General features: G+C 41.4%; 32 protein-coding genes, 2 long non-coding RNA genes and 1 other non-coding gene across 62 annotated transcripts; 15 read left to right on the top strand and 20 right to left on the bottom strand.

Annotated features, from left to right (window-relative positions):
* Positions 1 to 1899: 1899 nt before the first annotated feature.
* On the bottom strand, positions 1900 to 24286 carry trpm7 (transient receptor potential cation channel, subfamily M, member 7). Its single transcript, XM_085908333.1, has 41 exons — positions 20529 to 24286; positions 19625 to 19704; positions 18285 to 18323; positions 17401 to 17608; positions 17060 to 17273; positions 16653 to 16777; positions 16410 to 16581; positions 16032 to 16206; positions 15799 to 15922; positions 15372 to 15444; positions 13840 to 13940; positions 13261 to 13395; positions 13116 to 13169; positions 12892 to 13032; positions 12661 to 12795; positions 12250 to 12527; positions 11909 to 12137; positions 11174 to 11329; positions 10935 to 11078; positions 9938 to 10066; positions 9612 to 9863; positions 9208 to 9382; positions 8854 to 8986; positions 8590 to 8768; positions 8291 to 8423; positions 7386 to 8128; positions 6981 to 7295; positions 6487 to 6548; positions 6302 to 6398; positions 6106 to 6218; positions 5865 to 5902; positions 5487 to 5515; positions 5210 to 5263; positions 5042 to 5086; positions 4807 to 4872; positions 4219 to 4502; positions 4058 to 4140; positions 2857 to 3062; positions 2740 to 2791; positions 2449 to 2555; positions 1900 to 2098 (listed from the first exon to the last, which is right to left on the bottom strand). The coding sequence occupies exons 1-41, from the start codon at positions 20580 to 20582 to the stop codon at positions 2022 to 2024; spliced, it is 6009 nt and encodes a 2002-aa protein (XP_085764459.1). The 5' UTR covers positions 20583 to 24286; the 3' UTR covers positions 1900 to 2021.
* On the top strand, positions 9562 to 16586 carry LOC147059481 (uncharacterized). Its single transcript, XR_015065736.1, has 3 exons — positions 9562 to 10093; positions 15829 to 15914; positions 16025 to 16586. It is a non-coding gene; the product is annotated as an uncharacterized LOC147059481 (long non-coding RNA).
* A 1245-nt stretch (positions 24287 to 25531) lies between the features above and the next one.
* On the bottom strand, positions 25532 to 31685 carry sppl2a (signal peptide peptidase like 2A). 5 transcript variants are annotated; one of them, XR_015065735.1, is made up of 17 exons: positions 31475 to 31685; positions 30487 to 30597; positions 30110 to 30292; positions 29920 to 30009; positions 29672 to 29805; positions 29351 to 29502; positions 29174 to 29270; positions 28967 to 29068; positions 28642 to 28723; positions 28418 to 28492; positions 28288 to 28344; positions 27984 to 28037; positions 27557 to 27656; positions 27345 to 27425; positions 27081 to 27241; positions 26771 to 26839; positions 25532 to 25778 (listed from the first exon to the last, which is right to left on the bottom strand). XR_015065735.1 is itself a non-coding variant. In XM_085908327.1 (17 exons), exons 1-17 carry the CDS (start codon positions 31526 to 31528, stop codon positions 25738 to 25740), a joined length of 1611 nt encoding a protein of 536 aa, XP_085764453.1. In that variant the 5' UTR covers positions 31529 to 31683; the 3' UTR covers positions 25532 to 25737. The 5 variants fall into 5 exon arrangements, 4 of the variants coding, with proteins under 4 accessions (XP_085764453.1, XP_085764454.1, XP_085764456.1 ...); XM_085908327.1 differs by having other exon boundaries at positions 26771 to 26807; positions 31475 to 31683; XM_085908328.1 differs by having other exon boundaries at positions 26771 to 26804; positions 31475 to 31683.
* A 133-nt stretch (positions 31686 to 31818) lies between these two features.
* On the bottom strand, positions 31819 to 35498 carry ddias (DNA damage-induced apoptosis suppressor). The gene is made up of 5 exons (XM_085907593.1): positions 35103 to 35498; positions 34624 to 34785; positions 34378 to 34477; positions 33996 to 34300; positions 31819 to 33567 (listed from the first exon to the last, which is right to left on the bottom strand). The coding sequence occupies exons 1-5, from the start codon at positions 35222 to 35224 to the stop codon at positions 32481 to 32483; spliced, it is 1776 nt and encodes a 591-aa protein (XP_085763719.1). The 5' UTR covers positions 35225 to 35498; the 3' UTR covers positions 31819 to 32480.
* Positions 35499 to 38809: 3311 nt separating this feature from the next.
* LOC147059477 (putative gonadotropin-releasing hormone II receptor) lies at positions 38810 to 40247 on the top strand. Its single transcript, XM_085907200.1, has 3 exons — positions 38810 to 39316; positions 39478 to 39682; positions 39748 to 40247. The coding sequence occupies exons 1-3, from the start codon at positions 38813 to 38815 to the stop codon at positions 40245 to 40247; spliced, it is 1209 nt and encodes a 402-aa protein (XP_085763326.1). The 5' UTR covers positions 38810 to 38812.
* Positions 40248 to 40271: 24 nt separating this feature from the next.
* wdr93 (WD repeat domain 93) lies at positions 40272 to 46523 on the bottom strand. The gene is made up of 16 exons (XM_085907330.1): positions 45736 to 46523; positions 45475 to 45587; positions 44899 to 45100; positions 44752 to 44816; positions 44615 to 44693; positions 44456 to 44520; positions 44253 to 44322; positions 44098 to 44167; positions 43967 to 44031; positions 43776 to 43862; positions 43545 to 43676; positions 42410 to 42614; positions 42269 to 42329; positions 42033 to 42189; positions 41775 to 41970; positions 40272 to 41703 (listed from the first exon to the last, which is right to left on the bottom strand). Exons 2-16 carry the CDS (start codon positions 45577 to 45579, stop codon positions 41628 to 41630), a joined length of 1635 nt encoding a protein of 544 aa, XP_085763456.1. The 5' UTR covers positions 45580 to 45587; positions 45736 to 46523; the 3' UTR covers positions 40272 to 41627.
* Positions 46524 to 46686: 163 nt separating this feature from the next.
* LOC147059475 (RNA polymerase II elongation factor ELL2-like) lies at positions 46687 to 61787 on the bottom strand. Its single transcript, XM_085907329.1, has 12 exons — positions 61247 to 61787; positions 60983 to 61030; positions 53483 to 53610; positions 52784 to 52947; positions 50223 to 50467; positions 49659 to 49783; positions 49443 to 49560; positions 48934 to 49366; positions 48483 to 48534; positions 47545 to 47716; positions 47411 to 47455; positions 46687 to 47317 (listed from the first exon to the last, which is right to left on the bottom strand). Exons 1-12 carry the CDS (start codon positions 61388 to 61390, stop codon positions 47207 to 47209), a joined length of 1785 nt encoding a protein of 594 aa, XP_085763455.1. The 5' UTR covers positions 61391 to 61787; the 3' UTR covers positions 46687 to 47206.
* Positions 61788 to 68163: 6376 nt separating this feature from the next.
* LOC147059474 (small EDRK-rich factor 2-like) lies at positions 68164 to 69638 on the top strand. Its single transcript, XM_085907331.1, has 3 exons — positions 68164 to 68320; positions 69073 to 69181; positions 69257 to 69638. Exons 1-3 carry the CDS (start codon positions 68314 to 68316, stop codon positions 69327 to 69329), a joined length of 189 nt encoding a protein of 62 aa, XP_085763457.1. The 5' UTR covers positions 68164 to 68313; the 3' UTR covers positions 69330 to 69638.
* Positions 69639 to 70642: 1004 nt separating this feature from the next.
* On the bottom strand, positions 70643 to 106525 carry LOC147059473 (semaphorin-4B-like). 2 transcript variants are annotated; one of them, XM_085906990.1, is made up of 15 exons: positions 106455 to 106525; positions 90856 to 91282; positions 83522 to 83682; positions 83215 to 83277; positions 82631 to 82729; positions 81250 to 81361; positions 80600 to 80716; positions 79975 to 80132; positions 78353 to 78534; positions 78131 to 78281; positions 77839 to 78049; positions 77646 to 77761; positions 76734 to 76891; positions 75810 to 75901; positions 70643 to 75418 (listed from the first exon to the last, which is right to left on the bottom strand). In XM_085906990.1, the coding sequence occupies exons 2-15, from the start codon at positions 90974 to 90976 to the stop codon at positions 74646 to 74648; spliced, it is 2514 nt and encodes an 837-aa protein (XP_085763116.1). In that variant the 5' UTR covers positions 90977 to 91282; positions 106455 to 106525; the 3' UTR covers positions 70643 to 74645. The 2 variants fall into 2 exon arrangements, with proteins under 2 accessions (XP_085763116.1, XP_085763115.1); XM_085906989.1 differs by lacking the exon at positions 106455 to 106525 and adding an exon at positions 100071 to 100274.
* Positions 106526 to 119757: 13232 nt separating this feature from the next.
* znf710b (zinc finger protein 710b) lies at positions 119758 to 130178 on the top strand. 2 transcript variants are annotated; one of them, XR_015065595.1, is made up of 5 exons: positions 119758 to 119869; positions 126020 to 127609; positions 127962 to 128148; positions 128246 to 128417; positions 128539 to 128686. XR_015065595.1 is itself a non-coding variant. In XM_085906848.1 (5 exons), exons 2-5 carry the CDS (start codon positions 126062 to 126064, stop codon positions 128718 to 128720), a joined length of 2094 nt encoding a protein of 697 aa, XP_085762974.1. In that variant the 5' UTR covers positions 119758 to 119869; positions 126020 to 126061; the 3' UTR covers positions 128721 to 130178. The 2 variants fall into 2 exon arrangements, 1 of the variants encoding a protein (XP_085762974.1); XM_085906848.1 differs by having other exon boundaries at positions 127962 to 128153; positions 128539 to 130178.
* Positions 130179 to 130568: 390 nt separating this feature from the next.
* On the bottom strand, positions 130569 to 133244 carry tmed3 (transmembrane p24 trafficking protein 3). The gene is made up of 3 exons (XM_085906851.1): positions 132879 to 133244; positions 131783 to 132028; positions 130569 to 131655 (listed from the first exon to the last, which is right to left on the bottom strand). The coding sequence occupies exons 1-3, from the start codon at positions 133023 to 133025 to the stop codon at positions 131422 to 131424; spliced, it is 627 nt and encodes a 208-aa protein (XP_085762977.1). The 5' UTR covers positions 133026 to 133244; the 3' UTR covers positions 130569 to 131421.
* Positions 133245 to 133450: 206 nt separating this feature from the next.
* Positions 133451 to 136290, top strand: LOC147059470 (retinol dehydrogenase 13). The gene is made up of 7 exons (XM_085906849.1): positions 133451 to 133692; positions 134175 to 134315; positions 134390 to 134581; positions 134674 to 134835; positions 134895 to 135011; positions 135085 to 135286; positions 135409 to 136290. The coding sequence occupies exons 1-7, from the start codon at positions 133617 to 133619 to the stop codon at positions 135503 to 135505; spliced, it is 987 nt and encodes a 328-aa protein (XP_085762975.1). The 5' UTR covers positions 133451 to 133616; the 3' UTR covers positions 135506 to 136290.
* Positions 136291 to 145311: 9021 nt separating this feature from the next.
* On the top strand, positions 145312 to 161173 carry LOC147059469 (ras-specific guanine nucleotide-releasing factor 1-like). Its single transcript, XM_085907219.1, has 27 exons — positions 145312 to 145581; positions 148241 to 148347; positions 148415 to 148562; positions 148873 to 148965; positions 149103 to 149356; positions 149441 to 149520; positions 150532 to 150725; positions 151297 to 151406; positions 151558 to 151676; positions 151958 to 152118; positions 152509 to 152572; positions 153082 to 153224; positions 153355 to 153437; positions 153569 to 153817; positions 154972 to 155336; positions 155754 to 155867; positions 156604 to 156774; positions 157008 to 157114; positions 157179 to 157291; positions 157900 to 157960; positions 158032 to 158138; positions 158327 to 158411; positions 158496 to 158693; positions 158787 to 158866; positions 158959 to 159076; positions 159143 to 159211; positions 159410 to 161173. The coding sequence occupies exons 1-27, from the start codon at positions 145312 to 145314 to the stop codon at positions 159497 to 159499; spliced, it is 3753 nt and encodes a 1250-aa protein (XP_085763345.1). The 3' UTR covers positions 159500 to 161173.
* Positions 161174 to 161890: 717 nt separating this feature from the next.
* Positions 161891 to 166339, top strand: wdr76 (WD repeat domain 76). The gene is made up of 15 exons (XM_085908043.1): positions 161891 to 162069; positions 162570 to 162686; positions 162890 to 162970; positions 163050 to 163136; positions 163200 to 163261; positions 163393 to 163510; positions 163590 to 163682; positions 163823 to 163863; positions 163928 to 164078; positions 164179 to 164337; positions 164497 to 164612; positions 164690 to 164788; positions 164870 to 165022; positions 165101 to 165154; positions 165475 to 166339. Exons 1-15 carry the CDS (start codon positions 162031 to 162033, stop codon positions 165728 to 165730), a joined length of 1626 nt encoding a protein of 541 aa, XP_085764169.1. The 5' UTR covers positions 161891 to 162030; the 3' UTR covers positions 165731 to 166339.
* Positions 166340 to 167136: 797 nt separating this feature from the next.
* On the bottom strand, positions 167137 to 184580 carry LOC147059467 (FERM domain-containing protein 5-like). Its single transcript, XM_085907199.1, has 14 exons — positions 184479 to 184580; positions 174066 to 174170; positions 173922 to 173964; positions 173720 to 173798; positions 172682 to 172884; positions 172312 to 172435; positions 171492 to 171579; positions 171255 to 171343; positions 171117 to 171180; positions 170950 to 171041; positions 170799 to 170873; positions 170653 to 170721; positions 170443 to 170549; positions 167137 to 169235 (listed from the first exon to the last, which is right to left on the bottom strand). The coding sequence occupies exons 1-14, from the start codon at positions 184578 to 184580 to the stop codon at positions 168673 to 168675; spliced, it is 1803 nt and encodes a 600-aa protein (XP_085763325.1). The 3' UTR covers positions 167137 to 168672.
* A 982-nt stretch (positions 184581 to 185562) lies between these two features.
* Positions 185563 to 189444, top strand: cry5 (cryptochrome circadian regulator 5). The gene is made up of 11 exons (XM_085907232.1): positions 185563 to 185678; positions 186194 to 186410; positions 186488 to 186682; positions 187111 to 187229; positions 187299 to 187453; positions 187550 to 187690; positions 187785 to 187952; positions 188027 to 188167; positions 188228 to 188379; positions 188682 to 188902; positions 189141 to 189444. The coding sequence occupies exons 2-11, from the start codon at positions 186196 to 186198 to the stop codon at positions 189197 to 189199; spliced, it is 1566 nt and encodes a 521-aa protein (XP_085763358.1). The 5' UTR covers positions 185563 to 185678; positions 186194 to 186195; the 3' UTR covers positions 189200 to 189444.
* A 2656-nt stretch (positions 189445 to 192100) lies between these two features.
* Positions 192101 to 201517, top strand: LOC147059465 (alpha-protein kinase 3-like). Its single transcript, XM_085907233.1, has 14 exons — positions 192101 to 192187; positions 192310 to 192461; positions 193203 to 193324; positions 193464 to 193581; positions 193801 to 194599; positions 196389 to 198762; positions 198827 to 198974; positions 199048 to 199175; positions 199255 to 199290; positions 199371 to 199645; positions 199718 to 199806; positions 199996 to 200213; positions 200483 to 200531; positions 200613 to 201517. Exons 1-14 carry the CDS (start codon positions 192101 to 192103, stop codon positions 200902 to 200904), a joined length of 4887 nt encoding a protein of 1628 aa, XP_085763359.1. The 3' UTR covers positions 200905 to 201517.
* A 3315-nt stretch (positions 201518 to 204832) lies between these two features.
* Positions 204833 to 207477, top strand: sec11a (SEC11 homolog A, signal peptidase complex subunit). Its single transcript, XM_085908067.1, has 6 exons — positions 204833 to 205029; positions 205812 to 205921; positions 206081 to 206230; positions 206307 to 206426; positions 206970 to 207027; positions 207108 to 207477. Exons 1-6 carry the CDS (start codon positions 204958 to 204960, stop codon positions 207156 to 207158), a joined length of 561 nt encoding a protein of 186 aa, XP_085764193.1. The 5' UTR covers positions 204833 to 204957; the 3' UTR covers positions 207159 to 207477.
* Positions 207478 to 207627: 150 nt separating this feature from the next.
* Positions 207628 to 211229, top strand: nmbb (neuromedin Bb). 3 transcript variants are annotated; one of them, XM_085908063.1, is made up of 5 exons: positions 207628 to 208182; positions 208343 to 208476; positions 208920 to 209000; positions 209705 to 209892; positions 210150 to 211229. In XM_085908063.1, exons 1-5 carry the CDS (start codon positions 208070 to 208072, stop codon positions 210198 to 210200), a joined length of 567 nt encoding a protein of 188 aa, XP_085764189.1. In that variant the 5' UTR covers positions 207628 to 208069; the 3' UTR covers positions 210201 to 211229. The 3 variants fall into 3 exon arrangements, with proteins under 3 accessions (XP_085764189.1, XP_085764190.1, XP_085764191.1); XM_085908064.1 differs by having other exon boundaries at positions 208272 to 208476; XM_085908065.1 differs by lacking the exons at positions 207628 to 208182; positions 208343 to 208476 and having other exon boundaries at positions 208815 to 209000.
* Positions 211230 to 211797: 568 nt separating this feature from the next.
* Positions 211798 to 215303, top strand: LOC147059462 (tetraspanin-3). Its single transcript, XM_085908537.1, has 7 exons — positions 211798 to 211990; positions 212946 to 213137; positions 213216 to 213290; positions 213401 to 213502; positions 213706 to 213858; positions 213955 to 214038; positions 214116 to 215303. Exons 1-7 carry the CDS (start codon positions 211928 to 211930, stop codon positions 214206 to 214208), a joined length of 762 nt encoding a protein of 253 aa, XP_085764663.1. The 5' UTR covers positions 211798 to 211927; the 3' UTR covers positions 214209 to 215303.
* A 169-nt stretch (positions 215304 to 215472) lies between these two features.
* Positions 215473 to 220066, bottom strand: LOC147059461 (proline-serine-threonine phosphatase-interacting protein 1-like). Its single transcript, XM_085908246.1, has 14 exons — positions 219931 to 220066; positions 219037 to 219137; positions 218862 to 218936; positions 218740 to 218774; positions 218561 to 218667; positions 218416 to 218478; positions 218248 to 218340; positions 217819 to 217864; positions 217670 to 217749; positions 217403 to 217501; positions 217187 to 217283; positions 216889 to 217068; positions 216707 to 216792; positions 215473 to 215704 (listed from the first exon to the last, which is right to left on the bottom strand). Exons 1-14 carry the CDS (start codon positions 219961 to 219963, stop codon positions 215573 to 215575), a joined length of 1227 nt encoding a protein of 408 aa, XP_085764372.1. The 5' UTR covers positions 219964 to 220066; the 3' UTR covers positions 215473 to 215572.
* On the top strand, positions 215596 to 295426 carry LOC147059459 (uncharacterized). Of its 2 annotated transcripts, none has more exons than XR_015065722.1 (4): positions 215596 to 216240; positions 243938 to 243997; positions 244117 to 244235; positions 277698 to 278240. It is a non-coding gene; the product is annotated as an uncharacterized LOC147059459 (long non-coding RNA). The 2 variants fall into 2 exon arrangements; XR_015065723.1 differs by lacking the exon at positions 277698 to 278240 and adding an exon at positions 295157 to 295426 and having other exon boundaries at positions 215599 to 216240.
* On the bottom strand, positions 283585 to 289488 carry LOC147059460 (insulin gene enhancer protein ISL-3). Of its 5 annotated transcripts, none has more exons than XM_085908250.1 (6): positions 289382 to 289488; positions 288969 to 289158; positions 288591 to 288871; positions 287098 to 287384; positions 284834 to 285001; positions 283585 to 284265 (listed from the first exon to the last, which is right to left on the bottom strand). In XM_085908250.1, exons 1-6 carry the CDS (start codon positions 289437 to 289439, stop codon positions 284149 to 284151), a joined length of 1101 nt encoding a protein of 366 aa, XP_085764376.1. In that variant the 5' UTR covers positions 289440 to 289488; the 3' UTR covers positions 283585 to 284148. The 5 variants fall into 5 exon arrangements, with proteins under 5 accessions (XP_085764376.1, XP_085764374.1, XP_085764377.1 ...); XM_085908248.1 differs by having other exon boundaries at positions 287086 to 287381; XM_085908251.1 differs by having other exon boundaries at positions 288606 to 288871.
* Positions 295427 to 298733: 3307 nt separating the features above from the next.
* Positions 298734 to 323793, bottom strand: LOC147059458 (transmembrane protein 266-like). The gene is made up of 11 exons (XM_085907721.1): positions 323562 to 323793; positions 322726 to 322847; positions 316330 to 316521; positions 308545 to 308699; positions 308013 to 308086; positions 306292 to 306348; positions 305935 to 306073; positions 304424 to 304539; positions 303357 to 303552; positions 300664 to 300726; positions 298734 to 300511 (listed from the first exon to the last, which is right to left on the bottom strand). Exons 2-11 carry the CDS (start codon positions 322737 to 322739, stop codon positions 300039 to 300041), a joined length of 1479 nt encoding a protein of 492 aa, XP_085763847.1. The 5' UTR covers positions 322740 to 322847; positions 323562 to 323793; the 3' UTR covers positions 298734 to 300038.
* Positions 323794 to 325111: 1318 nt separating this feature from the next.
* Positions 325112 to 328947, bottom strand: fbxo22 (F-box protein 22). Of its 3 annotated transcripts, none has more exons than XM_085908561.1 (7): positions 328725 to 328947; positions 328367 to 328499; positions 328007 to 328094; positions 327831 to 327923; positions 326549 to 326701; positions 326212 to 326374; positions 325112 to 325946 (listed from the first exon to the last, which is right to left on the bottom strand). In XM_085908561.1, the coding sequence occupies exons 1-7, from the start codon at positions 328853 to 328855 to the stop codon at positions 325553 to 325555; spliced, it is 1155 nt and encodes a 384-aa protein (XP_085764687.1). In that variant the 5' UTR covers positions 328856 to 328947; the 3' UTR covers positions 325112 to 325552. The 3 variants fall into 3 exon arrangements, with proteins under 3 accessions (XP_085764687.1, XP_085764686.1, XP_085764688.1); XM_085908560.1 differs by having other exon boundaries at positions 327831 to 327950; positions 328031 to 328094; XM_085908562.1 differs by having other exon boundaries at positions 328031 to 328094.
* A 155-nt stretch (positions 328948 to 329102) lies between these two features.
* Positions 329103 to 336731, bottom strand: LOC147059456 (tropomyosin alpha-1 chain). 5 transcript variants are annotated; one of them, XM_085907115.1, is made up of 9 exons: positions 336618 to 336731; positions 336270 to 336395; positions 334332 to 334465; positions 333785 to 333902; positions 333648 to 333718; positions 333489 to 333564; positions 333329 to 333391; positions 333004 to 333073; positions 329103 to 329889 (listed from the first exon to the last, which is right to left on the bottom strand). In XM_085907115.1, the coding sequence occupies exons 1-9, from the start codon at positions 336729 to 336731 to the stop codon at positions 329807 to 329809; spliced, it is 855 nt and encodes a 284-aa protein (XP_085763241.1). In that variant the 3' UTR covers positions 329103 to 329806. The 5 variants fall into 5 exon arrangements, with proteins under 5 accessions (XP_085763241.1, XP_085763243.1, XP_085763240.1 ...); XM_085907114.1 differs by lacking the exon at positions 329103 to 329889 and adding an exon at positions 332443 to 332525 and having other exon boundaries at positions 336270 to 336433; positions 336569 to 336731; XM_085907116.1 differs by lacking the exon at positions 329103 to 329889 and adding an exon at positions 332443 to 332525.
* Positions 336732 to 338477: 1746 nt separating this feature from the next.
* LOC147059455 (talin-2) lies at positions 338478 to 385149 on the bottom strand. 4 transcript variants are annotated; one of them, XM_085907157.1, is made up of 59 exons: positions 385012 to 385144; positions 384830 to 384928; positions 371700 to 371761; positions 366987 to 367148; positions 366739 to 366836; positions 366224 to 366353; positions 365842 to 365994; positions 365515 to 365657; positions 364177 to 364304; positions 364036 to 364099; positions 363847 to 363951; positions 362634 to 362789; positions 361935 to 362036; positions 361400 to 361476; positions 360741 to 360921; positions 360460 to 360573; positions 360233 to 360341; positions 359933 to 360141; positions 359040 to 359138; positions 358667 to 358834; positions 358458 to 358592; positions 358217 to 358376; positions 357965 to 358131; positions 356398 to 356526; positions 356122 to 356235; positions 355871 to 355984; positions 355076 to 355210; positions 354765 to 354893; positions 354585 to 354687; positions 354256 to 354464; positions 353727 to 353846; positions 353458 to 353655; positions 352609 to 352748; positions 352128 to 352221; positions 351821 to 351910; positions 351600 to 351722; positions 351035 to 351178; positions 350710 to 350871; positions 350439 to 350579; positions 349845 to 350026; positions 349347 to 349479; positions 348905 to 349006; positions 348250 to 348420; positions 348027 to 348173; positions 346825 to 346926; positions 346617 to 346736; positions 346403 to 346549; positions 346162 to 346328; positions 345359 to 345542; positions 345149 to 345274; positions 344861 to 344977; positions 344429 to 344614; positions 344250 to 344357; positions 343959 to 344064; positions 343252 to 343376; positions 341545 to 341733; positions 341294 to 341476; positions 340942 to 341067; positions 338478 to 340678 (listed from the first exon to the last, which is right to left on the bottom strand). In XM_085907157.1, exons 4-59 carry the CDS (start codon positions 367120 to 367122, stop codon positions 340550 to 340552), a joined length of 7629 nt encoding a protein of 2542 aa, XP_085763283.1. In that variant the 5' UTR covers positions 367123 to 367148; positions 371700 to 371761; positions 384830 to 384928; positions 385012 to 385144; the 3' UTR covers positions 338478 to 340549. The 4 variants fall into 4 exon arrangements, with proteins under 4 accessions (XP_085763283.1, XP_085763280.1, XP_085763282.1 ...); XM_085907154.1 differs by lacking the exon at positions 384830 to 384928 and having other exon boundaries at positions 385012 to 385149; XM_085907156.1 differs by lacking the exons at positions 384830 to 384928; positions 385012 to 385144 and adding an exon at positions 384046 to 384544.
* A 400-nt stretch (positions 385150 to 385549) lies between these two features.
* On the bottom strand, positions 385550 to 388313 carry ddx28 (DEAD (Asp-Glu-Ala-Asp) box polypeptide 28). The gene is made up of 2 exons (XM_085908546.1): positions 386836 to 388313; positions 385550 to 386715 (listed from the first exon to the last, which is right to left on the bottom strand). Exons 1-2 carry the CDS (start codon positions 388104 to 388106, stop codon positions 386316 to 386318), a joined length of 1671 nt encoding a protein of 556 aa, XP_085764672.1. The 5' UTR covers positions 388107 to 388313; the 3' UTR covers positions 385550 to 386315.
* Positions 388314 to 392653: 4340 nt separating this feature from the next.
* On the top strand, positions 392654 to 431512 carry nfatc3a (nuclear factor of activated T cells 3a). Its single transcript, XM_085906749.1, has 10 exons — positions 392654 to 393191; positions 402601 to 403753; positions 406612 to 406774; positions 416050 to 416249; positions 416636 to 416808; positions 416996 to 417136; positions 419272 to 419327; positions 420056 to 420182; positions 421482 to 422576; positions 429611 to 431512. Exons 1-10 carry the CDS (start codon positions 393101 to 393103, stop codon positions 429691 to 429693), a joined length of 3282 nt encoding a protein of 1093 aa, XP_085762875.1. The 5' UTR covers positions 392654 to 393100; the 3' UTR covers positions 429694 to 431512.
* Positions 402260 to 402341, bottom strand: trnas-cga (transfer RNA serine (anticodon CGA)). The gene has a single exon. It is a non-coding gene; the product is annotated as a tRNA-Ser (tRNA).
* An 823-nt stretch (positions 431513 to 432335) lies between the features above and the next one.
* esrp2 (epithelial splicing regulatory protein 2) lies at positions 432336 to 445890 on the bottom strand. 3 transcript variants are annotated; one of them, XM_085906750.1, is made up of 17 exons: positions 445728 to 445890; positions 445100 to 445297; positions 444769 to 444921; positions 444239 to 444367; positions 440623 to 440736; positions 439973 to 440087; positions 439762 to 439857; positions 439371 to 439425; positions 439025 to 439135; positions 438788 to 438920; positions 438172 to 438214; positions 437050 to 437351; positions 436757 to 436984; positions 436478 to 436676; positions 435770 to 435956; positions 435170 to 435371; positions 432336 to 432592 (listed from the first exon to the last, which is right to left on the bottom strand). In XM_085906750.1, the coding sequence occupies exons 3-17, from the start codon at positions 444898 to 444900 to the stop codon at positions 432431 to 432433; spliced, it is 2208 nt and encodes a 735-aa protein (XP_085762876.1). In that variant the 5' UTR covers positions 444901 to 444921; positions 445100 to 445297; positions 445728 to 445890; the 3' UTR covers positions 432336 to 432430. The 3 variants fall into 3 exon arrangements, with proteins under 3 accessions (XP_085762876.1, XP_085762877.1, XP_085762878.1); XM_085906752.1 differs by lacking the exon at positions 445728 to 445890 and adding an exon at positions 433583 to 433683 and having other exon boundaries at positions 432445 to 432592; positions 445100 to 445547; XM_085906751.1 differs by lacking the exon at positions 445728 to 445890 and having other exon boundaries at positions 444769 to 445003; positions 445100 to 445550.
* A 261-nt stretch (positions 445891 to 446151) lies between these two features.
* Positions 446152 to 447425, bottom strand: LOC147059450 (leukotriene B4 receptor 1). The gene has a single exon (XM_085908015.1). The coding sequence runs from the start codon at positions 447408 to 447410 to the stop codon at positions 446367 to 446369; it is 1044 nt and encodes a 347-aa protein (XP_085764141.1). The 5' UTR covers positions 447411 to 447425; the 3' UTR covers positions 446152 to 446366.
* A 749-nt stretch (positions 447426 to 448174) lies between these two features.
* LOC147059449 (E3 ubiquitin-protein ligase AMFR-like) lies at positions 448175 to 454537 on the bottom strand. 3 transcript variants are annotated; one of them, XM_085908376.1, is made up of 14 exons: positions 454357 to 454537; positions 453612 to 453923; positions 453314 to 453406; positions 453069 to 453233; positions 452098 to 452250; positions 451950 to 451990; positions 451636 to 451768; positions 451407 to 451540; positions 451209 to 451319; positions 450927 to 451123; positions 450746 to 450849; positions 450537 to 450677; positions 449778 to 449977; positions 448175 to 449690 (listed from the first exon to the last, which is right to left on the bottom strand). In XM_085908376.1, the coding sequence occupies exons 2-14, from the start codon at positions 453864 to 453866 to the stop codon at positions 449531 to 449533; spliced, it is 1887 nt and encodes a 628-aa protein (XP_085764502.1). In that variant the 5' UTR covers positions 453867 to 453923; positions 454357 to 454537; the 3' UTR covers positions 448175 to 449530. The 3 variants fall into 3 exon arrangements, with proteins under 3 accessions (XP_085764502.1, XP_085764504.1, XP_085764503.1); XM_085908378.1 differs by having other exon boundaries at positions 449778 to 449953; positions 450561 to 450677; XM_085908377.1 differs by having other exon boundaries at positions 449778 to 449953; positions 454357 to 454536.
* A 638-nt stretch (positions 454538 to 455175) lies between these two features.
* Positions 455176 to 458102, top strand: gnpnat1 (glucosamine-phosphate N-acetyltransferase 1). Its single transcript, XM_085908090.1, has 6 exons — positions 455176 to 455387; positions 456367 to 456534; positions 456622 to 456684; positions 456782 to 456909; positions 457045 to 457106; positions 457304 to 458102. Exons 2-6 carry the CDS (start codon positions 456381 to 456383, stop codon positions 457449 to 457451), a joined length of 555 nt encoding a protein of 184 aa, XP_085764216.1. The 5' UTR covers positions 455176 to 455387; positions 456367 to 456380; the 3' UTR covers positions 457452 to 458102.
* Positions 458103 to 458302: 200 nt separating this feature from the next.
* On the bottom strand, positions 458303 to 461267 carry styx (serine/threonine/tyrosine interacting protein). 2 transcript variants are annotated; one of them, XM_085908089.1, is made up of 12 exons: positions 461043 to 461267; positions 460737 to 460769; positions 460154 to 460207; positions 459985 to 460082; positions 459857 to 459917; positions 459736 to 459772; positions 459627 to 459666; positions 459320 to 459370; positions 459106 to 459178; positions 458941 to 459031; positions 458828 to 458877; positions 458303 to 458480 (listed from the first exon to the last, which is right to left on the bottom strand). In XM_085908089.1, the coding sequence occupies exons 1-12, from the start codon at positions 461217 to 461219 to the stop codon at positions 458403 to 458405; spliced, it is 843 nt and encodes a 280-aa protein (XP_085764215.1). In that variant the 5' UTR covers positions 461220 to 461267; the 3' UTR covers positions 458303 to 458402. The 2 variants fall into 2 exon arrangements, with proteins under 2 accessions (XP_085764215.1, XP_085764214.1); XM_085908088.1 differs by having other exon boundaries at positions 458303 to 458877.
* Positions 461268 to 539707: the final 78440 nt, after the last annotated feature.

Below are 539707 nucleotides of genomic sequence, written 5' to 3'. Positions count from 1 at the left end.
ATGAATGCAAATGTAATTAAATGTAAAGTATTTATTTGGCATACATAACTCAATTTTAAAAAGTGCAACCAAAAACTTAAATGAGCTTTAACAAAAAAAAAAACAATAAAGTGGTGCGTAGAGTCGAGATACAAGTTTACTTCCTTCTGTGAGCACGCTTACGATTCAAAACTCCGAATGACAGCTTGTATTTTGAAAAACTTGAATCGACTCACTCAGATCTCAAGGCACCACAGTAACATTTTAAAAACCCAGCCAAGTCAATATAAATAAACAAATTAACATTAAACACATCAAACGATTGGCTTACTTTAAAGTCAGAATCTGCATTTGTCCATTAAAAATGTAAAAAACAATTATGATTACAAATAAAAATCACAAGGCAATATTTGATTGATACGCAGCTGCATTTTCAAAAAAACAATAATGAACAAAAAGTAAAAAAAAAAAAACCCAACAGTTTGGATTCTCTTGCCTCAAAATCAAGTACATTAAATATGTAAGAATGATTAATAATAAATATATCAAAATATTTTGAAATGATATTGATCCCAGTGAGCACATGCATTTTTAATAAAAAGTCAAATACAAATAAAACCAAAAAGTAATCAACATAATTCTATTTACAGAATATGTATGATCAATATATCAATACTGCACAAAGAAATATTTGAAGAATGTTTCTTGTGAAACTTTGCATATTGTTCAATGAGACACAAACAGGGCATATAAAACAAATCCAAAGAGGCTCATAAAAATTATTTGAATGAGGTGGTCTGAACCCTTGCAGCTCATTTGGAAAGTGAAAGAAACTTGGAAGCTCTTTCACTTTCACTATGGTCATCCGGTAAAAGGAATGCCTTGTCAATATATTACTCATGCTTAGTTTGAAAAAACAAAACAAAAAGATATTTTTGTTCAGCCCTCCATGACAAGAAAAAGAATGAGTGAGTTCATTATGTGCCTTGTTTGGGGAAAGACTGCGCTCAACATTTTTAACTACCCCCAAACATGTCAGCACAAGTCAATAACTTGGGTTTAGTTGCTGGTGCGAGCAACCAAGCTGCTAAATTCATCAACAGACCAAAATATCCTCGGTGTGTCCTATACACTAAGACAAAATTGGTCATAGTTCTCTGTTAATGGCGGGGAAAAAAAACACACACACACACACACACACACATTGGTGACCGATAAAACTTAAAACCAACAAAAGCTATAAGAAGATTAATAATGTTAACTTATCAAAATGAGATCTTACTTTTGAGTTATGGCATGAAACCTATGAAACAGGTCTGGACAAAAAAAAAATGATGGTACCACTGGACAAGACTTGCATACATTTCAGGAAAATTTAAATATAAATTGGTATTTTTTTTTTTTTGAAACCACGTGACACAGTAAATTGGTTTGTGATTTTATTAGTTATAAATGAAGTTCAGTACAAAACATGTACAGTAAAGTGTGCCCTGGATAAAAGATGACAAAGCTCATGCAGATAACAGTATCTATAAGATACACTAGATTTAATCCATCTGCACGCATTGATAGGCGATGACAAAAAACAATGCAATCGTACCTTAGGAACAACAAAATCTAGCAAGGGCGGACACATTTTTTTTTTTTTTTTGGCAATAAAATAACACGATCGACGCCTGGAAAACTTGCATTGCAATCTGCCCTTTTTTTGTTTTTTAAAGTTTTTTTTTTTTTCAAAACATGATTTCATAAACTTGGAGATAAAAAGCAGTGATACAAGATTTTTCAATATTGAGAATAATAACAATGCTGCTGTAACAGATATACAATGCACTTTTGATTTCATGTTTTTTTTTTGTAATATACATATATATATGATAAAAGAAGGCAACATCAAACAATAATAAATAATTATTCACGTACCTACTCATGTATGCGCGCATGCAAACATGATTTCATGTTTTAACACAGCGTGTGGCCGTTTCCATGGAAACACAAGTGAGAACTTTCCAGTTGATTGATTGATCACAGCGTCTTTAGCCTCATTGATTGGTGCGGTTCCTTGGCTCCGCCCCTCGGGTAGACACCTGCTCAGGTGTGTACTCGTTCCTCTTCAGATCTAAACCACAACATTGAATAAAACACTTGAACATTAAAATGCCATGCAGGGCTGGCTATATATTATATAGTATAGTCTTAATAGCAATTCTCAAAGTGTGGGCCCTCTAGTGGTATGTTAAAGAATTACTGATTTAAATGTTCAAACAGTGCATAATTGGACTAATTCAATGTTGGTCATGAAGGTGATATTTGGAGAATTAACTTGAGAGGGTTTTGGTATTTGATACTTTTGTGTTAAACGTTTCAGCACCACTGAACATTTGCGTGGCAATTATTTTCCAAATACCTTCAAAAGTTCCAAAACAGCGAATTTGCCTATGCTCAAAATATGAATGCAAAATAGCTCACCTGGAAGTTTTAGCTTCCTGCAGCAGGAGTTACAACGATGTTTTGCCCGGAAGTTCCTAATGGCGTCGTCACCCAGGTTGGCGGGTCCAAAGATCATGTCGTAAGACCTGTGTGCAGGCGCCATAGAATAAAAAAAAAAAAAAGAAACATGACTTATCTAAGAACACAATAAAACATGACACAAATAAAGTCCTGTTCAAAAGCACGCCGACAACCAACCCATTCTAATAAATAACAGGTGTCCATTTAATGAAGGTCATGGTGTGGGTCATGTGACAGACGTGAACCTACCCCTTCTCGCCGCTCTTTATTACAGACGGATCAGTCAGAATTTCTCCGACCCCTGAAGAGAAAGAGGCGAAATGTAATAAGAACCTCAACGAAGAAAAAAATCGATGTCGATGTTACCCTGCAGGTCGAGCACCAGCAGCTCGCCGCGCGTGTACTCGTAGGTCCAGTGGCTGAAAGCCAACATGGTCTCCTCCAGGAGGTTGGTTGGAGCAATCTCGTCGCCGTTGTTGTTGTTAAACTTGCGGAATTCGCCCGTGATGCACTCCTCGATGGCAAACCACTGGCCCGCAGAGTGACAGTAGAGCAGGAACACCTCCAGGAACCTGCATGCAAACAAAAAAATGGCGGCACATCTAAAAACATGCCTTTGGGATTTTCTTCATCTTTTTGGCTTTTGATCATTTTGTGGAGCGTCATGGTTTGCACGTTTACTTCACACTTATAAAGTAACCTTACTCTATGTTAAAACAGAGTATTTGATTATATTTGTAAATTGGTTATAATATTAACAGCGGTGAACCACATTTCTTAGAATGTTAAAATGTGACTTCAAATTCTGCCAGTATGATTAATAATTGAATGTTGAGCCATGCTAATATTCCATAATGTATTCCTTCAGCGCTTGCAGAGTGGTACGTGACACACCTCAACAGCTCCTGTCTAAACAAGAATGAAGACAATGGAAAGGCAGCGGAAAAACCAGCAGGAGCTGCTCGGTGAGAATGAGCCACATGGGAACGCCCTTTAATATGCATGCTCGGGAACGGTTGAGGTGGAGCAGCTCACCAGATTGTTTTGTTCTCCCTTAAGAAAAACCTGCTACAATTAATGAGGATCAGACATCTTTTGTTTGATCATGTATTTTTAGCTGCATCATAAAAGGTGGTGGTTGGGTGTGAAGCATATTGAATTTTTTTTTTGTTGAAAATTTGAAGAAAAAAAAAAAAAACACGCACTATAAATACATAGACGGAGAGGTAGCTAGCAAGTTAGATCAAGTCCAAATAAAAAGAGAGGCGATAAAATAATGAGACAGGGTGAAAAAAAAAAAAACAGCACCTTATTAATCTCAATTGGTGAAAAACCGGTTTGTTGCAGAGTCATTGTGACTAACACAAAATGATTTGAATAACAAATAGCAGCCTTGTTTATTAAAGGAATACTAACACTATGTGAGAATTAAAAGTAGCAAGTATCGGGAAAAAAATTGAGATTTTATTTGAATCCCACTTTATACATCGCCCAGCCCTCTGGTATTAATGTGGGAACCTAGGTGATCAACTTTTCCTTTCTTCAAGGCCCGTGAGGCCGTGTTTACCTTGGCGAGTAAGGAATGGGCTTGGGTCGGATCTGGTTGAAGGCCACAGTCAGCTTCTGGGCAGCTCGCTGCTGTTGAATTTCCTGGAAACACATGGAAAACAATAAATCCGGTCGAAAACAACATGGGATACATTTGTAGTGCGCTGCCAGTTTTTTTACCCTGAGACAAAGGTGCAAAACAGTGTCCTCCTTGTAGATACTCTGCCAGGTCTCCACCACTTCAGGCAGGAAGGACTTGACTATGTACAGGTGGCCGGGCTTGAGGATGTCATATTCGGACCAGGTGCAGAGGACTTTGAGGGCCCGTCGAAGGCCGCCGCCCATCTCCTCTTTGCTGAGAAACTCGATTTTGGCGCAGAGGCCTCGCTGGGCCCAGGAAGACATACTGTTGTTGATGGTGTTGGGCGAGCTTTCTTCCAGGCGGTACACCGTCACCGGCTCTCCTGATCAGTTCAAACATACTAATTAAGTAAGGTTCAAAACTACGCTCTTTGCCCGGACCTATCATTTAAGCCTTTCAGAATATTTTGAAACTCTTTTCCAAATTGTGAGTTTTGAACTGTACAATTTTGTTCCAGCTATTTTTGCTTTTAAACTTTTTAACGATTTGTAATGTTGACAAAGATGACAGTACACTGAGCACGGGAGGGAGGTGCAGAAACCACAATTTGGGTTTCATAATTCCGCCCTTAATAAACTGTGTTGTTTGCAAAAGCTCCCATCATGCGTCTGCGTGCAAACACTCACCTCTAGGGGGCACCGGCGTGAAGGGAATGCTCTGTGACAGCCGCATCAGGTTGTTACGTTCGACAGCTGAAGAAAGAACAAACTGTAAATCACATCAGTGGAACACAAAGAATCTCTTTTTATTTGAAAGATAATTCTAATAAGTAATAATAGTACCAATTTAATAAATGAGTGAGTAATTGATAAAAAAAAATAATTGGCCTTAATAATAACAGCTTTTCATCCAGAAGCCTACCTGAGTACTGGTAGCTTTCCATAGGCTTGAAAGGTGACCCGATTGCTGCGGAGAGGAGAAAATGAAAAATGGTACAGCTTGTACTGGTATGGCAACATTTTTCAAAGTGACATCTGTCAATCCGTTTGTCCGCAAGTAAGTATTAGAAGTGGACAAAAGGTTACTCACAATCCTTTCTGGGTCCAAGTTGCGTGTGGCGAGGTGTGCGGAGAGAGACTGGAGCTAAAACAGAACAAAAATACAAACTTGGGAATTAAAACGCTGCAAAATTCCTACACCACAAGTCAAGAAATGCAGTAAAAACTACAATTACAACGTGTCTTGAATGGATTGGTCCGACAAAAGGGCAACAACGGGTCATTTGTCATGCAGCAGAACCAGCTGATCTGGATCAGAACCTGAATGTGCGCAACTAAAAAAAATTGTGAAAGAGTGAAACTTTTACCTGTTAATGTGTCCTCCTCAGGGGGTTGCCTGCATTGTGGGGGGAGACACGTCAGTTTCGTTAGAAACAAAGTGGTAACGAAATGCATACTTCCCCTGGCCTGGATGAAACTGAAAATTCTTTGACGCATTCTTGTTCACTGTTGATATTCAAGTGCTTGTATGCAATATGACAAAAGGTAATTATGATGAAAATGGAATAGTCATTTAGCTTGGTACATAATAGCGCTACATGAATGTTCTGGTCTTTGTCTTTTAAAAACGGAGATTTAAAAAAATAAAATAGTTTATAATAGATACACAAATATACATATCGACACATCACACGCACAAAAAACACCCACAATATAATTATACATAGTAAAAACAGGATACGTACAGGCTCCCTGCTTGAGCTGATTTGAATAGGACTCTTTCCTGAGAGAGAGAGAATAAGAGTTAGAACAGCACGTTCTCGGTTTAGGACCCGATATACGACAATTCAATTGAATTATTTATCATAAATTATTTTGCACAGCAACTTAAGCATGAATCACAAAAAGGGATGCAGAGTGTTTTACATTTATGAACTACAAGTGTTTTTTTTTTTGTTGTAATGGTGTGAGAAATTGTTCACATACTGCTGTTTTGGTTAGCAAAGGGTGTACACTTCCTACCGGCGCTGACGCCCGGGGATCCTCGTGGAAGAGGATGTCTTCAGCTGACACTCTGCTACGATCCCTCTTCCTCAAAGCTGCAGACAGACAAACGAGTGTAAACAAACAAAAAGAAAAAAATACTCGTTTTGTGACGTTTGATGTTTTCATGGGAACCTACTTGAATCGGGATGGAGAAAAGCAGGACTCCTGTCAAATTCTGTGAAACCTGCATAGGAGTTAACTGCTCTTATGTTACCTTGTCCTTCCGGCTGAACCTGGGAACACATGACCAGCCAAGGGTAAGAGGACTTTTTTTTTTAATTATTATTATTATTATTTTTTTTCATTGACAGGCAGACAGACCAGCTGTTTGCTGTGCTGTGGGCTGGGGGTATCTTTGGGTGTCGAGCCCTGGGGATCATGTCCTGAAAGCAAAACAACATCGTGTGAGCCGTGTCAAATCGCATTTTCCTCCATTTCGTTCAATTTTACCACCAAACCCATTTTGCAATCAAATATAACATTCCTCAATTGAAAAGCGTCATCAGGTAACAGTTTGTGTAATATTTCAATTTATGGAGACACAGTTAAGAGTAAAAAGGGGAAAATCCCATCACCACACTTCATCAAAACACACGAGCCTCATCAGAACCCGGAGCCCGCCTCCACCTATTCAAAGGTATCCTGAAAATCTTCAAGTCATGCAAGCGGCCTCAACATGTCGGAAAACATCTGAACCGCATCAGAACCAGTGAGAACAGACAGACAGAACAGCAAAAGGGAGGAAAAGCTGCATGGCACCCGATCTGGGAGCGGACAGATGCCAGTAGCCGGCAGATGCGACCCGCAACTCAAACCTCTTGTTTGCACTTCCGCACGTATCGCCTGGTCACAATTTTGACCCTCAGAGCGGGAGCCCGGCGGCGGAGAAACATCTCTGCTCCTTCGTCCGTGGGGCCGTCGGCCTGTCGCGGCGGCGGTGACGCAATCTTCTCGGCTCGGAGTGTGTGTTTGGCATCTACTCGGAGAAGCTGTCCGGCCCTCGTCGTCGCAGAAAGCCTCATTGACGTACCCCGATGCCCGGCCCCCCCCACCTTCTAACCCTTGTGCATTGCCAGACTGCGCGTAGCAAGCAGGAGAGCAGGCAGGCTGAGCAGCGCCCGAAGCCGTAGCTACAACCACCACAGTGGGATACGGACACACACAGTTTTCATCGTCCTCGCTCCTCGCCGGAGCGATAGCAGGTTCTTTCTCATACTTACCGACGAACGCCCCAAATTCGACAGTGGCGCTGTCAGGCGTCTGCTGGTAAGGCCCAGCCAGAGCAAGCTCCGGGTGGCTGGAGCCGCTCGGCTGGGAGGGGATGCTGCTGATGTGGAAGTGCGCCACGCGCGAGGGCACGTTGGGCAGGCTGGATGGCGAGTCGGAATACTCCGGCTCGTGTGGACGGGTCAGCCTCCTGCGGGTGAGGGAGTGGCCCCGGGAATGCGGCTCCGGAGGGGAAATGGCCGCAGCACTTGGGGCAAAGGCACTGGAGGCGCCGGAGGAACCAGCCTCGGCGGCATAGTGTCTGAGCGCCAGCAAGCCCCTTCTCTCCGGACTCGGATCCAGCCCTGGTCCTGTTAAGGGGCTTGGCCCGACTCTACGACTACTATCGGTCCCGTAGCCCCCGGCGCTAATCCCGAAAAGAGAGTCTGCAATGTTCGCCGAGCCTAGGTAGTTCCGCTTCCCCATCACGGAGGATTTGGAGTGGGGGCCAGTGTCTGTCGCAACGGGGACGATACTGGGAACCATGTTCTTGGAGAGGCTGAGCTCCCGGGTGATCTGATTGTGGACCTTGCTGGCCTCCGACGCCCTCTGAGCCGTCAACGTCTTCAGGGTGTCCACGGTGAGGACGGACAGGTCCTGCAGGTGACCGATCTGGGAGTCCAGCGTGTGCAAGGAGCGCTTGATGAAGTTGACCTTGTTGCCCACTTCCTTCAGTTGCATGCACATGGTCTCAACTCTGAAAAGTACCACAAATAAATGATTTTCCCATACCAGACTCCCAACAGTGCTTGCGTCTGAGATGCTATTGTTTATAAACCAAGAAATAATCGAACGTCAAGATGACCATCTCTATTTGCAACATTACTTGTCGCTTATCTTCTGGGACGAGAGGTTGTACCTTTCAGAGGTGAGCCGTATGCGCTCCTCACTTCCTGTGTGGAACTGGTCATCCTTTTCGTGGAAGTACGTCTCCACACATTGTTCTTCAAAGTCATGAAGCTTCTTTTGATCTTCCTCTGTGAGAAACAACTCTGAAGGGAAAAGGGGGGGGGGGGGGGAGAAAGTGTGACTTTTTTCACACTAGTCAAAGAACACCAAAAAAAAAAAATCATCAGATTCACTTTGCGGCATGCCATTTTGTTATGTTTATTGGATACAATAAAAAAAAGAAAAGAAAAGGCCAGTGTGCAGACATACTTGGCCCGTAGGTGTTTTGCTCCTTTCTCTTCCTGCACATGCATAAGAGCGAGTAGATATGACACAGGAGAATGAAAGGTGGAGGGAGGACCGGTTTCTCATGGTAGGCCATGACGAAATGGTAGCGCTGGTACTTCCACACCAGATTGGAGATGGACTTCACTTGTAAATACACGTTACTGTAGGAAAAAAAAAACGCTGTCACGCTTATGGCCACACACTGGTTAGGGTCAATAGTCGATTTGAACAAGTGTGTGGACCTACTTGAAGAAGGCGATGAGGAGGTTGACCATGAGTATGTATTGCACAAAGAGGTAGACTGCTTGGAGGAGAGGAGTCAGCCACACTCCCGCTGTGCACAGGCTCTTCACTGACGCGTCACTGTTGTTAGCACACACTGTGAAGAAAAAGCACCTATCGGGACATGTACATACACATATCAAAAAAAAAATAATAATAATAAACAAACATTAAACTACATCTAACTGCCTTTGTTGTGCTAAAAGGATGTGAATGCCTATAATTGTTAGGAATGAGTCCAAATCTGGTCATTATAAAACCCTTTATCTGAAGCACAATTCCAGAAGACATCCAACTTATCTCTCTTTCCATCCTCACCATCAATTTCATAGGCATACACTTCTCCATACATCATCCAGTATGGCTGGAACACCACATCTTTGGCCAGCGTCCAGCTTGGCTCTTCGTGCGGGTACAAGATAGCCTTGCGGGGAACGCCGTAGCTGAGCAGGACGATGGCCATTATCACCACTATGTAAAACATGTTGGCCACCTATGAAAGGGAATCAAGCACATGTGACCTACAAGGCCGCTTTGTACACAAAGCCTCAAGTTGAAACATTTTAATCTGACCAATAAAAATGTAGACCTTGTTATGGAAGGCTTAATATTACCTTGCTCGTACAGTTATTAAATATGACTTATTTTATATTATTTCCAGTTAGAAGCAGGAGTAGCATCTCTTAATGTGGTAGAAAGTAGAACTTGTGCCAGGAACTCACCATTTTGGCGATCATCATGACGTAGGGCCCGGCTTGCTGGTTGACGGCCATGATATCGAGGAGTCGCACGTACCAGAAGATGATATTGAGACAATAAACTGTCCTGCCAGGGACGAAGGTTTTCCCTCCGCCCAACCTCAAACCAAAGCCAATGAAAAAGGACACGATGGCCAAGAAGTCTGAGACGTTGAAGTAGTCATCAAACCACACTTTTATCTTTTGACTTATTTTGCCTGCTTCTGACATGAACATCTGCAAACAAGGCAAACATTTCGCTTTAGTTCATTCATGAAGACAACGATTTAAGACTCTATTGAAGGACGTACCTCTCGAATCTTCTCGATGGCTGAGGTGAAGATGTATAGGATGACGACCCATTCTTGAGGAGAAGGCCATTCGGGCATTTTAACCAGGACCACGTACGAATAGAGCATCAAGAACCCCAAATAAAAGAGCTGAGGACACAAAATGTTTCAAACAAGGTAGGAAGGTTTGCGTCAGAGTTAATTCAACTATCAATTCATTAATAAGGTTGAGCAACTGAATCTTTTTTATTTTTTGTTTTATTTTATCTTCTCGTCTTCACACTGCTATGACAGTCAGGAATGTCCCAATGTGACTTTTCCTATAATTAAATCGGGGTCAAATAATCGGACTGTGGGAAAGTAGCATCATTAGCATATAGATTGTTAAAGGATTGAACCGATATACCAGATACAACACGGACTAAGTGGACTTTTAAATAACACACGACTCAAAACACTTGAGTAGTCAAGTGCTTGGAAATCAAGCAATCTTCGGACAGCTAAATTTGTGCTGCCATTGACGCATGAAAGTCAGTATGCCAGAAGGCATCTGAGATATGTTAATGAGCACTTTCGACGATTGCTATCTGCTCATTATTGTCGTGGTGAACAAGGTGGCAATCCGTCCCCGTGTAACTGAGAACTTGCCTCGGGGCTTGCCGACGCAAAAAAAAACGAGATGAAATAATCGGCAACGGGTATGAACGTGACGATCCCTGAGCTTTCCATGAAGAGGTGCTGTGGGAATATCGATTCTCTATGGGAGTCATTAAGCGGTGAATATCCAAAGCGTGTGCATCTGGGTGTCTGATAAGACTGTGTGCACCTTGTCCCTTTTGGCATTATTGTTTGACTACTACTCCTGCATCGCATTGAAGCACCGCAAGACTGATAGCTTATGTTTTTATCGGCGTCATACATTTCGTAATAAAGATGAAAGTGACAGCTCAAGACTCCTACTTAGTAGTTTCTATTTTGATAGGATCGATCACATGTTGAATACATGGAGTAAGCGTACCGTGTTGGACCAGAACTTGACGATGGGAGCGTGGTAGAAAGCGTAGATTTTCCTGGTTAATGGCAGCTTTCGGGAGCGAGCGTGCGTCTCCATGTCCGTCTTTGTATCCGTAGGGTCGATGGACCTGGCCTCCTTGAATACATCCTGTAAATTAAATAAAAAATGAATTACGGGGAAACAAACACATGCAAAGAAAGCAATGAAAATATGAGATGAGATTCACAGATTCAGATTCTGACCATTTGTATGTCATCGGTCATGTTTTGGAAGTTGTTTTCGCTGTCCTCCATGGTAATCTGGTGGTCGTCTTGGCTTTGTGGGATGTGCGCCATCTCGGCTTTAGACTTGTACTCCAGTAGCAGGATGGCAGGAGGCACTAAAATACTCAGGATAACCTGGCGACAAACACACAAGTAGGTGGGTTCTCATATTTTGCCCCTCTTGGGTAGCTATTAATGTCCATAAGCATGCACAACAACAATAAAATCCAAGTCAATCTTTTTTTTTTTTTATTTCTTATGTTCTATGCAACCCAAATAATCTAAACATGGACCGCAGATTAATATTGTGTTTGTGGAATAAGAATTAAGCAACCAAATCCATAGTTTATTTTCCTTTTCAGGTGGCAGCCATTTTATTTTTTTCCCCATTGTGGTGAAGTGCTGAATACAGGTCAGGGGGAGGAGAGACCCCTGCATGCAGAGGTACACGTCACGCTTACTCTAGCACAGTCATGTGACCGGAAAGCGCCACGGGGTCGGCGCGTCCCGGGTGTTCGCTGTGCCAAGGGGGCGGCCATTTTGCCACTTGCTGTCAACTGAAAATGTCATCACAGTGCCTAAGGGGTCATCTAATGACCAAACACAGCCCACTAGTTTTCTGGGTTTGAGCCATCACATGGTTTAAGAAGTCACAAGGACAACTTCTCATGAGAAAAACAAGCCCGGGTTAAAAATCTAAGATGGAGCATGAACCTTGTACCAGGAGTTCTTGCGCATGTTTAGCCGCCCCATCCACATGTCGGACAACAGCAGCTGGGTGCAAGTGTGCGCCACGAAGGGTCGCAGGTGCGAGGAGACGGCCAGCTTCAGGCAGGTGGAATTGCTCCAGTTCTTCAGCTCATAGGTGAGTAGCTTCATAGCCATGGTCTCGTCCTGCCTGAACGACTGCTCCAGCAGGTCCACCGCCAATGTGCCAAATTCGCTGCAAAACACCCGCAATCCTTGTCAGGCCAGCATCTGAAATTTGATGACTGGACTTCCTCTATTTACAAAGTTCAATGTCGCTTTCGTCAGCCAAGTGACAGGAAACCTACTTTGAGTACTCCTTCAGCTCCTCCGACGTGTCGTCCACCACGTCGCTCTTCTTGGCCTCGTAGCCCATCGAGCGGCAGAGCTTGCAGGCCACCAAGGCCTTGGCCATGTTCTCCTCGCCGTGCTGCCAAAAGAACAGGGACATTTTCTGCCGCTTCATGAGCACGGCCCACACCAGCAGCTCGTTGAACGGGTAGGGAAAGCGCCGTGTCTCCGGGTCGTCGATGTCCACGATCTCCTCCCTGTTGCGCTTCTTATTTTGCTCTTTGGTGGACTCCAACTGAGAGGGGGGGGGGCCGGTAGAGGAGCAGAGGTGTCAGATTTGGGTTTATTTTGAATAATACAAAACAATATATCAAGAACTATGCACATGATGTAACTGCTTTGATAGGGACTGCTGAAGTTTTCTTTACCTTGGGCTTATAAGGCTGTGCAGTCTTGATGAAATGGTTGTGCCTGGTCTTCTCCTTCTTATCAGCATTCATGCTGAATGACTCATGACTTTTCCTCAAATGAGAGCCCGGACCTATCGGGTGACGCCCAGACCTCTGCGCGCACACGGGGAACAATGATTTTGTTTTGGAGAAAGGCGTAAAAGATAGAAAGACTAGCGTACAACAGTGGAGGCTTTGCCTGCCACTCACCCTATTGCTGCCATGGAGATTGTTGTAAATGATTCGAAAGCGTTTCCTTGTATAGTTGCACCTGTAAGTCCCGCCCATCAGGTACTCGATAACCAGGCCCACATCGATTAGGGTGATCTTGTAGTTTGGAGGTAAGTGGCTCTGTGAAAAGTCAAAGCGGGGGAAAACAAGGCTCGAGATTAAATGGACTCGTACTCTGGAAGTGAAAAATGATCTCCGCTGACCTGCTTGACATCTCTAACCAGGTGGAGGAGAGTTGGATTGTTGGGAGGTTGTTTCTAAAAAAAACAAAAAACAAAAGGGGAAAAAGTGTTAGGTGGTCATTTGCAAACATCCCGGTTCTTTCCTTGTGCCTGTTTGATAACCCACGGTGTTGTAAAGCTCCTCGAGACGATTGATTGTCAGGAAGCGGTGCATGCTGACACCGTTTTCAATAAGCAGCTTGACAAAATCCACCCGATCCATTACGAGTGCATCCAGCATGGCTTGCTCCAAGGAACTCACCTGCACACACACAAACAAAAGGTTATGATAACGCCGCCTCACCCCCAAAAAAAGAAAACAGGGAAAAGACACACCTGCGTGAAGCCAAATCAGAACTCAAAAAAAACGTTGCAGCATAAAAGAAAAAAATTTACGGCACAAACCAGCACAAAAGAAACAGACTATTTTCCTTCCATTTTGCGTGGGGTGGGGGACACAGCTCCCCACCAAAATCAAAATAAATGTGATCTAGTAGGGAGACGGGAATGCCAAAGTTTCCAAATAAACAGCAGCACCAAGGGCAGCTTATGATGACCACGGTAATAAGCGTTCATATTACAAACTGGTCATGGCCCCCCCGGGGCTCCTCAGACTCCACCATTGTGGTCATTTGAGATTCTAGGGTCATTTTGGGCCAGTCCAAAGGTTTGGGGCTAAAACTATAAGCAAAGCAAATACACATACCAAAAGCTGCTGTCCATACACAAACACGTGATTCTTGGCAATGTCAACGCGGTCCCAGGCCAGGGTCAGGACCAGCTGATCGAAGGCAGAAGCATTTGTGCCTGAAACACACACGTTCAAATTTGCGTTCATAAAAGGGGGCCGCCAGATATCAGCCAGTAGTGCCACTCGCGCTCACACTATTGAATTATTTTATGCTCGTGACTAAAAGTCAAGTGCTCACTACAGATTGTTTTTTTCCCCGTACGAGAGCGTTTCAGATTTTAGTCATCAAAGCTCTCAAATTTCTGCAGACTCAATTTGGTTCCTGACACATTCTCGAGGGAGAAATGCAATTCCAAGGAAGGTAGTGTACAGTACGTCCTGTGCTCTAGCTAACAGGATTACAGATTAAATGAAATCACTCCTACTCTGCTTTGAACAAAAGTATTGGGACTCCTTGCTTGTACGTCCACCTACAGGAAATAAAACGGACTCAATCGAGCCTGACAATGCGCTTTGCTTGAAAAGGGTCTTTCTCAATCTATTCCCACAAAATCGGATGCATACAATAAAGTAAAATGTCAATAATAAAATAGAGTTAAGATTCACGGGGGAATTAAGTGCTCCAGCTTGGTCCCGATTAATGAATGAATTGCTTTATATTTCCTGGACTTTAAAAAGGATTGTGTGCGTAATGGCAATGTGACTCAAAATGATTTCCTGGTAACATTATTCCCACTAGCACAACATTTCTAGTTGCGGCGACAGTGATGATTTAACCGCCCACAAAATTCCCACTACACATCATGGCGTGTCATAAATACCCAAAAGTGGAAAGAGGAAAAGTCAATTTAACCGTTACTTGGGCACTCATTAAATTTATGTAACATTTGCAATTTTCTTTTTTTTATTTACAATGAGAATATATACATGTAATTGTCCAATTGCTTTATTATGCTTATTCATACAGAGTATTCGCAGATATGGGAAAGTTGAAAATCCAAATACTCATTTACGTCCATTTTGAATTCTTTGCTACATAACAGGGCAACATGGTCGACAAGCGTTAGAAGCTCAGGGTCCTTTGGAGGATAAGTTACTGTTTCACCAGCAAGAACACACTTGGCGCTAACAAATATTTGTTTGTGTGGACTTTTCAGTCAACATGATCGCTCACCTGCAGTCGCCACAGGCAGTCTTGTCTTTTGTCGAAATATAAAGTGAGGGCAAGGTAGATACGTAGGTAGGGGTCATTGCTTCCATAACAAGTAAACCTTTTGAGTTTTTTTGGACATATTTTGTGTCTCTGAATTGACTCTTAACTGAGTTTCAAGAGATTGTAAGGACAGAGAGCGATCTCTTTAAAATCAAACTGGGCCAAACTGCTTTGAAAGCATATCAATAACAGAAGGCAAAAACACAGCAGAGCCCTGAAATCTTAGAGCCTTTCTCTGCTTCAGATGAACACTAAATCAACATGACTTCTACTCTGGCAGAAATATGTCTTTATTATTAGAAAAGGAAAGCCAGCGTATGGGAAGATGTCCTACCTTGGAGTAAGGCCTTGAGAATGGCGACGTCGATGTCCTGACTCTCCTCTGAGCTGATGTGAAACACAGTAATCTGTTTTTGAAGAAAAGCAACGCTCAGCATCAAGGAAAATTTTTAGATATACTAATATTTGTTTAATAACACTGGTCAATGGCAAATTTTAAATCAGATGGCTTTTAGGAGAGGTTGTTTTAAAGATCCAATAATGTCTGTAACCATTTTTTTTTTCAGAAAGCCACTACATTTCTTTACTACTGCTAACAATAAGCACAATGATCAACAATTTTTTTATGAATACCTGACAGTAAAAACTTGTTTTGAAAAGATGACTTTCTTGATAAGCTCCTGTTTAAACAATGCAGATCCTTCTAATAAAGTGTCCAGTGATGGAATCAAGAATGTATTTCCGCTATTGCATCACTTTACCAATTCTTTTTTCTTCATACACTCCATCAGAGTCTGAAAAAGATGAATGGCGTCGCCTTGGCTGAAGTTGAAGGTTTTCTTGATGGTGGCGATGATGTCCACTTCCACGCCGTCTGGTAGGCGGCTGGGGGGGGGGGGGGACACACACAATTTACAGTGCCATATAGTGATTGCTTCGAAGCACCATAAAAAGGGAACATAAACTGAATCAAATATCATCCGACAGTGCTTACCCGCCTTCCTCAGTTTGCTTGTGGACGTAGGCCAGTATATCAGCGGCTCGGCCGGTCCCCTCACACACCACCACCGGGACGGGAGGGCTTTCTTGAAGGTAGTCCAGCACGGTCAAGATCACATTGGGACCGCCCTCGAAGATGAGCGCCACAACAGGAACGCCCTGACCAATGCCTGCGAGGATGACAAAGAAGGCAAAGGAGAAGTGGACAGTTACTACATTTTTTTTTTCCATTCAACAAGAGTGTTTTAAGTTTAAATGTCTTTCATGCTTGTGGGCGGGATGAAATGAAAGTATATATTCTATTGGGTCAGCTCTTTGACTTTTAATTTAGAACGTGTAATAGGTGTTTAGTGTCCTATTGTGTAGCGCTTACGTGCATGTATTCTTTGGAGGTTGATGTGCTTCTCCAGGTCCCGCCGCAGTTTGACCTCGGCGCCGTACTTGCCCACCGTGCCGTCGTCGACGAGGAGAAAATGTGAGTGGAGGTTGTTGAGAACATTGAGTTTGCTGAGAGGGTTGAGGAGCGTCTGGTATGGAGCGATGATCTGCGGGGACATCCCAAAATAAGGTAAAGGTTTTTTTTGGACACAATGCAATATGATTCAACACGTCTTACGTCTCTCCCGATGAGGTCAGTCCGGTTTTCGATCACTCCCCAGGATGCAATACCAATAGTGCAAATCTTCTTTGATGATCTGGAGCAGTGCTCTTTGAGAGCGTCGCCGACATGTTTTGCTACACCTTTTGGCAAAGCAATGCAAATAACAGCCAAGGATTTTATGACTACTTACTGGCAGCTTACGTTTAGTCTTTAACCATTCCTATAAAAGTGCCATTTTGGAGGAATGCAGCAAAAAAGGCAATCTGGGCAAAACCAACATACCACAGAGTTGCTCATGTGACCAATACAGGCACAACTTTGTATATTGTAGAAAACAGATATTTATATCTGGTCATTTCATCAATGCTAAAACATATTTTAAGACGTGTCAAGAAAACGTAAAACGTAAAGTATCTCTGAACCTGTGTTGACCCCTCCAGTGAGGATCCAGGCACCCGTGGTGACAGCTGCCTTGATGAGACCCTTGCCCACCACTTGCTTGATGCGAGGGTGCAGATCAAAGTTCTGCACGCCCCCGTGGACAGAAATGAGGATCTTGGGAAGCTCCATGTGCCATTCCTTCAGCATTAGCTTTAGGATGCTTTCCGGACGAGAGTCGTAGGACAAACGCACATACTGGACAGACAGGGAAGATAAATAAATAATCCAACACAATCTATGACATACACATGTGACAAATATATTCTTCCTCCTCAGAGTTACAGTGTAGAGCGTTAGAAGTTAGTACAGTAATCCTCCCTACCTTGGCTCGATAGGAGTGCGAGCCTCCCTGGAAGTTTACGACACCATAGGCGTCAGTGGGGCTGGCCTCTGTGTGTTTTTCCACCGACCACTCCTCCAGCTCCGGCGCTGGCCCGCCGACGCTCTCAGCCGTCCTCACGTCCGAGTACTTGTTGGCCAGGCTGGCTGTGAAGCCGACGTGCTGCCGCACCAGACGCCCGCAGCAGCACCTGAAGCGCGTGGTTAAAAAAAAAAAAAAAAAGAAATCAGGAACAATTACTCAACACATTGATGATTTGACTTTCGAGAACTGTTTCAAGCTTTTCCTCGCTTCTTGCAACTGTGCTAAATTGATCGAGCATACTCAATTATTGCATTGTTATTTGACTTGTATGCTCGAAAACGACCAGAGGGAGAAGACAGAAAAGAACAAATCGAGTGTCCTGTTCTCGGCTTCCATCGTTAATTGACTTTGACGACATTGGAATACATTTGACTAATGATTGTATTGTCTCATTTTCTATTTTGGGCCTATGAAAGAAAACAAATCTATAAGAACTTTAAGTGAGCATTGTAATCTTTTTTTTTTTTTTTTACAGTATCTAGCATTCTACTAAAAGAAAACAACCAGAAATGAATATAAATACAGTCATTTTGACATTATTTATCTTTTATTGACTACTGAGGCTAGAAGCATTAATTAATGGGCAACATGAGGTGATTATCTTAGCAAAGAATGTGGGATCACAAAGCCTGGAAGTTAATTGTTTCCTGAGGCGGGTTTCTGCTCGGCACAATGACGACACTCTTTGCCTTGAGGCTGCTTGTGGGGAGCAGAGATTCTCTACGAGCTAATCTCGCCTGACCAGAGAATGTCGGAAACAAAAGACAGAGGCGTTTACTCACCGGACGAGCTGTCGGCAAATCTGGCATCCTGGAAGGCATCTAGATGGAATTTAAACACATGACATGAAGCATTCAAAGGTTTGAATTGAAACAGAGACCGCGACGATGCAAGAATTTCACCCAGAGGAATTTCAACTCAGCTTTTGGGACCTTTAAAAGGAGTTCTGAAATCTAATTAACTGTCTTATTGCAAATGTTTGAAGACAACCAAAATGCAGTCTGCTGCTATGTTAATTTGAGAAATAAAAATTATTAATTAATCTGAAAAAGGACATCAATTGGTCATTTGTTCTACTCTTTTAAAATTCCTCTACAACCAAATCAAGGATTGCATTTTCAGAAGAATATAATCCACAGCTGTAGTCCTACGAACCAATTCCACAAGCACAATTAATTTTAACAACGTAGTGATACCAGTTATGAACTTGTGTATCGATTTATGACATAACGGCATGATTATGATATGATTTATTGCCAAATTAATATTTCGCCCGCAGCCTGAAATGTGGGCCATGGTTCAAAGTTCACAAACCCAACGACAGTATGAGCGCTAACATGCACTGGGGGATAAAAAGGGGAAGTGTAAGAGAATCATTGATTAAAAAGAAAACACAAAGAAAAAGAATAACTGTGCCGGAAGGTCGAAGAATGCGCGTTAGTTACAAAGAGTAACTAGAAACAGAGATGATTTATCATACAAAGCGAGCGAACAGTACCGTATTTTCCGGACTATAAGGCGCACCTAAAAACCTAAAATTTTCTCAAAAGCTGACAGTGCGCCTTATAGTCCGGTGCGCCTTACATATGGACCAAATTCCGAAATTTAAACTGGCCCGAAGCATTGTGTCATGAAATCAATCATAAGTGGCCCGCTGAAGACTATGAATCATGAATCAAAAAGACTATGGATCATTATTTTTGTTATTAACATTATGCCATTATCAACTGCAATATAAAGGAAAGTCTTATTAAATGCATTTGCAAATTTAGCAAGTTCTTGACATTCGAGCCTCTACACTAAAAGTAAATTGGTTCTGTTAAGTAGTAGTTGTTGTTTTTTGCCAAATTCTGTGCTAAAAAAAACAAATTCAACTCAAGGTCTTTGGTGGAGGTCAAACATGGCTGGCAAATAAAAACAAATTAAATTCAGAGTTTACTTGAGCGGAGGACGATAACAAACGTCATCAAGTTATAATTACAATGTGAGTTTAAAAAGCAAGGTTGGAAGCAGACTCATGGTGAGTGTGGGGGTTGAGTCTAACACACACACACACACCATACAATTACAACGTTTCCACGGCGACCACCACCAGGCTCACTACTGGAGAGCAAACACATACCTGTGGGGGTCCTTTGACACTGGAAGTATGTACACACATTCCCTCTTGGTGAAAGTGCTTTCTATCCAGGGTTTCTGGGACTGACAAGAGAAGAGAAAATAAATGTTGGGAGTGAATGTGCCGAAAAATGACAACATTTCAACAATTGAAAATTAATATCAACATCTGGATGATCTTACGGGTGTCACCCAATGAATGTAGATTTGAAAAAATTTGCACATTGTTACCTTTTTTTTTTTTTTTTTTTATTCTAAAAAACAAGGTTTTCTACTACAAGAATGTTTAATTAATGTTATTTTCCAGCCAGTGGAGTTTGGGAGACCCTCAGTAGGATTAAAAGGACTAATCCCTCCCAGGATACGCAAAGAATCCTTTAAAGCACTTCAACTATTTCTAAAAGTCCAACGACCGGACTTACAAAGTTGAAACAAGAAGTGAAAAGGCAGTTTTGCTTTTTTTTTTTTTGTGCAACTTATATTTTAGTCCACACGTGGATGATGCATTTTTGTTTACTTACCAGTATCTAAATTTTATCTAGTTCGGCAGCAAATCGTATGTTGTTTGAACTACTTTTCAAAGTGTACGCAGAGAAAAAAAGTTGTAAATTCTAACAAAGTTGAATTCAGATTTCATCAAGGTAGCACACTAATTCACATCTCATCCAATTACGGTTTGGCTGCAATTTAAATTGATGATGGAAAAAAAAAAACAAGGTTCGTATATCTTTGCTGAATGTTATTCACTTTGGATGACATTTGCTGTGTAGCAAGGCTCAAGAAAGGAACTGTTAGATTTTCATCTGGATCTGATTCAAATGTGCATTTGGGGTCCTGCTGATTCAGTCAAATCTGCAGCACCCCCCGCCACCCCCAAAAAAAAAACACCCGACCACTTGATAGCATACCTGACCGTCTTCTTCGTCTTCATCTCTGTATTTAAGGGCTTTGTAGAAAAACATCCCAATGCTCCTTCATGCATCTCCCGGACCCAAAACCACAAATGCCCCAATCTGCCTTCAGAGAACGATCATCAAATCACAAGGTCCTCTGCCTCAACGAGCTTCTCGGCGCAACGTCCTGCATTTAGCGCACAGACCTGGGCGAAAGTTAAAAGCTGAGTCATCAGCGAAATGCGGGCGCCCAACAACAGTGCCGCGGACAGTTAATGTGTAAGAAGTGTCTCTCGGGAGGCAGATGAATGTGTCTGAGAACAAGTAGATGTTAGACGAGGGTGAGAGGCCCAGATGAAGGTGGTTCGGGACAGGATTTGTAGATGGGCAGAGACCTCAATGATAAACAACTTCTGTGCATACTTCTAAGAGTCGTCCTCATTTGCTTCTAGTCATCGATGACTAAATAGAAAATGAACATGCCGTCATAATCCACATCCTCAATTTTTTAACTATACCAACAACGAATCTCTTGAAGTCAATCAATGATTCGATATATAATGATGCCTATAAATCATAGATGCGGGGGAAATCAATTTGACATGAAATCCACTTGGCATGGCACTAAAAACCGGATTGAGCTGGGCTAACCTGTAACCATGGTACCTGAGAATGTCAGACAACAAAAGATTGGAGCTCTCGGAACGCCCTGCCAAAAACACACACGTACACTTATACTTCCTCACTCACTCTTCCCCTTTGAATTTATTTTCCCAGACTCAGCGCAATAAGAGTTTTATGATCTTATTTTTTTTTTTTTTGCCCAGTGAAATATAACCCAACATCCGCATAATTGTTTGAGTAAAATTGAATTGAGGGAGCAATGTTTCAAGTGCTCACGTACTGTCTTCATGCACACAACAAAAGTTTCAAAGTGTGACAAAAAACAATCTAATTGCCCTCATTGGAAAGAACCAAGCCCAAAAAAAAAAAAAAAAAAAGCAGTGGACATGAAGCAAGAGATGCAGTTGCTCTTCTTCTTTTCTCACCCTTGACCTCAGCAGTGCAACCTGTTATGAGGGCGATTCCATTCATTGCGGCAACCTGTCGAGTCTATATTGTAAATCTTGCAGTCTTTGTGCTCCTAATTTGTCAAACAGAACAAACAGGTGGAGTACAATCTCCGGGTCAACAGAGTTTGAAGAAAAAAAAAAAGGCCGGCAGTGGCTCTGTATTAGGTTTAGTAATGACACTGAGCTGCTGGGATTAAATATCTCCCCAGCCCAAAAAAAGATAAGAGAAAAAAAAATGGATGGGGGGGACTGAAGCCTCTGGAAGGGTTCCACTGGAAGAGTCATGAGACCAAAGCGTGACAGCTCAAGCACTTGTTCCCTGTGGCCATCCATGGCTCGGCAGCGCACTGCGCGGTGTGGCACGCCATGCCCTCCTCGCTGCGATAGCTTCGAGCAAGTGCGCATCCTGGTGATGCACAGGACGTGATCTTGTGATGCTTTCTCTATATAGCTCAAGCTGACCATAATGTGGGCCAATAGGAAGCAGGGCTAAGCAGTGCTGGAATTTATTAGAGCGTTGGAAAACATGTAAACACTGGATCCGCTGCAAATGTAATGATGTGCAGTATTTTAGGATTTACTGGACAAGCACTCTAATATGAAGATTCAGTTGGTAGGTTATGCAAGGAAGCCAAAACTTCACTTCATTACACTGGATGGAGTGGAAAATGAACCATATGTGAAGCTGTGACTGAGTTTGTTCTAAAGTCTGTTCAAGGCCAGTGGAAAGAACTTTATCAGCTATCTTCAAATTAGCAAGTGTGTGTGGGGTGTAAATGGATTAGCGCGCGAGATAACAGACGCGCCACCACAGTCTCCCCCCCCCCACACACACACACACACACTCGCGCCAAGCGTTTACCTCGGAGCACAACCGAGTGATGCAAGATTACTCGCCGCTCAGAGGCTACAAGACTGAGCTGATCGCATCCAGTAATGAGAAACAAGCATAAAATGCAAACTGTATGGTTCAACCTACTCTAGCTTTAAAGAAGACAAATTTATGATGCTATTGAAAATTAAGAGGGGCTCTGCATCCAGATTTTAATCTTTGGCAATTTATTCAACTCTGCAAGCAGCCCCATCATACTAAGCTCTGCTTAGAAGTCCCCTTTAAAAAAAACCTTCCTAGAACATCACAATGTTCCATTACTAGTGGGGCTTTATTAGAATAGCCCTCTGGGCTACCTGGTGCCCGTGGGACCTACGTTGGTGACGTCCGGTGGAGTGCAAGGGGACGCATTGCAACGTCATCACCCGAGCGAGTTCATGCGCGCGACGCTCCGGACAAGCGCTTCACATGTCGTCCAAAACTCGATCCAGTGACCCTCATCCAGTTGAGTGGTAAGCTAGGGCATGTGACCGTCTCAGGCTTCCGCTGTGGGAAAATGATGGTTTCCTTGTCTTGGCTATCATCACCATCTTTTGTCCTTACATTCATACAGATTCAACTACTTCTGCTTGTTTTTACAAACGCCAGCAGCACAACAAGCTCCTAAGGCGCGTAAGACCATTTTTTAATACAATGATGGGTCATGATAGCTTAGAAAAAAGAGTGTAGAGAACCATTTAAAAAAAAAAAAAACGCTCCACGAAGCAAAACTCATTGACACCAATGGGAGAATTTTGAAGGAAAGTCTCTTAACAAAAGTTTCTGCCACACTGGTTGCTACAGAACAGACTTCAGGAATACCGTATTTTCCGGACTATAAGGCGCACCAGACTATAAGGGGGACCTTCAATGAATGGCCCATTTTAAAACTTTGTCCTTATATAAGGTGCACCGGACTATAAGGCGCATCATTAATGCATCATGTCAGATTTTTAATTCAAATCAAATCATTCTCCATTTTATCTTTTTTTTTTATTTCAACTTCAGATGCAACAAATTACTTTAGAATCACAAAATAATGATCTATAGTCTTTTTGATTCATGATTCAGTCTTCAGCGGGCCACTTATGATTGATTTCATGACACAATGCTTTGGGCCAGTTTAAATTTCAAAATTTGGTCCATATATAAGACACACCGGACTATAAGGCGCACTGTCGAGAAAATTTTAGGTTTCTAGGTGCGCCGTATAGTCCAGAAAATACGGTAAAGTGGGGTATTTTAAAGAAATCGTATATTGGGGCACTTGTATGTCAAACCACAGCACCACAGTAATTTTCTATGAATTATTTAACACAAGACTTTATTGATGCCATCTTACAGGGGTTAATCAATAGCACAATAACAAGTGAATAATCGAGCCAAGGATATGTTCGCATAGAAAACGCCAATTTATGCCTATCGAATGTACTGCTACTTCTCTGACAATGTCAATCACATCTGACAGTTAAATCTCTCAATAAAGGCATCAACTTAACAGCCTGGAAAGTGCCCGGAGCGAAGAGTCCAAGGCGGGAGTACATGGTTGCAACGGCGGTGTCAGCACCTCTCGACCCCCCGTGACAGAACAAATTGTCCAATTGAATCGGGTGTCCTCTTGTCCGAGTAACGATGACCGCTCTACAGCCATGATACCTCGCCTTCCAACCAAACATGTCGTTACGATTGTCAGTATTTGTAGTGGAAATTCCGTGTTGACGTTGTTAGTGAAACCACCGGTAACGCCGGGGCTGCTACTGTAAGCTAGTTAGCATTTAGTGCTACCAAGCTAGCCACTTAGCCTGCTGTGCCTCGCGTGTGTGTGTGTGTATGGAGAGGGGGGGGGGGGGGGGGGGGGGCACGCGTGGGGATTTTCTCGCCGGAGCCTTTAAATTGCATTAAACCGCTCCAGCGTATTAGCCGGATTATCAACAAACAAATGGATATTCCTCTCTCGCCGGAAAAGGCAAACGCATGCACGGGTGGATCTGCAACTCACGAACCGCGCTGTCACGACGACCCCACCGGCGCCAATTTGACAAGCTGACAAAAGCGACTCACAAGCGGGGTACGCAATGAGGAAAGCGGCCACGTACCATTCTCGTCACCGTTGAGACTCAGGGGAAGCTGGGTCGTGGCTTCTAGCCATCTATCGGCGGTGCTCTGTGTTGTTAGCTTCGGAGAGAAAGCCCGGTGGACGTTGGAGAGATCCGCTTCGGCTGCAGCTCCAACGGAAGGTTGCTTTTTCATAATTGTGCGACTCCAGACTGACGTGACGGCGTGACGGAGCGGCTGAGTCAGCCAGCCCAGCTCTCAGTTGTCACATGGCCGGGGAGGAGCCTCCGACCACATGTGCCTTTGTTTTACTTTACATCATACTGGCCTTCCCACAACTCAAGTGTGGTTTTGTAGGGGGGAAATAGGTTACAAGGCTTGTCTACTTATAAGAAAAGAAAAAAAATAGTTTTAATTGAAAAATCGTTTTTAAAGGGCTAGTTATTACAATGTTATATATGCTCCTACTAGCCTAAACATTGCATGTATATTAATATTTTGACGATGACATTTCGTAAATTCCACTTATTTTTATCCAATTCATTTTGCTACTTGCCGTCGACTGAAAATGACGTCACCGTTGCGCGGTAACGACCAATCACAGCTAAAGACAAAAAACAGGTAAACCGTGGTCATTACCTGCGACCTAGTGACTGTACGAGTTACAAATATTACCATGTTATTTTATGAGCTGTTTGCAGTTAATTTAATTTTTGCAGCATCTTTTCCATGACTTCCTGGGAGGAAAAATGTTTCCCCAAAGAGAAGGTAGAGTTATGTTGTATGGAAGACATTCACGATAAAACACATTACAACATTCTTGTTAATTTAATATAAGGCAACAAACATCACTTTATAAAAACACCTCAAACCTGGTTCACACAGAACATTTTTAAAATCAAGACACAGAACAATATTTTACTCGCCTTGCCCACATGTCATGAAACATGATGTCCCACTAAATACAAAGTGTTTTCTATCATGTGTTCAGTCATTGCCAAGGCAGGTTGTAGGCAAAGTTGTGTTTTTCTTTTTCCTGATACCTTCAAACAGGCACTGAAAAGGCCTTTCCAACACTACAAAATAACCGACACACACTCTACTCTGCAAAGCAGTCCAAAATGATCCACATTGATCTGAATCTATTGGTTCCTCATTGGCCCTTGCTGTCAATTACATAGTAAAATGTACAAATAAAAAGAAATTCCAATAGTTGGCTTGAAGGTCAGCATGGTTCTGCTTCTATGGGGTAGTCAGTTCTTGCCTCTGTAAAAAGAACAGAAATGTTCAAATCCATTTTTGTTTTGGGATTTCGTAAAACAACGAGGGCAAGAGTGACAAAATCTATCGATCTAAAAATATATGCCACAGCAAACCCTGCCAGGTTGACAGCATGCGGATAAATGTTAAACAGCATAAAGGGTGAAAACATGTAGGGACATATACCAATGGAAAAATACCCACAATGTATACAAATATACATTATTGTGTTGTTTCAACAATCTAGTTTGCTTCAGATAACTTCATTAACATTGAAATGGGGAGGAAAATCAACCAGGATAGAACCCTTATACCCGAGAGGTCCTGGGTTAGAATCACAAGAGGTTTTTGCAGAACTTGCACCGTTTCCTTCCACATGCCAATAACATGCATGTTATGTTAAGACCAACTTGACTATAGGATTAATAAGTGCGAATGATTGTTTGGCTACACAGACTGTGTGTGATTGTTATTGTCTGGCGAAAAGTCCAAGGTGTGCCAAGTTTCTTGCCCCAAACCTGCTGTGATAGCCTCTAAGTTCACTCACCCTTGACCCTCTATGAAAACAAGCTCTCTAGATATTAGACGGCTAGATAGAGCCACCTAGTGGTGAATTAATGTCAGAAGTGTCATGTTAAAGGGAGACTAAACTGGACATCTGCACTTGCTATGTCAAAATTATGTTGTCGTGATTTAAGGGCTTTTTAGGGTTGAGATTTATGACAAATTGCCACACCCACTTTAGGAGATCGCTTCTCCAAAATGAATTGCTAACACAAAAATGTGCTTTTTTTTTTTTTTTCAATCTCCCGATTAAAACGACATAAACTGAGCTCGTTAGTGAGAAATGGACAATCATCGCCTTGTGTTGCTTTAAGCTCTTCTAGATTACTATGGTGGAGGAAAAAAAAAAGAATTCAAATGTTAAAAGAAAATGGGTTATAAAAGGATGGCATGACATGAAAGAATTGCTGTTAGGTGGGATAAAGGAAGCACACCTGGCAACAAAGGTTCCTGTGAGGATTCCAACACCTGCTGAAGACAAAGTCAGGTCACAATGTGATCTTCTATAAGCAAAGGGAAACCTACAATTGAACAGTCTCTTGCTTTCACACACGTGTCTCATCATATCCACAGTTCCTCTCAATCTCTCACACAATCCAGGCCTGGTACACACAAGCACTTTTCAACTCTTTTATGACATCGCCACTGAATAAACTGCTCGTCATAAACTGTGACTACAGAGCGCAATAAATAAATCAATCACATTATCGATGTTGACGAATGAAGAACCATCTCTCTGCTCACCTCATAGGACGTCCCGGCCCAGAATTGCCTCATTTGTCCTTTGCAGCCCGCCACCGTCGCAGAGGTTATCAGGGTGAAGGGCACAAGGTAGAGCAGGGCCGGCTGGCCCATCCCTGACAACAGCATCACGGTGAATGTTGTTAACATCCCCAGAAGATAGGCTACAAATAAAAAGGGACGGCAAGATTACAAACCACGTCGACGCAGATGAACTACTCGTCAATGTGTGAAAGGCTTAAAAACACACGGGTCATTTTGACGTACCTATACAAGAGCTGAGGAAGTAAACCTTCCTGGTGCTGTTGATCCAAACGTCAAACCTGCTGCAATAAGCCACCAAAAGACCTGATGTACCAAAAGAAGCCACAACAAGCTATTCTTGATACATTTTTCTTTTTTTTTTGGTATCTTGACCTTCTTAAATAATGTAGCACGCACATCAAATTCTGATATGAGGTGAAAGTGGGTACACTCACCTGGCACAATGATATCTCCATAACCCAAAACAGAGAACTGCATATGACATAAGTTCTGAGCCCAGGCTGAGAACCTTGGGATGCGCATCACAACTGGAAGCTATAAATAGATAAGATGCGATATATGAAGGAATTTGATCTACACTTTACAATGGCTTCTTTAACCAATATTAAAGGGGGATTATGGAGAAATGTTCCACATTGGATACACAGTTAGTGCAATGGAGTGGCTGCATACCCATCAAGTGTGAAATTAAATAAAACGCAGAAACGTGTTTGTGAGTGAGCTGCATTCATGTGTGGGATGTGTGTTGAGGGTCTTAAAACAAGTTGAGGGGGGAAAAAAAACAAAACATCATCAATCAACTGCGCACATTGCACAGCAAAGACACATTTAGTGCAAAGATGGAGAGAAAGCCAGTCTTACTGTCTCAGAGGGCGTCTGGGGCTCGGCCGGTACCTCCACAATGTTACCTTGTGTCTGTGACAAGAGTCCCGGCAAAACCCAGCGCACAGTTAAGAACAGACAGGGAAGATGTTAATCAAGCCACACATGGACACAAAGATTAGGTTGGTGCCTGTGAGCCAAAGCTGTTAGCAAGTACAACTTGAGCATAGTGCTCTTCCTCAGAGTGCTTTTAGTCCAAATGATCTGCCTATTCAAAATGTTCACATTTCAACATCACAATTGTTGCGAAAAGCTAAGCAAATGAACGGAAGCTTGCTTTTACCTTCTCTCCTGATGCGCCCGGACCTAAAGCCACCTGCACCATAATGCTCACGCCATCCTGTGAAAAGATGCCAAGCAGTCATGCTGTGCTCGTGTTTCTCTTCCAAATGTGCATAACGGGCATATGATACCTTGGTTAAGAATGGCGTGATGAAAACAAAGAAGACATCGTAAACAAGTAGAAGGGTCAGGAGAATCACGCAGATCTGTCAGCAAAAGCATTGGGGGTTTTTTTTCCAGAACAAATACACACAATACAAAAACATAATTTGTTGTTGTTAAGATCACTGTCTAATATAAAATTATTTGCTTTGGCATCTCCTTTGTACCAAAAAATAGCAGGGGAACCTTCTACCTTAAAACTGGAGATCGAGATGGTCCTTATGAAGTTGAGGCAGAAAACAACACCCAGGAGATCCTGCAAGATCCAGATCCACCTACAAATGTGGTTTGAACACACATTATTTGAGGAGGTTTTTTTTGTTTGTTTTTTAACTAAAATGGTACAGTGGGAACCTCTGAATCAGAATATCTACAATTAGAACTTCCATCAGGATTTGTATCTAAAGTCACAAAAAACTGTGCTTAAGCGTTTTTGATAATGATTCAGATTTGTTGCCAAGGACTTCGAAATCATTAAGTTGAGTAGCTGCTCGCTTGTTTGCATTGCTCGCTCGTACCTGTCTTCATTTCTGTAGACACCCCAGACCACAGAGATGCTTATGCACATGCTGGCCAAAATAAGGGACCTCACTGAAAAGGTGCTATTCAGAATGGTGAATCTGAAAAAGGAAACAGGATATCAAAACAAAGGAAACCTTTCATGACCGTTTTTCTTTTTTTTTTTCTTTTTTACCGCAAAGGCCGGGTAAACAGCTGCTAATTACCTCCCATGGGCGCAGCCCAATTTGTCCAGCAGCGCGTCAATGCAACTGAACAGCGCGGTGGAAGACGCAACACAGAATATGGCGATGATGACGTAAACTGAGGGAAAAGAAATGTCTGTCAAAGTAGTTGGAGCTTTTCCGGTTGGAGTTGAGCCTTTGCGCATTGCGCCATCATACCTAGAATATTGTAGAAGTAATACATGAGGATCAGCATGCCGCACATGAGGCCGACCAAGATAAACACTTTCAGCGGGGAGTAGAGGGGAAGGTCTCCGCTGTCTGCTTTGCTCTCTCCATTTCCTCCTCCCTCACACGAACTCAAACGCTCTCTGCCACAAACACAATGTTATTATTATTATTATCGGATTCTGAAAATATTGGAAAAAAATATTCCCATCAAGTCCCACCGATTTAGGGGACAGTACCATTTGGTACTGAGCTCCACAGATAGAGGGAACAAAAGAAAAAAAATCTGCTGATCTTGCAGTCAACTCTGACCTCTCACAGGCTCCGCTCCAGTAGCCGCCTAAGGCAACGGTAGCGATGGAGATCAGCAGCATGACGCCAATGCTGGCGTCGATCTTCGGGGAGCGTGGCGCAAAAAGCCTTGCCTGCATGCCATCGCCAAAAACCTGATTGAAATGTGACATTTAACAACAGTCAACTTTTTGGTGATTGACAAGGAACAGCAAAATATTTTTAAATATTGAAGGCTGAAAGGGGGTTTAAGGACAAGTGGGACTGACCCGTTGTGCTTCCATTAAGTCCCTGTATCTCATGAGGGCCAAGGGAATTTCCACCTTTAGGTACTCGGAGCCATTAGCTGATGGAGAGACCTGAAAAGACAAGTTGATCAGACCATGTGCCAACTTTGTCTTCCATGCAGGCTACATTGACTAAACATGGACATGTTGATGCAACAAACATCCTTCCTACCAGAGTTGTGTTGCTTGCGATGAGCAATGTCGTAGCACCGAGGGCCTGGGCAACCAGAGCCTTCTGACTGAAAGGACAGTCCCCCCTCATCACCACCAAGGCTTTCCCCTTTACCACCTCTGGGCTGACTCCCGAGGAATCACACAGCACCGTGGATGTCATGTTCACAAGCGAATACGGTATCTGGATGACAAAAATGTTATTATTGCTCTTGCAGTTTTTCCCCAAATCGCAGGGCATCATACTGACAGGCGAGTATCATATTTTGCTTCACCAATGGCCTTAAGGGTCAGGGTTAAGATTTATTAAAATAGAAAGTGCATAACAAGTGAAGCTGTTAGTTTTTTTTGGAGTGAGTTTAAAAGTGAGAGGCTTACAGCAGCATTAAGGCTTTCGGGCAAGGGGGTCCATGACTGATTGTAAAGGATGCAGAATTCCTGTTCTGTCCCTCCATTTGAAATGTGCAGGATGGCCTCTTGGCAGTTTACCTGTTGGAAGAAGCAAAACAAGTGTATGTTTCAAACTATAATTAATATACAAAGTAGTCGATGAAAAGGTAAATTACGTTTTACAAAGGGCAACATCTTATAGATTGTTGTGCCCCCCCCCCCCCCCCCCCCACACACACACCATTAGTGTGTCATAAAAGAAATAATGATGAAATGAAGTACCTCATAGAATAAAACTATTAAGGTCACCCAAAATACCATTAAGAAAACATATGACATTGGCACTTAAGACATCCGTAAAAAACAGCTTTATGGATAATGATGATTATCACTGTTTGGCTAATTCGCTTTTTAATGAGGGGATGACTTCAGAGCCAACTGCGATCTTGGCTGCACTTGTACCTTTGTCCTTGCAATTCGACATTTTTTAAATTTGCCCGAAATGACTCGCAATCATAACTCCAACGTTGACCTCAATAAAAACAGCTATGATTTTTTTGATACAGTTTACCGAGAATCTCCCTGAGTTATGAAACTGCCTAAAGTTCAACGATGTACATGAGTAAGGTGTCACTTTGATTTTGTAATAAAACGACAATCCTACAAATATTGTTTCGCCCGTTCTACCACAATATTAGTTTCCTTCAATTTTCAATGTGCACCGACGCATGCGCAGTTAAGGTCAAACGAAGAAAAACCAAAACTTGTTTGTGGTTTTGGGTAACACATTCCTTACTCTGCTTGACAGAAAGGAGAAACATTAAAGTCACCGTCTCAAATAATCTATAGTACATATTTATCATAAATATCGTAAAGAGAGTTATTTAAACGCGTCTACTTTAACGCTACATTATACAATGCCTTCAATCACTGATGACACAATTCGTTTCCACTTCGTTCCCTTGCTAACACTTACCTGCGACGTGAGAAGCGAAACTGAAAAGATAACAAATACGGCGACTTTATGCATCTCGCCGACTATAGATTTCTCACAACATTGGGAACCGAGACTTTTGTGGTCATTTGTGAGCGTCGTATCCTCGTAAATGTCGCTTCAGTATAGCAGTAGCGACTTCCGCTCTCGGTAGCTTGTCACGTGATTTAACTAGCCAATAATTTGCCTGTCATGACGACTAAAGGCGCGCCCGACCGACCGCAACAAACCTTGAGCTTGATAGTCCATTCCTCAGCTGTCTTTCTTTTTTTTAAAGTTACTTGACAGTAATAATTTCTAGTTAAAATACAGTCCCAATAGGTTGTTATACATGTTTTTAATCTTTGTTAAATTACAATCATACAGGTTGTAAAATCTATTAAAAAGAATTACGAAAGAAGAATTACACAAGATTGGCATGAAGTTATGATGTAGCATGTGATCAGCAGTTTCACTACCTTAAACATAACATGTCTGAGCTGGATAGAATAAAAAAGTGCAGTGTGCATATAAATGAAGACACCCATCACGTCTGCCTCGCCCTTCCGAGGTTAGGAGTTTCAATCTCCTTTCCGATGAGGTCAAGCGATATAGAAGCTGGATGGATTGGTTCATGTTATTTTTTTTTTTGTCACGACAACTTCTGATATTGTTGCGGCTGGTCAACTGGCACCGAACATGTGTTGCCCAGATGGTTGAACTTGTTGCTCTCACCCAGGCATGCATGTCATATGCAGGAAAGCCCGTAACAATATACACCGCCAGTCAATTGATAATATGGTTATATCTAATTTCCTTCTCAGTTTTAAAACATGTTACAGAATGATTGACTTATTTCACGTGGTTAAAATAGACCAAATCCGAAGCGGGCAAGCATTCCACGATGGATCGTGTTCAACTTTAGAGGTTCCACAGTGCTACCCTGTTTATTGCTAAAATCAACTTGTGACCTTATCATTCAATTAAATGGAAGTGAAGACAGAAATTTTCATACAGAGTCCGAGAACAGATCTCTGGACCAATCACAGGCTTCGTCTTTAAATAGGGAACCATTAGCTGGCATTTCTTTGATTGTGTGGTCAAATTGTGTGATTCCACCAAAGTCTGCTGCCTTTGTTACCACCAAATGCGATGGCATTTCTTCCTGAGAGCAACCATTTTCCACCTGGAGTTTAGCAGGAGTGGAAGGGACAACGACCAAGTCGTCCTCTGACCATCTCCGAGGCGTGTCACATTCACTTGCTGGCTTTCCGTTCCGAATCCCTCCCTGGATTGCAAGACGGTGCTTCTTGAATCGTCTTTTTGAGACGTTTTGAAGTCTCTGGGATGACAATGGATGTGAGGAAGAGGAGGATGGGCAAATTCTTACATTGGGAGTAGACTGAGAAGATGGAATAAAGTCAAGACATAAAGAATGATCCCAGTGTGTTAGGTCTCGAGAAGGTGTTTTATGAGCATCAGTGGCTCTTTTGACGCGCTTTTGACTTCTTGGCGGCTGCACGGTTTCCTCGCATGGGTCCACTGAGCTTAAACCAAAGAGGTCCAGAGAACAATCGTAGACACCTTCACCTTCTTCGTTGAGTGCTTTAGTGTTAGCGAGGTCTGCTAAAATCCGGGACTTGCTTCCTGGTGCTTTTGTGGTATTGGTACAAGCAGAAATAGATTCATTAGTCAAGTTATTGTCTTTTGTCGTGTCAAAATATTTATCTCCCTCATTCAAAAACGCTGTCAGACTCTCAGAAAAAGGCAAATCTTCCCACACTAATGAACGAGACAATAGTGAATCTTCTGGCTGCCTGGAGGCCTGACGTTGGGAGACCAGAGGATAATTCACGCGTGGAGGGATAGGGGGGGTCAAAAGCTTCAAGGAGGAGTCGATAAGATTTCTGGATGGCGAGCAGAGAGAAAACGGCGGCGTGTCAAAAAAAGTACATTGCTCTTTGGCAGGTGATTGGTTGTCATGGAATGTGCAGCGGTCTTTCTCTTCTTCCTCCTGCTCGGCGGATGAAGTAACAAGTCCCAAGGATTGTTGCCATGGCGGCGTGGGAGTGAGGCTGCCGTCGTGGTGCTGTGACCTGCGAGGGAGAACAAATGGGACTGGATTGACGTTTCGATTTGCATGAGGCGCTCATGCAAAACAGTGTCAAAGAGCGGCGGGAGAGAGAATGTCGTTATGCGCTGTGAGTTTCGAGCGGTGTCGAGGGCGTTCGAGCAAATGATGAAGTCTCATGAGACCGTACCTAATGTTCTGGTCAGAGAGCAGATTCACCAGGGGTGAGCAAAGCAATCCAGCCCGCCAAGCATTTACATTATCATGAATCATGTAAAATTTCATCAACATCTCTGAGATGAAATTAAGTGTGGAGGCTTAGCGCACGTGCCATAATAAAGACGATCTTATGCTAGGTGGCAAGGGAGTCGTTACCAGCAAATTGCTTTTCAGCAGAATTTGACAAAAACTCCAGCTCACCTCTAATGAGAACAAGCATGGGTGATGCATTACCTATGCAGGGAGAGGGAAAAAAGACGGGATAGAGTGACGTTATTGAAGCTGCTGGCAGGAGAATCTTGAGGAATCCGTCGTGGCAACGTGGTCATGATCCCGCAGGACTTGTTGGAATCAACAGATTCCCGCTGATGTTCTGCTTTCCGAAGGAGGCACTGATAGCACCTAAGGACCGAGTACCCTTCCAAGCCTACGACCTTTGGGAAAATCAGCTGAGTGGCGGTAAACTGGGGCATGTCCTTGGTACCAGAAGCACCCGGATTAGGATCTCCTAACCATGGGCAACTTTGTGAATCTGTCACCTACAAAACACAGAAAAGAAGGGCAGTGTCATAAACACATCACAATTACATGATTTAATACAAGGCTTCAAACTCACTTTTATCCCAAAGACAAGATGTCTGCCGACAAAACAGTCCTCGACAGCCCTGGCAAGCAGTTTGGATGCCTCAGACGGTCCATCTGAGTTCTCCAACACTCTGTCAATTCATAAATGAATGCTAAACTATCCAATACACTTGTACAGCAGTCGAGAATATCAAAATGATGCTCCGAATATTGCCTGAACGAGGCCCACGGGATCGTCATATTCTTCTACCGCAGGCTGAAAGACGTCTTTTCTCACCTTTGAAATTGAGTTGCGGGGATGCCAAAGAATGGGTTCAGACAGCTGCCAAACACAGTGACTCCAAATATACTTGTGTCCCTGGTCACCAACACTGAAAGACGATATCTGTACTCCAGATGATACCTTTCACAGTTGTAGGCACACCTGGAACATCTGGATCTTTAAAAAAAAAAAAACAGAGGGACAACGTGTGAATATGCATACAAAATAGAGGATAAAGCTACTCAATAAATGCATCACTTCATTAGCTAGGCGGTGGCCACATAACCCACCAATGGTCCCATTGGGTCAATTTCTGTAGCCCAAAATAACTTTTTTCTGGACTTAAATATTTAAGGTGATCATCATGTTTCATTTTAAATGTCATTAAACTTGAGCTTGCTATCAATTTACTCTGTATAATTACTCACAATTAATGTCATTTTAGAATCCTCTCAAGAGCAAAACATGGTTAGTCTTTGTTTTGATTCTCCTACCTCGTCGTGTTACGTGGCTCCACATCCATTCTGCAGAAGCAGTTCTTACAACACGGATAAAACACACAAGGATCTTGTAACGACAGCACGGTACAGTCCACCAGAGCTCGTCGAACAAACATTTTGTCCACCGGCGGTGAAGTTTACAGCAGAGTGCTGCAGAGACTCTCGGCTAGCAGCTAACATGCTAACGTCAAAGGGCGAACTCCCTCAATATTTCTCCTTACAACAATTCACCATTGTCACGTCTCATTTCTAAAGCCACAACCGCCCCAAAATAGGAAAATGTTTTTAAGTCAACCTCGTAAAAAACGACAACAACAGTTTTCAAAAAGTTCATCCAATCGTTCTCGAGTAGTTCAAGTTTTCTTCTTCGCGTTCGACGCGCATGCAGATACCGGTGGTGCCTGCTTGTCTGCTGCCTCCTAGTGGATCTTATCGGTGACGCATCTGTCCACTGTGTGTTAACTTTTTTCTGTTGATTAAATTAGAGTTTATTGATGGTTCTATATATTATTTATTCAAACATGTGAACATATTGCTGCTGTCGGGCAAAATCCTTGCATCTCCAAAAACATACGAAATCCCATAAAACGGCATGGTTCTTGTTGAGTAGAACCACATTGTCAAAGAGGTCAAGTTATTCTCAACACGTTATATAGACTGGTCAGTAATTAGCAAAAAAACAAACAAAAAAATCACCCCACATTTGAAATTACCAATACTATCGATTTGTGAAAATGAAATATAATATATGATAATATATAATAACCATATACCACATTGAAACAGTTGAATATGTGACTGGCTTCTTTATGATGACCAATATTCCAAGAAACCGGGATTTAAGATAGACTTTTGCATAATAGAACATTAATAAGCCCTAATTTCCCTTTGAGCTATTTCAGGAATCTTTCAAATAGCAAATCTGGCCTCTTTTATGGCAGTCGAATTGATTGTGAGTCATTATCGTTCCATTAGCCCTATTTAGATAATATATGCTGGATTATTATCTTGCTTGTTTCTGATGGCACCTGGAGCCAATGCAGTCAAAAAATACAGCTGCACGATTCCTCAAATGTCATTTGAATAGCTTGTTTTCCATTCCGCACTCTCTTGCCAACACTCGCTATCACTCACTTGGTTGTTCACGTTCAGCCTCTTAATCCTTTAGTTCTGCCCGAGTAGTACGGCTAATGCAACATGAAGCCAAAGGCGAGGCGATGTGATGTCACACATGCAGCCTCTCAATGGCAATTAGCTAATGGCCTTGTCCGTTGCATCGACCCGAGATGCTATCGGTCAATGTGGCTATGTCATGTGAATTAGTAGTAAAACAAGTGCCAAGGGAAGAAAAAGTATTCCGGGATGGATTAATTATTAGGTAAACATGGACAATTGCCCAACAAGCTCTTAAAAACTAATTCATAAAAAAAATAATCTCTAATTTAAATGAACTGTTTTAGTCTTAATTCACACGCTTAAAAAGAAACACCCAAAAACTATTTCATTATGTATCTGACAAAGAAAAATGACGCATAAGCAGAGTCATGCTAAAAATTGTGTTCTAATTATAGTCTCATTAGATATTTTCACATTGCTGTACTATATATAATTTCTAATGAGATTGTTTCAATGTAGCATGCAAAAATGAGTGCCAGCGCCTGGTTTTGGGCCCTAAGGAAACAATTAAAAGCATGATCATGTTAAGAAAAGCTTTGATTCCGTGAGGAAATGGAATGAAGTGCATTCCCGGCTAATGGGCAAACACGATGTTCTGTGTATGACGACTGTGTGTGAGTCAGTGGGTAAATGGATGAAGATGTGATCTAGGACAATGTGGATGACGATGCTGTTAAAGCCCATTCGGAGATTTGTTGCTTAGTGCGTAATGATGGAAGACGAGAACTATGTATGATTAAATTGCGGAGATATAGTGTGAAACTATTTCAGCTTGCCTGAATTTGACGCAGAGTGACACATTACTTAGCTATGCCAACACCCCGAAAATACCTTTTACAAATCGAGCGCCTCAGTGTTGGCCCTGAGTGTGTGCATGAGAAAGCCCCTGCAATGAGTTTTACGTCGACTTTAAACAGATGTATTTTTGCAGCTCTAACTTATAGTAAACACAGAATCTTACAAATGTGTGTCAGCTAATTATTCCTCCACCATACTGCCCTCCTACAAAACAACATTTCAATACAAGTGACCTTTTCATCTGGATGAGCGTGTCAGGTCGTTCCTTTCGTGACCTTTGCTAAACCACATGTTGCCACGAGCTTCTCGTTTATCACGACAAGAGAAACAGAACAGCTCAAACAGTAGCTTCGATTGAAAGGGAGGTATGATGACAAGATAATACCTGTTTTGGGTCAGCGTGTTCCTTGACCAGCTCCTCTAAATGCAACTAAGGAAATGAATCCAGCTGGACCTATTGGGTAATAACTGGCATACGTGCAAGGAGATAACGGAATATTATTATTATGTTAATGTATAACAGGTAGAATTAGAATCTGTTCACAATCAATTGTTTATTATTGCACATTTACCAGCTTTATTTTCAATGTAGTCATAAAAATTGACAGTCGTGCACAATTTATATTTCAGTATTTTTCGAGGTAAGGCCACACCTATGCTCTTCCCTCATTGGCACCCAGGCTGCATGTGGGAGGGTGAACATGTATGCGTGCGTGCATTCAAAGAGAAGCTCTTCATACTGAACTCCACTCTTATTTGTAGGCTGCGTTTATTGCAAGATTTTTTTTCTCTCGTTCTTTTTTTTTTTCCAATTCTTACCAAACATGCACGGAAGCACATTTCTACACAGCGAGTAAGTACAGTTTTTTTGTGAATTTCCACTAAAGCTGAGAAATTATTTTGGATAAAATATCGGACCACTTGATTAATGCATGCAATTTACTTTATTGTGAATTTAGTAGGACAAAATTGGATGCTATTTGTGCAGTGTAGCACAAATGTACATGTTTTCAACTCGATAGTAATTAACAGTAGAATATTGGTTGGCTTCCCCAAAAACAGCAGTTTCTGACCAAAAAGCGGAGAAAACAAGACATTTGGTGAAAATAGAACAATGACTTTGACGTTCATTTTGCTATAGAAAGAAGAATGGCATTTTGGTGACTAAATCCAAATTTAGTAATGATGTACAGTACAGCTCTCCCTCGCTATGAGTGGTTCACTTTTTGAGGCTTCAGTACATTACAGATTTTTCTTTATAGTACTTACAATGATTGCGCGGATTGTTCGCCATATGTTGCTGTGATTAGTTTTCCACATGGACTGTTACTCCAGGCTTACATAACAATACACGTAAACCAGGAGGAAAGACTTTAAAAAAGACGGGAAATGTACATTTGGGATTATTTCACACTTAATACAAAAAGCTGAACTGCAAAGCACAACCGGCTTAAATTACACAACTGCATGTCTTTGCCGGTTACCTTAAAAGACTAATTACATGACTGATGACATACTTTACAGACTTAGTTACTTTCCAAGTCATCAGTAACTTAATTAAATTACATTTAAAGCCAAGTAATGAGTAGCTGTGACAACACGGCACATTGGTTTTGAAATGATTGGTGCATATGACTTGAGATGTTGACATTAAACCGGTAAAAGGATTTGCGGGTGACTCACCCATCATTTCTTCTTCTGGTTGTATAGAATGCGTTCCTCTCTGGAAAATGAGTGCTAGTATGTATGAAGTATCTCCCGAGCTCCAGCCCGCCGACGTCATCTGCAACGTGTCGTCACCATGCCTGGAGCTGCCCACCTTCAGCACCGCCGCCAAAGTCCGGGTGATCGTCACCTTCATCTTGTGCGGCGTGTCGACCTTCTGCAACCTTGCCGTGTTGCGTGTAGCCTACGTGGACGGCAAGCGTAAATCCCACGTCCGGGTTCTGATAGTCAACCTGACGCTAGCTGACCTCCTGGTGACGTTCGTGGTGATGCCCGTGGACGCGGCGTGGAACATCACGGTGCAGTGGCTGGCGGGTGATTTTGCTTGCAGGCTCCTGATGTTCCTCAAGCTCCTGGCCATGTATTCGGGTGCTTTCGTCACCGTGGTGATCAGCCTGGACCGCCAGTCGGCCATTCTCAACCCGCTGGCCATTAACGAGGCCCGGAAGAGGAATAAATTCATGCTGGCGGTTGCGTGGACCATGAGCGTTTTGCTCTCCATCCCTCAGGTCAGCTCACTTCCAATAAAAAATACATTTAAGGACAAACTGATTGAAATTTCCTATTGACCAATCTTTCGAAGCTCAACATTTGATCATTTCAAAAATACCAAACACAAGAGCAGCTGCCTAAAATGACTATTCATTAATCTGTAAATGTTCCAACTTAGCTCTTCCTGTTCCACAACGTGACCATCAAGTATCCCGAGGACTTCACGCAGTGCACCACTCGAGGAAATTTTGGGAGCCATTGGCACGAGACGGCGTACAACATGTTCACCTTCTTCTGCCTCTTCTTGCTGCCCCTGGCTATCATGATCACGTGTTACACCAGGATCTTCGCTGAGATCTCCAAGCGCCTGAAAAGGGACAACGGTGAGTTTTATTTGGATGAATATATGCGTGTATCTTTGATGACCTTTGTTGACTTCTCCTGAAAGCTTTCTCCAATGAGGTCCAATTGCGCTGCTCCAAAAACAACATCCCCAGAGCTCGGATGAGGACTCTAAAGATGAGCGTGGTGATCGTGTCTTCCTTCATCATCTGTTGGACTCCTTATTACCTGCTGGGCCTGTGGTACTGGTTCTTCCCCGATGACCTGGAAGGGAAGGTCTCCCACTCGCTCACCCACCTCCTGTTTATCTTCGGGCTCGTTAACGCCTGCCTGGACCCGCTCATCTACGGCTTGTTTACCATTCGCTTCCGCAAGGGTCCCCGCCGCAGGTACCACTGCAATTCACGAGCGGCCACGGACACGGACGCCAATACGGTTATAACGGGATCTTTTGCCGGCACCCCAAATGTCGTGATGCTGAAACAAGAGGCAAGTTCCGGTAGCCAGGAGACCTCCCCGATGTGTGATAGCGGGACCCCGGGGAACGACAACCGCTTCTTGACAACAAGCAACATTGTACACAAAGATCTGGAAAGCATCATATGAAAGGAATACAAATGGGTTGCCTGATATTACTTTTTATTTATATATATTTATGTGTACAGACAATTGTAACACACAAAGCAAAGTCCATACAGGCACGCTTAGTTGTGTTTGGTGTGGACTGTACGTTCTGAGTGCAGAAAGGAAAATTATATTTTTACTTGTCGTGTAATACGTCTCCAAATTGTTTTGCATTGTTTTGTATTTGTGTGTACAGTGTTAGTTGATCCTACTATTTTTGGAGGTCTCGATATGAAGCCTTTTTCAATTAAATTAATACATTAAAAAATGAACAATTGGAAAAATATTCAAATACATTTTTTGAAAAAAAAAGTATTTAAATTGAAAACAATCTTTCATTGGAAAACAAGCTGTCTGGGCAAAAAAATAAAATGTCAAAAAATCTCATTCTTATTTCAAAAACAAAACCCTACATTGTTTTGAATATCCACACCGTTAATTGCAGAAATAAATAAACTTAATTAACCACATTTTTTTTCCCACAAGCTAGTTGAAAAAGATCTGTTTCCCTGCTTCCCCAAAAAATGTAAGTTGTGATTAAAAGGGTTGACTGTGACTCGGCTGTCCCTTTTGGGTACAAAACAAGCACACTTGTGAGAAAGCCCTGTGTAGTACTCTACACAAAGATGCACAAATCCTCTACATGATGTCAGCACGCCTCATCTTCAAAGAATCGGCTCTAATGGCTCCTCCAGGGGATTATCAGTGCTGAGTCCATGACCAAATGACAAAGGCCATTTTACGCCCCCGGAATGTACAGAGATAGCAAGAAGAAGTCCAGCTGTATCCCAAATTAGAAGCGGACTAAGATCACATCCACATAGAAGAAAAAAAAAATGCTATCCCATATACTCGATGTGAAACACCATCCATAAAAGATGAGCTGCATTATTCAAACACACGCCAACATCTCTTATGCAATTTATGAGGAGGAAGTCAAGGTCAGGGGGCTTTCATGAAATCTTCCTGAATGGCATCAAACGATTTTTACGTGCGATCTAAAATTGATCGTGATCCATACGTTTAATTCTTTTTCAGAGGTAATCAAAATCTGATTCCACCACTGTGCGATCTCATAAAATGAATGAGCCATTTCATTTCTCTCCATTTATCATTATTATTTTTTTGATATTTACATTTGATCATATAGAGCTCAATTTCTCTTTTTTAAACTTTTTTTTTTATGGTCAGAATTAGACTAATATTGATGCAATTCATATTAATAGGGAAAATTGACTTGATGTGTAGTATAGGTAAATGGATTTGCAAACTTGGTCCCAGAACTAAAATATTGAGTGTCTACTTTTCGTGAAAATGTTACCTCGGCGTAAAATAGAAACGATTCTTTTGTCCATGATGCTTTTACGTGGTGGTAGCACGCCGCAGTCGCTTCCAAGTCTGCGTAATAGCTTTGTGCCTCTCATCCATTGACAGAGCTCTGCAAAAGAAATATGCAATATAAAAAAAATATGGCATTTTAACACTTCATTGAGATGAAACGATACAAACCGTTGCTCAAGATACAAGTTGCAGGCATCCTCTCCGATTAAAACGTTGCTTTCTTGTTGCCATGGAGATTTTGAATGCAAAACAACATACGGCTTGATGGGGTCGTGCTCGTCAAAACGCAACATGAGCAGACTCTGCCTCTGACTCTGATTTGGATCATCTAGGGAGGAAACGCTGGAGGTGGGCTCCTGGTCAGCTGGAGGGGGGACGCACAAACCTTCAGTGTGATCATTTCATTCCACAAATGAAAATGTGTACCTCGTATGAAGAGAATGCGTTGATTGATATTCAGCGAATAGATGGGATTGGATGGACTCGCCAGCTGATGGTGAGCGGGAAAGTTCAAGACGCACACCGTGGCTCGGTTGACGACATCTTGCAGGAACATTTCTCCATTTCGGCACACCACCAGTGACTTTCCCGAAAATCCACAAGAAAAACAGAATTTTCGAGATGTATTTAACATGTCTGCTTTAAATAAATGATTTTCCTACCAAGCCCTGCAGGAACGGTACAGATGCAATAACAGTCGGCTGGTCACCGCTGTCTTTCGGCCTTTTACGTGAAATAACAGATTGCAAATTGAAATGTTTGTTAACCCCCGCGATGTTCTAATAGTCGACAATCGAGGTAACCTCGGCAAGAGCTGCCCAGTGTTGGTTGCCGCTCCTTGGCCGGTGCTTACGACGTGAACGGCGCCGTTCTCGTAAAGCGTCACCAGGTGAACTTCACCCGCCGTTAAAGTCGGGGTAGTATCGGAGCACTCGGGCCAGTAATCCACAAAGTGCAGCCTGAGGAGAGCACCCTCTGATGATACTCTCGAGATAGACAATGGAGAGCCTTGGGGGCGGGGGGGGGAAAGAGGAGTTGAAGGTAATAATAAGATGACAGATGTCTGTAAGCTTGGCAAGTCATTCAAATGCTTTTGAGCCTCATTATAGTGTTTTTGGGTCCTCTGAGGAAAATGCTAAATATATCTTTTATTTATCGGGTCACGCAATAGTAAAGCGTGCAGCTGCGTAGCAGAGCTGCAGGGGGGTTTCTTTCAGATGTCGCAGCAGCTGGCTGGCAAAATCTGGCTCTATTTTTGTTTACCTTTTCGAAAATTTGAAGCTCATGTTGGTGAGACTTAAGTCAAAGGTGTGCACGTGGTGTTTAAAGATGTTTCATTAGGTACAGTAAATGCTTGACGGTAATAATGTGATTTTATAGGGGAAAAAATGATTAAAATTAGCAATATTTTCGAGGAAAAAGACCAAAAATTGTAAGGAACAGCGACTTAATGCAAAGATTTATGCTGTAATGTAAGACGGCATACTAACAAGCACGCCGATTTGTTTGAAAAAGCGAATAGCCCACGATCCTGCTGAGCGCCTGACACAAAAGCAACAAAAGAGACTTGGCAGGAGTCACAAAATCCCCTTGTACATAATCTTTTCAATCATCTCCTCTGCTGACTCTTCTTAAAAACTTCAATGATATCTTTTCTGGCGCATGTCCCCTGGGTTTGCAAGACAAAATGTCTTTCAGAGGACTAAGAGATGTTTTACGAGAACAAGCAGTGGCAAAGAAAACATAACCTCATTGAAAATGATTTTGTTTCCAAGGAAAGCCTCGGGATATAAAGGAAAATAGTACAAGTCTGGTTCTGGTAGGTTCAAAATCTAAATTTTGGGAGATATGGTGTGTCATAGAAATCCTGACTAAAGCTATGAAGTGATTAAAAATGATAAATCTATTGATTGAAATATTTCTGTTTGACGTACTCACCAGACAGCCTGTCCCAGACACACAGCAAATCATTGCTGAGGCCGATCGCAATGAAACGAGTGCACCTACTGACGGCCGAGCAGATGATTTCCGCCCAATTGGGCCACAGCACCAACGGTGGAGGTTCGGGATCTTCTCCCAAACACAACAAGTCCAAAATGTTAATGATGGAAGCTCTACAGTTTTTTTTTTTGTATGGAAATTTAAGATGTATTCAAGATCTGCATTGACCGTGTTTGGCCTTTGCTGTTTTGGAAAGCATCAGGTAGAGAAGATTGTAATTTCCGCTCCACCAAAAACAGAGAGAAAGCGGGGATCCTATGAGATGGATGGGAGGGAACTTTGAGTAGAAGTTAAAACGTAGTACACAGAAGTCAACTGATAATCCGATATGATAAAAAAAAAAAATTACAATGTCCAACCTGGCTTTGCTTTTGTTTTTTCATCAGAGTGACCACAGCGCAGAAGGAAGTGCGTCGTGCAATGTCTGGAAAAGATTCAGCGAGATTAGCCACGGCTTCTCTCAGCCTCTTTCCTTCAGGGGTTGTTTTACCTTGGTGACTCATTTGTTTCATCCAAAACTAAAAAGTAAGACAAGATGTTGGGGACCTCTGTGGAGGTCGCTGCAAAACGACAAAAGTATGCTGGGTTATTTCTCCTCATTCAATAATATTTTACAGTCTGATGTTTATTTGGTAAAAATAATACCTGTTGATGGGTTGACTCGATTCACCCGGACAGCAGGTGACCATTTCATGTTTGCTGAAATTTTGGGATCCTGTAAAAAACATAATCATGATTCAAATTGGACCTTTTTCCCCCTCCCCTCATAAAAAATTGGAAATATTGAACATCCAAAAATAATGGGATAGTAAACGTAATAATATATTTTCAACACCAAACTATACTACCTTTAACTCTTTTGACCAGTCATGTATGGGAAAGTAATAGATTTCGAGCCAAATTTCATTATTGCCTGTAAGGAGATATTGAATTTTCAGCTCAAATATGAAGTCTGAATCACAATTTCAGAGACGAAAGGGTAAAATGAAAATAGTAAGACAACTTACACTTCATTATAATCGAGCCATATTCACCTCCTTTGGATAGTTCAAAATTTAAGCAAACACTCCTCTTGTTGATATCATCCTGACATAAGAAAAAAAATAACTACAAATTCTATATGAACATATTTCGCAAAACTCACCAGCGTGTTAATAACACTAAAGGAATAAATGGCTTCTAAGTTATACAAAAAGACTCTGGCAACACCTGGGGAGACATCAATTTCATTATTCAACTTTTTGGGTGAAATGTTGCCTATAGATCATCTCATGAAATGGATGGGACCAACCCATGTCGTCGATGGTGCCCAGCAAATATGCATTTTCACTGGCACAGGTCATGTGGATGGAAGTAATCTCCACTCTCTCCTGCAACCATTCTGCCTCACGGCTAAGCGTATTTGCAGACCACACAGAAAAGCCACCGGAATGACCCAGGCTGAGGTATGCGCTGTCATCTGAACACCCCAGGCAATTTGTGTTCTTTGGAAGCTGAAAGACAACACAAAGAAAGAACTGCAAACATATGGAAAAAAAAAAACAAAAAAAAATGTAGCTCTGAGAAGATATGATTTTAAAAAGCTAAAAACAAAACAGTCTTGTCTTGTGCGTTGAGATAATTAATTCTGTTGTTTATGTGCGCTGCACAATAAAAATAAAAAAATAAATAAAAAAAGTGGGAGGAATAAATTGTTTAATAATAATAATAATAATAATAATAAGAAAAAAATAATAAAGTAGAAGAACAATAGTGTAAGGCCTTCACACTGATAAAATAATCAAATAAACAAACAAATAAATAAATAAATAAATAAATAAATAAATAAATAAATAAATAAATAGAAATACTGTCACGTAGTGCTTACCTGTGTGGCATTTGTCAGGTGAATTGTGTCTGGTTTCTTTATGAATTTTCTCGCACTGCTCGCAGTCGTCGTTTCTGACTCAGTCGAACTTTTTTCGTCACTCATTGACACCCCTTAGGAAAATCCATATAATTGAGATCAAGGGAATTTAGACCTATTAAATTGCAAAGTTAACCGATAAAAACAAAAAGCACGATTCGTACGTAGTAAAACACCTTTAATTGCCACGGCAATTAGCTAATAAACAATTTATGTACTTACGAATTGAAGTCCTTCTAAAACGGATTAGAAAAGTTTAGTGCTTGAAATGTTCGCCTACGAATCGAGGCTTAAAAACACCCGAACACATCGTAACATACGAAACTAAACGTCAAACTTGGCTTGTATCCGTCGTCATGACAACGACTGTCTCCATGGAAACGATACACTGAAGTAATCTCGCGAGATTTGAGAGCGGAAACACATGCACCATCTCTTTTCAATCGTTGGATGTGCTCATAAGTGAATCCAAAATTTGGAATTATGGTAAATATGTGACTTTTCCCCCAGAACTGTTAACCACAGTACCACAAAGCTTCCAAATGTCCCAACATTGTGGTTATGGAATGACAAATTTCTATCTGCAGCCTATTCTATACAATTTTGATACATTTGAGGTTATTGTTGTTGATGTCTTTTTTTTTTTTTAATTGAACTTTTAACATTTGACATTTTCAACAATATTCTAATTTATTGAGATGCACTTGCATACGACATTATGGTGTGATGTGTGAAACACTGGCTTTATTATTCCAAAAGCAGAATCTCTAACTCAAATCTGTTTATGGTAGGCCTGGAGATGTAAAATTCGAGCTTCTGTAGACAATGTAAAAGGGACTAGTCACTTTGAGTTACATAAAGCGAAAAGATTATTCAACTCGCTCTCTCGGGGGCTTGGCTAATATCATGTGATTTATAATCTACACAGGCCTGCAAGAGGATATAAGAAGGCAGACATTAGCAGATCAGAAAAAAAAAATACTTTGTTCCATATCATTGGACGGAGGTCTAATCATATTCCACCAGCAATTATGTGAAAGTGTGCTCAATAAATACTTTTGTTTAGCGATAGGGGATCCCTAGACCAGCGACAGCATTTCATCCGGCCTGCCATGCCTTTCTACAAATTAAACCCCAGAGGGAAATAATAAAATGACATAATAATAAACAACATTTGATCTTTGCATCATATATTTCCATGAATTAAAAGATGGAGGACTTTATACAAAGCTGAAAAAGTTCCCTGGCCCCTGAATTAAACAAGTGCATTTCGGGGGCCATTAAAAAAAAAAAAAAAAGCTTCAATTAAACAGTACAGTTGATAGAGATGAAGGGCTTGTAACTATACAAATATAACATTTTGCTTAAATTTTATCGTCCCAAAAAAAAAAAAAAAAAAAGAAAATATCAAAAGAGCAGAACAAGAGATAAGAGGCACTAGCAAAGCAGCAGACCGGAAGGCTTTGGTGGAACATCTCAAAGAAGGCAACTCTAATGTGTATTGATAAATCAAACAGGCGCTTCTGGTTACCATTAACATAGCTTCCAGTGTTCCTGGTGGATATTTTGGATGAGTCGAATATATTTCTTCTTGGACCGGTTTGTGAGAGAAAATTGAAGACAAAAAAAAAATCTGATACTGTTCATGAAAATCCCTCCGTTGCACAAATCCAACGCAAAGGGAGAGCCGGCGCTACGAGGAGGCCTGAGAGACGTCGTAGTCCACGATGAGCTGCTTGATGAACGACAGTTTCTGGTGCAGATATTCACAGCGCTTCTTCTCTTCCTGGTAACCCGGAAATTTCTGTGCATACAAAAAAAAATTGGATTGGATAGAAATAACGGAATATCCTAAATAAGAATAACCAAGTATTCTAGATCCATTCATGTTTCTTACTTTTCGATACTTGTTGTATTTTTCTAAAATTTGATCTTCCATCACCTGTTAAAAGTAGAAGACAATTGAATATAATATATAAAATATATCAAATCCATCAACAACTTCACTCCGAAGCAGATGAAGTCATGCACCTTGTGTTCTTTAGTGCCGGGAGACATGCTTTTGATCTTGGATGCGAGCTGAACAAACATGTGAGTGATGGTGGCGATTCGGGTGTGCAGGTCTTTATACTCGTCGTACTCTGCGTTGAAATCCTCCTGGTACCGCTGACGTTGTTCTACGTTTGTGATCCTGACATAAGCGCTGGAAAAAGACCTCTGATTTAGTGTGCGGCAAAAAAAAATCAGATTAATAATCACAGAACGCGACAATGTGCTGTCCGTATAACTCTCGCTAAAACTATTTCATTTGTTTTCACTGCGCTTCAAGGATGCTGCAATTCCATTTTGTGCCACAAGATGGCGGCATTTGACTGACATATATTTTAAATTCTGCTCCAGTAAACTGCAACGTAACCAATTAGTACAGAACTAGCTAACAAAAAATACTAAAATACTACAAACAATGTAAGGGTTAAAAAAAAACCATATTATATACATATTAAGTACATGTTGACATTAATGTAAAATGTCTTCCATCCAAAATACAATAGAACGCTTCATGACTATGCCAACAGATATATCCTAAAGTTGATTTGCCAAATCTGAAACTTTATTTTTCTTTAAAACGACTAACTATGGGACAGAATTGTTTCTCTGCGGCCATTGCTGGTTTTAAACTTAGACTACAGTAAATCAGACCTCCAACATGCTTGCTCCACATTGTTGTATCGTACGCCACTCTGTAGTCTTCCAAAGGTGTCACCTAAACTTCAGTTTCTTTTCATAGAAATTAAAATATACTGTACTTACAAAATTGTTTAAAAAAAATTAAAAATAACGTATTCGAAAAGACCTGTTATTACATGCCTCGCCACAGCTGCTGCTGACTATTCGTGGAAATGTAATATTCATCATGGATATGACAAGTTTCAATCAAATGTAAGAAATCACAACATGTTCAAACTTACCTCACATAATCCGGTTTCTCCACCAAGTCAATGTCATTAGTAATGTCACAATCTAAAAAAAAAAAAAAAAACCCACACAACACATAATAGATTAAGATATTACCAACATGAGTCAGTCAAGTAACCCCGCAGTGCATAACAATTCAAAATGTCAATCTTGGAGACGCAGACGAGTTCAGAGGCATCGGGGGAGGCGTCGCTTTAGGGAGCTCGAGAGCTGTTGTTGACTGAGTCGGGAACATAACAGGCCCAACACTCCAGAGAGCCAGACAGGGAGAGGGAGCTTAGGGGTGCAAACACACCTATGCTTAGGAGATTATCTTGGCTAAGTGCGCTATGTTGATTCGGGACCTCAGCGGTGGGGGGGAAATTTTGATTGACAGTCTGATTATGACGTTTGAAATGTAAGAAATGAATCATGATAAAAAAATGAAAAAAAAAAAAGCCTTACTTCCAAGTTTGTCCTGGTCGTGCTTGAGATCCGGACTATCTTCTGACCACCTTTTGTCCTGGTGGTCTTTCAACTTTTCCCGCTCCTTGTCTTTATGCTTTTTGGATTTTTTCTTCTTCTGTTGCTGTTGAGCGCAGTCCGACTCGACCCGAGGTGGCTCGGGGTTGGTGGTTTTGGTTCCGTGCCGGTCGCTCTCCGGTATGTCGGCGGTGCTTGACACTTTAAGCGCTAAAAGGGAAGCGTGCCGCTGGTCTCCAACGTAGCTCTCGAAAGTATTATTAGTCCTTTGGAAATCAGGTTTGGTGTGGACATTAAGAGGATCGGTGACAGGTGCTCCCTTATTGTTTAAAAGTCCGTTGGTGACTGGCTGCTGTTGCGTCCTTTGTCTCTTTGCTGCAAGAGCTTGTAGACTTTGTGTAGGCACGGGACGTTTCTGGAAGATCAACACAGATGGATGATTCAGATCATCTACAAGTGATGAAATCCAAAAATAAGCTTTGACTTCTCACCACTAATGGGTTTTTTGTCAGACTGTGCTGCAGCGGCATTCTATCCCCGGATGGTTTGACGATAGATTCGTCGGCTTGAGGATTCCTCGAGTGGCCGTGCGCGGGGGGCTGCGACTTTCTGAAAACAGACGGGAACAAAAGATGGAGGAAAATAAACATGCAGAGATTCACATGGGAGAACAGCTGCAATTCTTTTTGTCCACATGTCAAACACACCTCGATAACAACCTGCTAACAAGCTGTCGCTCCTCCTCGCTGTAGCCGGGCCACTCTCGCCGCACGTACTTGTAGAAGTCGTCTTTCAGGAGGTAGCTGCTATCTTTGGGGTTGACTTTTGCCACCTGAAATACAAGCGACCATTAAATAAACACCGGCCTCCATTTTCATTTGAATTATCCTGAGCACTGAGCAATACACTTGCAATCAATCTGATGAGTAACTCGGGATTTCAGGCAGAATTGAAATTTCTCCCTAACGGGATGGGACTTTCTGTTTCTGAGGTTAAAATGATCATCTACAAACTGTAGCCAAATTGTCCTGTTCCCAAAACAAACACGTCTGCAGAGATAAATCGGATTGACCCAATGACGTGCATGCAAACACACAAGTCTGTAAAAACATGTATGAATGCCATCTTTTTCTTTTTTGCTCATTTGTCTTTCAGATAACAAAACAACAAACAGAACAGTCAAAACAATTAAGAAAAAGAAATGAGTTCATTGTTGATACAATCCGGTTGCGGGTGTACCTAATGAAGTGTCCGTATGCTCTTCCTCATACCTCTTCCAATATAGCTCCGAGCTCTGCCTTGTCCTTAGGACCGACCCGTTCTCTCTCCAGCCACAGCAGGAGCTCCGGCTTGCTGTAGGACTTGAGAGCCAGTAGATGAATGATGCGCTCCCTGAGGGGCTTCTGGTGGAGCGAGGCCATGCTGCCGCTCCAGCGACCGGGCGCAGGAGGTTTACAGAAGCCGCTGTCTGATGCGGACACAATGGGCGGCCTCTTATGGATCTTGACGCTTTTACCTGACCAATAGAAAAGGCAAAATGTGATGTTAACGATATAAAAATGGATGTGGAACTTGCAATGACGTGGTGACATGTCTGTCGAGGATTTAGAGGTCAACCGCAGCTAAGCTTCTATCGTGTAGAAAAAGGTTAGCAGCTTTAATCAAATCAAGCTTTTTATAGTCCTCAAGTGTGATGGCGGTTCCAAAAAACATTGCCAGTACAGTTCATAAAAGTTTTATGATGGCACTCTGGAATGGTATTTCTGTGATTTGTAGTGACATTCAAATCAATCAGAAGTGACCCATCATCCAGAATTGTGTTTGGCCATTCAAGTTCTACAGAACAACTTCCAATGCAGGATTTCTTTTGCTGTCTAATAACAGCTAATTACTCAAATGATCTCAAATATGAATCAAACATGTGAAAATGAACACTAATATTTGATCACTTCACAGTGAAGACAGAAAATCACCAAACAGTAGCTATCACTTGTTCTTCTAATAACAATCGTTCAATTTCAGGCTAAATAAAATGTGTCTTTATTCAACTACCACCAAGGCTATGAGATGTTGTTTACCCACGACATGTAGTTACTTTATATTCATATTTTAAATGATGTACATTTTGGGTGAATAATAATAAATAAAAAAAATAGTGGCACAAATTATATCCAGTACACAATTGTCAATGAACCCCAGAGGAGCAGAGAAATAAGGCAGATAAAATTCGAAAAACTACCTGATAATCGTATTTAGCCGCACTGTCTCCACGACGACCTCACCCCCCCCCAAAAAAACCCCAGCTATTAGCCTCCAAAGGGCACGCAAGCCATTTGTCTTCAGGTGGAACCGATGGCTTCAATTCGTAGGGCATGTTCGGGCACGGGTGAGATCTATCTCCCCTCGCTAATCCTATTACGCATGAAGCTGTACTCGGAAGGTCACCGTATGTGCTACGTTATCTGCAAAGTCAAACATAAATCACGTTTGCAAAACTTAAGGGAAGAATAAAAACAATGAGGCCTATGCACAATTATATGACTCTTCTTCAGGTTGTTTAAGAACAGGTTCTTGAAGCTACAAGAGCAATTTGGAGCACAGCTATCGTCTTCACCTTAAAAAAAAGGCCAAGTGTGGTCAAAAGTATCTAGTTTGAGCAAGAGTCTGGAGCTCGGCACAACGCGGGGGTCTGATAGTCCTGCCAGGAAAGAAAATTACGTAACTGCAGCGAGGGCTAAAGTGGAGAAATAAAAGAGAAGAAAGAAGCTGGCAAGTGCATAACTGCACGTTTAATTTATGATGCACGATGTTCATGATTCGTACCATCTGATATCAAACGTCAATGTGTCTTCAGATGTGAGCAATCCCATTGCTTACGAAAAAAACATTACTGGGAGTTATGGGCCGATCAAATAAAAATAAGAGGGAATAACTTATGATGACGTTTTGCATCTGCAACAATAGTTTAAAGACGCACGCTTCAAATGTCACTCTGGGCAAGTGTTGTGTCTTTTTTTTCTTTCGAAAGCCAGATGCTATTGTCAATGGAATTTTACTGGCAAGCAATTTGAAAAAAAAAAAAAAGCTGGAAAACTGATATCAGACCGCAGACATGTGCTTACTGATAAGTGAAATAATAAAAACAGATAACATTTTGACTAACTGAGCACTAATAAAATGTTTGGAGTCAAAACATTTGACATTTTATACAAAATATGTCTAAAATATGCACAGGCAGTGAACAAGGACTAAAATCCCCAAATTTCTTACACTGTAGCATAGCTAATCATAGCATAGCATAGCATAGCTAAGCTAAGCGTAACATAGCACTGTGGAGGTTCTGATGGTCTGTAATCTTTGGGATTTTCCAGAAGAAAGTGAATCATTAAGAACGGCCAAGTTGGAAAATTTGGTGAATTCCATTTTCATAAAAGATGCAAAAACAATCCATGTCCAACCACCATTAAAATCATGATTGACTTAGCGCCTATCCCAGGCTGGCTGCCAGCCAATCACAGGACAACCTTTTCAGTCTTCAATGAACCTATAATGAAACGAGCATGCAAACTCCACACACGAGGCCACGAGCCAAGCCTTGGAAGCTGGAACTCTGAAGCCGACCTTCGAACCACTGCTGAAGGAAATCAAATTGAATCCAATCCATTCCAGGATGGTTGTTGCATTTCAAAACTATTTTCCTATAGAAAATACTGCCACTGAATAAAACCCAATCTGTCACCACTGGAGGATATGTGTGTCTGCGAGGCAAGTCCCTTTCACAGGAATCTAAAAATGACTTTTCGGTTGCGAGTCATTTGAGGTGAACACTCACTGGGATGCGTGGCTCCGGGTTTTATCTCAATTGCCGAACGGCTCCAGCTATCCTTCTCCACCTGAGACATCCTCTCGCGTGTCATCTGGTAGGAGTCCTCGGTGGCGCACACGGTGATCTTGTCCTGGATGACTCCTTGCCCTTCCAGCTGCTCGCGGCCGTCACTGCAAAACCAACGAGACCAAAAGAAAGCCGCTGAGCTGTAGGAGCTTTAAGCTGTCAACGCCGTCAAGACTAAGTCCAGTGAGCACAACGGCGTACCGACAACGGAGCTGGCCAAGATGGCCGTGGTTACTTTAAGGTTATGTCACAGACTGGATATAGCCCGGGTTTTTTTTGTGCTACGTGGTATGGAGACAAAAAGGTTCATGGCAGGATACGGCCTGTGGAAAACCTCCAGCTTAACTCGCTCGAACCTGGCTCCAAACAGCTGCCTCGAAAAAATTCTTCTAGGACAAAAGTTATGCGTCACACGTGAAATGGCTGGGCAACGCATGACTGCACACTTTCTCTTGGAGATATCAACTCACTGGTGGGGCCAAAGCCAGCATACGAGATAGGACGTGTAAATACAATAAAAAAGTAAAAAAATAATGAAAATAATACCAACAATTCCAATAATAAATAAATAAATAAATAAATAAATATATTTTCTAATTCTACTTCTCGAGTTTTCCCTGCATTTCTTTGCCTTCCTACCTTGAAACATACTGATGGATGCAGTCAAAGCTGGCTTGCGGCTGGTCTTTGCAGTCGCTGGATAAATAGAAGGAGAAGACCCGAAGTGCATTTGGAGATTCTGCTGTGGGAGCTGGGAGCTTAATGTACTGTAAAGGAAACAAGGGACAAAAAGCTAAATGAGCTGACTTGAAAACAAAAAAGCCACATATACATGCAGGGTCTGTTGGAAAAGCAAACAATAACACAAACTATGTTTCGGAACAAGCCGACTCGGCGTTTGTGAGCTTCGCTCCATTCTTATCAGCCAGCTGCACGTCTTGACTTGCAGGTTGTTGCAAGTCAAATTTTATGTGGTTTCTTATGAAAGTTAACTCGCAGGTGGCTCATCTCAGCATATGACACAACACTTTAGGACTGTGTGGTATTTATCTCTGCCTGCCATACACTAAGTTGGTGTATAGGGTTAATTCCGGATGTGTTTTTTAAGACACAGAGGTCAGAAAACATTTGTTACTGAACCACTGTTACGTTGGCATTCTGTGATTGATTCACTTTCACAAGCAATTAGTCAGAGTACACGGTGCACACAAAATGAACAGAACATGAAGGTTCACCACAACCGGTCAAGAGCTGATGTCCTCTAAAATTTAAAAACAACTGTATCATCATTGTCTTGCTTTTACGGCGGCTATCCTACTTTGAGGACACTTTTTTTTTTTTTTTTTTTACCTTTACCACTGAATTTAAGACAATAGACTCAACCAACTTAAATAAAAGCCTAAAAAAAATGTGTTGACCTGAAGGAATAACTGAGAAAATACTAAAAATTACTCCACCATGATAGTAAAAGGGTCTCTGAAATGTGCAATCTTGCTTTCCGAGAGAGAAGCATCTGACAAATTTTTGGTGCTGTTGTTTATATTGGCGCAGAGCTAAAAAAACATTGCAAACGTTCATGAGCCATTAGGCAGTTGTGCAAAGGTCACCTTACTGGCACACCAAAGATTTGTGAATAACTATTGTAAAAAAAAATAAAAAAAAATAAAAAGAATTTCAAAAATGTGTGGGTGGTAGTTGGAGTGAAAATATGTGGTGTGGAAAAATGCCATTTCATAGGAGGACAGCAGTCCGATGATCTCCACTCAGCTATAAAACTGTGCTGGCCTTGTTAAAAAGCCAGCCAGCCTTTCTAACTGGGAGCACATGGCCGCACGTGATTTATTTGGAGAGGCGGTGAGGAGAGTGAGGATAGACACGTCGACGCTAGAAAAGAATTGTGTGTAAGACATTGGTGTCAAACCCAGGGCCCGGGGGCCCAGATACGGCCCTGGCATCAATTGATGTGGCCCGTGAAGACAAATTGCGCATCGACTTCATGTGTCAATACGAAAATGAAAATAAAAACTTTCTTCACTTTTAAAAACTAGATATTGCTAGCAATTTTTATTACCAGTCATATTTTTAAAGTATTGAAATACTTTTTACTATTCATTGATTTCAACGCTAGTTCTTCATCAGTTGGTTGTGTAGCTTATGCTGTATATAATATAAGGCGTTGACAGTCATAATGGTCCTCCGAAAGAAAATACGAGTACAATGTTATTTTTAATTGATTTGACTGAGGGCCTGGGTCAACCTCAAGAAGTAACTAATTAGACTATGATGATTTTATCTTAGGCCGTCAAACCTCATCCCCATTTATGACCGCCACCACGGAGGTTTTACGGTCAGAACTTTTTGCTTGTTAGTGGGATTACACACAAAAATTTAAATTCTGGAAGTGGCATTAATGTGCAATAATAATCTGTAGTGATCAGTAGAAACACAGCACTGTGCTCGTATTTTTCTTTACCATGACTAATTTACAGGCGTAATTCCGTAATTTTCATTTCCACTCAATTTAGCAGTTTAATATGAATGGGGATTTTATGGACCTTGATTTGATTTGATTTTTTTCACCACCACAACAATTAAAAAAAAAACATAGTTTCAACTTGAGAGTGCAGAAAATCATTTTATGATTAACCTGCAGTGTTTGAGGAAAGTGGGAGGGGATGCTACACTGCACACTCTGGTTGGCTGCAGGCTACAAAATACGAGCAGCGGGAGGTCGGTTTTTTTTTTGTGATGGGGAATTGCGCCTATCATGTACTTCACGTAAATCAGTGGCCTGGCATTCTGTAGTGGAAATGTTTACAAGAGGAGTTCACACAATTAGATGGAAAGCCACTAGAATCTTTCACATTCAACGTTTAAAAAAAAAAAATGCTGATTGAACATTTGTTATTGTTATATAGTCTGCTTTGTTGTCATTTTTGATGCTAGTAAAATATTTGGTCACAGTCCACTCGTTGGTTGGCCCCAGGGTTTGACTGATAATAATCATACAAATGACACTATTTTGCTTTTTGATGGACTTCCTTTTCCTCCCATTTAGAGTAATCAAGCTCTCGAGATAAACATTGTGACCCTTTTGTAAGGACACGGAGGAAAGTTGGCGCTTGTCGGCAGAACAGTCTCATGTGGCTTGCTGGCGCAATATGATCACTGTTGAACTGCTGATTTTTTTCCAAATCATTTCCGACATTTTTACTCCTATGTCTTCTTCTGCGACCTTCAAAGCGTTAAAAACTTCCACAGTGACATAACGTTGTCCAAAGAAGATCTGAAAGCCCGTGTTGCCGCTAGGCGCTAAAAACAGTCGACACAGCTAATCCATCCTGGATTGACAATGTTACATGAGCAGCAACATCAGGCAGAAAGAATCATTTCTGAAAATTACTCATCTTCCAAATGAAGTGGGGACGTCGAAGGGCAAAATCTAAAAATGAGTATTCTGATGATATATGGACATCAATTTCAATGGAAAATCTTTATTTCTCCAGAAACACTATTGGTTTCACTCTCAGTCAGTCATCAGAAATGTCTTGGCGTACTGGACAGGAAAAGGCTCCCTTTTCCTGGCGTTATCAAACTATAAAGTTGATGGAACAAAAACTGTGAGAGACTGCTGTCGGTGCACCGGGCTTAAGTTTCCTGCGATCTTTTACTTGAATGTGGTGTCGGGGTGTAGAACTCATGCAGCCTATTGTTTCCATATCCTCTGCAGCCTGAGTAATGGCCTTCTGAAAACAGGCCGTCTTTTGTTCCGGCCTCCTGGACTCCACAGCCGTGGCACTGCCTCGCCTCTCTGGTTCGATGGGGGGGGGGGAACTTGTCGCCGCCACCGCTGTCTGTTAGCAGCGGGAGGCCAGCCTCCCTTGGCTGGATTCACAATACACGCGCGCCACGTGCGACTGCGTGTGTTAATCCGACGTGAGCAACTGAGCTTTTCTCGCTAGGGTGTAATCAACATTTCTGCCAGTCGCAAGGCCGAGGAGGAGCGAGGCAAAAGCAGGTCATAAAAAAAACACACACCAGACAGCCTGGCTGCCTCCTCATCCTCGCCGCTGGCAAATAAACTCCTCGTCTCAGCCCAACAAAAGAGAAGATTTGTTCCCAGGACTACTCGTTGTCATTTGGGCTGAGCATAGCCTCTCCCTTGACCGCTAGTAGGGTCATCATGCATTTTGCTAGCTTAGCTCGTTTTTACCAAATTGTACAAAAAGGTGGCACTTGGTGAGTGTTTGTTTGTGTGAAAAATTTGTCGTAATTTAACAGTGGAACTATCACACACTGATAAAAAATACATCTCCGCTGCAATGGCCCTGGAGTTATGACATTTGGAATGTGACCAAACATTTCTGGAAAAATATTCCAAACTGTCAAAACTGCACGAGTGCTTTTCATTTTTCTTGGGTTTTGGTGTTTTAGCGTGATGATGTCACAGCATTCATAGTAATGAAGTGCTGATTCACGTAAAAATTTAAATTATTGTGATATAGGAAAGTGGTATGCACATCTGTGCCCTGGCTGCTTAGTAAAATCTGACAAAAAGTCAATAATGGTTATAAAAGAATTGGTAATTTAAATGAAGCTTCGAATTTGCTTCACAAACCAGTTGGAATATATTTTGACTCTTCAAGAAGGCAGTATTAGTTTAACATAGGTTGACTTGCCATTTCTTAAACGCTTTTATTCAAACAGTGCCATCTAGAGGAGTCAAAAAATACAACTGATTCACAACACACATGTGAAGCTTCATTTTCCCATCACTATAAAGAATACAAGTTCGTAGTCGTATTCAATCACGCTACTCGGTATGAGGCAGGCCGAAAGAGGTTTTAAGCTTTATAAGACCAAACTTTTTTTTTCACAGATAAAGTAAAAAAATTCCAAGATTGTGACACAATTCTAAGTATGCACAGTTTTTAAAAAAGCATTAGTGATTGTGTAACTTTTGATCATGTTATTTACCAGCTACCACAGTAAAGTAGCTTGAGCTAATTTGACCCAGTTTTGCATGACTAATTGTTTATCTCAGTTTTAGTATCGACTTCTTTTTAATATAATGCTTGGATCGGTCGGGTGTCGCTTGCTGGGTGATTAATGCGAATGCCTCCAGCGGGAGACGGCGCATGTAATCAAGACTGAGCTTGTAATCACCTCCCATTTGCACTTTTACAGAGACAAAGCCACAAGCTCCAATGCTGCAGGGGGAGAAGAAGTCAAGAAGCGTCCTTGAGATTTCCCCAAAACCGATGCCAAGAAGAATTTGTCTCTGGCAGGTGCTCGAGGCCAGACTGTCAACTTCAACAAATTGTGGGTCAGCCCAGACCCCCCCACCACCACCCCCATCCACCACCCCCGTGTGGCCCCCAAGCAAGGCCGACTCTACACATACTTTGACACGTGTGTGTGTGGCAGGGAAACAAGTAGCCTTTTATGCCTCCTGAGCCAGCACCCTGGATTTTCACATGAGGGAATTAAACGGGACGCTATTCTTGTAAACCAAGATGAACTGCTTGATCACACACACAAGTCATTTTTCCACCATCTCAGTGGTCACTGGGTTGTTGGAGCAATGCCAGAGCAGGGAATCCTTAAACCCCAAAATTCACTCCACTTGCATGCTCACAGGATCCATTAAGACATGTGACATGTTCAAGAAATGGAGTGTAACATTCAAGTTCCCCTCAGGGGGACAATAGAGTCTGTTGTTGTTTTGCCTTCTGCTGCTTCCAACCACTTTGATTACTCAGCACTTCCTGTAACCATCATCTATCAGCTAAGGAAAAAAAAAAAAATCGAAACTTTATTCGACTTGCATAACTTTGAGCCTAAAAGCCTGTTAGCTTCTGCTCTGTTACATGCACAGCAGAGATTTTTTTTTCTTTTTTTTTCAAACCATGGTGCTCAAGCCGATAAAAAAAGAACCCTCCATGACAGAGTACAGTACATCGCATCTGTACTGACTGTGATGCATTAGGATGAGGAAGTCAATTCATTGTGGGTGACAAAACACAGGCCACATTCCCTTGCTCCTTGTTATTCAAATGAGAGGCAAGGAAACACACACACACACACACACACACACACACACACACACACACACACACACACACACACACACACACACACACACACACACACACACACACACACACACACACACACGGTTCCCCCCAGGGGATTTCAGCTGATCTTGCCAGGCTAAAGAGCGCTGTACAATGGGCTGGGGGGGGGGGGGGGGTGTTGCGGGAAATGAATAACTCATGCCTTTAAAACATTGAGTACAAAAACAAAAAGCAAACACTTCAAAACACGCAAAGGCAAAAAATGAAACTGGTTATTTGTAGACTTTACGACCGGACCATGCATTGCAACAGGTTGTATTACTCTTCCGAAACTAGCATGATGTCTTAAACACAGACGAGAGCATTGTTATCTACTCGAGCTAATACGCTCCTCCTCTATAGCCTACTAACACAAAAGCATGCACGTTTGAGTCAGTCAAGACACAGAGAGCTAACGCTGTCGTGCAGAGTATTATGGCTCCTAATTATCTCGAAACATTCATTTGGTTAATGACTGTGTGGAAATTCCCATCATCCAGTAACCATCACAATAACAAAGGAGGGAAACTACAGATAAAATGCACCGTGAGCATTTACATCAAACAGGTGTCCAATCGTGGTGCATCCAGGTAAGTCATACATTTTAAAAAAAATCTGAAAAAACTTGTACATGGTGCCATAAACTGCAGTAATATTAGTTATTTTTTTTCAAAGAGTATAAATAAGTAGGTCTGTAACGACTTTCACATACCGTCTTTCTACATGTTTTGCTGCACCGTTTGTGACAACTTTACTATGTTAGCATCAAGCTAGTAGACTTCACTCTCAAGTTGGGTCTGCACACAACGACACTAATAAATATGATGAAAGTGTATGATGATAATAATAACATTGGGGCATGTAGACACAACTAGTTACTAGTCTTGTCCAGACAGGAAGATTGGCAAGCTGCAGCTATTTCCCACCAACCTGTGTAATTACTGAAAAGTAAAACATTCCCTGAGGTCAAAACTGTGGCTGTCCCTGACGACATGCAGTCTACATACAAACACAGATATGATCTGGTGGTGCTAGCTGCAGATTCTGGATTATTGGAAACCCTCCTTCTTCTTCCTCCCCCTCTTAAAAAAAAAAAAAAGTTTTTAACCAAGCGTAAACACCCGCCGTGAGCAACATTAACTTCCCACGACGACCAATGTGCGTCATGGGGGGGGGGGCTTTTCGCTTGACACATGAATGCTCTTCACTACATTTGTGACTCAGAATGTAAAAGTTTGTGTGTGTGTCACTCACTCCCTGTCACTCCACAGTCCCTAGCCTGACCCAGTAACCTGCAAGCTTCCTATGTGCTGTAAGCATAAACCCTCATTATGGATCATTACAGCACATACAATATGTGCCAATTTCTACTTTGCAGCTACACAATAGCGGAAAAACAATGGCCTTGATCATATTTTAAATTGTAGCTGAGGGTATTTATTTTCTGCTGACATTCATTGTCGTTTTTTTTCGTACAATATCAAACATTATTATTAAACTACGAATTAAAATAAAGTACAAAGTCGTCTCGTAGACAAATGCAGTAAAATAAACAACAACAAAAAACATGATGGAGGCAATATCTACTCGATTAATAATATTGCGATTTTTTTAATCGGAGATGGCAAACTCAGATATGAGGTAAGATAATAATCCATCTGATAATCATCTGCGGGTGCTGCGATCAATATACCATGATTATTATTTATTACATATGAAAACTTTCAATTTTTGTATTGAGCTTAGCAAGCATTGTGAAAGTTGACACGCTTGATCTGCTTTCAAAGGCCACATAAAATGACATGGTCGGCCAGATCTGGCCCCCGGGCCTTCAGTTTGACATCGATATTTTTTATAAAATAGACGGGAGTTTTCTAATGTAAACAAATAAATTAAAAGTTGTACCGTTGGAGCGGTGAGTTAATTTATCCCCCCCATTGTGGTATAATGAAGTAGTATGACAATATCACTTAATTTGGGGATATGAAAAAAAAATTAAAATAGAAATTAAGCATGTCCTTACCCCTTGACTCCCCTCGAAACAGATAGTCGGCTCACTTGGTAAATTAGCCTGAGTGAAAAAGAAAGAGAGAGAGAAAAAAAAAACCATTTAAACAAGCGCGTGTGTAGGATGATGGTTTCTCATTAGGCGCGTCTCGCTTGGAAAGTTAAGCGCATAGTGTTGACGGATGACACAAACTTATATTTTTTTTAGACAAAAAGATAACAATTAAGATAATAAAGCGAGGAAAACAACTTGTGACAAGTGTGCGTGTGCCACAGGTACCTTGAGGTTCTGGTAAGCCTCCAGTGCTCGGATGGCGGTGTCGGTGAGCTTGACGTGGTAAAGTGTCCGGTTGGGTCCGAGTTTGCTATTGTTGTTTTTCCCGCACGACAACCCGTAACGTCGGTCCTGCCCGAGCTTAGCCATCGCTGGCTCTCCCTTTCGGAGTCCGCTCGGTAAATTAATGCAGTCTTTCCCAAGTAACGCTCAAACCGGGTGACGTCAGCCGACGTTACAAAGTGGGCGGGGCTATGATGACGACGTCGGTTTATGCACTCGCTTAGCTCTTTTAATTGCTTTGCTGACAAGGGCCAGTAATCGTTTTATTCATTGGCAGCAAATCAATTAAAATATTTAAGGTAAGTCATTTTATTAAATGCTTTTAATCCACTTTTTTTTTTTAGTTTTAAAAATTAATTCGTGATCCAAAATGCAGAAAAAAAATCAAATCGCTTTAAATGGCCATTCATTTGTAGACCACAGATGCTACAAACCGAGTGTTTGCATATTACTAAGTAAAAAAAAACACACGAGTGACAGCGGCGGCAGCAAACGCAGGTGAGTCTGACAAGTATAAGCCTATTTAGCTAAATTCTTAAGCCACGCCTGAATGAAAGTACGTAAAAGGAGGTGGAGGAGGTTACTGTGGGTCAAAGAAGCAAGAGCAGGTGGCAGAAAAACGTCACATACTGCATAAGCCTTCAATGAAGCTTTACTCATGGAAAACTATTTCCTACTTTCAGGGAATGCACCCTACAAAAATGTAGAAAGTAAATACAATGAGCATTTTGGCAGTGATCAACATCTGAATGAAAGTTCAATCCATATAAAAAAAAACGTGCTCTCGTGGTCATCAAATCCCTTCGGGCTTCACCAGCAGGTTTTCAAAAGGTGAGCTCTGGAAAATAAACCTCTTGACCCCCCTCCCTCCATCTCTACCTGTCTTGTCATTCTCATCTACTCATTGTCTGCGCTCGGCCATCTGTTTCGCGGGAAGTAGGGTCGAACGCATCAACCGACCCCCAGGAGAGATGCGTCACACCTGAGGGCACAAAGTCCCAGGACACCTGCGAGAATCTCAGTTTGCTCACATTGTATGCAGTCCCAGGAAAAAAAAAAAAAAAAGGTACTTTTGTGCTCCAAGGTATACATTTTTGGGATGGACTCTGTAGGGTTAACAATTGAACCCCTTGATACAATTAAGTGTTCGAAATTGTCCCCAGGATCATTTGTTTGCATGTAAGAGTACAAACAAGTGCTCAGACAAAATATTTTTCAAAAGAAATAATAATAATAATAATAAGGAATACAGATTAAATAAATACACATTGTAAAACTTGTAATCTAAACTAGGGGGTGGTAAATGTATTGCACTTTGAACACTTAAAACCATTCCCAATGATTCTTGTGAAGAAGAAAAAAAGCTGTTTTGTGTGTATTATTTGGTCACTTCACTTTTCAGGGTGAACTTTTTTTGTTTGTTGATAAATACATTTTCATAAAAGGACATCAATTGAACATGAGGTGGTGCAAAAAAAAAAGAAATCAAGATTGCTAGCATACTGTAGCAGTCAAGGCTTCAGTGTGCAAAGTGCAAGAATTTCAAGGCTGTGTGTTACTTGCAAAGCAAGTAGATTATTCACTCTGAAGACCTTTGAGGTCTGTTGTGAGAAAAAAAAAAACACAAGAACAATCAGCTTCATGATTTGTGGGTGTATTCCGGGTAAGCGGAACACTAGCCCACTAGATCTAAGTTTACAAATAAACACTGAGGCTTTTATATAAGAGTGAACCGACTTATGAGTTTTTCCGAGATATGAGTCGTCATTGCACTGCTTGGTGGCGGCGAATTCAATCAGCTGATTTCACAACAAGCGACAGTTTGGCCGAGCGAACGCCAACCAATCTTCAAAAAAGCTGTTTAGCGCCACTCCTACTTGATGTTTTCTCTCAAATTAAACAACAAAGAAAATCACACATATATTTAAAACAACCACAATTGACGCAAACTCTCTTTTTTGATTTGCTCACACACACTCACACACACACACGTGTGTAAACAGGGCCCAGGTGTGTATGTGTTTTACTGAGATAACTTTACAGCTGCCACTTTGACACCGACTGCTGTGGCACATCATTCCATGCATGAGCAAAGAGATGATGAAGAGCTGCGGTGTCCTCGCATGACTCCAGAGAATGTTCTCTGCTCTTGCTTTCATTTTAGTTCTATTCTGCTTGCAGCGCGTTCTGTCTGCAAATAGTTAGACAACAATAAATGGAGTGTGCCGTCACGAGAGGAGTGCGTGTCCTTTTTAAACCACAGGGGGCACCGGGTGATGGAATTAATCAATAAAAGACAGACAGCAGCATTCATATTGAAGGACGAGGAAGCGGTGTCTTAACGAGACTGATTTTAACTACAAAGAATCTACCCAAGGTAAAAAAGAAAAAACATCACATTTTTTACTTTTAGGTTTCGTTTACAAATTTTGACATCCCTTTCTTTTTATTGTTTCTTTGCGTGTGAAAATGTATCGATTCATTGACAAAAAAAACGATTATCAAATTAAAAATCGATTAATCGTTTCAGAAGTTTTTTTTTTTTTTTTACTAAATATCGTCCAAATAAGATTTCAGGCTCTCAAAATTATTTAAATGATCTAATCCTTCTTGAAAGCAGACTTGATATTTTTGTGTTTAATCAACACATTTGCAAACATCTGCTTTTACTTTGAAAAATAATAATCATCAATCTATCGTGTGATATTGCTCAGCTGCTGTTCAGTTGTTTATATCATCACAAAATAATACCAAATAAATGTATTCTGATAACAATAATTTGGTGGTTAGCGCATCTGTCACACAGTTTGGAGGATCAGGATTTGAATCCCTTGTTTCCCGTTACGAGCTTGTATGTCCTTCCCGTGCTTGCGTTTCCAGGACGTTGCAGTGCTTCAACAAAGATGATGCATTTGCTTTTGATGCCTGATTAGAGTTGTCTGTGACAACCATCAGGTAATCATGTGTGAAGGCCACCCACGGAAAAAAAAAGACCTCACAAAAGAGCTCCACTTCATCTTCTGTCTGAATTTATTACCTCTCACTGGATGCCTATTTTTCACCCGCACGACTGGAGCTATCACATCCACGATGGAGTGGGCTTCCAGCGACTCTGATGACTCATTTGCCCCACAGACGTCATCCTATTCATGGTAGGTGACTTTGGACATCATTAGAGTGCCTTCCTTGAATGCTTTGAAATACACTCAGTTGCCACAAGGTTAAATTCACAACACAATCAGCTCCAAAACATTTTGTATGATTTACATCCAGTATGCAAAAAAAAAAAAAATGTGCATCTCAAACTCACGCTCACTTCAACCTCTACAAATATTAAAATCGTTGTCCTAATATTTTGGTTTTATGGAGGTTATGAGGAAAAATGGATTTTTAATCTGGATCAGATCAGGATTGTGCATTTGAAGGAATGTAAACAGAACATGAAACATCCATTCAGACTGTCCTCATCAGGATCGCAGGTAAGTTAGACAAACAACCAATCACTTTCCCATTGACACAGATGGACAATCCTGAATCAACCTAATCAGCATTTTTTTGGAATGTAGTGGAAACTGCAGTAACCAGACAAATTGATGCTAGGTTGGCGGGAATCCCCAGGAGTTGAGATTCAAACCTGCTACCTTTTACCCATGAGGCATCCAGACAGAGACAAGCACTAAACCACATTCTTCCCCATGAAACATATCCAGATGTCACAGTCTGAGCTCATCTGATTTGTTATACAGCACCTTGTGGGATCTAATCATCTTTGTGAAGGTAGAACTTTTACCACAACGATGTTTACCCTCCATCACATTGACTTTTATGTCCCTGGGAGCTGCGAACAAAGAAGCTGCTTCTAATTCCGTCCTTCATAATATTTGTCTCGGCTGCGTCCTCTTAGTCACTGTGCATATTTTTCACTCCTCCAATCAAGCGGAGTGGGAATTGACTGTGCTGATCCAGTCCGCTGTGATCAACCTTATCATCTCCAGATGGGAGAAGGTTTCCCACGTGTCCTGCCACGCAGTTCACTGAGGCCGGTTGCCATGGAGGAAACTCCCAAGTCTGGGATGCTACTTATAGTGTCACTCTGTGGGAGTGCCTGATGGTTTATTTACTTACTATACAGACTGTGCAGTGGAGGAGGAGAATCTGCTCACTTGGCATCTGCCATCAGCAAAAGAACTTTTATTTTTGAAAATTTCATCTTGGAGGATTCGTTTTGACTCAGAAATCCTCCCCTTAATCCCCCTCCACCCCCAATACTTTGGATACTATGGATAGAAGACTATAAATGGTTGTGTTACCGTGGCAACACATATGGTCTGGACAATGTGAAGATTTAATTTTACCCTGCTAATGACTTCTCAGTATATTTGTGTCCATTTTCTACCACGGTTTCGGTTTCATCCGTGGGCGTTGTTTAGGCTTGGTAATGTGGTGCACGCACCCCTGGACTTTTAACAAGAGCCTGTTGCATTTAGAGACGACTTGCTACGCTCGTTTATTCTGATCCTGTCCGAGTGCAGCAGTTGGAGGACGGCGTCTGTTGTAATTTTAGCACATAATGAAGATTAAAAAAATTAATTCTCCTCCGACGACCGCTCTTGTCTCAAAAAGAACATTCAATTAGTACCTGGATTGTTCTCAAGTGCAAGAAATGTTTAAAAAAATAAATAAGAAGTCACATGACGGACGCACGTTTCTGCTCTGATGCTATCATAAAATGTGACTCAGAGGTATTGGGTCGAAAACAGTGCAGTCTCTATTTATGTTTATACAGTTGGTGGATAATTTCATTATTTTTTTATTTTAATTTCCCTTCAGTTGGTGTATGGCAAAATTGAATCCAAATCGAGGAATCAGATTATGTTCCACCATAAACTTTGCACTGTTTGGTGTCTTTCTCATGTGGCTCTTATCTGATTCATTCTTTCTTTCATTGCTCAGCTTTAAGCCCTAACAGTTGCGTATGTGAAATTGAATCCAGCCTCCTGCTGGATTGATCTTTTGCTTCCAAGACAAAAGGTCGGCCGGGGTAACATCTGCACAACAGGAGAGAGATTTTGCTCGCGTGTCGTCTTTTTGTCCTAAAATAACTTTTGATCAAGGGGGCACGAGCGCCCTCAGGCAGTGAGCTAAAAATATTCAGCCCTTCGATTTATGGAAGTTTATTTATTTTTTGGTCTCAATCGATGATCTCATTCTTCTTCCAAGCATTATATTCATGTTTTAAATTCAATAACGCCACTTGAGTCAAAAGGGAAAATAAATGAAAAGCAGAACAGATGATGACATCACATCCCCTGCTGAATCGGGCAAACAAAAAAACTTGACGAGTCGCTAACACGGCCTATTTCCTTTCAACACATTAACACACTTTAAAATGTTCCTTCCCACAATGACAACAACGTGATGAGAACAAAAGACTCGCTGATCTATTGCATAATACAGGTGATGATGATCTTGTCTCTTATAGACAGTTGGCAATTGGGAAAGTGGAAAAATCTAGGCTTTGCATAAGTATAAAATGTTATCAAAAAGGCCAGGTGGGAGTCATTGCACGTGGAGGCCGAAATAGTTTTGGTGAAGCGTTGTCAGGCCACCACGGTCAAGAGCAGATGTGGACGAGGAAAACAAGTCAGAGGCAAACATGCTGTGTTGCCAGCGGCCTAATAAACTTGACCACAGTGTTTAACTTGCTCCTCTACATGCTGTTAACTTTCTTCGTGCTCCAGCAACACAAAGAGCAAGCCTTTGATCCTCGTCTGAACATTTCATTGCTTTGCCGTCCTCAGACGAGAAAGTGTGCGGTGACTCCCGGCGCCGCAAAAGTCTCTCTTTTCCTTCTTTCGTGACGGTCAGCTTGACTGAAATTACATGCAGACTCCAGTTCAAAAGGTTTGGAAGAGTTTGTATGAGTCTACATATCAATTTCAGTGATGGCTGGCAACAGACATACTGTTTACAACCATGTTTTCCAACTCATTGAGCCAAGATTACAACATACCACCAAACAAAAATATCACAGAAAGTATGAATACTGAAATCACGAGGAGCTAATCTTCACGATTATATGAATGGCAACTGGTGGATCCGACCAAATTCAGAAAACAGGTGAGCCGTGGTTTTTCATCACCTGAGCCTTAAGGCACTGTGATGTCATTTTCAGTCGTCAGCAAGTGGCAAAATGGCCACCCACTGAGTGGAAAACATTGGTGGCTTTTTATTGCTTAAACCAACAAATGCAGTATTAATCAGAATGTTAAGAGTAGTGGGAGCGCATTGAACATATTACTGTAAAGAAATGTTTGGCTTGACTTCACCTTCAAAAAGTCAGATATAATTGTGACTGTTTTGTTTACTGTTGGAGTAATGCCTTTTTAAAACCATAGTTGTATTTTTATCCATGCAATTTGAGAACAAATGTATACTTGAACAAAAGGTGCAATATTACAATCAAATTGTACAAATTGATAAAATGTGATTTTCTTCCTTTGTCAAAAGTCCACATGTTGTTTATCCCCTAGTTTATTCTTAGTTGAATTACAAGTGTTGTACATAACAATTCAGTTTGATCTTTTTTGTTCTAATAGTTTAACGCGACAGGCCCAGTGATGCTTTTATTTACTGGTAAAGGCTTCCCCCTGTTGGCCAGATACTGTCACTGGATTTGCTATTTTGTACAGTAAGTATAGTACAGTACAATACAAAACAAAACAGTAATGCACCGGCATGTTCTTGTACGTTTACTGTTCTCAATAATAATACAAGTAAATTGGCAAATATTTCTCCACTTGTAAATGTCACGCATTACAGCTTTGACTAATTGCGCATGCGCGTTTATATCCCGGAATGTTCTCGTTGTCAAGGGTTGTCTAGTGCGCAGGCGCAGTTGAAACGCAGCACGACCAGGCAGAGAGCGACTGGCACAAATCAGAGGGACATTTTGGCCTTTAGGCTGAGCTTTTTGTGGATTTGGGTCGACGGAAGCATCGGTTACTAAAATGACCAGTGGGTATCGACATATATAAATTTACCGTAAGGCATTATATACTTCACAGCAATTGCATGAAGTGTTCTCGTTTCTGTTACTCGCGCAGCCGAGGCCCGTCGTCGTCTATTTGCTGGAAAAGACATCATGTCCTCTCGCGGGTCTTAGACGTTTCCGAATTTATCCAGAATAAGACCTCATAACTTTATTTTTTTCCTCTTAGGGTGCGCACTGTATAAGTAGCAACTGTATTAAGAATGATAATTTTCGTTGATCTGTTCTACTAGTGTCTGCTTTTGCTTGTTTTTTGGCCCCACTGAATTTGACTGATACGAGTGCTGTATCTGTCAAACTGATCACTCAAAAGAACATTTTATAATTGATTTTCGGTCAAATGCGTCAACTGGATACCGGGTGTGTCTAAGTATTTCTATTTATACCTTCTAATTATATTTTTTGTCTGTTGCTCGACCTGTTTTTATGTTGTTGTGGTTTGAGGTGTAAAGCTGCTCCACAGCGCCTCCCTGCCACGTCGTCCGGTTGTATATGCTCCATCATTCCTCGGTTTTACGACACAAAACAATTCGAAGTTACGAACGCCGCGCGGAACTGGAAGGCGCGTCCAGTTATTTGTTTGTTAAATATTTATGATCTAGAAATGCTTGTAACGCAAGTATTGATTATAATTGTGACGTCACTGCATTCGTGTAGATTAGAGGTTCACTACATGTGACATGAACAAGTTTTTTTTTTTTTTTTTTTTTTTTTTAAGGGGGAAATCAGCGTGAGCTTGCACGCCAGAAGGCTGCCAAGAAGGCTAACGAGACCGGCAAAGGGAAGAGAGGTGACGACGGGCTCTCAGCCGCTGCTCGGAAGCAGAGGTACGAGACAACATGCGTCAAAAAACACGTCATTAAGATTTATGTTAATCTTAACTTTTATATTTTGCCCTCCAGGGATGCTGAAATAATGCAACAAAAGCAGAAAAAGTCAGACGGTGGAGAGAAAGACAACCCAAAGTCCAAGTGAAGAGCTGACTTCATCCCGAATTCGGCTTCCTTCCTGATAAAGATAAACACCTGTAATGTCATTTTTATAAATATCCGAGACTCAACATAGAATTCAGCCTACATTCTCTTCTTATGGCAATGGAATATTTTTTTTTCTGGGGTGAAATTGTTTGTCATTATCCCACACTGTGCATGCAGAGGAGCGTCGGTGCTTTTAGTAGCAGGAGGAAGATGAACAATTGTCCACACAAAGCATCGTCGTAACTTTTTTTTTCTTGTATAAACATGTCTCCTAATGATTACAAATAAAGAGTATCTTTGTAGTTCATGCTCGCTTGGCTCTTTATGATCGATTCAGTTGGGGATACATTTATTAGAATAGTGTTGGGGGGGTTACGCTTATATGGCAGATTTTTTTTTTAACATGACTGATGCAGTGATACCGCCAGGTGGCAGCAAAGACAAGTGAGAACGATACCAGTGATAACAGTTAACCTTATAACAGGATCTTATGTCGAAAATACCGGGCTGCACCGTAAAATTAAAAGAAAAACCTAATTAAAATTAGCTAAAGCGAGCAAAGACGATCAAGTAGTTTTTATTTTAATGAAGTATTTAATTTTTATGCAACAGATTCATTTGATGCAGATAAAACAATGCAAAATAACATTGCCAACAAATGTGCTGATGTTTCTCTTGTCAAAATGAAAGGAACTGGATAAAGTACAATTAAAAATCAAATATTCTACTGGACACTACAATAGAAAATACTGACAGGCTGCACAGTTTGTGTGAACGCATAAAAGTACGACATTCTGGCATAACGAAATTCAATGATTTAGCATGAGTTTAAAACGTGACATCTTTATTTACTCGGTCTTCGGAGCAATAGCATGCTAATGCAATTTGTTTGCATGGTTATAGCAGGTAACGTTACTTTAAGTTGAGAGACGACACAGTAACATCGCACTCACCGCTGTCCTGCATTCTTTTCTCCACCTTTTTTCCCTTCCATTTCAACCGCCAGAAAAATAATCCCTCTTCATTTTGTTGGGGTTGGTAGACTGCTGTCTCGGTTCTCTTGTTTGTTTACCAAGAGATGGGCATCGTCCTCCATTCCTGAGTTTTCCGTCCCTATTTCAGCCTCGCCCAGTCGCTCCGAGTCAGCCAATCGCCGTCGAGAACGCACGTAACGCGTCACACGCAGGTTACGCACACCTGACATGAAGCCAGATGAAGAAGAAAAAAACAGCCGAGTGACTCTCAATATCGCTTTTAGTACAGCATTTTTCCAAACGTACATATCAAACAATGAAAAGTAATCATAAATGGTTCTGTTAAAAACATTGATTTTATTCATTTATCTGAAAGATTTTAAAATAAAGTGCATTTTATGTACATTATAACAAAAACAACAGTCACAATTCATTTCCATAATACAAAAAAAAAAATACAGTTCACAAGTATATACACGACAAATAATTATAATAATAATAATATTTTTTTTTTGAAGGGAATCATGCAGGCAAGACCACATTTTTCTACTTTGCTTTTCAGTCAACTCAGTGAATGACGCCAATATATATCAAATGTTAGTTGGATTGTGCTGGTCTTTATATCACGGGACTGTTTGAACAAAACCAAAAATAAATCCTACAAAAAAAGACAATGAGGTGGCCATTACATTCATGTCCAGTACAGTATTTGTTGCATCACTGAGGAGCCACTCAAAATTAAGCTTGAATTGCTTTGAAACAAAAAGCTCGTCATGAATAAAATAAATATGCATGACAATTAAGGCCAAATGGTAACCGTACGTCAGTTTGTGTCTTCAGAAAGGCATGTGCGTGCATAAAAACTAAACAAACAAACAAAAAAGCATTTTGAGCAGCCCCTCGTGTTATGGTTAGCAGTTACGGTTAACAATGCTAACATGACCCGTGTATACTGTGAATTGTAAATGCTGGGCAGTACGACACGGCACACGGCCGAAGAAGAAAAAAAAAAAAAAAAAAAAAGGCAAAACAACAAAGGCATTTTATACTTTTATGAGGCTGTCAAGCATATAAAAGCAGGATATCCTTCTTTTCATCATGTAGACTAGTTCCCAGGGTCTTTAATACAATTTCATGAATGCCTAATGGTGCAAAATTGCAGATTTAAACATTTTTAAGCGTCAAAGCTTTGCGCAAACCCAGCTAGCTTGGCTTGGCTTGACCAAATTTCACAGAAATGAAGCTTGTATATATTTTTTTTAAAACTGTCGTGGCGACGTTTCCATATCAGTGTGATTGTAGAGTTGAACAATTCTGGTTCAAAGTGTCAATTTTCAGATTGAATAAATTTCAGCAGTTTGCTTACATTGTGTTTGAGCTAGGCTCAGTCTTGAAATAATCCAATCGATTTAGCAGCATGTTAAATTTCCATTGACACATTTTTGGCCCATTTTAAAGCGTAGTGTCACTTTTTAAGATATCGAGGCACCACCATTTCCAACACTGCAAGTAACTAATCGCCTATTCTACTATATTATAGTCAATTTTCCTAACTAAAGTCCCGTTTTGCTAACCACACATTATTATAACGAGATAGCATTCCTGCTTGAATATGCTTGATCCACAAAAACACGTGTGCACTCATCAGCAGTAGACTATTGCGGCAGCAAATATTGTGGGTAGCAAACAATTCAGTTCTAGTTCTACAACACGTCTTACACAAGGTCCCTTCAAAATTCACACACGCACACAATATTAAGCACAGACAGTCGATAGAATCAAAGCAAAAAATAAAAAGAATAAACACAGACCACTTTGTGCGCTCTATGTTGTGCAATTACTTGGTCAACTGGATGTGTGGGGAGCAGATCCAGATGTCGCTCATTCTTGTTCTTAAAAGGTTTTCTGCTGAAATAGATGTTGCAAGTTTGTGGTTCAGTGAGGCGGTGCCCTATTGCTCGGCGTTGGTAATATTGTGATCGACAAGCTTCCTACATCTTTGGGTTAAAGTCATTTAAGTCTCAAGAGTATACAAAGAATGTTTAGAATGGTCCCTGTTTTCTTGCTGTTTTCTCAGTAGTTGCATTTTTAATGTGGTAATTGACATGCTGTGCAAAGAACCTGGTTTGTGCTTTCACATGGACTCGTGTGATGATGAAAACCCGGCCGGGGAGCTCGTATTGAGATCATCTCTGCACTGACCTCTCAAACGATTACATTCTTCAAAGTAGGGTTTGGGGGAAAAAAAAAGAATTGGTCTATTTATCGAGAAGGGAGTTTTTGAAATTTGGAGAACGTTGACGTCAACTACGGGGAAGTTGAGCTACAGCTGCGCAACAGCTCAATACGACGATGGCATGAGGCGGGAGTTCAGGACCCATAAAAAAAAAAAAAATAATAACTGACTTTAGCTTTTATGTTTCTCAAGAAATGGCCATTTTTAAGTGTTGCACTGCATAACTAATTCCAGCAAGTGCCACATTTTAAACTCGATAGAGGCAATTAAACTCTGGATCAATAAATTTGTCTAATCATCCTTATAGTTTTGTTTTTCAAATGATTTTCTTGTCTTCATGTTTTCTGCTGTATGCATGGGACGGCCAAATCCTGACAAAATCCCGTGTGAACACAAATAAACCAAAATATATAAAAAAAATTGAAACAAACACACAACAAATGCCTTATTTGGAGACACGTGCTTTTCACTGGACTGTTGCGCTGTCCTAAATCAGTAGATGACATCGTTCATATTCAATACTAAGTAGTGGTTAAAAAATCTCAAATTTGGAACAGAATATGTATATTTGAAATGGAATCGATTGTAAATGAATTACTAACTAAAACTAAATACTCAATTGTGATGAGTAAAGGACACATAGGAATTTTTCATTGGGCCCGTGAGTCCCGCCTAGCAACAAGTGACTGAGAAAAACGTGCGACGTGACCAGGAAATAGCAACGCTGTTGTTTTACATTGCTCTACCTGCTAGCTAACAAAGACTCAATTTTAAGTTTTGACTTTTTTTTTTTGTGGTCTGCACATTTGAGTATATTGTAGTAAGAGAAACAGACAGTTAGTTAGGAGAGAGTAGTGTTGATTTCTTGGTAACTAAACTGTTTTTTAAAACTTGTCACCAAACACAGGATGATACTTTAGTGCCTTTCGCCAAGGCCTCTGTGTGCTCTTTGCGATCCTAAAAACGAAGAAGGTGGGAGTGGTCATCACAACACAATGGCACTATTGCATTTCGATAATTGTTTTTTTTTTTGTTTGTTTAGATTTTTTTTTTTTTGGCACAGAGCATGGGATGGTTCGGTGTGACCCTGAAGATTTTATTTTTCACTCCTTGGCTTTCAGTTAAGTAAAGCGGGGTATACACATACCGACTTTTACACGTGACGAGGAAATTCGAAAGTGTCTTCGACCGCTCGAAAAGTGTGGCGTGCTCAAGATGATCAACACGTCACACCCCTCCCCATAATAATATCTGTTGCAGTTCCAAAACTGACCTGTGAGAGGCAGCGTGGTGCATCCAGCTAGCCAAAAAAACCCACAAAGAAAAAAAATCAGGACAATTGAGGTTGTGTTCGGAATCACACCCAGACAATCTACTACAAAGTTCGGCTAGCCCATCTCAGTGTTGACCACAAAATAAACAATTGTGTCAAATTGTATATATTGATCAGGTTAAACATTTAAGTCATTTTACAAAAAGACACCACAGGCTAATCCCTCAGGATAATCTTTTTGTGACATCCCAAAATCTGGCCATTCCTGGCTTTGATCAAGGGAAAAAAAACAAAAAACGTCATCGGTATGCATGTACCCCGCTTAATGCTTGTAGTACCTGCACGATTCGCTATAGGCGGTCCATAGTGTGAAGAGACCAGACTTTTTTTTTTTTTCGTCTTTTCCAGCCATACATTCAGGCAGTACGAGGCGTTTGGTGCCCTTTTCGCCGCTCCTTTCATCTGTTACAATGTCATACAGTCTCATTGTCCTTCATCAATTCATCATCGTCACAGTCTTAGTCAGAGCGCTTTTTTTTTTTTTTTGGTCCTCCTTGAACCTGAACTTGGGTGATTTTTGTGCAGCCGGGGGACGTCTAAGGACTTGAAGACATAAATACTGAGAGAGAGCGTCTTCTGTCTTGCATTGCCACTCTGCAGGTATTATGTATGCAATTAGTGGCTGTGAGGAAAATTGACTAAAACTATCGGAAAGCAGCCGCCGAGTCCTCAACCCTGTTGGAGCTGCTTTTTTTTCCCGTCCCGCACGGAGCTTGAAAGCAAAGGAAACGACTGAGCAAAACAAAAAAAAAAAGCTGCCGGGGTCCGCTCTCACACGATGGAGTCTTTTATCTCCGAGCCGAGTCGCACTCTGGGACGCGGTAACGTGGGCGAGTACTCCACGTGGCTCTCCTTGACGTTGAGCGGTCGCCCGTCCGAAGCGTCGGAGAAGCTCTTGCTCTCCGGCGAGGACTCCCGGGTGGGCGTGCTGCAGATGTAGTTGTCGTTGAGCGTCTGGTAGCCCTTGTGGTCCGACGTGGACACGGGGATGGTGTTGCCGTTGAGCGGCAGACTTTCTGCGGGCTTGCCGACAATCCTGGGCTTCTTCTGCTGCATGCTGGCGCACTCGCCCTGCTTGAGCATGGACTTCATGTGGTCGCGGTTGCGGTAGATGACAAACAGGGAGAAGACCACGAGCGAGAAGGCCAGCAGAGCGCACACCACGATGAGCTCGTTCCAGTAGGTCTTGGTGTGGATCTGCTGCGAGCGAGACTCGCCGGGAAGGATCATGACCTCCTCTAGCTTCACCCGCGGCGTGCGCGAGTGGCCCGGCGCCGTCGTGTAGCCCTCCTGCCGGGGTTCCGCTCTCACGCAGTAGTTGGCCAGCAGCTGGCGAAAGTTCTCCTCCTCCGACCAGCACTCGTAGGTCTCCGTTTTGTCGGCCTGCGCCACCACCACTAGGCTGCCCTCCAGCGTGGCGTACAGGGACTGGCTAGCGCCGGCGCTGTAGCGCCACTTCCTCTGGGCCAAGTTGGAGCGCAGCTTGCAGGGCAACACCCGGAATGTGTTGGTGGGGATTGTAATCAGCTGGCAACGGGACCAACCTGTCCCCCAAAAAGTGCACACAAACAACAATAAATGTAAACTTAACCACATGAATTCACTCAGTCACCGCCATTGACGGCTATAGATCCATTTCAACTGGGCTGGCAGTGAATGAGTGAAATACAATGTCAATTGTGATTGTGCAGCTTCCTTATGGAATGCACACCTTGGCCACCTGGGGGCAGTACAATACATCCACACAGAAAGATTGACAAGCAGACTGTCACAGGATGCTCACTCAGTTCCAATACATTTGCTCACTTCAAACAAAAGTGCTGAGTTGTAAATATCATGAAATAAACTCATTGGCGTGCCACAACATCCATTTTTTTTTTTTTTTTGGACAATTTGTATTTATTTTGAAAATGCTACTAAAAAATCAACACTCACGGGCAGCCGCTGGTCGGGCAGATCTCGGGCCGGAGATGGTCCTGTTACAAATGGCCGAAGTGTCAGCCTCCTCCACATCTTGCTGCCAGTGGCTGAGACAGAACAACCCACAGCTGCAGTTAAGTGAGCGACATGTTGTGCGCACATGCTCTTCCATCGAGCGTAAGTCTTTCATTAATGGTGTGATCACAAAGCCGCTTCGGTTTGACAAAAGGGAACGATTTTCTTTTTAACGCCATCTTGTCCAAGTTCACAACGTGACGGATGGTCTGTTTTTTTTAATTTGTTTTGATACACAGTGTGGATCCACTTAAGTTGTACATTACATATGGTAATTCAATCCACCAAAATGTGCCTTTTAAAACTTCAGAAGTCACGCCGCCATCATGAAAACGTCAGGTCGGACCTGGTTAACACTGCATGTTTTTCTTTTACTTTGGCAACAAGGCATTAACAAGGGATGCTAAGAGAAACTGATGAAAATCATTTTAGATTCTTGTCCACCCCATCATTAAGGGCTAAGTGCCCCTTTAAGAAAAGCTCTAACGTTTTCAACGACGTCACAACCGGTGTTTTATTTTTTTCTTCAATGGAGGCAGGATAAATATTTACACTGACAGGTTTGTGATATTCATCCTAGTATGTTTGCAAGTAGATGTTGTCAACCTTAATGTCTCATCCGACATAGTGGAATATACATTTATGTGAAAACCTTTCAGAAATACAATTTACAGTTAGCAAGCTCACTGAATCATTAAGTAATAGGATGCTAACATTAGCCAAAAAGATCCTTCCTGTCATTTTCTATTGTGCATGACCAATACATGATTCTAACAGCATGGCATCTATTTAATCCAATGAATATAAAATTCGATGGAAAATGGCAATGTATTATTTTGGAGTGAGTGATCATGTGACCCCTACCTGTCAGGTGGTGCCATCCTGACGTCCCGACAAAGCCGTCCAGTCCAGGCGCAGTAAGGGTCTCTGGACAGGACACACTCTCCGCAGCTTAGGTAGTTGGAGCAGTTGGCCACAGGGACTTCCACCAAGCCCGAGTAGGACGAAACAAACAGCAGACCCTGCAACAGGAGGAGAAGGAGGAAACGTGTATACAACCACTCAGCTTCTCATATTTCAGCTAAACATACAAATCTTGTATCGTTCTCAATAATGTCACAGGTTGAGCTGGACTATCCCGACTTGACGTTTGGACCCATGATGAGATTCGCAACTGTTGTGCTTACCGCTATTCCTCTGTGTTGCCTCATGCCAAAACAATGACATAGTTAAAAACAATTGAAGTAAATAAAGCACAAAAAAATCTATCCAGATGTTCTCCTGCTTTGGCGCCAGTAGGGTCGTTAAATTGGGGGTGACCACGCATACACGCAATATTGTCCTCAACTCATTTCACCAGCTTTGATGCACACGCTATAGAGTTTATATTAAGGCTGTTTTTTTTTTCCCCCAGTGGTGTCTTAAGCAAACATTACTGAAACATCTTGTTTGTCTTTCATGGGCCAAAATACGTGGGAAAGTAGCCCGGGCTTTATTAGAATGACATAATCTTTCGATAAGGGGTCCATTTTGGCCTCTGGGAAAGGCCATTATGTCATAAAGAAAGGAAGGTAATGAAATTGAGCAGCGGCTAAAACACTAGCGAGGATCATAAACTCTGCTCCAGATGGCCAAATAACTCTTAAGAAAATGCAGCAAGACGGCCCCCAGAGGGGAGGGATGTCCCTGGGCAGCTTGGTAAATTTAGCTCTCGTGCTGTTCTTCTTTCTGACTTGAAGGAATTAGAATCGAAAAAGCTCTGGAAAATCCATTTACCCTCTGAGGGTCCAGTTCGATGTGCTGCACGGGTTGCGGGTCGGCAAACAGAACCATCTCCTCGATGATGTGCATTTTGTCGTTAGCGTTGACGGCCTTGTGTAGTTTTCCGTCATCTGGGGAAAAAAAAACTTTGAAAGCCACCATAGCTGCAGATCATTCCGAATAATGCATCTCGGGAGTTCTATTTCACCTGTTCCGATGAAGAGCACATCGTAGGCCCTCTCCATCCCCTGGATCTTGTGAACGGCGATCTGTGTGTAGCGCACGCTGCGTTTCAGCAGCAAGGGGGCGCTGCGGATCACGCTGTCCATCAGGAAATGGTCCTTGACAAAGTTGAGCACCTTGTCGGGCATGTGCAAGGACGACTGGATTCCCATTTGCCTGGCGTGGTTGGTGACACACTGCAGGGCAGGTGATAAGTGTCGGATCATTCAATACACATTCATCCAAATGGAAAGTACGCATTTCGGAATGCGACTCACCGCTCCGGGTCGTGGTTCCGGCGCCGGGTGGTTGTAGGTGTACCATTGCTGGGTTTCCCTGTTGACCTGCCTGTAGCGCCCGCTGAAGGCCCGTTCCACCTGGGCCATGGTGAAGGCACAAACTGCAGAGCTGCCAGACGCACCTTTGTACCTGTCAATAAAGTTATGAATTGAAAAATGTAATGATGATGATGAACAAAATGGTGAAACTGTGTCTCTCACCATTGTGATGTGAAGACCCCGTAGAAGACGGTGCTCTCCCAGCTGTCTCCCATGGGCTTCAGGACAAACATGTCCTGGATGATGTTGAAAGGGAAGCCGTCGTCGGGCAGAGAACACAAGAGCTGGGCCTTCAGGAAGGTGGTCCACTTCTTCTGCAGCACACGCTCACCACCTCTGTCGCCCTGGAAACAAGCGTCAACAAGTTGGACTTTTTTTAGGCTTCCATGGGAAGAGTTTGGGAAAAGGCCCTTTTCTCTCCCCAGTGCATTTTTTTTTTTTTTCAAACATAACCGATGCAAAATAGAAGTTGAGTTTGTGTTTGGCTGTGGGCAGAGGTCCCCTTCTCGTGAAAAAAAAAAAAAAAAAATGCACTCCTTGTCAATGAATTAAACTACAAACGTGAATACCAAATCAACTTGCTTGCCTTTTGCCTTTTAAAGGAGAGCGCACGAGTGTAAACACAGCCGAGATATTAATAAAAGATTTTAGGGTCGGGCCTCACTCCTTCCCCTTGAGATTTCAACAGAGGCGGGGAAGAATCTTTTTCATAAACACACATCGGATGACCTCGTCGGGCTCGGGTAATTATCAGCGAGCTTGTAAACACGTGGCAACGAGTAGCCCAACAGCCAGGTGGCTGGTGCGGAGGAGGAAAAGAAAAACATCGAAATCTCTCGACAGGTCGTAGCCCTCGATAACCCCAAAGTCCCTTACGAGAGCACGGGGAGGGAAGAACATGTGAGAAGTGGCACATTCCCTTCCGCCGCCAGCTCTTAAACATGAACAATGGTCTCGTTGCGTGTTGAGGTTGAGGCCTGGTGGGACCGCTTCAGGCCCGGGAGCCAATTAGGCCGCACTTCTGCCGTAATGAGGAGCGTGCATTCCTTCTTTCTCAGCTGTCCACTGCTCTTGTAAAGTATGCTTGCATGGGGGGGGGCCATCCCCTAAAGATAGTTGGACTGTGAAAATACGCCTCTATAACATCAAGATTGATGATAATAATAATATCTGATGTATCGATAATTGTATGTCGCCGTTTTTTCCGACCGCTGATAAAAAGCAGCCACCTTTTCCTCATCCCCCCCCGCATCCAGCGGGCACACCTGAATAAACACAGGAAAGCCCGAGTGGGAGAAAGGGAGGCGGACATGTCGGAAAAGAAAAACAGCAAACTCTCGAGCGGAATGAGCCAGAGCAAAACAGTAGTAGAAACACAGCGGGGAAACTGTCAAAGATATTCAAAGAGGGTCTGCTTTATCTGACAACACACACGTGCGGAACCAAAAAATGTCCTCATGACATTGCGTATCCAAAACGACATTGTGTGAGTATGTGAGGATTGAAGTTAAAAAAATAGATATGAAAAAAAAAAAAAAAATGGCGGAATATTCCCACGTAGTGACACTAAATGTGCAGAAAACAAGTTTGTACAGTCAGACAGAAAGAAAAATAGTGATGCATTATTTCCATCACGCTTCAAGCGTGTTCCGACGTGGGAGCGTCTCGCCTCTCAGACTGGCAATTCTATCCAAGTTAAAGACAAAGGCAGCCGGAGGCCCTGTCGCGTTTTTTTTTGTTTTTTTTCCCCGTCTGTGTGCACAGCCGACCAGGTGTCGTCTTACCTTGCACACGCGAGCAATCCTTGACACAATGGTGTTGTCAAAGAAGTCAAATTCCTTCCCCGCCTCGCTGAAAAAGAAGTAAATCTTGTCGTCATCTCCGACGGGGTTCCCTCGCGGCTGACTCTCCTCGATATAAGCCGAGCCCACAAAGACGGGATCTGCGGAAACAAACAAAAAAAAAAATGGCATCACTGTGTTTCTTTTATTCACATCAACTCGCCTTTACGTTGCTTTTGTTGCTAAATGTAAGACTACCGTAAGTCGGTCCTGGGAGAGTAGATGAAGCTCAAAGGCCGACTGTAATTGCACTCAGATGTATCATCAGCATGAATTACCGACAGATCCAAATAGAAAAGAGGTCTTAATTGCGCACAGCGTGCGGCGTTCTTTTGGCAGAGCGCTTACGAAGAGCATGTGTGCCCAACTGACTGAAGCCGGCCAGCCAACCAGCCAACCATCTAAAGAGAAACTTGTCCTCTCCGCATGCCACCTGCTAATGAGCACTTGTGGAAGACAGATACAGAATGGAAGTCATACAAGCCAAGTTGAGTTCAAAACCTCTTGAGAATGAGGCAAACAAACTCATTCTGTTATTCAAAATCAAATATCTGATATATATTTCTACCTTGCAGCCATTTTAAAGAGTTTTCCGTCTTTAGTGCTGTTCCTTGGCCCAAACTCTTATAGATGACAGGCTCGTTCCCTTGGAAATTGCTGACTGTGCCAGTGTACAACTCACCATCTATTAAAAAAAAAATAATAAGAGGAATAAAAAAAAGAAAAATGCAACATGTTACAATGGATTATCTAATAATGCAGTATGAGCAAGAATCAGCAAGAAATGATACACTTGTATTAAATCTGAATGTGGGATTAGCTAAATACTAAAAATAATCTCGTTATTTACTGATAGCTGCTGAATCACACGCAGAAGAGAAGACAGATGGGAAATGATGACTCATCACCCTTCTCAACTGGCCTTTTGAGTCAAAATATCAAGCCCTGACCAACATTTACAGCTTTATTTCAAATACATGTCCCATAAAATTGTAAGAATTTATTTCCCTCATTTATGTGGATGTTAGATTTTTTTTTTTGCATGTTTATCTATCTGCCCTTCAGGAACAGTAGCGCTGTCCAATCCAACATTAACAATTGATTAAAAATGTCAAATTTGTCCTGGCCTCGATGACATCAGCACATTTCTATCCTCTGATTGGTTAGTTCAGAGCAAAACTGGCTAATATGGACGATCAAAACTTCATTTTCGCGCACCGACAATGATGGCAGTGGATTTGTACTCTGGATTAAAAGGGCAGCGGCTGCGCCCGTCCTCCATCACCACCTCGCCGGCGTCGTCCTTTGCCAGAGTGAACGTGGACGTGTTCTGCAGACAGACAGACAGACAGACAAGACAAGCACAGTGTGATGATGTCATTCTAATGACAATGACCTCAGCAGCCTCCGGCGCGAAAATACACAAGAGAGCGCCGACTTACTGGCGACGTGAACGGTGAGTAAACAGGTTGTCATTTACCACACATATGGTTTGGATTGTAAGCGGAGTAGTCTTCGATCTGGCATGTGAGCTTTAATACGCCGTTTTAAGAAGCGAGGGCTGATCAAACATCTGTTTTCTTTCAACCACATTAAAAAAAAAAAAGCTCCCAGGCATTTGTAATTGAATTACAGAGAATGAATGTAAACTCGGTATCGGCGCAGGTTTCCACTAAAACAAAATAAACCCAAAAATATATATATTTGTATCCGGCTCAGGGTTCGAGTGTAACCCGCCTGCCATGACACAAATCCCAACTGTGCCAATCGAGTGCAAAAAAAATAAATAAAAAATTGTACCCGCTGAACAATACAGCATAAATCCATTTTATGAGTTCGATGTCCAAGGCATGTCTGTCTGTTTAAAGAAGAGTTACAAAAATAAACATGTAATGTTATGCATGTGACAGAGCGTCCTGCACTGTGTCAACATCAAGAGCAGCCTGAGACGCTCTGTGTTACGGTTTCGCTTCTTGACGTCAAAAGTTTACAGAGCTGACGTTAGTGTCACACCGCTGCGAGTCTACCATCCACTCCTGATGTGCTCCTCAGCTAGATAAAAACGTCTGATGCTGGAAAACACACACACACACACACACACACACACACACACACACACACACACACACACACACACACACACACACACACACACACACACACACACACACACACACACACACACACACACACACACACACACACACACACACACACACACACACACACACACACACACACACACACACACACACACACACACACACACACACACACATACGAAGTAGCCCCCTGTTGACTTGTCTGGATAAATTGCCTCAGCAGGGTCCTGTCACGCTCAGATGGCAACGGAAGGCAGAAAAAAAAAAACAAAAAAAACAAGCTTGAACTCGATAATACTGTAGAGTGGAACCTCTCGGATTTTCTGGAAAATACGCCGCAAAACGTTATCAGGTGAAATCTCCTCTGACTTCATGTCAGTGGAGTTGGTCGTTGAGATGCTTGCTGAGTGTGTTTAGGGTCTTTGTTGCTTTTTTTTTTTGGGCTGAGAGGTCAACAGTGTCAAGTTTGGTTGAGAAAGGCATACTTGAAGACTTACAATGTAGCCGCAGATGGGGCTGAAGGCGTAGGTGCCGCACACGTACAGGTGCGTGCTGTTGAGACGCAGCAGAATCTTGATGTAATTGAAGCAATCGGTCTGAGGAAAAAAACCCCAAAAAAAAAACCCATCATGAGTGTTATTTATTCTTTTTTTTTTTATCCATCCAAAAGATGGCTCTACTCAAAAATACTTGAAATGATCAAATAAAGCAGGGAGAAAAACTGTTGGAGTTAAATTGGGACTACACAGCACCACGTAGATTAGCAGAACTTGTCGCCTGAGGATACGACAGCTGCTATTACAATACATACACAGCAAAAAAAAAAGTAGAAAAAAAAAAAGGGAGAAATCCCCCATGCACACCTGGTGAATATGAAACGGTGTCAAAACATAAAAGTCAAAGGTGACACCAAAAAAGCTGAATGGAAAATGGTTGTTTCTACATCTCAAGGCATCAAAGCTCCAAACAATACTGCTTATGGCTCAACTTGTACGCATCATTTGAATTTACATTCAGGTCTTAATTCCCGAATGTGACAATACAATCAAATGTTTCCGGTTGTTGTACTGGCACATCTCACCTCCAGGTTCTTCCCTTTGAAGCTGCATTCTTCTCTCTTTCCAATCGGAGTAGCCCAACTCAGCTGAAGGGCAAAAATAGTCGGAATAAATTATTTTAAAAAAAAATGCAACAACCACCTCATATTGAAAAATCTTCCTAAATTAGAATAAAATAAAAGCACCTCTAAAAATATCACTACAATATCATCGTCACAACAATATATATTTCTAGTATTATTTACAGATTGCTATTTCCCATGAATTGGCCAAAATCACGGCAAGACTTTTGCAAGCGCACACACACGTCTGGCAGCGTGACACACTCACATTCTTCTGCAGCTTAGTCCTGCTGATGTCGGAGAGGCTGAGGGCAAACAGTGCCTCCCGGGCCCCCACGTACAGCATGTCATCCTCCTGGCTGAGCAACAGCGACGTGTAATTGAAGACGCCCTCGGCGGAGAACCTCTTGGCCGATCTCTCCTTTGCATCTGCAGGGCACACGCCATTATTACAAATATTACAAAGAAGCAACAACAGCGAGGCTTGGGCTTGTGTTTGCCGCCTTGCAAAATTCATTGCGGTGTTACTGCATGTCCTTGCTCAAAAACTCCTCCGGCAGAAAAACATTGAAGCTAACTAATAGCAGCTAATGCAGCCTTTATCAGCCAGCAATGTGGAATTCCGGCTCGGCATTAACACGAAGTTTGTTCACATCCTTTTCTGTGATAAGGCGAGCAGATACACTTCACCACCACAAACTTGGCAGGCAGAAATAAATAAAACTTTTGATGCCAGCTGATTTTATCGCTTTGGACGTGATATCATTGGAAGAAGCCATTGGGTTTCTTTCTTTGGCGGGGGAAAAACAAGTCTAGGAATGTTAAATATTAGTTGACTAGTAATTGTAAGAGGTTACGAGGTGACAACAGGAACATGCAGCATCTTGGAGATGATGTCACAATCAAGTGAGCGAGAAGCAACTTGTTGATTGTCCAACAGAGACCTTGAGTTGCCTTTAAAAAAATCAATAAAACATATACTTTTGTTGTTTACATACTTTACAAAGCATTGTTTTTGCGACATGTTTATCTATTGCTTCCTCCGGTAAACATAGTAAGAACTGACCGAGACACCAAAGCCAAAATTGCTGCATGTCCAAATAAGATAAACGGCTTGTAAACAGGAATATTTGCTGCACTTCAAACCAACACTCGAAGCACTTTGGCAAGAAAATCGAGACGAGCCAGCTGCACAAGACTCATCTTGTCCGAAACATCGCATTTCAAGGACTTTTCCAAACCAAAAAGCTCTCACTTTGCGGAATATCCTGCAACATCTGGAGTCAATGTAGAGAAAGCCTGTCATTTGAGTCATAGGCTGGTTCCCAAATAAATTACAATTGAATTACATGTGAAAAGAAAAAGAAAACTAGAAAAGACAGTATACGTAAACACGAATTGTTTAAGGAACTAAAATGAAAAAAAAATTGTAAATATAAAAAAAAAATGCAGTAAATAAAATATTAAATACTGCAAAAAATGAAAAATGCAGTAAATAAAATATTAAATACTGCCCAAATGAGATCAGGAAACAATGCTAAGAAAAAAGTAAAAGGACTTGAGATGATAAAAACTATTGATAACTAATCTGGTAAGAATAAAATTACAATCCAATTAAAGTAAACAAAGCACTTAAAAATATGAAATCATGTTAATCACTATCTCTGCAAGTCTGTTGGTCCCATGGGTTCTAGTCATCCACTCATAAAAGTCGCAGTATTGAGGAACCAACATCGTTAACAACAGTAGCCGTGGTAACATTGAGATGTCATCTAAATAAAATAAATAAAAAAATATATATAACATGTCAGTGTGTCTTGAAGAGGTCATTTGCTGTTGGACAGAGGAAGGGAAAGAAAGACTGATCCAAACTTGCTTTTCGAAACTTTGTGTGCTGTCCCAAGACTTTTGGCCATATCGTAGAAGTTAGCAATAAATCAGGTGAAATTCAATTCCGGTAGCCTATTCATTCAAGACCCCCCCCCCCACACACACCTTCAATAAATAAAGGATGCTAGGAGCAAGTCGTATATCTGAGCAGCTGCTCCACAGCGACCATGTGCAAAGACAATGAGATACACTTTCTCATTTCAACTCTTGCCACTCTCCGAATGGGGTTCTCGTAAAATATGCAAATTGTATCTTCTTGACTATCTATATGCAGAACTCGTCATACATAACTACATCATCTTGCATCCGATAGTGTTCGATTCCGATCCGAAGTCCCCCGGGATGAAATGGCCACAGCCAATCAACTTTACATGCACGACCATCCAGACAATGCATTTGAATCCGAGTATTATCCATGACGTGATCCGAGAAAAACACGCCGACCCCTAAAGTGAAGCAGATGTTAATATATCCGTAAAGCAGAAATTAACATCTGTACATTTTTGCGGAATTAAATACATTTTTTGGATCGAGTTCGGGGCCTCTTGGTTCGTATTGGAGCAAAGCTTCGGTTATCAGAAATTATCCTCTGGCGCCAGTTTGCATACAAAAGGAGAGGCAGGCGCAACATGCACGTACACGCAGCTGCATATCGCATTCCAGATGTTTTGTAGCGCCGAGTCGGACGGAAGGTGGGGCCGCTAATCGTTCCTACGAGGCCCCATTGTAAACATGGCCTCGAATTGACAGAAAGCAGCACGAGGCAGCAATGTCCAGCTTTGGACACTTCATTAGGTACACCATAAGCTAATATATATTCATATTTTTCCCCCCTAACAAATATGACAACGCTTACTTTGGATCAAACGAAATAATATTGACCATAGTATCGATTATTAACTCTAATTAGGAAATCTTCCTCTCTGTGACAGTTATTTTGTTCAAGCGTGGCTTTGAGAGACCCGAGTTGTGTCACAGTGAGAGACGGCTGCACTTCACAGATAACAACAACTACAGGCTTGGCAGTGCCTCGTGCATGTTGATGAAGCAACATAGAAGGTGTCGCATGGTGACAAGTAAATAGAATGCGTGCACTTGAGGATTACGGAGGAACTTAACACCTGTGCAGAATCAACACACACGAGGATGATGCTCGGCTCTGTCATCGGTGTCTCTCAGGTGTCAATCTGCAGGCGTGCTGGCGGTTGTATCCCCGAGGTGGAATGTGTATGCCTTTGTGGGATGCCAGCGACTTATTCCGACATGTCGCATGTAATGTCTTAAAAAAAAAAAGAGAGAGACGTGTCCTCGCTCGTCTGACGACGAGGCGCTCGGAGCCCGAAAACACGGAAAGCCACCGGATGCCGTGTTGTGTGAAAGAATGTCAGAGTAAAATGGTGTACTGATTGGTGCTAAGAACGCTGTTGACTGACAGATGAGAAATAGGAGGCATAAACAAGGGGGGTTGTCATGGCAACGAGAGCCCAGCAACGCAAAGAAGTGATGATTGAATTACTTGAACTGGCAGCAAAGAATGCTTCCATTGGCAAATACTCTAGGTTCACTGGCGGCGCTAGACGGGATCTGCAGGGGCAATGCCACCCCCCCCCCCCCCCCCAAAAAAAAAATATGCAGGTCCCAGGCCTTTTGATAAAACATTTTTTTCCCATTTTTCTTCATCGAAAATGTATTTGAATTCGTAATTATTTTTTTCTCCAGTGCCAGTGTCTCAGTTACCTTGGCAATGACCCAATATTTTTGACGGCCCATCCTGTGGCCGTGCACATATTTTAACATTCACAGTCTCAGTCAGTTGAACATTCTTACAGATGGTTGGTGCAGCTCGCTAAGTGCACTCCCTGGAAGCAGCCATGTGATTGAGGCCTAAGTGCTAACGCAGCATACAGACCCACAATCGTGTGTGTGTGTGTGTGTGTGTGTGTGTGCGTTATAATGATGAGTTGTGCAGTAGTCTGCCACTCTGGTTGCACACGCACCGCAAAGTAAGCCCAGAGAACGAGCAGGCGGTCGGTCGGGGGGCCGGTCTGAGCGTGGCATGCTGATGGTTTTGTGCACGCGCTCCTCAAACAGCTGGAAGCTTTTAACGCTGACCGAGCCGTACCGCCGCCACCGCTCGCTTCCTGTCGCCGTATTCCACATGAGCATCGCTTTGCTGATTGGTCCAATTATCCCAGCCGGGGGGGGGGGGCTGAGTTCTGATGACGACCTGGAGGAGGCTTTCTTGATAAGAGTGTGGATTGCAAATTTCCCTTTTTTTTTTGTGGAACTGAATTATAAAATCTCCAAATACTGGTTTGGAGTAGCATTCAGGCCTGGTTGAGTATTTGTTCACTGCTTGAACATAACTGCGGTGATGTCATGGCATTAGAAGAAAATCAAAGCATTACCTAATCTTCCAATCCAATCACACAAATGTCCTGATTTATGCCGCTATCTGGTATATTGCAATAATTTGCAGCATTACTGTCCACAATCCATTTCAAGAAAGTGAAAATGGAAAGAAATTGCAATTAGTTAGGGGGAAATGAACAGCAAAGTTGTGCCAATTGGATGCTTTAAATGTCTTCGACGTTCCAAAATCAGCGGTAAATTGTCACTTTTGATTCATGCTAATTTGTAAGTTCTTGACAAAAATTGCATATGCATGCTGAATGCTAATTGCACTCCAAATGTGACATTGCAGTGGAAAAAAAAAAAAAAAAACATTGTATCTGTCACCGTCGTAAAATAAAACGACTTGTTGCGAAATGTTGCCCAGACTTCATAAATCACAGATTTGCGACACCCTGCTACAAAATCTCTGCCTACGCCAAAAAAAAAAAAAAATGAACGCAGCGATCCTTAAAAATAAGTGTCATGACCCCGGCATTCCTGTCTGTCCACCTTAATTAAGCTCTACAAGGTCATTTCGCGCCGCCTGCTATTCTGCGCCAATCAAGCTGTCCAAATGTGTCACCGCGGAACTTTTCTCCTTCTCCTCTGGAGCGTGTAAAAAAAAAAAAAAAAAAAAAAAGGCGGGGATGAGGCTATCAAAACCGTGCCGCAATCACGTCGCCATTGTCGAGTCGGATGCGAGCGTTAATGAGTGTCACTGTTGCTTGTGGGTGGGGGGCTTTTCTTTTAGGCTCCTGTCCTTAGTGTTAGGTGTGAAAAAAGCCATTTTGTTTCAGAAATATATATATATATAATATATTAAATATAATATATAATATATAATTCGTCGTTCTCCACGAGTTGTGGTTTCCCAGCCTGTATTTCTTTCAGGATCAGTAGGAGTGTTCTAGGTTTTAGGAGGGCATCGTAGCATGTCTAAAAGGGACACTAGTATTTGGGCCCGATGCCTAAAAACACGAGCAGGTCGCCTTTGCTGTCTGCGTGCTGCCAAGGTCGTCGGATTAGCACGCATGAGAGCCGGCGCACAATATACGGCCGATGGAAAGCAAACACGTGTGTGTAAAGGACACCGATGCTTGAAAGGGGGCAAATGCCACAGAAAGTTATGTGCCGTAAAGTATTTCAAAGCATGTGTCGTGTCCATTATTGGAGGAGAAATGGCGCATGACATGGCTCTCAAGATTAGTCGACAATTGACTCAAACATTTGAGCGTTTGTAGGTTATGGGAAGCTAACGCTAATGACACTTAATGCTAAGCTTGTTTTGCCAAGATGGCTAATCACCGGGAGAGAAATTCTGCAAGGCGTAACTGAAATGTGAAATCATAATTTGGGAAATTTCCAATTGTTGAGTCATTATGTTGTCATATTTTTTTATATTTAATCACATTCTTCGCTTCAGTTCCCGAGATGAACTTGGACAAAAAAAAAAAAAAGAAAACTCCACAAAATCTTAGGTGGGGTAACATTAGGATATTTGTTTTCTAGGATAACAAATGGTCGCTCAACTTTTCTTTTTCAGTTTACGCCGTTGCTGGAGCAGCATGGAACAGGCAATGTGAAAAGGCCGTGAAAAGTCCACACGAAATCGTATCCGGCGCTAAAACATGCAAACATTACTGAGGTTTTTCACATCACAGTGGTGAAAAACAACTACCTCCAATCGTCTCAGGTTTAAAACTCACAGCGACTCTATGTTGATGCAAGCAAAGAAATAAATAAACGTCGGCTGGCTCGAGAGACGTTTGTGATAATGAAAAACACGCAGCGTGCCCAACTTTATTCCCATGAACCTTCGTGCAGCCCTAATGAATAACAGACGATTGCTCCCGCCGCAGCCGCCACACAAAAACCCTCCACTCTACGTACATCAGAGATTAGCCTGCTCATTAGGAGAGAAGCATGGTGAATGGTAGTCAATAGACGAAGGCCAGGGGGAAAAAAAAAAAAAGAAAAAAAAAAAGACATCTTTCCAGGGAAAAAAGTTCGCTTTAATTTAAGCGAGGGAAAGTTCCCCCTCCCTTTTTTTTTCCATTGCATACAATTGTGACCAAAGTTGTTTGACATGGTGCGGTACAGGCTAGTTATTTGCGTTTTTAAATTGTTTCTGCAAAGTGACTTAGCGTAATCCATTTAGGTCTTTGACAAAGAAGTTAAATGGCTTAAGCGAGAGAAAGGATGCGCTTGAGAATGAATAACAGCAGCTTGACATGTGACTTCCAACTAAAGTATTTTTCTAAAGAGGAATTTGGACCGTCACAAACCACGAGATAATCCAAAGGGACAACTGACCGCTCCTATTGGCTGCTCTACGTTATTATATTTTTTTTATGGAGCTAAATGACCATAATGCTTTCGTGATTTGTATTAGTTTTAGTATTTTCCGCAGTGCTTCATGCAAAGTCTGGTTGCCACCGAGAAAAACTGCTCAAATGAAAATTCCACCCCGGCCCTGTAGGTGGTTGTAGTGAGCACTACAACGCGATGGACACCTGCCTAACAGAACAAACGCTCTTTATTATGTCTATCCTTGGCACACACATATTTGTATAGTACACTATGTTGCCATGTGGATCCATTCCTGAACACAAAGCATAATGGCTGTCAGTGTGTGTGTGTGTGTGTGTGTGTGTGTGTGTGTGTGTGTGTGGGCACAATTATGATTGCACGCATTTTATTTGGGCATGCGTGCACCTAGGCCCGCAAGCACTTATGCCGGTCCGCCTCGCTCGTCACGATAATTCACTCATGCAAATGAAGGCTCGAGTCCTGCAGATGGCCGAGCATTGATTGGGATTTCTCGCTCGCTCATCAGAGCATTCTCACCGTGCTATGATATTATTTCGGGTCTTTTGTCGATTGTTGATGAATTGTGGCTTGAAGCAACTGACACTAATTTCAATGGATGAGGTGGAAAGAAATTCTTGTATGTCATGTAAATAGGCCATTATAAAGTTGAGCATGCTGGATTTTCTAGCGGCGTGAGAGTCTGGGTGTGAGCTGTGGCCGGCAGCAGCTCCAGTGTGAGTGTGCTGAGCGTTTGATTGTTATCCAGTAGGTCAATAAACGGCTTTAAATGACAGCCTAATATAACACTGACATGGAAACAAGAGTTCTGAACATTCACAAACGTTAAAAATCGAAATAAACGTAAGACTGTATTGTTATTAAAACCCATTGGTGATATTTTGTTTTTGTCAAAATCCGTGACCTACATGGAATGAGATGGACTTATAACTTCATCCAAAATGTTGAGCTGTGATGTTATGTGTCTTTTTTTTTTTTTCCCCCACTTACCGTATGGGAAAGTGATTCGCGGCGTCACGTCGTCATCTACGGTCCTTGCCGATTGGACGCAGAGAGCCAATAGGATGGCGGCAAAGGCGATGCAGCGCGTGCCTGCCGCTAACGTCCACATGGTTATCCTAGCCTCACACCAACAAACACAAGGGGGGAAGAGTGTTTGTTTGAACTTTCCTCGGAATTCATCCAGCTCCGCCAAATTCCCGAGCTCAGCTTTCTATCCTCGCCGGCATCTTTGGAAAGAGTTGCAGCGAGGTAAGCGAACGTGCCCTTGACTTGATCCTTGTATTCCCCGCAGGTCCTCCTCGCACACGGCGAGCAGACTCTTTGCACAAAAAGACGAGGAATCCTTTCTGGATTAAAAGCCTGCTTGTTTTTCGCTGGTGGATGTGATCCGCGCTAAGCTCCGAGCGATGGTCATCTGTGAAGAGAACAGAAAGAACATACGCTCTCTAAGTCTCATCCAAGAACAGGCGGAATTAAAGCCGAGTTACAACAACACATTCCGTTTTCTGAGAACAAAAAAGAAAAATTTGGCTGACGATATTACGGCATGAGATACTGGGATTTCCGAGCAACAAAACGGGGCGTCCCCCTTAACTCGAGATGTATTTGCCAAAAAGCGAGGCCACTCTTTGAGCACGACGCCAAAAGAACGAGATCAAAATGCAAGCGGCTGGCACTCGACGCATATGGTAGCGCCATAAACCTTTCCGATTTTTTAATACCCCAGTATATAAACTACGCTGTCATTAGCAACCGTAGATAATGATGGGGATGCATGAACACACACCCTTCCAGAAAAAAAAACAAAAAAAACAATCGGATATAATTGATGAATATCAATTGTTTGAAAAAGTTTCAACATGAATCATAAAATACAAGAGACATAATATTTATGTGGCCAACGTTTTGAGAGCAAACAGCATAGATCTAATGGCGTCTCTGGATGAGGCCTTTTTTTTTTTTCTCTTCTTTTTTTTTTTTTATAATCAATGTGAATGTTCCCTCAAGAACTCATTCAAAGGGTTTTAGAGCAGGTAATAAATCCTTTGGCAGGACGGCTGGAGAGGGGCGGGGCGAGCGTGAGTGGCCCCTGGTTGTCTGGTGACCGTTGATGGCAGACTTCCTGCTGATCGTAACTTTAGCTGGCAGGCACCATTACGGAGTCGCCGAGTGGAAGCAGACAAGATAACTCCAATGATAGAATATTAGATTCATTCGGCCCTTTCAGTTTTCTCAACCCCAGTAACGAGAGACTAGGCAGACTTTTGATGGAGAGATGACATCATCCATGCAGAAATAGGCACAGAATGGGGAAAAAACACAAACATGGTTTCAAGATGATGATGCTCATTACTGCCACCCACAGGACTGGAGGAGTATTGAGTACTTTGCTAAACTATTCACAGTGACATTGTGATTCTAACTGAAACGACTCCCTGACTGGAGTTCCCCGGCATATCATTACTCAACATGAGACGTCTTTGAATATTTAATGAGAAGCGAGTGCTTTCTTGGCACTCTTTATGAATTGGTATAGAGTTTAATCCATAGAGAAAATGTGTCAAAACATTTCTCCTGACCTTTTGTTACCCCGATGAGAAGCTTAGGCCCACCAACAATGATTTTTTTTACCTGGCGTGAATGTACAGTTGGTGGCATAATACAGCTTTGTCACACAAAGCATCCATGCCAGTTTGCACGGAATGGAAAAAAAAAAAAAATCACATGCTTTCAAAGAATTGAAAAATTTAAACCGTGAGGATTTGGATAATCCAGTTAACGCAACAGCCCGTGATTAAGACTTTAGTAATGGGGATGCAACTGACAACAAAGGGACTTCCATTTTCAAATGTCCCGAATGAGTATGCTAAATTAAACTGGCCGCTTCTATCGAACATGTAATCACATTTGCAAGTGGCACAAAAAAAAAAAGTAATTTATCGGTAATAGAAATAACCACCAAGTTTAGTGCCGTGTAGCCCATCTGTCTCATCAGGCTCCGTGCACTGTATAGATAATTGAGGAAATCTGGTGCCATATTGCTCACAGCAACAGATTCATTAACCTTGAGAACTCCCCTGGAGGCTCCACATTAACACCTACATCTGTTGAGATGAAGGAAAGAACGTGACAACCTCATTGGTTGATGGAACGGACCGGGTCATGACATGTCTGGAAGAGCGTGAATGCTAAGGATCTCATCCATTGGACCAATTTCAGTAACATTCGTCCTCATTGGGGTACTAAGAAATCCGGGCGAGAGGCAGACCCGAGATTGGTCGCCAGTCAATCACAGGGTAGACACACTGAAGGTCAAGCCCTCAATTAACCTAAGTACGTTTTGGGAATGAGGAATGAAGAAAAAGCCTTCAGAAGCAAGGGCAAGACAAAACATGCAAACTACTCGGCACAACAGGTCCAAGCCAAAACTAGAGTCGAACCCATAAGTAACTCAATCACGCGATCAATCATTTTGTCTCTCATGAGTCTTTGGCCGAGGGAATCGACGTGATGCTTGGTTAGGCATCGGCTACCAAAATAGTTGGTCTCATAATCACGGCACTTCAAGGAGGACGACTATTATCACGACTTGAGAGCTTTCTGTTATTCCCAAGTACAAGCCTAAAAAACATACTGGTTGGGGTTTGGGATTGCAGCACCGGAGCCATTGTGTTGAAGAGAAAGAGCTCAGTGGGTGACTGACAAGACAGAGGCATCACGCTGGGTCTGTCTTTATAACTCACACTTAGCGCAGCCGGCTAAAATGTAGCAGGGGATTTTAAAATGCGTACAGTACATTAACTTTCCAATTCCAAGCTATGATCTTGGATTGAGTTGATGGCAAAAACACTGTGTGTATTATTTGCATATTATAAACATAACAAAATGGGCGATAAAATGTAAATTAGCAAAGGGATGAGCTCGTCACAGCATGAACTCCATTGACTTGCACTATTAGGGAAAGAGACGAGTCAACACGAGGCTCCGCCAGCAGTTGTTCACATTGCATAACAAACGGCGCATCTTCAGAAGCACAAAAGGTATCAAGATGTCGCCATAGTGGTGATGCAGCAAAGTTTTATGGACTCAGGCTTTTTTATTGACTTGCTAAACTTTGTTCACAGTATATAAAATTTGCACTTCAAAAAAAAAAATGGAATGAATTCAAATAATCTGTGACCATCGTGAAATATTCATTCATTTTGCAGGCAATATTTTAAGTTACAATTTCATATTTCATGATACAAATGTACATGTTGTCCATACATGTTTTGGAAATGTTGTTATGTCAGCAGTTGGGACATGCACACTCCACACAGAAAGGCCCAGAAGTGAGATTCGAACCCAAAACCTCCTGCTCAATAATATACGTGTGGAATGAGACAGGTGGGAGGAACAAGACAGGTGGGGGACTACGGAGACAGAATTCCTGCAGCCGTCTCCCAGACTCCTAAATAAATCACTAGTGGGTTAAAAATAAACTGCAGCCCCTCCTTGTCGCAGTCAGGCCGGCCGCCGATCGACTACAACTTAATGCATCGACGCCGGTGACTTTCCGCAACAAAGCGTGACTCAGCACGTCTGACAAAAAAAAAATAAGTCAGACGAAAATAATAAAAGAAAAGGGCAGGAGAGTGTGATGACATCATTGGGAACAAAACGTGCGGCACACCTTTTACAACAACATGACATCAAGGGGTGGTTGTACTAATTTCTATCATGACCAGCTTAAACTTGACTCCCTCATCATCATCATTATCATCATCACAAGGTAGACGGGATCATAGCTTGAGTTCAAACAGTGTATGGAAGGTTTTGAAAACACGGCAACATGACCTTCACAATTGTACATACATTTCAGAACTGTTGCTCTGGAAACTGCTTAAACCGGGCGAGTATCGAACGCTTCAGTAAAATAAAAATGCGGGACAACGTGGCGCTGCTGAATTTACTTCCCCGATGAGACACGTTTTATTGCAGGAAGAGAAACAGGGCAAAAGGTAAACAGAGCGCTGTAGCAAAGTGGAGTCTTTGGAGTCTACTGCTTTTACTTCAGAACCAGTACCAGTAACTGAGGATGTTTGGGTTAGGGTTAGTTTGACGAGTACGATATTAACCTCGTGTGTGTTATTGTTTTATTTTTAGCTATTTTTATCACCAAACAATCCCAAATAAACACAGTAAATGGGGAAAATGTTTTGTAATACACTTTCACTCAAAAATAAAATTGTACCCGATAATCCGATTACTCGATAGAATCATTATTATTCGAGTATCCGATTAATTACTCAATAGAATAGTCGGTCAAACAGGAGCGGGCTTGAAAAATTAGCAACAAGGAAGTTGCTCATCATGAAAATGTATGTTGAACTGTGAACCAAGATTGTCAAACTGTAAATGCTTTCAAATCCTGGTTAAAAAAAAATAAAAAATCACATGAATCACCCAGAACCGAGACACAGTAATAGAATTTGCTACATTCGCATTTGTGTTTACTTTGGTCATTTCTACCATCCAATTGGTTTACCGCATTCCGAGTCACGGCAAAATTGGGGCCTATCCCAGCTAATTTCGGAATACAAGCAAGCTCCATTTCAGACAGTACTTATAAATGGACACTGGTGATATGAATATCTGTGCAAATTGAAACCAAAAGCATCTTTTGCCAAACATCCCACAGGGGGGCTCTCCCCTAACGTATCATTAATTATTCAACCGAATCATCTTTCTATTGATTTGCGGCAGCCTTGAGTCGTGCCGCTTCTCGCGGCTCAAGATAAGACCCTCAAAGCAAATTCCTCTAATATGAGTCAAGATAAAATAATACCATGTCATTGTTCAGTTCGTACCTGAACGGCCTTCAGCTACAATAATGTCCCGCGTGGCAAACACATCCCTAAATACAGGCACATATATCATTTTAAGTACACGGCGCACCGCAGCATGACATTAGCCACGACATATTTGTTGCAGCTGTATGCACGCACATGTGGTGGCCAAACAAGACACAACATGCGTCTTTTCCAGAAGACCGCAGCTAAAATAACACAACGATTTTTTGCTAACGTGTTCCGACTCAGGAAAATGACCACAAAACAGCTTTTTCCATTAAGGATACTCTCGTCATCTATTTTTTTTTATTTATTTATAGTGCTTGTCTTCACTCGTGTCGCGGTAAAGCAGAGTTGATTTTCGGCCAAGAGGTCGGATTCTTCCCGGAACTGTCGTCGACCAATCACAGCTCAGTATTGTTGAAGAGTCAGGCTTGATTTTCAATGAGTGCCAGAGGAGTGCTTAAAGGAGAGTTTGGGGGTCAAGTGTGTTGCCCACTAATATGCAGTTGACTTTGAACCGTAGGAGATCATTTTCAGTAAAAGTGTAAAGTATAATTAATGGGCTGCGTTTCGTAATTCTCCACAGTCGCCACTTGACCACGGCGTCTCTTACACAAACTGCCGCGCACTTACTAGCAAATCCCTTTATGGCATTTAAAAATGGCCGCTATTAGTCTCAGAACCGGGAGCAAAGTAGATTAAACTAATCTCCTTTGTTTACTCGGCTCCAGGACCTCTCTGTACGTTTAACTTGCCGACTCATTTGAAATAGCGTGACGAGAGAAACGGTTAGGAAATGGCCGTGCATTGTGCCCCCTAGAGGCCTTGAGTGTTATTACAACAAGCGCTCACATTCGACGACTGCCGCTATTCTAATCTCTTCAGAGTGCAACTTAATTATATTAGATTGTGTACTCTTTTTTTGCATTTCAAACATTTAGGTATTTTCATCAACCTGAACTGCAAAAAATAAAAATGGAATTGCTCAGGAAAAAAAAAATCTTTCCCCAAAGAGAAACATGGTTGTTGTTTACAAGCTTGTACAGTAGATGATCCACCTGCGTGACGCCGTGAAGCGATCAAAGTAACACTCGCGCGATTACGCAACGAGGTGAGGTCAGTGCGCTGATTACGCCACACGGGGAAGCAAAAGTAAATACGTGACTGGCCTCAGCGGCCCCAGCAATCTCATGACTTCCAAGTCAGTGTTGGAAGCAAGCCATTCAAATCCCCCTGCGGTTTTCATCAACCTGAAGACTCATTTCATTACCGCTTTTGACAAGCTGGACAAAAGGTTTTGAAAAAAGGCCATTCATGGATGTCTTTACATCTGCACAATCTAATGAGATCTAATGCAAAGAAGTGGAGCAAACTTCACAAAGATGGATGAATCTCAACTTCAAACCCTTAGTGGAGTCTATTTTGCCTGAATTGCCTCAAGACACGATTAATCCACCCGATTATCAAGCTCGTCTACATCGAAATCAAGTCGAGATTGCTGCTGTCTGGCAGCTTTCAAACAAACCAGCTGAGGCTCTTTGTTAGCTACCAGGTAAGTAGTCCTTGGTTTTGTGATTGGTGCCAATGAAGGAAGTCATAAAACAGCATGTGGCGGTCCCTCCTGGCACCGGTCCCTGATGGAGGCCATAGATAATAACCAGTCACATTGAAGCCATTGATCTTTAAGTGTGAAATTGAGAATAATAAGCTTTTTTTTTTTTTTTTTTTGGTTTAATGTTCTCTTTTCTAATAAGCATCTGCTCCCCTGTATTCTTCTGAATGACAGCTGCTGTCGCACAATACTATAGTTGCGTTGAACAATAGTAAACGTAGTAAGCCAGCGAGATTTGAAAAGGCAAAAAAGAGTCGATTTTCATTCCCGACCAGCTGTTTTTCATCGCCAAGTGAGAGTTTTATCTTTTTCCCCTGCACTCGATTCAAAACAGAGAAGCAGAAAAAAAAAAAAGAGAGGGAGGCAGGAATTTGTCTCTGGAGGAAAGAGGAGCCTGTTGCATAATACATTTCCATCTCAGACTTCTTCAAACTGATACCGATACTAAGTTGTGACCAAAGTACGCCTCCCTTAAATGCCACCCCCCCGATATATAGCTACGGAAAAATAAATAAATAGCGGACCACTGTTGTTTATTCAGTTTCCTGTTCATTTTAAACATCTATTACAAATAAGAATACATTTCTTCACGCTAACATTAAATAACCCACAAAAAAAGAGTTGAATGTACGAAAAATATTAAGACATTTTCGAAAAGGAATTCACATCCATCAGCAGGTAATTCTTTCCAGACTTAATGCTCGGTATCACTCCCAACGCAAAGTTAAATTAAGTTAATGCTAAAAACACATTACCAAATGAAGATAAGGAAATGAGCAAGTCAAGGGAGAAGACAAATGAGATGGACCTTGGCTGCCCTGCATCTAAAAAGAAGAATAAAAAAAAAAACAGCAAGTGGTCCTAAATATGAATAGGCAAGCCAACAAAACTTGACTTTGAAGACACATCCATGATGCAGCAAATGCAAATGGGAGTCATTGAAGACCAAAAAGTTCTTGTGGACATTCCTGATACTGATACGGATATTACTGATACTGATGGGGGCAGCTAGCTTATCTTGCATGGCACGGTGAGAAGAAAAACAAACAGTCCCACAGAAATTGCTCTCAAGCACATCTCATGTCCAGACACTCACATGGAGGCTTGCGCACTTCAACACGCTAACCTGCCAAGCCCCGCCTCTTAAAGGCACACAACAGCGTTATCAACTCGCTGGTTTGTTTTTGTTGAAGCCCATAGCGGATGGGTTTGATGCATGGATGGGGGGGGGGGGGGGGGTCACTTTATCTGCTTTTCAGAGACTAAAGGACCCTTGTGAAAAGGAATGAGTGTCTCCCAACTCTGGTCTCCACATGCTGACCATTCCTCAGTGGAGCAGTGGGTGGAGCATGTGTGTTTGTTTTGAGTGTTTGAATGTGTATGTGATTGTGTGGGTGGGGATCCCATGTGTGTGCGTGTGAGGTTTTTTTTTTTTTTTTTGCAAAAGGAGGGGATGCGGAAGAAGAGGAGGGGGGGGATTTAAGTGTTTCAAGGAATACAGCTTCCTGCAGTTTTTGGTTTACAGTAAAAATGAGGGAGGATACGTTTTGTTCATTCTCACATGAGGTCGTCGGAAGGTTTGTTTTCATCGTCCTCCTCCACTGTGTGATGTCACAATAAGACACTCATCAATTTGATTAACCCAGTAAAGCCCTTTTTTTTTTTTTACACATACAAAAATGAAGTTTATGGGTAAATATTGCGCAAGAAAAGCTTAAAGTCACACCCTGAATGTTTTGGGAAATCTTAAGTCTTAAGAAATTTTTACTCTTCAACAAACTGTTTGGACTGGCATGGAAATACTTTGAAATTTATTTTAAGAAACTATTTGGTGGACTGGGTACAAATGTGTGTGATAGTTAAAAGTGTTAAAAGAGAAATAAGATATTGAGCAAGAAAAAAAAGTAGACATGCTTTCTTTGCTTTAGTGGGCCACTTAAGTGATACGGCAGGCTTGATCTGGCCCCAGGGCCTTGAGTTTGACACCTATGATTTAAAGACATTCCTGAGGAAGTCGGAACACACATAAAAAACTCACACATTCACACCAACGGTGAATTTAATTTCAGAGTCTTTGGTTCAGCTTGCAAACCAGCGAACCTCTAAAGAAAGGCCTGAACTGAGATTCAAACCAAAAACCTCAGCTCTGTGAGCCAGGTGTGCTAACCACTAAACATTCACGTTTCCTCAACCATAAACTATAACTGCAATCTCAAGCTTTTTAACTATACCAAAAAAAAAAAACTGTGTGCACTCAATTTACTATCTATGCAGTATAAAAGAGCAAGTTTAAACTGATCCTGAGTTTGAGGCACATTGATGATGTCACTGTTTTAATCTGTGAAAGACAAATGACTCTAGATTAAATGCTATTAATTTATTAACTATGTGTATGATGCTGTGATAACAAACCAAATTAAATCTGGATTTGATCCTAATTTTCTCGTGTCGGCCTACGAACAAATTCTCAGTATCTTAAAAGTACCTGATATTATAAAACCTAAACAAAGAACAATATTTAAAGATGTTCTTCCTCCCTACACTCAACTCAGTACTTTTAAATATTGATTAGGTCAACAGCAACAATGTTTGCACATCACTAAACTTGTCAGACTGACTTTAATGCAAAATACTTGGAATCCGACTGAATTACTTCATTTCAAATGAACTGTAGAAGCCTGAGACAGTTCAAATAAAATGAAAAAAAAAAAGAAACAAACTTGTTAAATACATAGAAAAGTGGGATTGTTACTCACCATTCCTGGCTGCCAATTGCAGTTAAAAAAAAAAACTAAAAAAAACGCACACACATCCATGCAAACGATCCTTTGACGACTGAAGTCTTTGGGGTGCTAAAAAAAAAGATAAAAAAAAAACAACATAAAAGAGATCAAGGTTTAAATCCACCAAACGCAGCTCCTCGCTTTGACGTGTCGCACAAATGAAGTCCACTGTGCGTATGTGTGTGTGCTTGTGTAGTGTTTCCACAAGCTGCGAAACTTTAAGCTCCGCCCACAACCCACGCTCCCTGCCTGCCTTTCGTGACGTCACGTACCACAAGGGAGTCCTCAAAACTATCATGTCAAAAATAGTCCAGTAACTTTTGTCATCCATGAAATCCAAATTTTGAGCAGCTCTAATTTGATATTTGATAGTTTCTCAACTTTACACATGGGGCAAGGGTAAAAAAAAAAAAAAGTTTGTATTGGAGACACTTTACAGACATTTCTTTTTTTTTTTTTTTTTTTTTCAGATGACGTGGATTCACACCAAAATCCGCATCCAAACCATCTGGATTTATTTCCCAGATTCAAGTTGTTTCATTTTGAAACAAGGATGTATTTATTTATTTATTTTGGGCTAATCTTTCAAGATGATGAATTCATGAATTAAACTTGAAGGCAAAGTTGTCTTTACTGTGTGTATGTTTTGGCTATGACTAAGTCGCTGCTTCTGCTTCTTCTTCTTCTTCTTGTTCTGCTGTGCTCTGCAGCCAAGTAGAACAATGAAGGAGAGCAGCGAGCGTCCGGCACAAAGAGCATTACAGAGGATTACGGGCAAAGGCAAAGACTTGAACACAGGCGGACGCAGCCATTCATGTAATCTCCTTTCACTGCTGCAAAAAAAGACTAAAATGTCACGTTGTGCTTGTCACACTACAGTCATCTCCACAATGCTTTGACATCAGTAAATCTTAAAACAACACCATCCGTCTCTACTTTGCAGGGAAATGTGATGAGGAATATTTCTTAAAAGTGGAATGAAAATGGATGTTTTGTGACAAATAGATCTCTATTGTACAACTATATGTTCTGATGAGATCACCTTGGAGTTGTGTTGGACTTATATGTAAGATCTTTGTTGCATCATATTGTCTTTGGTGCTTTGATCACTTGTGTCTTGTCTCGAAAGAGCATCCTTATAACTCCGCCCCCTAACTGCACACAAGGTCAAAAGAAAAATGTCAAAACTAAGCGACATCCTCTACGGCACAAAATCAACAATTTCCTGATTAAGTCGACATTATTTATAGTCTATTGTTCATTATATGGAATAAAACAACAAATCTACAAAAAAGAGAAATGTGAATTATTAATCGATCAAAACATACAGGAACAATAAATTCTTTACTCAGCAAACGAAAGACTGAAATTTTAGGATCTACTTGAGTTAGAAATAGAACAAATGAAGTAGAAAGTACACAATTCAAAACAAGCAAATATTAGCAAATATTACATGCTGCCCTAAAAGGTGTTCATTTGTGCAACAGTTTTGGAACCGACCTGAAATTGCTGTGTTCCAAAAAAGATTGAAAAAAAAAAAGCATAAATCAAGTATAAGTCGGCATCATTGGAGACATTTTGCAACTTTTAAGACATATTTGTTTTTGTGAAATGTGCAAGGCTGTGTACTTAAGTACTGTGTGCAATTGAATGTTTGGCTGATTTTTTTTTTTCTCTTGTTGACACAATTCATGCAATGTACCTGCTGTGTATATTGGCCTTAGTGCTAAAAGGTCCAAATTGTTCAGTAAATCCTATTTTCATAAAAAAAAAAAAAGAGCTTGCAACCATTTGACAATCCGATAAGAAACTCTAAGTGGCTTCCACTTTGCCAAAGGTTCCCATTTGACAGCAGCCTCCATTGTTAAACACATCACTCTGAATCTTCCGCCATGCTCAAATAACATCCCGCCGTTGTCCAGACAAGCCAACGCACCGCCGACTACACTGCGGCCATTCAGATCGGGTCACATTTGATTGGGGTTAAGTACATGACAAGCTCTCTTTGTCACACTGGATTTGTGCATCAGTGTCATCAGAGAGGAAGGGGGAGCAAAAAAATGCTGACATAGGCTACGACAAAGTCACGAGGGCATCACGTGACTCAGTGTCTGATAACCTTCAACCTTTCAGAGACAGATGACAAAAAAAAAAACTATTTTTGTCTGTATTCCGAAATTCATTCGATTCATAACCTCGGAAAAGTGAGGCTAGCTCTTCACGTTGGACTTTGACCCACCAGATTGATGAACACGAATCTGAGCAGTTTTGTCTAGTCGTGCCTCGCCGTGCCGTGCCGGGAGGCTCACGGTTAAATGAAGTTTATTGCTGCGCAGATGTCATGTGGTCAGTGAACAAAGAGGAAAAAAAAAAAAAAACACCAAAGTGAAATAATGACCAAAAGCCATCTGGCAGCGGCTCGCCTGCTGATGCCAAACTAGTAACCCTTCCTCTCTTCATCTTCCATCAGCAATAAAAGACAATATCTGCCACGGCGGGACATGTGGCATTAATATGAATTATCTCCATCTTAATATGCTTATGCCCGGGGGGGGCATGACGTCAGCCACGTGCGGGCTTCTAATGAGACGCCGATGAATATATTACATTTGTTTTGCACTTTCTTTGTGCCAGTGTAGGGGGGGGGCAGAGGTCAAGGTCCTGCACAGCTGCACAATGGGAGGATTGGGAGGGGGGTGTAAGAAAGAAAAAGGCATGTGTTAATTGACTTTGTAAATATGCAGACCAGTATTTGAACTCAATATCAAATATGACTTGAAAGTGATTCTGGATCTGACACCAACTTAAATGTAAACAGGTCGGAGAAACTCTGAATACCTCAGACAAGAGATTTAGTCTTAATTTGAAGACAAGTTTCAAAGAATCTTTCAATTTTCACTCCTACGTCAAAGTAAGAGCCTTATTGATTTTACATTTGTCCAACACAAGTATGCTGAGGAAGCCGAGGTCGTCCACTTATCCACTTATGGAACAGAGATTCCAGGATGGACTTTTCCGTTGGCTTTTTCCAGAGACGAACCCCACGCCGTCACGTGATGCGTCTAGTGTAGTCGTGGCGTCTCTATCTCCGGCCAAAAAGCCATTAAAAGGAAATAAAAGCCTTAGTTCAAATCATATGGAAGCAAGCACGGACTCTCACAAGAGTTAATACGATTAAACAGGCTGAACGACTCATCAAGGTGATTGGAACGTCAATATAGTCAAAGATGCAAACTGGTGCTTGGCCACTTCTCCCATTTTCCTTACTTGAAGGCAATACGAGCAGCACGTTGGACAAGTGGTTCGCACGTGTGCCTCACAGTTTGTAGAAATAGATAGATAGCAGCTTTTCCACCGCTGGTCCGGCTTACAATATGAAGCGTCGAGGTCACTTTTAAAAAGGTCACCATGGAGACAGCGTGTCTCTCATGGACTGTAACGAGACTTAAAGCGCTCAGAAATCAATGAAGCATCTCAGCAAGAGCACACGTTAACCTTCCGAGTAGACGACAGCACCCATTTCCTGTTGCTTTATTAGTTTGGAGTTGCAGCCTAATTACTGTACATCCTGTACAACAACTGTCCTAATCACCGGCCCGTGGGACATTTGATGCTGACTGGAAAAAAAATATATATTGATCATTTCAGGTATCTACCGTAAGAGACCACTTGGATGGAATTCAGTTGCCGAGTGCTATTCGCGCTCGTGGTGTCGCGAGCAAACCCGTGCGAGGAGTTACACCCGGAGTACGCTATTGTTGTCATGACGATCAATAGTTTCTTGAAACAAATTTATTTTATATTGTCTTGTATTATTTTTACGATTTTTTTTTTATATATAGAAAAAATTGCTGAGTTTTTTTTTTGGGGGTTGGAAATGATTGATAGCATTTCATTTCATTTCACTGTGATTTGTTACACAAGTGAAGAAAATCCCGTTTTACAAAAAGCACAGAGTTACTTGCTTCCATTTGCAACCTTCTATCTTTGCAAAGCAGGATTTTCTGCATTGATGGCAACCGAAATACAAATTGAGTGCATAAATAACACACTTTGGGCATCATAGTGGCTTTTTACCGCAAGCCTTGTGGAAGAGAAACAAGCACTGAGCTCCCACTATTTACTAATTAATTAACTATATTCATTCTAATGGCAAATTGTGTTTTTAATTACTTTTTTGTTTGTTTCTGTTGCCCGTTAGCACAAAAAAAAAGGCTGGCGACAATTGCCACCCACCCAAGAACATGTTCCAAATCTTCGAAATGATGATGATGATGATTATGACAATGATGAAGATGGTTGCAATCACTGGCAATGAGTGAGTTGAAAGGCGCAGCAAAGCTAATTTGTTTGCTGGTTAATTGAAGAGCAGCACGTTGATTATCCGGCGTGGAGAATAGCGTGTTGTTGCTGCTGCAGCTGGATTAAACTTCTCTATAGATTGACTCGATAGCTCTTTGAAATGATGGATCGACTCACTGGGGAAAATCAATGACAACCACATGAAGTGGAGAGATAATCTTAAAAGGGACATGTTATTGGAGAAAATGGCTTTTTCATTGCTTGTAGACAAATAGTTTGCTCTCGAAATCTTTTGTGATATGCCTAGCGAATAGGTGAGTTCCCCCCCCCCCCCCCCCTCAAATAGCTACATTCAGGTACCGCTACCAAATAAATAAATAAAATTAAGGTAAATTTGAAAAACTGCAAAACTACTTGGGTTTACCACACCCTGTCTGGAGCACAAAGCAACCCCTAGGGTAGTGCATGATGTACTGCCGCCATGAGTAAAAATGCTTTTATGGTCTTCATGGGCGCTCTTGACTCAAGGGGAAGTCACTGCAATCAGGGCTTTCCCCCCGGTTGTCATGGTAATGAAAGCTGAACACGCCATTGACATGGCAGGATACAAGGTGGGGTATGAAGTCGTTTACTTGCATGAGACAAGGCTTGATTTCTAATTTCATCAAGGCAAAAAATAGGGTGTATAAAGTATGTGTTATTATTCTGGGGTATTTTCATGAAATTGTGTCACAGACACTTTTAGACGTTTTAAAAAATACCAACTTATACCACATAAAAATGCATTTATCATGGAATCATAACACATAATGAATTACTAAAAATATTAATAATAATAATTTTAAAAAAATGACAACATAAATTACTTTTAAATCAGTTATTGTCAACCGGTGGTCCGCGGCCCTCTAGTGGCCGTGGCGGTATTGCAGGTGGTCCCCTAAATTGGAAATGGAAAATAATTGTAACATTTTAAAAAATAAAATGTCTTTTTTGTTTCGACTTGATTTATTTTCCAGCTAATTTTGTTAATCGTTCATCCATCCAAATGATGTCAAATGTAGCTGAGATTCCAAAAATAGACATACAGATGCAAATAAATAGCCCGTATAGGTCTATCCTCCTTTGGTGCAAAATAAAATAATATTCTGCCAAAGCAGTGGTCCCCGAGTTGCTTGAAAAAATGAATTCAATGTTTGAGATCACGATAAACTAAGTGGCAAATTAAATAAAATTGCATAAATAGAAAAAAAAGTACTTGAAACAAGTAAGCAAAATTCAATTTTTTGGGATGGAGGGGTTTTGAACATAAGATTTAAAATAAATTCAGCTCTTTTGCTATTCAATGCACTGAGGTCACAATAAAATTAATTCATTCTAAATATAAAATAAAATAGATTAAAAAAAATATATGCTCTTGTGGGATTCAAAGGTTGAGGTCAAGATAAAATAACTCATTTTCTCTTTTCAAATCCCACTGAGCCTTCCAGTGAATGAGCTCCGTGGACTTCAGGGACAAGGAGGAGCCATGCATATGTTTCTCACACACACACACACACACACACACACACACACACACACACACACACACACACACACACACACACACACACACACACACACACACACACACACACACACACACACACACGCACACACACCTTCCACATAATGACAGTGTCAGGGCTTTATTTGTAGCCAATGCATCTTCATTGTGTAGCTGGCCAAGACTCACGTCAAACTACATCACTGCACTCCTCCCTGAGAACTTAACACAGCGTCCTCATCATCAGCATCTTCAGCGTGCGTTATCTCCCCCGACAAGGTGACCGACATCCCTCCTATTTAGCGGCCGGCGAGCGCATGCCATCTTTTTATAAACGACTTTAAGACACACGCACGATCCGAGAAGCTGACTCAGTGTGATGCACGATCACGGCACCGGTGCTCTTTCTCACTCCACTTCATCAACCCTCCTGAACGACAAAGTAAAAGCATCCTTTTGTGTGATCCTCACTGGCCGCCTGTCATGTATCAAAAAAAAAAAGAGGGACTCACCGCAGCCAGGTGGAGTAATCTAAGCCTGCAGTTGCGGCGGAATCCCCCTCCTCATCCGCTTCCTACCGGTGTGTAAAGTGAGTGCATGCGTGTGTGCTGATCCAGCAGATGCAGACTGGAGCCACCAATAGAAAGAGGCGAAAGGGAAGGAGAGGGGTGTGTGAGAGATGGTAGAGGAGGGGTTTGCTAGCATTACATCATGGGCGAGGAGAACGCTTGTGTTCTGCAGGGGGGGGGGTGGGGGAAGGTGTGTGTGTGCGGCCCGTGTGTGTGTGTGTGTGTGTGTGTGTGTGTGTGTGTATATTTTCTGCAGGATGATTAAACATGGTCATGATGCACCTGCACAAAGCTGTGATTAACAACCATTGAGAGGGAGACGGTAAATAAAGCGAGCTTTTATCATGTAATAGCGGCTAAAAGTGAAGAGCAGATGGAGATTGGCGAAAACGCCCTTTTTTTCCAAACGCCCCTAATGGCTCGCTTGTCAGTTTGAACGAGCGTTGATGGACGTCTTTGGCGTTGACGTTTTCGGCTGTGGAAAAAAAAAAGAGCGTACAGCCATCACCTGTTAGTGGAGACTAAAAAGGAAGGAGTGGGAGAGTATTTTAGGAGGAAAAGGGTGTCAGGAGTAAAAAAAACAATGACAGCTCAGGGTCATAACAGCACGAGAATGAGACAGCAGCCGCACGGGAAACATACTGATAAGGAAGTCCTTCTCTGGCGGTTAAATCAGAGTCTCACGCGCCGAGCGTAAACGCTAAGGCCTCGCATCAAGGTCGGGATGGAGAAAGCAGACACATCAAGTTAGGAGATAGTGGAGCTACGTCTTAGAAGATAACTGAAGACCTCTTCCAAGGATTTCTAGGTGCATACAATCCATCCCAGTAGGAGTCTAGCCCAGGTGATTTTGGACAAGAGCCTGGACTGGACGCCAGTCAATCACAGAAGAAGAAGACAGATAAGCAATTACATTGACAGCGCCACATTTGAACTGCGTGAATAGGTAGAAGGGGGTGTTGGCGCCGTTGTGGGAGGGAACGCAGTAGAAATAGTTTTGCAGTATTAATAAAGTGAGTCTGAAACAGCAAAATGGATGACAGAGCTATTTGCGGTAGAGTTGTGTTTCCGAAAAAGTTCGAGATGTTAAAAAGTCCTGAAAATGTTTCGCACTCTTTCACAACAAAATAGGAAGAAGTTATCCGATTTGCAGCAGAAATAGTTGGTAAAGTTTTGCAGTATTAATAAAGTGAGTCGAAAACAACAAAATGGATGACACAGCTATTTGCGGTAGCGTTGTGTTTCCGAAAAAGTTAGAGACGTTAAAAAGTCCTGAAAATGTTTCGCACTCTTTCACAACAAAATATGAAGAAGTTATCCGATTTGTAATTCCTTCCCAATATGTGTAACAAAGGGAATACTGTGCTGTTCCGAGAAAAACCCGACAAGCTCAAAGTTAAGGATATCAAACAACATTTCAAGATATTTGACTTTGATCAGCGCCACCATGAGGCGCCCTGAAGTATTGAGCCATGAAGAAATCAATACCACCGAGGCAGAACCGCCGGCATGTTAACATAGTGTATTGATATTTTGATCTTGCTGTATCAATACTCTTGCACGGTATGATCCATTGTTGTATTGATATTTTGCCCCGCCTTAACTAACTGTATCATACTTCAAAGTCAGAATTCAAAATGTGTGTTGAAATCACGTCAATAATGCTGACGTCCGCACTAACAACCTTTTTTTTAAAAAAATAAATCAATCAATTTCCACACCCAAAAGCATAATATGTTATTTATTTATTTATTTTTAAAGATAAAGCATGTTTAAAATAGAGCCCTCATTGGTCATGCTGTATATTCTTCACTTCCTGTTTGTGATCGATCGCTCGCAGACATTTTGAGGCCTAAACAAATCGAATGTGTAATGGGCGCCTGTGTTAATGGAAGTGAATAATTTAGGCTGTTCCATCGCAACGTTCTTGACGTGTTCCTATTTATTATGATGCCAACAAACGCTGCAGGAAATAGAGACGTGGGATGCGTCATCCCAGTATGAACGATATCATTTTGGGGAAAACGCATTTCCAAACAAACGTTAATATCCACTTAAAGCAAAAGAGAAACAGTATATCTTCCTGATTCCTGTGAAGCTGCTTCAAAACTAAACTAAGCTGTCGTTTGTAAAGTCAACAAGGCTTTCTGGGTAATTAGCTGGAGCCGTCCAAATTTCTCATGTCTGCTTTGGGACAATTTAAGGGAGACTTCTCCAAAAAACGTTGGGCCTTTTTTTTTTTGGCTGAACGCTACATCCGGCAGGCAGGAAGATGAGCTAATGTGGGAGTTTTTTTTTTTTTTTAAGGCATGGAAACAAGTACAAGTAAATGTAGACAGAGAACAGCTGGAGACAAATGACGAGTGAGACCACTGTGTCAACACGCAAGAAGGTTAGCGAACTCGACAAACAGTGAGACAACTAGAATAACACCACGACAGAACTCCTTCCAGAATTAATCCGTAACAAGAAGATAAAACTCTTGTACAAAGACTTCAGATGTTCTTTACCGATTTCTTTTCGAGCACGGGTGTCAAACTCATTTTTGTTGAGAAGAAGCTGTCAACCCAAATAAATGTATGTACTCCTCATATTATATACAGTATAGACTACACAACAAAATAATAATAACTCGTTTTCAAATCTGAAACAAGTAAAACATTTTCAAATAATTTGAAAATATGTATGGCGAAAAAAAAAATAGCTCTATTTTTTTTAAAAGTGAAGACAATTTGCGATTTTAGTACTGACTTAAATTTAATTTGTCTTCGCGGGCCACATAAAAGTATGCAGGGGGCCGTATGTAGCCCCGCGGGCCTTGAGTTTGACACCAACGTTTTAGAAGTGGACATCCACTCATCTTAAAGCGTAACAGTCGATTGAAGTTTTTTCATCAATCTTGTGAATAATTTCACACAATTTTAAGTGTAACCACATTTTAATATGCTGCAGACTTTGTATTTAATATTGCAGGAATAAAAGAAATGAGCCACTCATCCTTTACCAGGTAGCGTCAAATATACTCCGTCACTGCCCGCAAGGTTCGATCCCGAGCATTGTGCCCTTCGATTCGGGACGGTGCCTAAGCGACGCTATTTATAACGCAATTGGATTTGTTTTAAAAGTATATTTCTCTATTTCTCCTCCAAAAGTCAGCGTCTTCATGCATAAAGGTGTCCCCTGGCGTCGCCACTCATCCCTGTCAGCTCTTTCACCATGCCTACACTGTTCCCTGTTGCCTTGGCAACCTTAGGGCAAGCCGGGCCTCACTCTCTCTCTCTCTCTCGCTCTCTTTTTCTCTCTCTCTCTCTTTCTCCGGGGACACAACGGTGACTTGTGTGCTCGTCTCCGAGCAGCTGGAGGACTTTTCTTCGAAAAAAGGTGCACACGCTCATCCTTTCCTGCCCGCCTCCAATGCGACACTCCTACGACCGTGGGTTGTCAAAAAGAAAAAAAAAAGAATCAAAAGCTCAACAGGAAGTGAATTGAGTCTTCTTCATGACTGCATGAGAACAGAAGAAAGTTATGAGCTGTTAATGTTATTAAGTAAAGCTTTTTCAAGGCGAACGAACCATATTTGGGAACCTTAACGGGTGAAATGGATGCCCCGACTACAAGGCGGTAGAATCCTGTGATTTCTCCAAGCCAAAAGAAATTTCTTTCCACATGAACGTTTTGCAAAAATACACAAGGCTATGTGCAGATCATGCATTGCTAGCAAAGAATAGTTTTCATCAATTTCCCTCATTCCAGCTGATAAGTGTGAATTTATGTCTTGATTGCTACTGCACATGACACACACCTAATTACAAATCATAAAAGCCATTAGTCCACAATGTATCGCACGGAATGGTCTTAAAAGGGTATTGGGGGGGGTGACTACTGCTTATACGATCCATCCTTGTCTATTTTTACATCTACGGCGAATTTGATGACGCTAACATGCATGTTTTTGGAAAAGGCTAATGTTTCCGTAAATTGGAAGGAAACCAGAGTACTGGAGAAAATCCACATAAGCGCAGGGAAGACATGCTAAATTTACCATGAAGGTCCTGAGCCAAGATTCAAACCCACAACCTCAAAACACAGACATGCTAACCACGAGCTAAAACCTGTTTCCTATTAGCAAGCATACATTTCTACCTTGTCAGATTTCCATTCAGTTTTGATCGTCTAATAGGTAGGACTTTTCAAACGACTCGGGTCATATTTATTCAAGTTGCGCACCAAACCTTTTACGAGTCAGTTCTCGGCTGAGCCACTTGAAAAGCACATTGTTCTTGCTGAGTGGAAGTGTAATTCATCAAGGCCCGGGTACAATTTTAAGAGCAAAAGCAGATGTTGAGCTGATAACAGCAGGGCGGAAAGCACTTACTGCAAAATGTTCACGCCTAATGGTCGTTTCTACAAGATTATAAGAGTGACCTAATTCATTCACTGCCATTGACAGCTTTAGACGTCAAAGATTTAGCAGGAGCTAATTGTCACCTTGCGGTATTTTTCTTAATTACAAATGCATTGGCTTTGGAGCAGCAACATGTTTGATGCTAATTCTGTTATGTTATTTTCTTATTGCATTAACGGTGAAAAGATGATTTGGTCTTTGTTTGATAATCGAGAGACAGACAGATTCAGAGTTGTCAAAGCCCCGTGTGTTAAGAGAGATTGAAACAGGGACAAATAAGGACTTGTCTCGCCGAGATCCTTGACTTCGAGGTCACGTGTGGAACATTTTGTTTTGTTGACGTTGGACAGACAAATCATTGGCGTAACCTAAGGAGATAACTTGTGAAAAAAAAACGAAGACTAGAAGAAAATCATCTTTATCATTCTAATCCCTTTCATGCAACGTTAAAAACAAGATTGACTGAATGGTCCATTGAGTCTAAAGATGTGACCCTCACCTTATAAGGGATTGTGGCTCACATGAGGTTTAAAGACAAAAACAACGTTGATCCAACCTCAACAGTGTGCTCCGTTAGGATTGAAAACATGCTAGTAAATTTTCAATCCAAAAATTTGTACATTTATGAACATCATCATTTTATATTATTCTAAAAAAAAGACTGCTAATTACACAATTGTCCATCCATTTTTCTGGAACACTTTTCCAGCTGGATTCACAACATTCACTAAAATGCTTTTGGAATGTGGGAGGAAGACTGAGTCCCCAGAGAAAAACAAACACGGGGGGAACATCTAACCTTCACACCGAAAAGTTGATTCCGAGTTTGGAACTCGGAACTTCAGAAGTGTCGGATGCTAACCACGAGGCACCGTGCAGGCCGGCCTCCCCTTCAAAATGTCAAAACTCGACCATCATTCCAGTCTTTTCCATCGGGTAACAGCAAACGGATGAGCTTGTCAGCCAGCCAGGGCGGCCGACAGTCGGTCGGCCACCTGGATCAGTCAGAGGCTTCCGCAAATCCGCCGTGCTGTCACACAATCGCGGCGCTGTTCCCCGCTTGAAAAGTGTGTCCAGCCAGCCGATTAATCAGCTCTGCAGCCAGTCATCCACGAGAACGATTATATGCTGGGCACATGAGGAAAATGAGGAAAACGCTGATGGAAGGTATTTGAGAGGAAAAAATATTCATTCAGATGTGGGGGAAAAAAAAAAAATCTGCTTTACAGCTGGAACCTCCTAACTCAAATGCACCAATAGTGGTATCATTTTGAGATGTTTTACTTTTAACGTTTTTATTTTTTATATCCGTACTGATCCATCTATTTATCTATTTCTATTTGACTTAATCTAGGTTAGATGAATTTGAGTGACAGACAGACAACTGGACTGGGTTGCCGCTCCATCACAGGCAAGGGGCACGGTGGCCATCGGGAATGTCGGGAAAATTGATTTTTCCGAACGGCCGGCCTATTTCTGGGATAGTCCGGTCGCATCACCTCCCGAAGTCTTTTCAGAATTACTTTTCAGCGTGGCAATGATTTGAACTCCAAATGGTACTTGACTTTGGAGCGGTTTGACTTTGGAGGTCCGTTATATAAAGGGAAGGGTTTAGTGGATTAATATTAAGGCAGTGGATCATTTATCCATGATGTCAACCTTTTTTAGGAGTCTCATGTTGATGAGGTCAACATGCTCCAGGCTAAATGGCGAGTAGATTCTGGCTCATGCCTGCATGCTGTGTGCATAATCGTTTGACTCCATACCAAAAGGGTGGGGAGATGTTTACCCTGATTCACCGGCTACAACATTTGGCACAACTGAGATGTAGCAAAATAAAAAAAAAAACAACAACATTGAAAACTACAACAACAAGAATCCAAACAATTTTCAGCACCATGTTGTTAAAATTGCCGAGTTCTCGGGCACGTATAGTAAATTAACCACGGTGATTGAATGCTAATCGTTGAATTAATACCTCAGTGGCGCTGTCAATCAAATAGTGAGGATTGTGATGCTCTTGTATTAGATCCACAGGATAGACCATGCACATAGCATCATTAGGGACACTTTACATTCAGGCCACGATCTGCTTGTCCTCCCTTCAGGGAGGTGTAGGCTGCATCTATGGAGGAGGAGTGGGGAAGACTTGATGGGGGTGGACGGCACTTTTAACCCAGCTGCTCATCATACCAACATAAAAAACAAACCACACATTATTTTCTGTAATTATAGTTACTATAATTTACTATATATATTGTGATTTCCTTGACGACACAGAAGCGTCAGCATGACAATTTCATCTGATGTCAACTAGCTAGCTCGCTAAGATTGGATGGATGGACGGATGGATGGATGGATGGATGGATGGATGGATGGATGGATGGAATGGGTGTAAAGTTATGACAGATTTTGGACTATAATATGCCATATGTGACAAAGCACAACTAAAAGAAAAGCTATTGGCAACAAAAGTCCTTTTAATTACACACTGCTTCATATTTGTTACGACGCCGACTGCAGCAATGTGTCATTTGAGATAAAGGCATGATTCCATTTACAAGCAAGGCTTTTCAACATTCCTTCACTTCTGAAGCGCCTGTGAGCAAATGTATTCTCACTGCCAGAGCCTGTAGAGGCATCCTTGCATTTAACACACAACACCAGAGGAGAATAGACGTGGCCTCGGTTTGGGTACAATAGACTGTGACAACATAGAATTACAGCCTCCGCATTAGCCTTTTTATTTCGCCGCTGCTCGGAATGGCGGTCAGACTGGGGCAGGGCTACACTGTAGAGTTGCAATAATCATCGTTCTGCTTTTATACAAGGGCGCCATGGTAACTTGTGGACACATGTCTCCCCCCCCCCCTGCTATAAGAAAAAAAAAAAAAATACAAGAGCACTCAGTTTGAGTGCAGACTTCTGTGAATAGAATATTTTTTTTGATGGTAGCAATTAATAATGAATTTGTTTGTAATTATATTAGACGATTTAATGGATGAAATAAAAACCCTGTTTAACATCATTTTAATGGCTCTTCAGTTTCATCTACTTGCACCAGTGGGGGGGAAAAAAAACACTGAGGCTGACTGACTGAGCCTCTGGGAGGTGAGTTGCGGGTGAAAGATGAGTGGAGTTGAAAGAAGGTGAGGTCCATCTATCATTGATGGGCTGACACATTTGAAGAGACAGACAGGGAACAAACACTCCTTTCTCAAAAAAGTGGCATGACGTTCACTCCAATGAAAGGATATGATGCATATGTATGACATCATGTCTGAATCATAAACTCATTTGGCAGTGACACCTCAAAATCTGCCCTTTAACGTCATGTTTCATCTCCTCGTTTTCTATAGCAACATAAATAAGCGTGTGATATATGACGATATTTTTTTTTTTTTTTTTTTAAGACAATGTCATCATGTTTTTCATTTCGACGTGTTCCGTCGCCTTGCTCAGAAGTTCTCAAATGGATGCTGAGTTGCTAAATTGTTACAGCTGAGGTACGCAAATTTTCTGAATGAGAAGCGCACGATGTAATACAATACGGTAAATGCGGTCATGATAGTTTACAACCACTTATCGAGACGCTATAAAATATGATAGTTCCTGGATGGGTACGATGTGTAACTGATCCTACCGTGGGACCCAACATGGGAACGTTGATGAATATTTGAAAATTTAAAGAAAAATGTAACACTGGATACTGTTACGTCAACACTAAGTGAAATTAACAATTAACACAATTAAAAAAAGCCATTACGAGATAGTCTGCTGATCATAAAATACGATTATCTCCAAGTGACCATGCGCAATTCAAGCGTGATGACTTCATGCTACATTTGTCTTCAAACGGCAACCCTAAGCAAAAAAAACCTCAAAAATCTAACTTCAAACGTCACAGAAAAGTAGAAGACTTGGAAAAAAAAAAAAGTCTTTGAACATCAACCACATGAGTCACATCCCCATTGACAATTAAGTCTAATTAGAGCATATCCTGCTTCTGGGATGAATACAGCTTCTTGTTTCGGTGCCGTAACAAGATGTGCTGACCGATACAGATATGAGGATAACCTCTGACTGCTCGAACTAATGGACATTTTAGAACATGTATCGATGACACACGCATCAGATGGCAGAGGTGCGCCGTGGTGACCTGCGTGTTGCCGATGTAAGCGTTTTGATCGAGCAGTGGAGAACGCTTCATTACAAAAATCACTTTTTTACTTGTGGTAACTTCATAAATCTTTGAGTCACACACCCTCATTTTGCTAATTTGGGGAAAATTTGAGATGAAAATGAATCAAACACTAGCCATACAGTACAACCGCTTTTGTGAGTCAAAAATGAAAGGCATTGTGGAATAGCTAAGTGTTGCCATGGAAACGCGACTGGTCAATGCCATTTCTATTTTTCCACCATCATTTGATGAGGGATATCCTTTAGAGGCATTATCACGTTTGCAAAAGCACAGCAAACATTTTATCTAAGATGATTCATGTGGTAATTAGCTAATAAATACACTTTGAAACCATTTAATGCACCTTTTATTCACCTGAAATTATTCCTGGAAATAAATGCAGTGTGCTTCTGGCTGTGGAAAAAAAAACAACATGTATTCGAGCTGCAGAAGGGAAAAGACCACCATGACGGCCCCTCATGAAGACATCTTCCCCCTGGACAGCCTGTCTACACGGCCGCATTTAACACGGTGAACTTCTGAGCAGACTAAACCTGAGCCTTGTAGCCTTAAATAGACGAGTCAAGTCAGCAAGGGGATGCTCCCGGCATTAACTGGCGGTCTCTTCCAAAAAAAGGCTTAAATTAAACCTTTCGCTTACTGTTGAGATGCTGCGAACCGGCTGTGGTGTTTACATTGCCGCGAGAGTTCACACATCTCTGCTCCAATCCGAGGATTAAATGTACAAGCTTCAAGCCTCTTTGATAAATACTCATGTCAAATATGCACGAATTTTCCGATAGAAACGTACGCGTGGCAATTAAAGAAATAAGGTTAAACTACGTTTTGGTATATTTGTAGACACACGGGTTAGAAATGGGCGATTTGCGCCGTTGTGGGCGTGAACACAGCCAAATTGATTCACCGCCAATCAAAGCAGCTCCTACCAGCTCTTTTATAAATAGATGCGTGAAGAATACACATTGCTAGAAGCCATGCACAATGTTGATTAGTAAAAGTATGTAAGGAAATGCAAGCAGACCTGATGGATGATGTCCAAGTTGTCAAAGGAGATGACCAATCTGTCAAGTTGTCTGTGTTTGCAGCTTCACCATCTGCAAATATAGAGCCCATAGTCTTTATTGTGGACTCACACGCAAATGTTTTTCTGAGTCTGTAATACAAAAGATTGACACGGATCTGTGTCCTGCTAACAGCCAATTAACTCAAATGTTGTCATAAAACACATCATAGCCCAACTCAATAACACAAAGCAAAGGGTGTAACAGATCTATGGTTTTGATTTAAGCAGAACGGTTCACATGGGAAAGAGAGAGAAAACTCGGGTGAAATGGGAAACATTGAGTTTGGTTCATTTGGTAGTTAGCGGGATGTTTTTGGTGAAGATTTTGGAACCAAATTTATCCAACAAGCAAAGTACTGTCCATAAAAATTCTCAAACTTCTCCTGAAAACATGCCGCTCTGATGAATGTTATGTTATGTCAACAGCTAGGCTAATTTCCTTTGGGACAATTGCCATTGTTTACAAGTGTCCACTTTCATAATATTGCAACCTCTATATATTAAAAGATCGGAACATACAATTTTGGTCACGTGTTTCGTGAACTCAAATGTATGAGGTGTTGCCACCAGTTCTACGAATCATGTTTTCCTCACCATCACACCATATTAACTATGATCTGAGCAGACTGAACCAATTTTAACATATGGAATTGAATTTCCGCAACAGCTGCAAAGGAACGTGCGCGCTTCAAGAAAAAAAAAAATGTTTTTTTTTACTTTTTCTTGGAAAGAGAGTTTTATGCAATCTCGAGCTACATTCTCTAGGGATGTGTTTTGAATTTGAACATGAAATTGAGCTGCCCAGACACGCCCTGTATGTCCATTTCAGCAAAGCACTGCGAGTTGTCAAAAGCGCCATGAGCTCATTCTGTTACGCCCAACCAAAACATACCGTGGATCCAACAGGAACGAACAGATGCTCAGTTGCGTGTTCCTCCCTCTATTATGCGGTTACTAATTGATGTGGGTAATTAATTAAAGAAAACCACGTTTGCTAAACAATTTAAAGGGAGCGTTCAATGTAAGATGAATTATGACAGTATTTGTGAGTTCACAAAAATACGAGAATGGAGAATACAGCTTGTCCCGAGAGACGCAAATTTCCTCGGAGCCGGTCACTGGATGACCGGACCAATCACAAAGCAAGAATGTAATTGGGGGGGGGCGGGATATGTAGCTGCCGCCAAAACACGAAAGCCGGGAAAATACAAAATGTAACATGGCGACACCAGTAGCAAATAATTCTCGCAGATTTAATCACATTTTTCTTTTGGAAGCGCAGCGAGAGGCATTTGTAGACTTTGACCTGGAAAAGAGGTTTCTGTTTTTTTTAAACTTCCTGATTAGGATTTCCGTTGCCGTGATTGGTCAGTTTGGTAGCCTGCACAAATTGACGCGTCACCCAATCAACTTGAAGAATACTTAATTGTCCCGCTTTTTGCGAACAGATCGCAGTGCAGATTGATAAATATATCGATCTGGCTCTTTCCGTGTTGTTGACAGATGAGGAAAAATAGCTTATAAAGACAACAACCATTTTAGAAATAAAAAGTATAAATCATATATGGTTTTGATTTACCTCCTGAATTAACATCTCCATAATTGTTCACTATATTTGCCATTTAGAACGAGTCAAACATGATAGAGACATGAGTCAAACTGAGTCAAACATGAGTCAAATTTTAGCAAATAAGTCATTTTGCAAGTGTTCTATATTCACGCACATGCTCATATGTATGCCTATGATTTTTTTTTTTTTTTTTTAAATCGACTTGATGACACAACGGGTTGATATGCAGGCCGAGGGGCCCGCTGCTAATTCTTCCTTCTTCCTCCTCTCGCACAATGTCTGTTTCTCATTGACTGTTATGCAACATGCTTCACATCCTCGCAACCAGATGTCAGCTGCAAGTGGCTCGCTTGGATGGACAACCCAATATTTACTGGTAGATTGTCTTATTCAGATTTTCAACATTCTTACCTATTTATGAAATGCGCGAGACCCCATGGTGCGAGGAAAAAAATTGGCATGCATGTACTGCGCTCCATCTCGTGGAGACCAACAACACACCGAAAATTACAAGTTTTGATCAGAAGAAGAGGTTAATGCTCACTCGTTATTACCTGGATGAACTTTGCTCTACCTGAAGGAAATGAAGAAAAGTGGAACAGTTGCCATATGAGACAAACAAAAATCAATTTGCCTACTTGTGGTTATTTGTGCATGAAAGACATGAGGAGGTGGGCAGGCAATTGCTGCGCCTTGGCGCCCACAAGTAATACTTATTCACAATCACAAATGCATTCAGCTCATTGCCATGCAGGTCCAGATTAGAATGCATCGTCGAAAATCGTAATTTCAAGCTTGGGCGGCACAGCGACCTAATGGTTAGCACATCGACCTCACAGTTCTAAGGTTCAGGGTTCGAATTGGAATGTTTGTCCGCTACTGTGCTTGCAACAATTTGTATGGGCTATCTGGGGTTGCATGTTTTTTTCTGGGTCCCTCCCACGTTCCAGAAACATGCATGATAGGTTCATTGAATTGTACTCCACCCGACTGAGGGCTATCTAATATTTCCTCATGTTGTGCACATTTTTCTTGTTCATTCTGTGATTTAACAATCCAAAATAAATATGGCGGCCATCTTTCCTGAACTTGAACCCAGTAACCACAGATATGATTGATTTACTGCTGAGATTCTGAACAACGGTTCTCTCCTAAACTCTCAGAATATAATGGGAAGACTATGCTCCCTCATGATCAAGAGAAAACTAATGAAGGGATGTGTGAATCACAAGGAGGCCTCACAGAGACGTAATACTACTTGAGGCAGCTTTGGTTAGGATTAAACATGGGTTGTTAACGCCCCCTAGTGTCAAGTTGTCAATTTCAGATACTCACTTTAAAGTCAGAATTCTGAGAAAAAAAATATTTTATTTATTTTTCCTTCACTGGCCCGAATCCTCTTCCATACAATGAAAGACTCCGGAGTCAGACTGTCATTATTATTATTATTATTATTATTATTATTATTATTATTATAAGCCAAAAAAATAAATTAAGTGATTCTATGTTCACTGCCTTAATTGTGCTTGTTAATTCGTCAAAATGACACTTTACACTCGTGCACCTATAAAATCACGAGAGAATAGACCAGAAGAGACGATGTGACATTTTATGTCAATCTAAAAGGCATGACGCCATCTTGTGGAACACTCCGAAGTGACACAAGTGACGTCAAAATCGTAAACATTATAAACGTGAAATTGGCTTCCATATTTTACTTTTAATATTAAATAGCATATTATGATTGCATTTCTCGAATCTAAAACTACATTTACGTCAATTTGAGTATTACACTAGTGCAAATACCGCAAGAGACGATTGGGGGGGGAAAAAACAACAAACGTGAGATCTCCTATTTATATGGACTGCTCCAAACGCAAAATAAAAAATAAAAAACACATTTAGTGGCCAGAATATTGTTTTAGATGCGAGAAAGGAAGAAAGGAAACGCTCTTGTTTATTCATAACGTCAGCTCCTCTCCCCTCCTCTTCCTCCCTCCCTCCCTCCCTCCTGCTTCACACAACGGCCGCTGTCCGTCGTTCCAACCGCTTTGCTTCGTTCCGTTCAAAAACCACCACCAGTCTCGTCGCCACCATAAACCCGTTTTGGAACCAGGTAAGCTACCATGTTCGCTAGTTTCCTTCCGCCCGGACATAGGAGCGAGGTTGATCGCTTATTAAAGTGTTTGATCGGACTGCTTTCAACGGTAACTTGGTTCGAATCCCCCCTGACCAGCACATCTCTTCCGCGGTCGCTTGTTTTTTTTTTTTTTTTTGTGCTGTGCCACAAACAAGCGGCGTAGCTGAGCTACAGACCATCAAATGCCTCCTCGATTGCATTTTTCGGGTATTTCTGCATGTCGGGCCGTGCCAAAAACAGTCGGCACCGAGTGAGGGTGGTGGACGAGCCGCATGCTGGAGCAGGAGCCGGGGCTACCAGGCCACATTAGCTCCACTCTGCCCATCCCTGCCCCGCAACACGGGGATGTCTCACACACAGGCCTGATCTTGTACTTCATGTTTTGTTGTTGATGTTTGTTTTGTTCTAGAATATTAATCGGTTATTTTCATTTCAAAGTATACGATCGTGCTCTCAGGGTCATTGGGGCTTTTCAATGGTACCAGTCACTTTTGTGCACTTGACATTGCACTTTCATGCAAGGAGCCTAAAAACGGGATAAACGTTTTTAATATAGTTCTAGATTTAACGTGAAAGGGTACAGAAAGTGCTTGGGTAACATTTTTTCCTGATATTTTGTGGTCTCAAGGTTCCAACCTAGTTTGTGCAAAAGTTCGATCCTCATCTCCCAACACAAGAAGGCATGCTCCGTTACCACAGCATCTTTTCCCATTTCATTTGTTTATCTAGGTGGCCTGGAATTGTAACACCACGTCCGACTGTAATAACGACATTGCCGTAGGTTAGTCGTAAATTACAGGCCGTTCCGACTCGTTGCAATTTTTGGTCGCGCTTTTGTTAACCAGGAGCCACGGAACCTGCCTTCAAACTAGTTTTGCTGGGTAACTAACTGCACAAATGACTCATTGAGTGCATCTTTCTGAACGAGCGACAACAACTGTGAGTCTGGTAATTCTGTTTTGGGTTGGTAATTTTATCCAACAGGAGATTTCGGGCAGCAAGGAAACAAACCACTGTCTCTTTAGTTTTGATGGATTTGGGGGAATTTACTTACCAACCAACCTATTATGTAGAAGTTGCCAAAAGGGGTATTGTGGTTGTGCCCTAGCATGTTTTCCAGTTCAGCTTTTGTTCCTTGTGATAAAGACTCCTTAATTGATTGATTGGAAGTGTGTCTTAATACATCACCGTATTGGTACGAGAGTCGATGTGGTATGTAACGATTTTTAATTGATCAAACTGTGTGAGAGCATTAGAGACCTTTGACAATCTGGCCTTTGCTGACTTTTAACCGAAAAGAAGGAAAATGCTGAAATGAGTCGTGACTATCAGTATTTGTACACCCGCCTTCAGCTGTCCAGTGCTGTGCTTCGTAACAAAGTGGCTGTCGCTAAACAGAACTACACGGTTTCTTTTTCTTCCTGTCGGTCTTTGAGTCATGGATGGTGATAGGAGAATGTCACTCTGGTATCAGCACGATGCAGATGTTCCTTCATGCTGCACATTTTCTACTGGTTGCCAAAGTGACCCATTTTGGTGCCACTTTGACTTTCATCCTCTCAGTGCCCGGTGGGGGCCGGGGGGGGTCGGGCTGATGTATTTGTCTGTGTAGAGTTCACCTAGAAACTCATTTAAGCTACTCAGGTTTTGAGTGTCCACAATTCTGCAATACTGTCAAGCTGTTTAATGGCCGCTGGCTAAATATTAATTAACTGGCTGCTATATTAAAATTGATGCACAGCTTTGTCATGGTGGCAGTTAAGCAGTTTGACTAAATGTCCTTTCACCAATTATATATATATATTTTTTTTAAAAAGATTTACATTTTAAAAAGGATATTTTTACATGAAATTGGAAGATGTCTATAAATATTCCTCAAGTCCAGCAGTGGTAAATAGTAAACCCAACCCGTTCATTATCATTTTGAAATAATGCAGCCATGCTAAGAGATTTAGAATAGTTGATGATGGTGTGAGCATATTGCGGTGCTCAGGCAGGGTTTTTGTTTTTAGAAGGGAAAAAAAAAAAAAGAGGCTGATGAATCTGGAATCAGAGAAGCCAAATGTGTCGAGTATGTATGTTCCAACCATACTGAGCGTACTCTGCTTTTAATGAGTGCCAGGAAAGCCCTTCAAGAAAAATAAAGGCTACATGAAAGTAATTGCCTCATTATTGAAAGGAAACAAAACATGTTGGTAAATCAGTTTATAATGGACTTTCAGCGTAGGAGCCTACTCAATTTTTAGGGGTTTGGGTTAGGGGTCACACACACTAAGTCAGTCAGTGTCACACTGCCACCGATATAACTTAACTCTCTTATAAGATGGACAACTAACCATTAAAGCCTAATAGGAAAACTGACACTTTAAAAGCTAAACAATGGGAAAAAAAAGCTGCTGATGGGTTAACCAAGACTCTTACCATCAGCAAAACAGTCTGACAAACAAAGATTGAGGTGTTGTGTGCTAGTTAGCAGGCGGTTTTCCGTGGTCTCGAGATTGATCTAAGATTAAATGGATTAGACTCTTCCATGTGCATTCTGGGGGGGGTAAAATATTAAATTGAAAGCTGTCCTTGTGTTTGCTCTGGTTGTTATGTACCATTGGTGCTCGATTAGACCGCTAAACTGCAAAACCAGTGTTCTTAGATTCTGTTTGCCTGACTGACTTGGCCCACTTTGTGACCGCTTCAATGTAATTTTAACTTTGGTGTGTCTGTGCATGCGTGCGTGTGTGTGTGTCCTATACACACACGGCTTCCTCCATTCCTCTTCTGTAACAATGTCTCTTTTTTTTTTTTGTCCATCAATGCACCAGTGGTAAGACTGACTTTGATGACTGACAAATGCTCAGCCATTAATGTTGTTTCAAATTGGGTTTACAACTTGATGTTGTTGGATAGAAAGATGAGGGTTTCTTTTTTGTTTTTTTAATGCAAAAGAGATACACTTACCTTTTAGTAGGAATCTATTTAGTTGTGTGTGTGACAGTACTTTTTTAGTTTTTGCTTTATTTGCTTGGCAGTTGGCCACTTCATAACGACCACTACCGCCATCATCAGGACCGGAGTGGAACAGCACGATAGCAATTCACGCAAGCAGTTTGAAAGTCTGTGTTTGCAGCCTCTGCTTTCCATTCTGTAACGCAGCAAGTTATCTTGCCGTGGGCCGCGGTAATGATATTGAATGTTATTCTAGACGAGAGCGATGGAAGCACGGAAATGAAACATTGCAGCAAAAGGGGAAGTGCAATACTGCTGTATGCAGAGAAACGGGCTATACTCATCTGATGACTTCTGATGATTAAAAATATTACCTGTTATTTCCAAGTTAGTACTGCCCAGTATAAAAATGGACCCTAAAATGGTCAAGTTTGTGTCTTAAAGTTTATTATATTCATTTTATTCTTCAAGTAAGCTGTAACCTCTTTGAGTGTACCTAATGATGTGTCCATTGAAGATCTTTTGAGCACATGGCACTGGATGGGACTCGAGCCTGGTGGTGACAGTGACACATGCTTAATTGTCACGCGTGTTGAAGAGAAAAAAAAAAAAACCCAGAGCAGCACCCAAACCAACAATGCCCAAGTCCCATTTTTCTCTCTTCACTGCAGCCATGTTTTTGTGAGGGTTTGCTTTGTGCACTCTCTCTCTTTCTCGCTCTTTCTCTCATTTCCCCTTTCCCCCCTCCCCTCTTTTTCACTCCCTCTCTCGCTCCATTGCTACCATGTCACCCTTCTCTCTTTCACTTTCTCCAATCATCCTCCCTCTCTTCCTTTTTGATTTTTTTCTCCTTTTTTTCTCCTCTCCTTCTTCCTCTCCATCCTCCCTTCCCCCACTGCCACCTCTCTCTCTCTCTCTCCCTCCTCCCAGCCTGTTTCTCTTTATCTCCTCCCCCTTCAATCTCTCTTTCATTCCATGCAGTCATCTGTTCTCTTCCCCTGCTTCCGCTATTGTGCCCCCATTTTGTCCTCTGCTGCCTTCCTCCTTTCTCTCTCCATGTTCTCTCTATCCTGCTGTTTGTCCCCCCCCCCTTCCGGCCACCCTAATGAGTGAGATTGAAAATACAAACTTTGACGAATGCAAAAATTTCGACACAATGTCGATCTCAGTCAGTCTCGTTATTTAACCCGCCAGTCATCTGCCCTTTGGTAAAAAACCTGCCTGGTGTTTTGCATATGCACGCAACAAGTGGCTAGAGCACAACCCGATGGAAACATTATGAGAGATCAGACTTTATCCTGTGTGTGAAAAGCGCTTTGAATGCATAAATAAATACATTTGCTTCCCTCCAAAATGACGTCATATGAACAAAGCGAAAACAAATCAAGACCTGAGCACAGTGTGAGTGATTCAACCAATAATTAAAGTATTAGCTTTCATTTTTACATATTGTCATACTTTTTTGTGTTTTCATATTGTTATATTAAATGCACTTGATTTATTTTATGGAATTCTCTTAATAATTTAATTTAAAAAAAAATCACAGACAAACATAAGCAAAATATTATTGTTCCCCTCTTCACTATTTTAAATCCACATCACTTCATAAGCGTTACTTCACAGGCTGCACGGAACACACTCCAACAAAAGACAATTACTGCCACATCACACTCAATCTTGATTTTCCTCGTAAAATGCCAGTCATAATTTTTATTTCGTAGGACTTTAAATAAGCGCCACTCCTCTAATTTACACTGTACTGAATTTATTTGCTAGGTGCCTCATCTAATTCCAGAGTCACTAATGAGGTTCCCATAGCCCCCAAAGACCAAATGAGTAGCCTGTGGCTTTGTTCTAAAAATAGTTCACCAGTGCTGGGACACTGTGATTTGGCATTCAAAAATTGAAAGGGGAAAAAAAAAAAAGTATTGGATATTGATTTAGATTATTTAGAACCTTGTTAAAGGTCATTTGAATAGATTATTTTATTTGAGGAATGTGTATGAATTTGGGAGCTTTTCAGTACCCCAAAAAAAGCTCTCCGCTTCAAAAAGCCTGGTGTCGCACAAATTTCTTGACCTGCAGTCGGCGCTATTGAGCAGTTTTAACACCTTTTTCTTCCCTCTGTCTCTGTTTTATTTGGAAAACAAATGTGAAGGAGGTGCGATGGCAGGAGTCTTCCCTTGTTTTTTTTCTTCATTTTCTTCTACCACATCCTGTACTCCCCTCTTCCCATCCTCCGGTTTCTTCCTCTCCCCTCCCTCTTTTTCTTCTCTCCTTCATTCTTCATTCGCTCTTCCACACGTCAGTCACCTGACAGCATCTTCCGCTCTCCCATTTGTCTGCGCCTTTCCACACTGATGCATGATGGATATAGGCAATACAGATGATGCTCGTCGGCGAGCATTCGTGAGGCTTCAGTTTTATTTTATTTTTTTATAAAAAAAAAAAAAAAGGCCGGCTTGTTTGTTTGGGCGAGATGAAGGGAGGTAGGCCGAAACAGGTACCGCCTTCCGTTTTCCTCGGCGTATAAGTAGCGAGAGAGCCTCATCTCGCTCGGCACTGTCGCTCTCAGGGATGAGATCCTTAAAGCACCTGAAGCTTCACAGCAGAAGAAATGTGGTGAGTTCACGGTGGCTTCATTAGTGGTTGTTTTTTGTTTTTGTTTTTTTTAACTGAGGGGCTTTTAAACTTTGTTCCAATTGGTCCTTAAGCAGGGCTTTTTTTTTTTTCCAGTCTGCTTGTCGTTTTTTGTCTTGATCATCTTCCCTCCTGTCTCCCTCCATTTATTTCTTCTGTGGCATGGCTCTCATCCTCTTCTCCTCTGTCACTCTCTCTGCCCTTCCCCCCTCTCCTCTTCCTCTCTACCTCTTTCCCCCTGTCTGCTTCCATCTTTCCTCTCCATCTATTTTGTTGTCATCTTTTTGTTCCATTTTCTTCCCCTCATTGTTTTTCATCTCCCTTCCTTCCCTCGTAGGCCGTTTGTTGATTAGTGTAGTGGGTCATCTAATCCCCCTCAACGCGGGAAAAAACATAAAACACATAGCAAGCTTGTCGGATCAGGGATGGTGTCTCAGCTGGAAGATTGGCTGGATTTAGCAGTGGTGTCTATATGTCATGTATCGGTGCTACACCAAATATTTCTTCATCGCTGTCATGACTAAGCATCTGTGTCTATGATTCCAGGAGGAGGCGAGCCGGCGCCTGGGTAGATGTGAGCCCAAGGTAATGGCCAGGTTGGTGGACACAGGCACGCAAACAGATCCAGTGGTTGTGCTGTCCTTGGCCCAGGCTGCCGTGCTAGGTCTCATCTCCCAGAATGAAGTCTTCGGCGCAACCATCGCACCCAACGGCTTCTACACCGGCGAGCCCAAAGAGTCGCCGGCGCCACCGGTAGACGGCGTGGACTACGAGTACGCGGACCAGCTCATCGGCGCCAACGGAGATTACCTCGGGGACAACTTGGCCGAGGACGGACAGATGCAACCTAGCTGCAGTCAGAGACGGTGGCAGCAGGGGCCACCTCAGCACCCTGACGTGAAAATGGTGCTCCCCGATCGCCACGCCCTCCAAGGTGCCGACGGGACGGTTCCTCACATCAAAGGAGAAGTGGTGAACTCTGTCATGACCTCATGCGTCCACATGCTTAACAATATGGCTCCCAGGGGGGGGTTGGTTCAAGTGGACCCGGCCACCCTGAGAGGAACCAACAAGAACTGTTCCGAGTGCGAGCGGGAGGCGTCCAACCAGCAGCAAGCGGGCACCCACGTGCACCCTCCTCCTCCTCCTCCTCCTCCTCCCGCCCAAGTGGCCCACCGAGGAGCGGAGCACAGAGGACTGCAGGTCCAGCGCCCCCTGGGGGGCCACGCTGGAGGCGTCCGTGAGGGTGAGGCGGAGGTAGATCATCAGGGCAACAACATAATGAAGCCTAACCAACAAGATGAAGCCATCAGCAGCTACTTCCAGACAAGCGAAGTGGGCAGCTACAACTCGGGGGAAATGTCCATGGCGACCGAATACGAAGACGGCGGCCAAAATATGATGTGGACGGACGGGGGCGGCGGCGGAGGGGGGCAGCACCAGCAACCCCAGCCACCTCAGCCCCCCCGGCGACACGGCGGCCGCAGAGTGGACCGCCTGGACATCAACATCCAGATCGACGAGTCGTACTGCGTGGATGTGGGCGACGGCCTGAAGCGCTGGAAGTGCCGCATGTGCGACAAGTCGTACACGTCCAAATACAATCTGGTCACGCACATCTTGGGCCACAACGGCATCAAGCCTCACGCGTGCCCCCACTGCGGCAAGCTCTTCAAGCAGCCCAGCCACCTCCAGACTCACCTGCTGACCCACCAGGGCACACGTCCTCACAAGTGCACCGTGTGCAAAAAGGGCTTCACGCAGACCAGCCACCTGAAGCGCCACATGCTGCAGCACACCGACGTCAAGCCGTACAGCTGCCGCTTCTGCCGCCGCGGCTTCGCCTACCCCAGCGAGCTACGGGCGCACGAGGTCAAGCACGAGCGGGGCCGTTGCCACGTGTGCTCGCAGTGCGGCCTGGAGTTCCCCACCTATGCCCACCTCAAGCGCCACCAGACCAGCCACCAAGGACCCCACACCTTCCAGTGCACGGAGTGCAACAAGTCCTTTGCTTACCGCAGTCAACTCCAGAACCACTTGTTGAAGCACCAGAGCCCCAGACCCTATACGTGCTCCCAATGTGGCTTGGAGTTTATGCAGCTGCACCACCTCCGCCAGCACTCGCTCACACATAAGGTAAGCTCGTCTTCACTATTTGCGGGTCACCCGTGGGATTGATAGCTCGTGTCTAACCTCAAAAGATTCATAATTGCCTCTTCACACCACTGTTGAAATGCTTGGTGAAAAAAAAGTTAACCTGGTTGCAGGAAAAAAAAAAAAAAAAAACACCAGCTTTTTTTTTTTTGTTAGATGATTATAAAGCCACAAGATAGCGCCAAGACAAAATGTTCAAATTGAAAACCTGCACTCCAAAACTGTGTTTAGGGAAATCACAAATGATAGGGGAATAAATTTGAATCAAGCAGCTCATTATTTTAACTCGACATGTCACATGTTCATAAGCTAAATTTCTCTGGGACCTTTGCAGGGCATGAAAGGGCACAAGTGTGAAGTGTGCTCACGAGAGTTCACACTGTCAGCCAACCTGAAGAGACACATGCTGATCCACAACAGCGTGAGACCCTTCCAGTGTCACGTGTGCTTCAAGAGCTTCATCCAGAAGCAAACGCTCAAGACCCACATGATCGTCCACCTGCCCGTCAAACCCTTTAAATGCAAGGCCGGTATTTGCCCAGCAGGGTAGCACTTCACTAACATCGTAGCATTTAAAAAAAATAATAATAATAATATATTGTTGTGTATCGTTTGTAGGTGTGTGGCAAGTCTTTCAACAGAATGTACAACCTGCTGGGCCACATGCATCTGCACGCTGGCAGTAAACCCTTCAAGTGTCCCTACTGCACTAGCAAGTTCAATCTGAAGGGCAATTTAAGCAGGCACATGAAAGTCAAGCACGGCATGGATGTGTCACCCGAAGGACAAGGTGAGCAAGTACGGAGCGATGACACCACAGAAAACCGCCATTTATCAATAATGACAGGAAACAGCCTTCTTTGTTTTTGACTGATAAGCTAAACAAATTATTTGTTTTTTCTATTACGCAGAAGTACTTCCGGAAATGGAGAGCCAGGCGGAGTACGAAGGCCAAAACTTCAACTTCCCGTCCGGCGACAACATGGAAAATAACGGCTCGCAAAACCTCACCAAGCTGACTACAGCCAACATGGACGACATGGAGGAGTATTACAACTTCGGCAAGGACACCAGCACCTACACCACACCCTGAGTGGACAAACGGGGGATGTGTGTGTGTGTGTGTGTGTGTGTATTTAATAACAACTGACGTTGAGCTGCTCATTTTTGGGACACCATTGACTCCAACCTTAAATGTTGTGTGTGGATTTGTTACAAAAATGAAAAAATGAAAAAAAAAAAAAGTTCCATATTCATCAATACAATTTGATGTGATACATGTCATGCACAAGCAACCCTTATTGTCTGAACTGAATCGACAATGTATTCGCGCTATATAGTCCATTTAAAGACCATCTTTAATACAGCCTCACCTCGTATTCTTTGGTTTGAACGCACTTACTCAACATGACAGTTCTAGATCGTTTCAGATATAGTCACAAAGGTTACCTGGACTTCTCGAAAATACGAGTCATTGTAGTTGCTAGTCAACCCCTTCGCTATTAAAAAATATATATATTTCTTGTGCTCCATCTTCTGTTTAAATTCCTGCTGTCTAAATCTTTTATTTTAGTATATTTCTTTCCCTTTTTTTTTTGTCCACCCTTCATATTTTTGAGAGCTCCAGGAATCTTTGTGGTGAAAGGACTGAAGTAGTATCAGCACCTTGTTTCCCTCTTATCTACACCAATCAGCAGATTTTCACCCCAATAAGTTAATATGCAGTTTAGATTTACTTGAATGATCTAACCTTTTGTTTTATCTTAACCTTTTGAATAATTGAGCAAATGTCACATGAAGATTTTGTTAAGGAAGATTTTTTTTTTGTCTGTTTTAAAAAAGGTGGTATTCATTGGGCTGAAGTAAACAAGGTTGTAAAAAGCTCTGTCAATATGATTTCCGTTTACTGTAAACTTAAGACAAACTGTGTTTCAAAGCCATTCCGGGAGGCTTGTTTTCTGAAGATTTTTTTTTTTCCACTTTATTTTTTATTCAGTTTAGTCAAAAACATTTGATTGAAAAGCTCCCGAAGTGTGGCTTGTGTACAATGTGGGTTAAAAGTGGACTGAGACTAGTCCTGCTTCTATTGACAATTTTGTTGCTTCCCCTGTCCTGCCATGCAGGTCAGTCAACTTCGATATGCACACAAAACCATCGCAACAGTCGACCAAGTCAGTCTTTCCCAACCCCTGTTGAGCCAAGGCACCCGTTTCACATTCAAAAAAAATAAATATTGTTTTTTTGTTTTTTTTTTACGAATGGGAGCTGGTAAATGAACAATTTATTGTACCTTAGGCTATTAAATAGAAGAGCGAGTCATTGTTCTTCCTGTCACTTTATGTAACTGGCCTGATTGATATATTTGTAATTAATACATCATTTCCTGACAAATTAATTGGAATTTAATAATTTACGGCAGCTCCCGTGAACAGTTAAGGCACAATAGCGTGCCACGGCACCCCGGTTGGGAATCACTGGACTAGTTGATGAGGACTTCAAATGTCATGGGAACTGACTATGAATTATTTAATTAAAAAATCTCTAGTTTAAATGACTTGCCTGCATGTCATCATTGAGTCTTTAAATTCTAGAAGTCATCTGAATTCCACTGTTAAGACTTTTTAATAAAATCCGACTGATGCTCCTTTATGCATATGCCGATATAAATCTAGTTAATCTAAGAAGACATTTAAGAACAAGTGCAAATTAGTTGATTTTATAGCTGCGTTCTCACAACACATTTAGGTCATACTGAAAATAAGCAATATGTTGAATACGACGTACTTAGCAATTCAGGATTTAGTTACTGGATAAAAGTTTTGTCGTGTTACCAGCTAGAGTATAAGAGGGAGACTTTAAGCCCTTACCTCATGGCTTATGGTGATGGCCATCATCTTTTGTCCATTAGCTTCACGTGATGCAGAATGACAACAAAGCAGCCTTTCTATGTTGAACATGTATTTGATTTTTCATTCAACATTGACATTCCTTTGTTACATTATCCTTCATGTGTGGAATTGGCAGGTTTTCCGCCCTGCCCGGGTGGGTTTCCTACCACATTCCAAAAAAAACATGCTATTAAAGGCCGATTGACCACACCAGATTCCCCGAAGGTGTGATTGTGAGGGCAAATGGTTATTTGTCTGTGTGCCCTACGATTGGCTGGCAACCAGTTCAGGGTTCCCCGCCTATCAAAAGTAAGTTGGGATAAAATGGATGATATATATATATATTTTACAAGTCACCAACATTCAGTATAAAATAAGTCACATTGATAGCAAATGGGAAAAGTAGAAAATCTCTCTTAACATCTTTTTTCCCCACATAATCTAGGACTAAGAACACAAATTGCATTTCAAATGGCAATCTTCAGGCTTTATGAAACACAAAAAAAAATAATGTTGCAGTCCATGAGTTACATTTTAGCATAGGGGTAAAAATGGAATCATGAAAAAATGCCAAAGTACTTCAAATCCACCATTAAAACCAACTCTGAAAACAATACTCATCAATCTGGCTCCAACATTCTGATTGCTTTTGCCGGTTTAAATGTTTTTTACACACAACTTTAAACACAACTGAAAGATACTGGTGATTCCATTATTTTTGCCAGGGGTAGTTACAAAGGCAACCTGGTTCCTCAGCATTGTACTATGACTAAGTAACATAAAATAAATGATCTCTTTACGAATCGAATTTCCAACAAGCCTGAGTGGTATCGCTTTCCAACACAATTTATAAGACAGAGAAAAAAAAAAAACAGTGCACTACTGGTGTGCTGGAATAAGACGCGTCTAAGTCGGGGCGGCCACTGGGCCTTTCTTGTCAGTAAAAAAGCTCTTAAGTAACACGACTTGTCCCACGCTGATGACAAGCAGAAGAACCGTTTCGCCGATGGACCACTGAGTGACACGGCTGTTGATGTGGTCTGCTCTGATGCGGTCCTGCGCTTCCCTGCGCCGGTACCAGCTCTGCGACGTCAAAGCCACCTTCAGAACCTCGTGGATGAACACGCACATAGATTCCAACTGTGAGGAAAAAGACCAGAAACTCAAGTGTCTGTGTTTTTTTTTTTTTTTATGCAGCATCTCTGTATTAAAAACGGTTTATAGACACATCAAGCCATTCAGCAAAAAAAAAAAGAAACCGTTTTACCTGAGTCAGCGCTGTGGTTCTGGCCATTTCGGGTAGGAGAGGTTTCTCGCCACCGTGTCGGAAATCCAGAAAGACGTATTTGTGTGAAAAGGTGGAGAATTTGTTGCTGAAACAGGTCATGTAGACACCCTTCATGGCGGAGGTGTGGGAGAAGCTGCCATATTGTTTATTCTTCTGCTCGTACAAGATTTCATCGTGAGGGTCCGCCACAAAACAGTTCACGTCATGGCTTCCTCCAGATGTCACCTTTGAAGGCATTTTAAGAGATCACTGCATGATAAGATAGTATACAAGGGTCTACGTTGTCTCTCACATACAAAGTTTGGATGTTAATGCACATTTGACTAGTTACATACTAACCAGTTTTCGTTTGTTTGGAATTCATGGTCTTACAGAGTAACCAGTTTTCATTTGTTTGTTTTAAATTCACAGTCTTACAGAGTTTTGCATTTAGATATTCACTGTAATTGTGTCTTTACTACTGGTTAGGTTAAGTTAATTACCTGCCTTAGGCACTACCTGTGTTAGATTACATAGACAAATTTTGTTACTACCTACTGATTATACTTCTGGCCAACAAGTATTTTGCATACAAATTTAATGGACTCTAGTTGTGACTTCACTGTTTTGACTTTGTCATATTTTTTTCTTCACTTTTGTGCTCCAAATAAAATATTCTATTTAAAAAAAATAAAACATGGCATGGTGTAAACCCAGCACAAGAATGCACGCTCAGTTACCGCCCATTATTTATTTGATTTTTTTATTTTATGGACTATAATTTCTTTTCCATACAATTATTGAATAATGTCACTTGATTTGTTCCGACTTACATACACATTCGTTACGACCAATGCTCTGTCGTAAACCGAGGACCCTGTATTGATTCGATCAGGTTAGGCTATATTGACAGCTGTTAACATAATCCCACAAAAATCTGTAAAGTTTGCTCAAGATTTTCTATTAAGCTCTGACCTAAATGCACGTACATGCATGGATGAATACACATAAACTATCACAAAAAAAGCTGACTTGACTAAAGTCAAGCATCTTTATTGCAGGAAGCAGATCGTTACATGCAGCTTTGAAGACTTACTTGGAAATCAAAGTTAAAGTCGTCACCATGCTCCATCTCCTCGTAGAAACATATTTCTTCATTATCGGGGAGCTCAAACGTGAACTCAGTGGCGAACACCACAAAAATGTGGAAAAGCAGACAGGCCAGCGATACCAGCTGTTGCATTGTTACAGTAGCGCCGCCGCATGAAGTTACCGATGAAACACTACTGCTTACTTGATGGTTACCTGTGACGTGGCAACGGCGGCTCGACTCTTCCGGGTTACGATATATGATGTTTTAATAGCTTTTGAATATTTTCCTCTGCCAAAATATTGTGTCTAAATAACATTTCATATATATTTTTTCGATTGAATAAATTACAATTCTGAATAGTGAACCAGAAAAACGAAACTAAGAAAAGAAAAAGAAAAGATTTTTTCCATCGTATTTCAACTTCACCAGATCGTTCTTAAATTGAAAAAATGAAAATATAAAGACCGGGTTTCTAAAAATAAAATTGTTAAATTATACTATTAAGTTAAGATTCCGGAGACAACTCCAAAACGTCATTTCCGCTTCGTGCCAATGTTGATTAAAGTGTCACGTCAGATTACATCTCATACAGTTTGATATCACGTTTGTTGCTCCAGGTAGTGATTGTGATGAGTGTGAGACAGGGAGTGTTTGCCAAGGAGCGTCAAACGTAAATGAGTTACAACACTCCTTCAATTGTTTAATAGACTATTCTTTTAGAAATAAAAACAAAAAAACAAAATGCTACTCTATTTTGAGACAGCGAAAGCGTTTGTTAAAACGCACGCCATCGGTATCACCGTCGCAGTTGTTACAGGTAAAACACATTTATATTTCTTGATCGTGTTTTTTGATGCGTTTCCATGGTGACCGACGACGCGAGTGAGTACAATAGATTACTTTTGACACTTTTTTAAAAATGCAATGCCTTTCCTTAAGTAATCTTGCCAAGAGCAAACTGTTGGGTCATACATCACAGCACATCATAGAAACAAGCCATCACAATGTCTTCATTTTAATTTGTGATCGTATGGGGGGGGGGGGGGGGGGATTTTTTTTTTTATTATAAGTGACACACAATACTGCTTCGACCATTTCTGTCAATGTAGAAGCAGGCAAGTGGACAGCATTTTTTTTTTTTAAGGAGTGACATCAGAACAGTATCTTCCATATATGTCATGACATCATTGGCACATCATTGCTTTATATTCCTTTAACCCGAATCACCTTTGATTGCACATTTTGGAATAAAAAGATTGAAAAACACAACCATTTCACAGCATGTTTCCACTGTTTCAGGGGCGAGCCTGCTGGCCTTGCGCAGGTGGATGGCGGGGGGAGTGTGTCGGAGCAAGGCCAGGCTGGATGGGAAAACAGTCCTTATCACGGGCGCCAACACCGGCATTGGCAAGGAGACAGCCCTGGATCTGGCACGACGAGGTGACTGCTCACCATCCTTTGATTCTTAGCTAGAATTGTTTTGATAGCACCTCTCTTTTTTTTTTTCTTCTCAGGGGCCAGAGTGATCCTGGCCTGCAGGGACTTGACCAAAGCCCACATGGCGGCCGACGACATCCGCCAGCAGAGTGGCAACGACAACGTGGTGGTGAAGAAGCTGGATCTGGCTTCCTTGCAGTCAGTCCGAGACTTGGCAAGGGAGGTTATGTTGACAGAGAATCGCTTGGACATTCTCATAAACAATGCAGGTTTGTCTTTTCTACTAAGATATTCAAATTAAGGCTCCAACAATTAAATAACTCAAATAATGGACACTGTCGATGTCTTGTTTATTTCCCAGGTGTCATGATGTGCCCAAAATGGAAGACGGACGACGGCTTTGAAATGCAATTTGGCGTCAACCACTTGGGACATTTCCTGCTCACCAACATTCTCATCGATATGCTGAAGAAGTCTGCGCCGAGTCGAATCGTCATCGTCTCCAGCTTGGAGCATGAGAAGGGTAAGGTTTGTTTGTGGTCCTTTCTTAATGTACTTAATGGTAAAAGTGGATTCTTCCAGGTCGCATCCACTTTGAGGACATCAACTTGGATCTAGACTACCAACCGAATGTAAGCTACCGCCAAAGCAAGCTGGCCAATGTGCTCTTCAGCAGAGAACTAGCCAACAGGATGAAAGGTGCATTGAAATAAACATCCATTTTCTGTCATGTTTTATTTTGCTCTAATATCAAATGCATTCCCATCGTCAGGCACCGGCGTGAACACGTACTGCCTCAATCCCGGCGTCGTCCGGACCGAGCTGGGACGCCACTTGACTCCTACATCCATGTGGAAGAACCTGCTCTTGCTGCCTTACCTGATGACCATCAAAACTCCCCAGGAAGGAGCTCAGACCTCCATTTTTTGTGCCGTGGACGAGACCTTGGCTAACGATAGTGGCCTCTACTATAGGCAAGGATCACTCAAGATAAAAATAGGAGCAAATGAAACATTTGAATCAAATTCTAGCTTTATGATATTTTTGATATCCAAGTCCATGTTCATAAGGCGTCCTCTCCTTGTATTTGCAACAGTGACTGCGCCCCCAAGACTCCTGCACCAGCAGCCTTGGATGATAGCGTGGCTAAGCAACTGTGGACCCTCAGCTCTTCCATGGTCGGCTTGATGTGAAGTCAGCATCCCGCTATTCCTCCATTCATGACGCACAGGCCAAAAAACTCGATAGAGTTAATTCCATGTACTGCATTTTTTTTTTCTTTTTTCCCGGATTGGTTTTAATGAGACCCATAAACTTTGCACTATAAACATTCTGTGATCTGTGAAATTATTAGGGCCACAAGAGTTACAATAAAGTTGTACTATAAAAAAAGATCAATTTGTTATGAGAAAAATGCAGAAAAGACTGTTGCTCATACATTTTCAATGTCATAAAACTTGATTTTTTTCAATTTAAGTTTCTTTTCAGTATGTCCTCTGGCGCAAATGTCCTTTTTGTACCATGGATAGAGAAAGTCTACACACCCCTGTTCAAATCTTACATTTTTTGCCATGATAAATTATTCCAAAACTTGAATTCTAAAATGTGACCTACACCCGTAAACTGAAATAATGTGGTTGCACAAGTGTGCGCACCCTCTTGTGACAGGTGGTGTCCATGTTTGGTAAATTAACAGAAAACCTTCAGAAAAAACAAAAGGTTCAAAATGATTGTTCTTGTTCTCATTTTTTATATCACAAAACCCAACAACAGTGGCCTGTAGACTTTTGAATCCTCTATATCTTTTTTTTTTTTTATTATGTAACTTAACTATTGAGTTTGCTAAAATTCCAGTTCATTATATTGCATGTATTTGCATACCTGCAGTTCCAGTTTAAAGTGCAGTTTCAACATGAATCATGACGTACCTACCAACCTAGGCACGCAAACATGCAGAGAATAAAATATGTTCAAACATTTTTTTCTAATATTATGTTTGACTGAACATAAATAAAAGTAATATATGAAACAACTCCCATCTGTCATGGCCCCGTGGTATGACAATTTATGTGCACCAAATTAAAAAATATTAAGTCAACAAAAAATATTATGGCATTGTGACTTTGGGTGTGTAAAGTTATCAAACATTACGAGAATCCCCATTCATTCATTTTCTATAGCAGACTATTCTAGAATCCTCATTAGCTTAAACCACTATTATTGGAGGTTTAAATCTCTGCTTGGGTTTTTCTGTATTGAGTCGGCATGCTCGCCACATCCTTGTGTGGCTTATTTCCAGCTTCCTCTCAGTGTCACATTCCAAAAACATGCATGGCTCATTAAAGACTCTAAATGGACCAGAGTTGTTAATGTGGGTGTGAATGATGGCTGTTGATCAGTCCAGGGGTGTAACCTACCTTACCCAGTCCAAAGTCAGCTGGAATGGACTCCAGTTCACATTTGAGCCTATTTGGGATCATCGCTACGGAAAATGGATGAATGGTATAACAGTGATATGCAAAATTCATAATAAAAAAACAAGACATTCAATGAATCCAACAAATAATAATCAGAATTTAGAAAAATGCAGCACCAAGATTTCTGGTGTAAGACGAATAGGATTTTTTTTTTTTAACTTCAAACTCTGGGATATCATTCAACATTTGAATCTTTTTTTTCTAACCTGATGTGTGCCTGTAACAATCATTTGGTGGTACGCCAATAGCCCTCAGACCACACTTTTGACAACACTAATTACAAACTAGGTTTATTGGGGGATTTACGTCTTACATGACGATTGCTAAAAGAGCTCATTAAATATGAGTTGAGTCTCATGTCAGTTAACTCGCCCAGTGTCAATTTGCACCTATTTAACAAGCTCGCTCTTGCACGTTGAGCAAAGTATGAGATGCACGCTCGTTAAAAAAGCACAAATATGCAAAGACTGCCCTTTTGGCTGCTCAGAAGAAAAGAAAAAAAAAAACTCAACACGCAAGCCGGCGTTTTGCAGCACACGTTAACATGACTCATCTAATTCCTGCACTCCACTTTACTCCCCCAATTAAAGTTGCATTGGAGGTGCCAATGAGTCTAAAGCACATTTGTAAAAATATTTGAATCACCGCTGCAAACATTGTCTGCGCCGGGAATAGTTTGACTCTCGCTTGCATTTTTTGGGACAAATATGAGCAAAGCACCAGGTGTGCCCTGAGCTGCCTGAAGGGAATTGTTTCGCTTCCGTTCATATTCCCCCTGCAACTGATTTCACAGAAGAAATTGCAATGAAAGAATCAAGTTAGTCTAAACCAAATTATTAACAACACAACAGACATGAATCGCAATACCCTTTGCAAATAAAAAAACTTGTTTTTAAATTATTATTTTTTTACAGCATTCAACACCAACAACAAATCAGTATATGTGGGACTTGATTCAGTTTTCAGTTACCCACCCAAACAATTTTGTACTTAAGCAACAAATGATTCTGGTCACCATTTAGAACCTGATGTCGCCTCTCTGGTGGTAATGTCATGCACATGCCCTTATCAGTTCTCCGTCCAACGGATACAGAATCAATAGCTGGGCTGGAAAAGTGATAAGGAGATGTGAGCGACTATGAAAAAAAGTTGTCACACGCGTGATGGGAAAGTGACAAGTAAGGTCCTCTCAAGCAAGGGAACCGCCATCCCTGCTCACAGTGGTCCGTCCGAGCTCAGATTCTGGAGTCCCGACGAGAAGTTCCTCGGGGTTGGAAAGGTTTTCCCCTTTTTTTCTAAAAAAAAAAAAAAAAAAAAAAGCCTGCTGCTCTTCCCAGTTTGACTTCTGACAAACTTTTTGGAGACACACCCCACTCAGGAGTTTTATTTCAGTGTGGCCCCGCCTGGCTGCTATGTGAGGACGTCTTCTCCACGCCATTGGTCCAGAAGGTCACCCAACCTGCCCCCATGCTGTGCAAAAAAAAAAAAAAAAGTTCCTCAGTCCTTGTCAGTCTGACGCATGTGAGCCAGCAGGATGAGAGAGGACAGGCTCAGTGTGTTTTCCTCACAGGTGTGCGTAGTGACGTGCAAATTCCAATATTCGCATACCTGTCAGCTCCGACAGAGTGAGACCTCTTCCGTCCTGTTCTACTCTTTGCTTTCCTGCTTTGCTAGGCCCACGCATAGGGACAGGCTGAGGCCCCGTGGCACGCATATGCAAGATTAGAGCCACATTATTTCTCTCAATCCTGGCAGCTTAAGAAAAGGTGGAGCTCGGCGTGACAGGAAAAGATGTCACGGGAAATGCTTGCTTTGTGCCTTCGAGGCACAAAGCAAGTGTAAACACATTTTCCCAAAACTTTTGTCATGATCTACACCAGCCACACTGGACTGGACGCATACTTCTAGTCCTTCCTGACATTCTACCATGTGTACCTTTGCATAAAATCTTTATGGTAGCGGTTCAGCCGTAACTTGACAGTCCACAAAAAAAAAAAGGAAAGAATGAATCAGGTAAGTTGTATTTAACCTTTATTGTCACCATAATGTGAAACGAAATGTCTGTTTTCTCTCTCTCTCTCTCTCTCTCTCTCTCTCTCTCTCTCTCTCTCTCTTTCTCTCTCTTTCTCTCTCTCTCTTTCTCTCTCTTTCTCTCTCTTTCTTTCTCTCTCTCTCTCTTTAGTGAATACGTATTCAACCCAATGACCCACACATACATATACACTCACACGTGTGTATTTTTTTTTTTTTTTTTTTTTTTTTTACATAGTATACAGGTGCAGGCAATGGCATGCAGTTTCCCCCCCCCCCTCTTCCCCAACAAGAACTCTGGAAAGATCACAACGTTTAGAGGAGAATATGCGTGAAGGCAGGGATTGTGCTGTCTGCCCTTTTGGTATGCACTCCTTCCTCGCTATGACCATTTTTTTTTTTTTTGGAGTTGAAGTTCCTGTCTCAATAGTGACCTCCATGAGCTCTTTCCTTCTTGAGCGTAGCAATGAGCGAGCGCCTGAGGCAAGTGCGGGAATGCAGGTTTACCACATTCACGGGCTGATCACGGAGAAGGCTGATGTGGTTGTCTTTGACTGTGGGACTAGCCTGTGCATGCGTGGAGCTCTATCAGAACAACTCCAATGACTAAGCCCAAATAGGCGAGTTGGGTGACAGAACATGTTGCTCTCAAGAACCTGTTTGTGTTTCTTATAATGACACGGGCTCAAAAACACACCCTCAAAGCACATTACGCTTGCTGCTTTATTGTATTTCTTTCAAATTGGGCACAATGAACCTTTCCAGAAGCAGTGGCGGAGCTAGGATTTTTTTTCACGGGGGGGGGGGGGGGGCATGGGGGCTGCAATGTGTTCCCTATGAAGGAAGGGTGGAAATGTTAACTAACTTTTTCATCCACAAATATCCAACTTAACCAGGATCCTAATCTCAGAACTTCTTCCAGTCCGCCGACACACATCACTGACTTTTTTTGGTATGATTGGAAATGAAAGGTGGTGCGATCATCTGGATCAATGAGACAAATCCAGATCTCAGTGGAGACTGACTGCTAGGTGAGTTGGCAGGCCCGAGGCAGTGTCCCGTCATTGGGGATAAAGGCACTGTGGAGCGAGCACGCAGACAGAAGAGAAGTTGCTGAGTCAGACGGCCTTCGCATCCACTCAGCGCACGCTACGTTGAGCCTCCCCACCCGCTGCAAAATGTGCCGCATGCTTCTTAAAAGCTGCTGCATTTCTCAAAGCCATATTGATTGACACATTTACATTTATTGCCGTCATAAAATCAATTTCATAAAAGAGCAGGCAGCATTGGTGTTTGACATTATGCGGTTCTTGTTATTATTTTTTGATTGTGTATGGAATGGAATATTAAATATGCCCTTGACTTTACACATTGGGAATATGAAGTTGAGTGTAAGTTGTAATTAACTCTTTGCTTGATGGAAATTGTTTGAGTCATTGAATTATGAATTGAGATAAAAGTTGAAGTCATTCCGTGATCATGCTATCAACTCAAAATAATTCAAATAATTGCATAATGTATTGTAAAACAGCCCAGAAAATATTTGTTGGTCCTTTATTTGTGCACACTTTCAGGCAAAGTTTTCTTTGATGGGTAATTTTGACAGTTCAACTTTTCAAAGATTCTTTTGGTTTTCACTTTCAATAACTTTTCACTGTTCCCCGTTCTGAAATGAGTCCGCTGCCACCACATCTCAAATTTTTGCTTGAGATACAAAAAACAAAACCAACAAAAAAAAAAAAAAAGCAGTCAAACAACAAAGCTTTGAGAATTTTATCCTAGGCTTCATTTGTTGTACTTAATGTTCTAAACCAGTAGAAAATAAAGTTCCCAATACCCAGTAAAGGGTTAAACACATCCCTCTTTCCACATGGCCTGACAGTGTGCACTTAACATCTAGTGATGTCTTAGCATTCCGTCAGGACAGGAAGGGCTGTAAGCGCCTCTGTTGGCATTGTTGCCGATTATTTAGTTGACTTGTTCTCGTCAGTGTGAAAGTCTGCTGCTATGCAAACACGCTTCGGCCTCACTTTATCCAGTTCCGGAGTTTGCGGGAGCGTCGGATGCCGGGACCACTCATGTGGACCAGAGGAGCTCTGCTAAAACATCTTGTGTCCCTTTCTGGGATTAGAGTGTGCACATTCCTCCGACCCTTCTGGCTCCCACCGATCGATGCGCTTGATGTGTATTATGTGGATATTTATGCAGTGAGTTCACATAGAACTGAAATAAATTAAAAAAATTCCATCACTTTTTATTATTCTTATCTTGTTAGGGTTTTCTGATGTTGCAAAAGGTGGAGGACCCAAGGAGGCAAAGCAAGGTGAGGCTGAAAAAAAGTTGTTTTTTTGCCCAAAACATAAAGCCAAACAAAAGAAAATGACAAATTCAAACAAAGCAAAATTCAAAGTATCATTTCAACAAAAACAGACAAATTGCAAATTGACGAGTCAGCAAATTATACCTGGAGTGGCCGGCCGAGCCTGCTGATTGGTTGACACAAATGACTGGGCTCACGAGAAAAAGTTGAAAGGTAATCGGTGAGACAGAACATAAACATGCAAAACTGACAACATGATACACAATGAAATATCATATAAATAAAAACATAGATGACAGTAGTAAATTATTTGTTTTTCCATCCACTCCCTTTGAACATGTAAAGAATTTGACATATATAATAGATGATCAATTCAAACATTTTGTGTTATGTTTGTATGTTCAATAAACCAAACCAAACATAATATCTTGGGTCATGGCAAGTTGGGGCCTATTCTAGGTGAAAAGCAGAATCAACACACACTATTAACAGAATCTGTTCAACAGTCAAACTGTTGCCATCATAAAATCGAATTTAGCAGTACATTGTAACACCCTAAAATGAACTTAATTACTAAATCATAAAAAATTAAAACCAATACTGTCGCCAGCCAGTGAAAAAAACCACTGATGGAGGAAATTAGATTATTTTTTGTATTATATGTGTCCTATGATTGGCTGCTCACCAATGTAAACCAGCTCTCAAAAGAGAACAAAAAAATTGCAAACACAGCAAACTTCAAAACTGTCACTAACGCGTTCAAGCACAAGAGGGCGCTATTGTGCTACTTGGTGTCAGAGAGGGTGCTGTGAGAATGAAATATTTGACTTATTTTTTCCTCAAAGTTCGAGGTTTGCAAGGTGGATGTGTAGTGTCCAAGTTAAAGGAAGCAAGAAGTCAAGAGAAATAAGCAGGTATCATTTTAAAAACATATTTTCAGAAGAAAAAGGTGAAAGAAAAAAAAGGACACATGTAACAACTCAAAAACAGTCGCTGATGGTATTCCCAACTTTCTTGTCACAACTAAGTCGTGATTTTTACTTCCAAAACTAAAAACTCTTTTTTTTTTCTTTCATGCTGGAATCTGCTATGCCGCCTGCCTCTAATAATTTGACCTGATTTATTTTTTTTCCTTGGCCAGCACAGTCTGTGTTGTAATTCTAACACATGTTGACCTAAAAACATAAAATATGATCTGTTAAAGATGCATTCACACTGACTTTATTATCATAATGAGCACATGTCTTTCAGCACACCGTATCTATCCTGAAACCATAGCGAGCGAGAGATGTTGTCTGCAAACCACCGAAAAAAAAAAATCAAAAATCAAAATGTGTGTCAAGGACAACCCTTTATCAATATATGGCATTTGCAAACCATTAGCATACATCATATAAACAGCAAGCTGCAAAGCTTGTGGGAATCGTTCATTTGAATGAAATCGTACTAAAATCACTGTTAATAAATTGTGTTGATTACATATTTATCCATTTTTCTATAGTGCTTGTCCTCATTAATGTTACGGGTTGGATGGAATCCATGCTAGCTACTTTTGAGCCAAAAATATCCACTGATCTTAATTATCAAGCATATATTCTTTACCCGTAGGGAGGGAAAATTTGTCAAATATGTATGAAATGTCAGTGTGTATCGAGATGGCCGGGTTTTGGTGGAGCTCAGCTCGTGGATGTTTCATCCAGGTGGTGACCCGGCATGCGGTAGCAGCATCTCTGCAGAGAACTTGGCTGCCCACTCTGAACAATCTTAACCGAATAAAAGCACTTTATAAAGTAGGCTAGCATCATTTGTGTGCTGAATCGGTGTCGCTAATTATGAATCCACTCGTAGCGGCTTTTGAGGTTAAATCTGTCAGGTAAAATCTGGACATGGAGTCATGGTGATATTAGAAGTCAAAAATGAATTCAGCTTCCTTTTCATCCACTTGAACAATGATTACAGGATGCTTGATAAAAGCCGTCACATAATATGACTGAAATCATCTTCACCTTTGCGGGGGGGGGGGCGACGTTCATTCTGCACGTTTGAATCTCATCCGTGACCTTTGTCAAATGTCACCCGTAGAATGCCTCACCAATCTTCTGCCTTGCTCTCATATTACGCCGTCTATAATAAGAGGTCATAAAAAAAAAAACATCTTTACTGTCAGTGCCAGTCATGGAGGAGAATCACCACCTCATTACCGTCGCTGTTTGAGGGCATGGGATGGAAGAAGCTCATAGCTGGAGCCGATGGGGCGTGATGGTGCTGGTAAGGGGGCAAGGTTAAATTACACATCCCTACACACACGTGCTTCACTTTTTTTTTTTTTTAACTTGTCGCAATTAAACTAGAATAGCACTCAGGAGAGTGGAGACATCCAGCAAGGTTGAACTTCAGTGAAGAAAAAAAAAAAAAACCCGTCAAATTTGTCTGTTTGTATCAGAACAGGCCAAATCGTGGTTTGTTCAAGGTTGATGTAAAACCTCTTCTTTTTTTTTTTCGGGCTGGACAATGCCTCCATTGTAATAAAACAAATGACAACAATCTATGAAACTATTCTAAAAAGTGAAAAATAAAACAAAAATGTGCCCTATATTTGTCCTTGTTTATCTGAGAGTTCAAAAACAATGAAATGATCATGGAAAATCTTTTCCAATCATAAACTAGCTGATTCTCGGAAGCAAATTTTTTCTATTTGGGCCCTGCAACCTGGTCGTATGCTTTTAATGACCCCGCCCAGGCAGAGTGGCGTAATCCCTCTGTGATGAAACAAACTATTGTGTGTGTCCTCTTTCCAATATGCTAATCCAGGTTTAATTATGGGCTGGCACTAATGAGGGTCTCTCTCACTGTGTTAGATGTGGAAATGTATCAGTGGCTTTTGTATTCGTCAAGCGAGTGATGGGACATTAGATCATAATCATTTCATATTCAAGAATAATTTCAATGATAAGACATATATATGTGTGTCATACAAATGAGTGCAAATGTAATCATGAATCTGAGTTCACCTTTGGGGATTCGGGCGAGTGAGATTATTAAAAATGAAATTAAAATCAAAGCTGCCCCCTCAACCCAGAGCCGTTTCAATATGGTTATTGCGGGATTACTGACGTCACACTCATCACAGCAGTTGATACCTGTCGCCTTGACAGCATGACAGATGAATTGTCTTTCAGCCCAGTAATTACACAGGAAGTTCAAATATGGGCAAAGTGGCAGGAAGTGTGCTTTTATGGCTCCTTTGGACAAACGCTGTTGTTCTTCCAGATGCATGGAACATTTATGGAAAATAGAATGCAATGATGAAATAAATGTTTTTGAAACGTGTGGGCTTCTTCTGAAATGTTGAGATCCAGACAGATCAAATGCTCTCACTGTATCACTCAGCAATGTGCTGCTTGTCTGAAGCTAATGCGGCTATCTAATGCTAATCTGCGCATCCAAGAAAACACAGTGCAGCTCTGCTTACCTTTTGGCTTTGAATTGACAGCAGGGTGTGTGTGTGTGTGTGACTGTTTCTGCAAGATAGTCAATGAGACAGTGTATTCACTTGAAAGAGGCTCTTCCCATCTGTAATTTCTGAAGATTCCCAAACGACCGCTCCATCAGGGCCGATCATCCCCCCCCCCCCCCACCCCGCCCCTATTGGCAAATACATTTTGTGGCATGTCTCAATTGATTGTGCAAGTGTAGGCTATACCTAATATTGTAACCTGGGAGTGCATGAAATCAAATCAATGTCATAATGATCGATATTTTAGTGTGCTGCATGTGTGTGTGTGTTGTATTCGTGGTGAGTTAGAGCATCTGTCCAACGTGCTGAAAGCTGCCGCTCAGGGGGGGCAAGTCACGTGATTGTGCTTTCTTGCGCGCTTATGCGTCGAAGCCAGTGCGCGCGCGCACTTCCACCCTCACAATGAGGGCTTCTCTCGCGTGGATGCTCTGGTTTCAGACTTGTATGCGCGTGTAGTCATTTTTGAGTGCATCTTTTTTTTCCCTTTTTTTTTTTTTGCCATTTAAGAGGAGGAGGAGGGGGGAGGTGTTCTCACCCAAGAGATGCGGCGCTTGCTCAAGTGCCCGCCAAGTGAGTGTGTCTCTCCGAGGTGCTGAGGAGGAGGAGGAGGAGGAGGAAGATCTAAGTGCGCGTCCTCCCAGGGGGGGATGCAACATGCAGAAGGGCATGAGGCTCAACGATGGCCATGTCACCTATCTGGCGCTGTTAGCCAGGAAAGACGGCACCAGGCGCGGGTGCCTGAGCAAAAAAAGCTCGGACAACACCAAATGGCACCCCAAGTGGTTTTGCCTGCTGCAGAACATGCTCTTCTACTTCGAGAACGACTCCAGCTCGCGCCCCTCTGGACTCTACCTGCTGGAGGGATGCGTGTGCGACAGGGCGCCCTCACCCAAGCCGCCCCCCTCCGCTAAGGAATGTCTGCAGGTAGGATGTAGAGACTGCTTTGGAATTTGTGCGTTTGGACTTCCTCGGCGATTCTGATCATGCATTTCAAGTTTCATTTCAAAAATGAACTTTTATAGTCGTCCGGGTGAACAAAACCTTGCATGGAAACTTTTTTTGTAGTCTGTCTTCCGGCGGAAGCGAGCTGCCCCCCCCCCCCCCCCCTTTCCCCTGCAGTTTTGACGTATTGATTGTATTCCTTGTCTTGATATTAATAGCATCCTACCTTGGCAACCGCGTCTGACGCTTTTGTAGCTGCAGGAATCTGCTCGCATTTCCACTAAGGCAATGAGAAATTACTCCGCATGCGTTTTACCACTTTGAATTCAAGGCAAAGTTGTAGGCAAAAGATTATGAGGATGGAGATCGATGAGGGATCTGACGGATAGTGTGAAATTGTTCCTCCAAGCTGCATGCAGTCTTCTGCTGCATAGCTTGGAAGCTGAAAGTCTATGCATGTTCGTCATTTTTATCCTCCCCAAATAATCACACTCATCACAAATATCGGTACAAATTTTACAGTAGATGTGTCCTAAGTTGTGCAATATGCAGTCTTCAACAAACTAATTGGATGAATTGTTCAAATTTGGCAGGTTTTTTTGGCAATATTTTTGTGGTGAATTAAATTTACAAAACATATTTATTTTTCATTTATGGGTTACTATGCTGGATAATTTAGTGCAGTACCTGAAAGCGTTCAATGAACAAAAGTATTTGTTTTGTATTTGTCATATTTTGCACGAACGGTCGTAAACGTTTTTGTGAACGGGCACATTCTGGGTCCAATGAACGGTTTTTGAAGAATATTTTCATTTTAGGTTTAAGAGTACCAGGTTTTCTTAGAGTTCAAAATATTACCCAGCTAAACATACTTTCAACTCAGCTTAATTAGGCGCCTAATTAAGATAGTCAATTAGGCGCCTAATTAAGCGCGAGAAAAAGGATTTGGCGACCCCGGACATAAATAGTGCGTCATCAAAATGCGACGAAAATGGTTCAGTCGACGTATTTCAATGTGGCGCCACTAGCAACCAGCCTTACTTGCCCTTTCTTGTCAAATGGCAACGATAAGGTATGATGCTGTGGGAACATTCTGGAATATGTCAAATTGTAGTGCTCTCAATGGCCTTGAGCCACAAATTACTTTTATTAAGTTTTTTCTTTTTTTTAGTCATTTATTTGGGCTTTGCACTTTACATTTGCACTTTTATGTCCCAAATTCTAAACGTCTTCTGGTTCTTTGGGCAAATACGTTAAGAAATAATACATTCACATCAAATTAAAAGTTAGTTAAAACAAATATGTGACTTAAAATGTTTTGAATTGAATTCAATACTTTATTTGTCCAGCCTTTGTTTCCTACCTCAGTCTGGCACCTACAGCAGATTGTTTGTCGATGTATTTGTTTCAATTTATTAAAGAATTCAATCAATTTTATTATGTATGTGTGTAAACAATGAGAAAATGCCAATATGCCAAAAGGCAACATCTCGCAACAACCTTATTTCTGATTGCGGGGGAAAAAAAAAATAATTAGGAACTTTTCATTTTGGAAAAAAAAATCAATTATGAAATATGAACTGAACAAGTTCATTTCAAAATTAGTGAACTGACCTTTGATCTAGTTCGTGTAGAAAATGAATTTTCCCGACACTGGTTGTAGCTCATGTTCCATCCACTTGAAGTGAAAGGAGGACATGGAGAGGAACCAACAGACCAGGTATCTGAAGGCCTCCAGATTTCCACAAAGATCAGAATTTGAATCAATGAGCGCTAAGCAGGTTGTTAAGGTCATGTGGGGAGACATCTCAGGCATTAATATATGCACACCTGCTTGGATATGTGTGTGAGCGGTGCAAAAAGTGCAGGGGGGGGGAAGGGCCGTGCGAGTGGATCTTATCAGTGTGTGACAGGGAAAGGGACAACGCGGCGAATCGATGCCAAGCCAACTGCCACCTTGTAGGCCTCCAGTGCTTTTTATAGTTCCACTCGGAAAAAAAAAAACGACAACAAAAAAAGCATTTTTCCCCTCCATCCCTCTTCAATTAGCTTTCATTTCTCATTGTAGTATTTATGTTCCACTTTCATATGCTCCATTTAGAAGGCGAGCTCGGTTTAAGCTCAATGTTACTATGGCAACCATTATTTGCATCTGGGAAAAAAGTGCATTTCGAGGGGCCAATAAAAACGAGAGAACATGACTTGTTATTGTGCACTTAGAGATGAAACAAATATGACAGGTGGAAGAGGGTGACTGAGAAATGTGCCAATGCAAAAGTAGGTCACACATAAAGGACAAAACAAATATGTAAAGCGAAGTTTACAAAACGTCACAAAAAAACTGCTTCTTTTAGAAAATCGATTCAGCACGCCCGCGACCCTCGAGAGTATAAGCTGTTCAGAAAATGGATAGATGGATTTGCACAATTGCTCAGTGAATTTTTATTAATTATTATATTGTTCATAGCGTTCTTGTTTAAGCTCAGCCAATGACGGGTTTTATAAAAAAACAAAAAACCCCTCAGTAAAATCACGTCAATCCTGTTTGTTTCTATCTCGAAAAAAATTCTCTGTCACACATTTTAATGCCGACAGAGGAATGGATTGTGAAAAGCGCATCTGTTTGTGTCTCCTTTCTTAGTATTATTTTACAATCACATTCAATCATGACAACCAGAAGGCTTTGGAGCTGCGCACGGAAGACGTCAAGGACTGTGACGAGTGGGTCGCCGCCATCACGCAGGCTAGGTAACGCTCAGGTCCCGTCAACATCTGTTTGTGTATATATCAGCTCAAACGTGCCTTTAATGTGTAGTTACAGGAACCTAGCTACAGAGCACGAGAGCCTCATGCAAAAGTATCTGCACCTTCTACAAATAGTGGAGACGGAGAAAACGGTTGCCAAGCAACTTCGACAACAGATAGAGGATGGGGAAATCGAGATAGAGCGGCTAAAATCAGAGGTAACCTGCTACTTGAAACACAAACGTATGTTTTGGGCGAAAACGTCCACTCTCGAGAAGTCAACACTAAAAGAGCATCCCCCGAGTCCTTTTTTCATGAAAGTCCTCTAAAATTGGGATTCAAATTGGCAATTTTAATAGTTACTTTAAATAAAGGCTTTACGATCTTTTATTGGATGATCACGCAAGTTTCTAACTGTACAAAAACCTGTCAATCATCTGAAGGATTCTAAAAAAAAAAAAAAAAAGCATTTCTGTCATGGATGACACTATTTATAATAATTCAATTCTTGTGTGTGTTGAACATTAGATTGCTTCTTTGCTGAAGGACAACGAGAAAATCCAGTCCAATCCGGAGGTACCGCCAAGTGATGACGACACGGAGATCCAAAAGATAAAAAAGGTGGGGGGAACAGATTTAGCAAGCAGCTAAAAATAATTAATGATTAATTAATATCTGTTCACCTTCAAGGACTCAATCAAAAAATGCACTGATTAAGTTAACCGGTCAGTAACTTCAAGCTGTTTAATGAATGACAGGTCCAGAGTTTCCTGCGAGGTTGGATTTGCCGCAGGAAGTGGAAAACCATCATCCAGGACTACATTCGTTCACCCCACGCGGAGAGCATGAGGAAGAGGAACCAGGTTGTGTTTAGCATGCTGGAGGCTGAGGCGGAATACGTCCAGCAACTGCATATCCTGGTCAACAACTTCCTGCGGCCGCTACGCATGGCAGCGAGCTCCAAGAAGCCGCCCATCACCCATGATGACGTCAGCAGCATCTTCCTCAACAGGTAGTGAGATCGCTTCAGGATCCTGAATCCGTTTCTCCTCGCTACCGATCGGATGACGACATTTGTGATGATTTGTTTTGTCAGCGAGACCATCATGTTCCTCCATCAGATCTTCTACCAAGGTCTGAAGGCAAGGATAGCTAGCTGGCCTACACTGGTGCTGGGTAAGAGAGATGTTGACAAGACCCCAGTCTTGTTACACCATAACAGTTTTGCATATTATTTGACTTTGAAAACCAAAAATCTAACTTACAATCACTTCGACATACTTCTTTTTCTCCAATTACTACTTTCCTATCAGTTTTGTTGTCATGTTTTGACATCTACAGAAAGAGCCAAAAATATGACGAGCTCCCACAAAAAAATTGTTTTTTTGAGTGCCTAGTTAACGATAGGGCAAAAAACAAATACAAGTAAATGTTTTGAAAATAAATTGTCTATGGGGGGGAAAATAAAAATTTGGAAAAATTGCAAATAGGCCGGTTTTATTTATCTTGCCACACAACCAATGAAACGGACATATCACGGACACTTTGTTTTCAAACCAAGAGTCTTATGTCACTCTTAAAGAAATGTTTATTGCTTTCTTTTAAAAGTGTCATGAGCTACTCCTTTTTCATTGACAGTCATGTCGGTCACAGATGGATGAATAAAAACGCTTGGCTGTAAACAACAGTATGCACAATGAAAGGTGCGCTGTCATTCTCATGTTAATTCGCTTTTCCACCTCCCCGTTTCATAAAGGACCACTTGAATAATGCCGGCATAAAACATTTATGATGTGCAAGCCATCTGGCCTCAGACTCTTTGTTCAGTAAATCTGTCTCGACTTGTGTGAGTCCACAAATCGTAAGAAATCTCCACTGCGCTTCCTTGTTGTCCGCAGACATCCAATCTGCTTCTCCTGTTGCGGCCAAGTATTTGACTGAGACTTTAATCAAGTTCTCCAAACTATAGATGAGGTGACGCAGGTCTTTGGCAACTTGGAGCAGCCATCTTGTAGCTTTCAAAGGGACGTTAGCTTGGGGAACCTCATCATCGAGTGTTTTTTTTATTCTCTTCTTCTTTCCTGTTGAGTGTTTTTTTTTTAAATAGAAGTTTTTACGATCTTCACTCTCATGACCCCTAAATGTCTTACCCAGGAATTAAAACTATACTTCTGTCCTCCCCTTCAGCGGACCTCTTTGACATTTTGCTACCCATGTTAAACATCTACCAAGAGTTTGTGCGGAACCACCAGTACAGCCTGCAGATCTTGGCCCACTGCAAACAGAACCGGGACTTTGACAAGTTGCTTAAGCAGTACGAGACCAACCCAGACTGCGAGGAAAGAACACTGGAGACTTTCCTAACTTACCCCATGTTTCAGGTCCGCCGCCCACAAATAACACTTTAAACGTCAATCGTTACTACTTTGGTAGCACAGATTTATTTTATTTTTTTAATAGCCTTTGAAAGTGCTAGCAAAACGTTTAAAGTGTTAGCATAAATCCGGGCGGGTACCCTTAAGGTTTAGTATGAACTGTGAAAAGGAATTTAAGTGTTGAAACTTCAATTGTTAATTACAGCCCCCCTGCAGCAGCCGCCCTATTTCACTTTTATCATCGTTACATGCAGCAGTTATGGCCGTTAATGTTTTGTATCGATGAGGTCATTCGTATTTGCTAGCGTGCGGTTCTCACAGCTCGGTAATGACTTTCAGGTTCTTGTGAGGTGGCAACAGTTGCTAAACGACAGCTGTACTATTCAACGGGAAGAGATTTTTTTTTTGGGGGGGGGGCGATCAAATAGATCTAGACTAGTTCAATGACCAAATTAATTTGGACTGTATGGTAGTAATCTTGAAATGTGGAACCCGTCCAATTCATACTTTTGTACAGCAAACGTTGAACATCTTGTGACTCGTACAAGTTTTTAATTAGTCTGTATTTCTCTCTCAGATCCCTCGTTATATTCTAACCCTCCATGAATTGCTGGCTCACACTCCTCATGAGCATGTGGAGAGAAATAGCTTGGACTATGCCAAATCCAAACTCGAGGAACTTTCGAGGTACATCTCCATGTTGTCGATCATTCAAACACAGACTGCCGAGAATAACAACGAGGCATAAGGACGTTATTGCATCCATCCCAAATTGATATTTCTTTCCTATATTGCTTCGAATATATATACATATACAAGTCCTGGTTTATTTTTTCAGAATAATGCACGACGAGGTGAGCGAAACAGAGAATATTCGAAAGAATCTGGCAATTGAGCGAATGATTGTGGAGGGCTGCGAAGTACTGCTGGACACCAGCCAGACCTTTGTCAGACAAGGTAGGCTTGTTTCATAACCACTCGATGGCATTTCTCCATCCATCCATTCATACTGATTTGATATTTTCCACCGCTTTTTGGAAACAGAAATTCATGGATGGCTGTTTCATTTCTTTAGATTCTACCCACCCCCCCAAAAAAAACAACAACATTTAGATTATGGCTAAAAGAACCGCTACCGCCAAGATGTGAAGTCTTTCATCGCAATGTCGTTTTATTTATCTAGTTGTCGGCATCATTGTGCTTTTCTATGCGATTCTGATCATTCTGGCCTTCCGTAGGTTCTCTGATCCAGGTGCCCATGAGCGAGAAAGGCAAAATCACCAGGGGCCGCATGGGCTCTTTGTCCCTGAAGAAGGAAGGCGAGAGACAGTGCTTCCTCTTTTCCAAACATCTCATCATCTGCACTCGAGGCTCAGGAGGGAAACTGCACGTCACTAAGGTAAAGCAAGAACATCACACAGAGAGGAATGTGAAAAAACATTTTTGACTTCAATAATAATAATAATAATGTAGTAGATGTCGGGTGAGTCATCCACTTAAGGCAAATAAATTCTTCTCTTTTCACATAAAAAGAAAAAAAAATGCAGTAACTGTAAACATCTGCCTTTTGTGTGCACGTACAGACATGAAATAGTTAGCCCTGAGACTGTAGCACCAAATGACGACAATCTCCGGTAACAGTGTGATTTACCACATTTTAAATGAGTTGATTTAATCCACTCCAAATCAATCGATTTGAGTACTCCGAGCTGGACCCCTTTTCATGCGATCATGGCCAATATTGGCGGTTTAATGACTTCTAATCTGATGAATCTGCCCCGTTTTGCAGAATGGTGTGGTATCCCTCATTGACTGCACATTGATGGAGGATCCTGAGGGCACTGATGATGAGTGTAAGTTGCAATGAGCTACTGAGCCTTATTGTGTAAAGTGTGTCAGAAAAGTTCCAGGACTGGCGTCGCACAAAAACGCATTTCAAATGCATTTTACATTGGAGTCACATTCGAGATGAAATAAACAAAAGCGTCCAAAATGTGTTTTGCCATTTTAAAGAAAATGTATTTGTAAATGTGCTTCAAGGTTATTTGGAGTATTTCATGTTTTTATTGAAATGCATCTTTAAAATGTTTCCTTGTATTTTTATTTTCTTACAACAAATAAATTATTATCAATTTAATCAGGCCAATCGATACAAAGAAAAAAAAGAAAGAAAAATAATCATAAGAATTATGGAAATAACATGCCAATGATTTTTCATGTATTAATATTTAGAATGCTTTATATTTTCACCATGCATTATTGAATCAATCTATTTTGTAAGACATGCAAAGTATTTGAAGTGCCTTTTGTGGTGCAAATCTACCGAGCCTTGAATTGAATTTACCCAACTTGTATGTTGTAGTCAAAGGAGAGCGGAATGGCCAGGACACCGAGCACCTGGACTTTAAAGTCATAGTGGAGCCCAAAGATGGGCAACCTTACACTGTCATCCTGGTGGCCTCATCACGACAAGAGAAGTCGGCGTGGACCAGTGACATCAGCCAGGTAAAGAAACCACTGCCAGATTATAAAATGCTCATTTTTACAAGGTACGGCTGCAAAACACTTTCAGTTCAATTCCATCGCTGAGAACTTGCTAACTTTCTTGCGCTTCCTTCCATCTGCTCTCTTCTAGTGCATCGACAACATCCGCTGCAATGGTTTGATGATGAATGCTTTTGAGGAAAACAGTAAAGTCTCCGTGCCGCAGATGATTAAGTGAGAGTCCCGCCATCCATTTTACATGCTCTACCACCCCGCGCCAGTAAAGCATGACAGATATCCCTCAAACACTGATGGGGAACGTTTATATATCAGAACCTACAATTCATTCCGTATCGTTCCCGTAGGTCCGACACCAGTTTGTACTGCGACGACGTGGACATACGCTTCAGCAAGATGATGAACTCGTGCAAGGTGCTGCAGATCCGCTACGCCAGCGTGGAGCGCTTGTTGGAGAGGCTGACCGACCTGCGCTTCCTCTCCATCGACTTCCTCAACACCTTCCTTCACTCTTACCGCGTTTTCACCAGCGCAGACGTCATGCTGGACAAGCTCATTACCATCTACAAGAAGCCGATCAGTGCCATCCCCGCACGGTTAGCGTCGTCTTTTCATATTTGGATAAGGAGATGTTTTATTTATAGTACTTGGTCATGAGTGAGCTGGAGTCTATGCTAGCTAGATGCAGAAAACACCTTGAATTGGTGGCCAGCCAATCAGATGACTGGTTCACACCTATGGACAATTTTGAATCTTCACTCAGCTGTCTTCACTAACCCGGAGACAATATTTGAACCTCGGTCTTAAAAACTGCGAGGCACGAGTGTTAACCACAAGCGCACTGTGCTGTCAAGTTTAAGAACTTCCTATATTTCGCCCCGCAATGACCCCCACCCCCCCGTACTTCTTTCCACTGTCGTCCAGGTGAGGACGTCACGCTCCACTGAAGCCCACCCACTTTCCCTTCACCCTCCTCTTGCTTTTTCTTTCTCTTTTCGCAAGTCTGACCATCCCTCTCTCCGCTGCGCTGTCGCCATGACAACCCTTTACTTTGCTGCAGGACCCCACCCTCTCCTCATCCTCTTCCTCCCTCGCCCCCCCCCCCCCTCCTCCTCTCATCTGCAGCAGTATTAAATGTTGATGGTGGTGTTTTGTACCCGATCACCCCGCCCTCCTTTTTTTCGTCAGGAGCTTCCATCGATGTCCGCTTCTTGCTTATTTTTCCACAACAACGCTTTAAGTTTCTCAACAAATAATGGCGGTAGAGTCCCTTCGCACCCGTTTTCATACAAAAGCCTTCACTGTGGAGGAATCCATATCCTCTCTCTCTCTCTCGCTCTCCTCGTGTCTCAATGGATCTCCCCCGGGCTGGTTGCTGTTGGCAGCGCCCGTGCCTTCCAACGTTGTCACTTGGCATGCTATTTATAGGCCTTAGGAGGGGGTGGCTCTCAGTGCAAGGAGGATGCTGTCTTAAACAATGTTGCTCCCATGAAAAAAAAAAAAAAAAGAAAAGATGGCTGGAGCTGCTCCCAAATGTGACTGATGTTAATGTGCTCCTTTTGCGTACACAATGCGCCCACCGAAGTGTGGTATCCATGCACCATTATTAAAATTGTTATTTTTAATTTATTTTATATTCAATTGTTGTTGTTTTTAAAATTCCTCCATCATTGCTGGATGTTAGTAGAGATGATGAAGACCATAGACACACTCTTTCTTTCAATTGAAATGATATCTACCTTGCCTACAGTGCTTTGGAGCTCTTCTTCGCCAGCAGCCAGAGCAACAAACTTCTGTACGGCGAGTCGCCCACATCGCCACGTGGCAGTCGCAAATTCTCGTCCCCCCCGCCGCTCGCCATCACCAAGACGTCATCGCCCAACCGCCGTCGCAAGCTCTCGCTCAACATTCCCATTATCACGGGAGGCAAAGCGCTGGACCTGGCCGCGCTCAATTGCTCCCCAAACAGCATGCACGCCGCCATGTCTCCCTTCGGTAAGACCGCCCTGGACATCAACAAGCTGTTTGTGTCCAGCACCTTGGCAAGCAAGATCCCCGACGAGGGGGAAACCAAGGCCGAGAGCAAAGCCGATGAGCCTGCCCCCAACAAGCAAGGTTAGACTGCTATACTCTTGTCCATTTGATCTTGTATCAGGGGTGTCCAAACTTTCCACGAGGGCCGCAAACAGTGACATGAAATGATGCAAGAGCCATTTTAACATTCTTTAATCTTAACTCATTCAACACGTTAAAAATTTGTTAGGCAACATTATAAATTGTTTTTACTATATTCGAGGTATTTTGAAAAATAGTACAAGGGGGTCCACCAAGTATGAAAAAAATAGTGATAAATATTTATACCCAAATACCCAAAAGTCAGTTAACTGGCCTGGTACCTGTGGTCCAAAGCATATTTTAGGGGGGGCAGTGCCCCTGTGTCCCCCCCCCTAGCTCCACCAGTGGATGGACTGAAGACACCATTTGAACAAATCCAAATGTATATTGCTTACAAATCTTTTTATCTCGATGCAGATCAGTCAGTGAGAGAGGAATGTGACAAAGAACCATGTCAGAGTGACGAGACTGAAGCGGAGATGTCTCCTCCCAAGTCCCCGTCGACACCCAAAAACGTCAAATCAAAAAACGGTACTGTCACACAAGTTAATATAGACTTTCCCGTTATTGGCAGTTGTTTGTCGGTCAACTTTTGAAAGTGGAAAGTCTTGCAGCAACCAAATAAGGGATTGTCGGGAGAGAGAGGAAAAAAAAAACCCCACCCGCAGCTTCCAAGAAGGAGCATCCATACCCTTAAGACTGCTGGGTTAAAAATTCGACTGACCCAGGAAGTTGGGTTAAATTGACCCAACATCCTGGGTCGGTCCAATTTTGAACCCAAATTGGATTGTTCATAAATCCAGCATTGGTTGGATGCCTTTCGGCAGTCAGGCGCAATTAATCCCCACTGAGCTCTCCTCCCACGGTTTTGGATACAAGGGAAGCCAGTTCTGTGCGAGTGTAGGTGGAAGGAAACCTTGTACCTTAGCAACCATGTGCGTGTTCCTCTAATTCCGCCCCCGGTTCGATGGAGGAAGGCAGGGAGGAAGTGTGAGGGGGCAGCACAGGCAAACACCGTCACTGATGCTGAGCTTTAGGACAAGTACACGCTTCGCTCTGCCTCGGCTCAAGGTCGCCCTCCAATGGGCAACACTGTCATTTGGGAATGTAAAATCCTCGTTGTATTAAGCCAGTCTCAAAAATAGTCTGCTGGAGCCTTTCCGAGCAAACTTTGGGCAAGACACTGGACTCAAGACTTTTTATACAATCAATAACTCAACTGAAACAATTTCACCTGTATTGAATGTCAATTCTTCTCGGTCCGCAGAGTTTACGCTGTTCTCATTCAACAACAGCATGGTGGTGTCTTCTTGCCGGGAGCTGGACAATAACCGCAGCGCTCTTTCGGCGGCCTCGGCCTTCGCTATCGCCACAGCTGGTGCCAATGAGGGCACGCCGACGAAGGAGAAGTACCGCCGCATGTCCCTTGCTGCCACAGGTCAGACCATCTTTAGAAATACAAAAGCTCGAAATGGTCAGATGGAGTTTTTTGGATGTATTGGATGACACTCGAGCATTTGGGAGAATATTAGCAAACCAGATTGTGCTAAATGTTTATATTTAAAATGATTTGGGTTGCTTTTTATGTGATATTATAATTTCTTTACATTTGGGGATTTCTGTGTTATTCTCATTTCTTAAACTGCATTTATATCTTCAACCTGTCGTCAGGCTTCCCTACAGACCAGAGGAATGGAGACAAAGAGTTTGTTATCAGAAGAGCGGCGACAAACCGAGTCCTGAACGTGCTGCGTCACTGGGTTTCCAAACACGCCCAGGTACACACACTTTTGACTTCAAAAGAAAATACGTAGCAATGACGTTACTGTTGTTGATGTGCAGGACTTTGAGCTGAACTCTGAGCTGAAGACAAGGGTAATTGGCTTTCTTGAGGAGGTGATGCATGACCCAGAACTGCTGACACAGGAAAGGAAGGCTGCTGCTAACATTATTAGGTGGGCTTCTATCTTTTAACACTCGATAACACACTAAAATGACAAAGTTCTTTATTTACATGAATGTTATCAACAAACAAGCATGAAAATCACCACTGGTACCGTTTTTTCCAGACTATAAGGCGCTCCTAAAAACCCAAACCTTTCTCAAAAGCCGACAGTGCGCCTTATAGTCCGGTGCGCCTTATATATGGATCAAATTCCTAAATTTAAACTGGCCCGAAGGATTGTGTCATGAAATCAATCACAAGTGGCCCGCTGAAGACTATGAATCATGAATCAAAAAGACTATGGATCATTATTTTGTGATTATAAAGTAATTTGTTGTGTCTGAAGTTGAAATAAAAAAGATTAAATGGAGAATGATTTGATTTGGATTAAAAATCTGACATGATGCATTAATGGTGCGCCTTATCGTCCGGTGCGCCTTATATAAGGACAAAGTTTTAAAATGGGACATTCCTTGAAGGTGTGGCTTATAGTTCGGTGCGCCTTATAGTCCATAAAATACGGTACTTTATACAAAAAAAAAAGAAAAGTGGCTATGGATTCTGTCTGTTGCCAAAACAATTGTTGAGTTTCAAGTGTTTCTGTCATTTTGCATACAGGACTCTAACACAGGAGGACCCCGGAGACAACCAGGTCACTATGGAAGAAATCATTCACACGGTGAGAGGACAGAAACAACCTACTTGCCTTATGTTGTTGGTGCCCGTGTTAGAAAATTTTGTGTGTTTAAGGCGATGGAGGAGTGCAGGAGTGAGCCGTTTGAGAACCACTCTGCCCTGGAGATCGCCGAGCAGCTCACTCTGCTTGATCACTTGGTCTTTAAGGTCATCCCGTACGAGTGAGTGTCACAAACTGAGAATTCAGATGTTAGAGAAAATGGAGGAAAAGGTTATTTGCATGAGGAAAATCAGGAAAATGTTGACGCTGAGCAGCCCAGCAACATTTTTGTAAACCAGTTTTAGGAATTTTGCGCTACATCATTAATCGTTGGTTGTGTTCTACTTACTGCATTTGGTGTTTCCCCAGGGAGTTCTTCGGTCAAGGTTGGATGAAAAACGACAAGAACGAGAGAACTCCTTACATCATGAAAACAACCAAGCACTTCAACGATGTGCGTCCACTAAATTAATAACAAGCGGAATAAATTTCAAGCCCAAAAAGAGTGACGGACATTTCCATGCTTTGTATAACTCAGATCAGCGACAGGATTGCTACGGAAATCCTACAGTGGGACGACGTCAACCTGCGGGTGGCGGCCATCGAGAAGTGGGTGGCGGCGGCGGACATTTGTCGCTGCCTGCACAACTACAACGCCGTTCTGGAGATCACGTCTTCGCTCAACCGCAGTGCCATCTTCCGCCTCAAGAGGACCTGGCTCAAAGTCTCCAAGCAGGTCGGCAGGAAATTGTGTCTCGTGGTTTTTTACTCGCACGCCGTTCTCATTTTGAATCTGCTATAACAAATGCTTTCCGTCTGATTTTCTTAGACGAAGACAGTAATTGACAAGTTACAGAAGTTGGTGTCATCTGAGGGCCGCTTCAAAAACCTGAGGGAGGCGCTCAAAAAGTGAGTCAGCCTCTTGTCTGATGAGTTCCTGAGGGAAAAGAATATTCCATATCTATCAGGAATCAACACAACTGTACTGTTTGTGTCCTTAGCTGCGACCCACCTTGTGTTCCCTACCTGGGCATGTACCTGACTGACTTGGCTTTCATTGAGGAAGGCACACCCAACTACACTGAGGACAACCTGGTCAACTTTTCCAAGATGAGAATGGTAAAGGACAGGATCATGGAATTATCTGTGTGGTCTTAAAATGACTGCAATCTTGTTTGTTCTCAGATATCTCACATCATCAGAGAAATAAGGCAGTTCCAGCAGACGGCCTACAAGATCGATTACCAACCAAAGGTGAGTACCGAATTTTTTCTTCTTTTCTGCACTTTGGAAATAAATTGGATTCAGAGTGTGGCGGCCAGCAGAAATTTCAGAAGATGCCCGAACGATCGGTCAATTTTCCGGCCGGTCGGTTTTGGCGCATGTGAGCCGCCAAGTTAATCTGGAGCTATCTAATTTTGAAACCCTGACTCATCTTTGTTGTTGTCTTAGGTGGCAAAATACTTGGTGGACAGCAGTTCCGTGCTGGGCGAGGAGCGTCTTTATGAGACGTCCTTGAGAATCGAACCCAAAACATCATAGTGAAGAGACTGGCTCAACTTTCATAGCAAGTGTACAGGATCGTATTGAAATGTACATACGTACTATATGCTACTATTTGTATTTGAGGCATTATGTTCTCCTCAATCAATGTCTAATATAGAGGCTAAGTAGACCACCAGAGGTTTTATTCATATAGTTGACAGAGTATGTTATTTATGGTCTTATGTATTGTATACGTTGATTTTTATTTTAATAGCGGGGGATGTGATAATTCACATATCTTGGGTTTGGTTTACACTGCAGGTCCAAGTGGAAAATTCCTATTTAATTTCTCCAGTAAATGTAATTTTTTTATTTTTATTTTCAAGTAAATCCCATGTGCCCAAATTGTGAGTAAATAGTAAAAAAAAAAAAAGTAAATACTTGTCAATGAAAAAACAGACATAAATTATACATGAATAATACAAATGTCAAACATTGCATAGAGTTTAGCTGGCCTGGGCTGGTTCTGATTTTCCCCCTCATTTATTTAAATGAGAGTGACTTTCACATTCCTCTATTGACCGCCATTGGGAATTATTTATCTCTAATGTAGCATATTTAGATTTTTTTTATCTATGCATTCTCTGTGGTTTAACTGTTTAAAACCCATTTTTGCATGGTTCAATCAGACGCGGTTGAACCACGCAAACATAAACAATTGGTGGATATCAATAACATGAAGCTCGCATTGACCGGGTATATTCGATCTGTGCGTCAGTCGCCTTTGTATCCAAGAATGAAAGTTTTGCCTTAAAATTACAGCTGCCTTTTTCACGAGGTGTTTTCAAGAGATCATCAAATCAATGAAAGAGGATTGATAATGCCGTAAACCTTTATTACATTTAGAACAGAAAAGGCTAAATGGATTCAATCTAATTTTCCCAAATAGTTAAATATGACCACCACCTATTTTTTTTTTTACAAACACTCCCAGCCACTAAATGAGGAAATACATATCAGACATATTATTTGCTTGAACCAAATGAAATGGCGAGATGTTTCATGTAGCCACTGAATAATACTCTTTGGGTTTTACCTGTGGAAAAACACGCTTTGGCTTTTGCTTCTTCTCCCTTGGGACGTAACGCAATTTATGTAGCAAGTTTACTTCCGAGTGTTTCATGATAGATGAACCTCTTAGGCTAGTGTTACATATAGTTTCAAGCCCTTATTATAAAAACAGATGATATAATATTATAGACCACAAATGTATGTCAGCTATTTTGTTAAGCTATTTTGCCATTGAAGCTGATGTACATGTTTTTCTTGTGTACAGCATATTGTAATGATGATTCCTCTACGTACGATACTTTAAGTGTACCACATCCTGTCTATTGCCATGTATTAGCAGGATCTATACAGCAGTAAAATTGTGTTTATTCTTGGGATATTTCGATATGTATTTTTACAGGCTTTGTACAGATGAGCGCCTGAAGCTTAAGTGGCACGCATGTACCACTTTTTCACATGTTCAAAATCTCAATCTAGCTGTAGTCGCCCTCCCAAATTGGCACATGAGATATTTGCATATATGCAGCGCTATGACGACCAATTGTGTGCCAACAGCTTGAGTCAGTATTTGCATATTTGTTTTGTTTGTTTGGTTTTTTTTTGGGCAAATGAAAAAAAAATTCTTTCCTGGTTACCTCTTGTTAATAAATCTCTTTTTTTCTCAGGGGGAGAATGTGTTTTGTGTTTTTTCACACTCAAATAGGCTGTGAGGAGGAGGTGTTTGTCATGTGACGCTCTCACAAAGCTTTGTGGAGGCTTATAAGGGAGAACATGGTACTCAAGCTGGTTGTTTATCACATGCACGTTGACATTTTCTTATTAACAACCGATGACTTTATTGTAACGCCTGTTTATTTACTGAGTTTGTGCACGTTCAAATCCTGCGACCCTGTACCTATGTTTACCCTTTTTTTGCTTATTTCCAAGATGCAATAATGTTGTTTTGCAATGAAATCAATCTTTGAGGAAAGATATACAGAATGCATGTACCGTATTTGGGGATTTAAAGTAATACAATCTTTTTTTTTTTTTTACTGTGGTAACATTTTATAATCAATGTAAAATATTTGATCAGTGATTTATTTGCCTTATTTGGATATCTTATGTATTCTTTATATCAAAACCTTATTGCAGCATTTCACATTTAAATTTTTCTTTCTTTTTAGGGGGTAATTTACCATAATCTACAATTTCCAAATTCTTGTAGTATTTATTGTGATTTTGCCAAATAATAGCGACAGAACACACGTGTGCGACAAAGCGATTTGCGGAAGTGACGCTCAATTTCTCGGACGTTCATTGGCCAAATATACCAAAAGCAGCGAGCTTTTCTATGACGACACCATAAAATTGGCCAATAAGATGCCGGGACTCTGTTTCACAACACGCCATGGAGAACGCGTTATAAAACGTAGAACGCGGCAACTCTTCGGCGTTTCAATTCTGATAGTCGACTACAAGTTGAGGACCGCGGAGCCGGTACCTTTGTAAATTCAACCGTTTTATCAAAAACTTTGATGGCGACAAAAGGTTTCAAGTACAACGCTGCCGATAAGGTAACACTTGTTTAGGGACGAGTTTCAAAGGCCGATCTGCTTCGAGTTCTGATTCTCGACAGCTTTGACGACTATAACAAGTCTGGTCTGGTTTTTACAAGGTTGCTAGCATTAATAAAAATGCGAATGTAATAAATTGACTTCTTCTGGACAAATTCCATATTTACAAATACTACAGAGTCATGTCATGTGAGCCGAATGTACAGTGTATTTGGAATTAGAACTCTGATAAACACTTTCTAGATTAGAAAATATAATAACAATTTTCTTCGAAGGTAAATTTGCCAAATGGTTTTGGTTTCTCCTTATGTGTCACTCCTAACTTTTAGCTTTGTATCATTTATATTTACATGGATAGTCATGACATTTATTGAAGCTATCTTTTCTTTATCACTGTTCTGTACTACATTGGTGTTCAAATAAAAACTACAATGTTGAAGTAGTAAGGGGTGAAAAGTGCACAATGATGACTGAGGCATTTGTTGATGTTCACCTGGCAGGAAATGATGCCAATCCAGATGAAAGGACTCAGGAGATCATCTCGAACCGCCCCGGCTTCCAAGCGTCTTCGCTACTCTCCTCCTCTGCCTCCTGCTGCTCCACGACACAGAAGTAAGGTGAGGTTCAATTAACATGATCTGCGACAAACTGAATGAAGGCAGTTCGGTTACCCAAACGAGAAGGTACAAATGCACCAAGATAATCTAAAATAAATAAATAAATTGTTCCAGTGTGTCTGGTTCTAAATTGATAGATTAAGGTTGAGCGAGGAAAGAAAAAAATATATAATCTGTGTTTCATTTTTGTCCAACATCTTTAGAAGCGCAACATGGTAAACATACAACGCAAAGAAAAAGAAGACTCTTCAGATGCTGAAAATAGCGACGGAGATGTCGCAAATGCAAGTATCCATCAAATGGATGAAATGTTCATAAAACTTGTGCACAATGTCAACGTTTGTTGTACGTTTGTCACGACAGGGTAAAGGACTCTCGGCTTATGAACTGGAACGTCTGGAGAACATTAAGCGGAATCAAGCCTTCCTCTCTTCTATCAAGCTCCTTCAGGTAGATGTCACAGTTATCTCAATTCTTTTCTGCGTGGTTAATCCTTGGTCTTTGTCCCTAAAGGCATCTAAGGATTTAAAGGAACTGTCAGCAAAACGGCAGCCATCACAAAGGGGGCTGCCAAGGTGCGACCGCTGACTCAACGATTTTCATATGGTGTCGTTGTGATTTGCTCCCCGATTCTGTTTCAAATCAACAAAGGTTTGAGCCCGTGTCTCCTCGTTACATCTGCAATGCTCCTCTTTTGTGGTGGCAGGTCACTCCCAGTAGTCAAAGAAGTCCTCCCACCTCGAAAGTCCCTGCGTCTCCAAAACAAACAAGCAGAGGTCGTCACTCTTCCCCCTGAACCAAGAGGAACAGATATCGTAAAACAGGTTGAGCCCCCAAACGGACTTTCTTGCACTCTACCTCCACTGTGTCGTGTGATGTGAGTTGTTTTGAATGTTTTCACAGCACAAGAAGCCTGCGGGGCCTCTACCTATCGAGCCAGTCAACATGGCCGAAGGAAGCAAGCTACCGCCTCAAGTTCTCCAGCTCTGCTTGGAGGTAAAGACGCCAAAACAGAGTTGCAAAAAAAGGCTGGAAAATTCCAGCAAATTTCATTGGGAATTGGATTGGAAATGTATCGCCTTGCACCAAAATGAATGGGAAATAGAAGTCAATGAAATTTCCTTTTCTCCTTTCAGGTGTCTTCGGCAGAAAGAAGAGTGGAACGTGATTTGAAAGAGTACGTTACTCATGCGATTCCAAATTGGGAAAACAAATACTAAGAAGTGAAGTCTTTGTTAAAGGTACTGCTCTTCACTAAAGAAGATGACAATAAGTGAAGCCCGGGTGGCCAAAGTTGTGACGGGCCGCATTTTCTCAGCGGCCTTCCACCCTGCTTCCGCGAGTCTCCTGGCTGCCGGCGACAAGAATGGCCAAGTGGGCCTCTGGAGTGTGGTGGGTTTTCTTTTCATTATTTACATATGTCGGTAACTTTCGTTTTTTTTTCCTTTTGACCAAAGTCTGCTCTCCTTTCCCTCTCCGATTCCTCCCTCAGGGTGCCGACTGGGGCAACGACGGCGTTCTGCTGTTTGAACCCCACGTTCGCCCGGTGAACTGCTTGGCCTTCTCCAAGGCTCAACCCGCTCAGCTGCTGAGTCTCAGTTATGATGGATCCCTGCGCTGCATGGATGTGGAGAAGGGCACCTTAGATGATGTGAGACATGTTTTCGTCCCTTTTGAATTTGAAGTCGGGAATCAATCGGCCATCGGCTCGTATTTTAATCTCGCGTATGTTGCAAACGGGTCTGTCTCGACCGTGTTTGCCTGCCCGTCTCACAATCTGGAGGGATTTATGAAATCATTGTGTGTTTAGGTATACGAAGCGGAAGACGAGCTGAAAACCTTCGACTTCCTGTCACGCGATTGCTCGACGCTCGTGGTCGGCCACTGGTGTGGAAACGTCGCTATTGTGGACCGGCGTACCCCAGGGTAGCGTATCGTTCTGCGCTGCACGCGTCTCTCTGAGATGTGTCATTTCATCAATAAACCTTCCTATGTCCGAGCAGAACGTCGCACGAGTCTCTCCACTGGTTGGACCCCAAGGTTCTACGCTGTGTCAGCGTCCATCCGGTACAGCAACAATACTGTGCCGTGGCCGAGAGCAGGTGCGGGCGGACGGTCGGCGGACGTAACGTGGGTGTGTATCGTCTACGTATGTTGGTCACTGGCACATAATTGATCTTCAGGGTGGTGAACATTTACGACGTGCGGTGTTTGAAGAAGACAAACAGCCAAGCAGTGTCCCAGCTCCAGGGTCACTCTTTAAGCATATCCAGCTGTTACTTCTCTCCATACACTGGCAACAGAGTGGTCACTTCTTGTATGGACAACTACATCAGGTGCGTGCTGGTCGCCACATCCATCCATCCTGTATGAAGATACAGGTTGCTTTCATGGCTTCTTTTTTTTGTAAACAGAATATATGACACATCTGCCATGATCACCGAAGCCCCGCTGCTGACATCCATCAGGTACGTATTGCGCAACGCATAACAATGCTGACTCAGCAACCATCATACGTATTGTTTTTACATCGCTCGGGTTAATGTTTATGGCGTAGAAATGTTTTTCATTCAAGTATTTATCAAACTTTACTGCTTCATTTGCACCAGTTGGTAAAAGACGTTCCGAGTCGACTTAAAGCGATGATCCCCAATGGGAAAACAAAAAAAATAATTAAGAAATATGATATGTCTGGAGGGATGAAGTGTGGTGATTTTCCTCGTTCTGGTACTCTCAGCAACTTAAGTCAATGTTGTCAGTGGTGGAAGATTATTTATTTTGTCCACAGCCATGACATGAGGACGGGCCGCTGGCTGTCCAAACTGTCGGCCGTGTGGGACCCCAAACAGGAAGACTGCCTGTTGGTAGGCAGCATGTTGAGGCCACGAAGAATGCAGGTGTTCCACGAGAGCGGCCGCCTCATGCACACGTTGACGGATGACCAACACCTTAGCACGGTGCTGTCCGTCACTGCCTTCCACCCTACCCGAAACACCATCCTGGGCGGCAACGCGTCGGGACGCCTGCATGTCTTCTCAGATTAAAACCTCGCCACTCGTTTCAGCGATGGCGTCGGTGGCGATTGTTCAAAGATCAGAGTTTAAAATAAGTTAAGTTTAGCAGAACCGCGTTCTTTATTTTTCTTGACCTTTTTCTAAATGAATTTTATACCAGTGCAAACAAATGTTTATGTTTATGATACGGTGCATAGATATTCTTTTAAACCTGATCCAATAATTAGCTGGCGTTCGTTTCAAGCGACAGCCTCAAGATGGCGCTGTCGACATACACGCTTACTGGGCCTCAATCGAGAGAGCTGGTTATCACAAATTCCGAGATACTTCAGTTACACTAAAAGTTATTTATCAAATTTCGTTGCGGTTGTACTGTCGATCATTCAACATTTTGAATAATTCAACATCAGTCTCCACATACTATTTGCGGTTGCTTGAAAGCTTTTGAGTCGTTCCCGGGAATTCATCTAATTACTATTGACACATTTTCAAGTATGTTACTGATCGGGCTACACATTGGATTATAAAATTGAGTGTTCTCTCTCCTTGAAGTTGGTTGATTGACCAAAATGTTACTTCATGCATTGTTTTCCCTTGTTTTGGTTGGTCGTTTTACATCTAAATAAATACATGACACAATATTGCTGTCTGTTCCAAACAATGATTAAGATTGCAGTCATTGGCACATGTCAAGAATATATATTTATTCATAAACAGAGCACAGCAGTCTTCAGTTGAATCAATCTGTCTGGTCAGGAGGCAATAAATGTAGAAGACATGCTTACAGACACTGTCCAATGTGCAGAGGCATGATGGATCGGAAGACGCACGTGCTGTAAGATCATCCCATCAATCATACTATCTGCTCTCCACAGTGATACGAACAGCAATCTGCATTCAAGAAAGAAGTCCTGGATTTGATTTGCTACCAACATCCATGGGTCATGTGTCCGCTTCAAAACTTGCAAAGTAAGTCCTTGAAGGGGGAATAAGTGCTAATAGATTTGAAGAACATTACAGAAACAGATCCTTCACACATGCATCCACCGGCCTTCTGAGAATCATCCAGTAACTGCATAAACAAAAAAAACCTCAAATCTGATGATTAGGCTTCAAAACCCACACTATTGCTCTTTAGGTGAAAATAATGAGGCAAAAATGTAAACCTAATATGAATGGTTGAGCGTTTGTTTCCCTTTCTGTCATACCACAATGTCCTGCTAATTATGCCTTGAGAGCCTGCCCGAATCAAAACAATTTTTTAGCACTCCAATTTTTTGTGGATACTGCAAAATCATATTCAGACTAAACACATCGACTTGACAACGCATCGCTGAATACATCAGGAGTTCATATTTGCTAACTTCAATTAGTTGATGTTGTCAAAATCAACCCAATGCTTGGTGACTAGTTAGGAATTACAAGAGCATTTCGATTTCATCATCATATGACATCATCCCTGACCCATGACAGCTTGAACACGTGGACAAAAGTAATGGGACACCTGGCTAGTTCATTCTAAGTGCTGATTACAGTTGCTGGGGTTCCTCTGGGAAGACTTTCTACACCAAACACATACAAGTAAACCTTTATGAACCTTGCGATGTGGGAACAGAAACATTGAATGTTTAGTATGAACAAAGAAACATGGGAGGTGTCTCATTGTATTTTCCACATTGTGCATCTCGGGCCATTCATAACACAATTGACGATGTTTTCACGCTCGCTTAATCTGAGGAGCGAAAGACAGTTGTTACACAAAACCTAAGTACAATTTTTTTTTTCATTTATCCAGTCAAAGACACTGCAGGCTAAGGCTAAAGCAACAATGAACACATTTCTTTGGTGTGGTGATAAAAGTAGCATTACAACAAACAAGACTTATCTGAGGCTCTATTGCGAGTCCATTCAAAGTCTCTACAGCGTAATAATCATAAAATGAAAAAAAAACCAAAAACAATTTTTACCTAACAAAGAAAAAGGCTGTTCTTCTACTCACCTGTGCACATTAATTACAATGGCTGAGTAGTACTATTGCATGTTGACAAGTCAAACACATGAGCATTATTTGGCTGCTAATTTGATCTAAAACTTTCATCGAAAGTCTTTGGATGTTAAAAGCTAATGGCAAGAAGTGCACAAAAAAGACTTAATATTCATAGCAGCCAAAATCACTTCAACAGTAGTGCTACATTTATTAATATGACATCCCGAATCCCTTTTCAATACTTGGAAGGTTTTTAGTGGCCCAAATAAAATGAATGAAATGTAATGTAGAAGTAAAGTGATTTCTTTTTCAAATAAAATAAAATAACAGCTTATATTATTCATTTTACATTTGTATGCATTTCACTGTGGCACATAAATAAATAAAAAACTTCCTGCTCCACCAAAAATTCCATCAAATAATTACCATCAACAAATTACTCTTCACCTCACACTTTCTCTCACCAGCATCACTTCGATTGGCTTCCGCAACATTGTCTTATAGCTGTTACCGTTCCTGACAATCTCCAGTATAAGAGCTACAACTAAAATTATGAACAATAATGGTTCATTTCGATTGACACAGTCAGAGAGGCATCCCTTTATTACTAAATTTATGTTGTGTTGACCCCGACCCCCAAAGGAAGGCATCAATTGTGATATTCAAAAGGCCTTTATAACCCCCTACTTAATTGTTAGGTCCTTGAAAGTCTCAATCCAAATTGATCATTATATCTTCAAAAAATAAATGATTAAATTATGTCTTTTTTCAAACAGCATTTGAATTGGTTACTATACTATAATTTCATTCATGAATTACATTTCTAGTCTTAACAAATAATTGAAATGAACTTTGTAAAGTAAAATGAAAGTGTTCCCTGCCATAGTAGCAGATGAAAAGAAAACATTGGACAATCCGTGACTTGTGACATGGGGATAGCTTGGAAAAGGATGGCCATCTTCTTTTCCATTTTTTTTTTCTCATTTTACTTGCTGATGAGGAGCCCTCCCATCCATCTGAGCTTACAGGCGAACCAGCGCCTCAATGGGCAAAAGTACTCAAAGTGAAACTGCTGGAATTCAGGTGTCGTGCGAATGTCTCTAAGGAAGGCGATGTCCAGGTCAGACTCTGTCAGCATGATGAGGAGCAACAGGAGAGCGAAGAGCAGTCCGATGGTCACCAGGAAAAGGCGCAGAACACTCAAGATGAACTTGTGCAGCTCCTCCACGTCACTAGGGGGCGACGGTCGGCTTTTAAGCACCCGCGGAGCTTTTCTCCCGGCCCTTTTGTCCGTCGCTCCTTGCGATGCGCCGTCGTCTTTCTCGTCGGCGCTGTAGGTGGTGCCGTTAAGGTGCATTTCCATCCCGCGTTCGGCCACGGGTGTAGGCAGGACGCTGTCCGAGGGACTGTAGGTCTCGTCGGAGATGACCGCCGATGCGCTCGCCTCTCGGCCGTCCACCGTGTGGCCGTGGGAGGGCAGGAAGGAGTCACCGTGGGAGAGCGAACGCACCGGCGTAGAATGTGCGCTGTCACGAAGGGACTCCAGACCTAAATGATAAAATAGAGAATGATTTGATTTGGATTAAAAATCTGACATGATGCATTAATGATGCGCCTTATAGTCCGGTGCGCCTTATATAAGGACAAAGTTTTAAAATGGGCCATTCATTGAAGGTGTGCCTTATAGTCCGGTGCGCCTTATAGTCCGGAAAATACGGTATATTCTTATACGGATAGAGGAGATGCTGGATTAACTTTTAATGATCTTCTTAAGAAACCAATCAATGACTTCACGCACCAAAGACCCGGAATTCTATTCCAAGAATAAATGACACCTCACAGCCCAACAGCTACAAATTAAGCTTGGAAAATATAACAACAAATAGGAAAATCTCCAAGAGGTCCAGAAAAAGGTTACCTGGACGGCCATTTGCGGGTACAGCTAGTTGGACAGGACCCTTGGACCTCTGTCCAGGTGCAGGCCCTTCCGTGAGGGAGGGCAAGAGCGGAAGAGCCCCCAGAGCCTTGCCCATCAATCGGGGTCCCAGAGACAAGACGCGCACCTTCACATCGCGATAGCAGTGGTTGACCATACGCAAGTGAACGTTCACTTTGGTCTCGATGCGGATCAGACACTTGACCATGGTTGAAGGTGAGCGGTAAGACCTTGAGACTTCCCGCTAACTCCGTTTTGCCTCCGAAAATGTTCCGTGATCGCAGCTATGGATCTAAGCGACCATTCACACTACCAGCTAGAGAGCCACAATCAGACTGACAGACTGACGGAAAAGACAAGGCCGGGGAATGTGGTCCACTCCAATCCTAATCCCCCCCGCCCTTCTCATGTTAACCATGACACACTCGGCAGGAGCTATTTTTAGACAGTGAGAATTCCAGCGCAGACAGAGCGACATGACAAAACACCCGATAGGGATCAGATTCAATTCAAGGTCAGATCCTAGTCAGGACAAAACAGCAGTGCAGATGGTCCAAATGAATTAAAGAGGACCTACTATGGAAAACTTGACGTGGAGATTTCTTCAGAGTCAGAATCTCCAGAAGTTTCTGATTTTTCCACAACATCACTCGATTTATCGATTCTTAAATTGTTAGAATAAGAAGTGCCAAAATGGAATGACGCAAAATACACACATGGACAAAACTACACTTTGAAAACCTTCTTGGAATAGTTCACATCCTTTGATCACCACCCTACTAGCACATTTATACGTGTGAGTGTGTTTCGTTTTATTACCCTCCATGATGGAGATGTGCACCGCTCTCCGTCGTGTCCTGGGCACGCTCGTCAAACGTGGACCGTGCGTGATGGACGGACAACTCCTACTTGGCACCATGCCCGCCCTGGAAACACATAACACATTCCACAATCTAACCAAGCAAAAACAGACCAATCACAAAATAATTGGGGATATTTTCAACTGAAAACCAAAGACTGAATTCTGACCTGTGGATTTCAGGCGGGTCCCTTTTAATTTTGGCACTTTGTTCCATCACCTCCTTTGCAACTTTTCCACTGCAAAGACACATTGTCATATTCATATTCTGTATATTATCGGCTACGCTACATATAAAGAAAAGTATCAACGCCACCTGTATCTAAATCGACTACCCTTGAAGAAGAGATTGCTACTGGACACTGTGCGCACTTGACTGGACTTCTCTAACCTGATTGAGAAAACAAACAGTATGACTCATTATGTCTTGAGGACGTGAAACAGTTAGGTTAGGTCCTGCGTTTTACTTGTAGAAGGCTTGATTCTCCACGCCACACTTCCACAGGTGCTTACAGGCCTCAGGTGTGGGCGCAAAGTAAGTCAGTATGATCTTCTGATCCTAAAACACACGTGTATTCATTTTTAATGACATCAAATCTAAAGATGATCAACATTTGCATCTTCTGTACCATACCTCGGTTTGATTTGCATAAATATGGAATGTCTTGGCTTCAAACTTCAGCTTGGTCACCTCATCCCTAACAACATAGGAAGCTCCAAGTTTGTATTCACTGTGGTTCTCCATCCTTCGATGACAGGTAGTTGCACTCACCAGGTAAGGATATGAATCCTCCTGTTGCCTTGCAGCACAGTGAATCCAAAGGGAGTGAAGGCCAGGAAAGCTGGATTCCCAGATACATCCTAACACCAAAAATAAAAAATGACAATGGACTGAAATTTCCGATAGATTTGTTGTTGGTTCATAATCACAAAGTTACGCTTTGTTAAGAATCAGATACAAGTAGAGATTGTCATGTGGCATTTTGTATCAATTTGAGATGAGGCACACCTTGCATGGATGCGGGTCCACACCATAGGTCTCCAACATCTGAGCCTTTTGGAGGAAGTTGAGCTCTGACGTTTCAGGGCTTTGACCTCTGAAAAAAAATATATATATCCTCTGGCCAGTCAAATTTGTCAAGAGTGTACATGGACAGGTACCTTGGTTAATTATACATATACATAGTTAAATCCAATTATATTTACCGTATTTTCCGGACTATAAGGCGCACCTAAAAACCTAAAATCTTCTCAAAAGCCCCTTATACTCCGGTACGCCTTATATATGGACCAAATTCCTAAATTTAAACTGGCCCAAAGCATTGTGTCATGAAATCAATCACAAGTGGCCCGCTGAAGACTATGAATCATGAATCCAAAAGACTATGGATCATTATTTTGTGATTATAAAGTAATTTGTTGTGTCTGAAGTTGAAATAAAAAAGATAGAATGGAGAATGATTTGATTTGGATAAAAAATCTGACATGACGCATTAATGGTGCGCCTTATATAAGGACAAAGTTTTAAAATGGGCCATTCATTGAAGATGCGCCTTATAGTCCGGAAAATACGGTATACAAATTCTAATTGTCCAACTTTCTGAAACATTCTGAGCTTCCTTGACCACACAGAGCTTTTTGAATTTGCCGGTTCAATGTGTCCGTTTCACTTTGTAATCTGATGCATGATCCATAAAGGTTGACGGGCAAAGGCTCTTGCTTTGATGACAAGGTTAAAGTTAACATAAGCTGCTTTAACCTTCTCCGTATATCATGTCACATCTCCGAGGGACGCACTAAGCACATTGACTTCCAAAATATTCACATACATCAGCTCTGTCTTGTGGATGTCGGCAATCCGCCTCTCTAACTTCTCAGAGTGTTTTGGGAAGAATTGAAACTTGGAGCTGTAGCCTTCCGGGTGTTTTCCAGGATCGTAGTCACCGATTTCAGCTGGTTCATAGAAACAAATCGTGCAAACATTAACATATTATTTTTTTTTTTTTACAATTTTCACAATTTGTTTTCCTTCATTTGTTTACCAGCTAGCAAATAGCTTCTAATGCTCATTACTGCCCCCTTAAGGCCCAAAGTTGTTATAACTACAATGTTTTGACGATTTGTTTTGTTTTTCACTAGTTAAGTCCTGTATACACTTTTATAACTCCTAGTTTGAATGAATTCCGCCATATGTGTTACCTTGTAAGATATAGGCAGCCAAAAGAGCGGCGTCCGAGGTCTTGCACAGCAGGCGGCCATGGTAGAGGTCCCTCTTCACCTGCAGGAAGACCAGATATCTGCAACGTGGAAGAACACAGGTTGGAGCTGTTATTATTATAACAGTGATTAACTTCAATTTGCGCATTTTATAAGTTTGACGTGGTCGTCCAATGGGAGGGAGACTGTTCATTAAAACGTTTCTTTCCAAGCTCAGAGGTCATAAAAAGTGCACGTATTAAACCTTTTGAGTTGACGGAGCGCTACTTTCCCTTTAATTATTTTTTGCAGGCTTTTATTGGTGTCACCGAAGTCAATTCAAGTGGGCGAGCTGCTCTCCCTTGTTGGCGCCGTCAAAGCAGAGCCAAGCTGTGAGTATTGTCTGAGATTTATTTGTGAGCTCAGAAGCTCTGTGCATCATTTGTTAAATTGTCAGGTAGGCCTCAGAAAGGGTAGCAATAGAGCGGCGACTGTTATAGACACGACATAGACAAAAGTATTGGGACACATCAAACAAAAGAAAACAGCTTGACTCAGTAGTTGTGTTTCGCTTTACCGTATTTGGGTTCATTCCAACACGGCGCTAATCTAAATTGTATGTTTGGCACCAAGCCACTATCATTCATCTAAAAACTCTTGTGTGCTGGGATCATTTAATGAATTTAATTAGAAGTCTGAAAGGCAATGGCCTTTTATAATCATGCAGGGTACAGTTAGATGGAGCCAAATGTGCCCGAGACAACCAAGCAGCGCAGCGTGAGCCACATTCATACTTTAATAGAAAGTAAAAGAACATCTTAGAGGTAGGTACCTGCAGCAAGAAAACACATCGCGAGGAGAAGTCGTTATTCACCCACGCCGTTTTATCAAGCAACTTTAAGTGGATTTGAGAAAAGCTCCACTGCGAGATGGAACCAGCGAGGCGTGAAAATGTCGCATCGCTCTAGTTCAAATGTGCATTGGTGTGAGAAAAAAGCGAGCTGGCATGCAAAGAAGACGTGTCATCTCGTCATGTCCTACCTGGTGATTTCTTCCCGAAGGGCGGCCGGGTCAGGCGGGTAGAACTTGACACGCAAGCACATAGTGAAAGGAGGCTGAGCTACAAAACATCACAACGTGGACACTTTTAAGACTTTTACAATACGATTTTTTGTGGTACCCAATATTCTCCTTTGTTATTTCTGAATGAATGAAAGGAACACATCATTTATCAAATACTCACATTTTATTTGTTTGGCAATGGACTTTGAAAACTCCAACCAGTGCTGCAAGGTAGAAAGGAAATGTAATTTTATTATATTAGATTTTATATAAGTATCGTTTTTAATTTATTTATTGATTATTATTTTTTTATTTATGATTCTACCCTCTGCTTGTCGGGGTCCACATATCTGATCCCGAAGTAGTCTTTCTCCAGCAGGTTGAGGTGGTGACAGATGAGGTCAAAAAGGTACTGCCCCTTTGCATCCCGCTACGAGAGAGAGAGGCACACATATTTATTTATGCATTTATATTAAAAGAACATTACGTATGGCTTTGTAGACAAACAGTTAGGATTCTGAAATCCATCGGTAATTAAATGAACCAAGTAAATATTTGATATCTATATCTGAAAAGGTGTAGCTGCCATTCTGTCTTTTGTCAAATTATGATGTACAAAATGGTTAATTTACATAAATTAATGTACGTTTACTTGCTTTCTATACTTAAGGTTCAACTGCCACAAGTCAAAGTGTAATATGATCAATGAAAGAATAGACAGCAAAATAATAATGTTCATAAAACATAATGCCAGGCAATACATTTGAGTTTTGATTGTACCCAGTATGTTTTTGTGTTATTTTTATGGGAGAGAAGGGCCACCAGACACTGTTTAAATATTTCACCATCCTCCAGGGAGGATTATGAGGACGATCAAATATTCATATTGAAGCAGCAGCCATCTGCGACGCTTCGGCTGCACCAAAAAGTAGAAACAGAGCCAAGGTGCGAATAAATGAGAAAGAAGTGCCAAGAAAAGGATACTCCGTTCTTTGGCTCATTTTTGTGTAGAGAAGTTGAAAATGCAACACACGCTTCAGATAATTAATGAATGTACTACAAATGCCCTAAAGTCATAATTTAATTTTTATTTTAGGACAGAGTGCCGAATAACATGCCAAATCTTGTTAAGGGAGAAGCTACCAGTTTGCTGATTGAAAAAAAAAATGTCTAAAACAAAGTAATATAGAGTCAGCCTTTGTCATAATATTTACCATAAATCTTGATTTATGATTTGATGACATCACAAACACACACATAGCCCAGTGATTCAGATTCAGATTCCGAATTGTACCACAAAGTGTCATTGGACAATTTTTCCACTTTTCTTCTCTCTTCTCTGTGGTCTTGTCAAACAAAGCTTTGCTACAAAACTACATGGAAGGAAGAAGGAAGAAGGAAGGCCACATCGTCAGCGTAGCTCTTTGTCATTGTCACAGCATCCTTATTCACTACGACAGACCTGCTGACTCAGCAAGCAGCCAAAATAGATGTGCACATGTACGTATAGAAACACACACACACACACACACACACACACACACACACACACACACACACACACACACACACACACACACACACACACACACACACACACACACACACTCACACACACACACACACACACACACACACACATTGAGTTGTAGTATTTCCACAGCAATTCCACCGCATTAATCTCCTTCCCCATCTGCTGTTTACACTTGACACCAACAAACTCCTTCTCAGCTTCTCATCACTGCTCCAGAGCATTTCCTCCTGAGCGCTACAATTACTGCATGTGTGTGTGTGTGTGTGTGTGTGTGTGTGTGTGTGTGTGTGTGTGTGTGTGTGTGTGTGTGTGTGTGTGTGTGTATCTGAATCATTACACCCTTGTTCCTCATGGCTGTAAATAAAACAAAAGTTATTAGCCTATTAGGGAAATCATCCATAACGACCTGCACAAAACATGTCTCTAAAGTAATTCAAAAGAAATAAAAACCCAAACCATAGTTTTGTAAATATTCTGAGACTTCACCTCTGAGTACACAGAGTTACCGGGGACGATCCGATACAGATATCAGTACTCGTGAAAGTGACCCGATACTACTCACCGATACCACAAGATATATCTTTTGAAACTAGGAGCGACGTCAGTTGTGTGGAAGCAGGCAAGGTGAATGATTAATTTCTACTCAGGCTCCCGTCACAAAGCCGCGACACGGGCTGCCTGCCGCATGCATGCCGGATCTAATTTGACAGAAATATCTTCCTTCCATAATCATTTGAACAATTGGTGGTTACATGAATTTAAACAAAGGGCAGCACTTGCCAAAGGAAATTGCTCAAAAAGATGAGTCAGCATTGAGCAGTTCTATCCGCCGGAGTCTTGTGAGTTAGAAACAGAACAATTAGATGTCTAAGGCCATTTGGTACTGCTTTTTTTATTACAACCATAAATAAAAGTCAGAAACCAAAGGATAAGAATAAACTAGAATCGGACTAAATGTTTTTTTTATGCTGTTGCTTTGTTGTTGTCAGTCCTCACCTCGTGTCAGATTAAATATTGAGACCTTGGGAAACACCACATCAATAAAAGATGGCTCATTTATTTTTTTTTAAGCTGCAAAATGAACATTTCAGAAACAAAGTAAATGATCCTTTCCTTAAGAGGGTCGGCTTCTCGTACTTTCGGCTTTATTGCATCCTTGAATAGATTTTTCTTTTCAATCTCATTTGAGTTCTTTTCTGTATGTTATTGCAGTTCTGCAGTTCCCATGTGCCATTATGTCCCCGAATCTCTTTTTACTTGGCTGACAATAAAATGCCATCCCTGCAATTGCTCCCTGCCAACATTTTGTTTTCTTTTTTTACAGCCACAGTTTGTTCAACCAACTGTCTTTTTTTTTTTCTTTTTTTTTAGGAAACATACAGAGCCAAGTCACATTTATCAATGCCAATCTGCGTGGAAATGACACGACACACCAAACACAACCTTGTATGTCACGAATACATTTCCATAGAAGGGCCTTGACTTCAGCACCCATTAGAGGAGCCTCCAGCAAGCATTCATTGAGCTGTGACACCACAAACATGGCTTTGCGCAGTGAAAAGTGCCAACGGTCGATACTGTCACCCTGACTGAGCACCTCAGCGGGTCAAACGCGTTACTGATCACAGCCCGTGATGGCGCCTGGCATGTGCTGCGTTCGCATCCCTCCGACGATTATTTTCCGAAGGGCAGCGTGAAGTTTCGGATCCCAAATGCTGCGCTCAGCTTTAATAGGCTTTTATTTCATCAGCCACTGACAAATGCTATGCACGCTCCTGGCAATGAAATCTCACACTTGTAAAAAAGATAGATTATTATAAGCGAGCCTGACAATGTGCATGAATGTTTTTTTGAATGGAGGGCAGTTTTTTTCCCAAATACTATATATTTGACATTTTCAGTAGGATTTTATATTGAATATGTAACGTGTGTTGAATTTCATTAAAAAAAATATTTTTAATGAAATTCAACATGTCAATATGTTGAATTTCATTAAAAAATATATAATAATAGGATATATAATATAATATAAATATTAAAATATATATATATATATATATGTATATATATATTATATTATTATTTTTATTATTTTATATAATTTTATTATTATATTATATATTATATATTTTCTAATGAAATTCAACACACGTTACATATTCAATATACAACCCTACCGAAAATGTATTTGTTGAGCAAAATAATATTGTGTCAATTACATTTTTTAAAGAAAAATCACAAATATTATACAAATATAATTGATAATTATAGAATTGAATGTTTTTTTTAGCAATGTTACAAGAAACGGTTTCCAACATGGGACCTATCATGAGGAGTTGAAAAGGGATTTTTTTTTTGCCAAATCCTCAGCCCTCCCTCCAGTTTTGTCACGCTACTACCCCCGACTTGAGTACCATCCATCTCTAGTGACAATGAGTCCAAACCAAGTCTTCTTACTGGATGAAAGTCTCATTTCATCACATCAATATAACCCAGCCTGCAGGATCCCATTATAGTGGAACACCGCTTGAGCCTGCACTCACTCATTGTCCCACTTGTCAAAATAGAGAAATTCATAACGTCTTAGATGCTCAGTAAAGCTTTATTCAACCTATCAAACCAGGGGAACAAATTCTTAGTCATCTATTTGCTACCTCGAGGCTATCCAGTATTATGTGCGACGTAGAGGCAGTGATTGTTTATGCTGAACATTCTGAGGTTATAATCCAATTTAGCGCAAATTACTTCTTAATCCCTTTACGTTCCACACAAAAAGGGCACATTTTGATATTTGATTTCTGAATGCTGTCATTTTTCCTAATCAAGTGTGAGTCCAAAAACATGAAATGCAATTTTTATCTTCATAGCTGAAGTGGACCTGTCTCGTCCGGTCCGAGTAGAAAGCAGCCAATTAGTTGCAGAGCATCACCGAGCCCACGATGGAGGTAGGTCTGAGTACTAATTGATTATTCTGCCCAACCCTCGTCTGTCCAACCATTGAAGACGCATAGCGAGTGCTTGAGTTTAAGAAGAACTTTTTGAGTCGTGAATATTTTTGTGTCGCCCTGCGTGTTTTTGAAGTGTGACCTAGAATTTGCGTAGCAGTGCGGCCAACTAACAAAGGGAGTCTGTTTATGCATTTGTGCACAGTCAGATGAGATTCTAAAGCCGATGACTAATTAATGAGCTGACTCGTTTCTATACATGACTAGGGAAAGTCGCTTTTGAGACAGCATCAGCAGAAATCATGCTTGTTTCATTGGGGAGATAATTGAGAAGCACTAATTGGACTAAAATGGGACATTATTTTCAATTTTCTGTCCATGTTGGAGGGTTAGCGGCGTTTTTGTTGTCGAGCACGGCTGGAGAATTTTCCTCCTGAATTCCAAAAGTGGACACTCTCAAGTTTAAGGTGAGCGATCTCACGACAAGTATGGATGAAGTAAAAGCCGAATGTATTTGACTGTGTTCTCTTTCAAACAATCCACAAACACGCCTTCTATTTCTCGGCATCCTCGCTTCATCCTCGGCTCAGTGAAGGCACTCGGGAAGCAGAGTGAGGTTCAGCCAGGCAGCGAGGTCACCGTGACCTCTAGTGAGCGAGTAAATGATGCATCTTGGAGAAGGAAGGGGGGCGAGTGACTTCCATTTTTAGGAACTGTTAAAACAACATGCGCATTTCAGATACAAGATAGCCGGGTTGCTTTTGGCGGAACATTCTTCACATGTGCCCCCCCCCTCCTGCTCTCAAAATGGCTATTAACCCCAATTTCAAACATGCCAAACGCTTTAAGGCCCACCATCCCAGAGGCGAGCGCTAAACTAGGCCAAGAGAAACCGACAAGGGACCAACGTTGGCTTCATCAATTGAAAGTTCAGAGCGAGGTTATTAGCATGCACGGAAGACTGCCTGCCGCAGAGCTCGGCCCAAACAGCAGCCTGACGACAGCAGCTGTAGAGTAGTGATGCAATAATCTTGTTACCATGGAGACCCGAGGTTCCCAAAAAAAAAAAAAAAAAATCCAAGGACGGTGGAAAGTCACTCTGCTCGTCTGGCTAGGCAGGGGGGACACTGCTGAGATGAGGCAAAGCCATTCGCATCAATATGCTTGACAAGCTGCATTTCCACAGCCGAATGTGATTTTTCATCGAATAAATTCCATGCACGCTGCAAAATTTGATTGTCCATGCTAGTCAGAAAGTTGGAATTAGCATTCTATGGCTTTCATACATCATGGATTGTTTGTAGGTCTCTGCTGGTTTATGCTGACTAATGCTTTAGCCATTGCTCTGGTGGGGATTGATGCGCATTTCTGAGGCGGGCGGGGCAAACCTGAGCATTCAGAAGGAAACATCCATCCATCCATTTTCCGAACCGCTTAGTCCCCACGGGGGTCGCGGGCGTGCTGGAGCCTATCCCAGCTGTCATCTGGCAGTAGGCGGGGGGACACCCTGAACTGGTTGCCAACCAATTGCAGGGCACACAGAGACTAACAACCGTCCGCACTCGCACTCATACCTAGGGACAGTTTAGAGTCTTCAATCGGCCTACCAAGCATGTTTTGGGGATGTGGGAGGAAACCGGAGGGCCCGGAGACAACCCACGCGGACACGGGGAGAATATGCAAACTCCACACAGGGAGGGCCGGAGGTGGAATCCAACCCGCACCCTCCTAACTTTTGAAATAAATGCTTCCAGTGCCGACCGTCGGCTGCTATGGGTTTCTAGTTTTTTTTAAATTTAGTTGACTCCAAGAAATGTCAAAGTGTATGTTAAACTATTGAGAGATCAGTTTGAAGTTTTACAATGTCGACTGGAACATATTAATTGAATTATTTTCCAATTTTATGCATTCTATTTATATATTTGTGTTTATTTTCTTTTTTTTTCAGGTATAATTTATTTTCCAGCCAGTTTACCGAATCCCACTTCCCTCCGTGTACAGATAAGCACGCCTGAAAGACCAAATTGAAATCCATCTAAATGAAATCTCTAAATCTCCTGGCTTCTGTGCCTTCTGCGCAGTGTGCTGATTAAGATACGGAGAATCTCCAGCAGCTTTTTAATGTTGATTTCCTGCGATTCGACTGTATCGGTCATTAGCATGCAGTCCACCTCTGAGACGTGTTGGGGAAGGGGAAAAAAAAAAAAAAAAAAACAGGTAAGAGGAACAAAGAGCTCCCGCCGGACAGCTCCTCTTCCTTCTATTAATTTACAGACACTTCACATGGAGAAAAGTGCACAGCATATACTAAATGAGACAATAACGACCACAGTTGGCTACGATTGGAAAGACGACGGGCGGCTTATCGAGGAAGAGTGCTTAATATTCCATGCACATAGAGTTGCTCCACTATAGCAAGTGTTTAAAAATAGACCACGGTGCACTGAGCTAATGGGACTGGTGTTCTGGGGGGCTCAGATAGGACTGAAAAGTGAGATGAATGCTTTACATGGCCAAACCAGAAAATCATTTTCTCCAGGAACAAACAATCCAACACCGAACGTTGCCGTGATAGGCTGTCTGCTTGTAGGCGTGGCTCCGTTTTTGACAAACGCAATTGATTTTCAGAAAGGCAGATTTTTACAACTCTCGTATTGGCTCTTATTAGATTGTAGATGTGTTTTGGAATTGAGTTTCACGCCGAGGCCTCATCACATGAATGTCAATGAGAAACGTCAAATTACAATTACACACTCAGAAAATAGAATCACATGACTACCGTATTTTCCCCACTATAATGCGCGCCTAAAAACCTCCAATTTTCTCAAAAGCCGACAGTGCCCCTTATAATCAGGTGCGCCTTATATATGGACCAATATTGAGCCACTACAGCAGGCGTGTCCAAACTCCGGCCCGGGGGCCAAATGTATATATCGTATATATGGACAAAGTTTTAAAATGGGCCATTCATTGAAGGTGCGCCTTATAGTCCAGTGCGCCTTATTTATTGACAAAATTTTAGAATGGGCCATTCATTGAAGGTACGCCTTATAATCCGGTGCGCCTTATAGTGCGGAAAGTACGGTATCTTATTATATTCTTACACACTATTTTCAGTTCATAGAGTGGCAAAATACTTCTATATTTCTTGGACAATACTTTTTCCAAACCTTTGTCCAAATAAAAGTCCTGAATCCACTTTGAGCATGGCAACATGAATACACTCTGGCACAACAGGAGGGCTACACACCGGTGACGAGACCCACCTCTGTGAAAACAGCCCCTTCTTGGTAATTAAATATCAGCAGCACAGCCCTGCAGGGTTTATGAATAACACATGAGCACCGTGTCTGAGCTGTAAGTTCAACACGGCCAGCTTCCAAGTGGCAGACAACTCGCCAGCCACTGATGCTTTTGCTGCACACTTAAAGAACTGTGTTCTGCTATTCAAGCATTTTTATGCCTTCTGAAAAGAAGCTCAGGCTCCGCCTCCTCATGAGTCCTCATGAGACAGACACGCTTGGACTGGGAATAGTTGATAGTCCATCATTTGAACGCACGCCAAAGAAAATGGAAAGTGAGTAATGCAAATATGTACACTTTTGTTACTTCATAAAAAGACATAGAAATGATATATTTAAATGAAGCGTGACAAATGAAACTGTTTTTGTGACAATTATAATTTCTTGCTTCAATTCACTGGATGAAAAAAATTAAAAACTTAAAAAAAAAAAAAAAATACTTTGAGACAAATCTTTCTCAACTTTATAACTCCATTTATTCGAATGCGCTGGCTCCTCCTGAGATGTTATTTGGGCACCAGTGCTTGCCTGACTGGATGGTTGGAAAGTAAGTTTATGCTAAATTTAGCCATTATCATTAATTTAGTGCTGAGGTGAAGGCAACACAGACAAAAGGAGCAGACTCTTGTATGTGTGCGCACACACACACACACACACACACGCACACACACACACACACACACACACACTTGTGCCATTTCACTACTGAATGCTCCTCCATCTGTGAAGGTTAAATCTCTCATCATTCCACAAAGATGACAATCTTGCGTAGAGCGTATGTGTACTAATTGAACTAATTAGGACATTTTATTCTGGGCCACATCTCCCACTTGTGCATCAGACATCACATTTAACCAGAAGGACAAAAACATGTTAATACTGCTTCAAAATATTGATTGATGGGATGACTTATGAAATGTGAATAAAAGCTGTAGCCTCTGTAAACAAGCGCAACAATTTGATAACATTATGAATCCCTTTGTGTAAAATTCTGCCCTTTCCTATGATTTCCCATGATGGGAATAAATGGATACGCACAGAGAAATTAAATATTTTCCCTTGTTGTGCTGTGTTGGTAAAAGTGTTGAATCGGCAAATTTTCATTTCCAAACTTAGCATCTTGATTAGATGAATCCGTCTCGGAGTACAAGTTTAATTCCAAATGTTTCTTTTCAAGTATTGTATTATTGTATCCCAGAAGAAGCTCTAAGGAATGTTGGAAATAGAATGGAAAAATATATCGGGACACTTCCTCGGAGATAAACTGTCAGGGTGAAGACCTGAGATTTGAACGGTAACTAGCAATGTGGAAAACATTGTTTCTATTATTTTCCCTTTTATACATGAAATTGAAATTTCATATCCTTCACACTTGTTGATAAATGGAGAGTTGAGGAGAACTTGAGGTGACTTCAAATCAGCCTTTCAAGAATCCCCAGAGTAAAAGCACTTGAAGTTGTCAGTGCTTGAAAGGCTTTGCTTTGCCTTTGCTGTCACGTTACGACGTTTGAAATCAACGTGTAGCACGGCTAGCCGCCGTCTTTATGTGCTGTCATCATCTCTAATTCAGCGGAGAAACGGAATCCCTAAATATGTGAGGAAGCTCCAAAACATTGTGCGTCATGTGACTTTCAATCATGAACTCTAATAACTCGCCCCTCACTTCTCTGCATCTTCACCACTTAGAACACACGTCTCGTCTTCATTCACGTCAATACGCTATTGATTTTCTCCGATGCGTCAAGTGCAAGGAGCAAAGAGGAATGTTTTAAGATAAGGCCCCGAATAAGTGAGTACGTTTGCGTCGGATTGAGTAGGCGCCATTATTTCTTAAAGCCTCTTTGGAAACGCATTAAAAGGGCTTTGACAACTGCCTGAGTGTATTAAATACCACAGTGCAGCAAATGATCCAATCTATAGAAAGGGTCACTAACCTTTTTGAAACTGAGCGATACTTTTGGATAAAGGGCTACCAGTTGGACACACAATTTGCAAATTTGTTCAAATATAATTAACGCTGAGCGCTCTTGACGTGAAATGCCGTCAACGGAAATCCGAAGGAGCAGCGCCACTGACGCAACATGTTTTTTATTGTTTATTTTTGGAAATTAGGCTGAAAAAACTTTTGCCTAACTAATAGCCATGAAAATATTAACATTACCTATCAAGAAAGGAAACAAACATCAATATGCAACATTTTTTTGGCCTATGAATCTCTTCACATGTCAAGTATTTACTTTTACAATCTTCCTAGGAAATCACACTGTCCCATCACTGATCACTGGTACTATGTTTAAAACAGGTTACACCCCAGATTGGTCGCCATCCAATCCCAAGGTACATATAGCAAGCATGCAATCAAACTCATATGGGCAATTTAGAGTCTTGGGCGGAGTCGGTTTGGGGAAAGTGGAAGAAACCTAGAGTAGACGAAACCCATTCCATGGAACAAACAGAACAAACAAACTTGATAAATAGCCGAAATTTCAACCCCAAACATTCCAAATGTCAGGCAGACATGCTCACAACTCATTTCAAAATGTCACCTCCATTATCCAGTGGCAAGCAAATTCCAATCAAATCGTAACACAAAACTCATCTTCGGGAAGGGCGGTCGGTTGTGTTCCTTTCCAAATTGATTTATGTAGCCAACACACCTCATGAAAAAAAGCAAATGACCTAATCCTGCATGATAATCCTGTTTATAAAAAAAAAAAAAAGACTGCATGTCTCATTCCCTCTGAGCTACAATGACATGTTCTAATTGTTGCATGCTTTGGCAGTGTCCATCATTGCTGCAGAATGCTGATGGGATGTCCACGCCGGTGATGTCATTAACCCCCCCCCCCCCCCCCCCCATCATCCTCAGACTGACTGTCTCCCAAAATCCAAGTCTATAAAATGCTGGCCTTGTTCAAATAAGAACGTGTTGCTGCACTGCACTGCACGGCACTGACCTGGATGGTGCAGGTGTACTCGGAGTCGTCCAGCAGCCTCACGGTGCAGTTGCACTCCCGGTCCAGACTCCGGATGCTGCTGCTCATTAGTCTGCTCAGCATCTTCCCAGCGGTCTAAAAACCGGACCGGGGAGGACGACGCGAGGCGCATGCATGCGAGTTAACGACGCACCCGCACCGTGCTCCAGCACCTGGTCGGCGGAGGCGGCCGTGATGTGCGCCGATGGAGCATCTCCACACGAGATTGAAGGTGCTGGCTGCTCAGTGGTTCACGCTAAAGTGTCACCCCTCCTCCTTTTTTTTTTTTTTTTTAACACCACACCTTCCCCTCCTCACCGCGCTACGATTGAATGCATGCCTTTGCAGCCGCCAATCAGAATCTGATAGAATAGCAGTCGTGACAAAATGGCATAACAACACACACTGTCATTTGTGATTCAGGAGTTAGTCGCCACCCAAACATCTAAATGCACAATTCGCTCTTAGTTCAATTCTATTTGGATAAAGCATCCAAACAAAGAAATTAAAATTGGAGCATGTGACTTCATTCAGACCTAATTTGAGTACAAGTATACGTGCAATACGTCATTACGACTGGCACGGGATGAAAATGTGTTTCACTTTAAGCAAATATTGTTTAAAATGCAAAAGCATAAACTTTTTGTGATCATGGTGTTTAGATATGTGTCATTCAAATAAAACAAGAGGTGGCAAATTCCACATCCCAGAAAAAAAAAATGAATGCCACACTTTGACTTTACGTGCTTCTGGTCACTACTGACATTTTCACATCCAACAAAATAATTTGTCAAAATTTAGTTGCTTGGTGTCGCAGTTTGAACACTAGGGGTCAGTATGTGAAAGAAGTAAACATATTCATTTCATTTTCAGGATGAAATTCTGATTATTAAGGTAATGCAGTACTGTCGCATCAGTCGAGACGCAGGCTGGGCTGCAAGCTGGGGCCTGGTCGAGCGACTTGGAAAGATGGTACCGCTGCTTTTACCTGGATTGTGGCGACATCTAGTGGCCGTTGTATACATCGCAAATACTGCGCGTGTGGCCGCCACTGACGCCCCGCCTATATCGTCCTCTGATTGGCTAGCACACTTCCTGTTTCGTAACACTACAACGTGCCTGTTACCAAACGAATCGAGTACCAACAAGCATCGGTCGAGAGGAACAAAAGACGGCTTTAAGGTAGATTCATTGAGGTTGCATATTTTTGTTGTTGTTATGGTCAGTTTGTGTTCACTTTGACAAATTAATAGTGGCAGCAACTTGTTAAATCGATGCATTTTAAAATGTTTATGTCTGCATTGAGTCTTCATATTAACCACAAAGCATAGCAATCAGGTTTGAAATAGTTTTTAAATACCTAAGCAAGTTGAAATACTTTTGTTGGTGAAAGTGTAAATAAAGTTAACTTGATGTTTTTCTGATGCAAAACTATCTGATATTCTAGGAACATCTTCCTAAAGCAGCCCAAAATGTATTTATTTCGTTTTATTTATTTAAAAAAAATATTTGATCAATAAAAATAAAAATTAAAACAGCCCTTGAAACTACATTCATCCCTAATAATGAATGTAACCTTTTTGTTCCATAATAGACATTGCCAGACTTTGGCTATTCAACAATTGTTTTGGAGCTCTTTAGATGTTGCCGATGTAACAATTTGACAGCTCTTATTGCATTCTGTCTTGTGAACACAGACATGGGGCACACATGCATCCACTGGTTCCGGAAAGGTCTGCGGCTGCACGACAACCCGGCTCTGATGGCCGCTCTGAAGGATTGCAAGGAACTCTACCCAGTATTCATCCTTGATCCAAATCTCCTTGACAAGAAAATGGTGGGCATCAACCGCTGGAGGTTCCTGCTGGGGGCGCTCAAAGACTTAGACTTCAGCCTCAAGCAACTCAACTCCAGGTAGACACCATCAGCATTACCATTATGCTCATCATAGTTCATCATAGTAACCCGTATGTTTTCGATCTTTGCTTTAGGCTATTTGTTGTCAGAGGCAAGCCAGAGGAGATGTTCCCCAAACTGTTCAACAAATGGCAAATAACAAAGTTGTCGTACGAGTATGACACAGAGCCTTACAGCTTATCCCGTGACCAGAAGGTGGCCACACTAGCCAAAGAACACGGCGTGGAAGTCCTTTATAGAGTGTCCCACACACTTTATGACATAAACAGGTGCTTGCACTTCTCCCCCTTTTATTCAATGCAGAAACATATTGGCCGATCTCAATACTCATTTTAGGAGTTCAATTAAAAAGTACAACTTATTTAATACACTTACCACACGCAGTGAAATATTTTTCACTTTTTTTTTAATTATATTTTGATGTACTTTGATGAACTCTTATTTATTCATCATAGTTTTACTACAGCATTTACATATCTAAATATTTAAATAAACACAAATTGTTATTGTATATTTCTGATTATACTCACAAATGCAAAGTAGCTTTTCACGCCAAAGATTTTCTAGCAGATTAAGATCTGGGCTCTGGCATAATTTTCTATAGCCACTTTAAAACCAGGTGCTTCTACCTCCACATATGTTTCAATCTCAAAAATGGCGGAAAACCCAACAACAGATACTGATTGTGTTTTCACAGAATCATTGAGGAAAATAATGGCAAAGCTCCACTCGTATACAAGAGCATGCAGGCCATAGTGAAGACCCTCGGCCCGCCGAAGAAGCCAATCCCTGCTCCCACTGCAGAGGACATGAAAGGTATGGAACCGTTTTTAATTTTCATGCAATAAACCTAGCACAATTAGTAATGAGGGTATATCATCAAAGGTGTGAAGACCCCTCATTCTGAAGACGACGCAAACATATATGCCATCCCGTCGCTGGATGAGCTCGGTCATGATATTTCGGAACTCGGAGAAGAACCTTTCCCAGGAGGAGAACGAGAAGCTTTGAGGCGACTGGAGGAAAATATGCAAAATACCGTAATTCTCATCTTCATTTTGCAAGTTTACACATCATCACTTCATGACAAAAAAAGTCACATTTTTCTCAACGCGCAAATGTGTGTGTGCCTACAGGGATGGGTGTGCGGCTTTGAGAAACCTCAAACATCTCCCAACTCTTTGAGCCCGAGCACCACGGTCCTCAGCCCTTACGTCACATTAGGGTGTCTGTCTGCACGCACGTTCTGGTGGAGGTTGACCGAAGTCTACCAGGGGGTGAGTATCAATATGCTAGCCGGTGAACTTGAATTGTCAACCTTGATTCAAGTTTAGGTTAGGCTAACCTTTTGATTTTCAAATTGTATTGCAGAAAAAGCATTCCGATCCCCCAGTGTCCCTGCACGGACAGTTACTGTGGCGAGAGTTCTTCTACACGGCCAGTGTCGGCGTCCCTAACTTTAACAAGATGGTGGGCAATCCCGCTTGCATTCAAATAGACTGGGACACAAACAATGACTACCTGACCGCCTGGAGGGAGGTACGATCAACACGTCTCACGACCACAGCGTCAACTTTTTTCCATGTCGTCACGGGGGCCTTTATTGTCTCAAGGCTCGAACCGGTTACCCCTTCATTGACGCCATCATGACCCAGCTGAGACGAGAAGGATGGATCCATCACCTGGCCAGACACGCTGTGGCCTGCTTTCTCACAAGAGGAGATCTGTGGATCAGCTGGGAGGAAGGGCAGAAGGTAAACCTATCAAACCACATTTCAACTTCTCCTCGAAATTCATCGCTATATTTACTGAAGGTGTTTGAGGAGCTGCTGTTAGACGGCGACTGGGCTCTCAATGCGGGCAACTGGCAGTGGCTCTCAGCCAGCACGTTCTTCCACCGGTACTTCAGGGTTTACTCTCCTGTTGTCTTCGGCAGGAAGACTGACAAAGATGGAGACTACATCAAGTATGAATATCTTTTTTATTATGATTTATAATTATTTATAATTAAATGTAATTATTTTTATTATAATATTTAATTATATTTGTTGTATTATAATTATTTATTATTATTATTGGATTTTATTTAAAAAAATTACAATACTTTTTTTTTTTTAAATTTGGGAAGAAGAAGCCAGATTATCTCCAAGAGAACCCATGCTAGCTCCAGAACTGCGAGACAGATGTGCTAAACACTAGCTCACGTGCGCCTTTTAATCAAACGAAACAAAGTGTCACAATTTTTGCTCATATCTGAAATTTCTTCAGGAAGTACCTTCCCATCTTGAAGAAATTCCCCACTCAGTACATCTACGAGCCTTGGAAAGCTCCAAGTAGTGTACAGAAGGCAGCAGGGTGCATTGTGGGTAAGGACTATCCGCTTCCCATTGTGGACCATAAAGTCATCAGCAAGAAGAACTTAAATAGGATGAAGTCGGCGTACGCCAAGAGGTCCGTCGACACTGAAGAATCGCCCACCAAGAAAAGAGGTGCTCAACCATTTTTATTGCCCCCAGATATCAACAGTACTCAACTTGTTTGACACTTCAGAATAATGTCACCTCAATAAACAACATTTCACGATAAAATCAATTCTTATAAAAATCGAATTAGTATTTGGTTTATTTTGGTCGGGGGAATAAATCAGCTGTTCTATTTTGCTGTTATGTATGCCACATTTTGTTTTGATTATATAACGTATTTCCCCTCTGTTGCTTTGTCTTGCAGGTGTGAAGCGAAAGGCGCCATCCGTTGTGGAAATGTTGAATAAAAAAGCAAAGAAATAAATCAAGCGAACAGATTTTGTCCTTAAGTTAGCTATTCTTTCAATAGGTTACATTGGTTTAGTTGTTTACATTGGTTATACTGTTAAGTGCTTGTTTTGGTTGGTATTTTGATATGCATGTCTCTTAATACTTTTGTATATGTTTGGAGTTATTAGTGTACTGTGGAAAAGTCACGTTTACGTTTATTCTCGCCATACTGTAATGCTTGGGCCGACATTTGTATTAAAATATATGTCAGAAAATGATCCTTTATGGTCATTTGACATTGTTTTTTAAATCGAAAAGATCCTCAAAAATAGAGGACATTGTAATTCTAGGCTAAGTAAAATCTAAAATAATTTAAGCCAACTAAAATCTCAATTGATGGTTATTTGCAAAGGGCTTATTCACCTACTGGCTTTAAAATGTGTTACAAGCCTCTGACAAGTTCTACTAGTGTCAGAAGGGTAGATGCAATGGTGTAGAAAAACCTTATTGCTTTATTTAACTCAAGTGACGCAATCATTAAGAGTGTGCCGGCATCCCTTGTGTGCGTGCTTGTGTGTGTGCGTGTGTGCGAGTGCGTCAGCTGTCCCGGCAAGTCAAGCGTTCTCCCGTTGCCGCTTCCTTGGACCTGACACGGGTGTGAATATCCAGAAGATGATGTCACAGCCTTGACAGATGCACAAAGCTAAGCTCAGTTTCCATAGAGACGCATCAAACAAGCAAACAGTCTTGCATGCATGTGAGTGCCCCCACCCCCCCTCTCCCTCTCCCCTTCTCTTTCCTCTTCCTCTTTTCGCCTTCCCTGTTTATCTTCGTCGACACGTCACAATTGCAAACATTTGCGAGCGTGGCGCTTGGATCAGTGGGACAGCGTGTCCTCAAACAGCTGTTGTTTCCTGTATGGTGGATAGATAAGAGAGAATAGTGGACTTCTCCGCTTACTCCATCATCGCTCAGTGGGGGTGGAAGATTTCCGCTGCTTGTTCGACACCACTATTTTAAAGCAAGAGATTTGCTTAAAGTGTATGAATGCATTTGCAGACAAGATCATCCATCAAGAGTTTTTAGGTGCAGTATGAGTGGGGGAGTCCAGCACAGAGATAAATTTTGGTGTTTTTAATTGTCCAGAAAAATGAAACCACGCTGACGTTAGTTCTCTTTGATCCGTCAAGGTCAAAAAGATTTGATTTTGCTGGAGGCTGACACTTGAGATATTTATTGCACGTCTTCGCTTTTTGCTTTACAATTTTGTTGTTGGCATGTTTATAAAAATTCTTACAGATTGGGACAGCATTCCTCAAGGCCTTTAATTTGAGGTATGACTTCATTAGGTTTATTGTACATGCATTTTCAATCTTTTTTATTTTTTTTTAAACCTAACATCAAGTAAACCGTTCTCCTGGGCCCAGAAACAAAGAGATGTTTCGATGCATTTGGGGCGTCATAACATGACCTCATGAAGTAGCACCAAAGTGTGATGATGTGACCTTTGCACACATCCCAAACAACAGTCCCTGCAAACGTGGTCTTGTCTGTCATCCCTCCACCTATAAATCTGCTCTGCTAAGCCACTGTGAGATTTGGAATGGCGGCTATACATAGTTCATCACGAGGCTGTTTTGATACGCCGGCCTATACAACATTGAGAAACATTGAAAAATATTTGTACATGTCTGGGGAGTCGTAATTGATGATGATTGGAGTGATCTTAAAAACCCTTATAGCCATTTCCAGTTATGCATTTGTGCATTAAATTCACAATGACGTCATCTCAGCTTTCACAGCGTCCAATCAGATTTCTCATCACAGCCACCAGGGGGCATATTTGCATATTATTTTGAATTATATAGCTCACATTCTTGCCAATGTTTCACAACCTCATAAGCCAAGGCAGGCATCTTTCATTCCAAAAAAAATCTTAATGAATACCTCCAAACAAATGCCCTGTGCTTTTTTTGTAGAATTTGATTTATCTGTCCTGCTACCAAATAAGCTTTTAAAAATAAATTCTGAGTAGGTGTCAACTTGTTAATAGTAACAATAACATCATAATAATCAACTAGATTTGTACTGGGGAAGACATCAAAATATTTGTGACCGGTCTGGGGAACACTTAACTCGGGTTAACAAGTTTTTCAACATAACCAAGTCTTGAAAACAAAATTTAGCCAAGGATTCCAATGATATGCTTCCCAATTGAACAAAAAGCTATCACTAGATATCTGATGGACTACATTATGGTTCCTCATGTTTGTTTGGACAGGAACGGCGCTCACATTACCTCTGTAATGTTTCCACACTTCGGGACGGGGGGCTTTGATCCATCAGTACACACCCTGTCTGAAATATCTCCACCATGATGAGGTAACCCTTTACTCACAAAATAAAAATAACAGCTGTTTGCCGCAGTGCAGACCACTCAAATCGTGACATCAGTCCAATCATTGAAAATTGTCGCCTAACTTCATTTAGTATCCCTCGAGGGGGAAAAAAAAGGACTCAATTCATCATGTCATGCATGCAAGTCCAAAGCGGGGTCATGATGAGAAGAAGCTCAAGCATGCAGTCATTAGTGAGTCGTACCCTTATAAGGCTGTTCTATTTTAACTGTTTTTTTCCTTTGGGATACAAAACGAAGCCTTCGCGATCGGTGTCCCCGCTCATCATGATGATGAAGCACTTTTCTCCCACTGTATGACATATTGGATATATATTTTTTTTTTCTTCACAACAAAATATGCATGTGACCTTAACTTCCACACTTAAATGATTGTTTCCTCTTCTAGCAGGATTTAGTGCATCCTATTGTGTACGGGTGCGGTGCAGGCAGGTTGGGTGGGAAAGTGTGATGCACTCTTGTGCCTATTTGAGGGCCCACTAAAAATAGTACGGGAGCAGCAAGTCGCCTGTGTACGCATGTTCTTGTCTGATTGGAAATCACACAGCCTCAAGTCAGAGCTGTGGGGCATCTGTCAAAGAGGGACGTGCGTGACCTCTTCCACGGTGAGTGCACTGCATTAAAGGATACTTGCACGTCGTGTTTGGCTTTATTTAATATGTGTGTTATTCCCTTGCAGGTGACATCTAAAGTAACTTGAAGGAATTTTAAAGAAGATTTTCGGGAGAAGAGAACTTTGACGGTCTTTGAAATGGGTTCGCGCCGGACAATGTCACGTTCCCATTCGGATAGCGGAAGATCCGGACAAGGGAATGGGAGCACTGGCAATAACAGGCCCGGAGGCTGCAGCTACCTCTCCAACGTTCGGCCGGAGAACAGGTACAGTGGGATGTGACATTATGCAGGAGAGACTGTTTTGGATATTAGAGCACGTGAACTACTCGGGCCTAACAGAGACCACATGCAATAAGAACATCTTTTCTTTTTTTTTTTTTTTTTTTTTGCTGGAATCGAACCGGAGGCACTTGTAACAAATTTTGGTATATTTCACATTTCTTTTTGAATTTTTTCAGAAAAAAAAGTTGAGAAATATGAAATGTATATAAATAAAATATATAAATATAAGCAACAGCTCAGATATTTATGCTTCAAGTTCATGAAAGGCGATTAGCAGTAGCATTTACTGCGTATTTAGTCATTGCTTAATCAAACATCAACATCAAGTGGTGCCTAGAGGCCAAAGGCTATGCACATTTAAATGCTTTAAAAGCATATTTGTGTCATCTTTGGTTTGCTCACTTATGAGTAGCCTGCAATGAGCTGTGGAAATGAGCACTGACCCCAACACCAAGAGCGAGAGCAACACCAGACACGGCTCAGTGGCATCATAAGTGTGGAGCCATAATGAGATATGGTCCAAATGTTGTATTATGTGTTTTTTTAAAAATATGAAACATGATTTCTTTGTTTTGTTTTGGATCAAAAACAGAGAAGTTTCAAAAATCCACATACCCAGCAGATGGTATTGTGGTGATAAGCATCTAACAAGATATTCTAATCATCCAGGCCGGTGGAGATCTGAGCTGGACTAAAAGTATTGAAAGTCTTCTTTCTGCATAGGAGCACGCTATGCAGCGTGATAGCTCAACTGACACAGGAAACGCAGCCCGCTTTCCTGACCACTCTCAAGTCCAGAGCTGTGTCAGAGAGCAGCAACGTCAAGTTCTTCTGTGTGGTGAGCGGTGAGTAGCCGCATCTGGGATTAAAACACACACATCCATGGATAACATTAAATCTGGAAATAATATGCCAAAAAAAAATATTGATACACTTTTAGGATTACCTGTAGTAGTAGTAGTAATATTTTTTTTTCTCTTACAGGTTATCCTATCCCTCAACTAACTTGGTATAAGGATGATAAACAGTTGGACAGATTCTGTGGACTTCCGAAATATGAAATATTTCGTAATGGCCAAACCCATTCTCTGCATATTTACAAGTATGTACATATACTGTATGTGTTGGAGTGTTTAATAACAAAGAGTGAAGTGATGTTTAGTTTATCCGAGTCAGGTCCCAGCCTATAAAAAAAAAAAACGATTTGTTTGGAGCAAAAACAGTTTCAACAACTTTAAAAAAAAAAATGGAGTGAAATTTTGAGTTCACTCTGCATTTATTTTAAATATTGCCCCAAATTTGAATGGTCTTCTCCTTGCAGCTGCACTTTGGAGGACGCAGCCATCTACCAGGTATCGGCCAGTAACAGCAAAGGCATCGTATCGTGCTCCGGAGTTCTGGAGGTGGGCGGAATGAACGAGTTCAAGATCCACCAGCGTTACTTTGCCAAGATCAAGCAGAAGGCGGATGGCCGCGGTAAAGAGACCGACGGCAAGGAGAACCAGGAGCCCGTTCGCACCATCAGCCCGGAACGCTCGCTGAGGAAACGCCGCTCCACCATGGAAGCCTTCTTAAGCACGCCCAGCTCCACAGAGGATGATGTCAACAAGGAGTTAATTCCATCTGTTTGTGAGGATTCAAAGGTTAGATTGGAGGAACCATCTGAAGAACCGGTGGAGGAGAAGCCTTTGACTAAAACTTGTACAAAAACAAATAATGAGAACGCAAACGTAGGTGGCACTGCCAAGTCTCCCTTTGTCAAGAAGAAGATCAAGATTTGCTCCAGAGGTGAGAGGACACCTGAGGAGATGAGAAAGGCCAGCTCGGAGGAGCTCATGGAAGTGGAGAGTTGCAAAAACATGACGGAACGTCAAAACAGAGCCACTTTTGGAAAACTGTTCAGGAAAAAAAGCTCGGAGGCGCTTCGCTCTCCAGAAAGTGCAAGGAAAGACAAGGAAAGTGTACTTAAAGGTGACGAGAAAGTTTTGGGGAAGAGCCCTCGCATGCCCTCCAGACTTCAAAATTCACCTCAACAACCTGCTTTACCTGAGCCGACGCCAGATCAGCCACCACAAAAGGAAACAAAAACCAAGCAAAAGAATCCATCCACGCAGAGTGAGGTGAGCTTTTTTTTTTTTTTCTCCTCCCATGAGCTCATGGGAGCATCATGCCAGCCAACACAAGCTGCTGCTATTTATAGCAACAACGTTAGAGCACTCCAGTCCCGATGGAGCTCTATGATGCACTTCTGTTTACACATGCAACCGGCTGGCAATGAGAAGAAAAATCTCAGCATTACTTTTCTTACTCATTCACTCCCATTGACGGCTATAGACGTCCATTTTAACTTGGCTGCCAGTGACTTATGAATTAACGTGGAGACCATAAAGTACTGTCCAGTATTGCATCATACTGAGAGTTGTTCCCAAGATGCTGCTTATCTTATTTCGGTATGACAGCATCAGGGAAAAATACTAACACCAAACCTCCAACCTGTTCAAATTTAAAAAGAGTTTTTAGTCACTGCCTCGTCTCAGACTGAGATGTTACAAAGAGTATGAATTTTGCAGGATCATCATTTTTACAAGACTATAATTATTGTTGCAATTATCAGTCAAATTTGTTTTGCCTTTCTATGATTAGGAATGCAAGGGCTATGCACAGCTACTGACATCAGTGAGATAAAAGGCAGCTCCACTGAAGTGCCTCTCAAAATGATTGACATTTCATTGGAACCACACGTCAACACAAAATTGACCTGAGATTTTCCAGATTAGATCGAGGTAAAACATGTGCATATTAGTTATCATTTCAAATGAAAACAAATAATTGTCAGAATACAGTTGAGTAATTAACACGGAAGCATTTAAAAGCTTTTGAGTTCACTTTTTGCAGCACCAAAACCGGGAACATTAAAAGCCTTGCTTATCTCATCTATTTTGGAATGTCTTGTGACTCAGGGAACCTCTCTTGCTAATTATAAAAGGGGATATAGCTCATGCTCAGACGTGATTTGGATTTGACACTGTCTGGCGCACAAATCTGAGAGCCGATACACACCACTCATCACCTTTTTTGTAACTCAACAATTTTAAATGCAAGCAATATTATTTGTAATAATGGATCAGAATATTGCTGTCATATCAAAACTCTGGACGGTGATACCAATACTGAGCTAGTGAATACATTTGTGGACCATCTTCACTGTCTCAACTTACTTTGGCAGACCAACTGTTGAGCTTATTCTAAATCAGACTATATTTCTATTCCAGTGTTTACGTAAGTTGCCCCTGTCACTAGGTCATCTGTGCCCTCTAGAAACACAGTTGCTGTGCAAATGTACCCAACACGGAGCGCCAAGGACTAGAAGTGAAAAGTGTCATGACAGCCTTGGTATGACAGAAAAAATAGGATATTCTTTAATCAATACGTGTATATAATGCTAATAACGGCAAACAAAAATACACGACCGTATGAACATGGTCTTACACCCATTGCATATCTGAATAGACATATTACAGAATGGATAAACATTTAAAGTGATACCTGTACCTCAAACATGATACTAGATTCATATTCAAGTATTTATTGTCATTGTCACAGAAAATTACATTTAGAACATCCATAGTTCTATTTGAGTGGGACATACAAAACACGAGAATTGTGTTGGAAAAAGAAACTAATCACTACATGAATAGAACAATAAAAAAAAAAAAATGCCATTTCATAAGAGCATATGCCACGAGTGTCTGATAACATAGACTCTACAGTCGTCCGTCATTCCAGATTCGTCTGTTTGTTTCTGGTTACACTATTGTTGTTGTTGGAATTATACGTTTACCCATAGCCAGGGATAAAGTATCATTAGTATTTACAGCCTGGCAACATGTGCTTGAATTGTTTTCCAAGGTTACACAAGCCCCTACATGGAAGAATGGGAATGATGCACCTGTCAACCTGGAGCCCCCACCTGACCGGCGTCTGGCAGGAGCAGATGCACAACCGCAGCGTAAACCCCCATCGAAAGGAGAAGCCGCAACAAACGACGTCCGGCTCCGTTTTGTCGCACCGAAATCACCACAACACAGACAGCATCATTCCAAGGGATTAAGGGAAAGCCACACAGTCTTACAAAAATCGCATCCCTTTTCATTTGCGGACCGACATAGCCAAGCTGATTTAGTAGCAAAGAGTTCTGAACGGACAGAAGGTTTTAAGAAGGTAGACAGTAAAGAGGGTAACAGAGCAGTGGTGAGAAAAGACAAGATCACGGAAACAGCTGTTGCACCTAAGATTCAAAAACCAGAACAAAAGAAAGATAAAATAGCTAAAGAAGCTAATCCCATTGTTGCGTCTAATAAAGAGAAAAAAGTGTCTAGTTTAAAACCCAACTCGGAATTGCAGTCTAATAAACAAACTAATATTGAAACCGCTGGGCCATACAAAAAAAATCCCATCTTACATGAGCAGCAAGCCACCGATTTCCAAGAAATCCCCAAACCTGTCACCAGAGTTATATCTGTTGCAGAACTTATGAGAGCCCAAATAAAAGCTCTTGACTCTGCGGCAACAAGTCCTGCTAAAGACATTTCTGCAGACTCTGTATCACGTACCACTGTGGGTGACAAATCTCAAAACCTTGATCAAAGCAAAATTGCAATTCAAGAGAGGAAGTCAGTACCTGACATCATACCCAGCAAGAATGTGGATTCTGCCACACCAAAGGAACATCTTGCACAGCAAAGCCATCTGGGAGAGAAGATTTCTCAAAAGGATCGTCGTCCTTGTTCTTCATCTGCCATTGGTTCCCTCAGCATAGAATGCCTTCATGATGTCATAGTCTTTCCTCATGCAGGTTCTTCAAATAACTACTGTCCTGTGAATCCACAGGAGATTTCAACTAAAGGGAGTAAGTCAGTACCTGATAGCATACCTGAGAATCATGTTGATCAAACATCTCCAAAGGAAAATCTTGCGACACAAAGTCATCCTGGAAACAAAAAGACTTTTGAAGAAGATCCGAGTCTTTGTGCTTCATCTGTCATTGATCCCCCGAGCAGGGAACCGAACCGAAATGCGACACACAATATCCAGGCAGGTTCTTCAAAGAACTGTTCTGATCCCATGAACACAAAAGAGATTGAAACTCAAGGGAGAAAGTCAGCACCTGATAGCATACCTAAGAATCATGTTGATCGAACCTCTCCAAAGGAAAACCTTATGACACAAAATCATCTTGGGAAGAAAAGGGCTTTTCAAGATCCTAGTCTTTGTCCTTCCTCTGTCATCGATCCCCTCGGCATGGTAGGAAATGGAGATGTGACCAATTTAAATAACTACTCTTCGGTTCCCGTAAATTCTAAAGAGGTCGAAACTCAATTGAGGAAGTCAGTACCTGATAGCACACCTAGAAAATTTGTTGATGCAACCCCTCCAAACGAACATCTTGTAACGCAAAATAATCTAGGAAAGAGTAGTACTTATCAGGAAGATCCAAGTCCCTGCCCTTCATCTGTCATTGACCCCTTCAGCATAAAATGCAATCAAGATGTTGATCCCATTCCCCTCGCAGGTTCTTCAAAAACTTCCGATCCTGTAAATCACAAGAAGAAAGCAACTCAAAGACCAACATCGAACGGCAAAGGTGATCAAGGCAAAGACTTGGGTCTTGTGGAAAAGTTCATCCCAGATATTAAATTTGACACTGAAATTCAACAGGGAACAGATGGAAATATTTCCCAAACACTGATAACTGAAAACACTCCAGTCGGTTGTTCACAGGGTATGCTGAAAGTTCCCAGTACAAATGTTCAGGGTGAAGATACACAAGAAAACTACCTTCATATTCACACATTGAACAAAGACATTGAAGGCATCAATCTCTTGAAGAATTCAAATCCTGAAGTCAGTCTGGTATTGCAGAAAGGAGATTCAGATTCTTTTCTTAGTCCTGCAACTCCTCAAGAATTGGCCTCAGGGGCCCGTCGTAAGATTCTTACTTCCAAGGACAAACCAGAGGAGACCAACTTACCATCTGATCACCAACCTGCGAAGGAAGAGTTTTCCCCACTTTCCACCAGTCCTGGATCAATGTTACCAAATGCAGACTCTTCTCAATGGTCAGCTCTTCTTCAGCACAACAACGATACAACTCCTGTAGAAAAGCGATCGCCGATGCTGGGAAGAAAGAATATGACCGTTGTGACTAACACATCAAGCCAACCATCCAATGAGGACATCCAAAGTGAGAAAAGCGAGAAGGACAGACGGGATCCATGCAAAGGTAAAGAAGATGAATGGTAGTCCAAAAAGGTTTAGTGTCATGCTTTTTAATAAGTTCATTTTAGCCCCTCAAGTTATCCGGAAGATCCGCAGTGAAAGTTTTGCTGATGCCATGGGACACCTTAAACTGTGGTGCCAGTTCTTCAACATTCTCACCGACTCAACCATCACTTGGTACAGAGATCAATTGGAGATTGCCCGGATTAAAAAAAGGTATGAAGAATGTAAACGTTTAAAAAAAAAAAAGATTACTGATCTCTGTATTTGGTTGAACTCTTTGTCTCAGTGCGGCGGATGAAAGCCAGGTCAATCTGGCCATCGTTCAAGCATCAAGCAAAGACACTGGAGTTTACAAATGTACTATCACAAATGACTACGGAAGTGACTCGTCTGACTTTCTACTTGGTCCAGACAGTATGTACCTCATTTGCACATTATTAAGTCAACTATTTAGCTGCAACAAAACTGTGTGCTATCTCCAAATATGTTTCAGGCTTGGCAGGGATTTCCCTTCGTACGGACCACAGTGGTAAGATCAAATCTTAGCATTGAATATTGAATACAGCCAAAAGTTGAATGCATTTCCAACTATTATGATCTGTCATCAAGTTGGGGAAGAAATCGAAATGGCGCCATTGGTGTTCAGCAAAGGTCTGGCTGACAGTGGTGTGTGGGGCAGCAAGTTGTTTGGTCGTGTGATGGTCCACAAATCCTGTATTGGCAAAGGCTGTGCCAACAAAGTCTGGAGGGCTCAAGTCATCTATGGTCTGGAGCCTGTGTTTGAGTCTGGTCATACGTGTATCCTCAAAGCACAACGCCACATCGCTTATGGTGGCAAGGAGGAACACTACCTCACAGACAGGAACTTGGATTTAGTCAAGCAGGTATGTCTCTCTGCCCAATTTGAAATTTTCTAAGTAATTCTGACCTGATATTTTCCATTGTTCTGCATGCAGGAGTGTAAAATTCAAAATCTGGCTCGTGAGTACTGCAAAATCTTCTCCGCAGAGGCGAGAGTCATTGAGAACTTTGGGCCACCTCTCGAGTGAGTTTGACTTTGGTCTCTCCGTACTGTAAATGCTCAAATTGTGGTATGGATAGAACATCTGTCTCACAGTCAAAAGATGTTAGGTTCAGATTTCTGCTCAGTCACTCCTGGATAGACTTGACATGTTTGCCATATCGCTGGTCTTTGCCTTTGACATTCACTTAACACTGATCCTGAACAAACCAGGGTCATCCCTGTCTACCTGATGTATCGGCCAGCAAATACCGTCCCCTATGCCACCGTGGAGGCTGACCTGGCTGGAGTCTATCAGAAATATGTCGTGATGGATCACACGGGGAGGATTGAGATGAAAGCCACTTCAGGGGTAGAGCTTAAGTGTTGTGCTCTGCAGCACTGGATCTTTCAATGGACCAATGGGAACTTGCTCATCACACAACTCGAAGGTAAACTGTGATACCTTATGTGTGTTTATGTCATCATTGGTCCTAAGAAAGTATTTTTGACCGGGGCTCTACCGCTGTTGAGGCTTCTTAAAGCACTTTGTTCTTTTTTTGCTGTAATATAGAAACTATTGTGACAGCCCCCAGATGAAAGTGTACAAACACTTCGATTTTGAAGGTTGTTTTGCAAAATGAGTTGTCTAAACTACGACTGAAATCCTGTCAGATGTGAATGAATTGTAGAAACCAAAACTACAAAACTTTTTTTTCAGGGGTTGATACAAAGATCACCAACATTGGAGTTGCAGTCAAATATACGGGGTTAGTTAACGAATGATTCACATGAAATGATTTTACTTCAAATATATCTTTTCGACTCATCATATACTGTTGTTGTTGCAGATATCAAAATCTCCAAATGGAAGGCAAACCTCAAATATTTGAAGGATTTGTCTCGCAGCACCAGTGTAACTACTTCTGCGGCCTGCTGGGCTTGAGGTCACTGAAAATTTTGGACTCTTTAATGGCACCAGCCAAGCCCAAAAGTTCCAGGAGTCCATTACTGCAACGCAAGAGTCAAGCTCCAGGCTCCTGCAGCCCACAGGCTGGTCGGAGAGTAACCGGCAGCCCCCGCATGCCCAGGAAGGTTGAGCAAGATGCTCCAAAGTGCCTCAAAGCTACTGTTGAAGTCTAGCATTGCAGATTACGATTTGACCACCATTCCGTGTCTTTATTTCATTTGACTTTACTACATTTACGTCATGGAATCAACTTTCTGGACCACTTAATTGTAAACAGTCCGTCGTGGCAAACCTGAACTCAAGCCCACCCTAGCAACTTTGGAATGAGCAAGAACAGAGCGTTTGAACATCTTGTAGAAAGTATTCCCATAAATTACAAAGAAGAAGAACTAGTTTTCAGTTTATCTTGCAACTGCCTCTGCAGTGAGAATGTCTCACCAAATCTTCTTGTCATTTCTACGACAGAAAGATATATTTAAAAAAAAAAAACACTTGTCCGTCTCACTTTCAACTTGGCGCTGTTGCCGGTCGGCACGAATTGTTTGTTTGACTGTTATACGCTTCTGTTGTTTTGAGTTGGCTTGCCCACATATTGGCTATCGGCACGTTTAATGTGACAAGCAGAGTTTGTGGCTTGTGGATTAAAAGAAAATTTTATAAATGTTGAACACGTTAACCGTCATTAACATAAAAGTCACCTTTTGTACAGCGAGAAGCCAACCAAGCAGAAATGTAAACGGTGACACGCATTCTCATTGTATATGTTGCTGGTTGTAAAATAAAACAAAGCCGTATAAAAAGAGATTTTGCGAGTGTGTCTCGTGTAAAAAAAAATGCATACAATTGATTTATATTATCAACTTTTCTGGAAGTATAAGAACAATGAATTATCCAGTTCTCTTATCATATCTTGCCCTAGTTTTTGCACATTTTCAATTGCAAGTTCCTTATGGCTTTGTTTACTTACTTATTTAGATTAAATTATTTATTAGTATAAAAGCCAGATGAAAAAGCTGTGGCAATATTGTGCTAGTGAGGTGCCTTGGCTAAATTTGGAGATTGGCGTGTTGGGCCCAATGTGTGTGTTTACAATGCAAAAGGCTAACCTCATCATGATAATCACTTGTGATTGGTTGGTCATTAGTGAGTCATCCTTTATGTAAGAGCTCCAGCGTGACCACTTAATGTTATCTTGACCAAAAAAGTTCACTTGTTGTTATTTATGATGATGCCCAGCCACCCGAATGTCACATCGTTTCAACACAACAAAGACTCGCGTTTGGCACGTCAACAAGTTTTACTTAAGTCTTTTTTTTTTTTTAGTATTCATCCTTTAACTCAATGTTATCTTGTGTCAACTCTAAGTTTGTAACAATGGAAATGTGACTTGGACCGGATAAGACACTCCTGCCACCTACTGTTTGTTCAGTCATCTGGAAAGTTACTTATTTGGTGAGGAGTGGGGGATATTTTTGAAGAAATTAATAGGGAAAAAAAAGAAGGATAAATGCAACAAATATAACAGGACTCTTGATAATGTAACTTGTTGGTGTGCCAGTAATTTGGAACAAAATTAATAAATCAAAATTTCGCAAATTTTATTTAGATGCAGAATTTTTTTGGGGACTACTGTATATATTCTAATAACAACAGTTTGATTTATCTTGTTGTTCGACAATATGTTTATCATTTCTTTTAATACCTCGATTAACATATTTAGCAATTAAGAACTAGAGTGTGCCACAAGCTATACAACCCCAATAATTAATATATTGTTAAAAGACTGTCAATCAAAAACTGAACCTACTGCACATTTGTGTGCGTTTTTTTCCATTTACTCCATTCACAAGATTTATTCATATTGTCCACATCTATTTAAACAAGTCCCGTTAGTCTGAGTGGAACATCGTCAAACAATGAAGCATTGAGAATAATCTTCCTGCATACCATTACGTAGGAAGCTGTTAGTGAAGCGGAAGAAATTAAAGTGGAAAAGTTGCTGTGGCACGAGCAGCTCTGACGGAATGTAATAAAGACATCACTGGGGCCAATCTGAACATTAAGTCTCTATTATAAGAGCAGCAAATGAGTGAATTGCCAGTCATCAACTGACGACGTTCTATGTTTAACAAGGCCTAATGTGTACTTTGTTACTCTGAGCACAGATTTGTGACACACCAAGTTAGGAGGTGGTGAAAATACCCTGAGCTTATTAGCATGTCATTTGGGTCCGCTTCTTTTTTTTTTTTTTAACAGATAACACCAACAATAGATGCACGCTGAAGTTGATGTTCCATCCACAAGACAGAGCTATGAGGAGAGTCCTCTCCGAGGGCCTCGCCTCACATATTGTTGTCTCGCTGACCTTAATTAGCATTGGCGCTAGGTGTTAGCATTTAGGCGGATGAGATGAAAAACATCACAGGCGCCTAAATGCCACAGACGAGCTGGCATTTGAGCAAAGTTTTATCTGCAAAAAGTCGCTTTTGTCTACGATGAATACAAGACATCCTTGATATGTAATCGCACATTATTGCCTGAATTTTGAGCGCCTAATCGCACACTTTTCGACAATTCACCTTCTCTCGACAACAGTCATTCACTTTTACAGGTCATATGAATGAATTACTTGAATTTGGAACCACACTCCCCTCCAAAAGTATTTCCAATGGCTTATTTTTCACCCATTATAATGCAAAATAAGAATGACAGCTTATTGTACATTATAAACATGTTTCCTTTTAGATCGACAGTGACCCAAACACTTTCCATAACCTTGCTTGTACTCAGCCGAGGCTCGTGAACTAATGCAGCTAATGTGACGTATTGTAAAAGAGACATAGAGCGCATGTGTTTATTATGTGTGTGGAACATGACATGAATTTTAATGGAGTGTAAAGTCATCGCAAACCAACTGTGAAATTCTGTTCAGCATTATGGCCGTCACACATTCACATGCGGCAGCCCATTGCCGGACATGTCTGTTATGTTAACCGGGATTTTGTTGTAAACACACCCGTGATTGAAGTGCATGGATGCATTAATGAGACATCAATGAAGAGGTGTGATTTTAACTACTTACATGGATATCTCCTAAATCTGAACAGTCCCAATTTGGAAGCAAAAGTAATGCTAAGTGTATCTGTGAGGGCACAAATTCTCGTAATTTTAGCATTAAAATCATTGCTAACCAGAGCTGCACCAATTTTAATGTTTTTTTTCATGGCCAAGTTAAAAGCACATGCAAAAACCATGAAAACGTAACTTCTTTTGTTTGTAAAAATACGGTCACGTTACATAAACTGTAACACCTAGCTTGTACTAAATTTCAATCATAGCGATACCGAGCACAATATTTAACAGAGAAAAAGTTTAGTTATGAACGATAGTTTCTAATGATAAAAACTGCTATTTGGGGAAATTGAAGGCCTCAAAATGTTATATATTTTTAGATGTATTATTACATGTGCATCAGAGAAAAAATGCCAACCACCTTAGTGCAATAGAGGGTTAAAAACAAAGTAACAGAAATTCAGATGGTAGTCGATGTGACAGTCGCAATTTTTTTTTTTACAAGCAATGATATATTGTTAGTCACCGCAACACTTTCCCTAAGGAAATTACAGTTCCAATGACAGAACATAAACGTGACTATAATTACATTTGTTTTTCCTTCATCAGGTTAAATTTGTATTAGGGAACATAATTTATTTTCTGGTCTGTGTTTATTACCCACTTAATTAAACTGACATCATTTTGCCATGGTTGTTTTCATAGATTAGGGATGTTTGCTTTTTGATACAAGATGGTTTATTATTATCAAACACCACGACCTTTATTGCTTTGTCAGCCTTGAATTGGTTGTGAGCAAGCAATATGATTCATATTTTTTTTATCCTCAGGTCAATTTTTTTTCAAGGATTGCTTATTAAATTTGTAAACTTGGATTTAGTTAACTCTAATTGGAGCGGAAAAGATGTTTTTCATTTAATTTCACAGTTAATTCACCTCTAAAAATGAACTTTTGCAGCTTTTTGAGGTCTCTCCCCACCACGCACCGTATCCCGAAGTGACAACTCAACTTTGCGTGCGCAAATAGGCGGGACTTCCGGTTGTAGCGCGCACCCGGAAGACGAAGACAGAATGCGAGTTGTTCAAGCGCCTGACGCCGCATCCATATGTTCCCCCCTAAAACACGTTTTCATGTGAATTTCGTTTTTTTTTAAATGCTCTTATCATTTCCCACGATGTTATCGTTTGATTTCCTCGATGACGTGCGTCGCATGAACAAGCGACAGGTGGGTATAACGGCGTCGCTTTGATTCTTTGTGGAGGCAACGAGACCCTTTGGGCACTTGGCTAACGGTCGCTAGCCGCCGACACACTTAAAAAAAAAACTACAAACATCTCGGTGTTTTTTTATATCAAGTTTATTATTCGGTAGTGTGAAGTGAAAATGAAGTCGTCGAGCCGGTTTGAGCAACAATTAGCTAGCTACCGTCTACATTATGTGTAACTGAAGTTGTCATTGAGCATCAATGAATCGTTTAAGTTTTGTAAAGCAGAGGTGCGCAAATAGGTCCACCATTTATTTTATTGATGTGAATTGTCTTTGAAAAACTGATAAGTGCCCAAGTTGTAAGCATAACGTTACACATTGAAAGTCATTTCAACAGTTAGTACAAAGTAATAAGCATAAATATAGATAATGTGGAGACCGTGGATCGTTCAGAAACCGGCTAGTTGGTAGTTCGAAGCCAGCTCTGCTAGAGCTACGTGTCTTTGTACACTGTCCCTGTCAAATAAAGCAAATAATAAACTGTATAGTATCTATTAGGGAGGATTGATTATTTTTTTGGAAAAAAATGTATATTGATTGTTCTGACAGATTTTGTGATTTTGATTCAAACCATTTTCCATATCAAACCAGTACAATAAGTACAGAAATGAACAGACACTAAAAAGGCAGCGTGAGGTAGTTCTAAAGCAAGACCTGCTGTTAGTGTGGAATATTAAATGTAATGATATTTTCTTTTATGTCAATGTGAACAATGATTAACTGTGTGTGTGTGTGTTGCAGCTTTATTACCAAGTGCTAAACTTTGGCATGATAGTTTCATCAGCTTTGATGATCTGGAAAGGTCTGATGGTGGTCACTGGCAGCGAAAGTCCCATCGTTGTCGTTCTCAGGTACGTCTGGTAGAGCACCTAGTCAGCTTTTTTTTTTTTCATGGTCTGGAAAAGATGGAAGCACAATGTCGGAGTGGTTCGCACATTCGCCTCACAGTTCAAATGTGGTGTTAATTGCTAGCTGTTGTAGTTGAGCGTGCTCTTTCTGGCTCATTTCAGTGGTAGTATGGAGCCGGCTTTCCACAGAGGTGACCTCCTCTTCCTCACCAACCGCGTGGAGGACCCCATCCGGGTGGGAGAAATCGTGGTCTTCAGGATAGAAGGCCGAGAGATCCCAATAGTACACAGAGTATTAAAACTTCATGAAAAGTATGACTGAATTACGGCTGATGGCCCAAAAAAAACAATAGAGACGTCAGGACTAAAATCATACTTGTGTTCCCAGGGAAAATGGAGACATTAAGTTCTTGACCAAAGGGGACAATAACGCCGTGGATGACCGAGGGCTATACAAACAGGGACAACACTGGCTGGAGAAGAAGGATGTGGTGGGACGAGCGCGGGGGTAACTAAAACGCACGCACACACTGACAGTCGTCGGTCAAAATACACAAATGATAAATGATCTCCTGCAAATGCTGAGCATGCCTTTTGTTACCATGGCTACCGTGGCTACTTAGTGTCTCAGATTTAACTTTTGTCGCGATATTTATCAACTTTATCAGCTAAATTGAAACTTTTGGTCAAAGTTGTACATCTGCGGATGTTCCACTGTACATTTTGTTTCATATCTGCACTTCACTGCAAGGTCAACAGCGTCAGGGTTTAAGCGTCTGTGATCGTCAATTATTAACTTCCATCAAATGAGGTTTGGATCCACTTCACGCACGTTTTCCATTATGCACAAGAGGCGAATCAAGGGGAGTCATATGTTCATCAACTCTTGATGTGCCCTTGCTTGCTCATTTTATTTGACCCCTTAAAAGGAATTTCCCAAAGCATTGCGACTGATACAAGTCCACAAAGCGTTCATCTTGGCTGCCCTTGATCAAGTCAAGGATTGTTTGTCATCGGTGTCGAGCTGACTCGGTCATTGTCTTTTCCGCAGGTTTGTGCCATACATTGGAATCGTCACCATCCTCATGAACGACTACCCCAAGTTCAAAGTAGGTTTCAACCACTTCTTAGCCAACTTAATGGAAGCCTCAGTGTCACTTTCTCATGTGTCTGTCCTGTCTATGCGCAGTACGCTGTTCTCTTCATGTTGGGTCTCTTCGTGTTGATCCACCGGGAGTGAAATCTTATGTCCAGGAAAGAAGAAGAAGAAGAAAAAGAAAAAAAAACCCCACACGCAAGTCATGATGCCTCTAATACAGCAATTAAGTTTCGCTCTGTCCAATTTTTCTTTTTGTACCATTTGTTAGAGCATTTTTTTAAGAGTGGGAATAGCTTTAAGATATTTTTGTGAGGGAACAAGACTATTATTATTATTTTCTCATGGAGAATTCTTAAACATGGTTTAAGCACTGTTTTTTCTTGTCCACTTTATTGTCTTTGGAAAAAACAGATGTGAAGTATTTTATGACAATACAAACATTAAATATGGAATCTGGTTACCATCCAATATAATTTGTTGCACCAACATTGTTGCCATAAATGTCAGTCATTTAATTGACAGATTTTCAGACTTCAAGCTGTGTTCTCACATTTTGAGCAAAATTTCTTAGCAGTTGTGTTATCTCTCACACGGGTTTTCTTTCCCATGTTTTGCCACATTCCGCCCCGGGACGCTCGTTAATTTGGACACCGTCTCAAGTGACCTTCACACCTACATCTGCAGATACTTTTCCCTAAAAAACAAAAAAAAACAAAAAAAAAAACACCATCAAATGTTATAAAAGCTAATGAAGCTAAGCAGTTGGGTGAAACTCTGAACTTGTTTCCAAATATGACCTGATGGGTCCCACAGTCTTCCAATTGAGCTGACATTCAGCAGTGTGTGTGTGTGTGTGTGTGTGTGTGTGTGTGTGTGTGTGTGTGTGTGTGTGTGTGTGTGTGTGTGTGTGTGTGTGTGTGTGTGTGTGTGTGTGTGTGTGTGTGTGTGTGTGTGTGTGTGTGTGTGTGTGTGTGTGAGAGAATGGCAAAGGTTATTTAAAGAGCAAGCTGAAAGTTGCCAGTTTATCACCTTCAGAGCATCAGAGTGCGTGTATGTCTTCAACAGCCCCGCGCATCCAACGTGCTGAGGAGAGCAGCATGTTGCAACCACTCCAGTGTCATGTGGTCCATTGTGTCAAAGCCAGTCAGGGACAAATTCTCATTAGGTGGGAGTGATACAAATTAGCCATGGATACTGCCTATTTATAGCAACAAGTGGACAATTTGCAATCAATGTTTTGCTTGTGGATTTCAGTCATTTGCATATTTTCCTACTCTACTGCCTTCCAACACGCATGTCATCTTCAATGAGGACTGCGTCCGTAGGTTTGACAACATGAGTCAGTGGTTGTCTGTCCACCTCCGTTCCTCTTACTCAATGTCAGCTGGGATAGGCTCCCGCTCACCTTGGCCGAACGTAATAATGCTACCACCCCTCAGCAAGTCAACACCTTCACAAGGTAATCAACTCGACTATCAGAAACGTTCCTCCCACAAAACTAAATGCAGCTCTGCTTACCTTATATGAAAACCATCACTTGCCTACCCAAGGTAGAAGTCCAGAACGACTTGTTCACTTTTTTTTTTGCTTAACTGCGATCCAGGCCACCGCTGGCTAACCATGACACATTTTTAGGACTAATAAGCCCAACTCTAATTGTGTAAATGTTCTGATTTTATAAAATAATGATGCTGTGTATAAAACTATTCATGATATACACATCAGCAAAAGGGGAGGGGCCAGGCCAGGGGTGCTTATAAAAGTGGGAATGATGGGAAACCACAGGAGACACACACACTTCGTGGTCGATGTGCACTATGAAGGGTCTGACAGTGAACAACGTGTGCTGGTGTGGCTTCTTGACTTATCTTGTCGTCTTCTCTCTCGCTCCTGTCAGCACAGCGGTCAGCTTCGACCTCACTGAGCTGAGGAATAAAGTGGCCAAAATTAAAGTGAATCCCAGAGGGAACCTTTGGGCAACAGGTAAGAGAGCGAGTATTTATTAATTATGTAATAGTGACATTAGTTTTGTATAGGAGCCATAAGTACAGTATTGTCAAAATTGTATTAAGTCAATTGTTTTTATATTTTTTTTACCTGTGTTCTTTAACTGTGTTCTGTACTTTAGTGATAATAGCAAATTGAAAAAAAAAAAGCTATTGAATTTTCTTTTGCATGTTCAAAAGACAAAACCGATTTTATTATTATTTTCCCACGTTACTTAACTTTCTTATGAATAGATTTTTGTTTTTAATTATGCACAATTCATTGTTGAGGAGAAGTTTTATTCAACAATTTATATGCATGCAAAATATATTTCTGCATACTGGATATACTTGCTTGAAGGTTTTGGTCCGCTATTAAGAAAATTCTTAAAATATGATATTTTTACAATCGACAATTTCTGACCTAATTGGCATTTTTCATTAAAATATGAAAATATGATTCAATATTTTCACAATTGACCATTTCTGACCTCTTTGGCATTTTTTATTGTTCACAGTTTTATATCATTAATGTATTGTTTTACGTCATGATCCATGATTTTGTTTGGTTTGGTTCTATTAAGTACTTTTGATTCCATATGCCTTGTTTTTTTTGCCACGACCACGATAACAACCTGCTAATTGTGACAATTTTGTGCTCTGAGTTGAATCGTGGAATGATGCTGATTTGTGTTTGTTAAGGGCACTTCATGGGCAAGAAGAGTGTGATGGAAACCCCGCTGCTGTCTTCCACCGAGGAACGGGGTGTGGGACCCTTAGACGTCACCCAGACGCAGGGTCGCAGCGGACTCAGCGAGCTTTTCCAGCACTTCTTGTGGGTGGCCATGCAAGCGCAGGTGGACTCACAAGAGAGCCGCTTAAAAACGCTGGTGAGGTCTTTTGCTTAAGTCATGTGATAAAAGGATGCTACATTTGATTGCTGTTGTTTTTTTTATTTTTATTTGCACTCCAATTATTTTTATTTTCCCAATTTTCAGGATTTCCCCCCAAAATGTGTGTGAATATTTTTTTTCAAATATTTCACAGTTTCTTCCTCGTACTTAATATTTATTCCTAATATTTTAGCATATTATCTTTTTTTTTTCTTTCTTTTTTTGCTGAATATTTACATCTGTGACTCTTGCAGGATTCAGAGATGCTGAATCGTATTTTGGAGATCTACACACAAAGAAAGTGACACACGTGATGGCCATTAAGGACAGTCCACTGCTCACAATGATTGTATTCTACTCATTTTTGTGCCATTCACAATTTCCATTTTTTTTTTTCTTTTTCCACCCCCAAATGCTACAATATTTGGTCTTGCTTGCTTACTTGTATAATCAATAAAATTCACAGTTGCACTCTGCTGACATGCAGCAAAAACAAGACCTCAAAGGAGTATGACATCATCAATACATATTGGGTGAGCGATAAAACCTCCAGTTTTCTACAAAAACATATGCAAAATACAAAATACATAAATGTAGTCAGATTATTTGAATCACAATTTGACTTGCCTGAGTATGTTGCATGAAATCAAGAGAGCGAGATCTCACGCTCGAAAGGTTATTGCAATAATTGGACACCATTCAGTAAAGTGTTTATTCACCCTTATCCCTTTATATACTACACTTTGTGAGGATATTGGGATGAAATGGAAACATGTCAATATCAAAATATAAACTCATGAATGGATCAAAAGGATTGTAGTACTTTTTGCTCTTTCTTCTATATGAACCCAGTATCACCCATTTTGCTTAGTAACATATTGCAGAAGCATTTATAGAAAATGGATGAATGGGTATTTTTGTAATCTTGCTGTTACTCACCATAACTCACACTGATTGATGCAAATGTAAAAGTTTTGTTCTTGTGTTCTTATTAGTAAGTTTCAAAAAGGTGACGCAGCTATATGGGGAAACTTTTAACTGAGTAAAAGTACTACTGGTTTAAGTGTGACACATTAATGACAATGCAGCAAAAGAGTACTAATGTCCATGTTAGCTTGATTATCTGCCAGCATACTGCATGAGTGAATATTTTAAGACATTAGGAGCATCTGAATAAAATATTTTAGTAGATGGTGATTGTTAAATTATGTATTAGCGGTGATGACGTTTGGGAGTTTCTTGAGATTTTCTTAAAAAAATGATATATTCAAGAATTTACTTGTGATATACTACCACCTTCTGACCAAACTGGATAGTCTGGATTTATGAATTCATATTACCTGTAGTATTTTTTAATATAATAAATTGATTTTAGGAAGCAACTGATGTATTATCTTGGATTTGAACAATAACGCAACGCGAATGAAGCCTATAAAAATACAATAAAATCAAAGAAGAAAAATTGGAACTGAAAAAAATCACTTTTGATTTGAAATCTACATTTAACCAATGATTTGTAGGTAGTGAGGTCATTTTATATCACCAGCAGTCTTTTTTTAATAAGTCAATTTTTGACAAAGAATTGACATATGTTAAAGAACAATTTAGTATATTTCTTGACACCGAAAAAGAGGGATAGAAAATGCATTGAGAAAAACTCTTCTTATAAATAAGAACTTGTAAATAAATAAATAAATAAATAAATAAATAAATAAATAAATAAATAAATATTGGTGACATCATCAACCACCTTAACAATATTATAAAATTATATCTACCTAAATTTGAAAGCACGTCTCGCCCTATTTGGTGTGACGACGAGTATCACGTGACTTGTGTCTCCCTCTGCTTTGTTTTCATTGGTCAAACACTTGAGCCTCCATACAGTGGGGCGGGCCCGCCGAAGCCATTTTATTATCAAAACAGTCCAAATAAAAGTGCAGCAGGTGCATCGCCTTTCTCTCCGTCGCATAGAGACAAAAGCGATTTATTGCATTCTTTCTTTTGTATTTATATTCCTATCGAGCAAAGGATGGGACAGTGTGGCATTACGTCATCGAAAACCGTCCTGGTTTTCCTCAATCTCATATTTTGGGTAAGCAAATTGGAGCACATTTAAGCGATGTGCGGCATCCTTGAGGACGAACCGATGTTATTAGCAAGCTAGCGCACTGCGACAGAGTAGCGCGTTTTCACTTTAGCTTTGGTGGAGAATCTGAATTTGAAGTTATCGTTCATATTTTTTATAATATAACAACGTGAGGTAAATAAACTGCGTTGGGATCTGCCGTGACGTAATGTGACAGCTGTTGACCTGCTGTGCTGCTTAAGCTAGGATGACGCTAGCAGCTCAGCATCCTATATTATAAACACTCACTGGCTACCTACACCGCACAGTCGATCTTTGCGGTGTTAATAATGTTTAATTTAAAGGTCTCGATAGAAATAATTCAATATTATGACGACATTAAGGATGCAGCAATGCACTGCGTTTTTTGCGTAAATCGGTACGCGATCTAATGAAGTCACAATTACTGTATGTAAAATCGTTTCTAAAACGTCAAATATAAAACAGTATGGCAGTACCGTAATAATTTAATATTGTATCGAATGGAATCTATTTGGATTATTCCATCTGTTCAAATTTGATTTTGCATTCAGCCGTATTGCAAAATCAATTTTTAATAGTTTTTTTAAACAGTTATTGTTGGTATGGTTCAATATAAAAAAAATAATAAAAGCAATATCACACGAGCAGGAGTGTTGTTTTATTATATATAATCCCTAATGTAATGATCTTATCTTGTCAAACTGCTTGTTTGTTTTCCCACCCAAAAAATAATTGATTGAAATCATCAATTCATTTTGCGCTTTTATGTGTCAACTCGACTGACATTGCAGAAACAAAACAAATAATACAGTACAAGGTTTGAAATAACTATTTCCTTGCAAAGCAGTTTTGTTAATCATTGATCTCATCTGAGGGAGTGTACCTAATAAACTGGTAACCGGAATATGAGAGCTAAACATCTCTATGTATTTTGATGTAGGCGGCGGCAGGCATTTTATGCTACATCGGCGCCTACGTGTTCATCACCTACGATGACTACGACCACTTCTTTGAAGATGTGTACACTCTGATCCCGGCAATCGTCATCATCGCCGTGGGCACTCTCCTCTTTGTCATCGGTCTGATCGGCTGCTGTGCCACCATACGCGAGAGCTCCTGCGGCCTGGCCACCGTGAGTGCGCGCCTGCTGCTCATGTTAGGACAGATGCCATGATCAATAATGAACTTTTTTTTTTTTTGCTCTACTTAGTTTGCTGCCATCTTGCTGCTGGTGTTTGTGACAGAGTGTGTGGTGGTGGTGCTCGGCTACATCTATAGAGCAAAAGTAAGCTTCTATCTAGTTGATCAAAAGATATTTTGATGTTGTGGATGTTGATGTTCCAAAACTGCTGCCAAAAGTGAATATGCAGAAATATTCAAAAATACTTGTTCCAGGTGGAAGACGAGGTGAACCACTCCATCCAGAAGGTATACAACGAGTATAACGGCACCAACACGGACGCTCCTAGTCGTGCCATCGACTATGTGCAGAGACAGGTGAGCGGTAGGAAAAAGATACAAAATACTTTTGTCATTGTCCATTCTAAGCTCTGACCTAGTATGTAGTATGATGCTTCTGGAAGGGGGCGGAGTCTATTAGGAAGGAGGCAAATAGTTAGTGATACGCTGGCTTTTTTAAGCACGTGACTGTCTTAACAAGAAGATTGGAGTGTGAAAACGTTTCCTGCGTGTTGTTTTAGCTTCACTGCTGCGGTATCCACAACTACTCGGACTGGAGGAACACTCGCTGGTTCAAAGAGTCGAAAAACAACAGCGTCCCTGTCAGCTGCTGCCAACCCAACATCAGCAACTGCACCGGGACTCTCACCCGGCCGGCGGACCTCTACCAAGAGGTGCACAAAAGTGCCAGTCTGCTTTTTTAATTTTTTTTTTTTTAATAACAGTCCTTTTCAAGTTGTTTACGTGTTTGTTTTTTTTGTTTTTTTCAGGGTTGTGAAGCTCTGGTTGTGAAGAAGTTAAAGGAGATCATGATGTATGTCATTTGGGCTGCGCTAACGTTTGCATCTATACAGGTGAGAAGGAAGTCAGGAATCTGAAGTATTAGCGCCAAGCATAAAAGCGAAAGAACAAAAATTGTGTTTGCCTCCAGATGCTGGGCATGCTGTGCGCTTGCGTGGTGCTCTGCAGGCGTAGTCACGACCCGGCGTACGAGCTGCTGGTCACCACCAACAGCTACGCTTGAGAGCCTCGTATCGGAAGACGAGCGTCACCGCGTCATGGTAGATTTCAACTAGTTCTATATTTAAGCTGAGATATATAAGCTCAAGCACACATTGCACAATCTAATAAAGTAGCAGACACTGGCGACGTGGTCCCCGGGGAACACGAGGAACCACCTATTTATTCTTATTCTTGACATGCTTTGTAAGCTCTTATGTTGTTTTCTTGACAGTGACAAGTTATAAAAAGCCAGGATATAATTAGCTATCGCCATTTGTGTTTTCAAAATAAAAATGAGCTCATTCAGTCAGAATGATTAAAAAAAACCAAACAAAAAAAACGGAGGAAAAAGCAGCCGCTTGTATGTCAAGTCATGGTTGAATATTTGTGGGGCAAAATGTGCACTTTTGCGAATGTGTGACATTAAACGCATTTAATTTTTTTGTTTTTTTTTAAATACCCTGAATTTGAAACTTAATTTAGAGCTTTTACCGTTTTCTGCCAATGACAATGAATTCAATGCTGGATGAAAATTGCCCATTGTCCTAACCGCTGCGTTAATTTTGTCCAATTATTTGGATAAAATACTCCTAAATTGTGTGAGAAGTTTTCTTTTTAACCCTATCCCAGTGATTTAAATCTAGCAAATGTTGCATTATCGTCAGGGTTTATTGAAGGTCCAAACGTTCGCCAAATATTCTCCAGACATTCGGCTGTAAAAAAAACAAAAAAAAATGTTTCTCCCCTGAAAAAGTTTGATTTAGCAGTGAAGCAGATACTTTATATTTCCTGTTTAGTTGACATGCTGTGTATATTTAGTTCTGAATCCGCTTCACTGTTGAAGCACTGTGAATATATAAAGTGTGAGCCAGTTTGTGTTGTGAGTGTATCATCAGTATTAAGCCTTCCCTTGTTTCATCTTATTTTCATTTGTTAGTTGGAATGACTTCTTTTCGATATAGTTATTTTTGTGTGAAATTTTGCGATGTTTTCATTGACTTGGAGCTGTTGTGTGAAACCCAAAATATTTTGCTGGAATTGTAAAAAAAAAAAAAGGGTAACAACAAATTGTGAGAAGCTTTGAAGAGGAAACAAATAAAATCATACATTTCAATTTGACTGCTTCTCTTCTTTTCTTTTTCATTTGTGAGGTGAGGCACTGATGGGAATGTTTTTTTTTTAAGATGCAAAAAATACATACAAATAATTTCTAGGTGTAATATTAGACAATACCTTTTTCAAAAGTTTTCTTTTATATAGAACTTCATTAACATTTTTTATTTTTATTCTGTAACAGATAAGATTTGCCTGAAATTTACATTTACAGTGTATGTTGACTTTCCCCCTAAATATTTTCATTTCATCTGCCCCTTTCCGCAAGCCTTTTCAGAGTTTGCCCAAATAGTTCCCAGGCACGATTCCCACCTGGCCGTTTCTCTCCACGGTCCACCAACCGTCCTCACCGCGCTCCAAGACCTGAACCACATCACCTCTTTCAACTGTCAGCTCATCTTCCACCTGAAGAGATCACACAACAAGCATCAACACAACTTGTTTGAATTCTGCAGCGATGCCTTGAGATACGCGTGGACCTGGCTTGTAGCAGATACGAACTGTTTGCTTTGACTTGCGAGCACCGACTTGAAATACAAATAGTAGCAGTAGTAGTAGTATAGAAAATAGTCAAGAATTATTAAAAGAAAAACAGGTGCAGATCGGTTTAATGCACTTCCTGTGGAAGTTTTCTGTCAAATAAAATAAACAGAATTTCACGAGACAAAATACGATATTTAATTTGACGTTTTGGGGCGACAAATGAGAGGCGGAGTAAACAATTAGCGTTGGTGTGAGATGGACCCGGAAAAGCCCCGAGGCGCGCTCAAACGTGCAAGTGCAGAAGAAAAGTGCTGCTGAAATGCAATGGAAGCAATTCATCATCCTGTTCGAGTATTCTGCCTGCGTTTCACCGGAGCTTGAACAAGCCAAATGCAACTCCAGCCAGCTCGCCCCAAAATACGATTCGGATCTAAGCCCAGTGACGACACACGCCAAAGGTAATGTGCATAAAACACACACACACACAAAAAAAGCTGTTTAAGGACAGAGTTCATCTGCAATTATTGTTAGACCCGTGAACACAGGATGGACAAGAAAACAATTTTGAGGAAGAAATAATTATCTCCATAATTACACTGAAAAGATTTCGTTAAAGTTGTCACATTTTAAAACTTCCACTATTATGTCGCTGTTGCTGTTTTTCCCAACCCACACAGAGATAATAATCTAATATAAATTAGAGAATGATTATTTGAATTACACAATAAAGCTGTCATTTCTCTAAGTGCAAGTTAAATATAGCAAACATATTGATATTGCATGATGCAACACCCATATCGCGTATTGCATTTTTTCCCCCCAATTTCAGTGTGCTGAATTGTCTTACAAGTGAGGACATAAAATACTAGTTCATAAACTTTCAATTTAATATCAAGGATATGGAATACATGTTTTGCATAGCACCTGTGCATTGTAGTTGTAAAGCGCAATGTAGGAATCTTCGTCCACTATTGGCTGCCGGAGACCCAGCAGGGACGCATACGACCCATCTGAAGATATCAAACGTAGCAGAGAAAAAAAGGCAATAAAGATAGTGAAGAATTATCCTTTCAATACGCCATTGCTGTAAACAGCATCAGACTGACCTTCTCCACTAGAGGGCACTGTTGAATGGCGATTGACAACATTGCTCTTCACGGAAGCTTCCAGGAGAGGATCCGAAGTCCTCCTCATGAGATCTTCTTTTCCACCCGTGAAGTGTCCTCGGCCGTTCCCATCCCCAGATATGGTCTCCTTGTGATAATAGCTTTCAAACACGATGGGCTCTGTGACAAGAAAAAATTGTTTCAGTGCTGATCGGGATTAAGGTGTATGCACAGACATTTTGTTGTTTACTGTTTGAGTAAATAAAACATGAATGGATGGAAAAGTGTGAGAAATGACCTGGTGGATGCCAACCCGTCCTTTTCATCTCAATGAAGCAGTTGATGTCGGTGGTGATGTCACAATGCTCCAGGTGCTTCCTTACCTCCTCACAGAACTGACATGAGATGATCATCATGATCATGATGGAGTTAAATAGTTGAAGGATTCTTTTTTTTTTATCTTGAAGCTTCTAGCTTGCACACAAAAGCTACCACAAATGGAGTTTGTGCTTGCCTCGTCATCTTTGACGCATTGCATGGAGATGTGATTGCAGTGGTCCCACAGGGTGCACCTGAGCAAGTGGATGCGATCAGCCTCCATTTGCTGGAACACCTACAAGACCACGTTCACGTTTTTTTTGCCATCAAGATTTATTCCGCTTTTTTAGCTGATTCATTGCACGTGACTCGCATTTTCCCCCATGAGGCGAAGTGGTGTCAAGATAGAGGAAGTTGATGTGGACTTCCTGTTTGTGACCATGTGTAAAACTTGTCCAGTTACCTCGCACGTGCTTCTGTGTGTTTGCTCCCAGTCCTGGCGAACATTTTCCAGCTGGTCGATGTTGGTCAAGTATAAGATTTCTGTCAAAATTGTGGACAATGCAGTTTGTACAAAACAACACAGAAAAAAAAGAGGACTTGGTATTGTACCTGCTTCACTCACTGCCTCTCTGGATTGCTTGGCCCTGTGGCGTGTCTATGAGACATATTTAAAAAAAAAAAAGAGAGCAAAACTTTTATTATGCAAATTAAAATGTCAGAAAAAAATGTAATTAAAAAAAAAAAAGCGAAATTTGTCTAAAAAAGTCCTTTAATACACAGCAAATGATTTCAGAAAGCAAATTCCTACCTCATTTCTATATTTAATACATTTCTATTATTTCCAATGAAATATAGTTCTGTTAGCTTTTAGCTATCAGTTTTGCATGAAGTCAAATTTTCAATTAGACTGCTGGAATTCAAATGCCAATTCTGACGAAGTTGGGGTGAAATGTAAATAAAAACGAAATACAATCATTTATAAATTTTTGTGCGGTCCGACATTTAAAATTAGAAATCATCCGGAGTGTCCCATATTACCTTGTCGCCATTTTTGGCTGCATGGGCAGTCTTCACTGACATCTGTTCTGCCTCGTCGGCCTCCTTGCATCTTGCCTCGTAGTTTTTCTTCGACTGTGGGTTGGCGAGACAAAAATACGTCAATTCTTTTTTCTAGTTGAAAAATTCTTGTAGCCATCTTTTCCTTACCTCCATAGTTTTCCTGAACAAGGACACTTTCCTCTTCTGCACTTTCTCCATGATACTTTCAAACTATCAGGGAAAACACTGCGATGAGAACCTGCAACCTTCTTTGATACCATGAACTTTCCCCTCAAAGCAAATGGCGACGTACTTTTTTTTTCTGCTCTTTCTGCCGCTCTCGGAAGACCTCCACCTTTTTCACCTCCTCTTTCATTGCTTCTGACAGTTGGATGTGAAAGTTTCCTACGTTCTCCATTTCTGCAACCAAGGCTATTTGTTTCTTCAACTGTAGAGTGTCAAACCTTTATCTCCCACTTGGGATGGACTTACGTGTTTTTAGTTGCTCAAAGGAATCTTTTAGAGTGCTGTATTGAAATATTATATGAAAAGATCATTAAATTGTGGCTTATTTTTATTTTTATTTTTTTTAATTGACTAAACAAGATGCGTACCTGATCTCTGCGTGTCCTCCAGCTTTGCGGGCTATGCTCACCAATTCCCGGCCGTACTTTTCTTCTGCTGACGCCCTGTGCACAAAACACGACAAAAGTTAAAAACTTGTGGCAAGAGCCAAATATTGACTTCTTTTGAATTGATTGTGAACACCGTTACAGATGTTGAATGCACCTCATCCTTAAGAGCTCTTCCACATCTTTGCACATCTGTCTTCCGTCTCGCAGGCGTTGCATCAAAGCTCCGTAACCAGCGTGGCAGGTAAAATCGGAGCCCTGCAAAAAAGTAGAGATCGGATGCGGTTGACGATGCAAGAAGTATTGCTCAGCAGCTTTTGCTACATGTCCTTAAGCAAATTCGACACCCGCCATTGGATAAAAAAAGCAGAACTTCTTTTTTGGAGTAACCGTGAAAGTGTCTTACAATGCTTCTTTAGCGGTTCTTGTAATTGTGTTTGACTGCTAGACAAGAAAGGTTATTTCAATCCAGGGATGGTAAAAAAAAAAAAAAAAGGCCCGCCAAAAGTGTTCACATTAGGCATTAGCAGCTGTTTTGGAAGCTAAGAACAACTTTTGGGATATTACTTCTGAAATTGGCCAACATTTTTGTCCATTTTCTGACATATTTTGGACCTGAATTAAATGATGCAATGTCACTTTGAAACAATGTTTTGTTTTTGGTATAGTGATAGTCCTGATAACTACTAACTTGGTTGAATTAAAAAAAAAGATTAATTGATGAATGAACAAAATAATTAATAGATTATTCAATTATTAAAATAACAGTTAGTTGCAGCCTTACTGTTAATGAATGATATTCATGTGTAAAGATGGCAATCATGCACATTTATCACAGTCATTATCAACGAGGATTTAACAATAAATATCTATATGCAACACTTAAAACTCTACAAGTGCTTACATTTTCAAATCATCACTTCTAAAACATTCGATGGAAATTGCAATGTCCGATCACTCATGAGCTATTTTTAGCACATTGTGTGAGTGTGTCTTTTCTTGAATTTCAGTTTTAAAAATCCTGAATTAAAATACACCACAATTGACTTACCCAAAAAGCATCTCTAAACATTAAACGTGTCATCTTGTAGTTCCTTAAGATTTCCCTTGAAGCTTCTTTCAAACAATGAAAATATTGTGTAGCCACCAGTTTGATGATTTAAGGTCACTGGGCTCTTGGTCAACACAACTCCGACGTTAAGCAGCACTTAGTCATTTTGAATGAGGAAGCGCTTCTATCCCATGATGTCACTGATCACGTGTTAGCCATGTTTGGCCTCTTTCAATACCCACCAGAGAGGACTGTTTGCATTTTGTGCAAATATTAAACGGACTGCTTCGATAACGTTGACACTGAAAGTGGTTTGCTGACTCGTGTTAATCACAATAAGAAATCCGTGTGATGAAAGCAATTTGCAGCCAATTTTAGCAGTAAATACATATAGCATTGCAATCTGAGAGGTTCTAGGTTGGGAAAAAAATATACACTTGTAATAAGAAGTGTTTTTGTTGCTACTTTTTGGACTTTCTATTGACAGTTTGGCTTAGCTTTGCTTTGGTGTGGTTTGTTTTCCATTGCAAATATCTCCATCACTGTGTCCTGGTTCATTGGCCTTCTCTTCACTCACAAAGACAAATCCCTTGGTCCATGTTTATCTATTGAAACACCACCTTTTTTTTCCACCTGCAGCTAGTTTTCGTAATGGCCACAAGAGGGAGACACAGACCTGACTATGAACTTTACCCATGAGCGGATAAGTTTGAAGTTGACAGTGTGGGAGGGTTCGGGGTAGGTTTGAAAGCAAAATCCCAAATCAGTGCATCTAGTTGGGATGAGCAGCACCTTGTGCCTGGGGCACCTCTGTGGGGGGTCACATGTTGACACATCACAGAGAACACTGAAGGCTTCCATTGATTTTTTCAAATGGAAGAAAGCGGAGTACCTCAGCAGATACTTGATGGCTCAGTGTGAAAGTCTGAAGGATAGACAAGACATGTCAAATAAAAAAGTGCAAATTTGTCTTTTTCGTTCATCAGCCAATCACAAGGCAGCATGTGGCTAGACAAATCAGCAAGTTTCATCCAGAAAATTCCGTCTGATTTTGCCGATTTTCACTCGATCGTTGAACCAACACATGTCCACCATTTTAGGCTAAGCTTGTCCGCACAGGCCCGACGAGTCATCTTGTCAGTTTTCTGTGTGGAAAGTTGCCCGTTGCCGTGACCCCGTTTGAGGCCTCTAATGGAAGGGACAAGCTTTGAGAATCAGCTGTGCACCCAAGCAGGGCCTTAGTGCGCAAACACACACCCACACACACACTTCACAGTTGTATCCCCCCCTCACACTCCCTGGAGTGGCAGTTATTGAACTGTGACAAACGAGCCGTGTCAGAGCAGCCCCCCCACCTGGAGATTTGGATAGATGACCTTTCCATTACCCAACCACTGCTGTATAGAAGACCCCTCAAATCCTCCCCAGATAAAGTAACACACACACACGCACTTGCACACACACGCACGCAATCATACAGCCCATTTACCTCAACCAGAGTGGCAATTCTGCCGCAACTGACGTATTTCAGTTTACATATTAGCCTCCACAGCGGGACGGTCTTATCGTAATATTGACTCTGCGAATGTGCGATTGTGCGTGTGAGCTTTTAATGTGTTTTTGCAAATGTGCAAATGTATTTGTGTGTGTGTGTGTGTGTGTGGAGTTAAATGCATATCCACTATCTCCTTATGTTCAAACACCAATTGCGATGAATGTGGGACATAAAAGACATAAAACCAGAATACAATGACTTGCATATCCGTTTCAACCTATAAAGTATAGTGTGCTCAGTTACCAAATGTTTATTACATGTTGGTGAAAAGAAAGTTGATGGAACACAGTCCCTGTCCCAACTTTCAAATTCCAAATGAGTGAAAATTGGCGAAAAAAAAAAGGTTTATGTACCCAAGCAGAAATGTTGGGATAAGAAGGTTACATTTGAACAGAATAGCCTTATCCCATTTTGATAATGTAACCTTGTCCTTATGAGTGAGAACCTGCTAAAAAGTTGAAAGATGGTCTAATGATGTGCTACTTGCTGCTGAAGCCATCTGTACTCATTGTCAGAATACAGCTGAAGGCAACAGCTGAAGGAGGAGGAGCAAACCAGAGGGCCTTTCTCACCTTTGATCTGAGCTCGGCCTCAAATGAAACATTTATTAGCCTTAATCCTCAGTATTAGCACTGAGAGGAGCGGCATTAATCACTTTCATTCCCATGGTTTTGCACCAGAGAGTTCTAGCCACACTATGGTACCTCATAGTGATGCGTTCAAGGTCCATGAAAAAGCAATTTCCTTACCGCATGTTCTTTGCCTGGTAGGCGATACTGTTTTTCTATCCTCTCCTGGGCATCTTTTCCCCTCTACTGGTTGCTCTCCAGCATCTTCATGTTTGTGCATGTGAAAAGTCTCAGGTGACCAGGCCTTTCCCACCTCATGCAGCTCGCTGGTGTGCCTATATGCACAATTTGTGTGTGTTTGTGTGTGTGTCTGAGAGTGTGTTGTAAAGGCAGTATGGTAAGCTTTGCTAATTTGCTAAATGGAGTCCTCCATCTGACAGAGGACAACATTTCTGCTCGGCTTCACTTCTGTGATCCGGGTGATCCACGAGGGGGGTTTGAGTGGGCCCGGTTGAGGGTCACACCACACGTGGCACCCGTGAGGTGTGGCTCTCCTCCACACACACATGGACACACACTTTGCTTTGTTGTTTCTCTTCAATGAGTAATAATTGATTTCTTTTAGATGTGCTTTGTGTGTGAAAGTGAAATGTGGCCTGTGATTTCTCATTCATAAAACCTGTTGATTACCGTATTTTCCGAACTATAAGGCGCACCTAAAAACAAAACTTTTCTCAAAAGCCGACGGTGCGCCTTATTGTCTGGTGCGCCTTTTATATGGACCAAATTCCTAAATTTCAAACTGGCCTGAAGCATTGTGTCATGAAATCAATCATAAGTGGCCCGCTGAAGACTATGAATCATGAATCAAAAAGACTATGGGTCATTATTTTGTGATTATAAAGTAATTTGTTGCATCTGAAGTTGAAATAAAAAAGATAAAATGGAGAGTGATTTGATTTGGATTAAAAAGCTGACATGATGCATTAATGGTGCGCCTTACAGTCCGGTGCGCCTTATATAAGGACAAAGTTTTAAAATGGGCCATTCATTGAAAGTGAACATGCATTTCTGTATCCCTAAAATGTAATAGTTTAACCTTACACAATACAACCATTGTTGTCCGATCATATTCATGTTACAAAATATATTTGAAAGATTGTCGGTTTAAAAGGGTTAAAACGGTTCGTTCTCATCAAGCGAATGAATTTTAATTTCTGTTTAATAATACATAGCAATGAATCATATCAATATTTTTTTTTTATAATGCCCGCTTTTGTTGCCACTTGCAACATCATCCTATTCAAAAGCAGTACTGTACTTGAACCACAGGTGGTGCTGTTGAGTTTCAGTAATTCTCCAGCTGTTTCATCCTCCTGCTCACCTTTTACTCTCGGTGCGCATTCCTGTTGTTTTCTGCTCAGTCTCACTCCAACTTGATGAGGCCTTCTGACAGAATTATCACCGGGCTGCATGTCCATCTCACACACACCACCTCTCGGCCAAAGTCAGCCACGATCATCTCCTGCTCACTCATACTGCGTTAGAAAATAGATGTCCATGTTTGTGATTTACTCACATTTCTTATCTCTAAACTCAAAGTAAACATCGTAACGTGCAGGTACATATGTTTTCTCTCACACAATAAAGGCCTATCTATCAATTTTTATTTTTATTTTTTGCACCGAGCAGCATTTAACACTGCTTCATAAAAATGTAGCACGATATAACTAGTAGGGCCCAACCCAAGTTAAATTAGGCCAATGTCAATTTTTGACAGGAAAAAAAAAAAGACTGATGAATTGACTGATTGATGAAAAATATATATATAATGCATAAAATAATATATTTAAAACATTTCAATGGATTTTGGGTATTTATGGTCCCTACTCACTGTGAATAGCGTTCAACTGTAAATAAATGGTTCAACCTTCCTTTCCCATTCAATGCATTGTGTGGTACAATGCAATAATGAAATTGTAAAGGAAGGACATTAATCCGTACCCATGTGTCATATTTAACACATGAATATTTCATCATCATTATCAACAAATTATAATGATTTGTTCATAACACCAACAGAAAAAGTTGATAAGATGCACACGAAGCAGAATATTTTTCAATTCTGTCTTCTTCTTGCAGGTTGAATCTTGACATGAATGTCATGTCAGGTCATGTCATTGTCAGGAAAAAAAGCTTATTGCTTGGATGATCATGTCAACCGCTGTTTTTCCAAGCGTCCTTTTTTCTCCGTTATCTCTCAAACACGCCAATCCGGGCAAGCGAATCACTTGAACCTGGCAGTCGGAAGGAAGCAAATACTCTGAATCTCCGTCTAATCTCTATTTCCCGACGATTAATTACTGTAAGTGTGCGTGTGGCTCCAGGCAGGCGTGTTTGTTTATGCAGGCGCTGCCGGCCCCCAGGTATCGGCGTTACACTGGTGTTGGGCTGCGTGGCGGCGTGCATGATTATCGACCGGCGTGTCATGCAGGATAAGGCCCAGTGTGCCTCTGTTGACTGCTTTGCGGTCAGCACTGGAGGGAGGCAGGATTGTGGTTAGACTGCACACAACCCAGGATGTGGAAAAAATGGCAGCTGTGTGTGTGTGTCTGCCTGCCCATTGTCTCTATATGGAAGGCGGATCTTGATCAATTACAGTGGAACTTTAAAAGGTGAACACAATCTGTTCCAGGATGATTTTCAATTTGTTTGAAATAAAAAAAAGAAGTCTAATGGGGGAAAAAAGCAAGTGGGATTGGGTTGATGGGCTAATAATAGCATTGGGAGCTAAGTGTTACAGTTCTTTAATGAATGGATATTTGAACACAAATGGTGGAGCAACACATGTAGACAGATTGTAGGGGTATTATCACATTTTATCCTCTGCAAAGAACGGATCTGGCTTACTGAGGAGATAAATTCTAATAATGTGATTCATCTGTTTTTATAAAGCAGAATATTAGGATTGCTCTGGTGGCATCTTGGTGGTGAGGTGAATTGAGGAGCGTCATTTAAACCAAAGTAGTCATCATCTTGTGGGATTTGTTGGCAATTACAGTTGACAAGCATGAAGAGAACATGAAAACTCCCCACAGGAACGTCTCAAGACAAGATTTCAAACCAAATCGACTGTGAGCCGGACGTGCTAACCACTATACCACAATGTGACCCGTTTTGAATTGCATCATATTCTTTCATAAATAATCCTTTGAGGACTAAAAACTGAAATGAGCCTTGCTATGAAGAAAATCCTAACCCTGCAGTCCTAATATATATATTTTCTTACCCATACATCCATTTAGATCCTTTTTAAAAATTTATTTATGAATCGGCCCTGCTGCCTAAATATACTGTACATGTATCCACAGTTCCATCTTTCCATGCTTCCTCAGCCCCCCCCCCATATTGTTTGATTGCCTTCCTATACGCATCCACCTGCATAGCGTGCACACGGGAGGGAGTGTCTGGAGCTAATGGATGCCTCTTCATAAACACTTTTGCCATGCCGAGATGCACTTTTGCCATGCTCTGATTCACCTCGCTCACTCAACCTCCCCTCGTCCGACGATAGAAGCCTTCCTGAGAGCCTTCATCAATTCTGCATGGACCCCAGCTACTAAACACAAACAATATCTGACGGAGGTTTTGCCTGAGGCGTGCCCCGAGCGCCCCCTCCCCGAACCTCCTCCTGCTTCTGTCCTCTCCCGCTATGTTTGGCAAGCTCCACTGCTTTCCTATGAAACGGGGACATCGCATTGACATCAAGCGGAGTGTTTGATGCGATGTATTTAACCTCGGCTGCGCTTGACTCTTGTCAGGACAAGACGCTATTGATTCTTTTATTCTTTTATTGTTATGGAGAATGCGCGGATCGCTAAGCTTTGCCATTTTTTGTGTTGTCAAGAGAAGATCAGCTGCTTTGAGACTTGGGATTGATTGTCGTCTGATTTATTGTTAAACTGCAGTTACATTTTTCATTTATTTTTACATTTATTTATTTATTTTTTTTGCATTTAAATACATTTTTTTTTAAATTGTTGAATTGAGTTTACTTCACCGCCACCATTTAATGCTGGTATCTCCAATGTGTTCCTCATCCATCAAGCTCCAATGACCACTGTCACAAATCACAAATGATCATCACACTTGATTTACTTACCGGTGCGCCAATGGAACAGGAGTAACTTTACCTTCCAAACCTGGCCCGTTTCTATATCGAGCGTAATCGCCGCCTTGATTGCGGGAAGTTGAAGTCGGAGCAACAATAGCAACCTCCTCCTTTGAAGCTGTTATGATCTTTTAATGGTCTTCCATTACACCGTCGTTATATCCTAAAAGCCGGCAGCCACCGTTTCGGCCTCCTCTTTCATATCGCTTTCATTAAAAGGCTTGCAGTGACCGACGAGTCATTTGCTGAGTGTGTGTGTGTGAACGCGAGCGTGTATTTATAAAAGACAATGGCTGAGGTGCGGTGTATTTTTATCTGGAACATCGATTTGTTTCATTCCACTTTACCTCTTACTTTTCTGGCTGTGGAAGCTGTGACCTTCAGACACGCACACACGCGTGCGCACACACACAAGCACATACGCACACACACACACATGCGCACACACACACGGACAAATATAAGTGGCATAAAACACACTTGCATACAGTAAAATGTACAAATTCAGTATGATGAAAGACCCTCTTTGTTTTTAGAACCATTAATAAATAAATGTTGAATAAATGTTTGGATTTTAAAATTTGCCCAAAGTCAGCCAGGTCCAGATCTGTTTAATGAGGATCAGTGCTATAGAAAATATCTACACCAGGGGTGTCCAATTTATTTTTGTCACGGGCCGCGTCATAGTTTGCCTCAAAGGGCCATTAAAATTGTCAACCCAAATAAATGTATGAATGTCTCATATTGTATATAGAGTATAAGCTCCACAACAAACTGATGAATAACTAGTTTTCAAAACAAAGACTAATAAAAATTGTTCAAATATTTAAAAATGAAATATTGAAAACAAATCAAATATTTATAAAATACTTTTATGTTGATATTTTTGACTCATTTCTAGTACTGCTTTTAAATGCTGTAAAAATCAAATCGGAAGTTAGCCAGCTTCCTGAAATTTCATGTTTCACTTCGGATTATTAGTACAGTATGTTTACTAAGGTTCCTTCACATACCTGCGCACACACACACACAAACAGGATTCAACGTTGTAGTCAGCACCATCTCAGACTGTGGAAGTTTCATCTACTGTAAATCAGCTCTGCTCCACGGGGTCCGTCTGCGAGGGTTTTTGTGTCGGAGTGTGTGAGAGATATTGTGTGTCGGACTGTGTGAAGGGGAGCAGCCTCTTTCCGTGTGTGTGTGTGTGTGTGTGTGTGTGTGTGTGTGTGTGTGCGCGCACAGAGCTCAGTAACTGCGGGGCCATGGATTGATGTGCACTGCCTCCCCCTCGAGGCCCAGATCGGCAGGATAGTGTGTCAGTAGGACAAAGACATGGCGCCATCCGTCCTGCTCCACGGGCCAGTAACTAGAATTAATTACAAACCAATCGAATCGGCTGCAGCCAATTGGCAAACTAATTGGTAATTTCAGCTGCCCATCTAGTCACCGATGAGTATCTCGCCGTGGATTTGGATGATACAGTTGCGGGAGACGAGTTGTCACACTTGGTGCCTTGTCGGAGGAGAACATTAAAGCTTTTCGTTTCACTGAAGTAGTAGATGCCATATATTACAATTAACACAATTGTGTTAGTGTGACTGAAAGCCTTCAATTTTTAAGAACTGCAATTCAAGACACATGTAAGGATGCCACTCCGCTAACATTCCATTACGTACAACAGGAAGGGAAAATACGGAAGAAAGTGATCAGCTTAGGGCCCTAAATATCCAATTAGCAGTCTACAAAATGATTGTGATGCTGTGATTGGCTGAATTTGTGGTGAAGGGTATTTTGTTCATGATATGCCAGATTTAAACTCCAAACCGATACAATTCTTTTCACTACCATACAATATAAATATTGTAGCCTAAAGTTATGTCCAATACAGATGTCGATACGGTATAAGCAGGAATGAAACCTGCTTTTATTTATTTTTTAATATGAAATGTTGTTTTGATCATTTGGAATATATTTGACTTTTGGCAGATATCAAACCGATAGTCACATCGGAATCGAGTATTTGGATACTATTTTATTTATTCATTTGTTATTTTGTTTGATTATAACAAATTAAAAACTCTGCTTGGTTCTCGTTTTTAGATAATCAACGAGGGCAGGGTGATATGGTTGAACAGTGTAGCATAATATAGATATTTTATATCAGTCGATAATTGTTTTTTTCTATTCTTGTCGACTTTTAAATGTAGTAATGCATAATAGTGAGACATCATCGGCCACTGACCTCGGCATGGGAAAATGACTTTAAAGTTTTAAGGGCGCCGACCCGTTCATGCTCCACTGGACTTTTGTGCTCCTTGCTGATGTTGTAAGAAGTGTCTGCAAGTGAGGTTCAGGTTACGTCCGCATTCTCCTCAAGACACAAATAGGCCCATTAGTTCATACTGATGCTTCCCATTCTTCCAACCCGATCAAGGATGAGCTCTTTCTTTCGTAGTTTCAGGAAGGTAACAGGTAACCTTTCGCTTCCCTATGACCTCCGGTGTCATCCTCATCTTCCTCAAAATGTCGGTTGGCTCTTTCTGTTTCAGCAAGCCGTCAACATGTCTGGCTCACGCCCGTTTGGGAGGAAGTGTGCGCGGAAGGCTAAGAGGCCTGTCAAGGTGCCAGGTTTCTGGCGGGGCATCAATCTCTCAATTATGCCTGAAATAACCAGGCCTCACCTGACACTCCCTATGTCGCAATATACGAGAAAGAGGATGAGTGTAAAAAGGTGAAAATGAAACCAGCTGAAAGTAAATGTCGTGTGTGTGTGGCTCTGTATTTGTGTGGGCATGTTTGACAGAGATTGTGATTTATGCAGGGGAAATCTCAAAACCTACTTTGAAATGGCGATACAAAAAAAAAAACCTCACTTCAAATGCCTTGTTTTTGTCAAACAAAAAAAGTGTCGGTAAAAAAATAAAATTGCTAGCTTAAAGTCTACAGAAAATGACTCGCTAATGCTATTGCTAGCTTAAAGTAGGCAACAACCGTGATATTCAGCAGGTATGTCAATTTCCTCGCTCATCATTCCCTAGATTCCCTATTTCTGTCCCGGGTGTAATATTTCCTCAGGTCTTGACATATATTTGAGATTCTGACCAATATCAGTGGCCATTTTGTCTCTCCCTTCATATGTCCATGCACACACACTGTGAACCGCTTCATAAACATGGCTGCCCAGAGGACTAAGTAGTATTTTAGAGTAATTCTGCCATTTATTGGCTTAAACAGAATGAGCAGTACACCAATAAATTGATTAAGTCATAAAAGTGCAAGCTTTTAAGTAGGTGGCCCCTCCTCCAATTGGTGCTTTTAGCACAAACCAAACATTGATTGCGCTCACAACTGCTTGGCATCACGTCTGGCCTTTTTGCTTCCCATAAGAGCAATAACTCAGTTTACAGATGTAAAATGTATTTTACATGAGCTGCTCTGTTGTAATGCGGAGAATCCCTGAGGGTAGAAAGTGGGAAATCGCTCGCACGCTCTTGCAATGGCGCTAACTATGCTGCCTGTGAATGAGTTGCTTGATGAAATTAAATTCTTCAGAAACAAAACGTTACCTTCACAACAATACATTTTTACTGATTCTAGATTTCCTCCGCTTTTGGAAATACTAATCACAAAGCTTCCTGGGACTCTCAGTACTTGAGTTTAACCTTCTTGTAAAATTCACAAACTTAGCACGAACATCAATGACTCAGGTGTCAGGGTTCATTTTCTTCAACTCAGAGCAGGACCGAGATGGAGAGTTTCTACCTATTAAGTTAACACTGCTGATCTGTGCAGGATAAACAGGAATCACAAACCAGATTAAAGGCACATTCCCATCTCAGATGCCCCGCCTGCGCTGTTAGGATCTCCCAGTTAGGCTGCCAGAGCGAGATGGATGATCGATGGCTTGGCCAAAAATCGTTTGTTTAATCGCATTTGTAGGGATTTTCTCTCCTTTGGAGACAGTGGATGGCAGAGTGGGAGGAAAAGTGTGATGGGAGTCTGCTGAAACATTGGTTCAATATGGACATTATTCTGAAACCTGACACCACAGGAAATAGATATTGACCATAATGACCATTTACTCACTCTCTGGTGGTGTGTGTGTGGGAGGTGGCAAGCAAGATCTTCTATGAAGATGCTGAGATGAGGAAACGGGGAACAACTATCTTTGAAGCTTGTAGCGATCAGTCTGGTAATGTTCTAAAAGTTTCTGTAAAGAAAATTATAACCACTTTTGGAATGTCATGATGCAGTAGTTTTTTTAATTTGCAAGCGGCCCAGTTGAAACCAACAAATCCTTGGTTTGATCAATTTGCTCTAACAGGCTGCTGTTCATATTTTATTTATTATTCATATGAAAAAAAAAAAAAAGTATGCCGTTCTTGCTTCCATCCCGGCCTCTTTAGGGAATTCCATCCAGCATTGATCTGGATCGCGGACATGCAGGATGTGCAGGACACAAAGAACAAAGTAGGGAATTCTAGAGGATTTGGCTCAGTTAAGACTGTAAAACGTTTAGATTTGAAGACCCGATGGCGGCGATGTGCGAGTCAGTGCGTTCATGGGAGAGTATGATATCAACAGTGCAAATCGATAAAGTGTGTGTGTGGTGGAAAGGGGCATGTTTATCCTATTTGGGTTCTTAGTTGTGCTCTCGTCTCCTCCTGAAAGCTGAGAGTGTGTCTGTGTGTGGTCTGAGAGTCGCCATGGAAGACAAGAATGGATCTGAATGGGGGTTTCCCTGGGTATTTAAAAGCAGAAATGCTAAAATTCCCACTTTAGATGTAGATCTCAAATCATCTGAAACATTATGGTAGTCAAATTAGGACCTGACTGGGAACAAGTACTGTAGTGTAAACTAGCGTGTTAACTTGTATTAGCTTAGGTTAATGTCATGTTACATATTATGGTTATGTAAAATAGGTTTAAAGCCAAACAATAATATTCTTCATCAGACCATTGTTTCATCACATAATTAGTCTACTTTGGCTCATTTCAGAAGCAAATGTATTGTGGAAAACAAATGTAAACCTAGCACTGCACTGCATTCGCATTCCACTGTTTAGGGTGGCCAATTATAACCCATAAACGATAGCATCTTTTGAAAAGTATGCTAAATGTAGTCTAGCAGCGAGGCGTTTATAAGCAAAACGCCCCAGCTGTCCCACTGGAGGTTTTCTAATCTTAACACTGATATTTTACATTGAGTCGGGTGAGAAATGAGGGTCGAGCAATTGGGAGAGTAGGAGGAGTGACGGGATGCAGTGTTTTGCACAGGAGACGGTGACGCCGAAACAAATTTGATAAGCTAACCTCGTTACCCCCAAGTCGTATGGCGCTGGCTTCCATGCTACCACCCTCTGTATTGGGGCAACTTGTGCATAATAGACACACTGATGTGTGCACAAAGAAAGCCACAACTGCACACACATGCAGAGGCAGCATAATGAATGAGCGGCAGTGTGCACTTAGCGTAGGGGTGCAGCCGGTCTTCGGCCCAAGTAGCCGCAGATGATGAATTGACAGCATCTTGTAGCAGCAGCTGACAGGTTCTGGACAGCAGCAGAGAAACGTGGCCAGGGTCCTTTCCGTCTGCGAAAAGAAGACGGTCGCCAGGAGGGATGAAGAAAAGGAGAGAGAGAGAGAACAGAGCGAGGACTCCGTAGGGAAGGTGATGAAGCATGCGGCTCAGGTTTCCTGTCTCTGATGTAAGACCAGCCTGGATCGATGACTCCGCTGGGGCCCGTCCAGCACGCTCCAACCCGCCCGCTCTCTGATACTCTCGCCATCCCTTTGTCTTTCCCCTTATCTTCTTTTCTTCTCCTCTAACTGCTGTGATCCGTCACGCTCTCCCTCTGCTCTGTCCATCCGTCTCACACTCCTCCTGGCCTATCATTGGTCATCGTCACAACGAATTGAAGCCAGAAAGATAGATGGATAGATAAGAGTAAATAGGGAGGATGGACTAAGCGCAGATAGATGTGCATACGAGGGTAGGTCGCAAGATTCGTTAAATAGGAAGGTAGGTACGAACTACAGAAGGATTAGCCGGTAGGGAGGGACCTTGTCTAATTAATGAATAAACAGATACATGGGTAAGTAGGTGAGAGAGGAGTACAGACCAGCAAGGATGGTGCATGCTCCTGTGGGAAATGTATGAAGGACTGAGGAGAGGTAGGTTGGTAGGTAGGTAGGCCAGATAGGGACAAGTCTGACAGACAACAAGGTGCTTGGTTTTTGGTAGGGATTGACAGACAGACAAGAAGATATCTAGCTTGGACCATTGGATGTATCGTGAAACAACAAGCTTACAGACAGGTGGGTAGAGAATGATGATTGGATAAAAAAGATGGAGCGGTTGATAGAACCAATAAACAGGTAAGCAGGATAGAAGATGAATGGCAAAACCTGAAGGTTATGGAAAGGCAGGTAGGTAGGTGGTGGGACAGGTGTGGGGATACACAGATAGTCCATTGGTCAATTGGGCAAAGTGACAAGATAGGTCGGTTGGTGTGTTGAGGACATGGAGGTAGCTTGATCCGCCAGACAGAGGGGTAAAAAGGGGCAAGTATGACTGCCGGACAGGTAGACAAGTAGGTATGTATGACCCACAGACAGTTCTGAAGCGAGAGAGATAGATACCGTCAGGAGTCAGGTCGGTAAGATTTGAAGATGAACTGACTGACTGTTTGTGCCTACTGTTGGTCTTCAATCTTGAGGGTTAAAATAAAACAGACAACACTTGGCCTGGGTATGACGGGCTGCCGTTTGTATTGAGACAAATGACTTTTTAATAGCCTTCAGGGATTGATGCTAATCTAAGGAGTCTAACTGCGCCTCTTTGCGATCAGTGTGGGCTTGGACACCCAATCTGGTGTCCAGGCCCACCAGTGGTCTTTAGTCAAGTACCCTCATAAGTACCACCCAAGCTCAATACACTTAAAGGGAGTGCAAAATAAGTGTAAGGAATGTTTACTCCTGATTGAGGTACGATAGCATGAGGAATCGAGACCTGATGCAAGATACTTGAGGTAGGAGCTCAAGTTTTAAATAATACGTTGATGTTCCTTGGTTGATCACAGTTTAGAAGACCCGAACAGAACATTCGTTCTTATGTCGGGCTTAGCAACAAAGCCTTCAATAGTTCTGGTGTGACAGTCTTTTTACACTTTCAAGATAGAACTTTCAAGTTCTATCAAACTTTCAGGAACTACTACTGCTCTATGTCACAGCAGGAATTGCTGAATTGATTTTGAAAAGTTTCATATGCTCGGTGTTGCCATTTAACACTTGGAGCAAATCCCTACAAAAGTTACCAGTCTCCCCTCATTAGAACCTGTCATAGCCTGTTGGCAGATACCAGACCAGATGAATATTGTTGTCTGAGGGCGGTCGAAAATTTGGACTTGACACCAGATCAACTCCAGTGTCTTCTGTCAACACTAGGATAAGCGTTTCAAAACCAAACTCACGCAGCTCGGCCGGCAAGCCTCCAAATCACCTTCAGAGAAATGTAACTATGTGTTAAGTGAGTTCCATTTTAAATACTGTACCATAAATAGATGCCACAACGATTAAGGGCACGGTATCAGAAAGGTTTGCTGAGAATCCTTCAATCTGAATTTTCATATATTCTTTGTTAGGTCCTCTGATTTTTTTGTTGTTGTTGGTTCATAGCAATCCTTAACTGGCTTCAAACCTGCAACCTTCTTGTCCTGAAACCAAGACCATACTCCCTACCGACTAAGCCACTTTCACACTCCTAAACCACACTGATGTAGTTCTAAGATTTCCCCTAGCATCAGTGATGATACGAGGCTTGGCGGGCCGCTGCATGATGAGCCGGCCTATCTCTTACCCTCGGTGTACATGGAGGACCTGATCCAAAGCATTGTGACAGGTAACATAACCATAACTGACACGTTAGTGCTGATAGCCCCGTGAGGGAGCAGTCAGAGCCCATCTAGAAGCGAGACCTGCTCCCTTGAGTTTGTGGTCTAGCTTCATATCCTCTCTCACACACACACACACACACACACACACACACACACACACACACACACACACACACACACACACACACACACACACACACACACACACACACACACACACACACACACACACACACACACACACACACACACACACACACACACACACACACACACACACACACACACACAAGCACAGTGTGGTGTGTGTCTAGCCCGCACTGTCATAAATATTTCACCTTCAAAAAAAGAGATGTCAAAAAAGCTTGGATAAAACTTTGAGAAATAATTCATACCATCTGCTATCAAACATATGCTAGCTTCTAGAGAACTGCCTAGTGTAGTATGTATTGCCTTATAAGAAGACATACTTAAAGCATCCTTCATTTTGTTAGTTTGGACACCCTTGGTCTAAATTCAATTAAATAACCCAATACCCAAGTGTGTAAAGAACCCGAAAGAGATAAAAACACGATTGTGTGGACTTTTCACCTCAGGCAACAGTCTACTTGGCAAATGCTTAAGGGCTGGCTCCATAAATTCAAAAGCAACATGGAGGGGGGGGGGGGTGAGGATGCTGAAGGCTCTATTGGCATGGGAAGCGCCGGAACAGCGATGAAGCGGAGGCCATCCAGAAGCTTGAGTGGCGGATAATTGGCGGGAGAGACTTACACAGAACTCATTCAACAGCAAGCTGGCTCAGGTGGATGCCCAATTCACCGCCATTGAAGACCAAGTACAAGTAGGCCTTCTTTTTCCCGGGGCCCCCACTAAGTTCTCCAATCGTCCCGTGTGCAGTAGTAATCCTAGAATTGGCATCTTCAGTGATTTCAACACCATTTACAAATCATCACAGGCTAAACACTCCCGGCTACACTTATTCCAAAACCGAGTCGCCGTGCTGACCTCAGCGTACCTTCAAGTCGATGTAAAACCTCTGTAAGAGACATCAACAAGGAGTGAGGAGATAGGGACATAAAGGACAACCCTCAAGTGGTGTTAAAAGAAGAATAAAATCGAAAGAGTACAGTAGCTAATAAAATCCAGTATTACCTTATACGGAAAATGATCGGCCACTTTAGGTTAGCTCCAACTCTAAAGGACAACACATTAGGTACAACCTCTCTGCCCTTTGTACTAATACCCTGATATTTACCTTCACATTACCCTCGACTACATTTCCCTTTCATCTCCCAACAGATGGCGGAAGTGAACAAATTCAGTCCTTTTCACACAAACTGAAACGCACACACACATTCACCTTGACATTAAGAGAGGCCTGAGGTAGCAGCTCTGCCAGGCAGAAATATCCAGGTTGCTAATGCGTTCCAGTCAGGAGAGCGAGGCCAGCGGAGCAGATAATCACATCATGTGAGTGAGACCTGCACACCCTCTGATGGTGATGCACTTGTTAAGACCACCACTATACTTACTTATGCCCACTTATGTAGCATCATGTACAGTATGGACACAATATTTGTTTAGTCTGTGTCAACATTTTTATGCTCTCTCTGCTGGTATTTATGCAAAGTGTGTGCGTGGTCACAGTGTGTGAATGATCCCACGTGGATACAACATACGCTGCCATGTTTGTCAGGGGGCAACTTTATTGGCCTCCGTATTCAAAATGTCTGTATTGAGCTGAGGAATCATTATACCGAGCTTGAGTGATGACCTAAGCATCACTTAGCAAAAGATGGAGGTATATCTAGAGAAAATCAATGGCTTGCTGTGATGGCGGATCACAGACTGCAGGTACTGTCCTTGATTTGATAAGGTCAAAATTATTCTCGCTGGGAATTCTTGTGGTTTTGTTCTATTTTGAACTCAAAATTGATTTTGAAATATCTTTGTCTCACACCTCCAAAAAAGTCAACATTTTTAAAACCTGACTTGAACCTGATGGCGTAATTGAAAGATTTTGTCTGTTCTCAAATATGCTGGCAAGTTGATATGTTTCATGGTTTATTCAAAAGCTATATGCACACATTTTAATAATAAATATACTGGTTGTTATTTGTAATTCAGCTGAAAATGAAGAAAATGGAGGATGAAGATACTAAGTAAAAAAAAAAAAAGACGAATGATAAATAGATAATATAAAAGTGTGCTTCTATTTGTGCAGTGAGTGTTTTCTTATCTAAAAAGATTGCAGATGGTGCCTGATTATAACGTAATTAGATTTATTTCTGCGTGACAGAATAATAGTACTTTTAATATAGCAAAGTACCCAATAGATAATGATGAGCAAGAATTACTTTGTTGAAAAATAATAATTGTCAATTTGATGAAATGTGCAGAGAGATTTTAATGTAACGTGTATAGGATTATTATTTTTAATGGAATAATTAATTATTAATCATGTTCTTTGACTGCGATTTCCATCCAAAAGAGGTTGGTAGTAATTTAATTAGTCAAATGGATCCCATGTAAACATTGCTGGTTACATAATCATCTGTAGCGGCGAGCGTGTGATATATAGTTAAATATATTGGATTTTGGCATACGCATATTTAAATGAGTATTTGAATACATTCAAGACAACATGAAGCGGTCAGGATGATAAATGAATTGACGTTTACAAGTATGGAGGAGAGACAAGGGGCTACAAATCAAAACATGCCAGCCAGTAAAATGGAATGGTTGATGGAATGAATGTCACTGGGCATTTTGTTGATTAAAGCCATCTCGGACACAGACGAGGGAGATGGAGAGACAAAGAGAAGCATGGAGGGGGAAGAGGAGAGAATGTTTAGTTAGGAAAAAAAAAAACACCTGACAGTGAAATATTGTTGGACAGGATAAGCTGAGGAGAGCAGGATAGAAAAAGCTCCGAGGATCAAATCTTGTTAACACTGTGGCATGACCTTGGCCTGCAGCCGACACCAGAGATCATCTCAGGGTCACAGGCGCCGAGCCACTCTGTTTAATTGACATTAGCCGCCACTTCGGAGAGGGGTCACGCTGCTCGTGATCTGGACGTCCACCTTTGCAACTCAAATTTGTTTGAAAAATTGCTACGGGTGAACAAAAGGCTGGGAGACAAACCATAAGCATGGATTCAGTTATTCAGCCTTTGTTTCGAGTAAGGCAGCCATATTTGTTGGTCTTCCGACTGGGCAGAAATTGAAAGAACACCTCGGACTGGTCGACAGTGAATTACAGGGCACATGCAAAAACGTATGTCGTCAGTTGTGGTCATCATCAGAAGGAATGACGTCACAACACGTGTGCCTGATCTCGGAAGTTTACTCAAATGCCACAAGTGTTATTTACGACTTTGTCATCATGTGGTTACGCAGGCTAATGTTTCACAGCATGACTAAGACTGTGCAGCAAAGTGGACTGTCTGGTGAAGGTCTTTTGTTATTGACAGAGTGTGAGTCAGGACGTTGTTTGTCTCTCTGATCAGTCTGCGGCGAAGATTCCTGGAAGCACAACATCTTGAAAGATTGCGCATTTATAGGAACTGACTTATCGAAAGTCAAGCAGGAGAGATGGGCCATGTGCAGATAGGACTTTGAGTTTTCGAGTTAAAACCAATTTCAACTCTGCAGTCCAATCACTTATGAATATGTCAGTTGGTTTCAAGTGTGGGATTCTTGATTAATCCTGCCTAGGAACAACTGAGGCAAAATTAATGCTCTACTTGGTGAATGGAATTACATCGGTGTACCTAATATTGTGACCAATGTGCGTGCAGGCCTGGAAATGATTTATTGTATCTTTGGAGGACAAGCAACATTTGTAAGTGGACTGGCTATTGGCTTTGCAGTAAACCTCTGTTCATTTTTTCCCTATCCCTCCGTGCAGTAAGCAGATCTCACTGCTGGCTGAATAAACATGCTGAGCTTGCCTGACAATCGTCGCTGGTATATGCCTGACCCTTGGCTTCCTAGGCGCTCCTCGACGCGGAGCCCTCTCCGCTGCCTAATCTCTTATGTCTTCCAAGCTCCACTCTAATTCATTACTTCCTCCCCTCGCTTAGCCTGCTAGGTCATGACCACGCTGGACCCTGTTATGAGCCCAGTCCGGTTTTGATCTAAGGTGCGCTGGTTGCTGTTGAGAACCAGACATGAAGGCAGTGGAACAAAATTGATTGTCAATTTGGTCTAATTTGAAAATGCTTTTTTTCCCAAATAGGAAATAATGAATCTTAAATTCATCTACTACAGCGGTAATTATTTTGCTAATTCTTTATTTTTAAAGGGACAAAAAAATTACTTTTAAATCGCATGTATTGGACTTAAGAGTGCCGGTCCACTTATGAAGTCGGAAATTATACGACATAAATTTTCTGATGTCTAAATTTTCAAGCTGATCTGCACTTCCACCGCACTGTTATGTAACAGGTAGAATTAGTCAGTGGTGGCTTTGCACACGTGTTATCCATTTACATGTTGGACCTGGAGGCTACTCTGAAGGGAAAGAGTCTCCAGAAGTATCAATACAATATTTAAGTAATAAATAACAACAAGTAAAATTCCTTTTGATTCATCAATGAGGTTGGATAATAAAGAATCGTACCCAAAGCAAAGATAACAATAGCTACGTGATTTATGATGTCATAGATTAGAGCGAATCTGGCACTGCAGAGGAGGTCGGAGTGAAGTGAACTTGAATAAAGATGACAAAGTGGAACAGTTTGGATGAGAGCGGGTGGAAGTGTTGTTTTGGATAGCTAAAAGCCACTATAAAAAGTGACGGTTGCTTTTCTTTATATGCTCGTGTGTAACGTATGCATTTGAGATTTCTTTGTCGCGCTCTGTGATGTCATAGATGAGGTGTAATGTTAGCAGACTTACAGCCAGGTTAATTGTGTCTCAAAATCTTCAAATGATTTGCAAATATAGACCCCCTCCTCGAAACATGTGTTGGATCACAGACATTTATTGTCACGCAGATTTTTTTTTTTCTCTATATCAAGCACAGACATGACATAAGAAATGAGATCAGTTGTTAATTAATTTAGAGATTAATAACGCGGTCATCATTATGCCTGCATTGTTTTACGCGTGATCATAAAAATATGATGTGAATTTTACAATAAATTCGAAACATTATCAAAGTGCCCTCGGCCACCCCAAATTAGAAGACAAGAAACCATAAACTTACCGGGTTTGAATAGTTTAGTTTGGTGAGCTAATGACTGACAAATTGTCACCAAAAAAAAAAAGAAAAAGAAGGCTTTGTGGTCAGGAGTGTTTAAAGTAAGACAGGAAATACATTAACGGACCTTCGTAAAACAAAGCCAAACGTTAATATAAAATCTACATTTCATTTCAGGCCATTGGCAATTTCTGTCCTACTTTCTGCTGTTAAAAAAAATAAAAAAGTGGATTTTTTTTTTGTCCAGGAAATAGGAAACCATGAATATATTTTTTTTTTCCCTGACTAAATGTTGGGCACACCATGAATTAGTGCTCCATGTCAGTTTGTATTCTTTTTGAGCCAGTTGGACAAGGTCAATAAATGTTAGCCGTTGTTTCAAGTGAAAGGCTGTTGAATGCAGAAGGTGACAGAACGCAAATGAATATAAGACAATAAAACCTCTTTACAACCTTCTTCAGTCAAACTTGAGTTGAGGATCCATCTGACAATTTTTAGGTGAAATAGAAGTCAAGCTTGTCAAAGTCAAGCAGCTCAGCCGTAAAGTTGATAATGTAATGAGCTCTGGTTAATGACAGCCTGCCCCATAATTTGATATCAAGTTTGATCGTTTTAATAAAGTTGCCCAGTGGACGACCTACTTTTGGGAAAATCGCGTCCTCCGTCACAACCCCGATGACTGTGGCCGTTGCTTACGCATCGTTCGTTACGTGCTATTTCATTCGGAAGCTGGCAGAAGCCCGAGCGGCACCTTCCATAACTCTTATAACCGTGAAAGATTTTTAATTAAAATGAAGACAGCTAGCTGAACTGTGGAGACGTCACAAATAGTTTTGCCCATCAAGGTCTCGGCGCATCAGATGGCCGGCAATTCCGGCTTGTTTGAAGAACTTGTTAATCACGTCCGCTTCTTAATTCAATTATCAACAGCCGCAGATTGATGCATCCGTAGATAGCGAGAAACACAGAATTCAATCGCTCTCCGTCGACTTATGGCGTGTCATTTGTCCTCTTTCTGTATTATATATTGATATGCCGCTGACCCTATGCATTTACTGTATTGGATTTTTTTATGACTCACCTTTGATCCTCCGTTTGAAGAATAACCACTGACCCTACCGTGTGAACACCGCATCTGTTTGCGGCCGCGTGAGTTCCGACATAATACGCACATGCTTTTTGCATGCGCGTGAAACTCCATTTGTATTGTCGAGACCAACGGGTCAAAGTGTGGGTGTGAGGGCGTTGGTTTGATGTAGTTTTGGGGTGGTAGAGGTCTTTCCAGGAGCTGGAGAGTTGGAAGGTCACGTTCATAAATTGTTGCCAGTGTGGCTGCGGCTTAATTGAAAAGGCTGCAGAAGGAATGGGACCCTGTGATCTGAGGCCTCACGCTCCTCCCTTGTGACCCTCGGGCCTTCACTCATCACACATCTGTCTGTCCGAGGAGAAGAAAAGTTTCCCTCTGCTTTCGCACATACTGTACATGTGTTTTTAAAGAAGCTATTCTTTTCATGTTGGGGCAAAATGTGCTTTAAAATTAAAATGTCCAAAAAAGAAAACAATTCAGAGAACACATTCCTCTTTTAAATGGTAGTGATGATTGAGAGACAAAGTTTAATAATGGCAGTAAAATACACATTATATGTTAGCCCTTCAGGTTACAAAGCTTTTGTCTATCTTTAGCGCTCAAGGGCCGTGATTTAATACACCGATTAATTTTGTTTTACTGTCCTCTGACTGTTTCCTTCAAAAATCTTCCCACTCATGCTACAGGTGACCGTTAATAAACACTTTATGATGATACTATGACCATAATTATTATGCTTTATTATGCCAATTTCAGTCCTTTCCCAAGGCATAATATTAACAATAAAAACGACTTTAGAGGTTCCACTAAACTTGTGAGGAGAAATTCAGGTGCTCAGTACTGCAGTTAGAATTCGCAGAAACATTTAACGGTTGTTTCATTGAAATGTAACAATGACCCAGAGAAGCTTGCCAGCAAGTTGTTTCTTGTTCCGATTTGTGAGGTGACTGTCAGGCATTTCCCGATGATGGATCATTAGTGGTTAAAGTCTCATTATATTTTGATATCTATTTAGAATATCTTGACAATAAATTCAGCCTGGAACAAATTAATTCTTGTTACCTTAATGAAGAACCTGGAAGTTAACCATTTTGTGTTCTAAAAATGTCTTATACTGATTATTCTAGCAAAGAAAAAAAATTTTGAAGTAGCAATCGGTTCCTTTGTGAGTCACTGCAGGCTAAACAATGAGACAATTAGTCATAAGTCAATGACACAACTGTCTAGTGTAACATAATCCATTCCTCCATAAGTACAGTGTCTATATGTCACTATACTGATTATGATCTCACCCCATCAATCTTTCAGCTATTGAGATAACCACACTCCTGTGTTGACAAAGTAGCAGATCATTTATAAAGCAGGGGGGGTCCCCACCTTGCCGTCCCTTATGGAAATCTGTCCGGGAAACAAAGGCAATCATAAGCCTGAATGGAGGTTCGCTGTGAAACTCAATATTTCACGTGTCTTCCCGTCCCACACATAGTCGCCACCTTTTGAAGAGGAGCAACGAGCCGAGGGGCCACTCGACTAGAAAGCTGGCGAATCTGTCCTTTCACACCGAGAGGAAACCCATCCGGGGTCGTTATTGTGCCTCATAATAGGCAGGTCGTGGTTTGACATATCATTTTGACACGTTTGGGCGTTATGACACAGATGGTTTTACTGCCGCCATAGGTGGAAGGGAGGAAGGAAACTGCTACTCGTGTTTCACGTAGATGATTCAAACGGAACGCGATCTTGTACTCAACAGCGCCTCTGCTGGCTGCTCTGAAGTATTGCGCTACATTTGCTTCAATTGTTTTAACCAGTCAAATATTTGTTATCGCAAATAATATAGTTTTTGTACAACTCTGTACGGCAGATTAATCAAATTAAATACCCCTTCACCATATTGACCATCTTTTATTGATACCGTAGAATAAAAACTCAGATTAGTGAGTGCATGTAACTACTTGAGACAGATTCCACAGTGCCTCTGCTGGTTTCAGCCATGAAGTTCAGATTTGATTTGGTCTTGAAACATTAATGAATAATAAACACAATGTTGGTGAGTTAAAGAGAAGCTATAAGAATCGACAGGAAAGTGGTTCTTCCTTCAGCATGTGGAAAAGTTGCAACTCATAGCCACAGCTTCAATCAACAATCGATTTGCACGCAAGACACGTTTGAAAGAATTCTCAGAAATAAATGATGCCTAGTAACCCTTAAATTCGAGCCTTCCAAGTTAAATATTAAAAGCGGTATTGAACCAAAACAAATTCCATCCCCGTCCACTGTTGCTGTGCGGATTTCAGGAGTAAGTTGTAAAAGTCTTCATCAATTGATCCGACAAGCGTTCATTTCATGCCGTCTAAGGAAGCAGCTGTTTGTCAGCACCTGACAACTTATTCATTAGCCGCCATAATCAGGCTCCCATATGTTGGAGGCTCTTCACATTTTTAAAGCACTTGGCAACCATATCATCTCACCAGTTCTTGTCAATATGTCAGCCATCTGTTTTAAGACAATACACTCCACGCGGAGGGGGCCCGCTGCTGTTTTATGACGCCTAGGTGTGAACGCTCTCCTCCTTCTCCTCTTCCTCGTTCCACGGGTGGTGTCCCGTCGCCCGCTGTGTCCACCTGAGGTCCCAGGACAGCAGTTACAGGGGTTGGCTGCATCGCGCAAAGTCTGCCGGCCCGCCACGTTTTGAAGGTGTAACAGAAACAATCCCACTAAGTGGCGGATCGCCTTTCACACAGATTACTGAGCATCTGTCACTTTTGCTGGAGGTAGGGGGGGGCGGGGGGGCAGGGGCAAGGTCGCTACCGCTGACTGCGTACATGCGGGCAGGCCAGCGGGAAGTCATGTACACACAGGACATTTACAAATGAATGGCGGACATGTTATAAAGTTGCAAAATAGTCGTGGTTCTATGAGATGGTGTGATTTGGTTCCCTCATCCAAAGCTGTGGTGGTTGATTTTTATTTGAAGCAGAAATCAATTTTAAGCGAAAGATATTTTAATGAGCACTGCAAAGTATATTTGAAGTGTTTATTTTCTTTCATAAATGATGCACCTGGGAAGTAATTGTGATGCGGCATCTGTTAGCAAGCCTGCTTTTTTTTTAGGAATTACAGTATAAGTGAATTTAAAAATGACAAATTACAATGAAAACCTAACTATTACATAATGTATGATAAATGCCCAACAAACTTATTTTACAAACTTCAAATAAAACTAAACTGACAGACGTAAATATTTCCTTCATCATTAGCCTTTCTGCTAGTATTTTAGCATACCCAATAAAATGAATGAGCATAAGTAATTGGTATTTAATTGTGTGGTCCTTAATTTTGTCTGACATTCATTTGCCATCATTGATAAACTTTTGTGATGGCATATAAAAAAAAAAAAATCTCATTGAGCTGAAATCTCAGCATGATTTGAAGTTTGATTTTTCATGCATATTCCAGAAAATAATGACTTTGGAGATTCCACTTTATAACGGTGCGACAAATATATTGCTTGTGTTACAGAAACGAGATGAAGAGACACAATCAGCTTTGGGTCGCGCACAAAGGCACCTGCCTCCTTACGTAAGAAGGCGCCTCAACTTCTCCGCATGTAACCTCAGTGTCATCTCTATGTCTCTTCTACAATGTCGCTGGCTTGTTTGTGCTGCCTGCTTTTCTTTATGCCACCTTGTGTCTTTCAGCAGCCCACTGGATCTCCTCACACAAGCCTCGCTCATTTGTTTGGCGGGTGTTGTGTTCTGGTCTCCGCGGGGCTCGAGGGGCCCGAGCCATGCCGCGTCACATTCACGCCGGGTGAAAGGTGAGTACTCTGAGAACAGAGCGTTCGGGTCTGCTGGAGACGACCTGCCTGCTCCTTTCTGCATGCTTGACTTTGGGCTGAAGGGGGTGGTGAGAGGCAAGTGTGAATAAAAGAGGAAAAGATTTGTGCCACATGGAAGACAAAAACAATTTGAAATGCTCTATATGCTCAAATCTTATAGAATGTGTGGCATACATGATAATACATTATTACGAATTCCATTAAGTGGTCTATTCTGTACAATTGAACTTGTTCCTCTGGAAATGGATAGATTCATAAGAGTACAGTGGAGCCTTCAAGGTCATTGAGCACAATACCTTCCAGTAAAATCCTCAACCTCAAATTTGTTAAGCGGATAAAAAAAATAAGAAGAAGAACCATGTGAGGCATACAGTTCTCGTAGGGTGTGGCACTTCTGAGAATTAAAATGTGTATTTCCCCCAACACATATTATGGGCCATCCACAATAATTAACATCAGATGATATTGTAATGCTTTAGATAATTGGTAACGGCCAATCATGGCTCAGCTTGCAAATGTCACATGTTCAAACTCCTAAAATAGGTATGGCACAATAACAAAAACTAATTTAGGTAAAGGTCATAGAGGAAAAACAAAACGGTCAAGAAAATGAGCTGTCTTAAGAGTAGCGGTGTCAAAATGAAATCAGCAATCGATTATGAAATTGATCAACAATTATCGTAATAATCGAGTGATCATTTAGAGCTGTTGTTTATCTTAAAATTGTCCAAATGCTCTTATTTCAGGCTCTCAACACTAATTATTCTCTGGTTATCTGAGGATTTTGTGTGTTCAATCAAAATAAGACATTTGAAAACATCATCTTTTACTTTGGAAAATGATAACAAAACCATTAACTGAATCAACTTTATAAAGTTGGTGAGTACATCAGTCTTAAATGTTGTTTTATTTGTATTTTATTTATTTTTATTAGTCATAAAACAATACCAAATAAATAACAATTGGTTACTACAATAATCCGCAATATATGTATATATTTATATATATTTATATATAATTAATCAATTTATCGATAGAATAATCCATAACTAATTGAATCTAAAAATTGTAATTTATTTCGTCACGCCATACCGAATATTTCCCGTCTCCTTCCTCTGTGGCAGGCCGTTCCCCGGAAATGCAGTTAGCGTGTTGCCGAAAGGTCAAACCTCATATCAAACGTGTTGATGTGCACGCGGCCCCAATACAGTTAGAGTGGTTTACGTGTAGAGCCCAGCATAACTTAGAGCAAATAGACAAACACCTCAGCTGGAAATTTACATTTAGTGAGACAGGTCGCATTTCTCTGACATATATCACGCTGTCGCAGCGTTGTTATTTGACACTTGCCCTCGCCGTATGTCAAGTAATGATGGAAGATGGCTCGCAAGTGGGACTCCTGGACAGAGCGAGGGATACCAAGAAAAAACAAATAATTAAAAAAAAAAAAAAGTTGTCGGTGGCTGTCGTGGAAACAAAACAGATGCGCCGTAATTTATGACCACTTTCTGTGATTGGTAGAAGAAAGCGCGCCATCGATCCGAGCCGGGCCTCTCTCTTTCACCTGTTAAGAGCTTTCCACCTAATTGGCTGCCTCCATCACGGCGACTGCCAAAAGCGTGGCCTTCTCGTCCGCACAATAGTATGTTCAAGTACGTGTAAACTGCGCCTGTTTTTCTTGTGCTCCCCCGCCATTGATTTTTAAATGAAGTATCAAAGAAAATCGATAGTAATCAACAAATAGGAGGCAACACCCTGTCGTGTCAGATCCCGGGGCAGGGCTTAATCAATTTAGAGGCCTGTCACAACACCGGCATGCAAAAGCAAGCTGTTGTGAATGGAAAGCAGAAAGACAGTGGAAGCGTGTCATTTGTCAGCGGGAGGCCGAGCGGGCTATCGTTTTGGTTTGGGGCGATTCGTGTACGAACATTACAGTATCCCTCGAGCCGGGTATCTCCTTACGCCTCTGCCAGCGCCGTTGCAAAGGCGGCCGTCCAAAATGCTTCATCAATCTCCAAGTGAACTGTGAAACAGTCGCTCCACCTGCCACTCACTGTCAACACCTCGCCGTCGCTCCACGTTGCCTTTCCAGCTCGCATACCTGAATGTGATAGGCTGGCCTTGCCGCCCCCCCCCCCCCCCCCCCACCATTTGCCTTTCAAAGACCCTGATTGTGGGGGATTTTTTTTTTTTTTTGGGATAGGTGAAGGTAGCTACGCATGAGGGCCAGACAATAGGCGAGGTATCATTTTCACATTTTTTTTTGCTTCTTTGATTCCCCTTTCTTCTTCTTTTTTTTTTTTTTACTCTCCACAAAATACCTTGTAGGCTTAAACATCTATTTTAATCCTACCACTTGTGTGCTGTCACTTGACGTTCACAGTTAAACAAGCAATAAAGTTCAAGTTCATGGTTATTGAAGAGTTTGCTACACGTTTAAGTAAAGTGAATGGAAACTGAAATGTACAAGTTGACTTTTTTTTTTTTTAAACAATTTTTAAAGATTTTTTGGTGAACATTTTAGAAACTCTTGGGCTGGAATCTTTTAAAGATGCTCTGGCAAGAAGTTAGGATAGCAATCAACTAACTGATCATTAAGAATGTGCGATTAATGAGCAATCAGTTCGGGCTTGGATCCAATGAAATGAAAATACTTCCCAAGATTTGGGGTTTTGTTCTTCAACCAAAAAAAAGACAAAAGTAACCCTAAGACAAAGTGTACATACCTTTTTTCATGATTGTTCTATATGATCATTTATTTTCTATTTATTTTTTGGTATTTAAATTTCATTGTTAATTTCATGTTTATTGTGAACTTGAATTTGACACTTTCTGGCCTTGGAGCCAAAATATTTTTGATCCACTAGCTAGCTAACAATATTCCAAATAAGTCTTCAGGCATTCCCAAATAAAACCAAACATATATTTTGCTCCATGCTGTCATTCATGACATTGTGTAAAGTGCAACACATTCACTTCTGCCCTCTCCAGTTCAATAGGAGGTCAAGTAGTTTCCATAATATACACCGTGTTTTTCTTGACTGGAAACTCAAGAGCGGATCAAACAACATCTGGACAATGTTCTCACCAGCCTGAGATGCTCTTTGGTCAAATGGTGATCAAATCTCATCAAATCTTCATTCACTCGGAACACAAAAGGGCAGCCGCCTGTGCCACTCTGCCCTGCAGGCAACAGCAACACTCTGCATGGATATTTGAGACTCTGGTCCGGTTTGGCTGGTGTGTGGCGCATGCCCAGACCTCCCTCCCTCCTTGCCTCCTTCCTGAGTGCTGTGCCAGGCCTCCCTCCAGGCTGAGAACGTGACAACATAAGGTCCATTCTGTTGCCTGTCACTCACAGCCTCAGGCCCGCTGTTAAATGGAAGAGGCTTTTAGATGCTATGAATGCGTGCTGCAAGAAGAGAGGGAGTGGACATTTCACCGGGCGTTATTGTTTCTTGTTGCGTGTGCGCATCCGGTGGCTTCTGTGAATGGTCATATTTTTATTGGACTCGAGTGGAGCGTGTGAAATTGGATACAGGATATAGTATGAGCAGATATTACAGGTTTTGTACCATCCCTGGATGGCATTGAATTCAATTTATTTTTCATCTGTGCTGGAAAATGTCCCGGTTTTTGTGATTGATTGTTTTGAGGCTTTTTGGTTGGTTTCAGGATTTGGCAAAAAGCTCTTTATCTCGTCGGACATGTTGTACTGTAGCCAAGCGGCTAGTAAAATACGCTACTAGGGAGAAAATGGAGACAAACAGTCATGTCTTAAATCTTTATCTCTAATATCAAACGGTTCGCAACTGGAGAAGGTTTTAGCTTTTGATTTGCATGTTTTTGTAGGAACGTGATGTTTGATCGCCATCCGTAACAAAGGACGTTTTTGCCTCACCTGTCATCTCGGTTACGGTTGACCGAAAATCTTCATGGAGGCGCATTCAAATTGATGCAGCAATTCATTTCAATTTGTCAAAGTTTCCCGTCAAACGCAGAGGTCACCAAACAGTGCGAGGAATGCTTTGCACACACACACACACACACACAAAAAAAAATGGACGCCCTTACCGCGTACTTTAAACAGATGTCCACTGTCAGTGCTTGGTAAGCAGCAATAAATAGCAAATTCCTCCGTGATCTCGTTTTATGACGAGGCTTGCGTGCGTCAAATCGTACGCAGGGGTGAACGTAGGGACAGTTTTGATTCATTGATCATTAGTTCAGCTCACAAGCCTTGTGTTTTGATTACTAATATTTATAACCATCAGCCCATTTAACTGGGAATGGTCGAGAAGTAATATATTGCGTAGCAATTGGTCCTCATTTAACCTTGAAGATTGTAAAGCTGTCGTGGGGGAATAGTGTAATATTCACCTTCATAAAGGGGGGCAAATGATAATTCAGCGCCGGGGAATACGTAGCTGCAAATTTGATCAAAAAGAAGTCCAACAACCTCTGCTTTGTTTCAAATCCTGTAATTAAGGCCATGTGATGTCAAATACATCAAAAGTAACCAGACGTTTTGGATGTTTTACAGGATGTTGCGCAAAATATAATATTTCCTCGTGGTGAAAAGGGTTGGCAGTTACAAAGAAAAGAAATAAATAAATTGGACCTTTCCAGACATGTGAATTTGGGATTTAGCCAATTGTTGAGTGTGAAAGAGCACACACGGGACACGCCGCTTTATACATGCGATTAAAGAAACGAGATCTGATGGAAGCCAGCCAACAATGCAACACGTGTCACCTCCAACTCTCGAGGTGACTTTGACAAGTTTCACACATTGTTGACAAAACATGTTTATGTTGTTAATGTTGTTAATAAAGTAGAATGGCAGTCAACAAATTAATTAAATGCATAAATAACTAAATACATAAGTAATTAAATAATAAATAAATACAGAAATAGAATTTATTGAATAAATAAATAAATAAATAAATATAAATTTAATGCATCTCAGTGGAGATAATTAGCCCAAAACAATAATGAGTGATGCCTGCATGTTGTTCTTTACTGTGTTGTCCATTTTTGATATGTGCCATTCTCCAAGTCCCAAAATTGGTTCTTACATTGGTGAAAGGGAAAAGCAAATTCCTTTACACTACATGTGAAAAGGGGGAGTTTCTAGCTCGTGACAGGCGTGATGGATTGAATGCGGCGCGTCGCGGCGTTGTCAGCCGAGAGTGTGATGATGGCCGACTGAAGCGTCTCACCTGTCGCTGCTGAGGGCGACGCAAGGGGACGACTGGCGCCGGCCCAGTCTAAACAGGAGCGGGCCCTCGCTGTCTCAACAGGTCTGCATCGCACTGTGCGAGGCCGAGAGACAGACAGAGAAGAAGTCCAGACGCGCACACACGCATGCAGCGCACATACAGAAAACACAAATGTGGGATTTTTCTCATTTTTCAAGCGGCCCACCCCCTTCTCTGAGAAACTTGCCGGCTCTGCAGTGTGATCCTTGTGTGTGTGTGTGTGTGTGTGTGTGTGTGTGTGTGTGTGTGTGTGTGTGTGTGTGTGTGTGTGTGTGTGTGTGTGTGTGTGTGTGTGTGTGTGTGTGTGTGTGTGTGTGAGGGTGATGGTGGAGACAAACCATCTGCTTGGCCGAAAAGTGTGTGTGCGGGTCGGCTCCAATGCCCTGCAGATGTTTTGGTTGTTGTTAGGCGCCGCTTTGTTTTTGGTTTTCCCTGGTGTGTTTAGAGGTTGGGGGGATTACAAATTAACCGCAATGGGGCATTTGAACGAGTGTTAAGTCTCTCCACAATTCAAATAATCGAGTTGATAGGAAGTTTTTCCAAAAATGGCGGTTCTACTGCTACTTTAATTTTTCCTTCTTTTGTTTTTGCTTCAGCATTATTTTTTTTGACATCTATCATTGCAGGAAATGAGTCATAGCATCCAAGATCTATTATTGGCTATCTACCACCAGGCCAAAGACCCCATTTAGTTTGGTCTACCTGGGTCTGATTGTTCTTATCTGCTGCTGTCCATTTGGGGTTATCGTTTCTGGTGCATTTCAGGCCTCACATATCGTCACAAAGCTGAAGTTTAACCCATGGTTGATGTATGACATCATCTCGGTCACGCCCATCGTCACGGACTTTATTTGAGGAGTTTCCATCACGTTTATCTGATCTATTCGTCGAGGTCAGCCGTGTTTATTCTGGCTGACATTCCACTCTACAATATTTTAACGCCACCCAACTGAGCCAGAACAAATTTGCCAATTGTTTTTCTTGTCAAAGAAGCCCACACTTGCCTTCCATGTGTTTTGAGTTGGCCTGAGTGGTGAGCGGGCCAGGTTGTATTGAGTCTCGGGTGGTAAGCGGCCTTGATCCAGCCGTGGTCACTTCCAGGTCGGGCGTGAGGAGTGTGCATTGGGGTTGGGGGGGGGTTGGAAGCAGGATATCAGAGACAGGCCAAATAAACAAAGCTGTCAGCCGTAGCATGGCCCTCTGACCTGCCCTGTCCCATCTGTTTTCTTATCTGCTCCAGCGCTAATACTGAGAACAAGTGACACCTCTCTTTGCTAAGCGCTCGCTGTTTTCCTTCCACTTAGATGTTGTGTCATACCTCGCTGAGGTGGAGCTATCTTGACAGTATCTCCTGCTCGTTTTTATTAGAGCAATAAAAATGAACCATGGCTTTTTGGAAGAATGGAAGAACTTTTGACCAGTCTAAAATCGGTTGATGTGGTTGAGGTCAAGTTCAACAAATGCAACAAACAATTGTATTTATGGGGAAGTTTTTAACCTGGATTTAAAAGCTTGACCTCTGATTGATAAGTTCGCTTTGGATTTTCATTTTGTTTTGTCTTCGATATCAAGATGCTCTTGTGTCTGTCGAGAGAATTTACAGTCTTCAGACCAGCAACTCACACAAGCGTCATTGATGTGCTGGGCGGAGTGGATGGGTACTTGATGTTGCCAATCGACGGGGAGGGCGGAGACCATGTGGATCATTAATAAGTCTCCCCGGGGACTGCAATGGAGGAGACTGAGTGAAGGGGGCGGACTGGCAACAGTGGTGGAGGCGTGTTTGAGTTATTTGTCTCCTATTTATTGGAAAACTACTTCACATTGAGTCTATACAGATAGCACTGACAGTGACAGTTTTTCTTATTTATTGGATCTTAAGAATGATTTTTTTTTTTTTTTATGTATAGTTATAGTAAGAACTACAGTGTAGGAAAGACCGTAACCATCTCAGCAGTCACATACTGGGCAAGTGCTCCCATTAAGGTTCCACGTTTTTGGGGGTGTGGGTTTGAATCCTTCTACTGCCAGTATTTATAACAAATGCCTAATAATTTAAATTTGAATCACCGACATAAAAAAAGAAATCAAAGCTATAAATCCAAATCAACAAACGACTACCAACTGCATTCCAGCTAGTAAAAAATGTGTTCAGTTTCATCAAAGTGGATGCACATGTGGTCAGTTCCTAAAAACATTCAGAATCTCTTTAGTTTATTGTGGCCACGCCAAAACCCGGCCTCCCATCATCCAGTTAAACCAGTCGCCCAACTTGTGTTATGTCTGTCCAGCATAGCTCAAATATTCTTAGCGTGCATACCGACATTAGCAATGACCAATTTAAGAACTCTTGCGGTATTATTAAAAATAATAATAAAGCAAAAAAATAAATCTTGCTAGCCCCCCCCTCACAGTCAAGGCTGCACTTGTGTCATAAAATGGGGGTGGGGGTTGCTAACAAGCTGTCACCATACAGGAAAGTCTGCTCCAGTAAGTCACATCTGCCAATGGGCATAAGGGCCATGCCTGAGGGCTGGGGGTGGGGTCAAAGGGCGCGGCGTTCCCCTGCCTAGCACTCAGATCTCATATCCACTCCAGTCAATAAAGTGGCTGCTGCCACTGTTGCGCACCCAGAGGATATTTCTCCTTTACTATTGATTTTACGGCAAAAGAACCTACTAGTCGTCGTTTTTAGAGCCTTGAAAATTTACTTTTATAGCATCAGTATATGTATGAACCGTTGGCTCCAGAGTCAACCAAAGTCTTGACTGTGTTAACATGACCTCACATCAGCAAATGGAAGTCGCCACCCGCCGTCTCTCGTTCTCGGAGCCACCCTGGATGACGTTTGTTTTTTCTGGATTATCTGATCGCCTCGGACATTCCTACTCAAAAAGTTGCCAACGTAGACGTCCCCCCTCGTCTGCCTCCCCACCCCAAAATCTACACCTTCAACAAGTGATTTTAAAAACACAATTTTCAACCAATATCCAGTTTGAAACGGGGCCCCCTACTGATTCGGAGTAGTTTTAAATGAATATATGATGCACAATGGCAGGCGGAATCCACTAAGCCTCTTCAAAACTTATTGTTTTTGTTATTGATTTGTCAATTTTGAATCTTACCTGACAACGTATTTGGTTGTTAAGTCAAAGTCATTTGAAAACAATCCTCATCAAACCTTCAGGAATTATTGCTTTGTGTCAAACTAAGATTTAAGAAACAAGCAAGCATGCAGATGAACAATATTTAACGGCACACGTTGAAGGTAGCTAAGGTTAAAAGTCATCTCACTAGGTAAATTTCATTACCGCGCTAGACTTGGAGCCTCCCCGCGCTCACAGTGTCGACTCGTTGGCCCGAATGAGCGTGTGACCTGGCGGTGCAGCTCCCTCGGTGACCACTAATGGTTTATTTTGTGTCAAAGTGCATTTTGGTCCCCCTCAGCTCAATCGGGTTTTTTTTTTTTTCTGGACAAATTCAGCCGTCGCCATGCAACTGGAGACAACCATGAGCTCACGTGTTTACAACGCAGGTCTGCCTTTGTTTGTCACACCTTTCAAATAAAAGGTAGCCAAGATGGACAGTGTTTACTGGATGCCGGGAGCCGAGCGTTGTCCTCTGGGATGGCATTCCAAGGTGATTTTGACTCCCTCTTCTTTCTTGCTGCCGTCTTGGCAGTTCACGGTCACCGCATGGCTTCTATTTATTGTGCAAAACCATTGGTCCTGGATAGCCTTGAGGTTTCAACATTTATTCGGATTTAGTGTGAATGAAAGCTTCTTTTTCTTAGCGTTGATTTGTAAATCAAAGGTCTAGACGGTGGAGCTGGATGGGGAACTTTAAATAAATGTGATGACATTTGCTTCCAATTAAGTTGAATTGTTGGTTGCTAGCTGGGCATCGTCATTCTGAAAGTGGATCCAGGCTGTCCTTTAGAGATTTATTTTGCAGTAGGTCTGCAACCCATAGCAGGCCTTTTTACATTTTTTCTTGACCCTACCAATATTGACAATACAATAATTTATTGAAAAAAGATGGAAGACGCAACTCGGAATTTTTCACCCTAATTTTGGACAGTCCGATCTCGATCTTGTCAGCATTTTTGATATTTATTCAATTTGCACTTTCTATTATCCCGTTCTCAATGAACAGTAAATGCTGTATTATTTGGAATATTGGTTAACTTATGTGTACGCTTGTATGGCAGCTATTTATGTCATGTTCAAATGTTCTGCAAAATCATTGCCATTTCTTGACCGGATAGATGCTATTAAATAACACATTGGATAAATTAATTTTTACAATACTCTTGAACCTTTTCCAGTGAGTTTCTGTGCATTTATAATTTAGGCTATTATGAATGCAACAGTAGGACTCAAATTGAGCACCCGAGGGCGTCCGTCGCAGCTCCACTAAGCATTTGTGAAGTTATGTTGAGATACCAGTGACTGTGTCACTTTCCATCTGGCTACATCTTCTTACAATTTCAAGTATGGTGTAACAGTCGCAGTAACGCTGCCCTCACACTTGGCTTGGCACAGTTGCTCTCCATCTGTTGCCGCAAATCTTCACCTCTGTGCTCCCATTCCTCCTTTGTGCTCCATCCACCACCTTCCATGTCAGCTAATTAGTGGGGTGAGGAAAGGGCAGTACAAAGACCTCGTCTGGCCCACCCACTGACCCTGTTCCCCCTTTTACTGAGCCATCATTTCTAGCCATTAGACCTGTCCTAGTCTTTTGATTAGGTCCAAGAAGACCCGCACACAAAGGGTTAATCATGGGATACAACTGGCCCGGGCCGTGTCACTCACCTCTTACCGTCCCACCCGGCCCACCTCTCTTGTTTGTCTTTGGTCTGCTGCTCAGCGACTTAGCCTCTAATCTAGTTGCTGGTCAGCCAGGCCAATAGTCTGTCATTAAAGAGATATTGTCTGCTGTTTGATTAGATGTCCTCTGTGTGTCTGTTCTAGAATGTCCTGAGGCGACCACTACATTGACCTCGTGGGTCAAACAAGTGGACTTTGACTTTTCTTTCCTGAGATGGATCATCACATATTATTTTGTCGATTAATCACTTCTGGCATTGATCCTTTTTATTGACGTCTAAACCTTTTGTGCGGTCGGGGCGGTTGTCAGTGCTGTCGAGCAGGTTGGAGCTTTTAAGATAATTTCATGAAATAGCACAAATCCGGCACAAGACATGGTCTAATCTGTTTATGAGGTAGGTTGGTGACACAAAAACGCTCTTCATGTTTGTATTTTCACAGACACACACAGCTTGGCCTAATTTAAAGAGGGTGTTTTGCGCTGTTGTGGGTGTGAACACAGCCAAATTGATTGGCCAATAGAAGCTCCTCTCATTCTCTTTAAAATTGCTCTGTAAGATGCCCGCAGTCCTTGACATGACGGAAATCGATTTGCAGGAGGTCACAGCGGACATTTATGAGGAACTCCATACAGACTTTCACAGGTGGAAGTAAAGTTAGTGATGTAAACTTGTGATTATGATTTGGGAGCTACAGTCCGCCATAGTTCTTGCGGTTTTGTTTTATTTATCATAATAGTCCTTTGAATTATATTTTAAACTGTACGGGACAGTGTACGGTGCCCGGTTTCTATGTCTGGTCACATTCCACATCGTACAAGCATTTACAATCATAACAATCACTTGTGCCCTAGAGTCCAATAAAACTGGCGTACGTCAGTCAAGCTAACTTTACAGTTTCCTTGCTAATTTGGGTCGGACAGCTTTGCTGCTCTGCCAATCAGATAAAGGACATAGAGAACCTGCTGGCCAAGGTCAGACAGCAAGTAATACAGCACTATCAAGATTGTGAGAGATATTTTATTTATATAAATACACAAATTCCACAGTTGGATTGCTGCTATTAAATATACATTGACTCGACGACTAGTGAATGTTTATTTTTTTGATTCATCTATGGTTCATCACCTAAGCTATCTTTGATGAATTTAGTCAACCATGTGTGCATTTTGTGTGTTTTTAAAAGCCTGTTTTCACTCGCTGTTTGCATCAAGGTGTGACAAAAAAGCGCTCGAGCGTCACTTTTCAAGGTACAGGGCTGTTGGCAATCCACAAAAGGTGTTGACGTTTCTATAGAGAAAGTTAAAGTGTTCTGCTTGTAGATAAATGCGCTGGTCTGTTTCTAATTGTGAGGGTGCATTCTCCTCATTCATAACTACCTTCATTCATTGGGTAAACTATCGAAAGCATTCGGACGTTATTTGAATCACTGAAAAATCATTTGCAAGTCCTGACAAAGAGCCCTGAGGCTGGAAAGTCTTGCAAGCAGGTTAAGTATGTGAGCAATGCAAAGGGATCATGTAGCCTCTTAGCTGCTGCCACAGTGAAAGTCCTGCACCAAGCTAAGCCTGTTGAAGGAGGCGGGGCTTAGCCCATTCATTCAGATCGAGCCTTCTTTTGGGAGGTCCTACTAAACTCTGTTTTGTTTTTTTATTTATTTTATTTTATTTTATTTTATTTTCAAAGGGGATGAAAAAAATTTGAAATGTGTCAGGAGTGCAACTGCTATGTAAACCTTCAATTTTAATATATTTAAAAAAGAAAATGTAGTACCTAATCAGTCTTGTTTCCAAACATGCTGAGCTGATATATTTGGGGTATAATGTGAACTGGTGTTTGTTCATTAGTTAACCTATGCTAATATTAGCCTGTTTTTGTGTCTTCCCCCTTCCACAGTCTCCGCTTTGCTGCAGCAGTCCATTTTGTGCTAAAAAATCGTTTCCTTAGCCCGACTCTCATTCTCATCCATTGTTGCTGTTTCGACTGATTTGTTCAACACAGCTTGAAGTTGTTGAAAAATGAAAATATACTTTATTTTAAATGCAGCAGAAATATTTTTCAATACAGTTTCTTATAAAAGGCGTGCTCGAACACCATTTTTAATAATAACACAATGCAGTTGCATACTGAATAGAACCTTTTGGTTTAGTTTTTTCCTATTCTTGTATTTGACATCATTGGCTCTCTTTCCCTTCCGCTATTGGCGCGTTTCCCTCCCACGTTCTCTCGTGGTCGCCATCCTGGATCAGAGCAGACCTCCCTCACGCACAGACCTGCTTCTTCTCAACTTCTTCATCTCACTTCTTAGCAGTGTGTGTGCGCGGGCGTGTGTGTGTGTGTGTGTGTGCGCGCACGTGTGTGTGTGAGCATGTTGTGGCGTGTCAGGGCATTTAGTGTGTCTCAGTGTACTCACGGGCCTCTTTTGTGCGACAAGGGGCATTGGCAGCGTGGGCTTTTGAGATTTAGTGTTTTGGGATAGTTGTGTTTCAAGTTTCACCTCAGCTCTGGAAGTTGTGGAGCAATGAAGGCGGGGGGCTAAACAGGGGCAAGCTTTAGTTAGGCAGGGGGGGGGGGGTTAGGGGTCGGAGGGTAAATCTCTTCTCTGTGAGAAATCATTTGATCCGCGGCTTGGCTGGTTGCTTCTTGACTGTGTCTTGTTGAGTGCGTGAGTGAACAATGCAGACGGGGTCATGTTTCAGGTCTGATTCTGCAGACAAGTAGCCCCCCCCCCTTCTGCACCCCCTCACATCATCCATTTGTTTCTTCTCTCTTTCACGCAGTCAGCAGCGCAATTCATGCATCCCCGATGCCCTCATCCCATGTTCGGCCCCCTTGTTCTGGTCTCATTGTATAAGTCCAGCCTTTTCATCCCCTCTGGCTCCAGTCAGGTAGTTCTCTTGGACCTCCGCACACCTTCATTACCCCCCCTCTTTTTGTGTCCACGTTCTTTTCACCCAATTCTCTTTATAGGCATTTTGCACAAGCAACCAATTATTGTTTGTTTTTACAATAATATCCCGAGTTTTGATTTAGACTTTTGAGACCATTTGGTCATATTGTAATAGTGTCAAATTTCATAAAAAAAGGTTAGAAGGTTGCTCCTCAAATGAAGTCACTGACAAAACTGCTCCTCAAAGAAAAAATAAGTTATTTTTAATCATATAAATATAGCTAAATATTTTTTTTTATTTTAATTTGATGGCACTGGTGGCCCAAACTCTGGGAGTTGGAAGGGGGGGGTGTCACTTTTTTCATGTCTTACAGTATTGCTTTTTTTCTTTTCTATACTGTTTCTTGACGGACCTATCTGACAATGAACAATAGCTTGTGAGACTTGTGGAGAGGTGACAAAATGATTTCAGAACGTAATACCTCAAGCATGTTGTATTTAGGATCTGCCAGTAATGGTAAGGCTCAAATTTCAAACAATAATCCGGAAGAATTTAAAGACAGGCAGGTGGCAAGGAACTGATGTTTTGTGTTTTTGGTGTTTGTTTGATATCATTCATCTAAATGGAAAGGATTCAATAACCTGCAGAATTTGGAAGATGAGTTGAAAACAAGGAACATTTAACCATTTGTCCGAATTTGACCAGATTTTTCCTCTTGGGTTCTAAATTACATTTGCTTTGCTCAAAAAAAATCTCTCAACCAGCTTGTATCTGATATATTGTAAAATCAGTGTCATTCCTGAAAAATGGCAAAAAAACAAAAGTTTGGCCTCCAATAGTTGTGATTTAAAAAAACAATAATAAAAAAAAAGTCCCTGTCTTTTTGCCAAATAAAGTAAATATCCCCATCCCCCCCCAACTTTCCTAACAAACAGTATTGTCTAACTTTTTGGGGCTTCATAAAAGCTCTCCTCTTTTATATCACCCATTAGGAATCAGATCCTCAAATAAATTCAATTTTTCATGCATACAGCAATAAATACGCCCCCCCCCCTCGCTCTCGCCAATGTACAGCAAGTCCATTAGCAGCATTCATCATAGCCTGACTATGTGCACGCTGTGGGCCCATGCGGCCCGTGTTATTTTTTTCCCCTCCTCGCGACAACACCATCATTTCCCAGTGCTAAGAGCCCTTAATGGACTGGAATGGGCACTCTGAGGCTCATTAGCATTAGCCAGCTTCCTACTCTCCATTAATGGAGGAATGCTCTTGATATTTATAATGCTTTTACAGAGGGGGTGGACGATCAATATCATAATCTACAAAATTGTGGAATATGAAGTAAGTTTTTTTTTTGCAAGCGTTAAGAAAAACTGTCTGGGTTTGAGTTGCAAAACAAACCAACGTTTTGATGAGTGTGCGAGTTTGCTGCATGCGGATGGATGCTTATGTAAGCAAAAAAAAAAAAAAAAACCTTGGATACCTGCAAGCTGATCATTCTGAGGTTTACCAATATGACATTTTTTATTTTGTCATAGAGTTATCTAGTCATTCAAATAATTCAAATTTGAAGCACATCAGTTTATAATCCAGTTTGAAATACGCCATTGTAGTCCCACAACTTTTTATTCAAAAGCGTAATATAGAAGAGCACAAAGCATACACAGTGGAAGTGAAGTTCCTCATATGTCAGACCAATTGATTGAAGTTTCCGCTCCCAAAATGTGGAAGTCCCCTCAACTGGTTCTCCGCCTAAGGTATCGAGTGATTTCCTCTCTTGCTCGCCTGATGTCCAAATGAAAATAGCCCGCAGAGGTTTTAATGTTGGAGACAGAAAGCAGAGCCGATCCCGGTGCGTGCATTTGTGTGTGTGTTAGATAAGAGTGGGCTTCCCCAGCACCTCGACTTCCTGTGTGTGTGTGAGAAACATCTCCACTTGCGCTATCTCTGGTGTTGAGGAGTGCAAGCCAGGCAGCATTAACTTCTAACACATACTTGAGTTGGACAAAAGTTTTGAGACGTACGCCTAATCAATCACAGGTTAGAATCTCACATTTTTATCTTACTCAAACATTCGGGCCTTTTACTTGTTGCTTTGAATCCTTGCTTAGTCTACTCCGTGGAACAGCTTTGCAATACTCCCGCAGTCCTAAAATTAATTCAACCATCATTTTCTAATCTAATAATTTTCACATAACACTTTGGAATTAGTTCAATAAGCATCTAAGACTGTTTTTCTTGTCCCCCCCCTCCCCTCATCAACACTTTTTTTTAATATTTAATAAAGTAAAGATGCAAAACATTGAAAATGTTCCAATACCTTTGTGTTTACACACACGCACACACACACACACACACACACACACACACACACACACACACACACACACACACACACACACACACACACACACACACACACACACACACACACACACACACACACACACACACACACACAGGCTATATAAAGAAGCACCAGGAGGCACAATGGAAGTCTACTGGGGTCGGTCTTCTTCCTGGAGTTTCTATAATGCACCACAGGAAGGTCCCAAAGGCTCCTAATTCTCACAGATTTCTAAAATTTGCTTTCCACACTCGCGTACATCCCTCATGTCTCCTTGCCTTCATTTTTGAAGCATGTTTTCTATTCTTCTTACGTCGAGAGTGACACGCATGAATCTCTTCATCTCCTCCTGGATTGTCACTCATGATGCTGTGAGGTGTGCCATTACCAGAGAGTAACTTCAGCAAGTTTTTATTGATTGGCAGCGCTTGAGTAAGTCAGACCATTAACCGAAAAAGATTACGCTGGCAGAAATCTGCCTACCTGGTGGACAACCTCATTTCCTTTCAGTGAATCTCTGGAGCCTGTTAATCCAGTTACTTTGCGTCAAGATGCAACCTTGGAGTGTTTTCTTTCCCCCCCCCCGTCAATAATGTGAGACTGATGTCTGTTGGATTATAAACCTGGACCACAATTAGTGTTTTTTTTTCCCCCCTTATACCTTGTAGTTGCACACTTTGAGTCAACTTTTGTGTGTTTTACGGTTGAGTTGCCGTGTTAGCAATAAACAAAGCTCCTTGTCTGCGCATGTGACGAGCGCAAGGGAGACAACTGCTGCTGTCTACATAAATAACCAAGTAATGAACCTGCAGCAGGCATACGCCTGTAATGTGCATGGACAGCCTCCAAGACATTGACCCCGATTGTCCTCTAATAAATAAAGACAAGCACACAACATCATCTCTACACATGCGGCCATTCATATTCTTCAATGCACTTACTTTGTTTTTACTTCAACATACACAATACAACAAATGAATAATCATTGATTTTTATTTGGGCAATGTCAGTCCCCTACTCTTGTTTCCTTGAAGTGACCTAGTGAAGTATTGCTGTCATCTGATAAGTACATGCCGTGTTTATGTATTCTCTCTATTTCTATTTCACTCAAGGAAAATGTGAGCTAATGTTGCCTCTGTGGATGATGCATCACTGCTTTGGAAAGCTTTACATTTTTGTTATTCTGGATAGTATGGTTCTTACTCATCGTAAGCATCTCCTGTATTTATTCCTTTAGCTCACCCGGCCAATATTAGTTGAGAGGACATTTATATAGCGTGTGTGTGCGCTTTCCAATGTAGCCTCTGTGAAAGCAAATAATAATACAAATAAATGCTAATAATATTATAATATTAATATAGTAATATTAACATATACTACTACTAATATTAATAATAATAATAATAAAAATCCTAGTTTTTATGTACTCCAAAGAGTAAACATTTTAAACGATACAATAATGAAAGCATTTTATATTTTACCTGTAAGCATTTAATATTTTATCCTTTCAAATTATTATTTTACATGTATTTGTAATAATAGTACATTATAAAAAACAAATTAATTAATTTTACATGTGTTTGCAATATTAGTACATTATAAAACAAAATTTAAAAATGTTTTAAATGTTATTGTTGTTAGATCGTGGAAAGGGATGCATATAAGTCTTTAAGTCTTTAGTCTTTAATCTTTAAATGTGCAGTATTTTAACAATAATGTACAATGGGTATAGACTTTAAATGTGCAGTATTTTAACAATAATGTATAATGGGTATTGAATATACTTCAGTAAGTTGTTCTGCATTCCCATTCTGACAGTCTCTGAAGATTCACACTTCTCCCAGTAGGTGCTGCTAGATAGCGGCTGAGTCAACGTGGGTAATGTGTGTGTTTGTGAGCGTGTGTGTGTGTGTTTGTGAGCGTGTGTGTGTGTGTTTGTGAGCGTGTGTGTGTGTGTGTGTGTGTGTGTGTGTGTGTGCATGCGTATATGTTAACTTGCATGTGTGCAGTCCACAATCTGGGCTTGCCACCAAGTTCCTGTCAGCAATCAGTCCACAAATCAGCACGTTTCCAAGGAGACCCTGATCGAAAAAGCCACAGTAACAATGGATTGCATATTCATGCCAGACAAACATTTTGAAAACACTGTTTAACCTACTTTGTCAGCACAACTTAGCCGTTGTTACATTTTCAAGATAGACGAGAAGTAGTACGTGATCAATTCGACAACTTTTGATGATTGTCGACCTTTCTGTGTCCGGTAGCGAGCAAACGGGCAAGACGATGTCTCGTCTATTAATTGGTGTGTGAGCTCATACCTGATTCCCCATCTTACTTCTTTTTATCACAGGGGGGGGTCCAGTTTGAACTCTGGAATCTGAACTTTGGATGCACACCCCTGATTTAGGTAATCCCCAATGATCCTTTGGCATCAGATGGACCTTTTTTTTTTGTCTTTTTCCCTTGCGCAAATTACCTCGTAAAGCGGCTGTAAATACATCAAATTGCATATCGGGTATCATGTTTGTTCAAGCAACTGGAAACATGCGAGTATTTTTAAAAGGCATCTTTTAACTCCAATGAAATGAGCCCCAGATGAGTATATTTGAAGTCATGTCCAATGTACAAAAATGCTCCTTTATAATCCTCTTTCCCCCCCTCACCCTGATAAACCATCTGTCCTGGAATTCCAACTGCACTGCAACCAAAGTTAAGAAAGCTAAATTCCTGAAAACATAAGCAGTGTCATGGACTACATTTTTTTTAATAGTTGCCGGAATTAATATGCAAAACTGCGAAACCTTAGGCCAGGTCGTAATTAAAACCTCTCAAATGCACCTAGTGCATAAAAATAAATACATCTACAATTGTTCGCATTGTAACTTTTCTGGACTTCAGAAAAACTACAATACTTTAAATAGCTCCCTACCTACCCTGACATAATATTCCACCTGCTTGTTTTTTTTTAACCCTTTGTTGCCTCATTTCGGGGGTACCGGTGGACCAGCAGTCACTGACACGAGGTTAAGCTCTTTAAAACTGGGTGAAGAGATTATGCAGTTTATTACATTTCTCTCTCTCTTTCTCTCTCTCTCTCTCTCTCTCTCTCTCTCTCTCTCTCTCTCTCTCTCTCTCCCTCCCCCTCCCCTCGCTCGTCCGCATGGGGCCTCCACGAAATTTAATACCACGTCTACAACAAGATAAGGCTTTCTTATGGACCGATTAACAATATGCCCATTGTTTGTTGGCCCCTTGCAGCCTTGCGAGCAGCCAGCTTGTCCATTGCGGGGGAAAAAAAAGAAGAGTTAAGAGAGGAAGAGACTCCTGGAGGGCCGAAGGAAAAGACAACTCGAAAGAGAAAGGAATTTAGTCACCTCCGATTGTCTCGCATGGCTAGTTTGAATTCGGCGTATACTTACCCCCCCCTGGTAACTAGAGACTGAGGAAGGCTTGTCAGCGGCCCAATTGCCCCTCAAGCCCACTGACAAGGATTGTCAGCAAATAGGGCGAAGGGACCCTCACCGGTCATGTCTCTTGCCAGGGGTCAGTCACCGGCAATTACAAGAGAGGAGGAGCAATCGAAAAGTGCTGATGGCAAGGTACTCTCTGAATACAGCGTGTGGTTGACAGTACTCGGGTTTTACAAGCGGCAAACATTTATCCAATGAAAACATCTCTCTAATGTCACTTCCTCTTTTAATTCCCCCCCCAAATGACATTTTCATTGCCCTAATGCGTTGAATGCATTTGTCAACATCTAATTTCGACGTCAATCCAGATGTCATTATGTAATTATCGGAGCTGTGTCAAACCAATTCTCACATTTGAATCAATATCCACATTTAGTGGCTACTTTAAATTCAATTCAATTGAATGGCAACAGAAAGCATTCTGTTATTTATCTGTGGAGAAGATGCTCCATTGAAAAGCTACGATAGAAACGAAAGATGGAGGCAAAGCTGAAGTGTGCGCTGTCACCACGCAGACGCACTTGGGTTCTTTCCTGGAGTCACATGACAGTTGACAGCTGTTTTTTGCCTTTAATAAGATTAGGCTAAAGAAATTAGTTGGCCTCTGCTTAATCTGTCATTTAATGGAGGGGGCCACCTGGGTCTTGCCTTATCCCGCCCGCCATGAATTGACTAATCAAAGCGGGTTTGATTCATATAATCGTACTAGGGCATGAAAGGACGCTCGCTCGTCCTAAATGTCAAATATTTATAGAATGTTCTTCTAAAGAGTGGATTTCATCATTTCCGGTGGAAGGTGGGAAATACGTATTGCCTAAAAATAAATAAAAAAAAACGGCCCTAATTCCAGAAGATTTAATCTTTTTTTTGTTTTTTTTTACAAAATTTATTTACAGAAGGCTCCTGCAAAAGTCAGTGTAAAGCAAGATGAGCTTTTTTTTTTTTTCTTGGGTGCAAAGCGCTCTGGCACAGCTGCACAATCGGACCTTTCTCCGACGCAAATCAATGAGGCAGCCCCGGGCTTGGGCCGCTGCCCAGAAAGCACAGTTTGTGAGGCAGTCTCACCTTACCCTTGTGCAGCGGCTGAAAGGCACCCCTATTATCACTGTAGCGCACTCACCCTGACACCTTTGCTTTTCTTCCTCGCCTCGTCGCCGCTTCCTCCAGGCTCCGCCTTCTCGCGCTCTTTTTCCTCCTGTCATCTCCGTTTGCATCATTATTGTTTCTAGTCTTCTTTCCTATCCACTCCCTCCAATGCAACAGCCATCATATTCTGCGTGCCCCTTAAAATCACTTGTGACAGTTTCCTATTACCGTGTTTACCTGTCCGAAGGCAGCGGCGGCCATATTTAAAGCTCGCTCAGATGGCCTCGATCTGGAACGTAACCGCAAGGCCGAGCTTGAGGCCGCTACGTCGTGCGGTTGCACGCGTCTACCGTTTTTTGCATCGGAGGAGTAGGGCCAGATGGATACAATTATCATGGATGTTGAAATGTTTATGACAAGGTATAAACAGGGCCTTGCTGGAGAATAACTCCACAAATGTAGCCTGATGCTATCACGCTGGCTTTCTGCTTAATGTTCGGATTTCTGCTTTGGCTTTTTGATCAGGGAGCCAGAAAAAGCGACGCTTTGTGACGATCTGACCTTTTGATTAAGAGTCGTAATTTTGACGATGGTTAATCTGATCAATGGCAGTACATAGGATTAGAAACTGCATTCTTAAAGGTCAGTTCTATAAACATGTGATTATTGTTTTATGTCAAAGAAAGACTTCTACTGAATTTTATTAAGTTGAGAGTTGAAGGTTATCAAGGTCAAAAATCTGAATGTTGTTTGCATTTTCCAGATCTGCTTCTTCCAACCTTCTCTATCAAAGTTATTTACATTGCGACAACAAAAGATGCTAAAAGGTATTTTAAATGCTCTGCACAGTTTCTGGAGGTTATGTATGATGTTGTTTGAAAATCCAACAACAGGTTATGTAAGAAGCCTGCTCGTGTCAGTGTGTCTGCTCTCTTGCGCTCTTATCTGTGTGGACAGGTTACTGGGTCAAAGAGATTAGATTATTGGTTGCTAGGTAGAATTTGGCAAGTGATTGAAACAGGTTCCTCCTATCTCCCCATCGCTTCCACTGCAGCTGTTTTTTTCCACATTTTTCCTAATCATTTTGTGTAACCTAAATCAAAGCTTTGGCGGCACGGAAGCATTGTGATCCTAACGTAGATAGATGTCTCATCATAAAAGCTCATTTTGTTCTCTTTAATATTTACTGCTAAACCTCTTGGAGTCAGTGTTTATTAAAAATACAGGTGAAGCTTTCCCTCCCCAAGGCTGCTGGGTGACCTTGCTACAGCTTGGTGGGTGTGTTACAGTGTTTGCACAAATCTCCCGAGCCTGGCAATTACTTAATTGAAAAGTTATGTACTTGGCATGAATAATTGAAAAGAGAGAATCTCTGGAATTAGCACCGTATGCAAAGACAAAAGTCAATCCACAGCCGCCGCAATGCAGGACACAAGTTGCGTTTACGGGTTTGAACGGAATTTGAAAATATGAGACAAATCAAAATATTCACAAATTGTTTTGAATGACATTAGTTCTACCTGTAAGAACGAAACGATGTTAGCGACAACCTTTCCGAATTCTCAATGTTTTGACCGATAACTTGATTAGTATCCATAATGTTATTTTTTTTCAAGTAGATATCTACAGTCCCGATCCATAAGATGTTGAATTTGTCACGTCGTCATGTAAAGTGAACCGTGCAGACTAAACAACGCTGGTTCGCCAGAATTCAGCACACATGGTTTGTGTTTAAGAAAAAAAAAAAAAAAAGTCTTTGACCTTATCACTCGAACATGTGCAGTCACTGACATCAAGACGTCCAACGTAGGTTGAACGTTACTTACAAAAAATATATAGTTGTATCATATGATCGCATGAACGGAGTGTATGCAGGGTTTGAGGATTTAGGACTGATCAAAAACCGTAGTTTTTTTTTATGGCAAGTATGCATCGGAGAGATGGAAATAAAAATGTGAATTCCTTTATTTAGGAAGAATTTGCTTACTGAACTTAATATAAAATGGACGCACGCATTCAACAGAATCAAAAACATGCATAAAAAGGAGTCATTTTAAATGGTTTAATTTTCATTATGCAATGACAAAAATCTTTTTATACTTTCTTTTTATACATACAAATTAACATTATAGTGTTATCAAAAACTGAAACCACCAGTAATATGCTTTTAATGGTCCTGGAAAACATGAATGGTTTCCTTCACCACAATGTTAAAATGCACAGTTTTATGTGCATTATTGATATTTTATCAGCCCTGTAAAGTTGTACATTACCGTGTGCTACTCACAGAAGTATTTCAATAATATTACCATTTGGCTGAATGAAAAAAATAAATGCCGTGTGCCTCGAGTGTATTGTGTCATATTGTTAATAATGTAAACCATAAAAACAATGTAATCCAAAACTAACCTAGATACAAGTGTCCTTAGACATTGTCACGGCCAGCCGCTCAGACTTGAACATCAAACTCAACACACTTGATATAATGGATCAAGTTATATAGTCCCACGTTGTGCTATAAGTTGACACTGTGATGTTGTAATCGTCCTCTGGAGGGTTAACTCATTGTACACGCTTCATGCTTGGCCTCCGTGTTTAACCGTGGTTATCGGAACAGGGCTAACATGACCTGCAGGGCTCCTTTACAAACACTTCCGAGACTTCTCACTTCGCCTTCATTTGGCAGCCGACCACAAAGCATCTGTCACGGTGACTGCTGGCGATCGCCTTTAGCCCGCAGCTGATGAATAATACAAGGAAAAGAGCTTGTATTCGTGGTGCCATGCTTTGCAAATGAGACCAAAAAAATGCAACTTCATAGAAATGTCATGCGTGTTTTGGTTGCTGTGACAATATGAAGTTCATACCGCCAAAGTAGAACCCAACCCAATCGGTGACGCTGCTTGACTTGCACGTTTCGTTTTCCCCGCCTCTAAAGGAATTAAGTAATCTGTTCCACAATCAAAATGTTGACACTTTGACTTGAGAGGCTTTGATTTAAGTAACAAGCCTAAAAAATAAATTCATAATTGTATCATATTGGATAGGAAGCAAGAGGAAGTTAATTTTTCCTCCAGGTTTCCCCGAATGACGTTGTATAGTTCTTGCTGGAATGAACACGTCTAGTTCGTGACTTTGGCGTGAATTTGTTTCCTGAGCACAATTGGAACTCCCAACACTAACCAAACCATCTTTCTGTATTGAAATGAATAGAAATGTCATTAATCTGTTCCAGCACCCCCTAAAAAAAAAAGGACTCTGCAGTAGGCACTTTGCAAAATCATACCGCAATAAAATGATTAAATGAAAGAAAAAAAAAATTAAACATGCATTGTGCGTATGTATATTTGTGTTGTCCCCTCTGGGGAGCATGTCTTTGCCAACAGGGGGCAGTATAATACATGCATACGGGGGATATACAGTACGTGAAAAAGACGGTTACAACCAGCTCACTAAGCTGCAGTAATATTAAGCATTTATTTTGTGTATAATTGATTTAAAATGAATTCTAATCACACGTTTTGCCCTCACTGGTAATGCGGTGACATCCATGGAAAAAAAAAAGCCAAAGAAAACTCCAAACACTTTTGTGTAATGAATCTTTTAACTGCTCCGTGAGCTAAAGTTACACATCTGAAGTCACACCGGATGATGGTTTAAGGTCAAGTCAACAACACTAATGTACGTCTTGTACCATTCACCTTTTTTCCTAAGTCAAAATGACAACTGCTCATTATAAATTTGCTTGCAGAATAGCACACGTTTGACCTCCATCTTATTTTTCCCCTCCGGCATTCCTCGTCTATCATCGCGGCCGTCGGGCTCTGGCGACAGATGAGTCGGCGCTATGCCGCTTTGACGAAACCGATCACCGCTAGCGTGGCCACGTTGCAAGGCCTTGGCCCCAGGCCCGATTCACACCAGCTCTGGAATTACAGCGGAGCAACAGTCCCATGACTGAGCTGTGTTTACAAGACGACGTGACCAGTCTGTGCTCGCAAGCGGAAACATCGTTTATATGAATTACTGGCTGGTAGATAGCCATAAATATTCATGAGGGGCTTTTAATTGAGCGAGGGGGCGGACGTGTGCGACGATGTAAACGACCATGCTCTGTCACTCTGACGCTATTAGGTAACACAAACATAAAGCTGTCGTCTTACTTGAGATGTCACGATTAAGTGATCATTCATTTGAAGGAAGTTTGTGTCCCTCCATGTCTTTTGTTCTTTCACAAAAGTCTCAATGAATCCATTTTACTTCCTGCTACGCATGCCACTTTGTTTCCATCTCTTGACTTGTTCACTAGTAATTTACGCTCGTTTTGGAGTATTTACAATAATTAGACCCAGAATCACTTATTGTGTAGTTGTAATTAATTACTTACGAGGGTTTACTATTTAGATTGTTTTTTCGTAAATTTATTCACAGGGTTGGATTATCTGTCACCTTTATTCATTTTTTAACCAAAACTTTTTGTCAGTATTTTTTTTTTGATCATTTCTTTTTTTTTTCCAATACGTTTAAAGATGGCAACATTAGGACTAGAACTGGAAACGTGTAACCAAAATAAATGTTTAATTTATTCCAAAAATGTAAGAATAAAATTGCTCTCATGAGAAAATTACATTAAATCAAAGAATAATAAAAATCTCTATGTCCAAGCGCTATTTCATAATTAAACAAACACGTAAAAAAATAGTATTTGGGGGAAAAAATTAAGGGGAATGAGTGAAAATTAGGGCTTAAAATGATCAGGCTATCAACCTATAAGCAAAGTTTGCCCACAAGATATTATTTTCCTCAATAATTACTATCCCTTATTTTGTGTTTGTCAAAGTAGTTATAGTATCGTTAGAGTACGCCTGGCAATGATTGTAAAGCCAGTACAACTCCAATTGTATTAAAAGTCCACAAATATATCTGGACCTATTGTCTACGTATTAGAGCATGGAGGAGGCGTGGCCTACAAAGTGTACTTAAAGCCATCACACTTAAGCTCTAGTGTGGCCGCCGGCACATGAATCCAAGCTTCAATGTGGCGCCCACAGTCGTAGGCTGACAAATTGACAATAGCCGCCTCCACGGTGAAAGCATTTAACACAAGCATGTCATAACAACAAGCTTAAGCCCAAGTGATGTGTGGAAGCTGCGAGGGCTTTGAGATTGTAATTATTGTCGTGAGCAAAGTCGCCAACAAAGACGTGAAAGAGGAGCGTGCTCCACACAAGGTCACTCCTCGCCAGACCTGACGGGGTTTGGAGACATTTTACAGGGAGGGCTGTGATTGACACATCTTTTCCCCCTGAGGAGAAGTGAGCTGTTGTGGAGGGGGTTGACATACCTGAGCCCCTCAGACAAGGTGAGGCGGATCCCCGCCGGCCTCCCTGAGCTTTTCTTAAAGCAGACCTGGCGACAGAGTAATGGACCAATTACTAGTCATTTGTACTGAATGTTCTCAGTCAAATTAGTGATATCCCACTAATGCATTGTGAGGGTGTTTAATCCTACCATATTAAAAGTCAACTTTTTTTTTTTTTTTTTTTTTTTATTATTATTACATTTCCCGGTCATCCCATGGCTTTAAAGTCCTCTAGCTATTGTTTTTGGAGCTGTAGATATATTTGGTTATGGCAACCCATTTTAAACACTTTCAACTGACCAATAATTTGGAAATTAAATAAGTTTTAAATAAATAAATAAATAAACAAACAAATAAATAAATAAATAAATGAACGAATGAATAAATGAATAAATAAATGAATAAACGTGGATTGACTAATAATACAGATTTATGACAAAAATATTAAATTGATCAAATTGTGATAAAGAAGGTTTTGGACTGATGGGAGCGATGGTAAAAAAATGAACGCAAATGCTTATTTAATCTTGATACAAGTTATCTGGAAAAAGTCCTTCGTGCAGGTTGGGGAATAAATTGAAGACTGTTTTCTACAGAAGCTGTAAATGTAGTGAATTCACATCTCGAATCGCCGAGGTCTTTCACTTGACCCCGCCGCCATGTCAGCTCCAGCTGCTCTGTTTTAACGACAGCCTTCCGTTTGATGGTCTGCATGTTCGTCACTGAATATGTGTGAGAAACCTGTGACTTGTTGCCTCATTCTTTCCACACTCCCATCAACATCAGCGAATACAACTCGGCGAGAAAAAGCAGCCCTTTTATTCAAAATAGTAGCCATCGTCAACTGGGGGAGTCGTGCCCTCCAGTCGACCTAACGTAGTCTCTCGAGTACCAATTTTCTGACCCTCCCTTAGTGTCCAAGATGCATTGATTTTTATTGAGCGGAAAGTGAAATATCCCTTCCCTCATCTTCACTTTTTGTTTTTCCCAGTACAGGACGGCTATGGAGCTCTGTGGTGGTATTGGCATGAGAGAGTAAGAGTTAAATACTTGAAGCTGATATTTACACGAGGAAGTGTGCCTCTGGTTTGGACCGGAATGTGGCGCAAAAATTTGCAAGGAAAATGTTTGCCTACTCATTAGGAATCCTCGTAGGGATTTAACGCCACAGCGCTGTGAGGCTGGTGTTTGTTACTGTGAACAACTTTGACATTTAGTGGCTTAAGCTAGCAATTTGAAGCTAATTGTAATGACTTTATTAGACATGATGGTGTTGAATCGGGCTTTTACGCACATTTTGCCTTTCATCGAGGAACAAGGATTTCGTTTCAAGGTGTGGATTTTTGCTTATTCGGGATATTAGCTGACAAGCTGCCAGTCATTTGATTTACAATATCGACAGCAGGAAAAGAAAGTATCCATCTGTGCTATATAGTAAGGAAAGCCAAATTTACCATGATGATGTAAAATGATGATGATGTAAGATTTTGGTGGCCTTTCTAAAACCTGAAGTGCCGAGCGATCTTGGCATGCAATATTCTCCTTGTAGCCCCAAAGTCATTAGAATGGGCTGTTTCCTTTGCGAGAATAAACTCGCGTGACTGTTGACCCTTGTTAATCCATCACAGGGACAGACAAGACAGAGACGGTGGTTTGTGTCGGTAGCGCACTGATCCAAGCTTAGACAGCCCGCTCGTTTGATGCTATACAGATTTAAATATGGATTCCAATAGAACATTTTTGGACGACTTGCAGAATGATTTTTATAACCCAAACCTACTCATATTTTGGAAAATGGGTGGGGTCTGCTGCCCTAAAGAAAAGTGACACACAAAGATGTCTCATGCTGTGTCAACTCTTTTTGATATCAAGCAGCAGCAGGGAATATTTACAAAGTTACATCTTGATCTAAATCCTATGAATCCTTCCACAAAGTTAACTTCCCTTGCAGCAAGATTGTTGATACTCAAGTGATGATTCACAACAATTATTATTTCAATTGACAACCATTTTTGAGGTTACATATGATTTGTTGAAGAACGTGTTTTGCAGTGTGTATACCTGGTGTGATTGATGATATTAAACTGATACATTCAAGCTTTCGGCATGCTTATCTTACAGAGAAAAGGGGATTCACCAAGTAAACACTGGCCTTTCCCTCATGTGCGCTTCTACAGTAGATATATGTGGAAAAAAAAAAAAAAAATGACAGCCGAGTGGCTGCGGGTGCCGTGTATTGTGTTCTGCGAGTCGTCTCAACATCCTCACTCAAACGTACTGCCGCTTTGATCCCGCCGTGCTCCTGACCCACTGCTGTTCTGTCACGCTGACATGTTTAACAAATACTGTCGGGCCCGAGCAGGATACATCAGGGTGTTACAGAGATGTTGTTGTCCCTCCGCTCACAAAATGATGGACGATATGGCGCTGAAGCTTTTCTTATCATTATCTTAAAACTCACACTCTCGTGCATTTCATCCACGGAGACCTCACAACTCGCTACACACTTTGAAATATTACGTTAACTGTTTCCGCCGCCTCCCTTCGGCTGAGGGCGCCCGCCCGCCCGCCCCGCTCGTCGGCCTTTGAGGTCTTCCCCCTTCAATCACTCAGCACAAAAGCAACAAAACACGCCTCTGTAAATATTTCAGTGGCTGCGGCACCTCGTGCGGGGTCCTGCTGCTCGTTGTCTGCCGGCTCTCGGAGTGACTCATTGTGTGTCCAGTGGCACGCCGGGTTTGTGCTGTGCCGCCGGACACGGCCGTTCTGTTGTGCGAAGGCAGCCATGCTTGCATGCATCCAGGAGAAGAGTCGAGGATTACGCTCCATGTTTTTCTCTGTGTTAAACTGGCTAGCAGGCATGCTCTGCTTCCTTGGAACAGCAGAAATTATTCACAACACTTTGTTCTGCTAGGTGGCAGAGTGCCCATTTATGACCATCATTGTGCTGAAGCAGCAGCAAACTCCAAAGTCATTCGTGACGCCTTCACAACCGAATCCGTTTATAAACAAGCTACTCCAACCAGCATCGCATTGGTTCACTAACTATGCTTAGTTTAAGAATGCTCGCTCGTAGTCAAACCTCACTCCTTTGCATCGTCAAAGGCGAGCGCCAGCCAGAGAGTTGGCGGCTCGGGCTTTGAATTCCACGGTTCGTGAACTATGCCGTGTATTTCACATAGAGGTACTGTAAATGTTTAGTTTTTACTCTCAATTTGCTCCCAACAAAGCTCAAGCAGTCGTATCTGTACTAGTCTTAAGAAAAAGACAAGAAAGGCTTCATTTAGTTCAATATTTACTTTCAGCTTAGCCCTATAAAAACATTGTTAGTATAATTCAGTTGAGGAGCTGGAATGGATTTATTTTATTTTAATTCATTTTAATGGGAGAAATGTCTTTATTGTGGCAACAGACTGAGAATAGGAAAAAATACTACATTTTAAAAATCATTAAAATACAGATTTCTTAAAAAAAATAATTAAAATATGAATAAAATTGTGACATAAATGGCCACAAAAAAATCGCTAATCCACATGGATCGACTCTACACTAGTAGACAAAGTTTATTTTATTCACTTTGATTCACAACACAATCCCCAGTTTCGTATATTAACAGCTTTCTGGTTTGCAGTTTCTTATTAATGTTCCCAAGCCAAGATTATTACTATAATATCATAAATGGGAAACCTGTTTTCGGATGGATTTGCCCTTGATAACGGCCATGTTGCTCGCCACTCCCCTGAGCGAGTCTTCAGGGAGCGCTTTCCAATAAGAGTAATGTCCCCCCCCCCCGGTGCCCGGCCACCCTCGCACAATTTACGGGCAGATTACAGATTCTAATAAAATTTTTGCTACCCTAATTAAAGAATCTGCTCCCTATTTTATGGTAGTTCAGTTCCCCTCCACCGCTTGTGTCCAATTTAATTATTCTGATGCAGATAATTAGCATGAGCTGGCCATTGTTCATCTCATTTGCATATTATATTGGATAATTGAATGAGAGTGGCTGATGATTAAATTAGGGTGAATGACACACGATTCAGTTTCCAGTTGAGAAAAGTTAACAGAAGGAGCAGACTGGGAATACGACATGTGCCTTTTGAATATTTATATATTCGCCCGCGCTTCAACGCCCCTCTGGCCCTTTGGCACTCTGCTAATTTAAAAAATGAACAGCGGCGCTGGCTGCGGCTGAACTTGTTGCGCGCCGTTTCTCCGTCTCCGGCCCCGCTGAAAGAAGCAGCGGCTTGAAATCGATGATTGTTTTTAATCTTTTAAATGCCCCGTCGACACGGCAACGCATTTACATGTTGATAAGACAAATGGGACTAGTGTGGCTAAATTGGTTTTTAGGCACTTGCTATGTAAACACAGACTTCTGGTGCCTCCGTGACTGCCGCATCATGGACAAGCTCAAAGCGTACTGATGAAGGCTGTCGCAAATCCTTTTCTTAACTTCCAAAAAAAAAAAAAAAAAAAATCACATTCATGCTTTATCCCAACTAACTCATCATACCTCTCATTCATCGTCGTGCCTGCCTGGAGTTTTTCCATGCGAGTTTTGGGCAGGCTAAATGTTTAGAGGGAATATTTGGAACAGCTTTAGCCTTTCACATGCTAATGTAAGCACTGGCGGCACAAGAAAGCGAGCCTGACCCGGGGGCCACACGGTGACACAGGCTGCTGATTCAGTGCCGGCAGCCCTGGCTTTGTTTATGTGTGTGCACAAGAAATAATGCACGTCATAAAACTGGGAACTTTGAAGGGGGAAGCACTAGCACACATGATAAATGCCCCCGCAAGATCGTCCGCATATAAATAACTCTTCCCTATAGTAAAAAAGACATTGCAAGGGTTACTAAAAACACCATATCTTTTTTCTGAATAACACTGAGTCATCCACTGGGAATTTGCTTGTGTAAATTGAAACAAAATCTTTGGGACTGTCGGACATTGATATTGGAGTGGCTGAGTTTGATTATCTTTGTTTTGCATAGTGTTGCAGTTTTTTTGGGGGTCAAAGAATTGAGAAGATCAACCATTGTGCAGACTTGGGAACAAAGAATTTAAAAAATGACTGGAATGGAAAACGAGAGTTACGGTATGCTTGTTGAGCAGAGAGCAAAGCTAGCGTGAATTGACGTCGGAACCTCAATGAAGTCATTTTCGCTATAAAGCCCAACAAAGTTGACACTCTGAACGTGACTTCTAAAATTTACACCTGTTACGCCTCCTGGATGAAATCTGGGCTTGACATAAACAATATGCAATAAGCAATACATACATATAGTAAAGTGTGCTTTTTTTTTTTTTTTTTACTATTATTTGTATTATTTTCATTTTCGAGAAGTCGACTGTGTCCAGTCGTATTGACACTGGTTGCAAAACACAACTTTGTCAATTTTGATTTATTCATTGTTATTTTCTGACAAGACTTCAATTTTTTTCCCTTTATAAAGATCGGCTTTAGAGGACATACTGTATCATTGCATGTTATCAGCTCTCCCTGCCCTTGTTTCTGTTATATAATGCAGAAGAGCCATCTGCCTGACGTTGCCTCGGAAACAGCAGACTAGCTGGCATATGATAGTTTCTTTATTGGGTTTGTGGCCGCAAATGATTTGAACTTCTCCAAGTTCGATCATTTCATAGGGCAGGGTTTGGGTTTAGGGTTCTGACTGTAACATTATTTTTCATATTTGTAGCTCTATGAATATTGTAAACGCTGGTGAGTGGAGCGAACTGGATTTGCAAGCTCTTGCAATCAAACAATTGTGTGGACAATGTTCAAATGAGAAACATGAGAGTCTGAGAAGAGTGTCATGCTTCATGAGCTCACTTGAAGGATTGTCCATTTTCAAACACACATTGCGACACCTCCAACTTGTGTTTGTCTGCGTCTCCCCGTACGCCTTGTAAAAAGCTCCTCTGTTCTCCGTGTTATAGTCCACAAAGCGTCGTCTCATTGTCTGCGCCGAGTCGTTTTAAGGTGGGGGAAGGGTTGGGGAAGGAATTTACACAGTCCCGGGGATCTGTCAGTAGGTGGTATAGGAAACTGTAAAGATAAGTCCCCGGCGCAGCTTAAGTCGGTCCACCCGAGAGCTTTCGGCATGTGTCAGATCTCTGAGTAGATAGAGCTGTGCCCTCTGTTCTTATCTGGAGACCGAACGTGCCCACTTCCACAGGAAGCCTGCACAGAGTTCTGCAGATCTGCTTGTTTTGTTTTGGGGGGGGGTTTGGGGGGGGCGGTCTGGCAAGGTGATGTTGGCTGAGGTGTCCGCTTTCCTGACCCATCTCGGGGCTCAGCATAAACCATGTCAAGCCAGTCTAGACAGTGGCTAGCTCACAACCTCTCAAAATTGGAAACGTGGTTCTTCTCCAGAAACCCAAACTTATTCAAAGAACACTGAAGATGTTATTTGGAAGACGTGTCTGCTTGAAGATCAATAAAATAGTTGTCAAGCAGCATTTCACTGACAGTTGGCCAATCCAAATGACTTTAGGGCATGCAAGCGTGGAAAATTTTGAAGGTAGCACAAATTTGGGTTTTTCTTATTTCTTCTTACATTCATCAAACACCAACTTTTAACAAATGACATCAAATTATATCATTTTTCCCTTTGGTTATTTAAAAAAAAAATATTGATATCACTTTGTCCTTGTCTCACCCAAAACACACTAAAGTTCCCAATATGTCGCTTGCCAATATATTAGAAACATCTCTCACTATTATATACCACATATTTGTCAAAGAGAATAGAGTAAAAAAAACATTTGTTTGGCATATTCAAATAAATCTGACCATCATTTCACATCAGCAACAGATATATGATTTTACTTCACTTTCATGTACAGTACAAATAAGAAACCAAAATATGAGTGAAAACCATCAGTGGCTGTCCTTATCCCCCCCCCCCCTGCTAGAATTTATTACCATTGTTAAATTAAATCATTTATTATTTAATTTATTTTTCCAGCCCTACAGAGGAGTTGCTGCACTTGCAACCTTTGCGTTTCCTTCTGGCGTCCTCCCGCTGCGAGCGCCTGACGAGAGGCAATTTGTTTGGATGTTTAATGCCGCCGCGCTGCTGGTGGAGGATTATACGAGATGGCTCAGTGATTTGTGGCGGCTGGTAGTGGGTCAGCCTCTGTGTGAGCCTACGTGTGTGATCAGTTCCAGGTCTTCGCTCTAACACAGACGTCAGTTGTCTTCTCACAAGTGCGCTTTATCTCCTGAGGAAAAAAAAAAAAAACACCCTTTAGGTGTTTTGTCCAAGTCCAACATTCGTTAAAGATGAATAATCTGTATATGTGATTTTGTTTTTTTGTAATCTTTATACGACCATCTTGTTTTGAAATGGTTATTCCTGGGAGGCTGAAGAACTGACTTTTTCTGCAAGGCTTCACATCCTAAAAAGCCACCCAGATGCTACTGTGACCTTCCCCAGACAGACACAAAGACACAATGACACATCTCACATGGGCAAAAAAAAAAGTGTCCACCATGTTGGGTGCCAGTTTCGTACCAAAAAGTCACTTCTGCCAATCTTGTTTTTTTAATTGGATTTTGTTTTTAAATGTAAGGCCTGCAAGTGTTTTTCATACATATAATTATTACTTCCGACTATAAGAATTTTGATTGAAGTCATTTCGCCTCATAAGTGTTCATTTGGGCGACATCGCCGGTCAGATGTTGGTTAACATTTCTACGTGGGTTCGTGTTACTTCAAATGATTTTATAAAGTGGATCGATGCCAACAAGCAAAAAAACACGAAGCCGTGATATATTCAGTCCGACATGGTCTCTGTTGAATGAGCAAAGGACTCTTGTTTACTCCTCCCTCAGCATCCCCTTTCACTCCATCTTCTTGGGGAAGATCAACCTCAGTGTACTTTTATCTCGCAAAGAGCAAAGAGATCAGCGCTTACGTCTCAAAAGCGCTGGCAACAACATCAAGCGACAGGCCTTCACTCTCCTCTTTGAAGGCGCTTCACCCTCAGATGATAAAAAACAGTGAATTATTGGTTTGTTTATCGTGCTCTTAAAGCCTAAAGTGCATTATTAAACAGAGAGCACATTAGACGGAGAGTATTGTTAAAAGTGTTTTAAAAATCTTGTAAATCTCCGTAATTTATGTCAGCGCGGTCACCGAGGCTCACCCCCGGTCGGGCCTTCTGCTTTTAATTTGGTGCAGAGGTTCGTACCTGCGCCGCTGCAAGCTGACCGACGTGACCTCCTCCTGTGGGGCAGCGCCCGGCTGACACTGACACAAGGCAGCCGAGATGACTGAATGTGCTAATTTGCAGCCATTGCCTTCGCAATCCTTCATTCCATCCTTCATCACTACGCAGCGGTGCCTTGAGATGCAACTTGTATCTCAAATCAGGGTTTTACATTCAAATGAATGGAATTTTTTTTCTTCTCCCTCCAAATCCAAACAAACTGAAGGTGGCCCAGCTTCTTGGAACAAATTGTGTTGGTTCGAGTGATGGCACTGTATTATGTTCCAAGTGGACTGCTTCCCAGCAACATGAGCATCATTGTGCCTTTGGGAGCGCTGTGTGCAAACAACGCAAAGTCAGGCACCCCTTTCAAATACTGCCAAATTCACACCTCATACTGTATGTGTTGCTGAAAAAATATTTTCCTGGAAAAGTATCAGAATTTTGAAATGACTTCATAATCCATTCATTATTTATTTACATCAAATTGCATCGTGCAAGACTATCCTGATATGTTTCACAGAGGCAAGCATATACATTTGTTCTATTCGTATTGAAAATGGCGAGTCAAATTTTCAATTTTTCATGATAAATTGTACAGAAAAAAATCATCCCACTCTTTTGTACGATTTTTTTTTCTTTCTGTAGATTTGGCATGTTTTAAAGCTTCGAGTAAACCCAAATACTAAACTTTTCTGATCGACTTTGTCTACTAAAATGGTTATACAGCTATGATTCATGCATTTTATTACCGAAATGAAAAGTTTAAAGTCGACTACGAAAATAAGCCAATGACAAATTAAAGCGTAGCAGTGCTCCGTTCTCATGAGGACATTTTGCACTTGAAATTGATCAAAAAAAGAAAAATCATTTATTACTCTGGCACTGTGTTCACATCTGTGTGTTTAATGCCAAAAATGATATTGGAGACGGTGTGAGATGAAAATATATAAAAACAAAGGGAAAAGTGTGAAGGGGTGCAAGGGGGGGAGGGGTCAGGGCCCCGGCTGGTGATCTCGTGGTCGCTGCCACTTTAAGAAATGAAGCAATATCATTAATGGAGGCCTTGCTGGGCTGACATCCTGCTCCAATTCGGCGGACCCCGTCCATCACGCCATTACAGTGGGCCCGGCAGTATTAAAATCCAATCACTCCTCTGGCTAGTTTGATTAAGGAGGGAAGCGCACAAAGAAGCCCGCTGACCCATTGTTGCTTCTGCCAGCGAGTCCCAAGAGGCAGACAACAGGCAGCAGGCGGCCTCAGCCCGCAACAAAAATGAATTAAAAAAAATATTACATTTTTATCCTTGTACACTCACAACTTGTACTTTTTTCTTGTAATATTTCAAATTTTTACACCTATTTAAAAATATTTTCTCTCTCCCATATTATTGTTTTCTTGTACTTTACACCAGAATTGATTTCCCTTTAAAAATGACTCATGACTAATATTGCTTTTGCTTTTATTTTATTTTGATCATTGTTTTCTCTGTGCGGCCCCAATACAACCCAGTAGCAAGCATATCCTCGATGTGACACGAGCCTGACTGAGAGGGCGTGGTCATCCATAAAGACAACGTTTGTAATTCATTGTGCTGGGCGGGAGCAGCAAAGATGACACGAGTGAGTTACGGCGTTGTCTTTTGACGGCCACTGTAAATCTCTGCCGCCGTTCGCATCCGCTGAGAACGTATCATTAAAGTTGGTGAACTTGTGAGTCAGAGACGTAATTGAACTTTGGCACTAAATCTAAAAAAGAAAGACTTCCTCGAGACATTCTTGAACTTGTGACCTACTGAAGTCAACGCCGCCGAGTCTAGGTCTTGATTCCTCATCATTGCTTCTATTGACATGTGTTTGTCTTCCCATCTTACCCAACAACGATTTTGTGGGTGGGGACAGGTGGAGCCTGACTGTGTTTTACAGTGAGTCATTGTGCCAGGTTCTGTCTTCCTAATGGCCCTTGCTGTGTTGTTTTTACTACAGATTTATGTGTGGGTGTGGCGCCATGATTTACTCGCCGACTGGCTCACACGGGTTGGCTGTGATTCTATGTGTGTGCGTGTGCGAGCTCTTTGGTGTGATGCCCCAGGCGGCTGCTCCTTGTTGTCATTTCCTCCTGTAGGTTCACTTAAAGTACACACACGGTGATGAGGTCATTCATGTTTTCGGATTCAATTCAAGAATCATATAAACACAAATAGGCCTTTGTAAAGAGAATAATCCTCCGCTTTCTTGGACACTTGTTGCTAAAATACTAAATCAGTCACCTTTGTTGAACTGAAGGGAAACAATGTTTTTGCTGGCTGTGATTTTAACAAAATCCCCGATGACAACATCCAAAATAAGCCTTATACTGTAATTTACTATAAACCCTTGGGGAAAAAAAGAAGAAAAAAAAAAGATTGCTTATTTGATTCATGTATTATGTTGCACAGGATGAAATGATTGTTTTCGATTGAACATGCAATTTCAATTGGAGTTGCTTCATTCTTTTCTTATGATTGTTGATGTAGTTACATTCAATTTATTTCTTTTGTGACTTCAGTCTTGGAACTTTTCAGATATGTTTGCGTGCACTTACTGCATCCTCAGTCAGAAGAGATACCCCAAATATTTTGCTCAAGTTGTTGTTTGCCATTGCTAAATGATGCATGTTTGATAGTGGCCAGCAAGTGCATGTTTTCCTTTTTTTAATGGATGTCTTTTTAATGCATCAACTTTAAATCCTTCCCTCGTTGTTGTCTGGGATGCTTTTAAGCTGCGAGGAGAAAATGTGGATATTTACTCATTGTGTCAGTTTACCATAAAAGCGGCGTTCAAGATCGATTGCGCTCAAGCTCTCATTGTGGCTGTAACCTGGGAGCAACTATGATTAAATCCTTGTCACAGCGTGTTACATTGGCTATTACACGTCCACGATGAATGGATCCTTAAATTCAACACTACCAAACACCTGACAACATGGGGTTGAAGCACACCCCTTGAAATGAATGGATGCCATTCATGTAGTTTTTGCAAGTTTTTAAATAACAATAGCATTCTACAATGCTGTATTAGATAAAAACATACAATAACAACATAACTGAGTCGAATTCTAAGAATTAAACTGTCATGTTAATTCAAAGGGAAATTTGGTACTCCATCTGGTATGTTTACCTTGGCCACTAGGGGCAGTACAATACAGATGCAGACTTCACAGAGTTATGATGGAACAGAAGTAGAAAGACACAATTAAGCGGCAATAATGAATGATATTTTGCAGTCGATAAAAAAATATAATATATATTGAATGTTTTTGCAGATGTTTCGAATTCATGTTATCGGTCCATAGAAGTAAGTCGGCCATCCAGTCCTTGTTTCCCCACTTGGTTCAACACTCTGCTTTCTCTACTTTTTAAAAGTAAAAAAAAATAAAAAATCCCACTTGAGTGGCTGCAGTAAGTCAGCCTGTCAGGATGATCCCAGGAGAGTATGTCTCTCTGCTGGTGGCCCCCCTTAGGACCACCAAGGTCACTCTGGAGCAAAAACCTTACTTTTCCAAACTGTTGTCACAAACCATGTAAAATGCAGGGGTGGCCAACCTACGGCCCCCCAAGAACATTTGGACCATGAGATTCGAAAGACTAAGCAAAAGCCCTGAGGAATAAAAAGCACTGAACTGAGGAATGTTGGTATTATTGAATATAAAAGGGGTCGCCAACCTTTTTGAACGTGAGAGCTTCTTCTTGGGAACTGAACTGAATAATGCCACACCAGTGTGGTACAAATTTTTGAAATTTTCACGATTGGCTATTTTCACAACAAATTCGCTCGTTTCCCCAACCCCAGCCATGTTTGTCAACACAAGGAAAGAATGTTGTCATATGTTCATAAGCCTTAGAATTAGCCTAGTTGCCTGATTGCCTGAGTCGTCAGGCCAATTTTCCTTTTTATTTTATTTTTTCACACTTGGGTATAAACACTACTTGTTAATGCTATAACTCTTGATAAATTGCCTCAAGAATGCAATAGCTGTCCAAAAAAAAGAATCATGTAATAATCAGACATAATAAAGCGAGCAACGCGTGTGAGTGGCTTGTGGTGCTCTAATTACCCACGGCCTGCTGTCAGTGACAGCATGACGTCACAGCTTCTCCTTCAATCATTCATGTGATGACGTCATGCCATTACGGACACGTCCGCATCCAGCCTGAAGCGGGAACGCGCACGTTCGAACCTACAGAGCCTAATCAGGTGTGAAGAGGTTACATTGCGCAAATAAAGATAATGTGCGTGCGTGCGTGCGTGCGTGCGTCGGTGCGTGCGTGCGTCGGTGCGTGCGTGCGTTCGTGCGTGCGTTCGTGCGTACCTGCGTTCGCCGCTTTTGTTTGTCATTTTTGAGTTGTCAATGAGGGGAAACGCCCACTGATTGAAACCAAAGATCAACACCTTGAAAACAAATAAAAGCATTAGAATAAATACATTTCATTGTTAAACTAGTTAGTTGAACTAAATTGAATTTGATGTCAGCGTTCGAGCGTTTTAATTATATTTGTTAAATACGCCATCTGCCTCAATGACCTAATCCAAAATCTATTTTTTTACATTACAATTTTATTCGTAATATAGATAAAAAATAAAGTGTATTTTTCTCATGAAATTAGACTATATGGAAATACATGCGTTTCTGCCATCACCAAGTAGATAAAAAAATACACCAGAATACTATAATAAATTTAAAAAAATGAGAAAAGAGAAAATTATACGTTTCTTAGGAATGTGAAAATATACGTATTTTTTTGCATGAAATTATAAAAAATATATATATTTTTGTGTTTATTTCGCAGGAGAAAATTGCCATTATTTTAATAAAGCCAAAAAAAGTGTACCTATCTCAGTTAATATTGTATAAGATTTTAAAAGGTTTATCTGCTTAATTTTAAAGTGCGAATAGTAGCTGACAAATTCATTGACAATGTAAAAAAAATGTTGCTCTTCGTTTATAACAAGACAAAACGCACGCTGCTGGCATTGGACAGTTAAATCATATCATGACATTTGTTTTCAATGATTACAAAACATCTTTTCAAAAGGACACAATTAACGCATATTTATTGTATCTAAGAAACATTTCAGATGTGGAAATGGTTGCAGCCATCCGCCGCGCGCGCGGGCAGTTGAACAGGGTCTGCATTCTTCCCTTTTTAAACGCCATTGTTATTCTCCCCACTTATCTCCTTTATCTTAATCCAGCTGCATTGTTTACTTATCTTATTTGGGGGGGGAGCCCAATTACACGTCTCTTATCTGTCCTCTGTCTTTCAATATCACCGTTAAACACTAAGATTTTGTTTCTCACTCTTTTTTTCCAAACGTCACTCACAGCCGCGGTTTATTAAATGCATCCGTAAATTATTATTTCAATGCAAAACGTCATTGAATCAATTAACATGCCGTTGTGGTAACGTTTCAGTTTTCTTAATTGTGCATTAAAACGACCGAGCAATGATTAAAAACTAAATAAATACATAGACCATGCAGCTCTCTTCACTTGCCTTCAGGGTCTGGGAGAGCTTTGTGTGCGTGCGCGCGCGCGAGAGCGCGTGTACGTGTTGTCGGTCTCAGTTTAGTGTGTATCAGCTGATGCCAGAAGCAGATAAGACGTGCTGGCCGCCGTCTGCCCAGACCAGAGGAACTGGACTGAGCAACAAGCAGGTTTTTTTAGTGAACAAAAGTGAAGGACATGCAGTGAGGGTCCACTGTCACGAGAAGCAACATAATTCTTCTGATCTGATGGGTTTAAAGAAAAGTCAAAATAATTTTTAAATAATGTTTAATTTAAACAAAAAATACAAATCAAATAAAAGCTGCACCGACACATACTTGTGTATTCAGCTTTTATTATTATTATTATTATTTAGATCAGTTAATATTCCCTTTACGAATCGCCCTTCAAACAATAAATAATATAACAATAATTTAGTTCTTCTGTTTGTTCGAGGAGCTCAAACAAGCTTGTATTTTACAACACCGATAAATTGCATTTTTTTTTTCCTTATTGTTCATGCTCAGCGTTTAAGACAAAGAGTCCAACGTATAAAAAAACAAAAAGATGACATCGAGGAAACAAGATGACACAAAAAGATCACAATGAAAGGTGACGGAAGTCCATGAAGTGTTTCCATGGTATTCAAGTCTCATCATGGAGGTTATATCCACATCCAAAGGTTCTGTACATCTTTCTTTCTTCATGCAACATCGCCAGCTTTGTTGTCCATCTTCCTCTCCATGATTAGGAATAAAAAAAAAAAAAAGACTAATCCTTGTTTTTTTCTTTTATGGTCGATGTGATGAGCTGCTCACATGCAAGAGGGAATTAAGTAGGAGGATTTCATGCTGCAACATTTGCAGGGGGCGGGTGCCTTGGCGGAGGTCACAGGTTTCACGTCTCCACCGGGCTCGGTACCATACTGTTGGGGGTGTCCGGTAACTGAGAGGATAAGGATGTGACGTCACTTCCTGACGAGTTGCCCAGAGAGCCGGACTCGGAGAAAGACACCTGCAGAAAAAAAGCATACAAAAATACACATTAGAAGTGGCAGAATATATATATATAATATAATATATAATATGTTTGCTTTGTCAGCTATTTCAAATATTGTTTATTAACCCACAAATACACAAGATATTAAATTATTTTATTCAGTTGTGTGCTTTTTAAATATAAAGCAAATTGACCAAACACATTTTCATGCTTTATTTATACTACTCAAATATATTGAACATGATGATGAAGTGACATTTTAAACAAAGAGCAACCAATGAAGAACTTGCGGAATGAGTGCAGTTCGACTCGCAAAGTGAAACTCATTTCGATTCATATGACAGGAGTTTCCTGATCTTTGTTTCATAATGTCGATCTTAAAATTGATCGAGATACATTACGAGCGCATACATTATGTTTAAAGAGTTGACCAACACGTGGGCAAAAGTATTGAGACTTTTTGTTTTTCTAGTTTCTCCTCAATCTCAAAATATCTCACCAAGACATATTTGACCGTTTGCTTCTGCCTATGTGTTTGTGACCATTTTTTTTAGATCCAAGTGCATCAAGAATGAGAAAATACCAGTTGTTGGAAGGCAGGTTGGTCCAGGTCACTCTGCAGGGCAAACTCGCTGAGGGCCTTCCAAGGCGGCTGGTAAGTTTGGACCTCCACCGGGTTGCCTTGCACTGTACTCTCGTGTCGGATGGGACTTCCGGCCACCAGAGGCGTTCCCGTCAGGCCCTGCAGGTTCTGAAATGAGCGTCATTTATATTGTTTTGCCTTTCACATCAAGATTATGCAAAAGTGCTGCATCAGAAATGAAGAGTCAATATCTGTATAAGGTGCCTTTGAGACGTCCCCATTTCCACCCCCTGTAAAAATGTTGAGATTTTTTTTTTTATTGAACTTTAGATTGATTGTATGCTGAACACCAAAAGTGGCTAAAAACGGATTGTCCTGTTAATGTTGTTAGAAATGCACATTGGTCAAGCGCCCACACTTTTTTTTCCCCCTTATTGACTAAGCAGACAGTGCACATCCAAAATATGCTGACAAAATGGACATTTTGGCTAATATTCACATTTAAGAGAAGTTTCATTTAGCAAGCAACACAATTCAGTTAGCAAGCTGGGTGTCACAAGCATACTTCAAATTTCTGAGACGTTTTTATCTAAGTGGATAATATTTGACAGAGTGGATGGACACGGTAAACTTGATGACATCCAACCATACACATAATGTGATGCCAATTACAAAAGTGTAAATATTTGCTCTGCAACTATTCATTTTTTCAGCCTAAAGTGAAGAAAGACAAAATGTTGGTTGTAATGATATTGAAAACATCAGAGAGGTTTTTAAAGGGTCAGTTAGCCTGTCATGGCAAAATGAAATCATAGACACATGCTAATGTTTAAGGTGATTGAGAAAATACAATATAGTCAAATAACTGTTGTGAACAGCAAAACCATTGATTTCGTGTCATTTAACCACTCATGACACACACTATTTAACAAAGCGGGGTATGTGCCAAAATCACAAAAAAATTTGAAAATACATTTAAAGATACTACTCATTGTACTAGTTTGCGTGCAAATGTATGCCCACTTCCAATAAGATGTCTTTTTTCATGTGAGTGATCTTAATGAGAACACCAAAGGCACTTCATGATAATGACTCCGAACACAGCAAAGCCAGATATTGACAAAAATGTGCACACTTTTCACACAGCATCTCGCAATCAGATAATTTGATGATATTAGCTGCCTCATCTGTGATGTGCAAAACAGCGATTGGACAGTGACAATTGCTTTCAACATAAAGCAACTGTCAGAATGATTTTGGAATGTAACACGAAACCCGATAGAAGCAATTGGCAGAACATGCAAAACTGCCCAGAAAGGCTGCAACTGAGATTCGAACCAAAGCTTTACAACTGTGATAACAACTGCTAATCTCATAAACAACAGCAAATATAAAAGATACAAAACCAGAACCTCAGAACTATGAGGCAGACGTGCTAACCACCAGGACAGAGGTCATAAGTGATATAAATCATTTTTAATGTCAGGTATTTATTTGTCAATCTATACTTTGCACTGCGGGCATCTTGTCTGTAATGTGATAACCGCCTCACACTTAACATAATACAACATTCACAAATACGATATTGAACATAATGTTACAGGAGGTCAACTTTGTAATCAGTTTGCATTTGTGGGAAAAGTGTGGTCCGGGGTCCACATACGGCCCACTCCTTTCTTATTCTGATCAACTAGTCATTTACATTATCAAGAGCCCTGTGATATTTATTGCATTAACTGTGCTATTTTCCCCCTTAAAATTGATGAATTAAAAAGCCATTGAAAAAAACAATAATTTCTTGAAATAATGGTTGAGTTATTTAAGATAGAAAAAGAATATTGGTAAAATAACCAATTTAAAAATATGACATTATTTATGACTAATAATTGATTTAATAATTAGTTAAATATTTTATAATAATAAGATATTAAAGTTGAATGAAAAATCAATAATATAATCATTTTGTGTTCTTATTAAAAGAGACTATTTTTCGCACATACATTTGAACTTTTTTTTTTTAATTTAACTTTACCTCATGACCTGACTCAAAACTAAATGTTCTTGCTTTCCCACCCCGGATATACTATAAATAGGCTTTTTTTTAAAAAATATATATATATTGTTCCAATGCATAGCAAAAGAGTGTGCAGGTGTATCTAAAGGTGTACCCGAATGACGACATAAGCAAGACAGCAGCAGGCAAAAAAAAAAAAAAAAGGTAATGAGAAGTAATGGAAGCGGGCTGGACTTACGAAGATGCTTACAGTCTTATCACTGTGTTGCTGTTGTTGAAGCTGCTTGATGAGCAGCGACTTCTTCTTGTCCTTGCACCGCTTGTTCTGGAACCACACGCGGATGACTCTGGGGCTCAGGCCGGTCATCTCCACCAGCTGTTCCTTCATGAGCGCGTCGGGCCGCGGGTTGGCGTTGTAGCAAGTCCGCAGAGTGTGCAGCTGCTTCTCGTTCAACACCGTGCGCACCCGCGTCGTCTTCTCCGACTGCTTGTGCACGTGGTTGCGATGCGGGGCCTGCCGCACCGTCACGGGCTCTGCTTTGGAGAAGAGAGGAGAGGTCGAGGTCCGTTAAATTGATCAGAGTCCGGATTTGAACCTTCGTCCTCACAACTGAGGCGGATGTGCCAATAAATAACCACTTCTTTAAATGTTATATTAGCTATTAAGTTTATATTCCTGATCCAGAACAGATATTTACGCACGCGCATGAAAATAAAAAAATATTATTTTTTTTTTACTTTCTTTTTTTTAACCTTATCGATATTTGCAAATCAAGTCAATTTGATTTTGGAATGCGTAAAACACAAAAGTCATTTTCGCGCTGCGTATAAGCTGTTGAAGTTGACAGCTCACACACACGCACTTTTGCGCGCGCGCACACGTAATAGCAGCTTATTCAGATAATGACAGCGGTACAGAAGGTTCGCCTTAATGGGATCAATTATGACAATTTAGCCTGCACTCCAACACAGACGGACAAACTTTTGCACAATACGCTTGGACTATTTGTAGTATTTCATTGCGATGTGTCAATTGTTCCTGTTTAGTATTTTTTACCCACCTAAATTCTACCTTAAAATTAAGTTGCTATTACCAATTCAAACAGAAATTAATTTTCCGTAATAATACGAACAAAACAAAAAAAGCTAATCGACACAATCATACCAAAAAAAACATGCGGTGTATTTTAACGTTGATCTTTCATTATTTAAATAATACGTTATTTGAATTGAAATGTATCTATCGCACAATCGAATTTTCTTCTTAACTGTAATGGACCTTAAGACGTGTTTTTCCTGAGACCTTCAAACTGCGAGCACTAATAATAAAAAATCATAATTTACCACAAACATAGCACGTGCATCCCGCTCCCTATTGTTTAATACAATTATACACTTCACATAACTATCTATTTTTGTAATTTACTTATATGCTACGCTGTTTTGAAGCATCTTAATTCAATTCAATGTTTTTGGTTTCTTTATCATACATGTTGAAGTTTTCTATTGTAACACGGGGCCCGTTTGTGACAATAACAGTACTATCACTGCAAATATGCAATTTTGTTGTCATATTTATATTTTGCAATATTCTTTGAAAACATGTTCGTATGATAAACATACAACATCCATGTATTGGAACGTGCCTGCTAATATAATAAGTGCACACTAACTTAATACAACTACTTCTACTCATAATAATAATAATCATAATAATTTCTTGAAAATAAGTATAATATTTACGTAATGGTTTCGGACCTGCCAGATGCATGGCTCTGTTGGAGTGCATGTTGTGTGAGGGGCTGACGGGGCTTCCGGCTGAGCCTCTGTCCAGCAGCAGGCTGTGGTCGGCCCGGCATAGGAGCTCGTCCTCTCGCAAGGAGAACTCGTCGCCGGGCAGCAGCTGGCGGCTGCACACCGAGCAGCGGAAACACTCGATGTGGTAAACGTTGTCCCGGGCCCTCATCACCAAGTCACTGCTACTGAAGCCCAGGTTGCACTTTGCGCACTTGATGCCGAACAACCTGCAGGTCCGATGGGTAGGGGGGGAGGATAAACAAAGTTATTAGTGAATCCCGTTTCGATGCGTTTTTGTGCGTTTTGCCCCCATAGCCGCACTACCTGACGTAGTCTCTCTTGCAGTAGGTCTTGCCGTCCCGCACAAAGCAAGTGCAGCTCTCGTCCAGGTACTGGCTGCACTCGGCACACTTGAGGCAGGCTGCGTGCCACTCGAGGTCCGGGGAGACTCTCAGGATGTACTGGTCGTGGATCTGGCTTCCGCATCCCACACACATGGCGAATCCTGGCTTCTCTGCGCAAAGCACAATAGCACCAGTCATTTTTAAACTGGCTTGACGAGACTCGACTTGCATTGTGCATGTTTTTGCAAATGTAGTAAATACAAGAACCCCCCCACGAATTGTTGCATCTTTGATAGAAATACGTCATGTGGCTACTTCGTCCCCAAGACCCCCCCCCCCCCAAAAAAAATAAAAAATAAAAAAAAATAAAGCCTGCCTCCCCCTTATACTTACTTTTGGAATGATCCCCCATATCACCCAAGAAAGAAGAGCTGAAAATAATATCCACCATACAGGAAGGAGGAAGGGGCGAGCTGGAGGTGCACAAAAAAGATGAAGGGAGTGAGGACTGACTGAGTGAGTGGCCCTTCCCGAGGTTGCCTCCCTCACAACTTGGGACAAACCCCGAATGACTGCAGGCAGGACGTCCAGGAGGAGGAGGAGTGAGGAAGACCAGGAGGAAGAGGGCGGGAGGGAGGGAGGGAGGGGGGTCAGTGAAGAGGCTGCAGGGTCCCATGCGCTGCAGCCGTGACGTCGTCACGTCTGAGGACGACCCTCCAATCCCATTTAGTTGTACCGAAAGTAATACACTTTTTCGATACTATTTTGAATTTATCTACTGCGCGTTGTGTGTGTGTGTGTTTGCATGCATATATATATATATATATATATATATATATATATATATATATATATATATATATATATATATATATATATATATATATATATATATATATACACACACACAATAGAAATAATTAATATTATTGTTTATTGCTTTCGATTTATTGCATTCATTCTGTTCATTTAAACATTTATTCTGCTAAGGACGAGGAATAGGAGGCTATTTCTATCCATCTATCTTTCTATCAATCTATCAGTCTGTCTATGTCTATCTGTCTATCTATCTATCTGTCTATTTATCAATTTTTACGTTTACAAAATAATTTACATTAAATGTTTATTAAATAAACAATACGTTTATTCTTATAGTTTGCATTAATTTTTCATTCTGACCCAGCAGTATTTCATCAACAATACAACGAATATTTCTGAGTATGATGAAGCCCCATGATAAGAATGTTCATTTCTCAAAAGAAAAGTGCTACTGGAGAAGTGTGACTTATTTCAGTGATTCAGCTTTGCGTTTTGTTTTTTCAAAATAAGGAAATACAATTGTAACGAAAAAAATAAAATCTATTAAATAGGGACGTACGCCCCTGACTGCTTTGGGTGAGTCCATGTCCACCTTTAGACACAGTCCTCATCTGCACAAGAAGGACACCTAGTGGATTCAAGTAGCAACTACACTTAATTGGGCTTCTCTCCGGACTGACATCATCAGGCTGGGAAACAGTTACATTCTCTTCATACATGCAAACACAACTTTGTAGGTTTGGCCAGTTAAAGACAAAAAATGGAATCCAAATACAAAATAGCAAGGCCTTCTCTGCTCAGAAGATATGACAATCATCTAAAATCTAACATTTTTTCCATTCATTTGTGTTGATCTATTCCCAATGTTTTCTCATTTCCTGGCATCGCTTTGGGCTGCATTAATTCCAGTAGATATGGATGGTATTGTCCAATCAGATTTCCACCTCTATATGTTGCCGTGTCAGTCTAAACTGCCCAGGGCCTTAAGAATTGGTGTTATTGCTGATGTAACATGAGCTACAATGGCACTCACACATTCTGGTCATTCAGCTCACTTAAATATATCAAACATGAATTATACAAAATTTTAAAAAATAACAGTCAAAGACTTGTCATTCTTGTGAAAAAGTTGTACTTTCAGGAGTAATCAAATAAGTTTAAGGCAAATTGAATTGTACAGCTTGAGAGTTGTAATGTGTTTAAGTGAAGTCACGTACTGTCAGCTCACATTTCTAATGGCCTTTCGATTCAATTTGCATACATTGAATTGACTCCGCCTTATTTGAATGGAACTCATTGAAATAACCCAAGCTGACTGTTTTTTTAGTATTATTACTATTATGAGTGGAGCCCGCCACTACTGTCGTACTCAATAGAAATTTCAATTAAACTGATTCATGCTCTCATTTGCATGCTGTCGTGTGTGTATGTGTGTGACCGTGTGACTTTGTGTGTGTGCAAACAAACCAGGTGAAATATTGGGATTAAGTTAATATATATTCACCGTCTATTTTATGAACTAATATCTATGAGTTCCGCAGAGGCTAAAATTGATTGTGAGGATTCAAATGTCTGTTTATGAATTTGCAATGTTCATTAGTCAGCCTATGGCGTTTTTGAGCTTTGTATTATCATTAAGCTAACCGACAATTGTATGTTTGAGAAGGACAGAGTCACACATATTTACTATTGGTGACCTATTAAAGGCGGACCAAACAATACTTGTCAATAATAATAGTTCGTCCAATAGCTTTGCTGTCTAAATCACATGACAAAGCTCCCAAAAGAATGTCTAATCAAGCTTTGATGGCCCATTAACATCATCAAATATGCATGGAACACTCTCATCATCCACTTAAACTTTGGCAACAGACTCACGTCTGGACGCGTGTGTGCGTGTGTGTGTGTGTGTGTGTGTGTGTGTGTGTGTGTGTGTGTGTGTGTGTGTGTGTGTGTGTGTGTGTGTGTGCGTGTGCGTGTGCGTGTGCGTGTGTGTCTCCCAGGCCACTTGACGGAACTTTGCTGCAGTACCACATTCTGTTGAATGTTTTACATTGGGATGGCACTTTGCCTTCATTGTATTGCCAGACAGATTAGTAATTCACAAAGATTTTTTCAATAACTCTCCCTCCCCGGGACGTCTCTCCAAATGCATCCTTCTGAAATATTGACAGTTTGTTTGGGTGTGCTGGATTATTATTTTTTTCTTTCTCTTCAACAATGCAGAAGGAAACAAGGAACACAGGAAAAGGAAATACTGTTGATTTGAAAGTGAATGATTTCACATCATTTCAATTTATTGTATGTGGAAAAAGACTTCCTGAAATGATAGAGGCCTTTGTGAGAGGAGAAGCATGTTGCAGATTTATAATTCATTACACGTGCGGAGTTAATGCAGCATTCACATGATAATTAGGATAAATTTTTGATTGGCGCCTCAGGGCAGCGCTGCATTGCAGAGGCGGCCATTATTACCTTATTAGTGTAACTGTCAGACACTTGCTTTAGTTTACAAATGCATTGTCTTGTCGCTGGCTTGTTGCTTATGAGTGTCTCAAACAAGAAGTTGTGTCACTTTGATGAGGCCGATGCATCGGTGTGTTTGCATCAGTCACAACAAAATCCGTCAAGTTGTTATTTGTCTCCTTCGATAGAGAGGGATGGATGACATTACATTCAATTTCTGTTTATTGGTATGTCTTATTCTGTCAGGTTTAGTAAAGCGGAAAAATAGGAATTAACTGCGGCACAATTAAAGCTTCAGTCAGTAATGAGTGTTGAGCAAGGGAGGAGGGGGCACGATAGCTCACCATTTCTTCATTCTTTAGTTTCATATCTGAATTGTGAAATTCCATAACCAAAGAAAAGTTATAATTAGCAGCAATGTGTCCATAAGAAACTTTCATTGACTTGGGCATTCCTTTTTTTTTCTTTTTTCTAAGTCTCTATGGTGGCACGCATCTTTTGTAGCACACTCATGTTCTCACACCTAAGGGGAGCGCGGCTGTGTGAAAAAAGACGTTTGAGCATCACTTTGGGGTATTTTATTAACAAGACAGCAGGTGCACGACGGACTTTCTTCCTTCACCAGCTGCGTGTCCAAATATGTGTGCAAGGATGCGTGTGTGCATGGAACAAATGGCAAGAACACACAGCTGTGGGAAAACTGTCAAAGCTTGGCAAATATTGGACGCCCACTGCTACTTTCCCCAAAAAATAACTCTAAAGCAGTTTGTATTTTGCAGGCCAAGTGAAGTGCTGTTCTTTTTTTTTTTTTTCCTCAAGTGTGTGTGTGTGCGTCCCTTTGGATTGACAGTGGCTTTCATGGTGTATTATCTGGCCCGGCTTTTAACTTCAGCAGAACTGTGTTCACAAATTGATGCTCTGCTCCAGTGGGGCTGTAGCTGCAACATTAAATTGTACTGAAATATTCATATGTGAGTGCATTTAGCTGAGAGCAATTGCTGTGTGACTCCCCAGAGGCCACATGGAAATGTTGCAGGCACCCCCCCCCCTCCTCAGTCCAAACACACATAGACAGAGCACCCACAGACCGACCCGGGACACTGATTGAGTCCGGGCTTGAGATAAGTGAAGATGAATGTGGCACATATTTCAAATTGTGCCACAAAGTAGTGGATGAACTCAAGCCTCCTAACTTTTTAGGTGTGCCTGAGTACGATCTTTCAACTTGACGTGTCAGTGTTGCAAAGGAGAAAATGTGCATTTGGAGAAAAAACGTGTGTGTGTAGGGGGGGGGGATTCAGTTGCGCAAAATCGACAAACTCAATGTCAATATCCAAACTCCAAAGTGAAGAAAAACAAGACACATTGATGCAGTAAAATCCTTTAACTCAAATTCTTCAAAATTGTGCAGATCTCAAGATTATTTTTTCTACCAAAAGAAATGATGAGAATTTGTATGGAAAAAAACACTCCTCATTCATTGATAAGGAATAAAATAAAATAAATTAACCTTTGATAACGTGGAAGGAAATGAGAATATTATAAGATTTTTTAATTTTATTATTGATGTCAACCTATTGCGATCCGTGATTTTGTTGGCACTATAGTTTCGGTTCCAGTCTTTTCCAATTCTTCATTTTTGTGGTCTTAAATGAAATTATAATTTACACCTGTAGGGGAAGCCAAAACGCAACCCGCCCAATTAGTGCTCTTTAAATAAATGAGTGCGTAGGTGGCGGTGCGCCTTCATTTAATTTCCTCTACATGTCATCAAAACATGGTCATTGAAAATTCATGTACGTAAACGTGTTAATTGAATATGAATATGTAAATCAGCTCAGATAGAAGAAAGAAACACAGAATCCGATGGACGACAATTTCCCCAAAGAGTCTCAATGCTTTTTACTCGAAAATGTTTGCTAATTTAGCCGCCGCGTCGCAAGCCAAGCGTAAAGTACACGTTTACACGTTGGATCGCTGAATTAATGTCGAGGAGATCATTTAATTGAGCTCTCAGGAGTCCCATGCTCATGTTTATCACATGACCTAGCACGGGCCTACACAACAACAACAATCTTTATTTTGGGATATTCCTCCTTTTGTGAGATTAAACTTGATTTGATTGGACAGCTTTAATAAGGCTCATTGTGTAAAATTATTCAACGAATACTATATATTCTCAATTTCCACAAGCTAATAGAATAATTAATAGCATATCCTCCAAGGGGTGGTCACTCGCTATTTTCAGCTCTTCCTCCTATCACTGACCCACTTTTTAACCTAAGAGCCATTGCAAGTATCCCGAAAAAGAAAAAAAAAAAAAGCAATGCCGGTCACCATGACAACTGTCTCCTGAGTGGATTCCTTGCACACTTGTTGGGAGCAGCGTGCACTTAAGAAGAATGTCTCCAAAAGGAGAACCTGAGAAGCTTTTTAAAGGGCCATGTATAATTCATTTTTTTTTTTTTATCAGCTTCAACGTGTGTATGTATGAGACGTGTTCTCAATCTGTCACTGTTTGTTCTCAATGAGACTTTTCTTTTTTCTTTCTTAAATGCACACATCCAGCTGTTTAGCGGAGCGCACCCTCAAAAATCTCCACCGCGCACTCACACCCCAATCATGTTTACACACACTTTACCCAACTGGAATCTTTGCTGTAGAAGCCATTCGAGTTGTTGATTTTAAAATTAAGTGAAAAATAGACTGCGTTTTAAAATATCCTATGTTTGCCACAGGCTTTACATTATGCCATCACCTTTTGTTTCATGAGAATGCAAAGAATGATCATGTAATGTTAATGCAGCTAAAGTAACTCCCCGTGTGTCATTATTAAAACATGTCAATAATGAAGCGTCTAATGGTCACTGTTCATTCTCATAGGTTAGCATCGGCGTGACAGCGAGCGGAGGCCTCCTCGTCCCTGAAGCCATTTGAGCTCTCGGCGCCGTCGACCTGTCACACACGGACGCTCGACTTCTCATACGTATTGACAAATTGTCTCTGTGTTAGTGTTGGCTCGTCAGTGAACGATTTGTTCAAAAGAACAACGCTAACGACAAACTTTATTGCATGGAAGGATGCGCCGTAATGCAACAGCGGGAATATTATGCTTTTCTTTAGGTAATCTTCATTTTATAACACAGTAGTGTATGCATATACGCCTAAATATTGCATCTACTGCAATGTCACATTAGATTTAGTTGGTTTGACATTTACTTTTATTATTATTATTTTAATAAACATTTATGTTAAAACTTGTCTGGTGTTTTATTCCTTGCTTTTATTTTTTATGGCATGAAAACAAAAATCTGACATTTGGTTAACTGCTTTATATGACTATGTATGTGATTTACGTTGTGTAAAATGTGTTGATGTCCCCCAAAATAAAGAGCAAGTAGTCAAATACACATTCTTGACATGTACAAAAAAAAATACATGTAGTTATTAGGTACACCTGAAAATGGCAGTGTACCTAATGGAGTGTCCGCGTGACGTCACAGCTCAACCAACCAATCAGAAAGTGGGGGTGAGGGCGGGTGTGGCACTTGTCACTTTCAGTTAAGCTTTGGCCATGATTTTTCCCTAATGAAGTGACCTGTGATCAGGTACACCTGAAAATGGCGGCGTACCGAATGGAGTGTCCGAGTGACGTCACAGATCAACCAGCCAATCAGAAAGTGGGGGGTTGTTTGGGTGTGGCACTTTTCACTTTCACTTAAACTTTTTCCCTAATGAAGTGATTAGGTACACCTGTGTCCGTGTGACGTCACAGATCAACCAGCCAATCAGAAAGTGGGGGGTTGTTCGGGTGTGGCACTTTTCACTTTCCGTTAAGCTTTGGCCATTATTTTTCCCTAATGAAGTGGCCTGTTATTAGGTACACCAGAAAATGGCGGTGTACCTAATGGAGTGTCCGAGTGACGTCACAGATCAACCAGCCAATCAGAAAGTGGGGGGTTGTTTGGGTGTGGCACTTTTCACTTTCACTTAAACTTTTTCCCTAATGAAGTGATTAGGTACACCTGTGTCCGTGTGACGTCACAGATCAACCAGCCAATCAGAAAGTGGGGGGTTGTTCGGGTGTGGCACTTTTCACTTTCCGTTAAGCTTTGGCCATTATTTTTCCCTAATGAAGTGGCCTGTTATTAGGTACACCTGAAAATGGCGGTGTACCTAATGGAGTGTCCGAGTGACGTCACAGATCAACCAGCCAATCAGAAAGTGGGGGGTTGTTCGGGTGTGGCACTTTTCACTTTCCGTTAAGCTTTGGCCATGATTTTTCCCTAATGAAGTGGCCTGTTATTAGGTACACCTGAAAATGGCGGTGTACCTAATGGAGTGTCCGAGTGACGTCACAGATCAACCAGCCAATCAGAAAGTGGGGGGTGTTCGGGTATGGCACTTTTCACTTTCCGTTAAGCTTTGGCCATTATTTTTCCCTAATGAAGTGGCCTGTTATTAGGTACACCTGAAAATGGCGGTGTACCTAATGGAGTGTCCGAGTGACGTCACAGATCAACCAGCCAATCAGAAAGTGGGGGGTTGTTTGGGTGTGGCACTTTTCACTTTCACTTAAACTTTTTCCCTAATGAAGTGATTAGGTACACCTGTGTCCGTGTGACGTCACAGATCAACCAGCCAATCAGAAAGTGGGGGGTTGTTCGGGTGTGGCACTTTTCACTTTCACTTAAACTTTTTCCCTAATGAAGTGATTAGGTACACCTGTGTCCGTGTGACGTCACAGATCAACCAGCCAATCAGAAAGTGGGGGGTTGTTCGGGTGTGGCACTTTTCCCTTTCCGTTAAGCTTCGGCCATTATTTTTCCCTAATGAAGTGGCCTATTATTAGGTACACCTGAAAATGGCGGTGTACCTAATGGAGTGTCCGTGTGACGTCACAATTCAACCAGCCAATCAGAAAGTGGGGGTGAGGGCGGGTGTGTCCATGTGACTTTTCACACTCCATTAGGTACACCCGCATTTTCAAGTGTACCTAATCACAGGCCACTTCATTAGGGACAAATCATGGCCAAAGCTTAACGGAAAGTGAAAAGTGCCACACCCGAACAACCCCCCACTTTCTGATTGGCTGGTTGATCTGTGACGTCACACGGACACAGGTGTACCTAATCACTTCATTAGGGAAAAAGTTTAAGTGAAAGTGAAAAGTGCCACACCCAAACAACCCCCCACTTTCTGATTGGCTGGTTGATCTGTGACGTCACACGGACACTCCATTAGGTACACCGCCATTTTCAGGTGTACCTAATAACAGGCCACTTCATTAGGGAAAAATCATGGCCAAAGCTTAACGGAAAGTGAAAAGTGCCACACCCGAACAACCCCCCACTTTCTGATTGGCTGGTTGATCTGTGACGTCACACGGACACAGGTGTACCTAATCACTTCATTAGGGAAAAAGTTTAAGTGAAAGTGAAAAGTGCCACACCCGCCCTCACCCCCACTTTCTGATTGGCTGGTTGAGTTGTGACGTCACTCGGACACTCCATTAGGTACGCTGCCATTTTTAGGTGTACCTAATCACAGGCCACTTCATTAGGGAAAAATCATGGTCAAAGCTTAACGGAAAGTGAAAAGTGCCACACCCGAACAACCCCCCACTTTCTGATTGGCTGGTTGATCTGTGACGTCACACGGACACAGGTGTACCTAATCACTTCATTAGGGAAAAAGTTTAAGTGAAAGTGAAAAGTGCCACACCCGCCCTCACCCCCACTTTCTGATTGGCTGTTTGGTCTGTGACGTCACTCGGACACTCTATTAGGTACACCACCATTTTCACCATCTATAACAACGTAAAACCCATTTTCATGTGTTTCACAACCAAATGTCAGATTTGTATGTTTTAATTGGCGAATATAAAAACAAGGAATAAAACACCAGACAAGTTTTAACATAAATGTTTATTTTAAATCATAATAATAATAATAATATTAAAAGTAAATTTCAAACCAGCAATCTAATGTGAAATTGCATTAGCCGCTTGTTTTGACAGCTCTGCATCTGAAAATGAATAATTGATATTTGTTGAAAATGTATGCAAATAGAGTTGCTGATGTTAATCAACTACAGCAAGTGAGTGACAGAAGTACAGAAGCGAAAGGCACACTAACAACAAACACATCTTGATCCTGGGCTCCCTCTGCTGTAATCGAGTTGAAATTGTACATAAAACAAGTAGAACAATTATTTATTCACCTGCAGCATATCCAGCATTTAACCACAGTTAAATATCTAAATGGAGCCATTACATTAAAGATGCTTGTATTAACCCTTAGATTATTTTTTTTTGCACCGACTTTGATTTTGTCCTTATTTCTTCTGTTACCAGTGTTATTAATATTATGGAAATGGATAGACAGAGAGCAGTTAGAGAAATACTAATGTTTTATTTTTGCTATTTTTCATCAAAACACAACACCTGCATTGGCAATGACATTCCTTTCCATCCTCCCCCAAGTATGTCAAGTTTACAAAAGTCTCTGTAAACATTAAAGTGCAAAAGGATTTGCTCACAATTTTAAAGGATCATGCTGCAAACACTCGCACCTCATCAAGAGCTGGCATCACTTCCAAACGTTTGATTCCAATCAAACATTTTGGCCAATACCTTTTTTTTTTTTTTTTTTTTTAATAATTCAACAAGAACAACAAAAAAGTACTGAATGTATAAATCTTGTTATATTTCCAACTCGGTCATTTGAAAACAATAATACAAAAGAAATTCCTTTGTTAATGAATCCAGTCATGTACCCTGTGTGTCTCTTTTAGGAAAATAGAGACCATGGTTGATAAAAATTGATCACAGAGGTAAAAAAAAAAAAAAAAATTCTAATTACCTGTTCTAAAGTCCAAGATGAGAAACAGCATCTTTGTTTATTTGTTTGGAATACTGACGAATGAGGTTCACTGAAGGCTTAAACGGCCCCTTTGCTGGTTTTGATTGGTAGAAAGTTCTGTGCCTTTAAGAGCAGTTCAAAGCAAGTATTTCGGACGTACACTGTGTTCAACAACACGTCAGGTCCAGGAGGGATTAACAATCAATTCAATATCACATCTTATGGGTTGGTAACATTTCTGAAAGTTCTAGTAGATAACCGAAAAAAACGTAAGGCCTAAGGATGTACTCACACTTGGCTATTTAAATTTGACTCCCAAAATCCAGTTCATAAGATTGTTGCTATCCATCATAAACTCCACAATTGAAATAAACGACACAAAATAATCAACAGAGTAAAGAAAACAAGTCAAGAAATTGTTCAGTGATTCAAAGGCACATGAGCATGTGTCTGAAACTGCCACAGTGCACAATAAAAAGAAACAGAATGACTCAAAATAATCAACAAAGTAAAAAAAAAAAGGTAGAGGCACCTGGGCAATGGACCTGTCATATAATTCCTGCTCCTCTCAGTAAGGTTGTATTTGTGAAATGAAGCGATGGCACGCTTGAACGGGTCAAAGCACGACTGTGGAGACCAAGTGTGAGTACACCCTGAGTTGTTAACTTCTTTAGACAGCAAATTAAGATTAAATCACCCAAGTCTTATTTTTCCTTACTGGTTTCAAGACATAATTTGAAGATCCACTTTGATGTGGGGGGTTGTTGTGCTATATGTGGGAGGCTAGCCTCCTCCTCATATCCATCATGGAGGACCAGGGAATGTTGGAGATCTTGGAATAGGTCCTCAGTGAAGACAGAACAACTCTCACGAGGTCTTCATCGAGTGCAGATGTAAATGTGCTATGTGTCCGACATGTGTCCCAGAGGCGTGTCGGCCGGACCGAGAAGACGGTACTTCTCCTCCAACGAGGGCTCGGCGGCGCCGCCCTGTAGGTGGATGAGCGGCTTGGTTTGCAGCAGGACGCAACCTCGGCCCCGCCTCTCCTGGTGGTTCCTGCGGTTGAACACCTTTATTCTGTTGTCCAGTTCCGGGCTAGCCTTCTCGGAGCTTGTGGGACTGGGGAACTTAAGGTTGACCGGATCCACCGTAAGTCCTTTCTGAGCGAGGCGGGAGTCCTCAGAAAGAGACGAGAGGAGCTCCTGGACCACTGTGCTCTGGTCCTGTCCCGAGAAAGGAGGGGGGCGGCTGGGGTGGGAGCTGTAGTTCAGGTTTAGGTCGTGAGCGGGGTTGGGCTGGATGTGATTGGTGGGGCGGTGGATGTCAATGGAGGCTGTGGTGACCACGCCGGTTCCTAAGCCACACGTCTTGCCATCTTTAGAAAAGAAAAAAAAAAAAAAGGTCACAAGTCTTGTTGAGGTCATGTCCAGCATTTTTCAAAAAATGGCACATGATGATCATGATGTATTTCTTCTGCTTCTTAATTTTTTTATTTTTTTTGCATAAGGTCAATGTCGAGAAACCTACCGCTGCTTGCTTCGCTGTAATATTGGCTGATGTAGTTGTTCATGTCATCACGGACAACTGGATCTGAGTGGGTAAACAAGACCGAATTTTATTCACAAAAATGAACGAGATGTAATAGAAAACATCAATTTGAATGATCTATCATTAGCTTAGCTCTCGGAATGGACTGTAATAATTGTTGACATTGCAGTATTGAAATGAGTGTCATCAAATAAACAGGCACAGACTTAATTGGATTTGACACCCTTGCGGGTACTGATCCATTTCAGTATAAACACGACCAATGAGTTCAAATGGAAACTATCTGTTGTGTTTACAAGGAAATATTGACAGAAATAGCTTGTGCCTCAGGCCACAGGTGCTTCAAAAGGCTCACGCTCTGCCGAATAGTGCACCAGGAAATAGACCGGGCCCGTTTAGGCTGGCCTCGGCTTGACAAAAGTGGGCCCGAACGGAGGCTCTTTGTTTGGGGGGGGGCGATGTGCGCGGTTGAATGGCGCTGATCTTTTGCTCGCTTGATTGGACTTGAGCTCACTGTCTGCTGGCTGAGTGCGAAGCGCGAGTAGCTTGAGTGCAAGCCCCCGTCCCGCGGGACACGCTGCTGCTGCTACTGCTGCAGACTCTGATGGGTAATCTCATTTATTTTTCATTCTAAAATATTAATCCCTGGGCCACCCCCGGAGAAGAGGCATTGCACTCACTAAAACAAGACGGAGACAATCGCTGCACAATTAATAACACATGAGTGATGGAGGTGAGGCTGGGAGGGGAGGGAGGGGGGGGATTAGCTGTCCGGCATACATAAAAAGGCTCTCGGCTTCTTTTTTTTTTTTTTTTTGTGAGACAGCCCGGTTATCAAGCTGTCACTTGTGTGTGGAAGAGGAGAGGTGACATGCTGGGTCCTTTTAGTACACTCTACTGTACACCTGATGTATTGGTGGCCAAGTCATTATAATCAATCTGGATATAATCTCAAATTCAAATGATTTTTTTTTTGATGAATGTGAGAAAGGCCCATTTCTTGATTCCAATTCCTTGATTGCAGGGGTGTGAAATTCATTTTTGTCACGGGCCACATATTTTCATTCTGAGAGCCATTATGACCGTCAACAAACTGATGAATAAGTAAGTTTGAAACCCGAGACCAGTCAAAACTGTTAAAATATTTTTAAAAGATCAATGGTAACAAAAATTGCTAGCAATATCTGTGTTTTTTAAAAGTGAAGACAATTTGTGACTTTAGTATTGACACATGAAGTTGGTGCACAATTTGTCTTCGTGGGCCACATAAAATGATGTGGCGGGCCGTATCTGGCCCCCAGGCCTTGAGTTTGAGACAGATAGGGTTTACCGTATTGACCCGAATATAAGACGAGGTTGTCTTACATTCGGGGTCGAGACAAAGGCTTTTTTCAAACTTGAGTCTTAAAAAAGAGGGGGTCGTCTCATAATCAGGGTCGTCTTATATTCGGGCCAATACGGTAAGTACTGTCACTGTGACTTAATGCAGTTCTTCACACATGAAAGACTTATTCTACCTGCTGAGGCCTATTTTTTTTCTGTATTGTGGTGCCTTTTTTGAGGTGTTGCAGTGTAAAGATAAGATTGTAAAAGCAGCAGTGCGGTAAGTGCTCAATGACCTGCTTCGAGGAGCAGATGTCGCGCTTGAGTGACAGCCGCTGTTGTCACCGTGTGACACGATTTGCTACTTCGAAGGCGTCATAAGACTTCATCTCAGGGGACACTTGGACTATCTGGGGCATGGTGTCATGGTTCAGGTTGAGAAGTGAGGAGATAGCGAACTGACTTGATTGAAGGTGACTTGACCTGAACCTGCGTCCGCTAGCCTGTGAGTGCTCCTCCCCGTGACCATGTCGGGGTGGAAAGGTCCACTTTGTATCCCTCAGCCAGATTTGCTACCGCGACGACCCAATGGGACAATATTGTGGTTTGCCATTGAAGTTTGCAGGTGAATGAGAACAGATGTTGACAGGAGCCTACTGCACTTCTTAACAAGGCCCAATGCACAGAGCACTCTGTCGCCCAAATAGCCCAAGTTGACCGGTGGCTAAAGCACGACGGGCGCTGAGAGTGACACAGTTGTTTTCTTCAACGTTCAGCACATCCTAAAAGCTTTTTTTTTTTTTGCCGCTGGATTGATCTGGTGTGCCTGGGGTCAGATGGCTGTGCCGTACGAGGATGGAGGGAGCTACGAGGCCGCTCCAGGGCCATGCGTGGCCTTGCACCATTTAGGGACTGTTTGTTGCACATAATTATGCACATACGTGATGCTTGCACCTCTCTGCTGGTTTGTCATGCTGTCTTCTCAAGCAAACGTTCCACCTGGCCTGATTACATTCACTGGGCTTATTTAAAATCTTCTATTTGGCCTGAATAGTAAAATTCAATTGCAATGAATTCAACATCAAACTCTGGAGTCTTTTGTTGATGTTTTGTATATATAAAAAAAAAAAATTAAAATCAGGATGTTACATTGAGGGGTCATCGCTGTAAGATTCACCATTTACTGTCCACTAGGGGGCATATTTTCTCTTGTTAACATATTTTTGAATATGTCTATTTGTATGAACTTCCAAATTGTCAAAGATTAAACTACAGTAGGATTCCACTTCTTCACTTGAACTGTGACCCTTAAGGTACCCCGAGAGAAGAGTCATTCAGTTGAAGCGTACCTGCAGCATTGTGCAGCTCTCTGGGATTCCTGTGAGCGCCTTCGTCGTCAGACTCCCCAGGAGTCAAGCCCTCCACAACCTGGAAACTCCTGCCCTGCTTTGCCCACACGCGATGCATCTGCATAGCAGCCTCGCGCTCCGCCGCCAGGTCCAGGTCCTGCTGGGCCAGGTGAGCTCGCAGCTGTCTGATCTCAAACTGTACCACAAGGATGGAGCGATGGGATTGCAGATGAGGATGGATGAAGATGAAGACAGGGTGGGGAGGTGGAAGAAAGAGATAATACAGTGGAAGAAAATCAGGGATCTGTATCAGTATATCCAATTTGTTTCATTTAGGTAAGAAAAAATGCCAAGCATAGTTGTCCATTTTCACTGATTGTGTACGTTGTTTTTTCTTCATATGTGCGTGGGATAACGACAGTGGAGTGGCACTTGGAAGAGAATGACTATCAATGAGGTTTTGCTGCCCTCTTGTGGCAACAGATTGACCAACACCTCCCAAAATAAAACGCATCTATTGATCTAATTTAAGTGTACAAAAATTATATTCTGCTCAGTGCTCATGAATTTAAACTACTTGTAAGAAAAAAAAGAAAAAACTGGGGTGTAACAAAACCAAAAATAGGCTCAATCATTTTGTTGTTTTGGATGATTTCACATTTCAATTGATTTCACTTGAACAGTGTGGCCTTTGGATTATTTTTACACTTTAAATGAAAAATTACACTTGTTTTTTTTATTCTTTAGTAAACCTCTTCAAAGGAAATTCCATATACTGGGAAATAAATTAATAATGTATGCCTAGTTTCAACAAAATACATCATTCCATCTCAAACTGAGACGTAACATATCAAACTGAATTGTCAACATACTGAAAAAAAATCATTCTACTTTAAAAAAACATCATCCTTTAATTATGTCGCACGGTGCGGATCAAAATATGTATCAAATCGTCTTTTATCTGAGATAGGTGCACCTCCAACATGTACATTAAGCAGTGCACAATTTATTAATGCAACTCACTCATGTGTTTGGTGTATGTTAGGATGAAATAAAAAGGTGCTCACAGCCTGTTCCTGGCAGATTTGCGTGAGACGCTCCAGTTGCTCCTCTCGCACTGCTTTCGTCTTCTCGCATTGTTGGATTTCCAGTTCCATCTCGACTTTGACTTGGAGCACGTAAGCTGAGGCCAAAAAGGAAATGGCTTTATTACATTGAACACTACATGGGAAGCTGTTTAAAATATTGTAGTAAATGTTATATTTGATTGGAATATAATTTTGCAGGAATTATAAATATGTTTTAAAGCAAACTCAAGATACCAAACTGAGCTTCAACGCACATTGAGCACATGATTTCATTTTGTTAACACCCCTCCAGCTACACCACTAGATGGCAGCAAAGTGCTTGTATGGCAATGAAGGTAATTTACATTTATTGAAAATATGAAATCATTTTCACTATTCACCTTAAAGTCATGCCAATGTGACAATACTTAAGATGTGCGTATTATTTTCATTTTATATTTCTTTTACTTTTTTGATTCATTAAAAATATTCATTATAATGAAAAAACAATGTTTTATGAGGTTCACGAAAAATATATTTAGAGAAAATTTCAAAATAAATAAAGGCCATTTTCATGAAATCTGCTATTGAGTTACCGTTGAGACACAATTTCAAATTAGCCAGACTGTCCTTTTAAAACCCAAGCCGTCACCAATTCTTGCTTTTGTCACAAACATAACGTGATCCAAACTCACTCAACAAGCTAAGTGACAAGTATACGGCCAGAGAGCCCGATTCACACACGGCCAGTCAATTGTGGCGCTCGGTGAGGACGTCCTCTTTCATTCAGATTGACACAAGCATCAAGCTAATTGTGAGAGGGACTCAATCTTGTTGTAAATGTGCACCTCTCACTCCTGGCATGTCCCCGTCTAGCCTAACAAAGAAACTCAATCACTCACATGTATTAAAGGGAACAGGTGGAAGTGGACTGAGAGACAACACCTCAACTGCATGAAGAAGAAGAATGTGTTTTACCAAACAAGGAAATCAAATAACGTCCTAGGAATTAGAGCCTGGATTACATGACGATGAGCAAATATGATGTCATGGTGACGATATCCATGTCTTCCACCTTTGTTTTTGTTTTTTGGGGGGGATAAAGTGCAACTTTGTAATGGTTTTGAGGACTATTAGTAAAAAAAAAACACCTCTGATCAACAATGAGCAAAGTGAAAAGAGAGTCGCTGTGCGGTCTGTTTGCATGCAGCAGGAGGACCACGGTGAGGGTGACCTCGACACGGATATCGAACCGGAGCGCATTAGCATAGAGGAGAACAACCACTATATTCATTACGGTCCCTGTGAATGTGCTTACCCAGACCCTACAATCGATCCAGGTCTGAGTAGACGAGTGACAGCAAATTACTCTTGGGGATGATCAATAGCTATATTGCTCTGAATAGTAAATAATTTGTATAATGATGGAGAGAACGAGGTCAGGAGGGACCTGGTGCTCACGGCAACCCGTTAACACGGTCCATATGATTGAATAAACGGCGTGGACACACCGTCGATGATACGCTTCACCCTCCAGATGCGCAGGGTGATGATGAGGCTGATGGCGTCCCAGGGGCTGCTGGGCCCGTTGGCCACCGTGGAGGCCACCATGGGGGCCAGGGACAACACGATGACGGCTCCATCAAACACCTGATGATGAGAACGCTATGCTAATAAAATGCTAGTGAGGTAAAGCAGATTATTGGGCTGTTAACATTGCGGGGGGAAATACTAACCATAGTCAAAGTTGGACGCAAAGAAAATATTTTATTAAGACTAGGAAATACTAAATGTGGTCTTGTCCCAATACATTTGTCCACATCGTGCTAATAGATACTGTGTATGATACGATAGGTGAAGAATTGTACCTCGACTTTGTTTTCAATGTAGTCCCAGATCCCGAGCACAACAATTCTGAAGACAGTCTAGAGACAAATGAAGACATTAAGTGATCAAGCGCATTAAGGTCCATCTTGCACTTTGCCAATGTGGTCACTTTCGCTACGCGCCTTTCGGCGGCACCATTGATTCACCCGTCAATTAGCATGAGGGGTCACGCACAAGTGGTCCGCCAAATCCATCATGCGTTGGTGCCATTTGGATATTTGATTTGGAGCCAACGAAGCGAAACGCTTTAGAACTTGAACAATGTTCTGACTGGTAGACAATACCAAAGTCATTAAACACCCTTTAAACGTCCTCCCATTGACTCTTCACATATGACGTCATTGCCGAGGATGGATCATATTGCTTGACGCCCCCCCCCCCCCCCCTCCCCCCATGCTCATTAAATTCCACTTCAATTATTGCTTCTGCTGGCTAGATGATAATTAACGTTTGGTTTAGGGCATTAAGGCCGGCGCCGGCAGTGTAATTGTTTTGCACTGGAGTCAGGCCTGCGGGTCAAACGCTTCCCTCTTCATTTAGTATTGCACAAATCGAAAGTTTTGTCTCTTAAATGTTTCAAATTACAATTGTACTTCAAATATCAATCCTAACCTTGGTTTAAAACCCTAGGCAGAAACCCTAACCCTAGTTTGAAACCCTAATTAGCGATCCTAAAACTCATTGGAAACCCTAGTCGGAAACCCTAACCCTAGTTTGAAAGCCCAGTTCGAAACCCCAATCTTAGAAACCCTAAAAGTAGTTGGAAACCCTCGTTGGAACCCTAACCCTAGTTTTAAAACCTTGTTTAAAACCCTAACCCTAGTCTGGAACCCTAATTAGCAGATCCCAAGACTGGTTGGAAACCCTAGTCGGAAACCCTAACCCCAGTTTGAGAGCCCAGTTCGAAACCCTAATCTTAGAAACCCTAAAAGTAGTTGGAAACCCTGGCTGGAAACCCTAACCCTAGTTTTAAAACCTAGTTTGAAACCCTAACCCCGCTTTAAAACCCTAGTCGGGAACCCTAACCCTAGTCTGGAACCCTAATTAGCGATCCCAAGACTGGTGGGAAACCCTAGTCGGAAACCCTAACCCCAGTTTGAAAGCCTCGTTCGAAACCCTAATCTTAGAAACCCTAAAAGTAGTTGGAAACCCTGGTTGGAAACCCTAACCCTAGTTTTAAAACCTAGTTTGAAACCCTAACCCCGCTTTAAAACCCTAGTCGGGAACCCTAACCCTAGTCTGGAACCCTAATTAGCGATCCCAAGACTGGTGGGAAACCCTAGTCGGAAACCCTAACCCCAGTTTGAGAGCCCAGTTCGAAACCCTAATCTTAGAAACCCTAAAAGTAGTTGGAAACCCTGGCTGGAAACCCTAACCCTAGTTTTAAAACCTAGTTTGAAACCCTAACCCCGCTTTAAAACCCTAGCCGGGAATCCTAACCCTAGTCTGGAACCCTAATTAGCGATCCCAAGACTGGTTGGAAACCCTAGTCGGAAACCCTAACCCTAGTTTGAAAGCCCATTTCTGTTGCAATTGTTAGGAATAAAAATGATTGTCTTTAATTGGTTGTCGATTAACATACGATAAGTAGTGGATTCAGTCCGACTAATTTGCTGTCTAAAGTAGGATAACGTCAAGATCAGCTCATCACTTCAGAATGATCTGGCTAACTAAGAAGTAGATGTGAATCATGGCACATTACCTCTGAAAAGAAAAGGGACAGGATGATGAGACTGATCCAGTGGATGATGCTGGCAAACTGGAAAGCATTGGTAACTGCAGACACAAATAAAGGCAGCCTTGAAATAAAAAGTACACTTGCACTTCTAAAGCACCAACTCGTCTTTCAACTAACGGAGGACATTTTGTCCATCACGGGGCCATCATTTACTCCAAGCGCTAATCTTTTGGGTTCATTCCCCGAAGACTGTGCTATCATTAAAGCTGAACGCTGGCCACCAATCAATGGAGATGCCGCCATTGACAAGATGCCTGCTTCGTTATCCTGTCTCTGCATTGCTGTTCATCATCAATTGGCAAACATGCACAGCCAGCGCACGTGTGATTGGCACCACTGGGAAAAAAAAAAAAACCAGTGAGGATGCACTACTGGATTTGATTCTTCAAGTCAATTTATTTCCCCTTTTCAGTTGTGGTCATTACAAAACAATAAATGCTATCAGAGACCATCTGTGTTCTCAAAAGCATGCGTTGAAATAAAAGGATGGACTCACATTGAAGCAGTTTGGTGTCGATGAGTAGCTCCAAGGAGAGGAAGAGCACCACCAAGATAACGCAAGCTACTAGGACACAATTGAAACCAGCACTGAGCAGACAGACTTGCCATAGGGCCACTCGACGGCCACAGCAAGGCTTTAGCCAGTTGGACCTGCAACACAACACAACAAATATATATGAGGACATACTTGTGACATGATGTAGTCAATGACAAGATAAATTTATATCGAGAGATGGAAATGGAAAATAATTTGGGAGTAAAGTAGAAACAGCGTAAAGCAGAAACAACCGATTTAAATTGAATTTTTAAAGAGTGACACCAGAATGTAAAGAAAGTGCTTCATTTCTGTACTTTGCAATAAAACTGTAGTTTCCAATGTGACCAACAGAGGGCGGTAATTTGAAGAGATGCGCTCTAAATTGAGCTAAGGTGAGGATGTTGAGACTTGAGATAAGAGAGGGCATTGACGGAGGAAGGGACAGTGAAGCTTTGTGAACTGCTGATTTGAGCATGAGCTGCATCTGAGGCTGGAATTTTAATCAACTTCCAATTCATCAGGCCATGAAGAGGACCACTGTAGCAGAGCTTGATTGGGGGTAGAGGCATGCAGCAAAATCAGCATCTTGACTGTCAAGTGAGAGAAGTTAAATAAGATAGAAAATAATCCCAAATGTGTCTTCTTTTTTTATATATATATATAAATGGAATTGGAGTTGCAGCTATTAATTGACAACTAATTGTTTATCAAAATAATCAATAATTAGTTTTTGATACTGAATGCTGAAGATACTTTAATTGTTACTGACTGAACAAGTGTTTGAATCTTAATCATCTTATCTTTGTGCATTTTATTTCACTTTGAAATAATGTCCTGATATAATAACATAATATAGGAATGATAATTAATTAATCTAAAAATCAGATTAATCATTTAATCAACAAAATAATCAATAGATGAATCGATTATTAAAATAAGGGTTAGTTGCAGCCCACATATGGAATGTCATCTGTCGTCTGGCAATTGACATGTTGGCCTTAAATAGTCTAACATGATCTTTTTTTTCCATCATTTCAAGTCATACTGAGAAGCCTGAGGTAGGAGCACTGAGAAGGAACAAAGCCTCTCAGCAGTTCTCCAGCTGGAGCGGAAAGTTGGCGCCGCTCTCAATTTTTGCCTCCTCACTATTTGCTGGCACAAAAGAGGTGGCCGACATTGGTGAAGTGTTTGGCCCCTTCGTCGTTTGACGTCTCCATTGCTTGGCACACCACTCACAAGGCTCATTTGAACTGAAATGGACGAGTTGTGTCTGTGTTTGGAATTGCATGGCTTATTTGAGTGATGTGGTGGGTTAACATAACAACGTCAACTAAAAGTGACCATAATTAGTATTATATCGCTCTAATTATTTTTTGGGCTCAGTGGCACACAAAAAAAAAAAAGGGAAGCCTGTTTGGGGAGAAGTCATCTCTATCCACGCTCTTCATGACACTCGAGGGATTTGCACTTCTCAGCCTTGCAATAATAACCTTCATCAAATAATTTACAGCCAGCACCAGCTGTCTCTTTCATCTAAACCACTTCCAGCACCAACTTAATATTTGATACGCTTAAGAATAAATTCTCCAAATGGCCTCAAACCATTTGTAGAACCACATTCAAAAAAACTTTTAAACACTACCCTGCAAATTATTAGCGTCAGGGTTTAATGTTGCTTTAACAAATGATTAAAAAAAACTTTTTTTTTCAATATACTACTGTGGTGAAACAGAGCCACACTATAATAACAGCTACAAGGCCAAGAATCCTAATTTGCACAGGACAAGTACAAATCACAAATAATGTCAAAACGTCCCGTCAGCATATGTCAGTAAAGCTCCATTCAAGCATTAAGTTATGTGATGTAAGTAGATTCACATTCCGAGCACGGAAGAAGTTTAAGCACTGTGTCACCGTTTTAAACTTCTTTAAAATGTCATTCAAAAAAAAAAAAAAAAAAAAACGAGAGTCAGACAAATTGTGCTCACTGTTCAACCTTAGATGTTCTATTGTATTTGAGAGAAAAACAAAAAAAACAAACAGGGGGGCCATGTTCCTTTGCTAGCAGCAGCCTTTGTGCATTGATGCCAGGATCTGATTTATCATCAGAGGATATTAAAATGAGTCCACACGGCAATAAACCTTTGAGTTATGATTTCCACTGATAACACCGGCCATCTTGTTACAGGCTAAATGCGACATATCACACACTCTGGCACGACGGAGCACAGATTAAAAAAAGCTTGCATTGAGACTGGGAAAGGAGGCGGAAGTAGCACTGATAAGACAGCCAGGAGTGTATTGTGGTGCCAAAAGTGGCTCAACCTGGCCTGGCCCGGCCCAGACGGGACGTCACAGAAGCTGCTTTCGACACATGAGTCTTACTCAAGCAACAGAACAAATGTTGTACTTCTGACCCATTAGGCTCTGACAGTCTGACAGAACCACCTAGTCATAGTGGACAAGTTCAACCTTTGCAGCTCAATGAATTTTAGAGAAAGTTTTTATCTATCTATCTATCTATCTATCTATCTATCTATCTATCTATCTATCTATCTATCTATCTATCTATCTATCTATCTATCTATCTATCTATCTATCTATCTATCTATCTATCTATCTATCTATCTATCTATCTATCTATCTATCTATCTATCTATCTATCTATCTATCTATCTATCTATCTATCTATCTATCTATCTATTTATTTATTTATCTATGTATTTATCTATTTATTTATCTATTTATTTAAATGAGCTCTTATATGAATCATTTTCTTATGGGCGTGAACCAATCAAAGAGGCTCCGCCCCTCTCCGTTAAATTCAGAACAGGTGAGGTATGCATCCGAAATGTTTAAAACAGTCTGAACTTTTAAGGAATTGCGCAAATTTCCACTTGCAGATGATGTTGAAGTGTGGGACAGCATGTGTTGATCCAGTTGTCAGCACCCGAGATGGAGTGGGCCAGGACGGGGAGATTAAATCAGGGAGGGTAATCGATAACAGTGTGTCAATTGAGACACCGAATGCTGGAAGATCCACAAGCGTCTGATGATCAGCTCTGGTAAATAATAAAGTGTGTCTTGGTAAATACTACAAACGTTTTAGACTGACATATTCTTTTGTCTTGGATAATAGACCCAAAGTAAATTTGCTCAGGTGTACCTAATGATGTGACCAAAGAGCTTCAGACAAGAAATGCATGCATTTAAACACCAAATGAAAGTTTTAACTCTTTTTGCCACTGGCCTTGCCCGCAGCAGAGGAATTAAGGAGTCTGGGAGATAACATGAAGCAGTCGCTCCCTGGTCACTGCCTCTGACAACTTCTCATACTGGCTAATTAAAGTGGGCCAAATTACTCGACTTGTACTTCTCTCTCACTTCTGACAAAGCATTTAAAAGTAGGAGTGCTGATGAGTTAGTTTGACCCTCACATGGCACTCTTTCAAAAAGATTTAAATGGACATTATACTAAGCAACTAAACAGTAAAATGAAAAAAAAAAAACAGGCAGCAGTCACCCTCCACCTCCTAAGACCAACAGAGTTATTTCCAAAATTGGATTTTTTGACCTTCGCCCAAAATCTACTGGTGACGGGCAAAGATGAACTTTCCTATTTTATACCCTTGCTCACGTCACGTTTCGAAGAACCATCTGGACCCCTTTGCACATTTAGAACGACCGCATCAACGGCATATGCTACTATTTTAGTTTCTGGCAGGCGTGAACTTCTCCAACAGGATGGAAGGTGACATCATGCCCACAGCTCACGTATGCGCTAATCAAGCCAAAAAAAAAAAAAAAACAACAACATACCGGCTCACACAAAGAAAAAAAATACAACATTAGTGTGACCCAAAATATATATATTTGGAGCTTACAGCCGGTTTGAAAAATGATTCTTCCAACTCAGATAATGAACAGGACAAGAAACTGGAGGCGGGATTCAGGAAGTATGACCATCATCATCTTTATGATGTCACTCAGCGCTCCATCAGTCAACCGTTAAAAAGGTTGAATGAATGAGCCTCCTCGATAGCTCCATCAGCTCCCACAAAAAAAAAGCAAGGAACCCAAACTTGAAATAAGGAGAGCCAACAAATAAAAGAATCATGACCACTATGGGGGGAGAGTGGGCATCCATAAAAGTGCTGAACACAAGCCCACGCCACCTTGATCCTCCCAGCATTTTTCCAGACAGGAAGATGGATGGACCCAAGTCTATTAATAAGTACACTTTACTCAACAGGGCGCCAAAACTGCTAACACTGCAAACGGCCCCTGATACAAACTGCAACTACCACCTCCCACAGTGGTGCCCACTCATCTCCCCGATTGGAGCGACAATGCAGTTAAGCGAACTCTCCGAGCGCAACTTGGAGGCTCTCTGGAGCCTGACGACAAACGATCGCAACACGATTTACAGCAGGTGCTCCTGGAAGCTTCAATTTGATGATGGGAAGGAAGAGGAGAACAGCTGAAATCTGTCCAAAATAGAAAAAAAAAAAAAAAAGGGGGAAAGGGAGACTATCTAAATATACGAGGCATCAACGAAGCAAACTATTGTTCCTAATGAGCTGTGACAGCGCAGGATAAATTGGAATATGAAGTGAAGCATGATTACAGAGGATTAGATAACAAGCGCCACACAGCCCCGGCTTTTCTCTCGCGCTCGGTTTATAAATACATTTGCTGGCGTTCCGTCGACGCATGCACACGCCACGCTCACTTTGGCGGCGGTGGCGTACAGTGTGAGGAGAGAGCGCTAAGGTCAGCTCCACCTTCACAATGCTACCGGCTGTGATATGCAAAAAGCCGTTGACGGGAGGTGCTTCATCACGTCGTGGCAGCCTCTCGTTGTGATTAATCCCCTCCGCTTGCTTAAAAACGCCGGCAGCTTTACGTTAGATGCAAATTGTGATGGCACCTTTTTTGGAGGGGGGGGGGGGGGGGGGGGCCTCATGTGGCACTTGAATAGCGCCAAGGGTCTTCTCAAGTGCGCTGTGCTCTAAGTTAATGGTTGCACAATGTAAACAGGAAGAATGCAGACGTATAACTGAAACAACACTGATGGAATGAATAAGTGAATAAATATGTGGAACATTTGGCACGATTGAATACTTTAAAAGTCAAAGTGAAGGCAACTAAATGGGAAGAAATGTTTGCATCGGAGTTTCTCGTGTACAATAAATTGAGACAGAGCTTTCCAAAAACAAATTAGAGCAGTAGAACTAAAAATCTGCCGTAAGCAGTGTGTGTAAATCCAGCCCGAATCATCTGTTTACTACCTGTAGTTCTATCGCCATTATAGCCATTAAGGTCATGCCTGACTGGGCCATTTGTCAGCTGAATTGGATCGATGTCAGATTGCTTTCTCCCCGAAACCAAAAAAGCATCGACTTTTTGATCTGGACCAAATCAAGCTATTCAATAGTGGTGTCAAATCAATCATATAAACTGCGGACCACGAGTCTGAAGAAGGGAGCAGACCCAACCCCACCAAGATAAAACTGTCAGTTCCATATTTGTCTTTGTTTGTCTGGAGCTTTAGGTTACAAGCTGTTTACTCATTGACTTAGACTTTGATTTTAAGAACTTAATCAAAAGATCCCAACGTTCTTTTTAGCTTTAGCACATCTAGTCCATATTTACAGATGACCAAAATCATACAAAAAACAAAATTGGCCTTCTTGATCTGTTTTGACAGTATGCAAAAGGTTGGGAATACGTGCTACTGTCACCTACAGGACTTAAGTGGAACGGCAACCACGGCTAACAGTTCTAACGAGCTAAAAAGCTAAAGTGATACATAAACCTTGACCCATTGCTAAAAGAAAAAAGTAAATAAAGTTTGCCTATGTTTCCACTTCCCTAAATAAGTTTTGCTGACATTTGCACACACTCTAGAGTAAGTGGAAATGGGCAATCCACTTTCTCAGATGGGGTCAGTGGAGCCGCTAACATTCCATCTCTATACGTTTTCATTTTTACGGCTGTGGATTGCTTCGCCACCGCCGGCCGGAGTCTCGGCTCGGTTCAAAAACACTTCATCATTCTGTACTGCCATAAAGAAAAAAAAAAAAAAGATTTCCTCTGCCCAATTTCCCTTGAAGGGAGCTCAGCAAACGGTCTTTCTCTACTCAACCTCTATTCATGACACACTATCATGGTCCAAAATATTTGGCCGCTTGGTGATGGGAATATGCTGAGTTGACAATTCAACAGTACATATTTTGATTTTGCTTAAATTATGTATTTCCTGATTATTTGGAAGTTCTAAAGTTCAGAAGATCCTCAACCACCAGCACTAACCTGCAATCATGAACTTTGCCATGAACGGTGATGACTGTGGACGAGTTATTTAGCGATGCTAACAATCTGATACTGTGGGCTAACTTTGAAGGCATATTGATTGCGTAATTAGCAGACGGAGGCCTTATGGTACTCAAATCTAAAAAAATAGTAAACTAGGACTCATGATGAGTGAGACCTACTCATTTTACGTGATTGCAAATTGGATGCACGATTATAGTAACATATTTCATAAATGAACATACACGGTCAACTTCCCATGCCAAATAATTAGGTGGTGTAAATTGAATTATTGGTAAGACAGCCCACGACTGAGCCCGGTTAAAAAGTAATGCTTGTCTCCAAAACATTGCCTTGCAGGTGCTTTTCTGGTGGAGCTACAATAGGAAATGTTACATGCATAATTCAACACTGTAGACACAGTCGTGTTTCCCACTAGCCTTCCCCGGGACAAAAAAAAAAAAAACCTGTAGCACTCACCGAGACAAGAAGCAAAGCGCAATAACAAAATGTACAATGTTTATCGGTGCAAATACAAATACGTGTCAGAGTGAGGTACAAGTATCAGTGCTGCCAACTGCGCCGCTGTGAAACGGTCGGTTTAGTGACCTAAACGATATAGTTGGACCGGGCTCGTAAATTACGGCATGGGTCCATTGGCTCCCTCTTGTTGATAAGTGTCCTGATGAGAGCGTATGTTACGCTGGGATGGAGTCGCAGGTGCACGACACAATGGAAAGACTGGAGCGTGGAAAGCAATGTGACCTCCTTTCCATATGTCACACATACTGAAGATAAACATAACTTTCTGTCGAAATCAAAAAAACATTTCTTTACATTCTACCTGTTTTAGACAATTTCCCTGGAGCCTTTGTAATGTTAGTAACATAGAACAGTAACTAAATTGCAATCATATAAATTTATATACACTATATTGAGCTTTTCATGCATTGGAGTTTAATTTATAACCCAAAATGGGAATAATCACGTTGTATAACTACGGGCGTGTTATTTTCATATCGGCTGAAGCCAAAATAGAGAAAATCTTGTCGAAATATGTTGACGTCTGTGATGTAACGTGTAAGATAGCTAATTAATGCAACAAAAATAAATATTTGTGATCTCACAGCAAACACTGACATTATTTGCTTGATAGCAATTTCTAAGAAGCACATCGCATGATATGTAACGAGCATTTACCGTAATAGAGAACAAGAGTGACAATGACAAGGAACGTGTTTGTAGTCAGGGTGATTAGTAAGTTTGATGAACCTTTTTATGATGATCGCATATTTCTTATTATGCAATAATCTGTTGCAGTCTGTCAGTGCAGATGTTGAAATACTTCCAAATAAAATACCCGTTTGGGAGTGGGAGGGGTCTACTCGTGATGTGTCATCAGTGGAAACTCATCAACATTTTACTCACCCTTCCCGGGCTTCATCTTCATCGGCATTGGAAAGGAGCTGCGAGCCAGCCATCGAGAGGTCCAGCGCCGCGAGCGGAAGGTCTCGGTAGCCGAAGCTCACCAGCTGGACCGGAGGAGCCAAGCATTGGTTCTCATCGTCCACCTGCTGGGAGATGACCTCCAAGTCTGACAGAGCTGCAGTCCCCACGTCCCTAGTCGACCACCAAGACAAGACGGAAGATGTTATGATTGCGCTCGCTCGTTGCCTGACATTGAAGTGTTTGATATAGAGTAAGAAATGGATCAGTAAAAAATGAAACGCACATTTAATTGTGCTTAGTTCCTGCAGAGGCCGACGCGTAAAAGTAGTGAAAGATGGCAAGCAAGACAATGTGAGCGGTGACATAGCAAGGCAACCCAGATGAAAAAGGAGTTTAATTATTCAGTCGGGCAACACATTCTTATTCACAGCGTTGCCCTCGGGGTACCGGCGCTAGGTCACCGAGGGTCACGCACAAACACCCACTCGGCATCGTGAAACGACTGAGCGCTCACGCGGTTTTGCAACAACAGAGAAGTTGCCGGTCCGACGTTTGCTCGGAGGGAGCGTAATAACTGGGGCGTGTCTTGCTTGAAGTGCAACGCTCGCATACATTTGTGACCACTGTTTAATGCATTTTCAAGCACCACAAAGCAGCAAGAGAGAAGAGGTTATCGCTTTGAAAATCGGATATATATATAGATATATACGTATAAAATTAAATCTAATAATTACATAAAATAAATGATTAAATGTAATAATTAAATATGGTTTGTCGTATCATTGCAATAATGATCGATGATTTGGGTAACCAGCTAAGCCACCGCTAGCGCTAATGTCATTGCTAACCTTACTCTTCAAAATGGGGTGCGGTGACTAATTAAAAATTTGCTTAAGTGGTGAATAAATGCTTTCAATACTTGTAGCACATATGTTTATTCATCAGATTTTGATAAAGAATTTGAGTAAATGTCACAAAGAAACTGGGGGGGGGGGGGGGAGCAATGGTCAGGAAGGAGACATGCTAAGGAGAACAAGGATCTCTTGTCTCTTGAGAGACAGATCCAAATGAAAGGAAGACTGAGGGCAGCATCGAAACAGACCATTGCAACAAAATACTTCAGTTCCCAGAGAGAAGGCACAACAACAAGTTAACATTATTTTTTTTCTTATTTCTACATTTCACATTGGCAAATCCCCCTTGACAACACACCCTGATCCATCTTAGTGTCTCAAAATGATAGCTTTAACACCACGGTCGGCAAACAGCACAGCCAAGACCCAGTTGGGCCGCTTCAATTGAGCACGGAGGTGGAAACAAACGGCGAACGCGGCCGCAGACTGACTCTCCGCGTGTTTGTGTGCGATTGTTGTATTTTTAGACCAGAGCAGATGCTGGTGTATCGAGTCTGATGTGATGTCATTGCCTCTCCCTTTGTCAGCTGAGTAGATCCCCACTCGCCTTCAAACGTCAAAGGAAGTCAGGCACGGGTGGGGGGTGGGGGGGCATGTCAGGGGTTATGCAACAAGCTCAGGGGGACAACAAACAAAAAAGAGGAGAGCTCTGAGCAGTAAAAGAGGGGAAATGGCGCTGAGAGAGACAGGGAGGATTGCATGTGAAAAGTGGAGGTAATAAATGAATGGGAGGGAGGTGGAGATTGGAAAGGGGGAAGATGGATGGCGGAGGAGAGGGAAGGATGAGGGCAATGAAATGAGATGATGAGGAACCATAAAGATGGAGCCGCCACATTCTGTTCAAGTCAGCCTTTTTCACATTTATTTCAGCTACAATTCGCCGGGAAAGAATTCAAAATAGCTCGGCCATTTCACACGTGTCTGCGAGTGGTGGCTGGAGGCAGTTGGGGATGGGAGCAGTTGTTTTTACGTGCCATCCGTTAGGGGCGTGCATCTCGGCACAAAAAGACCACACGATTCTCGGTACGATACCGTTCGAGGATTTTCAAAAGTAACGATTCAATTTGGTTCGATTTTGTGCGATTGCCATTTTTAGTCATATGCAATCACAAGCAAACTTTGACATGTTTGTAACTATTGAAGTTTTTTTATTTACTGTATTTTTCAGACTATAAGGCACACCGGACTATAAGGCGCACCCTCAATAAATGGCCCATTTTAAAACGCTGTCCTTATATAAGACATTATCGATATATGCATATATATGCACAAGTTAATGCATCATGTCAGATTTTTAATCCAAATCAAATCATTCTCCATTTTATCTTTTTCATTTCAACTGCAGACGCAAAAAATTACTTTATAATCACAAAATAATGATCCATAGTCTTTTGATTCATGATTCATAGTCTTCAGCGGGCCACTTATGATTGATTTCATGACACAAGGCTTCGGGCCAGTTTAAATTTAGGAATTTGGTCCATCTATAAGGCGCACCGGACTATAAGGCACAAAATCGGCTTTTGAGAAATTTTTTGGTTTTTAGGTGCGCTTTATAGTCCAGAAAATACGGTACATGTAAAAGCTTACGTGTTGCTGCATTTTAAATATTAACTCAACATTTGTTCATTGTCAATCTCACATGCCCCCATAAAAGGAGTTGTGCTACTTTTTTTTCAAATTCTATTGCTCTTTTCAAGTCCCGCTTTAGACAGAAGGCTTGGAATTGTGATGAGAGAGCACCGAGTAACCTGAAACATTCACAAGAGAAGCACGCAACGTGACTGACTGACAGATGGACAGACAGCGTACCTTTAGGAGAGGAGAGACAGGTACACACATGAAGGATGGAAAGGTACACACACACATACTCATTCACTTACTCACACAGTTTATTAAAGCATACAGTGCTAACGCTGAAAGGCTTTTGGCTTAATCGGCGCAATCGTAACTCTTCAAGGTCATCAACGTAGTCTCGGACGGAAAGTGCACAGTTGCACCGTTTAACATCTTGTTTTATCATTTTTGCTTAAAAGATTAAGTGTGAGTATATTTATACATGCTAGACAATTTCAAATGATGTTGAATAATTTGGAATTTTAAGTTAAAAAAATGGTCCAAAAGTGGAAAATAATGCCGAACCAGATGAGAAGAAAACAAGAGACAAAGTGGCTGATATGGGTACTGTATTATATTTTCAGTAGGTTCCCCCCCCCCCCCCCCTCTTAGTTAATGAAAAGAGCATTGGATGTTATTGCAGTCTTATCTCAAGAGCTCCTGCCTTCATCCCAATTTGATGGGATTATTTCCCGCAGCGAGAAGACCTCACATTTCTTTGAAGATACACAAAAACAAATTCACCCAAGGCCAGGATGCTATTGCTCATACGGCAAATGCAATATGTATTGTTGCAATTCGACAAAATTGATATTGAAGGGGAACAAAGGAGCTTCTACAGACCACAACTTTTTTATTGTCTGTTCAGCAATTTGTGTGTGTAAGCGATGCCGCCTACATGTGTGTATACGCAACGACAAGCCTGTGCATACAAATAAATGAGAAAATTCATGAGAGAAAAGGTTCCCTCCCTGCACATTTTTACATAAGCACAACAAATGACACGCTGATCGGATTAGTTTTGACCAAGATATTACTTTGAAGTTACAGCGGGGAGTCAGTACACACCTGCCGCCACATAAAGTACTTCCGATTAACCCCAAATAAAGTTTCGGCAGTTCAGAATAGCAGTCGGTTCCAGCATAAAACCTTCAGGGGGAAAAAAAGCCTGCTCGAACTCCTGAAGTTTATTTGGGGTTAGTCAGAGGCACTTTAAATGGTTGGATGTTTTGCTTTTTTTTTTTTTTTTTTTTTTTCTTTCAAATCATATGTGGAAACTCACAAAACAAAATTTTGTGGCAGCCTATGTGTGTGAGTATTGTTTTGTGGTAAAATAATTGATGCAACAATTTAAAAAAAAAAATGTATTGCTTTGAAAAATTGCTGCATTCAAGTAATAACTACCTGATGAAAAAGTCAGTATTATTTAAACATTTTAACATAAAAGTCTACAAAAACTCTTTATGCTGTTATTCAGACAAAAAAATGATTAAAAAAATCAAATACTTAATTTGTGTTGGACAGCAACTATAAATCATTGTCTTTGATATATTTTCTTATGCGATTGAGTTCGTATGTGCCCTTAATCAACTTTTTATTGGATTAATGTAATATTAATGACTGAGACGAGAGAAATAATGAAAGGGACAATATAAAATCGTTAACTTCCGTGTGCAAAGCTTGCCACAAACACATCTTATTGCTGTACTATGCGCTCTAACACACACACACACACACACACACACACACACACACACACACACACACACACACACACACACACACACACACACACACACACACATCATGACCTTTCTTAGACCCCCTGACGCTCTTGTACAAAAAGCAGGTTGGTAATTGCAAATATACTCTGAACAACATTAGCACAGGTACACACTAACGAGCCATGGAACATACACACACACACGCAGGCACTCACACAGAAAGAAGTGATATTCAGGGGAGTGAAATCTCCCCGAGGGAGGCAGATAAAATTAAATAGCGGACTGTAATATTGAGCGCCAGGTAGGAAAGGTCATTACGAGACAAAAGTTGCTCTGGGGATTTCAGTGGCCAAAACAGAAGGTCATGTAAGTGACTGCGAGGCAGAGCCACTGAAGAATATTCTTCATCCAGCAAGTGTGAGTGTCTCGCTCATGATAACGGTCATCCTTTTTGAAAATGAGGAAATCCATGCATATTTTCAAGATATATTATCCGGTTTGGGGTCATAGCTGACCTGAAGCCAATGCGAGCTGACAGGATTCAAACCGGGGAACCTTTCAACTGTGAGTCAGATATGCTAATCACTAGTCCACTGTGTTGCTGATATCAGCAATGATTAGATTAAATTAAAAAAATGGAGAAAAAAAAGTAACGTTTGGGGGAAAAAAAAAAAGGGGTATCCAGCTACTTTGTCATCAGTTCAAAGCGGCTTTAGTGAACTCCGTGCACTTATACAAGTTTAAACTTTTATTAGACACTGTTCATGAATCATGACCCCAACACCACCCGGACTTTCAGTAATATAAAACTAAGATCTACTACCCGATGAAAATCACGATGATAAAGACGCCGTAAAGTGGGCTAACTGAACGAGGCACATCAGGTAGATGGTAGTAAACGGTAGAATGACTTAAAAGATGCCTTACAGAATGTCAATAAAATTGAATTAGATTGGATTCGGATTAGCAAACGTGATGTGCTAAAAACATATTTATGAGTATGTATGAGTATTTACGATTTTAAACACTTCATAAACCCAACTCGTATTCAGGGAAAATTAAAGGGGCACCACTTCAGGAAAACTCTTTCTTAATACTGCGTACAATATGCACTAGAATTCAACTCCAACTCTATTTTTGTCAAGAAATTCTGCAACTAGAATAAAATTGACTGCCCCCATAAAATAACTGAATATTATAATTGATGTATTTTTTCCCCCTTCTTTTTAATCTTCATTCTCTCACGTTCCTCTTTCATCACAGCTTGCCCACCTCGCAACCACCCACTCACTCCACTTGCAAAGATACTCAGAATAGACCGTTTGATTGGCTCAAGTCCCATCACAAAGCACACAGTTTGTTTGTGTATTTCTTGTATGCTTGCTTACATTTCAGGGAAATTATTAGATTTGGTCAAAATATTGTACTGGGCCTCTATCAAAAGGTGACTAGAGTGAGGAATTCAATATTGATGCTCCCTGTACTAGTTGACTCATAACAGCAGGGATAGGCCCAGTTCACCTGTGACCCAAAAGAGGACAAATAGAAGGAACCTAACTCGTGCAAATATAGCTTTAGCAAAAAAAAAAAAAAACCCTCGCACTAAGCAACTGACACTGATTTCTAACAAGGTGGCTTTGTAATCGGGGTTAATGGAAAACCAGCAACATTTCTGCAGAATCGTACATGCAGTAATATGGATTTTCACATTTGAAAGTGAAGATGAGGCAAAAGACGGCAGGTCTACGGAACCTTTGGGACTTTATTGACAACCAAATTACGGTTGAAGTGGAAGAAAAAGCCAAAGCAGCAGAAAACACAACAAGCTCACCTTGCCTGTCTTAGCATTTGTGTCACTATTGTGAAGCACTTCTCGTGTACTTTGTATTATTAGCAGAAAACACAACAAGCTCACCTTGGCTGTCTTCGCATTTGTGTCACTATTGTGAAGCACTTCTCATGTACTTTGTATTATTAACACAAGAAGAAGAAATACAATTAACTGATGGACTAAGATGCCCATGCTCCATCTTAGCGAGGGCAAAACTCCGTATGAAGCAGCCACATATTGAACAATGTTGTCATTCTTTGTGCGTGAGCATGTTTGTGTATAAACTCACCCAGCATTCGCCATGTCGTCTGGTGAGAGGGAGGAGAGATGTGTAATTCTTATTGCCACTTTCCACTCGTCCGTCCTTCTCTTGTAATTCACCGCCTATATGCTGCTGCTTTCATGGTGAACCTATTGAGCAGAATACATTGAGAGTGATGAGTGACTGTACAAAAGTATTTTGTACAGTGGAGCTTGACGTGGAAGTGGGACGTAACAGACCCTTGGCGATGGATGAGATGAGCCTCAGGCTACGTGTTGTAGTAGTTTAGCAACTAATGAGATCCAATGCAGGAGTAACACTTGCAAATATAATCATGTCAGTCATTTAACAATATGGTTTATAGCATTTGTTGAGTTTTTGTGTGTTTAAAAATGATATCATTTTTGTACAAATGTGGTGTAGTTGTAGTGGTATAGAACTGCAAACTATTTTCCCTTTATTTGATTTCATATAAAAAAAAAATATTTGCACATATTAATTGAATAAACATTTACAAAATGTTGTAAAATTGTACTTTTTTATTATAAAGTTTCAGTGAGTTATAAATTAGGGTTAAATAAATATTAAAACGGCGGTATTGTTAAATGAATTCCTCTCTGACAATAACAATTGAAAACATTTCGGTTTTATAGGATACGTCAATTCGCTGAGGCGTGTTACTTGTTACAAGTAACAAGTAACATTTTTCAATGACGCCAACATTTTGTGTCAAAACTTTTGACGACTTCATCACTTCCCGCTTGAGTGTGTGAGTGCGTTCAGGTGGGAAAAGTATTTTGTGAGCCACCAAAAAAACGAATGAAAAAGGATTTTATGGAAGGAAAAAGAGCTACTTCGCCTACCTGAGTGGGACTCACATGGCCGTAGAGTAAAAGCTCCCCCGAAGTGAACCTCAAGCGCGACACGCTTCGTGGCCCGGCATCGTAGTAGCAGCTGCTGCACTCCGGTTCGGTACCACCACCACCATCAAAACCGGAGCCATGAGATGACGCCGCCGATCGGCGGAGGGCTTCCCCGGCGAGCTCAGCGGGAGTCCCGCGGAGGAGGAGGAGGGAGCGAGTACGAGGAGCTGTCCGAGTCCTGAAGCGGGTATCCAGCTTCCTTCCTTCCACGGTAGCAATGTGGGCGAATTCTCAGCTCAACGTCGTAAGAAAGCAATTCGCCGATGATTCGGGTGACATTTGCATCGCTCCAGTCACGACGTGTACCAAAAAAAAAAAAAAAATAGATGAGAGCTCGCCAAGCATGCAATGAGCTTCTCCCACGATCGTCAATTGTGGAGAGCCACGAATGTTTTTATTAGCTTTACGCCCGCTAGGTCCGTTGTCGAGAGCGTTTTTTATGGTTTCCAAAAATAAAGATACTATGGGAGTAGAGGGTTTGTCTTCGCGGCAATTGGCTTAAGCGTTTGTCACTCATCGGGATTAGCCAGCCGATGGTTAGCGTGCACATCAATCAATGGATGCTGACCATGTTTAGACGCTCGTTGCACAGCGTGGGAGCTGAAAAACACACAGGCACGTAAACGGCTCACGATTTGTTTTGTTTGAGGTCTTAATTTATTTGATTTGGGGCAGATATAATGAAGATCTGATTTTGGCACATTGGGTAAAAAAAAAAAAAAAAAAAAAGTGCACTTGTCACCCAGACGAAAATAATTATCAGGAAAAAAAAAAAAAAGATTCACTACATTACATACATTCAAAGAAAACTATACTCACCTATTATCTGTTGAGAGTTAGTACAAGATGACATATGAACATTTGTGGGCTTCACGTATATTTCCCTTAAGTTTTTCTATGGTTTAACTTGCATAACGGGCTGTAGGTTGTCCACCTTTTTCTGTTGCAGCTCTTGTACTTGATCTCAAATTAAAAAAAAAAAAAAAGGGGGGGGGGGGGGGCAGTATTCTTAAGCAAAAATAGTTGAACTCTTCAAACAAAAGACAGAAGGATTCATATTAAACATCAATATTTACACAACAATGCAACATACATGTGGAAATTGCACCTTGACCACAGCCAAAGTCAACATTGAAAATTGGAAGGCTGTCAAATTTGAGAGTACCAAAACATTTGCCAATCACTATTCAGTTAGTTCCGGTCTCCACTTGAGCCTAAATGCCGCCGTGTCAGGTGGCGATGACCTTGAAACCCAACAATGAAAGGGTAACGGTATTACATTTTTGAAGTATTCCCCCAGAAAACTTTGTCAAATTTTGGCATCACAGTTGGGAAAGATTCCTTTCTGTTTCCATTCCATTAAAGGCATGCTTGAATGTATTTAGTATGGAAGTCAAAGGCCTTCAAATGCTTTAACAGAACAAAACACAGTGCCACCACCTCCCACCAAAAAAAAAAAAAAAAAGTCATGTCAACTTTACCGCTGTTCAGTATGAAAGGGAATGATGACGAAAAATAGCTTTTTTTTTTTTTTTTTTTTTTAACGTCAGTGTAAAGCTTCACCAAATCTCTACGATGTGCTTGTGCACATATTGGGCATGTGTCTGAATATTATTTTGCTCACATCGTGTAGCAAAACTGCCCTAGCTTTTCAAAAAGAAAGTGACATCTACTTACTTGTACAGGAAGAAAAAGTGCCTTTGCCAGAAACCTTTTTAACAATAGCTCAGGGCGCAAAACCCTATAAGGTGACCCAAAATCCGCCTGAAACATTTGAGCGAAATAATTATGTTTGACAAGACTGCTACATCACAGTAGGATTCGCTAAAAGATGATGCGTGTTATCCTATTGTAACTATTAAGAGAGACGCAAGCGGTTGGCCGAAAAATGACTCCAATGCGTTCCTGCTCAATTCGTGAATTTGTAGCCATCAACCCAGATGGACCAGCGTCATGACCGTGGTGTACTCGTGCTGAAGACAGTCCGCGTCGGAGTCGCACAGTGTGTAGTCGTCTTTGACGATGCGGTCGCAGCCGATTTCGCCGTTGCCGAAAAGGCCGAACAGCGGCACTCCGGGGAAGACCTTGTGGAAGGCGTCGGCCTCCACATTGTTCTGGTTGTTATAATAATTGTGCCCTCGGCCTACGCACGCAAACATGAAGCCCAGAGTGTTCTTCTCTGGGATTTTGGCGGCTTTTAGCCTGCGGATGGTGTCTTCGGCCGATTTGGGATTGCTGACTTCCTGGTCCAGGAGCACCGAGGCGCCTTGCACTTTGGGGCCGCTCAGGGCCAGGCCCACCACACCATACGCACCCCGGCTACAGCTGCAAAGAGCAACAATGTTGTCAAAGATGGAGAAGTACAATGCACCTTGCTTGAGGTTTCAAACGTGATGCTAGTCAATCCAATATCGATTCATGAACGACATCATTTTTACAATAGTTCGCAGTCCTGAGGTGTCCAAGCTCCACCCCCCCCCCAACGCTTTCAACCAATCACATTCAGCTGTTTTCTGCTGCGTAAATACACACACCCTGCCTTTACATGAGCAAACAGTGCACGCACCGAAATCTACTTGGTGTTTCTTACCAGAGGTTAGCGGGAAAGACACTTTCTACTAGTCCCCCTGCGATGAGAGCTTTGCTCTTGGCCAGAGGCGTCAGGATTTGGCCAAGGAAATGGGCTCCTCCGGGTTTATATGCCTCATAGACAAACAGCAGCACAACTCTCAACTCTGGGTTGTCAATGAGTCCTAAAAAAGAAAAAATAAATAAATCAATGTACTTCATGGGGCATTGTATCCTTTTATAAGAGTAAGGAGCAATATCTCACTGTGTTGTAGTGAACCTGTGCGTGCATATTGTTAAAATGTCAACCATGTTGTTTAAGTCAGATTGAGATCTTTTATGAACACTGCTACACTCACCAGCTTCTTTCAGAGCGCTCTGAGAAAGAGACTTCTTGCAGAAATGAAACGGTCTGATGTGAACGCCTTCCATGCTTGGGAACATGATGGCAAAGCCGGCCTCTCCTTCCTGATATTCCTTCGGGGGACTGGAGCGAGAGCCACTGGGAGTTACTGGAAATAAATATCCGCACAAATAAATATGCCATCCATTAAAGACACACTCTTGGTGATGACCATATTTTGTTGATGTGCTAAAGGACACGTACACTGCAGAAAAGATTTCACGCGCGTACGTCTCTTTTCTCCCACATGCTCCACTCTGGGGATCATTTTTCAATGGCCTGCAGTCCATAACCAACATGCATAAATAACTTGTACTTCAGGCTACAAGAAAACCTATTACACGTCATCCCAGCCTTCATACATCGCCATACATAATCTAATCACAGATTTTCTCAGATTGAATTAGAGCCACGGCGACCCCACGCTGACCCCGCCCCCCTGGCAGCAATATCACCAATAAATGGGTGTTATGGTAAACAGCCGGGGCCCGCCATTAGGTCTGATCGACGGCGGAGGCCTGACAAGCCATCATCCCCGCCAAGGAGAGCCCGCCTGATGGAGAGTCACTTCTCCGCAGGGTTGTGATTATGTGGAGAAATGGCGAGCGTGGGGCGCCGCAGACGGACCATCTATCAGGGGAGGGGGCCGGAAGCAGGCGGGGAGGTGCCAGCCCCCCTTCTGACTCGGCACGGGTGGCGTGGATTAATGCCGAGGTTGTCTCCGGGAAAGCGAGCGATCCCTCTTCTTAAGTCGCTTGCGAGGTGTTGTGCATTATTCCAGCGCGGAATTTGTACGTTCTTTCTCTGCTGCCCGCTGTTGCCAAGGAATTCCCACTGGTGTTTATCTTGCTTTGTTTTTTTTTTTTTGATTGGGCATGTGGACACAAATGCTGGTACCCAAGTTGTATTTTTTGGCATGGGCACAAAATTTACAAGCAACCATGCCAGCTTCCTGAATAGGGCATAAATAATGGTGTGCATGAAATTCTGAATAGTAAAAGGTGACCATGACAGTTAATTGGTTGAACTTTTACTTTGGTTTCAAAATCTAATAGAAATAATGCGGGGTAGCTGACAGCAAAGTCTGCCTAGTAACAAGTGATTTGACTATTTATTTAAGTTGTGTAATGCAGGGACAGCAGCAAATCATCATGCCTGTTAGCTGGCCTAACTAAGTTGAATTTGAAAGTAAGTGTAGTGGTTGGCATCTCTAGAACAAAAAAAACAAGCAAACTTACAGACAATTCCTGGTGTAGCAATGCCCATGATGTCACAATTTTTCGGGAAGACCTGACTGAGCTCCTCAACTAAACTGTGGCGGCTCCTCTTTGCTTTGAGAAAAAGAGGACTGCTTATAGCTGGAACAGATTTATCAAGCATGCAACAAAACACTGTTGTAGTAAGGAATACAAACATTTCTTCTGTCTGTAACAGTAACCTGGAAGTTTGACAGCCTCGTGGTCCATCATCGTGAGAACCATTTTGGGCAGAAGAAACACTTTCTGTAAAAACATACAAGTCAAGTGCAAGTGATCAGGGGATGAAACCAGTTGTCAACTGTGGGCTTGGAACGACCGAGATTCTTTAGTGATTAAGAGTTGTATAAAGAAAGCTGACTTTTTTTTTTTTTTTTAAAAAGCCAGTGTTTGAAACCATGTTTGACTGAAATAAAACACATTTTTATTTCGATTACAAAACAAAAGCCTAATCAAGTATCTGTATTTGGTATCAACTTAAGCCCACTGTACCTAATATTGTGTGTGCTTGTCTTTACCTCCACCTCCTCAGTCAGACAGTTGCAGAGGGCATTAACCTCCGTGGTGGATGGCCCACAGGCCGACACCCAAGTCAGCTGCTGCTGTGTTCTAAGCACTCGTCGGGCACAGTTGCTCCATAGCCTGCATACACTTTGGAAATGAACCACACGAACATATGGTTAGCATTATTAGCGGGGGAGGAAGCACTGCTGACAAGTGAAAGCCTGTTTTGAAAAAAAAAAAATCAATTCGTGTATAATAGACACTAGCAAAATAACGGAATGTTTTCAGTCATAGTTACACTTTCACTTCCCATTAACAGCTATGTTGCGCGCCTGAGGAGTTTGCTACTTGGGCAAGAAAACGTTCCCCTACCTTGCGATTCGTAGTAAAGATTTGGTCGGAACAAAAGTAAGAATTCGCTCAACAACCTCCACAACGTTGCTTAGTACATAGGTTGCCTTATTATCCGACGGAGAGACGTCGAAAGCGGGATTATCATCCATTTTCCCTCTCGTTTTCGTTTAACAACGCTGCCCTGCTACGGAATTTCAGTCTTGACCCGGAACTGTTAACAGTAGTGACGTCAAAATAAAACACTGCCCCTATCGGCCAGGGGTTTGTCATAGCAAGTGATGCCACAGGTTTAAATTATCTTTATGATTAAATTATCCCAATGAATAATACGACATGGAAATCCGTTTGAACATGTATTCATAAATGTTTTTATTTATCATTTATCCATATCGGTTCTATACCCTCTTTGTCCTCATCCAGTCTTACTCGGGTAACATGATTCAAGTGTGTCATATTTGGCCACTTATTGCAAACTTTGCTTGTAAAAGGTTACTAGGCACGCCCAACAAGTGGAAATGTGTCATGTATCAAACCCTTCTAGGCTCCTGGACCCAACTAGTAGCATCAAAATGCCCAAATCCAACTAGTGTACAGAAATGTAAGACTGGGACATTACTAGTAAGGCAGTCTTCTACTAATGGACTGAATTATCAAACAAGGCAATACATGAAGAAATACTTCATTCAACAATTTATTTATGATCTTAACATTTCCATGATCATAAAATTGATATGACAGAAAACAGCAAAACAATGAAACAAAAAAACGAGTTCTGAGTGCAAATACATTGTGTACATTCAGGTAAGTGTGTGTTTTTTGTTTAAAGGGTAAACAAACAAAAACAAGAGCGAAACTAACTACAAAAATATTCAATAAAAGGTTCCTTGGCTTGATCATAGCTGATCAACCACATGATACGGTTTTGGCTGGGAAAAAAGTGCTTTTTTTTTTTTTTTTAACAATAAAGACATACAGTGAATGCTAAGTGGTTACAGTGCTCATCTACAGTAGCTTGTTTCTTATTGAGGTCTGAAGAGACACAAACGCATGTTGTGTTTATGGCAGCCATGTTGTGCCAGAGTCAGTCACCATGTTGGAAGTCAAATGTTACAGATCTCATTTAGAGTCTGATCCAGCATCTCCCTTGCACTCTGGTCCTCTTCTTTAGCACGATCAAGTTTATCTGTTAATATAGCATGGCAGCGTTAAGACCCGTTCAAACAACATTGCAAACACAAACAGGAAGCCCGGGTCAAGAGTATACTGTACACACAACGTGGTCACAAAACAAGTGTAAACCACAGCTACACTTTAACAAGAAGTGAGGTCAATTTTAAAGCTAATTTTCTAATATTTGGAATTTGAGTTAAAGGCAGGGCTGTGATTACGACTCCATCAATCAAATAGAACAGTTTGATTTGTCTGCATACAATTTTGCAGTTCTCTGCCAAAGTAAAAAGTTCAGCTCCATATGCATTTCTCCTAAAAAGATCCCTTTACGTTTGGTGAAAGTTGAGGGAGCCATTTGCCTTATATGATGAAGATAAACACTTGGGGAAAAATTCAGAGACAACCTGTAGGTTATTTTAGTCAGATTGCTGAATTATTTGGTATTTGCCTGTATCAACAATTCGTTGTGCATCAAGTACCAGTGTCTCTGAGTTTTCAGCACACAAATAGTGAAATCCAAATGGAATTCCCTATCTACACTCAGCGGTAGCATTGGATTTTGTCATTTGTTGACAAGCTGGCAACAATTTGAAACGTGAGTTACTGACCCCTGCTGAATCAGAGAGGAACAACAACTTGAGTGGTCGGTGGCTTCATGGAACGTGAATTGTTAGCTTTGATTTTCTATTCTGGGCATTTTACTTGCATAGAGTAGGCCCATCTTACGAGAAAGCCTGAAGCACACAAAAGAAAGTCTTCATTTGAAACAGAGTGGGGTTCTCGATGCTTAGCAACCACAAGATTCTCAGCTTTCAATCAATGTGTCACAGCCCTGACAGTAACTCAGAAAAACAAATACGTCAAATTTCAATAATTGATCATTTTCCGGTGTGTCTGACCTTCCGTAGAGAAGCCAACGAATCATGCATAATGATACAAAGAGTCCCAACATTTTTTTTTTTCTTCTGCCAATTGAAAGCACCCATTGATCGGAGCTGTGCACCGAATCCTGTTGAATATGCACATGGCATCAAAGTATGAGGACATTTGTGAAGTGAGCGCCTCACGCCTCATTTAAGGCTACCCGTAGCTCGTTGGTGAGATGACGGTTTTTCTCAACCTGCTTGTAAAGGTGGTCTTGACAGTCGGAAGGCAGGTGAGAGAAAGAAAGGAAAAGAGGAGATAGAAGGTAGGTTAGTTGCAGAAGACAAAACAGGGTGGCAGAGGTTAGTTTTGGAGCATTACACCAAAGACGATGTGAGCCAGTCGACGCATTTTTTGTCGGCCAGAAAAAAAAAAATCCCAACAACCCTCGTTGCCATCAGCGCTGGCTTGTCACCACCCGCAACTTGACTGAAGTCGGTCATACTACCGGAGACAAATTCCTTGCGTGTTTTTTTTTTTTTTTTGCTTACTTGGTCAATAAAGATGATTCAGATTAATTTAAGTGGAACCTCTAAAGTCCAACACTTACTAATATTGTACAAATACACACAATCTTGATCAATATTTACATACTACTTTAAAATGTTACACTACATGACAATAAAACTCCTATTTATAATAATCGTCCTCCCACACAGAGACGGGGAACAGCGAATGGGAGAGAAGCTTTGGAATTTGTTCAAAAGCTACTCAACAAAATAAATTAAGACAGAAAAACAAAACTCAAATAAAAATGAATAAATGGACGTGAAGATTGCAGGAGGAAAAATGGGAAAGTGCGGACACAGAAGGGAAGAAGTTTTATTTTACAGCAAAGTAAAACGGCTTGAAAAGTGTGCATGAGAGTTGGTGGCGGCAGCGGTGGCTCAACGTGTACACAAAGCGGCAGTAGAAGACAGTACAGAGAGGACAAAAGACAGGAAAGTCCGAGCAGCGCTGCACAGAGAGATGACGATGAACCAGCATGTGGCTTCTGAGATGAACGCATTTAGCTGTAGGAGAAAAGAATAAACAAAAAAAGTGAAAAGGACAAAAAGAAAAAAAAGACAAAAGGCAGAATGAAGCATGCAAAGGGGAGAAATTAGATGCAGGCGTAAGGAAGGCAAAGTTTTGTGTACCGAGGTTCTCAACTAAAAAAATGCATTATTATTAGATATGGTTAGTGGATATACAGGTGCATCGCAACAAATTAAACTGTCGTCGAAAAATTCATTCGAGTAGTTCAATTCAAAAAGTGAACCATTAAAAAACAGCGTTAAACATTCTATGAAAATTTTCGTTTTTATATGGGAAAACTCATTTGTATTTTATTTCAGGAGATATTAAATGTAGGGGTTTTCTTTAACTTACTGTGTGGACCGAATCTGTCAATTTTTTAATCAAACTACTTACTAACTAAATTCAGTCTATTGAAATGCACCTGTACTTTTCTGGACTAAACACGCCTAGAGCTAATTGGTTAACAAACTCAGACATGCCACAAGGAGGAGCTATTGTCTGTTAAAGTGTTCAAGGCTGTGTGTGGCTAGACTATTAAAAAGAAATAGCACACACACACGCACACACGCACAGACAGACACGCACACACACAGACAGACACACACACAAGCATCCTGTTGAATTACATTGAAGTCATGTCGTTGAGGGCGTGGTCCAGCTCCTCGCTGATGGCCTTGTACTTCAGTTTCTGGGCATACAGCTCATCTACGGTTGGGGAATTATTACCAATGTGGTGGTTCGGATTGAGATCAACCAAAAAAGAAAAGAAAAAGGGAAGGAATGAAATGAAGTCAGCCAACCAAGGCAAAAAAAAAAAAAGAAAATCTACATATACACACACATAGAAACAATGAAACCATGAAGGGAGCGGGACAGTAATAGAAATGCAACAGCTGCGGCAGAAGTGACAGATTCCGAAGGAGTCGTGGAAAGCCTTGGCCTGACACCTGCCGGCCTTGAACAGCCAGAGGACCGGAATGCAAGACACAAGCCGAGGGGCATCGCTGCCAAATCAAATAACAGCACGACCGCCTCAACTTTTTTTTCCACTCGCGATAAACCGTTGAAAAGCGTGACGCCCGCATTAATGATCTGACATCTATATTGCATTTCAAAGACCCAATTTGTTAGACCTAAATTTGGGTTCTTCTATTGCCTAATAAGATTTTAAATAAATTCATACCCTCCAGGTCATCGATGCTCTTCTCAAGCTTGGCTACTGATCTCTCGGCGAACTCGGCACGGGTCTCGGCCTGCGAAGAGTTGAGAAAAAGATTAGCACCCGAAATAATGAAAGTAATAATTCAAAATGGGTCATTTTAGCTCCTTAAACAGGAAGGAACCATATTTGGTAAATGCAATTAATGCAGGAAGCACATATGGTCCCTCCACTATAGAGACATCTCATAATACAAAAAAATTAAGAAAATAACAAAAATACGCAATTGAAAAATTTGCTTAAATGATTCTCAGACTTGAATATGATGACAGAATAAGAGCCTCCTTACCTCCTTCAGCTTGTCTGTAAGAACCTTGATCTCCTCCTCATACTTGTCCTCCTTCTGTGAGTACTGTAGTTACATACAAAGAACAAAAAAAAAGTGTCACAATACCACCAACAGCTTCAATGATGTCATGTTGCGTCATTCTTCTCTTCTGCTGGCTTACCTTCTCTGCCTGGGCCTCCAGAGACTTCAGGTTGTTCTGTACGGTTTTGAGCTCCTCCTCAAGCTCAGAACATTTGCTGTGGTTTTATTGTTTGGATTGGAAAGTAATCATGAAACAACGCTATATCCAAGTATAACATTTGAAATGTGAAGTTGTTACCTTTCAGACAGTTCAGCCCGCTCCTCTGTACGTTCCAAATCACTCTCAATGATCACAAGCTTCCGGGCCACCTGAAGTCAAGCATGCAATGCGGGTTACAGTAAGTCTTCTAGAAGTCCTCCAGTTGAGAAACTCGCCTCCTCGTATTTGCGGTCAGCCTCCTCAGCGATGTGCTTGGCCTCTTTCAGCTGGATCTCCTGAAGCTCCATCTTCTCCTCATCCTTCATCGCCCTGTTCTCAATGACTTTCATGCCTCTGAGAGGACACAATCGGCAAGACGGTTATTTCAAAGCAAAGATACAAAAAAAAAAAGACACGTGGAAAAACACACAACTTTAATTTTCTAACCTTGTTCCTATGTACTCAATACTGCATTACAACATGTGGCCAGATGTGGCATCACTGAGTCAGATGCTTGGGAGTGGTCTTCCTACTTTTGTCAAGAATGACTCAAATGAGGTAAATAGGAGCTAGTTCAAAAGATGAATTATAATTTAATGTAACAGTATTGCTTAGGTTGAGGGTATCTGGTCACGCAGCACAGGATAAGTGACCTTTGAACTCTGACCTTCAATTCAAAGCGTTTCTATCTTCACATTTGATAGTTTCTAAATATCCTGTGGGTGCTGTCGTAACTTTATTCCGATTATTATAAATAAAGGGAGTGGAATGGTGTGCACGTACCTCTCGCTCTCATCAGCAGCCTTCTCAGCTTCCTCCAGCTTGGTGAGAGCCGTGGCCAGACGCTCTTGGGCACGATCCAACTCCTCCTCAACCAGCTGGATGCGCCTGTTCAGGGAGGCTACATCACCCTCAGCCTGGAAAGGGCACCAGACAAGTCAAGTCAGGTGTATTTGCAGGAGAACTGGGAAAAAAAAAAAAAACTTCTCTCGTGGGACATGCAGCATCCAAACAAATCTTGGGCGTGGTGAGGGATGCAGAAAAGAGGGAGGGGTGCGGCAGGGTGTTGCAGTATTTTAGCATAGTTTGGGTTGAATTCTCGAAAGTTTTAGGATTGAGCCAGGACATTCTAAGTCATGGAAACGCGGCGGTTTTAGGCTAAATGATGCTTGTGGGATTTAGCATAAGGAGGAACCTGTCGTTAAGCTAGCTACCCGTTCCAGGGCGTTTGTGGTGATGGTGGTGGTGGTGGTGGTGGTGGTGGGGGGGGGGGGGGGGGGGGGGGACTCACAAAACAAGTGTGTCCATAAAATTCATACACATGAAGCGAGGCTGTCTGGGCCAGATTTTTTGAGCAGATTTACGCCTAAAGCCGTCGGGAGCCTCATCACTAATTGTCTTAAATCATTAGCGTTGGCTTACTGCTTCCCTCGCGCTCCTCTCCAGGTTGAGTTCCCGCTGGAGGAAGGCAGCCCGGTCCTCTGCCGCATCCGCTTGGTCTTGTAGCGACTTGATCTTCTTCTTCACCGCTTCCAATGAGCTCCCACCGGCCATTATTGAGACCCGACTGTCGTTCCGGCTAAGCTAGTCTCGTTCTTGTTGGCCTCCACAAAAAGGCACTGCCGCCGGACACAAGTCGAGATGCGCCGCGTTTGATCCCTGCCCCCACCGTACTTTAATCAAATCCTGATGAGGATTGGTACGTGCCACCGAACCCGGAAGTGACTCGCTTCTCACGGAAATTATTTAACTACTTAATTTATATATACTAACTATGAATTGTATGCATTTTGATGTTTCTCCTATTTTCTGATGATAATATTGTCTTTTATAAAATCGTTAAAAATTAGGGCGACCTAATTGAGGAACAAATAAAAAGAGCACCTCCTACTGGAAAATTGAGCTATCCCAATAAGTGATCAATTTCAATTAAAAAGATGGCTTAAGGTTATTAATACAGTACGGACTTTTTAAAACTCTGCACAATTGTTATCATTATTATTGTTGTTATTATTCTTAGCATTATTATCATCATAACTATTATTATTATTATTTTTATTATTATTATTATTATTATTATTATTTGCTGACCGAATAAATATGTGACAGACTGACCAACTGATTAACAAACTAAATAACTAACTAATGATTAAGTAACTCAGTGACTGACTACTTGAATAAGTCACCCACTGTCTGAGTAAAAAAACTGACTGACTTATTTCCTTCTCAACTGATTCCCTAAATAAGTGGACACTAACGACTGACTAATAGCTAAATTAATGTCTTACTAATTGACATAGCGATTTCAATGCTTTGAATCACTGTTACTAGTTAGGTTAGTTCTTCAGAGAAACTGCTCTAAAAAAATAAAGATTTTCAACTACAACGGTCACTGTGGTTATTCAATGTATACATAGTCAGAAAATTGGTTATTTAACATAATGGACATAATGAAGATGACCCATGCCAACTGAAACAAACACATATCTGTCAAGGTTTACATGGGCCAAACATGCTTGTAAAAACACTCTGGTGTAACACTACACTGGTACGCAATTTGGTGCCACCGCCTGTGGAATGCACTCAGGAAGGCAGTATAAACAGTGACCTTACCATATAGAGGACATGCTAAATATAACATTCTATCCACAGGTGCTTCATTATTGCATTGTGTAGATTTCAAGGTCATTTCAAGGTCACACGATTGAGGCCTGAACTCACGTCTGTGGCTTTCTTCTCAGCCAGTTCCAGTTTTTCCTGGGCATCCTTGAGGGCCTCAGAGTATTTGTCCAACTCGTCCTCTGTCGACTTCAGCTTCTTCTGCAGTGCCACCAAGTCATCCTCAAGCTGGAACACGGAGAGAGAGAGGGAGATATATATCCATCATTAGTGTTAGGTTATTGTGGTGTCCCACTACGAATTGTTCACTGATAAAATGTGAATAATATTCAGAAATAATCACAGGTAATTTTTTTTAATTATGGCTGTAGACACGCACTAGAGTGCGCGCAAAGCCATTCGCTCCGCGCGTAAAAGCGCACGAGCAAACGCTCCGCATTGGCTGCCAACCTGTTTGCTTCTGTCCTCCGCCGCTTTCTTGTCTGACTCAGCTTGCTCAGCTCTGTCCAAAGCGTTCTCTTTGTCGAGCTTGAGCATCTGCATCTTCTTCTTGATGGCATCCATGGCTGCTTAAGTGTTGCTGTTTTGCGCGTATAAAAGAAAAAATGGATGGAAAGGAGTGGAGCGTCTGAATCACACTGAACGCCAAGCTGGAGTGCGAGCTCAACCAGGTTGTTGTGAGTCAAATGTGTCTTTTGGGACAGGCGGGTCACAGGATACCCAATACTTTTTTGGAAACCACTGCAGCTGCCTCCCTCGACAGCAACCCTATTTTTTGCGAGTCTTCACCGATTCGCTCCTTCGAGACATTTGACCACTCGTGTGACCATACATGGGGGATGAATGGCAGTCAAACAGCCCGTCACCTTCTCCCTCTCTTTCTTGCGCCAACAACGCGTCCAGCCCTATTTTCAACACTGCCCATGCAGTAACATGAAGGAACATGCTGATCATAATGACCCAAAAATATAACATTGTGAAGTACAGTATTGATTGATTGGTTTCCATAAATTACAAACAATGTATTTATTACTCACCTCTCTGTTTATTGCTCGTGCAACATTCTCTTTTGTAGTATTTTCTGGGTAAAATACTGGAACCAGATTTTCCTGAGGCAGCAATCTCAAGGGATAAATTGAGTCCAAGTCTAAAATTTGATATATTCTTTTATCCCCTTTCAATATTCATTCGTTATACTATTACTTTCTCAAGTACAATTAAATAATTGTGTTTTAATTGGATTATTATTTTATTTTTCAAGATTAAGTGAAACAAATAGATTCAGCTGTAACTGCCTTAAAAATAAGCATGTGTGTATTTATTTATTTACAAACTTTTTCCATTTGTTATACATACTATAATCTATCGATTTATATTTATAGATATTAATTTACACTGTATACAATATCTATCTGTCATCTCTGGCATTAAACAGTCAGGGTAAATTAAGTCATGTCTGAGTATCTTATGCATGTGAGTTATTCATGCAAAGCAAATCTATCTGATTAAATAAGCCTGGTGTGGAAGTTACTCCCCCTCTGAGGGGGGTGTCAGGTTAGCCTGTGGCACTTTGTGTTTGTGTTCCAGGGATCATTTAGGAAGCTCCTGGCTGGCGTACTTAACATCCTGGCTACTACTAGACGGGCTAGAGGATCATCATCCAGCTTGTCTTGAGTGGCTCTCTGTGCTGATGCATGTCGGCAAGTTATGCCTCTTTAATTGGCCACCCTGGATCAAATGGCTTTTGGGTTTTCAACAGCCCACCCCCGTCTCACTCCCCCCCCTCACCTTGTGCTCCTTCGATAGTTCACAGGGCCACCGGCGCTGTTGCAGCTGTCATCTTTTCAGTTCTTTTCAGATGTGATTCCTCATCCAACATTTAGAACTTCTTAAGATTCAATTTCAGTGGCTTGTATAGTAATGGAAGGTGATCATAAAATAATATGTGGTAAAAGGGATTCCATATCTAAAAGGAGTACAAGGAGCAGCTGGTAGTGGCCACAATTGATGTCGCCTGCTCAAATTTTAGTGACAGACAAATTTAGCTTGGCTGTTAGTGGCCAGGCCGGGCCTAGTTCCAGGTTTAGCGCTGACTCAGAAATGCCATCTTGTTCTGACACCAAAGCAACTCAGAGATACTTGTCAGGCCTTGTTTACACTTTCCTGAACATTTAGCAAACAAGAGGTATTTTTCTGTGATTTCCCCTGTCCTCCACAAGTCTCTGGAGTTTTTTTTTTTTTTAAAGTAGCTCTCTGTTGGATCACAACCACAGAAAAGGAAATCAAAATGCTCACATACAGGGCCGTTGACACAATGCAACACTTTATTTCCAGTAAATACAAAAAAATAATTTGATCATGGCCGGATAAATATCTTATATACGTAATCTTTACCATCTAATCTGTTACGGGTAACACATACAACATTTGTAATATGTTCCACAACATCCTAATGGTGACAAATGTTGATGTCATATAACTTCTTATACAGGTGTGGGGGGAGCTATTCATTCATAAAATGTCTATGCACATTAAAAAAGGGGATTAACTGAAAAACAAAGCCAGTTTGTTGTTGGTTTTAAAGCAAAAGCACGCATGCCAGATGACAACCAGATCTCGTTGTCATTATGGTCATCTGGAAAAAGGCCTCCAGTGAAAAAGTACTAGCATCCCTTAAAAAGGCCTTCAAATGTGACAAACATACAGTCATGGAAATGCAGAACCACCATCACCAAAAAAAAAAAAAAAAAAGCCCTTCATGAGTTCCATCATTCCCAAAAAAGCCTTACGTGTCAGAAATTGAGACATGATACAGTACAATGCCCGAAAAGGAGTTTGATGAAATGCAGTGAAACAGTTATATCATTCCTCAGAAAGAGCTCCTAATCATTCAGATTGCATAAAAATGCAATGAATGAATCCTTCAGTCAGAATTTGGGAAAACATCATGAAAATGCAGTCTCCTTAAAATGCTTTCAAATGCATCATAACAACAAACACGGTAAAACCGTTACACGAGGCAGAACGATGAGAACCTTCGTGAAAACGCAGCGGACCAGTTTGATCATCCTTTATCAAAATGATGAGAAACATAATGAAAAATATAGAGAACATGAATAAATTGCAGTCAATCAGTTCCGACACCCGCCCTCTAAAAGGCCATTAAACGTGATTTTCCCGACGGCAGGTAATTCTACACTTGGATGATGTCAAAACCCACAACGACAACAAATGAGAACCTCCATTGCTAAAAAATGTGCTTGTGCTTCCACTCACACACCACTGTAGACACTGTATAGGCTACGGACTAAGGCACTAATAATAAAAATAACACTATGAGCGCACACATACACAACCATGTCAATTTGAAGTATTGTCAAAGTATTTGTGCATCCATATAAGTTTGAACAGTTATGATATGATGCACTTGAAGTCATGCACTAACCTGAACGTACACCTTACATGTATGTTTTATTGTAACATAGGCCATAAAGTAAGGCAAAAAGCCACTACAATCACATTTTGGTAAACAAAGGGCTCAACTATTGCAGGTAGTATATTCATAAAGCCGCACCCTTCAATTAAATAAAAAAAGATTGTGATTTCAATTCATGCTGCAGAATTGTGCTTGATTATTGTCAAGATGATTATTGTCAATTTTTCAAATACTCGAAAAACGATTTCTAAAATAAAGTTGCAACACTTCACACAGGTATGTCTCATAACCAGCCAATCTAACAAATTTCAAGCTATTTCATGGTGGAAGCAAAAATAAGCGTCCTGATTGATTATTAGTTTGCATTGATCTCTACCGGACACTGCCCTCTACAGCACCATCCTTGTTATTGCATCAGATTTATTTCTCCAAAGTGTGAAAAGAACTTCCGTGAATAAAACCCCTCAAATTAAAAATAAATATTCTTTCAACGGTCTCTTTAAGTCACCTTTGAGTCTGATAGGCTGCACGTTGTAGATTCAAGGTCTAAGACAAACATGCAGGTCATTGAGCATGTATGTAAGAAAAATAGTCACACACAAAAATGTCCATGAGATAAATTTACAGTGACAAACATGTGAAACCATCCTTTGTCGATGGGGTCACGTGACTCTCTCATGGCCATTAAAAAGACATTCACACAACAAGGGAACTTCTCAATACGGGTAAACAATCATTTACGAACAAAACGTTTCACACGCTCGCTCCCAATTGAGTCACATTCGGTTTGATATCAGTCGAAGTAGCTGTGTTGTCATAGGAGGAGACACATCAGTGACGTTTTTGTCCCAAAACTCAGCAATTTGAAGATTGACACGCAACTGTTTGCTTCCAACAAGTCTCAGCAGAGGAGACGTTTCGAGAATAAGTCGATTCTTCGCTTATTTTAGTTGTTATCCTCGCGCAGTTCGCTCGGCAAGAACTTGTATTGCTGCTGTCGGATCTGAGCTAGCTTTTTGCGGGCTTCTTCCAGCTCCCGCTCCTTCCTCAGCATCTCCTCCTGAGCAGCGATGATCTGCAAGGAAGAAAACAAAGGATGAAATAAATAAATAGATAGATAAATACAGAAATAAATAAATGTCCGTGTATGTTTATTTGGAACCTAAAAGGACAGCGTGTGCCATCTAGTGGTTAACTAATAGAATGCAGTGCTCAAAGTTGGAACTGCAATTCTTCAGCAGAGGTGCAGGGCAAATTTCATCACGTATTTGTCATGCTGTAGTCATTGATCCATTAAATTTGTGATTGGGGCCCTTTAATAAGGTGTGTGTTGTCTACCTGCGCAATGCCTCCCACAAACTTGGTCTTGACCACCACGTTGTCTTCGTCGGCTTTGTCGAAGGCCGCCTTCTGAGCGGCTCGGACCAGGTTGTCGGACGCCTTCTTGACTGCATTGCCAGCAATCTGGTTGAACATCCAATGGGACCGTCACATAAAACCACCAGGAGGCACACAAATGTTGCATGCACAAATGTTGCACCGATACCGAGCACCGATACCACTGTTACTTTTAATACATAAACATTTCCCCTCAAAACTGATAGATAACTTTAGAAAAACATTTTTATATGCCCAAAAAGTATTTTTTTCTTAAAATGGCATCAAATTAATGACAATCTGAAATGCATACCTGCAGTCTCCTCATGGCCTCAGAGTCTTGGTCAGCCTTCACCTTGCAGGCCACCAGCAGCTGAGCTGTAGATGCGGCTACCTGTTTGGCCGAAGAGATGAGCTTCTCCTCGCTGGCGTGACCTTGCACGGACGCGTTGGCCGCTTCGCACAGGTTGCTGGTGGCCGCCGCCACCATACGCGCCTGAGTGAGGCCACGAGCTTCGTCAGCCATCTTGTCAAACGCGTCGATCAAATATTCTTTGTACTCACAGCAGAGATGAGCCCCTGGGACCACTGTCCGTCATCTATGGCGTTGGCCGGGATGGAGCCCACTTTTCCCTGAGCCACCAGCTCCCTCTGGGCGGCCGAGGCGGATTTGACCAGGGCGCTGGTAGCGGCGGCGATGGATTTGGCCGCCTCTAGGATCTGCTCCTCGAAGTTCAACGTTTCATCTGCCAACTGAGGGGGGAAAAAAACAACAACACATACTTCCATTACATGTTTATCACTTTGTGTGTATACATGCAAATTGTTCATACTGTACCTAGAAGGGGCCGTCGTGGATATAATTCAGGATTACCTCACTTTATCCTAATTTGATTGTGTGTTGGTATAATTAAACACAATCCAACAACTTTTATTTTGCACTTTGTGTGGAGTTCAAGGGAAAGTATCACGTATTTAATTTTTCAATGTAAGTTTCTTAATTTTTAATTTCAAGATAACAGTTATGGGATCTGAAATGTCTTTTGTTGTTCTTTTTGACATTTCTCTTTAATTTTCATGAATAAGTCATTCATTCAAATTACAAAATGATGTGGTGACCCAAATAAATTTGCTTTGGCTTTGAAGGACTTCTACATCTACAAACCGACGCTGAAAAATCTAAATTGTGCAATGACTGACAAGATTATTATATTACATTAAAGTGTTTGGATTAATAACACACGTGACCTCTTGCTCACAAAACACACAAACACATTCACACGCCACAAGTCTGTAGACAGAGCGGGACACTGTAGGAATATGTTTGATATATAGTTGGGACTGAATAACAACCTAATATATCAAACATATCAGACAGAGCCCTGCAGAGGAGGCCTCCGGAGGCGGGGGCAGGCAAGGCAGGGACACAAGGAGAGAGAGGGTTAGGGTGGAAGTGGGGTTAAAGGTTAGATTGATTTGGCGTGGGATTTATAAAGAGCATATGTAGGGAAAGGGATTTAGCTCAATTTAGCACAGATGGAAGGAGGGGGATGAGGAAGAAACAAGTCAAAAGGGAATAGAGCCAAATCTTGGGAGGGATATTAAAACATTTTCATGGACAAGGAGAACGAATGAGTTGGATTTTAAACCATGAGGGGCTCAATGTTTACAGGCTAGCAAGTACGAGTTTTTCTCTCCCACTGAAAACAGGGGGATGGACACATGAGGAGGGGTGGTGAGAAAATTATTTAGCAGCCATTGTAGCGCCATCACTGGACGTTGTGGGGAATGTTTCAACAGGGAGGAGACAAGAGACAACATCCACATTACTGAAAATACTCATTTGTCACTTTATTTTTCACGTATGCACACACAATTTAAAAAATGATTTAGATTTGGAAAAAAAAATTGCACTTGATGAGTTTTTATTATTGGTTTTATGCTTATTAGAAAAATGTATGTAGTTTTAATGTGCTTTCAATGTTGTGGAAATTCCAGTTTGAAATGCAAGATGGAAAATGTGTGATGAATGAAAATAAAATTATCCAAAAATATCAGAATATTAAAACGAAATTCTAGTATGTATAGAAATTTTAAAAATCTGGTCATATTGATTTTGTTTTACAATACTTTAATTGTGATTCATTTAATATTTTAGACATTTTTTATTAAAATTATTTGATTTATTTATTGATTTCTTTCCAAATGATTTAATTTTGAAAGTGCATATAAACAAATCCCTAACTTATTGTGAGTCGTGTGGTGTCTCACCTTGGGCTTGGCTCGAGGTTTGAGTTGCTCCAGCTTCTTTGCGGCAGCCTCAATGGACGCCGCCGCCCCGAGCAGCTCCGTCTCCGCAATCACCGTCGGGTCCTCGGGGTCCACCCACTCGGAACCTGGATCGAACCGCGACAACATACCGGTTACGAGCTCGCTCGCAGAATCAGCTTCAAAACGTCGCTGGGTCATGCCTCACGACAACAGAGCATCGGCACATTCACGCATTCCCCGGGTGCCACATGAAAGTGATGTGTGTGTCGAAAACAAAAGCGGATCGAACGGTGACGTCTCCGTGCAGCAGCTGAACTTTGAGATGGGATGAAATGAATCCATGTTAGCGGCCAAAAGATGAGAACGAAAAATAAATAAAAAAAACTCTCAAGCTTTTGGTGAAATCAGTCTCGGGATAGAAAGCAACACTAACTTACCTTCATCTGTGGAGCCAAAAAAGGAGGAAGACAGGCGGTTAACAAAATATCTCAGGGAATAAAGCAATTTTTTTTTTTTACGAAGGACACACAACTCTTATTTTTATGTAAAAAAAAGTGCTGCTCAGCGTGGACGAATTTGGATGTGTACTTTTTTTTTTTCTTCAGAAATTGTACCTTCATTCTCACAGTACGTATCCTCAAGGAAACAAAATTGTCTTCCAAATTCTGTTTAGTTGAGCAATATATATATAAATATAATCTGATGACCTTTCATGGCCTCTGCAGACTGGATAAGTTCTGTGACCGCTCCTGCCACTCGTTTTGAACACGCAGCCAGCTGCTGCTTCTGCTCAGGAGTGGGCCTCTGCAACACCTATGCACAAAAAAAGTAGTATTAGACAGCACTTTACTGCCATCTTGTGGCACCTTACGGGATTTCAGAAAACCAAATACAGCGACTAGGTGAGTTTTCAGCAAATAACAGATGATAGGTTCTCCAGCAAAAAGTGAGGTCCAAATAATGTATCTCAAACAATTTGCAACACAGAAAGCACCCACCATGAGGACTTGTTCAAGTAGATCAATATATCCGGTGGTGCACTCTGACCCAAATCTCAGCGCCCTGTTCTTCACTTCCTCGTTGACATCAGGATGGTAGGCCGCTTGCTGCATAGCACAAACACAATCAACATTAAAGAGGTAAATGCTTTCAGGGTCACCTGATCAACTAGAAGAACCTTGCAGCTGGCGAGCATGTCAGAAATGGCCTTGCGGCTCAGGTTGGCCGTGTGAATGATGTCCTCCTGTCGAGCCGAGTTGCCGGCGGCCACCGCTTTGGCTGTCGCCATGGTGATGCCCTTGGTTATGCGGATGAACTCTTCGGGCGTGGTTGTTTTGCTCGGAGGATCGCGGGACTGGAACAACTGCGGATGACGACACGGGGGGGGGGGGGCAGATGTATAATTAGGTCAATGAAGAGTAGGTAAAACATACTAATCTTAAAATATATTACATATCATTTGTTCAATATTTGTCCATCCCAATATAGTCATTAGGGAGTAGCGAATGATTCTGAGCTATCGGTTTTTAATTCTTCAGCAAATAGTGATCCATACATTAGCACTGCATTTATTAGCATTCGACCCGTACGGCAGCCGATGTCATCTCACCGCCATTTCCTGTTTGATGCACTCGATGGTGGCCTCCAGCGCTCGAGTGCCTCGCGTGGCCTCATCCTCCACAGCCTTCACCGTCTTCAGCAGGGACGTCACATTGGTCACCATCACCTGAAAGCAAAATAGAATTGTCCATCATTTAAATTTGGCAGCGTTGTAAGTAATAAAAGACATATTGTATCTATACTGTATTTTTTTCAGCTCACACATGACCCTAATGATGAGGTCAAGCTCTGTAAAAAAAAAAAAAAAAAAGAAAGATGGATGAAATGGTGCCGGCACCTTTGCCGCGCTCTTGAGCTGGTACATGGACGGGTCATCTGCAGCTTTGCCGGCAGCACACTTGGTGGCGCTGATGAGCTCCGCCAGTGCCTTGGCGACGTCTTTGACAGCATTTATCAGAACCACCTGGAGTTCAAACAATGAGTTCATGAAATAATGAGGCAATAAGAAATGTGAATTCATGTTGCTATGACAACTAAACAGATCAACCTGTGTCTCTGGATCATCAGAACCAATGCTGGCTGCGCCTAGTTTGACCACGTCAGTAAGCTGGGTGATGGTTTTGGCAGAGGACTGGGCGGCCTGCGCCAGCTTATCCTGGCCAGAAGCGGCGCCTGACACCAACATTTTAGTGTCCTCCACTAGAGCTTTGGCCGTTTTCAGGATGTTTTCTCTGAGAAAGAGATATTTTAACATTTGTAATTAAATGACATCCAATACAAGAGCTTTAGCCAAAATAGTAATTTATCTTACCAAGTAAATGGGATTTAATCAGATCATTATTTATAGAGTATTTTTTTTCTGTTTTGTGTTTATTTTATTTTTTATTTTTTGTATTATTATTTTTTCACTCTTTTACACTATTAAAAGCTGTGCTGTGGATATATTTTGAGATCAACTTTCCGTGTAAGAATCAATGCAGAAATAAAATGTGTGTAAAAGTAAAAGATCAAAAAAACAAGGCTTTCTGTGATTTTCCAGTTCCATGCCACCAGAGGAACATGATGAGCCATGTCACATAGCAATTTATCATTTCAATCTGGGATCATCTTTTGAGTCACGCCGTCACACCAAAGCAGCCTATTGTCTCCTTTTGTTGTCACAGTGAAAGATGTGACAGTTCATCTTGCAAAGCCTGAGGGGTATTTTGTACTTTCTGACGTTCCCAAAATGTTAAGCTCCCCTTTTGTCTGCATGCTACTAAGTCATTCTGTCAGCTTCTGATAACACAAAGTAGATTTGAAGCTACAGACGTGAGAAATTCTCCAACAAACAGATTTTGCCACTCCCACCTGTGGTCGGCGAAGGACTCGTCATTTTCCGCGTTGAGCGTGCCAGCGGAGGCGAACATGATGGTGGTGTCCAAATCGGCGATGATGCCCGACACGGCGCTTGCCGCTGTGATGCAGGCCTGCGTTCCTTTGTTGCCTGCCTGGAGTGCCGACAGCACCAAGGACACCTGAGGAAGCACACAAGATGACAACGGTCAGAATGTTTGCTTGTTTTTTTTTTTTTGTTTGTGACGATGCTAACCTTTTCTGTGACGGCACGTGCGCAGTCGATGAGCTCTCGCTTGGTGAAGCCGTCGGAAGGCGTGATCTGCAGCGACCCGGCCTTCTGCACCAGGTAGATGCAGCCGTGGCCCAGCTCCTGCACTCGGGTTTTGATCTGGAAGCCGATCTGGGAAACATGTAGCGGACAAGTGGCTCACGGCAGTTGCTTTTTAATGCCTGCCAGGTCACCGTACCTCTTCGGGCTCGGCCGTGTGGGCGGCCAACCGTCCCTCGATGGCCAGCTGGCTGAAGTCGACCGTTACCTGAGAGGCCAGACCTCCGAGTTCATCCGGACATGTCACCGATTTAGTCATCTAAATCATAACACACCAAACGTCATCATTTCAGATCTTTTCCTAAACATTTTAGACTAAGTAACATTTAAAGTTTAATGCGGTTTACCATTTCCTGAGCAGTGACTGCAATAGCTTTGGAGTGTTTCACCATACTGGTTTGGTAATCCACAAATGAGCCTTCGGGCTCAGGCGGCGTTCCCTCATCCAGCTGAAGAAACAAGAAACATTCCGTTTGTATTTCAAACAAATATGCATTTTAAATTATGACACAAAAAAAAGTTACACTTTTACCAATATAATATAGACCCAAATTCATGCAGTTTTTAATGTGTACATGTCAAGTGAGTTAAAAGCTAAATAATAAATAAATATGTAAACAAACAAACAAATAAATAAACAAACTTCTTGCAACATAAACATGGAAGAACCTCGAGTCACAGTCGATTGGAATTTTAATAGCCGTTTAAGAAGCCTTGGCCACTTAACGCAAGATCATCTTTAATAATTTAGATTCCACACTTTAATTCAACCGAGACCCTTTTGACTTGCTTTGGTAGGTGCTGCTGTTTCTAAGCAACTGAGTTCAAATGGGCTTAGTAAATAACTTATTATTATGAAGTACCGCAACTAGAGCACACATGATTAGATCTTACTTACTATCACGACCATTATTTTCTAATAGAGGTAAAAAGGGAGATGTTAATTAAAGGAGGCATTTATTTGTCTTAAGCTATTACATAGTGTGAATCCTTCTGCTTCGAATACTACTAATAATAATGCAGGACCAACTAAAACAAGAAACAGATTGTTAAATAAACACCTGTGTGACAAAATTGATTATCTTTATCAAGGCAGAATTGATGACTGTGTATGAGGAAGCAAGCATAGTAATGGAAGCATCTGGTGAATATTTAATCCATTTAAAAAAAAAAAAAAAAAGCCTTGCAAGTAAAAGGAAAAAAAAAAAAAAAGAAAAAAAAAAGCTTGCCAGCTTGCACTGCATACATTACAGCGTCTGTGTTAAATTAACGGATCACAGGGAAGCCAGCAGAGAGATGACGCCGATCGGGGTGAAGGAGCGTGCCTGGCTGAAAGCATTTTGCAATATCGCAGGTACTTCACGTTCACAAAGCATACAGACATTTTAGAATCTGACATCGAGCTGCAGTAGTTTAATATATATTGACGTGAAATTTCAACAAGAAATTATATGGAAAACATTTTGATGTCTGGATATAAATAATTGGTTCTCGAGATATGCTGCCGACTTTTTAAATGAAAAATGAAACAGCCATAAACTGGATTTACCTTGGCCATGGCCTCCGCGATGGAATCCACCATGCCGCCGACCATGCCAACTTCGCTGGCAGCCTCGTTCAGCGTCAGCATGATGTCATCCACCGCCTCCTTCATTAACTGAGAGGCCTCGGCGATGGCATCGTGAGTGTGAGACGCCTGAAAGTTGTCATGACAATATTACTTTGTGCAACAAATATGGATGATGGTAAACAACTGCCACTGAAGATCTGACCTTGCAATTTCCTCCCCCCTCCTTGGCGGCATAGAGCATTTGCAAGGCGGACTCAGCCAGAGTCTTGGTCTGATCCAGGAAGGTCATCTGCTGCTGGTGGTCCTTTAGCTTGGACGCCACGCCCACTGCTGCCCTGCTCAGCGGTTCAAAGTAGCCAGCCAGCTGGGTCACCTAAGGTCAAAAATTGACATCAAATCTTAATTACAGGAAATTTCACATTTCTTTTTAATTATATACATATATGGACTTAACAGACAGAAAAAAAACCAATGTTATCATGCCAATGCCTCAAAACTGAACGTTTCATCAGTTTGGTCGGATTCAATACATTAACTATGATGTAATGTATTACGGCAAATATTTTGAATTTTTTTTAAATCCTACTAGTGTGAAACATTATGAATAAGCAATGTGAATAAGTGCTCAAAATGGCTTTTTGGGATAAAAAATTAAATATTAAAAAATATATATGTAAATTGAAAATTAAAATAAAAAAATGTTTTTTCATATATCTGTATCACATTTTCTTCTATTGCGGGCAGGTCTGGAATGTATCCCCAATAAGAAATGACATCGACTGTACTTCCACTTTTGTCTTGCTTCACGCTTAAATCATTTAAGTAAAGTCATTAATGTGTTGCCCTATATAGCGCACCTTGTGTCCTAGTTGGGAAGCCTCGCCTCTGGCAGCAGTGGAAACAGGGTCGATTAAGTGGCCAATTTCCTGAACGGAGGACGTCAGCTGCTCTTGCAGGGCCTGAAAAGAAGAGGAAATGAAAGTACATTTGTTCCTGTGTGGCCTTTCATGTGAAAGGTGGAATTGCATTCACAGTGCTTCATTTGGAACCTTGACATCAATGCCCTCAAACTGAATATCTTTTCCGAGAGTAAAAAAAAAAAACAACCAACAACCTGGTTAAATAAATAAATAAATAAATAAATAAATAAGCACACAAAAAACTAAAATATTGTTGCAGCATTAATTTTGGCTTTTTTATTTTACAGTGTGGCACATGCAAAACATTGAATGAAAGCATCATTTGATAAATAGAAAGAAAAAATAAAATATGTTGAGTCCTTTCGTAACGGTTCCTTACCTCCAGAGAAATGTCGTCCCTGCTGGGTAAGTTCTGGCTGACCGCAGCCAAAGAGGCCTGCTCAATGTCCCGGATACATTTGTTGATGTTATCAATGGATGAGTCGCACTCCCGCTGGCCCGGGGCCTTGTCCCTGAGATGGAAATGGGCCAGAGAGCGAGAGAGCAATAAAATAGATGGGGGGGAGCGAGGTCGAAGGATGACAAACAAGACAGAGTTAAAAAAAAATAAAAAGGACTAAAGGAACATGCAAACACAAAGGATGCAGTTTTTACATCTATCCTGGCTTTGAAAAATAAAATCTAGAAAACTACAAAAATACTTTAGTGAGAAGAATCTTGCATTTTCTTAAAAAACATTGCTTTAAAAATATGTCTGTAAAAATATTCCACTTTTGTGCTGTGAATATGTGAATTTAGACCCTAATATAACATAGTGATGAAAGTAAATAGGATTAGCTTCAACACAGGGGAATTGTCCCCCCCCCCCACAACAAACCGGATGGCGGTGATGAGACTCTTGATGGAGTCGGAGACAGTGCGGGAGTGACCGGCCAGAACAGACCAAGTGGGCGGGTCTTTGGGATTGATAACCAACGAGCGGGCGGTCTTGAGCAGATACGTGGAGCTATCAAGCATGGAGCGTGCCGATTGGATGATGGGCTCCTGTGCCGTAGAACCCTGGAGCCAAACGAGTTGGTGGAAGACTTTAGACCATGGGTGTCAAACTCAAGGCTCGGGGGCCAGATATGGCCCGCCACATCATTTTAGTAGCCCACGAAGAAAGAGTTTGCATCGACTTTGTGTCATTACTAAAATTACAAATTGTTTTCACTTTTTAAAAATAGAGATATTGCTAGCAATTGTTTTTACCATTCATCTTTTTAAACAACAGTTTTTACAAGTCAGTGGTTTCAAAACTAGTTATTCATCAGTTTGTTGTGTAACTTACAGAAGACATTGACAGCCATAATGGCCCTGAGAGGGAAACTACGAGTACAATGCAGCCCGTGACAAAAATGAGTTTGACACCCCTGGTTTGGACGTAAAATGCCTTTTGCCTGGTATACTACACAAAAAGTCTGTGACTGACCTCGTGGCTTATCTGAGCCGGGATGCTGGCAAATTCTGGGTTGGAAGCAAATATCGTCAGGTTTTCCACCGCTTCGATGAGCGGAGCTGTGGCCACTCGACACCTGTTCCTGTTCTCATCTGAGAAATCACCATCGAGAGCCTGAGAGAGGAAAATCACAAACAAGCTCTTGCTGTCATGTTCCACTGATTCTTTAATCCAATGCCTACTGGTTTAAGTCCTGAATGGACATGTGATCTGTCTGATTAGCCTTTGGAAGGACTAGACCCACCTTAATGGTTTTGACCAAGTTGGCGGTGCTGTTAGCCACCTCCTTAGCTGATTGGACAAAGTGTCTCTTGGCGACCGGATTGGTGGTTTTGGAGGAGGCCAGGCGGCAGGCGTTGCACAGAGCAGACGTGTGCTTTGCAACAATGGTGGCTGCTGAGAGCACCTGCAATGTGAAGGAGAAATAACATTTTTAAAAAAGGCCCATAAGATTCATGGTCCATTAGAGGCCACTGCAGCATTTACTCAAAGTACCCGTGATTGTATCTTAAAGGTGAGAAACAATAAAGAACAATATCTGTTTGTCTTTATTTTATGGTGGAATGTACCTGGGAGGCGCTACTTTCTGGGTCCACAAGATTCTGACAAGCCATTTGAATTGCCTGGTTGGCTTTAGCAAACTGGATGGGGTCCACCAATCCCTGGTGACCTGCGTGACTGTTGGGGTCGGACACGCCCACCAGGTAGGATGCCTGAGGATAAAAAAAATAATAATTTAAGTCTTGGGTGTGTATGGAACTGCCTACTATAAGTGAAAAGCCACATAGATATTAAAAGAAAACTTCGTTATTAAAAATTCATATTTGCAATATATTTAAGCCAAATCAAACAGTTTTTAAACATATTGTAAACTTGTTTTCTTACTTATAATGGCATTCCAATTCATTTCATGGAGAGGAATATATTTCGAATTAAAGCTGTGAAGGTCAAGTAAAAAAAAAAAAAAGAAGCAATAACTATAAACTGGAGATTTCCACAATATAGTAATAGATGGCTCGATACGTTCCACGATAAAATCTGTAATTGGGGGGCGTAAATAATCGCCCACGATATAGTGCTGGAACATTGTAATCACTTCAGAGGAATTAATGACGTTTGGGGATTTGTACGTACCTGTCCTGCAGCTTCGGTGAGCCCGCAGAGGGCCTTGGACGCCAATCTGACGCAGTCTCCGAATGACATCACATCTCCCGTCTTGCAGTTCTGGGAAATTCCCGCCATTGACTCTCCCAAGACCTGGACGGAACAACGTGAATTAAAAAAAAAAAGGAGAGTGACAGATTGTGAGATGAGGGATGTTTTAAACTCCCAGTTGGGAGACCTGGATAGCTTACCTTGGAATTTTCCATGACACTCTCGATGCAGTCAAAGTAGGAGAGGTCATTGATGGGTTCATTGGGGTTGTCCAGCATTCCTCGGACAGCCTGGAAAATTTTTAGTAACTTCTTTTACACAGAGGTAAAACATTATCCCACCTTTGCCTTTTACCCAAAACCTATTGAAATTGTAATCTGCGTAACAAAATATATTTTGTTCTCTGAAAAAAGTTTGCTTATCAGCTGGCAAAAAAAGAGATAAATCATACTCCTCCAACTTGTTGCTTCGTGAGAACCAGAATGATTAAAAACGAGTGTGGTTTACCTCAAGCTCTCGCAGGGCGTTATCACACTCCTTTTGGCCGGGCGCCTGCTGAGTGCACAGCGTGATCAGCTGGTTGATGCTGTCAGTTACAGCTCTGAAACCAGAACCGGAAAATTACACTCTGAAGTAGTGCCTTTCAAGCTTTTTACACCAAGTCAAAAAAAAACTTAGCTCTCTCATGTAACACCATAATGACCAACGTATTCATAAAAAGTATATTCTATTTTGTTAGCTACTGCAACACTTTACATTCCAAATTTATATCCTTAAAAGTTAAATACAACTATAACTATACTAGATTAGAAAAACGTGCGAATTTAAGATTTACGAAAATTCAATTCAGTGATGCTTTTGCCTACCGCTAGAGGGAGCACTAGTTATATGTCGGCTCTACATGACGACACTTTGAAAATAACTGCTATGAAAGGAAGGACACTTATCGTGACTATTGATTCTAAAGCCTAAAAATCAGCGTCGGTACCTTGCAGCGGCTGCGAGCAGATTCTTGGCGTTGGCTGCAGCGGGATCTACTGACAGGCTCTTGGCGGCCAGCAGCAGCTTGCTGGAGGCCATGGAGATGTTCTTCAGGTTACCGATCACCTGCACTTGGTCGTCCCGCTTCTGTGAAGACGAGCCACGTGAGACAAAATAAACAACTGCAGCAAGAAAAACTTTCAAGCCAATGAAAGCACAAATGATAAATCGTGCAGTTATTCTTTTTAATAGGGAATATTCACTCTGGCTTTATCTCACAACCTGCATGTAAAGCTAATGAAGATTTAAATTCAAAATATGTAATTGGCTGGTAACCAGATTAGGATAGACCCCGCCTCTTGCCAAAAGTCAGCTGCGACAGGCTGTAGCTCACCCGTGACACTAATGTGGACAAGCGCTATAAAAAATGAATGGCTGGATGAATCCTATAATTTATGGTTATGGGTGGGTGATTGGGCTGCCAATATTGCTGTGCCTTGCTTTATAAAATGTATACAAGCTCTGCCTTATGGCTGGTCTTGACAAGCTCAATTTTGATTATTTACTGATATTGACCCAAATGTGGAAGATGAATGTTTTACTCTGATGGAAGGTGTGCTTTGTATTTTATGCAACATACTATATGTTATTATTTATGCTCTTTGTGTTACGAAATGTGTCATAGGTGGTCACGATGGGGTTTTCTTTTTGTTGATTTGGACATAGAAAATGGAAACATCAAAAAGGTAGCAGGAAATAAAATCTGATATTGTTTCATTTACAGCATGTTCTCGCCCGTCTCCTCTGGCAATGTCTCGTATTATTTTGTGTCAAGTTTATGGGAAGCAAAACGGACCTGAGTGTGCCCTGCCATCTCGATACCGGCGTCCAGGAACTCGTCAAAGTCTTCGCTGAACTTCCCCGACGCCACCGCCAGCTGGCTGCTGGAGGCCCTGGAGGCGTGAACCACCTCGCCTGCAGACTGGTTCAGTTCGGCCGCCGTCTGATTGAGCTCGCTCTGTGCCTCTTGAAAGGTCTTGGAAGGTGGCGGGATCTAAACGCAGCATTTATTAACTTCCTGTGCCTACAAAAACATTTTTTTTTTTATTGCTTGCTTCAACTCACGCTTTCAATGAGGAGCTTCTTGCTGGCTTCGCCAATGCTCTTGAGAGCCATGTCTACGTCCTTCTGACCAGGCAGACAGTTGACGCAGTTGTTCAGTGAATGAGACACGGCCTTGGCCACCTGCAGGTTCAACAAAGACCTTCTAAATACAACAGCACCATCTTTGTTTGTTGCAACCGACAGCATTAATGAATTTGAGGAAAATGAGATGCTAACGCATAAATCATTTATGATGTTTTGCTCATAAAAAATTCCACCTGATTAATTCAAATGCTTTCCCTTGCTTATTATGACAGATGTTGAGCTGCTTACTTCCCTTGCCTGCATGTAAATATTTACCGGAATGTCTCTTATCAGGCAATTTACAGGTTTAAGGACGTCTCACTAACTTTTTGGGAAAACTTTGAACCAATTTAAGACCTCGAGTACATATGGTAGAGATTTGTTGGAAAATATACTCAGTAACCTTTAAAAGTCTGAAGAAGTGCAAATTACGGCTATATTTTTGTTAAATGCTGTCAGATCTCACCTGGGCCAACCTTTGCTGGCTCTCAGCATCACCGGGGCAGATAAGCGCCTCCTTGGCCTCGTGGATGAGAAGCGCAGAGCCCTCCATCACGTCGCGGGCCGAGTCTAGCATGGCGGCGGCGGCTTTGGGATCGGTGGTGGAGGCGGCGACTCCGCGGGCCGCCTGGGCCAGCGTCTTTAAGGCCTGCGCCGTCTCCCTGGCTGCTATGCCTAGTGCACAGTAGTTAGCATGAGTCGATTCAATGCATTATTTATAAAAATATGAGAATTTATTTTTACCCAGCTTCGATTCATAGACATACTACGCAGAAATTAATTCACAGTACCAACCTGTGTAGTGCTCATTGCCTTGTGCAGCACAGGTGAGTAGCTGAGCCATGGAGGACCCAACTGACTTGGATGTGCTCCCTAACTCCTGAGCACACTTTTCCAACTAAAGAAAAATGTAACAACATACAACTTTAAATAGAAAACTTCTTCATTTGAATGAGTAAAGTGACTTTTGCTTACCGATTCGCCCGGCAGCGGTTTCAGCTGTGCATTGCCTGCAGCCAACCTGGCATCCTGCAGCTCACTTTTTAGTGTTTGGATGGCAGTGAGAGCAGAGTCGATTTCCATGGGGCCACAAGCTTCATGAGCCTTGAACAAAAATAAAATCACAAGTCTTAGAAAAAGTGGCAATTCTTTTGTTTCAAATTTTGTTTTCATATTATGAAGTCACTTGTTGCCAGGCAGATTTCAGCAGCTGAGCAAATTGACAACATGAATGAATGATTTCTCTGTATTAAATAGAAAATACAAATTGAAGAATTGTCCGTTACCTTCTGTGCGGCTGTCCTCAGCTCGGCCAAGCAAGTTGCCAGGTTCTTGGCACACTGGCCCAGTTGCATGGCTGCAGCCTGATCCGTCACCGTGGGAACTGATGACTTTGTGGAGGTCACCATTTTACTCCCAGGCTATGTACAACAGGGAGCATACAGGAAATTGATCTATTTTCAAATTTGCTTTGTAAAGCAAAACTCCATAAAGGTTATGATATTGGCTGTTCCTAGATGCTATTAAACGTTACTTATCCGATTTGAACTCTGTTGCTAAGCAAAACAGCAGCACCTACGTGGACATGTAAACAGGCTAAGATGTGAAGGTAGTAGTTTCTTAAATGATGATTTAAATGACCGCTCCACAATGTTGTGTGCATCTAGGGTTTACTTTCTGCAAAGCTATGACATATAAATTCCACCCAGACTGCCTTTTTTCTTGCCATTTCTCCATAATAGTCCTTTTAAACTCCACTTCACTTGACATACATTGTAATTTACCGCTAACATTGTGCAACAGCAACCTTCTGTTGAGCAAATAAACTCCCGCGGCTACCATTTGTCGAAATAGAGCAGTTCAATCAACGAGCTTCTACAGAAACTCCACCACAGGCGTGCTTCTTGAGCTATTAGATAAAAAGAAAATAGGTTGTGGGTCCATTTTAAAAACATCCTAGCATGGTTCAATCTCTATTTATACTTTCTTCGGCCTCATTTCCAAAGTAGTCTTGACAATTCTGGGACATTAAATCTCAACCTTCCATTTTCGTAAACTCGTGTGGGTGTCATGTGTTGCACCTGTAGGAAGTTCTGGCTGGCAATGATGAGGTCAAGCTGTGCACTGATGTCGTCCGGTTTGGCCTGGCTGCTACGCACTCCTTGGACCAGCTGAGGGATGTGGTCAGCCACCGCCTAAATAACACAAAATCGGTGGTCAATTATAGTTAATATGTAAAATCCTGATTAATGTTGTGTGGTGGTTGGTCATTATACTTGACTGGCAGAAACAAATGAACATAAATTGTTAGTTATAACCCAATCCTGCTCACCTTGCAGCTCTGAACTAACTGCTGGTGAGCGGCTGTGTTCTTATTGGAGGCGGCGGCATTCTGAGCGGCGGCGATTGTTTGCGTGGCAGCGGCTGCACCTTGCTTGGCGGCATTCTGAATCGCAAAACACGCACAGCAAATGGCAACATCACACACATCGGTCATCTTTTGAAATAGTCAATGTGTGAAAGTGATCATCTTGGTTTTTGAAATCACACAAAATGCTTCAAATGATCATTTCTGCCCTCTTAGCCCCCAATCGGATCCCCCGCGGACCTCCAGTCTGTTGATCAGCTTCTTCTTGATGGCGTTCTGAGCGGCGGCGTTGGTGGCTACTCGCAAACCCTCAGCGGCTTCCCTCAGTCGCTGTTGCTGATCTTCGTTCTCGGGATAAGCCGCTGCCCCCTGAAAGCAAACACACATCATTCCAAGAAGTCAATTTTGAAAAGTAGCTCCCGTATTTTCTGGACTATAAGGCTCACCTTCAATGAATGGCCCATTTTAAAACTTTGTCCTTATATAAGGCGCACCATTAATACATCATGTCCGATTTTTAATCCAAATCAAATCATTCTCCATTTGATCTTTTTTATTTCAACTTCAGACGCAACAAATTACTTTATAATCACAAAATAACGATCCATAGTCTTTTTGATTCATGATTCATAGTCTTCATCGGGCCACTTATGATTGATTTCATGACACAATGCTTCGGGCCAGTTTAAATTTAGGAATTTTGTCCATATATAAGGCGCACCGGACTATAAGGCGCACTCTGTCTGCTTTTGAGAAAATTTAAGGGTTTTGGGTGCGCCTTATAGTCCGGAAAATACGGGATTTTTCTTGAGGGCAAATGACCAATTTCAGACCACAAGGCAGCAAAGTAATCCCAAGCATCTACGCCGTCTGCCTATTGACGCCAATTAAAGAAACCAAGTCATTTGCATAATTATAAAAACCTGCTAAAACCCTTCCAGAGGGACAAATGACGACACGACGTGCATGAGCGAGCCAACGCTAACAAGCTTTCCAAATCCCAGGGACGCTTTGCTGTGGCAATATAACATGCAAAAATGGAAGAGGAGATCAAACAATGAGCGGTGTCCAGAAGTCTTCTATCTTATCAGTTTATCAGTTGCCATGGCAACAGCTTTGAGATGAAGTCCAGCTGATATGTGTAGAGGCAACTGATGGTAAATTAAAGCTTCATTTGAAGTAAATAGCTGGAGAGCATATTCTTATAGTCACAGTGGAACGTAGGGAGCTATTCGTATCAGATAAATTCATTTCCTAAATTAGTCTCGCTTTGTCTTATTTTAGCATGCTAAGCCTTCATCCTAACTGTCATATAGTATGTTACACTAAGTTTCTGACTGGTCGTATTATTAGCTATAACACCTTTAGGCTTCATTTCGATTTAAGGCAGGAATGTGTACCAAGTGTAGTGTTACAGTAATTTGTTGAGAGGTTATGATGCAGGCTAAATTAGGATCAAACGGAAAGTGAGCAGTATTAAGCCACACTTGGAATCACAGTGACTTAACATTCAGATACACAGCATTGCCAACTTTCAGTTTTGGGATTTTTCTTACGCTTTGATCGTGATCCAGGAGCCAAAATGAGACAATGAGCGTAGGCAGAGTTTTGTTTGATAATCTTGGACAGACTTGATTAAAATGTCAAACTAAGAGTACAGGTCAGTGTCAGGTCAGATGTTTTTAATTCCAAGTGAATGACTCATTGACTTTATCAAAGTACTGTTACACAATTTCAGAAGATCCAATCTTAGAGACGGTAGTAGTAGCGAGTAGTCGGACGGCAAGTAAGAGAGCAAAGATGATACCTTAGCCGCTTCCACCATCCTGGCAGTGGCGTCGGCTAACAATTTAGCTGCCGCCAGCAACTTCTTAGAATTGTCCATGTCCATCTCGGCTTCTGCATCCGACCTTATGGCGTTCACCAAGTCCGAGGTGGCTTGGGCCAGAACCCGGGCCTGACGGACCATCTCTCCTGTGAGCAGAAGGCATACACGACAATGGGAAATGTTATTATCCCCAAATTAAATTTACATGCAACACTAGCTTTTTGGACTGACCTGCATCTCCCATGGAGGTGAAGATGCTCTCGGTGACGGTCATGATGGTGTCAGTGGCCTGGTCGTAGCGGCCGATGGGTTCTCCTTTGGAGGTGTACTGACGGACGTGATGCAGTAAATCTTCTAGAGCTTGATTCACCACGCTGGCTGCTGCGCTAACCTACAAAACAGAATAGGAGCTTCTCATGAGTCCAAGTTTAGCCACCATGACACCTTCTTGGGGAAGGAAATTACAATTAACCTGTTTGAGGAGTTCGCCGTCCTCTGTGGCCGAGAGGCAGGCTTGGACGCAGCTCTCCACCGAGCGGTCCACCAGCTTCCCGGCTTCGATGAGCTGCTCCTGGCAAACGGGGGAGCTGATAGAAGGACTCACCACCTACAAGTATGTGAAAGGAGATGCCATGAGAAGAGATGAACACTTAGCAAGACTGATTCGGGTTTATGCAGTACCTTGGCACACGCCACCAGCTGCGAGGTGGACAGGGCACACTGGGTGGCAGCAGAAATGACTCGGTTCTGGAGAACAGTGTCCTCTGCGACCTGGGCCACGTTCTTTGCCTTCAGGACCAACATGGCGGCAGCATTGGCCACTGCCTTGGCCAAGTTCATAAGGATATCCTGCACAGAAAGCAAAGTCAGAAGGACCAATCACCCGAGAGATAAATAAAAAAATAATAATATGGCGGCCATGTTTGAAGGTTATACATATTGATTCACACCGTGAGGAAAACTCATCTCCTTAGTATGTTGTTATCTCATCATATCAGATTTCGACATAGTTTGAAGTGCACCGTTTTGACAAACAAATGGGCACCATGGTTACCTGGAACCTCTCGTCTGTTTCGTTCTCTCCAATCTGCCGGAGGAGGTCTCCGCTGGCTTGGCCGATGCTGCCTGCTGCTGTCAGCACCGTCTGTCTGGGCTGAACACACACACACACACACACACACACACACACATACACACTCTTAAAAAGGGCTTCTGCTTAACCTGGTACTTCAATGCTTCATTTGAAAATATTCCAACATGGAAGAGCATCTCTAATTTTTCAAAATCCTTACACATGAAAGGACTACGCATCATTACTAGCCGACAAATGTTTTTTTTTTGCTGCTACAGAAGAAACAAACAACTTTGAACAAATGTGAGGCAGATCGTTACAGTCCTGCAGCACAAGTCCATCGAGTCAACTCCATTATTCATTAGTAGGTGGGTCAACAAGCCACTTGCTGTCTGAAAATGCCTTGCAGTCAGCTTCACGTCACTCACAGCTCTTTAATGCACAACGTACATACATGCACATTTAATAAAGTGGGGAGGCAAAGTCGCATTACTCAGAGATTGCACATTTCATTCCGAGACTTCTGGGTGTGTAATTAATTTGGACACAACAAAGAAAGGTAATTATATAGAAAGCCCTATGTGACACCGGGAAATAAAATTCCTTTCTAACTTGCCATAATTCAAAATCTATTCAATTAAGATGCCAATTTACATATTAACCTCTAAAAAATGATATTGCGTTATAAAAAAAAGTCATATTTGTCATTTTGCTTATCTTAGTTAAAAATGTGAGGAATATTCAACAGTGAAAAAGCCTGTCCATTTTTAAACATTAGAAACAGATGGACACACACTTGGCCAGAAAAATAATTTCAGCTAAAACCTGGTGTCTGGTTTTAATTAATCAGAACATTGACGATCGATTTCCCTTACCTCTCCGGAGGCAGGCTCCACGGCTTTGAGTAGGTCAGACACGGCCCCCGCCAGCGTCCTGGCGGCCTTCATCAGGTCATTACCGCCGCCGATCTCATCCTCCATGAGAGCGGCCAACAGCTTAACGCCCTTTGACATCTCAGTCAAGTTAGACGAGATGGTTGTAATGGCGCAGCCCACTGCCGTGTAGTCCGTGTCGGTCGGGTCGCCTGGCGGGGGAAAACGATCGAAGACTTGAAGAGTGACGTTTTTTTTTTGGAAAGACCGCAAAACCAAAAAATAAACATGACAGCTACTGACCGGCAGTGAGGTTGACGACGGAAGCGGTTCCTGCGGTGATGGCGTCAACCTGAGAGTGAATCTCGTGTTTGGATTCGTCCATCTTGTTCTGGATCCAAACTTTGGAGGCCTGCACACAATGTTAATACAATACAACTTTATTCATACAGGGTAGCTATAACAAAACGCTTCACATTAAGCAATGGGACAACCACAAAGAAAGCGAAAACACAAATGAATGAACATACCATGTCCTGTCCTAGTGGAGGCAGGTCATCGACCTCCCCAAGATCAATTTGAGCCTTCTGCACGGCCTGCATGCTGGTGTTGATGGTTCCCATTAAAGCTTGCTGGGCTGAACTCTGCAAAGGAAAAATAACATCTTTTAAGTAAACAGTCTTGCTCTTGCTTTGTTTTGTCAAGTCTGCCTCAATTTGACTCAATCTCTCTGGAATTTGGAAGATTTTTAAAAAATACATTTTTGGATCCTGTCTCTCATGTTAATTCATTGTGAAGAAACTTTTCTTACCAGCGGTGGCATGTGTCCACGGTGCATCTGACCCATGGTGATCTGTTGCTGAGGAGACGGCATGGAACCCACGCTGAGCGACTCGGTACCGATGGAGCCGGATCGGATCACTCCGGGTAGCGCCACAGAGCCGTGTTCCGCCCGACCCATGCGGTTAAACTGCTGTTGGAGGATGGTGGACCTGAAGGCGCAACCGAGCGGCATTAGTTAGTATCGCACATCATAACAAGAAAAATGAGATGGCCTCGATGGAAAGCTGAAGCTCGGACTGGAAAATGAGCTTGCACGTCTAATCGGGAAATGTTTGGATGGAGCTTGCGTTTTCCCAGTGCTGCAAAATTTCCTCTAGAGATTATCTCCCACGATAAAGTCCAGAGGAGGAAGCGCTAGTGTGGTGAAATGAAGTCCTGGAAGATAGATGCGTGAACTGTGCTCCAATTTGGTGTGGAGGAGGAAATTGGAAAAAAGAACTTTGTGTGTAATATGTTGTTTTTGTAACACTAGAATGCAATAACATTGTGTTGTTATAATAACACCATCATAGCACAGTTGATAAATTTGTACATACAGGGAAACGAAGAATGTAAACTGTAGTTCCTTCTTAACTGAACTGGCTCAAACTAAATATGTTATTATTTTGCTGTTTCTCATATACTTACTTTTTAGGCGATACAGATTCTTCAAGCATGGTTGCTTCCTCGTCACCTTCCAACCCAAAACGATCCTTGCTTTGTTTCTGTACAGTGGGGATACGTTTTTTGGTTTGTTTTAATTATATACAGTATTCCGATTTTACTTGGCCGAACTTGGAAAATAAGGGTGATTGTACTACAATTAAAAACAATGAAATGTCCCCTACTCGGCACAAATAAAAAAACGAGATATTTGTGTTTTATAAAATTTGCCTACAACTGGCAGACAAAATGAAATAATTGATATGATCAAGGGAAACAAGAATTCAAATTAACAAATCAATCAAATAAATAAATAAATAAATAAATAAATAAATAAAATTGCCCTTACAGTCTGACACTTTTAGATTACTTTTGTAAGGAAGAGTAGGAAATTCTTGCCAAGTTAATAATATTCCAAATATCAAAAGCAAAAGATGCTTCGACATATCGCTTGCACACAAATTAGATGTTATCTTCCTTTGAAGGATATTGTTTGATGGCGTGGAGATAAACGCTTCACCTTTTTCAGAATGATGTCGATGTAACCCGCGATGAGCTGCGAGATCTGCTCGCCTTCGGTGGTCTGCACCGAGTAGTAACTCTCCTGGTACTCGCCAAAGTCCTGCACAAACACAAACACAGCAACATCAACTCTTTAAGCTTTGACCTTAGAGATTGCCAGAAGCGAGATCCAACCCAAAGCTAATTGGCAGTTCATAAGGCAGAAAAGTAATCCCAACCATCCGAATTAACATCATAAAAAGGGAAACCAGGTGGGTTGCTTCTGCATGAAGTAATCCATGATACTCATTGACTTGTGGCCGCACACGCACGGTGGAATATCGATGAGTGTGGAGAGGCGTTCAGTCAAACAAGCGCACGAGGGAATTTAAGAAGCGAGGGAAACGCTCGGGTTGACTGAGCTCCCGGAGTGCTGATTCATCAACAGAGAGGCACGGCCAAGTGTGCTTGGGGGTGAGGGCAAACGATGAAAAAAGACAAACGCTGTGTGGAGGAGAACGGCACTAAATATAAACGCAATTTCTGGTGTGGAACAAATGATGTACAGCAGAATCCAAGTTTTATTTCATAATCAGTAAAATAATAAAAACGATTTCCAAATGTACTTTTATGAACAGAATTTTTGAGTCTGTGCGTGGTGTGCAACAAAAATTTTATTTCGTCCTGCAAATTCCAAACTATTGGACTTCAATCTTACCAGGGTAAAACTCTTGGGCGAGGCGGCCCACCTCTTGACGGTGGTGAGCGGCCACTCTTGCACCACATCTTTGGTCTTCTCGTCCACTCTCATCACAGATTCTTTGGTGATGCCCAGGAGGCGCGGCACTAGCTTGTTCTTGCTCTTCATCTTCTCCTGTGTTCAAAAAAAAAAAAAAGTCTGTTAGCTCATTGTCAACCCGGGGTCGGTTTTCGTATTTGTGTTTGGCAATGCATTCATTTCGTAACAGCTGGAGCAGCGCAGTGGATTTGTCATTACTAAGCGCTCCTGATTCTATGACAAGAAAACGCAAAAAAAAAAAGTTTCGGCGCAGACGGTAAGCAGATGGACAGAACGTGACGGTCCGTGACGTCAGGTCACCGGGGTCCACTTGTGTAAAAGTTATGGCGGGAATGTCAGTTGCGTAGAATCTCGAGGGGGTTACAAGGTTGGGGGGGGACTGAAGGCAGGGCTATTTTTAAATACCTCTGCTCTGTCGGATTACACTCAAGGTGAACCCCAAATGACAAAGGTCGAGCGGATTCCACATGAAAGCCGAGACGAGGCCAAGAGGCGAGCGTTTGAGATTTGCGTGTTTCACGATTAAAGTAGAAGCGGTGCATATGTTTGAATTAGTATTTCCTGTCGATAGTTTTTGATTTATCAACATGGATTTGCTTTTTTACTATGCACTTTTTCTTTTTTTTGCACAGGTCTAACAAGTTCTGTTTGATAGCAATCGTGGTATCGTAAAATACAAAAAAAAAATCCTATTAAAGTTTAGCGCATTATATGTCATGCCTTATTTGGAAATTAATTTTAATTACCTTTAAATACTTCATTTGATCTCATTCTAAAAAAAACAAAAACAAAAAAAAACAAATACACAATTCATTATTTTTGGTATATTGGATATTAGTTTTACTGGTTTTCACAGCGACCGTGAGGAATCTGAGCAATGGGGATATTTGTTACAGGACATGAAAGGCAAGTAAAAATTGAAGTGAACCCCAGACACCTGCTGGGTAATTTTCTTCAACTCCCTTTTTATCCACTAAAATCCAAAAGCTTCGCAAGTAGATGTGACTCGGGAGATAAAAGGCTTCCGCTTTATATACTTTTTCCTCTTTTCTCAATTAACTCAAATGCAAATAACAAAGTAGAACTGGAGGCTAACTTTTTCATCTCTTGAATGAAATTATTGAGAGCCCACCTTGACCAAGAAGAACGACACTCCGTAAGTCCTTAAAGACCTGGCCAGTTTGACGTACTTCACTTTGGCTTCGATCTCTGTCATTTCTCCGCAGTTTTTATGTTCCTGGAAGTGACATCACAGTTTGATCTAACTTCTGGAAGATAAGTTGAGTGTAGAAAACCTCAATAAGTCACCACATAGCCTCACCTGAAATATTTTCTTCTCAGATCCTCTTTGCTTTATGTATTCTTTGGGAAGAAACTCCTTCAAGCTACAAAGATTTGAAAAGAAGAATCATAAGTTGTGTTTGGAAGAGAGATAAATGAGAGCAAGGCAGCTGTTACGTACTCTAAGAATCCAGGTTTGTGTTTGTGCTCGATGTAAGGTCCAAACTGGATCTGAGCCTGGATCCCGCCAAACTCGCCGGCCTTGTCGAAGGACACGGGGTGAGAACCATTCAGAATGTCATCTCGTGCCTGAAAAGAAAGAAAACTCCATCAATGTTAATCCCCATGGTTAATACGCAATGCCAAAATGACATCCATTAATGGGGGATTAATATTAAAGTGGAACGAGGGTGATAAAATGGCAGCTTTGCTTTCTATATCTAACTGTGGAGGGCAGGGAGAGACATACAGCACCAATCCAAAATTCTGTCTTCAGTCAACCTTACCTTGCATTTGATTCAAATATTCTGGAGTACCTCAAGGCTCTGTTCCTAGCCCATTTCTGTTCTTTCATTTTTTTCTCTCTAACTGAGCGTCTCACAGTCTTTCTATTTGTTTATCAATTAGTCAAGCTATCTATCAAGTTAATACATTTGGACAAAGTATAAATCTCAAATGAAAAATCATATTAAACATATTCAGATGCATCTATATTGGGTAACTACGATTTTAATTTGATGATCTTAGGCAGGGAAATCAGTAGCTAAGTTCAAAACAGAACTGTCTTTGCATACGTAGATGTTTGTTGATGTTTGACGGATGCCAGGTTTTGCCGATTGATTCATATTATTGAAACCACCCCCTGTCCCCTTTCATGATTGATGGCCACAAGCAAAGAGTTAATAAAACTTCACTGGATTTCCTCAAGATGACCTCACCGGCTTCTTAAAAGCGAGTCATCCCGCATGTAATCGCTTACAGTGATTCTGCAGAGACTTCTAAGCAGAACCAGACCCCCGGCCCCACATTACTAGCTGTTCTCGACTTCTTACAAGATCCAGCTGACAAAGTGCGAGGTACTCCATGACCTCGTCCCCTGGCTACAGTTCAGGCCTCCTTGTTCCACATTCCACTTTAAGACCCACTGCTACTATCCGAATATCCCCTTTCCATTGAAGTGAATACAAAATATACAGAATCATTGACTGTATAACAATAACATTGTTGGAAATATAATACATTGTTGGATTTTAATAAATAAATCAAAACATTTATTAAAGCGCGATATATAGGATTGGGTTTTTTTTCCCAAAAACCTTTTGAGTAAAAACGGGACGAGTGTAGGTAGGTGAGTAACAAGCAACTAAGGCACGACCTCCAAAATTACGTGATGTCTTAATTTCTACATAATGAATGAAAAATGTTCAAACCGTCGCCCGTAAAAATCTATCAAAGAGACGGGAAAGATGAATGTATACATATATGTAAATGTATAAATGTGTTTGACTGGGGGCCCAACCTGCACATAAAGAAGATTGAGCTGGACCGGATCTCTGGAGTCAACGTTTTGGTCCGAGTAGAAGAACTTGCGTCGCAGCAGGAGTGTCTCGCTCTCTTCCACGCCTTGTTCCCTGAAAGTCCTGCTGTGGTCCAGCCAGTTCACTAGCAAAATAATTCACATTTTCACAAGTCATTGATACCTATTACTATTCTACGTATTCATATGTATTATTATTACATTTTAGACAACTTCTCAGATTTTATGTCCTGGTTTATTCTGTTATTCTGATTGAACATTTGCTTTGCTATCTTTTAAAACAAGGATGAACAAAAGCTGGGAACTCACAGTCGTCGTCAGTGTGCAGTTTGGCTTTGAGCTTCTCCATCTTCCTCTCATCACGCAGCAGCGTTCTGTCCTTCTTCAGTGTTCCCATCCCTTCCTCTTTCTTCTCCTCCGCTGTCTCCTGGATCAGCGAGTACTCCTCATAGTTGGTGATTCCTTCAGGGGAAAGAGTCATCGCCATGCCTTAGATACGGACTGCGTTTATTATTCTCTTAATATTAGATGAGTTTTTGGGATCTTTTTATTGCTTTTGGGCAGTCATGCAAACAATCTTTATGGATATTATAAAAATATATATATATTATTGCATCCTCAGGTAGTATGGGAGCAATGTGGTTAGCTCATCTGCCTCATATAGTTCTCGAGTTTGAGGTTTGAATCGTACCTATTCTACTGCATATGGTCACAAGCAGCTCCCCGACTGTTTTGGAGTCATCCACCATGATGGTTTTTACGGCCCCGTCCAACATTTTGATTTTCTGGGGCCTCTGCTTTTTCTTGTATTCAAGAATGTCCTGCAATGTGAAAGAGCGGTGAACACAAAGATAGGAGAAAGGGGGCGGGGGGTTGAAATGAAATAGCGATGAAGCACAGAGCGAGACCGAATGTGCCCGCGGAGGAAATGATCAAATGGGTCCAGGTTTTAGCGGGGCTGAGACGAGCGAATAGAAAGCACAAAAAGCGAATTTAGCGGCTGCCTATCACGGCCCGACATTTCCGTTTGGTTCAATTACAATGAGGAGAGATTCGATGTGGAAAAATTGGTCACAGTCATGCATTGGTGCATTTGAAATTCACTTTATATGCAGTTACTTAAGATATTACATTTTTGTTTTGTACTTTGAGTATAATAATTAAAACTAATAAACAACACACACATATACAAACTGTAATCTTTACCCCATTGCGAAGCATGTAATAGTCAAGTGTCCTGCCAGATTCCAGCCAGATGCCTTTTCTGGGGTCTTCATCAGAAAGGAACAAACCATAATCCGATGCTAGACCACAAACATGAAGAATTTAGTGTAAACTACAAGCCGCATTGTGACCCAATTCTCTTTAAGATCACAAATGTTATCATAAATCATCGCTCTTGAAATTGTGTTCCGATACTTTTGTCTCATGTCAAGCGATTTCACAGTTCTCACCCTGTCCTGTCTGCGCCTCGGGAACTCTCTCGCGTATGATCCTGCAGGCGTCGTAGACCGCCGTGGATGGCTCGAACTGCATGGTCTTCACCACGTTGCAGTGGCGCACGCAGATTTTCAACGACAACACCACCATCTTGGCCAGCGGGGTTGCAGCTACACCTGTAGAAAAAAAAGCAGGACATCATAGCAAAATTAGAATCAACCCAAATATTGATATTTGGTCTTGTTCAAGTATAGCTACCAATATTTCAGTTGGGATCTTCCATATCTAACAGAAATCTTTTTCAAACATTCGAACAAAGGATCTCTTGTCTGGATAGCAACGAAGGAGGCACAGGATTCCTCTGTGTCTGAGGTTAGAGGTAAAAGGTCAGTATGGATGAGCCGCAGAGGAAAAGACACAGACAGGCTTCTCTTCTGGGCCGTCTGGCTCCTGACCCTGACTCACACGTGGAGAATTTGCTTCCTATGTGATATGTGTTCGCACCCGGGGCAGAAGGTGTCGCTCCGCCGCCCATTCTTGACACCGTACTGCGGGGAGGCGCTGAGAATACGACGAGGTATTTTAAGGATTACATCGGCCTGAGTAATGTCGTTAAACACCGTTCGGTGTGTGCATGAACGTGGCACACCGATATTTTGAAATGAAAAAATACATAAAATGCGATGATTAATAATAAGGAGTCAGTAGCACAAAGCCTCGCTCGTCTCCCAACCCACCAGTGACACCTACTCTGTTTTATCTGCTGCAGCCTCACATAAGCGTATCCGAGCCAAGACAAAATGAATAACAATACAAATGCAAAAAATATAAGACAAGCAAAGTCAACTCATATTCTTCTCAGTTACAAGACAAAAACATTTTGCAGACCCAATTCCCTTTCTAACAGAGTGCCGACGTGAGTCCTGACATGTAAGCAGAGACAGAAAGGAGGAGCATGCATTCATTGTTTGATAGATCGATGATGCAGAGCACACCCAGACCTTATTACTGTAACATGGCCTCTAATCCAATAATAGCACGGCCCACAAGTCAGCAGTCCCAGCCAGGCCACAAAGCATCAACTTCATATTTGGCAATGGGCAGGTCGCTAACCTAGTTTGTGCAAATGAACCAGGCTGGAGCATCGTGATAATTGGTCCATCTGCCTTCTCTGGTTGGCCAATAAATTAGTTTCTGTGTAACAACTGCGTTTTTCCAGAGAGCAGATGTGCGGCATATTATTGCTGGCCACGGGTAACGCCCACTTGGCCAGGAAAGAGAGATAAGAACTCGCCGTAGGATGTGGAACAAGTTTTACAGGAGACAGGAAAATTACAGCAAATGGTTTCATGATGACGAGTTTGAAGATCTCGAAACAAAGGAACGAAGAAAATGATCCACTTCACAGCTATTGTGAACTACTGCCAAAGAGGATTTTCTAAGTATCGGTTGATGGTATTGGCAGCCGCCGCGAGGGCTCGATACCTTAAATTTAGGTATGAAATCAATAAATTATACCAGTCGCGCATCCCAAACCATTGATTTACAAAAATCTAAAACACCTCTCTAACCTTTCACATTGTCATGCATAGAATGTAAACAAACATCTGACTAGTTACTTACACGTAATGTAAACGTCTGTCAATTCCCATGCTTTGATAGCGTAAAATCACAGCTAGCAATACATCATGTTCAAATCTGTCACAAATTCACATCGTCTAGTCACGTCCCAAAAAAAAATAAAAGATTGAAAACAGTCAGTTTGCTCAGTCGCAAACATGTCCGCTCCAATAAGATTCACACACACAGTCCAAATTTATATGTCCACTCACATCTGGTGTAAACATTTGTCTCATTGATTCACAACACAGAGACGCGGTGTAAACCGGTTGGTCCGGCCAATGTAAACCTCGACACATATAAGATCCATTCCTACATTTGTATCAGAGCAAACTGAACTCCGAAGGATATTTGTCACATTGACTACATTCTTGTGCAAACTCCTTGAGAATGAGCCAGATGTATTCTACAGCACACAATATAAACACGACACACTTCATCCCAAACAGTTTTATTCAGGCTATAATTTGAAAAAGACGACTTTCAATAAGTTTTATTATTATTATTATTATGATATCATTTTTTTTTTAAAGTCAAGGTTTGACATTCTGCTTTTCGTTCAGTATTCATGACTTGACTTTAATTCACAGCAACACGTCACACTTCAATTTCATCTTGACTGCAAATGAAGCCATAACACTGGACGCATTTTTAAAGATTCATCAGAGCACAACATATTGGTCTCTAATGGTTAGCTCCAGGGTGTTTTTTTGTTGTTTTGCCTTTGTGTGCACATGAATAAGGAAGATTGAGGCAGGTGACGGGGTGGGATCTCATACAGCTGGCAAACAGTTGTTAAACACTCCCTCTGAACTAACACAGCTTGAACATTCACCACCATCTACTTGTCTCCTGTTCCCCCCCCCCCGAATCGTCATTTCACTGGGAACGACAGGAAATCGAATTAGTCAAGCCTCTCGACCACAAGAGGAAATCTGCTTAAGATTTAAATGCAAACCGCAGTTCATCTTCTTGGCACGTTGGTCAATATCGGGCCAAATTTCAAACCCTAAGTAAGATAAAGAACGTAAATATTTGGCAATTTACACAAACATTCATCATGATATAGGTGGCGGTTCAGTGTTGGTTAAGTAAGTAAACAAAGATTTACTACATATGGCGAATTCTCATGTCTCATATATAGGTCAGCGCTGGAATGAGTAACAAAACAAACACAAATTGTGTTCCTGACCCGCATAATGGAGATAGACAAACAAATCTCATGTCAAGTGGACCAAAAGGAAAATGAGGCTTTGACTGGTTAAGGAAAATTACAAGATGGATAGGTGGAAAAGAGAGCGGAAGGAGGAGGGAATGTTAAGTACGTATTTACTTTGAAAGAGCTTTGTTTAAATACCAGTGGAGGACATGTCCACTTAACAAGCTTTTCAGGTCATGGAAAGGACTTACAATAGAAATTAATTAAAAAAATATATATATATATTAAAGCCGTGTCCATCAAAAGAAAACTAAATGAACTCAGATATTTGGACTATATGGACCTCAATGACTCCTTTACTATTTTAGAGGCTTACTTGTAAGCATGATAGCCACGCGGACAAGTCTGCCAAGCAGGCAAATGCTCGTCATCCACAAGACCTCAGAGGAGCAGGTGATTCAATAAACGGGAGTCTGCCAGTTGCTGTCATGTTCGTGCCGTTGCATCACGGCTAAGGATAGTCACAAAAGTCAGACGGTTACCCGATCCGCCGACTCATCCGTCGTCGCAGTGTCCTGCCGCACTGGTAATTGCTCCCAGTGAGCAAGACTTTGCTGCCTCAGTGTCGGCTTGTCACTGACGGTGTGGAGAAATATCTTTATTCGTGGAAAGAAAATCTTCCTCAAGGGACTATTGCATGATTTCAGAACAATTTGATGCATAGTTTTGGAAAAATAGCCAGCAATTTCTTATAAATGTTGACACAATTAATTTAGTTATTATACTAATACTGCCAACCACCAAAATATTGTAAATACAAGTAACAGTGCAAAGTTTCATGAGATTTAATAATGAAAAGTAGAAGACGCTTTTTTCCCCCTCCTTTGCTCAAATTAGGTAAGATTAGGGCTCTTTTTTTAAATAAAGTACGATTGTAACACACATCAACAAGAAAGAGGCCAACTATGAGTGCTTCGAATAATGAGACCAATGTCAGAACAACAACAAAAAATTCCATCAAACTCTAATTAGGTCCTTGTCAGCCCTTTAAGAGCGGAGCTAAAAAGAAAGTGTGTGTGTGTGTGGGGGTCAGCATTTTTAACATGGTGGGTCACATCAAAAGGATCCTAAGTTTAACTACCCCCGAGTGCTTAAAACTCACATCTGGGGAGGGATGTCCACGCAGTGAAGCCAACAGGGGACAAACACGTTACGGCAGCTCATTAAAAAAAAACAACATTGCAAAGCGAAGATGTGCCGCTGGAACGCCAACCTCATCTGCGGAGCAGAACCAGATGCCGCCGCTTAATTGGCCTGTGAAAAGCACCTTGCCGAGTCAGCTTATAAAAGCCTGTCGTCATGGAGTGACCAAAGTCAAATATTTCATGTTAGAGGTAAAATCAGACCTGTACACACGTCAGATTTCATATTTTAGCGGGAAAGAACAGCAGAACTTTCTCTTCCATGTCACGGCCCATTATCTTCACCAAACATGAACTATGCTCTATCTGATTACCATTGTTTTCTCCTAGCCTAGGAAAATGGTCTTGTCTGACTTCATCATCTTCTGATTTAATCAAACAGGACCTATGACCTCAATTGCAAACATAATCAAACGGCAAATCAGTATGAAGAAAATCACATGATTTACAGAAACTCATACAACACCAGAGATAGCAACAACAAAAAAAGCCGTCCAAGCCAAAACAAGCTGACACATAAAATATACCTAGTAACCATTTGCAAAAAAGTGAGTAGTTTCACTGGAGAAGAGCTTTAATTCACATCAATTAGCTTCATGTTACTACGGCAACCCTCAGACAATGGCTAAAAAAAGCTCTCTTTACCTCTCCAAATTAAATCAACCAAAATATGCTTCCTCGCCCTCCATGTGTTAATTGCACACTCTCGACAGTGATGACAGGTGCTAACGAGAAAAAAAACTTACCTTATCGCTGGAAAGGAAAAGGCCGCCTTCCTTCCTTGTGTGCCTTACGCTGATCTTCACAGCTGAAACGACAAACAGTGGACTTTGAGATATCGACCCGCACACATCCAGTCGTTAAATAAGCAATTTGAATGCAAATTCTTCAATGAAGTGACATTTCGTGACAATTAAAAGCGGCTTCATCGAGTGAGGCAGTGTTCCCACTCAGTATAAAAATGCATTGATGCCAATAAATACACTATGTGCGGCGCTTACAAAACAAAATCGTCCCATTGTGCTTTAATGCTGTGATATAAAGGGCATGATGGAAATAAACAGATTCATAGATTGTTCTGCAGTCACCTCTTTGTGGGATCCATCTATGTCCAAAAAAGGATGGCGAGATATTTTTTTTATATAATTACTAATAAAATGCATGATTTTAACATCACATACCGTAATTGTTAATATTTACAACATTCTTTTCATTTTAAAAAAAAGTGCACTCTCCATAATCTAATGCACAAAAACTAAACATTTATTTATTATTCCCCTTTAATCTCTTATTATTGCGATTATTTATATTCAATGTGATTGTATTGTATCATTATTAGAGAAACACATACAGGAAAACAGGTAAAAAACATCTATAACATCATTTTTTACCAGATTTCACATTAATGATCATTTTTCTTTTTTGTTGCTCTTTTTTTAAAATACAAAGTAACAGTGATTGCTAGGATCATCGAAAGGCAGCTAATGACTTGGGGCAGTGGTGTAGTCACTATCCATTTCTCTACAGGACTGATGGAGGACAAGAGAAATGCTCCGAAGGTGACTCAATATAGGAAAAATGAAATGAAATCCACCAGTGTGATCAATGATGCAAGGCACTCGTTTTTTTCCCAAAGCATGCAGGGGGGGGGGGGGGGGGGATTTTATTTTCATGATGCATGATCTCATTTGACGTAGCTTCCAAATCACATTAGAAAGGGGCAGCTAGGAACAGCTGCATGAGATGACACCATGCCGCTAACCGCTAAGCTAAACCCGCCTCCTCCCGACTGAGCTGGGGTACGCTCATCTCCCTGAGTGTCACTTAGTCACAGGAAGTCGGCTTATTTTTCCTGCAGCCACTGACTCACTTTTTGGGTTGTCTACAGGAGGTTAAATGATGATTGTCTGCCACGCAATGATGAATGAATGGGAACAAATGTTACTACAGGGGATAACATTCCTTGATATGCTGCAGGGATTGTAAAGGAGTGGAAAGATTCTGGACAATTTCAGTGGAAAGATGAAGAAAGGGTGGTGGTGGAAATATTTCAATTTATATATTAACAAACACAAGGATTTTGTTTGGTCATAATGATAGGATTAAGCAGACATCCGTGCAAAATAGAGCCCCTTGCCTACAGTTGTAATTTTTGGCTTCACTTGGTCATATGAATAAAAACAACTTTTACAGGAACAGTCTGAATATAAGAAGGTACGTGAAATGCACTCATTAATATTCCATCTTCAGAAAAAGTCTTAGAGGATGGTGTCCTGAGGATCAAAACCACATTCGAGTAAAAAGGGATCCCTGGAAAGTGCAGAAGACATTGTGATGGAGAAACGCTAATCCTGCTCACTTTTGCCTTTGGGAAAATCAATGCGAGCATTCCACACAAAGAGAAAGAGAAAGAGAGAGAGAAACCTTATCTTGAGCAACTTCACAGACATTTTGAATTCCTGAGGGAGTTTGCTTCCAAAAGCAAAACGCTGAGTTTAGGTAACAAGAAGAAAGCGGCAAAACTAAATTAACAAGCAATAGGTTGATCACAATTGGGGGGGAAGGGTCTCCATAGGTGGAGCGAAGGGGTTAATGCTCGAGATCCAAATACACCACATGGGAATTCACTGTGCAGACAATCTTTGCAAGAGCTCAGACAACACGGTGCCCCCTTTGCAAAAAATAAATTGGGAAATGTCCCCCACTAAGTGTGTGAGGGGGAGTATGTCTGGCTCAAGGTGGGTCTCAGCATCCTGACACCATTACCGCAATTCATCGCTGACAGGCTTGGAGGTCAGATTTCGGGAGACAGAATATGACAAAATGACTTTTGAAGTAGATGGGTCTGTGGAGTGCCTGACCACCCATCAAGTGTGAAATTAAGAGTGAACTATTCCATCTTTCCACCCTACTCATGATGTGACTCGCTAGGCTGGGTGGAAATCCGGAGCCACCTTCAAGCGGCGGCACCTTTATAAAAATATCAGAACTCAAGATCCATTGATGAAAATCTTTTAACCCCGTTTAATAAATTCTAATAGAATTGTATGGCGGCATTCAACATTTAAACCATCATACAACTACAGAATAGCAAAATCTTCCAAGTATCCAACAGAGCTTGATTTTTATCCTCATCACTATTTTACCCTTTTTCCAGAGAGTTGAGGACATCTGGAGTGCAGCTGTTGCTATGCATCAAATGCTACACACACATGCATACACACACAGTTGCAACATAATGGCATCAGCAGCAGAGGTTACGGGGTCAGGAGCCTTGTGTCCAGGCACACTATTTAATCTGCTCCAGCTACAGACAATCTGTGGAAATCAAACAGAATGCTCTCACTAAAATAGCCAGAGAACACACACGCATTTAAAGTAGAGTACAATTTGTGTTCTATACAAGGCAACCAACCATTTGACACTCTTGGGACAGCAAAGATTGTCGCTGATTCGTGTTCCCTTGTGGAGGACGTTTGTGTGTGCGTGCATGTGTCGACTAATTCAATTACAGCCTCTCAATTCCTATTCAGTCTAATTCAATAAATGGAATCAACCCAAAATTTTCTTTGTAATCATAATGTTCAGTGCCGCCCAACTAGTTCAAACACTTATGATTCATGTTTTGTTTGTGGAATATCCATAGTGGGTAATGCAATTTCGATCTCTTTGTGTGTCTTTGTGAAGAAATTGACAATAAAGCAGACTTTGACTTTGACAGTTGCCATCTTAGGTCACAACCAATCACGGCTCAGCTTTAGGAAAACTAATGTTATTGCAGTTGTCCATAGTAACCATTATAAACATGTCGAGTGTCTGTAAATAAATAGGACAAAAAATTATCATCCCCTTGGTTACCATGTTTTGTTTTGCTTTGTTTTGTTTTTTTTACATTTTCATATGACTCCCACTGGTCATAACTGTGTGTAAAAATGTGTTATTAAAACAAAAGTACATTGTTAGAATTCAAATCACATAATATAAGAAATATGTGCGCAGTCCTTCATTTCCTTTAAAAGCTGAATTACAAAAAAAGAAGGGTAAATAGCCAAAACAAAAGAAGAATCAAATGGAAGCTTTCTAGCCTCAAAACATATCATAACTACATATTACAGAGTGATTTATATCTAAAAGACTCGTCCTGCGAGGCTAAGATACGTTGGCAATGTTCCAGTGTCACAATAATAAATAAAATGATGAATCACAGGCATCACCAAATGAGAAAAGGCTGTGTGGGAAACATAAATGAGTTTTACAGATCAAAAAATTGCTGTTGAATAGGATGGATTAGGTCTGCAGACACGTTTGTGTACACATACCGGTAGCGCGACAAACCAACTAATCACAGCACACGCTGCAAGAGAAATCGTCCATATGTGCACAATCATTTTATTTATCCTTTTTTTTTAATCCAGCACCCAGAGAATAATGGCATTTTTCTATGTTTGCCCTTGAAATGTTCAACAAATATAAGCATGAAGGAAAAAGAATACAAACAATGGAAGGCATGTCAAGACGGTGTTTAGTTTTCCACACTGTAGAGCAGAAAAATGTAAAAACTATGCCGCACTGATCGTATCATTCCAATGCCAACAAAGAATGGCAATGAGGCGGTTGTATTTCCATTTCTGTAAAGGAGACAAATTTTTGTCTCAAAAAATGTGCCTCACAAAGTACAGCATAACAGTTAAATGCTGATGCACCATGTTTGCTTTGAACTTTGTGCTCTAAAACAAGACCTCAGAGTTTTACAGGTTTTATATTCAATTAGTATGAAATTCAAAATGAAATTAGAGGTGGAAGAAGAAGCCAGAAAAAACACACGAACCCAAAATGGAATATGCAAACTAACAAGAGGGCCTGAGCGGAGATTTGAGCTCAGCACTTTTCAGCTGAAAAGCTAATGCTAACAGAATGGTACCGCAACATGTTGTCCTTTCAACCATCAAATCTATCTTGAGGACTTGAAGACAAGACAAATCCTTCCTTGTTCTGGTTCCAGCACACGCTCACTTCCATCGGCACAATCACCAAACAACTCCATCCATCCAAATGACTGAAAGAGCATACACAGAGAGATCGTTTCACTCCACCAGCGCCACAGTTTCGAGCCGACCGGGCCTTCCCTCATGAACTGCCCGCCTAATCTTCCTTTGCATCTCCGCAGTAGAGAAAGGCGAGTCCCTCTAATCCTCCAGACAGCTGTGACTTAGCGAAGAGTCGGCCAGCAGCCATGACAAAATTCCAATTTAGTCAGCGGCTATGCATTGGCACACATTTCAATTAGGATAAACACTCTTATCATTTTTCCATTAGCAGTAGTTGCGGAAGAGGTTTTCCAAAACGGATGAGTAACTTTCTGGGTGCCACATGCAACAGTAGTGAATTTACACCCATTCCGCCATTTCCCTCTCAAGTATTGGATAACTTCTAGTTTAGTTGTAATTGAGTGTAAAAGCACTTTGGGCCCAGAACTAAATTGTGTGTTCAGTTGGTATAAACGGATTGTGCACGCTGTTGGTAACAGGTGGAAAGTTAAGATTAAAAGAGAGCTTTGCGCTTGATGTGTGGCTGATGGTTTTTATTTTGGGTGAGCACTGCAAGAGCAAAATGAGGTGTTATGTGATGGAATTGGAAGTGTTAGTTGATGAGAAACAAACCAGGGGCAATTCTAGGATCAGAAGTTTGGAGGTGTTGACAGTCTTGGCGCCAGACAACATCCGATGGAGGGCGTGCGGGCGATCGGCTTCATGTAGCATGAATGCTCGCGCGCACAATCACACACATCCATTGAAAATGTCTCAGAGTCTCACAAAAGCCCCAAGATTTGTTCCTCATCGCTAAATGAAAGAATTATTTGCCAATTTCACACCTACAACACAAACCCAACCAGGACTTCTAAAATGAATCCAGCTGAACTTGTACCACTTGTTGGAAACATGGCTACGGTGGTTACAAAATCCAATTGCCACGATGAGAGCAGGTCAGAACCAATGACCAGTTTCCTGTCTTTCAGCTACCAACTGGAGTGTTTCACTCAAGTGGGCCACTTCAAACCAAGAACTTGAGAGGCTAAAACTCTCCTGAGTACTTAAATCTATTGTGGGCAAATGATACAAGGAGCTCATTCTTCACAGATAAAAAAAAATGTTGATTATACAAAACAATGGCGAAGATCTACTGTTGTAAAAAAGACTCCAACTGTAAAGGCAGGTGCTAGTCCAGGCCGTGGCTCAGGGGACACTTGAGAAATGGAGCAAAACAACACGAGAGGTACACCAACTTCAGGCCTATTGTGGCTGAACAATCCAGCTCGGACCAAGCCCCAGTTCCTTCAACGGCATGAATGAAAGGTTCTTTCTTGTGAGCTCTTTTATAACACAGCAACTGCCACTTTAAATCCTCTGCTTTTGCTTTGCATGTCACCTGTTACAACGACCAGGAATAGAAAATATACCTACTATAGAGCTGGGAGATCATTTGCAGAGGATTTAAATAGCAAATGAGTGAGGTTTGCATTTGAAGGGACAAGTTGGACAATACGGAATATGAGCCAACAGAGTACACAACAGAGGTGGCAGGACAGGGCCTCAAAGGCGGATCATCTTCGGGAGGTGTGGAGGCAGCTGTCACCCAATACACTGAAGAATGGCCTTGGATGCAACTTAACCATTGACGTGGACTTTATTTGATGTGCAAAATGTTCAATGTTGATTAGCTGCTCGCAGCTACCGTGACTTTCTGAAAATAACATTCTGCAAGCTTTCGATTGATGCAATTGAAATGGTGACAATTAAAGATTATCTTATATTTATATATAAAAAATTAAATATGAAATCTATATAAATCTTGACACATTATCATACATCCTTAAATAGTGCCCTCCCGAATGAATGAATGACAAATAAATCAATCAATCAATAAATAAAAATAAATAAATTAATTAATATATAAATAATATTGCCTTTACAGTCTAACACTTTTAAATTACTGATGTAAACAAATAAAAAATAAAATAAATTAAATGAATAATATTGCCTTCACAGTCTAACACTTTTTAGTTACATTTATAAATAAGTAAATTAATTCATCATTTAATTTATAGATAAATAAATAATTTTCTCTCGCGATATCTGATCCTGCCACATCTCCTGGTAGACATCTTCAACACAACACTAAGCAATTTGAGGGACGTCATGGCAACTGCACAGCTAAAACGTCACGAGACGTCATCCGTTAACCATTCATGTGCGTGCAGATTCACAGCCGAATAAACACGCCTGATGCCTTTTTTTATCCCGCCAACTGTCTTGAAGATGAAGTGTCAACTTGCTTGCAAGCTACATGGCGGAATGGAGATTGAGAAGTCAGCGACAGATTTGAGTGGCAGAAAGAGAAAGGCCAGTGAGATAAAGATGGAAAAGAGAGAGTGGAAGAGACAGAGTGAGCAGGCTGTTACTGTTTCACTGCTTGGTCAGCAAATTGGAAAAGCAGCACCGAAGGGATGAGGAGAGCGGAATTACACGCATGCTGGAGAATGTTGGAAATGTCGCAGTTAATACAGTATGTCCACGTTAAGCCAAGCGGGTAACTCTTTGGAAAAAAAAAATGGCAATAATCAACAGTGTACTGGACACTTCATTAGGTACACCAAGGCATGCAAGTTGCAAAGTAGAAGAGAACATGCAAATACCGCACAGGAAAGCCAAATTTTATGAAAATGAATTCAGTTGGTTTTACAGAATCTTGCGAACAAAACAGACACCTCTTAGTTCTTATTCTTAAAAGCAACAACTCGACTGCATGTGTGGGTCTGTTGCCATGCGAGCGTCCACATTTTTCTCAGCTTGCTGTTGGCAGAGCAAAGGAGCTCATTTCCCAAAATTGATATCTACGACTTTAATCTCTGAAGCGAGACTTCTTTTCCCATTTCTCCTTTGAAATTTGTCTTTTTACCTGCTTTTACGGCTGCTCTGAGGCACATTTATCCACACGGGCAACTTCATAGCGTTTAAGTGCAGAAGCTTGAATAAGGGAGCAAGTTGTCGTGAAGAAACAATCTGAAAAATCCCACTCCCCAACTACCACTTGCTAACTGTCATTTATATAAATCACAATGCGAGAACAGCTGTAATATTTCCCACGTCGTATTTTACAAACCAAAGTATTCGTGGAGTTAATATCTAAAAAGTGAAAACACGACACATGTTGACCGTGGGTGGGTGAGTACGAGCCTCCCTCCCTTCCCTCCTCCCTCCTTTCCCAGTAATTTCCCTGAGGGTATGCACTGCATTGGGGAGATAAGTAACCCAACTGAGGACAAGCCTGGCATTCTCGCCCCCCCCCCCTCGGGTCCATGTGAAGAGAGGAATGTGACAATGCAGCATTTGTCTCCCTGGAGAACAAGCTGCACGAAGGCATGTTTGCATCAAACGTAAGCGTTCACAATAAGATGATTTTTTTTCTTTACAGTCTTTCAACCTCTGCTGGATTATCGCAATTCAATTTCAGGAAGTAAACAACAAGCACTCGAGGCGAATCGAATCCTATATGGCCTTAGTTTGACACTGCGTGACAAGTTCCCGAAATGGCAGCAGTTCACGTGCATTCAACTGCCCTCTTTGTGGTGTTCCACAGAGCAAACAAGAACATGGGCAGGTCCGTGAGTCAGAACCACCTCCAGTTTTGACTTTCAAAGCCTGACACACAACAAATGCACTCCTACCATTTCTTTGGTTGATGGTCAATTGTATTGTTTTCTAGTTTGGTCCAAACCACAAAATCAAAAACCCATCACACATCACTACAGCTGGCAGGATGCAACAGGTGGATGGCGTCTTTCCAAATGCCCCTCTAAACTCTGTGGACAGGAACCACCCAAATCGAAGCTATTAGTTGGCCGCTAATATGACCCCATTAGCAAACATGGCCTCTTATTACATGCTGGACAAATGAAAAGCCATCTCCAGCCCCTTGAGCAAGCAACAAAGCTTTCTCAGAAGCTCTACAAAATGCCAGGAAAGGAATGTTTACAGCTCAACACTCTGAATACTGCTTCTTCTTCTTCGTGTTCCTGACCCCACTTTCTACTCCCAGGCCTGGCAGCGCTCCATGAACTTGGCCTAAACTAATACACACAGGATTGTTTCCCTTATATAGCTCGGTTCAAGTGACACAAGTCTTTGAGAGCCCATTTAAGACAGAATGGTTCTGGCCATGCACCAAGTTGGGGTGCTTGGGCTGACAGAATGACTGTGTCGTTCATTAATGGCCACTTAAAGCGCTATTTGTGGTACCGGCCGTCAGCGGAGGTTTGGATGTGTCAAGTTGGGAAGGCGGCTGAGCAAACAAAACCGTGTCTCGATGGAAAATGCTCTTTGACCGATAGTTTCTCGGACATACTGTATGAAAGAGCTTAAGTGAAGTGAAAACAAAGGAGAGCAACAGTCGGAGAGTTTTGCTGAATAATGGCAAATTCGGAGGTTGACTTTGACACCTGATTCCGTATAGGTAACTTTAATGCGGAAAGACAACATGGGAAAAAATTCCAACTTCAATAGGCAGCACGAAAGGGGGGTTTGATAGACATTCCAGACATTCCACATCTCGACCAGTAAATGGACAGTGGCGTGTTGGGCTCCCCAATAGAAGCGTGATAAAAGGTGGGACAGTTTCCAATAAGATGATAAATATTTGGGACAACACAAAAACAATATGTAAAAAAAAAAAAAATTCCATGATTTACAGTCAGCCTCTGGATTGTTGTTAGGCTCCGACAAATTTTGTTGATGAGCTGAAAGCAATTCAAAGATGCAAACATCAGGTGAAGGCAACAGAACTAAGACTCAACACAATTCCTCATACAGGTAAATTCACAACATTAATTGATTAATGAAATCAAAATTTGGTCACTGTCTCGAACAGACTGTGGTGAAACTTGGGAACACCAATGTACTGTTAATTTGTCAATGGCTGAACTTGACCCTTTCCATTGGCTCATGTCCTTTGGCCTTTTTCAGAGGGGTGACACCCTTAGACACAGTTTGCCGGCAAACATTTGCAGCAAGAATCCAACCCTGTCGGGAAAACCAAGAATAGACACCCGGAGGCCGTGGGGGGGCTGAGGAGACCGATGGAAGGGGGTGGGATGCATTTCCAACACTCCCAGCAATGTTCCCTAAGAAAGCTGCGAGTGACTCTGCAGGGGAATTCTACCAGCGGATTAGTTTCACACACCGGGGCGTCACGGTGACTAAAATACTCCGATGACTGATGGAAATGTGGAAATTTGTCAACAAACGTGTTGAATAATGAGATGGCTATTAGTTCAGGACTTTGGGAGTTATAAGACGATGTTTTTTTGTTTTTTTACGTTCAGCCATTCTTGGATTTAATAGCTCCATTTGTGAAACACGACGTTGGTAACAAGAAGACTGACACCATAAGTGAACTTCAGAGATTCTGAGACTGTCTGCAAGCCAGCAGAAGGATCGTGAACCAGCCGCCTGGTTACGTTTCTTCCCTGGTGGGCTTGAAGGATATAGAAAGAAGCAGCACATATAAAGCCCGGTGAAGATCTCAGCCTGAGGTCAAAGTGACTCTTTGGCACGGCAAAAATACCCCAAAATTGAGATTTATATTTAAAGTGGAAATATTGTGAAGATTCTAGACAGGTAGTGTAAGAAATTAGCCTGGGGTGTTGTCACAAATAAAAAATTAAAATCGAGATAAGAGAGTATTGTTATTTAGAGAATTTTTTTTTAGAAGGCAAATAAGGATAATTCTTTTTTTGGTGTGCTTATGTATATAAATACACCCAGACAGCTGGAAGAGATCATGTGACAAATGGTTCTGGAAAGCCCATAAAGAAGACGCTTGAAAGTAGCAAACTATAGCTGTCATTCATCGCATAGAGCCGGGATTTTACCAATGGGCTAACTATTTTTACTTTTGGCATTTATCAATTTTTGTTATGGGTAGAACTGAAACTGTTATTTTTGTTTGTTTGTTGTTTCATGTTTTCTTGACAGGTCGTTTTAAAGAGGACGTTAACCCCCAAATTTTCTTTACAATAACATTTTGTATGTGCCCCCATTAGTCTAAACACGGCATTCAGATTAAAATTGTATTCATGGAAGATAAATTAATCAGCAAAATTCACATATTTTTATTTTCTACTCGCTGTCCATTGAAAGTTACATCACAGTTACCAGGTCTCAGTTCACAACCAATCACGGCTCAGCTTGAGAAAACCGCTGAGCCGTGATTGGTGATGCTTTTCTTAAAAAGGAGGCCAAGACTGGAATGTTGTGATTTGACTCTCATGTTTAAGGTTACATATGCAGTGGCCGGGTCACAACCAAGTGTGACATTCTGCCCTATCAAACTTGAACCAGGCCACAAATTCCTCAGTAGCCACATTGTTGACCAAATCTGACCATCTTTGAAACAAGAAGTACAAACAAAAAGACTCCCACACAAAAATAACTTGCAAGTAACTTCTTATTATTATGACTCCTTCTTTCACTGCCGTGTTATAAGTGATGAACAGTAAGGCTCATTCACTTCCTTCTCCTCAGGCCTCTTTTTAAGCAGAGCTAAAAAAATCAATAAATAAGCCATGCAAGGCTAATGAGGAGTTACAGGCCACACCCCTTCACACATGCTCACCAGAGGTTAGTCAACCACCCCCGGATCATCAATAAATCAACTCATTCGTCTTTCAATCCCATGAAGCTCATGTCTACCTCGTGATTTCAGCACTGAACATGTGAACAGTTACGGCACAGCGGTTTGTTCCAGCATGCCGCATTGAGATCATTAAATTTAAGTGGCAAATAGCATTACTGTTCACGACCACCGCAGACATCGTGGATCAGCGCCAAGGTAATGAAAAAGCTCTTCATTTGTTTGTTTTTTTGCCGACAAGGATGTCCGATATAGTTTGGCCAATTGATGTTAATGGACAGGGAGCTGCATGCCGAAATGGTTTAACTGCAAAAGACAGCAAGGATTTTGTTTTTTTTACACAAGGAAGCCAAGCCAACTGAATGACTCCAAAACAGTTGAATCCATTTTCTAGGTATCATGTCTGTGAAGGACGGTAGTACACTTGACATCCTTTTTCCGACTAAAATTAGTCAGCTTCGAGTGGGCGATTTTATCTTATGCAAGAGTGTGACTGTTAACCCTACCTCGAAATACTGCTAGGCTGTAAAAGAGCCTGGTTTGCGTCATTATAATGAAAGGGGCGGAGCTAGGGTGTTACAACAAGGCAAGAAAGGCATTTGTACAACTAAAGTCCTTATTTTCATTTTCTCATTTATATCAGTCAAATAAAAATTGAAAACATTTCATGTCACATCACATGAAGGCCTCACATTTGGCACCTCCGCAGCAATAGTCGATAATTCATTCTCCACGCTGAGAAACATGTTTTTCAGCACTTCATAAAAGACCCAGTTGATTCAACTGCAATTTGAAAGACCTGTGCAAAAATGCACAACTGTGCTGAAGGACACAGTTGAATACAGAAGAGGTCCACATTAGCCAACACAACTCAAAAGCACAGCAATTTATTTAATTTAACTGTTCATAATGTTTAATTGAAAGGATTGACATGGACTGAGAAAATACATTAATAATATATTTTTAAATGCCTTGGGGAGTTGTGCTCTTAGGCTAATAATTTGTGAAAATACAGTTTTGCGCAGCAGTTCAGGTCCGACATTTTGGAGTTAATATTAGCTCTGTGGGTCACACATTATTTATTCTGCAATTACCCTTTTTAAATGAGTTTCTCCAACATACACACATCAGATAAGGGGTCACCAATCTTTTTAAAACTGTGAGCTACTTCTTGGGTACTGAATAATAATAGGAGCTTCCAGTGTGATACAAACTTCTGGATAAAAAAAATGTGCTTAAAATTTGTGGAAGTAAATCAACTTCTCATCGTAATTGCACTCCAAAGCTTGTCTCATTGTGCGCAAATATTCGGTCACAGGAATTCTCGTGGTAATACAAATTGTATGCAAGCAAGAAAAGTTATCAACTTTCCAACTATGATTAATCACAAACATTTTCTTTTACCTTCTCTTCCCTCCTCGTTCCCGCTTATCGCTAAATTACTCTGATATAACAGTCCGTGTGGGAAGAATGATCACAACATCCCGTGACATGGCAAAAAAAATCAAATATATCCACAATACAAATTTACACAGCAAAACTGCAATTAGGTCAACTCTGGCAGGTAGCCACAGGTGAGATGGACAAAAGACTCCATGGACCTGCCTCATGTCAGCTCACTTTACATTACGAAAAACGCCTTCTGCACAACCCTGCCTCCTAAAAGTAGATGATCGAAAATTGAGCTGATTATACGACAAACCGCTACGCAAAGCATGGTGGAGTGCCAGCAGGCTGTTCTACGAGAAGGAAGGGGTGTGGCAGTGGATCCATGAATTAAATGTCCACGGGGCTGCAGGATGAATCCATGCAACAGCCAAGGATTTAAGGAAGCAATCCAATGAATGGGATTAATTGGACAACATTATTCATAATTCTTCCCATTGGGGTTGGTGAATGCATAACCGAGGGGTGGGGTCATTCAACAAAGTTGCAAACAATCCATTCAGTTGTGCTTGACAGCGTACATGAACATGGCGGGGAGCCGTGCATTCGAATTTGCCCCCCCCCAAACCCCCTCCTTGGGGCAAGTCTCCAAACAAAAGCCACCAGAGACGGCTCAACGGCATGCTGCAGCAGCCCTAGCCGGTGAAGCCGCCAGATGAACCGGTCAAGACTCCACAAGTTGCACGTCGATTGAAACGAAGCATCTCGGAGCACACAACTTCACCCGTCAATGCACACGCACCCGCAACACGGCAGCAGTCACACCGCACGCCGCGCTGGTTCTTCTTCCATTTAATAAGCCCCGATCGCCAGAGAAGGTCAGGCGGCTTTTCGGCGAGTGCTGCAGGAGAGATGTGCGCCGCGGTAATCCGATTACACTAATGTTACAATAATAATAATAAGAAGAATAAAAAGGCAGCCTACCTTTAGATGCTCCACTGGCGCATCGCAGGGCGCACGGTGGCGGATACTTCCGCTGATTCAGCGGCAAAATAATATCCTGCGCGAGAAATTTCCAAGTGGCCGGATAGTGTGAATGTGTTGCGTGGAGGGACAGTGGCGACTGCGTGTGTAATGCGCGTGAATGCGTGCGCGTAAAAGGGAAGGGGGGGGGGGGGGGGGCAAATCCTCCAGTGGGGGCACAAAAGGAAATACGTCACTTTAAATGGACCACGCTTTGTAGTCCATTCAGCCACTCCCACACTGTCAACAGGGGATAATAACCACCAAGATTTTATTTCAGTAGAAATAACTCACGGATAATAGTTGGTGACTAAAAATGGCTGACTTAATAATCATTAAATAAATACTTTCAATCGATAAAATTCTATTTATATAACAAATGCAATTTTCAATTAAATGCAATTTCCATAGATTTGCAGCTCAACCTACAATAATTTTAAATTACATTAGAATAAAACAATCTGAGTGAATCAACAGAAACTTCAATTAATTTGTAACCATTTTTGCAAATCATTTTTAATGAAAGAATTTGTTGCACAGTGCTTCATTTAAGACTGTTTGAAGAATAAAGTTGCAGAGAACAGGCTATTAATGGATAGAAGGGAATAGTTTCCTGAGAATCCAAGAAAAATTCCAAACATTCTAATGTTCTGTCTGCTACCATAATCTCCACATTTCCTCCCAGAAGCAAACCCACCCCCATCCCAAAACTTGGAACTGTGAGAGCAAAACGTCTTCGGAAAGAGATTTAGATTTGGATTGATTCCCGTCAGTTGTCCGCGAATACGTAATCTGCGTGGCAACATTCCATGTAGCATCAGTAACGCAGAAAAAGTTTCACTTGGAGGCTGACGCTTTGCTTTCAACAAATAACCTGCAGCAAAAGAGGAGGGATCCCTGCAAGGTAAAACATTCAGGGCCATGCGGAGGCACCACATTAAGTCTGTGCTCATTGAAATTTGAGATGTGTATAATTAGTACAGCGTGGAATGATTAAGTCACACAACCATGGAAGTCTCCGGAATGGAAAACGTACACTAACAATAAGCATTAATTAATCACCCTGTGGTTAGGGTCATCTTAAAAAACATACTATAGTTTATTAGGAAATCTAAAAATCTGACAAACACTGCCATCTAGTGGTTAATCACTCACACTGCGCCTGTGTCATCGCAAAAGAAGCATTTATTTTGGGAGTTTCCATAAACATAACTTAATAAGCGAGTGCTATAAAAATATGAAGGTGGACATTATTGCATGGTCCATCATCCTGACTCTTCAGTTTCCACCATTACAGGTTTTGGTTCCCGTATCTCAGACTCCATACCGGGCAAACTAGTCCTCCTCCGTGCCGCAATCTCTAGCTTCTGCACAAGCTCCACCTCCCACGGATGCGTGACGAAGCTGAGGACTTGGCCGCTTTCGCACCCCCCGGCCCTCCCCACCCGGCCGGCCCTGTGGATGTAATCCGTGTGTGACTCCGGGAAGTCGTAATTGACCACGAGGCGCACCCGGGATGTGTCCAGGCCTCGCGAGGCGACGTCAGTGCACAGGAGAATGTCATCCATGCCTTTCTGGAAGCGGTGGAAGATGCCTGCACGATGCGCGGCTGGCATCTCTCCTTGGAGACGAGCGTGGGGCACCCCCATCTCCTCCAGTGAGTATCTATTGCGGAAACAAAACGACATCTTGAGATTGAGAATACCTGAAATAAATATTTGAGACAAAATGAGGGCTAAAGAACACAAATCTTACTATATCAAATCATATTTTTTTATAACCTACCCCAGCCAGTTGACAGTGGAGGCCTTGTTGCAAAACACAAGAACGGCGTTTCTTCCTGCTCCTCCGTGTTCCTGCTGGAGTCGTTTTAGGTAGTGGTTGAGCTCCAGGACTTTCTCCTGTCCCCTCACTTTGAGAAAAGTTTGCTTCACATGCGGCATGAGGAAGTGCAGCATCTTGCTCTTGATGACTACCATGCTGCCAAGATCCGTGACTCGGCTGAGGACCTCGCCGACACCGCCGGGGAAGGTGGCGCCCACCACAAGCAGCTGGGCCTTACGGGCGGGGCCTCGCGTCTCGGTCGGGGCGCTGGCGATTTCGGTGTACCGCAAAATTTCCTCCAGCATGTCGGCGAAACTCGGGTCGAACATGGTGTCCGCTTCGTCCACTACCAGATAGCTCAGGTGGCTTAAGTCTAAGCAGCGTCTCCGCAAGGCTTTGACCAAAGCGCCTGGCGTGGCTACTAAAATGTCAGGAACGCCTTGCTTGAAGACCCCCTTGATGTGCCCCACGCCACGTCCGCCTCCTACCGTCCTCGTCACCATGCCCAGTGGGGCGCACAGACTCCTGGACACAGACGTCACCTGCTCAGCCAGCTCCCTGGAGGGCACCACAACCAGAGCGTGGATTTTAGGAGACCCCTTCTCATGAATTTCCTCATGCTTATGTAATTTATGCACGATTGGCAGCAAATAACTGAGCGTCTTTCCACTTCCTGTCTCGGCTGCACACAGGACGTTGTGACCCCTCATGACCTTGGGGATAGTCTGCAGCTGCACAGTGGTGGGATGACTGATGTTTAAGCGTTCCAAAGTCTCCACCAGTTCCTTGCAGATGTGCAGTGTATGGAACGTCTTCGATGGCGTTTTAATATCCTCCTCCTGTCCGCTTCCGGACACAAAAGGCGCAACAGATTTGATGTTGTTGACAGTGAAATAATCCCCGAATGACTTGTTGTGCTTCCATCCTTTTGAGCAGAGTGTCGGCTCGTCAAACTTGCCGTGCGTGTGTCCTACAGACTGGTTCAAACTTGCGTTCCTGCTCCGGATGAGAAGCTTGCCAGCTTTGCTCGTGTTGATTTTGTTCCTCCCTCTGGTTTGCTTGACATTCTCAATGCGATTCCGCACAGACACAGGGACACGGATGATGGGGATCTCATCCGTAGAGGCCACGCAAACCGAAAAATAAACATGATCGCTTGAGAGACATCTTATTTTAGTCCGGTAAATTCTCAAAGAAGCCAGAGCCGAGTAGCCGACCTTCAGAGACAACATTCTGAAAACGTCACGAGAGCCAGCTAGCGGCTAAAAGTTAGCAACGAAGAAGCCTGACGAGAACATGGAGCTACCTGTTTAAAAATGGCAATAAATATGGAATTTTATCAATTAATCCAATAAGCAAAGGCAATATGCTTCCAATAAACCATTTAAAAAACTAACCGAGGTGACCACGCGTAACTTGGTGATTGCTGATGACGAATGTGGGCGGACGCGGATTGATGACGCATTTATTTATTTACATCTTCCCTGGTTTAATAACAAAAAACTTCGTGTAAATATTTAAAAGCCCATTACATGATTGATATGTACGCTTTATAAAAAAAACACAACTGAGTTTTTTTATACAAAAGTACATACATATCCCGTATATTTAAGGAAAAGTGGAGTTCTCACACAAAAACAATGACTTCAAATTTTGTTAAAAATAATAATAATCAATTTGTATGTCACACTAAAAATCCAAGAAGTGGGTGACAAGTGTTTGACTTTTAAAATGTTTTGTTTTGCTTCAGAATGGTTTCTTATCGACAAATAACTAACACGACTAACATCTAGCTCTGTATATTAAAAAGAATATGTATTATTCTTATTCTCATTACTGCATTGCTTTTATTGCACCTAATGTTACTTTTACTTGGATTTCGATTTTTATTCTCGTTTTTTCTCCCTGTGTTTATGTGGTTTATAAACTATGTGTGGGATTTGGCTTTGGGTTTTTTGTCAGGAATCAATATGGGGAGTGCAATAATGTTAAAAATACCTCAGTAAAACGTGTTTAGGGCAAGCATGTGATTGTGCAGGATTGTTACGTGTAGTAATTTTATGAAAAAATTCTAAAGTCGACTTTTATTAACATTTTCACGACTAATTAAAGCCTTATGGTTTATAAAGTCATTGGGTGCCTGTACTGGGATTCTTATGGGGATAATCCAGTGTTGCTGCTGTGCCAGTGGGCATTTGAAATAACGGGTCACTAATCTTTTTGTATGAAGAGGAAGGGGTCCAAAAGAGGGTTACTCATCTGAATGTATTCATCAACATGTTTCAGTGATCACATTCATGTGCTGCTGGCTGTTAGAGAATTGATCGTACACAAACAAGCTGATGCGCTGAATGAACTCAGTCCCGGGTCATTGATTAACAGTATCATCAAGTGTGTCACAAATTAATGTTGTGGCTGTTGGAATCTGGACTCCAATAAGAAAAACTCTTTAGTCAGGAAAAACAGTGCATCTGCTTAAAGTTTTATGATCCCAAATTGGGCCTTATACCTGCTCATAAAAGCAATTTCACTAATTGACCACTAAGGGGAAGCACAAACTAACAACTCATCTGTATTTTCCTGTAGGAAATAGTAAAATTGAAATAGTCACATTTTATGAACTTAACTCTTCACACATATAACACACAATGTGCTTTCATAGCATTTGACACATATAGAGGATTATATTTACAAATATTAAATATTATTATAAGTTGCGCAGTAAATCTCCCTGTGTGGAGTTTGCATGTTCTTCCCCTACTTGTGTGAGTTTTCACCAAGTTCTCTGGCTTGCTCTTGCAATTCATTGAATGTTTGTTTGTCTGTATGGGCCCTGTTATGTAGTGGTGACATATCCACTCCCACCTCTCACTTCAAATTTATCTGGGATAGGCTCCAGCTCAGCCTTGTGATGAAAATATGTGTTAAAGAAAAGGAATGAATGGAGGAGTTCCCTAAATAGTTCATGAGACCTTTCGGGGTCATATTTACTGTATGTAAATCCACACGTACTGTGTTCTTAATCATTATTTGATCATAATAAATTGAAGTTAAATGAATGAATATACAATGTATTTTCATGAGTTTAGGTTCTAAATTGGATATTCGAATTAGACGTCTTCTACAGATCATTTGCCTCTGCTTTATTGCCTCAGTGAGTTCCTTATCTGTCCACATTCTAATACAGGACTGCCCGTAACTTGATATTTGTTGACATGTCGCAAACACCTGTTGCGTAGGTGCTTACGTTTGCTTTTCTGCAGCATGTGTGTGTGTGTGTGTTCGTGTGTGTGTGTGTGTGTGTGTGTCTGTGTGTGTGTGTCTGTGTGTGTGTGTGTGTCTGTGTGTGTGTGTCTGTGTGTGTGTGTGTGTGTGTGTGTGTGTGTGCGCACGCGTGCGCATGTACTTCTGCAAATCCTTGAAAGAATAGTGTCGCCTCAAAAGCACACAAAAAAAAAATAGTCCGAGATGGGGAAACAATGCCGCTTGCTTGTGTTTTTCGTCTAACTTTCTCTAGAAGAACAGACCACATTGGCAGCCTCCCACACAAATTGCCTTTGTTATCCTCCCTCTTTAAAGGTCATCTGTTAAGATAACAGGTGCATGTATAATTGAAATGTGACTTGGGTGTGTATGCAAGGCGAAAGTTCAAACACTGTCTGGTAACTAAGTACGACACATTATGTGATATACTATACATTTTATATTTATTTTATAAAATGTGTTGAAAGGAGGGAAGTTAGGGTGCACCATTACATACAGACACAAAGTTTTTTTTTTAAATCCATTCAGTGATCTACTAGAAAGCAAAATAGTCACATATTTTTCAATTCACAAAGTAAATACCTGAGAATGCCACACATATGTGAAATAGTTTGCAGAAACCTCATACAACTAAATATTAGTGCAGTGACTGCTAACGTTATGTAATTTGGGAGCTTCTGATCAACTACAGATTTAGGACATAGATAAGCGGCTGTACCCATTTTAATGAAAAGTACTACTAAAAGACGCTCATTCTACAAGTATAAATTCAAGGGTCAATAAGTCAAGGTATTTTGCAAGAGTTAAGAACTATTTAAAAAGATTGCATATAGCTGATGTTTTTGCATGAAGATTAAAAAACCACAGGAAATGTGATATTGATGCTTTCAGATGGCTTCTGTATACCGAACGTGCACATGCATCTGCCATCGGTGTCACAAATACGCAGGTGCTGTCGACTAACCATGCATCTTGTCCCAAGAGAGCGTTTTTTTTTTGTTTTTTTTTTTTTTTGGGCTACTTCTTGGTTTATGGAAACTCATTGACAGACAGGTGGGAGATGTACAGATGGCAATTATGACGTGACTCAAATGGTAAAAACATAAAAGAGATATATAAACTCATCCACACCTTTACTTGGACTGACACTATTTTTTCTTATCTCATGCACCATCCCTCCACATGTGTCCTACTTTACTGGATAGGAACGTCTATCTAAATCAATGTGGTAACAAAAGAACAATGTAAACAAAACTAGTAGAGGCTTGAGACTTTTGCACAGTACTATATTTACTTTTTGTTGAAGTGCAAATGACAAAAAAAAACAAAACATTACACAACCTTATAAAGAGTTACTACATTACCAGTTAATATTTTTTATTACTGACTGAAATAGCTTTAAAGCTTTGTTGCAGCACTTATCTGATATAGCGGCAGAGCTCTTGATCAAATGCAAACATGACTCACATTTACACACTGATGCATAATAGAACATGCACAAAACAACTCGTTAGCGCTTTACAGTGCATTAGTCTGCGTGAACGTGTGTATGGCCGCTAGATCCCCAGAGAAGCTTAACCTGAGCCTGAAGAGGGGTTAAAAGGAATAGGCAAAACCTGTCCAAACAGATCTTCCATTAAAATGAAATCTGTACATTTAAATAGTTTTCATTAATTGTATTAAACAGTTGGTTAAATCATTACAACTATAATTATCTTCAATAACAGAATAAATACAATCATTGGTAATCCATGTGATTATTTCAGAATTTAAATATAACAATTTTACATGTATCTGTTCACGTATTTATTTATTTTAACTTTTCCTTACATGCAGGGATGATTGTGCCCATCTGTTTACTTTGAAAATAAAAATGTGACCCGGGAGCAAGAAATTGCCCAACCCTGACGTAAAATTTGAAGACTGCATTGCACAGGCTGTTTAAGCAGCTAAAACGTGTAGAATATAATGAACCTAGTGAATGACTGATTAATTACAGATAAATTAGATTAATTATTACCAACAAATCCCAAGAAGCCAAATATAAATAAAATGTTGAGACTTTATTTTTGTAATGACAATATATTAATAATATATAATATGCACTATACTAATATGTATATTTAGTGCTATTTCTTAATTAACTGTTAGTTTCAGCTACAGGTTGTTGTTTTTTTACCCTTAAATGTCATAGCTGTACATTACAACGCGTGCTAAAATACGTATTGTGCAATATGGCAAACTTTAAAAACAGAAAATAAAGGTAAAAAAATTAAAGACGTAAAAAAACTACATTTAGGGACATATAAAGCCATCTATGATGAAAATTTGCTGTTGTCCAATGTCATTCCAAATCCATCTTGAAGAGTGCTCCTATTGGTACCACTGCAGTCGTCCCAGCAACAAGCGCATGTTCGCTTGTGCGCGCTTGTGAGTGCGTGCGTGGGTGCGTGCGTGCGCGCTTGTGTGTGTGTGTGTGTTGTGTCTGCTGACATCACAGCTGGAAGTGCCTTGTCACGCGGGGTTAGTAAAAGTTGGGATCGGAGCTCCACAGGGCGAGAGAGAGACACAAGTCAGGCCGGCGCAGAGGCAGCGAAACCGGGCTAAACATTACCCGTCTGTTGGCTGAGATTACGACGAACGGGAGACAACTCTTTTTTTTTTTTTTTTTGTTTATATTGAGAAAGCGTGGCATAGACTTTCTCCTAAGTAACCCCCCCTCCCCTTTTTTGTTTTGTTTTTTTGCCAAAGACTATTTTGGATTTGTAGAAATAACGAAGGACACTTTGGCTGCGTGGTTCGATCAAGCACCAAATGAAGCAAAGTTGAAGTTGGACTTCGGCGTCGTGCCATTCGGTAAATGTTGCGACGTTTTCGGAGAGCGTAAACCCTGCTTCGACAGTCAGTCGATCGGCGGCGTGGGGGGGGATTCAGAGACTACTGAGCCGAGCTGTCAAACCCGATGACGGCGACAAACTGCCCCGGTAATGAGGAGCTGGACTTCCGACTCATCTTCGGGGAGGACGGACTGCAGCAGCAGTTGGGCCCCGCAGGTCAGTGTGCTTGCCCGGTGCCGTGTTTCCCCCATACATACTCAACTCCCGTATTTGTGAGTGTTTTTTTTAACCCCCCCCCTCTTCCCCCGCTACCTCACCATTTAACCCTGTGAATTTAACCTCGTTAGTTGTGCTTGAGAAAGTCAAATGTTTACACATCACTTGTCTATGGCCGCCAGCCAGAGAATAACAGCAGCTGTCATTAGCCTGACGTGCTAACTGGTAGTGGAAGTGTTATTGCCTCAAAAAAGTTGAGTGATTTCTGCTTTGCTGTTCATGCATTGTTTTGCTTCTCGATCGTTTGTAAATATAAACAAGAACAGGTTTATTGAAGATACAGAAATAATTACAATGTAATTGTCACATGGTGTCTTGCTTATTACTACTTAATTAATACTTATTTGTTGTTATTATATGTGCATATACTGTACACAGTGTACAGGGTTTGAGTGCATGCTTAAAAACGTTAAATGCTGCTATTTACCATTCATAGACAGTTCATGTTTCAGAACTAGATTTTCCGAATGGAAATAGAAAAGATTTGTCTCATAGTCAAATTGATCCCTGTGAGTTCCTGCACAAGATGTGTCCAAAAAGTTCTACTCTTGGTGTCACAAAGATTCAAACCCAACTCCACGCTAAAACCTTTTTTCTTCAACGTGAGCCAGATAATCAACAAGCATGGCTTTAAAAAGATTGTGCTGCGTTTGCTTCCTTCACTGTGCATGAAGAGGTGGGCGTTGTGGCTGGACAATTTGCAGCTGAGCATCCAACAGTTCCCGGCAGAAAAAAAAACTTGTCGTGCAGTAGCAGCCTTAATACTGTGTGATTTTTTTATTTTATTTTTTCCCTCCTTTATGAGCTCAAAGTGGGCATCAAGGGGATTCTTTATGAAATCATGGATGACACAAGCTGTGGTGGATTCCGAGAGGGGTGGCAGAGTGTGTAAAGATTACTTAAATCGAAGAGAAAAAAACATTTTGTGAAATATCTTTTGTGACACCAGTCCTGCAACATTTCTGACACTGATTTGACCTCAGCATCAATATTGTCACTGTCATATTATAAACAAATATATCATTATTAACTGTGGATAAAGAACTACTGTATTATAAAATCCATATAAAAAATGTAATCAGTAAATTACTCACTGTAGGGTTCAAAGACTATCTTGAAGATAGTCAACGTCATGCATCGCGCTTTTTTATCTTTCATTAGTGCCATGCAGGTGCTAAAATACATCAGTTGCTCTATATTAAACGATATTAAAATAATTTAATAAATCAAGGTATACTCGCCGAAAAACAAAAACAAAGCAGTTTTAATAATAACGCTCCGACTTGCTTCACAGAGGATGTGAGTAGGCGTCGGATGTTTTGCACATATAAAATACTCCCAAATGATGCAAGTTTGCACCTATTTAAAAACAACACATTTGAGCCATACTAACCAATCTGTGTGATCGTCATTATTTGAGTCATGATTGATTCAAGTCCTGCATTTTCATAGACTGATCATCAACACGCCACGAAGACTGAATAAAAGTTGATAGTTTGAGACCTTTTCTTTCCTCTATTCATCCACACTGTGTTGCTTATTGGTTCTGTCATTGACTCCAAACCAGCGGAACCAATGAATGCTCCCACTGTGTTATTTTTCTAAAATTTTGGAATACTGTACATATATTCATGGGAAAGCTGCTACAAGATTGAATCTTTTTTTTTTTCTGGTTGGAATTGTTTGAAGTGCAGATGGCTCGAGGGGGAAAAATTACACGACTTTGAATTAAGCTCTGTTGTAAGAAAAGTGATTTTAATTGTATTATGACAGCCCAACTTGGCCAAAAAAGGGAGGTGGGGGTTTGAGGGGAGGCAGTGGGGGGTTGTTCCTGTCTAAATGAATAAGCGGAACGTAAAAGTAGGATCACAGTAAGAGGGAGTGTCAACCTATTTTCTCCTTTCTCTGAAGGCAACACTCATGTCATGGCTTGTTTTTAATTTTCTTTTTTTCTTTTTTTTGGTAACAAGCTTGTGAACTACATTGTTTCAAACATGTTTCTACAAAACGTGGTTCTGTTCCATCGCCTCTTGCGGACCTGGGATGATGTCATTTCACAATTTGGAATTTCAGTCTTGTAAAAATATAGAGGTTGCATTGCCAGAAGCAAAAAATAACAAGAGCTTTATGACTCTGGTTGATGGTTCAAAACAACATTTCCCACCAAGATCAGCTACACTTTATATAGTATAGATACTTAGTTCCAGAGTTCCAATTGTTATAACATTATTTGTTAGCTGTACAGACAATATTGTAACCTAGAATGACCTCAATAATGGTCATAAAAGCGGAAGCGGTTGTTTCCGTTTATTAATAATCTGTTAAAAACCTATAAAATCTGAAACACTTTTTAATGATGAATATATGAGCAGGTTACGAAACGTTGTATCAATGATGCACCGATTAATAAAATCAACCGATCGTCGACTCATAGCATGAGAAGCTAACATAGCAGCTTAAATCTTTACTCCACATTCGCACAAATGGATGGTCTTAAAAGCACAACAGCATAAAATCCAAATCAAAGTCTTTAGTTCAGAAAAAGCTCAGGGTGAGAGCCTTATTGAGCCAAAGGAAATACAAGAAAAGAAACAGGAAGTTGACACCTATCAAAATAAAAGCAAGACTCAACAGAAGACACACTTCTGTTTCGTCATCCATCTAACATGGTTTCTTGCAATCATCTCCATTCATCGAGACATGAAACATTCACAAACAGTAAAAGTACAGTGCTTGGAAAAACTTTCAGCAAAATCCAACTTTTGGTGCATATTCTACTTCACCTAGCTACTTCAGGTCCAATGATTTAGTTTCTCCTCTTATTTGCTAGGGAAGTCACTTTTACTGTAATCTCAACTCTAAACACTTATGCTGCTTTTCTACTTGCATAAGTAAACACGTGAGGCATTCATACTAATTTAAATCTGAGTAGTAGTGTGCATTTCTCTACACCGCCCTCAAGCCTCCGCTTTGCTTTTCCCATCCTCTAATTATACGTCTTTCTACCGTTTCTTTATCGTACTCTTTGTAAGTTCTTTGTTGCCAAGGATACGACGTACGAGGTGAAATTGAAATATGTCAGTGCTATTATTTGGATGCGAATTCTTCCGGTCGGGATTTTCCCTGACATTCTCTGGAAATGGGATGAATAGAGCTGCCCTCGAGCCTAATTAGAACGCTGCTGTAGGTAGGAACATTTATATGCGGGAAAATTTTTACAGGAAAGACAAAACAGAGGATTTGGTGGGTTGCCCCAAAACAAAAAAATAAATGGAGGACGGTTGCGGAAATGGGGAAATGAAAATAAAGGAGCACTGACAGTTCTTTTGTTTCCATAAAGTAACTACAAATGGAACGTCCATCAAATTATTCTGAGGGAGGACATGAAAATGTTTAGGTTTTTTTTTTTTGGCTTTTTGATTTTTTTTTTATGCCACTATCATCAATCACATGGCAGGATTGGCTAAACATCAAAAGAGTTCAAAATGCAAATTCTGATTGGAAAGGCCACTTCAATGCAACAAGATTTTCTAAAACCAGATGAAGCGTCTTAAATCAACAAAATTGCTACTTTTGTCTAAAATAAGCCAATTTGGGTGAGAAATAAATGATCTTGACTCAACATTTTGGGTTTTGTACAAAAAGACAACTTTCTGGTTGTTGTTTACTTAGCCACACAGTAGCGGTTACTCGGGTACCATATTCGTTGTTAAACTCCAATATTACAATCAATTTCATTTCAAATTCTATGGTTGTCATCATACGGGACATATAGCAATACCTGACATTAAAATTATTGATTGCCCTTAAGGAATTAAGCAATTTCTTTCAGATTGACTATCTGAACCGATCCCCTCGCAGTCCTCCTCATTCGGGGGAACGACTGAACGACTGAAATTACATCGCTCTCATGGTGAACTATTTTGAGCTCCCAAAAGAGAGCGGCACAGGGCAGACGGCAGTTTCTGGTGACTCGATCATAGTCGGTGCGGGAGGATCTGTCTCGTCCTAGCAGCCATTTTTTTTTTTTACATTTTCTAACCGCTTGGACACTTCCATGATCTTAACGAGGATAGGTGTAGAAGAATGCTGTGCGCCACATCTCCAGGTGAGTGTGTCGGCACTCACAGACTCTAGCCAGGTGTGTGAGTATGTGTAGCAATGACTAAAAACCATGCAAGTACGAGCTTCTGACGTTGAAAATCATTTTAGTCAGCGACAGTGAATGACCTATGAACTAAACTACAATCCATTTTTGTTAACATCTCAGTCATTTGGAAATGTATGACTTTCCTGGAGAGCATACCGTTGAAATCTCTCACATTTGGATTAAAGACAGTTAGCATTTGTATTTTCTTCTCTACAACTCTGTAAAATTTTGGTTTTTCTGAATGAAATTTAAAAGAAACTTTTAAGTGACCACAATCGTCATGAAAATGTCAAAGGCAACAAGGTCAGCAGCCAGAGAGTCATGCACAAGGTCAACATGTGGGAGCAGACCACCAAGCGGGTGCCCCCTAACCCTTCTGAACTTTGGGGTGGGGGGGGGGTCCCAGCACCCTGTGTGATGAATGAGACGTTTGTTTCCCCGGGGCGAGGCATGACTAACAATGTGAGGCATCTGTCTAGTTTAAATTTAGTGTAACTGAAGCTACTGCTGGCTGTGCTGTATCAACATATCAGAGGCTGCATTACACCGGAGAGAAAGCTGTTTAATTCCTGGATCTCCTTTCATTTGTTTCTTTCTCCTCACTGTTGCCTTTGTACCGAGGGGCACAGGGATTACAGTAGTTTGAATCGGAATTATTTTAGGAAGCACCTTTAGGATGTATTTCAGTCCAGCAACCAGTTGCTATTGTCATCTTTAGCGCCAGTCGCCAACGACTGAGCCAAAGTGGGGACTGTTTCCCTTTGACAAGAAAAGAAATGTAGTATCCATAATGAGAGTAAATTTCATTTGCCACTCATGAAGATTATCACAGGATGATGGTTCACATTCCATCTGCGGCCCATCAGGTTTTGCCGACCCTACTACATGGGTCATAACCGGGAATGTGGACCATGTGGACTCTGACAGCTGGGCAAAAATAGAATTTCGCGCCAACTGCGAAGAGAGTTCCAGCCATATGCACCAGCTATTCCTCCTCTCATCGTCATAAACAACATCCAGCTTCCCAACATCCGTCCTTTGAAGATTCCCGGTTTCCTATTTGGAGCAAAGCATGTTGTTTATGGCGCAGGTGAATCTCAAATGCTTGCTTTGTTTAGAGTTCAAGTCACTGCGTATTTTAGTTGTGGCACATTACAAGATTATATCTGATTAGCTACAAGTAAGAAGCTTTCTTAGTGTTTTTCCAGAAAAACACGTTAATGCATCTTTAAGACAATTGCGGGTATTTACTTCTGGTTGTTGTTTGGCACTGAGTCTTTATCCCATAATGTTATCTCGGCATGAGATTGTTAATTAGGAGCCTGATTTAGCTGCCGGCGTATGTTAACGGTGGCTTAGGGCGAGCCTCTGTTGGCTCGTGAATTTTCTGTGACGGCACGGGAAGGCTTTATGAAGTCACTCTCACGTTAACATTACATAACGCGCAAAAAGAAAAACAAGTGGAAATTAAACAGAGAGCAAAAAAAGTACAATTTAGGAGTCTTAATTCGCCCAGACTAATCTCCTGCCACTACCATCCGAGATTTATATTCAGACTCAGCAGATACAGGGAACCCCGGCAGGCTTGGCACAAACCCAGGCAGGAAGGTTTTAAGCCACAGGTGACGGCAAACCTTTGTCACACCGATGTATGTGCGTCACAAGGTCCCGTTATAGAAAAGTAGGCCAGCAGACAGCCCACGAGATCTAAAAAAACAAAGCTTTGTGAGACTACGTGGTAGGTGATTTGTTATTTAATGATTGTGAATGACCTACTACAAGTAGAATGTCAAAGTCACTGCCATGATAAAATCTTGTGTTTTAATGAGCTGGATGTCTTTGTTTGACATGAGTTTTGGTTTCCATTGTTTAAAATGTGTGCAGTGTACTCAAACAACCATAGTTAACGTACGTAAAAGGGTCATCTAGTTCAAAGAATGAAAGAATCGACCTGAATATGCTGAGCTAGGAAAAGTTCAAAGTTTTTGAAAAAGTCGTGTCAGTCCACTAAACTCATCAAAAGGGAAATGTAAAAATTGATGTGGTGTAATTGTTTATTCTCTCGTCTAGAGTCATGGTTTGGGCCATAATTCTGTTTCAAGCCTTCGTCCAGCAGCTCCCGACATGAGTAGAAAGAGGAGCCAGGGCAACTGGTCAGAATACAAAGCCTTTTGTACGTGGGGTGTAAGCAGATCTGGTTCTAATCAAGTTGCGTACCCACCAATAAGGGAACCTGGTCTTAGGTTACCCTCTCGCTCCTCTGCCACATGGTTTTGTGGCAAATGCGTAATCCTAGACCGTGATATGTCTTGATGCATGAACATGCGTGCACAAATGGTTCATTGAAAAACAATGCTGTTCTAGCTCTTTGTTGACATGGAAGAGTTTGTGTCGTACTGATTATAATCCAGGCGAATTCAATAAACTAGATTTGTAGAACTGTTGTCCCAAAAGGTAAATGTGTTTTTAAATGAGAAAACAGCATTAACCTGAATCTGCCTACCGCTCTGTTGTTAACTGGACTTTCTCAGAATATGGGCTTGTATGTCACTGTCGGTCACAGGACTCTGACACACTTCAGTGAGGAGGCGGAGGAGGGAGGAACAAAGTCCCCGTTGCCTTATCCCCAAGCAAGAATCCCCAATGTTACAATCATTTTGAGGCTTAGTGAACTTCATAACAATAAACCCAGGTGGATGACAGCGACAAGGTTTACCTGTTGTTATGATTGCTTTTTGTTTTTTACTTTACAAACATTGTGCTACAATGAAACGGTTTGGTTAAGCTATTAATAACTGAGGTACAGCAAATCCTCTTAGAGTTCTTTATTTAAACGGATTGGCTGTGATGTATGGATACTTGAGTAGTGTGTGACGCACTGGTTTTTCTAGAACTACATTGGAGATTCACTCAAAAGCCGTTGCTTAAAAAAAACCCTGGAACCTCCACACTTTTCCATTTCTTCCTTCTGACCTCTCCTAAGGTGAATGAGCTTTGATAGGGGGGATTTCCCCATCACCCGCTCCTTTCCCCACTCTGGAGGTTTTAGGTCACAGGCTAATAATATCCGGGACCAGGTAGCGGCGGCAGTCCCCTGTATGACACTCGACTTTGCAACGCTGCCACTTGACGAGTGAAAATGTCTCTAAGCAGAAAAATATGAACCTGCTGACTTTGACGGCTTGTCATGAAAAGTGAGAGAAAGCCCTACGGCAATTTCTCAAAAGCCACATTTCAAGGAATTATTTAGAGATTACGGCAGTGAACATTTGAACGAGACAACAAAAGGTTTTGTAACCTTCCAGACTAGAGTGCTAAAAAGACAGACCTTAAAAGGTGACTACTCTCGTTTGCTTTGAGACTCTCCTATAGCACGGTTTTGGTAAATTATCCTACACCATCATCGTCATAAGAGGCTTCATTATGAAATTTGCAGCTTTGTCTTTTCCACAGAGCGTCTTCCGCTTGTCTCAGTTGTGTGTAAGATGCTGCCGTCGGAGGAGCCAATGCTCGGGTCTTTTGACAGGCGGCCTGGCCCAGTGTGAAGCTGAGCAGCTCTAAATAGAAAACTTGCTACGACTCCTGCTGTTGCTGTTGTTAGGAAGGGAGTTTAGAGGGGCCAGTGTCCCTCTCTGTCCTTTAACCGCAATCTATGATTTGACAGGCTGTTGTGGTTAGAAACTGAGAGAGCGTTGGAAGTTAACCTTACAGTTAGAACACAAGCTAATGTTTAATTTTTGCTCTTTTATGCAGAACACAATCACGAATACTCTGGAATATGCTGGTTTTACATACGCTCTGCTTCAATTTCTCAGGGAGAAAAAATAAAAGATATTTGTTCCTAGTCGACAGTAGCAAAGCTGTTTTCCCCGACGGTTGTATGGTTTGTTACCAGTGTAACTGGAAAAACTACGTTACTGATTTCCACAAAAAATTTTGAGCAAAGGAAGAAACATTACGACTTCTGTCTGATCTCTGCCGAGAGGTTCAAGATATTGCTTTTATTGAAGCGTTGTTGATTAATTGCTGAGTTGCATTCTGACTGCCTTATGACATCGTACCTGAAAGTAGCTAGCTGTTTTTTCCACTTTTCCGAGAACCTACAAATGCCTCAGTCATCTTACGTCTAATCTGCTTTTTCATGATTTGTTTCTCTAATGTACAATATTAACACTCGCCATCAAACTAGTAGGGAAGTTATTGGCGGGGGCATTGGGGGAACACTCCTAATAGGTGCTGCAGAGTGCATCCAGTGCATCCAGTGGGAGTTTATCAATAAATACCAACCCAGTAGAGCCAATGTGCTCGTGTCTATCTATGTTTGTGTGTCCATGTATGTGTGTGTGTGTGTGTGTGTGTGTGTGTGTGTGTGTACATGCTCCCTGTGCTGAATGACTTTGGGTATAAATAGCCTGCCCAGTGCAGTGTGATGACAGCTGACAGCACGCACCATTGTGTGAATTTGTTTCCTGAGTAGTTTTGTTCATCGGTTATCCCTCTTGAAACCATGCCTGTAAGGCAGATGTGGTAACACTCTGCAATTTCTCTCCTGACGTTGGACTCACTAATGGAATGATTCTCTGGAGGAGAAGTGAGTTCAAGTTAAAAGAATTGCTAGATCAGGAGAATATCCAATTAATTTTTTCAGAGTACAGTGGAAAGTCTCTAACCTTAATCTGTTCCAACAATTTGTTCGAATTTAGAGATTGTTTTTCCCTCCTGATTGGTCATGAGCAATAATAACTACTGTTTTTCATGAATTTAACACTTTGTCCATTGGTGACTTTCTCAGCGGCGTTGGGACAGGTTTGAGCTTTTCAAGGGAAGTCATTGTTCTACTAATAGCAAAATATGTTACCGCTGCGAGCAGGGTTCGAACCTGCGCGGGAATATCCCATTGGATTTCGAGTCCAACGCCTTAACCTCTCGGCCATCGCAGCTGATTAAGCCGAGTCAGTAATCTTATATAAATGTCCGGTTTACACAGATGCCTGCCATTGCAAACACGATTGAAAACATCGTATCATGTCACTTTTTTTGTTTACTTGTGGATACTACGTGATCCCCCCCACACACACATTCTCAAAGAAAGCATTTTAATAGGCTCGCCCTCAACTCCGATAAGGAGAAAGAAACACTCTTAAAATAAGTCTGTCAAAAAGACTCTGTGTTAATGTTTCATTTTGTGTCTCCTATTAGATCTGGAGCCAGATGACAACACGTCGTTCTACATTCTAAACGTGGGGCAACCCCCATCAGTGGTCACGAACCACCAGTCAATCAGCCTCCCTCGTCATGGCATGCAGTCGCACTCCCCGCTCATCAGCACTTCACCTCGCCTTCAGTCACATAAACAAGGACCCGTGCACCTGACTTATGAGGCCCAAGACTCAAAGTATGGCTCTTCCCCCCTGCTCCATTCTGCCCCAGTGGAGGCACCAAAAGCCTTTGAATGCCCCAGTATTCAAATTACCTCCATCTCCCCGAGCTGCCAGCAGGAGATGGATGCCAATGAACAAGACCTGAGGGCCAACGGCCCCGACAGGGAGTACCACAGTGAGAGGCCTCTGTCCAGAGACCACCTGTATTTGCCTCTGGACCACTCGTACCGGGACTCTTCTCTCAGCCCGAGCCCAGGCAGTAGCCTCTCATCTCGGAGCTGGTTTTCCGACGCCTCCTCCTGCGAATCATTTTCCCACGTCTATGACGATGTTGACGCTGAGCTCAATGAAGCCGCCGCTCGCTTCACCCTGGGCTCCCCTCAAACAGGCGTCGGCAATCTGGAGGAGCAGCCGCAGTGGCAGCACCCTCACCCCTCCTTCGTCCAACACTCCGTCACGCTGTCACCTCGACAGTCCCCCTGCCACTCACCACGCACCAGTGTCACTGATGAGAACTGGCTAAGCCCACGGCCACCTTCTCGGCCGTCCTCGCGTCCCACCTCACCCTGCGGGAAGAGGCGCCACTCCAGTGCGGACATCTGCTATCCTGGCTCCGTGTCGCCACATCACTCTCCCTCACCCACACCAGGACCTTCACCTCGGGGGAGTGTGACAGAGGACACCTGGGCCGGCAGTCCCTCTATCGGAATGTCACCCTTTCAGTGCTGCCCGTCTGAGGCGGACATCCCATCTAAGACACGGAAGACCTCGCAAGATACCACAGCCATGCAGCCTCCAGCAAAAGGAGATTTGGGCATAGATGACAAAGGAAATATGCCTCCTATTCTAGACTCTCCCTCAGAAGAGGCGCTCCATAGTCTCAAGAAGGATGTGCACGGGGAACAATTCCTCTCCGTGCCCTCCCACTTTTCATGGAATAAACCCAAGCCTGGACACACACCTATATTCAGGTAACTCACATAAAGTCAAGGGGCATAGAATTAAACCGTGGCAAATCTAGACTGGCCAAGGACTCTCCCTTGACTGTCCTTTGTATCGCCGCAAGATGGCCGCAATGTGCTCAGCAGGTAGACGAGATGTCTCAAAGAATAGTAGTGTAGAAGAAGAGCGGAGCCATCTGCTCCATCTCCATGGAAATAAAGGTCAAATTTGAGGGTTGGATTCTAATGCTGCGTCAATTTGGACACCGGCATACGCTCGAGACGCGCTGGAATGTTTGTAATGTGGCCTTCAAATTTGGTCTTTGCAGGACGCAGACATGAATTTGGACACAGATGTTAAACAGTCAACCCGCTGTCTCCTTTTAAGCTCCGCTCACTAAAACAGTAACACCCACCGATGCAGTTTCCTTGCAATACCCATCCCAGTCGATTTTTACTTGAAGAAATATTGGGAATTTTCCTCCGAGTCGGCAATTTCACGCACTTAGCGGACTACAGTTATCTCTTTGATGATTATGAACGCTATCACTACTTGTTAAGATTTGAAAGGCAATTAATTGGTCAAGGCCACAAAAAGGACCCATAAACAAAGTTTGTGCACTGTTGCGAGCTGCCATAAAGATTGAACGTTTTAATCTTTAAGACAAATAACCGTGCAGTAAAACCAGAGAGAACATTGTTTGACTCGATCCTCTTTGATCGGAACTCTCTGCTCCACAATTCAATAAAGGAACTTTGAGTTGTTTATTTAAATCTCATAATACAGTACTTATGCTATAATGTTCTATGAGAAGAAGTCTTCTAATTATTATCCGCATGAAAGGGCAATAGATGTAGTTCAAACGTTCATGATGTATTATTTTCGGCTAAAAGTCACCATATGAAGGCCTTCCAGGCATGCACTGGCAAGCCTTGCCGTGCTGTAAATCAGCAAAGGGTATATATGGTAGCAAGGTCAACAACACCCACCCGTCGTTATGTACATAGACTGATGTCGACTCGTGCAGATGACATAACACGCTCTTGCTCGTGCGAGCTACTTTCTAAACAACAATGTCCAATTAAATCATCCAGAATATTACAAACTTCTGTTTTCACACTGCTCTTGTGATCGGAATAATGCTAAGAATAGCTCAGCTCTTGGTATCTTTTTTTGGTCTTCTTTAGTGATTCATTTGGCTCGAGAAATTATTGACAACACAATTCTGAACAAATAACGAATCAATTAGTGGATTGTTGGGTGCTGGATGGCTTCATCTTCCCATTACTACCGTCTTATAAGGATCTGACATGACGTTCAAATGGGTAAAAACGTGATCATTATATTTGGCTAGCCGGATTCTAGTTGTTTTCCAAAGCTTTGAGGGATTTACATCACTGTGAATGATTCATTCTGCAGGAAATAAACACAAAAGGGAGGCTACATTCAAGGTACCCTTCAAATTGGAGCAGCTTTTGTGCACAAAAATTGGGACAAATTCAGTCAACTCAAGTCTGGAATCTAGTAAACAACCTTGAACTAGAAATCGGACAAAACACACTACAGATAAATTGCCAGAATGGAGTTATTTATGAATTCAATTATCTTTATTGTGTAGTAGTTCACGTGCATTTATGTTATAGAAGTTTGTAATATATAACTAGAATAATAGGAGTTATGTGATTGGACCAGGAGCCACTTCAGTAGGACATGGACATTAGAGAAAGGTTATGCTGAGACAATCTAGAGGCCAACCCTCTGTCTCTTCTCACGTTTCATCTGGCCTTCTCTTCTTCTGTTACCGTGACAGCCTTACAAGTCACACTTGACCAGGTGGTTATGTAATGGCTGCTTTCAAGAAAACCTACAGATTAACAAATTGCCTGTACAATGGTGACATATTGAGTGACTTGGAAATATTAAAAGTTGGACAAAAAGTGAACAAAGTAGTCATGTTCCTCCTGGGAAAATGTCTGGTGTTTATCTGACCCATCCACAACCCGAAACACCAGATGGGCGTTGGCGATGTTTCGGTATCATTAATATAAATACAAAGAATAACATCACAAATCCCTTTCAAGTGCCAATGACTGGGTTGATATTAATGATTCATGGCTGTGATTGCCAAATTGGAGCTTAAATGATTAACTTCACTTGAGGAGAGTTCCAGTGGAGAAGCTGTATTTTTTCAAGTGCGGTTGTTCAAATATAATTGTCACCACACAAAAAAAAAAAAAAAGGGGTGGCAGGGGGAGAAATGGCGCACAACACCATATAAAGCAGCTTGGAAACAAAAAGTGCCTTGCGGTGTTGTTATTGTGAACCGCTGCAAATTGTGTCACCAATTCTTGTTCTATGGTGATCAACACGCTTTACTTCTTATGTAATATCATAAAAACTGTAAAAAGACAAAGAAAAAGCAAAACAATGTACTTCGGTGCCATCTCCAAGATTGGCCTTTGCCATTTTTTCTGGCCAAATGTTTCCGGTTTGAGTTTATGTTTATTATCATAACATACCATTTAATCTTAAATTATTAAATGTTATGTTAATGACATAAATGATGATGTTACCGCCTTGATTTGGTTTTTTTCAGCAGACCATTTTACGCAATACGTTTTGCACAATGTGAACATTGTTATCGCTGACAGGGCAAAACAGTTGTTTTCTTGTTGGTGTCCAGTAAATTATTTCCTGTCAATTTTTTAGAAGGATTACATTTTTTGATGCAGATTCAAGTCAAGGAATTTATTTCAAATAAAATTTGAACTATTTCCATCACTACCTTCTTGAAACGTTCGTAATGTTGTTGTTTTTTGGCAGCCATCTCACTACCATTTTAGTTTGAATGATTTTTCTGTGTGCGTGTTTGGTCTTGTCTCCTCAGGACCTCCTCACTTCCTCCCCTAGACTGGCCACTGCCAAGTCAGTTCGGCCAATATGAACTGAAGATCGAGGTGCAACCCAAAGCACACCACCGAGCGCACTACGAGACCGAGGGCAGCAGAGGAGCTGTCAAAGCGGCGTCAAGTGGCCATCCCATTGTCAAGGTAGCACATTTCGACACCAGCACATTGTTGTGCCTTACACCATTCCAACACCAGGCATACTATTTAAAAACCACATACCCAAGAGTTCAAGAGTCCTGCACTCTTAAGTTCTGAAGTTGTACACATACAATAAGACAAACAGTCTGAGCTGAATTTACTTGCTGAATTCAGCAGCCACTTCCTCTGACCGTTTCACCACTTTTCAGGGATTTCCTTCCGCATTTGAGCCACAGTTGTGCGTTCACTGCAAATGTAGAAAGTCCCTTTTGCATTTGGAATACTTTTCATACTTGCGGTGCAGATGGCAGTAACTGATAATGTATTGGGACTATTTTTCTTTTAAAGCTTTCTGGTTTTCCTTCAGTAGTTCTGACCAATAACTGTTAAATATCGGCACATGCACATATTAGATAAATTTTCCCACCAGCCGTTAAGACAAAAGTATATTTTGAGGAAGCACGAGACCTCATTCCAAGCAACATACACGTAACAAGCAACTCCGCCGTGGGATTCAAGCAGAACCTGTTGTGAAACTCAACAATGGCGGAATACCTGCTGAGAGCTTTAATAGTGAGTAGCCCTATCAGCCCATCAGGAACACCGCATACATCACATTCCCCCATCTCACAATCGTACATTCACACCGTAATCATATTTGATTTCAAGTCTTATTTTCTACCATGCGTCAAAAGTAGAACAAAAGCCGAGATGTCTTATCAGCGTCTGCATTACACAAGATGACAGGGTACATCCATTCAGCTGAAAGTTTGTTTGATCCTTTGATTTTATTATTTTTTTTACGCATGGGGCACATCTATTGTCTTCAAATTTGTTGAGGTACGACTTAATTGAAGCAACATTTTACTGTTAACAGTACTTGTTGGACAGTAAAGGAAAAAAAAGCCTGTATAGCGTTTCAAGAGTGACAATTTGACATTTTAAGAGTAGCAGTTTGACTTGGGCGACTTGTCTTTGCGTCTTGTCAATTCTAACGCTGACTCACGTCTTTGTGGTCTTTCTGCCTTTGGCATTTCTTGTGTGTCATCTTTTGTTGGCTAACAAGCTTTTAAAATCTCTGTGATGCGTTAAGTATGCAGAGCAAGCACGACACGAAACAATCCTAACCAAGTTTAGAAGAGTATAACCGAGTTTCAGTCGGAAAGGTCAAACAGCTGTCGGCATGAAATCTCTTGAAGCGAACCCAAAAGACCAAAGTCTTAAGAAACGGCCTCTGTCTGTTCTCAGGCAGGCAGGGAGGCAGGCAAGCCTTCAGGCTGATAATTAACCATTTCAACCTCAGCGTGTCCAAGATTCTATCCTCCCATATGTGACGATGCATAATTTAGCGGTTAAAGTTTGTCAACCAAGCCTTGCTGTGTACTTGCCCTAATTTCTAATCATTTGTTTGGGTTCTTACCTCGCTACGTATGGCCTTTAAAAAGACAGCAGTTCCAAAATTAGCTGTTATTTGTTCTTGAAATATTTCTTCCTGTATGTCGTTGCATTTTTAATAAACCGGCACTTCAAATCAAAGAGATTTTCTTTTCAAAACTTTCCCTTCAGCTCTCATATTGTTGACTAAACATTTCATCTTCATCTTAATTCAACATCATTACCATGTGACATCATTCTTGTTATTCCCAAAACACACACACACGCACTGTGCTTTTGCAGAAACTACTTAGTATTAGGACATATAGGTTAAGACTGCACAAAAGCTAATCAAGGGTTAACTTCAAGTTACTTGACCCACTCCAGTGGTCACAAGGGGGTCAGAGCACATGCGAGTGTAAACAAGCTTGTGCATATCGTGTTTCCCAGGTGCACCCAAGGTGTGGATAGTGCTATTCCCTGAAGGCACGATAACACTTGCGCTAGCAAAATCTAATCACAGTTATCCCGCCGCGCAATTTAAAAATAATAATAAGCCACAATTTATATTACAAATAATATGGTAAGAGTTACAAAGAGGATGACACAATGCAGGTTTTTTTCTTCTACTTGTCTTACATTCCACACACAAAGTACTCCAGCAGTAGCAGTAGCAGCACCAGCAGCAGTCCTCCATTACAAATTCCCTCGTCTCATTCCTGTGAGCCCTGCACTATATTCTCCGTGGAGCTTGACTCTAGTGGTGTGATGTCACCCGATGACGCCACGGCCGCCATATGGGCATGGCCGTCACTTCCTTTTGTGACTGTGCTGGGTACTGCTGAGCTGCTGCATCAACAGAAAAACAAGGAGCGAGAACAGGAACTGTAGGTCGTGTGTGTGTTTATCCACCTATACATAGCACTTTTGTTTTGACTGCTAAATAAAAACTCGATAAATGTGTTGTATAACTGTGGATAGTATCTTATAAAAGTGGATTTCTGGAGTGAGTAACAAAATATTGCAGATCTTTCTTTAGGTGATGACTGTGGCTGTGTTAGCCATTCCTCAGGGGCTAGCCACAGATCACAATCGGTGAACCTGTTGCTAGGAGACATGTAAGTCCAAAGCCTCTCTGGCTGGCTGAGGTATCCTTGTGCGTATTTAACCAGCTTAATTGAGTGCTGCTGCGCCCACACAAATACAAGGAGTACTTTGGTAATACCTGCCGGACCATGGATGGATGCAAACAGGGTGGCGGATATGACAAAAGAACGTGCAATAAGTTCAAATCATTACACAACATTGTTCAGCAAGTGCGTACGGTGTCATCACAAAAAAACAAAAACGTCTTGGTCGAATGTATGAAACTTCCAAGGTCGAGCATGAGTTCAAGGATGACTGTGGATCTGCGTTCATCATCCCCAAAATGTTTTACCCATGAAAATAAAATCACTGTTCTTTGTACAGGTGTTGTTTTAAGATAACCACCGAATAATGACATTAAATAAAATGATTCAGCCATTATAATGACAGTAGACCAAAGTAAGCAAAGAGAAGTTTGTATGTATCGTTAATTGAAAGGGTGATTATGAATACTTTTTAAAAGGTTATATATTATTATTTATATATATTATATTATCCATCCATGCATTTTCTCCACATATTATATTATTAAAAAAACAACAACAAAAATAACGCTAAGTTAAAGATGATTAAATTCTCCAGTTTTTGTCTCTCTACAGAATTTTGTTTAAACTCCAAATGCCGTGACTTCATGGACAGTTGGCAATGAAATCAATACTTTATACATCTGTTCACTTTGACCGTGAATGCCTCCAACCATTTCAGCTGATTCTGATTTATTATTTTGATTGCTCGTCTTCTCTCAACCCCCTTTTACGTTTTGCACTCTGTTTATTTCTACGTGGCGGCTCTCCAAATAGACTAGTTGCCATAAGTGGTGTGCAGACAACAACAATTCAAAGCTTTTCACTTGAAGCTACCGTTGCTTTGCCACCGGGCTTTATTTGATGTAACCGGGGTGGGAGCCGTTGGTCGTGATCAGGCTTTGCGCACAGCGAGGAGAAAAGTCACAAGGAGTATGAGTTTCAGAGAAAGGTCGGGGAGGATAGAATGGGGGGGGGGGGGGGGGGGGACAGGAAGGAGTGAGCGCGGAGCCGTCCTCCAAGGCCATATACAGCTCTGATGCAGTATACAGTAAATGCTTGTGCGCGTGTGTGCACATGTATTGACCTTGTTTAAACAAACAGTCAACTGGCCCCCTGGCTCCCGCTGCCCTCCCTGGCGTGCTGGGCAAACAGCGAGCCTTTGAGATCAACGCAGTACATATGCGTGACTGAAAAAAAAAGAAAAAAAGACTGACATAGATAATAAGAGCAGCTTTTTAAAAAGTTTCCTCCATATTAGGAAGCAAACCATCCAACTTTTGGCATTATTCAATTTTGAATTACTGTAAAGTCAATGTTTTAAGTAACATTATAAAAGTCCTAATTGTCATACAAATTTAAAGATGTTATTGTTAGCTGCTTAGTAATACTAACCAAAAGAACTGTGGTATATGCAAACTCCACAAAGGAAGGTCTGAAGCGAGATTCCAATTTCAAACTTTGAAACTCTGAGGCAGACGTGCGCCAACTAAGTAAAGCTGAATTATTATTTGTTATTTATTTATTTGTTGTACTGCTCATATTGTAGTCAGAGGCTCGACCCTTTTGTAGGTCACAAAAAGTAAAACGTCGGCTTTTATGAATATCTTCACACTTTCATCTTTGGCATGACTCAAACACCAGACTACACAAGCAAAATCATTTAAAGGAAGTCTCCCGTGTCTTGCGAAAGTCTCGCCTGACCGACTACAGCATGATAAAAAAATGACCCGACTATTAACCCCTGAATTTACACTAAAGTCAAATGGCTCCACCCCCTCGTTCTCCTCTCTAGTTGAATTTGAAGAGCGGCGGCTTATGTGCGTAAGAAGCCCCTCGCTCACTCACATACATACGCACACGCGCATACTCGATTGCATACACAAAAAGTCTCACCATGGCAACGGTACAGCAACACAGGGAAACATTTAGCAGAGTCAGGCGCTGGATGTAAGAAAGTGTCAAGTTACGGTCTGAGCCGAGGTGGACGCTGACTTGTGACAAGAGTCACCGAGCAAAAATCGGGATAGCGGATGAAGTCATATACTTCTGCTGATTCAATTTGAATTCCAAATGATATGACCTTTCAAGAGCGTACACCGATAGCTCGTTTGTGTTTCGGCCAGGTATTACCTTGAACACATCTTGGCCCCGTGTACAATTTCATGTTTACACGCAGTGCTGGAGGATGTTTTTGCCCCTGAGCTTGTTGCCCTTATTACTGGACTAGTGGAACAGATGAAGACCAAAAATAAATTTAGAGGGAGCTGAATATGTAACTGTATCCAGCTATTTTATTTTAGGGGAGAGAGTTCATCCTCAGCCCAAATCCAGTCTACTCAGAGGCAGCAGCCCTTACAGTTGCTTAATGGCGTTTAACATAGAAGTGATCTTGGTTTTTTTGTTTTGTTTTGTTTCAAGATCCATTTTCTTGCTGAGCATCTAGCAAAGTCCGTACGGTTTGCTGCAAAGACCACGCTCCTGTGGTATTTCACACTTACCACAGATTTAGGAGGTGACTCCGGAATGTGAGACAAGTCAAGAGTGCATGTGGTGTTTTTTTTTTTTTGTCGAGAAGCATCCTCAAGCATAAGTCGTCTTTTTTTTACCCTTCTACAAAGAAGAGCACTTGGGCCACCATTCGTCTTTTGTTGTTGCATAAACACATTGTGTTCAAGCCGCTCCGGAGCGCTCGTGGCAGATGACTTGCACAAGGTCTAAAATTAACACGGGCCAAGTCCAAACTAGGGTTGATTTTCCATTTGGCGCATAAATATCTGAAGGCAAATGTTTGTACTAAAATAGTCCGTGTCATTAAAGACGTAGAGGAGTGTCTTTACCACATTTGATGTCATTTACAGGCTGTCCCAATTTGATAGACGCAGAAACACACTAGCCTGTAGCTCAAGATGGTGCAACAAGTTTTTTTAGCACTGTTTATACTTTGAGAGCCAATCCAGTTCGAGACTGTCTCTATGCTTGAAATTTGTCGCTGGCCGCCAGCTCATCAATGGTGGTGCAGAACAGGGGAACATAATAGACTACAAAAGTTTTGGAGGAAAAAAAAAAAAAGTTATGTGACTTATTCATACTGCTTGTCTATGAAAATGAGCGCAACTTTTTTTTTTCCAGAACCACACGTCATTTGTGTAGCGTTTACCCTTATGAGCGACGCAACCGCGCTTGAGCTCTTGTTTTTAAAGTAAATGTTATTCTTCCAGCAACCCTCCTTTTATGGCTCATGTGTTTATTTTATGTGAACAGAGACACTTTTGTGGATATTTGAGGCATCCTTTCAGAACTAATTCTAATTTTTAAATCAAAGCAAGAGTAAATTGAAAATAATCTAATTTACAAATCAAAGCGAAAGTAAATAGAAAATAATCAGCTTTTTAGAAACGGTTGGATATTTGAATAAACAACTATAATAGTTTGTCTGTGTGGCGAGTTCCAAGCGTCATTGCAACAAAAGAAGTTGTTTTTTTGCCGTCTTATTATGGTTTCCTGCTTGCTTGAAAAAACAAAAATTTGAAAGCTTCAAGGAGTGACAAATGGGCCTTGCAACCCTTACAGCTATTACAATTGAACAGTAGCCGGAGGACATAATCAATCCATTTAGCGGAATTCCAAACCTGACTAGCGCAAAGACGGATATACGGACGCGAGAATTACATTGCACACAACCCGTTTTTATGAAGCTGCGAGTCAGTTCAGTATATTCAAGTTTTGTGTTTCATTGTCATTCATCCAACTTACTTGCAATTCGACAAACTATCAAGGACTGGTTAGTCTTTGAAGTACTAAGCCAAAAGGTATCCAAAATTGGTTGATTTACTCAAGTGGCAGACTTCCTTTGATTTTTCAGACATGGCTTTTCAAGACTTGTTGTTCATTCTACTCTTAATGAACATGCCTATTTCATTATGTTGCTTTGTAAAGCTGGCTTTAGGGTTGGCATTTCCTAAAAAAGCCACCTGTAGTCTCATCTGTCAACTTTTCCTGAAAAAGATTCACCTTAAATATTGCAAAGCCATTAAGAGGGTGATTTAGAATAACAAAAGGCAATATCAAGGGGGCTTCAAAATGATCAGTTGATGATTTAACGGCACAGCAGTGGAAAAACCAACTGCGGCATGTGGCAAAGCATCACATGATGTTGTACTTCATCAGTTTTGGTGAGGTTTCTCGTCTTTCCATATGCAACTCTTAACTCGTTTTATATTGTCTGTGGCACACGTGCTGCTGCTGCCGATAAATCCTTTGCACTGCCTTTGTGAGCAAGCGCTGACCATCTGGGCAAAGCAAGTGCGAGCTTGTGGTTTTCCGAATTCAAAAATTATGTCATTTACACCGGTAGACCATTCAGATTGGGGTGCGTAATGACCTGTTAGCTTGTTACTAGCATGATTTATGCTTTCATGTGGTTCTTAAGATCCAATGCGGTTGCCAAAGATGAACCCATTACTGGTTATTATGGAGGCCACATGCTGCTCCTTCGTATAACTTCCTTCCGAATACATTTCAAGTGCCAGATACTGTATTTTACAACAGGGAGTGGGATTCTCTTCAATATATGCTGCACCAGAAGTTAATTCTCTGGTGTCAGATTGTAAGCTCTAGTTTCAACTCAGCACACACATAAATAAGTAGTCACTCATATTTATCCTGTCATGCTTCCATTGCGGAACGCAATGAAAAGATCTGGTGAAGTACACAAACTCTGTATAAACATCTCTCGGGTCTTTGCTTTCCATCCGAGGGCATGAAAATTTGTAGCTGAAATCGAAACACTTTGAGCAAATTAATGGATTTAAGTGGCGCCTTAAAAGTATCAACAGAGGTTCCGTGCTGTATTTCTTGTTGAGCAATATCCTGAAATTACTGCAAATAACTCAACCCCCTTGAAATAAAGATAACATCACTGTGTGCTTTGCATTATATTATCCGGTTGTGGTCATTCATGTCTTTTATAGGCAATGATAAATTTGAGAGATTCACTCACAAATACAATGTGAATCCCAAGAGAGGACAGTTTTAGAGCACACTGTATCTACCTCAAGACTCAATACAGATACTGTACGCTTGCTAGGGCTGTAGGGGAGTATAGAATTAGTTACACGTTTTTTCACAGGACTAGCTTGGATCATATCTACTCATCTTTTCGGTATTAGGAGAAAAATTGCATCCGAGGAGATACTGAAGGCAGCAAGAAAATGGAACGCAGCAAAAAGGTTGACGAAGGAGTTGGGCACTGCAGTGCCAAAAAGCAACGGCAAAGCAGCAGGCTATGCTAATGTTAGCATCTGTGTTTATTTTTCTCATTTCTGGTTTTAGCTGTGAGTGACCAGAAGTGGTTTATACCCCCCATATGGTTTAGACTAGTAGTACCACCAATAAAAGTGACATACGTAGCCAGTAGAGCCAGGGCGATCTGAGTGGAAAAAGGTGCTTAATGGGGATAACGACTATAATTGTTTTTTAGGCCATACCTTTGAATTACAACTCTGATACTTTGGTTGTGATAAGTAATGATTTGCCTTTTGACGAAGCATGTTGTATTCATAAGTCAATGTAATCCAAGGCATGGTCGTGACTATTCACACAAGCCTTTTCACTCAGGTTGGTTTTGGAACAGCATGTGACAAATCCCACTTGCTCTCCCTCCAGTTACCACAGCATTGGACGGAGCGTTGACGCGGTGGCGTGTGACGCAAAGCTCAGAAGAAGATGGGGTCGGTAACCAGCTGCAGCTCGGTTGAGGCTTGGCAGTTCGCAGGGTGAAAACAACACTGAAAGACCTTGTTCTCCTCTAGCCTCTAAAAGCTGCCCTCCATCTAAACTGGGGTTTGGTGGTGGTGGTGGTGGGGGTGGGTGGGCTACGAGGGCAGGACAGGGCGTGCAAATGTGAGCGGGGGTGCCATCCCGCCGTCACCGAGTCTGCCAAGCACAACATTTACAACAGTAGTGGGATTGTTTCAGAATAAGGTCCTGCTCTCATTTCCATCTTGCTCTCGACTCTACCAGACACGCAAGACTTTCCGCCATCAAATATCTCACCTGTCTTTTTGAGTGGAAACCAGGGTGCCAACTCTCAGGACAAATGGAGAAAGCAGCTGTTTGGCGGGTGTGCAAAGCCAACACGGTTGGCAGGCGTAAGACACGAGATTTGAAAAGGCCGACAACGTTATTACTGGCAATTTTCTCTCCTTGTCATACTCATTTCAACTATGAATGGACTTTGTACACACTCTACTTCTTGGGTAACCATGGCTTGTTTCTGAGCCGAAACCCTGAGAGGTACTTGACAATAAAATTGTACTTAGTTCCCTTTGATTGGTATTCAATTAGTTAGTCAGTACACACTGTGGTTCTTTTCAATCAGTCATGAGTCATGTAAAAGATGTGAATTCTGTTATGGTAGCGAGATTGACTATATTTCTTTTCTTGACGTCATATTCTGCTTTACAACAGTCGCGCCAGGTAAACGTCTGGCATTACCGTCTCCCGGGCCGGGTGTGGAATTGGAAAAAACATTGAGGCCTATTAAGTGAATCATCGGTTAGAATGTCAAAATGCCAGATGAATCTCCGGTGCCTTTGCCAGAACTATAACGACCTTGAGCCGACATTTGAAATCCCTCCCAAACAAAAGTCTGACTGCTGACTGTTTCTTTGTTCACACCTTACATCTGGATCTGCACTCCCGAGTTTGATTCCGCCTTCTGTCATGTTTCAGCTGGTTGGCTACAGCGAGAAGCCTGTCAACTTGCAGATGTTCATCGGAACAGCAGATGACCGTTACCTGAGGCCGCACGCTTTTTACCAAGTGCACCGCATCACTGGGAAAACGGTGGCAACGGCCAGCCAGGAGATTGTGATCACCAGCACGAAAGTTCTTGAAATTCCTCTGCTGCCTGAAAACAACATGTCCGCCAGGTACATGTCACAAGTATTTCTTCCAGACTGCATTTTTCATTTACGAGCTCCCGCCGTGAGGGAAGTCCAACCTTGTTTATGGGCTTCTTCCAATGTGAGCTTTTATGTATTTTTAATTTAAACCAACATAAAGTGGTGAACACCAAAAGAGTAGAGAAATAAACTTTATGTGACTATTTAAGATTCAGCATCAGGACAATATTTGCGTAAGGCCCCGCTTCATTTGTTTACACTGGATTTAAATGGAAAGGATGTGGTCTGGACATTCCCACTCATTTTACATTCTAAATTGAACATAATTCTTCTAAAACCCTGCCGTGCTTGTATATTTTTTTTTCCGGATTTCACAATTTACTGCCAACTGCTTTCCCTTCCTCTTCCCACAGTATCGACTGCGCGGGCATCCTTAAGCTACGGAACTCAGACATTGAACTGCGGAAGGGGGAAACGGACATAGGAAGGAAGAACACACGGGTACGCGTGGTGTTCCGGGTTCACATCCCCCAGCCGAACGGGAAGGTTCTGTCGCTGCAGGCTGCCTCCATTCCTGTCGAATGCTGTGAGTCGTAAACACACACACACACACACACGCTATCAATCACGTTTCTCTCACTGACGTAAGCCACCTTTTCTTTTGGTGAAAATGTAAATATACTTCTGAAATGTCAAAGGTTCTTGTGTATACGTGAACAACGATGACTTAGTAAACCCTCTTTTGTCTGTAACCTCTGCTGCGTCTCGCCCAGCCCAGCGTTCGGCTCAAGAGCTGCCCCAGGTTGACAAATCCAGTCTGACCAGTTGTCTGGTCAGTGGGGGAGAAGAGATGGCCATCACTGGGAGCAACTACTTTCCTGAGTCCAAAGTCATCTTTGTAGAGAAAGGCCCTGGTAAGAGCTTTGTTGTTATTTTTCTAGTAAATAGAGCATTCACTGAGCCAGTCGCTGCCTGCCCCAATTACTATTGTTCTGCTGTGTTAAAATCAAGTTCACACGTGACAGAAAGTAAAGTCGTGTGAGTGGGAGACCCTTTTAAAGATCTCTGAGAGAAATAAGACACACAGGAATGTCTTCAGCTCTTTGAGGGCTATGCGGTGAAGCATAGCGTAGAGATGCAGTGTGATTGAACGGTCAAGTCCAAAACACAGTAGCAAAGGGAAAGCTGGGAAGTGGACTGTTAAAGAAGGTACAATGACTATGAGCCAAGAGGGAATGGAACATGACGATGATGATGATGGTGATGATTGGGGATTGTTTAAACGATCCCCCTCATCTCTACTAATCTGCCCGCTTTAGTTCAGAAAGGCCCTGATTGGAGTAATTGTCGGAATGGAAGAAATAAGAAAGAATGGAAGGCAGTGACTGAAATTTTTCCATTTTCCCTAACTGAAAAACAACAGAAGTTGTGTGATTATAGGATGGTACCATAAATGGCTTGAGTCTGACACTGATCTCTTGCCTCCGAGCACATGTGATCTAATTAGGGAAAATTAGACTTTTCGTTTGTAGATTTTTAGTCAAGCCTGATGATTTCAGAACAAATTCAGAGGAATACTTTGAGAAGTCAAGACTAAGTCCAGACCAAGACATTGAAAAGTTGAGAAGATTCCAGACTTTGTGGAACTCAGACCATTTCAGGCCAAGACTTGGATAAATTGAGACCACATCTAGACAAAGACTGTTAGGGGCTTGAGACAAAATCTAGGCCAAGACTAGTCCAGATCTGGACTTTGATGTCCAGCCCAAGACTTTGAAGAGTCGACACAACTAGATCAAGATCTAAGGAAGCCTTTTGGATAAAAACTGACATGTTTTGAAACAAACAAGAAAAGTCGAGTGTCCTTATTTCACCTGTTGCAGATTAGCAATGAATTGTTTTCCTCATTGGATAGCACTGATAAACAATTAATAAAATTATTCTACTATTTGCGTACACACATCTTTAGTATTTCCTTCGAAAAGAATAGTAAAATAACCACACTATATCAGACATTCAAGCTAAGACTAAATAAAATATATCAACTTTACAAGGATGGAAGTGTTTATAAATGAGACTAAGCACCGACTGCTGAGCGGTGACAGACACACTCACGCTAACTCGGTTTTCACCGTTTTTTTTATCTTAAGTAAAAGACAAACTTTACTTATTTGATCATCTGGCACAGAAGTCGCATCTGCCCGATCCGAGTCATTGTCTTAGCCAGGTATGAGCTTCTTGTTGGTGCTTGTCGTCTGACGGAGCATGTGGGGCCCTTGCTCCAGCCTGTTGAATGTCAACAAGACGTGAAGCAATAATGCACTGCTGTCAGCTGCCAAGACATTCAAGGTCATTTCTTCATCTGGAAAGAAAATGTTTCTCTCAGTGGATACGTTACGGTCTACTGCATTACCACATTCAATGCATTGGTTCTTATCTTCGATTACAATTACGGGAAGGTTAGCTTTAAAGCTACAGAAAAGTGAAAAGACTAAAATGTTCCTGAGATTAGAGAGTAGACTCAAGGGACACAAATCCTCACCCTCCGTGCTGTTGCGGGAATTATGAAGGAACCCTTTGGTGTTTTGGGGAAGACGCTACGCACGTGCAGACTGCGGTAACATCATTAAAATACGGCGGCCTTCAAATAATGTAGCTCGAATCTACATTCTGTACTAACATAGCAAGTCAAATAAACTTTGAGTCAATGGTTGCAGTGTCTTCCAACCACAGGGGCCTGTCAGTGTTCCCTACCATGTCTAGCCAAATAATTAAATCCATCATAGGAAAACGGCAAAGGATGTTTTTCAGCAGTTTAAATAAATACAGTGATTCCACTGTGCTCTTTAAAATGTCAGCCAGGCAAGACAAATAGGAGGATTATTTGGACATTTGATTGTGAATCAGGCCGTCACCACGAAGGTTTTCTCCACGTGGACTATCAAAGGACACGTCAATAACAAATTGTGTGGTCCCTTGACCCATTCGATTGTGCAGATGGTAAACGTATTTTTTTTTTCTCCCCTCTTTTTTCATGACTGTCTTCTAGATGGGCGGCCACAGTGGGAAGTGGAAGCCAAAATCATTCGGGAGCAAACTCAAGGCGTGAGTAGTCTTTAAGTGACCTAAACTGTAAATCGAGTGGAACGCAATCTGGTCCACCTCTGATTTTCTTGCATTTCTATCCAAATACTTTCTGTTCAGCGGAAATTCTGAATAATTTTTTGAAATTAATTCAATAGTATTAAAGCATCAATACAAACTATTTCACACACAAAAGCAGAATCTTAAAATGGTAAAGACAAATGTGGGGAGGTAATCCATATCCCACGTGTTTAGACTCACTGTCACACTGTATACACATCAACTGGTAATGTAATGTAAATTGTAAAAGTAAAACATACATTAAACTCTTCTTTTAGATTACTAGTGACAAGCATTGGCAGCTAATCAGTCTCCAGCTTTTAGGTAATGCGAAAAACTAATGTAGTGGTCGACACGCAAGTGCTACTTCTTGGAATAAGAGAATGGACTAGCCAGTCAAATCAAAAGTTCACACAATACCGGCTGCGAGCCTGATCATCTGCTCTGGAAGGGGAACAAAAGGAAACCACCCTGGAAAAAAGTTGTAAGAATGCAACCATGACTAAAAAGAAGCAATCATCCACATGACCACTGATGGTCATCATGTCACTGAACATTGACTAATTATGTGAGGTGCACCAAAACATGCTATTGGTTGAACCACCAAAATCGAAGTTTCACCGTCCAGATTTTTTGTTGGCAAGTACATGGAGTTGAAATAATGTGCATTGTTTTGCTTTTCCCTACAGTCGTGTATTGTCGTGGAAGTCCCTCCCTACCACAGTAAGACGGTGAGCTCGGCTGTGCAAGTGCAGTTTTATGTCTGCAATGGAAAACGAAAAAGGAGCCAATCCCAACGCTTCACTTACCTTTCAGGTGATCTTAAAAAAATAGTAACTTTAGTTATTTTTCGATATTTTTTTGAAGTGTTGCAATTTCTATATGCTCTTGAACCAATTGCATTTCTGCACAGACATGATGCAATCCTTTTTGTTTGTGGCTTCCTGTTTCATCACACGCTAATAGTTCTAGAGTACATTTAAGACGGCAGCACACTATTGTATCACGAAACCATTTTGAACCTGACTGTGACGCAGTGGAGTACCACAATGACACAAACACCTGCTCGCTGTTGATTTTGTCAAACCTTCTCTAACTCCAAAGCCTCTTTTCCTCTTTAGTCTTTTTCTGCTCAATGTAGTGGGCGGAGAATTCTGAGACTCTAATGCCAACATTTGAGTGTCTCCCGGTGTGTGTGTGTGTGTGTGTGTGTGTGTGTGTGTGTGTGTGTGTGTGTGTGTGTGTGTGTGACTATACACGACATCGCGCCCCTCCACCCACCTGCTCTCTCTATTTGCGAGCACGCCCACTCAGGCAGTTCCTGTTCCTGTTCTCTTTTGACAGTTCGGGGCAGCCAATGACAGCAGAGCAGAGTAAACCCTGCTCTGTTTGCTCGCAAAAGCAGGTTTGCTGACACCATCAGAGGCACCGCAGACACCACCTGCTTTATTGTGTGTGTTTGCGTGTGGGTGTAGGGGGTGGTGGTCTTCTAATAAGTCATGTTTCCTGTCTAATAGGTCATATTTCCTGTCTTGTTGTGAGCGGAGTCGTAACGATCTGTCATTTAGTCCGTTTAACAAAGTCACACAGGAAAGGAAATTTACTATTAGAAAAAAATAAATGTATCCTGTTGTAATAAAAGTCTTTTCACGTCAACATCAGATTATTGTAGATGTGTCGGGACGATAGCTTTTTTTTAACCACTCGTCCCTCCATCCCAGAGGCATGATGGGGTGAGTCGAGGGCGTGAGATCAATGAACTTGTTTGTTCTATTGCTCTGGTCCGTGCTGGGGGGCATTCGGGCATTCAGCCTGTCACACAGCATTTCACGTGATGCCGTCCAGACTGACCGACAGGACAGCATATGCTCGCCCTCTGAGTCTGAGCTGAATGAAAATACTAATAACTGTCCTGTTCATTGTGTAAATGGAAAACGTGGCTTTTATTTAAATTTGAATTTTCTATCTTTCTGTCAGTCCAACGTAGTAGGAACACTTTGGGGAAAGACATATTTTGAATAAAACCAGAGAAATGTTCTGAGAAATGATCATTGCAGCTTGAAAAGTACCAACTTGATGGATGTACACTATCTCCTTCTTTCTCCTAATCTTTAGTGATGGTGAAGCAGGAGCACCGGGATGAGTTGGAGCATCCGGCTGTACCTGCCATGTCCATGCCTCTGACACACACTGCCAGCCTGGTGCGCCCTCAGCTGCCTTCCCCCGATCAGGGCCACCCATCGGATAACCTTCTGTCCACCTCCCCGCACGGCCTGGCCTCGAGCTCGGGACCCGTCCTGCTGCCCCTGCAGTCTCCCTGCCCCACACTGGGCTCCCCGTCCTTCCAGCACCTGCCTCACCTCCAGGGTCGCGGTTTGCACCACGCCCCCGCTGACTGCCACATGCCGTTCCATCCGAGCTCCTCTCCTGTTCCCCTTCCTGCCTCCTCCTCGCCCTCTCGGGCCGCTTACCAGCCCATGCAGCGCAACCAGAGTCACGCTCACAACCTGTCCTTCAACGGTCAATCCAGCCTTTCTCCTCAAAGCTACGACAGGATGCCTTTCCAGCAGAGTCCCGGTGCGGTGTCACACCCGCTGGGCATGGGGATGGTGTATTCTTCCTCCCCGTGCTCGTCCCCGTCGACGCCCGTGTCGTCGGGCCCCATTGCCGGTTCCCCACAGGGCCACCAACCACTCCTGGCCCCCTCATCCCCTCACCTTCACACGCTTAGAGGCTACCACTGCTCCCCGAATCCCTCTCAGGTGTCTTCACCTACCGGCCACCCACTCGTGGGGCCCCACACTTCCCAGCTGCAGCGGGCCATGGCCTACCACCCAGCGAGTCAACGCTCAGCCTCCTGCCCCACGCCGTCCACCGCCCCTCCTCCGCATATGATCCCATCGGCCCAATCGGGGCCTTCATCCCCTCAGCTCCACTCACTGCCCTACCAGTCCCCCACTTCCTCTTCGCCAGGTAACAGTCCCTTGGGCCCCTTGCAGCATCCGCACTCAGGACAACCTTCTCCTCAGGCGGCTAGCCCAGTCATGGCCGGCTTGTCCCCGACCGCTACGGGGCCTTTAGTGCACCCGCTAAGTCCCCCCCAGGGGCCTTTCACATCAGAAGTCGAGAGGCTGAACATCAAAGAAGAGCCAGAGGACAGGGAGCCCAACTTCCGCACGCTAGGCCTACAAGACATCACGCTGGATGATGGTAAGATATTCAACTGATATTTACTAAAGTGGAAACTAACAGATTGGAGTTCAAATATGGTTTTGTGCCAGTAATTGCAAAAAAGGGAGACACAACAACCAGTTGATTCTCAGCTGAAATTGGCATGCATCATAGTCAGGTTGAAGAGCAGGCACATCAGAGTTCAGCTGCTTTCCAGATGAATCTTTGAGAGATAGTCAAGGCCATTCATAACAAGTGCTTGCATAGATTACAGCAAGCGTCCACGTCTAAAACAAGACACCGCTCGGGGATTCAATTACATCATGTGACATGCGAGGCAAAGCCATACCCCATGATGTAAAACAATACTCGTCAGCATCACTTTATGTTCTGTGAGCTAAATCCTTGGTGTTTGATTACAGTGATAGGGTTTCATCTGTCAGTGTGGCCACAGACTGAGAGGCAGGACTTTATTGATTACGAAAGACCCACAGGGCTGATAAGCGAAGCATCAGATTAAAGGCTCCAATTCTATTAAATCTATGGCGGACATTAGGAGACTAATTACCTCCACCAGACGAGGGGTTACGCTTGTCATTTGTTAGCTTCGACTATCGTAAATCTATTCAATTCTAGCTCCGATCTGGATAAAGTTGCAGAACGAGGAATATAAGTTTGTCATGAATAGTCCGGTCCAGCAAAAACAGATTGCGTGTGCTGCCGTGGTTGTTGATCCTGTGTACATGTGTGTGTTTTCACAAGTCTAATTGGGATGCTCAAGAGAACATGTTGATTTAACAATTAGCAGTCAACTCAGTGCAAAGCATGATACCGCTGGCTTTTACCCCCCCAGGATTTCTTTTATCTGAAGTACATGTCTCCAAACAGCCCCTTATCTGCCTGTCAGGAACTTGGCTAGTTTGCCATATTCAAATCAGGGTCGTACAGGGTGGGGGGTGGGGGGGTTAATAAATAGCCTGTCGAGATTCTGTTGTTACATTGTGTGCTAGCACGGGTCAGCCTAATTAACACAGGCTGCTTGTCAATAAGTCATGTGTGAAAATCCAGTGAGGTTCATCGGGGAGCTGTGTTTATGCAAGCGCACACGCCACTGAGTTGGCTGTGTGCAAGGTAAAAAAAATAAAATAAAAGCTTTTATTTTGAACATGGCCATTAAAGTGCATTCACGTTTGCGGGGTTTCTTCCATTTGTTTCTGACACACTTGCGTATTTTCCGGAAGAGAAAAGTACATTCGCAGGCTGTGCTCTTTTACGAAAAAAGTTTGAGAGTGACACAGTTCAGCCGGGAATGTGAGCTCCCCCTTTGAGCCTGTGGCTAAAAATAGCTTTGTGTGCCAGCCCGGCTCTGTAGGCCATGTTTTGAAGTAGCAACATGGAGCCTGGCCCCGCTCTGTTTTTAAGAGGTCACTGCCTGCTCACTAAGTAAGATCAGATTCACTCTGTGCCACTGACGGACACAGCATCACTAAGTGTATTCACCAGCCCTCCATGGAAGACTTTCTGCTGAGTCATGACTAAAAGTACGTTTACATGGCAACAAACAGGTGTTTCTCTCTAAATGATGCCTGGTCAATAATGGCTGTTGATTTCGCACACGCGCAACTGCTTGGCTGAAAGTCTCTTGAAAGGCAACTCAAAATTGTACCTGAATCAATGTAACCAATTTTTGCAAAAAGTTAAATACAACTGAACTGCAACATATGTAAGTAGATATTGCTAATTGTTAATTGATGGTTATGTTCTGCAACAGGTAGATTTTTTTTCAGAAATCTCATAACTATACATTACAACGCATAGTAAAATAAGTATAGGGCAAGCTTTTCATACGTCAAAATTAAAATATACATATAGACTGCGCTCTGCACGAGAATTGCACTCGAAACGTAAATAGGACCCGGAGTGTGTGTAGAAAAACTGCCCTCGTTAGCTAGCAGATGGCCCTCGTGACGCACAGGCTTGTGTAGAGAAAAAAAAAAAAGACAGAGAGAGAGGGACAGGGAGATTTTGTGTCTTTAAGGCTAACCTTTTAATATTGTTGTGAAGAAAAATATTTTTTCATTGTTTGGAACTCCTCCTTCCATGCTGTTGTCGTATTTAGCGCAACAATGTTACCAAAACGAGTTGCTGGAATTATTAACCACTGAAATGAATGAGCCATACCCAACCCATTTCTATTTTGTTGCAGTATTGTGTGTGTGTGTGCGTGAGTGTGTATGGCACACAAAACCACAGACACACAGGAGGTAAGGTGACAGACTGACAGACAGATGGGCGGACAACTTTAACGTCCAATCACTCAGCACGGCACCACGGCCGAGACACTCAATTTGGAACGTTCTCAGCTTCAGACGTACAAAATGAAGCACAGCTGCTCTTTTTTCAAAACGTGCCACTTTCTGCACGTAATGAAGTGTACAATTGCGTAGACAAGAAATACTTGTTACGTTATCATCCGCATAGGTCTTTCTGTTTGTCCTACTCAGCTGCCATAATAACAGAAGGTCCGCCTCAGACAGATCGTCGTGGCACAAATGTACACACAGCAAGTGAAGCGTATAGACGACTGACATCAAAGCTATCACTGAACCAATGTTTATCGCCGTGAAAATCTGCCATACACAAATTGTCTAACTAAAACTTTTTTTTTAACCAAGTGTTACTTTCCCCACATGCTTCAACCATATTTAAACTTAATGTAATGTTAGGGTTAGAGCTAGGGTTGGGGTTGGGTTCGAGCTAGGGTTGGGATTAGGGTGAGAGCTAGGGTTAGGGCTAAGGTTAGAGCTGGGGTTAGGGTTGGGGATAGGGTTAGGGCTAAGGTTAGGGCTAGGGTTAGGGATAGAGCTAGGGTTGGGGTTAGGGGTTAGGAACCTTCGCTTGTGATACATGGATGATACATACACTATATGTTTTAATGGAGCAGCTCAAGCTAATAGACCCAACTCTAACCCCAGCTCTGTCTTTGGCCCTATCCCCAACCCTAGCCCTAACTCTCACCCTAATCCCAACCCTAGCTGGAACCCTAACCCCAACCCTATCTCGTACCCCAACCCTAGCTCTGACCCCAACTCGAACCCTCACCCTAGCCCTATCCCCAACACTCGCTGTAACCCTATCCCTCACTGTAACCCCAGCTCTGACTTTGGCCCTAACCCCAACCCTTGCCCTGACCCTATCCCCAACTCTAACCCTAACTCTCTCCCTTATCCCAACCCTAGCTCGAACCCTAACCCCAACCCCAAACGTAGCTCTGACCCCAACTCGAATCCTAATCCTAGCCCCAACACTCGCTCTAACTTTATCCGTCACTCTTACCCCAGCTCTGACTTTAGCCCTAACCCCAACCCTAGTCCTGACCCTTTCCCCAACTCTAACCCTAACTCTCTCCCTAATCCCAACCCTAGCTCGAACCCTCACCCCAACCCTATCTCCTACCCCAACCCCAACTCTGACCCCAACTCGAACCCTAACCCCAAGGGTTGGGGATAGGGTTAGAGCTGGGGTTAGAGCTAGGGTTGGGGATAGGGTTAGGGCTAGGGTTGGGATTAGGGTTCGAGCTAGGGTTGGGGTTAGGGTTAGCGCTAGGGTTGGGGATAGGGTTAGGGCTAGGGTTGGGATTAGGGTTCGAGCTAGGGTTGGGGTTAGGGTTAGAGCTAGGGTTGGGGATAGGGTTAGGGCTAGGGTTGGGATTAGGGTTCGAGCTAGGGTTGGGGTTAGGGTTAGCGCTAGGGTTGGGGATAGGGTTAGGGCTAGGGTTGGGATTAGGGTTCGAGCTAGGGTTGGGGTTAGGGTTAGAGCTAGGGTTAGGGATAGAGCTAGGATTGGGTTAGGGTTGGGGATAGCTAGGGTCTATCCTTAGTTATCAAACTGCCACCCAAAAATATACTGAACTCCCATGAATTTATTGAGTGCCAGGTTAATTGAGAGCATTCAGATAATTTTGTTTAATAATCACGAAAGTACAGAAAAGTACTTTTTAGTAACATATTTCTTTTGCTGCCTCTGTGCGTGAGTGAGTTCACTAATAGATTTGTCTAGCAAACCACTTGATTGGCTGGCATTCAAAGAACCTTGGAAACAGGATGGAAAAAAACATGTTTCCATCAAATTAAAGCCAATGACAAACATTCGCGGCTCTGTTCCCCTTTGAAAGAAATGGAAAAGGACGTCATGTGTCATCTTTCCATACCATGAAGGTCTCACAGATGGGCAAACGCTTGGGAAAACGGTCCCAGTGCTTCCTTACCCTTTCAGACAGGAGGATGGAAAGACCTCCATGAGCACGCACATACTAAATTCAAACCATGCTTGCGTTGTTCCTCAAATGCTAAACACGTTGTTGCGGAGAAATGCATACAATGAACATAATCTGTGTGGGCGTCACGTGAATGCGATGCAGTAAACGTGAGAAGATGTGCACTGATGATTTTGTTTTGTCGACTTGGAATGATGACATGTCGGAACAGAAGTTACAATTAGCTGTCAGGAGACAATTGTCACACACTGTGACGTGATTATCTTCTATAATAGGTACTTAAAGGCTTAAGGACATTGTCGGTCTTTATGACAGTTGTTGGGGACTGTTTTACCGCTAAGTACAAAAGACAAAGTTATTCAACAGTTTACTAGGCAAGAATCACAAATATGGGCAACTTCAAGAAAGCCACTTTGGGCAAAGAAATGATTTTTCTAAAGAGGACAACATCGATTTGAAAAAGACGTCATTACAAAGCCCTGCAAAGTGGAAACTCTCCTCAGATACCCCCCCACCCCTTTTTTTTTTTTGCGGGCAAATCAAGCCTCTTCCGCGCAAAGCTTTTCCATTGTGGCTCTTTCTTTCCTTAAACCGGGTCTCAACAGACACATTTCAGAATGGTGGCATAGTCAGTTGGTCACTGCACATAAGTGAAAATGAAGACTGCTTAATGTGGAACATATTGCAGAGAGCGCTGGCTTTTTGGAGAGGGTATCAACGGTGGTTCATAAATCTGACTTGTCATCAGCATTTCTCAAGATGAAACCCAGCGGCAATGAATGGAAAGAGTAGTAGAGGGCTTAAAATTGAACCCTGTGGAACGCCATAAGATTCAAACCAATCCAGAATGCTACTACAAATACGCTTGTATATTTCAAACCTCAACATCACGTCTAGTATTTGCCGTCTTCTTGCTGTAAAAAAAGCAGGGACATTTATTTTCTATACCAGCTCAATGTGAAACGTCTATTTTCCTGAGATTTATGCAATCAACTGAAGCTGTGGATTGCCTCATAGTATTTTGCAAATAGGAAGCCCCCCCCCTGCAAGTCATCTGTAGAGGGTCTCCCTCCGGTTCAGGGGAAAGACTTTTACCAGTAAATGTGTGAGTGGGGCAACAGTAAACCAAACTTCAGTCTCCACTCAAATCTCTCTTTCGTTTGTGGCTTTTCTGGTACTGAATTCAATAGAATCTGTTGATGATGTCAAATGTCACAAAGTTACCTTTGCAGTACACTCATTGAGCAGTCATAGGTCAGAGCTTATGACGCATGACATTTCTGATAAAGGAAACAATCCCATACAGTGGAAGTCTAAACGGGGTGTCACAACGTTTTCTCAATGAACAAGTTTAAATTTGGCTCAGTGGAAAAATTAGTGATTGTTTCTGCAGACACCCACTGACCACTTTGATCGTCACACGTTTGTCACATATTTGTGTGAATAAAACAAACTGCCTTCTTTTAACCCTCTGTACACCTTGCTTTCATTTGGAAATGTATTCTTATATAATATTCCATTCTGTGCTAATACAAATTAGACTTGACCAGGGTGGGGACTTTGGTGTCATTTAAGTTTTTGTTCCATTTATCTTTTGTAAATATATCAACAAACATAAAACATTGAATGATACCGTTTAGCTTTATAGTGGCAACTTTTGGACAGTTGAAATTTATGGAACCTTTACTGGGAGCACTCTGGATGACTTTAGAACCTGTCTAGTAGTCAAATTAAGCCTCTGTACTTCTTATGGTGTTCCGCAGGGCTCAATGATAGGGCCTCATCTTTTTTATATATATATTTAATGCCCCTTTTGAAAAAGAAATGTAGTTCTGACAAGGAGCAAATTACTTAAGGGTAAAATAACTTTGCTACAACGGGATCTGCATTAAGCTATAAATGAAATTTTGACACAAATGTTTTCACTTGATTCATCTTTTTTTTTTTTTTTACACATGGTTATAAAGTTGATCTTTAGTTTCTTGGGGTACTCTGAAAGTCGCATTAAACATATAACCATGAGTAGTTATGTTTTCAAATATATGCATCGTCGCACACAAGCCCAGTGCGAGCGTGTGGTTGGGTTGACATAGGGGAGGGAGGAAGAGGCCTCCCACGCCAACAGGATGACACGGCCCATGGTGGCCAGGCACGGAAAAGCATAACTTGAGCTTGTTGCATGTTACTTGAACATTTAGTGGCAATGATTAGAAAAAAATCACTTTAAAGTTAGAATAGCATATATTTCATTCCATACGCAATGTGCCACCCTCCTCTACAAATCCTTGTTGAGCAGCTTTGAGGAATGACTTTTCTTCAAATGAGTTACGGCACGCGGGGTCATGTTTTGCCGCGTTTTTTTTTTTTAAGGTGACGACAGTGCAAAGGAAGGCAAAAAGAATGCAATGCGTGCTTCCTTTACCAGCCGACAGACAAGCTGGAGTCGTCCTCCAATACCAAACCAGTCCATCCAGCCTCATCGCCGACATGCCGCCACACGGGAACGAGTTACACGTTCGACTTATTCGTACAAGCGAATGACATGTTGGATTTAGTTCGCAAAACGTCTCTTAGCTGATTGGCTGAGAAAATTCATGAGCCTTAATGTCAGGAAACATTTCAGAATTAAAAGAGAAAATATAAAAAATCCAAGTTTAGCTGTCGTATTCTGGAATTTCAATTCTGTCATTTTATAGGGGGAAAAAAAAGTGTCAAAAGTTAGAACAATATTCTCTAAAGCAATTTTTCAAATGAGAAAAACATGCACAACAATGTTTTCATTCTTTCTTTTCCGCAGTTAACGAGATCATCGGCCGAGACATGTCACAGTCACCCAGCGGCCGTGGCGCCGTCCGAACGGCCCACGGCACACAGTCGTAGCCATCTGACCGGATGGCAGTCACAACACCAGGGTACTTCAACTCCCACCCGTGCAACACCTGTCAGGCCTGCTCAATATACTGTATACATGCTTCAAGAGCATGAATGTGGGTGATTGGATTTTTCACAAAATCACCCTTTTTGAAACGATCAAAGCATTTACCATCCCTTTGAGGAGAAGAAGCAGCAGCTCAACATTCCGCAACTGTCAATCACATGGACATCACTTACGCCCCCTGCTGGCAATACATGTTGTTTTTCTTGATATATAGATGCCATAAATTGGCAGGAGATAACTTTTTTTTTTTATTAGAGAAAGTTCCACCCTATACTCCTTAAACATAGTTGCTTGGCACTTAGATGTCAGCAGATGGCGCCAAAGTGATATTTTTACATTAGGGATGGCTTTGGCCTGAGCGCAAAAATATCAAGATAGGTTCAAAAGAAAAATGACAGATGCCGAACCGCGAATGAGCAAGGTCACTGTATTATTTATCACTATTACCTGGTACTATTGAATGGCAGCAAAGTTCCCTTTCCAACCAAATGACCTGAAATCTCCATTTTATTCACAAGATACAAGATGGCTGCTCATTTTCTCTGTGCAATAATTTGAAAGAAAAAAAAAAAACTCTCCCCAGTGTGCCTTGTTTGCAATGAGACAAAAGTATTTTCTAATAATATAGTCCATAAAATGTCCAAGGTCTGGATGTGAAGATTTTTTTTAAAACAAAACCAACCCCAGCAATATCACTTGAACTGGACCATTTTTTTTCCCTGCTGGTCTTATGATGATAACGATGATGATGATGAGTCTATGCATTCACCTTCAGCCTAATAAGCCTTCAAAAGCCCGAAATATGAAACCTGTAGCGCAGGGGTGGGCAACCTGTGGCTCGTTGGCCATATATGACCCACCAGAGCAAATGATCTAAGCCCGACCACCTCATTGTTTTTTTGAGGAATTCACAACGGCTCTCAGATGACTTAATGAGAACTGAGGAAACCCACCCCTGACAGAAACCTTGAGACAGCCAAGGCCCATATTGTGCGTGTGTGTGTGTGAGAGAGAGAGAAAGAGAGAGAAGTGTCGAGTCCTATTTTAAAGCACACGTGTATCTAAGGCTATGCAAAGTACAATAAATATGACAAAGGAGTTACTTTAACTTCACAGCAGCAGAATGACAATTTTTTTTAGGATGCCTTAACTCGTTTTGTTAGTGTGTTGTTGGATTTTTTTTTTTCCAGGGGGCGGGTCGTTTTTATGTTGGTTGTTTTATAAAGCATCAAAACAAATCAAGAAACAGTGTCATCTTCGGCCGCAACCAAAGAGTGAACAATACAGCGTGTTCCCACTTGACAAAAAAAAAAAAACTGTACTCAACTCTATTTTTGATACAAATGGATGTCATGTCATTCCTTAAAAAAAAAGATTGGGGACATACTGTATGAATATTGAACTCGATAAATAGATATATGACAAATAAAAAGGATGACACGTATATGACGTTGACAGCCTTTGCAGCTTGTTTTGTTTTGTTTTGTTTTCCTTTCATGTGTTACCCCATCTGTATACAAACTGTTTTGTACAGAAATTTAAAAAGGGAAATGCAGGTTTAGCTGATGTTTACCAAGCCTTGTATTGTCAACAGTTGTATATTTTGTATGTTAAAGGATTTTTTTTTTTTTTTTTGGTAACTTCTACGACTGCAGTGCTTTTGGAAATTATTCAAAGGGAATAACTTGCATCATGCTGTAGGTTTTCAAAAGTAGTGACTATCAATAAAATGACAAAAAAAAAACTTGGCCCTGTCTATTTTTCACTGATTTTCACTCAATTTCTTTTTTCCTTTATGCAGTCATTCATTGATGTATTTCAACTTTTTTTGTCACAAAAAACATTATCTATATATATATATCTTTTTTTTAATAAAAAAAAATGTCAGTTAACAAATACTGCATGCAGACAAACCGTTTTTGCTACTGCTCATGAGCTGGAGCCTATCCCAGTTGATTTACACAGTGGACTGTTTGCCAGCCAAAAGCTGAAATAAAAATGACCACAAAGTAGGCCCACTTTTGAGCTAACATAGCTTGCCTGGAGCCGCGCTATGTAGACATAGAAAACGAAGTGCTCACTCATCTATAACATTTTTATTTTTAACACTTATTCACAATTCTTATATATATATATATATATATATGGCAAAGAAAAATATGGAGAAAAATATGTATGTATGTGTGTATGTATATATATATATATATATATATATATATATATATATCTCCTCCCTTATTGGAGGTTTAACAATAGGAGTGCTAGTGTTGCACTCTGGCTAATTTAGGCACTTTGTGGGGCAAAAGTAGGGGGGGGGCAAAATCAGTAGTTTTGTCACACAAAGTCAAAAAGTGGCCTTGTTGTCCTTAACGTTTTCATTGGAGCTGTGGAGTCCAAACGGAACGCAAAAGTTGGTTCATCGCACATTTTTATGCAACAATACGAAATCCAGAGGTGAGGTCTGATTTCTCCAATTGCAGAATAGCGTGCATTTAAAACGCCCTTCTCGTTCCACTTGACTTTATGGCTTTTGGCTGCCATGCTGCTCAAGCTGGCACAAAACAATTGTTGATTTGGATTAAAAAAAAAAAAAAAAAGGTTCAAGTGCAGACAAATGCTTTGGTAAGAAGGAAGCAGCCATGTACACGCACTGGCCAAAATGCATTTGGAGTCAGTCAGTCAGTTGCAGAAGGCCAAGTGGACCTGCTGGCCGTAGAAGACGTGACTGGAGCGCTCGGCCACAGCCCGACACGCCGCCTCCTCGCTGGGGAAGGTGACCAAGGCCTCACCGCTGCACTGGCCGTTGAAGTTGTACAGGATGAGGACGGCGTCCGGCTGGAGCTGCGCAGCAAGAAACAATCTAAAAAACCTAGACCTGCTCATATGTATAGATATATATATATATTTAAAAAAAAATCTTGCAAGTAGGTTTCAATTTTATGCCAAACACCAGGGGGCGCCAGCGAGTGTGAGTGAGGATGATGATTTCACACTCTTGAGAAGAGAGGAAGGGAGGCGATGGCAATGTTATGAGAGGTCATTATGATCCTGGAAGAACACAGCTCAGATTGATCTATTTGGGTTAGTTAACTAGCATGCTTTCTATAGCAGCAAAAAGGAGAAAAGAAGCTGGAGAGGCGACAGGACAAACTGCTCCCAAAAGATTGCTTAAAAAAAAAAAAAAAAAAAATTGCCAAACACATGCATGGTAGGCCCATTGAGCACTCCAAATTGTTCGTAGGTGTGATCGTGAACATGATTGGTTGTTAATGATTATGTGCCCTGCGATTGACTGGCAACCAGTTCAGGATGCCCCCCCCCCCCACGGAGTCAGGTGAGATAGGCTTCAACGCGCCCGCGACCCTCGTGAGGATCAAGTGGTATAGACGACAAATTGATAAATAAATGCTGTACAATTTCTAAACTCTCAGTGGGTAAAAGCATTGATCAAGATAATTCTCTTGATAAATGTTTTGCGTCAACGGCAGAGTATCAAGCATCTATTAGGCTTGACTAGAGAGGAAACTGTAATTCATGCAACCAAGACATACATGAAAACTAGAACAGCAGCGAGCACGTCAAGAAAATATTAAAAGGTTATACTGGTTATCAGAATACATATCTTTTTGGGAAAACCAGCAAGGGGCGCTCCCCGTTTGCAGAGCATTGACGGGAGGGACCACTGCAGCTTATTCAGCAAGCAACACTCAGAACTACTCGAAAAGGCCGCAAGGATTCATTTGGAGAAACATGCAAGCCAGCAAGTTGAGTCAGAGAGCACAAAGAGCGAAGCAACGCGGCGGCGTTCGCGTCTCCTCCGAGACGGCTTACCTTGGGGTCAGCCCCTACAGACAAAGCCATTCTTTGGGCTGAATCAGACTCCTGGCCTGTTCGCTCATCTGAACCAAGCTGCCGTACTCCTCGGGGGCGTACTACACATAGCATGGTAACCAACACAGTCAGCCTGACACTCATGTGAACACACACACATACACTAAAGGATGACACTCACACTGAAAGAACTCAATCAAACCTGCAATGTATGTAAAGCCAGTGGTACCTTGACTTACAAGTGACCCAACTTAAGAGTTTCCGTAATAGTGTTGAATTATGCAAATAGGAGCTCAAATGCTCGCTTTAAAGTGTTTAGTGTTCCCCATTGAAATGAAAACAAAAAAAACGAAATTGCACAACATGTAATTTATGAAAACATTATTTGTGAGTCTGATATCCATTGATTTTCTGAATCGCTTATCCTGCAACAGAAAGGCAAACAACACTTTAAACACTTTAAGCAGCAGCTATTTGAACTGAAAACTATTCTTACGTATATGCCCGTTCTATGAGAATACTGTCGAGAAATTTTTTGAATGTCTATTCTACTGCCACCTGGTGGCCGATGCACGCATGCCATAAGGCGTAAAATGTCAATGGGCATTGAAGCATAAATCGTGAAATTCTCTACAATCTATTGATTACAATTTTGTTTAGTTTTATCTATTGTGCAGAGTGCATTTTGTCCTTGTCGTTTTGATCTCAATGGGGAGTGATGATTTGCATGTGGTGACAGAATGCATTGAATTCATAAGTCAAGGCACAACTGTACAAGATCCTGTGGCCAATAGACAAAGACACAAATGGAAAGGTTAAGAGTCGGTAAGTGAGAGAAGCTTTGGGCTTATTTTTTTTGTCTTTGACTTCTGTGCAATTTTTTTAAAGCGCCAATTAACCAACTCATAAAATGTTGTAAAGTGGTAAATGTAATAGAATTTTTTTTTTTTAATTTAAATGAATAATTGTTGAGAATACATTTCAGTTAACTTTCAGGGAACCGGTTAAATGAATGGCCAAATATCACAGGACTCCTGATATTAATTATGCTCAAAGGGCCTGAGTAAAGAAGCGGCCTGTGGGTCAAACTATTCCCATCCCATCTACAAAAAATATAATCTAAATCATATAAAGTTTTATACTCCAAACAGCAAAAACGACTTTCGTTCAAAATTAGTTATCGACATTATCGACAAGACCAAAATAAATGAATCCATAATTAAAAAAAAAAAAAGGTTATCCCCATCCCGAATCACAGAATCGGAAGCAGTCAGCTATCACACATGATTCAAAAGGAGCAGAGGCAAACATCAAGAACAAAAAAAAAACCTCCACCTTAAAGTCCAGCCATCCTTTCTAGTCAAACGTCAAATCAAACCTCACAACTTCCACCTCAATCGGCCTGGCAGCAAAGGATTATGGGAGGCAAAGAGGCACTTGAAACCAAGAGTGCAGTGACAACACCAAAAGTCACATGGCTATTGTTCACACCAATCTCGGCATCAGTTTGAAGATCTCGACTAAAGCCCTCACATCTCTTGAACACATTTGTACGGACGGCTCAACGTGGTTGCAGCAGAGACTGACCTGGTAGCCCTGAAAAAAGCTGAGGATGTCTTTGACGCCGGTGTTGTAGGGGAGGCCCTGCATTCGCACCAGAGCTCCAGGTTGGGGCAGCACCGAAGACGAGGCGGCCGCTGCCGCTGCGGCCGCGGCCGCATGGTGAGGCTGGGCCACCACTGATGGGGAGGTTGTGAAGTAGCTCATTGTGGAAGGGGACACTGGGGGGCTGCAGAGACAACCAGGCAATTTAATAACTTTGTGGTACTGCTGCTCATTCTGCTCATTATTTCAGGAAGTTGACAAGATGTACCTAACTCAAAGCTTGGGAAACACTGGATAGTAAAAAAAACAGGCAGTGTTTGTCAGCAACCAGCAGATGGTGCTGTTCATGTAGCCGCATTGCTTGGTCAAAACAGTAACGATCCATAGCACATTAACACTTGCAAAAGTATTTGATATTCCTTTTATATTTTTGTGGAGAAAACACTCTTTGCTTAAAAAAAACACTAAAAAAAGACTTGTGCTACAGAAACCCATACATTATGTAAAACATTATCTGTATCTAACCATAAGAGCTCATCAAGACAACGGAGTCATAATGGAGCAAAAAGGTGACAGGCATACCTGGGATAGTAAGCTGTGTAGTTCATGTTCATGTAGAGGTGAGGTTGAGGTTGGTAGTAGGCCAAGGCGGGGCTGTGTGCGGCCTGAAGAGGTCTGGGAGCGGCCAACAGGGGGGGCTGGTAGAGGGCTGCCTCTGACAAGATGGCAGGTGGGGTGGGGAAGGCGTAGGCTGCAGGGGGCGATAAACCTAAAAGAGTGAAGGACAAAGATCTATTTAACAGCAAGCACCTGTTGAGTCTATTTTTTGTGAGAAACTTCAATGATTATTTCTTTCCCTTTCAAAACGGGGATTTTAATCACTTTGTACATGCGTGCTATTTTATTCATAAAGCTGACTTTGTCCATTAGGCTGCTATTGTCACAAAACAAACAGTTAAATGGCAGCATGGACATATTTACATATAAACAGCTGAGATCGAGTCAGAGGCTGTGGGCACATTGAAAAGACGCCATAGAACATTTTAGGAGAGAAACAGTTGGGGAATAAAAGAAAAAGAAAACAGCTACCAATCTAATCTCTACCGGAGAGAGAGAGAGAGAGAGAGAGAGAGAGAGAGAGCAAAGGGCAAAGTGCAGTTTGCCTGCATGCACTCATTCATTCTAACGATTTGAGAAATGGACCCACAAAAATCGCAATTTACAGTATGTAGGCACATATTTCTTTCAGACTATCACAATAGTTTGAAGTGCTCAGCAGACTCAACTTACAGGGGAGTTTACAAGGCGGTGGCGAAAGGCCGCTGCGGTTCAAGGTTCCTCCCATCAGTACAATGCTCATCTCCTCCGTGGAACACTGGAACACCTCCACGTAGCGGTCCTTCATGGTCTTTTTGTGGCACTTCTGGGACACCATAAAAGCCTTGTCCGGGGATTTCATCTGAATGAAGGCGTCGCCCGAAGGTCGGCCCTGAAAGGGGAGCCGAGCAATCAGCTTTGTTCTCAAGTCCCGGCCGGCCACGCGATCACGAGGTCCAACTGCGGTTTCACCTGCTGGTTGAGGACCATGTGGACTCCGTGCGGTTTGATGTCAGTCGTGTGCTCGCCCATGAACTCCAGGATGTCTTCGATGCCGGCCGTGTATGGCAGGCCGCGGAGGCGGACGCAGTCGCGAGTGCCGCTGGCCGTCGGGAGGAAGGGCGGAGTGGCGAGGACGGGGACTATTGGCGCGGCGGGCAACGTGGATATCAGGGGGGTCGACAGGTAGCGAGTCAGCACCTAGCAGAGACAAAAATCAGTGTGAAGACGAAAGCAGTGGTCACTTTTCGACCGTCTTAACTGACCTGTTGCACCTCAGCAGCAGTGCTGCGAAAGAGCTCGATATAGCGCTTGCCCAGGATCTGCCTGTGCTTTTTCATGGCGTTTTGGGCGTACTCGTCGCAGGAGAAGAGCACAAATGCATCGCCCGTTGGTCTTCCGTCCGGGTATTTCACAAACAGCAGACCCTCCGCGCCGTCTGTGACCGGGCTCTCGGGACCGAGGAAGTCCAGGACTTCCTGTGGCGTGGCAGTGAAGGGCAGACCTCGCATGCGGATGATCACCTGGTTTTCTTTGGACAGGAACTGCGTCACCTCATTTGACGTGCCTGGAGATAAAAATGAAGAAGCCTCTGAGTTTAGCTATCATCTGAATGAGCGTAAATACTTTTTCTACAGTACATTGACAGCTAAGCTGTACCTGGCTTCAGTTGCTTCTGTATTTGATTTTACACTGCAAAAATAGTAACTTGAAAAATACATTCATTATTCCGGAAGTTGTTTTGGTGTGATTGTATCACTTTTCATAAATGATGTAGTTTGCTTGAAGTATTTACTCAAAGGCCAATGTGTGACAGCCTACATCGATCTGCGCTCGTTGCGATTAAAGTCCACTGAATTTCTTTGTGAGCTATCTCTCTCGTGTTACGAGTACGCCGCGCACCTGAGGCCCTCGGCCCCGGCTTTGTCTCTTCACACCCGCTTTGTGTCAGCACCGGACTGCACTTTGCAGCGGTCGTCAGCCTGCTCCCCCCTCAGGGGAATGTGGACTTTGAGGTTGAGCCGAACAGGTGAGGGTACAATTTCTGTTCCACTAGTCTGCAAGGGCTGGGCTAGAGGGTTGAAGAGATGAGGAAGGGGGGGGGGGGGGGCTTAGCTTCTCACAAAGCATCTTTTATGAGGCCAAGATAAGCTGCTGGAGATCACTGGGATGAGACAGGCACACAGGTAACAGGAGAAAGCTAAAGAAGAAACCTTCCTTTACTGCCATTAAAAGAATCACTCTTTGAGAGACGTACGTGGGGCGGGGCTTGTTTCCTCAGTTTAAAAAAAAAAAAACTATTTCGAAGACCTGCACCAAAACAGAAAGCTTTTCACAATGACTCTTCATGCACGCAGTGCAGAAGGGAGAATAAAATTCAATCTGACCTCCTGCAATCTTGAGGAATTCCTCTCCTGTGGCCTTGTAGACCTGAAACAACAAGAAGGAAATGTGAATTTAGTCATACACTGGAAGATTGAACACGCTCCGGATAAATCGGAGAGGCTTTTATCATTGTTTTGCCACAAAACTGATGCAGTAGATATTAAGGTGGCGACCATCTGCGCGGTTCCTCCCAGAATATTTATTACACCACAAGTCCCGACATGCAGAGAAAAAAAACCCGACATAACTCCAACCAATCGGAGTTAAACAGCGAGCCGAGCTAACAAAACAGCCAGTAAAGGAACCTTTAACCAAAGAGGAGAACTTTGCAGCCTGCACAAGAAACGCATGACCATTCTATGCACACCTCTTTTTCAACAGAGGGCCAAGCTGACCTGTCAGCAGCCTGTCAGGGAGCTATTCGAGACAGCACATAGGAGAAAATACAGGAACCACGACAAGATGGTGGTCTAGTTTAACGTTTTCACAGTGATGCAGCAGAATCTGAGGCTTGTTTTGTTTTGGACAAGCTATTTAACAATCTCAGACTGCTTATTAAAGACTTGACAGAAAAACAAACACTATTACAAGTCCGGTGGAAGACGTGTTCAAGCTGACCTCGATGTAGCGGCTGCCCATGTGGTGCTTGTGACGTTCCAGTGCCAAGTCTCTGTGTTCCGAGTTGATGAAGCGAACCAAGGCCTCGCCATTCCTCCTGCCCTGAGCGTTGAGGCATAAGGCCACACCCCCTCTGAAACACATTAGCATCTTTCAAATCTGTTCAACTTCCTACCAAAGTAGAACATGTTCTACTATGTACAGAATCCATTTTCAAATCCATACAGTTTCACTTACTTGGCTATATTGAGGCCTTTAAAAAAGCGAGCAATGTCTTGGTCTGAAGACTGCCATGGAAGTCCTCGTGCTCTGATGATTGTCTCATTGTCTACTGGCTCTGTCTTACTGCTGTTGGACAGCACCAGAAATTCTAGTTAAGTGTTACAAAGCAACAACTCACATCACGCGTAATAACGGCAAGTTTAAATGTCACTGTGGCGTGCAACAGATGGACAAGTGCTTGACAGCAAAGATTTAAAAGCTTTCATAACACAGTTTCTGCTGAAACACATGATGCCCCACAGCCTGCTTCAAGGCATGACAGGAACAAGACGTTTGTGTGTCCAAAGGCTTATACACTTACCACGTGCCAGAATCAAATTTGTACTTCACAGTCTCCACGCAGGAAAAATTGTGATCTAAACAGAGAGGAAAATCTATCAAAAAGACATCATACAGCTAAAGTTTACAACTGTTCAACGAGTAAGTGTACATTCTTCCTTTTGGACATTCAAGTTGGGCTAGTTCTGCTAAAACAAGCAAGACAGGTTGTGTGCCAAAAGTGACAATTACAGAAACCCAAACAATAAGGTGGTTCGCTCAGGTAGGTTAACAGCTATGTGCTAATGACCGACGACACTTCAATTATGCTCTACTTGTACCTTTCTGCAAATGTACAGATGCGTAGCGCACCAAGAGCATTTAGAAAGCACCACAAGTGACTAGAGATGATGCCAAGGGTGGTGGATACTTACTGTAGGGCTCAGCCAGGATGCGGAGGATCAGCTGCACCATGCTGCTCACTTCCCTCACTCCCATCACCTGCTCTGACACGGCAGGGAGACCCACATCTGGACGCCCGGTTAAAGATATGCTACGGGTATTTCTTTGACCAAACAATCCCAGCGCACATTTGGTAGTGAATAAAAAAAATTCTCCGGAATTTAAGTGTTTTGCAAAAGATACGTTCCAACATGGAAGGGAGCTCCAGCTTGTTTGCAGGGTCGGCGTTGGGGCAGCATTTTTCAAACTCTTTTCTCAAGTCCACAAATGAGAAGAAACACTCAGGAAGGATGAGATTCTGTGTTGCAAGAGACCAGAATGATGTGCTCGGGCAGGCAACAGGAGTTCAACATTATAACAATGGAACCATTTATTTTATTTTTTTATATACCTAATATGGGATAAAACAACCTGTGCCAGAAGTGTGACGGTTTTGCGCAATGGTTTTAGTGCTCGAAGGGAGAGCAGCAAGTCTCTACAGATTCAAAAACTTTTGTTTAATCTCTAATGAAAGTGCAACTGTCCAAAAAAAACAAAAAACATCTCTTACATGATGCCATGTCTTACAGTCATGTTTTATTATTGCAATTTGCTAAATCAAGTGTGTAGATTTACATCCAAGGTCTAGGCTGTCAATCGTTTGCTACTGGGGCACAAAAATAGAAGGAAAAAGACAAGTATTTTATCTGGAACTTGATCAGCTTGCATCTTTTTCTGGCACCTCTCGCTTACTTTCTATTTCATAAACCAGTTTAAAGACAAAAGAAACCACAAAAAAAAAAAAAAAAAAAACAGCTGAGTTGTTATTTTCGCCAGTGTGGGAACCCATTTACCTTTTTGGATGCCTCGGGGTGAAGAGCCTGACGGATGACAAGGGGACTGTTGACACAAAGAGTGTAAGAGCTCCTGTCGAGACACTTCAGTTCCGATGTCACTGACTGCTGGAACTGCAAAACCAAGCACAGACAAAACACGTTTTCTGTAATTTGTCAAATAACGATTAAGTATTGCTTGTAGTCACTGTCAATAAAGTGAATTAGCTCTTTAAATGATCTCAAAAGATTGCGCATGGGAGAACTTGCACTGTATCTTACGGTTATTGATTGACTGACACGCTTATTTTAAAGTTTGTGTACAATCCAACTGCTGTGCAAACAGCAGTAACAAAGAGGAAAGTGAGAATTAACTAAAGATTGAAGGGCAGACAAGGGAAGGCTGTGCCACGTTTGTTGTTTGGATTGCGTGCGTTTGTCGTGGCAAACGAGGCTCGTCTGACAGGTTTGACTGTTTGTGGAGCGTGGGAGGGGAGCGACCACGCTTGTCAAGTGGCCATACAGGTCCAACCCGCCTTGTTTAAGAGATTCTAAACGCCAGTGTCCTGCACAAAGATCAGATACACACTGTTGTGTCAACCCGATGCTAGAATTTTTTTTTTTTACCAATGTGAAAAATATAAATCCCACTTATACTTTGACTACCTTTTTGGAGCCGATGTAAAGCCAATTCATACTACAACAACAATATTTGATCAACTTTGTGGCGATTAAAACCGGTTTCATCTTTTATTTAAGTGTTTATTGGATTTTGACCTGTCTTGTGTTTCTAAACTTCCAATTTGGGTCTTAAGATGAGAAAAGTTGTTTCTCAAGTTCCCCTGGCCTGGGGAACTGCAAGATATTCTACCCTCTGAATACCAACAGCTGCCATAGGCGACAACATAAATTCGGCCGAGTGAAATTGGCTGACAGGCAGAAGTCTCACGTGGCCACGGGCGACATATGACTGATAATCAGATGGCGAGCGTTGCAGGTGCATGTTAAGACCCGTTTCTCAGGGTAGAAAATGCTGAGCTACGAGACCAGGCCAAATATCTGCTAACAAATGAAGAGTAACATTTCGGGGGAAAACCCCCAACATTCATTCATGACAAAGCATCATAAAGTTGTCAATAGAATCCAGTGAGAATTTCCTGAGCTAAGTTAGAATGCAAAGTCTCAGTTTGATGCCCAATTATCACCAAGTGCAGATTCTGCACCAATACACAGATGTTACAAATAAAATAAAAAATATTGTTTATTGAGCTTCACACGGCAAGTGACAACCAGACAAGACTTCCTCATAACAAGGCAAGGCTTGCCAAATGATTAAGTAGGTTGGCCATATGCAAGTTTCGCCAGCAGCGGCGACACACCCACAGTTTTTCATTCAAACTGAACAAATGTGTTGGAGAGCTCTCTTCAGATTAACTCGACACATTTTCCCAACCTGTCTCAACAAGGACTGAGAAGAAAAGAAGAACGTAAAAAGAGAAGTAGTAAGCTGACTCGAACAATACAACCGCAGATTTCATTCCAACATGCTTGAAGCAACAAGGTATTTTCACAATTGAGGGGGAGGAGACGGCCTTTGAACGTGGTCCTATCACAAGTCTCTCCCCAGTGAAGTGTTTTTCAAGCGGAGGTGAGAGGAAGGCTGTTGCTGGTGGTTGCAACAAACTCCGATAAGAGCGTCAGGGTGTGTCATGGAAGTCCTTAAGTGTTAAAGGGCATCTAAAGAACCACCACAAAGGGTATTTATTAGACAAACAAACATTAAATATTGACGCTACTGATATAATCTAACTTGTCACAACCTATCGAGACAGAGTATGCAAAGAATTTTGGAGTTCTTTTTTTAAAGGCATGTAAATTTGATGACACTCCCAGCAGAGGTGATGCATGTTTGATTTTAGTGACTTTTGTGACTCTTTGCATGTTGATTTAGCCAGAAAATCTCCGGGGAGTTAGCGTAACCTTTGCCACCTTGCAAAACAAGGTTGTTGTGTTTGTTGAAAGGTGGTAGAGTGATTCTCGTTCACCCTAAGAATATGTTGCATGCATCACCAAACGGGCTGTGACATGCTGCAAATGCTCCAAGTTACCAACGTTTAGCTATGCGACTGCAATGCACGTTTCTAAAACGACAATAGATCATTGAAGTTGTGACATCTGTATACATGTGAATGGCATGTTTTAACAGTACCACCACCACATCGACCAGCAGAACAGGTTTTAAAATTTCATACGCTTGCGGTTGCTGTCAGTGATAATCTTGAACTTGCCAGTGTAGCGTGGAAGAGTTGGTTGGAGTGCAAAGTGCCACCGGCTGAAGCAAAGTGGTACAAAATCATTTAGTGGTGCAGAATCTTATTATGTTCTTTCCTTGTCACAACTGAGTCAACACAAGAACTCCTTACTGTGTTTTGATAAACCGTATTTCAAGAACCTCTGGTTAAGAATGTAAAGTTGGGGGAAGATGGCTGACACTTTGGTTTTTACTGAATCAGAACAGGAGGACGGGGCTCTTAAGTATTGTACAACATCAACGCAAATGTCAAGCAATATCATCAATTGCATTTTTTGTTTTTGTTTTTTTACTTCCCTTGGTGAAGGAGAGTAAAAACAAGCCACAAACGGACCAATAGCAAGAGATTAATGGGTGACACAAAGGAATGAAAAGAGCCAAGTGATTGCTTGGGTTAATATTTGAAGGTTCAGCACACAAACTAACCTGAGGGAACCCTCCTCGATTAAAACCTTAACCGTCCTTGTGCATTTCACTCTGAGCATAAATACAAAGCAACGCTAGCATTAAGCCTATGACAGCATGATCAAGACAGACTTTAAAGAAACCTTGACGAGGATGGGAAAAAGAAGCACCCAGTGCAAACAAAAACACGTTTGCAAAGTTGCTTAATTATTTTTTTTTTTTGACAACTACTGTCCGCTCCCTTCGCCAGCTCAGAGAGAGGTGCGGTCGCAGGTAAACAAGCCACCTTCCAGATGTCTGCAGCATGCATCAAGCCAAGACAAGACCGGACCTGCGATGACGCATAATCTCCAACAACCTGGGGCAACGCAAGATCCTGAACTTCTAGACACTTTCAGACGTTAGCCCCAACCTGCCTCCATAAAAGGTCATAGGAGATTTGCTGTTCTTGTATTAGATAAACAGATCTGTGGACTAAACGTGCCCTACAAGCTCCTCAAATTCCAACACTGTAAAGTGGGCACTACAAATTTAATGCCACAAAGTTCAAACAAGTTGAAGGAAAACCATCATGTGAAATTAGCTAGTGAGGGGATGACAGGCCGGCTGCTAAAATAGTCATTATGATTTTAATGCTTTCTCATCTTTAAATTGTAATTCTTTAATTTCTGAGTGGTATTATTGAATTTTTGGAACATTAAAATGCTATTTAAAACACCGCCTCTAGAGTTCATAAAGGTTATAAATTGGCAACATTTTGATTCTTGCAATTTCTTGATTACTTACAGACAATTGATTTTTAAATAACTACATTCCTGGAAAAAATTACGTCTCATTGAAAGGTTCCATTGCATCTTTGAGAAAGTGCTGTCGGAGGTCAGCAGACGATTTTTAAATGCTCAAGGGGTCTTCCAGACTCACCTGCTGCAGAACGTTATCCAGGGGCTCTGCATTGACGAGGTCGTCCAAACTGATGCCCGTCTCCTCTTTGCACTGATCTGCAAGCTCCAAAGTGTCTGGCTTGACAAGACATCTGTTTAGCTTGCCCACCTGAATGGAACAAACCTTTAGCATTTCATGTCTCGATAATAAGAAACAACCTACTTAACAGGTTGGCCTCCCATACAGAAAATGGACAATGAAGAAATAATATGACAACGGGGTTGCAAAGAAGATTTAATAGTCAAGAGCTGAGTTGACATGGTAAATCAAAAAGGTGTGTTTTTGCTCCAATTAGTTAAAACCCAAGAACAAAAAAAGAAAAGAAAGCAAGAGCCCCCCCACCACCACATTTGACCTGCACACCTGTATAGAGGGTGTGCTAAATAGCTAGCATTAGCACACACCGTGTTGATTCATGTCAACCAAAAGTTAAAGACACGATACCGAATTAAAAAGTACAAAAAACGCACAGTCGAGTACAAGACACTAGACGAACGAACGGGCCGTACCTTTTTCTCACGTAGGTCCACAATTTGCCACACCAAGAGAATTATTTCCCTCTCATCCGAACCCAGTTTACCCCCATTTGCACCAGCTGTTGCCCCAAAGAACACCACCAGAGTATCACTGTGCGAAGCCATCAGGGACCACAAGGGTAAAAGCTACAATTAAAGCAAAGATTAAACTAAAAACAACACGAGGGTTCACCTTTTTCCAAGTGATAAGAAGAGCGAACAAAAAGGTCTGGAAACTCAATTGAGGTAAGGGGAGAGTTAGAAAAAAAGAGAGGAGATTATTTTCAGAGGGAGCCACGAAGGAGTTTGCGGCCAGTCACTCTACCTGTTGCTGTACTTGAGAATGTTCTATCCAGCGATACTGGTTTGACTGGTAAAGAAGGGTGGAAAGCCGCGTTTCGTTCACACGAACTCCATAACAAGCCTTGGAGGGGTTTTCAGGTTTTTTTTTCTTTTTTTTTCTTAGTTACCTGTGTGTCTCAACCCTTGAGCCAGGCAAGTGCCGTAAGCGTCTTCTTATTGGCTGTTTCACAAAGGTGAGGGCGGGACAATGAGACGTATTATCTTATCTGATTGGTCAAAGGCGATTAACCAGGAAGCAGTATGAATAAAAAAGGCTATGATAGAAGGCTCCATGAGGCATTCCCGTGGAATGTTTTTTTTTGTCACTCACACACATAGACACAAGCACACAGACACACACACACAAACCTCCTGCTGTCACGTAAAGATAATCTTTTTGATTGTTTTATAAGATTAAAATAAGCAGACATTCATAAGAAGCGTCTCTGGGACACAACACAACCAATAATTAATGTGTAATTATTTGTATCCATCTATGGATGTAACATTTCACACTTGAGAATGTCTATTAAGCATAAAAGTCCTTATTGCCAAGATTTCTAAATTCCTTGTTTTGTTACCTCAACACAAATATATCTTTTTGACTTCACCTGTTTGTCCTGGATAAACCAATAGAGTTAAAGTTTCAAAGACGCGTTTATACTCCAATATGTCACAATGTTTGACAGCTCTCCCAAAATTGGATAAAAACTTGAAGCAGTCGGAGTTTCAAAGGAGGATTTGGCTTGTATTGGAGATCATTAGATATGCAGAGGTGGCCCTTCACCACGTTGAAGCAAACTCCATCATTATGTCTAGAGAAGGAAGTAATCAATAAAAGAAAAGTAGTCTAAACACTGCCATCTACTGGTCATAACACTGATGAGAATGATTATTGACAAGGAATTTGGTACTATTCTATCGCCCCTCTAGTTTTTATTATCTGACTTACACGGTGCTGTAAAACTTACCCAAAGATAGAAATAACAACAGAAAATGATTTGACTAAAATAAGGCAGATTTTTTGGACACTTTGAAATTTCAGTGTTTTATCTGCACTCATTATTGTGGTTTGAGTTAACGGTCGTTGCACTGAGAGCTGAATATTTTGGTGAGAATCAAAAAATTACTGTACTTTATTTCCATGGCAATACAATTACTCGTAAATAGTTACATTTCAGATGCATTAAAGTAAAAACAGCGATATACTGGTATGTACAAGCAGTTCCATGGAGTATTAGTTCACATGGCTATGATGGGTTGTTTTCACAAATGTTAGTTTGCTCTTTTGTCCCCGAGTCACAGTGAGAGCTGCTGGTCTGATCTGTTCTGCTCTGTCTCTTGGACACAAAGGAGAATTCCCTGTTGCCCTCACCCGGAGAGGTGCTGGAGATATGCTGGAAGAGCTTCCCGATGCCCGTCTCCCGCAAAGAGCTGCGGAAGGAACGGGCGGCAAACATGTAGAGAATCGGGTTGATGGTGCTGCTGATAAAGACCATGGCTCCGCTAACGTAGGTCATGTTGTTGCGCGCGTTCTCCAAATGCTCTCCGACCTGCGGGAAGGACGTCTCGGTGGCGAGGATAATCAGGGAGAGTATGTTTCCTATGTGGTAGGGCGTCCAACAAATGGCAAACACCACCACCACGCTGGCAATAAGAACCGTAGATTTGCGTTTGGACTTGAAGGTCATTTGAGTAATGCGGGTGCACAGGCAACCGTAGCAAATCACCAGGATGGAGAACGGCAAAACGTAGCCAACCAGAGTTTCCAGCAACACACACACCAGCTCCTGAGTTGTTGAAGTGTACTGGTTGTACAAACAGTGCTCCTCTCCTGAATCTTCACCAACAACCCGTGTGAGGAGTACGGGCACACTGAACAAGACGGCCGCAGTCCACAGAAACATCAAGGCTTTACTCAGGGCCTTGTGCCTCTTCCATCTGGCCGAGGCGAAGGGATAACGCACGGCCAAAAAACGTTCCACGCTCATGAGGGTAATGAGGAAAACGCTGACGTACATAGAGGCATGGATCATGAAACCCATGACTTTGCAGGAGGCTTCGCCAAACACCCAAGAGTGGACCAATGAGTAGATCCATAAGGGAAGGGTGATGAGTACCAGCAGGTCGGCTCCCGCCAGGTGAAGAATCAGCACCACCGTGTGCGAGCGTTGCTTGACGTGACGCAGGATGGTCCAAATCACCAACAGGTTGCCGGGGATCCCGACCAAAAAGGACAGGCCCAGGATCACGCAGACCACCACGATTCCACCTCCAAATTCCTCAGCGGCCATCTCACCCAGAGGAGAGAGCTCGCTCAAATGTGAGGTGCTGACACTGGCGTCTGCATGAAGAACAAAAACAAAGTGCAGCACCAGCAAGGCCTCACTTCCTCTTTTTTTTGCATGAAAAAGTTGGTAAGTTCCTGTTAAGGGTGACTCATGCTTTCACCAGAAGATCAACAATTGGTTAAGAATATGCATTCATGCACATGAACTCAACATATTAAGAAATGATCTCAAATTGCACATGACAGAATGCACGAGTAATGTCTTCTGTTGAATTATTGCTCACAGTTTTGTACTAATATGCTAATTTCATATAATCTGATACACCCTTTCCTGATAATGACGAAGGAAAATGTAATTTTATGGTATGAGAGCAAGAACACGGGATTGCTCTACTATTGAATTGACTCCTGTGGAGTTGATTTGAACACCTCTTCAGTGTTTGTGTAGCTCCACACTCACTAGAGTTAAATCAACACTTTTAAAATAAATATTTAATAATGGGAGAGACTATATTTTTTAGTTAAATTGCAACACTAGACAAGTAAATCTTCTCATAGACATTTGTTGGCTCTCTGAGTCAGATTTAGTTTCACTCCTTAAGAGTTTGCCTCAAACAGGAAAATCAAAATCAGTGGTGCTGATCCATCCACGACTCTTAATAAAAGACAATAATTCGCAAAATTCTCCGCAAATAACAAAATACTGTCAAAAGTACATCAACTATTTGAAAAAATTCTGGAATGTTAAGAATGAGGAACACAGTTACATTATTTTGCTAAAAAGCTGCAGCCACTTCTTTCTTTTTATTGAGTATGTATTCTGTATATCATTTACAAAAAAAAATAATAATAATTACAGGATGACCCATGATGAAACCATCTGAATTTGTAGGCACATTTACACTGGTAACATTTAGTCCAAAAACATGTCTTTTAATCTTTGATAAATTCAGAAATTTGTTAGAAATTAAGAGTTAAGTGACTAAAAAAAAACAAAAACAACCCAAATGCTTCTTGTTTCAATAATCCAAGTCACATCCCAAACACCCCTCCCCAAATAGCGAGCAAAAACCATCCCATGTCAGCATTTCAAACAAGGGTGGTGAACCTGGAAGCTGTCCGCCATACACAGCATTCAATTCACAGCGCACTGTTCAATTCCAAAAACAAATCAACCGTCAGAGGAACGGTTATATATATATTTTTTTTAAAAACAAATCGATAAAAAATAAAACCTCCAAATTAAAAAAATAGTGATTACGTTACTTGCTGGTATGTACCCGCCCTTCCTATTTGAATAAAAAAGGCAAAACATTTTCATTCACCCTTTTCATATTTGAAAATGCTAAAAACAGACATGAGATGCCAAATACTCTGAAAAGAATTCATCAACAGAGAGAGTAGTTCAAAGAAAGAAACCCATCACACTTATACAAAACAATACTTCCTCTTTGTTGCTTACAAGAGAAGATATTAGAACGCCCCCAAAAAATGTACACACCTACTTATACTCCCCTTGCTGGTTAAATAACAACGGATGGAAATGATACATCTGACACATCAATACTTCTGTTTGCAGCATTAAAACATTCATGTCCAGACTGAAAAATACTAAAGTGACATTCTCTTACACAAGGGTAAGAAGCGAACAAAAAAAAAAAAAAAAAGGATTTTGCCTACATTTACTGCAGTTCACAGTTGAAAGCCATAAAATAACACACTGGTACATCAGATGTTTTTGTATTTCCGGAAGAGAAGAAAAGAATCCTGGAAGGGACAAACAAGTAACCAAAGAGCTTTTCAAAGACTTGGTTTCTCTGAACGCAACGCATGCTCTTAAAATTGCTCGGCCGACAGCTCAACTACATTGTAGCTTCCTGCCTGCTCAAGCTGCTGCTTTCAATGTGTGGCACGTACACATAAGAGCATTGGGATAGACAACGCTCCCAGTAGCTTACCTGCAAAGAGTGACGTCGAGGCCCGTCCCGATTGTCCGGCCTCGACAATAAGTGATGGTGGCCGTCGACTGTACTGCATTGTACATCGTGAGAGGGGGGGAGGAGTTAAAAACACTGTCATCATGTCATGCCTTAGCGGTGGATGCTGAAATTTGGAGCTTGGTTTTCAGGGCTCGGGGTCCTGTTGCATGCGTCTCTCTGCGGACGCCGCCGTGGATCGACGCCTCAGCGTTGTAGAGTCGAAAAGCGAGAAAGAGTCTTCCTCCTCGTCTTCCAGGCCGGGAACATCATCAACCCTCTCCTCTGGACTTTTGGTCAGGTATCTCCTGCAAAGATGGAATGAATGTGTGGGCATAAAACATCAAAATGCAATCAAAATTTGCCCGCCTCTGGTTTTCGAGGTTCCACTGTACCTGCGCGCTTGTTGGATCAGCTCCTCTTTGCGTTGCTTTAACATGGTCTGCCTCTCCTCAGCAGACTTAGAGAAACGACCGCCTCTGGCTTCCGTGTTATCGGGCTCACTGGGACCCTCAGCGGCGACGGCAGCGGTTCCGCTGGGTCCCGCCTGCTCGTCGAGTGCAGGACTCACCTGCAATGCACCGCGCTCAATGGCCTGCAACCATATTCAAACTTTTCATGGTCAACTGCAAGCAATCCTTAATTAAACTGCATTTTATTTTTACTCGGGTTATCTTCGTGTAATATTTACACTTGCTTAATGAGCTCCATCAGAGTTGGATAAGAATTTGAGAAGAGGACAAGTATTTTTTCATGGCACTGCACCTACCCATGTGTATGCATGTGCCGCCTACATGCAAAAGAAGTAGGGATGTTCGATACAATTTTTTTTTTTCAGGTCGTTATTTAAAAAGACATCCTAATAAAGCAATTTTCCTTCAGGTTGCATGAAATTAATGGGAATTTTCTATTCTTCTAATTTTTAATTTCTGATCGGAAAATCGTATCGATACCGTGAAATACGGCTGGTATCGACACCGATACCTGCTATATGTACTTGCCCGTCCCTAACCTGTTGTTTTGCATTTTTAAGCTACATGCATCAACGTTGGCACCAAATGAAACCAACATGGGAAAGCACAAGTTGACCAATACCGACATAATTAGCATGCCTGTGCTAAATGAGAATACTTCAAATTTGACAGCTGACAGACCTGTGCAGGTGGAGGGAAAGGCACCTGAATGCGTCCCTCCAGAATGTTGTCAGTGGTGACTTCTACAGAGCGGGTTAGCTGGAGGTCTTGCATAACCAGGTAGGAGGGCACCTGAGGGAACATCTCCTGGATCTGATGGGCCTGGTGATAACACGGATACAAAAATAATCACAGGGAGTATTTAAAAAAAAAATGATCGAGAAACCTACCATAGCTGTCAGCTGAGAGTTGTTAGCCTGAGCGATCCCCAAGATGTTGGTGGTGTGCATCACTTCGACTGAGAAACTGGGCAACCAGCTGGCAATACGTGAGCCTGTGAGAGAATGCTCGATTAAAGTGACTAGCTCACACACTGTGTGGAAACCGCATTTTTTCTCCGTGCAGGCAGACCGTCAAAGTGGAAGAAGTGATTGTGCTGATTGATGTGCGGTCTCGGATCTGCAGCGGCTCCGGCGGGGCCGGCGTTGTCAACCATGCGGGTGCCCTGCTGCTGGCCTCTGGCCTGCTCGCCTTCGTCGTTGATGTTGAGCGACGTGCGACAAGTGGGGCACGACGTGTCCTGCTCTAGCCAAGAGCGCAAACAAGAGCTGGAACACAAAGAATACACATGCAAAACACCTCAGATAGGACTCTTTCTTTAGGTCTCGTTAAATACTACAAAATCAATCTCACTTGTGGAAGAGATGACCACAGGGAAGCTTGCGCGCTGTCACCATGGCATCCCAGCAAATTGCACAATCATCATCATTCGCTGCCAGCTCCTCGGCCGTGGCAACCGCAAATCTGTATCAGAGCGTATGGAAAATGAGTACGTTGTTTAAAGGGGAAAAATGGCAAAGGATACTTTCAGGACAATTGATTTCTTTTCACCTGGCCTCCATGTTGTTGATGACGCGAAGGTAGTTTTTGTGTCTGCGGATGCGGCGCTGCACCTCGTGGAAGAGATATCGCAGCTGCATGAAGATGACCAAGCTTGCCATGGACAGCCAGATGTTACCGAAAAGCTGACGGGCCACATATCAAAGAAAAGGTAGAACATCACAGGAGGATGAGGTACAAACAGGCGGATGTGTCTGTTCAGTTCCACTTATTGCCTCACCAGCATATGAATGTGATGCATGAGGTCTAGAAAGAGCATTGCCAACTCCATGACAAAGTCTGTGTAATAGACATAAGTTCCTTTACTCTCCCATGTTCCTGGGTGTTTCAGGTCCCACAGGTGGATGGAGTAGCTACGAAGGAACAAACAGAGGAACGTGACAAGTTACACCACTCAAGGTTGTTATCCTGGGACGATGTCTACTATTAATCTGTTGCATGCAACTTAACAGGTGAAAAAGCACATAAGACAATTCACGCATGCAATGTCACGTGAATACCGAGCGGCCTTAAGCAGGCTTTAAAGGGACTTACCGCATGATGACGTGTCCTGTGCGGACAGTCACCATCAGGCACTGAAGGCAAGAGCAAACCAACATATTAGTTTGCTCCATATAGATTCAATCAAGTGCAAAAAAAAAAAAAAAAAAAACATGCGATGACGAGAGAGAGAAACACTTACCTCTGCGGCCATAAAAGAAAGTGTGTGCATTCCGTGAGATTCCCCCATCAGACCACAGACCACTGCCAGACCGCAGCAGTCCAACAGAAGGGAGACAAGCAGACACATGACTCGCACGTGGCTGTTCATGGGAGTGGAGGGCGAGAAGGACAGCTACAACAACAAACAACAATGACAAGGACAGTTAAGGGTAGACTGTTGGTTGCAACAGGATTATTATTATTATTCTTTTTAAACTCAACCAAATATTCATGTTTGTGTGCACAACAACTCGCTGGAATCATCGCTATTTTAAATGTCATTAAGAAAATACCAAGGCATTATGGTGGGTTGCCGGATTGCACATTTATCTCGCAACTCTGAGGTTTGGGGTTTGAATGTTGGCTCCCAAACTAAGATGTGTGTGGCCATCGCAGTCAGTATGTGCACAAGCCACACTTCACTTTTGCACAACTCAGTATGAAGTTGAAATGACACAAGTGCCCAGTGCTGTTTAAAGATGTTGGAAGGAACTATTGTAAACAAGAATCTTAATCTAAAAGACATACAGAGGTCCCTGTAAGGCCTAAGACGGAACCCCATTGAGCACTATTATTAGCACCAGAATGTGGCAGCCTATTAGGTCATTTTCCCTGGCTACAGGGCAACACGCTGCTGTATCAGATGGTGGAAAACAAAGTATCATATGATGCTTGTGGAGGCATGCTTAGCTGGGGGTGTCTTGAAATACAAGGAAACATTCAAAAACACTTGAAATGTCTTACAATGGAATATAAATTCTGGATCATGTAAAATCACGTAATCTACACGGAGCTTTGATTTATTTGTCAAAACAAATTGGGCCTTGGGGTTTTTTAGGTACAACTGAGTCTGTAAATAATAAAAAAAAAAGAACCCCAAGCCCCAATTTACAGACATTGAGTCTGTAAATAATAAAAAAAAGAACTATGTGATGGGGAAAAAAAACTTACATATTCAAATCGGTCCTTGCAGAGCTGCACCATGAGATGAAGAAAAACCAGTGCTGAGAACCACAGACACCACATAACCACCTCCTCCACTGTCTGTACGTTCAGCACGCCAAAAATGAATATAAACTTGTAGAAGATGAAGTTCCAGAACTTGTCCTTGAGATGCTGGTGGAGTTCAAGTTAAGAGAATCAGAAACAACACTCATGTTTGATTAAATTGGGGGATATTTGTATGGCAAACTCACCTGTTTCTCACTGACTCTGAGAGGGCCAAACACCAAATACTGGATCATTTTTGCAATTAACATTAAAAAACAGCAGACCGTGTTTACTAGCACCTAAAAGGAGAACAAAAGCAGCCACTTAAAATGTATATATATATCACAGGTTCTCCATTAAATGTCTATGGACCATATCCAACCCTCCATGTTTTATAATCGGTGCCACAGCTTTCCCTTGATTTCTGCTCCAAAAAGGCCATAAAGCTAAAAAAAACAAATTCAGGAACGTTTGTGTAACATGAGGGGCCATTTATAAACTCACCCATACAAAGAGGCTGTCTGTCACCAGATACCATAAGACAGTGGTTGCCAGTTCTGTGTTACTAATATCATTATTCAAATGTTCTAGATCCACATCCGTGGGCGTTGGGGACTCATCCGCTTCCAAAGATCCAAAGGCAGGATCAGTCACAGTGGTGTAAGCGCTGAAGATGCTCCCCGCCAGCAGAACCACCGTCAACGCCGTGTAGGTCTGCAGACTGGGCCATGGGAACCTCTCCAGAAATAGCAGAGGCATTTCTGCGCCGAGTGTTCTTTCCCCTTGTTAAAACTGTCGTTCCTCCTCGGTTGAGACCTTTAAAACACACAAGTTTATTAACTGAAGTGGAATCCAGGAGTTTTGTTAAATGCAGACTGCAATTGCATGACTACATTGACGCTGGGCTGGTTCTGATAAACAAATACGTTTTATGCTAGGAATGCTGAGAATGACGTTAAACAGGTGAGACGTTTACCTGTTAGCACGACAACCTAGCCTGCCGGGCTTATCCAAGCACCAAGCTCTCCCCTTCGGAACATATTTAGCTCATTTATTTACACTCCCTTAAAGTAAACCAAGTGAGTTTCTCAGCACCACGCTGAATAATACCAAATCTAACGTTGAATTTGAGCTTTTCGCACGGCTACCGTTAGCTAACACTAGCTTCTAAGTTGGCTAACATTAGCTACTTTGCTAATCACTCTATGCTTCAAGATGAGACATTGACACGCATTAAACTTTTACTTACACAATCTCATATACAATGTCCAACCTGCGCGTTGTATCGAGCGCAGCGGGTTTTAGGAGTCTTCCATGAAAAACATTGTCAACATCGTCATGTTTATTTCGCCGAGCAGCTGCCAAAGCTGGTGGGGGAGGCTCCTGAGTCTTCTGCGCCTTGTCACTACGTCATCATTTTCGAGCTCGACGTCCCCCAGTCGCCCACTAAACATATGTTCGCATCTGGTTTGCTTTGTGCCATACCTTTACTATTTCCATATATATCTTAAGAAAAAAATGCCATTTATTGTTATAGATGTGAACTAAATTTCATGAAATTCATAATGAAACGCCATACCGGTGTATTTTAGCAATATTGTGGATTGCAAGGCAGCATGGTGTAATAGTGATTTGCAGGGCACATCGAGATAAACAACTTTTAACACTCACACAATTTTGACTCTTTAATAAGAATGTGGGAAGAACCTTTCGCAAACCCATGTTGGGAATTCAAACCCAGACTCTTGCAACTGTAAGGTTGCGCTAACCACAATGCTATTATGCAGTCAGGAAAAGCAACAATTATATGACAATTGAATTATTTCAATAAGTGTTGGTGCTTTGTTTGTGGACAGGAAAAAAATGTAGTGTTTGAATTCATAGGAGTTGATTTTAACTCTAATAATGTCATTGCACATTTTCAGAGTGTTAAAATTGATAAGTGATCATTTCATTTGTGTACCAATTGATGTGTGGTGGCTATTAACTATTAAAATAAATAAATAAATAAATAAATAAATAAATAATATACCCCCCTAAAAAACAAAACAAATTACGTCATCGGGGTGCGACTGCAACCACTGGGAACTCTGCCACGTCACAGTGTGTCAGACGCAAACACCCACCGTGGTGGTGTGGCCATTCAAAAATGCTTTCATTTCGAGAGCAAATTCTATTGCTTGACCTACTCGGCATCTTGTAGAAGAGTTTAACCACGAAGCTACCTTAATTTGTTGCGGAAATTCCACGCTGTCGTTTGTTCTTGCTTGCTGTTCACCGGTAAGTACTTTAGCTAGCCGGCTAGCCGCTTAGCATCTCAAATTAAGTAAATGTGGGCATTTGGAGTGGTGACAGTTTTGCTTTATGTTGCCACCATTTAGTTTCAATCTAGAACCCATTTCATAGGTTCTTATTCAACATTTGAATTGAGAAATGCTACTACTCAACATCAAATTAAAAGACGTCCAATGATTTCATTTGGAAATAGTTTTGATTGAACAAAAACGGGCAGCACTTGAAGGGAAAGGAAACAAAATGAACTTTGAACACATTGGACTTTTAAACAACTAATAAAAATAAAACCTATCCCTCTTGAGGATTTTATTGTTCTGGCTTGTTAGATAACATTAAGTAGCACTTAATTACATCAGTTTTGAGGATAATTTATTGCAGGGCTCTTTGTATTTTATCATATTGGTCTTGTTGGGGTGTAACTAATGATTAGTTGCTTTCTGTGGAACAGTCATACAACGAGTGAACAGCAATACGCTAGTTTCCGTTGCTATGGCAACCTCAATCAACGTCTGTGTGTTTCATGGTGTTGGTTGTGTTGAATGAGCTCTTTGTGGGATGGGCTCATACCCCAGTTGCTATCCTGTTCTGGGACCTGGCCCATATCCTGTATAGACAAATAGGATTTTATTGGAAAGCAGTCTGATGTCACTTTACCATAAAGGAAATATTGGAACCACAAAATTGTTTTAAAATAAAACAAGTGACACAGAAATCCAAAGTATTATTGAATAGTTGTGGGTGTCATTTGTGTTAAAGTGCTTGAATTTGACCTCAATAAAGTTGTATGAACCCTAAACAGGCTGAGAATTTGTGTGACAGGTCAAGGTTCAAACAAACATAGTCTTTACTGAAAGTCACTGTTGTTTTTTTGTAAATTCTCTGTCATTCTTTTACACATACACACACACATTCATGGGTGTGTATTCGCCGCATGAGCTCATTTATATTCTTGTGGGTTTCCCAGGCCGAGGTTGTGGAATGCTGCTGGACGAGACTCCATTGTTTGATCCTTCTCTGCTTCAGGAGTTAGATTGGAGCAACAACAGTCTCTCCTTCTCCCCCCTCATCTCGCCCTCCAACCCGGGCCAAGGCTTAGTGCTCAGGCCCCTCTGCCCTGCCGACTTCAACAGGGGTGAGTGACCCTGTTTGAACCATCCGCTAAAATGGCCCACAAACTTGAGGTTCTTACTCCAACGTGTTTCTTGTTTTTGTCTGTCAGGGTTTTTTAAGGTTCTATCTCAATTAACCGAGACGGGTGATGTCTCCGCAGACCAGTTTATAAGTAAGTCAAAGTTACTGACTCAATAGCATCTCTGAAAATCTGTTTAAATTTCTCTTTAAATCGTAATAAGCTGATTTTTTTTTTTTTTATCTTTCAGAAAAGTTTGAGCACATGAAAAAAACAGGGGACTACTATGTGGTGGTGGTAGAGGACACCAATCTTGGACAAATTGTGGCAACGGCTACTTTAATCACGGAGCATAAATTTATTCATTCTTGTGCAAAGGTACGTTTGTAACTTTATAAAAGTGCATTTAAATACCTTCATACTAATGGAATGACCTAAGACCCTGAGGTGCTAATGCTACGTACAAGTGGACTGTTGAGCTTGAACTCAATTTGCGGGGGTGTTTGTTTGCAGAGAGGCCGAGTGGAGGAAGTGGTGGTTAGTGACGTGTGCAGAGGCAAACAACTGGGAAAACTGTGAGTCTGGTTGGTCAGACGCTTTTGTTACCTCGGCCCAAAGGGAAATGCTAATGTTTGACAACACCCATTTTCTCATGAGAAAATGACCAATGTTGCTGAGGGATATTTACCACCAGTATTGTGCTTGGTTATCGGAAGAGGACTTGGTTTGGCTTCCTCCTTTAATTTCCTCTCTGTCTTTTTCTCTCGCACAGGTTAATGTCCACACTGACACTACTCAGCAAAAAACTGAATTGCTATAAGATCACACTGGAATGCGCAGCCAAAAACGTTGCTTTCTATCAAAAGTTCGGTTACGGCGCTTCCGACGAGACTTATATGCAGTGTCGCTTTTCCAATTGAGGATCTCTGGGCTCCGAGCGCAACTTTCCACGCTGATCTCTGACGTCAGCCGAGGAGAACAATATGGTGATTCGAAGTGCGTCATTTCGAAACTGAGTCATCTCGAAGAGTAACATCCTGACTTCACAGCTGAAGTAAACTAAAACATGTGTTGGAAACCCCCCCACATCCTTTTTGTTTTGGTAATCGTGGCTACCTCACTACAGCAGAACTCTGAACACGGGATCATCAATGTCTGTAAATGTCTTTTTTTTTTGTTACAATGGTAACAGAAACTTTGAATGAAATCAGCCAGGCATTTAGCTATTTCCTTTTAAGCATTCAATAATTCATCAATAAATCATTGTGAAAGGCAAGTAACCAAAGAACAATTATCAGAGCTTAAAAATGACAGATTTTAGTGAAGGTGTAAATCCAATCGGATTTAAAATTGGTGCAAGCCAACAGAAGTTTATGAATATTTGAAGTCACTAACGTTTGATTTTTGTAACGCTGCGATTACGTTTGTGATGGGTGGGAAGGATTATTCAAAAGTTAGATTTGTAAATTCATATTTAAGTGACTTTTTTTTGTTGGGCTTTGGGAATGTATTTAATGTAATTTATTGCCAAATATGTACAAAAGTAAATAAAACAGCAGTAAAATACAGCATACCACCAGTCTTTTTTTTTTTTGGGTTGAAATCTGAGGGCAGCACAGATGCTTCTTAATCTGAACCGCAGCCATCAAGAATCTCTTTTTTGCATGCTTTTTTCAAACTTTTGTATCTCATCTCAATAATGTTCCAAATACAATTTAAAGATTTTCAGTGCACATTTGACTTAGGTAAGATGGAACCAAAAAAATTAAAATGGATTCAGTCAGAACTTTTATTATGTAACAATTTAATCCTATCCAACATTAAGCCTGAAATTAGTTGTTAATCCTATGACACCAAAATAAAGGCATTAACTATCTCTCTTGGTTAAGTCTTGCAATGGGCGACGTCCTGGCCACTTTCCCTTTTCCCGCCTGCCCCCTTCCGGTCATCTACACAAATTCAAGTATTGAAAGTGCATTATTGCAATACTGTCCCGCTGCAAATGCAAAAATGCTTTAAATACTATAAAATTGCAAAAAATTTCTCATCAGTGCATACAGCTCAAGAAACAACAACAAAGTTATCAAATTTACTCATTCCCAACAGACCTCCACGTCTCAGACATGAGCGGTCTCCCATCCCTCCCCCCCTTTAGAAAAAGGTTCAAATGTCTACATTTTTAATCCCATTAAAAATGTAAAAAAAAGAAAGAAAACAAAACAAACAAAAAAAAAAGAGTGCAACACGCTAAGTAGCTAAATGTAAGCAAGGCTCATCCATTTTGTGCTGCTGTGACCTGCATTGCTCCTAAATCATCATCTTCCTCCAGGCTGCGCTTACGGCTTCCTGTTTGAAGAGAAGCCAATGTCAAAGAGCATTTTGACAATCACATCCATTGCCTGTACGGACCTGGCATGCCCGCTTGTAAGAAGGAGCGGCCCAGCTGCATTGGTGACATCATCTTAATGGTCAGTTTGGCGAGGTAGATTGCTTCATATTCCTGCAAAACAAAAACGAGCTCCAGCACATCTTTGTAAGGCTCATCGTGTCACTTGTTAAACAAGTGAAGCTCACCTGAAGCTGATGCACAAATCCCATGTTGGGGTTAATGCAGAACCTCCTCTCCTGGATGTGGCTGAATGCATCCCTAGAGTGAGCGCACAGGTGAGAAGAGCAGCATGGTGTGTGTACGAGCTAGCCGCCTAGGACCGCACGAATAGCCCCGAAGCACGTCATTGTGATTTCTTCACACCATTAGAAAATGTTAAAAGGGAGTACAAAGACTCACCTGTATTTCATTCCAAATGTTTCCATTAGGTAGGCAATCACTAAGGCAGCACTGAAATTGGAAAAAAAAGTCGACATTAGCATCGCTCCATCTGTAATTGCTTTTGCCCACGAGGCTGTTCTGTGACCTTGCTCATTTTGGTTCAAAATGATCAGTTCATTGCAGAGGAACTTTTTTTCATAACTGGAAAAAAAAATCTAATTCACAATATATAAGCCATATAAAATGACAAACAACAGTGTACAACTTCATGCTCTCAAATGAGTTTACAAAACAGAAAAAAAAAATAATAATCTGAAAACAGTACCTTCTTGAGATCCCTGCATTACCGTGAACCAGTACCTTTCCTAAAAGGGGAAAACAAAAGCAAACTCAATCTTACAAACTTGTGCTGTGACTTTACAATGTGATCTCACCTCCAGTTGCTAAACAGCCATCAATAAATTCTTTAGTCTGCAGACAGAAAACAAATAATACATCAAATACATGCTGTTGCCAAAACGTTGCCATAAAGGCATGAAAAGTGTTCAAACTCACCGTGGGAAAAAATCTTATGATATTCTCCACTGGATTGTCTGCAATATCTAGCACAAGGTATCTGCACCAAAACAACAACAACAGTCAGACAGGGACAAGACACTACTGTATGAATTCACTATTCTTACCTTAATGTATGAGGGAAATTAGGTTTGATAAAATTGGCTTCAATGTCTTGGCGCACACAGACGACATGCGTGATGCCTTGTCGCTCCAAAGACTGCAGCTACACCGCCAAACACCACAACATCATTTATTACGAAACATTTCATTTTGGCTGTGTAATAAAATTTATACCTTGCTTTTCATGGCAGCAGAATAAGGACCTAAAAACAGTCCGGGTAATATTTCCTATAAAAAAACAAGACACAGGCACAATTTTGAGAATATTCTAAACACACAGAATTGGCTATCAATCGATTGTGCATGTTTACAAAAAAAACAAATTATCCAGTGATTAAAATAAGGTATATATTAGCAGTGGTGTAAATTAAGATGGTAACGAATATCTGCGCAACACAGGCACAGCTGGTGCTCAGGTAAAAACAGATGTATCACTAAATCGAAAATATGATAATAGAGCGAATAGAAAATGGTCAATTGGTCAATTTACAGATTGTGAAGTGATCACAAACATACCAGCATCCAATGTTTCCCGTTGGGAACATTTGCTAACTGGTCTACCTTGGAGATTCCACAACAAATAAAACCTACCACTTATTGTCATGTAGTCATATTATAGTTAACACATTTGTTTAGGAACTACGAGAAGGCTGCTGTCCATCCTCAACCCTAGATTTCAGTACCTACTCCTGAGATTATTTCTTTTATTTTATTAAAAGGTCATGTTTAATGACAGTTATTGTGGAGATGAACATACCTGCATTTCGCGTCTCATTGGATAAGCCCAGTCCTGCAAAAAGAACATATTTAAAATGAAAACGTTGCAGTTTGAGCCACAATTAAACTGCAACTACGTTATGTGGCTAATGCTAACGTGCTAGGAGTGTTTTTGTTAATTCAGTAAATTTGACAATAATTCACGTTGCCTCAGACAATATTCGTCTCTCGTGACAAAACTAAAGAAATGGTGTTCACCAAAAAACGACACATTTGTACAAAGACTTAGGGTGTAGTATGTATGTAGCGGCGGCTAGCTGAGGTGAGCTAGCCGTCCAGAACCAACCAGGAGCTCCTCCTTGGTGGCGGGCAGAGACGGGAACTGGAGCTTCATCTCCTCGTCCATTCCGCTGAGGCGTTCGGCCACGTTCGCCGGGCCCGGCTCGTCGCAAACCGATTTGGCTCTTATCTCACGGGCGGGGTTAGCTGGATACTCGATGTAGTTCGTCGCCAGCCTGCACATGCATGTCCGCCATGCTGTTCCCCCTGACACTCCGAGGGCGTCACGTGACCAAGCGGTCGACACAGCGGCGTGGGTGGCGAAATAAATAAAACAACAGTGACATCTAGAGGAAAATGTAGGAGGTGCACGGGGTGACACCCAAATTTAGAATTGGCCGATGACGTGGAATTTAGAAGCTTAGAACGTTTGTGAGCGCCTTCTCTGTCTGACTCAAGGTTGGTGATTTTAATTAATATAATTAAAAATGGACAAACTCCATGCAAATCCTGCTAATATGTGCAAATGGGAGAATATAACTTTATTCTAACAAGCAGATTACTTCAAATTATGTTTGAAACAATACTGAGTAGGTTGTTTATTTTTTATTGAAGGGATTTAGTAATGACGCACTGATTCATGGGCCCTTGATTATTTTGGGCCTTGGGAGGGCCTTCGTCCCCTTGCTGCTCATGAGGAGTCCTGCCTCATTAAGGACACAGACCATTGAACGTCAGACCACTTATGAATCAGGTCTCTTCACAAGAGTACACCCAGGCAAGAAATCCTGACTAACCTGATTGATTTATACCCCCCCCCCCTTTTTTTTTCATTATTATTTTTTTAATCAGTGTCCTTTCATTTGCACACTAATTGCAACAGATACAATCTGATGTCGGTCTAGTCAGCTCAATTGCTCAGATTCTTCTTTGTGGTCAGGTAACATGTTTGTGTTGCCTGGCACAGATGACGGTTTTTCAGAATGTAACTTTACACCTGAAATGCAATTGTTGCTATCCACCAGGAACACAAATGTGGATAGATTGAATTACTCCTGATCACATAATACGCATTGTTGCTAGGTAGAGTTCTTAGGTTCATTCATAATGTAACTTTACACATAAAATACAATCCATCTATCTCGTCTATCTGTCCGTGTGTACATTGAACTTTCCTTCCAGATATTTACAAGATATTTACAGATGCTATGTTCTCTGCTTTTACTTTTGCTTTACTCTTTTCAAATATTATAAAAGCCTGAAAAATGTCAACCAGGGATACGAGTTGCCTCGTAAACAAACAATATGTGAGCTAATATATGATCAGTCTTGACTTGCTGTGAAAAACGCAGCTTTTTGGGAATGCAAAATCTCTGTTTGATCCCTCCCCGCTGCTGCCCAAAAACCAAAGCAAGCATGGGAAGATCACTCAAGCTCCTCGCAGTCAGCTCCCAGTGGGCTGCTAAATTCAAACCCAGATCAAATCTCCAACATTTCTGGAGGTGATATCACACGCTCATCTTCACTCCACCGCAAATGCGCTCATTTAATCATGACACACACTCCCTGTGAATAGTTTATAGCAGCACCAAGGCAAAGTTGAGTCAAGACGGAATCAAACCGTGCGCCTCGAAACTGTGAGGCGGTTGTACTAACCAGTGCTCCACTATGCTAATTATTTGGGGGGGGGGGGGGAGTTTTGACTTTGAGCAAATCATTTTCAACTCCATTCTGTGTGATATGATTCAATCTCCACAAGTTGACATTTTATCAGAAATGCTGGTAATGAGCTTCAGCCAGACAGAAGACATTGAGTCAATAATATATCAACATTGTGTCAGCTGTAGCAATGCTTTTGGAATTTTAAGTAAAAACCACCGCAAATTGCCTCTTTCAAAACAAGCAATTCAACATTGAGTAATTGAGTAGAGTGTTAATTGTCGCTTTTATTGGAGCCTTTCATCCAGTTTCCACGGAGATTCCTGCTTCGCTGTGCAAAAGCCGCACAGGAGTGTGAAGCTCATTTAGGATGCGAATTTAATGATGATCGGCATTAACCTTCAGGAGAACACACACACTAGCAGGCCTCTCACATTTTTTTTTTTTAATTTATCCGGAATGTGTGGCTTCCCTGTAGAAAAACAACTAAAGGCCTGCATCAGTCAAGGTCAGCCTAAATAAATTGGCATGGCTCAGCTCCCATAAAATGCAGCTGCTCCACAGACCATTTTTCCTGATCAATCCGAAGAGATAAAAAGTCACACATTCTAGTCTATTTAAAACAGAATACATGTCACAAAATGGTCTGATTTAAGATTTAGAATGGGAGCAAACCAAAAATTTGGAACAGCGCTAAAAGAGGTAACGCACCTAGCGGTAAAGATTCGTGAGTGTTCGCAAACATATAGTAGAGAATGTTTTTTTTTTTTTTGAGTCGAGGTCTCAAAAGACTCCAAAGATGTTCACCGGGCATTCGCAAACAGTTTTAATGGTTACATTATTTTTTTTTTTTACAATTTTCTTTTTGTTCACACACTCCTTGTCTCACCTCTCTACTTTTGTCCAGGTGGACATTTTATTTAGAGCTCTCCCCCTCGTTTCCAGTCCTCTGGAGGTCTTATTAACAGACACACAGTCCTCATGTTTTATTGTCTATGATAAAACCTCGCCACCGATCTCTCATTACTGAGGGGGTCTTTGGAAATGAGCCCTACATACTATATCAGATGACTATCGCCTGTAATAAGGCAAAAAAAGTTAAACGCACTTTCGGAATCGAGCTTGCGTCCCCTTTGCATGAATAAGCCATTAGGTTGGGGGGTATGATGGGAAATTTAACATGAGAATGTCTGCAGAAACGTCGTCTTCAGACATTACAAGCTTTCCACGTGCAGACGCGTTCATGCACATGAATATACACCGTCAAAAGAGACGAGACGCGATGCATTATTCAAGTGCCTGCGTTTGAAATGTTTCCCCAAATGTCTTTCATGGCGGATTTCAGTCACAGTCTGTCTTTTACTTCTCTGGGGTCCAACTAACATACTTGGTCCTCGTAGGTCACTCGCGTGATAAATATAGTTAGGGATCCTCCGCTGAGCTTTCAGACGACAATTCCAACCCCAATGGTTTGTAATTTGTACATTTGTTGGTCATACATAAAATAACATTCCACTTAGTGATGCACTTGGACTTTCTTTTCTGTTTTAGGGTTTGGCTTGCTAAATGTGACCATGCTTCATCACTCATCATTTGTTTTGCTGTTTATGACGTGCCAGAGTCTTTTAATGATATTATGGACCACCGAGAATACAATTGGAAAATTTCTTGAGAAATGTTGTTGATTTCCTGATTACCGTAATTTCTGGACTATAAGACGATACTTTTTGCTTTGGTTTTTGTAATATTGTAAAAGGAGTTGTTTTGGAAATATAGGTGATAGAAATGAGGAGATTTCATTTGAAACACTTGCGGTTTACAGTCCGGTGCGGCGTATAGATGAACAAAAAAATTGATTTTTCCCTAATTTTAGCTGGTGCGGTTTATATTCAGGTGCGGCTCATAGTACGGAAATCACATTAATTGATGGAATAATCGAGAGGATAATCGAGTCTATATAGATTTTTTCATGACAGCTCTTTTCTATACAAAATCTTTCGAGACGCCACCATATTGAAAACGTTACGCTACTCGCGGTTGCGCTTTTGACATCCACACTTTTCCTGGCGAGAAGGTTCGACACCTCCACTTTTCCTGCTGTCTCCTTCTCCCTCCAATCCATTGACAGCCATTTTGTAGCTCTCACAGCTTGAAAACGCTTCAGTGGTTTGACGCTCATATTTTTTTCCCGATGAATGCTATCCACACCTACAGTTTACCTGCTGTTACTGTGCCCCACCCCCCTCAACTACATCCCTCACACCATTTCACAGCTTTCCTCGCCTCTGACGGACATATTTGCGGAGCCCGTTCATCCTCAAATGAATCCGAGCTTACAGACCCTGCCCTCGTTGATGCTCCGTCGTCTCCCCTCATTATCAGCCACTTGTCCGCGCAGCTGCTCCTCTTTTACTAATTAACTTCTCAGCGTAAAGGGGGCACTTAGGCTAACGGGCGCTGCCAAATTCTTGCTAAGTAACGATTAGAGCGAATCAAAGTCAACCTGTTCCAAGTGGCTGCAAATATTTGTGCAATTAGCTCGACTCATCAGGGAGTTTAAATACCGTTTTTTAGTTTATTTATTCAAATGCAAATGGGTGAAGGGGACTATAGGCTGGAGGCCTTTATTTCTACAAAAATAAATGCATTTTTAAAACGAGATAGCAGGTGTTCAAAAGCAATTCTGCCTCCAATGACAAATAAAACGTGACATTGCTCGCGCAGGTAATTAAAGTCTTGTCATGAAATAATACATTTTCAGTTTAATAGGAATAATTGAAAATGACAATATTTATGCCTGTCAATTGAATGAATTGTGTCTGACTTTGGAGGTTCCATCGTAATTGGATTAAAGTTGCGTAGCGGAGTGTTTAATATCCGTAGACGACAGACTGTTTTATTCCACTGTTTATGTTCCCCCTGCTTCGGCCTGCTGTCAGACGGCTGCGAGCAAAGCGGTGATGCAGCAAATCATTAACACGCTTTGACACACTGCTCTCGGCGAAGGCTCGCTTTCCAAGCTTTGACTGACAAGTGGAGCGCCCGGGTCTCAGACTGGCGATACTCCTGTCTTTTTTTTTTTTCTGTTTGTGTATCGCACCCTTTTGCTGTTTTGTTGTTGCTCGGCTTGGCTCCTGCTCCTGTTTTGCTACAGCGGGACGCCCTTCTACAAACAAATCCACGCTCCCTCTGGCCTTCCCTGCTTCCCCTCTTCTTTCTTTTTGTCTCCGCAGGTATCGTTGACGTTTTTCTTGCGCTTTCTTCCTCCTAAAAGGCTAACATTTGTTTTTGAAATACAAAATAATTCATTATTATTACAAGATGCATAAAAACAGTAATGCAATATTTGTGAATCCGGAAGCTCAGACTAATAAAAGTAATCAAACAAACTCCAGGCTTTAATTAGTCCTGCAGGCTCGGCACAATAAAAATGGAGAACCTGAGGACTTAATTAGATGTGTTGTGCCTATTTAGTGTCGCCCACTTGTCCGCCGCCACCAGAGATTCACTCGATTGCACTCGTGCTGGAATAATGGAGGAGGCGTGCAGTTTTGCCACGTCTGCTTGTTTTTTTATTCCGTAACACTGTCTTGAGGTCACATCTTGGTAATGCTGGCCTTGATGAATGATTATCACATGCGTCAACCCAAAAATTTCTTAGGAAGATGGACGGGAAATGAGAACGTGAAAGTAAATCACAATATTTTTTTTTGGTCTACTCAAGTACAATCGTGAAAACCTTCGACCACCTTTCTAACTTGATATATTCGACACTGATGAGATATTTGTTTGTTTGCATTTGTATTCCGATGTCACGAGTGGACAATCACAACACTATTGCGAGATAAATTGTACAATCAGTGCAGTTGTTTGGTCACTGGCGCGCTTGTAATCAGAGACCTGATGAAGCTTCAGGAGAGGGACTCTTGTAATGAAATCTCGTTGCCAAGAGTCTGTTATGCGACGCTTCTCAGTGGGAGCGAGGGCGGCCGCCTACTCGCTCGCTGGAACATCTTTGTCATTCGCCAAGCTATCAAGTGTGAGCGAAAATGTCCTAATCAGTGAAATGGTTGTCATCGCCCATCTTCCAGGTCACAAACCTGATCATGATATGAAGCCAAACAGTTAAGAAATAACATACTTGACTTTCCACAGGATAGCAGATGGTGCCACAATACATCGACATTCTTTGGCCCCGCCCCTCCGAGTTTGTTGGCCAATCAGTTCTTAGTTCCTCTTCAAACTTCTTAGATTGTTCATATAAGTTGCTTACGTGCAGCAATGCATTCTGGGATGGGTTTCGCGGCCATCTTGGAGGGGTTTACACATACACAGCACGCACACACAACTGTTTACATCATTCCTCAACTTGCTTTATTATAGCATTGTCAAAATATTTTGACGGCTTGCAAGCTGATCTACAACTTACTGTTACTGTGTTTGGTGGAATCGACCCATACACGATGTCCAAGGTTGATCTTTCGGCGGAGATCTCGATATTGTTTACTACCTGGTGTTAAAGACATGCTCTGTGACACAGCGCCAGATGAAAGCTTACAAATCACTGGAGGGTTACAACTATTTTTGTCAAAGAGATAGATACAGAGTGTAAACTTCAAAATCGTATCCGAAGAAACCGGTTAAGTTGTTGTACGGGTAAGAAAACAATAATGTGGCGATGAAGTTTGTGAACTTTTTTACTTGCTGCATTTGGCTTGTCATGTTGATAAGGCACCTCAAAAACCTGGAAAAATTTCACTTGACTTATTTGCTACATATTAATGAACATGAGCATCTCTCAGTGTAGCCCAGAGGCAAAGCAATATCCTCAACTCCTTTAGAAAGAGTCGCCTCAGTGTTTACCACCTCTTCTGGAAGAAACATTCAACATTTAAGATATATTGTTCGTCCCCGGGGGAGCTTTACTCGCTGAACTTCTTGTCTGCAAAAGCATTGATGAAATTGGAATGTTTCCAAACAACATCCTCATATAAATGCCTTGGAGACGGCCTGCAAATGGGCCCAGATGTTGATTGTGTGCTACATAATTGGACCTTCATCAACCTTGATGCAACTGTGGAAACTTGACGAGGAAGAAAATGAAAGAGCCACAAAACAAGTTTCAGATGAAGATTTCATTTGAATGAGATTATTTCCTTTCGATCAAACCTTTCTTTATTTTAGCAGCTCAAAACACGTACCATTTGCAGCGGTTGCCCGAGTCGCTAAACGTTTGCGCCTCTAATTCCTCCACACCACCAACAGCCACCCGCAAGTTGCCGTGCGACATCCTCCACAATTAGCGCCACCATAGCATCCACCTTAATGAGAAGACTGCACGCTAATGATAATTGAAATCACAGCAATCATTGCTGCAATGCTCTTCCCTCTCGTTTGCATTCTCTGCGTGCCTCATATTTTCCCTCACTCTGCCTCTGTAATAGAAAAGTCACCCATGGCGTTATGTTTCTGAGTGCGATTGTCATCGGGCAGAAAAATCATGATTTTCAGCAACTTAAAGCCAACGTTGTATTCATCTCCATCTTTCGTTCCTTTTCCTATTCATTTATTATGACTTCCCCCGACACAAACTGCCAGACGGGCAGCAAATCAACATCTCTTTAACGTTAGCACCACTTAACTTCTATTGTGCTTATTCCGCAGCTTGTTTGGTGTTGGGAGATGGATGCGGAGTGTGATAAAGCGATACGCCTTTGCAGTGTGGAGCGCTGGCTGCTCCCGACAGCGACTTAAATCAACGTTATTGCGCCTGGCTCACCCGTCCGTCTCTTTATGAAATAGCACCATCAACTTGTTGTAACTCAGACGAATTTCCTTTGAGAGTCGACAATGCGCTCGGTCATGGAGGAAATCACCGTTCGTTAACTGCTTGTTAGTCATAAATAAAAGGTTAACACTTGTAATGCATGGTTAATTGCACAACTTATGAGAGCCCGCGGAGGCCGAGCCATGTCGAGTTAATTAATATAGTACGGCGCGGATGTTTTGACACTTTCGGCAGATGAGATAGTGAGAGTGACAACGCTTAATGCGAAGGAACAGATGTTTCCATTAAGTATGTATGCGAGAGACAGACTGATGCTTGAGTTATGTGTCAATAGGATGACAGGTCGCCGTATATGTTGTGTTCGATGTGTTTGTGAATGCACCGACAGATGCTCTCATAAAATTATGGGAGGACAAGTCGATCGAAAAGCTAAGTGTGCACGATTGGAGTTTTTGTCTTTTGGTGTTTTCATAGACGAAATATGAATCTGTCTACCCGAATCTCAAATCCATCTGAATCATATTCCATCGCCGTGGTGTGGATAGATTCATGAGATCCACCGATATTTAAGTGGCTAGCCGTTAGCCACTTCTGTTGCAACACCGGCTAAGTGCAATGGCAATTCTACGGTCACTCACGGATGCAGCGTACTTTTCCATGTCTCCACATGAAATGTGAAAGCACCATAATTAAAGTGAATAACAACATCTGCTTTGATTGGCGGCAAATTGAGTTAAATGTGTTCACGCCCACAGCGGCGCAAACCACCCTTTTTTTTTTTAAACACACTGTCTTTTGCACGTCTTAATGACCAACATGCGGTTTAACACACCCCAGTGCAGACTTTTTCCCCACCATATGTAAATGCCCTGATGTGCCAACTAGAAAAACTCGATAAGACCAGAAAGTTACAAATGCAGCAACACGCTGGAGAATACCGCCGTGATGGATGAGTTTGGTCACCCCAAAGCGAGTTGAGTCTTTCCACAACATTGACAGAGAGACACAGCGATGTGTATATTGTGAATGAGAGAGATTGCTAGAGAAAGAGAAGAATGATCTGCGCGTGTGTGTGAATACGAGTGCGTGCCCTTGCATGTGTGTGTGTGCAAAGTGTCGATGGCCGCCGTCCAGCGAAGTAGAGCGCGAGGCTGACAGTGATGGAGAGGTTCAACGGAGGAGGGGAGAAGGAGATAAGTGGGGCGACAAGAGCGGCGAGGACGACAACTTAGTGCAGTCGATGACTCCGGGAAGAAGGCAGACTGAGAGACATTATCAGACAACCGGGGGAGAGAGTGAGAGTGAGAGGTCGAGACTGGCAAGAGATCCTTGGATGATTCCATTACTTGAGAGAAGAAGTTGTTTGTCTGTCTGAATCCTGTAAGAAGGCTGCAGACTACGAGTTGAGCCACCGGCCTTAAGCCTGGCCAATATGAATCTTGCTAAAAATAACTTGTAAATAAGATCAACCTGCAGTGTCAACACTAGTGGATTTTGGTGAACTCAATTTCCCTTTAATCTGTTTTTTTATGAGATAATGCCAAATGATTAGACTAACCTTGTGAGGCAGTACGATAATTTCTACAAATAGTGTCCTGTTGCAAAACTAAAAATATGTTTGGACTAATAGACAAATAAAATCCAAATTAATGTTACTGGTAAATAATTCATGTCAAGGACTATTGCAGAGAATGTTATGTGATATCTACAATTGAATGAATGTCACCAATGTGCAGCTGTTTTGGTTAGCCAAATATTGAATACACAGCAAATACTCTAAGGACTACATTTGTATATGAAAGATACACAAAAGGAACCTGACAAAAGAGACAAAGCATCTTTTTTATGCTGTCCATCCTCAGCCAAGATGGCTGACTCTAAGTGATCCAGACAGGCGAGATTTTTAAAATGCTATTAGAAGTATTCCAAATATCCCTGGAGACTGGTTGCAATAGAAACAGAATGCATAAAATGTTGGCAATTACGTTAACAGGGCAGCAAGATTGTTCTGTTTCCCGTAGGAACACTACTACGCCTGACTTTTTAATCTCCATGAGTGATTTTCAAACCCTTGTTTAGATGTCACAAAGCATCCGGTGAGGCCTTCACTCCCCCGTGACCTCGTCGTCTCTCGGACGGACTCCCGGTGGGCATCGTGCATCGTATTAGCTCAGCTCTGCCCCGGCTGAGTTATGGGCCAAAGTGTGCCTGCTTGGCTCGGTTTAAAACAGATGCAGTTTGCCTAATGGACTAAGTGAGTAGCTGCTGGAAGTTATGAGCCACGTAACAACTCTGCCAGAAGACGGCGCTGTAAATAAATAACGCTGTCGCCTTTACAATCCTGTTGTCCTCATTTAACAGGCCCCGCGGTGATGTACTGTAAGACTTTGTTGCTGCCAACCGGGTATTTCTCAAAGATTAGATATAGAGAGAGAAGGTTAAAGCAGGACCCCAATTTACTTTGAGAAGACCGCTATTGATTGTGAATGTCCACTGTGTGCTAGGCGCTTGTTGCTAGGAGATTTGTTTTTTTTTACGGTAACGATTGGGTTAAGATTTAGCATTGGCACTGAATAAAGTATCCTTAAAAGAGACTTTCTCAATAGAATTGAGGCTAGTGAAGCCTGTGAGAAAAACGAGCTGCAGTGGAAAAGAATTTCAAGGGAAAACATAATTAGAGCCAACTTTACACACCCTGTTTTTTGTCTTGATGAAATCAGCTCATGTTTTGGGGCTGTTTTATGGAAGTGAGTAACTGGACGTCTTCATGCCCCACATACAAATATTGATTTCATTACCATGTCAAGCTGAGTAAAATTTGTGAAACAATTAGCTAACACTTTTAGCTAGTGCTAATCTGTACGGCAAACACATCTCCATAAAACGCTACTTACATTTTGGCTTTGACCTTACACCCATGTGAAACCAATGTTTCAGAAAGCGACTCTATTTTTCCCCAGACTAGCTGATCATGTCAAGGGTCAACAAATTCTCGATGTTGGCATGATTGCAATGTAAATGAACTGCTGTGTAACTAACAGTGGGGCGCACACATTTTCAGAAATAGCAAAATCACGCACCCCTACCTATTTGTATACACGGGATTTAAAAGTCAATTTTCCATGCTGTTCACTTTAAACGTCGGCACAAGAATAACATTTTTTTTAATATAGAGCGTGAAGTGCCGTTTATCCAGTGCCTTGTGAGTCACAATGTGCATGCAGCTGTTTAAAATGGAGGGCAATAACAGTAATCTGGCTGCTCCGACCGCTTTTCAAATGCGAGCTGAGATAATGTCGCTCTCTTTCGGCTCTGGTAGCTCCTTTCCCTCCTAATCTCCTCCATGCTGACTGGCTGCCCATTAAGCAGCATCGTCTCTCACTGTCTCTTCCGCAGGGCGCCTTGGCAAAAGCGGACCCCGCCATGAAATGGTGTCGGGAATTGCTTTCCGCTTTTCTTCAGCCACAGCAAGCCGAGCAATTTACACCCAGGTGTTCCCTCTCTTCCACTTGACACAGGGTGAGAAGTGCATTTATACAAAAAGAGTGAGGAGGAAGACATGCAGAGAGGGAGAAAGAGGAGGGAGGCAGACATTGCGTTTGAAGGAGTAAAAGATAGAAGGCCGACAGTGCTGGATGAAAAGAAGACAAATAACTAAAAGGGCATTCAGACTGGACCTCAAATCAATGCTAGTAGCTCATTTTTACCTCTTGCCACAATTTTTCAGAGTTCTTGTGACATCAACTTTGTAGTCCCTAACCTTAACCCCCTTAACCCTAAACCTCAAACAAACTATGCCAATCACAGACTTTCCATCTCACTTTTCTTTGCATCTTTACACTTTTTACTTTTATTTACAAGATCATTCCCAAGATGACTGCTGGCTGATTTCCCTCGACACGCACGCAGGCGCAACGGCACAAACATAACACGTGTGAAACGACGGCGAGTACGTTCCCAACAGTTTGCAGCCTGTCATCAAATTCCCCCAACGGCGGGTGAAAAACACCTGTCGCTAATCGGAAGTCATTTTTCATGCGGGTGGTGTTATTTGATGGTGTGAATTCAAGAGGACATCAACGCTGTCGAGGGATTCCGTGTCATCCTCAGTTTGTGTAGAAATAATAACAACATTGGTCAAAAATGCAGTATTGCTGTTTATTGGGGAATGGAAATAGTATCATTTGAATTTGTATATCTATATTTTTATTTTAAGGTGTCACGCATTAAATATATTTAAATAGTATTTTGATATTTACCAAAGGAATACCACAATTACTAGTACAACTCCTATTTTTTTGCAGCATCTTAAACTTAATCAGTTCTTGTACAAGTAATGTGAATTTCTTTTAGATGGAATGTGCTGGCAGTTGCACACATACTATAATGAAGCAATACACGCAAGCATTCATTATGGAACAAACTGAGTCAACTGAGCATCATAATCAGCCACATGATATGTTGTGAATCGTGCTTTTCTAGCTTTCAAACATCATTTACTTGTAATGGAATGTGTCCTTATCCTGGTGTGTGTCTGTGTGTGCTTTGATTAGCAGTGTTTTTACAAACCACACGGATGTGAATTTAAAGCAGCGGGTCATCACTTAGAAAATTGGACTAGAATAATAATGAGAAGAGTAAATCAAGTATACAGACAAGGATGCTTCACAAAAGCTGATGTGTACGTGTGTGTGTGTGAGTGAGTGGGAGAGCTCCAATTTCAACTTGACTGAGGAACAAGTGACAAAAAGGCACAAGAGCAATGCATGCATGTCCTTTCACATAAGCATGCTCGCTATTTCTCCAGCGGGGCTATCTGTGAGTGGGTGTGATATAGCACTCAGCTCGCAAAATGTGTAGTGATGGCAATAACATAGGCGCCATGTGTGGGTTCCTTAAACGTAACATTTACTCTACTTTGACTATACAATGAATTACTATTAGGAATACTTGCACAGAGAAAGATATACAGAGGAGTATAAATGGATATTATTTCATCCATCTATTATAAGCCCATTTATTTATTTGTATGTATGTATGTCAGTGAGTGGGAGAGCTGTTTCCTGTTTCTTTTTGTACATATGTCTGTCCGCCCGCCCGCCCGCCCGCCCGCCCGCCCGCCCGCCCGCCCATCTATCTATCTATCTATCTATCTATCTATCTATCTATCTATCTATCTATCTATCTATCTATCTATCTATCTATCTATCTATCTATCTATCTATCTATCTATCTATCTATCTATCTATCTATCTATCTATCTATCTATCTATCTATCTATCTATCTATCTATCTATCTATCTATCTATCTATCTATCTATCTATCTATCTATCTATCTATCTATCTATTTATTAGTTATTCATTCATTTATTAACTGATTAATTTATATATTCCTTGGACAAAAATCTACTCAAAATACAAACCCACCTTGATGATGATGTAAAACACCAATAGACCCAAATAAAAATGAATTTGAGAGATGCAGAAAAGAGGGAATAAAAGTCTGGTGAAAAGTAAATTTGTAAGTCAACACCATCATTTGGAGGGAGCGAGAGAGAGAGAGAGAGAACGAGATAACATGGATGAATACAATGGAGCGGGAGAGAGAACACAGATGAATACAATCTCCTTCAAGGCAGGAAGAGAAAAAGGCTGACAGCAAAGACCTCCTGGAAGAGAGGAGCATCCTTGTGAGGATAAAAGAAGTGTAATCGCCCACTTGTTTCTTTCTCTCCCAGAGGCGCCCATCTTGAAAACAACTGGCGCTTTAAGCTTGGACAGATAGCAAGCATAGGGATGGCGTTTTTTGGGAACACATTTACACCCGTACAGTTTTGTTTTTTTTGGCAACAAAATGGTGGCTCGCTTGTAGATAAGCCAAACACATAGTCTGGTAAACAACACATATCTGGCTTTTTTCTACCTTTTAGAATCCACACGGAAGCCTCTTGATGAAAACGGAGGGCTGCGTGCATTGACTGTGACATGGACTCAAAAGACACATCCGGCGCTATCAGAATCATCGGGACCTCTGTGGGTTTCCAAAAAGGTCAACACACTCAAAAGATTTAATGAAGGGGAAAGATGTACTGATAAATAAATATCACAAAGATGTCAATTTTGAGTTTCATTTGACGACCTTTCTTTTTTAAAAAAAAAAAAACCCAAAACAGTTCAGGACCATCTCTACAAGTGTTTTTTGCCGACAGATGTTGGGCCATAATTGCAACGTTTAGTGCTCCTGTTTTGCTATGCAACAGTGATAATTATGATGCAGCTGCTGACAGAAGAAGACGTCCTCACATCTCGGCCATGGTCGCAGTTGAGAAGGTTTTAACGTCACCTTGACGATCGTTGTTCTGCGGCCCGGAGAATGTTTTAACAGCGCATCTGCTCGCCAATATCGGCTTGCCAGTTAGCACAAGCGAAGCGGCAGACGACGGCTTCGCTTGTGATTGTTCGCTCATTTACGGAATCTGTTGCATCAAACACAATAACACCCACGTGAACTCTCGTTTTTTAATGAGGTCGTTACAATCTGCTTTTAATTGGTGCTTGTTTGTTTGTCATGTAGCTCCTCGACTCATAATGTGATGTGTGAAAGTAAGTGTGACTGCAGCGGGGAACCATTTTTCCGGGCCCATTTCACTTTTTATAAAGTCCTCCGACGGCCATGCCAAATTTATGATATGTCAAACAAACTTTTCCCATTTTCAATAGCACTCTAGCAACATCATACAAATGCTACACAGGAACCCAGAACCTCCTGATCATGAGATAGACGTACTACCGACTAGACCATCGATTGTCAACCTGTGGGCTGCGGCCCTCTCGTGATCCGTGGTGGTATTACAGGTGGTCCCCGAAAATTAGAAATGGAAAATAATTGTAACATTTTTAAAAAATAAAATGGATTTATTATTTAGACTTGATTAATTTTCCAGCTAATTTTGTGAATAATTTCCCCATCCAAATTATGTTAGATTGAGCTGGAAGTCCCAAAATAGACATACTAATGCAAATAAATAGCCTGTATAGGTCTATCCTCCTTTGGTGGAAAATAAAATAATATTCCATTAAAGCAGTGGTACCCGAGTTGCTTCTTGGTTATAATGGTGGTCCCTTGGACAAAACCATTTGAAAACCCCTGTGTTGCTTTAAAAAAATGCAATTTGTTAGCTAAGTCGCACTACCATTCCGAATAGCTCGTAAACTGTTCGATTTTGTTCCAAAGGTGTTCTTAATAATCTTGAATAGTTGTCTCTTGTTAAGAGATCTCATCTGCGGTATTTATAGCAAGCTTCTCCCTTGATAGAGAACCTCGAGATCAGGTTTTTAAAGCAGGAACAAAACAACAATAAAATCCAGTTGTTTTGAAGGCACACTGGGGGCTATGTTGTGGGAATTACGGAAATGTGAGAAATCTTACTTCCGCTCTCCTGGGCGGCAGAAGAGGGATCAGCGTCGGATAATAGGGATCACAAGGCGACTGGCGGGATAATGAGGATCCGCTCAGACGTCATCCCTTCACCCTCCTGCTAATTTTCCTCCAGCTTCCTTTTTCACCATCACTGATGAAATGTATCACCTTTTCGGTGATTCCCTCGAGAAGTCCTTGGCTTTTCACTAGATGCCTTGTTCCAACAACAAAGAAACACAGAAGACACAATGGGTAGTAACTGGAGTGGTTCAATGAGACTTCGGTTTACTCACGGGAATTGAAAGGTTAGCTTTGTGAATGCGTTTTGTGGCGCTACATATAATACAAACTTTACACATACAAACTTTACTTTTTAAAAAAAAAAACTTATTTTCAACTGACACGAGTGGAAAAATACCATTAACACGACTCACTGGGTTGTGAAGCATGTAAGCAACAACCAAGATTTTTTTGTACCTCTGTAGCCCGACACGCTCTATACTTTGAAGTTGTTGACGCCAGTCAATATTTCACCTTGGCCCACTGTACGCTATCATTCATTTACCTTGAGTACTTTGATTTTTTTCTTTCCCTGCTGGCAAAAAAACCCCTTCTTTCTTTAACACTCGTTTTTCAAACTTTGCTATTTTTATCAAGTCAACTTAAAACTCCAATGAGATACACGTTTGATGGGGCGTCATTCACAATTTCAAAGGTAACATCACATTCATGGAGCCGCCAGTCACAGACACAACCTCAAGCGGACCGAATGGTTCTCGTCGTGCGCTCGTGTACAACTGTTTTCATAGTCTATATTTCAACCCTCCTTCCCTGTCGACTCTTTCCACATAGCTCAAACAGAATTATTCAGTCATAGCCCGTGGCCAAGAAGACAAAGCTAGAAGGAGGCAGATAGCTAGCTAGCAAGCTGGCTAGATAGATAGATGGATTGACAGATAGTCTTACTTGTTTTGTCACTCACAATTTTATTCTTGAAAGTTTTGTCTTTGTCACTTTGACTCCACTGAAGGATCTTGAAACTTTACTTTCTGACACTGAGTTTGAAACATTAAAAACCCTTCGAGGGTTCGTGGCAGAGTTTGCTACTTTCCAATTGACTCTTTGAACCAATTGAAACATCAAATATATTTCAACCAGTCGGATCAACAGGGGATGCGGACGAAACCCTTGAAGTGTCAACAAAGACATCACTTAATTCATTTTGTCCTTTAAACACTTAGAAACAAAAAGAAATCTCAAAAGTCGTTAGTTACCCAGATTCAAGGATGTCAGTCGAGAATGTGATCCTTCTTTTTGTACTTTCAGAGGTTGTCATCTTAGTATTTGACTAGGTGGTTACCAAATGATGTGTCCAAACTAAGGCCCTGGGGCCATTTAGGGCCCGTCATTTTATTTTATAGTGGCTCTCAGCATGTTGAAAAAGTTTTGACAGGGCTTGCACCCAAAAAGCAAAGGCGTTGAGATCCCCACATCCCACTAAAATTATTAAATTGGACTTTTCTAGGTCTCGGATGGGAATGGAGCTGGGTGACCAAATGCAGCTTGGACCAGGGTTTATTGAGGGAAAAGGTAGTTGGAAGGGAGGATGAGGGGAACAAACCAACAGAACCGGCAAACTAACACAACTTAACGGAGACAGAACCGAAAGACAAACCGACGAGACTACAGACGAGAACAATCCGAAAAAGGAAGGGAGGGGCAGAGAGGACTTAAATACACGACAGGTAACAAGAGGCAGATGACTGTGATTACATTGATTGTGAGGTAACACCTCCTGGGAGGGGCGAGGGGAACAGAAACCATGGTAACATATACACATAATAAAACAACCAGGGACGAGTCGTGACATTCTAGATAGACAAAGAAATTATTCACTGTAAACTGGAACAAAAGTTTGCTTTATAATATCTGAAAAAAAATGTCATCTTCTTACAGATGACTTCTGAATGTGTTCAGGATCGGGCCGGATGTATTCTTGTGGGATAGTGGGCCACCCTAAAATCCTGAAAAATTCCAAACTGTTTACCTTATGATGTTTAACAAGTACCGTTCAACTTAATTGCCGCAATAATTAAAAAAAAAAAAATCCTATATCTGTGGAAGGTGCAAAACACCCTTCGTCGTTCTTGATTGATGTTTGTAACAAGGCAAAAAGTCAACCTCTTGTCATGGAGAAGGTAAACATATTTCCTGTTCGATCGACATGACGATGAGACACGGGATCATTTAAGGGATTGTAGAGACTGCAGAAACTCCCTCACAAAGAATCATCTAATTGGCCTTACATCCTTTAATAAGGGCGCATGGCTCCGGGCGCATCAGTGTGTGCTTAATAAGATGGTTGGCCTAATGAAGAATGTCACATTGTGTCGGATCGGGGCAATCAGCTCACCTTGTCCCTACGAGGCGCTCACTAACATCCATCCCTCATTATCCCGCTTCCTTCTTCAGCCCTTTGTCTCTGTCACACCAAAAGACTTAATGGCGGCTTTAGAATTTGGCAACTTTTTAATAGTGCAGACTTGTGACAGATGTACGTACACTTTATTTGCTTTTCCATGCTGTCATTAAGGGACCTGTCTTGTCCAGCTTTTATCTTAAAAAATAAAACATCAATTTAAAAGCTGCAGAATTTTAATGTGTTCATCTAATTGGATGCTTCGTATTTGCTGGAGTCATAGCAAAACTTGCTGTCAGAAGTTCAAAGTTGCTGCAATTATGGTGAGGGTGTCACTAAAGCCCACTGAGCCATCAGCGACACCTGACTTCTGCCCGGCGACCTGTCATTTGCTCTGATGCTTTGCACTTATATACTGAGCAGCTTCCATTAAATGGGCCAGTCAATTGGTCTGGAACTGGCGAGTATTATCATCTCAAGAGGAAAAAAAAAACCCTTCACTTTGGAATGAAAACTAAAAAGTTATTTTTATTCAGTTTTATTTTTATCTTATTAGTTATTTTGTTTTTCATTTTATTATTTATTAAAAGTTCAAAGTTATTTTTATTCTGTTTTATTTTTATACGTGAAAGACAAAGATGAATTTGGTGTCGTATGTATCAAATGAAAAATGTCTGCAATGTGTCAGACTGAGAGCTGTTTCTAATATTCTGACTTGATCATGTAACAAAAATAACTTTTCCCTCCATGACAGAGTTCAAAAGTAGGTTGCGGTCCCACCTAGATTGCTGTGACTTTAAAATTAACACGCTTCCATCCATGGACTATTTAAAAAAAAAAAACACCGTTGTGTAAAAGAGAGTTGGATGGTTTGCTTGACAGACACATTTTCAGAAGTAGGCGTAAAACAAAACATTTGCTTGACTGTTTGATTTCACACTCTTAGTACTCCAGACACGATTTGTATACAAAAAAAAAACAACTAAAATTTCCCAAATTATGTCCCCTTGACAGAACAAGTACCCACAAAATGTTCCAGACAGTCAAAGCTCCCACATGCCCTGAAGCAGCAGACATGTTCTCACAAAAAGACCCAGACTGAGTCATCCAAGGGTCACATTCAACTTTCATCACTTGGCCACTCGGCCGTTCACCGGCTGCCAGCTGTCCTCAGGTAGCGCTTCTATTTGTGAAGATCCTAATTGCTCGACTGTCTGGGGAACGGCCGTTGAGAGTGCGACTGGCTAATGAGCTCCCTGGGAGGCGATCGGTAGTTAGCTGAAGCAACACTGGACTCGGCTTCCTGATAAAGGTCACGTACCTCCGGGGGAAAATGTCACAGTGCGAGGTCTGAGAAGGTGTTTCTCTCGCTTGTCCTTTGCTTCTATCAGATCAGGTGGCAAGTTCCTGTTGGAAGCGTCTTGTCAGCTGACAGGAAACTTTTTTATTTATCTAGTCATGATTCACAAAATAAGAATAGGGGAAAAAAAAGGTGTGGCATGAAACATTCATTTTATAAGCAGTAAGGTTGCTTTACTTTTCAAATATGGAATATTTTAGCCATCAATAGGAGCAAATTTGAGACTTTAAGTGATAAATGGGTCATATAAAATTTTTGGCTTAAAGGTTTGTGCTTTATTATCACACAGCAAAGGTTTGAGGGCATGTTGTGCAAGCTCGTCCTATTTTACCATTACCCAATGTGTGAGAATAAGAAGGAATATCATCAGTAATCATCTGTAGAACCCATTAGGGCCATTAGAATAGAATATAGAGTCTTACTGGGCTGTCCTTTTATTCAAGTCTTCTTTGTTATTTGGACACCTTGCTTTTTATCTCTTTCTTCTTATTAAGGTCTCACACGGTGAACTAAAGAGACCAAAAAAAAAATAGTCATACCGCTCGGATTGTGCGGCCGAAAAATATAATGGGAAAAGTAAAAGCCCTATCTGCCTATACTAATGGAACGAGTGGAGAACACTAATGAATCTCTAAACGTCTTTTTTTTGCCTCTCTTCAACCTGACATGTTCTCGCTCTCTCTCTGTAAATTACTTAGCCATCCACTCTCAATGATTGTATTTTCTATCCCCTAGGTCTTTAAAAGCGCCACATCAAAAAATAATATATAGCAGAATTTGAGAGTAACATGCAAGTCCATATTAACATGAGAAAAAAAAATCTAATCAATAACTAAACGAAGATGAGCACACTAATACTGCCAAACCGCAATCTCACATGATCTTTGAACATACCGTACCAAATTATTGATTTACTAGGTTTCCCTGGAGTGAGTCTGGCCTCCAAACACCCAGCTCCAATTAAGAGAACAGACACTTGTTGAGAGGGTTAGACAAAGTTTGGCCTCCTTGCAGACTCGTAAGTACTCCCGCAGAATACTGATCGCGTTGCTTCTGCCGTGGTTATGTTATTATTAGTACCTGTGGTCAGGTGGTGGAATGAAGACCTGGACTCGCCACTTGAGCGTTAGATTCTGTGGTATGTGATTACCATAATTAACTCCTTCACTGTCATTGGTAGTAAAATATGTCAAAAATTCATTTGAAATTATTTAATACTATGCTCATCTTCTAACACTCGGTTTATAATTGTAAACATGACTCGCTTTAATTTGTAGTTTGCCTCTACTTGTGTCATTCATCAATCCCACATTCTTTTTCCCAGCCCCGTGGCCATGCAACTGAGGATCCATTTATCTTCTCTGCGGCATGCTGACGATAATCTTGGGATGTGCGTGCTCATGGTAGCAAAAAAAAGACCCCTCGTAAACAAACTGGCGAGCCAGCGCCAGTGGGCCCAAAGCTCACAATATCAAAGCGATCCGGGGAAACAGACCAGGTGACGGTGCGAATCCGGTGTGATTTAGGGGCATCATCAAAAACCGGGCAAGGACAATGCTTCACTGAGGCTCGGTAGAGAAATGAGAATTGGAGGAAATGGACAGAGGCAATGAGGAATATCAGGATAGGGGTGCACTAAAAAGAAGGGAAGAAAGATTACTCTGGGATATGGTGGCCGGAGGATATGGATTGGGCCGCGATCGGCCAAGGCATCCTGAGATATGGCAGATGGTGTTTTTCATTTTAAAATTTTTTTTTAACAGCCCCAGGGATGAGCCTGTGGCAGGTCTGTCTGTGGAAGGCTGACATGGATAAACTCCCAATTTAATGTAAGACATAGCGCTTAACTCTAATAATGCCTTGCTGGTTATGGAGCGAAATACAGAACTGGACACTGACCCCACACTTCCAACAGATGGCGCTGTTTTGCAAAGAGCATTTTTGTTTCGTAGTGATTACCTTGCTGAAGTATGTTGCTTAGATTATTGCAAATACTTTTTCCTTTTGTTAATGAATATATATATATATAATATCGTGCATGGGGGTAAATTTGTTTTTATCATGTCCACATCCAGCATGTGCAAATGTCAGGTCAATAATTGAGATTCAGTCTCCTCTCATTTAATAGGATCATTGTAAGCGGCTCTCCTTCACGTACTGCTTATCCACCTTCATTGTCTTTGCTGTGGACTTGTATTCGTCACAGGTTCTGCCTATGCTCTGCATGTTCAACAGAAGCTTCTACCAATAGGGGGCAGCGGTGTTCAGTGTGTATATGTGTGTAAGTGTATATCAGAGAGCGGGAGAGAGTTCTCCTGGGGAGTTCTATTTCTCCTTTCGAGGCATTTTTTTCTCTCTAAAATACATTAAAGATGTCACAAAACAAGACCTTGAACCACAACATCATAAACGAAAGATGCAAATTTCTCTCTTTGACTAAAATCTCAAAACTCACTTTGCTGTTTAAGTAAAGCAGCCAGTGTGAGGGTTGAAACACCAACATCGAGGCAGTCTATATGTTTGGATCGGCCAAGAGCTCTTGACAGTCTTGATATGTCGACTTCAAATATTTATACTGCGAAAATGAGGATTTTTTTTTCTTCAGCGTCATACAATAGGAAATGGCGGCACAAGTTTTATTGGAAAGTGAAATTTCTGGGGACAAATGTCCGTGGATTGCAGACACTTTTTTTTGTGTGTGTATGGTTGTGTGCGTGTATGTGTGGATCTATGCATGTGTCTGTTTCAATTATTTCCTCACTATCCTGGCAGACTACTGTTGCATTGTAGGCACAACCAGCACCACATCAAAGTGAACCAGGCCCACAAGGACATATTTAAAAATCAATGAAGTCTTGGATGTAGCTAAAAAATTTATATCATTCGCTGGTGTGTGTTTGTGTGTGTCTCTCTCTCTCTTTCTCTCACTCATTCTCTCTCCCCCCTCAGCACACACATACATGCATTAGTTACTTGTCACCCACAGAAAATATGTTCACACTACGCTTCCTCTCCCATGCTACTGAATGTTAAATTTACTGCCCAAAAAAGTACGACCCTAAAGGCTATCCGACCCAATATGGCCAACGTAGGTCAAAAGTCAAATAAGTTGTCATGGACTGGTTCATTTCAAATAACCTCTTCTGTTTATTTACAATTTTGTTCTGATTGACAATATTATCTTCTGTCCTGCTAAACGTATACATCCGTTCCATTCATGTACATCACACCCATGAGGAAGTGTTTACGTATGGTAATGGGTTATCCTCCACTGCACTTTTATAACCGACAAGAGAGACGCGTTTCATGAATGATTTTCAGCCTGGCAAAGCAATACAATAACTATGAAACAAGAAGCAAAAATATAATTGTTTACAGCAACGGGACCATGGTTTCGACCGACCTTTAAGTTGGATTGCTTGCTAGCGTGTGTCAAACCTATACTGAGTATTATGAAGAGAATTCCACAAGATCAAGAAAAATGTAAGAGCGATGCAATGCTCTATTAGATTTGATTAGACTTGGATCAAAGCCTTTTTTAATGTTGAGATATATTCACCGAGGTCTGCGCAGAGGGGAACAGAGAGAATCAGACGGGTAATGTGTTTTACACAAATTCAAAGTTGTCATATTCCCGAGAATGGGTTAGCACTCAGATCAGACCATTTCATCCATTGACCATCATAAGTGATAATGAAATTGTGGTAAAGACATTGAAGTGTGGATATGTAAAGATATGGCATGATGAATTTGCAGCATTCATCAGGATATCAACAAAATGTTATGAATAGAAGGGAAAGAAAGACACAATGTCACCAAATGCAAATTCTGACATTGGAATACTATCAGGCCATATTATTATTGTGACTTTATAAATAATAGTGGCAGTCATGAAACTTTTAAAATGTCACACACTGCATGAGGTCTAAAGCTTTCATCATTTTCTCACATCCTTTGAATGGAGGTAAGGAGTTGACTTTATCTTTGTAGGTGTTCAATTTGATGCGGATGTGAATTAGAGTTGTTTCCCTACTGAGAGCTACTCTAGTTTTGAAAATGAGTTTTCAAATTGAAAATGCAAGAATATTATACTGTTTGCTCCAATGACACCTTTCATCAACTTGTCAATATGTGAAACTGCTGTTTATATTATATTATATTAAATTAAATTAAATTAAATTAAATTAAATTTAATTAAATTAAATTAAATTTAATTATATTATATTATATTATATTATATTATATTATATTATATTATATTATATTAATTACAATAAAACCTGGGGTAATTTGTGTTTATACTTGTTTCCTGTATGCTTAAGTAAAGTTTTATGATGCAACCTTTTGACTTTCTAGGTTTTGCTGTGGTCTATTTATTTTTAATTTCCATCAGCAGTCTCCCCACAACCCTGTAGTCTTTTTTTAATCACCACCCAGGATCATCTCAAATAACATTTTGGATACAACTTGACTTGCGGGCATTCTGGCTTTACTGTACCTGCAGAAGCGAAATGAACCTTATTGCTATTCGTGCTTTCTGCTGCCAAATGGCCTTTAATTATTCAGCTGAATAAATTACCTATAAAGCAGAGAGTGGAGTCATGGCATGCCAGGAGGGAGCAAGCCTGTCAGCTTCAAAGGGCCAGAACCTGCCCAGATTCTGTGGGCTTCATTCCACTTAACACCAGTCACTAGGCATATATGTCTTGGCTTTCATAATCCGGTCTTAAATGTCAGGAGGTTGCAAGCTCCCCAAGCGTGGGCCCAACTATTGAATAGATCTCACTTTTAATTCAGCCTTTGTGGCTTTAGTGGCTTTCACTTGGAATTAAGGGAATAGAGGTTGAGGGAGAGGTCAACATCTCAAGCAATCAAAGATGAATTTCGTTTATCCTAATGCGCCGCCAATGAGCAAACACCCTTGGCGTCTTTGAATTAATGACTCTACCAATGGATCATTTTCATGGTGGAAACCCATCGTGATTCATTTTAGACTGCAAACTGCTTTACATTCATTTTACATGTCCAGAAGGTTCTAGAGAGTCCCGCCTTGTAAACTCACTGACCACGTGTGTTTCTGCCAAGAGGCTTTTGAGGGCAACACGCTTAACCCTCAGCTTCTCTGGTGGCTTAAGACAAGTCAAAGAGAAAGAGCCGTATATTGAGTGGCTGTGGTGTTTATCTCCCAGGTGTGCAAGCACTTAACTGGTCCAATGAATTTGAAGGCTGCAGAAAAAAAAAAAAAGTTGATAAGATCGTGCACGTACATTTTAGCTCAGCAATGAGGTGGAAAGTATTCCTTGAAAGAAAAAACTAGTTATTTATGAGTGACTTTCTCGTCTGTATTTTTATGGTTGGATTTCCTGATAGTCATATTTCTTTGAAATAGACAAAATGTCAAAATAACTTTCTAGTCTTATTTTCACTTTTTTTTCAGCTATCCTTCAGTTATTTAAAAGATATTGCCTTTTTGTTAGAGTGAGTGAATTTACAGGTATGCTCAATGTTATTCTTGAGGACAAAATTATCTCTCGCTCGCTCGCTCTCCAGCTTGGATTTGAACTTTGTGTGTGCGTGCGTGTGTTTGAAAGAAAGCTGAATGTGCTAATGTGGTATAAACGTCAACACAGACTCCTGCTGCTGCTGTCAAATTTCCTCTGAGTCACTACGCTGTCAGTGCCACTGACAAGTATATTATGCAGCTTAGAGCTATTAGCTGCGAGGGTAGTTAGAATTAAGACAATTTCAAAGAACTTAAGATATAAAAGTGGACATGATGGTGCGATTTTCTTACTGTTGTAAAACTTTCTCATTTTCTTGGATGACAAAAATACATTGAAAAGTCAAAGAAATCACTGGTAGAGATTACATAAACAATGAAGTGGTCAAGTACTAAATTAATTCAATCTGATTAGAAAAAAAGTTTTTTTTTTAACACATCTGAATCCTGTGATGCAATTTTCTTACTGTTGTAAAACTCATTTTTTTGGAGACAAAAATACATTGAAAAGTCAAATACTGGTAGAGATTGAATAAACAGTGAAGTGGTGTAGTACTAAATGAATTTAATCTGATTAAAAAAATAATTTTATCATATCTGAATCCTACTTCCTCTTAGTACCGTATTTTCTGGATTATAAGGCACACCTTCAATGAATGGCCCATTTAAAAACGTTGTCCTTATCTAAGGCGCACCAGACTATAAGGCGCACCATTAATGCATCATGTCAGATTTTTAATCCAAATCAAATCATTTTCCATTTTATCTTCTTTATTTCAACTTCAGATGCAACAAATTACTTTATAATCACAAAATAATAATCCATAGTCTTTTTGATTCATGATTCATAATCTTCAGCGGGCCACTTATGATTGATTTCATGACACAATGCTTCGGGCCAGTTTAAATTTAGGAATTAGGTCCATGTATAAGGCGCACCGGACTAACTATAAGGCGCACTGTCGGCTTTTGAGAAAATTTTAGGTTTTTAGGTGCGGCTTATAGTCCGGAAAATACAGTACAGTACAGTCTTAACTTTCAGAATTATTAGCATGCTCTCTCTTTACTGTCATCTTTCTTGTGAAGCCATTCAGCACGGTGGGCTTGATTACAATGTTTATTACCAGCCAACAGCGGCAGACAAGGCAGCCATGCGCGCCTTCGGGCCACTGTTTGGTAATAGGATTTAGATGAATTTCACATGCAGACGTGTCACCGCCGTCTAGCCTCGCCGCTCAAGCGACAGTCCCTCATTACACACCGTGTCACCGTCAGCCCGCATCGCCAACAGGCGCGCCACTTTTTTTGACATCGGGACAGCCCGTTTATTCTCAGGTGAAATGATGGGGAGGAATGAGGGATGATATGAAAGGGAAAGGCTTGAAAACAATAATAGTACACACAAAAAAATGCTCCTATTCCAAGTTTGGAGCATGTTGAAGGGGGTTGGATTTTTTTGTGCATGTAAATTTGAGGGAATAACTGCAGTGAAATTCTACAGAGGTGCCATTTTAATCTAGGCCTCTGCTTTACGGCTGCACTTGTGCGCTCAGGTTGATGATAAGCGCCACCATTATGTTCTTCAAATATACTCGCATAATGAAGCCCGGCTATTTTATGAGTCAATGAATTGAGTCATTGTTTGGGATGAAATTTTTCGACAGCTCGGTGAAAGATATTCTAAAATTATAAAAGAGATTCATGTTTTACTGGAATCAATGCTATTCATTTTGCTGATGTGTGACATTGACTCACTCAATTTCTTAGGAAATGACAGGAAGTACAACAAATCTATTTTCATTGAATGTGAATTAGGGTTATCAATTTGGTGCGTTTCATTGAGGGGTGGGCATTTGAGTAATGTTCCAAGAATGACGTTACCTGGTGTCCTTTTAAAATAAAATGAATAATACTTACTAGCTTTTGATTTTGAAACTAGTTATCCATCTTTTTTTTTTTTAATAATAATATGAGATGAACAGATTAATATGGTTTCACAGCCATGCCGTCACTCTAATCGATGTGGCCCATGACAAAAATGAAACAAAAAAGTAAACAAAGACAACAATAAAAAACCGATATTATGTCAGCGTGTAGTTTACGCTGAGTCTTTTATGAATAAGCTTCCAGATGATGACAATAAAGCAGCAAGTAACTTGCAGTCAAGCTTCATTAGCCCCACAGCAACAATGACAAAAATGCTCCATCCATTAGAGCAAATGGAATCAAACAAAACCAAACGGCTAATATTATCAACTATCCCAGCCTCTTTATTCCACTCCACATGCAATCAGAAAATATGGCTAGCAAAGAGCACTTGGAGAGTAAAGCCGGGACTTGTCGGGGAGGGTAAAATAAAATCCTTTTTGCAATCATAGAAACTGGTTATCTTCACCAAGCAATTATTTGATTAGACCAAGGAAGGGTTTAAATCATTTAGGCCACTTCATAATAATGCAAGGACATGCGAATCCCAGAAACCTGGCAAACAGAACGGGGCTAAGCCTCAGTATTAAGACATGTAATCCTCTCTTCCCTCAAACAGCCATTACGGAGAAATATTACTGTACTACTCATAGTTATGCAGTAGTTTACTTTTAAGAAACCAAGTCATTTATGTGCTCAGGCCTTGTATCCGTATTGTCTACGTGATGCCTTTCACTTGAAAAATGCTTTCAAATATTAGTGGAGAACAAACCAAAGATTCAAAGGCCCTTATTAAAACATACAACAAATAAAAGACTAATTAAAGTGCTGTTCAGGCAGGCGTGGAAAAACCCAATTCCTCCGTCTGACGCCTGACCACACTTGAAATTGGATCACTTGCAAAATGTGCTTAATTTCCCCTTGGCCTGTGTATGGCCGTTTGTGTATGGAAATCACTTCAAAATGGGATGCTGACCTTTAAACTTAGTCAGTGGTGTTGCATAAAATGTCAGCTTCTTGGGATAGCTGAAAATGGGCGGTTTAATCAGCTTATTCACAAAACACAATTCAAAATACAATGTTTGGACTAGTGGGGCTATTTTAAAATTCATTAAAATGATATCAATTACATATTTGTCTTGTACGACTTGTGCAAATGTATTTGCATAATAAAAGGAGATGAGGCTGCGGCACAGTGCGTAAAATGGATTTGACCAAAGGGTTAATTGAAGCTTTAGACCCAATTAAAGTGCTCAGTGTGTTGATAAGGTGAAATTTGAGCAACGATATACATTTCCATCTCAGACATTAACTCGAGAGATTTGTTACAAGTATCGCGTCACTCACAATCAAAATCATAGTGAATGTTCAAATCATTAAACAAAGACACCAAAAGTGTGGGAGGAAACGAAAAAAACTTTTTGATTTACTAGCAATGTTGGCATGTCAGCATCACAAAAGCCTTTTAAATAGCTTTGCCATTAATGCTCAGTGACAACTCTGCCACCCACGAAGGCTTCCTGTGATACAGCCAAATATTGTGTTGCAGAAACTGATGGACGATAATGAAATGGGTAATTATGCAACCGCACATTTCACACTGATGCTAAGCTTGTCAACAGACAGAATCTATAATCAGTCACCAGCTCTGTGGTCCCCGCGGGATCGTGCTGCTTTAATGAAATAAGAAGGAAAAAAAAAACAGCAAAAGCTCAAAGAATAGAAACCGGCTTTCTGCAGATATTTACAATAGGTTCTCTTTTTTTTTTTTGGGTGGTGAAACACACCAACAAGAAACATGTCCTGTGAGAGCAGCGCATCGTAATAGCAAAACAGAGAAAGCTATTTTCAGAAAATGTTGTTTGCACCGCTTAAGCTTTCATGACATGCAAAGAGAGGGGGAGATGATAAAATGGTAACGATTGAACGCACCGACGATTTGCAACGGAGCTCTGACATCAGCGTTACCTGGGGGACAGACAGCCAGGAGCTAATTAATCATCCTCCGATAACAATATGCAGCACACGCCGCGAGATAATTAAAGGTAACGTTGGACATCAGAGCGTGATATGTCGCTCGAGAGCTGACGCAACCCGTTAAACGGCGAGGTTAATTCAGGAATCGCACACCCAAGTTTGGTTGAATTAGGGTCACATTGATCCTCATTGATACTTTTTTGCCAACTTTCACATAGTCAACTACATGGACAATTTTGTCAACAATCTTCGATCAATATCCTGAACTCCCAGTTGTTCCTGATGCTGTGTGTCATCAATATGTGAATGAGGTGACGGTGTTAAAGCGCTTTAAATACCTTTGAGGTAGAAAAGTGAAAGGCCTTTTACTATCAGAAAATTCACCTCTTGTGACAGTCAAAAGACCACAGAGAATATAGTCTAGCGTCTACTTTTCCTACATCATTGGCCCAACCCCAGACTCAGTCATCCAATCACAAATCAAAGACACTCTCAGGGTCTCAAAGACAATGAAGTCAAGTCTTGCAACAATCCACGTAACACAAGTGCAGGTGTGCTGCAATACATATTGCAAAGTTTTTCCAGGAAGAAATGCTTTGGAAAACTTTTGACACATAAGACAAGCTTTTCAAATTCTGCTGTCTCTGAGGCCATCAACTGTCAACTGAATTTGACTGGGTGAACTAATTTGTGGGCGGAGCCTGTGCAACAAAGACAACTGTTAAGTGAGCGAGTCAGTTTTTCTTTATCAGGTAGCATCAGTGGATGACAATGTTAAGCATAGATTTGAGTGCTTTGGTCTTTCTCCACTGGGCAATGAAAACAATGCATGTTTAACCCATTTTCCTGTATTGCTCTCAGTCCTGCAAACTTAACGTTGACTTAAGAAACATCAAGGAAATTACCTACAAAAACTTTTCTTCACACGGGAATTGAACTTTCTCTGTACTCCATCTACTGTATCTGTGCCACTAGATTGGACATGTGACCTGGCCCCAGTTGTCTCGACTGATGTGTAATTCTGGGCAGTGAGCTCTACCGTTCTCTCGTCTTAGACACAGCAGGGACCCAGCTCTTTAGTTGCCAGTGTTGGACGCAGTGGGACGGTATTGTCCAGATGTTGTTCTCTCAAACCAAGAGGGCCTTCTTGCCAGAAGGATCTCACTGCTCTAATTTTCCCGACACTATCTGTGTTACTTTGTGTGTGGGGGCTGTAACAGATTTCCAAAATGTTTGCCTCGGAACTACAGATATGAACCACATGAATACTGTTGGATGTCAAAAATATTTAGTTTTGGCTATTCTGAAATGAAATGATCTTCGATTGTGAGTGAGTTGTCTCTTATTCTCATTCTTATTCAGCACACTGCCACGTCATCTTGATTTGCAAAGGCTGTTTATTGTCTCAAGCAGCAATTTCCCTCTGCACTCTTATTGCTTTACCTTGCTTTCTCCTGCTTTGATTGTCCAAATTCCCCAAGGTGGTTTTAGCAAAGAAGTGGTGGTCAAAGGCTTTAATCCGGGATGGCACCGCCGTCATTATTTATCAGACGGGCGACTATGTCCCTTCCAATTTCCTCTCCGAGTCCATCTAACGGACTTTGAACTCTCCTTTTGCTGCCGTCTCCTTCATGAATATTCAACACGCCCGGCCGGGGTTTTACACACAATCTGTCTCCCGCCATCATTCCTACACCTGGTCGCACTGATGGTGACATTCCTCTCTGTCTCAATCTGCTCTCCTTCTCCTTCTTGCTACTTGTTGAATAGCTTGTCACCTCCTAACTCCTTCAACCTCTCGCTTCTTTTCGTCACTCAAACTGTCTTTGCTATCTTTACTGATAGAAGTTTGAGACTCATGGAATACTCACCTGATGGTTCTTTTTATATATTGGCACACAAGTTTTTCTGGCTGTCATCAGTGTTATGTGGTTAGGTGCTAATCCTAATAATGTTCCACACACATCCCTATCACGCTTTTCCATCTTTTGCATTTCTGTGCTGCTCAATCCTCGATAGATATCTGGCACTCCATTCTAAAGCTCTCCCCCTTTTGATGCCGCTACAAACCCGACAGCTGAGACAGCGGCCTCCAACAGCTTTGATGCAATTAGCCAACAAAGTGTGAAGCAGAAAACCCTTTGTAGCTGTTTTGTGCAGTCCGCAAAAACAACGTCTACACAAGAGGATGGGGATGAGTAGACAGTGGCTGGGGTTGAGTACCCCCAGGGGGCAATGATGCCGATTCGCTCTTAAACTGTGAAAAAGATGGACGAGTGATGAGGGAGTCTCTAATGGGACCGATGGAGCTCTGTGTTCTGTGATTAGCAAAGGGCATGAATATACAAAGTTATTTGGAAGAGCGCTTTCATGAATACACAAGATAAGGTCAACGCAGTGACAAACACACTGATATAATGTAAAGGCTGCCACGGGAATGCTTGGAATGGAGCCGAATGAGTCATTTTCAGAACTGCCAAATACATTTTGAACTAATAGATGCAAAACACATCAACATTCTTGATGTTTCCGTTTGTTACTAGGCACGTTGCTGCAGACTGGAACTTCAAGTCTGAGTTTCCACAAAAAAGAGCATCAGGTTGGTGTAAAGCCACGGAATGAAGTCAGCGTGGCTATGCGCACGAATCATCATAAATGTAATCATCTGCAATAAGAAGCTGCTATTTATTGACATTTATTGTATATCCCTTTTCATTGGACAAGTTTTGTTATAAATTGATGATAGGAAAGGCTATTAATGGAACATCTCGCAATAAGATGCTATAATCAGTTAATCGAACAATTGCTAGTAAATAGTCAACTCAAGTTTGCATCATTTCCTACCAAATCCACATAATTCAAAATGCACCATCCTCACCAGAGAGTTGCGTTTGAAAAATGAGCTGGCTTCGACGACAGTATCTTGTGTAAGTCATCAACTATTCCTTTAAAGGTCAGGGCTTTTCTGTTGTGTCAGTCAATTGCTTCCACATTAAATCCCAAAAATAATTTCCCAGTGGGATGAATTAAATGTCGGCATTGTCAAGACAAATCTAAAAAGCTTTCACCAAACTATTTGAAACTAGATCAGCAGTTAAGTATCCCGCACTTATTTTGATGTTGTCTGCAACTAACCCATCATGTAAGTAATTAAGTAATCAATAAAAAGTTAGCAGCTTTTTGGTTTCTGCAGTATCTGTTGTTGTTCCAGATTAGTTTAAACTAGCACCACTGGGACACGTTCGTCACCGTTAATTTGACAGAAAAATGAGATTAAATAAAACTCGGAAAAAACATGACCAAGGCGGAAAGGAGAGATGGGAGGATGAGCGGGAGAGATGCGGCAAAGCGAGTGGAAAAACAGCAGGAGAAGACTGTCTGGCAAGCTAATTCCCAGATATCGACACGGCTTTGATTACTAACTGGAGGGAAGCTTTTAATGAGAGCTGTTGTTTAATCAAAACACAACAAACCTGCTGCTCCCCTTCAAACTGTGACATTAATGGCTTGGACGTTCAGATATTCAAGTAATTTACTACCTCTAGTCCTGCTATGAGTCCAGATTAAAACCTGCTCTCTGGAAATTTACCAAGACTACATAGCAGTATTTTTTTTTTTTTTTGATAGTGCTGCTTTGCCCGAGTGGAGGGATACCTGGAGAAAAGATGACATCGGTGAAAAAAGTGACGCCAGCAGGGACAAACAGTTTAAAGCTTGTGCGAAAGCAAAATCGCATAACGTTACGGTTTGCCTTGGTGGTCTCCAGTGCTCTCATTAGGAGGCAGCCAGAGCTTTTTAGAGTAACCCCCCTACCCCCTCCTCGGCCCCCACACAGTCAAATCCCAAGAGATGGAGAGAAGCTAATTGGAGGTCTGTCCTGCTGCCTGACACAAGCGCATCATTTCTGGTCAGTGGAACTCATCTTGCTGTGTGCATGAGGGAGCAAGCAAACGCTAATGATTAAAAAAGGATGTTACACAAAACTTAACAATAGGGTTGGACATGATTCCTATAATGATGATTGGATGATTCTTCTTCTAATTGTTGATTATCATCTTGTCATCTTGTTCCTCTGCTTGGGTGGGTTTTCTCTGGACTATCCATGCTGGGTTAAATCGTTGCCATTACCCCAAAGTCACATGGTTATGGCTCACATTTGAGGATGAACGCTATCCAAAATACAGAGATAGACTCATGATTAAGTGGGTAATCTAAAATGTTTGTATCTTGAATGGTATTCATGCTTACCTAAAAATGATTCCCGTGTGAAACATACTTGTCTAATCAGTCTAATCAAAATTTAGCTGTTGTATTAAAGTTATTCAATATTTTTCAATTGTACTGAGCTAACTTGGGGAGAAATCTGCTTGATTTTACCTTGCAAAATTACGGTCAATTCAGAGGCTCTCCCCGTTGAGGGTATTCGATTAGATCTCAATAGCCTATTGCCTCGTATTTGTGTGTCTCCAACAATTAGAGTGCCTTTGGTGTTTTCATTGATTTTGACACTAAGCTGCGCATTTACCAGAGAACATTTCTTACATCTTGTTCTCACTCCCAAATTGCCAATGAATCAAAAATGTCAGCGGGCTAGAAAACAGAGCTCGTTAGCAGGGCTTCCAGAGGAAGCGCCTCGCTCAAACATCTGACAGCCTCGCTTTGATCGATAGCTGTCGACTCACTAGAGGGCCGTCGAGTTTCCACTGAATAGACTGAAACACCAACTGAACACGATGTTTAACTCAGCAGCCATCTGTTTGTAGGAAAAAGAGAGTGATTCGATTTCTATATTCGTATTCTGCTTAGCGTATGACTCAGAGTTGCAGCAGGATACTGACGCGACGGGAGCTGCAGACTTCCTCGAAGGCATCACTTAAAGACCGGGTCAAAGAGCAGGAAGAGCTAGATATGTCTTCATTAGTTATTTATTTCATTCCCGACATGACGTAACTCACTGCGGGACAGACGTCCAGATGGTGTGACTGACACACAATTGTCAGCACATCCAGTTTTAAATAGCAAAGCCAAGGTCTCATATTATCATTTATTCCAATCAGGTTCATAATGAAGCAGGCAGTTATGTAATTTCACTTAATTTGCCTGATTTTTTTTTTCTTTGTTCAGCTTTTTATACCATTGACAAATATTTACAAGCAGAACAATTAAATTATCTTCTACTAGATGGCAGAAGGAACATAATTAATTTAAATTTGTGACTAAATTGTGTCTAGTCATCTGCATCTTTCTTTGCTATCGCCTTATAGTGACTTCTGTATAAACACAGGAATTCTGCATTTAGAGAAGTAATGATCCGGTCACAGCAGGGCAAAAAATGATGGAAAAAAAAAAAGCATCTCCAAATAGCCTCTGCAACATCGTGTCTGTCAGCTCACCTGCACATCTCTGCTTGTAGACCTTCTCTACTTGTGAACACCAAAGAGTAGGCTGAGCAAGAGGAAACTGAGAGGAAGAAGTGCTTCAGGTGCCTCTCATGTCCTGCTGGGCTGACCTCAGAGCAAGTCCCACTGGGCTCCGGGCTCCAAATTAGTCATGGCTCGCTCTGAAGCCCTTCGCTTACATGCTCCTGAGGAAAGGAGACTGAGAAGAAGAGAGGGAGTGAACGATCAGTCACTCTGTCTGTGTTTGTTTGCTCACAAAGATGGAAACAAGCAATCACATAGATTCTGTGATATATCCATCTTCTATATATACATAGACAAAAACGGAGGAAGAAAGCATTGCAAATGTTTGTGTGCGTCTGTGTGTGTGTGTGAGAATAGGAGCAAACTTCAAGGTCTATATTGAGTTGGCGGCAGCAGCGCCAGAGGACCTGAGCAGAATAGCCTTGGCATCGCTTCCTTGGCCAATTAATGTGAAGCTGTCTGGGTCCAGGGAAGCTATTAGACTCTGGAAGAGAAAAACACATTAAAAAGGAAGAGGAAGAAAGTTCAGCGCTATCCTCCTCCGCCCCCCTACAGCGGTGACGATATGTAAAGCCCCTTGTTTTTCTTGACTGAATAATAGTCAAGAATCCCCCCACACCCTTCCCTCTCCCTCAACCCCACCTCTTATTTCAAAGCCTGTGGATATGGGCAGAGCATCTCGCCTTTATTAACCATCTCACTAGAGACAGGACAAGCAGGCAAGGCGCCTTTATTAAAGGATGCCGCCCGGGTGGAAGCGTGGAGATTCAAATTGAGGCAGACAAGAACACACTGAGCCCGTCGCTTTGCTTAGTTAGATGAGAGGCAGAATTTGTGTTGATGTTAATCAAACAAGCAACTGTTTTTCTTGTTTAATAAGCGCAACTTGAAGTGTCTGCACAAACTGACCGGGATAATTGAGTGTGTGCGCGTGTGTTCGCATCCACGTCCATAGTCGTGCGCCAATGTGTGTGTGTGAAGATAATTCACGAGTAAATATCATGCCGAACTTGCTTTGTAAACACCACTTCTCTGAACTCAAGTCATCGTGCAAATTAGAATGCAGCCAAGTTCATTTTGTGCAACATTACAATATATGTGGTGAGGGATTTAATAATCATTTGTAAAGGAATAGCCACTTTAGCAATGGTACCCTGCTAATGTGCTTACACAACGTTAATGCAGCAGTTCAAGCGAGCCTGCACAGCATCATCAACAGATCACATGGAGACATCAGAAAGGTTCTGACGTTTTCGATTTCAAGGTAATTTCACAATGTTGCTTGAACATGAATGTGGGATGGGCTAAGGTTAACTTGACGTTGGTAGAATGCAATCCTGAGTGTCATGGCGTTGTTGAGTGGTTCATTAAAAATGCGAAGCAAATTAGCGTGTGAGGTCTCATTGCTACATAAATAAATAAATAAATAAATAAATAAATAAATACTAAAAATATCCTCTGTGCATTTAAATAAAATTCTTGCTTATTTCTGCAATTCCTGCCATGCAAGCTCCCTGTAAAATCACCTCATGTATTTGAATTGAGCATTTATTAACTCTTTGATTCACTCCAAACTTCTACAACGTGATAAAGCAGAAACACAATAAAAAAAGCATTTAGAAAGAAATAGCTGTGGCTAATGACTACTCTAATCTAGAGCTCTCATATCATTCCCATCTGTCTCCGCTTTGCTCGGCCCAGCTTCCCACAACTGACTGACCGTGGCACTTTGCTCTGATCCCTTCTTTCCTTCACTAATTCTTTTTTTAAGGACTTGATTCTCTGCTAGGGTGTGCAGTACAACCCCCCCCCCCAAAAAAAAAAAATCTTATTTCAGAACACTTTCCACACACACGCACTTCTTATCTAGTCACTACAGTGCATCTTGGGGTGATTGGCCACAGGGTTTAGAGAGTATTTGGAGGATTTGAGCCTCAGGTGAATTATATTCCCACAATGTTGAGGTAAGTGCCTGATATGTTATCAGTAGTAATCTGGTCAATTTGTCTTTTTAATCTGTGCACTGATAGGGCAAATATTGTGACGAAAACAGTAAAATCAATAGTGTGAATGCAAAATTCTATGAGTCATTGACACTGGCTTCAAAGGAGCAAACGCTGGGAAACTAATGGAAGGATATGAGGCAAAGTCACAAAGTTATGTTTATCCAACGCAAATTCAACAGACAGGTTGCATCTTTTGGTAAAGTTTCAATAACGCCTGTCATGACGAGAAAAGCAATATGAAATGATGGATGAAATGTACTGCACAGGAAATGAAAGCAAGCCAAATTGAGCTTTTATCAGTGTGTTTATGTTTATGATTGTGGGTGGGTCAGCATCAATGGACATCTCAATGTAATAAAAAAACTTACATTGTGTGTGTAAATAAAACGACATCTTGATTAATTCCTACTAAGCATCAATATAAATCTTATAATAAATTATATTAATGGTCATAGAGATGACTGATACAGATACAATTCATTTTGAAAATCATTCTGTCAGCCAGGCATGTCATTTAGTTTCTGACAGTAAAACAGCCACATGAGGGTGGATTGGTATCTGTGACAAGTATCGTGTGCTGTCGGTCGAACTCAATACTTTGAAGTAAGGCTGATATCGGTTTGATGCTATTACAAAAAAGCCAAGCTCAAAATTATACAAGTTTAAGGTTTTCAAACTTCAGGTTCCCACTGTATATCAGTGTTGAGGGCAGAGATTGTGTACTCGATTGTATTACAGAAAACAGGTAAACTGAAACAAGCAGTGCATAAGGGCAAGGCCCAACCTACCGAAGCAAAATAAAAACTGATGTTCTGTCCCGCCAAGCCCCCCCCTCCCCTTGGTGCTGTGAGTGAAGAGGTCAGGTGTGTTTTGAAATAGGGAGAAGAGGCAGTGATGGGGTCCTCGCTGTGTAGATGTTAGATTGAAAGTCAGCAAGTCCTTCTCTGAGGTCATGCTCCTGTTCCACAAATCAATGTATTAATCATTGCAGGGTTGAAGATGCAGAATTTCGAGGCTTACTCTCAGGTCAGGGATGGGTGCGGCGTCACCCTGGATGACCAAGATTAAGCTGCAAAAGTTCTCGACAATTCTTTCAAAAGAGTTCCTATAGTATGGCCTCAACGAATGACCTCATTTTGAATGTGACTTGTTCAAAGTATTGCTATGACACAGGACAGGTACTGTGTTCTTTTGACCGTGCCTTCCATTTAAGTGTGTTCGAGTTCTCGATGTCTGCACATAAAAAAGCAACAGGGAGGCTAGAAAACTCCAATGCTATATTTACTTTGCTCTTGCAAAGGGAGGTCCAGATGGCCCGATCTGAAAAAAAAATCTGGCAGCAGCATCTGTAGCCAGCAGGCCAGATGGAGAATGGCACACATTTGATATGACTTCAGTCATAATAAGAAGTAGAACAACAACACACGTCCAAGAGTGATGGACAAGTTCACAACCTATTTGTCACCTTGTTGCTTGTTTTTGCTTTGGAGCATATTGCAGGAGCATACAACGATGTCACTTCGCCATGTCATGTAGAAATTAAGAAATTGGATTAGACACCCATAACAGTATATGAGAGCCAACACAAGACATCAGCTAAAGTGCCTGTACAAAAACGTACAATTTTGATTGAGCAAGGTGGGAGATTCGATTTATTTATTTATTTGTTTATTTATTTGTTTATTTATTGAGTCATTTATTTTTAGGGCAGTGTCAATTTGACCCGGCAACAGACAGGGATAATTTCTGTTGAAGCATGATAGGCTACAATAGAAATATCCTAGTGTGATTAGACCTTAAAGCTTTCCAATTTTTGGGGGCTTTTTGACTATCTGAATTGAAGTGGTGCTCTAAATACACGTTATACACTCGAAGTGCTCAACTTTTTTTTTTTTAACTGCATAGTTTGCAAGAGACGCCTCAAAAGGTGAAATATTCAGCCACCCACTGCATCGACACTCCAAAAAGTTGGGATAGTGTTGGGTTGACTCAGTTCAGGTCACAAGGCTTGTTGCAAACGCGATAGAGTGATGCTAGCTTGGATGTTGTAGCCAAGAGCTGTGCTTATGCTCCAGAGTGGGAGGCTCGTTGAGGGTCTCACTCGAAACGTGTCAAACTTGGAGATGAACATTTTCACACCGGCGACGAGCTCACTTGCCAGCATGAAGGAGCAGAGAATAAAGATAAACACCTCTCCAGGAAGTCTAAGCTCTGCATTATGGAACCGCTGTTGAATTCCTGTCCTTCCTCAAGCCTACTTTTGTCATCATGGTACATAACAGGCCATGTTATGTTTGCCAAAGACATACAACACTGATGGAAATCTATTAACACCCACTCTTGGCAGATAGTGGGATCCCAGCAAGATCAATTCTGTTTGACTTCACCCCAACATAAAAAGGTCAGGGCTTTACACGACCACAGCAGCATCTGGCCCTGGTGCTAATTAATCCAAGCTGCCTTACAACCGGGCGTCAAGCACTTCATCAGCACCGGCCGGTAGCTGCGGTACGGGGTCAGCGCTCCTGAAGCAAGCAGGGTGCTGAAGCGTGAACACACCTCCTCAACGGTGTCTGTTCTACTTCTCTGCTGAGAAAGGTAATAGCTCACTGGGAAGAAACTTTGGATGTGGAGACACTAACCTTGATGAAATATGAATTTAAATCCCTGGCTCATTTGTTTATTAATATTTATTATTATTATTATATATATTTTTTTGCTTGTACAAGGAACTAATGGGGGCGATGAGTTGGCTTGTACAAGGAACTAATGGGGCCAATGAGTTTGCTTGTACAAGGAACTAATGGGGTCGATGAGTTTTGCACAGGGAAAAAAAAAATGGCGATTATGCTGGAATTATGCTGCGCTTGGCAACCAGTGCAGGTTCATGCCTTGCCTAAAGTCAGCTGCCATAGGCTCCAATTACCGGTGACCCTTAATGAGGACAAGCGCTATAGAAAATGGATGATGGATGGATGGAGAAATTAAGGCAAATGGTAAAATCCCAAGCAGAATAACACACAAAAGCTTGGAGAAACCAATTGTCAGACTATATGGAAATCATCTCCTGATTGTTTGAGCTGGCCAGCACAGGGATGATTTTAAAATAATAACAACCACAACAACCACAATAATAATAATAATAATAATAATGATAATGATAATGATAATGATAATAATAATAATAATAATATTTTCCCAGGTATGCTATTGAGGCTGGAGGCTCCCTCCACATGCTTACATTTTATAAGAATGAAATTTGCCAAACCATCTTTTCAATTTAATTCCGATTTGAACAAAAGAGAGAGTATGAAAAGCCCCAATTCCTCATGAGACTGCTTTATTCTGCCCTCTGAGTGGTAAATCCCGCCGTGACAAGATGCGTGCCTGCATGCTGACAAGGCATTAGCGAGCCTTGGCTACCTGGCCTTACTATGTGCAGCTATTACGCCGGGTTCCTGCCTCCTGCAGCATGCAGGTGGGATGTGGGACCTACTTATTACAACCCAGATGTGCCTGTAATCCATCACTGTCTCTCCTGCCCCCATTGTACTCTTGAGGATGTCTCGAGCACGGCGTCCAGGTGTGCGTGTGTGAGTGTGAGTGTATGGGGCCATGGCCTGTTACCTCTGTCTTTCTTTGTTGCCCTTCAAGTGTATGTTGTAGTGGTCAATCTTTATTCACGCATTAGTGTATGTGAAAAGTGGAACTTTTATTCCTAAAGGCGTAAACATCAACTTAAAGGATAATAGTTGACCAACATGATTTTGCAGGCCATATAAAAAATGAATGTCCAGATTTTGACCCCCGGCCTTGAGTTTGACACTATAGCTTATGCAGTAGACCTTCTTGTCTGAGAGGCAAAAATGTGTTACTGTTATGATTTTATGATGCTACGATTTGAACTCTGGAGCAAATTTCTAAAAAAAAAAAAAAACCTCAAATATATTGACTTCCCCTCTTATCATTATTGTGATCAACATCTGATTGGCACTTTGTATTTTCCACCACTGACTTACTTTACCAGCCCATATAGCATTAATTAAGAGTCATTAAATCACTGCACATATGAATAGTAATTGTTCATAATTAGCACATGTACTCCATCTTTTCTTGTTACTATAAATCTAAATGGGTCATTTATGTGTGAGTAAAGTACCACGTCCCCGTCAATACTTATATTTTTTCATACACTAGATGACGATGGCTGGTGCAAGGCTCATTACTTGTACCGCTCATTATTTTCTCATATTACATTACATTATTGGTTGTCATTTCTCCGCCCCAGTCCAACAAAATGGATGATCTGTTTTGGTAAGTAAGAGCTGCAACCGTAGAAAAATATTTGCTTCAGTCCAAGACAACCTTGTTAAACTTCACCCAGTTGAGATAAATTTAGTTGCACTGGACACCTCTCAGGCTTTGACAGCGTCAATATTCTCAGGTTTCGCTGAACATGAGAGGTGCCTGCTTCCTCCTCCCTGCATCGATCGCGCTTCTAAAAGCTATAATCCTTGTCTTTAAACGCCTTTCCGTCAGCTCGAGTGTTACCAAAGAACAACAGGCAATTAGAGCGTCCAGTTAAGGCGGCTTTTATATGGCGCCGTTGTCCCCTCACTGCGGGCCTCTGGAGAGTGAGTAATGCGGTTTGGTGGATGTCGCGCCCACACAAGCCCCTCACCCTGACACTCGGGCTGATTTAAGAGCACCATTAGAAGTAATCTTTGCCCCCACGTTGTTCCAACTCGCCTTGCAATATGTGGCCACGTTCGCCATTTTGATTGAGTTCACCTGAATGCTGAGCAGCTTGACAACAAGGCGTCGAGTTAATCGAAAAGAATTCCAGGCGACATAACACAATTAAGCTCCCGGTTGATTCTTGTCCTAACAAGTGGTTTGTGGGTTAGTTTCTGCGTCCTCGCCGCCAATCAATAATTATATGTGCTAGTGGATTGCTTACCAGCATTGCAGCCCAAGCTAATGAGCTAGTGGTTAGGGACAAGCAGAAATCAATATCATGATGTTCTCAGTCAAAGCCTTTGTTGGTTTTCCAGAGCGTACGTGCATCCAAGCTAACGTCTGCAAGGTCCGGTAGAGGATCTGAGGATGCGTGAATATTTCCTTGCCGGTTCACTCCTTTAATTGCCCGATCAATAGATTCTGTGTCAATTGCATCATGCCAAGCAAGCAGGAAGCAAAAACAAGAAGCAAACCCAATCTGCCGTTGCGTACTTCCTTCTGGGACTCATCTGTCACCCGATCAATACAAACGATGACAGCTCACAGACTCGGCCTCATCTTTCATTGGGCCACCACAGGAACCTTTCTGGACCATATAGAAGCTGCCAAAGTGGACTTCTGCTAGCGGACCTGCCACAATTGCTCACTCCGGCTAATGAGCCGAGGTGTGAGACACGTCTTTGTTCACAATGAAAGTGCTTGGAGGAGGCGATTCTGTGACATCATAAACCTGACATAGTCCCTTCTATTTTGTCGATTGACCTTTGTCAATATATTGGTGACATTGTGAAATATAAACAAGACAAATATAACTGAACTCATTCAAGTCACAGGAGTGTGTGTTGTATAAAATCAAACTGGAAGACTCAAAGTTGCATTTCAAATCCCATTTTTACAAGTATGTTCGGAATGTCCATTTTGAATATAACTCTGAAAAGTCTTACTGTGGTAGAAGTCATCTAAATCATATAGAAATGGTATTTTTACTTATTTAGATTGTGACAGCCTCGCAGAAGTGAGGTGAGAAAATTGTGACTATAATTACCATCAAGTTAAATTTCATGTTTGTTTTTCTTACTCGAATGCCAGAGCACAGACAGGAAAGTGGCATCTTTGGAAAAGGTCAGCGTTCTGTATTTAATTTGATATAGAAAAGATGGTGAGAGTGAACCAAGAAGAGAAGAAATGTGATGTGAATGCAAACTCCAATCACGGCATTCTGTGTCATTTAAACTCCAATTTCAGCAATTCATATCCAAAATATATATATTGCTCATCTGTTAGTTTTTGTTTCATTTTGATTCATAGCTGTTAGCTTGTTTGAGTTGTGCGATGCAAAGCCTTAGGAGCGATCTTTGCTCAGGTACAAGACATTGCGGAATCCCGTCACATAACTTGTATGAAATTTGGTTCACTACATCCAAGGACTAACATAATACACTTTCTGCATGTTGAAGATACTAACATTAAAGTGTGAAGCATAGTCCCTGAGGTGCAATTGATTAAAATGCAGGCAGTAATATAGAAATACACTTTTCCTTTTAAATTTTTCCACCGGTGCCATAGGTGGACCTTAAAAGTGAATTAGTAGTGATAGGGAACATTGGTCGAATGGGAACCATTAAAGTCATCTGTCAGGCATCCTGGCAGGAATTAACACATCTCAGGGATATTAACATGCAGGTTGTTACTAAGAATTAAGGTCATTCAAATTCTTTCTAGCAGCCCAGTCCACGAATTTGACTTCCTTTGCATGATACAAACCCCATTGGGATGGTAGTGGAGCTGAGTCAGAGTATATTGCTGACCAATTAGTGGACCATCCCACCTTCATAAGCCATCCTGAGCTTCAATGTGAGGCTTTTAATGTGCAAGGCTCGACATTCTTGAGGTAGTTTCTCATAAATAAATTCCAGCAGCAAGCTTAAGCTCTCAGCAAAATCAAATATAACTTGTCGAATCATCTCACATGCACCGATACTGGATCTTTCAGTTGTCCAAAAAATAATATACTATATATACACACTATAGTTTCCAGACTATCGCTACTTTTTGCACAAATTTTGAACCCTGCGGCTTATTGTCCAGTGCATCTTATCTATGGATTTTTCATGATTTATGATATACTAAGAGGATTTGTTTGGGTAATACAGGTAATAGAGATGAGTACATTTCATTTAGAATAGCTGTGATTTATAGTCCGGTGCAGCTTATATATGTAAGAACAAAACATCATTTCTATGCAAATTTTAGTTGGTGCGGCTTACATTCAGGTGCGGCTTATAGTGCGGAAATTACGGTATGTATTTATATTTATATTTACATGAACAAATCATATCTATATCTATATTTAAATGTATTTTGAATTCATACAAATATATATACGTACGGATAGGCTAACGATATAAAACGACAGCCTGTGTGAAAAGGAAAGAGCGAAGCAGGTTTGTGAAAGCCTTTAAGAGGGAGTGATGAGATCTGATCTGAGGAAGAGGCAGATGGATGATGGCCCCCGAAATAAATGATGGATCCATGCGCTCACCTAATTCGAGTTGCAAATGGATCCGCTTTTGTCCCGAGGATACGCAAGCCGTCAACGCTTAGGGTACCTCATATGAGCGCACGTGGATGCAAACAAGCGGCAAGCTCATTTATGCCGCTGTTTATTACTATTATCGCAAACATGAGCTGCTCCGTGACGGCTATCATCATCATCATCATCATCATGATCATCATCATCATCAATTGAAGCTCAGGTGTTTCTCTGGCTTTCACTTTGCAGGAAGCTTCGACACTATTTCTTGCATCATGCTGTCTCATTCTCACGGTAGCCTGCAATTTCATTTTCAACTTTATTTACTTGTCATAATGTGGGTCTGGACTCTACTAAGTTGATCGAGTTGTTTGCAGATCGACTGCTTTATAAGCTTGTTCAAAGGAATTGTTTTTCTTCAACATTTAATGATCCCAGCAAGTGTTTTTCCTGCAGTTTAATGACTCCCTGGCGCATTTTTATCACTCAGTTTAAACATCATGGGTTTAATTTAGGTGTGTACCGCTTATCAGAATTCAGCTACCGGATCATTTTGGGTGCCCATTATTTTAAAAAGCAATTACTGCCTGTGATAATTACCTTAATGGACAATTAAGACAGACTAACTTTATCATGGTATAATTGGAGAACGTTTGTGGCTAATAGGCAGGAGAGGCTGTTGCTTGAGGCGCTACAAAGCAGTTCAAAGGATGCAACCACTTTGAATTTGTGATTTATTCACACAGAATAAAAACGTGCAACAACTTCAATAGGTTATGCAATATCTCTGAATATTACAGAAACTAAGAGAATTTTTTTTTCCTCGATGAATGGAGCATAATTGAATAGAATGAGCGACTTCCAGTAGCAAACACATGCATATTTGTGCAACCAGCTGTTAACACTGACATCCATCTGGAGAATAGGATCAAATGACAACATCCCCCTTCCTAGCTGATGATGCACTTTAAATAAGAAACTGTTAGTTAAATTGCATAACATTATACAACTTGTGTATTAGAGCTATTCTTTTATCTGTTACCCCAGTATATGATTTATGCACAATTAAATACAGTAGCAATAAAATGTTTTCTTATTTTACAGAATTAATCACTTCCTCCGTGCGGGGCGGACTTGTGTGTTATGCCTCTTGTATGCCGTATTAAATACCGTTATGTAATGTTTATAGGGAGGTTTGTTTATACCGTTGTGTAATGTAGTTATGGTAAACGACACTGCATCATGCTACGCTATGCTTACGCTGCCATGTGGGGTTTTGCTACTGTTACACAACATCAAATCCTGTGTGGAGTTTGCATGTTCTTCACACTCTCCAACCCATCCCTAAGTGCCGGCTCTCCCTTCTCATCCCCACTGCAGTGCCTCCGCAGCACCCACGGGAGCAGGTGGTAGAGGGATGACGCTTTGCTTTGATTGCTGCTTGGCTGCGGGCATTCCCGGGGCCGAGGAGCCGCGCCGCTTCAGTTGGCTGGATGTGCTGGTAAATAATCCCGGCTGGGGAGAGAACGGAGAAACTGTGGAGGGATGGAAAGGAGGAAGAAGGATGGAAAGGAGGAACGGAGAGGGAACGTGCGCAAGATTTTGCTGATTGCAAGTCAGACCTGTTTGGTTTGGATTGGTTGTCGGAGGGAGAAGTGACACTGATGACTTGAGGTCGACGGGATTTTTCTTTTTCCTGCCCCAAAAAAAGACAACCTCACTATTAATGCAGTGTCACTGTACTGTCCTGGTTTACTGGACCAATTTCCAGAATAAACCCATCAGTCCTTTTTCCTCTCGTCTCCATAGAGATGGTTCTGCTATGTGCCGAGTATAATTTACACTTGCTCCCACAAATAAGTTACAATTAAATATAAATCATGCACACGAGGGTAAACCTGATTAAGATTTCAAATGCGTTCAGCTTGCCCTTTTTAAATACTTTATGAGAATGGAAGCCGTAATTGGAGCTCTTCCAGCAGTGATCGATCTTTCTTTCTCTAGTTATAAAGAAAGCCGTAGTTCTCTAAATGACGTTACATATCTTCTTATAGGTAGCATGCTTTTTTTAGATTAATCTTTATTAAATTAATGGAAAGACTGAATAGAGATGAGTATACATGCGTAAATATATTTCATTTGAAGTATACAAAAGAAAGGAAAAAATATCGTACTACACGCCATTTTTTCTTTGCAGATTAACTGGTGTATAAAAACCACACTGTGGCATATTTGATAAACCCCAACCTTGACCTGGATGGCAAAAAAAGTAAGTCTTCTATATCCACACCATGCTCCACATGGATATTTCTCCACCCCTCAGGAATTCAGCAGATTCCACTGTCGTCACCTCTATTATAGGACCCGCTGGCCCTGAGAAAAGCAAATGTGAGGCACAAGTGAGAAGTGTCATCAGATGAGCTGCAGCTGACTTCTCATCAGCTCACACAAACTTCAACTTTGCCTCTCGCAGCCGGAAAAGGTCATCGATGCCCCGAGGTTTCTCGAGCTCACGCTTTCACACCCACATCTCCTTCCTCCTCGCTACGATTTTTAGTTGTAAAAATGCTTCATGATCTTGCCACAGATGTGGTAAAGAAGCATCGCTGTCATGTGGCATTTATCAAGCGTGATGTTTTTACGTGTACCGACATCAAGCTCAAAAACAACTTAACGCATCTATCAAAAGACTGACATTTTATAATGTGCCACATTTAAACCAAATGTGCCATTTTGGAGAGCACAACATAATTGTTTTAAAGTCAAACTGGATAAAAATAATAAAAATCATATAGTAGTTTATATATATATATATATATATATATATATATATATATATATATATATATATTTGGCGGTTGAGTGAGTGTTGATGGTGCGACAAAGTTTGTTAGGCATTCACAAAATCTGAAATAACATGAAGTTCAAAAGTACTGTGGATCCAACTACCCCCCGGATGAATTGTAAATAATTGATAAAAAAAAAAATCGAAATGAAAGGAACTGTCCCTCTGGGCTGCTAATGTCTGGCATGCAGTGCCACCGAACAGGATGTGCTGTCCGACTACAATCTCGGCCTCTGTGTTGCGCTGTAAAATCTTTACAAAGCACATTTAATACAGCCAATTCAAAGGCATTGATCGAAATTTCCATCTACATTAGAGACCTGCCATTATAAAGCCTAAAAAGCAGAAGGATTTATGATTCAGCGGTTAGCTTTCCAGCCTCTTTATGAGTCCACCAGTCTTTACCGGCCAGGTGCTAAGCCAGCTTTTTACTAGGCCTCCATATTTTACCTCTTCATTTTGGAAAAGCTTACGGTAAATCACCATCTGTAGCGTTGGTTATTAAAATATGCATACAGCGAGACAAAAATTTTGAACACATTATCAGAGTATTATATTATCATTGTGTACATGTTTATATTACAAAACAATTGAAAATGCTCCATCTTGGAAGTAAGTGCAGTATTTTTTAACAAACTGAGATAGAATGTAACGTTTTATAGTCTTTGGCAGCGGATACGCGATGATATACAACAACGTACTCGGCGTGACCATTTAAAACTTCATTCACGGGTGACTGACTTCCAAGTCAGTGTTGATGAAATATGGTCAGAGCAATATGAAATGGATTAATATGGATTGATATTGCCAACACGGCTCATACATTGTGATTTACAGATGCAAATGCTAATGACTTAATTAAGTGAACGCTTTTAAATGGAATTTGAAAAGATGAAAAGAGTAAATCAAAGGACTTAAAAGTTTGCACCAAAGGAGGGCTCTTGCCATCTTATAACTGGATCTGGGTCAATTTTACATAATTATTACCTCGCGTCAAACACTGTTCTCTGGCGGTAGCGCTTGCCAAATTACGTGATATGCGTTTCTGTGCATTTACAAGTTTCTGTAGACCGGCAGTAATATAAGAATTATGACTTCATTTCCAGGGTGAGTCAGCCACTCCAGCAAAGTTAGTTTAATCGTCTGAAAAGAGTTTGACTCACACACTTCATGAGGACATTTGATGATGAGCACAAAGCAATGACGACAATGGGACTCGTTTCTTAACCATTTAAAACGAATCGTGACGAGCCGTTTTGTCCGCACGACGCTTGCAAATATTCTAAGTAGGACACCGAGTGTGCATGGTGTCTTGTTCACAGCGTGCTCTTTCATGCAACCTTAGGCATAAGTCAGCCTTCCTTCAGCAATGCCACATTGTTTATTTTGTTTATGCAGGTCACAAGCGGCCCGTGGCTGGAGCAAGCAATGTGACAAGCAGCACTTGAATTGCCTTTACATGAACAGAAAACACAAATAGTTTTCAAACTGAAAAGCTTTTGCAGACTTAAAGAACATTTATATGGTCTGGAACCAATCTTTTGGAAATGCAGTGGAACCTCCAAAGTGGAACGTTTCAAAAGTGGTACAATTTGCAGTCCAATAGAATTGTTCTGAATAAATATGTTTTAGAAATTAGGATTGGAATTAATGTTAATGGATATTTACTATTGTACAGTTGGAGCCTGAAACAGTTCAATTTTACTCATAATTATTCACTTCATACACATTTGTGTATTCAATATTAATTCACTAAATAAGGTCCACTGTACAAGAAAAAATAACTCAAAAGGTACCAAAGATCTGTAAGCTTCTCAACAAACTTTCTTCGAAGTCTTTTATAGCAGATCACTTGGTTTTCTTTCCCCAGTGTGGTGTTTGTAACGGTGTACTGTATTATCCCAACCGGCCCTGTCGGCCGTCTCGTAGGGGATTCGAGGAAGGCAGTTTGCTAAGTAGTAAACCTGTGTTCTGTCAGGTGTCATTAAAGTCCAGAGGGAGTCTGAGGGGAGCTGTCACAGCGAGGAGTAATGGATGTCTTCTTCGTTGATTGCTAGCAGGGATGGAGTCAGCACAAACACCAAATTAGAAGTGACACTTTGATGGAACCAAAGCAGGAGTCACAGCGAGTCACCCAAATTAGACGGAGGATGGGCAGAAGGCTTGTAAAGTAGAAGAAAATAAAAGAAGTGCGTGGATAAAGCAGACACAAATGGAATTTAAATTAAGTAGAAAGGGAAGACAAGGGAAGTTCGAATACCCCCAAAGGACAATATGACGTTGCTACCTGTTTCGGTGTCATGAGAATTTGGGATAATCTCCACTGTGAAATAACAGGTTCTATTTTGGTATGTTGGTACTGCCCTTTGTTCTCATTCTTGTAGGATGAATAAGACTCAAACAGCTTTCAGTGAACATAGACTTTGATTTGGATCTTTTGTGACCGGTGAATTGCATTTGAGTTCATTTGTTAGTGTTGCCTGACAAAAACAAGAACTGAGTGGAGACTATATAGCGCCTCATGCTCGACAGTGACTTATCCTCCTTTATGATCAAACGTCAGAGTGGATATATTTCAGACCGAGTTGGGAGACCATAATATAAACGACGGATAATATCATGCAATTTCTGGCAAAGTCCAAAAGTTTGACGGCCAAATGCACGGAACAAACTCTTGGAGTATTTTGTGGTATGTATTAGGAGAAAAAGCTCGGTTCAATTTGTCAAGAGTTTCAAACAGTGAATTAGAGCACGGCTTTCCAGCTGCACTCCCAAAATGTCCTAACCTTCATCTTCCGGCTGGCCAGTTTTGACCCGATATCTTTCGGAATCCTTAGCAAATAATTGCTTCCTATCTCAGTCGAGTGAGTTTTGACTGGCCTTTAGGTGTCTGAGACCTTCATTAGCAACATCGCTTCAACATCACAATGAGGAAATGAGTTGAACGGGTCATAACAGAAGAAAAAACGAGGACTCGCTAGACGAGAGGAATGGGCTTCAAATGCGTCAGAAAATAGAAAGCCTTAGAAATATAATTAATATTGATGCATGTCGGTTCCTACGCCGCCGTGACATTTTGCGACCGGAGTGCAAATGTCGTCATGTAGCGAGAACATGCAATCAGAGAATTACTCTTTCCTTCTTACCTAAGGGATCTCAATCTCCTTGATAAAACCTTTTCTTCTCAGTTTTATGTCTTTGTTTGATGGTGACAGACGTGAAAGAAGGGGAGAAAGACCAAAAGGTTGTGACATTTGTGAAAGACAAGGACATAGACCATCCACAAGGCTGTATCCCCTGGGAATATACTCAACACACTTCCAAGGTTGTCTTCTCTGCTTTTAAGTAGCGCAGAGTGGCAACGAGGCCTGACAGCGTCATTTGCCCCGCCGGAACCTCAACGCGACGGTTCCTGCTCAGGGAAGCGTGGGGGCCATTAAAAATGAATAGATCAATACATAAGAATACACGAACCCCCCAGCTGTCTGTTTTGATGCAGAGAGCAAAGAGAGCATTGAAGGATAAAAGGTTGGAATAATATGGCCGCTACGTTGACAAGCACTGACAGAAAAAGTTAGGACGCTTCAAGGTAAATATGATTCAGGTGTTCACCAAATGGAAACGATTGTTTCCACATGGCACAGAAATTAATATGTCTGTGGCGGTTTTATCAATATATAAGGGGTAATGAGCCATGGGATCAAATTAAACGAGGTACGATGTTTTGAAAATCAAAACAAATGGAAATAATGGAATTAGAAAAAAAAATATTCAGGTGAGATATCAGCTATCCTTCTAAAATTAACTTTTGACTCATTCAATAATTGAAATGCTCTTCAGTCATCCATTTCATTTTATGATGTCAAATACACAAGGCCATGTGCATCATCTTTTAGGAATCGAGTGAAATTTGAAGTGGTCTTGTGTTTTTTTTTTTATTTGAAGATTAATTATCTGCAACCAGCTTTGTATTTTGGGGACGAAGCACAAAGGGAAAGGTTTGGGCTTGTATGAAAGTTTTCTTTTTTTTGTCATGACATTTGAACTATTCAACAGATTAAACATTCATAATTAATGAAGAGGTCAGAAGTCAGAAAGGTCAATCCTAAATAATATGGTCCAGACTCAATCATCGTTACAATCATAACATTGTGTCTTGGTTGAACCAGCCAACATTACCATACTAGATATAACTTGATATTTTGCATTTTTATTGCCTCATATAAATTCCTTGGTCATGCATAGATATCTTTGCCCTGTATGAATAGTCATCGACATCGGGCACTGACAATTTTTTACTTATCATTTAGAAGTCCGTAATTATTAGTACATTTCCAAAAACAGTATTATTCACTTTTACTGAACTTTTATGGATCCCACAATTTATCACTGCTGTTTTCAAATATTTACTATTTAAGCACAATTTATCTTGAAGTAATCTTATTTTTCTTTTTATGTCATAAAACACAATGTAATTTTGAAAAATGTGCATAACGTTACGACTGTTTCGACTTTCTTAACTTGTTAATTAATATTTTAGCCAATTAAGTCAATGTCCAGAATGTCATGGATTTGCCGCCATCTTAGAATGAAACAACTGACTCGATAACAGAAAATGAACACTTGTTTTTAACGTTTAAAACATGACTAAAGTAAAATATAGCAGTATTTTACGTCATGTAGAGCAGAAAATCAGATCTCAGCGTGCGATTTTCTTGAAACTTGAAAGGATGTGATGAAGGTGTCTCACATTCACGCAAGCAACTCAGTTTGACAGGGATCACATCATCAACACCAGCGGTGATCAAAGTACGGTAGTTTGGCAAAAAGTTGGATCATTTGCAAAAACCTCACAAAAAGAGCTCTTTGGTCACTGGAAGTGAGAGAAATCTCTGATGCCATTTAGGCTCAGTACTGAAGCCGCCGCTGTTAAAATATAATCCAATGATAGCTGAGAGATACTTTATCGTGCCCGTGTCCAGTTAGCACCAGCGGTATTGCATCACTGACCTCTGAAGCTCTTTTGAGTTATGCCTCGGGGTTGAAAAAAACGTTTGATAAATCTCTTAGCCCTTCCCCTTGGCTCAAAGTCGAACATTTGGGTTGTGAGATATGCTTGTTTAACTACGGTTGGGTTTCGACATGTTTCTTAGGAATAACAATCGTGCTACACACTGCATGCTAACAGGTCCAACAATGACAAAGCCATCATCATTCTTCCGACCTTGACGGCGCTACAATGAGCCGACAAAGGCCTTGATTCTCAGCCCACCTTTGAGAAAGAAAAATGATTTATTTTGACTGACAAATGACTGGCGTTGGGAATGTCAATGTGAAGATTTTGAGTGATGCAAGACGCTGGTAAGAAATGCGGTCCAGTCTCTGACCTTGGATTTGCATGCACAAACAACATAGGAAATTGACCATTCTGCAATTTTCTATTCTTCTAATTTCTAGTTCACAATGGTAAAACGGTCACCTAAGATGACTAATTTAGCAGCCGTGGCTAACGTCTGCTTGTCGCTGTCATTTAAACCCAGCAACTTAAATAAAAGATGCAAATGGAACAGACATGGTGGATTATGCACATTAGTGTTGTAGTCTCACACACTTTGAAATGAGTTAATTAAAGCAATCCATTTGCATTGTTATGCTTTTCTTCGCCTCAGGAAAAAAAAAATCCTGTGAACGCTTGAAATTCTTTTATTCTACAAGTTATGTTTTTTTTTCTGTATGACGTTAATGTTAATAATTTGTTACATGGAAAAAACTATTAAAATAGTTATAAAATGATAAAATAAAAATAAATAATAGTTTTCCAAGAGATCCTCATCTATTAAAATGCACCTGTTTGCCCAAAAAATTATACTTTGATAAATCTAAATAAAAAAAAAAGAAAATAAATAAAAATCAGTCAAGCTTAAGTTGGCAATAGTAGTGACACTAACTACTTGTTGCATGCATGCGGTCGAACCACCACCACGTCATACGCTGAGTCTGCAAATAAGATATCCTCTCACCCAAGATGGCCGCTCTGCTCTGCGTGATAGCGTGACATTCCACACTCTGTCATGCATCCACCTAATTAGCCTCTGCCCTGCAGGAAGCCATGATTGGCCTGGTGTTGCTCCTTGACCAATGCTGGCAGTGATACCGCCACTTAGGATGTCAAGAGGCTGTTTGCTTCTATTATGCAGGAGCTGTCACCTCTGATGAGCTGCGGGAGTCGTGGAGGGTTGTGGCATCAAAAGCCGAGAGAATCCTATGATAATACGCTCTGTCATTCAACTCACTCGTTCTGTGTGTCACGTTGATGTCCTGTGGGAGTATCCAATGGTTAAACAAACATTAGAAGAGCTTGACCAATTTTTGGGCAAAGCATCTTTTAAAAGGATCACAGTGTAGTCGTGGTTAACATTTCTGCTTCACAGATGCAAGGTCCTTGTGTCTTTCCTTCCTTATTCCAAATCCAAATGAAAAGAAATAAAAGCATGGATGACTTCAAACCTGCCTGAAGGTCTCAAATCTGACAGTTTATCTGGAATTAAATAATTAGAATAAATCACTATGAGAGAGAGAGAGAGAGAGAGAGAGAGAGAGAGAGAGAGAGAGAGAGAGAGAGAGAGAGAGAGAGAGAGAGAGAGAGAGAGAGTGTCCACATGGTTTGATCAATTTAATCCAGTTGTGTCTCGAACAATCAAACGTTTCTCACATCCAACACAATCGTTTATCATTGTGTTTTATCTTCATGCAGTAATCCTGGATGAAATTTGGGTGCACGTCACCGACGTGACGCAGATATAAAACGATGTCACCTATTCTCTAATCCTCGACAGCAGAGTATATTAAATGTAAATCCCCGGCTATTAGAAATTGTGACAATGGGGCCTCAAGGTGGGGTAGGGGGGTGCGGAATAATGCAAGGGAAGAGTGGTTTTGTATAGGACTACTCTATTGTCTTTTTTTCCTCAACTCTTCACATGTATGAAGTTATTCGCTTCTTCTTTTGACTGCATCCACTGAGAATGTCTGAGATAAGACGTCTGCTTTTGTGGCCAATTTGTATGCACGTGGTTGTCTTACTAGTAACAGTAAAGGAAGAGAGCGAGAGAGAGAGGAAAAAAAAACAATTAGAGCCATAAAAGCTCATAGCTTCAGGCTTCGAAGACCTATTCTGCTACCATTGAAACGTTATATGGCCTTGTGATGTTTGAAAAAGAGGTGCTTACAGATAAGTGTGAGATTGAATAAAGGAACTAAGAAAAAGAAGACCAAAGTGAACATTCTCGTGGTAGAAAGAAGAGAAAGGAGATGAAGTCAGGCCCCACTAACTGCTGTAGTAAAAAAAAAAAAGGCTCGGGATGGACTGAACATGGCACATCAAGGCTGAGCTAAGCCAAGCAGCACACAAGTGACTTCCGAAAAAGACAAGTTGTGTGAAGAGCAAGGGATTTATTAAAGTCTAAAAATAGGGCCAATGTCAATCCTATTTTTACGAGTCACACTCCAAATGACGAATCTAGATTTAGTCTTAAACCCCGCTCAGAAATGTTCCCAATCTCCTCATTATGAGGCAGACGAGCTAACCTCGTGCCCTATCGTGTTGCCCCACGATAGGCTATTTGCCTATAAATGGGATGTTAGCACAGACGTCATTAGCCGGTTAGTAAGTGCTTCACACAACACTCAATTGGCTTAATTAGAATTCGCTGCTCGCCGGTTGAAGCCAGACTCAGTGATCCATCCGAGTTGAAAGGGGAGCAAATTGTGATTAGTGGATAATAGACACTTTTGCACCATTAACCCGAATGAACCAACGTAAACAAGGCTTGTTGCATAGAAGAATTTAAAACCAAATACATTTGCTGCGCTATTACCCATTCTTCTTCCTTCTCTTTGTGTTTCAAGGTCATGATTGATGCCCAAATCAATATCAGTATTGATTTCAAATTTATGACAGCTGTCAAAAAAATGACATGTAGATCTCTGCAACAAAACACGACACTGAGATTTCACATTTGTATTAGCAACGGTAGTGCATTTAATATAAGCAAACACATTTTATTTACATAATTTCAATTCTTTATTCCAGCAGCGAGACCTTTTTTTCCATCCTTCAGATTTGCCGATGTTAGTACGTTATATGCTATCTTGTAGCCATCCTTCCGTTCACCTGGGCCTCGCTACAGCTGCCTTTTTAATTGCCTGCGTTTCCATCCCTGCAGTGAAATTCAACACCTCATTAAGGGCTTCGGAGGAAACCTGAATCATTCACTGAGAACAGGCAATTAAAGAGGCGTTGGCATGGAGCTCGCTTGGCTGATGTATCGATTGACTCACTGTGCTTGGACGAGTATTTGTCTTTTATCTATTTTCTTTGTCTACTATTTCTATATGATGATAAATAATATACTTGTGAGATTGCTAGATTGTTTTTTAATTTCAGTTAGCAATTAAGCCTCCATCATATGATAATGAATATGTGTCCAATAAAATGCCCTGGTCGCCCTTTAATGGGGATTTTGACTTTGTAACGTTGTCTTCCCTTGTTGCTAAATTACCAATTACCATTTTTAATACCATGTTTTTGTCTGCCAAAACTGTCCAAAATCAAGGATGATGTAATATACATTGGAAGTTGCCCACAAATATAAACGAAGCAGTGCCTTGAATACAGATTTTTAAAAAATATATATTGTACATGTTTGAAGTTAATTTCTAAAAAGTAGTTGGGCGTAACTAAAACGGTGATGAGTGATGCTCTTCATCTTGATCAGGATTTATAAAAACTTTAATGCAGTTGATGAGCCAGATAAAACTGTGAAAAAGCATCTTTCCTTCAGCGAGTCAGTGCTTTAGTGCTCCGCAGAAAAAAACAAAACAACACAAAACAAAAAGTGACTTGGCAGCCAGTGTCAAATTGTTTATTTTCCTTTCATTAGCCCTCTCCCACTTCCTGGTTAGACCTTCTGAGGATCCTGATTGGATAACCATCAATTACTCTGCACCAATCATAAAATAGGAAACATTGCAAATGTACTATAACTCTGCCTTTTCCCCCTCTCTCTGAAAACTAATAGCCAGAGCCAGAAAAGCTGAGTCTTTTCTCACTGTGCTTGCTTGCTGTGACTAAAGCTCATCATTTAATCTGAGCCGCGCTCGGGCAAAGATGATTAATGGAATACCTATGCACTGTGATTGCTTCTCACAGGTGATTTAAAGGTATAATAATCCTTTACAATATTGCTCTGTGGTTTCCAGACCATTAAAATAACACTGACTGTGTCAGAGGAACACAAACAGTTCATTTAAAAGAGATTGCCGGCCAAGTGCTGGAACTTCGAGACAGGCGCAGGGGAGTCATTCCTAAGGTGTCACTTCTTTCACTGTTTGCATGGAAGATGAATGGGAAACATTTACCGTGGCCCATATCTCACACGCCGAGGATAATTCACTTTTATGCATACCATTTAATCTAAGGTTGCAGGATACCTGCAAATTAAAATGTTTCACTTTTACAATAATTTTAATAATTCAAAATAATTCGAGCTGTGTGATTGTGGGTATCATAAGTCAATTTGCAGTCCTTATCGCAATTGAGAAGCCAACAAAAGGAATGAAATATTTCGAAATGCATGACACGGACAGACAAAAGGGCCGAGAAGACAGACAGAGACTCCCAATTCACCATTGGCTCTGTTTGTTTTGTTTCTGCATCAGTGTTTTCCTCCTGTCAATATTAGCCTCGATTAGCATTCTGCATCAGTGTAGATAACAACTGTGTTTGCATCTGTTCAAAGTTTCCAAATAGGATTCATCGTGTTTATAAAAGTAACTTACATTTATTGTTGCGGTCACTGTTCCATTCACATTGACAGTGAAATTTGTGTCAAACAACACAAAACTCAATTTGAATATAATCTTTGGATCTATTCATTTATACGTCAATAAAGCAATCAATGCAGGAGCTGAAGAATAATATTCAACATTCCACGGGTTATATTAGTCATAATTATTTAGAGTTCCACAGGGAATTATATAAGGCCTGCAGTATCTCACCTTGCTTTGTAATGAGGGAATATGTGCCGGAACTGGTGCCTTTTTCGTCTATAAAAAGAGGATGGAAAGGTCAAGTTCTTTCCCTCAAGAACTCGTGGGTGTCCTTCTGAACTTCTTTCACTCGCACGACGCTTAAAAGCCACCGTACGAGTATGTTGCCGCTCTTTCATGGCAAAAAGAACATATTTTATGTCGTGAACTGTATGTGGCAAAGATGGCAATCAAGTAAGTGCTAGTCGCAAGTGAGTATTTTTTTTAGAGAAGAAAAGATATATTTTAACCAGACAAAAAAATATCACCAAAAAACGCCAATACTACAAGAATAGAATTTATTTGTCTAGAAAAAAAAGGGGCTGCATATCACATTAGCATCTTTGTTTACACAGTTCAAACCAAGCATTTTGAGAAAAATGTCATATATTATCAAGAACCATCGGTTTATCAAGAAAAAAAATGAGCATTTTAGTTTTAAAAAGTTATTTTGAGAAGAAAACTGCCACCTTTTTTATTTAGTATGAATATGAGACGAGATTTTTTCCTCCATCAAAATGTTGCAGCCTTCCAGAAGCACATTAAACGAGGAGGCTTCCTTTGTGCAACTGCACACATTCCAGGTGATGCTGACCAAAGTAGCGGCATCACACCGCTGCTACTCCCTGCCACTCACTCGTATGTGTTAAGTTTCTAAGTCGATGGCAAAATTGAGTTTCTCTAAGTTGATTGAGTCGTCCGAATCCGTGCTCATAACTGAATGGAGAGCCCAATTTCCAAAAGTTGCAAGGCAAGCAAGTGTGACAAGAATCAAGCGACATGTCAATAAGGCAGCTCTCGCACAAGTAATGGCTGTCTGTGCTCATTTTGAAGGTGACTTTGTTTTACTAATGGCCGTCACACGGCCCTGTGTTGAAACTTGAATTGATTTGCAGTCACATTTTCTCCCTCTTGCTCTTAAGAGCCATGCATCAGTTAGTGGCTAGCGTATACGTACGCCCATGCCAAGGTCATTTTCAACATAAGAATGATAGAGTCTGACATTAAACCTTTTGCCTGCAAATGGGCAGATGCTTCGCTTGGGAAAGTGGCTTGCCAAGTGTCTGCTTTTATCACCTTGCGGGGTTCGGCTGAGAGGAGTTGGCAGACTGGTGCGGGGTGGGAAATTCCCTCCGCATTTATCCAGTGCGCTTTCACTCTTCTGCATGATCATTAAGAACACAATGAACACTTGGCTTGCGTCAAGTCGTGCTCAAACGTGGACTACATAATGCACATCTGTATTTTTTTTTTTGCTTTGTATGACTTTCTCCTGATTTCTAAACACAATACTTTAAAATGCTTGTGTAATTTCAATCATGGTAAATGAAAAATTCCGGCCTCAGAACTTTTGAATAGTCCTGTCTGGTGTTCCAAATTCCTGGAAAAAAAGCGTAAGTAAGAAGAGACATCAATAAAAAGTCGATGGAGGTCAATATGTATAGCTAAGTGATCATCAAGGCTTCAGAGTGTGACCGCCGGCGCACCATTTGCAATCATTACACGATGCGATTGGACATCCGAGCACACCGGAGAGACATGCATACTTGCCGTTAGTTGTTCTTCAATCATCCTTTCATGCATATCAAACACCAAGAGGAAGACACATTTTGAATCTGCATCCCCTTTAGAAATGGACCTTCCCGCTTCCCGCCACGTGCAACTCGGGGAACGGGAGTAATTCCCAGCTGTGGTGGCTGCGTGTTGTTGGTGAGCCACAAGCAATTTGCATCCCCGAACCAGTTATTGCTTTGAGGCTGAACTCTCATTCCAGTCGCCGAGTGCTCTTATGAGTCCCCTGCTACATTTACCAATCTGGAAAATTGAGCATCGGACATGGAAATGGAAGGAATTGGAGGTGCGGAGTTCGAGAAGTGCTGATAAGATCTCTTTCTGTAATGGCTGAAAGTCACAACATAAATGTTGACGTAGAACAGAGACGGGCAATTGAAATGATTACTATCAAGGGGCCACACTGAACAGCATACTTCATAACCAGATCCAACATAAAAAAAATTAAATTCCACTTTTTTCCCCTATCATTTTATTGCAACTTTTTTGAAAAAGAAGAAACAATCACTAATAATACTAATAAAATAATAACCCAAATATCAAAGAAAAAACAATAAAACAGATAAAATAATAATACTAAAAATCACAATTTTTTTTTGACATTTGTGCATTTCAATAATTTTACTCAGAAATTAATTTAGTTTTCATTAATTAGGACTTTATTTATTTATTTATTTATTTATTTATATTTATTTTATTAACCATTGTAACTATGTTTCAATTGTATTTTATAGAATTTGTCTACATTATTTTTGTACAAACTCTTCTCATAGTAATGCAACTTCATTATTTTTTCTTTGATCGTAACCTAAGAAGTCACTTTTACTTCAAGTGCATTGTGGAATATATGTCGTTCATGATTGAAACTTCTAAATCTCACAACAAACACAAACTTTAATCTTTTGCCAAACAACTTAATCGCAAGAAAAAAAATCCTCTAAGTTCTTAATAAAGTAGAAGTGACCTGTGGAGGACTTTTCATATCCACTTGAGCTGACCCTACACTTCCTGTCCGAAACAATTCACTATAATTGTGAAGGTTAGAGCAGAGTAGACCGAGGATGGAAAAAAATAAATAAAAACAAGGACCTGCTCTGCACTCAATAAGTCTCAGGTAAGACTGCTATTTATTGAGGAGCCAGGCCAGTCATACTTGGATTAAGGTGGGCAAAGCCAATCACAACCAATATCCGCTTCATCCATGTGAGTGAGTGAGTGTGTGTGTGTGTGTCGGGGGCAAAGTGACCGTGGTATTGGTTCCTAACAATGCTCCTTCAAAATATTTCTGTAGTTCTAATTATTTATTTATTTTATCTATTTGTCATTCCTAAAATGAACATATGACATGCAAGGTTGTCATTGACTAGTGGTAATATATTACCAACAGGTGTCTTTTCTTGTCAAGTTTAACATAAATCCTTCAACCCTCTGCAGGTGCTTCCCTCAAAGTTGCCCACAAGTCCAATTTGATATTTTACTGCTTGTGGTTGACGGTCAAACGTAAATCTGCACACTTGTCCTAGTCTTGCTCTTTCTCGCTCTTTTTCTTTTGTCCCTGAAGCTCTTTTGTCACCTTTTCTGTTTCTCTTCTTCATCTCTCAACACAGCGTTCTGGGCGAGCGAATTTGGCGTGGCTGCTAATTGCCAGCTAGGTCCGGAACGATGCAATTATATCAAAGAGACCTTTTTTTCCTGGTGTAGAGAATGACAATGTAGACTGGTGTAAGAAAAAAAAGGCTTTTCATATTGTGGCGTGTGGAATTGACATTCAAAGCCTTTCTTCCTTTCAAGGTGTAGTAAATTATAGAGAGGTAGCAGCATGTGACGTAGATTCGCCTTTTGATTGATAAAACGTGACTTTGACTGTCACCTTGCGTGCGAAAGGTGCTGTGGAAACTTCTAAAGGAATTCACTCAGACATGCCTACATGCAAGAGGAAAGATGAAGGATTTTTGACGTACATTTTGTTTTCACCGAACATTTGCTCTTTTTACTGGTAAATCAGACTGCTTATTGGATGGGAGAGCTGTCACGGTGCGCTGTGCTATACAATTGAATGCATACTTCTTCAACTCCAAGGACGCTGAACTGTTGCATCAGCCACTCTTGTAAAAATATGGAGTAAGTTTTATCTGCTTGTTAATAAAATGACAGAGCTAAAAAAAAAAAAAAAAAAGAACAAACCTGTTTGATTTTCTTTTCACAAACGTGAAATTGTGGAAGCGAACCACTTACACTAATGGAAATGCACTCGTCTGAACTATTAGCCACTTCTTCCAATGAAACCATCACTAATGCATCATCTTGGTTTCGCTGCTCTCCTGTGTTGAAAGAGGAAATCCACAGTTAAAGAGCAAACCAGTTCCTCTTCCAATAAACCAGAATTCTAGATTATGATTTTGATTAATAGAGCTGAGTCACAATGAAGAGATTTTGAGGCCCGCTTGTTTTGACTTTGTATGTTCTCCCTGTGGCTTTCTCCCACGTCTATTATTCAAAACAGCATCTTTTTCAATGCAAGACAAATTCTCCTCACCTTGTTTCTTGAAGTAAGGAGGGACATCTCAACTTTTTGATGGTAATAATATACTACTAGCCATTGATTTTGGGCGGAAGACAAATTGTACCTCTGAGGAAACAAATCGTGGTCTGATGCCGTTATTTCACTCAGGTTACAAATCAGCAAAGTTATGAGACTGTTTTTTTTCAGTAGCTAAACAACTTTTGGAATGTAGATTTCTATGTTTATAGGGGGATGATGACACCCTAATGCCCTCAATTTACGCTTAGTCTTGAATTTACCGCCCACTACCTCACACAGGGGGGGGGGGGGGGGGTTGCAATGAAGGCCTATTTAAGTTATTTTACGGGTGAGAAGTGGGTTGCATCCTGAAAAACCAATCACAGGGCATATAGACAAAAACTTTCCCACATATGGATTGTTAATACTCATAAATAGGTACCTTGAGCTAGATTAGTTTATCGCTATGACTTTCTCTTTGCCAACTTTGCTTATTTCTATCTATATCTGAGAGAAAAACAATACACAGCTGCGCACAAGTCTTTTTGGAATCCCACTGACAGTATTCTGCTAATCACTCTTAGCACAGTGAGCATTAAAGACCAGCGGACCGGACTGGCGGAAGTTCCCTCACTACCTTTCTGACCGGGAATCTGATCCAGGCCACTGAATCTTAACCAGGAGACCACCAGGCTTTGTTGTGTTTGAAAATAATGAATCTAATATCATTTTTTGGAATGTGGGAAGAAGCTGAAGTTGCCAGAGAAGCATGAGGAGCACATGATTCGAATCCAGATTGTGTATTTTTAGTGGGTTTTTTTTAATTACCTTTTAAAAAAGTGCTTCTCAATCTTTCACTTGGTCAGCCAGTGACTCATTCACCTGTCAGTCTTTCTTCACCTGTCAGTCTCTTTTCCAAATACAAAATCTCCATGTCTCCCTCTCTTTCAATCTCTCACTCCTCCCTTCCTCTCTGTCGGACAGAGGTTGTCCATCAGTGAGATGAGGGCCAGACACAAAGCTATCCTCGGAGGGTTAGACACTGTCTGACAGCTCGGGGCTTGTTATCCAGGCCAGATATAGTGGCGACACGTTCGATTGCAGCTGTGCACCGAGATGGTCAGAGACTCGGCACGGAGCATACAAACAGCGTGGGCACTCATCAGATCTTGGAAGCCTTCATCGGATTGGAACTTTTTGAGACTCGCCTGCTCCTACTCTCTTCTGAATTTTCATCAAATTTCCATACTATTCATTAGTTGAAGGAGTCTATTCAGGATTGATGGAAAAAGTTGCATTTTGTCTTAATAGGCTATTTGGTTACTTGATAAAGTGGGAGGTGATTGTGATTTTTAGAATAACAATAATATAGATGGTTTGCATCACAGATGAAAAATAAGACTTATAATACATGTTGAGCGAAACTGGAGTTTAAACTGAGATGAAGTACTATTATGACAAAATGAATTGGAATTGAGGCAGACGTGGCAGAACTAATAAATCATGATGTTCCCCAGAGAATAAACACGGATGCGTACATAAAATTGTTGAGGAATTGCCTGTCAGAGTCTACCAGAACACTAATCATCTTCAGATCATATTTGATATTGTTGTGGACTCATTTTAGGCGATACTCATGACTTTAATTCAAGAGAGATTCATTTCTAACATTAATGGGTGCTGCTGTTTTGGTTAGCAACAGCCATCTCATATTGCTGGGGCATTGTAGCTGACGTTTGAGCCAAAATTCAAACCCAGAACAATTTAACAGTGATGCAGACGTGCTAATCGCTGTTGCACTGTGCTGCAGTTTTGGTCAGCTGACTTCAAATATACTCAGCAGTTAATTATGTAATGTGTGTGACTACCTTTTTAATCTGCGAGAAAAATGGGAGGAATATGTTTATTAACTTGAATCTCTAATTAGTTGATCCCCGGCATCTATATAAATGGATAAAATCTAATATTTTGGTTTTATTTTGCCTACTCGGTTGTTATGATAAGCAAAGCTGTTTTGACAGCACTCGCTGCCCTTGAAGGTGCCTTGAAGCAGCTTGGGGAAAAAAAAAAAAAAAGGCTTCTGCTCTCGGAAGGGAGCGGCACATTGCAACCCAATAAAGAATAGAGAGACCAGAAGAGGGGAAAACAGGACAGAGAGCAATGGCTGCTCCATTAAGAAATAGCCTCTAAACTGCATCTGACAATGGCCGAGATTGCACCGGAGCACAATTCAACAAAAGCTAAAGTGGCCATTTGAGAGGATGTGCAGGGGGAATTTGAGTTCCTCAATTGGGCCGGGGGAATGCCGAGAGATGTAGTCCTGCATACTAGCGCCCCGTTTAAGCATGCGAGGGTGAGAAGAGCAGAGAAGAATGGGCTCCAATGCTTAACCTTAGCACTGTGCAGTACTCCATGGAGAGATGTTGTGGTGTAGCTGGAGGGATTTGTTGGGAATATTCAAGTAGGAGGAATCACGGGTGGATTTCTCCATGTGGAACCATAATCTTGACCTGGTCTGCACATAACTTGATATATAGGATGAAGGAAGGTAAAGTATTTGGGTTAAAGGGTTTGCAGCATGAGCGTGAGGATATGCACCTTTTGCCCAGAGTGCTAAACAAGTGGATGAAAGTTTTTGAGTTTGTGACTAAAATGCAGTGTAAGGAGAAATCACACTAAATGGTTTTATTACTGTTTTTGTGTATTTTAATAAAGAGACTGGGAAATCTTTATTAAAGCAGCAGAGTATTACTTAAAAAAAAAACACACACGTAATGGCTTAATATGATTGCACCATTCCCCTTTTTTTTTTTAATCTTTCCACTCAAGCAGTGGAAAAAAAAATCACTTGAGTTAAACTAATTTGCACTTGTAATAAACCTTGAAAATGCTTTTAGTGATTTGTACGCTCTTCAAGCGCAAATTACTGCTGTGACGTGTGTGCTCGCGTTTTGTGCTGATTTCTCTCCATCCAAGTCCATTGCTCACTTCCACTTTGTAAGCTGCGAGGCATAACAAAGACCAGCGGAGCCACAATATTGGCAATCACACAAGCGCCTCAATATTTAATGAGCGGAGTAAATTAGCCATACAAAGCAATCTATTGAGCCTTTCCTCTCCACTTTGCTGATACATGCACACGATATTACACACAGAGGTGGCTTATACAGCTGAGCCTCAACATTTTGCAGAATGACTTGCGAGCTGGAACACACGCAGGCACAAATCGTAAACTAAAATGACATTTTGTCGGAACAAAACTTCTGTTTCCTTCTTTTTACATGGGAAAAAAAAGTCACCAAAGTAAGACAAAAGTCTACCAGGGGAAATTGCTGTTAAATTCTACCTTCCCTGTCCAAACAGCAAGACCATTGTAGCTAGTAGTGTAATCCCTGCACTCACTCAAGTAAAGCTGATTCACGAGTATCACAAGAGACTTGTCACGCTCCACCAGCCTGCCTTTTTGGGGAAATAATTGGATAAATACAGCCTATGATTGGCTGACGACCAGTCTAGGGAAGGATAGACTTCAGCTCACCTGTGCCTCAAATGAGGATATGGCCGGATAGATATATTGCTAACCAGATAGATAGGTAGATCTATCTAGGTAGGTAGGTAGGTACTAGATTAGTCTCGTCCATTTGTTGCATTTCAGTCACGCAGAACTCTCTTCTCTGCTTGTCTGACAACTTTTCACATCAGGCCGCACACGGTTATTAAATAACGCCAGGCTGGAGCCTCTTCTGAGTGCCGCTCGCAGCGATCAACTTCAAGTTGATTTTCAAAAAGCTGCATGTGGCCAAGCTCTACTCGCTCTTAGCGGTGTTCCCAAACGTTGAGGAACAATTTACATTTAATGTCGCCGCCTCAACACACTGCACAGATGCGGTCTCATAAAACAGATGGTCCCGCTCTATAGACACGTTCTCCTCTAGCATTTTATGGTTTTATTTTCTTCACGGTTGAAACTGTAGGCTCTGAATGGTGCTCATAACATTTTCTTTGATAACTTTTATGCTTTTGTCAATCAACCAGATGAAAGTATTTGTTGATTGAGGCACTGCCAAACCTCCAAAGTGGAACACAATCCATTCTGTGATGATGGACATTTTATATTTTGTAACTGTCCAAAACAAGATTCAGAGTAACTCAACAAACAGTAGGAAAAAGACTTCACACAATCAACAAAATGTAACATTAAAAAAGTGAAAGTAGGAATCTGCTTTCCTGTAAACTTTGTTCCAATAACCAATGCACCTTTTTGGGAAGACCCGAGGACATCTGTATTCCCCCCCCCCATTTTTCATTAAAGTGTGCAGAACTTTAACCCTGCTGCCTGCAGCAATCCCCCCACGGATGGTCGTGTCTTTTTAGGGACATATCCGTCCCAGCTGAGCAGTGCCACTGTTCCTCATCCTGGAAGGATGTACTGTAATTGGTTGCTCCTGGGAACCGACTATTCTCATACAGTGGCTATAAAGTCTATACCCCCCTGTTGAAATGTCAAAGGTTTTTTGTTATAAAAAAAAAGAGATATAATAAATACTTGAAAGTTTCCTTCCATACATGTGACCTATATATAACTTGTGAAAATCAATTGAAAAGGGCGAAGCAAATATCCTTTCCATGTGTGCCAAATTTACAAGGCTTATTTTCTCTTTCTAGTGATTTTGTGTGTGGATTTTTTTTCTCTTGCCTATTTTCAAACTTATAAACTGTTGGCCTCAAAGGAAATAAGGCGGTGAATCTAGAAACGACTCCATTTTGTTGTCCTGGAATCACCTTTAGTGATTCTGCAGCCAAAATGATAGGCCTATTTGAACAACGCCTCAAAGGCATAACACACCTTGTCTGAAGTGTTCCCTAATAGATAACGACTGATAACATCTGCATTTAACGGACAGGCAAGTCAAGCAACATCTTTGTAGAGGTGAGCATTATGGTATGTTTGCCTGAGATACATATTTATCATCCCACTTTGAGCAACGATTGAGGAGGCCAATGCAACAGACTGCTAAGAAGGACGCGTGGGGTGTAAGGGCAGCTTGTGACCATGGGGCGATTGTCTGACTTGATTTCTTCATCAGCAGGTGCCAAGGTCCACTGACACACATTCACAAACACACACATGCAACATGCTCATGGAATTAAGCATATGCAGAAGCAAAATCGCTGGCCAGTGAGGGTCCGGCACCTTGTGCTTAGGTCGCGTGCTGAGTTAACACTTGATCCGTCCATATGATCACATTGGACGGGTATTCCGTCTCATTTTCTGCCCTACTTATTCTGGTGGTAATTAAATAAGACTGCATGTTTCTTCTATTTGCTGCCGATTCGCTTTTCCTGTTTTGTAATTGACGTCATGGCTTTGGTGAGGACACCATTTGCTTTGACAAGTCAAAAGTAAGATGTTAAAAAAAACAAAAAAACAATTTAAGCTCCTTAACGACATCCTGTAGCAGAGTACAACATTAAATACTAAATGGTTCAGTGAAGATGTTAATGTGAAGGTAAAGTGTACAGCTAATTCCAGCAAGGCAAGAAATACAAGTCTAAAATTCGTAATCTTTTGGGTACTTTGGATTAAATGAGACGACAGAAATGTTACTAAATGCACATTTTAAGTTCTTAAAAATGTACAACATTATTTCCTTAGTGTAGAGTGGAATCAATTCTAATCAATGCTCCTACATTGCGATTCATTTCAGGAACCTCCATTTTCCCGCTGCACGACTCAAGTAATAAATAAATGTTTGCAGAGAACATAAACTAGGCATTAAGTCTGCTTCATATGCTGCGATTGCACATGCACATAAGTGCACAATGTGTATTCACAGTTCTTCCCAAGGCGTGTCCTGAGAGTTGGTTATTTTCTCTCTCCTCTGGCCTTGCCGTCACATCGTGCCGAGCCAGTTATGAGTGGCAGGGGGAGTCCCTTAAGTAAACGATACAAAGGATGCATTATGGATCCTCACGGAGGTAAACAGGACCCTGTGACCTTTTGGACTACAGGAGACACAGAGGTAAAAGTCAGCCCCCATTCCTCCAAAAAGAAGATGCCTGGTTATATTTTTCATGACAGCAATATGTGGTTGGAGCCCCACGATGAGGGTCTGATCATATTAATGCGCATTGGATATTTTTGCTCCCTTTTTTCATGCAGTTTCTCCGCATTTCTATGCAATAGTCAATTTTGTTGACCGAGCGTCTTGGCAAATAAGATGTAGAACAGAGACGTGGTCAGGCACAAGCGATTATCAGGTATGGTTAGGTAAACTAGGTTGGCAACAGGAGCAGAAAACAGGTCTGAAGCACAACCAGATTACCCAACCAGAAGTGACAGCAATGCAGGGTATAAGTAGCAGAGTTAACGAGTTGGGAGCAGGTGCGGTAATGACACCAGCAGGTGTGGTAATGAGGAACAGGTATGGTACTGAGCAACAGGTAAGTGCTGATCACTGCTTAACAGGAAGGGAGGGGCAGGAGTAGAGAAAGAACTGTGGAGGTGCTGATGGCGCCTAATAATAAATATAACATTGGTGAAAATAGGTGGATAATACTTTATTTACTTTGATTATTAATGTGATTATATATAAACGTTAAAATGTATTCTGAAAGTGCATTAAAAGTCTATATTTTTAGACTAAATAAAAATAATTATTTTCTAATAGAAAATAAAAATATTTCTATATGTATATTGAACTGATTTTTTATTTTTAGACTAAATAAAAAATAATTATTATTTTCTAATGGAAAATAAAAATATTTCTATATGTATATTGAACAGATTTTTGGTCTTACAAGATTTTATAATGTGACGAAAGTTTCATTCTTATTTATTTCTCATATTATGAAGAGGTGTTCACTGTGCAGATCTCACAGTAGATTGTCGTTACAATCTTGATAGGATCAAAATGACAAAAAACAACAACAAAATGGATTAATGTCACATGTAATCATCTGACACTACCAGGTTGTCTTCCAACCATGTCAGATCACAGATGGTGTGCATCCCAGTCAGTTTTATTTTGTATCACATGTATTAAACTTAAAAAAGTCCATTAAGAATTCATTTCACAGTTTATGACCCTGCACCGGCTTCTCTCAACACATTAACTGTCGGCTTTGTGACACAACTTCCTGTGAGGTCTTGGATAAGCTTAATACTACCAAAATAAAAACATAACTTGTGGAAATGCGGGTGGAGGTAAGTGAGAAGTAACTGAGTGACGCTCGCCGGACCCAAATTACTGTGTCACTGTCCAAGACGAAACCTTCATGTGGGATACCCGGAATTACCCACAAACCTTATCAAACACTTTTTTCCATGCAACATGACTTAACTGGCATCTCTTATATAAATTCACATGAATGAAGTCCACACGGGCTACTAACCTACTTCCTTAAGAGATATACTTTTCCGAGGTGACTTTAGAACAATGAGTCCCAAAGTAGAGGCATCAAGAAAAAAATTGCCTGGGGTATTTGTCATTGTCATCTGTGAGAAAGTGCCACGTCTTAGGGATTTGTCATTGTTAGGACAGACTCCAGTGGCTACAAATGTTTCTTTCAAATGTGTTGCTAAAAAAACCAAACTACAACCTCTGGAGTAACAATAAGTGTACATTGGAGGTTTAAGCAAGTCTCACTGTGATCCAAGCGCATCTCCCACATATGTCATTCCCTTAATGGGGGGGGGGGGGACAACTGTTATACTGTGACTCTAGAGAATGTTGAAACCTCACAAGAGTTTACTGTACCTCATTTTCTTCACCACTGCTTTCAGTCCAGAAAGACCAGCAGAATGGAATCTACTTTGGAAGACTAGCTGAGAAAATAAATTAAATCAACAGTTTTGATGTAAGTGGGGAGAGCCTGCTCATTACCACTGTCAGTGTGGTGAGCATATTGTGCCAATGCAATTTTTTTTTTTTTTTTTTTTGGTCTAAAGAACCTCATTACAGTTAATCTGTGCTTTTAAATCATGTTAAACAACAAAAATAACTTGAGAATACGACTGGCTTTCCCAACACCCGCTTGTCCTATTTAATGGTCTTAGGAAGAAAAACGACCAATATTTTGGAAGGACTAATTAGCGGATTTTTTTTTTGTTTTCAACATAGGAAGATATTTTAGTATGTACAAAGTGCATAATTAATAAGCCAAGAAACTTAAATGGCTTCTGGGGTGTTAAGCATTAATTACCTCTGAAAATTAACATATCCGCCTCATGATTTTTTTTTTCCCCACAGTGAATTGAACACTGCAGAATCGACAGTGAGAAAGAAGGCTTGCTCCAAGGGGGCCTACCGAGGTCATGAACTCCCAAACTTTACAAGCATGTGTTATTTTAATGGAATTTATTAACTACTTCAGGTCAGTTTGATCCATGACACAAACTGCCACTGTAACTGTTTTAGAGTCCAAATGATTCTCAATGCTATGCTAACAGCACTATGCTATTTACTTCTATTTGTTAGGATTTAACCTGGCTATCCGGCATCAAACATAATCCGTTCCAATGGTCCGACCTTTGCCATCATGAAAATTTAAAATATGATACATGTAATGTTTGAGAACACTATTTCATCATTAATTATGTAAGAGCAAATATCTGTAAAGAATTGCACTGTTCTCCCCATTTTTCTTTTCCATTGCTTCTTGATTAAAGTCGTTGATCTTCTTGTCTGTGTTTATTACTGTCTGCAGTACACGCCTACACCAAAGCAGAAAATGTTTTAAAGTGATATGAATAGAAATATCCATTCATTTTAAGTGATAGAAAAAAAAAGTCTTGCATCATATCCATTCTCCGGTTTTAAATAAAATCCGTTGTTCAAATGTATTCCCTTAATACAAACGGTCATGTGTGAGCAAGTTCGTAATCCATCTCATTGGGTGAAACCTCTACCCCCTCATGTCAGGTGACCAGGTTGTGAATCACTGATCTGAACAAAGCAATCATAGTCCTGTTCATCTTCCAGCAACTTGGGTTTCCATCTGTGTGCTCGCGTGTCTCAGATCCTGTCCGGAGCCCATCGTCGGACCCCAGGTGGCGGCCATCTGGGTCTCGCAGCTTAACACGCAGCATGGCTGCTTGTGTAAGGAAAGCATGCATGTGTTGTCTATCGTCGAGGGTGCTCTCATGTGTCAACACACACATTTCAATGTGGATGATTATTTTTATTATTTTTTTCAGATTTGGCCAACATACAGAAGAGAGGTGAAGGGGCTTGATGATAGTCAAGTTGGGTCTGGCATAAAAATAATGTGAAGTGGAAATGAAATGTGCGTGAAATGCATATTAGACTGAGTTCCTCATACTTGCTCACAAGCTTTTCCACTCACGTCTCACTCTCAAAGTTATGACACACTGACTGGGTTGATGTTTGCAGTAGTTGTAATGGGCTATGAAATGTTAGGTCAGTTCATAACGTCTTATGGAGAGCCGGAGGATTGCTTCCACATCTTCAGCTAAACAGGTTCAAATAATCTGGTATCATCCATGGGTACTATATAATTTGTATTTTAGAAGTAACTTGAGCAACACTGGGTATTATACAAAATAATAAAAACAAGTTAAATAAAGCCAACATCTGTCTTCAGTTCCTCGAGTGTCAGTGTTATGAATGTCCCGTGTTCACACGCTTTGGGACACGTGTTGTCAGAGCCCACATAGCTCCTGCTTAGAGTTGATTTACACTCTTGTTGTGGACAAGCCAGGAGCTATTGTTCTCACCTTCTCTGCACAACCTTCTTCACCGCAGCATCAATCACACCATAACACTAACACACCTCTGCCATTGTGCTCACATATGAAGACCAGGTTTGTGTGCTTGCATGCTTACCTAGCTAGCGTCTGTTGTGTCCCCAAAGCCCACCAGAGTACCAGCTATCAAAGTTACACAGGCTCTGCTGTGAAGCAGAAAAGTAAACACATCGTGAACCGCCCAGAGTATTTTGGAATAACTCACAGTGGCCATACATCATAGGGAGGTGGCCTGGATAAAAAAAAAAAAAAACAGACAGATTTGGGTTCATAAGCAAGCGTTATTTCACCACTGACTTTGTGAACATGTGGGATTTGGAATGAATTCAGATCAGAATTAAAATTAACATTTTGGAAAGCCGCAGAGACAGCCATGTGTTCCCGTTATTCCAAATTGAGAAATGAACCTGGGACACTAGCAGTGTTATGAAAATGTTGATAGTTTTGTGCAACAATTGCCTGATTTCATTTAAGACAGCCTGGGTTCAGTGAGTGTGAATTGTTATCTGTATCTATACTATATGTGCCCAGAGCACCAATACAGGATGTAGACTGCCTTCTGTCCACAATCAACTGGGGTAGGCTCCAGCTCCCCGCGGCCAAGAGGAATAAAAAATGGATGGATGGAGGGAGGGATGCATTCTGAATTCACCTTTAGCTTAACACGGTGCTGCCCATGCATTTTTTTTGCACTGGATTTTTTTTTTTTTTTTTTTGGCCCAGTTTCAAATGAGTGAAAATCAGCATTGATGGAATAAATCCAGACGTTTTAATTTAAACATCTCTTTGGTTATATATATAAAAAAAGGGACAGCTGCTCTGCAAAACTGCAGTTCTCTCATTCCCAAATCTGGATGGAACCTACACGGTCTCCTTATTAAGACACATGCCATCTTCTTATGATGTAAGAAATATCAAATACATTTTGAATATCAAATGTATTTTCATTACTTTCTATTGGAAAAGCACTGAACAAAAGAAAATGAAATCTCAGAAGTTCAAATCAAAAAGGCCAAGCTGTGCTTTGGATGTTTCTGGTTTTCTTCGGTTTGCTAACTTCTTCTTGGCTAAAAATGAAAAGAAGTCTTTATTCAGCCACGTGTGTGTGTGTGTGTGTGTGTGTGTGTGTGTGTGTGTGTGTGTGTGTGTGTGTGTGTGTGTGTGTGTGTGTGTGTGTGTGTGTGTGTGTGGTGACTAAATGAAGCTCGACCACTGGAAACTTTTGAGTCATCTCTCATGACGGGGTCATCTTTTCTCCCTCTTCATTTGTCAAGCTTGGACGGGAAGTCAGAGGATTGGTTCGCCGCGGTTATCGTCGAAGCTCAGCTGTTGCCGCTAAGACGTCCTGTCATCTTTATTGTGCTTAGGATCATTCTAACCTGACTGCCTGTTTCACGATGTCATACTTTGTCTGAACGTAACCACGGCGACGTTTCCAGAGAGGCTGTAAAAAAATTATCAAATTAAATGATTATGAGTCAACTGACTCCAACTGACTAAAAATCAAACTATGGTAATGATCTCATTCTGATTACAATCACTCTAATGTACGTATTGGACAAAAATCTGCATTTTTATATCATTTCTCTAAATCTGGACTTGCACTTCATCAGTCACATATACCACTGCAGTCTATCATACTGGAATAGTTGCTAAGCAAAGATCAATGGCTTTTCATTTCATGCCTCATTGATCAGCGCGTGTGTATTCTGCAAATATAAAACTTGGGACGCTGTTTTGTCATCCTCTTTAATTACTCTCCCGATAGCAAGCATGTTAACTACTTTGTTATCCCTTCGACGCACACACACAAAAAATCTGTTCTTAAAATCATTATTTGGTGTTCATCCACATTTGAGGCGTCTTCCTTCTTCCCAGGGCGCTGCATTTGAAATGACTAAACTAATTAAAACAGTTTATGCGTGTTTAGCATGCAATGTCAATAGATTCAACTCCTGTTTCCAGTGACTGGCTAGATTCAGACGATTCTGTGAATTTGGTTTATGTATTGAAGGTCGGGTACTTCATTTAAGGTTCATTCATTCATGTTTTTAAGGAAGGCTCATGAATCGTGATTCACTGTTTCTTAGAAGTCTTTTGATCAGATATCCATTTTTTACGTCACACATGAAACCACACCGGTAATTTAAATGTTATCAGCCTCCTTAATTACGTGTCCAGTTATCAAGATATATTTTATATTTGTGCTATTCTATTTTACACGTATGCACACCATAACCATTAAAAATCTTTTCGGCGTTGCAGTAACATGATTGAAAAAGGAGATACCACAGTCAGTGGTTATTTTAAGACCTTTCGAGGTACGTCAGTGTCAAATACATCTTGCTTAATCTGACTTCATCACTGTGCCACTGAAGCGAAGAGCTAATAGGTCTGAGCCTGAGCTGTACATCATCACAAATCCATACTAACATAAAAAGTAGTTTGGGGCATGAGGGAAAAAGTTAAATATATTTAAATGCATACAAATACAAATCCCTGACACTTTCTCTGCTACTGTTTTTTATTTTTTCTATGCAATTTTTTAGCCATGGACTTTAATGGCATGAGATATAGGGAAGTAAATATTGCAAGTAAATTAAACTTTTCAAAACACCGGTCTGCCATTTTTTTTGCAATAAAATTAAGACATGGGTCTTATATTATTGGCAAAAATATAAGTTTCAAAATCAAACAATCACCATCATAAGACCTTTATGTATCATAAAAACACTATTTTAATTATTTGAGGAAACACGACATGGGCAAACAAAACTGAGATTTTGTTGAAGGATGGCCAATGAGTTTACACGGGGCAAACAAAATCACGACACACGAGATTGCGTTTAAGTAAACGATTGCGACAAAGACTAGGAATAAAAAGTGTACATCATTGTCAAAACAAGCTTTTGATGGTGTTGTCTCCCTGTAGTGCGGCCACTTTGAGATTTCTTGCTGGAAGAAAGCAAGGATTTCACAGGGAGCCGGGCGGAATGGTGATTTTGTGATTTTTAATTAAGGCCGTTGGTTATGTCTTTGGCTTGAACACAGTAGCAGCGTGGCACGCCGCTGTTTGCGATGAAGGAAAGCAGCACGTTGCGTCTCATTAGAGACACTCGCGGGGCCTCATCAAAGATCTTGCTTTCCTTCGTGCTGCCATTTCCCTCCCTCAATTCAAGCCCACCTCCCCTTCCCGTCCTTTTTTCATAATGTACCGTTTTCCCAGTGCACCGCTCCCAACAGCTCCAGGACATGCTCAACAAAGACTCCAGCAAAACACTCCTCGGTATGCTAAGTTTTGCTATGATACAAAACCACACAGTGAGTCCACATTTCTTTTCATGCAATTGCGGCGCTACGTGAATCAATGTGGAAAGCTCCTTTGGCTCGTGTCTCCCTGTTGATTCAAATGCCATCGAAAACATGCAGGACACCGACCTTCGAGGACCGGAGTTACGTATCAGTGTTTTAGATTGTGGTGCGCAATACAAATATATTACAGGACTGATATAAACAAGCCAAATGGTCGGGTGATTGATTGGCAATTATTGTAAAGCAGATGTGAGATCTTGTTGACAACGTGTCCGTGTCAACAGCTATTTGCAGCTATGCAAATCATAGAATAAATTCTCAGGTTATCTCTTCAAAGTCGTCTTTTTTTTTAATTTAAAACCTGTTCTAAAACTTTATCTCGACATATATGAGTGTACCAGCAACGTCTCTCATCTTATCCATAGGTGCCTATTAGAGCGACAAGATTGCAAAGCAGCAATTACTTGAAGAAGCAAAGCTGAAGTTGTGCGCAAATAAACGATTTAAAACCAAGTAAAGCGGTCTCGCCCTCTCCGTGTCACACTCCGCTTGGTATTCCTCTCGACATTCTTGAGCAAATTACTGTGAGACTTATAAAGGCAGCTTCCCGCAATAGAGCTATCACCTGGGAACTGCTCCGGGTCTACGATCTATGCCTCGTGCACTTCTAACTTGGAGTGTGATTCCATCAGCCCGCCTGGCCAATTAAGCTCTAGCAGCACATATTGGAAATGTAAATACAGCCAAAAGTTTTGCTCTTTGTCTTTCTTGATAGAAGAAACCGGTATTATTGAGAACACTTTTATTTCAAATGTTAATGTCCAATTGTCTGCAGCTATCACAGATGATGATTAAAGCTGCGAGTACTCACGATTGGGCTTTTAGACCCGAAAGCTGTTACTGTGTGGAAAGTTCTGGAAGAGTTTGAGGGAAAGCAGTTAGTTAGTTTTCATTGTAGGGATTATGTTTAACAATCCGCTGCAATTGACAAAATCCACGAAATTGTAACCATATTGCTGGGTTTTGTCACACTCCAACTTTGTCGAAAATTCACTTGCAACAACGTTCCAAAATCTCTCGGAGGAGATTGAAGGGTGCTAAAATTACCCTGAAGTGTCACTCTTAACAAAAAATGGCTGACTTCCTACATCTTTTGAGATTTTTATGTGGGTGACTGTGAGCCTGCACAACTTCTTGAGTTTGGAAGACTTGGAAAGCCCTCAAAGTAATGTTTGATTTGTCCCAAGACTAACGGTGACAAAGAAATAAGTCCTAATTATTTTCAAGCCAAGGTCAAGCTTAAAGACAAAAATGTTATTTAACCTTGCTGTCAACCTTTGAGCACCCCCCCCTCCCGCCCTCAAGTAAATTGTAGTCAAGTGCCGTAGGTCCTCCGAGGACGCAGCTAGTATATTAAACCCGGGCATCGTAATGGTTCCTATTTGTCCACAGTGGCCCTTTGCAACTTCAGCTCATTGAAAATATATCTGAAAAAACACAGCAGTGCACGGGCAAATAGAATATGCATCTTTCATTGATCTGTTCGCCTCCAAAGAACTGTTGACTCAGCCAGAGAGCAAGTTGGCTATATTGAAAATCAGCTCCTCTGAGGGTTAAATGTACCGCTTGCCTTTATTCATTGGATATCTGCCCACACCTGTCTTATTGTTACTTATAGCAGATACTGCTGCTTATACAAACAGGGAGAACTCAATCGCTCATGTGAAAGTCCCATCTAAGTTTTTGTCGCCTAAAGCTGCTGCTGCTGCAAAAAAAAAAAAACTTTCGCTTGTCCTCATTTGCCCGTTTTATTCCCATGCACATATATATTTAATGAGCTAATAAAATATGGTGGCAAGATCTCATAAAGTGATATACGGATACATACGCAGCACTATTGGAAGTAGGTTTAACAACGACTATAAACTGTCATTGAATTAATTGAATTTACCAAGATGAGCCATAATGCATACGAGTGACAGGATTCTTAGTGAGTAGGTGCGGGGATCCCCATCATAACTCAAAATCACATGACAGTCATGTGATAATCAATATATTAACGAGAAGACATCGCAGTATCGGTGTAAAGAAGCAAAAAAAAAAAATTAGTAAAAGTAAAACAACACAAAGATAGACAATGCTGTGACTAAGTATCAGTGTTAAGACATGAGTTTGTATTGCACGTGCTATCCATTCATTCCCCCCAGTGCACGGCCCACCATCCTCCTCCAGGCTCATTTGCGCCCTGTAATTAACTCTGAATATCTTTTTCAATGTGGAAATAAAGCACAATTTAGCTCAGACGGCAATCTAGTGTGCATACGTGCGTGTGCCTTTGTGTGTGTGTACGTATGTGTGTGTGTGTGTGTGTGTGTATGGAGGCTAATTGTAAAACAAGCACAAGGTTAATAGCAGCAGAATTAATACTGAGATTAGATACTGATTAGCTCCAAGCGGATGGATGGCGGGAGGCGACGCAGAACAAGGAAAATGGACCGGAGCAGACATGAAACTCCGAGAGGGAAAGCAGACAAAAGGTGCAAAAGAGGAAGATGGAAGTTTGTAGCCATTAACATTCAGATATTTATTTTTTTCTTTCCTTTCAGGGCTAACTTGACTAAGCTTGTGTGGGGGAAATAATTCAATTTTTTAAATGATAGGAAAAATAAAAGACGCAGGCCTACAGGATTTTTGAAAATATTTTGTACGGCCAATCAGACTCTCATCCATAGTCGTCTGCAAAACATGCTGCGAGTCTGAGTCCTCCTCTTTGTCTGTCTCGTCCTAATAGAAAGCACTTTGTCCTGCTCATGTCCGCCACTGAGATGCAGACGGAGGTCAAATGAATCCACTCATTGTTTTTCTAACTCAAGTACTGAGATATTTGTCAGCATGAGCTCAAATCTTCATTTGAGGAGACCAACTCAATGCTGCGGAATTGAAAGTGGAGTGACAGACTTCACAGCTTGAGGGAAGGTGGACTGTGAAGGTGTTTGATTCTGCCATCATAACTTTAAGTGGAAAGCTGTGAGCTCTCAAGAACTCCCGCAACTAGTACAGAGGTGTCGAAGCTGACAAATAAAGCAAATGGCAAGCTTTAAAGTTACGTGATTTTTTTGGGGTATCACGTAAGAGTATTGAGAATTCAATTGCCTATGAAACAGGTTGCCATCAAGAACAAGTACAAGCTAAATTCTCTTACTAACTTATGTGGCGTATATTACCAATTTTTTTCTTCTTCTTCTTCTATGCAGAACCATAGGAACATAATCACACCAGGAAAAGGTTTCCTTTTGTTCTTTGTATTCACCCTACTTTTTTGCTTTGCTGTTATTTGTTGATAGGCGTTCACTTTTGTTTTACCAGAACAAAATTAATTTGAGCTGGAGGAATACAAATCAGTGTTCACCTGACAAATGCTATTTGGTCTCCCCTAATGAAGGAGTGTGTGGGAGGAAGGAACAAATTATAAATGTGCTTTCGAGGGTTTATATTGGAATTTACTTTAGGAATGGATTCCCATTCATTTTGCCAATGAATTCCTTTTGCACTCCTGCTTTTAATGATGGTGATTCAGTCATTGGCACGACCAAAGAATCCATCCATCCATCCATCCATCCATCCATCCATCCATCCATCCATCCATCCATCCATCCATCCATGTGTCCATTCATTCGTCCGTCCATCCATCCGTCCATCCGTCTGTCCGTCCATCCATCTGTCCATCCATCCGTCTATCCGTCCGTCTATCTGTCCATCTATCCATCGATCCATCCTTCCTTCCATCCATCGTACCTTTGCACGAAGTACAAGTGACACAGTATGTACTCAGCATATGTCAAACTTTAAGTCAAACTGGAATTACCCTAAATGGAAAATGGATCGGTATTGTCTTGTAAATCAAAATGAAATCAAAGAGGAGCTTCCTGTTCTGTTTTTTTTTCTTTTGTCTGAGAGTTACTGCACAACCTTGTCTATATGCGGCATGCACCAATCGATATCTGTGATCATTACAGCGATGGGACTTGAATTCCAGCTGCCTGCCAAGGAGCATCGGACCTCACAATTTACTTAAAATTGAAATGATGCACATTCTTGAGCACAGCCTTAAAATATGCCAATTCAATGCACCTTGCCCAATTGCAGGTGTGCATGAGTGTATGGTTGTTTGTGTGTGAGAATTATTATAAATGTAATAATTAATCTCTACATTTATATTTATATAATCATTTCAAAAGGCACTGAAAGGCAATATGCAATACATTTGATTTGGTTGTGGGCATGGAGAGACTGATAAAGGTCAGTTTTTGTCCAAACGTGTACATGATGGAGATGCCATTTGGCATGCAAGCACAAAAGTACGTATTGGAAGAGAAAAGATCAGAAAGAGCTGACCTTTACCACACATTCCGGTCATTTGCACTCTTTTAGCGCTCTCATGAGAGCGTGAAACATTTATCGGAACAATTCCACCTTTTACCTTTGCGGTGCCCCTCTTTTTTTTGAACTGAGGAAACATTTAAAGACAGCAGAGCAGCAGAGCTGTGATTGATGAATAATGTAAAGAGGACAGTCGTAAGGATGTTCAATTGTTCTTCCAGCACTCTCGTGGCCAACACATAAGGGATGTGCATGGCCGAATATCAAACCATTGGAAACAACTCTTCAAACATAACCGTTTTTCCACACTCAGTTCTTCAACATTCCACAAACTATATAATAATAATAATAATGTTATTATATTATATCATATTATATTATATTATATTATCAGTGTTATAAGTGACGTACATACGTACATATGCAAGACCAAACATGAGCAATGCTGGCACACTAACGAGATGATGATTCAATAAATAAATAAGTGAAATAAATGGACAACAATACATGGGGAGCGATAATGTTTGTGTGACAAGGCAGAGCGTAATCACACAGTGCTGCAATGTAATAGATGGTGTGGTATTTGTTTTGACGGAAAGACCTAGTGGTGACACGGCGAAAGATGATATGTGTGATTCATTAGACGTTACGCACAAATTAGCCTTGTACGAGCGGGCATCTTTGGATATAAAACTCATTAGCAAGCAAATGCAGATTTTTTTTTTCTCATTGCGGTGTGGGTAATTTATTTTCTCCTTAGAAATCTCATTAAATGTCACGTGTGTTTTTCAATCAATCATATCCACACAGAGAGCCAGAAAAATGATCCACTAAAGATGCAACATTGATAGTGGACAATATAAAATCTTCACTTCATTTAAAAGTTTAATCATATCCAAGTGAATTGCCATTTAGCATGTATAATCATTTGTCTGCCATATTAGACTGTGAGGTGTCGTTTCAAAACGCTTCGGATTAGAATTGGCTCAAATTAAATCAGATTCTTCCGTTACAAATGGATATTAGACCCACAATTGTAAAGAAAAAAAAATGTATGCAATCAATCATGCTATTTGTTGGCAAACAAGTGACTGCCATATTTCTGTTTACTTGAGTTGGATGTTTCGCAAGAGCTTCAGAAAAGCACCTCAAACTCAAAGCAACAGGACCGATATTACACTGCAGTGTGTCTCACTATTCAAGAGAGTGGACAAAGTATATACATAATAGGTGGAATGCTAAGCATCAGCGTTTTGTGGATTTATGCCCACTGATGATAATCTGCGCTTCACTGACTATCAATGATGTCGTGAAGAAATATAGTCATGTTATTAAATGGGTTGTTGCTCAAGGAGTCAAAAGTCTGCCATCACCATCTGGACGTGCTGTAGGATTTGTTCAAAAGGGTTCAGATTAATTGCATTACAGATGCCCTCCAACTACTGTTTTCTAATATGACTTTTCTAGTATATTCTCATAAGAGAGCTTCATG

The sequence above is a fragment of the Syngnathus leptorhynchus genome, chromosome 3 (assembly GCF_054491065.1).
Source record: "Syngnathus leptorhynchus isolate UIUO chromosome 3, UIUO_Slep, whole genome shotgun sequence".
NCBI lineage: Eukaryota > Metazoa > Chordata > Actinopteri > Syngnathiformes > Syngnathidae > Syngnathus > Syngnathus leptorhynchus.
Note: the sequence above shows the minus strand (reverse complement) of the source record. Positions and strands in the feature narration are given on the sequence as shown.

What these genes read in the sequence shown, in the direction of transcription:
- trpm7 (XM_085908333.1), bottom strand. Translation starts at nt 20,582, where the DNA reads ATGTTTTTCTACAAAGCCCTTAAATACAGAGATGAAGACGAAGAAGAC. An exon ending in CACTGGAGGGGTCAACACAG is followed by an intron (nt 16,778 to 17,059) that starts GTTCAGAGATAC and finishes CTTTGCCAAAAG; the next exon opens with GTGTAGCAAAACATGTCGGC. An exon ending in ACTTGGACCCAGAAAGGATT is followed by an intron (nt 5,087 to 5,209) that starts GTGAGTAACCTT and finishes TCCTCTCCGCAG; the next exon opens with CAATCGGGTCACCTTTCAAG.
- sppl2a (XM_085908327.1), bottom strand. Translation starts at nt 31,528, where the DNA reads ATGCATAAAGTCGCCGTATTTGTTATCTTTTCAGTTTCGCTTCTCACG. An exon ending in ACTTAATGGAAGCACAACGG is followed by an intron (nt 29,806 to 29,919) that starts GTCAGTCCCACT and finishes CATTTCAATCAG; the next exon opens with GTTTTTGGCGATGGCATGCA. An exon ending in TGGAGATATCATTGTGCCAG is followed by an intron (nt 27,426 to 27,556) that starts GTGAGTGTACCC and finishes TTGGTACATCAG; the next exon opens with GTCTTTTGGTGGCTTATTGC.
- ddias (XM_085907593.1), bottom strand. Translation starts at nt 35,224, where the DNA reads ATGTTTGTTCGACGAGCTCTGGTGGACTGTACCGTGCTGTCGTTACAA. An exon ending in GAGCCACGTAACACGACGAG is followed by an intron (nt 34,786 to 35,102) that starts GTAGGAGAATCA and finishes TTTTTTTTAAAG; the next exon opens with ATCCAGATGTTCCAGGTGTG. An exon ending in ATCTTGTCTTTGGGATAAAA is followed by an intron (nt 34,301 to 34,377) that starts GTGAGTTTGAAG and finishes TGTGTTTTGTAG; the next exon opens with GTGACAGATTCACAAAGTTG.
- LOC147059477 (XM_085907200.1), top strand. Translation starts at nt 38,813, where the DNA reads ATGAGTGCTAGTATGTATGAAGTATCTCCCGAGCTCCAGCCCGCCGAC. An exon ending in TTTTGCTCTCCATCCCTCAG is followed by an intron (nt 39,317 to 39,477) that starts GTCAGCTCACTT and finishes GTTCCAACTTAG; the next exon opens with CTCTTCCTGTTCCACAACGT. An exon ending in GCGCCTGAAAAGGGACAACG is followed by an intron (nt 39,683 to 39,747) that starts GTGAGTTTTATT and finishes TTCTCCTGAAAG; the next exon opens with CTTTCTCCAATGAGGTCCAA.
- wdr93 (XM_085907330.1), bottom strand. Translation starts at nt 45,579, where the DNA reads ATGAGTGACGAAAAAAGTTCGACTGAGTCAGAAACGACGACTGCGAGC. An exon ending in GGGCACCATCGACGACATGG is followed by an intron (nt 44,817 to 44,898) that starts GTTGGTCCCATC and finishes ATGTCTCCCCAG; the next exon opens with GTGTTGCCAGAGTCTTTTTG. An exon ending in AACAGCAAAGGCCAAACACG is followed by an intron (nt 43,677 to 43,775) that starts GTCAATGCAGAT and finishes GTTTGGGAGAAG; the next exon opens with ATCCCGAACCTCCACCGTTG.
- LOC147059475 (XM_085907329.1), bottom strand. Translation starts at nt 61,390, where the DNA reads ATGGCTAAGCTCGGGCAGGACCGACGTTACGGGTTGTCGTGCGGGAAA. An exon ending in GAGAAACCGGATTATGTGAG is followed by an intron (nt 47,717 to 48,482) that starts GTAAGTTTGAAC and finishes GTCTTTTTCCAG; the next exon opens with CGCTTATGTCAGGATCACAA. An exon ending in CCGGCACTAAAGAACACAAG is followed by an intron (nt 47,456 to 47,544) that starts GTGCATGACTTC and finishes TACTTTTAACAG; the next exon opens with GTGATGGAAGATCAAATTTT.
- LOC147059474 (XM_085907331.1), top strand. An exon ending in GCCGCTGCTCGGAAGCAGAG is followed by an intron (nt 69,182 to 69,256) that starts GTACGAGACAAC and finishes TTTGCCCTCCAG; the next exon opens with GGATGCTGAAATAATGCAAC.
- LOC147059473 (XM_085906990.1), bottom strand. Translation starts at nt 90,976, where the DNA reads ATGTGGACGTTAGCGGCAGGCACGCGCTGCATCGCCTTTGCCGCCATC. An exon ending in TCGAACTGGACCCTCAGAGG is followed by an intron (nt 76,892 to 77,645) that starts GTAAATGGATTT and finishes CTCCTGTTGCAG; the next exon opens with GGTCTGCTGTTTGTTTCGTC. An exon ending in AGGATGGCACCACCTGACAG is followed by an intron (nt 75,902 to 76,733) that starts GTAGGGGTCACA and finishes GTTCTGTCTCAG; the next exon opens with CCACTGGCAGCAAGATGTGG.
- znf710b (XM_085906848.1), top strand. Translation starts at nt 126,062, where the DNA reads ATGGCCAGGTTGGTGGACACAGGCACGCAAACAGATCCAGTGGTTGTG. An exon ending in AGCACTCGCTCACACATAAG is followed by an intron (nt 127,610 to 127,961) that starts GTAAGCTCGTCT and finishes GGACCTTTGCAG; the next exon opens with GGCATGAAAGGGCACAAGTG. An exon ending in TGTGTCACCCGAAGGACAAG is followed by an intron (nt 128,418 to 128,538) that starts GTGAGCAAGTAC and finishes TCTATTACGCAG; the next exon opens with AAGTACTTCCGGAAATGGAG.
- tmed3 (XM_085906851.1), bottom strand. Translation starts at nt 133,025, where the DNA reads ATGCAACAGCTGGTATCGCTGGCCTGTCTGCTTTTCCACATTTTTGTG. An exon ending in ACTTTAACTTTGATTTCCAA is followed by an intron (nt 132,029 to 132,878) that starts GTAAGTCTTCAA and finishes ATGCCTTCAAAG; the next exon opens with GTGACATCTGGAGGAAGCCA. An exon ending in GAACCACAGCGCTGACTCAG is followed by an intron (nt 131,656 to 131,782) that starts GTAAAACGGTTT and finishes TTTTCCTCACAG; the next exon opens with TTGGAATCTATGTGCGTGTT.
- LOC147059470 (XM_085906849.1), top strand. Translation starts at nt 133,617, where the DNA reads ATGCTACTCTATTTTGAGACAGCGAAAGCGTTTGTTAAAACGCACGCC. An exon ending in CCTGGATCTGGCACGACGAG is followed by an intron (nt 134,316 to 134,389) that starts GTGACTGCTCAC and finishes TTTTCTTCTCAG; the next exon opens with GGGCCAGAGTGATCCTGGCC. An exon ending in ACTAGCCAACAGGATGAAAG is followed by an intron (nt 135,012 to 135,084) that starts GTGCATTGAAAT and finishes TCCCATCGTCAG; the next exon opens with GCACCGGCGTGAACACGTAC.
- LOC147059469 (XM_085907219.1), top strand. Translation starts at nt 145,312, where the DNA reads ATGCAGAAGGGCATGAGGCTCAACGATGGCCATGTCACCTATCTGGCG. An exon ending in AGATCCAAAAGATAAAAAAG is followed by an intron (nt 148,966 to 149,102) that starts GTGGGGGGAACA and finishes AATGAATGACAG; the next exon opens with GTCCAGAGTTTCCTGCGAGG. An exon ending in CTGAGGGAGGCGCTCAAAAA is followed by an intron (nt 158,867 to 158,958) that starts GTGAGTCAGCCT and finishes TTGTGTCCTTAG; the next exon opens with CTGCGACCCACCTTGTGTTC.
- wdr76 (XM_085908043.1), top strand. Translation starts at nt 162,031, where the DNA reads ATGGCGACAAAAGGTTTCAAGTACAACGCTGCCGATAAG. An exon ending in TCACAAAGGGGGCTGCCAAG is followed by an intron (nt 163,262 to 163,392) that starts GTGCGACCGCTG and finishes TTGTGGTGGCAG; the next exon opens with GTCACTCCCAGTAGTCAAAG. An exon ending in AGAAGGGCACCTTAGATGAT is followed by an intron (nt 164,338 to 164,496) that starts GTGAGACATGTT and finishes TTGTGTGTTTAG; the next exon opens with GTATACGAAGCGGAAGACGA.
- LOC147059467 (XM_085907199.1), bottom strand. Translation starts at nt 184,580, where the DNA reads ATGCTGAGCAGACTAATGAGCAGCAGCATCCGGAGTCTGGACCGGGAG. An exon ending in AGTACACCTGCACCATCCAG is followed by an intron (nt 174,171 to 184,478) that starts GTCAGTGCCGTG and finishes TCTCTCTCGTAG; the next exon opens with CGGGATGCAAAGGGGCAGTA. An exon ending in TGGACCCCGACAAGCAGAGG is followed by an intron (nt 173,965 to 174,065) that starts GTAGAATCATAA and finishes TCTACCTTGCAG; the next exon opens with CACTGGTTGGAGTTTTCAAA.
- cry5 (XM_085907232.1), top strand. Translation starts at nt 186,196, where the DNA reads ATGGGGCACACATGCATCCACTGGTTCCGGAAAGGTCTGCGGCTGCAC. An exon ending in CACTGCAGAGGACATGAAAG is followed by an intron (nt 187,230 to 187,298) that starts GTATGGAACCGT and finishes ATATCATCAAAG; the next exon opens with GTGTGAAGACCCCTCATTCT. An exon ending in GCTGGGAGGAAGGGCAGAAG is followed by an intron (nt 188,168 to 188,227) that starts GTAAACCTATCA and finishes TATTTACTGAAG; the next exon opens with GTGTTTGAGGAGCTGCTGTT.
- LOC147059465 (XM_085907233.1), top strand. Translation starts at nt 192,101, where the DNA reads ATGTTCTTGTCTGATTGGAAATCACACAGCCTCAAGTCAGAGCTGTGG. An exon ending in CTTTCTACTTGGTCCAGACA is followed by an intron (nt 199,176 to 199,254) that starts GTATGTACCTCA and finishes AATATGTTTCAG; the next exon opens with GCTTGGCAGGGATTTCCCTT. An exon ending in ACTTGGATTTAGTCAAGCAG is followed by an intron (nt 199,646 to 199,717) that starts GTATGTCTCTCT and finishes TTCTGCATGCAG; the next exon opens with GAGTGTAAAATTCAAAATCT.
- sec11a (XM_085908067.1), top strand. Translation starts at nt 204,958, where the DNA reads ATGCTCTTATCATTTCCCACGATGTTATCGTTTGATTTCCTCGATGAC. An exon ending in CCCATCGTTGTCGTTCTCAG is followed by an intron (nt 205,922 to 206,080) that starts GTACGTCTGGTA and finishes GGCTCATTTCAG; the next exon opens with TGGTAGTATGGAGCCGGCTT. An exon ending in GTGGTGGGACGAGCGCGGGG is followed by an intron (nt 206,427 to 206,969) that starts GTAACTAAAACG and finishes TCTTTTCCGCAG; the next exon opens with GTTTGTGCCATACATTGGAA.
- nmbb (XM_085908063.1), top strand. Translation starts at nt 208,070, where the DNA reads ATGTCTTCAACAGCCCCGCGCATCCAACGTGCTGAGGAGAGCAGCATG. An exon ending in CAAGTCAACACCTTCACAAG is followed by an intron (nt 208,477 to 208,919) that starts GTAATCAACTCG and finishes CTGTCAGCACAG; the next exon opens with CGGTCAGCTTCGACCTCACT. An exon ending in AGAGCCGCTTAAAAACGCTG is followed by an intron (nt 209,893 to 210,149) that starts GTGAGGTCTTTT and finishes TGACTCTTGCAG; the next exon opens with GATTCAGAGATGCTGAATCG.
- LOC147059462 (XM_085908537.1), top strand. Translation starts at nt 211,928, where the DNA reads ATGGGACAGTGTGGCATTACGTCATCGAAAACCGTCCTGGTTTTCCTC. An exon ending in TCCTCAATCTCATATTTTGG is followed by an intron (nt 211,991 to 212,945) that starts GTAAGCAAATTG and finishes ATTTTGATGTAG; the next exon opens with GCGGCGGCAGGCATTTTATG. An exon ending in TCGACTATGTGCAGAGACAG is followed by an intron (nt 213,503 to 213,705) that starts GTGAGCGGTAGG and finishes GTGTTGTTTTAG; the next exon opens with CTTCACTGCTGCGGTATCCA.
- LOC147059461 (XM_085908246.1), bottom strand. Translation starts at nt 219,963, where the DNA reads ATGACACGTTTAATGTTTAGAGATGCTTTTTGG. An exon ending in CTTTGAGCAACTAAAAACAC is followed by an intron (nt 218,668 to 218,739) that starts GTAAGTCCATCC and finishes CCTTGGTTGCAG; the next exon opens with AAATGGAGAACGTAGGAAAC. An exon ending in AGAAAGAGCAGAAAAAAAAA is followed by an intron (nt 218,479 to 218,560) that starts GTACGTCGCCAT and finishes TTTCCCTGATAG; the next exon opens with TTTGAAAGTATCATGGAGAA.
- LOC147059460 (XM_085908248.1), bottom strand. Translation starts at nt 289,439, where the DNA reads ATGGTGGATATTATTTTCAGCTCTTCTTTCTTGGGTGATATGGGGGAT. An exon ending in TGCAAGAGAGACTACGTCAG is followed by an intron (nt 288,872 to 288,968) that starts GTAGTGCGGCTA and finishes TCGGACCTGCAG; the next exon opens with GTTGTTCGGCATCAAGTGCG. An exon ending in AACCTGCCTTCCAACAACTG is followed by an intron (nt 284,266 to 284,833) that starts GTATTTTCTCAT and finishes TTTTTTCTGCAG; the next exon opens with GTGTCTTTCTCCGAGTCCGG.
- LOC147059458 (XM_085907721.1), bottom strand. An exon ending in AGAGCTGCACAATGCTGCAG is followed by an intron (nt 300,727 to 303,356) that starts GTACGCTTCAAC and finishes TTACCCACTCAG; the next exon opens with ATCCAGTTGTCCGTGATGAC. An exon ending in TTACAGCGAAGCAAGCAGCG is followed by an intron (nt 300,512 to 300,663) that starts GTAGGTTTCTCG and finishes TCTTTTCTAAAG; the next exon opens with ATGGCAAGACGTGTGGCTTA.
- fbxo22 (XM_085908560.1), bottom strand. Translation starts at nt 328,855, where the DNA reads ATGGATGATAATCCCGCTTTCGACGTCTCTCCGTCGGATAATAAGGCA. An exon ending in TGCTACACCAGGAATTGTCT is followed by an intron (nt 326,702 to 327,830) that starts GTAAGTTTGCTT and finishes ATTTATTTCCAG; the next exon opens with TAACTCCCAGTGGCTCTCGC. An exon ending in GAGCGCTCTGAAAGAAGCTG is followed by an intron (nt 326,375 to 326,548) that starts GTGAGTGTAGCA and finishes TTTCTTTTTTAG; the next exon opens with GACTCATTGACAACCCAGAG.
- LOC147059456 (XM_085907114.1), bottom strand. Translation starts at nt 336,731, where the DNA reads ATGGATGCCATCAAGAAGAAGATGCAGATGCTCAAGCTCGACAAAGAG. An exon ending in TTACAGACAAGCTGAAGGAG is followed by an intron (nt 333,074 to 333,328) that starts GTAAGGAGGCTC and finishes AACTCTTCGCAG; the next exon opens with GCCGAGACCCGTGCCGAGTT. An exon ending in GAGCATCGATGACCTGGAGG is followed by an intron (nt 332,526 to 333,003) that starts GTATGAATTTAT and finishes CCCCAACCGTAG; the next exon opens with ATGAGCTGTATGCCCAGAAA.
- LOC147059455 (XM_085907154.1), bottom strand. Translation starts at nt 367,122, where the DNA reads ATGGTGGTGTTGTCGTTGAAAATCTGCGTGCGCCACTGCAACGTGGTG. An exon ending in AGCTGGTGGCGTGTGCCAAG is followed by an intron (nt 358,593 to 358,666) that starts GTACTGCATAAA and finishes ACATACTTGTAG; the next exon opens with GTGGTGAGTCCTTCTATCAG. An exon ending in CCAGCCAGAACTTCCTACAG is followed by an intron (nt 355,211 to 355,870) that starts GTGCAACACATG and finishes TGTTGTACATAG; the next exon opens with CCTGGGAGTAAAATGGTGAC.
- ddx28 (XM_085908546.1), bottom strand. Translation starts at nt 388,106, where the DNA reads ATGTTGTCTCTGAAGGTCGGCTACTCGGCTCTGGCTTCTTTGAGAATT. An exon ending in TCCACTGTCAACTGGCTGGG is followed by an intron (nt 386,716 to 386,835) that starts GTAGGTTATAAA and finishes TTTCCGCAATAG; the next exon opens with ATACTCACTGGAGGAGATGG.
- nfatc3a (XM_085906749.1), top strand. Translation starts at nt 393,101, where the DNA reads ATGACGGCGACAAACTGCCCCGGTAATGAGGAGCTGGACTTCCGACTC. An exon ending in GAAAACAACATGTCCGCCAG is followed by an intron (nt 416,250 to 416,635) that starts GTACATGTCACA and finishes CTCTTCCCACAG; the next exon opens with TATCGACTGCGCGGGCATCC. An exon ending in CTCCATTCCTGTCGAATGCT is followed by an intron (nt 416,809 to 416,995) that starts GTGAGTCGTAAA and finishes CGTCTCGCCCAG; the next exon opens with CCCAGCGTTCGGCTCAAGAG.
- esrp2 (XM_085906750.1), bottom strand. Translation starts at nt 444,900, where the DNA reads ATGGCTTCGCACAGTGATACTCTGGTGGTGTTCTTTGGGGCAACAGCT. An exon ending in CTGCTGCTGAGGTGCAACAG is followed by an intron (nt 436,985 to 437,049) that starts GTCAGTTAAGAC and finishes TGTCTCTGCTAG; the next exon opens with GTGCTGACTCGCTACCTGTC. An exon ending in ACATGGTCCTCAACCAGCAG is followed by an intron (nt 436,677 to 436,756) that starts GTGAAACCGCAG and finishes CTCCCCTTTCAG; the next exon opens with GGCCGACCTTCGGGCGACGC.
- LOC147059450 (XM_085908015.1), bottom strand. Translation starts at nt 447,410, where the DNA reads ATGGCCGCTGAGGAATTTGGAGGTGGAATCGTGGTGGTCTGCGTGATC.
- LOC147059449 (XM_085908376.1), bottom strand. Translation starts at nt 453,866, where the DNA reads ATGCCTCTGCTATTTCTGGAGAGGTTCCCATGGCCCAGTCTGCAGACC. An exon ending in TGCATCACATTCATATGCTG is followed by an intron (nt 451,541 to 451,635) that starts GTGAGGCAATAA and finishes GTGGCCCGTCAG; the next exon opens with CTTTTCGGTAACATCTGGCT. An exon ending in ATCAACAACATGGAGGCCAG is followed by an intron (nt 451,320 to 451,406) that starts GTGAAAAGAAAT and finishes GCTCTGATACAG; the next exon opens with ATTTGCGGTTGCCACGGCCG.
- gnpnat1 (XM_085908090.1), top strand. Translation starts at nt 456,381, where the DNA reads ATGCTGCTGGACGAGACTCCATTGTTTGATCCTTCTCTGCTTCAGGAG. An exon ending in CTCCGCAGACCAGTTTATAA is followed by an intron (nt 456,685 to 456,781) that starts GTAAGTCAAAGT and finishes TTTATCTTTCAG; the next exon opens with AAAAGTTTGAGCACATGAAA. An exon ending in TTATTCATTCTTGTGCAAAG is followed by an intron (nt 456,910 to 457,044) that starts GTACGTTTGTAA and finishes GTTTGTTTGCAG; the next exon opens with AGAGGCCGAGTGGAGGAAGT.
- styx (XM_085908089.1), bottom strand. Translation starts at nt 461,219, where the DNA reads ATGTGCAGGCTGGCGACGAACTACATCGAGTATCCAGCTAACCCCGCC. An exon ending in TGGCTGTTTAGCAACTGGAG is followed by an intron (nt 459,667 to 459,735) that starts GTGAGATCACAT and finishes TTCCCCTTTTAG; the next exon opens with GAAAGGTACTGGTTCACGGT. An exon ending in GATTTGTGCATCAGCTTCAG is followed by an intron (nt 459,032 to 459,105) that starts GTGAGCTTCACT and finishes TTTGTTTTGCAG; the next exon opens with GAATATGAAGCAATCTACCT.